This window comes from Scardinius erythrophthalmus (genome assembly GCF_964197995.2).
Source record: "Scardinius erythrophthalmus genome assembly, chromosome: 8".
In the NCBI taxonomy this organism is placed as follows: Eukaryota; Metazoa; Chordata; class Actinopteri; order Cypriniformes; family Leuciscidae; genus Scardinius; species Scardinius erythrophthalmus.
The window spans coordinates 41,744,636-42,321,351 of NC_138228.1; the positions used below are offsets into that span (position 1 = coordinate 41,744,636).

General features: G+C 38.2%; 3 protein-coding genes across 4 annotated transcripts; 2 read left to right on the forward strand and 1 right to left on the reverse strand.

Moving 5' to 3' along the window:
- Window positions 1-121,176: 121,176 nt before the first annotated feature.
- nectin1b (nectin cell adhesion molecule 1b) lies at window positions 121,177-372,018 on the forward strand (the record flags this gene model as incomplete). Of its 2 annotated transcripts, XM_081372830.1 has the most annotated exons (9): window positions 121,187-121,899; window positions 193,040-193,414; window positions 197,390-197,689; window positions 199,343-199,460; window positions 207,736-207,887; window positions 305,365-305,512; window positions 332,795-332,888; window positions 341,135-341,236; window positions 371,782-372,018. In XM_081372830.1, exons 1-9 carry the CDS (start codon window positions 121,845-121,847, stop codon window positions 372,016-372,018), a joined length of 1,581 nt encoding a protein of 526 aa, XP_081228956.1. In that variant the 5' UTR covers window positions 121,187-121,844. The 2 variants fall into 2 exon arrangements, with proteins under 2 accessions (XP_081228955.1, XP_081228956.1); XM_081372829.1 differs by lacking the exons at window positions 305,365-305,512; window positions 332,795-332,888; window positions 341,135-341,236; window positions 371,782-372,018 and adding an exon at window positions 236,576-238,612 and having other exon boundaries at window positions 121,177-121,899.
- Window positions 372,019-522,901: 150,883 nt separating this feature from the next.
- LOC308694389 (piggyBac transposable element-derived protein 3-like) lies at window positions 522,902-524,704 on the reverse strand (the record flags this gene model as incomplete). Its single annotated transcript, XM_081371893.1, has 1 exon — window positions 522,902-524,704. The coding sequence occupies one exon, from the start codon at window positions 524,702-524,704 to the stop codon at window positions 522,902-522,904; it is 1,803 nt and encodes a 600-aa protein (XP_081228019.1).
- An 869-nt stretch (window positions 524,705-525,573) lies between these two features.
- On the forward strand, window positions 525,574-527,088 carry LOC308694391 (piggyBac transposable element-derived protein 3-like; the record flags this gene model as incomplete). Its single annotated transcript, XM_081371895.1, has 1 exon — window positions 525,574-527,088. The coding sequence occupies one exon, from the start codon at window positions 525,574-525,576 to the stop codon at window positions 527,086-527,088; it is 1,515 nt and encodes a 504-aa protein (XP_081228021.1).
- Between the last annotated feature and the right edge of the window lie 49,628 nt (window positions 527,089-576,716).

Here is a 576,716-nt window from a genome sequence, read left to right on the forward strand (position 1 = left end):
TCAATGTAATGTGACGGCGCATCCGGATCTCATATTTTCCAAATGTCTTGTACTGTTAAACATGTTATCACGTAGATGAATATGCATATGCAAATTATGATATGCATAGTAAAACTAGGCGTTGTAAGCTCCATATATGGTTATTTCGGGGTGGAGACGAATGTGCGCACAATCTTCCACTGACTGGGATTTATTAATTGAATTTTTGGCTTCCGGGCGCACGTACACTTTTAGTAAGGATCCTACACACAGTTTTATAAATGAGACCCCAGGTACAGTACGTTCTTCCAAGAGCCTGGGCTGGAACTATTACTATAATATCAATATATCAACATTTTACTTTTCCCAAGACTTCACATAGTGCATTTGCATAATATATGATTTTTTGTTAGTAAAGGGCAATGTGTCTGGGCCTTGACATTACATGGCTACAGACCTGCCAAAAAATGAAATAGACAAATACAATACACAATAGATGTCATGGAAAAAAGGTTTCACAAGTTTGTAATGCAGGCCTTTCTTGGTCTATTTGAGGCCCAACTGCCCATTAAAGATAAGCCTTCTTGCAAGTGGAACAGAAGCATGTCCCTTCAACTCTGAAGGACAAAATGCATCATTTCATCGTACAATTGAGCTCCACTTGAATTCAGAAGATGAGTAACGAGAATGATGCATTAAGCATTGCAGGTCATTTCCAACCAGCAGAACAGACATGGTCTTACCTGAAAGGAGTTTGGCTCACTTCCTCTCTCTCTCTCAGCAAAACAAGTTTCTGTCTCTCTTTCTCTGTGTGAAGAATGTCTATTAATGGAATAATTCACCCAAAAATTAAAATTCTGTCATTTTCTGTTATAAACCTATATGACATTCTAGCTTTAATTCCTATTCTTTTACATGCAATTACAATGAATGGGTAATGGAGCTTTCAATATAAAAAATAATGCAGATGCACAATAGAAGTACTGCAAAAGTACTCCATACAACTCATGCATTATATTTCAAATCTTCTGAAGATAAATGACAGTTCCGGGTGAGAACCAGACCTAAATGTATTACTTGTTGTTAACCACTGCCAATAATTGTACTCAAGACCTGGATCAAAACAACAATTTGATGTCAGTTTCTTTTTTCCTTTTTTTAAGTGAACTGTTCCTTTAAAAGAAAAATAGCTGGTGTAGAATACATTTGCTGTCATTTACCCCCGTAAATATTTGAACCGCCGCTACTTGCAACCTCTTTTATGAATGTGAATTCTTTATGAACCCCCATGAAATCAGCATTAGTGAGACTCTGATCTCTTTCCCTGTTATTTTTCTCTCTCATTTCTTCTCCAGTTCTATCTGTCACACTTGTCTGGCAGCATGGTGATTCTGAATAATGCTGAATAATTCTCCTTCTGCTATTTCCTGCAGCAAGCTCCAGGGCTCAGCGTTCCGTTCTATTACTTTGCTTCTCAGTGTCTTTCACGTCTGCTACTCTGCAAGCCTCCAGGATCAAACATTTCACCATGGGTTTATTCTCCTGGTTATATCCAGGGGAATAGAAGCCCTCTGATCTTTTGTCATTTGTGTGTGTAATATTATTATGGTGTGAATGCCTTTTTCAAAACTATTTTATTCTTCACTCCTGTGAATTGAATACTTGCTATGCTTCTAACTTGTAGATTTAGAAGCAAAAGGGCATTTCACACTACGCTTAACCCCGGGTTATCCTCATTCTAAGCACCATTTTAACCTCAGTTAAAGGAATGGTTCACACTTGTAATTTAGTACCGGGGTTAGCACCAATTTTTTTACCTGGGGTTATGAAACCCTAGCCTGGCTCCGCCCTCCTACGTACTTCCGCTCAATTTCATTTTCCTTCAGTACTACGTCTGGGACTGCTGTATATTCTAAGGTTTCCAGAAACAAATTTTTTGTAGGACCAATCAGCGAATAGAGGGAGTGGCTGAGAACGATGACGTTGATGTGATCACACACATGACTAGCGTCGGCCAATAGTGAGCCTACGTGTGACGTACAACACACAGACGCGCTGCTTTATCAAGACTCGAGGAACAGAGAGAAGGAAATGAATAGTGGAATAAAGTCGTTTTTTTTTTGTTTGTTTTTGCGCACAAAAAGTATTCTCGTCGCTTTATAAACTTTATAAAAGACAGACATCTTATTCTAAACATAATCCTCTGATCATTCGGACGACCACACGTTAGCGATTGGCTATGGCAGATCCTGAGTGAATCTGGGCAGATCCAATAGTTTTGAACTTTAACAGAGAACCCGCCTACAACAAGGAAGTAAACGTTTCTCAATGGAGCGAGGCCAGACTCTCTGTACAAATGAAATGTACGAGAGTCTGGTAGAACCAGGCTAATGAAACCCTGCTCTGGAGTGCCAAACTTGTACAGTGTAAAACGATGTGGTGTGGGAATGTTACTACAGCGTAGCAATCGACAACCAATGCTGTGCATCATATTCACATGCATTGGACAGTCATGGAAACACAGTGCATTGTATAAACAGTAGTTTCAGCTTTTGAGGGGAAAATGTCGAACGGCGACAGTAAATGCAACAATTGGAACGAGGAAAATTTTCATTCTTATCTTTATAGTCCGAAATGTCCATTTAGGATAAACTTGATTGTACAGGTGGCAAATTCTGCAATATATAATATGATGATGCACAATGCTAGAGCCCTTTATGTAAGCATATTGCATGCGGCGTTTGTCCAATCAGTGACACTGACACTTTTGGTGTGCTGGTTTGGTGTCATTGGCCCCATATTGGCATTGGTTCTCATGTTTTGTAGTTGGTTGTGAATTGAGGAAAGAGGAACTGCAGAAAAGAGGAATATTTTTGGTAAATAACAACTTCAGTTTTGGTCTGTTCTTCACACAAAGCTATCATGCGGATTCAGAAGACTTGAAATATAGTACACTTTAAAAAAGGCTGGGTTAAAAACAACCCAGCATTGGGGTCAAAACAGCCCAGTGCTGGTTTTGTTCATTTTTTGACTCAATGCTGGGTTGCCAAATTAACCCAGGGTTGGGTTAAATGTTAGGTTAAACATTGGGTTAAATCACTACAGTAACAAGACAGGCAAATATTAATCAAAAAGTTATTATATTAATCACAATAATGATATTAATCTTTTTTTTTTTTTTTTTTTGGTCAGCAAGAATACCTATAAATGGACAAAAAATATAAGCAAAAGTAAAAATATGTACTGTACATGTTTTATATGAATAAGTTATGAATAAATAACAATAATAATATTTATTATATTTAAAACCAGATTTGACTAGTTATTTTGTTTATTCTTTCTTCTGCCAATGAAAATACATCCACTATGGCCACTCCACCACCTTTGAGTGCCACCAAGAAAAACAGACTGAAAGCCTGTAATAAACAATACATAAACTGTGTAGTGCTTTTAATTACTCATCTCAAACGTCATTGAGGAATTTTCAGTTCCTGCTCACCAGTCATTAGTTACCACACAAGTGATATTTGAGAAAACACTCTAACAAAACGTTCCAATTTTAAAAGAACACACTCCTCGCTTACAGGCATTTCAAAGTGCTCTCTCTCCACTTCAGTTAGATTACTTCTATTTTCCTCACATATTCCTGTCATTGCCACAAACGGATAGGCGAAGTGGTATCAACACTTAGAGTAGTTGGAACTTGCGCAATGTACATTTTCTCTTTTTCCTCCACAAAGCAGCACCGTTGGGTTTATTATGAGTGATTATCAACCCAAAATGGCCCAACAGTCTCAACTCAGCATTTGGGTTAAAATAGCCCAATGTAATGCAGAGAATATATGGACTACTTGAATTTCATATAGTTTGAGTAATTAATGAGGGAAGCAAGACTGTGGTTAATTGCGTGAAAGGTGGATTATATAACTAATTTAGTGCTAAGGGAACTAAGCCATAAGAAGTTAGGAAAGAAATAACACTGAAGAACAGAAATAAGGGAACTAATTAAAGAACAGACATATGACAACAAATAAGATAGCTTGCTTAAAGGGCTTAAGTTCCTTGATCTTTTTTAGATAAAAGAGTTTGATATATCTTGAAATCATGGTGCAACTTTCAGACCATTCACAACTTATTATCCGGTCAAAAAACATCTACTTAAACTATAAGTTGTACAAAAAGCTTTTTCTGAAATCCTTAGGATATCTAACACCAAAACATTGACATAAACAAATGACTATCATTATTTACATTTAAAACTTGGTATCAGTGCGGTAATATAGAGGAAGTAAGAGAGAACTTAATATTTCTAGAGGAACTAACGGTAAGAGTACAGTTTGACTGTGTGCAGCACCAACAGCTCCGCTGAATCCCAATACAGTGAAATAAGTGAATGAAGTTTATCGGTCACAAAATACAGTATATGATACTTTTTTGGAGCATATATTTCTTAAGGGGATAGTACCAATAATAATAATAATAATTCTAAGAGTCAGAGAGAGGGTAGAAGCTTTTCATGAAAAACAAACTTCTTTAAAACTCTACAAACATTGTATTGTGGAAAAGAATAAGTGATAAAACAGGATATGTCTTTTTTTTTTTTTTTTATGGGGCCCAAAGCAATATTTAGCCAGGGGGCCCAGAATTCTTCACGGCCCTTTTGGGAAGTGGAACTTTAAATCAAAGGAAAGTGTTCAGAAGTTTCAGAGCATGAGTAAGTGTTAAATAAAAACAAGAAATGGAGGAAAATAGCAGATCCGAGGATGCAGACATTTCCTACAGCAGTGACATCTTGATGGAACTCTGGCTCCCTGTAGGGCAGATTTCTAGTAGATGATTTATGGTCAGCCCAGTACTTTTGTCAAGCTGATAATAACACCCCACATCTATGTTGTTAGATTTCCACAGTCCATCTCACTGATGGATCACAAGTGCACCTAAAGATTGTTGCCTTCTGTCTGCACGCTTGGAATAAAACAATCCAGGAGCAACTAGGGGCACAGAATCCATTAGAGCTGCATCAGGATCCTGTGTCCCTCTGCAAATCTAACATGGTTATATTTCATGTCTGTGTCTTCAGTGAGAGAAGCCATCTTCTCTGACTGCGGAGGAAATGCTGCGTTGGCTGTTCTCTTGTGGCTTGACACATGACTAGTTTCAGACTCTGGGCAGCAGAGGAAAATCTTAATGTTCATTTTTGCAAAATGTGAGAAATGTATGTCCAGTTCTAAGAATCGCACCACTTATTTTCTTTTTGATTCAAAGTTATAGGGGAGACTGGGCCTATAACTAGTTTTGAGACAAACGTGTGTTGGTTTCAAACATCTATGTACTTTAAAACGTCTTAAGTTAATTTTGTGAACGCTATCTCCAAAGTAAGATTTTAATGACAAGTCATTAATGAAACTTTCTGTTGGTCAAAGCAAAAGCCAAACTGTTCCATTTTTTTATTTTCCTGAATGATTTTGCAGTGTTTTATTATTTAAATGTAGCCAAAAATCCAATAAAAGGCCTATAATATACATTTTAAATACATATTTTGTGGAATGTACTTTTACTTTAGGTATTTTACCATTTTTCTAAATTTCTCAGATCAGTGTTGATAAACAGTATGTTCTCAAGGTTCTCTCAACATTTTTAATGGCCATTCTTCCAGTTACGTTAAAACCTTTGCTCAAAGTTATCTGGTCTTTAATAACATTTTCAAACATTAGCACAGAAATGTTATTTATGCATCATTCATGGAATGTGTTTCTGACATATTTTAGTTGGATGCTAGTCTGTTTTTTTTTTTTTTAAAGGGTACAAGTACGTCTACTTATTCTACTAACCCTAATCCTGGCCAAACAGTCTACTAACATGTACTAACATGAGTTGGCGCTTTAACACTTGGTTCGATTGTCTGTTCTGAACCCGAGTTCGATTGATCCCCCCTCCCCCTGCTCCCGATGGATGAAGATACTGAAACACAAAAGAACTAAAATCGTTCCAAAGACAGCGGGCTGTCCGCCAAATACAATTTTTGCGTAGGCAACGGTTTGGTACGATTGCATTCAAAACAGCAGCTCACATGAACCGTACCCCAGACCACCCTTTTTAAGTGGACTCGAGTACGGTTCACGGGTGCGCACCCGAGTTAAACCTAACTATCTGGGGCGTCTCCAAATCGACACCCAATTGATCTTATTACCTGAGGCGTCTCCAAATCATCACCAATACCTTTATCTGGGGCGTCTACAAATCGACACCCAATTCCTTAAACTGGGGCGTCTACTAATCGACACCCAATACCTTTATACTCTAGCTCTTGCGTCTTCAGTCGACAACTGGCCGAGTTTCTTACTCTAACTAACTTGCTTCCCTAAACTAGCTTCCTTCCTAAACTAGCTTCCTGCGCAGGAATAATCGACAAACAGACCGGCAAATGTCCTTTAAATGCTTTAATCATGGCCAGGAGATCTTCCAGAGCGGTTCTCAGGGAATCTCTCCCAAGAAGCAAGGCCGAAGGATCTCAGACAAATTCCATTGAGAATCCCACCCGAAAATACGGATACGAACAGTTTTTATAGAATCGAGAAAACAAATAAGATTAACATGTCACCTTCAATATGATTGGTTCAATTGGTTCAAAGCCCCAACCTTTTTCCTCTGTCACTGGCACAAGCAAACTCTGTTTTTGTGATTACTTATCACAAGGTTTGAGAACTAGTAATCTGTCTAGTTTCACTTCCCCTATTTGTTATTTATACACACACACATACACACTCAAAGTCACAAGTTTTCCCCAAAGAGTTTGGAAACATTTAAAAGCATATGAATGTCGTTCCTGCAAGAAAAAACAAAAGTTAGTTGATTAATTAAACTTCATTAATTAAAAAATTCATCACAGTACTTTAAAACAAATTTTATTAGACATTAATATATATATATATATATATATATATATATATATATATATATATATATATATATGATAAATTGCTTCAATTTTAAAGTCATACACACATTATCAAATTATATACAGTGCTATGCATAAGTTTAGACACCCATGCTAAAGTTGACTAAAAAGAGGAATAAAAAATCATCTTTTGGAAATTGAACTTAATGCCTTAATTAAAAACATTTGGAAAAATCCAACCTTTAAGGACACCAATTTTATTTGTGAATGAATAATATATCGTAAATAAATAAATGTTCTTCCTTAAAATACAGGGTGCATAAGTTTGGACACCCCTATGTAAAATTCCCATAGAGGCAGGCAGATTTTTATTTTTAAAGGCCAGTAACTTCATTGATCCAGGATACTATGCATCCTGATAAAGTTCCCTTGGCCTCTGGAATTAAAATAGCCCCACATCATCACATAGCCTTCACCATACCTAGAGATTGGCATGGTTTTATTTCAGTAAGCCTAATAAGTGGTTTGATTTGCATTGAGTGATGATCTTATGGAAAGTACTCCATGTCAGTCTCTAGGTATGGTACAGTCTCTATAACTGGCCTTTAAAAATAAAATCTGCCTGCCTCTATGGGAATTTAACATAGGGGTGTCCAGACTTATGCACCCTGTATTTTAAGGAAGAACATTTATTTATTTACGATACATTATTCATTCACAAAAAAACGGGTGTCCTTAAAGGTTGGATTTTTCCTAATTTTTTTTAATTAAAGCATTAAGTTCAATTTCCAAAATAAGATTTTTTATTCCTCTTTTTAGTCAACTTTAGCAGGGGTGTCTAAACTTATGCATAGCACTGTATATATATATATATATATATATATATATATATATATATCAGAAAGTAATCGAATATGACCAAAACAGATAAGTTATATCTGTTATCAGTAATTCTAGAATTAAGTTAAAGCAAGCGTATATAACCCTCCATGATAATGGGTCTTTTTTAGATAATGATTTGAAATTAAATGAAAGAATGCTTTGTTGTTCTGTCACGTTGATTGAAAATTGCAGGTAAACACACAGCGAGTGGTTAGCCTGAGGGGTGGGTGGGCAAAATGTGCGCCAGAAACTCCTGAGATAAACACAAACAAACTCTGGCTTGATAAAAACCCCAATCCAGAGTGAATTAGGATACAACTGAATTTGTATCCCTCACTGTCTCCTTTCTGTGATATGAAATAAATAAGTAAACAAAAATCCTTTTGCAGAAACCTGTCACAAGAGCTTTACGATTAGGCAGGGATGAGGGCACACTGTGACATGCTACCTGATAACAATGACAGAGTGAAATGGAAATTTTACTTTCCTTCCCTCAGAAAAAGTAAGAAGAAGGGAGAAAACATCAGGTTAATTTTTTGACATTGTGTACCCAAACCTGTCTCTTGCTTTGTGATAAAGTGGTTTTTCTAGACGAAAAATGCTAGCGTATGGACACATACCAAATATACACCTAACTCGTCTTAAACGCTATCTCGCCGTTCAAACGCCCACGCACAGAAAAAGCTCTAAACCCCAACGGCAGCATCATAAAGTTATCTTCAGTCAAACACATGTGAGGATTGGAATACCGGATGTTTTTTTTTTCCCCTTTTTTTTCGCCCTCTCTTCTCGCTAACCGCTGATGATTTCTTCCTCAGTAACCTGTGATAAACATTTAAAGGGCTTTTAGCCTGCAATGTCATTGCAGTCGCCACTTGCTCACTCACTAGGAAAAAAAAAAAACATTCCCAGCAGGAAACAATGCATAAAATACTAAATCAAGTATCTTAAAAGTAATTTCAGAACAGCAAGGCTTTGTAACCCAGCTGTGCAGGATTTACGGGCTGATGTGTGTGGTTAATGGAATGATGAATGGTGTGCCAGGTATTATTTCAAACAAGCATATGGCTATCTATTAAATATTAATGTGTTCCATTTTTAGGAGAACTGCAGCTAGAAGGGTAATTCTCCTACTCAGGGCACAGTGCAGTGGAGGCGAAACTTAAACTCAAAGGTTTGTGCCTTGGCCTTTTAATTTTTATTTTTTTTTGGGGGGGGGGGGCCATAGCTAATAGGACATTTACTGACAAGGGCTGAAAACAGGGCCACACTAAACATTGAGAGGGGACAAGTCCTCCCCACAATATTTAGAAATGGCCAAATAGTTGATCCCCCATATCATATAATTTTTAAGGAACTCAGCTAGCCTAGCTAGTTCTTTTTATTGGTACACTGTACAAAATAAATCTTGGCTCTTGTAATTTTCAAAAAAAAATAAAAAAAAAATAAAGTGTGGATATTTTATTAAGAACATTGTGGCTATGGGTTGTATAGAAAATATGAATAACATTTAACTAATAAAACCAAGAGAATAATTTTCCTTTTTTTTTTTTTAAGGAAACATTTTTTTCAGTTTTGAGGCTTGGATTGTGGAACCGATTAAGCTGATAAAATTAAGGGGAAAAAAACTATTTATTTTAAGAGAATTAGTTAAATTATGCCATTTAATTTAGAGACACAATTGTTAGTTCCCAGCATGCTTTGCATATGGCTGGAAATGGAGAGTAAATATTGAAATGAAGTCTTGTTTTATGTGAAGGGAAACATCTGTTAATAATGTTGTTATGTTTGACATTTTAAAAAATTGTTTCTGTTATATTGAAGTTTTGATCGTTACCATTGTGCAGAAGAGTAGAGCTGACGGTTATGTTGTGAATAACTCTGTATTAATATTATGAAGCAAGTTGCTTTGTTCAATAAGCAATAACTGTGCTAATTCCAGGACAGTAACAAGTTTGATCCTACTTGTGCTTTGCTAGCAGCATACAGTCTTTTAATTGTTGTACAATATATAATATATAACACAGTCAAATATATACAGGTCTCATTTTCATTGATTATGCTAATCTTTTCTTGCTCCTTTGAAGATATCTTGAGTAAAACAGCTCTATATTTAATGAAGAGCAAATGAAAAAAACTTAACCGGAAGCGATGCAACCTGTTGTACAGAATATGGACTTTTTTTTGCGCAAAACTCCCATAAGGCGAGTTTTACTGTTCACAGAAGACTAGTGCAAATTCCAACGTAACACTTTAGTTTCAATGGTGAAACAGTGTGTGGTAAGATGTAAATAGCTAAACATTTAATTAGGGCCCAAGCCCTGAAAGGGCGAAGGCCCTATTGTTTCCGGAAGGATTATTTTTTTTTTCGTTTTTTTTTTTTTTTTTCGTTTTCATTTTTTTTTTTTTGTGCCTTTTTGCCACTTTTGGGACCCTTAACATGCTCAAAAACTCTTGAAATTTTGCACACACTTCAGAACCTGCGGCCATCAGGGCCGGACTGAAGCTGGTACCTGGGCGTGGCAGGGGGGCTCGACAGTGCCCCCTGGAATGGGGTCCGAAAATGTTGTACATAAATCAAACACGCTTGCATGTAATAATATGAAACTCAGTACACATATATATCTCATCGGGCCGAACAACTTTCGTGCTCTAAGTTTTACAAAAGCCCTACAGGAAGTCGGTTATTATACGTCGTTTGGAAAACGCATACAATGGAATGTGAAATACTCCTCCTAGGGAATTCATCCAATCTCCACCAAACTCGGTGTGAATGAAGTCAAGACATTGAGGATGAATTCTTGCGAACAGATTTTTGATATCTCGAACGGTTTGGCCGTGACGAGGAAACGAATTTATGGCGAATAATGGGACACAGGAAGTGTGTTATAACTTCTGCATACATTAACTGATCTTGATGAAACTTCCGCAGTGTGTTCGTTGTAAGAGGCTGAACACATGGACTATTGTGAGTCAAAGTTCTGGCAGCAGGAAGTTTGTCACTTTCAAAATGCTTTGAAATCACTCTCTTACTTTTACCCGATTTTCTTCAAACTTTATGTGTATAATGTAGACACACAGCAGATGTAGACCTGTGGAAGGATTATTGATATTTTAGATACTGTTACCATGGCAATGCATCAAACTTTAATATTCTTTTCGGATGCTTTTGAGACTCTTAGTGTGACACCCTGTATGTATAGTCACAGGAATAATTATTTTCTTTTGATGTGTTTTTATTTATTTTATTATTTTGATGATATTGTTTCAAATACTGTGAGTATGCTCAGAGACAATTTGGTATGCTGTACTGTTGGTGCGTAATACCCTCAGCGGACATTAGGGGGAGACCATGTGCTGAGCGGAAAGTTTGAGGGTAACTTTGAGTCGCGTGGAAGAAGACGCCATTACAAGAGCGACTCGTGGCTAACAACAGCACAACTGTCTGTGTCTCTTTGTTTTAATCAAACAGGTGGGTGAAGTCAATCACCATGGACAATATAACATGAAACAATGTGTTGATAACGTGGTTACACTGTTTTGAGAGGGTTACATACATTTCCTGAGTAGTTAAGACGTCGAATAGAGATGGTGATATGTTTATGAAAATGACGGTGCATTCGCGGTTGTGCCGCGGCCGGCCTTGTATTGATATAATTTAATCTGAATGGTTTAAGGCTCCAACACACTGAATCCCTAAGATAACGTAATGTTAATAGTGTTATAATTGTGTTTATAGTAGAAAGGGCGATATTTTGAGCAATCGCCTGGGTTTAAAGACTGAAGTATATGTATTTTTTTTAATATTATACTTATATAATATTTGCATACAAGATTGGTTATTGTTGATATTTGTATTTTATAATGTTTTATTGAACTTTTGATTAAGTATAGCCTGAGTACTGTATTTAGGAATTATGTTTAAATGGTTATAGGATCTAACCTATGGTTCCTACACTTTTGCTCAGACTATAGAGACGGTAATACATTGAGATGTATGGGTTACAGAGAAAGTATTAAGTTGACTGAGGAAAATACTAATTGAGTATAAGAAGAAAGACTCAAGACACAAGAGTGATGTGACACATGTTTATTGGTGTTTTGTTTGAGTGAGTCACATGTATGGTGACAAGATATTGTGATTTGATTATTATATAATCAAATATATATTATTATAATATTGAATTATTGTAATAAAGATTACAAGAGCGACTCGTGGCTAACAACAGCACAACTGTCTGTGTCTCTTTGTTTTAATCAAACAGAACATTTACTGCAGTACCGCCAGCCGGACGGCGGGCGTGGTACATTAGCATGCTTCAAATTGGATGAAACTTGACAGACACATCACACTTATTAGCCAGTAAACATGTGAAAAGTTTCAGAAACGGGCGTGGCAGGGGGGCTCAACATCGCCCCCTTGAACGGGGTCTGAAAACTTGGTCCATATAACAAACACGCTTGCATGAATTAATATGAAACTCGGTACACATAGATCTCATCGGGCCAAACAACTTTCCCTTGGTCAAGTTTTACACCAGCCCAACAGGAAGTCAGCTATTATGGAATTTGATGTACTCCTCCTAGAGAATTCATCCAATCGCCTCCAAACTCGGTCAGCATGAAGTCAAGACATTGAGACATTAGACAAGACATTACTTTTACCCACAGTTACAAAAATCAGTACGTATATTGGTCTCATCGAGCCGGACAACTTTCTAATTTACAGTCATTAGCTCTGACCAACAGGAAGTCAGATATTTTGGTTTGAATGTAGATTTTTTGGATATTTCAAACTCTAAGTTTTTAGCTACTCCTCCTAAATCGTTTATTTTATTCACACCAAACTTTTTCAACATGATGAAAATACATTAAAGATGCTAAATTGTGAACGGATATTAAATATCTCAAACAGTTTTGCTATGGCGAGGGTTTAAAAGAATGTCAAAAAAGGAAACATTAAAAGCCTCATATCTTCTAAAATTGTAATTGTACGCCATTTATTTCTATATAAAATTATACAAATATCAGAACTAAACCCATTTTATTCTTTTTTTTTTTTTTTTATTTAAGAATTTAAGAATTATGTTTAAGTTAAGTTTAAAAACAGCCAGAATAGTTGTTTAGTCCAAAAAATAAATAAATAAAGTCATTCATAGTGCTATGCACATTCATAGTGCTAAGCCCTCTTGTGTTCAAAATCAGGTAGGCCTATTGTCCCCGCAAGCCCCCCACCGGCTTGGGCCCGCAATCGCTGCTCGCAGCTATATTATTTGAATTGTTTTACGATAAAAATGTTCAACGACTGACGGATGTAGGGTTTGAGGGTTTGAGGGCGAACCAAACACAAATAAATCTTCCAGGTGATTTGTTCAAACATAATTCCACACAGAACTCAACACTCCAGACCCCAAATCATCAATCTAGAACCATAAAATCCAGGCTCCAGCCAGTCTACACTAACCAACGAAAAACCCCAGCTAAGAACTTTATGGCCACATTTTTTAAGAACTTTTTAATTAGACAGTGTCTAATTAGTCAGAATTCATCCAGGAGGCTGGACAAACATTTGAGTTTAAAATCTTAGGACCCGAACAAAGCTTTGGGGAAAGATTCAAAACGATCATGGAAAAGCCATGACAGAGTAGCCAGACAGATGAGTAACCATGTAGACGAGCAGACGAAAGAACCCAAATCAAGATCAGAAGAACATGGGTTAAACAGCTTCATTCAAGCCATCTAACAACTCTCTTCTCAATTTTCTTTCTTTTATTAGTTTTATTTTATTTTCCGTTGTGAGTCTCGGTTCTAAGACTAAGACTAAGACTTAAGTAACTCAAAAGGAACTCAATGACAAGCAAGTAGCCTCCAGACTCTTAAGCTGAACTGGTGCATTGATATAGATTTAATAACCCGCCTAAGAAACGGTAGAAGGGTTAAATTAATGATTGATGGTTCGTTCAGGTCATGTCTTATAAGTGCATATAGAAACTTGGGATTTCATCATCTCCCTCTTAAAACTCATTCTTTCCTCACTCTCTTTCTTTCTGCAATTCGAATGAATGTGTGTGTGCGTGTGTTTGTGTTAGATATTAATTTTATGTGTTAGAATAATCAATAAAGTCTCGTTTGTATTTTAAAGAGAAGTGTTACTTGTGTTATGTGCTTACGAATTTAATGTCTTAAACTGCTGATCTAAGTTACCTTGCTAATAAATAGTGTTTCACTATAGTTTGGATATTTATATCCGCTGCAGAGCTGATAGTTACGGCCGGTTCAAATGAACACTGGACGAGTCATTTGCTTGGCCGTAATAAGTGATTCTTTCGAATTCCCTATAAATTAATTAATAATTCCTTTTGAGCTAAATTGACCTGTCGTAATCACTACACGGAAATTATACAAACTAGTCAACTGTTTTATCAAATTTCGCTGTTTTGAATTGAAAATATACTATCATTTACATGATTCATTTAATTCTGAATATGACAAAATTATTATTATTTTTTTTTTATTATTATTATTTTACAAATAGTTTAAATTGATTACTTCACAAATACAATTAGACCTAGTAGTTTTTTGTTACCATTTTTATTTATTCCTCTAAATCCCTTTAATCCTAATTTAATTACTTTAAATATATATATAAAAAAGTTGGTCCCCCAATATTCAAGATATGGAAAACTATAGATATGATTTATGTTTCACTTTATTTTGATGGTCCCTTTAACACATTCTGTTGGCTAGAAGTAACATTGCACCTACATGTCTACTAACTCTCATTAGAGTATTAGTAGAGTGTTAGTAGACTGGTAGGGTTAGGGTTAGAATAAGTTGACATGTAGGTGCAAAGTTACTTATAGTCAGTAGAGTGTCTGTTGGAGGACCATCACAATAAAGAGATATCAGATATTAAGCAGACAGTCTACTTATACTCTAATGAGAGTTAGTTGACATGTAGTTGCAAAGTTACTTATAGTCAACAGAATGTTCAAAAGGGACCATCAAAATAAAGTGTTACCAGGATTTATTTTACTATGCAAAATATTTAAGAAAAACAAAGCTCACAAGATAAAGCCTACAGGCAGGTGTATGTTCCGTTGTTACAGAACAGAGGAAAACAGCATGCTTGGCCATAATCAATGTAGCGTGTGCACAACGCGCATACACTTTGATTCTCTCATCTACACACAAACGCAGCAGTTTTCATTTTTGCAAATCATACATTATTACGATAGATAGATAGATAGATAGATAGATAGATAGATAGATAGATAGATAGATAGATAGATAGATAGATAGATAGATAGATAGATAGATAGATAGATAGATAGATAGATAGATAGATAGATAGATAGATAGATAGACAATTTATTATAAAAACATACATCTAGCTTACACATTTACCCAAATTATCATACGCCTTTTTAACCGAAGTTAATTTGGGTGGGTTTCTCCATCCCCAACGTCCCTGACGAGAGCGTTGCTCTCCTTGGCTGTGAACCGCTCCTGGCTCGCGCCTGGCGAATCCGCCGTTATAATAGGAATCCGCTTTAGAAAAAGCGCGTCTGCTCTTAAAGGGAATGTGAGATGACGCTCTGATTGGTTTATTTCACGTTACGCCCAAACCACACCTATGAATAATGAAGCTACTTCAGACCAACCCCTTTTAGATTTGCGCCTGGCGCAAGAGTCATTTATCCCGCCGGGAAAATAGCAACAGCGCCAAGACCCGCCCACAAAGTTACTTGCGCTTTGCGTTTCAGATCGTTAAAATAGGGCCCATAGTGTCTGTCTACCTTACACTACTACATAATAATATTTATAATATTAATCCCATGACAGTAATAGCCATATATTGTAAAACAAATGCACAGAAAAATAAAATAAACTTTCATAATTAGTTTTGTACTAATTTCTATAGGCTACTTGAAAGAGATAAACACATGATCTTTTATTTTTACGGAAACTGCATCAAGCTTTTTATTTTGGCAGAAAACATGGTTTACAAATGCGTCTCATTACAATTCTAGTAAAATGCGTAATCGTCAAATATTCAGATGTGGAAATAATGCGTAACTGGGTAATGGGTTCCTACACTCAAAGCCTAAGTGTTCTGAGAGTAGCCTAGTTCTGCTTACCGCAGTTCTCTACACTCACTAATTTATCTCCTTATCCTCCTCACTATCCTCATCACTTGAAGGGCCTGTTTCTTTTTTTCATGCTATTTCTCTTCACATTCCTTGTGTTTCTTCTCCATCTCTCTGACTATTTTTACAGATACACGCTGACACTGTACGCTAGCTCAGAGCCCAGAGGGGGAGATTTTTAAAGATGTGATTGGACCAGCCCAGTGTCAATCAAGAAAAGAACCAATGGGCAGCTGATCTACGTGTTTCATGAGCCAGTCTGTGAGAAAAAAAAATATATATTATAATATATAGCCTTTATTTATTTATTTATTTATTTATTTATTTATTTTCCTCACAGACCGGCTCATGAAAGATCAGAGGCCCATTGGTTCTTTTCTTTTCTATATATATAAGTATGAGATGTATTGGCTCAAAAAGCACGTCGGCCCACCGGGCACTTTGGTGGCCCGAGGAACCATAGGAAGATGATGGAGAAACAATGGAGACAGGTAACTATACATCAGGAATCTCAAGTCAACAGGTAAGTGACTCAAAACAAGGCAAGACAACTATGAAGATTATTGTGCAGGCTTTTATGGTGTGGAGCTGATGAGTGGGATTGATTGCAGGTGCAGGTGATGATGGAGTGTGTGCAGGTAGGAGCCAGGAAGGATTCTGTGTTATGGACTCTTGTTTTGATATTCTGTTTTATTTCCTTTAGATCCTGTTTCCCTAAATTGTTCAGTTTTGGTCTCCTTTAATACTGATTCGCTGCTCCGAAAGCTTAAGCTTCGGATGACGATTTGTGAAGGCAGTATAGATGTGTCCTTCGCTGACTTTGATATCCCACAATCCTGTGAGTTCCATTCTGTGACAGTTGAGTTGAAAAATAAAGATGCATCTGAAAGTTGTGGTTGGTGACCAATTTGTATGCAAATAAAAGTTTTTGACCAACGTTTTCAACTCAACGTCATTTCTAGCAAGTAATAGCGAATATTTGCTTAGTTAGCACCAAAGCTCTCTCTTTTTTGTTGTAGATCATTAAACCGCTATGCTGCCGGTCAGAAGTCTTTCCAAAATCAGTTTGATGAGGTACCTTCATGTGCAAATGCTGCCTGCAAAGTCTTAGCCTGATAAGGCAGCGAGGCAACAAGTCATCTGCAAAGTCCTGGTTTGTCTCCTTGGTTATCTTATTATTATCACATGTGTATCATTACGCTTGCCATGTAGGGAAAATTTCAATCGGAAGTGAACATCCCTATGCCCTACTCACTCCGAAGGCCAGAGCCCTTGAAGAGGGGACTTTGGAGGGAGCAGGGCACTTGTGTGTCCGTAAATAATGAAGCCGTTAGGAGAGCAATTGGCAAGGGAGCAATGAAAGACCACGCAATTTCCTCATTAGTTTCATATGAAATTTTACCATGACAAAGATAGGCAGCGATGACAGGAATATCTTATTATAGCCTATAATATGTGTGTTCCTAGTCTATTCTTAACTTTATAAGTTAAGCATTAAACACATAAAGCATTAAACATTTCTTACCTGTGAAACTTTTTAAAACGTATTATGAAATGCATGACGAAAATCTGTGTAATTTTCACAACAAAACAAAGCAACTTAAATGATTCTGTTTATACGTTAACTCCAACTCTCCTGCCATATCTAGCTTTAATATGATTTGCGAGGATTCGTCACCCTGGTTCACGTTACCATAAACTATTAAACTGCTTCCTTGAAGTGACCGTCACATGTTCCCTTCAGCAACAGACTTTTGAAAGGGCCTTTCGTGAAGGGATTCAGTTGTTCACTTTCATTTTGAACGCCCCTACAAATGGCATCCCCTTCGCGAAATGCCCTTCAAGGGTGCAGAAACACTATTTGGAATTTGCCCGTATATATATACTCCCGTCCTTTTGCTAGGGGATAAAATCCCTGACATGTAAACCATAACCAAACCATTCTTGAGCAGTTTGAAGTGTCATACTGTAGCTGGTGAAAAGATGTTTTCTCCCCATAATGCAAGCGATCCATATAATCACAGAGTATAGATTTCCTTTAGTGTTAACCTGCCTGGTTAAATTATGATTTGTTTCTTTGTGTACAATTCTTATTGAGGGAACACAAGTAACCTTGTTTTCATCATCTCACAAATCTAAAAGCAGCAAAATAAACCAAGCTCTTCCCTTCTGCATGTGTCCTCAGGGTCAACTGCCCCAAAGAGGAATCACGCTCATTTTAGCCTTGTCACTTTACAAATGACCTGGTGCATCACTGCAACAAAATAATGCATGAACCAAACAGAAAATATCATAATTTATATCTAGCATTTAAACATAAATAAATAACCTTTTAAGTTATTTGTTATTAGGTTTTAAGTCAGCAATGGTTAAAAATAGTACACGTTTTGCAGATACTTAACATCCAGGCCAAATTTGTTATTAAAGTCACCCATCTTCCTATGACCTGCATTCCCATGAGGCCTGGTAATGCCACAGGAAGAAAAGAAAAGAAAAACAAATGTATAGATTGAATTGTGGATTAAATAGGTTGCACAGAGTTTTATTTATTCTATTTGCATTATGCTTTAGGTGCAACATGGATAAAGATAAGGAGAAGCAAGGAAACAAGACCAGACTAGATCAGATGACAAGACGAGACAAGATGTGATGAGAGGAGACGAGGAGACGCACAAAAAGGGAGGAAATTACAAGACCAAGACTGACATGAGTAGAACAGCAAAGAATGAGCTCAGGTACTGTATTGTGATGATGTATCTAGGGCTGACCTATATTTATATATGTGTGTGTGTGTGTGTGTGTGTGTGTGTGTGTGTGTGTGTGTGTGTGTGTGTGTGTGTGTGTGTGTGTGTGTGTGTGTGTGTGTGTGTGTACAGTACATGCCGATTTTAATGTGACAAATACCATGGCAAACTTCCATGAACATTTGAGTTATGAAACAAACAAATCCTTGAATCAGTGGAACTGACTCTGATTCATTCATAAATATATAAATAAATAAATAAATAAATAAATAATCATAGTCTGTAATATTTTTTTATGTTTTTAGATTAAGTTTAATTTGTTTACCAAAGCTGCATTTATTTGATCAAAAATACAGTAAAAACAGTAATATTGTGAAATATTATTCCCTGCTTTCTATTTGAATACATTTTAAAAAGTAATTTATTTCTGTGATGGCAAAGCTGAATTTTCAGCATGATTACTCCAGAGCCACATGATTCTTCAGAAATCATTCTAATATGCTAATTTGGTGCTCAAGGAACATTTCTTATTATTATCATCACAGTTGAAAACGGTTGTGCTGCTAAATATTTTTGTGGAAACCATGCTACATTTTTTTCTGAATTATTTGATCAATAGAATGTTCAATAGAACAGCATTATTTATTTATTTTATTATTATTAAGTCTTTACCATATTTTTGGTTAATTTAATATGTAGTCGCGGAATAAAAGTATTATTTAAAAATAAATAAATAAATAAATAAAGTTTTATTTTCTTACTGACCCCCAAACCTTTGAATGGTAGTGTATCTAGTTTAAAGGTTACGTACATAATTTGGTAACACTTTATTTGAATGTGTCCTTGTTACACGTTACATGTATTTATTATAGTAATAACAATAAATAAGGCATAATTACATGCAACTAACCCTAAACCAAACCCTAATCCCTATAGTAAGTAGATGTACTCAAATAATTTTACTCAGTACTTAAATGTATAATTACACTGTAACAGGGGCACATTAAAATAAAATTTAACCCATAATTTTAATACTAGTAATAATCTAGGTTTCACTTTATTTGGATGGTCTCTTTAACACATTATGTTTGACTATAAGTAACTTTGCACATACATGTCTACTAACTCTCATTATAGTGTTGGTAGAGTATTAATAGACTGGTAGGGTCAGGGTTAGAATAAGTTGACATGTAAGTTTCTTATAGTCAGTAGAATGTGTGTTGGAGGATCATCACAATAAAGAGTTAGCAGATATTAAGCAGACAGACTACTAATACTCTAATGACTGCTAGTTGACATGTAGTTGCAAAGTTACTCATAGTCAACAGAATGTTCAAAAGGGACCATCAAAATAAAGTCTTACCATAATCTAAATTAACTGACTTTAGGGTCTTCAGGAAATGGCCAAATAGACAAGTAATTTTATAAATTGTGTAATCATTATGCATATATGGTGATTATTTGATACATAGCAGCTCTAGCAACAGCTCTTCAGATATCAGCAGCACACCAACAGAGAATGAACGTTATGTTTAGTAGAAAATGGGGCTCCCAACTGGGATAGTAAGTGACAATCTCATCAAGTCAATACAATTCCTTCAAAAAACATAAAGAATGAAGTTAGAATTAGTTCAAACTTGTCACACTGCCCATGCCTGCCGGAAATGTTACATGACCTCCTGACTTCTCTGAACAGTCAAAAAACCTTTCACTCTGACAGAAAAAAAAAAAAAAAAAAAGAAAAAGAAAAAGAAAAAAAAAACACTTTATCTCAGCAGGACTGTTAATTCAGCACTAAAAGTCTCCCATGCTGACTGGGGAAAACAGCAGCAAAAGCAGCCACTTAAACGTCTACCTTTCTCCTATTTCAATAATTTCCAACCGATCTTCACATCTGCCAACTGCTGCTACACCTCAGCTAACTGTACATTAAGTATTTTTATTATATTATATTATTATATTACAATTAGCATATGAATTTACCGCTGAATGTTCTTTTCAACAGTGTCTTCATTATAGGTATTACTCAATAGCGCTGATTTCAGTGGTGTTCCATAACTTAAAATGATATCTTTAATGATCTTTAATGGAAAATGGCATTAGCAGTACATTCTGCACTGACAGGCACAATTATGCTTTAGAAAATGTTTCACTGATTTGATAATAATGTTTTTATTAAACAATAACTTTTTTTTTCTTGTCCAGACTTGACATAAATGGGACGTAATTACCGATTGTTCAAGAATATCTGAAAAGTCAGATTTCAGCAGTTGCAGTTTGTGCGTGTGTGTGTGTGTGTGTGTGTGTGTGTGTGTGTGTGTGTGTGTGTGTGTGTGTGTGTTTGTATTTGAAAAAAATGGCTTGCATTCACATCCAAAAGCTATTATCTCAGTAATTATATGGTTTACTAATACATTCTCAAACTTGACATTTAGGTCAACCATTTAACATGTTAGCATAGTAAGTGGTTCACAAAATCACATAATGAGATTTTTAAATGATTAAAAGAAAACTTGACACAGCATTGTCCTTTTCAATGGGCTCTAATGAGAGATCTATAGTGAAATATTATCAAACCCGTGGTGCTTTTCTAAATTTCACATCCAGCGAAACATAACCTCCTCATCAGACATGAACAGAATACTCAATGAACAGGACAGATTCTTTGCAGAAAGTTGTAAAGCAATATGTCACAACAATATGGCATAACAGAATCACTCCAGTAAGCTCATAACTAATATTGTGTCCATGTGTCAGCACTGTAGCAGGCATATAGGCTGAATTCCTCCAGAAGAGTGACTCATTTGCATTTTTATAACTGTGCCGGCGCTTCTAACTCTAATGATAAATCTTGTACACGGTAAAAGGTGATTGGTCGGCAAAGTGGCTCAATTACAAGACAGTGAAAAGATACAATGTTAATAAATAATGTAAAATAAACTGTCCACTCTCTTTACACGAAACACCTCTCTGCACACATTTAGGTGACTGCAGCATGATTCGAATATGTGGTTGATTTATGAACTAACCGTAGAAATACAGCAAAAGGAAGGTTAACAATTTTGACTAACAAGCAAGCATTATATGTGATGAGTTAAGATAATTCATGTAATTCTACTTACAGTTTAGATTAGCATCAATGTCTTCTGTATCAAAATAACTGTTTGTTAATATTACAAAAATATAATCTACTGTATATACAATCAATCCTAAAGAGACGCAATACATTTGTTCAAACAGTCTTATAGAATTCCAGTGGGAGTTTTCGGTAACAATTTACAATGAGGTTCCATTTGTTAAAGGGGACATATGATATTTTTATTATTTTATTTTTTATTATATTTTACCTTTTGCTTTAGTGTGTAATATAGCTGTTTGTGCATGTAAACAATATGAAAAATTATGAAGCACAAATTCAATGCAAAAGGAAGTTAATCTTACCAACAGAAAACACCTGCCTCAATCATCTTGTTTGTAGTCCTGCCATTTTTGCTGTGACATAGTTATGTATCACATTTTCTTAATGTCTCCCTGCTGGTTTCTTTTGCTCGCCCTCAAACAAAAGTAGTCGCAGACCGATCGGTGCCTGACAAACACAATGCATTTGGGTTAGAAAGTTTGTCCGACTATAATGGGCGCCACTGCCGTGTCACGATCACGTGTGCCATCAGATCTCATCTGTCGGTAGAAGCCTAGTTCAGCTCGAACACACCTAAGCTGTTATATATCATAATCACCATGTATTCATAATGATTACACAGTTTTTTAAATGACTTGTCTATTTGTCCATTTCCTGAAGACCATGGGCCTTATTTGAACAATCTAAGCGCATGGTCTAAAGCACACAGCGCAAGTGCACTTAGGGCGTGTCCGAATACACTTTTGCTAGGTTAACGAAAAATGGTCGGCGCGCCCGGTGCATGGTCTAAAAGGATTGTCCCTATTCTCTTAATGAGTAATAGGTGTGTTTTAGGCATAATGTGCAATAAACCAATCAGACTCTCATCTCCCATTCCTGAGTGTCACCCGCACCATGGCGGATTCGCTATTTTCATGACGGAATTTGCAAGCTGAAACACTGAACGCCTCTCCAAAGAGGAAACGGATCTGCTCGTGCACGAGGTTAAAGCGGGCGCAAGCAGATCATCTACAGGACAAGCCGGATTCCTCCATATCTTTATGTACACAATAACAATCTTTTACATTTCTAATCCTTTTATTTTTAATATTTGGTATGTTTGTGCGTCCCTGTGTTTAATAAGCAGAGTGTACGCGCGTTGTGGACCCACCTATAGGCGCATATTACTAATGCGCCCTTTAAATAACAAAAAACTATTTAGGTCGTGAAAATGATCACTGTGTTGGGCTGAAACTAGCAAAAAAACACTTGCGTTGTGCTTGGCGCTGCATTGTGCCAGGTGTATGATAGGGCCCCATAAAGTCAGTTAATTTAGATAATTATTACTATTATTAAAAGTATGGGTTACACTTTATTTTAATGTGCCCCTGTTACAGTGTACTTATACTGTACATTCAAGCTTTGTTGTGTTCTCACCATTTTCTGCTTCTCACCATTCAACTGCTTCTAGAACCATGCAGTTCGATGCAGGTCAGTCTGTAAAGGACAAACGATTTTTTACTGTGATGTCGAGAAATGACAGCATACAGAGGTAGGCTATAAAATAAGAAATTACCACTGAAACATCTTGCACAAGTCGTGCTTACAAAGGTGGTTCGGGTAAATCAGCTTGTTTTTCTTGTCAAAACTATTGGACTTCCTGTTAGAGCTATGGGCGTACAGCAAATGCTGAGGTTGACTGGCAGGATTTTACAAGACCCTTCACATATCCTTTGTTCTGTGTTTGAGTGGCGACCCTCAGGGTGACGGCTTCGCTGTCCAGGCTGTAGGACACAAAGAAGGAAGGCAAACTTTGCTCCTAAAGTAGTGAAGCTCTTAAATTCCCAAGCATTCCCAACTGACTTTCCCCCCTCTTACTTATGTTTTTATTGCATTCAGTTATATACATAGATATTTATTCACTAGTTATTTTACATGGTGTCTGTTTTGGATAGTTTTATTGGGTATCTGCCTGTAGAAGATTATATTTAAAATGTACATTGTGCACAATGATGCTTTCTATATTGTATTATGTTACTCTACGTAACCTCGCAAATTGCTCCCTGGGGATAAATAAAGTGTTTGAAATTAAATGATCAGTTTGAACTGATACAGTAAAACCGAGACTGTTGTTTGCATAGTTACAGTAGTATTTACAGCAACTTAGGATTGCTTTCGGTACAGACAGAGGGTGAAAACGTGTTGCAACAATGTGAATAATATATAAATATAAATAAAAAAAAATATTTTGAAAATTAAATCATGCAAACCTGTTTTAGAACCACTGAACAAAATTATAAACTGTAAATGAGCATAATTAGTTTAGTTAACTTCATTAGTTCAGATGAACAAACAAAAATACTTTTATTAGGCTTGTATTAATCTGTGTTCAGCAAAACATTTATTTACATACATTATTAAATTCAAACTTGTCTGTTAAGATTACTTAATGGACCTGAGTTAACATGTCACTATTATGTTTAGTTTGTTTTCATTAGTCACATGTTTTCCTTTGTTCAGTTTCCCCGCCACTCCTTTGTTACCATGGTCACCGTCATTATGAGTACATTTGGTTCAGCTGTGTTCTATTAATCATCCTCATTTGCGTTTACTATATACTGTAAGTTGGTCCCTCACATCCATTCTCTGTCTGATCATCGTTATGTGTAAGTATGTGTTGCTCAGTCTGTTTACCTGTCTTCTGAATTATCATTAAAACATTGTGGGGCCTATCTTGCACTCAGCGCAATTGACTTTGTACACCGACGCATGTATCATTCTTATTTTGCACCTGACGCAAAGCGGACTTTTCCCTCGACAGATGCACGCCGGTAAATTAGGGAATGAACTTGCACTCCCGGGGCGGTTCAGTGAAAAGAGGAGGCGGGTTCCGGCGCAAACGTTCCCTGGTGCTATTTTGCAGTTCCAGAAAACAATTCCGCCACAGACCAGGAAAAACCTAGTCTAAAGTCAGTGGCGCATTTTCAGTGGCGCGTTCAGATGCTATTTTAAGGGTGCATGCTTGGCCATAGTGTAGTGTGTGCACAACGCACATACACTTTGCTTCTCTCATCTACACACAGACGCAGCAGTTGCCATTTTTGTAAACCATACGTAATTACAAGGAAAAATATTCCACACGAGGGAAATCATTGTGGTGTCCATGAAGAATCAGAAAAAATAGGCATAAATCTAGCTTACACATTTACCAAAATTATTATACGCCTGTTTAACCGAAGCTCATTTGGGTGGGTTTCTCCCATCCCCATACAATGTCACTCCTCTGTCTTTCACAGCCCTGACGAGAACGTTGGTCTTCTCGGCTGTGAACCGCTCCTGGCGTGATCGGAAAATCTGCCGTTATAATAGCAATCCGCCATGGAACAAGCGAGCCTGCTCTTAAAGGGATGACACTCTGATTGGTTTATTTCACGTTACGCCCAAACCACACCTATGAGTAATGTAGCTACTTCAGACCAACCCATTTTAGATTTGCGTCGAGCGCAAGAGTCATTTATCTGCTGGTATAATAACAACAGCGCCCGAGATCCGCCCACAATGTTATTTGCGTTTCGCGTTTGATACTTGTATTTCAGATTGTTAAAATAGGGCCCTGTACTGGAAATGATCTTCTGCTTCGTCTGCCTTCCTGCAACCCACCATGATAACATGAGGTAATAATGAATATAAACACAGATTAATAAATACTGTAACAATCATTCACAGTTAACATTAGTTGATGCATTAATGTTAACTAATAGGATCTTATTGCAAAGTGTTACCATATTTTCTTATAAATAAGAGACTTTGGAACCAAGTGAGCCACCAACGTAGGTAGCATTTTAACGCATCATATTCGCTGTCCTATAAAGGACATTCTAAAATGTAGAAATACCAAATTCTAAGCCAGCATTTTTAGAGAATCACGTTGTTAGCTTAGCAACAATGGAAACCTCTGTTGAGATCAATTGTGATATGAGTCTCCTGTGCATTTTGCTGTTGTTATGCTGCTGTCTGCATAACGTGTTATAAATCAGAAACTAACAGTAACCAGACAACAATATAGTGTCAGCCCACATCTGGTACACGATGAATCCATGATGCTCCATCCATCCATGTTGCTGTCTGGGTATGAGGCTCCATTTCAGTTAAGATACTGCCAGCTGCCTATGTAGATCGTAAGTTTTGGAATAGAGTCTTAGATTTGAGTTACTGTAGATACCTTTGGATATGACATCAGAATAAATTTAATTAAAATCATTCAGGATTTTAATGTACTTATAGCTCCACATGGGATTTCTCTGAAATGTCCAGTAATAATATTACTCATTATTCGCATTTAACCCCAGTAGGGATCTGTAAAATACTACGCATATCCAATAGGATTCCATGAGTCAAATAAGATTCTATTGAAAAACTGGAATTTTAAACTGGCAGTTTGCTGAAAGATGTAGAAACTCTGCAGTATGGAGTGATGTTGTATTTATGTTGGTGTAGGGAAATTCTACATTAATTAAATATCAGATTCTTTGTATCGACATATGTAATCCACTTGTGAAATTTTATATCTTACATTAGCTCTGCAACAGAGGGTGGGAGTAAGAGCGAGACGTCCAGAGAGAAAGGGCTCCACTCAATTTTCTGTTTTTCGCCCTGTCAAGTACTCATGGAGGCTGATTAGATGTGGCACTCGTTGGACACAGTCCTTCCCGGCGTTTGTTCAGCTCCCCACACAGAGTCCATATACAGTCTCTTCAGCCTTCAAATACGCCATTATAGTGGCCCAAATTTTAGTCATTCCTGTTAAGCGCTTGTATTTATTGTTGCTCTGCAAAACTCAAGCAAAATCCAGTCATTTCAAAAGGATTCCATGTGATCTGGAGATTTGAGTGAGGAGAAAAAGTTCAGCTACACAGATTTGGCTCATGATGAAGTTGGTCACGCAAATTCACAGCGAAAGCTTTGAAAGGGACTTCATAAGTTGCTGATATTGACAATGGACCTTTTTCTGTCTGGGATCTGTGAAAGAGGACTCAACTGCAGAATGAGTTTTGCAGGTTTATTGACAAGACAGCAGACTAGACAAAGAGATGGTAAGCGAGGAGGTGGTAACAGTCCAAACAGTAGGCAAGGAACAATGCACAATAACAGGCAAGCAGAGAGAGCGGCCGCTGAGACTAGCCCAAGATGACAATAGGCTAGTGAGCAGTGATGGCCAGGCATGAACTCAAAGCACAAAAGACTATATACTCAGGTATCTCAGGCACTGCACCGGTCTTGCTGCTAGGCAGTGAGTGTAAGCGGCCAGGGAAGCTCAGATTGCAGGACAAGACTAGAACAAATAAAAGACACAATAAACATGAGACAAGACACAACTAGACAGAGACAAAAGAACTACAACTAAATAAGTGAGCTAATAAAGAGAGGAGAACTAATTAGGGATAAAGAGAAATAACTAATATAATAATGGTTGAAGGCAGACTACAATGGATAATAAGGGAAAAAACTAAATACTAAAGTAACTCTAGGATAAGCAGATCAAGACACAACTGTAGCATACTCCTACTACTACTACAGTGGCGGCTGCTGGTCCTTCAAAGAGGGGAAGCTCATTTTCGGCCTACATCATACAAATTGTTCATTTATTTATACGTAAATTCGACATTCCTTTTCAAGAAAATTCTCTGTGACCCTGTTGTACCAACCAGGCGTCTTTTCCAGTGACTTGAACCGTGTCCTCTCAATGGCCAGCAGAGTTAAATATAATTGTATAAATGTAATAATATAATAAAGGTATAAATAATAATATAATAAAGTATAATAACAATACTACTACTAATATATATTTTTTAATTATTATAATAATTATTTTTTTAAGTATTACTAATAATAATATAAAAAATATAATGAGAAATAATATAATAAAGGTATAAATGTAGAATTGTGTGAAATGTATTGTGAAAATTGGCTAGCAATTTCGACAAGCAAATACCAAGAAATAGGTTACATTTGAAAAAAACATTTGAAAAATCCGCGATGGGACTGAGCTCGAATAGCTTCAGCATCAGCGACTTTTTATTGTATGAAATCGCTGTCAATCAAAACGAGACGCAGCCTTTCAACAGACCCCCCAATCATCACGCAGAAGCCCGGAGTCCAGGCCAGCCCACTCCTCATTCACCCCCAGAGAAGCTGAGTGTCCGTGGGCGGGACATAATCGCAGAATTTATCCAATGACCGTCTAGTTTTGAAGCACTGAAAAAAACTGTTCGAAGTAGCCCTATTGAAGTCAATGGACGCTGCGCTTCAACAGGGAAATGCACTGTGACACTACGGGAATGTATGAGAAGGAAATCGAGTCAGCCGACCTGCTATATGTAACTGATTCTGAACGAACTCGTCTTTGAGATGAACGTTTTCTAACGCATTTTTAGTCAATAAAATGTTAACACAATAGTACATATTTGACCATTCATTTTTTGACATTATAGGGGAAGCCGAGCTTCCCTTGCAGTCTTAAAGAAATCCCCACTGTACTACTACTACACAAATGAACCAAAGACTCGGAAGGTAAAGTAAATATTTATGTTATATGTAAATATTTAAAACGTTGTGTGCTCCGGTCCTGCTCCTTGGTCCTAGCTAGAACTTGGGTCTCCTCTTTTGATTTCAGCGTCCTGTTCCGTGAGCACCAACCAGGCTGAAGCGCAAGTGACCCCTTTCTACTGCCCTGCCTTTGGAGAGTTCTCAGGACAACCTCCTTCGCGTTGCAGCTCGCCTCATAATGCCTACATTTGCATCCATAAATGCCACCACTGAAAATAAATCAGAAACTCTTTCATACACAAATGAGCAAGGTGCAAACATCATACTTTCGCACTCATTGTTTCAAGAAATGCTACAACCTCCAGAGCCAAGTATTGCCTCCCTCAGCTCCTCTGGCATTCGTTTACAAAAGACACCTTCCTTTGGCCTGGATGACCCAGACTTTATGCGCAAATGGGAGCAAGTACTGAATAAATGCTCCTTGGATTTGTTGCTGTTGATTATAGAGAAAACTACATCGGAGAGAGAGAAGATAATCACGGAAATGCAACAAGCTGAGACACGCATCAAGACGCAAGCCGATATAGAGACCTTCGACACAATCACCAACAAGATCGCTATCTCTCTTAAATCCTTTCAAAAGGATCTACAAAGCTATAAAATGAAGAAGTACGAGCGAGACACTAAGGATTATGCAGAAGGATCAGTTTATCACTGGGCAGATGAACAAAGACGACTTTGTAAACCCCGCCCTGCGCATCAACGTAACACCAGAAACCGTCTCTCCACCTCCGCCAGCGAATGGGATTCTCCGCAAACCAGTGACGCCGAGAGCCAACATGGTACTAGGAATTTTTTTTCCAACGCCAAGCCTCCCCGTCTAAACGAACAAGGAGGGGTTTGAGAGGGTCAAGGAGGCAGAGGACGCAGAACGCATCCAGCAGAACCAACGTGCCACTCCCCACGCAACCTGAACAGACTGTGATTAACATCTCGGGATTCAATTTAAGTGAGGGAGAGACAGAAGTGTTAAGCAAAGGTTTATCTTTTTGCCCCACCAACGCTGTTAACCCATTCAAACTCAAGGTAGACACTTTTAAATTCTTCTGATCACTCCAACTTAAGCATTTTTTCTCCCTTAAATCGAATGTATCTAGGCCTACCACTGGTAACTCTGTGCAGTTAATCTCCATCATTGATAGCACAGAGTCACCTACCAGATAGATAGAAATCTACTTTTGTTCCCTACTCTAATCTGAACCCTTTCATTACTACATACAAAAATCTAGTGGAAAACGAGTTTACTAAGATATGCAAAAACCTCCTGGTTAAAACCAAATGTGCCTCAAAGCAAAGACTCTGCTTCTCCACAGATTTCTCTCATATTGGTGGAGAAATAAAGCATGTCATTACGAAACACTGGCACATCTTGCAGAGTGATCCAGCTCTTAAAGATATATGCGCAGAACCGCCACGTATTACTTTTAAGCGTCCTCGCTCACTTAGATACAGGTTGGTTCACACGACCATGAGCCCTCCACCAAAACCTGCGTGGTTGCCGGCTCCTCCCTTGGGTTTTTTACAGATGTGGGCATTGTACCCATTGCTCTAACTCAAATGACACAAAGCATTTTTTCCATCCCCAGTCAGGTTAAAAATACAAGATCAACTCATTTATTAATTGTAACACCACCCACGTGATTTACATGTTGAAATGTCCATGTGGTTTGGTGTATGTAGGTCAGACTAAACGCCCCCTTAAACTACACATTGCAGAACACAAAGCAGCAATTCGGAACCGTAATATGGACTATGCAATTGTGAGGCATTATGTACAAGCTAATCATGGCTCCAATGCGTCCTTAAAATTTTGGGGTTTTGAAAAAATTCTACCCTAGGAGGTGATAAAATTCTAGGAGGCGATATAGTGAAGTCCCTACTACAAAGAGAGGCTTTCTGGATTTTCATTTTAAAACAGTGGAACCTTATGGTCTTAATGAGGAACTGGGCCTCTCATGTTTTTTATAGTTCACATTTTGAGGCACTTGTATACATGTTGCTAGCGGGTCTGTATGTATACTTATATACTTATATGTGTACCTCTTCTTTTTTGAAGGTGTTTAATTTATATGTATACACTTACCTATACCTTGGGTCTCCTCTTTTGATTTCTGCGTCCTGTTCCGTGAGCACCAACCAGGCTGAAGCGCAAGTGACCCCTTTCTACTAAATATTTATGTTCCCTGTAAATTATTTTTGACTGCATTAAGTCAAGTCAAGTCAAGTGTATTTGTATAGCACTTTTCACAATACAGATTGTATCAAAGCAGCTTCACAGTATTAAATTAAAATAATACAACAAGGTTTGTTTCTAATGGAATTTATTGATTGATAAAATTAAAATTAAATATCCACAAAATATCCCCAACTGAGCAAGCCAAAGGCAACATTATAATAGTTTTAATAGCATTATAATAATTTCTTAATTCAGATTATGATTAAGATTGCGTAGATGGATGTGTTCAAGGAATTTGGCAGTTAAATGAACGAAATGACTCTAAAAAGATTTGTTCATTTTAATGAACGAGATCGAATGAGAGAGTAAGTACAATGATCCGAACTTTCTATCACTACTACCTACTACTAGCAAACAACTTTAACGCAGCACAAGTATAGACACAAAGTGGCACAACAATCTGGCAAAACAAGAGGAAAAGAGAACACATTTGCTGCATCTCAATTCACCTACTTATACTACGCCCTAAATGTATGTACTCTTTTTGTGAAGAAAAAGTAGATACTTTTGAGTGTGTAGCAAAAAGTAGACAAGCTTTGGGCCATATTATCATGTCATACAGTTGCGTCTTTAACGGTAGCTCTCTGTCGCTTAGTTACATGCATCATGTCAACTGAAGACAACTAAAAACTCATCTCTTCCGTGAGCACTTAACCTCATAATAAAAAAATAAAATAAAATAAAATAAAATTATTTCCTTTTGCTTTAATCCTCCCTTATCGGGCTTATGCTACTCTGACCAATGCCTGAACTTCGTATTTTGAGCACTTCTTGCGTTGTTTTTGCCTCTTTACGATGACTCGCTTAATTTAGTCCTAAATTGTAAGTCGCTTTGGACAAATGACTAAATGTAAATGTCACGCAAACTGATCTGTCAATCATCCTGTCACACTTACAATCCTCCACATTTAATTTAATTGAATTAAATTTCCTACCGTATCAGAGAGAAATGCAGAAGCACATTGATCTGCAGTCACGGGTCTCTCATGCGGAGAGTCTCCTCTTATTAATGCTTAATGATGCATTTAAAAGGTAATGGATAACCGCATCTTTATAAAAGTCCATATTGTTATTGCAGATGGAATACAACACGGATAACATTAAATACATATTTATCAGGTTAAACTTGGATTAGTCATTCAAATCTTTATCTGAACCCCTATCCATCATGTTTTGTAGTTTTTTAACACTTTTTACTCATGTTTTTAGTCAGTGCTTAATTTGTAAAGTGGGAGGTCCCGGAGTGCAGAGGGGGGGTGGATCCGGTGACTCAAAACGGGGGTTGGAGGTAACGGAACAAAAAAAAAAAATAATAATAATTACACTGCCTATAGCTTCTCTGCAGGGGCGGCGCCAGAGAATTTTTAACGCATGTGCTGAGGGGGTGCTAGATCATTGACAGGGGGAGCTGTGCAAAACTTGGCCACTAAATATTTCATATTCAGTTATGTTAATGATCACAATTAAAGTTTTAATTTTATTAAATTGAACAAGCGCAACATTCAGCATTCAATCAAATATTCTAAAATATGTAGGCTATTATTAATAATAATGTTATTTCAACACAATATCTCGTTATTTCGACATAATATGTGAGCGTGCAACAAGCAAGATGTGCATTTGTAAATCCGGTGACGCGTGTATTGATTTTTATTAATAAACAAGTGTTCTCTCTGACAGTGTCGACTCGGCTGCAAAGATGACCTTGACGATCGCCATCTCCGTGTGAACGTGCCTATAGAGAGAAATGCACATAAATAGGCCTAATGGATTACATAATCAGTGAGTTTCTTTTTTCGTTTTGAATTATTTTGTTTAAAGACATTTCAAGCTTTGTGTATTTGATGTATTTCTCATGTCTGTGTGAGGCAAACGTTTCGTTAAGTTAGGATGAGATGTGCTCCAGTTCACATGCAATGCAAGTGACCGCGCAGGCGCCTCCATGATTGTCTGTTATATTTTTCTTCTTATTCATTAAATCCAGGCAATTGGTTGATGAAAAATTGATTAAAATTAAGATAAAATTTATACAAAACGAAATTCACTTTAAACTAGATGTACCGCATGGCGGTACAAAATATGACCGCCGCTCAGGCCTGCACTGGCTTTCCACAAAAAGAAATGACGTGAAGCAATTTGGCTGTATTGCGTGTTTATGTATATACCTAAAAAAAGTAGTAGTATGTGCATGTCTGTCTGTGTGTGTGTGTGTATGTGTGTGTGTTTGTGTATGTGTGTGTCTGTGTGGGTGTGTGTGTGTGTGTGTGTGTGTGTGTGTGTGTGTGTGTGTGTGTGTGTGTGTGTGTGTGTGTGTGTGTGTGTGTCTGTGCGTGTATGTATGCGTGCGTACATGTGTGTGCACGTGTGTTTTTGTGTGTGTGTGTCTGTGCATGTGGATTTGTATGTGTGAGTGTGTGTGGGTGTGTGTCTGTGCGTGTGGATGTCAGTGTGTGTGCATGCTTGCGTTTGTTTGTATTCTTGCATGTGTGTGTGTGACAGTTAGGGTTGCCAACTTCAGAAAAGGAAAATGCGGGACAATCGTGGTTATTTATAGGAAAATGAGGGACACTCAAAATATTTGTACTGTATCACACAGTGCACGTCATTTCGGTGTCTGCAGTTAAGTTTGTGTTTAAAAGGTTATCAGACATAAACACATTTGTATTGCTTAACCTATTTATGTATTTAATTCTAAAAATAATTTTAATGTCATACATGAAAAAAGTCACATTACAAACAAACCATAGTTCAAAATAACAGCATTTATCTAAAATAGAAAGCTTTTTTAACATTATACCCTGGTGAAAAAAAAATATGTTAAGTATACTTGAAGCCAGACTAATTATTAGTATACTTCAAGTGTGTTAATGATTAGTTAACTTAAAGTGTGCTATTTTGAAACAACTAATTTTGTACTAAGTATATTTTAGTAGTAATTAAGTTGTAGTAAAGCATAACTTTAAATGTATTTAGTGTACTTTTGTGTACTAAATTGGAACAACTTTAAGTATATTTAGTATATTTTAAGTATATGCCTGTGTAGGGACTAGTTACATACTTGATTAGTGTATTAAAGTGTACTTTATTTGTGTTACAAGTACATTACAAATTAATTACAAGTGTCTTCGAAACATACAAGAAATATACCGTAAATTTATTAAAAATATATACAAAGTATACTTGCAGCCACACTAATTATAAGTATACTTCAAGTGTGTTAAGGATTAGTTAACTTTAAGTGTGCTATTTTGAAACAACTAATTTTGTACTAAGTATATTTTAGTTGTATTTAAATTGTAGTAAAGCATAACTTTAAGTCTATTTAGTGTACTTTTGTGTGCTAAATTGGAACAACTTCAAGTATACTTAGTATACTTTAAGTATATGCCTGTGTAGGGACTATTTACATACTTGATAAGTCATAATAAAGTGTACTTTATCTGTGTTACAAGTACATTACAAAATCATTACGAGCAATATACAAGTCTATTATTTTTGAGTAAAAATTATATTCTCCGTAATACCTTTGGCTTAATCCAAATACTACAAATAGCACACTTTGTCTTCAATAACAAATGCACATTAATAAACAAATATTACTTAGCTATACTTTGTACAATATATTTTAAAGCTATAGTAGGTAATGTTGGAGAGCTAGCAAGATTTGAAAGCGGCACCTCTTCTAAGCTCCACCCCCTCCCGTCAGTACTCCGTCCAAAGCTACGCCTCCACAAACATGAACGCGCATCCACAGTCGGAGTCAGCTGCAGGTCACAGGAAAGCAGAGTATTTTTGTCATGTTGGAATAAATATTTTGAAACGATAAATGCCTTTCCTTTACCATTTCAGCATAAACAAGCTATTACTTTTCTTACCTCCTTACATGCTAAATGAATAATGACAATGAATGTGGTATAACACTTTTTGTTTATTTTATTTTTTTAAACGAACAAGAGAGACCTAAGAGAAATACTTTTTTACACAAGTATCTGTACTTTCGCTGCTTTTGATTGTCATAAACAATCTGTATTTACATATAATAAATAAGAAATAAATATATATAAGAAAAGGAGTGTCCAGGGATGGCTGACAGGTCAGGCTTTGCATGAGGCGTCGTCTGCTGTGGTGATCTACTCCTTTGGCAGTGATTTACCTTTAGGAAGAATATCACAATTACACATCTGACAATAATTACTGCATCTCAAAGACACACAAAGAATGACAACAAAACTTTGTTTCCATTTCACACAGTAACAAACATTTATTCTCGTAGCTAACAAAACACATATGCCACATCACCACAGTTGTCCCGTTTATAAGCAATATTAACGTCATTTTATCACAATTATAATGCAGACACTTGCGACTATGGCTGTGCAATATGTTCAAAATGGCATGTCCTAAAAGTCAGATAAGCAGACCTGTAACGCAACTGGCTTACACCGACAGAGAAGCTAATGTTAGCATTGCTAGTTAGCACTAGCTACAAAAGTAGCTACGTGGCCAAACGTAACATATATCATGGAAATAACAAATCCCCCCGAAGCAAAACAAATAATTACCTGTTCAGCAGAAAGAACGCAACCTCGGCATCGCTTTTCATCACTTTTCAGCTCCCTCAGTTGTCTCCACCATTCAAATGCTGCAATGTTGACGCGAGTTTGTCCTCTGGCTTTATCCAGTGCCTGTTTCGTTGCAGCCTTTTCTGCCTCCGATTTTCTTTTTTTTAGGCTTTTTATCAGGGCGAGCAGTTACCAGCAAAGCTGGCATTGGTAGATTTTGCTGCATTTTCTCTTCCATTGTGCCGCAAACTCCTGCTTACTCGGTGTAGTGAGCTGAATGTTTCCGGGAATGGTGACATGTGACGAGTGCACGCAGGGCAGCGCACGCAGTGGGGGGGCTCGGGCACAAGACATGAAGGCATCTGATTGGTTCTTTACATTCGCACCGAATGGCAGTGATTGGTCAGAGTTTTTACTGTCCTGCAGCTGCTACAGAGGTCTGATTTTTTTCATTCCTTTTTCTGAACACATAATGTATTGACTACTCTCAGGATGGAAGGACCATTTCACCCAGTATAAAAAGAAGTGTTTCTGAACAGGATTACCTACCCTAGTGAGTGAACTTCCATTTTTGGCCATGCAATATAGCCAGTGTTTACTTGGCTGCATGTTAAACGGCCACTTGTGACATCACAATCCAGTAGCTGCCACTTTCTGTACAGTAGAAAACACATTTTCTTGTGTGTTCCAATGGTGTGATGTTGATGTTAAATTTGTAATGGATTTGTGTTTATTGTACATTGTGCCTATCTTTAACATTGTATAAACTTAAAGGGTTAGTTCACCCAAAAATGAAAATTCTGTCAGTAATTACTCACCCTCATGTTGTTCCAACCATGCAAGTCTTTCGTTCATCTTCGGAACACAAATTAAGATATTTTTGATGAAATCTGACAGAATTTTGACTCCTCCATAGGCTTCCAGTGTGACCGAAACTCACCGGCCCAGAATAGTTATTAAAACATCGTTAAAACAGGCCCGGCTCCAGATATGAGATGGAAGGTGGGCCAAGTGATGTTCCAGGTGGGCCGGGTGTATTTTTTTTAGTTTTCTTTTTTTTTACTATTTAGTAACACTATAGCTATATATACAGTACATATATATATATATATATATATATATATAGAGAGAGAGAGAGAGAGAGAGAGAGAGAGAGAGAGAGAGAGAGAGAGAGAGAGAGAGAGAGAGAGAGAGAGAGAGAGAGATTTCCATTTCCTTTAAATCCTCGCTTGTCGGGCTTATGCTACTCTGAACAATGCCTGAACTTTTTTTTTTTTTTTGTATTTTGAGCACTTGCGTTGTTTTTTGCATCTTCACGATGACTTGCTTAATTTAGTCCTAATAAGTCGCTTTGGACAAAAGCATCTGCTAAATGACAAAATGTAATGTAAATGTAAAAATGTTTAACAGGTTTATTTTTACATTCTCTCTTTTTGCGTTTGTAATATATATATATATATATTATATTATATATATATAAATATTTTTTTACCCCTTAACAGATCCTGTACATCAATTAAGTAACTTTAGATTTTTAGATTTGATAAAAAGGGACAGGTCGTTTAAAATAACTATTTACATCACTATTTGCAACAGCTTTTTGCTCATTTTAGAAAACTGTTACAAACTAAAAATGTTAATTTTATCTGAAATGCTGTTTTTCTTAAGAATTATTCTCACGTCTGTTAATGTAGTATAACATTACAGATTTGTGTCCATTGTTATTTTTTACATTTTTATTTTTCCATTCTTATGTAGCCTATATTTAGATTTTTATTTTTATTTTATTATTATTATTTTTTTTACCACATGACAGATCTTGTATCAGTTTAGTAACTTTAGATTTGAGGAAAACGGGGCAGGTCTTGAAAAATATCTACTTCATCACTATAAGTTACAACATTAGCTTTCTACCCATTTTAGAGAATTCTGTTAAACTCACCCATGTCCAGTTCATGTGTTATTGCTTTTTCATGAGCTAAAAATACAAGGTTTTCCTCTCAGAACAAGAAATCTGTGCATGTTGTGTTTTATTAGGCTACAGAGTGTGGTAACTCTTGATTACAAATCATCATGAAGATTCAAACTTCGCAGGGAGTTTGATTGACAGGCGATCTGACCAATCATAATCCGCCATCTGCGTCCGACAAAGCAGTCAGGAGAGTTAGTAGATTAACGTCGGAGGATTTGAATTTGAAAAACGGAGTTTACTGACGTCTTTCCGCGGTTAAAACAACATTCTTTCTGATGTCCATTTATGTTTATTTAATACTATAAAAATGAACTAGAAGGAAGAGATGATCGGTTCACCAAGCTATAGCTTTAACTAAGGCTCTACAGCGATCTGTCAGACACATTAAAAAGCCACAAAACGGTATTTATTGTTTAAATTGCGTTAAAAAATGACCAAATTTGAAAGTTGAGACTTTGTTTCATATTAAAAGTACCCTGCTCTGTCCTGTCTGTCAGCGCGTTGTCAGTGTCCTCTCTGCTCCGCGATGTTATGTTTCACTGCATAGGAACATGGTGCGTGTGCAGCGATTGAAGATTGAACAATTTTGTGATTGGCTTTTATGTGGTTTGGGGCCAAGGTGGGCCAAGCTTCTGATTGGGTGGGCCAGGCCCACCCTGGCCCCCCCGTGGAGCCGGGCCTGCGTTAAAATAGTCCAAGTAACTACAGTGGCACTACATTAAGTTTATCATGCGACGAGAATACTTTTTGTGCGCAAAAACAAACAAAAATAACGACTTTATTCCACTTTTCATTTCCTTCTCTCTGGGCCTCGTAGTGTTTTTGCGCTGCGCGTCTGTGTTGCACGTCATCACGCAACACACACATGACCGGCGTCGGCCAATAGTGAGCCTACGTGGTGACGTGTAACACAGACGCGCTGCGCAAAAACACTACGAGGCCCAGAGAGAAGGAAATGAATAGTGGAATAAAGTCGTTATTTTTGTTTGTTTTTGCGCAAAAAAGTATTCTCGTCGCATGATAAACTTAAGATTGAGCCACTGGAGTCACTTGGACTATATTAACGATCTCTTTAATAACTTTTCTGGGCCAGCAAGTTTCGGTCACATAGAAGCCTATGGAGGAGTGAAACATGGCTCAGATTTCATCAAAAATATCTTAATTTGTGTTCCGAAGATGAACGAAGGTCTTACGCGGTTGGAACAACATGAGGGTGAGTAATTACTGACAGAATTTTAATTTTTGGGTGAACTAACCCTTTAAATTAAAAATACTTAAATCACAATTACAAAAGTAGCCATTTGTACACTGCATACTCAAATCTATTTTAAGTAGATCAACATAAGTATGTTTTCTTTAAATACACAAAAACTTAAAAGGACTTGTAGTGTACTTTTTAGAAATATGTTAAAAGTGTGCTTGTTTTTAGCATATTTCTTAAAAGTGTAATTAATCATATATTTATTACCAATGTACTTATAGTGCACTTGTTAGAAATATATTAAAAGTATGCTTGTTTTAAGCATATTTCTTAAAAGTGTAATTAATCATATATTTATTACCAATGTACTTATAGTGCACTTGTTAGAAATATATTAAAAGTATGCTTGTTTTAAGCATATTTCTTAAAAGTGTAATTAAGCATATATTTATTACCAATGTACTTATAGTGCACTTGTTAGAAATATATTAAAAGTATGCTTGTTTTAAGCATATTTCTTAAAAGTGTAATTAAGCATATATTTATTACCAATGTACTTATAGTGCACTTGTTAGAAATATATTGAAAGTATGCTTGTTTTTAGCATATTTCTTAAAAGTGTAATTAAGCATATATTTATTACCAATGTACTTATAGTGCACTTGTTAGAAATATATTGAAAGTATGCTTGTTTTTAGCATATTTCTTAAAAGTGTAATTAAGCATATATTTATTACCAATGTACTTATAGTGCACTTGTTAGAAATATGTTAAAAGTATTCTTGCTTTTAAATATATTTTTAGAAAATATACTAAAGTACTATTATTTTAAAGTGTGTTAAAAGTTGTATTATAAAAATAGATAAAAAGCATGATGCTAATATACTTTTAATATATTTAAAGATAGTATATTTTTTTTAAATATATTTGCAATGTACTATTGAAAAAGGGAATATATTTCAAATATAATAAAGTATACTTTTTTTTTCACCAGGGTACACTAGGCTTACAGTTAAGTTTGGGGTTAGTAAGATTATTTTTGGGGAAAAAAAATAAAGAAAGTAATTGCCTACTTTTATTCAGCAAGGATGCATTACATTAATCAAAATAGACAGTTAAGATAATGTTACAAAAGCTTTCTATGTACTTTCTAAAAGCTTTAAAACATTAATAATAATCAGAAATGTTTTTTGAGCATATTATTCCCTCAGGTAGATTACATGTTTTCTTGCGTGGCTGGATGTTAGACTCATGAACAATAATCACGTTGTTTAATAATCACATTCGCCAAAATTGATTAGCCGAAATCAAAACGTGGACAGTGAAAGGAAATTACCGTTAGCGCGAGACGAGTCCGGCTTGAAGCGGAAGCGACCAGACAGCAGAGATGTTTGCAAATCAAACAATGATTTGTCTCAAAACAGTGATTAAAAAAAGCTGTGATTGGATGATGACAGGTGTCGGTGATCATTCTCAAGTGTCGTGGTCAGCACTGCTGCTGTTGCTGTTGTATCAGTCAGTGGTTTATCAGCTTGTCAAAAAACGGGACACGGAAGGTCACGCAAGGGACAAATAAATTAGGCCCAAAATGCGGGACGTCCCGCCTAATTCGGGACAGTTGGCAACCTTAGTGACAGTATCATCCTAAAACAGCAACCCTTCGCTCAACACCACCATCTACAGGCCGATGAGTGTACAGTCACTAAATGTGCACATACTGTAAATGAATTTATTTTATACCCCCCCATGGATGAAATTCTACGAAATGAATTTATTTATAGCATACCCCCAGAGGATGTCAAGTTAATCATACACATGAAATATGGTGCAGTTCTGAACATCTCAACTGAAGATAGGGGCGATTAAAGCAGAATAATATTGCATTTTCATTTTTTATGGAAGGGGCGCAAATCACAAATGAGTGATTATGGGCTAGGTTGATGTGGGCCCTTAAGAGCAACATACCATAAAAATTTCTTCATCCTCGGTGCCACGGTTCAGGTAGTTATTTAGGAAAAACTGCATTTTTTGGGTTTGGGGGGGCCCAGCGCGGGGAGGGGGAGTGGCCCCCGGGGACCAAACGAAATTTTTCCGTAAAAGTCTAGTGGGGCTACTAGACATTTCGGTGTCCCTGGTATTGTTGACGAAAAATTCAGTAGATGACAAAAAAAAAAAAAAAAAAACTTTGACAATCCCTATATGACCGCTTTCGCTAGCTACGCTAGCGGCGGTCATAATAAATGCTTTCTACAAAACAAAACTTGATGAAGTGGTCAAAATCATGTCTGACCCACTCCATATCTCATATTGCGCATCCTATCTTACTCGTGCTGTTCACATTTTATAATCAACATAGATGGAAAAAAATAACATTATAATATTTTAACAAATATGAAACTAAATGCGCTTATTTAATGGCTACAACAGTATAGTAGGCCTACATACTCTCTATTTGTACAAATTGCTGCACATTCATTTAATTCTGAATTTTGCACACACAAGTTGAAAGGCATTTGTTCAAATCAAGTTCACAGATAATTAAGCGTGCATTTATTAATCATTATGATACTAAAATCATAACAAAGTAGGCTATGCTATCTACAAAAAAATTAGATGAGCCCAGAATATGAACGCAATTACACGTTAAGCATTTTTCTCCCATAGAAAACCATTATAAGAACGCTTAATGTGGCTTAATGCAGATTAGAATGTCCCCTTATTTTGTCGAAATAACGGGATATTATGTCGATACTAGGCTACTGCTGTGTTCACCGTGGTCTCCACATTCTTGATCAGCGGAAACGATTTTTGCTTGTTTGGGATCTTACTGACCAGCGTATTTGAAAAAGTTAAGCAAACTTTTCTGTCTTTTTGACATGTTTCCCCGAAACGATCGAGGCTAACAGCAATCTCAACTAGTACAACAAGCGGGCAAGTCATGTGTCACAAACATTGAACACTACACAAACAGTAAATTATTTTTTTTTTCATTTAGGCAATTAATTTTCCATAGTGACACAGGAGGTGCCGGATCCAATAAAAAAGGTTCCGGATCCAATGTCGGAGGTGACGGAACAAGTTCCGGCGTGTTCCGGCTCAAATTAAGCCCTGTTTTTAGTTCTTCCTCCAAAGCGCAATGGGTTATTGGCAATATTAGCCTTTAGATTGTGCACGGATCCACACTTCGAAAATCCACCGGAAATAGTTGATCACCTGGGGACTTCTGGCATCCTCTTTTTAACATACTATGCTTTGGGACACACATATTCTAATCTCACATACTGTTTAGGATGGATAGTATGAACATTGAGATGCAGGGTTTATAAAGTGAGATGAGAACAGTGAGAACAGGTGAGACTAGTGCGGACTCAACAAGCCAAGGACTAAACAAGGGGGCATGGTAATTGAAAAAAGAGTGCGGGACTAGAGAGCACATGGCCAACACAAACAAAACAGAGCCATGAGGATCTGCGCCTAGACACGACCACAATGCATTATGTAGTCAGCTGGATCCGGGCCATATCCAGATCAGATGGAGGACCTGCTCCTAGACACGACCACAATGCATGATATAGTCAGCCGGATCCAGGCCGTATCCAGATCAGATGGAGGATCTGCGCCTAGACACGACCACAATGCATGATGTAGTCAGCCGGATCCAGGCCGTATCCAGATCAGATGGACCACAACGCATCCCTGAAGTGTCAGCAGAGATTGTGTCAACTAGACTCCCCCTGTGAAGGCCTCATTGACACAACAGGCATCAGCACTGATACCGGCATGACTTGGAATGGAACTGGATAATATTCTGATTGTTCCAATCCAATCTGACTTCTGACCTATAATGCTGCTTGAATCATAATCATAAACTGTTAATCATGACCGTTCATTGGCTAGAGGAGGACTGGACCTCTGACTGAGCCTGGGTTCTCCCAAGGTTTTTTTCTCCATTCTGCCAACTGATGGAGTTTTGGTTCCTTACCACTGTCACCTTTTTCACCTTTGTTGCCATTGGCTTTTGGCTTGCTTAGTTGGGGACATTAAAGGGATACTTCACCTCTGGGAAGATGAATGTGTATTTAAAATAGGTCATTTAAGTAGAAGAAATGTGAAGACATTTTTTAATTTGGAGCTTTCTAGACTGAGAAAAGCCAGAAAATGTATTTTTGGCTTATGTGGATGAAAGACAACAACTCCCAGAATCTTCGCTGCCTTAGGAGGCCACGCCTACCGGTAAGAGTGCGCAGTTGTAAACAACAAAGCTAGCCTACGTGATGAGTTTGCGAGGATTTAGAGATCGTCCAAAATGTCCGGGATTCGGCTTTTGCGTTCTACAGTCGCCATTCATCATGTTTACTGTGGCGAGCAGGACGAGGCTGACGGCCGCGGGAGAACGGTGCGAGGCCGGTGGCGTCATTACTGAGACGCGCCGGTCTCGTATCTCTCACGGAGGAGCGGGAGTTTTTCTTAGCAATGTTAAAACGCACATCAACCGATCACTTGTTTAGCGTTCATGTAAACACTACATTCAGATTCACCAATCAGAATGAATTCAGTTAGATTGTAACAAAAGGTGTGCATGTAAACAATGAATGGCGACCGCAGAAAGCAAAAGCTGAATCCCGGACATTTTGAACGATCTCGCCCGCCGGACAAGTCCGGGAAAAGGAGGATGGTTACTTACTCAGCTTTCTCCTATTATTCAGCTTTCTCCACAGAACAAGAGCCTGCAAGCTTAGCTTCCAAAGAAAGACGGCTGACTGTGTGTACATTCTATGAGTGAGATCCCACCCTCTATGGGTGGGCTAAAACATGCGGAACAGCCCCTACTACTGGCTGTAGTCTTTATCCTCTGTCCAGAAAATCCTCAGATGACGCAAAATGACGATTTTTGCGTCATCGGAGGATTTTTTCCAGACAAAAAATACATAAATCTCTTGTCTCAGGGGGATATGAGGGTGGAAAGCATGGTAATTCGAAAATACTACAGGTTTTCTACTAATACAAAGCTTAATGCTAAATCCTGAAGTAACCCTTTAAATTTAACATTTCATTTAATTTTCAACAATAATATTGATCTGCCTGCATTGACATTATAACATGAGAAATGAACTGAGCTGGACGATGACATCACAGTTTTCTCCAGAGCGGCTATATATATAAATTAACTAAATCAATAACTTTTTTACAACAAAAATTAAACATCACAAAACTTAATTAAGCTGGACTGTGACGCTATTTTCTTCTGGAAACAAACTTTGTTGCATTATTTTCCTGTTATCTCTGTAAAGCTTTGAAACAATCTGTATTGTAAAACGCGCTATAATAATAAATGTGACTTGTCTTGACTTTTTTATTACTATTCGTTTTAATTTAACCAAACATACCATGTGTGAACACTCCTTTTGTTTGCCTCACTCCATCATATTTCATAAAAGCACATAAATTAGTAAGATAATATCAACATTTCTGTGGACTAAACATTTCAAGCAATGACTTTGTTCTTTAGCTCTTTATTTCCATCTTATTGATTTAACCCTTTCACGCATAGTGGTCACTACAGTGGACAGCTATTAAAAAAGTATTTTCTTGAATTTGCACGAGTTTTTATGGCAAAGTCGCACATCAATCTCTTCATTGGACCCTGGTGCATCATCCTATAAATTGCAAACAAGTGGCAAGCCTTTGTGTTTCGATTTTTTCCCCCTCCAAACCAAGATGGCCAAGGGTCAGTCAGACATGCCAAGTTGCTCCAGAATATCCACCCATTCCTTCTATCCAAGGAGACTCTTGTAGGTAAAAAATAAATATTGCAGCATAAAGCAATATCTAATGAGTCATATCACAGTGAAATTTTCCAAGTTTTGATTTTAGATTGAGAGAAAACTCTGATTAATCACATGTCCACTGTAGTGGACGTCATGCATGCAATGGCTATATTTCAGCTACAATTCATAATGTTAATGTGAATATTGTTTTTGAAACTTAAAACTTAAAAACTTAATCTGCAGTGACTTTTTTACTGTAAATAAATGTATTTGTATTATTAGAATGTAATTTTCATTGAAATCGAAAAAAGTCGTGTGATTACATAATGTATGACACTTGTAATGCATTACTTTACTTGTTAGATCAAAAAGTAATCTGATTTCGTAATGCACATTATTGTAATGATTTTTTTTACTCAACGTCAAAAAGTAATCTGATTACGTAATGCATGTTACTTTTAATGCGTTTCTTTACTCATAACATCAAAAAGTAATCTGATTACATAATGCATGTTACTTGTAATGCGTTTCCTTTCTCATAACATCAAAAAGTAATCCGATTATGTAATGTGCGTTATTGTAAAGCGTTTTTTTACTCGTTACATCAAAAAGTAATCTGATTAGGTAATGCACATTACTTGTAGTTAATTACTTGTTAGATCAAAAAGTAATCTGATTAGGTAATGCATGTTACTTGTAACACATTACTTTACTTGTAACATCAAAAAAGTAATCTGAATGGGTTATGCATGTTACTTGTAATGCGTTACCCACAACACTGATCATTTCAGATGAGAAAAAAACGTATCGCTAGGTTTTCTCAGAGGAGGGCTATGATAGAAATGTGCATGTCCATCTTGAACATAATCAGAATTATCAGCTAATAAGGGTAAATCTCCATACTCTGGTACACTGGAGGGAGCATCTGAGTGGTTTCCACAGTTGTACCTTGACAGGCTGTAGAAAATTCTGATGGAATCACGTCCTCATGTTCTGATATCATAGATACGCGAAGTGCAACTTGTATGAAGTTGTATGGAGCCATTGCAATATTTTGCATTTATATTTTTTTGTATATATTTTATAGTTTTCACATTATTTGATATAATTGCATTGATTAGTTTGTTAAATTCACATACTTTATCTGTTTGATTATTGTCTTATATTTAATACAGTATATCTTCAGTTTAAACCAACCGCATGCTGTCCACTCAAGTGGACATCTGAAGAGCTCTTTGAAAAATTTGTAAAAAAAAATAAAATAAAAATCAATTCTTGTTTGTCATGCCCTAAGAGCAATCCAAAAAATCCTGACTGAGGTTATCATAATTCATGCATGAAAGGGTTAATTCTCAAGTTATATTTGACAACGTTTAAGTGTCTGAGTTTAATCATGTCATATTTCTGAAAAGGCTGCTACACATACACAAAATATTTCCTTAAATTACACAGGCACATTTACTGTTTCTAAAAAAAAAAAAAAAGCCACTGAAAAACAGATTAGAAAAGTACTGGATAACATAAATAACCCATTTATGCTCACACAAGCCTGGTAACCTTTCCATGAACACAGTCCTGTCCTTTTCTTTATAACTGATAATATCTATTTAGAGGCAAATTAATGCAGCTGTTTGTTCCCAGAACCATGGAAAAATAATGGCTTTCCTCAACACTTATTCTGCTTTTGTCTTGTAGGACCAGCTGTGCAGGAAGTTATCTTAAAGTGAACTGGGAATGAACAGCATGCATTCAATGTATAAAGAGCAATTAAGAGCCATTGTTTTGAATTATGAATATAACAGTGTATTCATTTTCTATGGGCATTGATGACTTATGAATTGATGATTGATTGCAACCTTATTTAGGATGAGAGTTCCAATGAGAATCAAAATAATGAATTGCATGTGATCACAACATCTGACTTCTTTAGCATTTAAAAGGGTAGTTAACCCAAAAATGAAAATTCCTCATCTCGTTTCAATAAACTTTGGTTAATCTTCAAAATACAAATTAAGATATGTTTAATGTAACCTGAGAGGTTCTGTGTGTACCATATGTGATGTGCTCTGAGTTTAAATGTGAATTAAGGCCTAAATTAAATCTATTCGACATCTTCACTTATAGCACTTTTAACCTGTTAAGCTGCAACCCCACTTTTGAAAAATCCCAAGAAATGACATACCCAAACTGAAACAGATACAGTTCATGAACCCTTTGTACTAAAAGCACAAGTATGATCTCATTTGAAAGCTGACACCTGGCAGTTTATTGTAATGTAGAATTAATTATTGTCATAATGACAAAAATTGTTATAAATAGCTTCAAAGTTTTGTAAAGTTATTAGAAATTATTTTTTATGAAACATCCTCATGAAAATAAAATTGAAGTTGGCCCTGGAGCAGTCTAGAAATGCACTACAGCTAATGCCACATGTCTAAACATTTTATGTTTAAAATCTTAAGATAATAAGTCCAAAACTCTGTATTTAGTGAAATGTTTTTCAAGACCATGTCATGTGACTTTATTTTGATTTGATGCTAAAATGCTACTGATATTTAGTGTCATCTTCTTACCATCTATGCAGTATATTGTCTTTATTGTTTTGTGGTGCAAACGAGCCCCATTCAGTCTCAGTCTCCCCCTGCACACATTCACACCTCTCCAGCCAGGTTATGGCTCTAAATATGCATTTCTTTTGTCTGCATTAGTTACTAACGACTGGCTATTCACATGCTATTCATATGGTTTCAGTCACTAATTTATTTTCTCAAAGTTCACCCTTACATTCTAAACTGTTTTAAATGCATTTCTTGAATAAAGAAACATTTCAGTAAGCATTCAAAAAATAATAAAAATATAACTTCTAGGTGGCAGGTGCACCTAGGGCTAGCTAGCATGTTAGCTTAGCACACCATCAATACACGACAATTTATGAGATTAAAACCATGTTTGTGCTTATAAACTTACTTTATAAAGCAAATCGAGTATTTTAAATAATTTTCTGTGATCTAATTTGGCTTCAGATAAAAAAATCAGACAGAAAATATACTATTGTATACTGTTCTGCACAATGATAGTCTATATAGATTAGCATTACATTATAAATATAATCTATTATTATGGAAATACCTGGCATGGATTGAAAAACACAGGTAACTCAAATATCATAGCAAACATGTTTATTGTCTTCAAAACGATTGTATCTCCATGTTACAGCCATAGTTACAGCGCGATCTCTTGTTAGCTGTGTGTGTGTTCGAGGCTTCCTGGATTGTCACATGATTATGGCACTTCTTCATGTTCTAATACTGTGCACAGGGCGGCGAGGGCGCCCTCATGCTATTGGTATGAATTGAAAACGCATTAACAGAGTATACAAACGCTCATAATGATTACATCGACGCATTTGGGTATAAATTCAATAAATATTATTCCTGTCTATAGAAATCTGATGTAAACCTATGAGAATATATCAATATTTCTCCAAATCTGCACATTTTTTAGCTAAAAGCCCGGAAGGACGTTGTTTTGTGTATCGCTGTCATGACGACGGCACGGGAGTTTTTTTATGAATGAAAGCGGCTGACGCGCATAATTCATATCAAAGGTATCGACTCATTTTTTCATTTCATAACTCCTGACACAAATTAAGAAATAACTGTCGCTATAAGTTTCTCAGAATACAATAGTGGTCAAATTCTGAAACTTGAGTCTTATATCTTTGTAATGATGTATAGTTTGTCAAGGTATAACATTAAATCTGATAGTAACTTTGAACTATTTATAAAAAAAACCGCTTCAGTGCGCCCGCGCTCTGGCAACGGTTAACAATGGAGATTGTTTCAAAGCAGCTTTACAGAGATAAGCGTATAATTTAACTTAATTTAACATATAAAGAGATTGTATTGCTTCACAAGACTTGGAATAAATGGTTAGTTTCATATGGATTCATTTTACAATGGCTTTATTACCTTTTTGAATCTTCTACATTTTGTTTCCCTGGACTTCCAGTAAAGTAAAGGGACAGAAATCTCTCATGTGTCATTAAAATATATCTTGATTTGTGTTTTGAAGATTTACCAAAGTCTTATGGGTTTGGAACAGTTTAGTGAGTAATTGAGGACAGAATTTTTGGGTGAACCTTTAATGAAAAATTGTTTTTATTTTTAAGCAGGTGTCCTGAAAATGCTCGCATTTTCATTGGTCAGAGTTTTCCCCAGCATGAAATTACCATAGTAATTGAGTATAATCAAATTTTGACTGATATTCGCCTCTGTTTTTTTCTTGGTTGGATGAGGCTTGATTAGGTGTGGTGAATATTTGGGCCATTTTATGGGTTGGAGATTTGGTTCCATAACTTATGCGAATTACACCAACCGAAAGTTTACTAAGGGTCACAGTTGATCTCTACCTTTTTTTTTTTTTTTTTTCTGCACATTGCTAGTAAATTACTACCTTGGGACCATCCTAACAATCAGCCAACCTCTGTGAATGGCTTTGTTAAAAAAGGTCATCAGATGACCCATTTTGATCCCAACCTTTTGTATCCTTTTTTGCATCCTATTTTGTAACCTCTGGTATCTGAGCAACCTTTTGATTCTAAAAATCAGAATGTATTGCAATAATGGAAGGTTAACACTGTGTTTTGTTTTTTGAATCATACAACTGTGATGTCAGCAATTAAGGTTAACTGACGAAGCTTATTGAAATCAGGTTTTTGGAAAATTTTAGATATAATAATGAAGGCAATAACAAAGCACCCATTTTCACGTATGCAAATACTTGAATATAGCCATTTAAATATATACTTATTGAAAATAACCACTTCAGCACGTTTTGTAGTAATTAGAATGTTTTATGTGCTCCACGAGTGTTTAATTATCTGAACGTGCTCCTCCCGAACTTTGTTAATAAAACATCATTAAAAGAAGTTCAACTTTTAAAAAATGCATCTTTGGACCTTGCACTTTTTTCATTCCACTGACCTGCATCTTGTGTTTTTAATAGTCAAAACACATTCTGTGTGAACAAGCCCTTATTCTGACTTTAGTAAATTGACTCTTGGGGCCCTATCATATACCCGCTAGGCATGATGCAAGTGTTTTTTTGCTAGTTTCAGCCTAACGCAGTTATCATTTTTACGTCCTGCGCCACATTGTTTAAATAGCAAATGCGTTTGCGTCCATTTGTGTGCTCATAGGCGTGCTGGTCTGAAAACGAGTTGTGTTCAGGCGCATTGTTGGCGCGTTGCTATTTTGAGGCAACTGAAATAGACTGCAATGGTGCAATATTAATATGTCGCATTAGTGAAATGCGCCTATAGGCGGTTCCACAACGTGTGTACACTTTGTTTATTACACACACACAGGCACTCGCAGCAGCACACAAACATTTTTAATGTTTGTGCGCTTGTGCGTGCCTTACAACAACTTACAATGACTTACAAAGATACATAATAGCTACAAGTGTATGCACTACTTGCTTTATGCAAGATCTATATAGGATAAATCACTATACAGGATTTACCCTAATATACTTATCGACACAAATTGATAGGTCAAACAGCCACCCACAAATTGTCTATAAATAGGTTGACTTTGAGTTCACATGAACAACGGTTAAATTACTCGTCAGGCTACAGAGGAATACCATAATTCCTCCGTTCAATTAGGTTTAAGACATCAAGAGTCATGCAGACCTATAACAACCCAGCCACAACACATAATTGGGAATAACATGCCTTACCTTAACACAGAATGGATTTCAAGGACTTCGCGAGCAGATCAATGGCCTCCAATGTTTGTTTTTTCATCGAATCTGCACCGCAGCACCACCATAGCTTAATGCTCATGACAAGAATAGCATGTATAGTTATCTTTATTGAAGTGAATTAGGTTTAAAGCGCCGTCATGCATGAATGAATGATATTTTTGCTATTTTACACATAATAATCCGCGATGATCACATTACACAAAACTGAAATTGCACGTCAAAATAACACACTGTCAATATTTTTTGAGACCTCCCAAAATTTCACAAATCACATTTTCAGGGAAGCCCATTTCATATTAAGGGGAGCCAAGCTCCCCCTAGCTCCCCAGTAGTTTGCACCCTGGCTAACGAATCTCCATTGTGAGTGGGACCATTAATATCGGACTACTTTGTACTTCCTTCACACCAAATCCACTCAAATTCACATTTTATACAAATGTAATATTTTTAATCAATTTCAGATCAATACGCAATCAACTTTTAGATCAATTTACCAATTATACCCTATTTCCTACATGACACATTTTTTCACTAACCAAGTAATAATCTCAGACCAGATCTAGCCTATCTTGCTTCGTTGAAAAGCAATGTTAAAAATTTCTGAATTAAAATGAGAACTGAATACGAGCACCAGGTGAGATGTATAACCACGTTTGAAAGTGGCCCAAAGCAGATTTCAAAAAGATAAATGTGTAAAAGCGCCCTACAGATAAAAAAACACAGGTTTACACAGCAGGTAAAATCTCCCAAGTCTCTTTTTCTCTTTGACCCAAGTCAAGCTGACATCCTCACCTCATATTAGTAGTCTATTTCTGGAAGAGTGTAAGTCATGCTGACACTATACTGCTCCTGGGGAGTGGAAGCTTCATTCCCGTTGCTTTGGCTGAAGTAACTTATCTAGCTAGCATTTGTCAAAAAAAAAAAAAAATAATAATAATAAAATAATAATAATAAAATAGGGTTAGGGTGGGTGTTATAAAAGGGTTAGGGTATTATAACATATATAATATTTTATGTTGTTATTGGCAAGTATAGAAACACAGTAAACACAGAATATCATTCATATATTAATACATATATTACATATAATTACATATTATTAGCCTTATTGATAACACTTATGATAAAAAAAAAAAAAAAAATCAAAAGTATTTTTTTCATACTTTCCCTTCATACTTTTGCATTGTAGCCTAAATATATTATACAGACAGGAACATTTTCAAATCTTGCTTAACGACAACTGATTTTCCATTACATACGCACGACAACGGCAGATGCAATGTCAAATTCAATAAATCATGCGTGGCTTGCACTCTGAGTGTGAAGTTTTTGAGTGTATATTGCTGTGAGGAGCTTTGCTGTGAATTATTGTCTACCTTCAGTAACTGTCTTCCGACTTATAAAACATTTCTATAAACAGCTCAAAGGCAGGTGATAACTGGGCAGCGATGCCACATCTCCTGGGAAACTATTATTCTTTTCATCCTGCGTGAAAATAACATGCCACCAGTTCTACCCTGTTTCAATATTTGTGCTATAATCAGAGATTCAACCTTTACGAAGCTATTATCCTAGTACTGAAAATGAAAACATACACAATGTTATGCAGTGTTCTGTTGATAGTCTTTTTCGCACTGTGTTAACAAAAGAATTTTCACTTTTATGGAGAAACAATTGGGCCCATTTTCTGGTCATATTTTTTTTTAATCTGTATTGGAGGGTAATGTTCCCTGTGCAGTCATAAATTAGCATAATAACCATTGTCTGGCATAGGCTTCAGTTGACTCTCTCTCCTCTTCTTCGTTCTGTGGCATATGAAATGCATTAAGTAGCCAAAAGTATATGGACACTCCAAACACTTACACATTCATGTTGAAAATTTAATTTCAAACAACAGGTGATAATTGCCAGTTTGCCTTTACTTTGCAGCTATTGTGAATCAGCAGATCATAACTTAACATACAAGGATTTTTCTTTTCAATCACTTTTATTCAGCATATGTGTAATTTAGTTTTGTGGCATCACGACTTCCCCCTAGTTTTTAAGGTCTAAAATTATTTGTATTTTTTTGTTAACTTTTGTACTATATTTATTATTTTTATGTAGTAATATTTTAATGTGCTTTTCATATTAGTGGTAGTTTTAAATATTTCTGTCCTTTTTTTCTGAGATTGCTGTGTATATTGACGATGTTTTAACCTTTGCAAATAGTTATTGTTGTATGTTTACATAGATTTTTCATGCACTAAATAAACTAAAGGGCCATGTGTATAGTTGATATGAAACATCAATCTGTGACAGCAATGTTAAATGGTTAAACATCTTTAAAAGATAAATTAAGATAAATAATAAATAAATACACCTTGTCTACACAAGACGCAAGTAGCACAATGTGACTCGACAAAAACAAATAGAACCCATTGTTTCTAGACTCATTGGAAAAAATCTTACCTGTGGTGATATTTTTGCTAAATGTTTTGCAATATAATTTTTCAAAACATACAAAACTATTATTATGGGGCAGATTACTGATTAATAAAAACTTATTTTCAGGCAGTTCCTTGCACAATACTATATTATTACCTTCAAACACCTTTACCATAGTGCATGATTTGTAAAATGCATCACATAACCAGTTCCATAAGTTTGGCTTTTTTTTTCTTTTCTTTTTTCTAAACTTGCTTGGTAGCCCACCCGGTGCAGCATTGTTCTTGTGATGTGAAATGTGCAAGACTCCTGTGAAATATGAGTAATGACAAAAGACCTCAAAGACTCTTCGAATCAAGCTAAAATGGCATGGTTGCTTCAACAAATGTATTTTATGTCACATTTGCTTCTAAAATCTAATACCGCCCTACCATATAGTATGCAAAAAACAGTACACCAACAGATTAGTATGTCCAAATACATATTATTCGAAAGCAGTAGGCAAAACGTACCCGGATGACCTACTACTTCCGGCGAAATTCTGAAGTGCGCATTCAATGGACACTTTACTATCCCATGAGCCCACAGCGAATTTGTGAAAGGCACTGAAGTGACACAACTGACGTCGGTAGGTCACGTGACAGTAACAACATGGCGGATGCAGTGCTTCTGAATTTCATACACACTACCATGTTCATATAGAACATACTTTTCTAACACTTGCAAAGTAAATTTGAAATTCAAATTTATAATGTGTTGTAACTTGTAATCCAACTGAAATGAACATACAAAACTATTATTACAGGGGCAGATTACTGATTAATATTCTTTTCTCACGGTCACAATCTATTTTGTTAAAAGCGCTATATAAATGAAGGTGGCTTGACTATAAGTAACTTTGCAACTACGTCAACTAACTCTCATTAGAGTATTAGTAGACCGTTAACTCTAAATATCTGCTAACTCTTTATTGTGATGATCATGGTTCGAATTACGTGGGAGCCAGTGGGAGCTGAGCTCCCATAGAGAGAGGATGAGCTCCCATGAAAGCAGTAAAATCATATACCTGTGGGGGTCTCTAAAAATCATCAGCACCATTATTTTAAATTACAAATAAAACACTTTTTCCTTCAGACTACTGTAGCATGACTTAAAAGATAGGACAAGATGCCAAACACATGGATCTCACGGGATCTCGGATCGTCATCACACTACAATACATCCTTATGCTTAAATCAAGTGATCAAAGTGCTCGTTGCCGCTGCGATCAGTGACGCGGATACTGTGTTTGTTTGTGGCTCGCGCATTCTTCACTCGGACGCGCGCTTCAATCCGTTGTGGAGACTCTCTATTCGTTCCAGTGAAATTACAAAACAAAATGCACATAAATGTGTCTCTGCCTGATATACAACCACTGATAAACATAATCGGATTTGATAAAAAGAAAAGAAAAAAAACCTATACGAGTACGGATTCGAACCCAGAACCTCTGACACGCTTGGCAAAAGTTCTACCACTAGACCACTTAAGTACACGCGTGTATCTGAATTTGAAGACAAATTAAACCAAATGTACTATTTAAATTGAATTGTGTTACCAACGCTTTTTTTTAAATTAAATTTGTATTATATGTACAAATTTTTATATTTTTATATTACATTATTAAGCTACACCGCCCCTGCTCATAGGCTACTTTTTTTTTCTTTTTTTTTTTTTTTTTTAGAGACCCCCACAAAGATGAAATCATAATTCGAACCCTGGTGATGATCCTCCAACAGATATTCTACTGACTATAAGTAACTTTGCAACAACATGTAAAGTTTTTCTAACCCTAACCATACCAGTCTACTAATACTAATTCTACTAATAGGACATGTAGGTTCAACATCAACAGAAAGTGTTAAAGGGACCATCAAAATAAAGTGAAACCAAAAAATGTAATAAACTGCGGTGGGATTTCAAACACCGAGCTCCTTGTTACAATGACAGAGTAGGCGTTCTGAGCCATGAATTTTTTGCAAATTCACTGTAATGTTCAAAATCACGTGTTGACTAGAAATTGAAGTAGGCTAATTATCACCTTTAGTATCCTACTGTACTGATACTTTACTATACACTGTCAGAAATTCCATTTCTGTCACCCAAGGTACAATCTACGCTTATGTACCCCATAGGGCTTATTATTGGACCTCAAGGTACATATATGTACTATTTTGAGGGTCAAAAAGCTTTAAAAGGTGCATAATATGTACCGTTTCTTTTGAAGGTTAAGGTACAATATTGTACCCTTGAGGGTACAGCCCTAGTGACAAGCCATTGTACCCCTAAAAATACAATTATATACTTTATTTTCTGAGAGTGTAGTGATATTGAATAATAAATGTTATTAAAAATCATTCTAAATGTTAATGAAAAGTTACATTAAATGAATGTTATGTTTGTATTAATAATATTATAATATTGATATATTGTTATTAATCAGAACAAATTCTTCTGCCAGGCGATAATTAATTAGCCTGCTGTAGGTTGTTTATCAACTGATGTGCATTTCACTGTGTGTGTGTGTGTGTGTGTGTGTGTGTGTGTGTGTGTGTGTGTGTGTGTGTGTGTGTGTGTGTGTGTGTGTGTGTGTGTGTGAGCATTTTACAATGGCTTTGATCATGTATCATCCAATCAGAATTCAGCGTCTGAACTATCCATTTTATAATTACTGCTTTGTTTTCCAATGCTGTCCTGATTGCCACAGTTATTTCAGAAGATCTGGGATCATCTGACTGTACACAGGTTTCTTGGCATCTCTGACTGGCCATTATATACTTTTTCAGGTCATTTTCTACATTATATTCCCAACATTGAAGACAAAAATGCTTAAATGTAGCTAAATTGATGTTGCTTGATTGATAGTTGTTGTTGATTCGCCGATGACATCTAATCCTGCAGAAAGCATCCTTCCTTCTCCATCTGCATCCTTACACTTACCGTCACCGCATCGGCCCTAATTTGCCTTTTAATTCCCATCTGTGGTGAAGAGCAAACAAACGGATGCATTTGTAAACAACTGTCTCGCCGCTTTCTACCTCACTGCCTTGATGCGACCCGGAGGTGTAGCTGACAGTTTTTTTTTTTCTTCTCCCTAATCTGCAGGTTTCTTTCTCTCTTGCTCCCTCTCTCTTTCTTTTGCATCTGAATAACCCACTCCGACAGTCCTCCCTTTTCTGTTATCCACTACTGGACCCGAATGCATCCCTCCATATATGGCACACTGCTCCGGACCTTGTGCTATGATGCGAAACTCGACAAGGTGCCTTAGAGGCAATGAATCGCACACATGTCGTTTGCTAATGTTGCACGCCCAGGCGAAGGGCTGCCCTTAGATGAACACTGATTCATCCCTCTCGCTCTGTATCTTAAAAGGTTGGAGTTATCTGAAGCCTTTTAAAATGAAGTACTGTAGGTAAATTCACACTGGGAATTTTCAGATAACAATCTTTATTTTTGCCATCCTAAATAGTAGCGCAAAAATGACACTCTTAAACCTTTAACAGATGAATCTGGAATAATTTGTTGGTTTGTAAACACTTCTAGACTCAAAAGAACTCAAAGAATCAGTGCTATTCAAATGATTTGTGCTTTTTCCGAAAGTACGAGGGTAAGTGAATACTCGGAAACGTTGCAAACTGCTTCGAAACGCCTCAGGCTCTTGGATGACTTCATATCTATTCCACGTGTTTGCCTTGGCAGATTGCTATGATTTGGACATGATGTACTGACTGAGGCAGGGACCCATCTGTTCCCAAGAAAATTCAGTGCTTATATTCAAGTAGAAGATGAGGGAGAACAGGAAAGAGAGAGGGCGAGGAAAAGACAACACACAGAGAGGAGCAAAACAACTGCAGGTGTGTCCAGAGGATCATCCAGTATTGAATGAAAATACAGTGCTATGCATAAGTTTAGACACCCATGCTAAAGTTGACTAAAAAGAGGAATAAAAAATCATCTTTTGGAAATTGAACTTAATGCCTTAAAAATCCAACCTTTAAGGACACCAATTTTCTTTGTGAATGAATAATGTATCGTAAATAAATAAATGTTCTTCCTTAAAATACAGGGTGCATAAGTTTGGACACCCCTATGTTAAATTCCCATAGAGGCAGGCTGATTTTATTTTTAAAGGCCAGTTATAGAGACTGTACCATACCTAGAGACTGACATGGAGTACTTTCCATAAGATCATCTCTCAATGCAAATCAAACCAGCTATTAGGCTAACTGAAATAAAACCATGCCAATCTCTAGGTATGGTGAAGGCTATGTGATGATGTGGGGCCATTTTAATTCCAAAGGCCAAGGGAACTTTATCAGGATGCGTAGTATCCTGGATCAGTGAAGTAACTGGCCTTTAAAAATAAAAATCTGCCTGCCTCTATGGGAATTTAACATAGGGGTGTCCAAACTTATGCACCCTGTATTTTAAGGAAGAACATTTATTTATTTACGATACATTATTCATTCACAAAGAAAATTGGTGTCCTTAAAAAGGTTGGATTTTTCCTAATTTCTTAAATTAAGGCATTAAGTTCAGTTTCCAAAAGATGATTTTTTATTCCTCTTTTAGTCAACTTTAGTATGGGTGTCTAAACGTATGCATAGCACTGTAAGAGTGTATTGTTGTGTACCTTCAGTTGCTTTGTATGAGGAATGCCACCAATGAGACCAGGCTCTCACATGAGAGGATGAATTTACCTGGACCACAACATACAAGCTGTCTTGAACATGCACTGAATATTAGTGAAACAAAGATACCATCACAACAATGCCATCATGTAATGAAAACCACAGTATCATATAGGAAAACTGTCAGGATATACACTCAGATAACAAGGTTAGAAGGATTCAGAATAACTTTTAATGAAGCTTTCATTGGTCAGCAGGTAAATTCAGATGCACAAACAGGTACTGTGAGAATAACATTGATGAATGACCATCTTTTCTCTTGCAGATAATGGCAGGTTTGAATGTGGCATGAAACACAATCCGAGGAACGCAGAGCATGGACACCAAGGACAGTGTGGGATCTCAGGACGAGGAAAACAAGTAAGTATCACAAGGGTGTACAGTGGAAACAGACTGGAACAGTTCGGGAACAATAGTCTGAAATGCAAAGAGAGCAGGTTAGTGGGTCTTTCTAGTTGAAGGTTTGACAGGGACTGGAGGTGTGTTCCTTTGTAGTGCTCAGTGATTGCTGGGATTGATGACAGGAGCAGCTGATTAGTATTCGGGTGAGTGTGATCTTTGTGTTGTGGATGTGAATGAGCCTGACTGATTCCTGACAAATAGGCCTACATTAAAGTCCCTGTAAAGGCAATTCTAAAAAAAAATTCTAAACACATTATAAATGTAAGAAATGTATTGCTAAAACATATTACAAAGACCGTGAACTGTGAAGTACTGAATTGTGGAGTTAGATCGTTAAACAGTTTTTCACCGTTGCTGTGTTCCGGATTTTTTGGGCGGGGCTAAAACGGGGGCTCGATGACGCACTGGAGCCCCTGAGCTCCTGGACACGCCCCTACTTGATGACGCACTGGAGCCCATTCACATCAGTTTGTAACTCAATCGCGAGTTACTGTCAGTAGTACTATTAGTTACTACATCCTACAGTTTGCTAGCTAGCTATGCCTTCGTCACAGAAATGCGTATTACCTGGATGCGATCACGTACAAAACAGATCGGTGTCCTTATTTAAATTTCCGAAAAACTATCATATCAACAAGAGGTGGATTAATTTTGTGAAGAGCCACCTTGATGGAGAGCTGAGGATCACTGCCAAAACCCGCCCCTGTAGTGATCATTTTACACGGGATAGTTTTATAAACTTTCATCGGTGACAACTGGGATTCATTCACTGATAATCCGCTGTTACTGGTGAATGTGGCCGAACCGACTATCTCCCGCCTCGGCCTTCATCCTCCCGTCGCGCCGACAACTGGTGCCATCGTCGGCAGTGCGTGCCCACCAATGAGTGTAAGTTGTCTTGTGTGCTTATGTTATAATTATAGTAGGTAGTCCAGGCTCGAACATGTATGGCTTTGTAAAACAAGTTAAGCTGCTAGGAGCATCCTTTCCAGCTGTAGCGGTGACAGTTGAGTGTGGTGAGTCGACGGCAGCGAGCTTTCCCGCGAGTGGGCGTGGTTTCAGCGCAGCCAGCGGACACGCCCCCAGCGTTTGAGAGCAGAGACTACTGCTCATTTTTTCAAGATTTTGATCGCTTATTTTATGTACTTGTCGGCTTTTTTATCATTAAAATTTGGCTGGGTGGCTAATAACAATTTTTTTCTGTGGTGTGACAAACTCAGAACACATACTTAATTTTGACTTTACAGGGACTTTAAATGTTTAATTATAAAAGACAGTTTTAAACTCCTAGGTAACACTTTCAAATACTGTTCCTTCATTAATGAGTAACTACACAGGAACAAATGAGTAACCTACCATTAACATTCTAGTAACTACAATTAACTAACAAATTAACAAATTAGTAAGTAATAGCACTCAGTTGAATGTGGTAGTTCACTATTAGCTAATCAGTAACTTTTTTTTTTCATACCTCTCAGAGAACTACTACATACAGGTTCATAATTAACATGAATAATGCATAATTTATTTTAAAAGGTAACGGTTAGGCCGGGTAACCCACTAGTAATGACTCAAGTGTTACTACATCATTCTAAAGGAACTACTAATTATTTGGATCAGTATTCTGAAGTGAAAAACATGATAACTATCTAATATTGACTAAAGTCACGGTAAGCTTTTGAGATTTTTGTAAGATTTTGGATAGTAATTCCCTCCGATGGATTTGGTAACACTTTAGTCATTACTAGTGTGTTCCCATGAACTTCACTTTAGAAATACTGATCCAAATAGTTAGTTCATTTAGAAAGATGTAGGAACACATGAGTCATTATCCAAAACTTTATAAAAACTTCAAAAGCTTACAATGACTTCAGTCAATATAAAGTAGTTATCAAGCTTTTCACTTTAGAATACTGATCCAAATTATTATTAGTTCCTTTAGAAGGATTTAGTAACACTTGATTCAATTCTAATGGGTTACCATTTCCTTATATTATAAATTAATAATCATTATTGATATGAATTATGAACCTGTATATATTAGTCCTCAGTACCATTCACTGAGGTATGAAAAAATAGTAGTTTACCACATTCAACTGAGCACTATTACTTACTAATTTGTTAATCAGAGTTTCTTGTTAGTTAATAGTTGTTACTAGAATGTTAATTGTGTGTTAGTCATTTGTTCCTCTGTAGTTATTCATTAATGAATGAATAGTATTCTAAAGTGCTCCTAAAATAAAATTCTAACTGAACTGGAAAGTCAGCAAGTTCTGCTCCTATAAGACTGGATGTCATAAGCTCAGTCTGAAGGCAGTGTCAGTCAGCTATAGCAAAGTGTGATCACTGCTCAAAGCCAGAAGTTTCAAAGTGATTCCCCAGACTGTTTGGTATATGGAGTTTGCTCCTTGGTAGTGTAGAACAACAGAGAATTGCAGCACAATAGAGCCAGAGGCAAAATTTTACTCTCTAGTCACAGGAAGACCACAGCATGTCTAAGAGTTTGCCATTATATATATAAAAAAATACTGCAAGAGTTTCTGTATCTTGGGGGATACAGTCATTTAACAGGCTGTGGGGGGAAGGGCCATGGGGGTAGGGGCATTATGTGGTTGCAGTTGATGAGAAACACTGATGGGGTGATGGGTCATGTAATCAGGTCATGTGACTTTATGCCAACATTCCAAATATTTGTATCAAAATCCAAAATGGCAGCATACGTGGACAAAGACACTGGCCATGAGGGAAGTGTTTTTATATTTTTCACGATTATAATATTTTAGAGTGATTTTGTTTTAGAAAATAGTTTTTTAAGGATAGTTTTACATGTTCTTGTGGATTTTTTTAAAATAATCTTCTCACAACTTTGATTATCAGGCATTGAATGTCTGTATCCTGGGGGATACATTGCCCATATAAGGGTATTTAACAGGGCTGATCACTCAGAGATATTCTTATGTTTTGAGGCCTGTTCTCTACAGATATTGAATAGGATAATGGTTTTTCTTTAACTTGTAGTGTAGTGTAGTGTAGTGTAGTGTAATGTAGTGTAGTGTAGTGTAGTGTAGTGTAGTGTAGTGTAGTGTAATGTAGTGTAGTGTAATGTAGTGTTATGTAATGTGGTGTAGTGTTGTGTAATGTGGTGTGGTGTAATGTAATGTAGTGTAGTGTAGTGTAGTGTAATGTAGTGTAGTGTAATGTAGTGTTATGTAATGTGGTGTAGTGTTGTGTAATGTGGTGTGGTGTAGTGTAATGTAGTGTTGTGTAATGTGGTGTAGTGTAATGTAGTGTAGTGTTGTGTAATGTGGTGTAGTGTAATGTGGTGTGGTGTAATGTAGTGTTGTGTAATGTGGTGTAGTGTAATGTAGTGTTATGTAATGTGGTGTAGTGTTGTGTAATGTGGTGTGGTGTAGTGTAATGTAGTGTAATGTAGTGTTGTGTAATGTGGTGTAGTGTAATGTAGTGTAGTGTTGTGTAATGTGGTGTAGTGTAATGTGGTGTGGTGTAATGTAGTGTTGTGTAATGTGGTGTAGTGTAATGTAATGTAGTGTAGTGTGGTGTAGTGTAATTTAGTGAAGTGTAGTGTGGTGTAATGTGGTGTAGTGTAATGTAGTGTAGTGTAGAGTAATGTAGTGTAATGTGGTCTAGTGTAGTGTAGTGTAGTGTAGTGTAATGTGGTGTGGTGTAATGTAGTGTTGTGTAATGTGGTGTAGTGTAATGTAGTGTTATGTAATGTGGTGTAGTGTTGTGTAATGTGGTGTGGTGTAGTGTAATGTAGTGTAATGTAGTGTTGTGTAATGTGGTGTAGTGTAATGTGGTGTAGTGTTGTGTAATGTGGTGTAGTGTAATGTGGTGTGGTGTAATGTAGTGTTGTGTAATGTGGTGTAGTGTAATGTAATGTAGTGTAGTGTAGTGTGGTGTAGTGTAATTTAGTGTAGTGTAGTGTAGTGTGGTGTAGTGTAATGTAGTGTAGTGTAGTGTAGTGTAGTGTAATGTGGTGTGGTGTGGTGTGGTGTGGTGTGGTGTGGTGTGGTGTAGTGTAGTGTAGTGTAGTGTAGTGTAGTGTAGTGTAGTGTAGTGTGGTGTGGTGTGGTGTGGTGTAGTGTAGTGTAGTGTAATGTAGTGTAGTGTAGTGTAGTGTGGTGTAATGTGGTGTGGTGTAATGTGGTGTAGTGTAATGTAGTGTAGTGTAGTGTAGTGTAGTGTGGTGTAATGTGGTGTAGTGTAATGTAGTGTAGTGTAGTGTAGTGTGGTGTGGTGTGGTGTGGTGTGGTGTGGTGTGGTGTGGTGTGGTGTGGTGTGGTGTAGTGTAGTGTAGTGTAGTGTAGTGTAGTGTAGTGTAGTGTAGTGTAGTGTAGTGTTGTGTAATGTGGTGTAGTGTAATGTAGTGTAGTGTAGTGTGGTGTAGTGTGGTGTAATGTGGTGTGGTGTAATGTGGTGTAGTGTAATGTAGTGTAGTGTAGTGTAGTGTGGTGTAATGTGGTGTAGTGTAATGTAGTGTAGTGTAATGTGGTGTAATGTAGTGTAGTGTAGTGTAGTGTGGTGTAATGTGGTGTAGTGTAATGTAGTGTAGTGTAGTGTGGTGTGGTGTGGTGTGGTGTGGTGTGGTGTGGTGTGGTGTAGTGTAGTGTAGTGTAGTGTAGTGTAGTGTAGTGAACTATAATAAAAAAGAATACATTGCAAAATGTTACCCTAAATGGGCAATGTATCTTGGGAGATACAGAGTGTAACTTAGAAAAAAAAGGTCATATTTTGGAAAAAATGCATGAACTGTGTCATTTTAGTCTAGATACATACAAAAATAGCAATGAATCATTTTTCCATCAAATTTATTTATGCTTGCCCCTTTAAGGGTTAATTTAATTGTGTGTGACTCCTTTGATCATGTGATAAATGAAATCCACTGTAATTAAAATAATAATAATAATAATAATAATAAAAAAATAATAATTCCAGGAGAATTAGAGTGAAAACCACATCCTCCAAGACCCAGAGCAAAACTACACCTCTCGAGGCTGAGATCCAGTCCAAGACCTGTCAGTCCAAACACAAGGCTGTCCATTTTAATGACCTGAAATGATGAAAATGTTTTACATAATTCATTTTGTTGGAAAGAAAAAAAAAGACCTCTCCTCAATAAATCACCAGTAAATCTCTACTCAGATTTACCAAAGTCTGAAATCACAAGCCATACAAATAAAAGTCAATTAAAAAAAAGTCAAACAAAAAGCCAATACAAAAAAAAGGATTGGCAGTGACATACATTTTGTGTTTTGCATTTTAAATAATTGCATTAGAGGCAAAATGGCCTCACATGCAAGGGAATTGTTGAAAAGAATGAGAGCACCGTGACGTCTCCTCTTGAAGAGTCAGCTACGGAATCGTGCCAGCACCAGTGCAGAGCTGCTCATGAATAAAGCATAAAGAATTGTATCGAAATGTCCTGCAAGAGCAACTTCTCAATGACCAAGGAGCAATTTGGTGATGATCTGTGCATTTTCCAGCATGATGGAACACCATGTCACATAGCAAGAGTGATAATGAAGTGGCTCAGAGATCATTACATTAAAATTTTGGATCCATGGCCAGGCAAGTTTAATCCCATAAAGAACCTGTAATCAATCCTCAAAAGGCGAGTGGACAAGCACAAGCCCACAATTTTCTAATAAGTCAAGAATGGATCGCCATCAGTCAGGATTTGTCTCAGAAGCTGATATTCAGCATGGCAGAGTGAATTGAATATATATACATAAATATATATTTATCCAAGATCTGAGCTGCTATCTACTTTAATTGTATAGCTCTGTAGTCTTACTTTTGGTCAACAATTGTGTCATTTGTCTGTTTTTTATTGTGTTTCTCCCCAGGGATTTCAGGAGAAACATCTGAGATGACGTTATACTTCAGTGAAACTCCATTAAGTCTCCTGTGCGATGAAATCCACTGGGATTTCGAACATTAAGCTTCTTGTAACAATGGCAGAGTAGGCGTTCTGAGCCGTGCAATTCTTGCAAATTCACTGTAATGTTAGAGATTACTTGCTAACTAGTAATTGAAGTAATTATCACCTTTGGTATACTGGAAATAGACTGCAGTCCGAGACACGGACCACGACACAGAGTAATGACAACTAGACCCAGAAAATGATGTGTGTCACGGGAAGAATGATGTTGATAAAGTGGAGTATTTCTTTTTAAACGGTTTTGCATTTGTACTCACAGGACCGTGGCTTTGGGGATAATCGATGCTGCATCACTGCAGTTGCTCCTGTGTGGAAAGAAAGATAGCAGATATTTGCCATGCTAACTTCCAGTAGACCAACAGGAGCACTGGATAAGTAACCCTAAAGAGATACTGACGCAAAGAGATACTGGCGACTAAACATGAATCCTATCCACACATCCCTGCTTTTTTAGTTATTGAAATCACATTTCAATTATTTTTAGGAATTCCCTTAAAGAGGCAAACAACAAAATAAATACCAATAATAACACATCACAGATGGAGTGAAATTTAAATACATTAAACAATCCATTGTTAATTTACCAGTGTGACATTTTGCGTTGAACTTTATGTTGTAACTCCCCATGTGTCGTTTCCTGGCCTCTAATCTTCCATTCAGTTGACAGGTCAGACCTGCCTCTGTCTCTGCGTGCTCTCACGCTCTGCAAGCTCCTTGATAAAAGGTTGTTTGAACTACAAAGCGAAAGGTTGAGATCACATTCATGTCTATGCATGGATAGCTTTGTAGGGCACCCTTACTGTCATCTGTTGAAGGCAGCTGTTAGAAAAAATGGCTGTGATCTATTAGAAACAACAGCGTTGCAGACAACTAGCAATTTGTGATGTCAGCTGTGGGCTGAGTGCCCTCCCATGATCCTCCTCTTTGAGTCACTAAGGAAACACTGTGTGGTCTATATGAAGAGATGTGCATCGAATTAAGAGCAAAGAATGGCACTTCCTTCATCGTTTTCAAAGCGAAAACAAGTTGAGGATGACTGAAAACAGACTAAATAAAATTGAGGATTCTCAGTTTTGGTCTTTTATGTTGAAGTCCTTGACTTTTGGGTAATTTCGCCCCGACCACCTTGGTGTTTTTGTCCTGTCCAATCCAAGTCAGTATTGTGTAGACAGGATTTTGACTTGTGGCATAAAGTCTGGTTTACATTGTATTTTATAATGGCCAAGAAGAAATATTATGTATTGAAGTTTTTTACCGCGACAGAATAAAAAATAAAAAAGGTATTTGCGACTTTTTTCTCACAATTGCGAGTTTATGAGTCAGAAATATTGATATAAAGTCCCAACTGTGTGTTATAAAGTCAGAATCGTGAGATATAAACTCGCAATTCAGATTTTTTTCACAGCAATACGTTTATATCGCAATTCTGACTTTATAACACGCAACTGGGAGATTGTATGATGTAAACTCAAAATTGCGCTAAAAGAATAGCATGATATAAACTCACAATTGCGAGAATTACAATTCTGACTTTCTATCTTGCAATTCTGTGAAATAAAGTCAGAATTGCAAGATGTAAACTCGCAATTCAGAGACTACTTTTGACTGACAAAATTTCAGCCACCGGAAACACTAAATGACCAAACCTTTCTTTTATAGTAAACTTTGTGTACACAAACAATGTAGTCAATGCTCAAGTTCATGTGTAAAGCCCCTGGTGATACTTCGAGCAAAGTTTCATGTTGTGTTGAGCCTCCTTAGTGTTTTAAAAATAGCGATTTTGATGCTATCATAGAAGTGCTCCTTGCACTCTCATTCAAAAGGCATTTTGACCTAAAACGAAAATACGATCAATCTTAATAGTGGCGTTTCCATTCTAATTATGCTTTTACACATAAGTTTGACTCGGGTAGATTAACAAAAAGAGCCTAGGTTCAATTTTGGCGAGAGTTACCCTTTAATATTTTTCTGGAAACCATAATACATTTTGGTATGTATGGTTCTATGATGAAAATAATTTTCAAAAGAACATCATTAGTTTGAAACAGATTTATTTTTTTATTTTTTTTTAATTGTAAAGTCTTCACTAATCAATGTAACGCACATTTGCTAAATAATAATAATAATACATTACTGAAACTTTTAAACACTAGTCTATATAAATGTCAAAAATATTAGTGGTAATATATCTGTCAGTGAGGGTTGTATACAGACACATGAAGAAGATCAGGATAAGTTAAAATACAAAGCTTAATAAACATCCAGCGGGCAGATACAGACAAGGGCTAACGCAAATGAGACCGGACAGTCACTGAGTGATGGTGAGGAACTAATATACACATGGTGATAACCTAAATGATGAACATCTGTGATGATTAGTGTCCATGGTTACTGATGTGTGGCGGGAAAATCAAACAAAGAAGCACATGTGATGAATAACAACAAACTGAAAGTTCATGAAAACGACATAGGGACAAATACAACTGAGTGAGTGTGACAATTTCTGAAGAAAAAAAGTACATTTATTTGATCAACTTTATAACGACCAACCAACCGAAATTTGTTTGATTTTCTGTGTTGTTTAGGGGTGAGTGTACTTAAAGTGGTCCTATTATGCCCTTTTACGAAGTCTTGACGTAGTTTTTGGGGTGTACTAGAATATGTTTTCTTGCTTGATTGTTCAAAAAAGCACATTATTTTTCACATGTTTTAGATTATTACAGCTCCTCACTCCCCAGTCTTCGGTGAAGCCCCTCCTTCCGAAATACAAAATGTGCTGTGATTGGTTTGCTGACCCAGTGTGTTGTGCTTGCCGTGTGTCCGGGGAAATGTCCCACACCTCCATAACTGCGATGTGTACAACAACTAGTGTAAATATGAATAAAGATGGCGTCAATTTCAAACCAATTTGAGCCCGATTCAGACCCTGACAATGTTAATGAACAAGAGGAGAGTGCAGAACGGATTTCATGCACAGACTTTGCAAGCACGAATTTCACAGGATCTTTCAGAGTGGTATGTTTGTCATTTTCTTATACATTAGAGACACAATGTTATCCACCATTTAATCATGATATTTGTCAGAAAACTACTAGGTAATACAAATAGTAATCGATCACAAAAGCATGGCTAATTTTCCTAAGAGCTCACAAAAGCAACAGAAAACAAGCTGTTCTCCATAAAATGTGCAGCACACAGACAATCGTTTGGGTTTTAATGTTTAGGAACATTATTTAAAATAAACTTGAACCTAAGTTCGCCAGCCTTAGGAAGGTCAAACAAATGAGTTTTGGAAATGTTGTGGGGAAAAAACAGTGTCTCTTTGACATAGCGACAACACTGTCTTCTCTAATGCACCTCAACCAGGCCTCATCCCTTTTTTGCGTATTCTGTGGGCAGGGATTATTTAAATGAGGAACATTATGACTTCATAATGACTCCTCTATTAAATAGTTTCCTGTTCATACCACAACAATAGAATAGGGTGGGGGATAAAATGATAATGATAAAAAAAAAGCTTAATACTAAAACTTACAGGACAAATGTGATAATAGGACAAAAAAATCTTATAGATTTACAAGAATGGACTTGAGGCATATCTAGAGAACATATAGGAGAATTTATATTACAGAGACTTTGACTTGGGCAAATAAGCAACCAAGCATAACACCTGTGAAATGGTCAGTGAATGGACTGCAGGCAGATTGTGGAACGCCTGAGGCTGAGACCGACTCAAGTCATGTTCTTTGGTGTTTTGTCTTTGCATTTGTGAGTCACGCCATTGTGTTTGGAAAATTGAAGTATTTTACTTTGTTATTGTTCATCTTAAATTGCACTTGGGCTTATCATCACACACCATTGTGTTACTAGAGTGGACAGTTCTAGATGTCTTAATGACCTGCAGAATATGACTGTCATTTCATAGTTCATTTGTGTGAAATCTTCTCTGGTCTTTCTTCAGTACAGTCACAGTACAAAGTCACATATGACCATACTGACCGAGTCTGAAATGGAAAGTTGTCCAGAGTGGAAAATTGGTGACAATCAAAAACTTTGATGAATGATTTAGCTGTCAATATATATGTATAATACATTCAGTCCCTGGTTTTCTTCAACTGCATCTCACCATCTTATGAAACATAAATTACAAATATTGAATATGTAAACAAAGAAATGTGTCAAGTTTGAAACATCAATACTTATTAGCTAAACTCGAGTTGTGGTTGTTTGGGTTATGCAAAGGGATCCATTATCTGGTAGATCAAGCAGCAAGCACCTCTGCCAAGGTAGTTCAGTAACAACTTCTGTTTTAAACTATTGTGCTGTTTTAGCATTGATGTGCATCAGTTAAGCATTTCAAATGTATTTCATGGGTCATGGATGTTCAATGTGTGTATATAATTATGGCAGCTGGCAAGTAGTTAATGGTGCTTTAACAAATCAGGCATCTGAACAATAACAACACTCATGTATAGTGTTCCAGGTATAGCACTAATCTAATATAAGTGCTAACACATCTAAACACTTTAGCAATCCACAGCTATAAGTGGCTGTAAATTTCCAGATAATTCTTAGCAGATAGTGTGTATCAAGGCATATGCTGCAGAGGCAGAAAAACTTAAGGATTTGAATAGAGAGAGAAACCTGTTGTTAGGAAAGCCTGTCAGGAATCAATTAGCTCTCCATCTCAGACGCTATGAATGGCAAGGTGTGAGGGAATTTGGGAAATCGCTGTCTAATTCCCAGAGGTGCTCTGTCAGTTGATGGCCTATCAATTGTGCATCCACTCTTGTCCTTCAGTAAATGAGGTGTATAGATGACTCAAACAGTGCTGGAAAAAAAACTCATTTAGCAAAACATCTGCTTGTCAGGTAAGAAATCATTTGACAGACAGTAAGTGGAACTCATCAATTAAAGGAACGAGTAGACATGAGCAGATAAAATGTCTGGCATGCTGATTATTTATTAATGCGTGTATGCATGAATATATCTGTTTAGCTTCATAGGCGCATTGGAAAAATAGGCCTCTATTTTGCAAAGCTCAAAACTGCAGTTTCTGTCTGAAATTAACACTAGTGGCAGTAAAACATGAATTCCTTTTCACACATATTATGATTACAGGGGTAGATTATTGATGAATAAAGGATTTTGGTTTCACTTTATTTTGATGGTCCCTTTAACACATTCTGTTGACTAACAAGTACTAAGTAACATTGCACCTACATGTCTAATAACTCTCATTAGAGTGTTAGTTAAGTATTAATAGACTGGTAGGGTTAGGGTTAGATTAAGTTGACGTAGTTGCAAAATTACTTATAGTCAGTAGTGTGTCTGTTGGAGGACCATCACAATAAAGTGTTAACAGATATTAAGCAGACAGTCTACTTATACTCGTATGAAAGTTAGTTGACATATAGTTGCAAAATTACTTATAGTCAACAGCACGTTCAAAAGGGACCATCAAAATAAAGTGTTACCAGGATTTTATTTTTTAGGTTCCTTGCTAAATACTATGCAATGCCACAAAACATGCAGCAGCCAATATAAGATTACATTTTTCAAAAGAACTTTTGTTCCTTTTAAGTAGTGCTTGCTTCACAATTTTTATTTTTTTATCTTTGAGAAAATATAAAAATGTATTTGATATTGTGCTTGCACCTATTTTGTAACTTTTGAAATATTTAATTATACAGTTAAATAGGTAACACTTTATTTTACAGTGTCTTTGTGTTACATGTACTTACCATAGTAATAACAGTAAATTATGCAAAATTACATGCAATTAACCCTCAACCAAATCCGGTAACACTTTATTTTTACAGTGTCCTTCAAATCCGAATCCTACCCTAACCCTTTAGTAAGTACATGTAGTTGCTTAATATTACACAGTACTTAAATATATAATTACAATGTAACACTGACACCTTAAAATAAAGTGTAACCGTTAAATATTATATTACTTTAATACATATTTTTTAATTATTGTTTTAATGAGGCAAAATAATGTTTTAAGCCAATTATGGCTTAGAATTTGGGTTGCATCATTAAAAACAATTATTTTTTTTAAATATATTATTTTCTAATAACATAATATTTACAGTAGTTGTACTTGATCCCATATAGCATTCATAGTACCATGAATCCATGCAAATCTGTAGTTACAAATACCTATTAATGAAATCACAAACTATTAACCTACATTTGATTACATAAAACATGTCACTGTGGTAAAGTGAATTTAAATATGACACAGCCAGTAATAACTTGACCACAACAACAATGTAATGGCCAAATCAACAACATTAAACCAAATAAGCGTCAGCCGGTTCAAGTCATTCTGGCCTTTAACTTTGCAATTTGGTTTAATGAGTGAGGCTTCACTCACTGAGACCACAGCTGTCCTTGACTATTAATGTGTCACATGAAGTGGGATGAAAAATAATAGCTGTGATTTCAAAATGTTTCCAGCCAGTGAGGTTAAAAGGAACACAACATTATTTGAATGTCTGTCAGCTCTTTAATTAAATATTCTGTTTTGCACCATCCATAATTATTCTCTTATGGTGTTTTAAAGGGGAATATTAGACAGTCACAAGCTGGCACAGCTCAAGTGAAGCCATTATGGCTTACAAAACAAAGTAATTGTTTATGACGTCAGAAACAGAACAGATAACTGAGAATTTAATGAAAGTCTCACTATTTTCAATTTTTAATGAAGCCTGTGCTTCTCACAAAATGTCAGAATCACATGAATGCTCATCTCCTATTCATATTACTGTCATTGCCTCACTGATGCTCAACAGAATGGTAGAGATGCCCTCAGGAAAAAAAGTTATTATTATCCACAACATTGTGACTCTGAATATCCAAAGACACTTGATTGTTCTTTTGAAATTACTCCACTGGCATATTAATCATCTCCCTGTTAAAACACAGATGGTTCAAGGGGCAACAAATTCATCAGTTATTGTGGCCCAAGAGGTATTTGGACTCAAGCTTAAGATGTATGAAGAAAATATCATCATAAAGTGATTGGCATTTATTTTTAAGTAATATGGCAAAATATTTCACCAAAAAGTTTGATAAATAAATAAATAACCAAACAATTAAACGAACAAACAAAACTCACGGTTCAGATAATATTACGCTCTATATTTTGAGTCACGGATTGGATCATTTTTCGGATCAGCAAGTGTAACTTTGCTTTACATTTATTACTTAAAGCACACTCTACCACAGCAAAAACTACTAGCCTAGCTAATAAAGTTCAAACATAATTCAAGACAAGTGAATAGTCAGCAATAATATAAGAACAAATACACTAATTACAAGCATAGGTAAATACAATATAACAAAGTTACAAATAAAGTAAGATCTAACAGCAGTATTCTGGTACAGAAATGTAAAGTAAAGAGTAAAATAACACTATAGTGTTCACTGTATAAATATAGATGAATCTTTGTTAAAGCTTTTGTTGTTTGATTAACATTGCCATAGACAGCAGCGAGTATTTATAGGCTGCTGTCACTTTAAGACCTAATGAATGGATCCAATATATTGATGCACATCCAATTTCTTTCTTAACTATTACATTCACTTAAGACATAACCAACTGTGTTTACTAGAATACTTGCCGAAATCAGCATTTTGACCATTTTAATTATCTGTTCAAGTGCAAGGTAACGCAAAAGAATAATCAATTTGTTGTTCACGCGAATCATCTGAAACGTCTCTCTTGGTATGCGCAATTTGTGCGGCTGTGCATACGGAAAACAGTGTGCATTCTGTTTTGCCTCTTCTTGCGCTTGAATGGTTTAAAATCACTTGAATGTTTAAATTGGCCAGACAAAATGCATGCAAATGATAAACTTTCACTTTGTGATGGTTAAACTTTGCGATTATTCCGCGAATCGCATGCGTGCCTTACCGTGGGGCCTAGTCCATACAGATCACGGATCAACTACGATCCATTGTGCCCTTACTCTTTATTCAGTTACTGTGGCAGGCAGATGTCTCTCTGTGTTCCCATCGGTTGTTGCCGCATTGCACCTCTGCTTATTTGCATAAAGTTGAACTCTGGTCAACTTTGTCAAATTTTCAACAATATCTTCCTCATGTGACTTCAAATTATTATTGCATAGGCTTTGTTGCTGTTATGGTCCCAGCCTGTGTTCCCCTGTCTTGTATGTTCCTGGACTCTTATGCTATTTCCTGTCTTGCATCATGTTTTGTAGTTCTTTGTAGTTTTTCATGTTCATGATTTATGTTCCAAGTTCTTGTTGATTAGTCTCCCCAGGTGTTTCGTATTATCTACGCCCCCTTGTATCTTGTTAAGCTGTTCTGCCTGTTTATATATAGCTCTTGTGTTTCACTTGTTCTCTGTCAGTCGTTCTCTGGTTTATCATGCTTCCTCCTGTCTCCTGTTAAACCTGCATGTGGATCCCAGCCTGCTCCTTACCTGCCTAAATGTCTCACCATGTTGCAGTTGCTTTGTTGCTGCAAATACTCATTGTAAACACACCTTTAGGGTGATGTTTGGCTTAGAGTATGTGTGATAGCTGTGCATATAACACGCAATGCTGTTAGCTACTTGTACAGCTCACTTAATAAACTAGCAACAGCATATCCATTCTCTAAAATCCATGTAAATAATGTTTTCCTAGCCTGAAATACAAATGACAAATGAGAACACGCCATAAAACAGACTGCTGTCATTCCTAACTTTAAATTACAACCTGGAAGCGTAGCAGCATGGAGGTTTTGCATTAGCTCATGACTTGTAGACTGCATTTGTGTGGTCTTGTTAAGAGCAAGAAGGCTGCTCTGTATTTCTGCATGTCAATATAATGTGATTGGAAAAAAGCAATGTCTGTACCATAAGAAACAGCTAGGAGAAGTCACTGAACCCCTAAAACCGTGTTTATAGTCATTTGAATTGCAATCACAAATTGATGGACATAAATAGTGTAAAAAGAGCTGCTATTACCCTGGTGCAGCACAGTAATACATACCGAAAATTGGCGCTAATAGTGTGATCAGAACATGATCTACAGCTCATTGTACACACTTTCAGCAGTTTCATGTACCTGACTTTGGACCAATAAAAAAACACAGACAATTCCTCTTTAAGCTATTTTTCTCTACCACAGTAAAACTTGTGTTGATGTTGCTTAAAGACATTAAATTTGAGTTATGAGCTGGGTGAATGCAATCTATATCTAACATATTTCTGATATGTCTTTGGTTGCTTGCACACTTTACAAATTGACAGTTTCAAACCCATCTGCAGAAATCCCTGTAAATTAATTTTTCATCGGATCAATTTGACTTTATAGAAAGACCCATCTCTTTTTATGTTAACATCTGCCTAATAAACCCACAGGGCCTGTGATACTCGAATGCAGTGAGTCGTATAAGTTGCTTCCACTCAGATGAATTTAGTCTTACTCAAAAAATTGAGGAGACCAGGGCAGGTTGTCACTCTTTATAGTAAGGGTTGGAAATAAATTTCTGTACAGACACAGAGAGAGGTTTTAAAGATTTACACCAAAGGGATGCATATATTTAATCAAGTATGTGGGGCAAGTTGTCACAAATGGAACTTTTAAGTAAAATGTTCTGTAAAGTAATTTGAGCAGTACTAATATTACATGCGTACTGTATTTACTAAAGATTATACACCTTTTGGCAAAAAACTACTATCGTAGTATAGTCTAGTGGTTCTCAATTGGTTTTAGTTTGGATTCCTAAAGTTTTTTTTTTTTTTTTTTTTATTATCATACAAAACATTACACATTTGGTTCGAAGCCCATGCGACATTGTTTCTGGTCTTCCCTTTATGTCTCTTTAACCAGCAGAACAGGAGCAATGGTGCATGTTGAGCTTTAGAGTGAATGAATCCAGAATCCACTGGCAATAGAATCATACTGAATCAAGACACCAAGACACGCGCCACTACCAGCCAACTGTGTAATTAAATGGAAGCTCTTCTGCATATGGATGGAGAAACAGAGAACGGCCCAATATTGAAATAGTGCACTAATGCATATGGAATCAGTGAAAAGGATGAACTGAATTTGTGCAAAATGTAATACATTTAGAATGAATGTTGAAAAATAGAGTAGATAAAAAGAATAAAATATGCATAGTATCGATTCTCTGCCTTTCTGAGTTGAGATAAGGAAAATGAGCTTTACTTTTTCCTTTAAGCGGATTAAGAAAAAACACCATCCTCTTTCCTTTTCTCCCAAATGTAAGTCTGATAATCGGACCAGTGTTTCGGAGCTTCCGTTCGCAGTCTTTGCTCCATGTGCATGTTAGGCTGATTAGAGGTCTGGTTCTGAGGTTAAGCCTGTTTTATGCAGCTAGAGTCTTGTAGTATCACACATGTTGCTCTGCCGCTGGTAAGAATGTGCACGTCCAGACTTGATTGACACATCCAGGCCTAAAAAAGTTATAAAATTAATCAAATCACAAGAAATAATATGTCCCTTTATCTTTAGAAAGTAGAACGCAAAACATCCTGCAAACCTGAAAATACCGGAGAGTCATTAAATTAAAGAAAGTGTTCAACTAAAAAATATTTACTCACTCAGCTGAGGAAAAATTAAGGTTTTGGAAGGAAACATTCCAGGATATTCCTCATTCTAATGCAAGTGAACATTAGCCTGACTCCGCCCTCCTGCGTACTTCCGCTCAAATTGAATTTTCCTTCAGTACTCTGTCTGGGTTTGCGGTATATTCGTGGGTTTTCTCTGGCCAAATTTTTACCGGTCCAATCAGCAAACAGAGGGAGTGGCTGAGAACGATGACGTTGAGGTTGTGCGTTAGTTTGAGTTGTAGGGTTGCGTCACGACCAAACGTTAGCGATTGGTTATGGCAGATCCAGAGTGGCTCTGGGCAGATCCAATAGTTTTAAACTTCAACAGTACCCGCCTTCAAGGAAGTTAACGCTTGTCAATGTAGAGTGGCCAGACTCTCTGTACAAACGAAATGTACGAGAGTCTGGTAGGACCAGGCTAAGTGAACGTTGCTCAACGTAGACCATTTTTAACAGTCCAAAATTCATGTTAGGCAGCTTCAAAGGGGCCTTTCTAACTTCAGAAAAAAAAAAATATATATATAAACTTCTTAAATAAAAATGCTCACCAAGGTCCTGCTCTGAGAAGCATGTTCACGAGACGGCTGAGTTCACGTTGGGAAGGTCACGCATAATGTAGGCACCAAGAACTGTTAAAAAAAATGTGGAGAAGAAGCATTGTCCAAAACAAATGGTCATTGCTGTATATTATTTGTTTCAGTTTAACCTTTCACACGCAAGTTGAAGCTGCCAAAATATGGATTTTGGCCTGAAAATGGTCTTTATTCAAATTAATTTTCTGACTGTTAGAAATTTATCATGATCATTTCAGTGTGTTTGCTGCTACAGCCTACGTCTACTGTCTAGCCAATAAAAATGCGACATGAAACGCCATATTGATCAACACGACATGGCACTAAAACTTAAAACTACTTACCTCAAGCTCCAATTGCAAAATTAGCATGCCAAGTTAACCTATTTTCCCTAGCCATGACCATGTCCATATTCTCCTCATCTACTTCCTCCTCTTTTTTTCAACACACATAAAAAACACAGTTGCCAAAGTGTGATTCATCTTTCTCTATTTGTTCACCACTAGCGCATGCTGATGATGTTTTATTCTTCTTCTATACTAACTTGAGTCATACCCTACGATTCAATATGTGTTCTCATCATACAGCATACAAATATTGTCTATACAAAGGGTATAGGGCTCCGTAGCTAAAAGTAGCAGATATGATTGATACCCCCACCCCCCCCCCCCCACACACACACACACACACACACACACACACACACACACACACACACACATACTAACACACTTATTTTTTCATGAATGCATATACAGACAAATGTAAAACTTACATAAACAGTTGAAAGGCCTTCCACAATCACAAGTGCAATCTATTTCAATCAGAGTCGTCTGTATGACAGTGTTCGTCTGGCGAGTGTTTGGCTATGATTAACTCTTCACCCATGCCAGCAAGCACCTGCCAGTGTTTATTGAGCCCTGTGCTACAAAAATGACAATGTTCTCGCCTGGAATAGCTTTTGAAAGCTTGTTTGATAGAGCCAAGATTTCCATTTTCTTGTTTCTGTCTCACTCTCACTCGCGCTCTTTCCCTTTTGAAGACAAGAGCATCAAAATGTCATCTGTTCTGGCAGCCTGTGAGGACTATGCGCTGCCCTGACCCTGAGAACACTGGATATCGACCCGCTGCCAGCTCCCCAAGATCAGCGGGGAACCAAAGTTAAAACAGGGGTTGAGGATTTTTCCTTTAAACCCATGGTGAAAGAGCACTGCCTAAAATATCAAGTAAAACTGAACAGATTTCATTCTCCTTTGGCACAAAAAGTAAGTGAGTTAACCTCGGTCACAGCACAACTATTCTTTTTAGTATTTCTTTTTACCATGTCCTCTGGCTTGAGCAAAGATGACTCTATCAGTCTGGTCCGGTCACTGTTTAGCTGTATTTTCAGGGACTGTCTCTGAAATTGCCCAATTAATCCTTCCAAACAAATCTGTTTCGATTTGTTTTCCTCCATTTTAATCAACTGCTTAGCATGTCTGCAGTACTATAATTGGCAAAATGAAGAAATCATTCATTAATTTATTAATTAACAGTTTCTTAATTGTTTATCTGTATATCTTTTTATGTAGTTAATATTTATGTTAGCTATTAATAGCAATAAAATACATAAAAATGGCTAACTATTTCTTCATTGATTTGCTAGTCAATAAAAACAAATGTCATTGGTCAGTACATTTGTGAGAGGACTGAATGAACTTATGAACCCATTAAATTAAACAACCTAAAGGCTTCACTGATCATCAGGGCCGGAGTGGGGCCACTTTTCAGCCCTGGAGTTTCAGGCCCAAGACCGGCCCACTTTTTCCATGGTGGAATTCCAAATTAGCACTTTTTCTAAATTGGATAAATGAAGCAACAGTTCAGCTCGTACTATTGTGTAGTTTGTATAAATACCATGGGTTAACAAATAATGTAGCCTAAAGGTTAAATATTAATTCACTTAGACTTTATAAGAAGCAATTGCGACTTTATTTCACACAATTCTGACTTTATATTTCACAATTCTGACTTTATAACACGCAATTGCGACTTTATATCACACAATTCTGACTCTATATCTTGCAGTTCTGACTTTATAAGCAATTGCGACTTTATTTCTTGCAGTTCTGACTTTATATCTTGTAATTCTGATAATTCTGACTTTATAAGAAGCAATTGCGACTTTATTTCACACAATTCTGACTTTATATCTCGCAATTCTGACATTATCTTGCAATTCTGACTTTATAAGAAGCAATTGCGACTTTATTTCACACAATTCTGACTTTATATCTCGCAATTCTGACTTTATAACACACAATTGCGACTTTATATCACGCAATTCTGACTCTATATCCCGCAATTCTGACTTTATAACACGCAATTGCTACTTTATTTCACGCAGTTCTGACTTTATATCTCGCAATTCTGAGAAATTAAGTCAGAATTGCGAGATGTAAACTAATGATCTAAGATTGAGATGATCTAAATTGTGAGATAAAAAGTCGCAATTATCTATCCTCCTGGCCTCTTCCTCCCATCCATCCTCCCTGACGTGTACCGTTACGGTAGGGCCGGCCCAGCTATCGGTAGGCGCCGGCGGTGCCGCGGTAGCCTACCTGACAAAACGTTTTGGAAAAGACGGGCTATGGACCCAACCAACTCTATAGAAGGGGAGGGGAGAACTCCCTCACATGGTACAACCCATGCAGAGGCTGCGCGCTGCGGTGTCAGAATACAGAACGTGTGTAGCCTAATGTAACTAACGTGACATTGAAATGTAAAAAAAAAAAATAAAAAAAAATCTCATGCAAAAAATTCCTCGACCGGCCCAAAAGTGAAGCGGCCCACCGGGAATTCTCCCGATTCTCCCGATTACCCACTCCGGGCCTGCTGATCATATAAAACAGATTTTGATGCAAGAGTATCTCTTAAAGTGGTCATACAATGCATTTTCACGTTTTCCTTTCTCTTTAGTGTGTTAAGTAGATGTTTGTGCATGTATAAGATCTGCAAAGTTACAAAGCTCAAAGTCTCCCTCAAAAAGATTTATTCTATTTAAAAAAGAAGGCAGATCCAGACCTAAATAAATGTCTCGATCGGAAGTATTTTCATTATGTCACACAAACGGCATTATTCGGCCAACTACAAAACGCACTGGTTCAGCTGGCCAATCAGAGCACACTACGCTTTTTGGAAGGAGGGACTTTGTAGAAATTGATGCGTTTTAGAAAGACTGGGCATAGAGGAGCTACAGTGTGGGAAAAAATTATGTATTTTTGAACATTAAAGCATTTTAACATATTCTACTACAACCAATACACAAAAAATAATGATCTTTGGAAATAGCATCATATGACCTCTTTAAGCACCATTGTCAATATTCTAAATGGCATTTCTGGTCCTTCTTCAAGATATGGAAACAGACAATAACCACCTTCATAAATGAATTATGAGTCTGAATAACTTTCTTATACCTCAATATGGCCATCAGATATTATTATGTCACCCCTCCAGTCATCTGCATCTTTCTCTCTTTGAGAAAAACACCCGTTCAATGTAGTAGGGCATATTCTTTCAGTAGGTTCGCTTTAGTGTCATTACATGCAATTGATTGAGAATGATTTGTTCATAAACACCAATTCTTTCATGACCAATGCGCCATAACTTTGCACCTAAACATCAAGGTTTATGTTTAGACTGGATAACTTAGGCTTTACAATCTCCAGATACAGAGTGGGATACATGAACATGCCAGAAGATATCGTGGAATTTCCTAATCTGTAGTGGTTAAATCAGCAGATCTGTTAGTGCTGAGGAGAGGCAGACCTTAATCAATATCATGCAATGGCTGTCTTATCTGCAAAACCAGATGCCTCTGCTGTTATTTATAGATTTGCTTCCTTCTTGTCACATTAGTGTTAAAATTCTGCTGTTGTGAGCAAGGAGGAAATATATATTGCTTAATAACTACACAAGGCGGATTTTAAAGCCAGGGTCGAGAACTGATAACCTTCCACTGTGTCTAGAAGCCATTGTTCAAAGCTACAGCAAGTGGCATGGGCCACTCAAACACCAGAAAAGATTAAGAAACTTGCTTACTCTGCATGTAGGAGGATGGTGATCTACAAAATCAGGGGAATTGTTGACTGGGATTCTCCAACAAGTGTCATAGTTCATCTTCTCATGCAATCTGATGTCTGAATTGCTGTTATCAGTGGAAACAGAAGTTGTTGGGGAAATCTGGGATGCTGAGGTGGACGGAATGCTTATTAACCCTTAAAGGGGCAGTAAGTAAGAATTACTCCCATCTAGTGGTGAATTTGTATTTTGCAATCAAACTAATTTTGCTCTCCAGCGCCTCGCGTTTTCAAATGCGCGTTGCATCTACGGTAAGCGATATGTACCAAAAAGCTTTGACAGGATGTCTTCTAATAGCACCTCGTCGAGTTTTCCTTCTGGTGAACTGGTTTGTTATTTCAAACAAACTACAACTTGACACAACGAACAAACGAATGTTACAGTTTTGAACAAACAAAACTTACAACCTTGTTTATAGGACCATCTCTACTTTACTCAATAGCTGCTATTCATCAAAGAGCCTGTTTAACTTTTAACTATGTTCTACTGTCTATATCAGTGTTTCCCAACCTTTTTTCAGTCAAGGCACCCTTTGAAATTTAAAAAAAATGTGTGGCACCCTACACTTGTGTTGTCACGATACTACTTTGATACTATACTTTGAAATGTGCTGGTTTTGTTTTTTTTTTTATTATTTTTGATGTGCACAAATAAATGACAGGTAGGCTACCATAAGATTTTCTTCTTCCTGTTCCTTTTTTTTTTCTTCGTTCATGCATGTTACAAATGAATGAATGAATTAAACATTTTTAATTTTATATAATATATAATTTTGTTATAATTGCACAAGATAGCTTGTTTTTACTATATTTTATGTAGCCTAATAATTTCACAGTAAATCTCCAAATTAATGTAGAAACATCATAAAGACAGTATATTTCAAATAATTGTTTAATGGCATCTTTTTATGAATGAAGTGTTATTTGATTCTGATGTCACTGCTGCACTGTCACATGTGGATCCCACAAGCGTCCCATTTTCTCACAACTCTTAACGTTCATTTAAGACTTTATTTAACTAATTTAAGACTGCTCTCATGAAGATACTCAAAGCGAAAGCTCGAAAGAGAAGTCGAGTCTGGCGCGCGTCGTGTCAGCATCACAGGACAGCGCATTCTCTTTTGTATTTTCTCGCTTGCATGGTTAGAAGCATTTGCATGAAGAAGAACGTGATTATATAATGTAACGCTAGCCAAAGGATGACAGAAAAAAATGCTGCTTTAATTGCGTTAAATATTTTTAACGTGTTAAATTGAAAAATATTAATTGCACGCGTTGCGTTGACAGCAGCACAACCGATGTGAATACGCGGCAAGACGGACGTTGTGACAATTCGTGTGTATTTGACTGTAAGCGCATCAATGAAAAATAGGCAGCTTTATGTGGACGCACTGGGAATGAGGCACGGGAATAAAATCACATGCAAGCGCAACCTCCGCAATTCAACGCCAAAAACTTATGATTTGCATTTGTATTATAAATTTGTGCGCATTATTTGTTGTTATTAGAGACTTCCGACGATCCGAGATTGATGGTAAAGATTTTTTTTTTTTTTTTTTTACACAGTTTCCCGCTGGGAAACGCTGGTCTATATAGGCTAATAAAAAAACAAAAAGCCTGTAATTAAGACCTTAACCTTGACTTACCTGTCGAGAAGAAAGCAGGCAACTTCAGCGTCTCTTTTGAAAGCTTTCTCCTGCATTAGCTATCCCGACATTATAGCTAATAACCCTTGTTTTTGTAATCTCCGATCACGTTTCCTTTTACGGTCTTATTGTGGAGTTTTTCGACTAAGAGGACTCGTTATCCTTTGACTTAACCGTGCAGTGCAGCCTTTTAAACTTGCCGGGGCAGTGACAAAAGCGCCTCTCACTGCTCTGCTCCGTTTCTGCTGGTTTCAGTCACTTGACGCGGGCTCTGAACGAAAACGCGTTGTGGAAACGCGTTGGCCTAGTACTTTTTGTCCCTCTCTGCTATTATAGTTTTTCAAGATGGCGGAACTACATGGAAGCCTCCGTGGACCTACCCGTCCCATGTATATAAAGATAATAAATTCTTCGTTTACGAGGATAAGTCAGATCATTGGCAGAGGTATTTGGACACCATTGAGGACATATTTATGAATAAAAATATTGATTTTAGATAATAAAATACCTAAAAAGTTACTTATTGTCCCTTTAAATGCATGAATGTTATAACAATCATTATTACATAGTCTTTAGCGACTAATATTGAGGTCTATATCTAACACAGATGGATCTCTACCTTTCGCGATAATAAAAAACTATCCTGATATTAGAGTAACAATTACAGAAGAATACAATAAAGCATTACCTTTTGGAGCTTGGAAGGGTTCAGTTTGAGCAGATGTTTTTATCATTATCACTGTCATCGTCAGAGCACATTTCCCAGTACATTCAGAATCTGGCTCATATTCACGATCTCAAACATATTCTCAAAACTATAATTTTCAACATCTTCAAAATCAATATTTGATCGCTGACAGCTTTTTTTCACCATATCCATCATCAAGTGACAGTGACACTAATTTGATTGCGTAGATTACTTGCTCTGCTGTAAATTGCTGAGCCATTTCAAGTTTTGCTGATGATACTTTCTATTCCTTTGTTTTATGCCTGCAGTAACTATGAGTGAAATGTCACTCCATCATTGTGTATCAGACATCGCCACCTTATGAAATAAAGGTGAATTGCACTTATTCAGTCATAAAAGATTAAATTATTGTTGTACAAAATATATATATATATATATATATATATATATATATATATATATATATATATTTACACTGTTACACGCCTAGATTCGCAAGCAACCCTATATTTTTTTTTTACATAAAAAATAATAATGAGAAAACAGAATATTTTTTTTTTCTTGTTATATTGTTTATGAATTGATTGCAGAATACTAAGAAGGTTGAAATCTAACTTTAAAAAAATGACAGAGGAGGAGGGTAGTGAATGACGTCTCAGGTCACTAAAAACCTGAGGTATGCGTTTAAGGGTTAATATGGAGTAAAGCATATAATGTAGGACATGTGTCATTAGATCCCAGTGACGCTGCTGCTCTGAGACAGACCCCTGCTGTAAGATATGTAGAAGAGCTCATTGAAATTCAGATACTTGCCTCCCATTCGCATTCAATGATAAATCATTTCACGCTTGATACATGGGGCAAAATGTCCTACAACTTTACCTGCCATTAGTTATAAAATAGCAACATTTCCACTTTGTAATTCATCAGAGATGATCACAAGAATGTTCTTAACACAGATGTACCATTTCAGTTTTGAGTTTATTTAAAAAAAAAATATCACATCATCATTCACCACCCCTAAAACCTATACAAAGTAATTTTGACAATATATCTTGCAATTGTCACATGTGCACTCTAGACTACATTTCCCAGCACCCCTCCTGGTTCTCACCTGCACTCATTCACCTGACACAAATCACTACCCATCAAGAGCACACTTTGCATTCAGTAATTGTCTGGTCTATGACAAGGACTACTCACCTTAATACTTACCCAATGTCTCTCCAACATTTCTCCTATGATTCTCCAGTGATCTTCTACCTGCTTCTTGTCTCCTATTCCCCAATGATCCTCATCTCTACCAGTAAACGGCTACCCATACATAATAACATATGTCATATCTAAATCAAAACATAATATCCATGGTGTCTAAAATGTCAGTTTTTCATAAAAAAGTACAATATTTCCGCCTGAAAGTTTAATAAAAATCTAAAGTACTATAAATTTAGACTTAAATAAAGAGTTAATGTATAAATGTGAAAATATATGGTCACAGTTACGTTTAACATAAGAAATAAACTAGGTTAACTAATAGTTGCTAATGATATAAAAGTGACATTACACATTTTACCCCCTTATTTCACCAGGTTATGGTCCGGTCTCCCGTCGTCAGTGTTGATGTATATCAAAATCCAATAAAAACTCAAACAAAAATAAAACTCAACTTTTGTGCATCCGTTTCTCTTTTTAAAATCCCCTCACAAACATCCGCTGTCAGCTGTCACACAGCTGCTAGGCCATTTAACTACACTTGGTTCAGTGTTGCTGTGTCTGGAATTGAGCTACTTTAACACTTTTGCTGTGTGTTGCTTGTATAGTCTGTGGGTTGTTGTCTTTACTTTAGCTATATTTCCCCCACCCCCCGCATTTGGGCTAGTTTTGGACCTAATTCTGCTGCTTTTGATTAGCAATTGAATGGGTTTTGTTGTGCAGACCTGGCAACCCTGGCCCTTGGTTCGACCTGCATGCGAGGATGCAGCCTCTGAATTGGGACACAGCTAAAGTCTGGTTTTATCTTTCTATTGCAACTTTCTTGTAATTGTGATTTTATGTCTCTCAGTGAGACTTTTAATCTTGCTATTGCTACTTTGTTTCTTAAATGGGGACTACTTCTCAGAATGCCATTTTGTATCTAACAATGTACTACTGTATCTCACAATCCTAACTTTATATCTTGCATTTGCAATACTTTTTGTAATTGTGACTTTATATCTCGTGCCTTTATATCTTGCAGTGTGACTTTGTTTCTTGTAATTGTGGTTATTTCTCATTATTGCAACTTTATATTATGCAATGCGACTTTATATTGCGACTTTGTTTCTCAAATGGGGAACAGTTCTTAGAATGGGACTACTTTGTATCTCACATTGTGACTTTATATCTCCCAATTATAACTTAATATCTTGTATTTGTGACTTTTATATCTCATACTATCCCTTTATATCCCACAGTGTGACTTTTTCTTGTAATTGCGGTTATTTCTCGTAATTGCGCCTTTCTATCATTCTATTCAATTTTTTAACTTGTATTTGCCATGACGGTCACTGTGATTTTGCAAAGTAAGACATGTTCCTAGATCAACATATGTTGATCCTGGAACAATATTCCTGTCTGAAAATTAAGTCCTAACCCTACCCTAAACTTTTGGGACTAATAACTTTTCCCTAAGATCAGAGGGAAATGATCGGTGAATAACACTGTTTTAGAAGCACCCAACCCTGGTTGTATACATAAACTTGACATAAACTGTAAACTTGTCCCTGAAATCTGATTGGTTGATATAAATGTTGCATTTTGTACTTGGCAAAATAACGTTCACCTTGCTGTTACTTTGTTTCACGTAATTGTGATTTTTATATCTTGCAAATGTGACTTTATAGCTCATAACTGTGACTTCACAATACTTCTCAATATGCCTATATATCTAGCTATGTGACTGACTTCATCTCTCAGTTTCGACATTATTTATTGTAATACATCTTATTTTCTTGTAATTGTGATTTAATATCTCCCAATTGTGACCTTATATTGAATTTATTTTGTGAAAAAGGTCCCTTCTTTTTCTAGGCTGTTTAAATTGAAAGAGTAAGACTAATTTTTTTTTTTTTTTTTTGCACTAATTTTTCATGCATATAAGTATGACTGAAAATGAGACCAGGCTGGCAGAGGACATGCATCGATATTAATTACAAACCTCAGTCATGATCACGGCAATCACTTCCCCATTAATTCTTCAGCACAGGATATCAGTCATTTACCTTACAGAGGCTCTAAAGATCAATGATGGGTTGTCCAGGAGAGAATGGTGACAGTGACGTGACATGCCCACAGTATTCTAACAGATACTCTTTCCCTGCTGGAGGCTCTTGCCTAATAGAGGAACAAAAGCAAAAAGATAGGAGCGCCACATAAATCATGTCAACTCTCTCAAACCACTGCAGTGTCCTCAGGAACGGGGCTGGAACTGAAACAGATTACCACTATCAAAACCTGTGATGAAAACAATTAACACCTCAGGCTTCTGACACACTCAGCTCTGTGATCGAGACAGTGTTGGTGCAGTTAGGTAATGAATTTACTTCATTGCCATCAAAGCTCTCGATTTCTCACTTAGCTGTTGTACAAAGTATTGCCTGCTGGCAATTTCAAACTGTGTTACTAAATAGTTTCTTGATTGGCCCGCTGGATTGCAAAAAGAATAAGAAACAGGCAGTCAATTATTTTGTACCAGTGACCACTGATTTACAAAAGAAAACAAAAATCTATTTACAAACTGCTTTGACGGACTTTTGGCTGGAAGCACATCACAAGTAATTAACATCCGTGCGACTCAATTTGCCTGTTTGTGAATGGAGCGCATGGGACCATCATAGAGCCCAGACTGTCCACTCGGCACGGCTAGGAAGCATATAACACCCTCATGGTCACTTTCTCTCTCCATTTGCACCAGGTCTGTTGAACTGTCATTGAACTGAGAGTCTATCTATTTGCTCACTGCAGAAGCAATTTTGCTCCACGCAATTTCATGCCAAGAACACTAACTCTGTGGCCTCTAATATTCTTCTCCTGATGTTTGAAACAGCAGATACACACTTCAAAGATAACTCCTAATCTCAGCTAGCTAGCTGTATATACAGTAAATGCTGTTAAGAAGATGATTGGTTCTAACTCAAAAGTCAAAACCTGGCTTCAGTTGCAGCTTAAATTTATCGGTAATAAACAATAATTTAAGAAAGGCTTCTTTTGTTTATGATATGATATATAATATTTTTAATGTATTATTATTAGATTAGGGTCCAATTCTCACTATTAACTAATTATTAACTACGACGTTTGCCTCAGTAAACTCCTAATTAATGCTTAATTACCCAGGGGGCAAAACACCTGTTTTTTAGAAAATTAGACATGGGCTGCTGTAAAAGGTTGTCATATAAAAATGAAATCTATGATGTCTGAGGATCACTACCTGGGTGGACAACCCGGTCAACAAGCTGCTGGAAACTTGTAATTAGGGTCAAAACAATGCTATCTCAAATTCTGCTTTAACTCCCCGGAATCACCCAAACATGCTAAAAAGGTTTAACTATATTTATGAATCCTGAGGCATATGTAACCTGCGTCGCGGCGACAATACAACCCTCTCTTACAAATAGCGAAATATGCAAATGAGCGTGAAGTGCACCGCTTCAAAATTTGGACCAGTGACCAGAAGACCAGAATCGCTCAAGAGACTGCGTTAACAGCAAGGGGAGAAAGAATTTATGACAAGCACTCGTTGCGTTAGAAAATTTGGAATGATGTATTAAGGAATTAAATGATAAAGCAGTGAAATTTTTAAACATCACATCACACAGTGGGGAAAGGAATAAAATATATATAATATATAATGACCAGGAGAACAGCAAGGATTTGCCGTGGAACAAATAAATGTAACCTTATTATAACCCTAATTTATATTTCCTATTTAGTTTATAATTATTATTGTTTCTCTTTTTTATTACCTATTTAGTTTATAATTATTATTGTTTCTCTCTTTTTTTATTACCTATTTAGTTTCAAGCTAATAAATTTAATTGACCCTTATTCTATTAATATATGTATATAATTTATTTGTTTACCTATTTATTCAATTTGTTTCTAATTGGCTTATTTAAGGTTAAGTAGACGTTTTAAATTCAAATGCAATCCTTCCAAATGATAACCCTATAAGAATACACTTTTTACTCTCGTTCTCCAAGAAAAATAAATCAAAATAAAATATAAAATCAAAATGAATTGAAATGAAATACAATGGAATTTGAAAAAAAAAAAATAACAGTAGAGAAAATAAAATACAGGTCAAAATTTACTGCTTAATTAGCAGTCTCAAATTCAATACAATTCATTCCTCTTTTTATATGTATATAATTTATATACACACTAATTCTCAGTTCCAGTTCGAATGCCGCTCTCACGAGATCCTTCTTCCGCAATGTATCTCGGATCAACACAGTTCAATTCAGATGTGTTCACAATCATACCACTCCGTTCGTTCCTTGATTCACAAGCTCGGTCCTTCCTTATATGGGCATTGGGCAAATGGCTCGCCAGTTCCCGCTCGCAACGTTTTTTTTTCCGATGTGAAGCAAGCAGGGACAATTCACATACAATTCTTCTTCAAAATCGTGCGGTGTCCAGGAAATGTGCAGCATCCGACTCAGAAATGACAAAAAGTAGAAAAGAAGAAGAAAAAAAACAAGGAAAAAAGGAAAGAAAGAAAAGACCCAACCTTGCAAAGACAAGGCCAAAAATATAATTAGACATTCCTTTTTTTTTTTCCTTTTACTGAAATTCCGTCTTACTTTAGCACATATAGTTTGTAGGGATGACCCGATCCGATCCACGGCATCGGTATCGTGCCGATACTGGCCCAAAACGCTAGATCGGATATCGGAGGGGAGAAAAAAAAAAATCCGATACCTATGATCCGATACCCATTAGGGGTGGAACGGTACGTATTCGTACTGAACGTACGTTCGGTGCATAGATTTACACAGAGAATACACGGTATAAAAATAAATAAATCTCGCGTGCACATTAATTAATGTAATACGGAACTAATGTTACTGTTAGATACGCGCATATGCGGGTTCTTTAGGGACACCTAATCTGTAGCCCGCCTTAGCTCTGAACGCGCGTCTATATCGCTTCAAACGCTCACTTTATCATTAGATGCGCGCGGCGCGTCCTACTCGCTTTGGACGCGCGAATGGATTCAAACTGTTCCAAGCATCGAACTAGACGCGATAGATGCAAATTTGACGCTCTATTCACGTTTGGTGTGAACGCAGCAAAATGAACAGGCTGCGATGTCAAGATTGCAATGCTGAAATGTGTGTGTGTGTGTGTCAGAGAGAGAGAGAGAGAGAGAGAGAGAGAGGCACGGGCGCGATCGAACAGTGGAAACATAAAAACATACTCATTTTCATACAGGACATCATTAAAACTGCAAAAAGTGTTAAGCCTACTTATATTTGTGTAAAACACAACATTGTGCTTTTGTCAAACTGTAAACTCTTGTCAAACTGTAACTGTCACCCAACCAAAATCACACACACACACACACACACACACACACACACACACACACACGCTGTTTAAAAGCAAAAATGATCTCATCTTTTGGACATTCATCATTGCATTGGTTTTCATTTCTTGTCCTAAAACAGAGCACTAATCTGTTTATTTTTAAGTTACACATTCTACATTGAATAAAAAAGAAAATCAAATGTGTTTTTAAATGTAGTATTATTTTATACAGAAATAAATTATTTATAATTCAGATGAGAATAAAGTTAAAGTTAATTCAAATTTTAAGGAAACAAATATATTGATCTGAAATATAGCAAATTAATTTTAAATTCATTACGGTTTCCAAACATATCTCAAGGTCTTTTGAATAAAGGCTGGCAGTCTTTCATTATCAACTGTTGTTGTGGACTATATACTGGAGAAGTATTTGTTCTCCATTTGAGTGAGATATTTTTATGTGGCTAATTGAGCAAAGTGCTTCCATTATATTTTATTATTATTATTAGTATTAGTTCAAGAATAAAATAAAAATATCGGATTGATATCGGTATCGGCAAATAGCCAAAGCTGCGGCATCGGTATCGGTATCCAGGAAATGTGCAGCATCCGACTCAGAAATGACAAAAAGTAGAAAAGAAGAAGAAAAAAAACAAGGAAAAAAGGAAAGAAAGAAAAGACCCAACCTTGCAAAGACAAGGCCAAAAATATAATTAGACATTCCTTTTTTTTTTTCCTTTTACTGAAATTCCGTCTTACTTTAGCACATATAGTTTGTAGGGATGACCCGATCCGATCCACGGCATCGGTATCGTGCCGATACTGGCCCAAAACGCTAGATCGGATATCGGAGGGGAGAAAAAAAAAAATCCGATACCTATGATCCGATACCCATTAGGGGTGGAACGGTACGTATTCGTACTGAACGTACGTTCGGTGCATAGATTTACACAGAGAATACACGGTATAAAAATAAATAAATCTCGCGTGCACATTAATTAATGTAATACGGAACTAATGTTACTGTTAGATACGCGCATATGCGGGTTCTTTAGGGACACCTAATCTGTAGCCCGCCTTAGCTCTGAACGCGCGTCTATATCGCTTCAAACGCTCACTTTATCATTAGATGCGCGCGGCGCGTCCTACTCGCTTTGGACGCGCGAATGGATTCAAACTGTTCCAAGCATCGAACTAGACGCGATAGATGCAAATTTGACGCTCTATTCACGTTTGGTGTGAACGCAGCAAAATGAACAGGCTGCGATGTCAAGATTGCAATGCTGAAATGTGTGTGTGTGTGTGTCAGAGAGAGAGAGAGAGAGAGAGAGAGAGAGGCACGGGCGCGATCGAACAGTGGAAACATAAAAACATACTCATTTTCATACAGGACATCATTAAAACTGCAAAAAGTGTTAAGCCTACTTATATTTGTGTAAAACACAACATTGTGCTTTTGTCAAACTGTAAACTCTTGTCAAACTGTAACTGTCACCCAACCAAAATCACACACACACACACACACACACACACACACGCTGTTTAAAAGCAAAAATGATCTCATCTTTTGGACATTCATCATTGCATTGGTTTTCATTTCTTGTCCTAAAACAGAGCACTAATCTGTTTATTTTTAAGTTACACATTCTACATTGAATAAAAAAGAAAATCAAATGTGTTTTTAAATGTAGTATTATTTTATACAGAAATAAATTATTTATAATTCAGATGAGAATAAAGTTAAAGTTAATTCAAATTTTAAGGAAACAAATATATTGATCTGAAATATAGCAAATTAATTTTAAATTCATTACGGTTTCCAAACATATCTCAAGGTCTTTTGAATAAAGGCTGGCAGTCTTTCATTATCAACTGTTGTTGTGGACTATATACTGGAGAAGTATTTGTTCTCCATTTGAGTGAGATATTTTTATGTGGCTAATTGAGCAAAGTGCTTCCATTATATTTTATTATTATTATTAGTATTAGTTCAAGAATAAAATAAAAATATCGGATTGATATCGGTATCGGCAAATAGCCAAAGCTGCGGCATCGGTATCGGAAGTGAAAAAGTGGTATCGGGACATCCCTAATAGTTTGTATGTGCAAAGAGCTATTTTTCCGATGACGCACTTAGGCCTCATCTGCCCGTATTACGTGGGTCATGATCGCGCCCTAACTCATAGCTCAAATACACGACGAAATTCGTTAAAATAACCTCTATTAACCACTCGAGGTGACTTTTAACTCTAAAACATTAATTATTCAACACATACATACAATACTCTTCCCATTATAAACAAAAAGGGTCAACTCTTTTACATACAACTGCATATAACATCAGAATTTAGTGATTCAATACCATTTATCAAGCATTTTACACTCAAAAAGAATTATTTAATTACAACACTCACCAAGAGAACTCAATTCTCGCCTATGAAGGGCAAAAATCCCGACTTTGGATATGTACTCTCTTCGTAGCAGTCAATAACACGTTCACTCGTAACGTTTGACCGATGAAACTCAATCCGCACTTTAATCTAAAAGTCTCTCCATTGTTTCTCTGATTTAACTCTTGGTTTGTTCGTTCTAATTCTTTCTCTTGTTTCTTTCTTTAGGATCGCACCAGCAGCTTCTGTAACTTGAACTAGCCGCTTCACTGTCTCGTCAAAAGTGTTGCATCATCCTTGCCCTGAGTCCACCTATTAAGGCGGGGCTAACTCCCACTCGTTGAATTAACCAATCTTCGTCTAGCTAAATTGAATAGCTTTTCTAAATGAGTTTTATGATTTTAGTTTATGCATTTTCTTATTTTCTCTTAGAATCTTAAACTTTCTATTTTTTTTTCTTTCCCCACAGACATTAATAAAATAACTGTTTTATATATTCACAAGTGTTAGTCTTTTTTTCTTTTCTCTCCTTACATCAACAGAATCTCTCTAGTGACCTGGGTTACACATATCTCCCTGATACTTTATGCTAGAAACAAACTGAGCACATCTTTCAAAAGAGTGGAAGATAAGCTTTCATATGATGCCTTGATTGTACATGTAATTAGAATGTAAGAGTTAACAATGCCTCTCAATTCATAGGTAGGCCAAAAAAAAGAAAAAAATATGGAACATTCCATTTGTAATCGGTAGCATTCTTTTCCCTTTGTTGTTGTTCAAATAAACAAATTACCATGTGAGGTTAACTTTTACTAGATGAAATCATATTTTGATCATTTTCACTAACCAGACAGTCCTCATGGCCCATAACACATTTAGAGGGAATTCAATTTCAAGCCTATAATAGCCTGTCAATTCAAACAAGATCCAAGAAAGAAGTTTACCATTAACTGATGTTAATTGTATACTGCTCTGTTTCTGTGCATTGTGTGCAGTATATCGTTTGCATATTTATGCAATATCTGTATTGCAATGTCTAGTATTTCTAATATTCTTTCACAAGTGGGATAGCTTAATTTATTCTATCAAAATAAAAAAAAAAGGATTTGAGGATTTTGGGTTAGGCTGGTTACTGTTCAATCCAGGTGTTTGGAGTGTGAGACAAAGGCACTGACAACTAAATGCTGAAAGACTAAAACACACAGGAGTCATGTGTGGAGTAGGTTTAAAAGTATTTACTGATTAAAACTGTTACATTAAGTAGCAAGTAAAAAAAAAAACGATTAATGAAACAGACAAACAGATTACAATTTAGGGTGATAACTAATTTCTGTAATAATGTTTATATTATTTGTTTAGCTGTTTTCGGAGTCACTGCTGCTGTCGCTGCTCTCTAGTGTTTCAGCAGGCTGTATCCTACTACATTTGGTTGCCAACCCCTGGCAACGGCATCCTATGTAGCATGGAATTGCCCTCTTTGCACAGGAGCAGTTCTTCTGACAACCTTTAACCAGAGATGGGCACAAATACATCAAAAAGTATTTAATTACAAATAACAAATACTTGCTCATAAAATGTATTTAAATAAAATACAAAATACTGCTGTGAAAAAAGTTTTTAATTAAAATACAAGTAATTAGTAATTTGAAAATACAAAAATATATATTTTTTACAGTCTTCTCTTCTGTAGTGTAAGTGTGGCGTTAGATACATGTAAGAGTCTAGAATATTGCAATATCATCATTTAGTGCAGAAGATGTGCTTTTAACGTACATGTTGCCACATACTGTCATAATAAAAGATAATTACGCATATAACACTATATTTTTATTACACAAAAACTAGTTAACGCTGCTGTGAGGGTGTTTCTGCGGCTGTGACAAAGTTGACAACTTTCTCTCTTCCAACTGCCATTATCTATTTTTTTACACTTTTTGAAAGTTGTGAAAATGCTGTTGTGGCGTTTTTCTTTTGCTATTTGAGCAAATTGGAACACACAAAAAATATATATATATATATAATGTAGTCTTTCATTCACTGCTATAGAAGTTAACCCAACTATGATGCCTTCCACTTCTGAGAAACCCAGAAATGTGAGCAGGGTCAATAGGATGTGTCACATCACGTGATTTACTTGCCAAAAACTGTGATAGGCAATTTGGTAGTCCTATTTGTATTTTATGTCAATGGTCCTATGGATAGTTCACCCAAAAATGAAAATTAACCCATGATGTACTCACCCTGATGTCATCCTAGGTGTATATGACTTTCTTCTTTCAGAAGAATACAATCGGAGTTATATTAAAAAGTGTCCTGGCTCTTTCAAGCTTTATAATGACAGTCAATGGGTATATATTTTTCATCAAAGTGCCTCTATCCATCATAAAAGTGCATTTATCCATCATAAAAGTGCGTCTATCCATCATAAAAGTGCATTTATTCATCATAAAAGTGCATTTATCCATCATAAAAGTGCGTCTATCCATCAAAAAAGTGCATTTATCCATCATAAAAGTGCATCAATCCATCATAAAAGTGCATTTATCCATCATAAAAGTGCATTTATCCATCATAAAAGTGCATCCATCCATCCATCCATCATAAAAGTGCATCTATCCATCATAAAAGTGCATCAATCCATCATAAAAGTGCATTTATCCATCATAAAAGTGCATCAATCCATCATAAAAGTGCATTTATCCATCATAAAAGTGCATCCATCCATCATAAAAGTACATCTATCCATCATAAAAGTGCATCCATCCATCATAAAAGTGCATCTATCATCATAAAAGTGCATCTATCCATGATAAAAGTGCATCTATCATCATAAAAGTGCATCTATCCATCATAAAAGTGCATTTATCCATCATAAAAGTGCATCCATCCATCATAAAAGTGCATCTATCCATCATAAAAATGCATTTAAATGGATAAATGCACTTTTATGATGATAGATGCACTTTTATGATGGATAGATAGACTTTTATGATGGATAGATGCACTTTTATGATGGACAGATGCACTTTTATGATGGACAGATGCACTTTTATGATGGACAGATGCATTTTTATGATGGATAGACACACTTTTATGATGGATAAATGCACTTTTATGATGGATAGAGGCACTTTGATGAAAAATATATACCCATTGACTGTCATTATAAAGCTTGGAAGAGCCAGGACACTTTTTAATATAACTCTGATTGTATTCTTCTGAAAGAAGAAAGTCATATACACCTAGGATGACGTCAGGGTGAGTACATCATGGGCTAATTTTCATTTTTGGGTGAACTATCCATAGGACCATTGACATAAAATACAAATAGGACTACCAAATTGCCTATCACAGTTTTTGGCAAGTAAATCACGTGATGTGACACATCCTATTGACCCTGCTCACATTTCTGGGTTTCTCAGAAGTGGAAGGCATCATAGTTGGGTTAACTTCTTTTGCAGTGAATGAAAGACTACATTAAATATATTTTTTTGTGTTCCAGTTTGCTCAAATAGCAAAAGAAAAACACCACAACAGCATTTTCACAACTTTCAAAAAGTGTAAAAAAATAGATAATGGCAGTTGGAAGAGAGAAAGTTGTCAACTTTGTCACAGCCGCAGAAACACCCTCACAGCAGCGTTAACTAGTTTTTGTGTAATACAAATATAGTGTTATATGCGTAATTATCTTTTATTATAACAGTATGTGGCAACATGTACAGTACGTTAAAAGCACATCTTCTGCACTAAATGATGATATTGCAATATTCTAGACTCTTACATGTATCTAACGCCACACTTACACTACAGAAGAGAAGACTGTAAAAAATATATATTTTTGTATTTTCAAATTACTAATTACTTGTATTTTAATTAAAAACTTTTTTCACAGCAGTATTTTGTATTTTATTTAAATACATTTTATGAGCAAGTATTTGTTATTTGTAATTAAATACTTTTTGATGTATTTGTGCCCATCTCTGGTTAAAGGTTGTCAGAAGAACTGCTCCTGTGCAAAGAGGGCAATTCCATGCTACATAGGATGCCGTTGCCAGGGGTTGGCAACCAAATGTAGTAGGATACAGCCTGCTGAAACACTAGAGAGCAGCGACAGCAGCAGTGACTCCGAAAACAGCTAAACAAATAATATAAACATTATTACAGAAATTAGTTATCACCCTGAATTGTAATCTGTTTGTCTGTTTCATTAATCGTTTTTTTTTTACTTGCTACTTAATGTAACAGTTTTAATCAGTAAATACTTTTAAACCTACTCCACACATGACTCCTGTGTGTTTTAGTCTTTCAGCATTTAGTTGTCAGTGCCTTTGTCTCACACTCCAAACACCTGGATTGAACAGTAACCAGCCTAACCCAAAATCCTCAAATCCTTTTATTTTTTTATTTTGATAGAATAAATTAAGCTATCCCACTTGTGAAAGAATATTAGAAATACTAGACATTGCAATACAGATATTGCATAAATATGCAAACGATATACTGCACAGAAACAGAGCAGTATACAATTAACATCAGTTAATGGTAAACTTCTTTCTTGGATCTTGTTTGAATTGACAGGCTATTATAGGCTTGAAATTGAATTCCCTCTAAATGTGTTATGGGCCATGAGGACTGTCTGGTTAGTGAAAATGATCAAAATATGATTTCATCTAGTAAAAGTTAACCTCACATGGTAATTTGTTTATTTGAACAACAACAAAGGGAAAAGAATGCTACCGATTACAAATGGAATGTTCCATATTTTTTTCTTTTTTTTTGGCCTACCTATGAATTGAGAGGCATTGTTAACTCTTACATTCTAATTACATGTACAATCAAGGCATCATGTGAAAGCTTATCTTCCACTCTTTTGGAAAATGTGCTCAGTTTGTTTCTAGCAAATAGTATCAGGGAGATATGCCTCAGGATTCATGAATATAGTTAAACCTTTTTAGCATGTTTGGGTGATTCCGGGGAGTTAAAGCAGAATTTGAGGTAGCATTGTTTTGACCCTAATTACAAGTTTCCAGCAGCTTGTTGACCGGGTTGTCCACCCAGGTTGTGATCCTCAGACATCATAGATTTCATTTTTATATGACAACCTTTTACAGCAGCCCATGTCTGCTAAACCCCCTTTGCCCCCTGGGTAAATAATGGTTAGTAAGGTAGTTGTTAAGTCATCACCCCCCAGGACGACAGGCCCATGAATACCTTGTTCTGGATCGGGGCGAACTTTCACAACCCCATAGAACTCTCAGACACTACCGGACTGAATTGGAGGGAGGCATTCGTGATTCGTACGGCCCCGATTCAGAACACCGCCAGACCCAGAGCCAAAGTTACCAACTTCGACCATGGAGAATGCGCGAGAGCCCCCCGCAGACATTGAGAGACCACCCATCGCGTCGTGTAAGCCAGAGCCCAGGGCAAAAGGATTCACCATTGCCCAGGAAGTGGAGCCCCTGAGCAAGTCTGACCAGGGGTGTGAGTCCGTGACATCAGTGGCTGAGGGAACGGGAACCGAGGACTGTAGGATTGACTCCCACCCAAGCACACCCAGTTCACATGCTTCTTCACAGTTTAAAGACAGCACTGATAACAATAATTCTTTTGTTGGACCTATATCGCTGTTTAAAGACAGCATTATGAGCAATATGGACTGTGATTTACTTGATTTATGTGGACTGTGCCCTACTCACCATCATTCTGTACTCTCTCATGTCATCTCCATCAGAGAGCTCAGCCAGTCCTCCAGCCCTGCCGCTGCTGGAAGCTTGCAGCCCTGTGCAGTCTCTGGAGATGCCCTGCCGGGACGTCGAGCCACAGGTCGAGCAACTATAAGCAGCGCCAGCACTAGAGGATCCTGCGGCTCTGCCCCGGCCTCAGATCCCTTCGCTCCATCTCGACCTGTCAGCTCCTTCCTGGCTCCTCCCACCTTCGGCTTCACCGGGTACCCTCGTCCCATCGGCTCCCCCTTGGTCAGTCGTTGCCCCACCTACACCATGGACATACAACCTGCTGAAGCCATCTGCTGAGCTCCGTCCCTCCTCCCCTTACGGCTGCAGCGGGCTCCTTCCTCCCTTCCAGACTTTGATCCTGAGTTTATGAGTTTAGGTGTAACATCAGTAGCGAACAGCCAATCACATGCTGAGAAATAGTGAAACTGCGATTCATTTCTCGCGAGAGAAGCAGCGCGATTCAATTCTCTCTTCTGCAGAATATTACGAGATTGAAAAATATTAAGAATTTAAACAAATTTACACTGCAAGAAGAAAATGGCTATGAAAGAGGACAACTAAAAGAAAAAGTATTGCTATATCAGTGCAAGTAAAAGTTGTGAAGTAAGTTTATACAGTTGATAAAGATATAGAGAGAATTGAACATTTAAGATCACATGTTGTCATTTTATAGCTTTATCTATTGATTCTAAAGCGTATTTATTACCTTTATATATTTATCCATTTAAGCTCTGCGTAATGCATGTGTGATCGAATAAGGGTATACTAATTACATAAAGCATCTAAATCATACAAAATTATTATTCTAAATAAGCATTACTAAAAGCCAGACGATTTTGTCTTTACAAATAATTTGCTATGTAGTGACCTTTAATTTGGAGTAGAAACAGGTGGAGTGACTTTATCGCATCAGACATGTGTCACTTTGCTCACAACTGATTGGTCCAAGTTCGGTTTGCAACCTCTTACCTGGAACATAACCTGCCCCAGACCAGGTCAGCCGTGGAGTGTAAGTTACTATGGCGATAGAAGCCAAAAAGCCAAACCACTTTCATGGTGCCTAAAACCCAGGGTTGGCACAAACTAAACTGAAACATATCTGCCCTGGTGAAAAAAAGTATACTTTACTGTATTTGAAGTATATTCCCTTTTTCAATAGTACATTGCAAATATAAAAAAAAAAAAAATAAAAAAAAAATATATATATATATATATTACAAATATATTAGCATCATGCTTTTCCCTATTTTCACAATACAAATTTTAACACCCTTTAAATTAATTGTACTTTAGTATATTTTCTAAAAATACACTTGAAGTGAAAATTCAGTTTATTTTTAAAAGTGTATTTACACTTTTTATAAAAATATATTTTAGGTATATTTTAACTTTGTGCTGGAAGTGATCATTGTCACAATGCATTGAAAGTATACTTACAAAATACATTATAGTATACAATAGTATTTGTACAAAGTATTGCTAAGTATTATTTGTTTATTAATGTGCATTTTTTATTGAAGACAAAGTGTGTAATTTGCAGTATTTTGAATAAGCCAAAGGTATAACTGAGCATATACTTTTTACTCAAATATACACTGAACAAAATTATAAACGCAATACTTTTATTTTGCCCCCAATTTTCATGAGCTGAACTCAAAGATCTTGCAAGATGGTGCACTGTGTGAGGCAAATGGTGGTCACACCAGATACTGACTGGTTTTCGGACCAGATATCCGTGTATATACAGTGCTATGCATAAGTTTAGACACCCATGCTAAAGTTGACTAAAAAGAGGAATAAAAAATCATCTTTTGGAAATTGAACATAATGCCTTCATTAAAAAAAAATGGAAAAATCCAACCTTTAAAGGAGAACTCCGGTCAATTTTAACATTGAGCTCATTTTTTTGTACATTTGGAGTGCTGTCAATACAGAGAACAACGACAAAAATCGGTGTTGCCTACACCGAGTTATTCTATTTTTAAAATTTGCACCCTGTTGACTTCAATGGGGCAAGTACTAAACCTGCTTTTAGCCTCTTAACATCCTTGATGTGTCATTACAGGTGCACAGAAAATGTGAGTGATTCCTTCAGAGTGAACACGAGTGAATCTGACTGCAGTAGATGTGAAAGATATGTATAAAAATTATGTTATTTAAGCCAGCGCAAATACCTGTTTACATCCTGTTTTTCGGTTGAAGTCCAAAGTAGTCGATTGCCGAGTTCACGCGCATAGGTTTAATACCTATGATCACGCGCGTGAACTCGGCAATCGACTACTTTGGACTTCAACCGAAAACAGGATGTAAACAAAGGTATTTGCGCTGGCTTAAATAACATCATTTTTATACATTTCTTTCACATCTACTGCAGTCAAACTCACTCGTGTTCACTCTGAAGGAATCACTCACATTTTCTGTGCACTTGTAATGACACATCAAGGATGTTAAGAGGCTAAAAGCAGGTTTAGTACTTGCCCCATTGAAGTCAACAGGGTGCAAATTTTAAAAATAGAATAACTCGGTGTAGGCAACACCGATTTTTGTCGTTGTTCTCTGTACTGACAGCACTCCAAATGTACAAAAAAATGAGCTCAATGTTAAAATTGACTGGAGTTCTCCTTTAAGGACACCAATTTTCTTTGTGAATGAATAATGTATCGTAAATAAATAAATGTTCTTCCTTAAAATACAGGGTGCATAAGTGTGGACACCCCTATGTTAAATTCCCATAGAGGCAGGCAGATTTTTATTTTTAAAGGCCAGTTACTTCATGGATCCAGGATACTATGCATCCTGATAAAGTTCCCTTGGTCTTTGGAATTAAAATAGCCCCACATCGTCACATAGCCTTCACCATACCTAGAGATTGGCATGGGGTACTTTCCATAAGATCATCTCTCAATGCAAATCAAATCAGCTATTAGGCTTACTGAAATAAAACCATGCCAATCTCTAGGTATGGTGAAGGCTATGTGATGATGTGGGGCTATTTTAATTCTAGAGGCCAAGGGAACTTTATCAGGATGCATAGTATCCTGGATCCATGAAGTAACTGGCCTCTAAAAATAAAAATCTGCCTGCCTCTATGGGAATTTAAAGGGCACCTATTATGCAAAATTCACTTTTACATGGTGTTTGAACATAAATGTGTGTTGGCAGTGTGTGAGCAAAACCACCCTAGAATGATAAAAATCCACCCAGTAGTTTTTTTACTATCTCAATAAATCATAAGCACTGTCTCAGAACACCCTGTTCTAGATTTCCCTCACTGTGACGTAGAAATGAGCTAAGCCCCACCGACGTGATTTGATTGACATCTGGTTTTGGCATAGACCCCGCCCTCGGTGATCTGCATCCTCGACAGCCGGTAATGTCTCCTAAGAAGTGTAGGTGTTCTGTTGTGGGATGTAAGAATGGACATACTAGTCTTCACTGACATCAGAGCCACTGAAAACGCAGCGGATGGATTTTATTTATGAAGAAAAGGCGCCACTTAAACTTCCTAAATACGAGATTCATTTTCTGACTGACTGTTTAGTGAACGAGGGTCAAAGTTAATCCTCAAGTGTGGATCGTTGCCTACTGTTCGCGATCCAACGTCACCTCCAGAAGAAGTAAGTGTATTTTATGATTTATGAGCAAATAATCATTTCAATCGATGTCAACCAGTTCAACAACAAATGGGTCTAAAGCTATTTATTGTCGTCGTCATAGGATGTCTCAACAAACAACGTCAGACAGTTTTATGTCACGTAGGCATTTTTTTGCAGCATTTACAAATGTAAATAAATTAAGGTCTGCTCTATCTCCATAGACAGTAGGCTATATAAACGTCTATCTCCCTCCCCTTAAGAAAAAAATAAATAAATCGTTTGTACTTAGCAAACGTTATCACAGTAGTGTGTGTGTGTGTGTGTGTGTGTGTGCAGGTTCAAAAAATTGCGCGAACGTTATCACAGTTCGTGTGTGTGTGTGTGTGTGTGTGTGTGTGTGTGTGTGTGTGTGTGTGTGTGTGTGTGTTGCACATCCATAATGGCAAAGGGGACGCGATTAAAACTTTGTAAGTACATAAATGTATCAAATAACCATTCCGAGACGTTTAGTCCATTCTCATTCGTGTTTATTCTGTGCCGGAGTCTCTTCATCATCTAGGTCCAGCAGCAGGGCGGGGATATGCAGCTCATTTACATTTAAAGTGGTAGACGCCAAAACAGCTCTTTTTAAAACAGGCCCCAAAAATGACATTTTCAAATGGTTATAATAAATTAACTGTGGGGTATTTTGTGCTGAAACTTCACAAATGCATTCTGGGGACACCCAAGACCAATATTACATCTTCTAAAAGGGGGCATAATAGGTGCCCTTTAACATAGGGGTGTCCAAACTTATGCACCCTGTATTTTAAGGAAGAACATTTATTTATTTACGATACATTATTCATTCACAAAGAAAATTGGTGTCCTTAAAGGTTGGATTTTTCCTAATTTTTTTAATTAAGGCATTAAGTTCAATTTCCAAAAGATGATTTTTTATTCCTCTTTTTATTTCCTCCTTGTGTGCGTAGGTATGTAACTGAGCTCCTGGGTGGAGAGGCCTATGTCTCCTGTTCTGTGGTACTACCTTCTCTCTGCCACTTGCGTCTCAAGATGGAAGCCTGTGATGAGGACCCTGCATATGTGGTGAGATTCAAGATCAAGTTCAAGGAGGACCTAGCATCCCGTCAAGGACAGCTCAACAATGCATGGCTCCAGATTGCTACAGTTTTGGATCCTCGTTTCAAAGACTTGAAATGCCTGCCCAAGACAGACAGGGAAGAGGTGTGGACCACACTTGAAGGGATGCTGCAACAAGAATCACCCAGAAAGTCTTCACAGACACATGATGATGGGCCACCCAGGAAGAAAATCAGCCTTCTGCAAATGGGCTCAGATTCAGAATCAGAAGATGAAGAGGTCCAACCTGCCATACAGAGGTACAGAGCAGAGCCCACCATTAAATTGGAGGACTGCCCCTTGAGGTGGTGGGCATCTCATTCAGGAGCCCATGAGAAGCTGGCCTCACTAGCTCACAAATATCTAGCCACTCCTGCAACCACTGTTCCCTGTGAACGACTTTTCTCAGTTGCAGGTCACATTGTGAACAAGAAAAGGTCAGCTTTACTTTCAGAAAATGTGAACAAGTTAGTTTGCCTCAGCAACTGGCTGAAAGATGATGAAGCTCAGTAGATTTGAAAGGTGATGTTCAAACAAAAAGACCAGTTTCAGTGCAACATGTTATAGTAGTTAGCAACTGGATTTTTGAGCAACTGGATTAAAGAATGGAGGAAAAGGTAAAAGATTGTTCTTTGGTTTGATTTAAAAGTTTTATTGAAAATGTTTTTTTTTTCCACATAAAAACGCAACAGATGACTCAAATTGTGCAAAAATGTGGTAGGCCACTGTTATGATTTGAGTACATTTATTGCTTTCTGCTCAATTGAATACTGTTAATTGTACATCCTGGTTAAGAGGAATGCCAAAGAGGAAGCTATGGGACATTACAAAGACAAATATTATGGTGTGTAGTATGTTTCAGCTTGATTTAAACCACCATTATTTGGCTGTGTTAATAAACAAACATAATATGAAAATTATGTATCTGTGTCCTGTTATTTATCTTTTGGTATGCATTTCAGAAAAAAAATGGTTAGGATTCAGGTGTAATTGCAAATAGTGATTCATCCTGATTAATCCACTGAAAATTCTGATTAATTTGATTAAAATTTTTAATCATTTGACAGCCCTATATACACACACACACACGCACACGCACTTATGGTATACTGCTTGTATGTTTCGAAAACACACGTAATGAATTTGTAATGTACTTGTAACACAAATAAAGTACACTTCAATATCACTAATCTAAGCATTTAATTAGTTCTGGCATATCCTTAAAGTAAACTAAGTATACTTGAAGTTGTTCCAATTTAGCACACAAAAGTACACTAAATATACTTAAGTTATGCTTTAATACAATTTAATTACAACTAAAATATACTTAGTACAAAATTAGTTGTTTCAAAATAGCACACTTCAAGTTAACTAATCATTAACACACTTGAAGTATACCAAATTAGTCTGGCTGCAAGTATACTTATTTTATTTGATTTTTTTCTTCACAAGGGTGGCCATCCACCTAAATCGGCTTCATGGTATAGGCCCCTGGTCCAGTCACCGTTATACTCCGTGTGTGTGTTACCTGCTAGCTGTTCTGATTGTTGCCTGTTGGGGATTATATGAAAAGTAAACTTTGTGTTGGAACATTGTTCTTTGGAGTCTTCGTTTTCCTGCCTACATACACCGTAACAGTATAAGGGATGTAGAATATGGTCATGCAGAATAAGGCATTAAATGTGCTTTATAAGTACTAATAAACAGCCAATATTAATATATGCATGCTAATAAGCATCTAGTTAATAGTGAGAATTGGAACCTAAACTAAAGTGTTACCAAAACAGAAATGGTTATATTTGTTGTATTTCAAGTATCAATGCACATTTTTCGTCTCAGCTTCTGAGACGTCTCAGATTATTGTTGATGATTTTTTTCAGTAATTTTATTGATTAAATTAACAAGCCTTTATTGAAGAGCAAACCTACTATTACATATCTTTAGCTCTATGGAAAGTGGAACAAATGTATGTTCTATTTTATGTACGTAGAATTATCTCACATTGTTCATTGTGAGCAAATTCTCATTTGAGTATTTTTGTGACACTTGAGCTTTGTGTAAGGTGGGTGTTTCATTTCACAGCAGGACCCTCTCCTAACATCACAATGACCGACACATGGTCTGTGATAACAGTGTGGACAAAGTGCACTGTTGCATAGTTCAACTCTATGGAGCGCTTTTGGTAATTTTCGGTTTTCCTCCCCTTGCTCTTAGAAAGCTTTTACTTGGAGAGGTCTGTGAAGTTGAAGGACTGTTATGGGCTGAAGCGAATGGCCGGGGTACAACGGGCCGTGTGGCGTATCTGTAAATCTTTCATTTAAGGCTCAAGCTCCAAAGGACTCACTGCGAGGAATGTGTAAAGTGGCTAACCGGGTGGCCAGCGACACATAGTTTGATCTTCTGTATGAAAAGAATGGAAAATGACAGGAGTGATGGTCTGAAAGGACTGAATGATGCACACTGAATTATACAGTCACTTAAAGTGAGAAAGAGAGGATGAGGTGATCTGGAGAGATGTGTTTGGCTGTCCACACACTGTATGAGCAGTTGTTACTGTTGAACTTTTGGTTGTATGTAGGTTAGTATTATTGACTTGGTGTACAGTCTCTCCTATAAAGAGCAATCTCTCCTATTTATTATTATTTTTCCCAAAGCTATTGTTTAATTTACTCAGGGCTTCGAACCAGTTCTACTGGCTACATAAAAAATAAATTAAAAAAAGTGTAGGATTTACTTAAAAAATCACTATTTCACAAAACAAATTGCTATTAAATTCCACACTTAATTGCAAAGAAAACGCAAGTAACAACAAAAAAGAAAAAAAATATTTTCTTCCTCAGTAATTTTTCTTGTTTTCCAGTAAAAATATTTAAACATAATTAAATTAGTTTCAGAAGCAAAATTCCTAAATATTTTAAGTCTTTTTTTTTTTATATTAAGTCTTGTTTTGCATCAAAATTAAGTTTAATGCTTAAAAAGAAAAGAAAAAGAAAATCTGCCAATAGGGTAAGAAAAAGAAACTTTATTTAAAGGTAAATAAAATATTTTTTTCTGACTGCATTGGTATTTTGTACTCTTGTTTTAATCATAAAGTGATTTCTTTTCTTTCTTTTATTTATATTTTTTTTCATCAAACAAAATTTATTATCAGTAATTATGCTTGTCAAGTAAATATTAATTTAAGAATATTTAAATATTTGTACTGAACAAGACAAAAGGAAATGTATGTTCTTATAAAGGCTACTACAAATATATATATATATATATATATATATATATATATATATATATATATATATATATATATATATATATATATATATACTGTTTATATTTACATTATTATAATAATAATGAAGCATGAAAATGTAAGGTACAGATGAGGATGTCTGGTGAAGATAGGGATTTGCAAGACTGTGGGAGTTTTCATACAAAAAAGGGAAATGTTTCTTGTTTTCCCATTGCTGTTTTCTCTACACTAATGTTGCTAAATGAAACTCTATGATGTCCCTATGATGAATCTACAGCAGACACTGTATCACATATGTACATTTTCATGCTAACAGCGTGAGTTATCCCTGTGAACATCCACATCAACAACTGTGATTAGTGTTAACACAACACGGTCTCCGCAGGGACGTTTTGAGCATTAACACATCAGCCTTCCTTAATCTGAATATTACTGAATCCCGCGCGATGCACGTTATCAGCACTACTGTAATGTGGTGCTCCTGGTAGAGCTCTCTCCTCTGCAGTCATACTCATCAGATTATCTGTTTATTCATCTTTGATAGTGCTGCTTTAATGGACCAGCAAGGTCAGGAGGAAGTTATACATTTTCGAGCAATAAATCTAAAAACTGTAATGCTGTTTGTGTACAGTGTTAGCATAAGCTAGGTAGCCTCTCAATGATGACTGGGATAAAATGATATATTTTGCCAAAATGTGATTTTATGGGAGATAGTGGACCAATCAGTGACCAGGCATTACTCATGTAATAAAAGCTTACAATTGTATAAATACCTGCGAATACTAGCGGGAGCATGCTGTACTGTAAAAACTAAAGGAGCCTCAAATATCCTGTTGGATACTCAAGGAACTTCAAAATGTAATTTTGGTGCCTCAAAGCTCTTTCTCCTATAGTAGGGTTACTGGAGGAGCATTGACAATCTTTGAGGTTCTTGCTGGAACTTATGGGATCCTTTAAGCACTTTGTATTTAGTTCAGAGTTTCTGGAGTCACCTTTTCATTACCATGAGTCCTCAAAGTGCTTTGGGGGAAAATAGAGGAACTTGAATGCGATAAAGGGGTTATTGGAAGATCTTTTAACATTTAAGTGGTTCCTGGAAGATCTCTTATGTTAAAGCCAGCATCTGGAGGAACCCAATGGTTCAGTGAGGCCAGAATACGATTATTATTATCCTATAATTATTACTGTATTATTATAGGCTACTTAAGTTTGATTCAGTATACATACCCAGGTGAAAAAGACGTACTATTAAATTTATTAAAAATGTACTTGAGTGTGTTTTTAGTAGACCTACAATACAAATATACTTTAATGCATTTTTAATACATTTAACAGTAGCCTACGTCTTTTTCACTTGGGTAGCTTACATTTATTTAGTATAGGCCAATTTTATTGAGTAATTTAAACCTTAAACAACAACACTAAATAATAATAATATTAATAATATGAAGAAGAAGAACCAGGAGGAGAAAAGTTTTATCTCTTTATTAACTTTTTGAAGTTGCGTAGCTGTAAATGGAGGGACAGAAAGCTCTCATATTTCATCAAAAGGATCTTCATTTGTGTTCTGAAGATGAACGAAAGTCTTACGGGTTTGGAATGACATGAGGGAGGGTAAGTAATTAAAGGCAGAATTTTAATTTTTGGGTGAACTATCCCTTTAAAGTCTGAAGACATCATGAAATATGAAAATATAAGTTCTCAAATTCCCAGATGTTACCAGTTTGAATCAGTCTGATGGATCCATCACTTATTTTCAGTTACCAATAGCCTATTGTTTATGCAATGAAATTGATAAAGCCTATCTCTCCTGGTCATTGAGCTTTATATCTACAGTATATGGAAGCCCATTCAGAGTAAAAAAAATATAAAGGTATTTTTGAGATAAAGCTTAGTCACATTGTGCAATTTAATGTTTCAATACAAAGAAAAAACATTTGCAATTAGGACAGTTACAATTACCTTTTTTTAATTTATTTTACTCTAAGGTGGAAACAGGTTTCCAGGGATGTTATCTGGCATGTCATCCTCTTATTCTCAGGTGCAACATTTGTCCCAATCTCTAAAATAACATAATTGTTATAGATCAAACTGCTGATGAATACATTATGAAATATAAGTAGAAGCCAATGAATGGCAATAGAACATGCACATAATTTTACCAATGCATTCTTTTGAAATAAGGAAATGAAAGTTCAGCCTAAGGGTAAAGTCAGGTTTGGATTTTAAATTGGTCATTCTGGGGTTTGACCATTCTAGTCTAATAAAGATGTCTAAGCAATCAGGTTTTATGCAAAACCGCTGGCCTTGTACAAGGGTGTTTGGTTCTCAATCAGGCATTCCAGGAAGTAAAAGTATTTGTAAGCTGCAGAGACAGATTGGGCTTTACAACAAAGCTAAAATTAATTAATCATAGGCACTAATTTTGAACTGAACAAAATATAAAACCCAGACCAAACAGAAAACATGTGCCATGCTTTGTTTTCAAATACAGTATTTACATTTTAAGAGTGTACATTAGTTTGATATAAGCTTTGAAGTGGTCTACTGCCATGCAGAGGGCTGGTCCTATTGTTCACTTTGAATGCCGTCATGGTGAGCATTCAAAGACGTCTGTCCAGGGGCCGTAAAGAACCATGATCACTGGATGAAAGGCCCCAATATGCTCAGAGTAAAGTTTGGGGTAAAAAAAAAGTACCTTAGTACCTTAAAAGCACTTTACCTCAAAGTTTAAGGTAAAGTGCAAATACCTGAGCAACGGTATACTGTTAGCGAACATCCCGACAATGGTTACATCCCACATCCCACAAGTCTGGCACTGTGAAGAGACATGAGGGGTGTAGAATAAGTGGGAGGCCTTGTGTCCCTCGGTTCCACGGGCACCGCCGGTGAAATACCACTACTCTTATCGTTCCCTCACTTACCTGGTGAGGCGGGGAGGCGAGCCCCCGGCACCTTTTTATTAAATATGGGAGTTAAAAGCAGTGCTGCGGACATTACATATTTTTCAGCGTTTAGATATGTAGATATGTGCTTCATGCTTTATACTCAATAACAAAATAAACATACAACAAAAAATGACAGCGGTGAGAAAACAGGAGTTAAGAAAGCATCTGATCATAGTGATGTGGATATGTTTGCACAAGGTCTGCAATTCGGTTCAAAACATGTTTATTTATATAGCACTAAATTGCATTAAAGCAAGCATCTTTATAGTGTTAAACATGAAAAAAAAAAAAAAAAAAAAACTGTGTCAGTGTCACTTTCAATTAGAATTCCAAGTTCAGTTTCTACTATAAAGCAGCACTACAGTGTTCATGTTTTTACCTGCATCTGACTTTGACGGACTGAACAAAAGAAATTAACCGGAGAAATTTTCCACGTGAAAGTAGGGGAGCCTCAGGGTTACATGTAATCGCAACAGACCAATTGTAGTTCAAAGGTGTTTATTGGCCAGAGTGAACTTTTGCGGAAAGTTTGCTTTGTCGTGCTGTTTTGAACTCAAGAAACAAACTCCTAACGAATTTCATTTAGGCCTGGTTTTGTTCGAAATGACATCTGTTGATACTTGAAACCAACCCAAACAAACACACCCCTTCCTTCATTGTTCCGCATCCAAAATGATTGAAAACGCAGTGCAAGAGTGGATGTCTCTTTACTATAGCAGTAGCAAAGCTGTATAAAGTTTCATGAAAAACAAACTCCAAACGAAGTTAGTTTTGGCCTGATTTTGTTCAAAATGACGTCATATCAGATTTTGCTTAAGTATATTGGGCCTTTAAGCTCACCTTTTACATTTGGGGCCTCATTTTAAGGGCACAATTTGTAAAGTACGCGCTGCTGGGTCAGGATGCCCTTTAGCCAGCATGAGCTAGAGGGCTCTAATGCTTTATGCACTATATGACAAAAGGGTCATGGTGCTCTGCTTTCTTGACAGTCTCCAAATCTCAGAGCACACTGACCAAGTTCATAATAAAGAAAAGCAAAGAAATTAGTTTTTCTCTATCCACATGACCATATATAATTTTCCCACGTCTGTTATAAGTGTAAAATGGCCACAATGTTGAAAGGAACAGCATGGGCATATTTACTAAAAAATATTGTAACGTTCATTATTTGTGAAATGTCCAAATCTGAAACTAATTTGATAACAACACTCAAAATCATTTAAATTTGCTGCATTTAAACAGTATTGTGAATTCTGATCTGATGATTAGTTATCATATTCTGGGCCCAGTTGTTCAAAAGTAATTTGATCGAATTTCAGCTATTGGATCAAATCTTGAAAATGGGTGGTTCAAAAGAAAAAAAGTTCTCGTTTGGAAAGGTGTTTGACGCAAGGTTGCTTTTTCAAATGCATGTTATAAGTGATTCAAACTCACAGTGCTTTCAGATGGAGCAGCGTTTACAGAGCCGTACATCAATGACAAGCTGTACATTATAAATAATCGCAGCCTTTGCGATATCATAATCACAAACAGAATTGGTTTAAGTGTGATTCCATGTAAATTGCGATTAATTGTGCAGCCCTACATTTAATATACACTTGTTTAATTTTAATTTTTATGCTGCTCTTGATTGGTTTAACCTTAAGTTGTGATGTAAAAAATTAAACAAAAATAAATAATATCAGAACTTTTGCACATTGCACTGAAACAAAACTTGGAAACTTGGAATAACTAACTGCATACAGTGGGGAGAACAAGTATTTGAAACACTGCCGATTTTGCAGGTTTTCCCACTTACAAAGCATGTAGAAGTCTGTAATTTTTATCATAGGTACTCTTCAACTGTGAGTGACAGAATCTAAAACAAAAATCCAGAAAATCACATTGTATGATTTTTAAGTAATTAATTTGCATTTTATTCATGACATAAGTATTTGATCACCTACCAACCAGTAAGAATTCCGGCTCTCACAGACCTGTTCGTTTTTCTTTAAGAAGCCCTCCTGTTCTCTACACATTACCTGTATTAACTGCACCTGTTTGAACTCGTTACCTGTATAAAGACACCTGTCCACACACTCAATCAAACAGACTCCAACCTCTCCACAATGGCCAAGACCAGAGAGCTGTGAAAGGACATCAGGGATAAAATTGTAGACCTGCACAAGGCTGGGATGGGCTACAGGACAATAGGCAAGCAGCTTGGTGAGAAGGCAACAACTGTTGGCGCAATTATTAGAAAATGGAAGAAGTTCAAGATGACGGTCAATCTCCCTCGGTCTGGGGCACCATGCAAGATCTCACCTCGTGGGGCATCAATGATCATGAGGAAGGTGAGGGATCAGCCCAGAACTACACGGCAGGACCTGCTCAATGACCTGAAGAGAGCTGGGACCACAGTCTCAAAGAAAACCATTAGTGACACACTACGCCGTCATGGATTAAAATCCTGCAGCGCACGCAAGGTCCCCCTGCTCAAGCCAGCGCATGTCCAGGCCCGTCTGAAGTTTGTCGAAAGCATCGTTGGCCAACTATGGTCGCAAGTTCATCGCAATGTCCATTGAACTCTATTGGTAACGAGGGAACTTGCGACCATAGTTGGCTAACGATGCTTTCGGGAAACGCACCCCTGGATGATCAAGAGGAGGAATGGGAGAAGATCATGTGGTCTGATGAGACAAAAATAGAGCTTTTTGGTCTAAACCCCACTCGCTGTGTTTGGAGGAAGAAGAAGGATGAGTACAACCCCAAGAACACCATCCCAACCGTGAAGCATGGAGGTGGAAACATCATTATTTGGGGATGCTCTTCTGCAAAGGGGACAGGACGACTGCACCATATTGAGGGGAGGATGGATGGGGCCATGTATCGTGAGATCTTGGCTTGTTCTAGAACAAGTAATACTTGTTCTCCCCACTGTAAGTGAGCACACCCCTTGGTTGAAGCACCCTTTGCTTTTATTACAGCACTGTTTTAACTGGGTTGTATAGTGCTCTAATAGATAAGATTGTGCTGGTATTTGTATTTCTTGTAGGTATAGCACAAACCTTGAAGTCACAATGCCCACTGTAATTTCCAGAAAAATAAATAAATAAATAAATAAATAATAGGTGACAGATATAAGGCCAAATACAAGAACATTGATGATCTAACAGTCTCAGCACCTTCTGGAACTTTGTTGATATTTATTTATTTTGAATGTAGTTACTTGTCAAATATTATTATAATTTCAACTTATTATAAGTTGCTGTAAGAGGATCTGTATTAGCTGACAAACCAGGTCTGATGTGCTGTCTGTCGTCTCACCAGGAGATTGTCAAAGTGTTGACCCGACAGTCACATGCGTTCCCCCCCCAACAGAGACCCAACGGTGGGAAGCTGCAGCACTGATAAACACTCAATAAAGTGATATCAGGGACGCTGAGGTAAATACATCCCAGATGGTGGGTGGTTGAGCGGGCAGATGGCGCTGACTTTGCCTTACAGTCATGGCTAAATAGTCAGACCAACACGGAATATGGTTTCTGTGTAATTGTAGAAACATTAAAGTTTAATTAATAAGCAGTTGGCATGTTTCCTTAACACTGTTGTCTTAATGTGGGTAAGCTTTAGTGAGATCCAGTGAGAATTGTACAATGGACAGCATGTGTTTACATCTTCAATGTGATCTCTATTCAGAAGCCTGTTTTTACTTTTTTTAAAAATGAAGCAAGAGCCCACTGACATCAAACTAGTTAATCGTTGAAGAAAATTGCAGTAATCATCAGACGCACAACTGAATATTTCATCTACATGCATGTCTTGCCAGCTGTTTGTTAAAACATAAAATAATGCTGTTCCACAGAGGGAAGGAATCACAAATGCAGAAGTCTTCAGGATTTTGATGGCAACACTTGATGCATAATGTTAGATTTGATTATTCTGACAGTAGAAAAACAAAGAGAATGCCAATTCTACCCATCTAGAGATGTAAAATTAAATACGAGGGGGAAAATTTTGTTCTCTTTTAGTTAACATCTTTCCTATCATATTATTACATTTGGTAGGCCTATATTATCAATTTCATTGCATAAACAATAGGCTATTGGTAACTGAAAATAAGTGATGGATCCATCAGACTGATTCAAACTGGTAACATCTGGGAATTTGAGAACTTTTATATTTATATTTTCATATTTCATGATGTCTTCAGACTTTAAAGGGATAGTTCACCCAAAAATGAAAATTCTGCCTTTAAATACTTACCCTCCCTCATGTCATTCCAAACCCGTAAGACTTTCGTTCATCTTCAGAACACAAATGAAGATCCTTTTGATGAAATATGAGAGCTTTCTGTCCCTCCATTTACAGCTACGCAACTTCAAAAAGTTAATAAAGAGATTGTAAAACTAATCCAGCGGTTTAGTCCAAATGTTCTAAAGAGACACGTTCACTATTGAATTTAGGCTTTTACTCATTTATACAAATTCATCAACGCACACATCAGTTGTGGTAAACAGAAGCTCAAGCATGTTTGCTTGACATGCGAGAACCAATGAGGTTTATTCTCGCGTTACACAGCACATTTGAGCTTCCGTAAGAACCAATGAGGTTTGTTCACGAGCAGGTTCGGATGAGCTTCTGTTTATGTTCATTTGATCAATGTTTATATGTGAATAAAAGACAAAATTAAATATGTTCATCATATAAAGCAATTAATCTTTTCAGAAAATTTGGGCTAAACCGGTCAATTCATATGAACTTTTTGAAGCGTCAAAGTGGTAGTTGAGTATGGAGGCACAGAAAGCTCTCAGATTTAAAAAAAATCTTCGTTTTTGTTCCGAAGATTAACGAAAGTCTTTGGAACGACATGAGGGTGAACAATTAACAGAGGTGTCAAAAGTATTCACATTCATTACTCAAGAAGTATAAATACTAGGGTTTAAAAAGACTTCTGTAGAAGTTGAAGTATCAACTCAAGCTTTTTACTCAAGTAAAAGTGTAAAAGTACTGGTTTCAAAACTACTTAAAGTATAAAAGTAAAAGTAATGCAAGGAAAAAAATGCCATTAAGGACAAAAGCTTAGGTCACGCCACAGGGGCCTATAGTGCACTACCCCACCTCCTCAAAAAAACATTCTTCTAAAGGCCATAATGACTATAATGTTATATTAAAATGTTTGGGATTCACTAGGCTACTGTTTCAGCCGCATATATGCCCATTGAAAATGAACGCGTTTTAGTAAAAATGCAAATACATTAAATAAGTCAAGTCAAGTCAAGTCAACTTTATTTATATAGCGCTTTTCACAATACAGATTGTATCAAAGCAGCTTCACAGTATTAAATAAAATAGTACATCAGTGTTTGTTTCTGGTGTAAAACATCCACGTTTGGTAATGCAGATCAATAGCACTGTTGAATCGATTAATCAAATTAAGTATCCCCATATAATAACCATATATTGTGTACTACTAAGCATTAACGTGTTTAATGAAGCGGAAGATATGATGACAGACTTAGTTGCCTATAAGTATTGTAATGGTGCACAATGTTGCCAGATTGGGACAGTGATTTCCAGCCCAAAAGCTCACCAAAACCCACCCACTCCAAGAAAAAAACGGCCAAAATTTTACTGCCAAAATAATGGGATATCATTTTATTACCATGTCATTCAAGGTTGATGAGCACCATTTTTATCGCCTTAAAACAAAATAACAATGATAAAATAAAAATAAATAAATTTTCCAGGAAAACGGATCAAATCAGGGCAATAATTTAGGAGAATTAAAGAGAATTAGCAAATATGACAAAAATGTCCAGGTGAACACTGTCAAAACGGCAATCAAGAATTTACAGATGACTTTAAGGGCCAATCTCATTTCTCTGTCTTACCCCTTCCCCTTCCCCTTCGTCTGCGTCTTCCCCTTGCCCCTCGATACCGAGTGAAGGGGGGTAGGGGGAAGAACGTTTCTCTAAGAAATGAGACACCACTCGATTACCGTTTGCGTCATCTTCCCTTTCCGCTAGCTGGCTGCTGCTACGTCAACAGAGACGATACGCGTTGACATAAACAAACGAAGATGCCGTCGTCTCGGGTTGTGATATCGATTGCCTGGTCTCTCTTTATCTTTGCACGCAGTCAAAGACATCGTTTCATTGTATTTAACGGCGGCGCCGGCGACACCATAGCTAAGCAAAACATTAGTAAACGGCAAATAGCGCATAGCTGCTAGCTAGCGGTTAACTAGCGATTCAAAACAAAAACATTACAATTAAAACCGCTTGAACATTTTATTAAAAGTATCATAAAACACGAGTGTCATTAAACTGCTGAAAATAGTTACATTTGTGCGACTCACTTCTGAGAAATTCCTACCCCTCTCTTTCAAGTGTGGTCCTCCGCAGACTTCGTTTCAAGGGCTATGTAGCCCTACGCCTTGGCCCTAGCCCTTAATCAAAATGAAAATTGGGACGCCACTTCCCCTCACATGAACGCACAAAACCGAGGGGAAGGGGTAAGAGTAAGGGGTAAGACAGAGAAATGTGACGCAGCCTAACCCTCGGAAGTACACACTGCAGAACATAACGCAGAATAACTGATTCATGATTCAAACCTTTTTCAGCAGCTGTCAGGGACGAGTGCAGTCTGGACGGTGTAAAAGTTGCAGATGTCAGGTTAGGCTAGTGTGCACATGACCATGGACAGGAATCGTCCCATATTCGATTTCAAATCAAATCATTCAACAGTGCTCTCTCCTCTCAGAGTTATATTCACCATAGAGTCATCTCCCACCACATGTGGACGTTTTTATAGTTGCTCTATTTCACTCTTTACTGTAGATACAACTTAGCCTACTGTATATTATGTCACTCTGGCATTAGCAATCACAGAATATACAGCTACAACTTATCGATCTAAATTGCGTCTGCCTGCTGATCGCTGATTGGCTAAAAGTGCGTGCTCGTCGGCGACGTCAACACCAACACCAGTTGACTCTGCAAGGGCATGTGTGTAACTTTAGAGGCAGACGATATACAATAGGGTGTTGCGTTGGAATAATATATGTTTATACTTCTCCAACCACAGTCAAATTCACTCTATCCGGATGGCGCGATTTATCTGGATATTTATTTATTTAATTTTTTTAACGCTGACAAGCCAAAATGAAATAGGAGTAACGAGGCTATTTTTAAAATGTAAGGAGTAGAAAGTACAGATAATTGCGTGAATATGTAAGGAGTAGAAGTAAAAAGTCGGCTGAAAAATAATTACTCTAGTAAAGTATAGATACCCAAAATTTCTACTTAAGTAAGGTAATGAAGTATTTGTACTCCGTTACTTGACACCTTTGACAATTAATGACATCATTTTCATTTTTGGGTGAACTAACCCTTTAAATGTGATCCAATTCTGCTCTCTTGCACAAACCCTTTGCAAAGCACAAAATACATCGCAGTGGTGATGGTATCATAAAACATGAAGAGGTAGGCAAATGGTTGAAAAATAAAAATGAAAAAAGCTCATTCTGATCTTCTGCAGCTTTCTAACATGACCTTCCACATGTTCATATCCATGATACTTATACAGTACAGTTTTTTTCCATATTGTAGCAACTTGACATGGACCGTTTCAGTGAAATAATAAAGTATGTTAGATACATTATTATTCCTAAACACCATAAGTAGCAGAAGAAGATTTTATTGACAGTTTGTGCAGCACATTTCAGCACTTGTGAACCTGTTATGATGTGATGCAGATGCAAAGTCTGTTGAAGGATAGGCTGTGTGCTTTGGTCTTAAAAGCCTTAAAGGGACAAAAACGACTTATTTAATTCTGTGGGTAAAAAAAAAAAAAATAGTGGGAAATGGCCATGTTATACTGATTTTAAAATATCATTTAATAGTACATATAACATTATTTGTTAATTTTCTTAAAAAGTGCAGTCATTAATAGTGCAGTGTTGTTTAATTTGAAATATGAGGGATGTTGATACAAGAATGTAATAGCTCTACTCAACGACAGGCATGTTTTGTCTGTTTGGACCTCTTATCCTGAGTATCATATTGCATGTATAGAATGCCAATTACAAATTCAGCCGTATATGCATTGGGTTTCAAATGCTGACCGAGCCACAGGTCTACAACACAGTATTGTTGGTAATGATAAACACATCCTAACTCTGTTGCTGTGTCCCTGAGAAATCAATTTAACAGTGACATCCAAAGTGGAAACACATTCTTTTATTCTCGAACTTCCTGGAAATCGCTCAGATCCTGACACAGTCCAGATACACCATACATCATTCTGCTCTTGGGACACCAAAATGATTCAAAGCGCTGCGTGCAAAGTCTGCAACATTATGCTCGCAGTGCTTTTAGGTTGCTTATTGGATGAAACATTATCATTGCATTCTAAATATAAATGTATCTTGAATTGGTTTTCATTGTTCTTGTCCTCCTCCAGATTTTTTTCCTTGACCGTTTTAAAAGTTCTGTATAGCATGAATGTGTGTAGTATGAATGTAATCTGGACATACTATATTTGCCATGTTGGGATTGTTATGTGACCTACAGCGTCAGTTATGTCAGTTCATGGCAATTCACTAATTCTCGCCTGTGGCCTCATGGGATAAAGTGTTCATTTGATGGCACTTCAGAATCTCACCAGAAGTACTAAGTATTCAAGGACTTAGGCCGTGTGTCCACCAAAGCATTTTTGCCTAGCTGAAAACAGCAGGCAATCTTCTGAAAATGCCTAGCTCTGAATATACAAATGTTGACACAATGTAAGGTTCTTTTTCTGGCCCTTGTATTGGATGAAGAGACCCGTCGGTCTATGTGGGCTCATGAGATTATGATGAGTGATGGTTGGTCAGTGTGATATTTGTCCTGCCCCTCCTCTACTGTGATTGCACGGCTGGGTAAAAAGTGAGTCAGCACCTATATTTTACCGAGTTTAAACGTTTAAACTCTGCAACCAAAAAATAGACAAGCGCTCAGCATGAAATAGACGCTCAGCTCCTCGTCACGCTGCTGCCGATTTTATATTTGGTGCTCCCACTGAAAACAATTAAATGCTGGCCTTAGGGAAAGAAAAAAAAAAACACTTTGGTGAACACACTGTCTTATTACCTACTGTTTTATGAATAATGTGAATTTGGATATTCTTTTTTTCGCCAACTATATATTGTGGAAGTATGCATATTTGGATGCAGCCTTACTCCATAATCATTAAATCAGTCATGAGTTAAGTAATATCCAATAGCATGGACCTTAGTGTTGATTCTTATAAATGAGGTTCAACGGGGTGTAAAGCTACTGTAATTCTGACACACACGATATCGACAAGGTGGCCCATTCAGTAACCATTAAATCATTTAAGAGACTCAAATGTGCATATGATCCCATTCTGCTGCAGAAAATCTTTCGATGCTCAGCTGTGTTTGTTGATATTGGGTTGGAACAAACTGTAATAAATATTGTGTATTTGTGATTGTTTTTGTCTCCCAAGGGTGTGATATTTAGAGATGTATGTACATACAACCTCATGGAGCCCCACAATGGATGGGCAAACTGCACGTTTGTGTGTGTCTAAACTTTCACATTTGTATTTGTGGCAGAGAAAATGGGAGGAGAAAGGAGTGTTTGTTTATTGTAGAAACAAACAGTAAAGGGTTGAACTCTCATGCAATGGGTAAACTTTTAGGTCATGTGTGGGTTTTATAGGTCATTTCTAAATGTGAGAGAGTGGTGCAATGGAAGGAATGTATTTCAGTGAAGATGAATGTCCCTTTTTTCCTTTTTTTCTGTCCCTGGTCATTTATATAGAGAACAGAGTATGACGATCAAGCTTTCTATGTTTTGGAGGCTCCACATGTTCCTCTATGAATCAAACACCAGATCCTACAAACTAAACAGTGTTGTTCCATCAACACTTCAGAATGATGTTTTGATGAATAAAATCAGTCACCCCAATTTGTAAATTGTTGAGAGAAACTCCCACCCACGGCGCATGGGAAACTGTATCTTGTGAGTTCAATATTGCCACCATATTTTTTTTTTTTTAAGAATTTGCTTCCATTCATCACATGAAAACTGCATCTATTATTAGCACTTTTTCATTTCAAGATTATTGTGACAATGTGGCAGTAGGGCTGGGTGGTGCATTGATACCGTGCGATGGTAGACTTGTGTCAGCCGGTAGATATTTTGCTGCATCATTTATACTGCTGTAGATATATTTGTGCAGCTATCAGTGTGCAAGACTGCTTTACATTATTTACACATGATAGTGACAAAGAAACAATGAATAGTGCAAAGATACAGAGCTCGATGTGTCCCAAACAGGCTAAGATGACAGAGAACTTGTTATTGAAAGGTGTCAGACACAAGGACAAAATAAAGTTTGTTGTTTAAAGCGTCACCACTTGCCATATTCATTTATAATTCAACGCATTTGCAGACACATGTGTATATTGGCTACCTTTTACAACAGCCTCAAATGTGCAGGGAATATTCACTCATAATTTAGTGTCAGAACTAGGGCTGTAATCAACCAAAGAAAGTCTTGGTCGACTGAAGTCCTGAAATTTTCTACTAAAAATCGACTAAAAATGACGTTAGAAAAAAAAAGTTCAATTAATTAGCTGCGCACTGTGCGCAGTACTTGGTAGCCTTGTTGTCTGCCTAAATGAATTATAAATAAACATAAAAAAAACTAGTAGGCTATTTGCAGTATATTAAATCATTTTTGACCTAATTATTTTGCACCGAAATGAGTCTGACACACGAGTCTGTCGGCTCTGCAGCGTTGCATCACGTGCACCTGCGCAATATCATAGCCTATGATTTCCGAAAATAGTACTATGTTGTCAACTAGTGATATCATCACAAGAACTTTTGAGGAATATGCAACATAATTTAGACAATTGTTTTTGTCATATGTATGAACATAGGAGCTCAGCTTCGCGGCTGAGACACGAATAGACTATTAATAAATAAAGCTTTTACTCTTAAACACAAAAGTCACGTCCACTTTAATAAAAAAAAAAAAAATATATATATATATATATATATATATATATATATATATATATATATTTATTTATTAAACAAACCAGATCAAGTAATAATATTCAGCAAACCTTCTATTAGCCTGCTTTCTTCAATCTGTCTCTCTTCTCCAGTGGTTTGGGCTAATCCAAAAGAAGGGGGTGTTCTAAAGACAGACTGTTACCTGTGAAACAGGGGTGCTCTGAAAACACCCCCATTAGCAATTAGTGCTTTCCACCTGATGAAATGAATGTGGCAAAACTAATGAAATGAACGCGGCAAAAAATCGACCAATCAGAATTTTGGTCGAGCCAGAAGGTATCGACCAATAATCGACTAATCGACTGGGAGATTACAGCCCTAGTCAGAACTATCTTTATAATTTAGAGTCTATCTTGATCATTTCTGAATAACAAATATATGCATATTATAATGCATATTTTTGGATGATCCAATAAATTAAATATTTTACAAATAAAATTCACCTGTGTTTCGTTTTATTACTTTCTCTTTTTATTTTGGAACTTGGAGGCAACCACGATTTTGGTAATTTATTTGCCAGCCCCTCTGTGGTTTTAGATGGATTTTGGATGATCCATTAAATTCAATATTTTACAAATGATCAATTGAAACAGATGCATTTTATTTTCTCTTGGAACTTGGAGGCAACCACAATTTTAGTCATTTATTTGCCAGCCCCGTGGTTTGGATAGATTTTAGATGTTCCAAAATATAAACTATTTTACAAATAAAATGCACCTGTGTTTCATTTGATTATTTTCTCTTTTTATTTGGAACTTGAAAGCAAACCAAAATTTTGGTCATTTATTTGCCAGCCCCTTTGGGGTTTGGATAGATTTCAGTGTTCAGTGTCTGCTTTTTATAAGCGACTTTGGGTGCTTCCAGAGTAAAGTCCTCTTTTTTGGGGGATCTTGGCCCCATAACACTAACATTGTAAATCTTTCTGTCAAATTTCCTCACTTGCAGTGCAAACCACACATATTGTGTTATATTAATCTGTTTAGTTTGTTTCTCTTTTCCTCACATGTTTCTGCCTTGCCCTGCATCTCCCTATTTAAATGTCCCATTTAGTGTTTTATCAATGCGTATGCTACAATACATCACATCAGAAAAAATAAAGACTTCAATGATTTTTGTATCTTGGGGGATACCGAAAGGAACAGTGAGTGAGTGGGTAAAAAAATCTGGGAAAATATTGGAAGAGAGGATCCATGCAAATACTATTAATATAAAAACTCTGGCATTGACTAAATATCTTGCCTATGGGAAGGCCCACTGACCTTGAGGTACAGTATATGTTAATATATTTTAAATAAAGATTAATGAAATAGGCTAGTTAAGTAGTAATGCTGGGAAATGATTAAATAAATAAAGTACTGAGATAATTATGCCCCTTTAAAGGTTAAGTTATTTTCTTACCTTCATTATCAATAGACAGCTGAATGCAACAGGACTTTATGGTTGTTGTTGTTTTGTTTTTTGGTTAGGAAAGGCATTTGTTTGGGTCTTTTTCAACCAGGTTGCTTGTTTTCTTGTTGCTGATACATTTCAATGTAATTTGCCCTCACGTGAAGTAAATTGATGCAGAGGGTATGTAAAGACATGATTTCAGTAAGGGTAAACTCCACACTGCTGTCTAATTCCCCATGGTTTACCCGGAGGAACTCACCGAGTCATAAGAAGGTGACCAGCAGAGGGAAGTATTCTACTGCTTCCACTCAATCACCTCACATTCTGTCACACACAGACTGTCCTACCTGAAATCAATTCATGCAATGGAAACAGGTACAACTGTTAATAAATTATGATTAAGTCATATATTAATGGCTGCATCGAGTGAAGCAAAGCACTGATTGCAAACCTCGGCGTTACGACCGCAAATTCCCTCAAAGTCTTGACTGATGGCTTGTTAATGAAAGTAGCTGGCCGTAGACACAAAATAGTCATTTTGGCGGTGAAACAAGTTGTTCCCGACAACCTTTTATCTCACATCTGATAATATCACGTTGACATCTTCCGGTTTATCGTGTAGAAGATCTCTTTAAGCATATATATTGTATCGTTTCTGTGAAATTAATCCTCCCCTCAGAGTTAACTTTGCGCAATGGCGACTAAATCAGTGTTGCCAGATCTTACTCGGGAAAACGGTCAACTTGGTCTGAGAAAACACAATATGTGCATCATATTGCTGCTTATTTATATAAAGTTGTGCTCTACTTGCATCACTTGTTGGATCTTTTTCACAGACTGTGATGACGAATTTTCACGGTTAACATCTGTTAATATAAAGGGCTTGACATTAACTTTTTTTTGCTCATATTTAATTTAATTAAATGTTTTTTTTGTTTTTTTTTTGTTTTTCCAAAGTAGCCACTTAGCATTTTCACTGGCCACAGTTTTGACATTGATAACATGGGTACAAACTGCCATATAGATGTTTTTAATATTATCTCATAATTTGGAAGCAGGTATAACCAGTCTGTATCAGGCTGCTGTCACTTTAACACCTGACGGATCAATTATACTGTTACATTTCACTTAAAACATAACTGACTGTATTTACATGAATATTTAACAAAACCGGCATTTTTACAGTATTTTGTGTGTATTTGACTGTTTAAATGCAATAAGCAGCTTCATGCACGCGTACGTTGGGTGTGAGCACAAAATCTGTGTGAATGAGTAAAATTATGAGCAATCACATTGAAATTCAAGTCCTGTAACCAACCATATACATCTCGAGCAAATGAATGAAATGAATGAGTGAGGGGAGAACAGTCCATAACTTGCTGTCGGAGAGATGAGAGAGCAATGAGAAAGCACAGATGGTATCATGTATCGTGTATCTTGCGGAAAATGAGTAGGCTATTGGAAGCGTTTCAGATACTTCAGTCTCTATCAAAAAATCTACATTTTTGACCATTTTTTGGGGAGTAGTGGCAAATCTTTCTCTCTTCTGACCACTGTGATCAAGCTCTCATTATGTATTTATTTTTTTCTCTTTTGGAAACCCATAGAAAGGCTATTGTGGGTTTTATCTTTTGTCATTGGATCAATTGGGAATGTAAAAATTAAGATTACTCAGAACTTCCGCTTCTGAGAAAATGTGAAAAGGGGAACATGGTCCCTTTGCTCACGCTATTGGAAATCACCAAGTCTTACTGCAAATAACCGATGCAGTAAATTGCTTTGTCTCTGCAAGTCGCTGTCAGTTTGTCAACCCTTAATATGGGACAACATGGGAAACTAACTGATTATCTCTATGCACAAGCAAACCCCCAAATATGTGATTGTAATGTGGAAATAAGACCCACAAAAACTGTAGACCACCATTGCCATAAGCAAAAACAAGCACAGAGTCACTTAATATAAGCGGACATGGCAACAATGAACTAAATCCTCCTCCTACACTACAGTTGAAACCACGCCTTTTTCTGACGTCACCTTGATTCGGATCTCTCCTCGCGCTTGTATCAGCTACTAGAACAGTTAAGGTTGTGGCAGCAGTGCCTGAAGTGCGCCAATCCACGGAATTGTTTCCATATTCTGGAGAATCAGTCCGTTTTCTCGGGAAAACAAATTGTTCGGAACGGATTTCAGGTCCGTTGAAACATCTTCAGCACCCAACAAAAATAATCTGATAATCCTCACACTCCCAAACTGAGGGAACAGACCGGGACCGTTGGGATTTATAGGACATATTCTGATCACTACGGCGCAAAACAAAGTACAGAATCTTGTTAAACATACTTGCATTGAGGAGCAAACGGAACGGATGCATTAAACGCCCCGTTATTCAGGGTTCACTGTTATTGCGCTTCTGTTTTGAGGGGGTTGAGCAGCCGCACTGGATTCAACGCTTGGGATGCGGGATCCCTGAACTTGTCTGCTTCTTATCCGCCTCGTCGAGCGGACTTTTCATCTGCAGAATCAGATTCGATCAGTATCTTACACGGGCTTTGGATGTGATCTAGATTCCTGGCTGTGCTAAACTCTTCATTGAATGCAGTTTTACTAACAGTTGACTTTCTGTCGTATAGTGAAGGGGTGGACAGAAGTGGATTGTGTTGAAGTTGCATGAATCAACGGATCGCTCTTTGCAGATCGCAATATCAGATCGGATATTTGGCGTGAGGCGCGATGGCAGTGTTGGCGACTTTTTGGATTGTCCTGTTGGTCGCGTTAAACGCTCCAGGTAAGTCCATGAGCTCAACTGCGGGATGTTTGTCAGTAAAATATGCGCTATTGTCATTTAGTCAGACCGCCAACCGGCATCTTTAAAATACTATGCGGTTCATAACTGTTTAAAGTTAGACTAAACCTCTCTGATGATACAGTGTTGCCATAATTAAGATAAACGGACTCGAACTGAACGCATGAAAACATGAGATACAGGCAGATGGCGATAGTGATGCTGCGCTAGAATATGTGTTCTGCTTGTTAATTGTGAGTTATTGAAGAGCTGCAGGTAATATAAGGGAACAAAAGATGTTAGTTCTCAAATTATTTTAAGAGATAAAGGGTATTCATGTTTACATATACAAGTGATCATTTATTTAGTAGTCCTTGTTCGACAATATCGTTTGACGCCAGATGTCAAATTGAGTGCCATGGATGGAGACGGATCAAGTAGCCTAACCCATAGCGATGAATCATTCACATTACAATTTAATGATGAATATACGCACTTCTTGGTGTAAAATTCTTCAGACTGTAAAAATAAGCTGTTTTATTATTTTGTTCTTATAAAAATTGTTATTTTTTAATACTATTAATATTTTCCTGGGGGTAAAAACATTATTTGTATCAAACAATTTTGACTTCCTCTCAGGCATCCTTATTTGTCATCATTGATCCATAAAGTACACTTTAAAAAAAAGCATCAATCTCATTTGAACTTTTTTCAAAATTGAGTAGTTGTGATAGAATTTATATTTGCAAACAAAGCTATTTAACACCCCCCCCCCCCACACACACACACACATGTATATTAACAATGACTTTTTGTAATATTTTTGCAATTAGTTCTGGCAGTTAATATGCTTCATAATGTTCTAAGGTGCAACGGCTTTTGCTCTAGTCAAGTATGAGTTGGAATTAGTTAACTTTCCTTTGGCTGTCAGATTAAAACACTTGCTTTGTCCGTGAGTGATATATGGGTGTGACCCCTCTGTGAAGCTCATAGAAACCGCCCTCCCTCGCTCATCCTCTTTACCTGAACTTCCCTCCTGTAAAATTAATAGATCACATGAAATGACATAATAACCTTTAATTCAAACATACAGTTTCCCTTTAAAAGCATCCCTTTCCCTTATCAGCTATAGTATTCAATTCATTTGCGTTCCCCAGAGACTCTGACAGTACTACTATTGGCCCAGCATTAGGTGTCTTTTAATAAACTGCTCTTGAGTGTATATTTTCCAATCAATACTGCACTGCTGACCTTTAATGTTGTAAACAAACTGTCTGATATATTGGTGGTCTTAGAGCGCTTTTCCGGCCTGCCCCTAGTGGCTGTAGAAGAAGCTAAGCCAGTCAAAACAGCTGTTCAGGGTCAACTGAGTGAAAGGCTTATGTGATAATAACCCTTGCACCTCCTTTCATTGGGTGATTCTTCCCTTTATCATCTCGCTTTTCCACTCGTAAGTGATGAAGACATCCCTGCATCCTTGATTAAAACATTCAAAAACAAATTTGTTTAAGAATACTCTGCTGCTCTTTGTAGTGACATAATGATTCGCTAATAGTTTTGCAAGACTCAAAGAATGCCTAGATCTTACCGTAATGAGTTGATTTTATCGCTAAGCTTCATGCTTTATGTAATATATGGCACCTTTTACAGTTGCAAATATCTTAGCTCAAATAGCTTTGACATGTTGCTTTTGGCGTGACTCCAGAAATGGAACAGTCTTTTTGGAATCACACGGTGACCAAATGTTTGTGTGCCTGTAAGGCTGCTTTCAGATTCAGTTCCCGTAGAATTTTTTTTTTTTTTTTTTTTTCATGCGATGTAATAAAACCAAATGACGCGTGTGGCAAGATGATGCAGGAACTAGAAGTAAAATTGTCGATGGTGGCACACTGTAATAAGAGTCAGCATTTTGAGCATTTGTTCCTGTGGGTAAGGGATGACTAAATAATTGATTGGCTTGCGTTTCTCACCATTAGCAAGGACTGGTAACTTAATGGAGCAAAATATTTAATTTTCTTGACAGTAATGATATGCATAGAACTATTCATTTATTTATTTTTTCCAGGGCAGCCTATAATTTAAGACTTCAAAGTCATAATACATACTAAAAATGGTGGGAGAGGTTACGAGAGCATAGAAAAGTCGCAAAGATCCGTTCAGACAAGATCCTTGAGAAAACAAACCCAAGCATGCTCTGTTGACAAGACACCTTGGAAATCTAATGATATACACAACCCGGGCGTAGCAAACACATCCCTCTTTGTTCACCTCTGTTCTGTGTTTACTAGACACTTGCCATGCAATTAACAGCTGGAATGGGGGGTCTTAGAAGACATCTGGTTATTGTTTCTCTTTCTGAAGCAAAGCAATCACTCAGCATAAATCAAATCTACGTGAACATGTTCATGTCAGAGCCGGTTACTTCACGTGCAGCTACACGTACAGCTGAGTATTAGCTGTGCTGTGAAGCTGAGTAAAATAATGAAGCATAATGAATTATATGGATGCGGTTCTGCTTGCTGTTATTTGACGCCCAAGGCTCTCCCATTGAAAAGCATGGGCTGAAGTGTTGTAATTTATAATGTTATCTGCTCTGAGATTCACGTCCCCTTTTTTTGCCAAGTTGGAACCCGTCAGGCTAATCTATTAATAGGGCAATTTGCAGCCTGTTGGTTGAAATGCGGCCTGAGGAATCTCTCGGGTGTTCTGATCTATTGATAATGTCTGAAATGGCTCAACGCTAGGCTAGATTAATCAATAGATTGATGCTTTCTTAACCTCACAGGTTTTTATGAATTTCTTTCGTTTTGTGAAATTGTAAGTGGTCAACCGTGTTTGGATACCAACATTCTTCACAAATGTTTTCTTTTGTGTTCTGCAGAATGATCAGAATGAAAAAAAGTGTCATTCCAAACCTGTATCAGTTTATACATAAAATAAATGATGTGAGTAAATGATGACAGAATGTGTATTTTTGGCTCTTCCATTTTACCGGGATGGTTTTCCTCAAGGAACACATAAAATTCCTGCATTCTGTCATAAAGCGTGTACAGTGAATTTCAACAACACATGTTGGCCTGTGATACAACATATCTGTGCTGTTAATTCTCCTTGTTCATATAAAAACACAACGGATGGATAACTCTTCTTTGTGGCTAAAATTCATTCAGCAGTGCAAAGGACGAAAGAAGAGTAAAGGAACGGGCTGTGCTGTTTGATAGTGATTACATGACTTATAGCCCTCCCTATAGAGTAAAACAGATGCTAGATGGATAATTTCGTGTTTGGCAAACCATCACTGACCCGTAAATCGTCATTTCCTCCTGTGATACCTTTTTTAGCAATACTTTTTTTCCATTAACGGAATGGAAAACTTTTTAAAGCTTCAGAAAAAAAAACATTCATCATTGTTTTGCTCGATTTAAGGAGTATTTCATGGAGGAGCTCTAATCTGTACCTTAATTATTTGAGCCCACCACAAACATCAATTTTACTAAGAGGGCTGTTTCAAGGTGACCTACCTAGGGAAGTGGTTTGCGTGTACGTGTCGGAATCAGTCGAGTTAATCTGGGGTAGAAAATGGCTGAATGCCCAAAATGCTTTTTCACCTGTTTCTTAAGCACTTTCAGCTACTGCATGTACTATATGAAAGGTGCTTTATCAGTGAAATTTTGGTTGCAAGGTTAGTACCTAGTTATTATCCAGTTATTGTAATTAGAGTATAATAAGTACATCTTAAGTACATGGGGAACAGGACTGTATAATAAAGTGCTACGGGTATATACAATATGTAAAATATAGATGTTACTACTTTTTGCAGATGAAATGTTCACAATTAGACAAACTATGAATAGAGCGAAAAATGAATAGGGTCAATTCAGATTTTTAGGTCGGCTTAATATTTTACTTACCAGAATGTCACAGAATGGAACAAATACCCATTTGGCCTTGTTACCCATGAGTCCCCTTTTCGCAGAGAACGACAGCTGATTCTCTGCGTTCTGCTCTTTGATCACAAAGTCTTGCCTGATTTGTGTAGAGATGATCCTGTGGTTCATGTAAAAGATCAGGATTATTTTCCTGGCTGGAGGAATCGTGTTTGAAGTGGTTCAATCAAGAGAGAGAAGAAGAACATCTTGTGATATTCCCCCCCTTGCGTGTTTTGATTATCCCATTGACTGTGAAAGCCATGTTTGAGTGGCGTTTTTAATTTGTGAGTTTTGCCAACGCTCTCTAAATTGCTACGATGAGTAATATCAGATCGCCCAGGGTCTTTCACGTATGTGCACTAGAAAGATTACACATGCTCAAAAGAGTTCAGCGAGGGGGAAATATACGTTGTTTGCTGCGAAAGCTTGGCTCCCTTTCACGTCAAATGGCTTTACTCTTTTCTTTATGTGCAATGACAGGAATTTGGTCATTCACTTTGAGGTCAGAAGGTGAGCCTATTAATGTCAGCCCTCTTTGAAGGTCTAAGTGATATACAAGCTGTAGTGACCCCCACAATAGATGGTTTAGCTGGCAAACAAGTGTGTGTGGGTGTAAAACCATCACTTGTTCCACTCCACCCATGAGAAACTGGGGTAAAGTCAGACAGATGGTTAACACTCCTCAATTGTATTTCCAAATGTGTTGAAAATCTGCTTTATTCCCAAATAAAGTGTTCATTACTTTTGCATTAGGTTACTCGCCTTGACATGAGTCCCATACCATTTTAAACCATTTTCAATTCACATCAGAGTATATTACATAAGCGTGAACTGAAACCGCTTTGGTGAAGGGACCTGATTTTAGCAGTTGCAGTTACGCTTTGATGCCGTTTCACACTTTTAACGGTGTTTAACAATGTGTTGCATTAAAAAGCCAGTTTCTGTTTATTGATTTCATCTGTCAGTGTGCACATTCATTGAACCGAAGTTTAGTCATGCATATTAAATGAGCTAAGATGTTAGTTTGTGTTCTGTTTTATTTATTTATTTATTTATTTTTCAAAGAAGGATTGTGCTATTTCTCCCACTGAACTTGATTTAATATGCTTTATGCAAAGTGTTTTTGTATTTCATTTAAAGTGGCCTTGTTCAGTATTAAACATTCTCTTTCACAATCCTGTACTGAAATCTTGTTATCAAATGCATCAGTTTGCTCTATTCAAATGCTGCAGACTTGGCAAAGACACTGGCTCAGTTCCAAAACCTTTATAGGCACGATTCTAAGGTATCATAGGTGAGCTCCTAACATGAAGGGTGTTCCAAAATGTAATTATGTTGCTGTTTTTTTTTTTGTTTTGTTTTTTTGTGGAGAAGGCAATCCCATAATGCATTTTGACCAGTTCAGTAAAAAAAATCCAACATGGCACATAATATTCATTAACTATTGAAACATCTCTTTAAAAATGTAGTTTCCGCTGTTCACAATGCAGTGCTGCACTTATAAACAGGCTTTATACTGGAAAAAAAAAAAGAAATGCCGTCAAGTCCAGAATAGAGATTGGCCAAAATAAAACGAAAAACTGGGCGATTTTTGCACTAAACACACAATCAGCAACCGTCCGGTTCCGATTTATGGCTGGTCTACCGGAGCATCTCTTGTTAATAGCAACATATTAACGCCAAACTCTGTTGAAATCAATTGTGAATTGAGTCTCCTGTGCACTTTGCTACATTTATGACGCACAGAAATGTTGACTATGTAGAGCGGTCTTAGTATGTCACCTTAGAAAGCAGCTTCCTAGGTTTTGGAACCAAGCCATTTTTATTGTTATCTGGGTAAATATAGCTTTTAATTACTGTAGTGTAAAACAAAGTAAGGTGAGATTTACAGGTAAGAGAGCATGAGAGGTTATCGTGTACCCCTCATCATCAAGCAGAAGTGATCTATGGGGTCTGCCCAATCATTCTTGAAATTAACAGCGTAGAAAGCTATTAACATGAACCATCCAAAGCGGTGCTTAAGATGAAATGGACTGTGCCAAAACAGCAGCAGCATACTCAATCCGCTCAATGCACAAATGTCTCACAAAAAACACTTCACTCAAAATACGTCACATTAGTTGGCTGTGTTATAGTTGCGTTGATGGGTACTTGCCTCCAGTCCGTCATTATAATGAGGACATGGTCACAAAGTTGAGATCTTATGGGAGTATGAAAAGTGTCGATGGACACACTTTCAGGTTCTTCAGGTACAGTACATTGAAAACGAGCCGTTTTAAATTAGAGCCTCATTCAAATTGAGCTGGAAATGATCAATAATTGCTGTGCGTGAGGTTGCTCACCCTGTTTTCATAAACTAGATTTCTGTCATTATTGATAGATCAGGGCCAGGATTTGGCAAAATGATGACTTTGTTGATCACTATCACATTTAGGGCCTTTGCAAAGAATATGAAAATAAAAACATGCATAGTTCTTAAAATGCATATTTGCATTTTATTTTGAATGTTTAAAGTAACTTAGCATTTATTAAGTCTAATTAAGTACTTATATTGATCACTAAACTCTGCTTGTCTGACGAACCCGGAAGCACAGTTGCTTGTTGTGGAATCATGATAATTTTGTCTATAAGCCAGGCCCCCCTTGCCTTACTTCCTTTCTCATTGCTCTTTAATTGTCTTCGCTGTATTGTGCATTCTGGGAATGCGGGAGGCTGGGACAGGTCTCTGTGGTATGTTCACTTATATAGATCATTGCCCTTCAGGCTGGTTAAAGCGATTTTCTCAACTCCAAATCCCCATCTTAGTTGGATTAAACATTTTGGGGGAATGAACACTTCGAATGATGGATGAGCATCAACCACAGAAATGCAATTATTCTGAATGTGAATTTGTCTATAGCTCTGAAATGTAATCCAAGTAATAACTCTGCACCATGCAAACTTGATTCTGCAAAATATGAATAATTTTGCTTTCATACACCTTCGGTTCTGTTTACCCAGGAGGCTTGTTGCTTATTGGTGCTTTGCTTACTGTGTGAAAGACTTGCTGTGGACATTCTGGTATCCACTACAGCAGGGATTTACTTTGAGTAGTTGCTCTCCTTTTCGGTTTTGTAATATTTATTGAATAAAAATGTAAAATACTTCGGCCAAAAAAACACTTTTCTTGATTGTTAGCTAGATTCACTTGTTTACAATTGGCTTGTTTACACTGAAATTGACCTCAGTGGTCAACAGTTGAATGTCTTTTTTGCATACATGTGCCATAATTGGAAGACAGGGGTGTATTCTTATTTGAAGTGGATCTTTTGAAAACCAAAAGCCAGATGAACCAGGGTCATAAAAGCGGACGTTGATCAGAAGCAGGTGTTTCCCAAAGGATCATGGAGCTTGTATGGGTGAAAAACCTGTAGAACTCATCAGCCAAACCTCAATAAGTGCTGCTTAACCCCAAGAGGTCACATGTAGGCCAGGAGAAGTTTTTTATTGCGTGTCTTTCAGTCTGTTTGTCTGTCCTCCTTAGAGAGAAATAGTCGTAACTGTCTGACAGTGACACATGGCACAGCGTTTGGCGGGGGATGCTCACCGGATGGAGTTCTGCTGTGAAAGTGATTATACAGACATTTGGGTTGGATGGTTAAACATTAGCATGCAGATGAGAGCTCCATCCAATTCCCTTGGAGGTCTATTTTGTACTGGGGTGATGTGTGGAAAGCTGCCCGAGCTAAGAAAGAACAGTGAGAGTGACAGCCAAATAATATTACTATGGTGAATTTACCTCATGGACCACTGCTAGCAACCCCTGCAGACTGCTAAAGCAGCATTTGAGACACTGGTTGAAACTCCAATGTTGTGCACAGTGGGGATTTTGATGCAAGCACAATTAATTTTTGTACCTTATTAATATGGGTTTGTCATATTCAAGAGTTTTGTTTTTTTCATCACAAAAACCCGCATATTATTCCCTAACCAGCCATAATCCAGTTTAACCAAATACCGTCTTTGCTTGTGAAGCGTCATTGTCGTTCTTTTTACCACAAAACATGTATAAATGAGGCTCATTATAGAATGTATGTTTTGTATATTATAAAAACATAGGCTAATTGCCTGAAACATTTCACTGCTATTTGTCATTATGTAAACATATACCCATCTGTATACCTTTTTTAATATTTTTAATGAAGCATTTACTTGAAGAAACACTGCTTAAGATATTAAGACTTGTTTTCATAGATTGTATCTTAAGGGTATTTTGTCTTACTGCAGTGGCACATTTGAGCTTGTTTATTAAAAATAAAAATAAAAATTCTGTCAGCAAGACAACAACCATTCACATTAAAGATAACATTGTGAATGCAAATATCTATTCTAAATTATTCATTGCTGCTTCTCAAGAATATTTAGGAAGTTTTAGGAAGTTATAATATTTATCCACTATCTAAAGACTCAAATTGAGTGTTTTCATACCGTTGCAATAAATTACACCAGATTATGGTAGTCTGCAGTAGGAGTGGGCGGTATGATAAATCTCACGATATGAGATTTGATTTTACGATAACGATATATATCACTATATGGTTATTTTATTTCATTTATGTTGTTAAAAATAAGAAAATAAACAAATTACAAACAATAGGACAAATACAATATAACTAAAATATTAATTAATTACGTTTTTCAGGTACAATAGATATTAAAATTTATTTAACAGTTAGAAATCTGTACAAAAATTTAAATCAAATGCAAAAATAAAATATTGCATAGTATTCACTGTATGTTATTTTCACATTAATGACACAGAGCAGCAGATATATTAGGCTGCTGTCACTTTAAGACCAAATGCATGGATCCATACTGATACACATCTGGTTTACACCCTACTGTTTACCTTTGAGACTGTGATGGCAAACACAATTCTATCACTGAATAAGAGACAAAGATTTCCAATTGTCTTTGATGAGGTTTATTTTCTTGCAAGAAAAGGCCAGCAGTCATACAGTCACACAGAGTGGCTGCAGAGTGTGACAGTGAAGGGAGGGCATCCTTCCTCTTTATAGTCTTGACTCCCTGAGTGTTATCTTTCTAGGCCAATGATGGTATTTTCAACCATACGTGGAACATTCTAAGACTGTTCATAATATTTGAGGCCACTATTATGCTATTTTAAAGTTTCCTAATGCTGTTTTGGAGTCTCCTACAACAGGTTTATATGCATCAAAGGTCAAAAAACTGTTTAATTTTCTCATAATATACATTTGCACATCACCACGTTTTCAATGCTTCTCAAACGACTTGTCAGATGAATCAATCTCTCTAAATCCCTCCTCTCCGCGAGCTACCTGCTCTGATTGGCCAGACAGCTCAGTCTTGTGATTGGTCTACATGCCCATTGCCATAAGAACGTCAGCTCTTGTCCTGAGGCTTCCTACACCGTAAACTAAACAGTCACGAACAATGACGTTGATTTTACCATATCAATGCGAACACGAGTCCGATGATGAAACATTGGAAGAACTATTCATTCAACCCCAACCTCCATCGCAAGAACAACTCGAGCAGGACGTTTCTCAGTGATACACTGCTCAGTTTGAGGGACATTATGGGATGTTGCAACTGTAATTCCTCACCATCAGCATTAACAAGTGCATGTCCATCAACAAACCGATTATTTTACTTATACTTTTTTATTTACCGAGTTTTTTTCTAATTTATTGCCGCTTTTGACATTTCGTCTACATCGAACGCACATGGCACCCTTTAGCGTCAATATGAGACGCAGATAGATATGGGCCAGAAGGCGCCTCCTAGCGGTCTAACCCTAACCCTACCCCAGACCTAAAACTACCCATAACCGAACAAAGCTCTGTGCGTCTCATATTGACGCTAAAGGGTGCCATGTGCGTTCGATGTAGACGAAATGTCAAAAGCGTCAGTATATGACGCCCAAGGATGAGAATGCGTTGGTGGAAACTGTATATCAATAGCAGTGCATACATTAGCCGAACTCTAGCGTGAATGACTGTAACATAAACGTTGGTAAAACAAATCTTGCTCCATGCTTAATCTTTACTCAAAGTAGTGAGAACGACAGACGATCTGCATTAATAGACACAGTTATAGGCAATAGTGGCCCACAACTGATCAGCAGAAGTATTTCAGTAAGACAGTAATAATGTGAGTTAACCAGTTAGCAGGAGACCTACACAATATTAAACTGAAAACTAAGTATTTTGAACACCATCTTTCAAGATTAAGTGGTTCATTCATGCATTTCATCACTCTGAAGTGTCAATAGTGCTATATATTTACATACCGTGATATTTACTAACCTCAATACCGTGGTAATGATATATATCGTCATACCGCCCAGCCTTAAGGCCCGTTCACACCAAGGACGATAACTATAAAGATAACGATAAAGATATAATTCTAAAAATCGTTCTCCATATTAAAGAATAACAGAGTTCACACCACAACTATAACGATAAAGATATGAGGAACGATATCGTTGGGATCACTTTCAGAACGATTTTTTTTCAGCTGTCAAACGATAAAACACTGACAGTCAATCAGAATCCATTCTAATTTAAAGGTCTCGCGCATTTAAAATGGGGCGTCCGCACGCGTGCTTAGAATAAAAAGACCGTTATCGTTCGTTGGTGTGGACGCATATATAGTTATCTTTGTCGTTATCTTTATAGTTATCGTGCTTGGTGTGAACGGGCCTTTAGACTGCAGCATTCTCCGCTCACAACCGGCCTGCAAGAAGGGGAATTGCTATCTGCATGCTTCGTGCATTAGTAGGCTAAGTGATTTGCATGTTTTGCATTTGCAAATATACAACACTGTCTTTTTGTCTACACTGAATTCTCCCTAAGTTTCTTAGTGATGGATAAAGGGTTTTACTTAAAGTGTTTTCCTTTTGTAATGCAAATGCTTAATATGTCACATTCGCAGGACTTCCACCACTGTGTTTTTTTGGCTGAGTCTGTAGTGCACATTTAGATGGTGCTGTGCGGCTCTGTCTGGATGCGGCGTAGCTTCTCGCTGGTGAATTAAACATGAGTGAGAGCTCCTGATCTAAATAATGGAGTGGATGTGACAAGCACGGAGTGTTTCTCCACTGCACAGCTGACTGCACAAATAACACTAAAAACAGAGTAAGTGCTAAATTAACACACACATGCGCACACACGCAAGCTTTCCCTCCTTCTCTTTCTCTTTGTTTATGGAGGGTCTTTAGGTAGGCCTGCGTGAAGTGTGTTAATGGGAGTGGGTTTTTAGCATCAGGGTGACCTGAAAGTGACTCTGCGCTGGGAACTTTTAGCCTCAGCATCCTTAGGATGAGGGTGTATGATGTCTCAGTGCAGAACGTATTTGTCTGTGTGCACCTGCGACTGTCTCTGTGCGTATGCATGCGGCGCGGGTACACACACTTGTTTTCCAGGTCCCTGATCACACGAACCTCTCTCTCCCATCCGTCCAAATGGAGTTCTTGTTTTATCTGTAAAGCACAGGTGCAATTTTCTGCTTCAGACCCCTGAAAATCCTGTTCTGTTTCGAATCAAATGCCTGAATCAGCCGACTAAAGAAAAAGGAAATCAATAAATGGGAGCCGATCTTGCTTGTGTTGTTCTGATTTGGTATTAATCTGATTTAGCGATTCTCATCTCGATTTAGAGATTAAATAGTTAAGCCCACCCATCCTCCCACCCTTGGTTTTCCACTCACTGAACAGATACTTCAGCTGTATTACTGCAGCGTTTTCCCCTCCTCCCTCGCTTGGCTTCTCTTGTTTTCTCTGCTTTTTCATGCAGAATTTCAAGAATTGGCTCCCGTTCAAATTGTGTGTAGGAATTTGAATTGAATAGGCCACAGGATGATGAATTAGAATGACAGGAAAATGAATTACAATTTTAACAGTCACACAATGGAGGAATTTTATTAGTCCAGCTCCAGTATTCATGAGTTAATTCTGACTAATTATGCCTATTTATTCCCTGGTACGTATAATATAGGAGACCACTAGTGAAAATTCATCTCTTTTTTTTTTATATACTTTTTATATATTACAAATCATATTACTATCGTAACATGCAGAATCTTAAATATTTTTATTTTTTAGTAAAAAAAAAATATAAATAAATCTAATTCGTTTTTTATCTGAAACTTTTTGATTATTTCCAGGTTTTAATCAGATTTTCAGTTTAGCATCCTTGTTTGCTTCCTCAATTCAAATAATTTCAAATTCAGGAATTAAACTTGAATTATTAATACATTCACAGTTCAGTTCTGAATAGTTCACAATCCCGGTTGTGTCATCCATGGATCAGCTCATTAGGATTCGTCATTTAAATTAAATCCTTTCAGAGGTCAGTGTTAATAATCCCTCCATTTCTCTCTCTGTTATGTCTGTCGCTGTCATATCTCTCTCTGCATGAACGTCTGAACTTTGCTCAAACTCATGGACTTCCCAAGCTTTGACAGTATGGGGTGTCAGGCCGCCCATGGCTAATAAATGACTAATCTAGGCTACTGCATCCACTATTGTTAACTTCTGGATACAAAAATATCATATTTTCAGAAAACATTTTCTTTCATGTCTTAAAGTATTTAGTCATGCTGCTAGCATGAAGAGCAAACAATTGGTCACATATTATTGAAAATGCATGTTAACTTAAATCGCACCAAATTTTACATTATTTTGTTAAATATGCCTATATATCACATACTGAAACAGTGTATGTGGTTTTTAAATATAATCTGTCTGATTAAGCCACAATTGGAAGCAGACAATATCCTGCTTTATATCACTTTCAAACATTATACACTTTCAATGTCAGGTTTCAAAAGGACTAAACAGTAATCCATTTTATAAAATGGCTTATCATGTTTTAATTTGATTGAAACATGATATTGTAGATTGATGCTTACATAAATGAAATACATAAATCATAATGTACTAATACTGTATTAAGTATTATAATATCTTATTCATAATTATAGTATTGTATCAGTGCTTTCCTATAATAAATACATTTCTAGTGTAGGAGAGCATTATAGCTGTCAATCAAAAGCCTATATGATGGTTTATGTTGAGTCTTTATCAAGTCTTCCACTTCACAGGCTCTATTTGAGATAAACCAGTGAGGGCTCTGCCGAGAGGCATCCAGCAGGGGTAATGGTGTCACGCTAGAGAAGTGGGGCGGTTAGTCAGAGCACTGATCTGGGATTGAGCGATTGGATAATTCCAGGGCTTCCGTTAAAATCCTGTGTATGCCTCTGAAATAAAATATATCAGATTCTCACACATGTACGCACACACACACCGGCCCCTCAGACTGAACAAGTCAATTTACTACAGGCAGCTGGGCTGATGTGCCTCCATTAAAAGAGACATGCACTGGCGATTACTGGCCTGTGCAAAAGCATCAGTCAGGGGAATAGAGAGAAGGAATTCTGTGAATATGGCTGATGTTTTCCTGCCTTTTCTGTCTCTAAAGGGACAACAAATCTACAGATTCTGTTTTGGAAGAATGTGTGAGTGTGTATGTTTGTGTGTGTGTGTTATCTGGAAATATAAGTTTGGGTAAAGAAAAGGCAAGGACTGCGGTTGCTAAGCAGATCTAAAGTTGCATATTCAAGTCGCAATTGCACGTATTGAAACTAACTCGTTTCAAGTTATGAATTGCACTGATAGGCAGACAGACACAACGAGCATGACCATAGACAAAAAAGGTGTTTGTTGGACAACATTTTTTTCTTTATAGGTAGTTGTTTTATATTCTAGACTGTGGACTAGGGCTGCAACAAACAATTATTTTGATAATCGATTAATCTAACGATTATTGGAACGATTAATCGATTATTCCGCTGATTAATCTGACAGTGGGTTTTGATCGGTTATCCAAATTTTGCAATTAGGCTTTTGAAAATGTATTTTTAATGAATATCGAGCCAAATGAATAGAACAATCTCCTTCAGGTTCTTTTCACCTCAGAAGTCATCATTAGCCCAACTGTTACAATGAGTGGTAGTGTGCATTTATTAAGTTTGGGAATTGTAACAATAACTTTTTAATAAGAGTAAATCTATGAATATGTAATATTGTGCATGTTTTTTTGAAAAATACTCCTTTCCAGGGTTCTTTTTTTGATCTAGGGTAAACGTACCTATTAAGCTCAAGTACCCATTAAGCACACTACCATCTTGGAGCTCAGATTATAAAAAGAAACAGCAATGTATTATCCTATTTGATGTATTAACCAATTGATGTGTTTGTTACTATATACCTCCTGTAATTTTAAACCAATCAGACCATTACACACTGAGATATGTGTGTCCATGTGTTCACACTGTCTGGCGGCTATTTTCAAAGCTGTCTGAAAACTTTCACCAGAAGAGGAGCCCCTCAGATGTTCATTTTTTATATGTTTAAACATTTATTTTGAAGAAGTACATCTTCTTATTGCAAAATTAAGAGATTAATGTTTAGACTTTTGAATATTATAACCTGGAACCTGGATGTGGGAAATAATTACAGTTAGATCTAAAAGATAGTTTTAGCAACATAGCCCAGATGCTACAAACATAGCTAGCTTACTAGCTGTATAAGATTGTGTGCTACATTAATATATTACTTCACAGGAATTAATGGCTTGTACTTTTAAATCCATAATATTATAATTTTACATTTTATTGATAGTCTGTGGTTTTAAACTGCTGTAATTTTTAAAGAATTCATATTATTGTTAGGTGAGCTTAAAGGGTGCACTACTATGACAATCACACAGCTTCAGTGTGACATCAATTAGAAAAAGCATAATTTCATAGATATTGTCTTTAATAGTTGTTCATATTAAAATTGGTATAAACTTAATACATTACCTAGATTATTAATTTAGCTAAATATTTTCCTTTAAATTTTAATTTAATATTTATTAATTAAAAAATGTTTTTGCTCCAATTAAGCACAGTGTGTGCTCCCTTTAAGCTCACCCACATTAAACGTCTATGTAAATACTTAATAATCAGAATTTAAATATTAACTGATGGTTGTCACTATGTTAATCTTCAAAAAAATGATTAATAAACTTATTTTCACAGTCTTAAGATGACAAAAGCTAGACGAAACTATAGTGTATGCCCAAAGATGAAAGAGGCATGTCATACAAAGAAGGAGCCATCAGAAACCTGTCGTATCTGTCCAAGAAGTTTGGAGTAGACAGGAAAGCTCTGACCCAGAGAGTTAAAGGGATACTCCACTTTTTTTGGAAATAAGCTCATTTTACAACTCCCCCAGAGTTAAACAGTTGAGTTTTACCGTTTTCGAATCCATTCAGCCGATCTCCGGGTCTGGCGGTACCACTTTTAGCATAGCTTAGCATAATGAATTGAACCGGACAAGACCATTAGCATCTCTCTCAAAAAAATGACCAAAGAGTTTCGATATTTTTCCTATTTAAAACTTGACTCTTCTGTAGTTACATCGTGTACTAAGACGGACGGAAAATGAAAAGGTGCGATTTTGAGAGTATAGTTCCTAGCCATATCAGCCTAGAAAATTGAAACTTTACATTTTCTGTCGGTCTTATTACACGATGTAACTACAGAAGAGTCGAGTTTTAAATAGGAAAAATATCGAAACTCTTTGGTCATTTTTTTGAGTAAGATGCTAATGGTCTTGTCCGATTCAATGATCTATGCTAAGCTATGCTAAAAGTGGTACCGCCAGACCCGGAGATCGGCTGAATGGATTCGAAAACGGTAAAACTCAACTGTTTAACTCTGGGGGAGTTGTAAAATGAGCCTATTTCCAAAAAAAGTGGAGTATCCCTTTAAGGAGCACATTGGTTTGTTTTGTTATTTGATTTTTTAATATGGGTTACATAGCTGAACGTGGACTAGTCTAGATGTTGCAATGAGTTTGAATGACACGTCACTATGAATAGGATAGGCTACCTGATCAAATTAAATGCCTTGTTGCTTGATTTTAGTGTTCTGTTTTTTTGTGATTGACTCTGTACCTTCAAATAAAACTTTTTTCAATTATTCCTTAAAAAGGTTGTTTAAAATAAACAAGAATTTTTAATAAAACTTGTTGTGAGCTTATTGGGAACAGGGGTGTGCTTAAAGGGTACAAAACGTACCCATTAAGCACAGCCAGACTTTTTATATTTAATGATGTACATCTTAATTGAAATACTTTTGTCATTTAAAATAAAATGAAATATTATAGTGTGAGAGATTAATATTTTATTTTAAAATAACTTCTTGTACTAAAACCAATATCTTGTGCACTAAAAATGTCTCAATGTAGATTTTGGTGAGCTTAATAGGTACGTTTACCCTAACTACCAAGTTTATAGTCATTGAATGGCTTTCCTGAGGTAAAAGTAAGGTTTTGTGACATAGTTTGCAAGCTGATTTATTGACGTCTTTCTGGCGTTGAAACTCTGATTAAGTGATTAGATTAGAGATGATTTATTTCAGTAAGTTGTACCTTTCAAAATGCTTTTTTGATATTCATTGAATTAACTTCATTCATGTTTATTTCGTGCTGTAATAGTAGAAAAAAAAAGAAAAGTGATGATCGTTCACATGCCGCTTGACCTGAGGCGCTACAACATGCCACATTAAAGAGCACTTAAACCACATGTATTGTTTGAATTCTGTTGTAAAATTGACAGAATTTAAAAGCTGAGACTTTGTTATATATCAAAAGTAACCTGCTCTGCTTTATCTGTCGTTGTTTTGTCTCTGTCCTCTTTGCTCTGCGTTGTGTCTTTCACTGCATGAGAAAATGGATGTGTGGCTTGAGAACAGTGTCAATTGAATGAGTTTGAATGAGTGGGAGTTGGTGGCCCTGCATACGACAGCATTTTTTTTTAAAGTCATGGGGTTCGGCTTCATTTGCACTCCGACGCGCTGTGTCTTCTTCTGTTGGATTGGTTCTGGGACGGCTACATTACAGTATTGGATACAGAGCCCCACTGGTCAAACCGCATTATTGCAGGCCCTTCAAATAGGTCATATCTGATTAAAGGAATATTCGAAAACAAAAATATTTGTCGACATTTTTTTATTGTCGATAATGTTGACTAGGGGTGGGAAAAAAATCGATATTGCAAGATATTGTTGTGCTCTCTGTTGCAATAAATAATCGATACACTAACGCCCAATATCGATATTTTATTACAACACAAAATGATTAATTTACCCGTTGTCAGTGTCACTGTCACTACCCAATATCTACCATTCTGTTTGCGGGGGGCGCTGTTCGAGTAAATAGGGGTAAAGTGGCGCAAACAGCCACAGTAATAAAAACTCGGTGAGTGTTTTAGCGCAATTTTCTCACCTCATGGGATCACAACACTAAGATATAGTAAATCTTTTCCTGGATTTTTTTTGTGCGTTCCCGAGATTAGACCTTCCTTAACATAATGCCGAAAACCTGAAGTCTCTAGGTGGTCTGGTTGAGGAGTAGATAGAAGTGCAAGATTGGTGCGCACAGACAGAACAGAAATCATGAGTTAACAAGCGCAATTTTGTCCGGTGGAAAATTGCGCTAAAAACTAATCAAAGACCCACCCGCTAGTTTCCACTCTAAAGGGTTTTACGAGACAGTCGACGGAAAGGCACTGGATAAAGACTATGCAATCTGCAAGAACTGCTTTGCAAAGATAAAATATAACAGCAACACTACGAATCTGCAAATGCACCTCGTTCGCTACTGACGTTTCAGTATTATGGTTTACACATGTTAATGTTCATGTTGTTTTGTAATGTTCATGCACTTTTATCTGTCTAGATGTACAGTGTTTACATTTAAGACCAGGAGGCAGTGAGTTATTTCTTTGCACAATGTTGGAAATGTTGGCATTAATAAATGCATAAAATTTCCTTATTTCCTTATTCCTTCTTTTTCTTTTCAGTCACATATATCGTGATATATCGTTGATGAAATTTCTTCCAATATATTGAATATCGTAGATATAGCGAATCGTGATATTATCATATCGTGGACCACATATCGCCACAGAATTGAATCGTGAGGTACCTGTATCGTCCCACCCCTAATGTTGACTAATCGTTTCACCCCTACTGCGGACTTGTTAGGAGTGCAGGCCATGCTTCAAAGCAACACTATAGTTGTAGTAGGTAAGGGAGGGGGAATTGGTCTTCTTTAGAAGAAGAAAAAAAAAAAAAAAAAACGGTTAGGTATCCTGCTTGACAGTGTGCGTCCGCTCACACCGCATCCTGCTAAGACTCTACACTCACTCAAGCGAGCACTTGGATTGACATACCTAAGATCAATACCTTCTCAACTATCTCCAGCAGCTCTGAAATCCCTAACAAGCTGCTGATTGAGATATAAAATTTGAAGGCGAGATAATTTTCTTTTCTATATTCACTATGACCAAAGATCCAGATCCTTGTTTATTGAAAGGCTGTCTTTTTGCATTACTTGCTCTAGATGGAGTAAACTTTCCATTCATGCTTAAATTGTTCTGATTGGCTGGACAGGTAGAGAAATAGACAGAGTTGCAGAGTGGAAGATAAATCAAGAGATGGCTTGCTGTTTTGGCATTGATCCTGTGCTGGCCTGGCAGGCTCTGATGCCAGAGTAACTAATGTAGTCTGATATTGATTCGCCAGTTTCAGGCATGGCTGCACAGCTCCATGTCACTTCTTCATTTAAAGAGGGAAAAATTTGGCCCAAATGCACCCACACATCCGTCACCATCCTAGCACTTTGTGTTTCATGTGTCTGTGGGTAGTGGGTTCACATCACATTTCACCCTATTGTGTAAGTGTGGGGTTTAGTACAGGTGCCATTGTAGCTCTGTAAAAAACTAAATGAACAAAAAAACTAAATGAACTTTGCTTCCTTCTAAGGTAACTTCCCAATAGGGCTGGGTATCGTTCAAAAAATGTCGATACCAATACCGATACCGATACCTTGATTTCGATACCGGTTCCTGAACGATACTTTTTTCGATACCAATTTTATTAAATCCATTTTAACAAGATTACATAACACATTACCTCAGAAGAACTTTGGTGTTATTTTTTTCAGTTTGACTCATGCTCCTTAGTCAGTGCACAAAGGAACAAAAAAAAAAAGCACAAAGGAACAAAATATTCCTTATACATATACATAAGGAACAAAATATTTTTTTATAAAGAGCTCATGCTCACCAAAGCTGAATTTGTTTGATCAAAAATACAGTAAAACTTGTAATATTGTGGAATAGTATTACAATTTAAAATCTTATTTGAAAATATTTCAAAATGCAATTTATTCCTGTGTTGTCAAAGCTGAATTTTCAAAATCATTACTTCAGTGTCACATGATCCTTCAGAAATATGAAAACAGTTTTTGGAACCTATGATACATTTTTTCATGATTCTTTGATGAATAAAATTTTCAAAAGAACAGCATTTATTTGAAACAGAAATCTTTTGTAACATTACACATGTTTTAAGGTCATTTTTGATCACTTTAATGCATCCTTACTGAAAAAAAATTCTGACCAACACATTTTTGAACGGCAGTGTACATTCAGTAGGTCATTATTGCAATATAAACACTGTCAGAGTGATCAACAAGGTATCTCTTCATTTACCAGTCAAAGACGGAGCAACTTTCTGCTCTTATGTTTACTCCGTGCACTGTCAAGGGCTTCATCATATCTGTCGCGGTACCGTTCTTTGCAGCAATTATTTTACCGCAAATAGGCCTAGCCTACTGCATCGCGCGCTGTTGGCATCGAGCCTGGAGAAATGTAGCCACACTTTTGATCGACTTTTCCACATCTTTAGGGTATTGTGAGTGTGTGTGCTCGCGTCTCATTGAGTATGTGCGCGAGTTTGTGTGTGTGTGCTCGCGTCTCATATGAGAATGTGCGTTGACAGTTTGTGTGCGCGCGCGCGTCTCATATGAGTATGTGCACAGAGAGTTCCACGCGTCTCGTGTGTGTAGAGTTTGCGTGTATGTGTGTGAGCGACTTTAGGCGTGTCGTTGTGCATTTCATATGTATTTGTTTGAGCACTGACGTTGACGAGTTAACCCCCTAGGTATCGAAATCTGGTACCGAAAAACAAGTCATTTTTCGATACTCGATAGTATCGAGACAATTCGGTCGGTACCTAAAAAGTATCGAACTCGGTACCCGGCCCTACTTCCCAATGGAAGTGAAAGGTGATGAGGTACTTGTTTGGTAGTTTACTTTTTATATCATACAGTTATTGCTTTTTATGCAAGGGAGATCAGATTCACTCTGTTGATTTGGATAGAATTTTCCATTAGCATGTTGCAAAGCTAAAAGCTAGTCTAATGTGAATTCCAATAAATAACATACATTACTGGCTAAAATAACCAGTATTTACAAAGAACTATCAATACTTTTTGGTATTATGATACATGCTTGATGCCCCAAAATGCTGCCTACGTAGGTAGCTAATTAGATTTAGAAACATAACTTAAACAGAGAAAGAACAGAGAGATAGATAAGCTTGTAAATATCACCCTCATCTGTGGTAGAGAAGTGAAAGACAGAGGGTGAGAATGAAGAGTGAGAGATGATAAAAAAAAAAAAGTGAAGGGAAGAATATTCTGTTCAGGCATTATTATAGCCATAGTCTTGGAATAGACTGCAGACATGTTGCGCAGCACAAATCTTTGCCCCAACACAATAATTTAACCCTGACCTGCCATAGGCAGTTCTTACTCCTGGCCCAGGGGGGATCTTTGTCCCCGAGTACATTATAAAACCTGCCAGCTCACCTGTGATTAAATCACCTGAGTGCCACCTGCGTCAGGGTGTGGTTCCTTTCTCTCACAATAATAGTGCATGTCCCCTGGTGTCTTAGACAGCAGTGTGCATTGACATTAAAAGCCATTAAATCTGATCTTGTAGATCATTTTATTGCAAGGTGTATGTGTGATGTAGCTAAATGCCCAAAGTAAAAGTAAGGTGCATTCATCTTAAAGCTAGAGTTCATTTAGAAATGAACTCACGTTCAGTTAGAAAATTTGTAATTGACATCATGAATGCGTGTGGGTTAAATGTGCAGCATAATATGCTGGCATGTTTACATGCATCAGTGGTGGGCTATGTCTGGTAAATCTGGTTACAAGTATGTAGTTGTCAAGACTGTAGCCATAGCTGGTAACCCAGAAGGTTGCTGGATCAGTCTCCTCACAAGAAAACCATGCGCCATCACATTTGTGCCCATGAACAAGGCACTTAACTCCTTTGCTCTGTGAAGATTGTCCACTGACTGATTCCAGGTGCAGGCAATATTGTGTAAAAATTGTGAAACAAACTCAGAATTTGTGACGACAGAAACTCCACATTCATGCTTATTTCTAAACAGGTGGAGGATTGACTATCCTAGAGCCGGCAGGTATGGTTCCTTTCCCTGAGGATAAGCCAAAGACACAATACCCTCCCTCCTTCAGCACCCTTTCACCTCATTCTCACCCTTACCCCTCCCTTCGCACCTTCTGAGTGCCTCTGTGCCAGGAGAGCTGAATGGGAGGATAATCTCTGGCTCGTTTTTTGAGGCGTAGTGTGGTTGGTTTAGCTGTGGCATCAGCCAGTATGGGAGCCACAAAAATATGTGGAGCCAGTTAACGTGGGGAGCCAAGTGTTGTGAGCCTTGTTGTGCTTCAGTCAGTGCCAAGAGTTATATCTGACTATGGAGAAGGAGGGGCATTTACTCATACATGCTAAATAATCCACCTCCCAACAACATGCACATAGCCAGAGACAATGAAACACCCTGTGATGCCTACTGAAGTGTGGCTTCTACTCCCATCAGGCTCTGTGGAGGTTATGAAGAGCTAGATACAAAGTTTTCCCTGCCATGAAGAGCATTGGTGCTGCCACTGTTCACCACTTTCCAAATACAAACAATTAATTTGCTCTCTCACTGCTGCTGTTTGTCTACCCACAGTTGATGGACCGGACTGTTATTTGTTCTGTTTTTTTCTGCTAAGAGCCTAGCACTCAGGAAGGGGCAATTCAAATCTCACAATGAAAATAAAACAAAAAAGGAACTCCATACAGTGCCCTGTACTGTTCCTGTTACTGCAAGAAACACACCAAGGCCTTGGATGTTACCCATACATGCTGGCAAGTTCTGAGGTGTACTGTAAAATGGCTTAAAGCTAAACGTTTCCTTTGTTAATTCATGGAAAATGGATTGGGGGGAGGGGTGATTTAAAGACCTGATCTGTTGAGAATGTACTAGGGGTTCTAGGGGAGTGTTATACCTCTTAATGACTCCCCTGTCCAGAGTTGACCGCAGTTCACTCTTAGATGTCTTCCTGGCCGAAGCCATGTTCCTGACCAGCAAGGGAGTTCTGGCTAGATGAACTGTTTAAAGAAAAAATATGTTCGTTCCTTTTATTCCACTGTCATTACTCTTTTTCCCTTTCACTACTTTTTTCTGTCTTTCCCTTTGTTTATTCTCTGGGTTGTATGGACCCCAAAGCTCCCCCAACAAACACTAGACTATGACTATGTCACATGTTTAAATGACAATATGGCATTTATGGATTAATAAAATAATATTGTCATTAAACTTGTCTGTTATTCTTGAGTTGAGCCTGAATTTGAATGTATATATGAAAAGGTTCTGGTGGAACCCAACTGGGAAACATGGGACATGGACGCATTCTTGATATAGGCCCATGGTGTTAAGGAGGAGATTATGTCCCCACTGTTTGTGAAGTAATGAAAAAAATGTGTCAGGATGCTGCTCTTGGGGAAGTAATCAAGTGGAGTTAAGATGTAGGAGGTGGGAAGGAAGTGGAAAGGGTTAAGCCAATTGGCTGGGATTTGGTAGCGTATTCTTGACTAGGACTCCTGACTTTGTACGTTATTGATAGATCCTCTCTATTTTGGGGGGGGAATGAGTTCTCAGTGCTTTTCTCCAGTTGGATCCAAAGGTTTTAAACCCTGCGCAGTGGGATGTGCCTCTGTGATGTGAGGCGGATGGATCGGGCATTTGTTTTTGTTAAGGGAAGGGAGGGCTCAGGGATTGAGGGATGCAGTGATGCATGAGTATATGTGTGCACAGACATTACACGTCAGTCTGTTTATCAGTTCGTAAGAGTGCATGTGTATGTGTTTATACTGTGAACGTGTAGCAGAGTAAAGTCGGACGCACTCCCCTTGATCCTGACCCACTTTCTCCATCTCTCTCTCTCTCTCTCTCTCTCTCTCTCTCTGTCTCTCTCTCTCTCTCTCTCTCTCTCTCTCTCTCTCTCTCTCTCTCTCTCTCTCTCTCTCTCTCTCTCTCTCTCTCTCTCTCACTCTCACTCTCTCCTCTTTAATTGCTGCTCAGCACACTGAGGCCATCTGTTCAGCCAGGGCCAGTCACCATGGAGATGCTGGGAGGCTTTTCGGATTTGTGACGGCACTGACCAACAGGGAAATAGGGGTCAGGGGTGTGGAGTATGCGGAAGTCATCAGGGCACTATAACTGTGCCGTGACAGTGCCATGCCTGGGATTCCAGCATGGGATTGGCCAACCGACGTACTTACCCATTCTACCCTGCTGTTAGCCATTAGCACATTAGTATCTGCATTAATAAACACAGCCCTGGTCGCTGCAATACGTAGTATTGTAGTTAAGTTAGTAGCAACACATTTAGTTACTTGCAGATACAACATTTTTACATTTGTCCGGTGGAAAATTGCGCTTGTTAACTCATGATTTCTGTTCTGTGCGTCTGTGCGCACCAATCTTGCACTTCTATCTACTCCTCAACCAGACCACCTAGAGACTTCGGGTTTTTGGCATTATGTTAAGGAAGGTCTAATCTCGGGAACGCACAAAAAAAAATCCAGGAAAAGATTTACTATATCTTAGTGTTGTGATCCCATGAGGTGAGAAAATTGCGCTAAAACACTCACCGAGTTTTTATTACTTGTTTATGTTTTTTAATGTTTTCCAGTGTCTGCTTTTTTGCTGGGCTTTTTGTGGTGAAAGAATGAGAAATATCAAGATAAGGTGTGATGAGGCTAAACCTGTTTTACAAGAATTATTATAGATGTAAATATCAGTTTGCATAATTTAATTGATCAGATACTAAAACATTATCTGCATTCCTTAAGGTTAAAAACTGATTTAAAAAGTATTAAGAAATCGTAGGAGAAGCTGCTGTCATATTGCTCTTCTATTGTAATTGTATTATTATTGCAGAACTAAACATATTTATCATTCTTGCCCAATACCTTTTACCACAGGGTTTAGACACCAGGGTCTACTTTTCTTAACCACAGTCATTGCAAAAGATATAATTCCTATATAATGGAAGACGTGAGGCTGACCGACCACACAGAGAAATATATTTGTCAGCCTCACCGAGGCAGGTTATACTTTTACCAACCACAGCATGAATAATTCTTAATTTCATGGACAATCCCGATTGAAAAGCAGTGATTTCCCAACCATATGATGTGCTTATTAAGGGTCACAGATATCGTTTGCTTGTTTGTAGTTTTGGTTGAGGTTTAATGAGATGGCATGATATTGGTGTGTGTGGATTAAGTCGGTTCCTTGTACAAAGAGGCCTGTGAGTTTTTGTATTGCGTTTTTTCTTTAATTGCCTCTCAATGACACGCATCACTGGAGGAAGGTGTTAAATACAACACTCTCAGTTAATAGTCTCCCGCAGTTTAGTTTTCCCTGCAAGTCACCACACCTGCACGGTGATGTAGCGAGCAGCAGGAAAGTATTAGCCCCATGTTCCCTGCTGCCGTGAAATATTCAACCATTCTGAACATTCTCCAGTGACTATCCCGTTGCTTGCTTTTCTCGCTTTCAGCTGCATTTTGATCTATGCCATTTGCAGGCTCAACAATTGTGTGTGCTCGGTTGTGCACATGGCTCATGTTCATGCGAATCCCCTGCAATTAATGATGGCTGTCTTCCTGGAAGCACGCCTTCCTTGCGGAATCTTGGATGCATGAAATGAAATACTGAGCTTTAGATGATGGATTTGAGTTGCAAATGAATCAGTGTGTGTGTTCTATTTTTATGGCATTTAGTTACTCCATGTCTCCTTTCTTCCTGTAGTCTGGGAGTTGGTATAGCTATATAGCTATATAATTGACAATATATCTCCTTATTGATTGTTCACTTTGTATGTGGACTTACAACTACCGGCCAAGCTTCTAGAGCATTTCTTCCTTTTTTATGACAGATCAGTCGTCGTATGTTCACAATTGCTATGTATATACTATTGGTTTATATAACCTTCCTAATTCTTCCTTCCTACTACCTACAGGGCCTGTCAAAGCCCCCTGTTTTTAACGTCAGTCAACGTATATCAGCCAAAGATTGTTTGGCACCATATAACCCTTCGCTCTAGTTGTTCACTAAGAGAGCAGATACGAACAGAGTCTGTCAGAGGAAACAAGACAGTTTTGTCAGTTTCAGGAAGGTAAATATATTTGATCCTGGTGAGGGGGAGTGTCTCTGTGGCACTTTTTTTAATGTGAATATCCACAGAGGCCTCTGATAATATGTTGTCGGAGAACAGATATGCCGATTGATTCATATATATATATATATATATATATATATATATATATATATATATATATATATATATATATATATATATATATATATATATATTCATATTAGAGATGTGACGGTGATAATATTCTCCCACTGGTTAATCGACTTGTGACAACACCGGTATTACCGGTTTCATCGTGGGGGTGGGGGGTGTTAGAGTGATGTCATTTTTTTTTTTTTTTTTTTACATGGCGTCAATTCATCATTCGTATTGAGTTTGATTGACATGCGATCTAACCAATCAAATTCCACCATTTTTGTGCGATAAAGCAGTCAGAAGATTTATTGATTAACTTCGGTGGATTTGAACTTGGCTTTAACTGAGGCAATCTGTCACGACACATTAAAGAGCCAAAAAAACGGTAGGCCTATTTTATATTTGTTTGACTGACCAAATTTGAAAGTTGAGACTTTGTTTCATATTATTACCTGCTCGGTCCTGTCTTTCAGCGCGTTGTCCGTGTCCTCTATTTTTCACTGCTTGAGATCATGTTGAGAACAATAACGCCCTATTTGAGGGTATAGGGCGTGATTTCGGATTCAACCACAGTGTTTGAATGGTGGGTTCGTTATTATTCTTGAAAAACGCATGTTATTATTTCAGTACTTCGCGAATGGACAGCGACTCTTAAGTATCACGAACGCGTTCTCGCGCATTCATGTTAAGTGTATTTTTGGGAAACGCGCGTGGAATTGCGGCGTGTGATGAGCGTAACCTTGCACATAGAGAACGCTCTTAAGATCAAAGATACATCGTTATCGGGAAACCCGGCCCTGGTCTCCGCACTAGCCTAACTGAAAACTATGAAAGCCGTGTGACCGGCCAACCGGTAAAAATAAAATAAAATAAAAAAATACATTAAAGAAACTATTCCCTCTGATTTTGTTTCATTAATAAAGTTTGACTAATCGTAGCAGTCTCACATTCGTTTAGAGCTCGTGTGAATTGCACGTATAAAATGAAGTTAACGAACAACCTCGTTTCATCAGGAAACGCCACATGAATTTCACTGCGCTTTATGAAGAGTTTTTATTTTGCGTGAAGAAGCCGTTCGCCGGAGATGTGTTAAAAGATTAATTCATGCACACAAGAGAGTGTATTCATGATTATTAGGCTACCGGTATACTAATCCTCCTGGCGCGGGGTCTGAGTGAGTAATTTACCTTTGTTCTTTGATTAACATTAATGACACTCCATCTGACACCGTCCCATTTTCTCACAAATTTCTACATTCATTTATGATATTATTTAAATCATTTGCTCTTATGAGGACACTCGACAAAACGGACATTTTGGCATAATTTGTGTGTGTTATGTTTTGTTCAAGGCCGAAAAGAGAACTCGATACTGACGCGCGTCTTTGTGTGTGTGTGTGTGTGTGTGTGTGCGCGCGCGCGTGTGTGTGTAATAGGGAGGACTTACAGCGCGGTCTCTTGTTTTGTCGCGCTTGAATGGTTGAGCGTGATCATACAACGCTAGTCAACTGGTGACAGAAAATACGGATACTGCGTAATTGCTTTAAAAAAAATTTTTTTTGCGGTGCTGCGGTGGGCAAGTGATGAAACCGGTGTTGCGACTGAACACCGTGTAACACCGGTAACACCGACTATCGCGCCAAGCCTAATTCATATATATATATATACATACATACATACATTTTATGTTACCGGCAAAGTGTGAAATCCCGGTATTGTATATTATACACATAATGTGTTCATTATGTTTTTATTCCACCTGCGTAACACGGCAAATCCAGATGTTTTCACCAAAGGGTATTGGTGGGGGTGGGGGTGGTGTGGGTGGTGGGGGGGGGGGGGTGTCACCACGGTTACTGTGGATCGTAATTAACACTGCACCTCTCCACGGCTTCAAGTCTGTCCTTTTTGTCTTTGTCACTTAAAGTTTTAGTGTATGTGTGTGTGCACATTTTTGTTTGCATTTTTAAAACTCATTGGAATTAAACTTCTTGTTCTACACCATTTTAGCAGTATTTCGCTGAGCCGACTATGTGTAATGATTTCAGAGATGAAGCAGAGATTGAGAGAATTGCGACCGCCGGCCCATTGCCCAGGTCTTGATTGCATGTTGATTTGGGGCCATGTTGAAACATTGCTGTAATTTATGTGATACTCTGGAGTATTTGCTGACTCTGCGGTTGTGTGATGCTGATTTGATACGTGTATTTATGCGTGTCTGTGTGACTAGATGAGTGAGCAAGTGTGGGTGTACAAGGGCTGTGATTTGTTTAATACATTCTCCTTAACCGCATAAGAGGAACATCTCAGGAAAAAAAAAATATTGCTCAATGTTTACTTTGTCATAGTTCAAGATACTTTATGCAGTTCTCAGTTAAGTGTTCATTTAAGTATCAATTTTGTTTCAGAGGTTTCTCCTAAAATTCCTCAGGAACGTTATATAGCATTATAATAAACTACTGCAAATGTCAGCTCAGATCATTTGATTTTGGAAGAATGTGATTAGAAATATTTGAGTTCATATTCACTGCCTTAAATTTAAGTATAATCAGCTTGGCTTTTCATTTAATTTCGAGTAATTTCAACTTAGAACTGAGAAATTATTTTGATGAATTACTGTAATGGAAAACATATTTTGTCATGAGTTATTATTTTTATTTTTTTACAGATAAATGTTTTCCAATAGGAAAGAAAAATCATAAATGCAATTTCTTTAATATCTAAATTGTTTCTTAAATTAGATAATTGTTCCTCCTGAGCAAAATACTTTTGTCTCTACAGTATGAACAATGTCTCAAACTGCTTAGATTTACCAAGGTACCTAAGTGTGCTAGTCAGAGATTTCAATATGACCTCTCCAGATTAATTTATTCATTCTATATTCTTATAGTTAAGTACTACTTCATCTGTCTCTAATTATTTATTTATATATATTCTTTTTGCCATGAAACTGCATTTTCTGAGCAATAAATGTCTCTTTGTTTAATTGTAGATAGAGCACAGTTTGAGACACTCCAATAAGATCTCTTTTGTGATTTTTGGTTCCTTTTTAAACGTACATATATATATATGTATATATACATAATGACAGTTATATATGTAATATGTATAATGTAATATGTATATATATATGTAATATATATATATATATATATATTATATATTATAAATACAAAAATAAAATTAATTGGCTATTAATATGGTCGTTGTATGATGCCGTTAATCTCACAATGGCCAAATATTGGCCGAGTAATTATTCTGGCTGATATGATTATCTGTCACTTCCATCCATGGTTGATGTTCCACCTTCCAATGTGGGAAGCCTGTAGATAACCTTCATAAAAAAATCTGGGGAACCTGTCCACTGTGAGATCTTTCAGATTTTGTTATGTATGAGAACTGCCTCTTTCTCTCTCTTTCTCTGGCCTGTGAGGTCATATGGGAACAGAATGGAGATGCATTAAGCCACTCACTGTATTTACTTGTGCTGGATTGATGCTGATGGGCGGGGGCAGGCCCAGGGCGGCAGAATGGGAGATTGATCAGCACTGAATGTGTGTCAGGGGAGTCTTGACATCCACAACTGCTTTTCACGCATCCAGGCTGGAAAATCCATCATTCAAGAAGCCCCACGCCAGCCCTGACAGCCCACACTTACCACACAGATTAATCAGATATCAGCGGTGGATACCAGGATACATGGTCAGCTCTTTATGATAGAGTGTTTTCTTGACAAAAACACTGTGTTTGCCAGATTTCTCGATAAATGACAGATCATCGGCCCCACTGTGACGTGAACGTGCACATGTCATCATAAACTGAGAACTTGATATGTACAGAATAACAGCATTATTTGCTGCCACAAGCATGTTGCTGTTCTTTGCATATGCAAAGGTGCAAACTAAAGGAAGCATTAGAGGTGTTAAAAATCATGAGGAATTGCAGAGCTGCAATTACACTATACATCACAGGAGTTTAAACTGTCCCTTGGGGCTTTTTTGTCACCTAAATGAAGAGCTTATTGGGTTTGCTTTCAGTGCAGCGTCAATATAATACAACGTTTGGCATTTATCTTTGTGAGTGTCTGTTACAACTTCTATATTCATCATGATGGCTGCAGACATACTGAAACATTTCAAATTTGATGTTAGAAGCTCTTATTAAATAGTGAATTGAAAAGCAGACAAATGAAATGTGTGAAAACTACTCACTGTGTGACCTTACAGCCGGTGGAATAAAATGTTATCAGTGGCTTTTCATTTCCACATTCAGTCACATGGCAGTGAGGTTGTTTTTGCAATTATTATATCACTTGAATTGTATTGTGATAAGCAATAAGTAATTTTACATTGTGGTAAAGGTATATATACCTTTACCACAATGTAAAATTGCTTATTATGTATGATAATGCCATGATGTAAGATGTACCACCCACCCCTTTTCTTAGCTGAGTTTATCAAGTAATGCTGCATAAATAATCGAGTGGAAAGAGAGAGTGAGAAAAGCCACATTGAGTATATTCCAGCTGCACTGTTTATCTACCATTGCAAAGAGGGTTTTGCCATCGTTTTCCAGAGTAGGAGTCAGCTTTTTCCAACAGATAGCAATTCCCTTTTGCAATGAAAAGCCGGCCCAGCTGTGAGGAAAACAGATAAACTGTCATTAAATGCTACTTTATATTTGAATTAAAGGCATTTCAAGCTCTGTTTGGGGTACGATACTGCCTCAAACACTTTTGTTACCTCTTATTCTCTTTGTGTTTGCAAATTGGAGATAATGACTACAGAAAGGCCTATTCAGATACTGGATTTGAGAATCGTAACCCTGCATAAACATGGAAAATCAGGATTAAAGCCATTTTGGTCTAAATCCATAATGCTGCTGCTGTATGACGCTTTAGACATATATCTTCTCATGTAGATATTCTCATTGAGACATAATCTTGGTATTTAATGTCCTCTTTTGGATTTGCTTTGACTAAAGTGTGGTCATTTCACTTGTCTGCTGAGATGCTGTTCTTCCAGTGCTGGCTGTCATCTCTTGACTTATTGCTTTATTTAGTAGATGTATTTATTACAGGTGTCTGAAATTGCCATTTTGTCTTCCACACCTGACATGAAAAAGTGGATTTACGGTTTATATTTATAGGGAAATGGTGCAGCGAGAGTCCCCTGGCCGTTTATCAGTGCCACGGCAACTTGCAAAGCCTGATTACATGCAACTGATTCAAGGTTCCTGGGAAAGAGGGCCTCTGATTAAACCGTGAGTGGGTGAAAGGTTGCATAGGACACAGGGAAATGCTTCCACTGAAGGTGAAGTTGAAAGATCGCTCTTGCTGCTCTTTCTTTTCACTTGCCAACCACTTAGTAATGAAATGCAACATGATTTCACAGCTACAAATCTGTGTCATTTTATGCTTTAATCATTGCAGAGGGCATTCGTCTATCCGTTGGACTGAATTCTAACAAACTATCGTTCCCACGCTCCTGTATTTCACATAAACGAGTCCTCTGCAATGCCAGCCGATCCGGTTTACCCTGCCTTGGTTTGTTTCTGCTCAGATCTCCAGAGTATGACAGCACATGATGTATATTTAGCTACTCAGGCTGCGCTTTGTCCTCAGTTGCAGCTCGGTGCGTCAGAATACTGAATGGCGTAGAGCAAACTCAGATGGTGCTGTGTGCCCGGCCCCCGAGCGTCGCAGAAGGGATGCTCTGCGTGCTGTAGGGGGTCACGTGTTGACCCCATTGTGCGCACGAGTAAGTGCTCGAAAGAAGCACGCTCGCTGCACATCACCCAACCCCTCGCTGCCTCGGATTCAGGCCACTCCCCCCAGCTGCCATGCTCAGACTGAACTCAGCACATACAGCTAATTGATTGATTTGCTTGAATATCCTATACGGAGATGTACCCATCCCTGCTCTGAGCCATGGGGGGAGAGGAGAGGATGGGGAAAAAAATGGAGGGCGAGACTGAGAGCAAGAGACTGCATTAAAAAAGGAAGAGTTTAATATTTTCATCCCTGGGAAGGAACTGTCACAATTCATTACTATACTTCATTGCCCAAACCCCCGTGTTTTACTTTTTCCTGCACCTAGTCCTGCACTCAGGGTGCTTCAATATGGCAAGAAGCAGCAAGAGTAGAGCAAGCAGAGCACATGAGCAGCGGTAATGACAAAAGCACATTGCTCCTAAGTCAACACAACGTTTAATGGGTTTTGCACCCCACTGCAAGCTGCTGTCCATGTGTTTAGACAAGCCAGTGATGACCCCTTCGTTTGAGTACGATCCCCTACATTTGGTCAAAGGTGATTCCAGTCATCCTCAAATGTCTTGACCATACGGTTATTACATTTTCTTGACTTCACCTCCTCTTCAGTAGGATTTCCAGTTGGTTCACAGCCCCTGAGTGTTGCATTAACTGAACCAGCCCTTGTCGGTCGACTTGATCAAGTAAAAGCCAGCCACTGGGTCAAAAATGTGAGGACATCCCTTCCACTCTAGGGCCCTTTCTCAGCACTGGGAGGTGTGAGGAAGACCACTTGGCAAGTAGGGGGCATTTTACACTTTCTCACTTAATTTCTAGAAGTGAACTAAACAGAGGAGCTTTCAAATCTTGACTTATTTTTGTCAGAATTGTATTTGAATTGTTGTTTGTATTCCACAACACTGTATGAATGCTTTTTTTGTGGTCAAGGTTATTAAATGAGAGCCTTTTACAGATTCAACCTCCTCAATGCTTTTCAAAGAGCTCTCAAAATATATTTTTTATGGGATTCTTCTCTAAATTGAGTTCTCCTATTTGCGAAGCCGTGAGTCAGTGGGAACAAATTAAAATGATGCAGCATCTCTGGAGATAGTGTTTTCATTTCATCGCCGCTGCTTCCAGCATCAGGGAAAGGAATGGACTGTATTTGGTGGCATATATGTGATAAGATATTACATGATGTATTTTGCCAAGGTCAAAGTTGCACTTGAGATGCAACTTTGCTCAAACCCCACCCGAGAGTTTCTGAGATCAGAGTGTTGTCACTCTTTTTTTTCCCTTTTTTTCCCCTAGTTAATATAACGAAAGCCAAAATTGAATTTACAATGATGAATTGTGTATTAATGTGTAAGTAAATGCATTAAAAACAAATAAATACATCAATCAGTGTTGTGGGCTGCAATGCAGCATTTTTTTATACATATAAAATGGAATGCATTTCACACTGTGCTGCCATTACGGCAATACCCTGCAAATGATTCTCATCGTACCTCTAATCCGACAGCTCAGCCGAGCGGAGCAGTCATAGTTCATTACTTTCCATCTATTGCTGTAATCTTCCACCTCATGTGGGTGAACCCTGCTGTCTATAATGCATGTGGAAGGCCATTGCGATCCATGGTAGGGGCCTTTTTGAGAAGGATGTTGTTTTTGAAGTGACAATGATGGTGATGATGATAGTGATGCTGAGCTGCTTCAGGCTCTGTTTCGTTCAGAATGGCATGCTGCCATTCATCTCAGAAACCTTGGGGCTGACATGTCACTCTCCGCTGTACCTCACACGTGCCCCATGGGTGCTAAAGCTCAACATGAAGTTCCACAAGACGAGATGCAAAGACTCAAAGGGAACTTTCTTTCTTAATTTTTTTAAAGCAATATTAACGCTCAGAATCTGTATTACACAAGGCAACCCCATGAGTATGCTAGTATACATGTCAAAGCCTATCTTTATTTTCCATTAAAAAATAAAAATAATAATAAGTTCATAATACATTTCCAAGAATTAAACTATCCAACTGTTATTTATTTGGCATTTATGGTTCCATTAAGAAACTTTAACATCCACGAAATATTAACATTGCACAAAATGTACCTTACTTTATAGTGGACAAAAGGTTTTTTTTTTTTAGGTTCTTAAGGTAACCCAAAACATTCCTTTTTGAAAACGTAACTTTTAAGACTGCAAAATAATTTCTAATTTACGATGATTTTGTGTGAATCTTGTACCTGATTCACTAAATGAATTACCGGAAAAAACACCATCTGATTTCTGTTGCTTTAAAATGGTGAAAGTGCATTCAGCTTTGCTGCATTTTTGGATGTTTAGATGTATGCCAGTATATTGTTTTTCTCCTTGATTTAATGAAATACTGATGCCATGATCTCCATGAAATGTGTCTTTTCAACAAAATTACATTTATAGTGAAAAGCAGATGCTAATAGTGCTTGTGAATTGCACCTTGAAAATATCACTGTTTTTGTGAATAAGGCATAGTCTATAATGAACAACATTTACTCTGGAAATAATGGCAGTTATGAATATACCAGCTTGGTTAAACTAGATTCAGATGCAATGTCTACACTGAAATACTGTTCAGAAAAGTGGCACAACCATTTAGTGATATATCTTTTACCAAACATGTTTAGAATTAGTAGACAGGAAACACGTGTAAAGAGGTCTACTTAAAGTCAGGCCTGATCAGTGTTCATGTGGGTCGTAATTCATTGAATGTACACTCACGTAATTTATACGTGTCATTACATGATTTAATTTCCATAATCAAGATTATTTGGTGTATTTGCGTATGACTAATTGCATAACTACGCTACGTGGTCTACATATGAAGCTGCGATTACACCAAACGTTATGGTTTCTTAATAAGTCTTAATAAGGCAGTATAAGCTTTAGCTCTCAGTGCACCACCCAGAATTCCTTCGCTCTGCAACGTTTTTATTCTGCATGCATGGATGGTACATATATAGAACCCGATCAATCACAGCGTTTTCGTTTGTGCAAGCCAACACAGCCTCACGTGCATGGCGCAATCTATCATATAGGACGTCTTCGTATGGCATCTCGTCCGTGTTTTGGAGCTGCGTGTGCTGTGGCACGTTCAAGAGAGATTTTCAGCCCGATAGGGAGCCGCAGATGTTAAGTGAGTGTGACGCAGCAGGGCTGGAAGACTCACAGGGCCTGACAGCGTTTCCATCTACTGAACACAAGCACCCTCCACTATGGATAGGGTGAGAGGAAGTGGGGGTGGACATTTTGTTTTAGCGTTCGCTGACTCATGCCGTGGGATATGACAGTAAGCCAGTGGTTAAGGTTAGGACATGAAAAAGGGAGTAACACAACAAAGGATCTTCTGTGTTAATCAAACATTCAGGCTAGCGTGTTAGTTGAAGTTAACACCGCAGTGGTAATGTCAGGATTTTAAATGTTTGCTCTTTAAATGAGCATTGCGACAGATACCATCCGAAATAGCTAATGTCTTGGAAAAGGTCGCATGGTTCATTTGTCTTGCTTTGTTTCTTCTGGCATCTTTTTTTGGTTTGGTAATATGAAAGTGTGTGCCAAAATGGCTGCTCTGGTGTTTATGCCTTTTTACTAGCTTGGAGAACTTATATTAGAGGGAAAGGCTTAGATTCAGGAAAATAAGAGCATATTTCTCATTTTGTACTTTCTTTTTGTGCCTTTTATCCTTCTATTATTATGCCTAGAAAAATGTTCCTCTTAGACTGCATGAAAAAATAGGATTTAAACATATGAGTCTGGTTTACTTTGAAATTTTGGGCTTTTTTTTTCAGGTTGCAGTTCTCATTTTCCAGAACAAAACAATTTAATGCTCCAATAAAACTGTCATTTTTAGCTCTGGGACTTGTGGTCTTCCACATGCATGCTTTCAGCTTCACAGGTGCTGCTTACACAATTTTATGCTTTTTAGTGTCCCCATGAAATGGCTTGACTAGCGCAGTTTTCTTTCCAGTATTTTCCAACTGAAACATGAAGTTGAAGAAGGAAATATCGAAGGGATCAATATGATTAGCAACTTGCTATTGCTAGTCGAAGGCAAGTGGTACATTCTCATTCTAGTGAGCATTTGATTGGACAAATTGGATGCGCCACTGATTGAGAACTATAAATTGTAAACATTAAATGTATATCTACTGGAGGTTAACTGTTCCTACATTAAGAAGTACACTAGCATATAAATAACCTCAACGCTAACAGGCAGGAACTACAGGCCACAATGTCAATGTTTTAATTTACCTTCAAAATTGGAAAACAATATTTTTAGCAATAAAACAAGACAAAAAAGGGAACATATCACACAACCTAAATACTATTTTGGCCCCTAGCAGAGTCAACCAAAAAGCCGCTGTATTTTTAAGCAAGACAGGAAAGTTTTTGTAATGTGTAAATCTACAATAAAGTGATAATCACAGTACTTATGTTTTGCTTTTGAGGAATGTATGGTACTATGGTTAACATCACATATATTCTGTTCACAAGTGTTTATTTAGTGGCAGGTAAAATACACCTTATAATCCAACTTTGAACTTGTTACTGAAACCGTCCTTCTGAATTATGTAGATTTAAAACGTTGAATATGTGCTTTTCAGGACCCCTTCAAACCTTTTGTTTTGACTTCCTTTGTTTGGTTCAAGCCTTAATTAGGGGTGTCTATACACTTATTGTGTCTATGTTGACTAGCAAAGAAAAATGCTAGCTAGTTAGCTATTCACAGTTTATTTTTCACATTCTTGTCAGTCTGTCTAATTTCACCAATTTGTCATCTAATCGGTCACAACGTGGGAATAGAAAGCTTAGGCTCAGTTCTTTGTCAAACGGCCTGTATTAATAATTGTGTATCTTGTATTTTCAAGGTTTTTAAGTTTAGCCTTGTGTCGCTATGGAGCAAATGCTAATGTGTTTGGGGAATTAGGGTTTTACAGCTGGGGTTTAAACACCTCTCTGGGGCATTGTCAATGCATTTACATGAGAAAACCTTTTAACCTTAATTCCACAGCACATGACTCTATTCAGCATGGAAGCTAATGACTTTTGCTGCTCCCTGCGAACGTTTGGTTTGCATTAGCACTTTAAAGGAGTGGTGCTGAGTGTTTGAACAAAGACAAGCTACCACACAATGTACAAGCACCATGGGAAAGGAAGGCCGGCGTGGCGCGTGGGTGAGACAGTCACTAGGGAACCTGGACTTCTGTGATTCAAGACACCAAGGAGAGCAAACAAATGAGCATGACTTGATGTCGCTCAGCTCATTTCTTCATTATATGCCGGTAAAGAGTTTGAGATCACAAGTAAGGAAAAACTCAACAGGGGCTGCTGGGAAAGGAAGGTGGTGAGAATTCTCCTTCAAACTTTGTTTCACATTCTCATGTTATCTTTATTTCTCAAACTCTCTCTCTCTCTCATACTGTGCTTTCATAGATCAAGGTAATTTGCTCTCAGGATGTTGTGGGCACTCAAACAACGTGGATAATAATGGAGTCAGACCTATCGATAGAATTTTCACAGTAAATGAAAGAGCAAACCACTTATATTTCAGAGAATGTAATGCTCTTTTTTCATTCTTCTGCAGTATAGTGCATTAGCTCAGGCAAGTGGATGTATCTTAAGTCCTGTTTACAAGCCATATTCCAGAATTCATAAAAGTAGTAAGGCTCTATTTTTCTATCTCAGGTCCTCAACAAGAGGGCCGACTTCAAAGACCCCTCTTCCTGGCTCCATAAAGTGAAGTTGACTGGTCTGCGTCATGTCTTATCCATGTAGCCTTTCTATTTTATGCACTGCACTATCATAAAAGGACATCAAACTTGCTTAGAGGTTGGCCTTTCTTAATGGAGTGGGATTGTTAAGAAGTTGCTCAAGGTCTAAGCAGGAACACAGCGTTGGTCTACTACTGCAGAAATGATTTTCCTCCCTGACTACATAGAGCACACACACACACACACACACACCAACACAAGAGCACAGTTGTCTTATGATTCCTGGCAGTTTTTATCACCTCAGCACACGTTATCTCGGTCCATCACAGTCAGACTCCCTCTTGAGTTCACCTGGGATGACTGGGACACATAAACACCTCCCAGCACACACACTGATACATTCTGTCCTGACTTCTGTCTTACCTGCAGCAGCTTGTTGATCGAACACACACTACTTTTCTTCACTCTCTTCTGCTCTCAGTTCTTTTGTAAAGCACAAAGTATATTTTTCAAAGCATCTATCCATCTGTCCATCCATCCGTCTGTCCATCCAAAATACTTGTGTATAAATAATGCAATAAACATTAACTAAATAACAGAACGTGTCACACAAAACCACCCTAATGTACATTACTGATAATAAAAAAAGAGAAATAATAGTTTCATAAAAAAATAAATAATAATAATAATAATATGTGATGGCACGCACATATTTCTGGGAGTGAAAATTATACAATATTTATACTGTATTAAAATACAATAATTTTCCCTGTAAATGCTATAGTAATTCATACATATTACTTGGTTAGTTAACTTACAATTTATTCAGTTAAAATTTGTATACTGTAAAACACGTACTGGAATACATGTGCGTGATTATACTTTTTTAATGTCATGTTTCATGGTTTTGTATCAATGTAATACCATGGTATTATTTGAAGTCGTATGTAAATACTATTGTACGTGAATATGACGATAATTTAATACCGTTGTATATATCAAGTACCATGGTATTATTTTGTTGTCTTGTTGTAAAATATTCCATTGATTTGCAATTTAACAATCTCTGTTCTTAGACAAAATACCAATACATGAATCGCATGCACATAGAAAGTCATGGAAAGTAATTGATGAAAAGTTGTGAGAACCCCTGACAAGCAAAGCCGGAATTCAAGACAGCAAAAGAGAGAGAAAAATACGGACAAAGACAGGAACACGGATAATACCTCTCTAACATCTTCATATCCCACTCCTTATTTCACCTACAGCATGTTAAGTCAGTGGCCGGTTTAGAAGCTGAGTAATGTATGTGCACTTTAATAGGGTGCTAGAGGAAGTGAGTGTAGAGGTGGCATTATGGAGGACAGGTAGCGGCTGGAAAAGACTCTCTTGCATAAGCGCTTTCTATCTGATCTCATCTATTAGGTCTCTTGCTCTTTCTTTCCATGAGTTGCCCTGGGATCAGTAAGAGCATTTAAGATTACATGTTTGCTAGCAGAGGCCAACCAAAGAGGTGAAAATAATTGGCTCTGTAGCCTAACCTCCATCTCATCTCATCCTCTTCCCCTTCAACTGCTGCTGGCTGTCCTCTTGTGAATGACAACAAACAAACCCTATGGTCCGTCCGCCTATCCCATGTTTCCGTCTCTTCTCCATGGTTTCTGATTCCCAGTCGAGAGCCGCGTCCAGCCTTCCCCGGGCATGCAGTCAGCGCTGCTGAATGTGCCTGCTGATTGGGTGCAAGGCTTGTTGGGAAATCCAGCTCAGGGCAATTAGTTGAAGAATGCCAGGCTATAATGCCACACGGATGCCTGGGCCACCAAAGCAAGGGTGAGCCCAGTGTGTGAATAAGGCCAAGACCAATCGCAAAGGCTTCTGGAGCACGGAGGTCCAAGCCGAGAAACAATGCGATATCAGTGGAGGGGGGGAAAAATATGCGAGAATGGGGGCAATCACGAGGGGTTGTATAATCGAGAGAGGGTGATTATGGGAAAATGGGCTGTTTAGAGAAGGATGATAAACATTATGAAGGTGCTACAGATGGTTGCGGGTAGGGGATGGCTCTGTGGGGGGAAACAATAGTGAATGGGCAACACTGTGGTCATTAAACTCTAATTTGGGTTGACGGCAGAGAGATGCCGTTGATGTGTTTTCCCAGAGAGTGGGTTACAATGCTGATGAGATCCTCATTGGAGCAAACGGAACGTGTGACCTCACCCCGGCCCCACTTTTCTTTTCATAATTGCGATTTATGAATGTATGGGTTTCTGCCTGTATTACTTTGGGAATCCAAAGGGTTGTGTTAGTTCATCAGTACTGTTTACCCTCACAATATAGTTGCAATACCCTCACAATATGTATTCTATTATTATATTCCCTTTCTAATGTATTATTATTATTATTATTATTATTATATCAATAAATAAGTTCAGCACCCCTCCACCACCCCTTCTCCACACTTCTAGTGTTTCTGGAGCCCTCCCCCCGGACAGAACGCCAAATACGTATTAAACTTTACGTCCTCTAATTGTATGTAATTGTGAACTCGTGAAATGATAATCGGTTTGACTGGTAATATTTACTGTTCTTATTTTATTTGCTATCAGTTTTCAATCATATATGTTTTCACATTTATTTTTCAAGCGAGTAAGGCATAACATTTTTATCTAAACAGTTAGGCCTGTATCTGTTCAGATCACAATACACATTTGCGTAAATGTAATGAAAATGTATGCAAAGTTGTTGTAAACGCAAAGTAATGAGAAAGCAGACAATGAAATATTATGATGGTGTAAAAAAAAATATATATATATATATATACTATATATATATATATATATGGATGATGCTTTGTAATAGTGTTGTCAAAAGTACTGGTACTTTGGTACTGACATTTTTAAAGTGTGATGATACCAGCATATCTGTAGTACTGGTAGTACCGAGTACCGGGTATATTCGGTACCCATTAATAGGCAGCTGCTTTCAGTCGCTTCCGTGTTTATCTAAGCGTGGGGCTCCAGACTAACTTTTTTACTAGGAGCACTGTAGCCGATATATACCACAGTATAGTGTCTGTGTATGTATATTAAACTGCAAAAAGACTATTTAAATATTTTACTGCATTTTACTGTTACATTTGAGAAAAGCTATCATCATGTCAAAATAAAAGTTTGGTTTAACTTGAAGAAATTGACAGAAATAATTATATTAGGCTACTGTACAGAAGATTTAGCAACGTCTCCATGTATTAAAAATGCTATTACTACTACTACTACTATTAATGTGTGCATAGAAGGTTGCTTATTTTTCACTTATTGATTTTTTCAATAAGCAATATTTACGTTTAAACAGCATGTAGCCTTCAATGCTTATATGTATTATTTACTTATGATTACCATCATAAATAATAAAGTCATTGAATTGAATTTAATATATTTTTTTCAAATAGTTAAACAAAATAGAAAAATAGTTTCAACAGATTTTGCTGTGGTACCGAAATTAGTACAGAGAACCGTAAAATGTTAAAGGAGAACTCCAGTCAATTTTAACATTGAGCTCATTTTTTTGTACATTTGGAGTGCTGTCAATACAGAGAACGACAAAAATCGGTGTTGCCTACACCGAATTATTCTATTTTTAAAATTTGCACCCTGTTGACTTCAATGGGGCAAGTTTTAAGCGCAAATACCCGTATTTACATCCTGTTTTCGGTTGAAGCCCAAAGTAGTCGATTGCCGAGTTCACGCGCGTGATCATAGGTAACCAAAACTATGCGCGTGAACTCGGCAATCGACTACTTTGGACTTCAACCGAAAACAGGATGTAAACACAGGTATTTGCGCTGGCTTAAATAACATTTTTATTAATATCTTTCACATCTACTGCAGTCAGATTCACTCGAGATCACTCTGAAGTAATCACTCACATTTTCTGTGCACTTGTAATGACATATCAAGGATGTTAAGAGGCTAAAAGCAGGTTTAATACTTGCCCCATTGAAGTCAACAGGGTTCAAATTTTAAAAATAGAATTACTCGGTGTAGGCAACACCGATTTGTGTCATTGTTCTCTGTATTGACAGCACTCCAAATGTACAAAAAAATGAGCTCAATGTTAAAATTGAACTGAGTTCTCCTTTAATGGTATCGGTACCGACTACTGGAATTTTGGTACCGTGACATCCCTACTTTGTAAATGTCTTTTTTGTGCATGCTTGTAATACTGCTTTAGATGTGGACTCATCTGTGCTTGATGGAACACAGTGACTTTGAACATTCATTTGTCCTCAAAGACACCACACAAAGGGTCTATTACGAACGTTGTCGCAGGGTTTAAGGCACAAAAGAGGCCCCTTTTTAAAATAATGGAGGTTACTGAACTGCAGTGAAATTAACCATGAAGGCTATTGCAACTAATGGCAGAAAAAAGGATCTTACGCAATTGCTTTTATATAACCCAAGCTTGGCTCGACATAAAGGGCTGTGTTTTAAAAAATCACCATCCCACCTTTGCTGTTTGGATCCAGCAAATTGTCAAGGGCGGTAATTTTGGAGTGATTTACAGAGTGGCTGATAATAAGAAAATGGTTAATTTGCATTTATGTGTGGCCTCACTGTAAAACTGCCTAATTGGGAATGATGGATCCAGGCATGTAGTTCTTAAAACTCAGCTTCTGAGGGAGAACAATCAACGATAAATGTCATTGCTCTGTCTTTTCACACAGGGATTCCGATGAGTGATTACGGTTAACACAAGAACCATTCAGCACACCCCGTTGTCCCGTTTTTCCATATATAATGTCAATACAACTCCCTGATGATTATTTTTATAAAGGAAAGGCTGAATCAAGAGAAAATGATATTAAAGTAGCTAGTTCAGGTTCTATTCTTATTGGAGGAACTTGGAGTGCGCTCAGGTAGCATGTTCTGCCTTACCCTCTCAAGTTCTGTTTTGAGTAAATGTCATTGGAGAGATTAAATGATCACAACAGGCATGTATTGTGTGATCACTCTTTGCTTCATTTGAGAAAAATAAATATATTGTGACAGGAGGAACGAGTCTGTTCCTGCAACTTCAGCCTAATTGAAACACCCCTACGGCTATAGTTCCAAAACGAACCAAAAGCACCCATATTTCCAGTTGTTCAGCCTAAATCAAGCTACAGTATTGTGCGTTGACAGTCACGTACTCATCCTGTAGTCTTTAGAGGCTGTGATTCATGTGCGATTGTTTATATTCTGTGGGAATCGTTGAGACCTCAGCTCCGTTTCCTGATCAGCGGAGTGCAAACCGGGTTCAGAGATAGAGATGCATTTTGACAGAGGCACCCTGCATTTAACTGGCCTGCGGCCAACAGCTACAACACTGGTGTGTGCAAAGGATAATAACAAGCATGGAAAGGAATGGAAATGAAATGAGGGAACAGGAAATGCACCATTTTTTCCCTTGAAGCATTATTTGTAAGCTCACTTCTCACTCAACAGTAAGCTCACCCCATTTATAAAAAGTACCAGAAAGTACTATGGTAATGCCAGGTTTTGGACATGATAGCACCAAAGTACATCCAAAAAGCACAGAATCACCATTGTACATGGTAAATTTTACAGAAAATTGGTACATGGTAAATTTTTAACAAGCATCATACATTTCTGATAAACATGGTTTTACCATAAAAACAGTCATGGAATCATCATGGTGAATGTCCCAAAAAATGGTATCATCATTGTACATGTCTAAAAACCTGGAATCATCATTGTATCATTGTACATCATGTGTTTTTGTTTTTAGTACCATTGAAGTACCTTGAATACCATAGTAGTTTTTAAAGTACCTTAAATACCAATTAAAGATCATAGTATATGAACAAATTAATCATTCAGTATTGTAGTTAGGGTTGGTATGACCAAAATTTTGTGTAATACAGTTTTACTGTAAATACTGTCATTATGTCCAGCCCATACCATAATATATATTACAGTACCTTTGTATGTCATCTGACACCACGCTGTAACATATTGCAACAGTATATTTGCAAAGATCTGTATCAAACAAACCCAGAACATCACACTTGCCTCTGTCCTCAGTTGTGAATGTCCTTGATGCAGTGATTTGTCCCCTTAGGTTAGCTGCATTATCTTGCCCAAAATACACAATATCTTAAAGGTCCCATGACATGCTATTTTTTGTAGGCTTTAATATAGGCCTTAGTGGTCCCTAGTACTGTATCTGAAATCTCTTTTCAAAAATTCAGTCTCAGTGCAGAATTATAGCCACTATAAGCCAGTCCCAGAATGAGCTTCCTTCAGACGGGCCGTTTCGGTGTCTGTAGCTTTAAATACTAATAAGGAGGAGAAAGGCGGCGCAAGGTGGAGGGTGGGTGTGGCCTTGACCATCTGCGGCAACGGTAGACCATGCATGTTTACATTGGATATATTGCAATGGCACGGAGACACGCAGTCGTTCAAGCATTTCAGTTTGACCCAGAATCTGATCCGGATGGAGAAGCAACGGATGAAGAAGTTGCAACTCAGCGGCTCCAGCAGGACATTTCCGAATGGTTAGTTTAAAATATTATGTCTGGATACGGTACTTTATTCGGATGGTTTACAGTTATTATCATGTAGCTAACGCTAACCTACTGTTGCCTTTTCATGAGAGATCTGTAACATCTGTAATTTATCTTATTACAATTACATCATCAAGCTCTGCGATCTTGAAATGCGGATATCGCGCGCGCCGTATAACCAACAGGAAAACGGTTATCCAAATAACAAAGAAGTGTACAACACTCGCGTTACAGTGTGTGTATTCACACACATAAACTGCATAGCTGCATAGCTAATGTGACAGCCACATTCTACGTGTAACAGCCTAGGCAAACATAAACAGTAAAGCAACACACTTATATATCATTAGTTGACTTACTGTTCCGAGGTGTGTAGCTGAGCCAAAGAGAGTGATCCAGACTTTAGTTTCAGACGTTCAGCAAGCCCAGCTCTGTATTGACCCTTTCGTGTTCATTTGTACATCCAATTATTGAGCAATTGTTATGCTTCGCTCGCTCAAAAGCCATGATATCTCTCGTGGACAAACTAAAATCGCGCGCGCGCGTTCCTACTTCCTTCCTAGCTCATTTTCTCATGGGCGAGAAATATTCTCTGGGCGGGCAAAGCAGAGACAGGGGAGGTAACATTCCTCCTTATAACGTCACAAGGAGGAGATTCAAGATCAGCGCGATTGAGCTTCCATTTTCTCAAAGGCAGAGAAAGATAGCAAAAGCTCGATTTACACCGATTGAAATTTCTAGAAACTTGGGGACCATATACAGGCTAGGGGAACTCATATTAATGTTAAAAAACCTCAGAAAGTGAAAATTTCATGTCATGGGACCTTTAATATAGAGGACAGCTATCGGCCACAGCATGAGTGACACACTTAATGTGAATCAGAGAGGTCTTTTTTTCTGGCCTTGGTTTCGCTGGGTTTGTAACCTTCTCATATTGGCAATGTTGCGGTCTCGCCAATGTGTAGACAATTACAGGGAGGACAACTACAAGACCAACTCTGTGGCAAAACAGCCACTCCCATCTTCCTAAGAGTGAGTGAGTGTGGGAAAAAAGAGAGATCTTTCAACACACAGCATCCGTTAGGTTGCGTCGTTACAGTTGTCTCCTGCTGAGGACGTTAAAGTCGAGGAAGCGGTTTAACTGGTCCACAGGTGAGATTTTGAAGGCGTGGGCGAATTTTGCAAGACTGGATTTGTGTCTTATATATGCGTCTGTTCCTTGCAAGAGCAGCACATTTCGAAACTTGTTGACTGTATTGTCATCTTACTCTACAGTTAACCTCACCCCTGAGGGCAGTAGAGTGTGGTTTCCTCTTACACTCTTCCTACTCTTCATAATTTTCCCTCGTTGTTTCCTCGTCCTCAGGTCTGAGAGTAGCTGGCAATCCATTCAATTGTATCCCCCACCTGCCTGTTTTCCGTCCAGACCTTCCCCTTGCCAAACTCCTACAAAATTTGACAAGGTCCCTGAATCCATCGATTGAAAAAACACGCCTGTCTTCTCAGTGTAGGCCCATTAATATTACTGCATCCTGTGTCTACAAGTCCTCAGCGAATCGTTCCATTTACTTCGAGCGATGGGAAGTGCATTCATTATGAACAAAATGCATTGGGCAGTCAAATCCCTGTTAGATTCCTCTAAGCGCTCTCGTCTATATCCATGGCTCTTTAGGGACGTCTTAGTGGGTTTTCCCATTGTGTCTGCTGTGCTGTTTTTTTATAATCATGTTATGATTCTCCCAGCTATTTGCACCTCCTTTTTAACCATCTCTTTTCCCCAGCAAGCTGGCTCAGCTTGGGATACATCTGGCGCTTGCATCTGGGTGACTGGAACGCAGAGTCTGGATGCAGGTGTCTCTGGTAACGGTTGCATATATTAGCACGACAGGCTTGGGAAGTATATTTGTTCCCAATATAGATGGACACTCGACACCCTGTAATTACAATCCTGTCTGATTTGTTGTTTTACTGCACAACGGACGTTAATAGGCATGGGAGAGAAATAACAAGCCATTTCAGAGCATTTCTAACTCTGAACTCTGAAGAGTTGGACATTTCTAACTTGTCCATTCCAAGCCTAAAAAGACCTTTCCCTGGTGGTTGTGCAGAGGTATGTTGTTGATTCCCATGGCTCTCCTCTTTAGAAGCTGACCCCTGCTTGTGCGATTGCATTTTGGGTTACATTTCCCTTCTGCTGGGAAGCTGGTTGACATTTTTATTTATTTTTCCTGTCCCAGCTTGTTTCTTGATGCCAGGTAGGCCTATTGAATGTGAACAGTAGGATTATGGATGCCTGGATTTGCCCCCATGTTACGGAAAGGAAGGACTGAGGGTTATTGAATTGCAGCAATGAATGAGGCTCCATTTTCAGCCTTTATTTTATGTAAAACATAAAATTGAACTCAATTGGAGCCGGTGTGCTGTCATTGTGTGAATGTCTCAAATGAATGGCTAATTTAACTTTAAACGTCAGGGCGGAAGGAGCGATTGCGGAATCAAACCTGAGAACAAATAGTGAAAAAACACATTGGCACGGTCACGCACTGTAGTTCCTAATTAAACTAATTAAATTATTCTAGACAGTGCCCATCATGATCTAAAAATAGTGCCTTTCCTTGAGGATATTTTTCTGCTGTTTTGCATCCATAAAGCTCTTCTAAACTGCACGCTGCTGCTCGGATAAAAATTTGATGCTCTGCACGCTCCAGTCTCTCCCATTACGCCATTTGGCATAACAAGCTCAGCACATCCTCTTCTCTTTTTGACGGGGTTGTGCAGTTTCTTTCTCTCTCTCTTTCTTCGTATTGCTCTGCTGTCAAGTCAATATTGCGTACGCAAAGGCAGCATGTCATGTGACACACACATAAGGAATCGTGCACAAAGTCAGGCATCATGGGGCCACACACATACAGTATAAATGCACACGTGAGCGCAGTGTGCTTATAATTTTTATGCATGCTTGAAATGGGTGAGGATAGCTAAGATCAGGCTTTGTTTTTTTCATGGATCAATTTTCAGAGAGCCACATTTGCACAATATGATACACCAGTCTACCAAACCCCAGTGGACGCTGGAGTGTGGTTTAGTTTTTGAAGCAGTTTTGTTTTCGCACAGACAAAGTGTCTGTAATGGTGTTATATTACTGCAGCTTATTTATGCAAGTCAAGTCAAATGCAACTGAATGCAAGTGATCTTCTTTTCCCCTATAGTGATTATTATCTAATGGTATTTGCACACCATTCAGTTTTTGTGATATGAAAGTGACTTTTTTTTCTAATTTCATGCATTCCTTTTTTAAAATGTCTACTCTTTACTCCTTGGTCATCTGTCATTCTGTTAGATGCTAGGGCTGAGCTATATATCTTTTCTTTTTTTTCTTTTTTTTTCTTTTTTTTTTCTCAGACAAGTACATTTAAGCCTCTTGAAGATATTTGATATATCTCAAAGTATTTGTTAAATTGTTTTAAATCGCACAAACTGTTTAAACCAAACAGGCACTATTATCAAGGAGATTCAAAATGTTTAATGCAAGAAGTAAAAATCTAGTCAAAAATATTGGACCCACATTGTTTTAAGTAAATTAACATATTTAAGAACAATATTGAGTCGTTGTCATTTATATGCAGCACATTACAAAACATAGCAATACATGGCAGTATTTATCTACATATTTTTTAACCCTTTCAGCATATGAAATTGCCATTAGGGATATCCATGTATGTTTTTTTTTTTTTTTTTTTGAGGGATGTATGATTTATTGAAATGAACAGTGTGAAATTAATCACTAAAATGAACTTACCAAATATAAAACTAGTATTGCTACTAAAGCTTAATGCTGAAGTCTAAATTAAACCTAATGATTAAAATGAAAGCATATTAAATTCATATATTAAGAGTTCAGATGCAAAAGCCTCTAAGTGCCATCTGAAATTTTCTTCTAGAATGATCATTTTTATCAAGCTCGTATATTTAAGTTCAGTAATTTCACTTAACTGGCAATGAAAATGACCTATTAATTAACTGAACTTAAATATACAAGCTTGATCAAAATTATCATTCTAGAAGAAAATTTCAGATGGCACTTAGATGCTTTTGCATCTGAACTCTTCATATATATATATACCCTCAACAAGGCCACAGCCAGGACAGGTGAGATATCTCAATGCAGCATGTTGAGCTCCTTCCTCTCTCTTTCTCCCTCTATGTCTTTTCTCCTCAGCTTGAGAGAACGCAACTTGAAGGTCATCGAGTGAGAGTGTTGTCAGACAGTGAGGGAGTGTAAAAAGCATCCTCAAATACAGGCTTTCAGGCCTTATGTTCATATTAATGCAGATGTTCGCTGGCCTTTGGTGAGTCAACTGGCATTAAACATCTCAGAAAGAGATCAGAAGGCAATGCTCTTTGAACAAAATAGAGCAAAACCGCTCAACCTTGCATTTGTGTCCACTGTTTCATTGAAAGGTCATTCTGATATCAGAATAACACACAACGTCATGCTGCAGATTGTTTTTGTCTCCAAATCTATGTATAAAACATGCAATTTCAGGCCATGAGTATTATCAACAAGTCAACATTAAAATGACGCACAACCCATTTTACTTCCGGATTTTTGTTTTCTGAGGAAAATAGGAATCAGCAAGACAAAAATGTAGAAGTGGGACATGATTATATCCATTGCGTTGTGAACAAATGAAGTTTAATACCTGAACAGAGCAACATTCTAATTCGTAAGTAAAAAGGGGTTGTTTTAATTCCAAGTTGACTTTAAAAGTGAATGGTGAAGAACAATATAAATTGCAAATGACCCTACAATCTCTTGACCTTTTCTCTGATCCTGTTAGCCTTCTGGTGGTTTGGGTTGTGGACACTAAGAGTAACCACATTTTTACATTATTCACCAGTTATTTCCCAACCATTATACAGTGGTAAGAATCTATTGCTGAATCATTGTTCATATTGAACGGAGCGTCTTAAGTAAGTGTTTTTTTTTTGTTTTTCCTTTTGTCTTAACTGATGTAGACCCCAGCGCAGTGGACACCATGAACTCCTCTGAGGATTCCCACTGCCTGTAAAAAAAATGTACAGTGAGTTCATTGATCCACCGTTTTCAGTGGGTATTGAGTGACCCTGTTGAGAAGCAAGACCTTTGTGGGTCTCATTTCCCTCGATGGCTCAGAGATTGTGGGATTGGGTCTTTGAGTCATTCGCTGATAAATGATTGCTCGAACTGACACAAACTGCTTCAGCATAGAAATTCATCAGCACTATTCAACAGATGAGTGTGTCTTGACTCACTCAGCCATTGTGGGATAAAGCCATGTCACCGCTACCTCATGAGATTTTGCAGTGGCCAGCCTCCCTGCGGTTTAACTGCTGCACCCACTTCTTGAGAAACGTATGCATCATTTGTGAGACAATTAATGAAAAGCGTACGATCAGAGCGGGCCGCCATTTGTGAGCCTTTGGGCGTCATAGAAAATTCATGTTTCTGCTTGTCGTGATGCTTCGCTTTGACTTTACTCACACTGACTTCCTGGCACACCTGCATTGCGTTACGTCTGAATGCATAACAGGTTTTTCTCAGGCGCATATGCCAAGTGTCATCTATAGACACCTTTGTTGATTAAAGAAACAGCTGCCATCTGGTCGGGCTGGGTGGCAGGTTTAAGTGTCACCTTTGCCTTGTAGACTTGGCTGGGCTGTGGCACAAACAACCTTAGAGCCCCGGACTTGTCACAGTCCACTGGCCAAGCGGAGTGCTGCAAGCCACATGGTGGGAAGCAGAAGAGTTGGACCGTTCAAGTCTCATGCTGTATGGGTGGGACACACCATTAACAACAGAAGCGGTGGCAGCGGTACAGTCCAGTGTGGGAGGGTAGAGTCGGTCTGCCCTTCACAGGGCTAATCAACCAAACCCTGTGCTGCCGGAGGACTGCCCACACCGCGTTGATAAGGAGGCCTGTTTAAAATACGGTGCAGCGTGGGGCTTTCTGCCTCACTAGACTGCAAGATGAAAAAGCATGAGATGGCCTTGTCATCTGGCATTCTTTTAAGTAGGTCACTATAAGGTTCACTTGATTTCGTCTGAGCGAATCGGGTGCACGGCTTGGAAGCGCTCATACATATTCATCAGTGCTGTTTTTGTTGTGTTGCCTGCATATTTAATCTTTAAAGCCATAGTATTACAATAACAAATCAAGTCATTTGTGTGGACGCTTTTGCTAAATATGAAAATTAATAATTTCATTGTTGATAACTGAAAGAGTTTCTGCTTCTTTGGGATTACAAACAGGTTATTAACTGGAACTCGATACAAGTTTCTCCACAGTAGCGTAAATAGTTACCTTTGATCATTGTCGAACTAAATGCATGAATTATGGATACATAAGAAAACAAGTCTTAATTATCATTGTAGACTTGAGTCTTTGCAGTATGTTTACATTTGGAAGATTTCTGGGCAGAATTTGTTGTAAAATGAATAGAGCAGTGGTGCCAAACTTAGCTCCTGGAGGGCCACAGTCCTGCAGAGTTTAGTTCCAAGCCTGCTCCAACACACACACCTGTAGTTTTCAAGTAATCCTGAAGGACTTGATGAGCTGGATCAGGTGTGTTTCATTAGGGTTGAAGCTAAAATCTGCAGGGCTGTGGCCCTCCTAAGTTTGGAAGTAGAGAGTGGTGCTAGTAATGACAAGATCATGGGTTCGATTCCGAGGCAATGCGTGAGTTTATAAAAGGCATAGGCCTACCTTAAATTCAAGTTGGTTTGGATAAAAAAAAATCTGCCAACTGCTTACATTTTATTTTATTGAAGCTACATTGAGGGTGTAGACCTTGTAAAGGGCTTCATAAAATAAACAAAGAGATAAATTCAGCCTCTCACCCGTCAAGTTCGTGTGAACATTTATGCCATATCGTGCTATAATAAACACGACTAAACAAAGGTTACAGTTTTTGGGAACTGATTGTGCACTATCACTCGTCTCATGCCCAAGAGTTGAATCCTTTCAAAACTAAAACAAACATTCTTACATTTACACTCCACCAAGTACAAACACATACCTTGCGGCTGTAGATAATATGATGTACAGAAAACCAAATGTCAGATTTGTTGAATATGAAACGTTCTAATGACCACACTTGAAAGAGAGGGATTGTGTGAGGATGGGTTTACCTTTGCCTGTTTTTGAAGATGTTTTTGGCTTGCGAAACTAGGATGATTTTTGCCTGCATTAACAGCTGCAGTGGCGCTAGAAGCAGTTCATTACATTCATAAACTTGTTTCCCATGCAAATGCGTTCAGAAGAGGGCCCATAGACATGCCATCTTAATCTGATATACACAGTGTCATAGCAACATGGTGCTAAAGGAGCCAACTGAACAGCCTTTGCCTGACTTGATTATAATAACAACAGCCGTATCAGAAAAAACATGTTTGTTTGTTTTTTTGTGGGTGCTCCATTAAAATGAAAAATGAAAAAAAAAAAAAAAAAAATCTGTCATTATTTACTCTCTCCCGGGATATTCCTAAATTACCCATATGTATTTCTTCATTGGGGTACAAAAAGAGATGTTTTGAAAAGTGTTTGAGCTGCTCTTTTCCATAAAATGAAAGTGGACAGCAATGTTTAATGCAAACACTTAATGAACGTGTTGGGGTGCAAAATCATTAGAACCCCTAGCTGTGTGGACCAGTACGTGTTAGAGAATAAACAAACATCAAGAAGAAAAGGTCTCACCTTCTTGAGAATGATTTCCCACAGAGGTGTCAAATGGGTCAATAAATAAATATTAAAGCAAAACATCAGGTAGGGTAAAAGTGAAACATGCGCCCTGCTGTCTGGTCGCAGACAATAGTTCATAACTGTGGATTTATATAATACATAAATAAATATATGCATAACATGTTCTTTCTTTCAAGGTTTACTTTCTTCAAGTTTTACTTTCTTTAATATTTTTCTTGTTTTTACATAATGGAAGACATAATGGAATCTTTTTTTATTTGTTTGTTTGTTACTTTAAGGTCATCTATATTCTAGTGCACGCAATGTATACAAATCTTTTTTTTTTTTTTTTTTTTTTATTGGTTAACATTGGAATGCTAATGAGAAAATTGTGAATGTCATAATTAATAAATACTTCTGAAATTAAAAAGTTATTGTCCTAGAATTAGCCTGTCTTTTGATGTTAATAAATATATTAAAAGTGCACTTGCTCTTTATTTTTCAATCTTTTGGAATCTGACATTTAATGTGACCCACATTTCTGTACACCGTTTTTTGCAAATGAACATTGAGTGCCTTTTTATCTTTCAAATGCTTGCTTTCATCATTGTGGGAAACTAAAGCAAGGTCAAGCAATCAACGGTTCTCTGTGTTTTTTCATGAGTCGTATCAGGCTAGACAGGTTAAGCCACTGCGCTGGATGGGAGAGGATTTCTGAACTTGCAAAACTGGAGATACTCCTGCACCTGGCAGTAAAACGAAGTACGCCAGGCCTGATAGAGGATCCACAAACTGCATATCAGTTCTGAGAATGTCGTTGAGGTCACACTACACCATTTTAATTGTGCAGAGGAGTATTACGTTTTCAAAGTAAGATGAAGGCACATGGCTTTGAAGGAAGAAAATGAGTTTGCAGGCAGGTTCTGGGGAGGTTAAAGTAGGATTCTATGCTTGGGAGTTTCTTTTTGAAATATATTGCTAAGGCAAGCATCACTATCACAATTGCTCATACTTAAGGCTAGAAAATAGAAAATAACCGTAACACCAAGTATTGAACTTCAGCATGTCTGTGCTGCGTGAATGATACCTGAAACTTGATCCTTGCTGAAGAGATATGCACTATTGCTTTTTGAGTGATCAGACTTACTTTTTTGACAAGTGAAAAGGGTGGGGGAAAAATCACAAACTTACAGTGAAGACTTATCTCGAGACTACAATATTATAGAAACTTTGGGGTTCCACACAGAATGGAATTTTGCTAGGTCAAACATAACTCACATTTTCTTCAGTAAATGTAAAAGTATAGTCACAACATTTATTAATAATTTGGGCTTGCATTTTTTATCTCCAAATGAAAATTGAACTATGGATTAAAAAGCAGTGTTAGACAGTATGAAAGAACATTTGTGCCAATAAAACTAATGCTTGTAGCATATTGGAAAGACAGCCTAAAAATAATGAGCAGTAATTATTTAGCATAACCTTAGAAAGCAGAAAACAGTCATTAAGTACTTTTAAAACCTTTTGCTTTTCATAGACATACACATCCCACCAGCACATTTGCAATTGCAAACCTAATGCACTTGGGCTAAAGTGCAGTCATCTATAATAAATTTTGAGGACCATGGGTTCAGTTAACACTTCTGCAGTTTGTTGATTATAACATTTGCTGCTGTGGTAATAGTAATCAGACTGTCACATTGATAGAACTTGTGGCACATGCATTTCCATTGCATTCCGGCAGTGTGTACCACATTTAAAAATATGAATCTGAATTTGAATTACGGAAAAACTTTTATCCAATGCAACTTACATTTGCATTTAAGGTTTACAATCATTTCATGCATTCCCTGGGACTCAAACCCATGATCCTGGCATTGTTAGTGCCATGCTGTACTGTTTGAGCTACAGAAAAAAATATAGCATGTTAAGTTCAGGACACTGCTGTCATCGCTTGCGATGTCATGTCACACATCCATATGCAGTATATGTGTGTGCTCAAATGTTAGCTACTGATGTCAGAAATGGCTTCAAGGCAAATAAAGTTTTGCTCAACTACTATGAACAAAAACATGACAGACAAGCTGTATCTTGTTCAATTCAGGTGGCGGCTGAACGGCTGAGCTACTGCATGTTTCTTCGTAGAGATAGCACATCCTGAAAAATACTGTGCTGCTGTATTCAAACTAGTCACAAACAGTCGTACATCTTAGAATTGTTTTAAAAGTGCATTTCAGGACAGCTTAAGGTTTGGCTGACTGCAGAGGAATCTTGTGCCAGGAAGTGGATGTTTTTCAACTGCCAAATGCTTTCTCAAACTGAGCATGCTCATCCTTCGTTTACATTGTTTTTATAGAAAACCTCTCTGCAACAAGTATGCACTTTTTTTATTTTTTTATAAAAGTATATAATTCATTTATATTCACACCGATCAAGAGTCACAATCTGAAAGATTCTCCATCTTGGAATCATTTTCCACTTTTGGGTTTGCAGCCATCGTGTTTTCTGACATGTCAGTTGAGGCTTGGGTTTTAGAAATAGGATGAGGGTTAGCGCTTCCAGAACCTTTAAAAAGATGAACTTGTTTGGCATTTAATGATGGTGTTTTGGCCAAGACAGGTAGGGCAGTCACCCATGACTGTGTGTGTTTGTGTGTGTGTGTGTGTGTGTGTGTGTAGTGTTAGGGGCGGCAGGGCTGTTTTATTTGGAGTCTTTGATCATGCTGTGATGAAGATCACACGTAGCAATGCATTGGGTTGGCGGTGTGTGTATGGCCAGACAGGTGTTCACTCAATAGCTGTCCCACTTCTCTGACCTTAAAGCTTTTAATCAGCTCTGTCTGAGAGCCTGTCAATCCTTTCAAAGCATGACAGTGGTGGAGGGATCGAGCGAGGGGAAAGGAGTGGCTATGCATAGGGTTGGCACTTTGACAAAATGGTAAAACAGGAGAATGGGTGTCTGATTCCAAGGATGAATCTTTGTAAGGGTAAAAAAAAAAAACTATACATTAATGATACAAAACTATGTATTCAGAATTTACTCGGTGGGCTCTCATAACGTCAAACCAACTAGTGGGTCTTGTAGTAGTAACTGTGTATAATTATGCTAATTTTGGTGTATGTCCTTCAGATGTGTTTCTTAAGCGATAGAGCTCGCTCATTCAAAAACACCTAGACAGAATGGCGAGATCTTCATTTTTTTTTTTATACATTTTTTTTTTTTTATCTGAAATAAATTTTAACTTTACATGTTTTCCCCTTTAAAAAAAAATAGACACCAAAAACTGGCAATGCAGTGATTATGTGTATGCTATGTTAATGTGTAGATATACATGCATTGAGCATTTTTCATAAATTGCACTTTATGTTACATATAAGGACTTTTAAAGTAAAAAAAAAAAAAGAAAAAAAACTGTATGACTTTATTTCTTACATGGAACACAAAAGATGATATTTTGTCTTGTTGTCCATACTATGGAAGTCAAATTGGTTGTATAATTTTTTTGGAACCAACATTGTTCAAAACATACAGATTTGGAACAGTGTGAGTAAATTTAAAATTTTAGGGTGACTCTTGATTAAATGTAACCTGCATGGCCACACTATTCCAATTTTTTCTTAACAGCTCAATCAAAAACTGATTGACAAAAATAATTAATTTTCCATGTTCTCCCCTCTGAATTGCAAATGTGTGTTGATTGCACTGGCATAAACAGGCTACTATTGCATTTTCCAGGTGGGTGCCAAGTGTTGGCAGTGGTTAAAAATGAATTGCTATTATTTGCAAAACTTTTTGGTGTTTAAAAAGAGCTACACAAATTCAATGGCTTGCTGCCCTTGTGGAAGCTTCTGGGGCATGCGAGTCCTTTCCACCATAATATGGTTTGTTATATGAGAGGAAATGATGACGAGCGTAATCCTTTGCTGCTAGCAAGTTTGTGTTGCTTCCTTAAGCTGCAGATTTGCCAAGACTGTGCCCGATTTTGAGTTCTTTCGAGCGGTGCTCCTCCACTTTTAAGGTTCAGTGAGTGACAGTAATTTCAATCCAAGCTAATTGAGTTGTTGAATCTCCCTTTGAGTCTCTTTTCTTGCTCGCTTCAGGGTCTCTGATCAATAGTAATACAGTATTGTGATATGTCAGCTAGACTTATTCATATATTTACCCCATTCTTTCTTTATCAAAGGGTTTCAGGCGAAAAGCAGATGCTTTTCACAGGGGATTGTCTCACCTTGTAAGAATGGCTCAGTAGACCTTTGGGGATGTTTGAATGTTTCGTGCGGACTGACACGTTATGGAGTTTAACTTCTGCACATCTTTTAAAAAGCAGGTAATTATAGTTTACCTTTGATGGCCATTAATGAAGAGAACCGTTAAAAGTGCTGTCAATGCGTTTACATTGAAAATGTCTTGAACTCCACAATTATTCGTAGCCTTTGTTCTATCTTTTTAATCATCTTACACCCTTTATCTTAACCCACTGACATCCATGCATCCTAAGGCCGAACTTCAAATAAAGCATGCTGTCTGATTCATCTTAATGTCGTTCTGGTGTAATCTAGTTGTTTTGTGGAAACGAAAAGAATCTACTCCTCAGAATGCTTTGATTTTCAGACTCACTGCGTAATCCCACAAGTCCATTTCCTTTTTTTTTTTTTTTTTTTTTAGCCGAGACCCTCCTTTGTGAGCCCACCCACCCTGTTGATTTCAGACAACTCAGGGCAATTACCTCAGGCCTGCATTTACAGTGAAGTATGAGGAGCTAGCCTTGCTTTTTTCCCCTTTCCTCAACCACAATGACTTGTGCTATATGCTAAAACACATATGCTAACCTTCTTTGTATAAGGCTCCACTGGCGAGTTCCTCCATCTCATGGTCTTCATGTCAATATACAGCATTGGACTTCTGAGGTCTTGTGGGGAACTCTGTAACTCATTCCACCCCTCGACTTTTTCATACGTTCTCCCTCTCCTCAACCTGTGGTTTTGTGGTTCTCGTCTTCATCTCGTAGCCAGATACTTTTCATTTAATTGAAAGCCAAAAGTGCCTCAATGTTTAACTCTTCAAATGTGCAATCAGCGCCCCGCTTCTGCACTTCACTTCTGAGAAATCTCTTGGTCTGTTTTTTTTTTAGTTTTATTTAATTTTTTTACGAAACGTTCTTGTTTTTTCTTAAATGCTACAATAGCTCCCATTCGCTTGATGACTGTAAATCTATTTGGTGAGTTTTTAAATGAAGAAAAATGTCATCGGAATATCACTTTCCATCTATCGCACCACAGACTGCTGGGTTTTTTTGGCGGAGAAGGTTATTGACGGAAGGACATGGATTATGATAGATGATGTGTCATTTGGATTGGGTTTCCTCTGCTCTTTGATGTGAGACCTGGAATAACAACCTCCAGACTTGCTGAGCTAATCTGACAGAATTCTGGAAAGTTTCCGTGATTAGAACAAAAGTCACATTGAAGGTTTATAGAACTATTGTAGAGAAAGTGAAAACTGGATTTTGGACCTAGACATGGTGTGTTTTGGACCCGCTATGCATTGAAGTGCGTGTGTGTGGATATGGGAAAAAGCTCTGAATTGTGGTGTGTGGTGAAGTGTTGGAGGAGGGGGACTTGACGTCCCTCTACCCAGCTGGGCAGCACATGCACTGGAGACTAGAGATGTGGTGAGCATTCCATGGGCTGTGTGTGGAGAATGGAACGCTCCCAAAGAGCCATTGGAAAGATCCATTGCGGTCTTGGTCACGGAAATAGTACAGCCCCATACTCTAGGAGCTCTACTCAGAAACACTGAACAGTTTATACATTATCCTCTTTACTTTTCTACCCTTCTTTGCTTGTTTAGTTAAAAGTGCTTTAGTTGAAAGTCATTTCTATGTTGCACTGGCCGATATGGCAGTCGGCTTGGACGTATACTGACACCTATTGGTGTGGAGGCAGCATCATTTAAAATAAACAGTTTTTGGTTACCCATGCCATTGTATCCAGCTTATTTTGCAATGTGGAAGTAATCTATGTCCAGTGAATGTGTGAGACTTCCAATTAATTTGTTGCTATAGGTAAATAACTAGTGCAGTTAACAGTTAAACTATTTGCGCTACAAACCAGTGTTATAATTATGACAAAACATTAACATAAATAGCTGCATCCACTTCTTGTAGAATAAGATAACTTTTATTAGGCTACTGATATGACTGAAATCTTCATATCATGTGAATGAACGTTATTTTAAACATAATTGTATTACACAAATGATATTCATTTAATTAGGGCTAACTTAAAAAAAAGAGGAAATAGTAATATTTACACCATGCCAAACATTCATGTAAATTATGAGTGCCTGCAAAAGTGTTAATGATTGCTAACAACTTTGCTAGTGTTAAGTATGTTGTCTTGACTGAGAGAAAAAAAAGTGAAAAACCCATTCGTAATGAGTCCAAGCGCCCTAAAACCTCATTTAAAAATCAATAATATTGGAAATCCAATATGAAACCATCATGGTTTTGCCATTTTTATTTCTACCTCATCTTTACCTCATAGTTGTAGCTTTGGATAAATTATTTCTAATGCTCTTCAAGTTCTAAATCTCTGTGATCTTATCTAGCGCCAGATAACAGATGATGGCACTGGCCGGTCGCATACTAAATGTATGTGTTAATTGTGAGTGGTCCAGACTCTTTCACTACCCCCTCCAGTTGGAGCGTGAATTCCCAACTGGACATGTTAATGGATCAATCTGCTCTGTCGAATGAGGGGGAGAGACCAAAGCTGCCCACCGGCCCAGCTGTAGTGTTTCCACAATACTGGCCTTTTTAAACCCTGATAATCAACCATGCTCTTTTATGTCCGATGGACATCTCATATTTTTTTCTACAAATCATTAAAAATAGATGAATCTCTCAACATGACTTCCCTCTAAGAAATCTTCATAAAACTCTTTCATCAGAGAGACACAGGAGGGGGCTTGAGGATTTCAGCAGCACCTCACATCAAATATTGATTTTCTGTTCTCTTTTTGTTTTTATATTTGCCCTCCCATTAGGGGGCTGTGCTACTGTTAGTCACGGAAACCTTTGGAGTTTGGAAAGCTGATCACAGGTTAAGTCATCATGTAGCCTTAATGACAAGTGCACAATGCCAGTACCAGTATCTACAGAATATAAATCCTATATACATGATATACATTTAAAGATAAAATGTGTTTAGTACACAAAGGTGAATTTCTGTTGACCATAATTCTCCAAAAAAAAAAAAAAAAAAAAACATATAAGGGGCTAAAAGGGCTAGCTATTATTTGAGTCTAAGTTACAGGTCTTTTATCAAATCCATGTATGATGCTATTTACAAGGTACTTCAAATAATGCCGTGGTACTTTTTAGTGATATATGTCCAGAAAACATATTATTACCATGGTGTCATGTCCAAAAAAACATGATCTGTGCACTGGAAAAACAAGTGTTCTAATGGCAGTCGTGGCCTAATGGTTAGCGAGTCTGACTGGTTACCCAAAGTTTGCTGGTTTGATTCCAGTACCGCGGCAGGAAATGACTGAAGTGCCCTTGAGCAAGGCACCGAACCTCTAATCGCTCCTGGGCGCCACAGCATAATGGCTGCCCACTGCTCCAGGTGTGGGTTGGATGGGTTAAAGGCAGAGGACAAATTCTGAGTATGGGTTACATGCTACTTTCTTTCTTTCATTTACTTGATGAAATATTTGTTACAAGGTGTAAAATATACATGCACCAATATTTCATGCTGTAATACCTGAGACATTGTCACCTATTATTATAATTATTGTTATCATCATGTTATGTTGTGTTTAGTACCACAAATTAATAAATGCAAATAGATGATATTTGCAAGTATTTTGTATTTTATTTTTTACATACATACCCAGCCTGGAATCTTGTGTCATGCTAGTTCATGCATAGCATTTGAATCGCTCATCCATGTAATCCATTTAATAATTATACTTACCTCCAATCCGATTTTCCTTGTGAATACTTTGGATTTGAACTTTTCCAGACTGAAATTTTGCCCATTGATGATGATGGACAGGGAGAGGATTTGCCATGCATGGCCGTCTTAGCATATTCCCCAGTGTCGCTTTTGGCTGAACTTGAAATACTTTTTCTGCTGGATGTGCAGAGTAGACAATGTAGCCCAAGGTGCACTGGGACCATCTGCTCAGCAGTGGACACAAAACACAACCAAACCCACACTCAATATACACATCAGAGACAGACATGAAGTTGCATCAGACATGATTTTATTGAGTCTGTGTGTTTGTGTTGCAACTGCACGCTGTTGCATGACGCTTTACTCTGTCATATGCTTATGGGTTTTAGTCATGTTGAGTGGGTTTGGTGAAATACTGCAATTATTATTATTTTATACTAGAGAAAATATATTTTAGAGCAATGCTTCTGTAACCGGTCCTACTTGACCTGCTCCGAGCGGGATTCGAACCGGGGTTGCCTCGGTGTGGGTTGCATGCGCACTAACTAAGACACTAAAGACGTGCCTCTTGAGGCCAGGGGAGTGAGGTTTAAACACACAGGTCATTACAAACACATAAGAGTTTGGTTATTCTTTGACATGAGAGTGACTAAATGGTGACAATTTTCATTTTTGGTGAACTAACCCTTTAAGGTTTATTATAACATAATAATTCAGTACTCTGCAATTGATTTATTATAAATTGTATACACTGCTTATTTTCCCTTTGTCTTACTCTCTATGGTTGGATTCACTTTAATTTGACTCCAACCTTCTTTAGAACCACCCACAACAGTAACCCCCAGACAAAGGCTGTCTCAGGTGTAATACATTACTTATGGCCCACCAGTAATGGCCATGGCCACATTATTTATTGATTAGATATTTTTCACATGAAGACATCTAACAGCTGTTATTGATTTTATGCTGAAGAATATCACTGCATTATTGAAAAATTGCCATCACTGATCATTTAACGCTTGTGGGTGTATTTATCTGGCAATCTGTGCAATAAAATATTAATTATGTTTTGTTCGTTATGTCTAAACTACTTCGCATTTGCAATGACTCACGTGCTTGTGCTTGCAGTGGTCATGTTGTTTGGTTACGTTGGTTGTAAATCACCTGCTGGGAAACGCTGGTCACTTTAATGTTGATATCCACAGGAGACTGTGGTTCGTAAAATATCTCAGTTTGTTAAAGTCATTTTATAGATGTTTACATAGTTACATAGAAGGTAGCCTGCTGTCGTCCTTTTGTCCACAAACCTATCCTTGCGCAAACATCAGCATATTCAAATCCACTGGCAAAAACATATACATACTCCAAACAGAGCATAAGTAAAGCAAGCTGTCACTCTTTCGTGTGTACCACAGAAAAAGCTTTTTACTGAATGGGGACATCAATAATTAAGCTGAATATCGTTCTGTGTAAAACTCTCTTATGCATTTATGCATGCATTTATGTAATTGTGCCAGCTGAGCCTTTTTTCCTTATCTTTGTGTCTAGTTTCTGTCTCTCTTTTCCAAATAAGCAGGACAGTTTCTGTGTAGTCATTTTGTTGGCCTTTGTAATTATTAACCACGTAAGTTTTGTCGACCCTAACTTCCTCTGACTCTGACAGGTGGCCTGGTATCTCGTATCAGGATGATGTCATCAGCTGTTAGGGCAAGTACGGACAGATATTGTGTTTGTTCTTTTTGTTTTTCCTCAGCCCAACCGAAACCATGACAGTGTCCTTGTTTATGTTGCAAGAGAGACGGAGAGAAAACGCTAGTGAGCACGACCTTGTCTCCAAATCTGGTATCGGCCTGTTTACTTTAGTGGTTGATGTTGACCTCTTTTGAGCCTGTAGTGAGACAAAACAAAATATATGATTTATTATCTAATGGTCAAAAGTTTGTAATCATCAAGATGTTTTTGAAAGATGTCTCTTATGCTCTCCAAGGTTGCATTTATTTGATAAAAAAAATAGTGAGAGCAGTAATATTGTGAAATATTTTTACAATTTAAAAGAACTGTTTTTCATTTTAGTATATTTAAAAATGTTTATTCCTGTTTTTGGCATCATTAATCACATGATGTTTCAGAAATCATTCTAATATGCTGATTGCTCAAGAACAGCTAACAGTTGAAAACAGTTGTGCTGCTTACTATTTTTCTGGAAACCAGCATTCAAAAGTTTGGGGTGGGTAAGATAAAGAAAAAAAGAAATAAAAAATCCTGAAAAAAAAGTGTATAATGGTTTCCACAAAAATATTAAGCAACATAATATTTGTTTTTTCAACAATGTTAATGTTAGTAATAATAAATGTTTCTTGAACTGCAAATCAGCATAGTAGAACGCTTTCTGAAGGGTCATGTGACACTGAAGACTGGAGTAATGATGCTGAAAATTTGCCATCATAGGAATAAATTACATTTTAAAATATATTACAATAGAATAGTTATTCTAATTGTAATAATGTGAATATAATAATGTATGATTATTATTTTTTTCTATTTGTGGTAGGCTCAATTATTATTATTTTTGCTAGAAATAGCTTTTTCAGAGAATAATCTCTATACATTATTCAAAAAATCCAACAATCTAATCCTGTGATAACTGGGAATGTCTTGAAAATAATTTGTCTGAAATGAACCATTCTAGCCATATATACAAACCTAGTATTGCAAGATGCAACAAACATTTAAAGTTTTTGCTGCATCTGTTGACCTTTATAAAGAGTGCAATATGCTTGCCAAATAACAGATTCAAAGCCTGTATGTGTGTGTATTACATCATCTATCCTTGCCAGAGCCGATCAGCCCTATACGCACACTATGCACGTTGCATAGAGCCACGCAAATTACTCAAGGCCCCGCCTCCCCCTCGTGTCAAAGCGCGTCAATCAAAGTTTACAACATCGATGAGAAAATTAAGCGGAACTATCCGCTTAACTATATGGTCACAAAAAAAAAAAAAAAAAAAAAAAAACACATTGAGAGTGAAACGTGCACTTTCCAGCAAAACATCTGTGGGGACCAGTACACTATGGGCGTGATGGCACTCCTCATTATAGGCACACATAGGCTACTTTTAAAACAAGACAATGATTATCCAGTCTTAAAGTCAGTTTAGTTACAACTCTGCAATAAATCAAGATGGAAAGCAATATATTGACATTGACTATTGATTTATAGGCTATATTGTATTTAAAATGTTGATTGGCTGGACATACTGGTCAATATGGATGCACATAAATAATAACCATCAAGTATCAAGTATTGCTTTTATCATTTAAGACACAGTGACATGCTATGGAAAGTCATTTTAGCTTTTATTCATTCACACATTCATTTTTATATCAATAATTAAATTTATACTATTTAAAATGTGAATTATCAATATTAAGAATGCACTTTTTCTAGTAACAATGTCTATTTCTGAAATCAGGAATTACATTTTTCTTAGTACTAGTTAAAGGAGGGAGGATTGTAGTGGGAGCACTGGGGTGTCAGGTGTGACTGTGTGGCAATGGCAAATGGTTTACACGGCTCCTGGGTCCGGTAGGAGGGCCCCTTAACAGAATTTTGCTTAGGGCCTCAGGGAGGTCAGGATCGGCTCTGATCCTTGCTGCTGGATTGTGGATATAAAAATGTAGTGGAAGAGCTGGCAAGCCGAGCTGCGAAAGATGAATCAGTGTGTAAAAAAGAGTGATGGAGAAGAAAGAGAGCAGAACACAGGTATGCTGATACATCCCCTTGACATTTTCACAACGCCTTCAAACCACTCTCGGGGGGAAGCAGCGTGGGCCTGTACGCTCCTTCCTACATCACATTGGACTAGTGCCATGTGGGGTTGGATCCATATTCAAATACGGAAGAAAGCAGCATATGATTGTATAATCAGAGCCTTTCTTTAGATGAGGGCAATGTCCTTTTAAAGAAAGTCATTCGACTTGGCGGCCATCTTTATAATGCCCTCAGCCAGTTATTTTCAAGTTATGCAAGCCGAGCTCCTATCTGCTTGAATGAGGAAAGGCCAAAATCTCAAAAAGATGTTTGCTAAGCCTACGCTTAGAAGGAAACATATGGCACATTAGCATTAAAAGTTGACCAAAATGCTATTTTCTATAGCTCAAATTAGGCTACAAAACCTGGCATCTTGTGTTTACATAAATTAAAATGGAACTTTTAAGATGGTTTATTTAATGTTTAATTTATTTATTTGTATTTGTTTAGACAAAATAATATAGAATCTGCATTGTATCGGTTATCGGCCATAACATGACAATAATTGGCTTCTGTGCATGCCTAGTTGAAACTTTCTTTTCTGAGTGTTACAATATTTCCCATCAATTTTTTTTTTTTTTTAACAAAAGGCATGTTTCCTCTTTAAACTGCTTGTGTTGAGGGGCCTTGATGCTGTTGGGATCAGTACCCTTTGGTCCCTAAAAATGTCAAGCGAAATCGAAGAACGTACTGGTGTGACGTCATTTCAAACAAAATCAGACAAAACAAAGTTTGTTTGGAGTTCTTTTCGGGAGTTTGAAAGAGAACTTTCCAGAAAAGCTCCAACTGGACTTTTGGAATTACCACTGGTCCACTGCAAAGGGCTCCACTGGGGCTTTAGGGTGTTGATAATGTGTACCAAACTGCTTGACAAAGATAATATGCAGAATCACTTCCTGTGTAGTGCATTGGTTCAGGTAAATAAACAGCCTCAGTCAAGCAGATGGTAGATGGTCTATCAGAAAAAGGGATATTCAGGGGAATTGTGTGTAAAGTTGTGTGCGTTAATGGAGAAAGGTGCGAGAGCAAAGCGCGAGTGAATGTCGAAATGCTGACCATCTGTTGCAGCAGGTTTCTGCTGAAGGTAAATATTAGCTAAGGTTGAAACAGTGGGTGAAGGAAGCTGGAAAAACAGGAATCAAAAAGGCATGTAGGCTATATAGAAGCAGCGCTCAACATTTCAGAATGTCTGCAGAAACATGCACAAACAAACACGCTAGAACGAATTGTAAATGCACAGCCAGCTGTGGGATTCATTATATTCTCCTCATTGACTTAAGAGTTACTCTTGAACTCCACAGTCTCTTCTCTGTTTTTAGCTGCTAACATGATACAGCGTTGTAATGCGCCCACAGCGTGATCGGGATGTGCTGGCAGGCACTGTATCATCACTCTCTTGCACATAAACATATTAGTCTCCTCACCGAAGCTGAGCTCTTCTTTTTTCCTCACTGAAGGACCTAGATTGCTATTAGATTACCCACACACAATGGGGCGTATTTTGTAGACTCTCTAAACAAGCCTTTCTGCGGTTTTCTTAATGAGATGGGCTGAATGCCATAGTTTTTTTTTCAGAGTCCTGAAGCAGGTCCAGTGTTGTGCCTCGTGCCCAGGGAGAGATGTGGATCCGGTCAGGCTGCCATCCCAGAGAATGGTAGCTCTGTTTGGAGTTTGCCTCTGCACTGATGCAGGAGTCCTAGTTGCAGTCCTAGTTCCACCCCCACCCCAGCCACATGGTCCACGTGTGTCATTGAATAAGGAAGATTCTGTGATTCCATCGTGAGAGGTTCCCTCGTTGTCCAGCACAATATTCGAAGGCCCCCCTCTACCCACATAGGCTACGATATTTCTGCTGTAACTGTTTTTTAACATTTCAATTTAGATTAGAGTTTGATATTTTTAATGTATTAATAATCATGTTTCAATTTGTAATACTTTAAAAGTCATCCTGCGGTCCCTCTGGAAGTTTGTTGAACCCTTTGGGGGCCCCAATCCTCCGGTTGAGAACCTCAGCACTAAAATAAATGTCCAAGATCTATTAGATCCATTGGAAGTTTAATAATGTTATAAAAAATCAATTTTACAGTTTGATTATTATTATTATTATTATTATTTACAGTTTAATGATTTGTATAAAAAAAAAATGCCTTGAGGTTGTTTGACCAACTGCCAGTGATTTTTCTTTCTTTTTTAAACCTAGGTAGGTAAATTTAAAGTTCAGCAAGCTACTTATTGATGCTTTTTTCATCAGTGAACCTGTAGGTTCAGAGAATATTCCATCTGAGGTGTGACCGTCGCCTGTGGTGGTTTGCACTAATTCGCAAGCAAAACTTTAGGGATTTGCTCAGGACATATTAGGGTTTAGTGTGCATTACATTTATTTTATGCATTTCTTTTTCCTGGAGGTCCCTGGTCAGTGTTTAGACTAGAAAATCTAATGCAGCCTAGGAGTGGACCCTCCGGTAGGAAAACTACATCCATCCTTGACTTCCACCTACATGCTCACAGTCTTGTTCTTGAAGTGTCAGTTTTGAGGGAATAATCACAAATATATTGGACTTGTTTAATGCCCTTTCTCAATGGCATTATGGCTGGATGAAACGTACATTGCCGCAACGCGATTAACTGAGATTGTTTAACGCACCTTGAGAAATGGGGAAGGCTTTAGCCTCTTCTGACTTCATATGTCTTGAAGTTATTTCCATGCGATTACTCCCCTCCACATTATGAAATTCTGCATGTAGTCCAGCTAAGAGACCTGGAAATGGAAGTAGAGTCAATGTTGTCTGAAACACCGCCCTTGGGTGTGTTTGTCAGGACTACTTGATGATACTTTAAGACCTAAGGATTTGCTCTGTGGTGTGTTAATTCACTTTCATGGTTACTCAGATGTCTGTGATCATTTTACCCAACTTTTTTTTTTTTTTTTTGTGCTGTCGAGGGCACCATTGTGCCAACTCCAACTTTCTCTTGCAGTCTGTTTGCCCTTGCTTCTGTTTCGTAGCAACTTAACGTCTTTTATTGTTTACAGAAGTGCTTATATTCTCAAGTTTTCTCTCTGATTGCCCTCCATTGTTCAACTCCACTGTGCAGGCTATAATTATTCTTTATCTCCTACTTTCTTTGGAAGACCCCTTCAGCCCTGAGGTGGAGGAAGAGGAGGTGGAAATGGGGTCAGGGGCCCGAAGGCTTTCGGATTCTCATTGTGTGGATTTAGGTTCTGGAGCCGTAAAATTACCCCTCTCTCACAACTCCCCCAAAGGGAAGGCTGATATTTATTTGTTGTGGTCTAAGTGGATGACTCAGAGAAGAGAGTTAGCAGGATATAGTTTCCCTGCTGCTTCTACTATTCCTCTACAGCAATGTCTTTATGTAGCTTAAGTTAACTAGGCCTATATTTCTCTCCATATATTCTCAATATTTCGTTTTTGTTGGCAAGCTTTAAGTCATATTGTTACTTCACAAGGCATTTCCTCTGTTTCGACCCTGTCACAGTAGCAAATGCAGGCGGAAACAGGGTCAAACCAAGGGGTACAAGGACACAGGTGTTCCCCAAGGTAGCTGTGCAGAGGTTGCCAGCCGTCTTTCTGTCAAACTCGATTAGTCAATCAATCTGTCGTTTCACAGTGCCTACTGATGGGTCTATACACTCTGGTCAAAAATATCTCATCCGTACAGGCCTGAGTAAATGAGAAATGAAGGGTTTGGTGTGCATCGGTTAAAAAACTGACATATCACCAGCTGGATCCCCTTCTTTATAAATGGTGTTTGCTAAGGCAAGGATCACAATGATGGTCACACTTAGGATTAGGGGTAATCTTATGACTTGGACCAGTAAATAACCACCAATAACATTATTGTGATGGTAACTTTTGCATGGGCGTAAATATCATAAATATCTATGATGGGTGTTGACAGTCATGGCCAAAAAATAAATACAAATACTTTCATGTACTTGTTAAACACAAACCTGAAATTATACCAAGTCTAACACTTCATGAGAAAGAGGAGTCTACATCAGAAATAAGATTTTTTTTTTGTTTTTTTTTTTTAGGTCAGTACTATGGATTCTCAAAAATTGTATCTTTCTTTTTAGTGTGTGTGCTGTGGCGACCTTGAAATTTCTTTTCCAATTCTCAGCTTACAAACACATAGACACACACACAAAATACATACTTCTGTACACTGTATGAACAGTGCACATTTTGCCTGCTTCTCTCTCTTTCTGTTTATATGTGTGGCTAGTTTCAACCCCGCTGGCCATGAGATCCATTTTAGTTTTGTACTATAAGTTCCATCTCAAGTATAACTTTTCCCAGATTAGCTTTCAAATACCTTTTAAGTCTTGAACTTAGCATTTAAACACTTGTCCATACTTGTTAAACATTCATGACTGATGTTACCAACGGGCCTGTGCTCAAACCAGTTTTTCAACTTTTCTTAAAATGGCTAACGAATACCCTTATCAGTATGAAGCTGATCCCTGATCAGTAATTTATATTGCCGGTTACTGTCATATTGGCCATTCCATGAAACTGGCTCCTTTTACAATTTGAAAACATGATTTTTAAAATGCACTTTATATGATAAAAATAAATAAATAAATAAATCTATCAAACAAACAATGTGTTTAAGTGTAAATCAATCTAAATTTATACTTTGTAAGTTCTAATCTCAGTGTAGGAATAATCAGAAAGGTCACAGGGTTGATAATTTTTCATTTTAATTTGATATTAATTTGAATTTGATATTGTGCTCAAGGTCATGAGACCAACATTCTTCTTAGAGAATTTAATACTGATATAACTACAAACATGCACTTTTTAATGAGCACTTGTTTACTATACACACTTATGGTAACAGGTTTGACATTTTAGGCTGCCAAGCAACAAAACATAAGATTAAATACTAAAGTAGGCTTTAAATCGTCATTGAAAGTTACATTCTTGAAATGAGACTGTCTTTTTTATACATATTTATATTAGGGACACAATGACACCCATTTGGTCAAATAACCTGTACTTTTCCCCCTCCTGCAGTATTCCCAACTTTTATGGTGGCGTGATTAAGCACAGAAGTTCAGAGTTACTTCCTCTTTGCTAAGGTCTCTCTGTAGGAGGTAATTACCTCTTTTGCCAGTCATAAATAAGAGAGAGGGGGAGAAGGGAAAGAGGGAGGTGAAGCTATGTGGTTTAGTATATGTTTGTGCAGGAAGCGAGGCCAACAGGACAAAACAGCACCTGACGGCGAGGAGAAATATATCTACTCTTGGTCTTTTATGACAGGTTTGTTAAAGACAACAGAAGTCATGGACCCTCCAGAGACACGTTTGCCTCAGAGTTATTAACGGGCCAGGAAAGCTTCTGTTATGAATGGCCTCTGTAGAGCTAAACAGGAACCGAAAGTGTTCATGGATGCATGGCCCTTCTGAGGAAGCATAACAGACTGGAAATGTAAGGAGAGCCGGTTATCTGGTCAGGTGTTAAGGAAGTGAAGACAAAGAAAAATATGAATGAAAAGCAGGGGGTGAGGTAAAGGGGGTAGTTAAACAAAAGTATGAGTAATGCCACGTGCATGAAAGCGAGACAAAAAGGAAGGGCAAGAAGGAGGGGTTTGAGTGTTGACACATCATTCTCAGCTGGAGGGGGTAAGAGAAGGTCACCTGGGAGACAAAAGACAAGGGGCCTGACAAAACAAGACATTTGAAATGGGCATGCTGCATTTTGGGTTATCTAGAGAGACAAAACCACTATTGTTTTAACTAGGGGCAATGGTTGCATCCTCTACGTGACAGATACCTTCAAACTCCTGAAAGCCATTTCTGGAAAAAAAATAGAAAACCCATCCGTTTACTACTAATTGCCTGCCTGGTTTATTGTAGCTTAATTCAAGTGCCAGCATTGTGGGCTCACTCAGACTGGATCCCACATTGTTTCCATTAATAGGTGCTTGAGGCTGTCACCGAGATGTTTACCAATGAGAAATAATTAGGATGGAGTGGTGTGGGAGGCTTGGCAGTCAGGATCAGTGTCGGTGGGGGGTGGGGGGATCTACTATCATTACAAATGCAGGGAAGGTCTACATCCGGAGCTCTTGAAGACCTAATGCTGCCTGTAAACACCGCTGCTATGCTTGTAATTAGTTCTGTTTGTCGACGAAGGCAGTGTTTGAAGTACTCTTGTTGAATGGGCATGCTAGCTATTTGGACGCACTCACGTAGCGTGAAAGCCAGAGTCGAGTCAATGAGGAGTTGTTACTTCAGCTAGGGTTGTTAATTTTCACGATGCGTAGTCGATTGTTGTTCAAATTAATAGTCAGTTTATCAATCAAAGGAGAACTCGGCAACTCTAGCGAACTCTAGTCACTTCTTCGCTGATTTTCCCTTTTGTTGTCGCAAGTTTTCCCCACGAGCTCCCCCTACAGCTGTGGGGGGGGCGTATATTTCACAACACGGTCGTAAAAAACTCACTTGCGGCGTCCTCCTCCCCCCCTCTACCGCTGCTCATGTGCGTTTGTTTTGATCGGAGCAAGCCAACTGTATTGTGTGGAGCTATGTCTACCAAGGTGGGTAATGTGGTAATACATCATACATGCGTGTGTGTTTATGTCGAATTGCCGTAAAGCAATTCGTGTTTCGCGCTCGTTCTCATTCTCGCTTCTCACGAGACTTCCAATTTCTATCTTGCCGGGACAGTAGTCCCCAAGTTGCAAGGTTGGTTTTCCGCCTGGGAACGCTGGGGGGAGCGGGGGAAGTCACCAATATCACCAGAACAGGTTGTTTAACCATCCAAATTATTTCTAGACAGTTTTATTAAGTTAAAAAAGTTACCAAGTTCTCCTTTAATCGTGAATACAAACAAAACACATATAGAAGACCAGATACCATGTGCTTGTAGTCCATGTTTTAACTATATAATACATAATACATTATTAGTCTGCTGTGTTTTAATGTATTAAGTATACATTTCATTTCAAGATAGTTTATAAAAACATATTTTAAAAAAAGTAGAAGAGTGCAAAAGGTGCAAAGTTCCGACCAGTCAGGCCTTCATCAGGCATACAATCTGGTTTGTCTGAGCATAAATGGGTGGTATAATGCCCTTTTCACAAGAGTCCCCAGAGTGTGTATGTGAAGTTTTAGCTCAAAATACCCCACCCCACATATATTTTTATATAGCATGTTAAAGTTGTCACTTTTTTAGGGTGAGCAAAAACGTCTTGTTTTGTGTCTGTCCCTTTAAATGCAAATGAGCTGCTGCTCCCAGCACAGAGGGCGGAGCTTCAAGAACTCTTGTCCTTAGCAGCTTCGATTACTTCACACAGACAAGCACAGAACTTTTAGCCTTTTATGTTCAAACCGGAGTCAGAAAGATGGAGAAACTCAAGAAGAAGTGAAAACATGTAGACAACATTTCTGATGAATTTATGTAGCTTATGTGTAGTTATCTTCTAGTCATTGATTAGCATATTCTGTCTTGATAATCTATAAATCGTGTTTCGGGGGCGGGGTTTATTTAAATTTTAGGGTTAGTGATGTCACTAACCCGGGAGTAATGTTGTGTAGTCCCAACCAGCCGTTTGTTGTAGTCCTTAAAAGGCAATTTCTTTAAAAGCAAATATCTCCCTTTGCTTTGAACTTTGAACATTGTAACTTTGCAGATGTTGTTTATGCTCAAACAGCAACATTACACACTAACTTAAGTTAGAAAAGTGAAATCATAATCAACCACCCGTTTAAGTTCAAGTTCAGTGTACAAACATCCTTTCTTTTTTTTTCTGCGTATTTTTTCCCCCCCGCTACCTAAGGCTAATTCTAGGTTTTGGATGTGCACACCTATTTTGTATTTTGTTAATTTAATTAACCATAAATTTATTAGGATCAGCTAATAATGTTTATAGAGAAAATATGACTCTTTCCCCAATACAACTTATTTGATCATAAAATATTTCCTACATTCATTTTGACTTTGAACTTAAATTATGCCACATAGTGAGTATAGTGAATTAATCAATCATCGTTCTCAGCTCTGATTGGTTGACTTGTTTGTAATGTCCTTCTTCCTGTCTTTCTGCAGCGGGGAACGGGCAGTCGGTGCAGACGGACCCCAGCAAGTCTGGATTTGTGGGTGATTCGGTCGAGCTGCGATGTCTCTTCATCAACGGCAAGCCACCAGTGAAGATCTCTCAGGTCACCTGGCAAAAGCTGATAAATGGCAGCAAACAAAACGTGGCCACCGCCAACCCAGCCTTGGGAGTATCTGTGCTGCCCCCTTTCAAAGACCGTGTGAGCTTCAAGCACCCTGCAGTACGCCAGAGGACCCCTTCTTCTCTTGAGGATACCACCATTGTGTTCACCAGCCTACGGCTCTCTGATGAAGCGGCCTACATCTGCGAGTACACCACATTCCCCGCAGGCAACAGGGAGAATATGGTCAACCTCACCGTCTTTGGTAAGACCACCACACTGGCAGTTGAGACCATACATATATATAGTTCTGTTCTCCTGTGAAAAGAGCTCATTCACAAACAGACAATCAATAGGCCTCATTCTTGAAACATGAGCAGAACAAATTTCTGTCATTCATAAAATCATTCATGTGACAATGGGCCTCATTCACAAATAACAAGCAGGCATTTTTTTGTGTGTAATTTGTCCAAAAACATTTATATTAATTGCTAAAATGTGTGTAAGAATAGTTATACGTACAGTTTACTCATTGAATGCTGCAATTTATGTAAGAATTTGTTTTCAAGAAAGATTTACACAAAAATTTGCAATGAATGCAAACATTTACACTAGAATGGTTTTATGAATTTACACAAAAAAATCTCATTGAATGTGACTGAAATTTGTTTGAAATTTCCTTAAGAATGTTTTGCGAAAAGTTTACAACTCAGAGTAAATTGTGCATAACCATTTTTTTTATATATACAGTGCTGCAATTTATATGCAAATAACGGTACATACGATTTACAGAGAAATCCACATTGATTTTTTTTTTTTTTTTTTACTCAATGATTTTACGAATGGTTCCAAAACATGAGCAAATTCACATTAAATGTGACAGTTGACTCTGTAATTGTTTTGTGACCAATTTATACTAAAATTCAAATTTAATGCACTTTTTTTTTGCAAAAATGTCAGTTGTTCGTAAACACTTTTGGTATTGAATGCTACAAGTTGTATACAATTAGTCATACATAAACTGCATAGTTCAGTGTGGGTTTCTATGGATTTTTTTTTTTTTTTTTGCATCAAAAGTGACATTTTACAAAAGAATATTACAAACTGTTAACACAAATTCATTATGCTCATGTTTCATGAATGAGTTTCATGTAAGAACTTATAATTCAGTCACTTGAAATGATTCATCCAATTGAATGAATTCTTGTAGTTAATCAACTGTAAGTAAGGACAAGTTTACTTTACAGCTGAAGAGGAAGGTTTTGCACTGAGTAGCAAGTTCTTTAACACATATAACACCAAGGATAGACAGGCAAGAAATAGGTGTCATTTTCTTGAATATTTTTAGCACTCAGTCTCAGACCTGACAAGTTGTTCTCATGGTTAGCAGGTAGTAAGGTGTAAATAGATGTTGTTTCAGCAATATTTTATTCATAACCCTATAAGCCCTTGAGAAAAAATTATCTTTGTCCTTGACTGCTTCAGGTCTTGTGTGTAATGTGCTTGGCTCGAACCTTCCATACACTTGAAATGTATTGATCAGTGTTCACCACAACAGAAAGAGCTGCGTCCAACTCTGCTGTTTTAGTCGACCTGCAGATATAATGTATTCATATGTGTTTTCGCGAATAGCTGCACACACAGGTAAAGATAGGCTATCATTTAATTAAAGGAATCCAACCTTGTATTGTTTTCATTTTCCTCAAAACACAGAATCATATGTTATGCAGAATGTGCGAGTTGAAAGACCAAAAGCACCATAAAAAGAGTTCATATGACTCTTAATCTTCTGAAGCCATACAGAAGAACAGGGTTTCCCAAACTAGTGTTTGCAAACCCCTGGGGTTTGTGAGTTGATGAAAAGCTAATGGTCTGGTTTCACAGACAGGGCCTAGATTAGCCTTAGTTCAATTAGGGCATTTAAGTAGCTTTTTGGGGCAGTCGTGGGCTAATGGTTAGCGAGTCTGACTGGTAGCCCACAGATTGCTGGTTCAAAATGCCAGTGCCAGTTGCTTTCAGATAAAACGTATCAAACATGTATTTTAGTTTGGGACTAGGCTTAAACCTTGTCTGTGAAACCGGGGAAATAAGTAAGTAGTAATAAGTATTTAAATTATACAAATTTAAAAAGGATGAAATATGTTATTTGTTTACCTGCAAATAAAATGCCATTAAGCTTGAACATGCAAATCTGTTGTTAAATTTTTAAAATGTTAACTTGAAATCTCAGGAAGTATTTCAAGTAAATATTTTAGGTCAAAGGGGTTTGGCTGACAAAAAAAAAAAAAAAAGAAATCCCAGCAATAGATCATATCGATCCATATATCATATGACTTCTGAGGATTTTGAATATAGTGCACAACGGGGCTACTTTTATGGTGCCTTTTTGAGCTTGTGTAACAGACATAGGCCAGTAAGAGCCTCACTCACCTGGCCTCAACTGTCGCTAGCGGCTGCAGCCTTGTTTCAAGTTGTATAAAATTAGTCATACATACAATTTCTATAGAAACCCACCCTGAATTCTGCAGGTTTTGTTAGTATTTTTACATAGTTTTGCATTTTTAAATGAGTTTTTAAATGAATATCATTTTAAAATTTCCTTTAAATTTAGTTTCAGTTTTAATTATCATAGTTTAGCAGAGTTAACAGAATGCTTACCAGTTAAAGACATTTAATTTCAGCAAAGTTTAATGTTTGCAGTTTACAGTTAACTTTTGTGGAAACCTATTAATAATAAAAATAAAATAATTGTTTGAAATTGAACAAGTAAATATTATTCATATTAAAGATGAAATCTTGTTAACCATGTGGTGTATAAGAAAAAAAAAGTATTATTTTATGGTTATTTCTATGATTTCACATATTATTCTTGTATTGATCCATTTATGCTTTTTGTCTATTGTTTTTTTTATATCATATACTAATTATACTCATATCCATGTGTTCTATTCAGACCTAATTCAGATTGCTGTTGAACTTTCTATTTTACTTCAGTTTACGAAAATGTTTTTTGACCAACAGTTTTAGTCGTAGTTTCAGTTTTCGTTTACGAAATTAACCTTTGCTGTTACGACATTTGTCTACTGACTAGCCGATAAAAATACAACATGAAATTGCGCATTGATCAACGGGAAATGGCACTAAAAGTTAAAACTAATTACCTCAAGCTCCATTCGCAAAATTGGCATGCTAAGTTAACCTCTTTTCCTTCGCCATGACCGTATCCATATCCTCCTCTTTTGCTTCCACTACTTTTTTTTCAGCACACATAGTTGCTAAAGTGCGATTCATCTTGCTCTATTTGTTTACCACTAGCGCATGCTGATGATGTTTATACTAACTTGCGTCGTAGCCTAGGATTCAATGGGTGTCAACTACACACGTCGTTTTTAAATCGTGTTGTACAGTGTGATTTGGAATGATCTTATAGTATTGCAGAAATATCACAGTCTGGAGGAGGCATTAGGAAGCAGCACAGGTTAGAAAAAAAACAACATGATGATGTATGTGTGTGTGTTGGAGTGCAAGAGATGAGTATTTTGTTAGAGAGGTGGGTTATGCTCCCACTGATTGCAGATCTAATTAGAAATGAAGTGTTGATATGTTTTCCATTAAACCAGCAAAGGGAGCTGCTTGGCTCAAGTACAGGGTGTTTTTTTTTTTTTTTTTTTTTTCACTGATGTGGCTTGTTAACTCCCAAGCCCATTTTGTATCACGTTCACATGCGTCCTCTGAGAATGCTGGCATTGCAGTAAGAGCGAGCAACCTGAATGGAGATAACCAGCTCAGTGCTTTTCGAAGAGCCTCTTCATTTCATATCAACCCTCGCCACAAACCTCAGACCCACTATCAGCACACTTTGACACGCACTCACATAAACACACATCTTCCCTTTTGATGCAGGCCTCTTTAACTGCTAATTGGCAGCTCATAAAGGATCGAGATTGGATGACTCTGGGCACCGTGGAAAATGAGTGGTTTCTACATCTGTTTGAGTGCTTGACTGATGCTTTTGCTTTGAACACTGGGTAGGGGGAACAATAAATTAGTGAACTGCTTGATTCGTACTGACGTGAAGAAAACGACTTTTCAGAACAGCAAGATTAGTGTTAAAGGGAGTGGATTTTTTTTTTTCTCAACTCTCAAGGGTACCTTTTGTTGCTCCTGTTCACACATTATTTTAGTATCTTCTACAATGTTCCTTTCCCTGTTTTATTTACTGTTTACTTCTTTTCTCCAGCACGGCCAGTGACCAAGATGACCTTGACTTCACCCACCATCGTGGCAAGGACTCCGAAACGCAAGATGCCCGTGGCCACCTGCATGTCGGCTAACGGGAAGCCTCCCAGCGTCATCAAATGGGACACCACTCTGAAGGGAGAGGCCACGTTTCAGGAAACGCGTAATCCGAATGGCACTGTGACCGTGCGCAGCAACTACATCGTGTTGCCCAGCCGCGAGACCCACCGACAAAAGCTGACATGCATCGTCACTTACCGCGCAGAACGCTTTACCGACAGCGTCATACTCAACGTTCAGTGTAAGAACAATGTTTTTCTTCATATCTTTCAAACTCCAGCAGAAATGATGCATCATTGATATACTGACAGTACTGCAGCTTGGAATAATTTGGAATAATTATGAGCTATAAAGTCACTTTTTTGAGAAGTAGTCCCATTAGTGAGATAAAATTGCAATTAGGAGAAATTGAATTGAAATTATGGGAAATAAAGTTGAAAATATAAGAAATAAAGCTGAAAATGTGAGAGTTCACCCACATTTTTTCATGTTTTTTAAAAGAAGTCTCTTATCCTCACCAAGGCTGCATTTATTTATTTATGACCAAGTAATATTGTGAAATATTATTACAATTTGAAGAACTGTTTTCTATTTTAATATATTTTAAAAATTAATTTTATTCCTGTGATGGCAAAGCTGAATTTTCAGCATCATTACTCCAGTCTTCGGTGTCACATGATCCTTCAGAAATCATTATAATATTCTGATTTGTCGCTCTACACATATTTATTATCAATGTTGAAAACGTTTCTGTTGCTTAATATTTTTATTGGAAACAGTGATACATGAAAAGCATTCAAAAGATTGGGGGAAAAACAGATTCTTGTAAACTTTTATTCAGCAAAGCCACATTAATTTGATCAAAAGTGACAGTAAAGACAGTTAAGTCAAGTACAGATTTTTATTTGAATTAAATGCTGGTCTTTTGAACTTTTTAACTATCAAAGTATCCTGAAGAAAAAAATGTAACTGCTATAAAAAAAAAAGTCTTAATAATTACAACCTTTTGACATATTGTACATCACAAATTGACGTTATATAATATTTTAATCCAATTGATGACACAATTATATAAAACCCCACTGGAATGTCAGAGAATGTCTAAAAATGTAAGATAGGTTAAGTAAATATTTCTGCTGTACTGTTGCGCAAGTTCTGCGGAGGAGGTTTGGAGCAGGAAGAGATGTGTCACTGGCCTGTCTCAGCCGATGTTGTTATCAGCTATTGTTTAGGGCAGTTTAGAACAGTATTTCAGCCCCCATAAAGCCCACTGATAGAGGAAAGCCACCCGTTCTCCCACACTATGCTATAGAATATATTTCTTGTTATTGTGGCGCGCCTGTGTGAAAGGCCATGTTTAGAGTGACGGTAAGTTCACAGAGAATCACTCATCCTGATTCTTGATTTACTTCGAGGGTTTTGTTAATCTAGTTACCCTTTGGTATAACATTTCCAAATTGAATTTCCTCAGCCTTATACATGCTCATAAAAGCAATTAAGAATAAATCTGAAGAGACATAGAAATCACTGACCGATACCATCAAGTATGCAGTGCATTTGAATACCGTCATTAATAGAACAAAAATTGTGCGGTAATGAATTGAAATTTGGCATTTAGCTGAGGTTCTTATCCAATTAGGCCAATTTCTGGAATAGTTGCCCTGGAGTAGCTTGCGGCTAAGTGGGTAGCTAAAGGGCACAGTGGTGGTTGTAGTCTCAGTAACCCTTCATGTGTTGGCTCTACTCCCAATCGCTTAAGAAATAAACTCTTGACCTTTCAGCTATGAGCCCAGATCATTAATCAGTATTATGACATGCACCCATCGTCAAGTCATGTGACCCAGAACAGCCACCTGAGCCCCTGCCTGAAGATGCTCTTTTGCTTTTTTTGCAGATGAGCCGGAGGTTAAAATCGAGGGCTTTGACGGGAACTGGTTCCTGAATCGTCCAAACGTGCAGCTCACGTGCAACGCAGACGCCAACCCACCCGTCACCGTCTACCAGTGGAAACTGTGAGTTATTCTCTCCGGACCTACTAATCGAAGAATCACTTTGTTGTCTCAGCTTAATAATACAATTTGGATGAATGGGTAATGTTTATTGAGTGAAAAGCATAGTGAGGAATAAAAAACCTTTCTTTTTACGCATTTAATCTTTTTTCAAATACACATCACAGTCATTCATTTGTGCTAAGTGTGCACACACCTACTCATGTTTTATTACTTATTTTTTCCAGAGTTTTACTGTAAATTAATTGTTAAATTATTAAATAGCACAAACGGATAAAAGTTAAACGAATAATTATTTTATTTTACTTTTTAGATGTAATAAGTGTTGACGTGTATGTTGAACACTTGTTGCGTGATTTTCCTTCACTTCTAATCCATCCCTTTAAAAAATAAACAAAATTATAGTTTTTATAGAAGTGCATAATTTATATTTGTGTTCAAACCTAATGTCAAGCATTTACTCATAAGATCATGACGATCAGTGTGTCCAAATGTTTGACTGGTTGTGTATATCGGCATCATTAAACTAAATAAATGATGACTGATGTTTGAAGAGCACTCCTCTGAAGTATTCAGTTTACTGTAATACTACACGACAGCTTAGATGTGTTATGAGTGATAACAGAATAATTTCCTTCAGTAAACTACGACTTCATTCATTGGGGGTTAGCACTCGATCATGATAAGTAAAGACATTTACAATGGCTCTATTCAGAACTCACGGAGCCATTGATAACCCTTCAAACAAGATCAAACATGAGAAAATAAGCTACCCTTTGTTCTTAGGTACAGTATGTTTACCTTACCAATATACTGGTTTGAAAGAACAACGAAAGAGATATACAGGAAGATTGAGTCTTGTTTGTCATTATGAGTCTTGTGATGGTGATTGTTGTCGAGTTTCTGGTGCTACGGGTTTGGATGCAAACTATGTTGGCAAAAGATGGCATCATTGATTTGCCTACCAAATGAATATGATGACTGCACAGTCTCAGCTCTGTTTAGATAACCTTTCTGCGGACAATGCTGGTGTTTGTGTGAGGTCAAGGCTGTAGCAACCATTGCTCAATCATTTAAACTTGTATTAATCATTATACATTAATACAAGTTATAGTTTAGTAGTTCCAACCCTGCTCCAACACACATACCTGTGGTTTTCAAATAAGCCTGAAGGACTTGATGAGCTGGATCAGGTGTAGGGGTCAGCGAGGCACAACCTAACGCAGAGCTAGTAATATCACACTTGTTTTAAATACTTCAACACATGCCAGCATGATGAAACTTAGTGTAATTATTAGTTACCATATCAACAGTATATAAAGAAAAAAATGCGTAAAAATTCAGAAATCTTTGGAAGATATCACTGAACATTTATTTAACCATTGCAAAAGTAAATTTCTTGTGTTAATTTTTCATCTCTGTTTATTGTGTTCATTTAAAATGAGACAAATCTGATATTATTTTAATCTTATATCTGTTATTTAAAGGTATAGCGGAGGATTTTTTACTTCCGGGTGGATCACCTATACTATTGGTCCTCCTAATTGTCAATCATTCTGGTGAATCAATCAAACTTGTTCAAAAAGTGGAGAGGGCGGGTCTTATCTAAAATTCGGAAAGATCCTCCGCTATACCTTTAACAGAAATGATGTTCAGAAACTATGCTGTATAGCTGTGTTTTGCCATTTGTTGTCAAACTCAAAAATAATTTTACTTTTAATTATATAAAAAAAAATCCATTATTTTATATGAAAAAGTTAATACATGTATTTATTGACAAAATATTTTAGTTTGTCTTGGATCATTTTTTGATTAGATCAGATAACATTTTAAGCTGTCATATTGTCATGTTATCACATTTCACTTCCATTCTTTTGGGGTATATCAGGAAAAGAGTATACTATGGAAGCTTGTTTCCACCACAAAATAAAAAAAATAAAAGATAATTGCGACTTTTTATCTCACAATTGCGAGTTTACATCTCGCAATTCTGACTTTATTTCTCAGAATTGCGAGATATAAAGTCAGAATTGCGTGAAATAAAGTCGCAATTGCGTGTTTTAAAGTCAGAATTGCGAGATATAAAGTCACAATTGTGTGTTATTAAGTCAGAATTCTGACTTTTTTTCTCGCAATTGCGACTTTATATCACGCAATTCTGACTTTATATCTCAGAATTCTGACTTTATGTCACGCAATTGGGAGATATAAAGTCAGAATTGCATGATATAAAGTCGCAATTGCGTGTTATAAAGTCAGAATTGTGAGATATAAACTATTCTAAGGTAAAAAAAAAAAAAAAAGTCCGTCTTTTTTTCCCCCTTAGAATTGGACTTTATATCTCACAATTCTGAGAAAAGATGTCAGAATTGCGAGATATAAACTCGCAATTATGTGTTATAAAGTCAGAATTGTGTGATATAAAATCGCAATTGTGAGAAAAAAAGTCAGAATTCTGACTTTATATCTCAGAATTCTGACTTTATTTCACGCAATTCGGACTTTATAGCTCGCAATTCTGAGAAATAAAGTCAGAATTGCGAGATGTAAATTCGCAATTGTGAGATAAAAAGTCGCAATTATCTTTTAAAATGTTTTATTCAGTGGCGGAAACAAGCTTCCATAGTATACACTGTGTTAACTAGACATGTGAAATTAATGCAGGTACTCTGAGTCTGAACCCTATGTAGGTTTAAACAAACTGAGAAAGTCAAAAAGCGTTAGGTTGTGCCACGCTTTCCCCTATTTGATTAGGGTTGAAGCTAAACTCTTCAGGGTCCTCCAGGAACTGAATTTTGCACCCCTGTCACACAGTGTCGTGCTCTCTTATTTGTCAGTGATTGATTTTGCAAATGGACACATTTCTGTTTAGCCGAAGGGAGCAGAGATGCCTCGTAATTGTGTGAGCAGTGCAGATAACTTCAAACGGAGCCAATTCTTGCAGACTATTGCTGGACAGTGGCAAGAGTTGCTCCATTTATTAATACAAGAGACAAGCCAAGAAGCGCCAAGTAGACACTGAATAAGACTAAACTGTGCACATATTAGTTTTTGTGCCTTTTGTTTCATAATAAATTTGATTGACATAACCTGTTTGCTATTTTTTAAAGTGTTATACAAACAGGACATGTACTATCTACACAATATACATACAGTAGACGTAAACTGAATTTTTTTGTAAACAGTAGCCAAACAGTTTGTAACGAGGTTTAAAAACTCAGGGAAGAAGGAGGTGGGAACCGGCGAACGTTCAACGTAAAGTTTTAATCAAAAAATAATTCACATAATAGCCCCTCATTGTAACATAATAAAACACAACATAAATAGTCCAGAGACTCGAGACTGGTGTGGCCCAAAGGTTACACTCATTAGCACTCGCGCCACCCAGTTGTTTTAATTGTCATAATTTAATTCAGTGCATCAAAATACTTAAGAAACAGCACATTTTTATCTCTGAAGCAGACAACTTTTAGAAAATTGTAGAGCATTGTTAGTTATCCATTTAAAAGGCTTTTGGCAGATTTTAGAACTTACATACTTTGGCCAAGTGGATTCGGCAAGCTGATGGCGATTAATTGGCCTGACCTATCAGCCTATCACTAGTTACATCTCGTAAATTAATATTCATGAGACAAGCTGATAAGGCTTCTAATGTGTTGTTCCAGATTGTCCCTGCGCCCCTGGGTCAGGTCAACTTTGTTAAATGACCAATATAACCTTCTGGTTGAACTCCCTAGTGCAGCATTTTCATTCAGTGCCACGCCGTCGCCGTATGCGCCACACTTATATGCCAATTAGCACGACAAAATTCCCCCTGCTGATTCCAATGAATGCACGTGTAAACGCGAACAATCCCGAACACCACCAACAACGTTGGAAAACATTGGACGACCTAGTCGTGTGTTACAGTTAAAAATGGAGGAATTATGCAGCAAAAACTGAGAGATAAATGTGGCAATTTGTTCTGTAATTAGGCAGTGAAAGCTGGGAAAGGAAAACATGTCACCGGACTTCAGCTGTGGTGGATTAATAGCTGGCAATGCCCAGGGTGCACTGCCTGTGTGGACCGGGTGAGTTTTAATGAGAGAGGACAAGAGAGAGAGAGGAAAGCGCTGAGCATTCTGGGCTATTCAGGGTATCAAAGGACACATATACAGCAGCCAACTCTGTGAAGAGGGACTCACGGATGGTGCTAAGGTCTTCTTGAGGCATTTTTATTAGTAATTGGTATACTGAGACTGGAAGTATCATAAAAGAGAAGAAAAGAAAGGGATGAAATGAGGAGAAAAAATGGGGAGTTTGATGAGTTACAATGGGAATGGGAAGGAAGTTCAACATTTGGGGGAACAAAGTTTGGTCCTTGTCAGTGCAGAAGTTGTCGCCACGGTGTAGGGTTTTGTTGTTGGTTGCTATGCCATTGCTAAAATGCTCTGAATTCATTTTTCTGATGTGGTTGCTTATTGCTGGTCCAAATCAAAGTAGTGTCATTGTGTGCATTTCATTCATGTGAATCAATATGTTGTGAACACAAACATGCACACTAACACCCGATGACTCAACTCATTTATAAACGCAGATAAAAGCTTCTGCGTAATTAGCAAACAGCACTAAAAAGAGCAAGAATATTCATCTCATTCAAACGGTGGGTGTTGATATAAAAGCGAGAAGATAAACAATGGGAGAAAAAGGTAAGATAGAAGAGAATGGTGTGATTACAGAGCGAGGCGGAGGAGAAGACAGTGATGGGTTGAGACGCGGGCGCCCGCGTGACAGATAAGAGGGGACGGCCACAGCAGCAGTGCAGAGCGGACACCAAATGTGTTCTGAAGGGTCCCCAGGGCGCTATACTGGAGGTCATCACTGCGCTGTTGCAGAACATTTCAATCCAGAACAACTACGGAGGAACACACACAAGCACTAGTAGTTCAGTTACAAATGTGCGGAAGTCTGTTACGTTGTATAAACGCTGAATATTTTACGTTATGCATAAATATTACACTCATGCTGTTCTGAAAGTGAACAGAGAAAAAACATTGGAAGGAACATTCAGGTCTGTGTGATGTGTGTTATTTCTGCACCACCAGATGGAATTTTAAAAAATCACTTTCCTAAACACTCCTAGAATCTAATAATGGTTGATAACCATGCTATTGGTTGAGCTGCTGTTGCTATGTCAGGCTGGTCGGATTATTTTCAGTCAGTCCACAAATGTGACCCTGGACCACCAAACCATTCACATGGGTAAATTTTCTGAAATTGCGATTTATATATCATCTGAAAGCTGAATAAATAAGCTTTCCATTGATGTATGGTTAGGGTAGGACAATATTTGGCCAAGAGACAACTATTTGAATATCTGGAATCTGAGGGTGCAAAAAAATTGAGAAAATCACCTTCAATGTTTTCCATTTATGTTCGCAATTGTGCTGCATTCACTCACAAAAATAAATGTTTTATATATTTTTGGTAGGAAATTTACAAAATATCTCCATGGAACATGATCTTTACTTAATATCCTAATGATTTTTTAGCATAAAAGAAAAATCGATAATTTTGACCCATACAATGTATTGTTGGCTTTTGCCACAAATATACTTGTGCTACTTGTGATTGGTTTTGTGATCCAGGGTCACAAATATTCTCTGCATACAAGGTTACAAAAAAGTATTTAAACACAGAGAAAAAAAGACACTTAAGCATTAAAGTCTGAATTAAAGGCACACTATGCAGTTTCCATTTTTCTCAAACAGCGACCCCTAGAGTCACTGTGGAGTACTTGTATTTAACGTCACTGTCGTAACTATCGGGATGATTCGCCCTACTACGAGTTTGTTTACCATCTAAATGTTTTCGAAGCTGTTATATTAAGGTACAAATCTTGCATAGTGTGCCTTTAAATACATTGAAACCTATTTGCTCTTTGAGCGCACATTGCAAATCTTGTTTTGAACAATCAATCCGCTCAAGTTAATCACATAATCTTTAGTCAAATGTATTTCTATCTCTGATTGGGTTAAACGTTCTTAACCACTTCTACTTAACCGTCAGTCAGTCTGCTGCGAACTAGAGATGACGAGGAGGTACGCTAAAATCAATCCTCTCCGTCTATTTGATCTCATTCAATGCTCAGTTTCATCTGGATATACGTTACAATACTGAAGAAAAGTCAGTCTCAACTTCTGCTTCACACAGACTTTAAGAAATATAGTCTCAGCCTTAAAGGAGTCACAATCTGTTTGGCAACCACTCGATGCATTTTTCTACAAAAATGGATTGCTTTCTTGGTCTGGCAAGCTCTAATTTGATTGACACAACTAATATGCAACAATTTCAGACAACCTTGCCTTAAAACTGTGATTGGTTGCTTTACATTTTAGTCTTTTCCTGTCCAAGGATTCTTTTTTTTGTCCAAGGATTTCCTGTCCTAGGTGATTCTTGGCTAAAATAAGCAACCATTTGGGCCAGACTTTATGCCGATATTCAAAAGTCTGGCTAAGCACGACTATACGAAATATAGCTTAACTAAATTTCAGATTTCACATTGAATTATGATGCAAGTACTCATATGCAGTCTCCCTATCGCACACACTTTCAATTTCAGACTTGCGTTAATTTCCCAGCTATCAAAACATGCCCGAGAGATTCTTACCATAAATATATCATAAAGCGAGCAGAACAGTCATAAACACTCACGCTCAGAGTTTATCTTCAGACAGCTCATTGTGACAAATTTCCTTATCTATCTCCCCTCCCGTCTTCCGTCTGCAGGATCTTATCAGATTGCTTTGCAGCAGTCAGCATTTAGAGAAACACATTATACCTTCTGCATTTTTGGAGCTGAAAGCTGTCTCACAGGCCTTGTCCTGAACCAGGTTATGAATATTATAGCAACAGTTTAGAAAGGAGGCAGACGACTTCTGCTTCAAGAATAAAAGCATTTGAAAAACAATACAACCCAAACCCAAGTTAGGTTTTGCATGAAATTGTCTGAGGAACGAGGCGGTGGTGTGTGTGTGTGTGTGTGTGTGTGTGTGTGTGTGTTGTTGAAGGTTGTATGTTTTGTAATTAAACTTTTAGTAGTCATTGCTCTGCTTTGCGTCTAGCCTGACAACACAACTTAACCATGATAAAATCACTGTAACTGGTTTATTGCTGTTATGAAACCAACAGCAGCAATACAATAAAAGACACAAATGTTCTAGTTTGTGTTAATACTAATAATCACAATTAACAATTTATCCCACAAGTATACTATAATTATACTAAATTACTATTACATTACTGCTGTTTCGGCAATTTGGTGAGGAACGTTTGAATTTCTGTATTGTAATTGATCTGCAAATATGAAAAGGTATTATTTATTTATTTTTTGTCCAGAACTTATATATTTGGTAATGTCAATGTCTTTGACGTTATCTGTTCTGTGTTACATATTTTTACCGATTTATGCCATCCTACCGCGACTATTTTTGACCAGGAACACGACGTTGCCGTTGGACCAATGTTTGCTGTGAAGGTACCTAGTTGAAAGGTCCTTATAAAGGACACCACCAGTTGTCCAGACCCTGAAAGATTTGGTAGATTGGGTGTCATTGAGATGGAAGGAAGGTACTTGTTAAGTGGGAACAAGATGATCTGAAGGTGTCTGGTGCCTGGGGAGGCATCCTTATACTGATCTCTGATAAGAAGCATCTGCCACCAGCACGCCAAAGATTGTGACCTCTGTCTAGCTTTAGAGGAAGCACGGGGCATGTTTAGACTGATTCTGAAGAATTCAGAATTAGGCCACAATCAGGTAAGACACTACAGTTAAAGTCTCAGGGTAGACACCATTTTTTTGATCGGTTTGTCTTAGTCTCTTGGGATCCATCTTCAGGTGCAGCAGCCCAGAACTGAAAGAGTGTCAGCAAAATAACACTTTTTTTTTGTTTTTTTTTCCACACATATGACATCTCCGCTTTTTGTCTGTGTTTGTTTTCTCCATTTCAAATCACACCCTCTGTCCTGGGGCAACATTCAGGCCTGTGAGGGCCCGTTCAGTCGTTTTTTAGTACCATCCTTCATGTCTGCCGGTTTGAGATGTGTATTTCTTGAAGTATGCCTGGTATGTTTGGTTTGTTACAACAAAGCAGATTGAATCTGTCCTCATAATGACGGCTGATCTACTGATATTGTCAGAATTCCCAACCTTGCCCAACGTGAGTTGATATTGTCTCCCATCAAACTTTTTTTTCCATACAGGTGAACTAAAAACATATCATCTGTTTGTTTTTCTCAGGTTGAATGGATCACTTCCAAATAATATTGAGATCAAGAACAACACCCTGTTCTTCAAAGGCCCGGTGACCTACGAGCTCGGAGGAACGTATGTCTGTGACGCCACCAATAGCATCGGCACACGCTCTGGATTGGTAGAGGTCAACGTGACGGGTAAGTTGTGGATGCTTATCCGAGATTCTGTGTGTGTGCGTGAATGTGTTGGGGCTGGGAGAGCTTTAACCATGGGCCCAGGCGATTGTAGCTCCAGAAATTTGAGTTTTGTTGGAAGTCAACATTTCATGTAGGCCCTACAGCATGTCAACATGAGCCAATGAAAATAATAGAATCCTTTATTACACACAGATACGGTGACCACAAAAAGTATTTGAACACTAAGCTAAGGGATTGTCGGAGCCCCGATGATCATCTTGAAAGGGACCCCATTCCTAAAATATAAAGCCAGTATATATATATTTGCACTGTGCTGCTCCTGTGGCCTCCTACCTGTTGGTCTATTGGTACAACCTGACAGCGAAGAGGAAGAAAATGCTCTCATTTCCTTTTCTTTAATTTCTCACAGTCACATCATACATCGGGCTGCTAGCACCCACAATATTCACTCACACACACAGAGACAGATGCCAAGATAAAGAATAAAGCGGCCTGTCATTTTCTCCCCAAAATAACATCACAGTTTTGTTGCCTCTTTAGTATTGATCACAGGCACTTTGCAACAAACTCACATTTCTCCAAGCTACTTTTGTCTCCCACATATTCTCCGTCTTCTCCGCCTTTTTCTTGGGTGAAAACAAGAACTACAAATGAAAACAGAGCAAAACTGGAGCCGTTCCTCTGCCTTCATTCTAATTGTCATATCAAACACCTGTAGTTCACTCTGCAGGCTTTGCAATACATTAAGAACAAAAGAAGATAATGAAAGGAGGTGATGGTGCTCTAGATTGCCAAGCAGAACCTCAAAATTGGTCCAATATTTGAAGAGAGCGTAGGCATCTGCAGTTTTGTTCTGATAATAGCTTGTACGCCTCTTTCTTTGCTTCAATAGAGAGCTTCTAACATGCAATGCTTTGCATGCTGGAGTCAACGGCTCTGCGTTTCTCTGTCGTCGCATTTATTTGTGTGCGTGGGTGTGCTTGAGTGTATGCTTTCAGACCTTCCTCGTCCCGCGACGTCTCAGCTGGCATTTCTGGTGATGTGTTGGGGATGCGGTGATGTCATCTCATTCCGTGACAGGTTTTGATGATACGCTCTGAAGTCTGAAAGGCTGATATTGAATGAGGAGTGGTGAAGGAAAATATTCTGCAGGCAGGAAATGTCTGCCGCTGATGTATAGAGCACCTCTGCTTTGGAAGAGATTCTGCTGATCGTTTTCAAAATTGCAATGCAGCGACTGGTGAGAGTTCAGCAGTAGGTCACGATGTGCGTTGACGGAACTTTGGTGCTTTGCTGTGAAACATTTGATTGGTCTTTTTATAGCTTAGGAGACTTCTTTGAGTTATCTGTTATATTCCACTTAAGTCTCAACTTTGTCTCAAAGGAATTGAGACAATTGTTGACATACATTAACCCTAAAAGCCTACTGTCATTGATCATGTTTGATATTAAGGCCAAACGTTTCCTGAAAAACCTGAAATCTACTACATGCCTTCTGTCATCTGAATGATAACTTATACTTTTTAGCGAGTAAAATCCCAGTAAAAAAATACAGAGTTGAGATCATAAAACTCAGCATTTAAATATCATCTTAATACGATTGTTATATAAAGAGAGACATATTTATGATAGTTATATGCATTGTATGCAAGTAGTCTGATAAATTGTTAGAAAGATAGCATTGATTTACATGTCAAGCTATCAGAATTTCATCTTACTTTTTGACCATATAAATATCAGCATATTTTTGCTCTGTTTAGTCCTCTGAATATAACTGAGGTGATTTTTCCTCCTCGAGTTTGAGCTCCATATTCTCCCATAAATCATACTATATGAGCCATAAAAGCCTGATTTATGAAATATGATACTCAACTAAGTCTTTGATTCAGGATTAATAAAATAGAGGTATAAAATGAATGTTGACAGTATATCTAAGAAAATTCGGTCTTTGAGTTTGGTGATTGAATTTATATTGACATCTCTAACTTGATAACTTGATTGCTATTTTGTAGCATGGAAAATCTGAGAATAGTTTGAGACATTGCTGAGATCTCTTCTGAAACTGAAAAGACACATGCATGTGAGATTACTGGAGTCATTTTCTTAGGAAACAAATATCAGAAGCAGGAAACTTGAGCAAAAGTAAAAAAGCTCATTTGTGAAACACTTTTCCTATGGGTTCAGAAAACGCAATTCTCATAAAGTTGCACGTCTCCTCTTCTCTCCTTCTCGCTCGCCAAAGGTCACTAGCAGAACATGCACTGAAAGCCTTATTTGTTCTTTCCGACCTCTGTTTGGCAATGCCTGGGGATTGTTTCCGTATTGCATGTGCCCATTTGATGATAGATCCCTCCTCTACGGCAATGTCTATCCTCTGATGGATCATTCCATCCAGAAGTCGTTGTCTCTCTCCCTATCTGTTTGTAGTAGACCTCACAGATATTGACGGATCAAAATGATACTTATGAAGAAAGATTGTTAGTGCGATGTATCCAATACATGTGTCAATTTTCATTTTTAAGTTGCAAGTAGCAAGACATCACAATAAGACCAGTAATGTGCATTGCGAAAGTAAATAGGTCCATTTTGATTTCTAGGTTGATTTTATTTTATTTATTTTTTTGTGGGGAGCCGAACAATGAGAGAAATTTCTGGTAAATAGTCATTAGTTTTTGTCCGGTGCCACCAGTGGAGCAGAAATGACCCACTGCAGCTTTAAATATTCTACACGCCATGCTTTTCTGCAGTGTTAAATCTTTCAATTCCATCATGCCTTTTTTATGAGTTCATTATAGTTTTATTTGTAGTCACAACTTCCATGGCAGCAGCTGTTCTCCCTTTATGACTCCATATTAATCTCATTCACATTCCTGTGAGTATTTCATTAATAACCATGACTGAGATATTCGGCCTACGCACAACGCATTGAGAACTGTAGTCGCTGTGAGCTTGCAGCAGAATCATTTGTTTTAAAGTCAACATGAAATCAAAATGGACCTATTTACTTTCGGAATGCACATTTCTGGTCTTATTGTGATGATTCATCTCTCCAAAAATGCTTGTAACCATTTTTTAAGTGCATTAACTTGCCCTGCCTCGGAAACGACTTTACTTTTTGGCTGACATATCAAATTGCTCTTACTTTTTAACCCTACAACCATCTGGTTCCATTCTGGTGTGTAACGGCTACTCCAATCAATGCCCGATGGATAAAATCAAGTCCCACTCTACTTATTTTTATGGATGAGTATCTTGACTCAAAAATGCAGCAGGTTGCAGAAGTAAAATGGGATGCAAATGGCTCATAGTAACTTTAAGGGAAGTTTTCATGCACTGGTCTTGACTTTACACAAAGTGTTGTTTCAGACTAGTTAAAAGAAGACATTTTAAATACACTTTTAAGTGTTTATTTATTTGTGTTAATAGATTTCAAATACATATTTTTAGAGGCTGTTTTCTCAAAATGATTTTTTTCAGAGCGGTTTGTTTATATATCATTTGCCTGAACAAACAAAACCTAAACATGGTGATTTATTTTCTGGTTTTTGACAGTAAATCTGTAAAAATTGGACCATCTGTAAAAATCTTTGACTCTCGACCAAAATGAAAAAAAAATAAATAAATAATAATACTAATAATAATAACCTGGCTTTTTTCCAGTGTTCAGATTTCTGTTCTGGAAATGTGTGCAGATTGAATATTTTATTAAATAATGTCTCATTTGCATATTTAACATAACGTTTCAGATTTTTTTGTAGGAAATATTAATGTAATTAATCAACTGGGGAAGTATGGTGAGATCTATTAGTTTCCGTTTTGCCTTATTCACCTGGGGTGTCTTTTTTTTTTTTTCTTTTTTTTTTCAAGTTATGTTTTTGGTCTTTTTGTGCCTTTATTTGATAGGACAGTAGAGATTCTGACAGGAAAGCGTGGGGTGGAGAGAGGGGGGAAGGGGATCGGCAAAGGACCTCGAGCTGGGAATCGAACTCAGGTCGCCGGAGGCGCAGTTGCGCTATATGTCGGCACGTTAACCATGGGGCTATTGGCGCCGACCACTTGGTTTGTCTTACCGTAAAGTGCAATTGCATAATCTAATCACATTCGGTCCAGATTCAATGCAGAACCTTATTGACTGTCTGTAAATGTTCACTGACACAGCTTTGCGGTCCCTGTAGTTTTGTACCGCCGCCTGCGTGGCCAAAAACGAGATGCTAATAAGGCTTTCCCATCTGTCCTTATCATGGCTATAGGGAAACCTCTCCACGGAAGAGCACATATGGGCTATTAAAGCCTCATTCTCATGGCAGGAGTGGAAATGATCCCTCTGGCAAAAGCAGCGCACTCAAACACTGTAAAACCAGTGTTCTGTGCTCATTCTGCTCCACACACATCGCCCCTAAAAGGGTCCGCGTGAGAACCGAAGCCTCCACGTGACCGGCTCCCACAGTAATGGCAACTGTGGCGTCTGTGCGAGAGGGACGCAGCTTACTCCGAGCAACATGTCTCTGCCCTAGCTTCTTGTGAACCGCGTAAGCGGCTGTCCATTGTTCGCCTGCCTGCACCTGGGAGAGGGAGGGTTTTGTGTGTGGAGAACGTGGCAAGGCTGGCACGCGTTTGCAGGAGCTTGCAACAGCGGAAGTGTGGAAGTGATGATAACATTGTGATGAAGAAGAAGCTGTGGAGATCTCAACTCTTCAACAGCTGCGCTCTCTTTCTCATTCTTTCTGTCTGCTTCTCTCGCTTGTGACCAACACGTTTTTATTTCTTTCTACCAGTGTTAATCCCGTCAGCAAAATCGTTGTCAAAAAAGTGTCTTTTCTGTTTCTGCAAAAATTAAGATGCGATGAAAGACGCGTCATGATGACAATAACATGAGTTTTAAACAAAGAAAAATGTAGATAGAAATAATTCAAATGATTCTTTAATATTTCATATCAATGACATAAAATAAACAAGTTTTTATAAACAATATCTTCTACTTCCAGCCAAACCTTTGGAATAATCAAGATTGTTTGATATTGTTGAAAGAAGTCTCTTCTGCTCACTAAAGCTGCATTTATTTGATGGAAAATACAGTAACAACATTAATATTGTGAAATTTTATTACATAACTGTTTTCAATTTCCATATATTTTTAAATGTTAATTATTCTTGTGATGGAAAAGCTGAATTTTCAGCAGCCATTACTCCAGACTTCAAAATCATTCTAATATGATGATTTGGTGCGCTGATTTTAATAATGGATCTTATTATTATCATTTATCAATGTTGAAAACTCTTTTTGCTGCTTAATATTTGTGGAAACGAAAAAGTATCCACTGGAGAAGTCTCAGTGGCTTACACATTCCCACCATTTTTGCACATTAAATCATTAAATTCAACAAAAAAATGTTGGTTTTTGATTGTAATGATATACCATGTCAGTGAAATGAACTAAAAGGTATGAATTCAACATGACAAAATATTGACTACACTCAATATTTCTGTTCAAGAAAAGATACTATTGAAGACTAAAACTGTGTTAAAATGAAGAGTGCTTTCTAATACTCTCTCTCTCTCTCTCTCTCTCTCTCTCTCTCTCTCTCTCTCTCTCTCTCTCTCTCTCTCTCTCTCTCTCTCTCTCTCTCTCTCTCTCTCTCTCTCTCTCTCTCTCTCTCTCTCTCTCTGCTGGATTGAATTGGCATTAGCACTGGAAGGCTCGGTTAAAGCGTGTGCTGATGCTTCATAAACTTCAAACGCAATCTCTCTTCTCCCGAACAGCTATGGACAGGCCTTGCTGAGGTCGGGCAGATTTTTTCCTCTGCTTCTGACTGGATTATACTTAACATTCAGCAGGACAGAATGTGAAATGAAGTGTCCTCCAAAAAAAAACAAAAAAAAACAAGCGACTATGCTTTAGCTGTCTTTCGTACTGGTGGAAATTTGCCCAAACCCTGTGGCCACTAATGCATTCCATATGACCCGTGCTCTGCATGCATGGAACCACCGCATTCGGTGCTCAGACATGGAGTAATAAACATCTGGCTCCATTGAAATTCACCTCGTCAAACGTGGTTATTCTGCACACAATTGGATGGAAATCTACGAACCGGCGTCGTATACAGGGTACAGCGTATACAGACGATTCCACTAGATATAAAGGGTTGAATCTCAAGTACCCTGACCCACCCTAGTGCATCTTGATTAAAAATCTGCTTCAGCGGACGTTCCCCTTTTAAAAAAGCTCTGAGGAGCCGTAATTTGTCAAGTAGTTTGATCGCTTGTCTCATGCGCTGTAGATTAACAGTAGTGCTTTGGCAAAGCTCTTCAGAACTGAATCTTTCATCTTATCTCTCTTGCTAACTATCTCTCCCTCTCGTTCTCTCTGGAGATTTGAAGATAAGAGGAGAGAATGCTTTATAGCTGAAGTTGAATGCATGAGGAGTGTTAAACAATTTAACGGCAGGTTCATTTGCAGGCCATTTAACTGTGCTAGTGGTGTCTCTAATGTCACAACAAGGGTAAAAACAAAAGAAATGGATCTTTCATTGTTCTTGTATTCTGTGACTGACCAGCAGTGGAATGTAAATTACAATGTAAACACATGAACGTAAGAGAAGAGTCATGCTAGCAGGCTAGCAATACTGCAGTTAGGATAAGTTAGTATTACACTTTTTACTCTACTGAATGTGTCTCAGTATTTGTTTATTTATTTATTTATTTATTGCATTTCCAGCATTATTGGTCAGGAAAAACAAGATACAGTTCATTGAACACATGTTGATCGCAGGCCATTAAATAGCCTGTTCAGGGCCGGTGCCAAGGGAGGGCATTTACGAGCTCCAAACGAGTTACTGTACGTACAACCCTCCACAACCAACACACACACACCTCCCTCCCTGCTGAATGTAAGCGAATTCAAAAGTGAAATCGCAGAGTGAGCACACATTCAATACGCATTCAAAAACGATTACAACAAGCTGGTTTGTTTACACTAGAAATGCAAAGTTGAACCAACGTAAACTTGAATATCAACAAAATAATGAATAATGAAACAGCAGATGTAAAAGATAACATAACAAAATACCGAACCTTTACTGTAAAACAAATCCCGTTGTTTTTACGGAAAAAAACTGGCAGCTGTAAACAATACTGTAAAAAACACACCAAACCGTAAACATACTTACGGAGAAATTTAACATTTTAAACATGAACATTCTGTTGAAGTATTAATATTTGTTTTGTACCATAGTATTACACCGACAAACCAACAATCACAGCAGTAATGAGAGTCACATAATCAAAGCTCATTACAAGTAGCCTAGGTCTTCCACAAGAAAGCTAATATTAATATTTATAGAAGGTGCACAGTGTCATTCACACAAACATTAAACACCATCATGGTAACACATATGAAATTTTTAAAATACAATAAACATTAATTTAACAACATTAAATGTAACATAAAACCATAATGTACATAACTGATTATATATAAAAAAAAACTATGAAAACTTTGACGAAACATAGTTATTTCAACAGAAATACATCAAATGTGAAGTGTCACGCAGGGAATTGTGGGAATGTCAATTTACGTTTTTTCACTGTAAATTATACAATGACTTGTTTGTTTTTTACTTCCAAAAACTGTACATTTTTACGGTATTTTACAGTAAAATGACATTAAATGTACCATTCGATCTATCACAGTTATTTACCGTATATAGTAAGGAAACTTTCTGTTAACCAATTAACAGTTTTTCACTGTAGCATTTTTACAGTCTTTTACTGTTAAAATCATGATATTTTTTTACAGTGTTCGTTTTAACAGACAGATTAATTCATAATTAACAAATGATACTGGTGACAACTTGCTTTGATCTTTATATTTACAAAAACTTACCTGAATATTCCTACCGTCTATAAATTGTCTAATCTGTGATCTTGTCCTCTGAGAAATGGTTGACACGAAGCACAAACTTTAAAGCTCAATCTGTTATTTATTATATAATTTTTATTTTTATTTTTTTAAGAGCAGGCTTGAATGCATGATCTATTTTTGCATTTTCCTTTGACATGTCTGAATTTCATGCAGGTTTGTCTTATGAAATTGCTCGAGGTCTAGGGTTTTTGAGGAAGCGGTTATAGCCTTCGAGAGATTCCTTCATCAGAGGAACCGTGGGGATCTGTAATTAAAGATATGAATACAGAGATTTATGTCTTTTCAAACTGTGTGTTGAGTTTTTGTGTGGGAAGTGTTAAAGACTGCTGGTCTCATCTTTATGTGAACAGTGAATAAGAATGAGTGGTGTAAGATGGTCCCGTAATTATCTCATTATCGCGCCTGAGAAAGAGAAGAGGGCAAGTGCGTGGTTCTTTCCATCTCCTTTATCTCTTCTCTTCCTGTCTTTCCCTTTCTCTCTTCTCTTTCTGTCTTTCCCTCTCTATCCTTTTCTGATCTCTCCCTACTCAATAAACAGTATCATGACTGTTTTGACCCCATCTTTTCTCTTATTAACAGATTCGTCTCTATTTGCAGGAGTTTAGTTTCTAAACAACGTTTGAGTTAGCATTATTAGCATAGGATATCTTCATTTACTGATCTGGATAATATCTGATGCTGCTGCAGCAGTGGCCGAGCTGTCCATCATCAGATTTTGTTTGTTTATTCATTTACTTACTTATTTACGTACTTACATCAGATGTGATGCCAGCTGAACTTGAACCACTGAGTTATTCGGAGAATTGCGAAAAGGTCAAAATCCATAATGAGGGCACAGAATGCAGCGCTACAGAATTTGAAATCGAAGGTCAAAATAAATGAGAAGTGTTGTGAAAAAATAATATACAGTGGCAGATATTCCTGTCACATTTGAATGCTTAAATTAAGTAATAAAAAATGTGTTTTTGTAATTGGAAAGCAGTTGAAATAATGGAATGTATAAAATTAAAAACAGTATATTAAAAGATTAATAATAATAAAAAAATAGGAATCTCTGAAATCCATTTTTTTTTTTTTTTTTCAAAAAATCCGTTTATGGATTCAGTTTTATTAGTTTGTTTAATGTAGTAAGCAAAAAGCATGTCTAATAAGTTGAATTCATAAAACTTCAACAATTAAATAATGTATTTTTTTTATTATAGCCCTATATAATATTTTGCTTTTTTTTCTAGAAATTCTGTTATCTGTTGTATTTTTGATTTAATACAAATTTATTATTAAAAATAGTATAATTACTATAATTGCTTCAATAAGTACATACTACTGTACAATGGTAATATATTTCTGTCACAAAAGTTGTCATGAAGTCCTTTGAGTTTGTGTATATATATATATATATATATATATAACATGACGATAGTTTTATTAAATTAAACGGTGAAATGCTGGAAGTTACTCTTGAGATGAAGTTCATGTGGAGTATCGTCATATATTAAGACCGCAGATCAAGACAACACAACAGTATGTGTAGATGGAACCACACTGTTTTTGTGGCATTCCACGTTATACTGTAAAATCCATTTTTTATGACAGGATTCTGTGATTCCATCCGCATTTTCTACATCTGGAAAATCATACAATAGAAGGACATGAGGGTGATTAAATTATGACAATTTGCATTTGGCTGCATGAGTTACTGACACTCTCGGCCTGATCAGGAAGGCCCATGATGTCACCGGTTTGAAGCAGTGCTGCTCAACACGGGTTAATGTGGCATAGGTGACTTCGCTCCCCTTCGTTTAGAGAGCCAAGACCGCTTAGCTTAACGCCGCTACATGCCGCTGACAACTGTTCACGCTCGCCTGAGCAAGCAATCCCTCACACCACGGTGAGAAAATTAAGTTCAAAATGAGAGGAAAAATCTGAAGGGTAGGGGAATAAAAGCAGAGGGAAGGTTAAAAATGCCTACCACAAGGTGAAAATGAGATGAATAAAACATAGCCACACCAACAAAAGTATAAATAAATAAAGGAATACTTGTTGCGGGAAGTAACGCCTGAGTGGACCCGATATTGGGATTCGTTTGAGACGATTTAATAAAATGGAAACGTAAACGAGCCCTTGAGGCGGGAGAGTGAATGTACGGATGACGGGACGGGGGTGTTTACTTGGCTTTTATATAAGTGGTTGAGTCAAGCCCTCCTATTCTTTTGCTCTTGTCACATATTCTGTCCTCCCAGGCTTGACAAGAGAGCAAAATGTGAAGGATGAAGAGGAAGAGAGCGGCAGACAGCAAAACGGCACAAAAAAAGAAAGAAAGAAAGTGAAACGCGACACAAAGAGAAGGCGAGAGATAGCTCGGGATATGAATTGATAAAAAGTCATTGGAGGAGCGTTTCATTTGCATGAAAACGTCAGGGTTTTTAATATATTGATAGCCTCCGCTCACATCACACAGGCTTCATTTGAAATTCGTTCACGCCACGATTCGGAGCAAAGGGCTGATTCGCCATACAAAACTCCAATTATACAAATCCCAGTGAGTGTAGAGCTGGTCACACATACGACAATTAGGATTCCTGCTGTTCTTATGGCCTCTGAGGAGGACAGAGGGAGAAATGGACCATCACACACGACTGTCGACTGTCATTCAGTCATCTTGAAGACATGATGGATGTTCTTAATGAATGTACATTTTTTCCTCAGAGTAAAAATAAATCAAATACAAAAGTAATTATGTCTTTATCATTAATTGCAACTTTATCACCAACCTAATTTTCATTTTATTTCTAATAATTTCAACGTTATTTTGTATAATTTAACCTTTTATTCCTCATAATTGCAATTATATCTCTCCTAATTGCACTTTTATTTTACAAATGAGACTAGTTTTCGTAATTGCGTCATAATTTCATTGCGTTTATTATCTCACAATTGTTACTTTATTTCTCATAATTGTGACTGCATCTCATAAGTTCAGCTTTATTTCTTATATTTTCAACTTTATTTCCCATAATTGCAATTCAGTTTCTCCTAATTGCAATTTTATCTCACTAATGGGACTACTTCTCAAAAAAGTGACTTTATAGCTCATAATTTCAACTTTATATCTCACAATTGTTACTTTATGGCAGTTCACAACGAGATCGGTAACTATAATACGTATATTAGCGTCCACAGCAGCGGATAATATTGTTTATTCCAAGCACACAGTGCAGTTTTGTCGTCTGTTGTTTTAAATGCTCAAGCTCTTAAAACTGGATGGATTCTGATTGGCTGTTCATCAGCTGAAAAAAATAAATCATTCTGAAAATTATTCCAACTATATCAGTTATCTGTGCCATTACCGTTCGTTGTGGCGTGGACTCTGCTATTCTTTTATATTTACAATGATTTTAAGAGATATATCTTTATTGGTATCATTATAGTTATTGTCCTTGGTGTGATTTGAATTGTGTGATATAATTGTCAGATATTACTGAGATATTTACACATGCAAAAAAAAAAAAAAACTCCACACAACATCATCATCAGTTTGACAACACATGTGCTGCAAATACTCACAACAGAACCAAATACAGAAACACGCTGCGAATACTCACAACGCACATGCGATACGGATATTAAAGGAGAACTCTGGTCAATTTTAACATTGAGCTCATTTTTTTGTACATTTGGAGTGCTGTCAATACAGAGAACAACGCCAAAAATCAGTGTTGCCTACACCGAGTTATTCTATTTTTAAAATTTGCACCCTGTTGACTTCAATGGGGCAATTACTAAACCTGCTTTTAGCCTCTTAACATCCTTGATGTGTCATTACAAGTGCACAGCTAATGTGAGTGATTCCTTCTGAGTGAACACGGGTGAATCTGACTGCAGTAGATGTGAAAGATATGTATAAAAATGATGTTATTTAAGCCAGCGCAAATACCTGTGTTTACATCCTGTTTTCGGTTGAAGTCCAAAGTAATCGATTGCCGAGTTCATGCGCGTGATCATAGGTACTAAACCTATGCGCGTGAACTCGGCAATCGACTACTTTGGACTTCAACCGAAAACAGGATGTAAACACAGGTATTTGCGCTGGCTTAAATAACATAATTTTTATACATATCTTTCGCATCTACTGCAGTCAGATTCACTCGTGTTCACTCAGAAGGAATCACTCACATGACCTGTGCACTTGTAATGACACATCAAGGATGTTAAGAGGCAAAAAGCAGGTTTAGTACTTGCCCCATTGAAGTCAACAGGGTGCAAATTTTAAAAATAGAATAACACGGTGTAGGCAACACCGATTTTTGTCGTTGTTCTCTGTATTGACAGCACTCCAAATGTACAAAAAAATGAGCTCAATGTTAAAATTGACCGGAGTTCTCCTTTAAAGTCATTGACTAACAATTTCTCATTAATATTATTTACAGTAATATCTAAGGTGGCCGAGAGAGCTCAATACGCTGCAACTGAGGAAAACACATGTACATAGAAAAAACACCAGCAAATTAAGGCCACATCTTCATCAGTTTGACAACAAGTGCTGCAAATACTCACAACGCAACCAAATACAGAAATGCACTACAAATACTCTACTTGTTTTGCTTCTGTGATGCATCTAATCATATTTACGAGGAAAATAAGATATTGAATGAAATAAAATGTAAGAGGAAGGCGTAAGGCGGGGCGGAGTGATTTCCATATTACAGGTTGCTGAAAAAGAGGGGCTAATAATTAAAAAATAAGAGAACGTATTGACAAAAAGGAAGGTCATTTCAGAGGTGGAGCAAGTTACTATATTTTGAATATGTGGAAAATGGTACACTGATCAGTTATGTAAGACCAGAAATGTGTATTAAGAGAGCAAATAGGATCAGTTTTTATCTCGCGTCGACTTGCGTTTACTCAACCTGAAATTAGCTTCATTCCTTCTCACTTCCGCTGTTTTCTCATTCCGTCTTATCCCTCTCTTTCATCCCCTTCTTCTCTCCGAGTATCAACCTGATGAGGCATTTTAAATGTCTTGATTGGTGTGACATCCCTCCAGCGATGTGAAATTTGTTTGTCTTGCTTGTCATTGCGGAATCGGTCTCAATCGGACTGATATGACACTGTGAGCTCCCACACGCTGCCTGTTGCATAATTCATCCCTCCGCAGGACGTACATGTGGATTTTGTGTATCATTAAACTCTCACCGCAAGGACAACATGGCTGTCAAGGCAACTGAAGAGCAAGCTCAAAACTGCGCGTCGGGGGGTCTGTGCCGCCCAGCCGTGGGCAAGCGCCGGCACGTCCCACGAGCCTCGGCGGGCGAGCACCTGGGCGAGTTTTGAGTGTGCTGGACTGATGGAGTGTGAAGTCAGGCCTGTTCTGCTCTCTACGGGAAGTGACTTCCACTTTCAGCTCCCACTAAGCTTCTGCCTCATTATCCAAATAAGATATTAGCTTGTGCACATCGTCCTCTCCATTTTTTTTTTTCTTTTCTTTTTTCGACCTCTTTCTCAACTGGGTGTGCGAGAGATTTTTTTTTAGGAGAGAGAAACAGCTACACCCAATCCATTTGAAGTTGTTCGATAAAAGCACTTTTCTATGGAAGCTTGTTTCCGCCACAGATAATTCACCACAATTCTGACTTTTTTTTTTTTTGTTTACATCTCGATATGTGATATATATTGCGATATAAAGTCGCAATTGCGAGTTATAAAGACAGAATTGGGAGATATACTAACAACTTAAAACTGTGAGAAATAAACTCGCAATTCTGACCTTTTTGCTACGAATTGCATATTTATATCTTGCAATTCTGACTTTATAACACGCAGTTGGGATCTATAAATTCAGAATTGCATGATATAAAGTCGCAATTGCGTGTTATAAAGTCCGAATTCTGAGGAAAAAAAGTCAGTCTTTTTTTCCTTAGAATTGGACTTTATAACTCGCAATTGCAAGTTTATATCTCACAATTCTGAGAAAAGATGTCATAAACTCACAACTGCATGTTATAAATTCAGAATTGCGAGATATAAACTTGCAATTGCGAGAAAAAAAGTCAGAATTGCAAGTTTATTTCTCGCAATTATGAGTTTATATCTCGCAATTCTGAATTCTGCTAGATGTAAACTCGCAATTGTGAGATAAAAAGTCTTCCATACTTTTCTGTCCTTCGACATATTTCTGATTGAAACAGGGAGTTTCTGTGGAGATATATATATATCAATTGGAATAAGAGGGAGGGGCATTTTCATGCTGGAGAGCATTTGATTGTACAAAGTCTGCAACATGAGTCAACATTTTTTTTCCCAGAATAGAAAGACTGTACATTTAAAATGTGTCTAACTTTTACCAGTACAAGCATATAAATGACCTTAAAGCTGATGCACATGGCTAAAAGTAAAACATTTTGTCATTATTTTTATTTTTGTTCATTGGATCTTTAAACGCAATCAACTCAACGGCTGTTTTCTATGCAAGTAATAGGCCGTCCAGTACTTCAAGTAACTCATCTTTTCTTAAATGATCAAAGTCGGAGATCTTCAAAACTGTATGCTAAGCTTACAATTCAATGATATATTTAAGTCAGAAAAAAATGTCATAATAAATTGTACTTCTTTAGAGGAAATGACAGCCTTTTTAACAAGCAGAAGTTTGCTTCTGAAGCAGGACAGTTTGAGGGGAGACAGAAAGCATTAAGAGAGTAGAAAAGGGAACGGGATCATTAAAAAACCTTGAGCTGGGATTCCAACATGGAGCGCAATATGACAGCAATCTTACTAATTAACCTGGTTTACCATAAAGACTTGCTAGTTAAGCTAGTTAAGAAAAGAACATCCCGCTAAATATATTCATATATACATGCAAATATATAATTTATTATATTGTATATTGATTATGTTTATATATAGTCAAATTTCAGCAAATTCAAAACGAATTAGCATATGATGGCATTAATAGTAATGTATTTAATGTGTCTATTAACAGTCATAATATTTACATTAAAAATATATATACAAAACATGAAACATGAATCAAGGTAGTCACATTTTCCTCTTTTTTTTTCTTTTTTTTTTTTTTTTTGGACAGTTCAGCAACAGCACTATTTCTTTTGGGTGAAAAAAAAAAAATCTCCAAACAATTAGTTGTTTCCATATCATGAGCCAAAATCACATAATACAGCATTATCGGCATAATGCATTCACATGGGGCTAGGATAATTGAGCTAGAATGAAGCTGTTTCCCCCTTTTTAAAGTTCAATTGTCAGGCATTTTGCCATTATTTTGTCAGGTTGGTTTGAGGAGAGACAGAAAGTGTTAGGAGAGGAGAAAGGGGGTCATGAAAAAAACTCGAACTTCGAAGCACTGTTGCACAATTTCTCACAAGGCTCTGATTCTGAAATCTTCCTATTTAAACTGGTGGTAACACTTTATTTTAGGGTTCAGTTCTCACTATTATCTTGTAGCTTAGGATGCATATTACTAGGATGTTGGCTGTTTATTAGTACATATAAAGCACATATTAATACCTTATTCTGCATGACCACATTCTACATCTCTTAATCCTAACAAATACCTAAACTTAAAAACTACCTTAACTATTAATAAGCAGTAATTAGGAGTTTATTGAGGCAGAAGTTGTAGTTAATAGTGAATGTGTCCCCCATACCTGGTTTACCACAAAGACCTGCTGGTTAAGCTAGTTAAAAAGCATCCAGCATCAATAGCAAAAGCTGATGAACAACAATGTTGTGTTTATCAACATGGCAAAACTTCCTTTCAAAAGCAACCATATTACACACATATATATATATATATATTAAACTTGAATTAAACTTAAAGTTTAATTCAATGTAATTTGCCATTTCTTTGTAATTATTTGAGAAATTTACTGGCGATTTCTGAGTGAAACTTGTTTCTAAGTAAATTCTACAGATTTTTATTTTTTTTTATTTTTTAAGATGTCTCCCATTCATTTCAAAACAAGGTTTCCTCCTCCTCCCGTCTCTGCTCCGTCACCCGATGGGAGCAGCACGACTGAAGACATCCACGACGCATATCTGCGATTTATGACTCCCCGTAGTCCCCTCCTTCCACGGAGGCCATTTTCTGCTCTCTGTGGGAGGAGGTGTGCTGTCTGTGATGGAGTATTCACACTGCAGGACACACAGCCAGTGCAGAGTTTTCTCTGTCGTCTTCCCTTCCCCTCCTCCTGTCATCACGCTGTCGGTTACTGTTGTGAGCATCAGTCCTGGGAGGGTGTGTAAGTGGGTCAGACTGTAACCCTGGGTCAGAGCCTCAGCAGTGAGTCACTCATTAGACAGAGCGTACCAAAATTATCCAGAAACAAAAAAACAGACCCAAAAACAACACAGGGGAATCTAGCATGCTGTTTATTGTGCAGTATGTACTGCACACAATGTACTATATTTGAAATATGCAATAAGCATATAACTTAGTTAGGAAAGTGCCGTATTTACTTTTTGACAGAAATGTCTTGGTTAATATGTCTCTTAAAATATCAGATAATTTTAACTTATAACACAGCAATGCCACTGTCCAAAAAAAAAGTATGAATTCATAATTAATTCAGTAATTCAAAGTACGTTTATATATATATATATATTTATTTTATTTATTTTTTTTTCAAAATAATAATGATGTATTTGAAAGAAAATGAATGAAGAAATGTATGTTACTACTGTACTTTTTAATGTATGGTTGATTTTAGAGTCAGAAATGATTTAATGCGTATACTGAAAAAAATTGGTGTTGATTTACATTAAAAATGTTTTACTTAGAAATGGCTAGTACATTTCACGAATAATTACAAAGATTTCAAGTACCACATTGAATTTAAAAGGACATTTTGAAGTAGAATGACACAATAGTAACACATTTCAATAATCTTTGTAGCCTATGTCGCACAAATTGCTTAACACTATATATGTTACGTTTTTTTCACATACAGTTATTGCGGTTTGTTCTAATCTCTAACCCTAAGTGATACCAATAGTGATGCTCTCCTCACATAATCTTTCGTCCCTCGCTCCTCTCTTCTGACGCCAGCTGCTCCTGACAGCCAGATGAAGAGGGCATGTTTACATTTGACAAACAGCACAGCTCATCTGCTATAATGATTATTAATTTCAGTCTTGTTTGGGTCAGGATCTCATGCATAGCTTAGAAACGGCAAGCCTCGCCTTTATCGTGTTCTGCAAGAGTGTGCCGTCATGATGCTCAGTCATTCTGATTATCTATCAGGAAGAGAAATCATTTGATATGAGGATGCCGCAACTAAATGAGATTAGACCAGCGCTTATGTCTAAAAATCCAACCGGCTCTTTGGAGAAAATCTCTCATGAGCTGCGGATGCCAGCATGAGTTCAGGTCAGAGCATAAAATGTGTCACCGTCTCTCGATGTCAACAGATTTCCGTCATGTTATCACTCTCAGTGCAGGCTCACGTTCAAAGGTTGAAATTTTTAGAACTGACAGTAAAAGGGACAGTTCCCCTAAAAATGAAAAATCTGTCATCTTTCACTTACCCTCATGTCATTTCAAACCAGAATGACTCAGTGCTGATGGTTAACTAAAACGAAAAAGTTTCTAAGATAAAAATAAATGTTAACTAAAATAAAATAAATATTGAATTTAATTTAATATTTATTTTATTTTATTTTAGTTAACATTTATTTTTATTTTAGAAACTATTTCGTATATGGTAGTTACCAAGCCAACATTTATTATTTTCTTTTAGTCTTGATGGTTTAAGATAGAACTAAAACTGAAATACAAATGTATAAAAACTTTAATATATAAAATACAACTTGGATATATTTAAAAACACACAACCACATTACTAAAAAAAATTCTAATTAAAATGAAACCGGAAAGTATAAAAATGAAAAGTAAAAGCTAAAATAGTATTTTAGTGTGACTAATATAACACTATGACTTTCTTTGTGGAAGTTTCTCCTTTGGAGTTCCACAGAACAAAATACAAAAACGGGTTGTACTAAAAAAAAACTAACATTTTTTATTCATTGAGGGTGATTAAATAATGACAGAATAAAAATAAAAAATAAAAAAATCAGCAAGTACTTAATTGTCAGAGCGTTTTTACAAACTGAGGGACAATTCTAAATTATTTTCTGTGGTAATTAGCTGCATACCGCAAATATTGTCAATCGAGATGAGCTTAACTTCGAACCTGGAATATTAGCCCATATTTGATTAAAGCGCAAAGCCTTGTGTGGAAGAAAGGAAAGGAATGATGGCATGCTATAAGCGGATGGAGGAAAAGTGAGAGAGAAGGAGCCTTTTGTGTGGCGTTCTGGAGAGAAAGTTTGCTTGTTGAGTTTAGCTCGCTGATGAGGATTTATCCTTTGTGGCAGCATTACATTTCCATGACTTCACAACCGTGGGCAAATCCAGTCAGGAGAGTAACAAGCAATCTCTCTCTCTCTCTCTCTCTCTCTCTCTGACGGTCTCTCACTTGAATTACTGAGTAAACACATCCTCCTCCATTACCGGCCCTCCCTAACTCTCTTTTTATGTCACTCTCTTTTTCCTATTCTCCCTCTTTTTTTGGCCCATTCACTATATTCTGCTCACATCCCTCGCTGCTCGATTTCCCTATCTTTATATTGACTTTCATCTAGTCTCCCTGGCTCTGTTGGACAGTTTTCTGCATCAGAGCATGATGGTGATAGAGGTTAGGAATGTGAATGGCCTCCCTCACTGTGATGCTGCTTGTATAGACACGCTCATACACATAAAACAGCAGCAAACCCGTAACCAAGAATCACCTAGAAACAGGCTTTATTTAGTTATTTAAAAAGAATTATGCAGATTTAATATATATAGTAATGCAAAAAAAAAGTAAAATAAATCAATGCATTAATTCATTAAAAATAATAATTTATATAGTTTAATTATAAAATATTACAATATATAAATTAAAAAAAAAACATAAAAAAAAAAAAATATATATATATATATAATTAAATATTATTCCGCTACTACACACTGGGCTCCGCCCCATGCTTGGGATGGTCCTGACTAAAGATACCCAAATTGTGATAATTAAGAGAATGTTTCAGTCTCAATTTTCTCTATAAACTATAAGTGGAGTTATCTGTGAAAACTCATTGACAGATATGTGGTTTTTAAAGTGTTATGATTGTTGCATAGTTGCTATGGTGTTCTGGATAGTTGATAATTAAAAAAAATATTTTCATAATCACACTTACATTATGGTTGAAAGCATAATAACTGGGAGTGTGCGAGTGAGAGAATATTCCCTAGTTAGTAAACAGCAACAGTATTTCATACCCCTGAACTCCCCCTGAGTCTTTCTCTCACACGCATATTACAACATAAACGCCCGCACATTCGCACAATGCTGTTTTCTTCACACACACATTCGACACTATCTTGGAAGAGCTAAATTCAGAAGTGTCGTCAATCTCACATGAGACGAGTAGAGCAGCTCATCAGCTCCTTTAGATTTATGACATTGACGGCAGCCTCCTGATCCCTGTCTGACTGAGCCTTTTATTTATATTTATTTATTTAATTTGTATTCTGTGTATTTATAGATGGTTTTCTGTGAATACCTGTTCATTATAAAGTAGCTGTCAAGCGTCTGTTCAAGTGTCTGTTGCAAGCTCAGTGTTTATTTATTTACATGTTACTTCCATGGTTCTCAGAGAACATATGTTGGACGGTGTTCATTTGCAAGTAATTGTCACAACAGATTACACACATTCACATGCTGGTATGGAAGAAAATGAATGTAAATAAATGTAAACACTTGCTAGAGATGAATAAAAACATTGTTACAGCATATTAAAGCCGGCTAATGATTAGCCAAACAGGAAGACTGTGATGTCACACATTATAAATCCACGCGCTTTGATTGAATTACGTTTCTTCATGGTTCTTCGACCAGTTGTTCTCACCAGGGTTCAGGTTGTCCATCGCCACTCAAGATTACGCCAATATCTGCATATTCCCAGAGGCGTGTTAATAGGCGGTTTCTTTTGTCAGCTTTAATAGTATCAGGGCAGTTGGAGACACACTGCGAGTGAGGTTTTATCTATCCTCTGGCAGGTGTAGCCTTTGGCGACATGGCATTGAAGTCTGAGATCCCCCAGCGCCTCTCACGCAAACACGGTACGTGTCTGTCACCTCGCTCCGCTTCCCTGCCATCCGATGAAGAAAAGCAGCCAGAGACTGCTGAATTATTAGTGTTGTGGTAACATGATTACTCCAGCGTGATTAACAACAGGCCCACACACAATGTATGTGGATTTTTCTATGAAGATGCAGTTCTTGAGGCAATGAACGGCGCTTACGTAGCATAGCAGTTTTTGTTTTTAGCTCAGTGCTTGGTAGCTCCGTGGCTAATAAAAAATATGTTCAAAGAATGGTTTGCTAACGTTCTCATATTTCTGAACGTTCGGAACGTCCAGTTTTTTAAATGTTAAAAAACAATGCAGGCTTTTTGGAAAAATGTATCTACGGCAACATTTTTGCTAACACTGGAGGCCGTAAAACAGCAAGCACTTTTAATTGCACAATTATGTTATGACCTCAAAACACTTTTTAGCATAGTGTATGATTTGTAAACGAATATATTTTGGAGTTTTCATTACTTAACCAGCTCCATATAATCGGTTTTACTGACGTACTAAGCTTGCTCGATAGCTCAGAATTAGTGTTGTCACGATACCAAAATTATTGTTTCGATACCGATACCAAGTCAAGTATTGCGATTGCGATACTTTTTCGATACTTTTCCTGAAAAGGGAGAAACACTCTCAAATATCATTGCTGTGCTTTATTTTAAAACCTGGACAACATTCTAATCATATAACACACTAATAAATGAACATATGAACAGCAGATATATTAAACATTTGAACAAAATATGAAATATCAAAATATAAAAAATAAATTAGAGCAATGACATTCAAGGTAAAAAAAATAAAATAAATTTAGCACTTGTGCTCACTTGTGCTCATAGACAGTATATAAACGATTGTGCTCGCACATGCAACCATCTCTGTAGTGTTTTGTCACATGACACTGACAGCGGCAGATTCTTTGCTGCGTGCGTCAGGAAAAAAACACAGACGTCCATAGGGAGGCGGGTTTTTTTTGTTTTGTTTTTTAAGTATCGATACTGATCAATTTAGGTTTCGTGACGTTTTTAATTTCCGAGTATCGCGATACTTTTGAAGTATCGATACATCGTGCAACACTACTCAGAATTGTACTTGTGATGTGGAGAGCTCGAAAAAGAGCTAAAATGCCGTGGTTACGATTGCATTTTTGTGTCACATTTGCTTTTGTTAACACTATCGAGTAGGTTTAGGCTTTGGTCTACGTTATTTAAAAATGGAGCATTGAGCTTTTAGCGTCACTCACCGGACATTTCAGTTCAGAACTGCGGTGATACAGACAAACTCCAACGTGATAAAACGTTGCCATATTCACATTTCACTTTGAAACTGTCGCGAAACGCGGACAACGCAACATATATTTGCGGCTTTTAAAAAAAACATGGTTATACGAACGTTAAGGAAACATTCCATTTCCGAACCAAGTGGTAACGTTTAAAAACATTGGAAAATGTTTCAGAAAAATGCTCCGTGAACAATGTATAAATAACGTTTGTGTGCCAACATTTTGAGAACATTATTACAGACCAGATAACTTTGAACAAACTTTTTTTTAATGCTACTAGAAGAACGTTTGTTGCGTTCACACCATGTCGTAGTTACCATAATTGTGAGATTCCAACTTGTTGAAGGAATTCGCATCCTCATTGAACTTTGAATGTTCTGAGAGCTTCGACTTGTACCATGTGACCGCTGTACCACCTGACCAGCTCAGACTAGAACATTTTGAAATTACTGTTATTACGACATGGTGTGAACGCAGCAACAACTTTAAATAACCTTGCCAGAATGTTAGCTAAAGTTCTGAGGATGTTCCCTGCACTAACTCTATCAACCGAGCTAGCATTGAGCTACCATAGTTCAGCTGAAATAAAATACGCTTTCAAGGATGTGTTTTTGATAGTGCGAAAGGATGGATATGGAGAATCAGAGTTATAAAGTTCAGTGTGGCATCATATTTTCTTTTCATGCCTCAGTACTTTGTCTTTAAGGCAAATACTGTCATTGATTCCCTTTGCAAATCAAGTCTTCCAAGGACTTAGTCTCTCTTCTCCATACCTTTGATTATCTGAGAGCTCTTGTGTGCCTGGTGGAGTCATTTGAAAGATCTTTAAAGGATCTATAAGTTACAAAGGAGCTAAAAGCAGACCTTAAGGGAAATCTGCTTTCATTGCTCACATATTGTATGATTGAAGAATTATATGTATATGTACTTACACACTTCTTGATCTCTATGTCTGATTCAAAGAGGGCAGAATGCTAGATCTAATGAACCGTAACTGATGAACATAACCGTCAATTTAACCCTTCAGGTCAAATATTGTGCTGCAAACATTTATAACAGCTTTAATTTGTCAATGCTGGCAAATGACTAGTATAAGTGGGATAATCCATGGATAGCTGTGCATTAAACAATTGTAATGCACTTTGCAGAGGCAACCATCCTTCTCTTATCGCCGGGCAGTTCTTTGCCTCCATGTCGTGCAATAAAATCATTTAATGCACAGCTATATCCGTGGATTATCCCATACATACATACATACATATTAGGGCTTGCATAGACTAGTCGAGTAGTCGATAGATCGACTACTTCAACCACTAGTCGACGCTGTCGGAAACAATCGACTACTCGAGCGTCCATTAAACATAAATTAATTAAAAATGGCGAACGTCACCAACAGACACCACGCGTCAGATGTGTGGAAGAATTTCATCAAGGATGACAAAAATATTGTAATTTGGCCAACTCTGCAAGAGGCCGTTCACATATTGCTTCTAAAAACGTGTGGAAAGCGCGCGCGGCCGTGCCGCTGTCTCCTACAAGCGCTTGCGCTCCCGTGGCGTCTGTCGTTGCTATGCAACCAAACTGCGCTCTACATGATGACGACGAAGAAGTATCAGCAAAGGATTAATTGATTTCTAGCCCTTGCATTAGCTTTACTACTAGATATATTTCTGGAGATGAGAAGGAAAAACCCGCCTAGACAAACTAGCGCACCACGTCCGTTGCTTTCATTATGAGCGCGCTCGCCGCGCGCCTACATTTAAAATAACGACCTTGAGCGCGGAAAAGACGCGATATGTGAACGGCCCCTAGAAGCAGACGTCTGAAATGAAAGGCAAGAACGGCTATTTATTTGGCTTTAGACTGTTAAATTAAAAATTAAAAATGAAATGTCATAATTATAATGTTTTGAGAGTTTACTTATGTAATTGTTGCATTAGGCTATGAATTAATAAATGTTTATTGATAAGATCTAGCTATTTCATGTCTTTTCATATACAGTAGCATAAACGACGAGTAGTCGAGTAACTCGAGTATTGTTTTGATAAGAAATCGACTAGCAGAAATCAGTAGTCGTGCAACCCCTAATACATATACATACATACATACATACATACATACATATATATATATATATATATATATATATATATATGAATTATGTCTGTAAATATATATATATATATATATATATATATATATATATATATATATATATATATTTGCAAATGCAAAGTCTGTACCATATTCTGTTTATTTTAATAAATAATTTAATTTATTCAGTAAATACAATGCCATTAAAACCAATAATAAAAAAAAAATCTTACAGTGTTTTAAGGATAAAGTATATAACAACATGTAATATGGTTTAAAAGTATATTTTATATTATTAATATCATATTTTTAAATATAGTTTAATTATAAATGTTATCATAATTACTTTGAAAATAATTAACAAGACCTTTGTCTCAAAATGTATTTGGTAATTTGAACAATTCTCATTTTCTATGCAAAAATGAATATGAAAACATTTTAAAAACATTACATAATTGTGAAATATAATAAATGATTACTGAAATAAAATAAAATATAAAAAATGTAATGTTATTTTATGTCAGCTTGTTCTTATGTTCATTTAATTTAACCTAATATGGTAAAATAACTAAAACTGAAATAAAAAAAAATGTATGAAAACTATACAGACATACAGCATTATATATATATATATTCATTTTTATTAGTTTGTTATATATATATATATATTTAAAAAAAAAAAAAAAAAACTCTTGGGTGGCAAATGTTTATAGGCTTTATAAGGGGCCTCCGGTTTGAAATAATCTGCTATAATTTTTCATGGGGGTCATTTTGCAGATTTAATGCTTCTGTCTGGGTTGGAGCTAGTTATGGTGTGGCATAAATACAGTTGCAGTATAAACACACGCCTTCAGCAGGAATAAAATGAGGGGCACAAAACGAGTTTACCAATTAGAGTGATGGAGAGAGAGCTGAGGAGAGACTGACAGAAAGGTGCACTGAAGGAAAGAGGAACGAAATTAGAGAAAGAAGACTGGTCCTTTCAACTCTTCCAGTCCTGTGGATTTCTCTCTCTCTCTCTCTCTCTGTATAATGAAGCCCCCAGTTCATCTAATCCCATTAAAGGCCAGATTAATACTTGAGAGCTGATAGCTAAGAGAGTGGTCGCACCAACAGCGGCCAAACCACAGTGTGGACACTCTCTGACTAAACCTAGGAAGGAGAAATGGAGACAGAGAGAGAGGTAGAGTATACATAAATGGGTTCCTGTGGTTGAATGGTTTTAGCCGTGGAGTGTCACAGTAATTAAATTCGAGAGAAAGACTTCAGAAGTCAAATTGTTCCCTTGACCCCACAATATTAGAAACAGCAGCCTGTTAGCGTTAGCATTTGTCATTAACATTAATGAGAGGTGTTTGAGAATTTAAAATAATGGTTTAATAAAGTTAAAGCAGGCAATGAAATCATTTGTATGCCCATTATATTGTTAGACCTTTATTTAACCAGGAAACCTTGAGATTAAAACTGTTTTGTTTTTAATTGCTGGAGTGTCCTGGCCAAGATAGGCAGCTATTTACGCTACACACAAAAGTAAAAAAATAATCACAGCAATAAATACGTGAACACAATGCTGAAATAACAGTTTAAACCAGCCTTTGGTGGTTAACTGGTCTCCCAGTCTGGAGAGACTGGTCTGTTTGCTGGTACCTGCCAGCTGCCGGCATGGCCTGGCTAGGGGACTAGTTAAACGATGTGAACGCTAGATTGATCAGGATGGGAAATCAGCAAAACCAGTTCATACCAGCTTATACCAGGGGTTTGTTTCAGCAAGGGTGTGTGTTTTCCCTCTTTCTTCTTATTTTCTGTCCTAATAGTGAATTACAAAAGTAGCAAAGTCATTGTTTGGCCAGGAACATATTGCAGTGGTAACAATCCTCCACAGTCTAGGAGGCGATATAGTTCTTAGTTTTTATAAAAAAATAAATAAAAAAAGGACTGTGGCTGTGTCCTAAATTGCCCCCATACCCTCATTCCCTATTCCCTACAATTGTCCACTAATATAGTTCACTTGAGTGAGTGAATGGAAACGAGTAAGCGAATTTGGACACTGAGTGCGCCGGAAGGGCTGCCGCTCTGTCATGGCAATTGGCAACTATGTATAAACATTAATCAAACTATTTAATAATCAATTAAAAAGGAATTCATACCTGTATGATATTACACATTAGACCAGCAGTTTGGAAAACGGATGGATGATTCTGCTGTGGGCGCCGCCATCTGTTCACTCTCGCGCGGCTCTCACAGTGCATTATGGGTATTGGCTAGCTGTAATTGTGGTGCATTGTGGGATTGAATGAGTGCACTTGATAACGTCCACTACAGTTTCCGACATTATACAGCTTGCTATAAACATGTCAACAGTTTACTGACTTGATTTGACTAACTTGCTTACGAGGGTTATCTTCAAACTGTTGCTGTCATGACAGGAGTTAACTTGAAAAAGACATCTTACCAAAGAAGTAGAAAATGTATGCTAAAGCTATAGTGTCATTATCATCAAATATGAGCATACTATCATTGTGTTATGAATTGCACATACTTCAAAGTGCTACAATTCATGAAATTGAGCTTGTGTAGCTTTGTGTATCTTCTGAAAGTGTGCTATGCCTTTTCCTCTCCCCTATTAGCATTTAACTTTATATTCTTAGATTAAAGCACAAGATGGATTGAACCCCTAGAGGTTTTTGCCTTTTATGACCGTAATCCTTCACAAGCTGTCTGAGCGTGTCAATGAGAAATATCTGACCATCACCGCATGTGTGGTGGGTACCAGACGGTGCTCTGCTAAGTCTAGAATGGAAGCTCATTATGGAGCTGGAATATGTCAGATGCAGCTCACCCTGACCACCTTATTACTGCCTATATTCAATAAGTCACTGTCGCATAAGGCAGTCGGAAACCTTCACAATGCAGCCGCTGACCTTTTTAATGGCACGTGTAAATGGCATAGACTTCAAACTGAAAATATGACGCAGACTGTCTAGCTTCTACTGTTTCGTTGTTGTCAGAAGTTGTATTCTGCTGCTAACTATGCACAGCTGTTGTGTTAACACAACGTGTGAAGGACATTTGAAGGTTGTTTGGAAGCTGATACAAGACGTCGTTGGATGTTTTAGTTTCTTACATTGTCACTGTGACAATCACTGCCAATCAAATAAACTGATTTGGAGTGGGATTTTGCATGTGACGCAAATAGAAATGTATTGATAGTTTCAATAAGCTTGGCATGGAAGATATATACATATCTTCTTGTTTTGTCACATTGCACCTAGATTCAAAGAGATTTTTGAATCCTTCAGGTGTGTTGCGTGTTATATTTGAGTGTTGGTAGATTTTTGCACTGACCTGTTGTAACATTTGGAGCTGTTTGGTTATGTTTACAAGGAGTGCCGCACAAAGAAAAGTCTTCAGAAACCGCATGTAAGCGTATAAGCTGTTAATCCAGCAATTGTGAATGATCCGATGCTGAAAAAGTTGTGCGTCTCAGTTTTGTGTATGTGTGTGAGCGTGTTTGAATTTCTTCTCCAACTCTAATTGCTGTTTGCAAATCGCAGTGCTTTGGGTATTTTTAAGAAATGGCTTACTGACTTTTTGCATGGGCTTATTACATGCTGTGTCACTTGCTTTCTGTTGGATGCATGTCTTTTATGTGCTTTGAAAACGAAACCACAATCAGTATGTCAGCTGTAACTATGTACAGTAGCCTTGCAGGGGATTTATGTTCCAGCATGACTATAAAAACCACATCACTGATTAAAAAGATGCTATGAACATTCGAAAGCAGTAGTGCTTGGTTTGTCTTTAACCTGCAGCATTAGGACTTTTCATCCGTGCTTTAAATCATTTAGTAAAAAGGAAATACATGTATCTCATGGATGGTTTAAGAGAATAACAAAGTATGCTATAAAAAATGTATTCAATGTAAGCCAGCAAGGTCAAGAGCTTCAAATGCAAGCAACCATCTGCTTATGTTGAATCATAATTATTGAAGTCAGTCAGATTTAAAGAGCTGTCTAGTCTATTGTTATTGGTGCTATTTGTTACTTTTAACACAAGTTTTACTTCCAGATAGATTAAAGTGCCACAGTGAATAACATAAATGATCAAGGACGCCTATGTACTAGAGGTTACTTTAAATGTCAGATAATACTTCAAATCCATTGATTTCAATAGAGATTGTGTGTAGCAAGGACATCAACAAGATTTTGCAAGAGTAAAGCAACCAAAGTTGAGGAAAATTTGAACCTTTACTGCAACATCAATGAGACTTGAGTGGCGGGTCCATAAATAACCTATTAATATTGAATCCATTCTCACTCCCAAGGCATCAAATTATGGTTTAAGTGCCATTATTAATTGTGTTAAATGTAACCCAAGTGGTTGCTATATTGACAAACTTGGAACTCCATTGCTTTCAATAATAAACCTTTGATGTCAATGCACAGACGTGAAAGGGCATGGAACATTTATTGTCATGAAATTATATATTGGGGTATAATTTTATTATGGCATGTTAGGATATGATTTTCAATTTAAATTGCCACAATAATGATTTCTACTTTTACAAATTCATGCAAAGAAATGAAAGCCATAGATGTCCTACTGTCAATATAGTAATGCCTATGGGTACATTTAGAATCTTAATAGTGATGCACAAGGTGCATTTCCATGCTTCAGTTTTTGACACCTTGGGAGATAGAATGGGTTGCAAGTTATTTAAATATATCCAATCCAATTGAGTCGTACTTTCCAACTTTTGTATGTGAAACCAAAGTCATGTGGTGCAACCAATAAACAAAAACATATGAACAAAAAGAAATGTAGGTTTGTTATTAGAAACTAGTCTTAAAAGCATGCCAAATGGAAAGCCCTGCTCTAGTGTATAGGCGCCCGAAGATTCAAGACTTGTGTTCATTATTGTTTCATTCAAAATGGTTTGGGTGTTTGTTCTTGGGTTCTTTCCATAAAATGCATGATTTGAGTGAACATTCAGCTCTTGCTTTTCTATGTGAAGCCGTCCTAATGGGTTGGTTTTGTAGGAGTGGGTGGGTTGGTGGTTATGGGGCGGGGGCTCCTTCCTGTCTTCCCTTTTGTTTCTCCTACCCCTTTATTCCTTTCCTCATCAAAAATGAGCACCTGCACAAATGCACTTCCTTCCCACCTGAGCACTGACGCACTCTCCCCTTCCATCTGTGTTTTCCTACCCAGAATTCCCTAACTTCCCGACTAGCGAAGGCCGTGAGATCCCATTGGAGCAGCATAGTTCCGGCATTGCCATTGGCGGTGCGGTTGGTGGGGTGGCCCTGCTGGCGGCTGCCATCGCACTGCTCGTCTTCTTCCTGCGGCGTCGCCAGCGCACCTTTAAGGGTGACTACAGCACCAAAAAACACGTGTTCGGGAATGGATACAGCAAGGCCGGTGGCATGCCCGCCCATCCTCCGATGCCCAAGAACCTGCAGTACCCCGACGACTCGGACGATGAAAAGAAGCCGGCTCAAATTAGCGGGCCCGGCGGTTTCGAGGGCGGCGATCGAGATTTCGACGGCAACTCTGAGGATTTGAAGAGACCCTATTTCACGGTAGATGAAGGCGAAAGTCGTGATTACGACGAACGGACCCTCGCCTTCCAGTACGACCCCGAGCCTGAGATCGCCGACGACATGGTCTCCCAAACCGACGGCTCTGTTATTTCAAAGAAAGAGTGGTACGTGTAGAGTGGCATGCAACGTCAAGGAAAAAAGATCAACGACCTTTTGCCCTCTCCTGCATCCGACCACACCCACCTCCATCACTAGAACCCTCCCTCAATGTGTTTATCCTTATCTGCACATCCCACCCCTGACCCAGTAACCTCCGCCCCCATCAGAGTCCATCGAAAACAGCTGTAGAAAAATAGCTTGCGGCATCAACACGTCATCATCCATTGCACATCCACATGCTTTTAGATGAACCTGCTACGACAACAAGAAGTTTTCTCACTGACCGATGCCAATCGACATCCATTAAGGCTGGACAGGCAGGTCGCTTGAAAATATTACAGTGTATTATCCTTTTTGTCTCATTTTGTTGTTATTATAAATGTATTAAATGTATAAAAAGAGACTGTAACTGTTTTGGAAAGGGGTATATTGCTTATCATGTTGTGAAAGTCTTACACTGGATGTACGATTATTTTTTTATTTGTTTGTCTTTTTTAAATCTCATTAGCATATTACCGTTGCTTTTACATGAATAGTTTTGTTCTTTTTTATATCGTCTTGCTTTTTATATGGAATGCTGATTACCTAAAAATGTGGAACTAAATAGTAGAATAATTATTCTTGCCCAAACATGTCATTATAAGGTCAAAGGTCACATTAACACTATTGCGTTTAATGGAAACATCATAATTGTGCAGTTCTTAAAGGAACATCTTAAGGTCCAGAACTAACAAACGAGATCCGAAAATGTGGCATAGCCTGAAAGCATACAATCCAATGGGGGAAAAAAAGCATGTGGGTTCTGACTGCTCTCCAAAAACAGTATTTATTTTAAGACCCGGCTATGCTGAGAGCTGAGGAACACATCTGCAGCGTTAGTCATATGCTCACTGCAGTCAAGCATGCAGAACGGGGCCTAGACAGATATACTACACCCACCCACCCGCCTGCCCCTCAATCCCCATGCCAGTCTTGGTCAGTCTCCATCATAGATCCACCTCGGATGTGCCATCACATGTAGTGTTTTCATAGTGATGCTTTCCAAAATCCATTTCCTCTGAAACTCTTAAGACGCAAAAGGATAATCCTGTATAATGTGGTGTTGTTATAAAGACAGGGTGTTTGTTATATAGAGTTGGTGATGTGGAGTGGTCAAAATGTTCAATTCAAGATCTTGTAAATATGAACAGGTTCAACGGTAATGTTTAGTTCCACAGGGGATTTTTGTGTCAACCACCATTTAGAGCCTTTTGATGGAAGAACTTTTTTTTTTCCAAGAGCAGGTAGCGGTAAAGGCATGGGTCATGGGAATGAAATTGCGGAAAAGTCTCAAGCCAAAGTGAAATCAGAGGTAAACATGGCAGCAACTGGGCATCACAGACAGACTTGTTATGTACCGCTGGATCTTTGAAACCACAGGATCTGCTGCGAAGCCAGGAATCCTTTCCAAATCCTTCCTGATCCTCTATAGGGAGCAGACCTGTTGGCTACAAATTAGTATGTATTTAAATAAATAAAATGGCCGTTGACATACCCGTTTGGTTGCAAAATGTACTAGCATTTTTAATGCATGTGTGTCTTTTTTTAGCCACTCTTTGTTTGGTCCAGCCTTTTGTCTCACTTTTTTGAATCAGGATTTGGTGTTCAGTGGCAGTTTTCCACTAAAGGATTGTATTTCCTAGAGACAAATATCCTCCCTAACTGCATCCATATCACCCAACAGATAAAAACGCGTTAGTGGAATTTATCATGGCTTGCCCATGAAATATTTAATTCTCTTGCCTGCCTTAAACGGGACTCTGTACAAGATGAGAGATTAGGATGCTGAACCGCTGTAATCATAGACAATCCAGGAGGACCTGTAAATGGAGGAAACTCCAAATGAACGGCATTTACTAAAGAATTATCGGCCGTGAGCAGGTCGGCAAAGAATATGATGGTTTTTTTTTGTTTTTTTCTGCAGTAAAGCTCAGAGTACCACACTCCTTTTGGTGGATGAAGCCATTATCAAAAGAATAGACATAATAAACAAACTAGAACTTGCAGCCGCAGATTCTTTATGGTCCAAACCATGAGGAAATCCGAAATACGCTAACATATGAATAAAAACCTTATTGGTCGACCCATGCACATCTTGATTTGACCGAAAACGGACCACACGATGAATAACTGTACATTTGTTGCTTAGCAAACCTTGTATTTTAGCTTAGTACGGTCAATGTGCAGCGTTATACAAATTGCAGTGCCTATGACGTTTGAGATGTAAGGTTTTGTCTTTATTTAGATCTGATTCCTGTACATATTGTTTTATTTTTTAGAGTTATTGTGTCTTGTCTGCCCTCACTGTACATTTTTACGACATTGACACGATAAAGGTATGAATCTACACAAGTTGGCCAGCGTGGTGGAGAGCGCATCGCCTGGACATCAAGTATTATAGAAACTGTATTTTTTACCAGGTTTTTTAAACCCTCATAAATAGAAATATTGTCTCTGCTTCATGTGACATGACAAAATACAAAAAGCAGCACATCGCTGGTCTGTCAGCACTTTGTTAACCAGCTCACAACTGGAAACCTGCTGCGTAATCATGGCCGTCATTAAAGAGACTGGCATCACTTCAGCTAAAGCACAAGGTTTTTTTTTTTTTGTTTTTTTTTTTTTTTTTTCTCAGAAATGTATTTAGTAGTTAATTTTATAGGTAGTTATGGTCATATCACTTTAATTTCACTTTCATTCTTTCATTGACAACATGCTCCCAGGGTTTTGTCAATTTAAGGGTTCTTTTTTTCTTCTTTTGTTTTCTTTCTTTGTTTTCTAAAGCTAAGCACAAGTTACCCATCCACCAAATAGCTATTTTGGCTTTAAATCTGAAATAAGAGATTTTAATTGACTATAATTCATTTTCATGACCCATATTAGCTGCATTTTTGCTTTGTTGTTTCCTTTTCTTTTAATAGAGTAGTCTATCTGGAGTATAAGTTGATGTTGAGGCTTCTAGCAACATAAAATAGCATGGGCGTACTAAGAAATAAAAACTTTTTTTAAATATTGTTCTACAGACAAAATATTGCTTTTTTACGTTCCTCATTTTCTTTAGATATACAGATTTTAGATTTTTCATTCCAGATTCTCATGTCTTTCTAACTGCCCACTTCAAAGCCTGACATTCCACTGTAAATAATGTACCTTGGAAACTATAGCTGGGTTTACTGTATGTAGGGGGAATTGAAATGGTGGAGTTTCAAGTCTGGACGTTGACTGCAAACTGAACTAGAAAACAAATTAGACCGCTCAGGCGGCTGGAGATGTATAGCTTATTGCCATAAATCTACTTTGACATTGACTTGGGTAGATAGGTTTTGATATGTTAATGGGGGTGTGTATAGAGATGTGGGGCTGATGCATTATAATGCCTTTGTACATAACTGCAACAAAACAAACAAACAAACAAAACAAAACAAAAAAAAAAACATAAAGAAAGATCTTGTCTTCATGCAGCCGTGTGAATGTATGTCTGCTGAGGTCGGTAATGATACGAAAAAATATATATATTGTTCACATGTGTTGACCCAGTGAAGTAAACTGTATTTGCTTTAAAACATTAAATGATTTCAATGTTCAAAGATGCTTTTATTTGTTATCTTCTCTTAACACTTCACAATTATGCAACTGTGTTTTATTGTCACGTTATATAGATATAGTCATAGTATTGAATCTAGAAATGTAATTTTAATTCATTTTAATGTGTGTCTATATATATATATGTATGTATATATGTGTGTGTGTGTGTGTGTGTGTGTGTGTGTGTGTGTGTGTGTGTGTGTGTGTGTGTGTGTGTGTGTGTGTGTGTGTGTGTGTGTGTGTGTGTGTGTGTGTTTGTGTGTGTGTGTGTGTGTGTGTGTGTGTGTGTGTGTGTGTGTGTGTGTGTGTGTGTGTGTGCGTGTGTGTGCGTGTGTGTGTGTGTATGTGTGTGTGTAGACAATTTTTATATAAACATTTTTTTTTCTGTTAACTTAATTCATAACATCATCTAACATGATCTCATCAGTATTTTTAGACAAGTCAAAACAAGCCAAGTTTATTGTCATTCCAGTCAATATGCGTCTGCAGTGTAACTTACAGAATGTGAGCACTGTAAACAATATGCACTATACAGAATAAACAAAGAATGAATACTGAAACAATAGGGATTATGAATCAGGGTTAGTTTAGTTTGCTTAATTACAAAGTGGCATGTGAAAAGTAACATCTATGTACCAAAACTGCAAAAATAATAACTATGTCATGTACATATGATAATGCACTCATATGGAAAATATTGATTATAAGGCAATAAGCCACGAGAGGCTGTGTGTTAGAGTGACCACATAAGGGATCAAAAACAACATGATTAGAGGTACACTATGTAACTTTTTCTTGTTCAGAATGAACAAAATTTACATAATGAATCAACATCATCAATCCTTCTTCAAAATGTGTTTTTGTCTTACCCTGATGCACTATGGTAAACCTATTAGTGTTTATATTTTACACCTAGTTGGATGTTTTTGCGTGTCTCGTCATAGTAAATAGAGACAAGTTGCTCTTGCTACTTTAACATGTATATGGTGTTGGAGTGGCATAGGTTAGTTATCACAATGTGTGAGAACGATTAACATGAAGCATCTAAATCTCCAACCTCCAGGAATCACCTGTTTTAAACCCACCAAACAGAGGAGAGTCTGCTGGCAAAAAGAGAACACTAACAGAGCTCGTAATAAAACATGAATCTACATTTGCTTGGCTTTTCGGAGATGGCGAGAACTGAGGGATTTGAAATGTTGTAAAAGCGAAGATGGTGCTTTTATTACTCAACAGGTGAGTAAGCTATTTTATTGAACAGATAAATGGTCACATGTTGCTCTCTAACAGAGTTCATTATAAAGCATTATCTGTTGTGAAGGGTCATTTCATCATGGTTGTTGTAGCGCTGTGCTGGAATTTATTTTCATGGAAGTACCGTGTCTATTAATGGATATAGCTAGCCTGGGTTTCCCCATGCTACCTTGAGCGCAGCGCGATTTTATTCACGCTGCTAGGCAGCCTGGACACCATGGACCAGATTTTCCCCTCAAAAAGGGAACCAATCACAGAACGGGGAGGGAGCAGCAAGACGATGACGACGTCTATGCGACACACCGAAGCAGTTTGTTTATATCTATGGATCCAACATGGCAGGCATGAAGTTACCTTTCGATGCAGCCTTAGATAGTGTTCTAAGTAGTTTAGTCTTCTTCAGCCATCGTCTTCTTCCTCGTCGAATTTCTGTCGTTCTACATCTACTGTCAATGCTCTACATACGTAATCTGGTATAATTGAAACGATTGGCTATGAGCTACGTACAGGCGCATTTGTAGCGCCCAATAAACGGCTCTGGGCATTCGTAAACCACGCCTCAAATACGAGAAAATGAACATGTGGTTCCCCAGCCCGTTCTCATCCCAAGGCGTCATATACTGACTACATCGAACACACATGTCACCCTTTAGCGTCGATATGAGACGCAGATAGAAATGGGCCAGAAGGCGCCTCCTAGCGGTCTAACCCTAACCCTACCACAGACCTAAACCTACCCATAACCGAACAAAGCTCTGTGCGTCTCATATTGACGCTAAAGGGTGCCATGTGCGTTCGATGTCGACAAAATGTCAAAAGCGTCAGGATATGACGCCCTAGGATGAGAATGCGTTGGGTTCCCAGGCCACGTCTCAATGAGACGAGGTCTGACGTTAGCCAGGCTAGGATATAGTTACAGTAATGTCTTCAGCTAGTCAGCTGGAGATCCTTTCCATCTAAACTGGTTGAATATCTTAAGACTAGTGAATGTGTTATGAGCAGTAGGATAACCATAGTCATCCGCACAATCATACAGAACCGAAGCACAACCAAACCTGAAAATGTTCTTCCGCAAAATGCAGTTTTGTTTTTTAAGAGGGCCAAAAGTTACATAGTGTACCTTTAAAAATACAAACATTTTAAATAAACAGTAACATTTATTAATAATAATAAGCAGAATAAACAATTCTTTGTTTTTTTGCGAATACGATTGTGATTAAAAATCCCTGCCGGAATTATTCAATTATTTCTTGAGAAATTTCACCATCATTGTCTTCCATTATTAAGTTGGAGTGCCACTAAAGGGGTGTGTATTGAATTTGGTCACCTGCGGCAGTCCAGCAATATCGGTCGTTCATCGCCAAGAAAGGTTTTTGTTTTAGATTTTCTCAATGTTAATCAATGTTGATTTTATATGTAATATAGACCCCTTTTGCGCCGACGTCACAGTTACGTCACAGCGCTAGCTGGAGGCAAAACAAACGGAAAACTGGAGGCGGCCAATACAAACTAGCAGAGATTCGGCTACATAATAAGGAGCTTAAATTATTATTTTTATTATTAAATGTCATCTCGTTGTGTTGTTGGGTGCAAGAATCGATGAAAAATGAGTATGCTGTATCTGGAATTTTTATTTCTAGAAAATATTCATATCATTAAAATTGCACCGTAGTGTCACTTTACATTGTCGTCTTCTTGGCGCTGGCTAGGCAGAACTGTGGATCGTACCACACAAGTCTTTACATGACCATTCAGCACATAGTTATAGGCATCTAAATATATATGCCCTCAGTTTCTCTGTCGGGTAGGTGTAGAAGTCAGGCCACTCAACCGGAGGTAGCGTTAACGTTAATCCTGTCAGATCGTCCATTGACTGAGCGTGTACGGTCATTAACTTTTGCAAATAACAATCGCGGTCCTGGACAGTGAGTGACCTTGCACATTAAGACAAAATCGGATTTTCTCCAGTCATTGTTAAAAAAACAAGCTAACAAAACTTGCAAACTAGCGTTAGTGAAGCGGCCAGAGGGATTTTTCCGCCTCCAGCTAAGCCCCGCCCACACAAATACGTCACCATGTTTACCAACTGTAAAAGGGTCTATTGTCCATCTTATGTATGAATACTGATGAGTGTGCATTAGATCACACTGAGTTAAATTAGTCTCACATTAGTTTCTCACATTATCTTTCACAAATGGCTTCTTGCATTTGACACAGCTTTTAAAAGCTTTTGTCTGTCAAATGTATAATATAAATATAAAAACTGTCTGTGTTCAATAGAAATGCAGCTGTAAGCTCCAAAACCCAATAGTAGCAACAGCTGGATGAGGACTCCCTACTGTGCAAAGCGATAGTTCTTTTGAGCAAGGCAAATTATTCACTTTTTTCACATAGAAATCACAGAAAGCAAAAAAAAAAAAAAAAAAAAAAAATCTTTATTCACTGTGAATAAGTGATACAACATGCATGGTCTATTTTCACAGCGAGGGCAATTACTTTTCCATCATCCAGTGCTTTTAAATTCAGCCCTTGATCAGTTGAGCCACCCCTGAAAGAGCATTCGCAGATGGGAACAGGAGAGTGCAGACTTGCTTGCCAGGGTTCCTGGAGAGCAGCTGTCCCTGTCCGTCTCCTCAAAGCTCTCTTTGTAGCCCCACGGGCCTTTGAAAGCATATTCACTCGTGATAAGCCTAAATGATACGGAATCAGCCTCATTCCCTCCAGAGCGAGCGTCCACGCTGTCACTCAGCATGCAGTGCAGGGAAAGAGAATTTGGCTACATGAAAACTCTCCCATGAACGGCAAAGCCAGGGTCATAAGACTGTGAATTTGATATTATTTTTGAGATGCAGGTCATCCAGAAAATATTTACCCACCCTCATGTCATTTCAAAGTTTTTTTGTTTGTTTGTTTGTTTGTTTGGGAGGAACATACCAAAATTGAAGTTGTTATTCACTGCACATCATAGTCAGCATACAGAGATTAAATATAATAATGTAATAATAATATTTGTATATAAATGACAGGTCAAATTAGAGCGCTTTGGAATTTTCATGATTGTCCAAATGGCATGCATGTGTTTTACTTTTATGATTTCAGTTTAACCGGGTTCACAATATGTACAGTGAAAACATCCTGTACTCTGTGCTCTCTACTGTTTGTTTAGCTGACAGTTTATGATAAGACCGTTTCCAGGCGCATACTGTATATATGTATTAATGATAAACGAATACACCAGAGCAAACAATAAAGTTATACGTTTATAAAAGTTATAATTTAGTCAATGTAATAATACAAGTATTTATTTTATGTATTCGGAGTCACTTGACTCCAATACCACTTTGGTGATCCATGACATTTTTAAAGCTTTTTCTTTTTTATGTACTCTCATCTCCACCTCGGGGTCTTCTTGACTTACATGTCTCTCTCTCAAGATATATTTCAGTTATTGTAAGACTACAAATAAAACATACAGTCAGACACAATTATCAAAGTTATTTTTAGAACAAGTTATCAAACAAAATAAAAAGATTAGACAAAGTTGTTGTAAGAAAAAAAACATAATCAAATGATCAAAGTTATTGACATGATCAAACAAAATCATCAAAGTTGTTGCAAGAACAAAATGATCAGGCAAAGTTATTGTAAAACAAAATAATCAAACAAATGATCAGACACATGTTCAAATCAAATAATAAAGGTATTTTAGGACAAAAATTATTGAACAAAATGATTAAAAAAAGTTATTGTAAGTCAGAATTATCAAACGATCAGATAAAATGACTAGAGTCATTGCCAGAAAAAAAAAAAGATCAAATAATCAGACAAAGTTGCTGTAAGACAAAATGATCAAACAAAATGATCAAACTCATTGTAAGAAAAAAATACTAAACAAATAATCAAACAAAAATCAGACAAAGTTATAAGACAAAATGATTCAAAATGAATAATATTGTCTAAAAATATATTAAAACCAACAACCCTCACCTAACAAGACCCTACCGAGAGACAGGTTAATTTAGGTTAAATCTAGCACTCTATTCAATCTATTCTGGTTCCTATACCATGAAGCCAGTTTAGGTGGATGGTCAGTCAACCCTGGGTTTTAGGCACATGAAAGTGGTTTGGCTTTTATCGGTGTTCATCGTCATCATGGCTATGTTCTGGGTAAGAGATTTCAAACCGAAATTGGTCCAATCAGCTGTGAGCAAAGTGACACATCTCTGACTAAATTAAGCCACTCCCCCAGTTTCTCTTGCTCCAAATTAAAGGTCACTACATAGTAAAATATTTTAAAATACAAAAGTGTCTTGCTTTTAGCGATGATTATTTTATATATATATATATATATATATATATATATATATATATATATATATATATATATATATATATATATACACACATATATATTATCAACCATAAACTAATTTCACAAATTTCATTTCCACTGATACAGCAAGATATTTACTTCTTGCTGTGTAAATACATTTATGTACATCATATTCTTCTTCTAAATCTTCGGCAGAAGAGAGAAAATTATCTTGCTGATTCTTGCGAGAAGTGAATGTCTATGTCTATTTACATTTAAAAAAAATAAACATCTTAGTATGATTTATAAGCTGTTTTCCTCATAGAGACCAAAAAATGTCCCGACAAGGATTTCGGATATTGCCATCTTTTTGGGGACGTTTTGTCTCCATAACGTAGGGTATACCTGAACCACACATGCAAATATGTGCATAAACTGTATTTAGACATGTTTAAAATATGGAGTTGTAAAAATAAATAAAAGATAAATAAGAGTTGCATATAAAATGAAAACAAAACCAGCAAAATCAAAAACAGCTCATTTAATATTTCTACCATTATGAGGTTGACACATCACTGAATATTTGATGAAAAAGTAAAGAGAAAGATAAAAAGTACCCTATTATGAAAGGTGCCAAATATCACACAATTTAGTAATTAATAATTTGTAATCATTGTGTCAGACTATCATCAGAGGCACTTCTCAATTTAAGACAAGAAGAGTCACATTAATCTGGCTTCTGCTTAGAGGTTTGCACTTAGACTTTTTTTTTTTTTTTTTTTGGCAGCAAAACCAAGAAGTGTTTCATTACAAGAAGTCAGATGTCATTATGAAGCTGTAAATCTTGTCATTCTCTGATAGCTTTCTGCGTTATTTGCTTCTTCCTGTGAAGTGAGTTCATAGTCAGCTCCCCATGCATACATGCTGTCATACCTAACTCGCATAAAAATAAAAAAACACACACATATATGTATATATATATATATATATATATATATATATATATATATATATATATATATATATATATATATATATATATATATATATATATATATATATATATATATATATATATATATACTTTTACATTAAACATGCAGCTGAAGAGAATCAAATTTGATCCACAGTCCACTCAGATTCTCAGCCTGCATGGATTATGCAGAAATATTAACTCCCTGTATGCAATGTTTCATGTAGAGACAAATTGAGATATTTCCATACTGTACAAGGTAGGAAAAAAAATATGTTATGAAACTTGCTTATTACTCAGGCATGTAGTTTCAAATATCTAAAAACCACAATGCCTTTGCTGAGGCAACACCCTTAACATGACTAAGATCACAGTGGTGTAAAAACTCCACTATCAGTATTTAATTTGTTTCTAAACAAATATAACTTTATCTTAAAACCAGAAAAGCTGCATAATATATAAAGATATGCAATTGATAATTCCTATTACTTTAATACTTTGTTGCTGAATAACCGTATGCAAAAAAACATACAGTATTTAGTACACAGTATTCACCTGAATGACTGTTATTTTTATCTTTCCGTTGATTAACACAGTCTGATGTTTAAAGATTGTAAGTGACTCACACAAATTTGATCCCACATTAAAACTAACTGTGATTGACTGGCATGTTTTGTATTATCAAACAAGTGGAAGAAAGAAACTGGAGAAGTGACTAGATGAAATGCATGAATCTCATGAAACCTGTCAAGGACATTATATTTCTCTGCAAATTCAGGAGGAAAAAATAAGAAACTATATTCAGCCTAAACATTTGTATTGTGCTACTTAATTTTACCAAATGTTTACCATAATTATCATTACCACAATGCAAACAAACAAACAGATACAGTAGAGTATAATAATTATAACTTGTATTTGTTGTAATGCTTTTAATTTATGCTGATTTAAATGAAAATGAAATGTGTTTCAGTAAAAAAAAGTTAAAAACAATTATTTACAATTAATACACTGTTCTCCAACCATAAGATAAGTTAATGTCAAACAAAATCTTCACAGTCTCACAAACATGAAAGGTTTCTTTATAGCACCAGTGTCTACAAAAAATTCCAACAAAAGTCTTTTTTTTTTTTTTTTTTTTTTTTACATATTCTAAATAAATACTGTAGAAACATTTTTTTTTATTACTCTCTAAGATTAAAAAATGTATTTATGAAGAAAAATACTTTTATCCTTCATGAACTGAGAAAGAGAATAGAGCTGAAAGCATGAAAGCGAACCAGCGTGCAAAACCAGGACATTCAAAGTAAAACGAGAACAACTAGTGCCCTTTGTAAACACATCAGAACAGTCATTCTTCATGACAGGTTTAGTAGTTTGTTGTATTCCCCAGAGATTTCCTATTAAATGTCAATCATAAAAGCATATTTTCAGACATACAGTGTTGGTATAGCACATGCTGTACTTCTTTGTTTTGTTAAAATATTTACAGTGTAGAACTTATCCATAAAAACAATCTAAGGACGGAGCTCATTTCAGGAGCTTAATTGTGGCAACTGTAACTTTAAAAGTGTACTATTATAATCATATACTTTTATAAAATCATTCATTTTCATGTTTTTTTTTTTTTTAAGTATATCTGCTTTGTTAGAATATGTATCAAGATCCTTAGTACATAAATAGTTAGGCAACATGCTTGCACATGCATCTCACCATTAAACCAATAAACATATTTTGTTGATTTAATCAGCAGGCCATATCATGTTTTATGTCAGTTATTTTTATTCATTGGAAAGCTTTGGTCTAGCGTGATAAATACAGACAGGAATTAGCTTGCCTACTCAAAAACTGAGCTTACATTTCAGCTTTCTCCTGTAGAGTCAGGAACATATTTTATTAGTAGTGCCTGTAATGGTGAACATCACTATTACTATATACTTAGAGTTAGGCATTTCAGCAAACCCCTTACGTTACCAATTAACAGTGACCATACATATTGTGAATTGCTTGCTGATTTGTTTTTTTAACTTGCAACTAGAGGATTCAAATGTGAAGCAATGCTCTGGTAACCACCTACAACACACTAGAAACTTAATATAACTGCCCTGGTAACCATCTACAGCACCCTAGCAACGACGTATAAATGACCTGGCCACCACCTGCAATAACCTAGCAACTAAATAGCTGCATCCTCGCTACCACTGGCTACACCCTAGCAACAACATTTCAATGCCCTGTAAATCACCTGCTATACCCTAACAACTGCATGACATTGCCCTGGCAACCACCCACAACAACAGAGTAATCACATAAAAGATACCCTTTCTTTCACCCACAAAACTGTAGATACTGCATCAGAATGACATCAGAGCAACCACATAGCAGTATCCTGGCAACCACTGGCTACACCATAGCAACCAGATACCAATACCCTTGAAACCACCCAAAATGCCCAAACAACTATTTACCAATACCCTGGCAACCACCCGCTACACCCTAGAACCCGCATATCAATGCCTTGGCATGGTCAGAAAGTTTTGCCCAAGCAAACACATCAAAATCCCACAATACCATAACGACTGCATGCCAATTTCCTGGCAACCACCTGCAACACCATTTGAACCACATAAATACCCTTTTATTTCCCATCGAAACCCTAGCAACTGCATTGTAATGACCTGGGGCCTCATTTATAACCGTTGCGTACGCACAAAACAGGCCCTGAAAGAGGCGTACGCCACTTCCGACGCATAAATTGTGATTTATAAAAACAAACTTGACGGGACAATTTGCGCATCTGCACGCAAACTCTGACCCATGCGTACGAACGTTTTGGAGATGGAGCAGTTTGGCGACACCGATGGTGAGCTGGAGTTAAGTGTCTTTTTGGTCACTTTTAGACAGAAAATCTAAAGAAAATTAAACATATACAGAAAGATAATACAAATATACTTTCACTCACCAAGCCTATCACTTGAAGCAAATATCCATCCCATCTTAAATGTCCGCGCCAGCGAGCGCTTTGGGCCGTTTAGTGAAACTGACGCAGTTTAAATAAATAAAATAATGATTTAAACTATGTTTTACTTCTGATATAAACATTTAGATTAAATATGCCATTCAAATTAATGGAGTTAAACACTTAAACATGAAATCATTACTGAGAAGTTACAACATTTTTTATATTCAAATTCAATCAATAGAAATATTTGTTGTGGATACAATGTTTTTGAACACTTTTCCTGTGGCGTGCTGTGTTTTAATGTTTTAACCACAGAGATAATTGCTTATCATGATAATACCAGATTGTCTGCGAAAATAGTTTCGTGCAAATAATGCCCAAGGCCTATCTGCTTCAATTAAAAATACAATTCGGCCAGTGGGAAAGAGTGAGAAAACCTTTCTCTGAAATGTATTTTATACACTATTTGATTTATGTAGGCTATTAAAAAACAAGGCAAGGATAGGTAACTACATGATTTTTATTAATGTAATGTGTCTTGTACCGTTAAACGTTATCACGTGGATGAATAATCATATGCAAATGATATGCAGATGAGGATCTGCATAGTAAAACTAGGCGTTGTAAGCTCCATATATGGTTATTTCGGGGAAGAGACGCATGTGCGCACAATCTTCCGCTGACTGGGATTTACAAAGTGAATTCTGCGCAGGTTCTGGCGTACGAACGGTTTTATAAGTCTCAATCTTTTTTTGCGTACGCCTTTTTTGGCTTTCGGGCGCACGTACACTTTTAGTAAGGTTCCTACGCACAGTTTTATAAATGAGCCCCCTGGAAACCACCTGCTACAACCTATATCAACATTCTGACAACCACTGGCTAAACCCTCACAACCACACACCAATACCCCCACAACCACCCAAAATGCCCTAACAGCTGTATATCAATACCACAACCACCCGTTACACTCTAACGGACAGATAAATGCCCTGGAAACCACCCACTACACCCTAGCAATCACATAGCAAAACTCTAGAAACTACATTGCAATACCCTGACAACTACCTACAACACCCTAGCAACCACATACGGTATGGCAGTCACAACCTAAACCCTAGTAAACGCATGATTTCGCTCAAGCAAACATATTAAAATCTATTTAATATGTGCTTTGTTGTGAGTAGAGATATACCCTCAAATTGAACAATTTAATCTCTTTGGTAGCTTACATAGAAGCTTATCAATTTTGTATAAATGCAGATTTGAAAGGGTTTAATTGAGTATGTGTTTGCCTTGTGCACCATCATTATTGTTATCATCAGATCACCACCTCTTAGTTGTGTGTTTATTTGCATCTCACTTACAGCTCTGTAAATGAGCTGCTGAGCAAACAAATGGATCAAGTCTCGAATTAATTGGTTGGCATCTTTGAAATGAAATTGAGCCGCCATGCCCATCCAATCAGTGCTTCGGTAGCATCACATTAAGAGATGGACATAACTATTCTGTTAAAGGTTGCCAGCTTAGAAAGAAGAACTCGATATCCAGAACCTCTATGGAACCGCTGACACCTCTGTTCTGCTAAAGCATTCTGGGTAGGCTGGGGATTCAAACAAGAAGTCTCTAAAGTGTGTCAGTTTTTGAGAGGTTTAAGTAAGTGTGTATGCGAGAGAGAGAGACATTTTCTGGCTCTTCACATGTCGGTATGCCTTTGTGTTAAGACTCTTGAGACTGTAGTATTTGTTTTTCTTACTTCTATGCCTTTTACTTAGCAAGCAGAAACAAAACTGTACAATATAAATAACAAACATAAAAGACGTTTCTCTTCAACACAATATTTTGAGTATTTATGTCAAAAGCAGCTGCCTGTCAGTATATGCTGTATGATTTATAGTACCAGACCTTAAATACGCACGCAAGATACACATTCAACTGTTGCCGGGTTAATTGCAGGTTTTAAACATTTATGCACTATTAAAGTTACAAACAACGATTGCATACAAATAAAAGATAGCTTCAAACAAGATTCAAACACACTCTTGTTTCTCTTGTGGATGTAGACATTCTGCTCATTTCTTTGTTATTGTCCATAAAACTGAAAGCCCAACACACTCTTATTGCAATTGTAACTGTTTTACATTTTGGCGAATTGGTGGCTAATTCAAATGAATTCGTACTGTCTGGCCTGAAAACACTAACGTTTGAAAACGGGTTTCAAAGTGCAAGTTGAAAATGAAAAAAATGTGAATGTGAAATGTGATGATGTCATGCGCATGCATATTACGTGTTCAGTCTGTAGGCGCACAGTTTTTCTTTACAAAGTGACATCAGTGCATAATACTGCGTTTTTAATCGTTTGCGTTAATCCGTGTGAACGGGTGTTCAAATATTCATACAACAAAATATTGTGGCGGCCATTAAAAGTTTGTGAAAATGGTCAAAAACGCTGGCGGTGACTGGCAACTTTTGGCGGGGAAAGAGTTAAACACACAAATGTACTTTATGTATTTAATATCACTTTATTAACTAATGTCTTTGCTGCTAACATGCAATGATCCAATTTAATAAGCAAAAAGGACTTTAGATAAACATCACATTTGTGTTTCTTTTTTTATTATTACTACTGCTGTGGTAAGAGTGATGAACTTTCTTATTCTGTGTCCTAGTCTGCGATCCACAATGGTAGAACAGCTGAAAGTACATGCGTGAATTTGCATTTTCATTTCACTATTGTTTTAAAAGTGGTTTACATTTTTGTTATTAAAAAAAAAACAAGCAAGCAAGCCCAGCCCAGGTGAGAAAAAATGACACAAAAGTAAATTAACACGTTACTTTCTATAAAAAGCAACTAAGTTGTTATTTTTAGGGAGTAGTGTTGTAACACATTACTTAACATAACGTTCCCCAACAATGCTCTTTTTTGACTGGCTCTATCTACGTGCCAAAGCAGATGGAAAAGAGTCTGATCTTGTGGGTATATACAGATTTCGAGTTGGAATAAGCATAGCATGAGATTTGGGAGACAGTCATACACTTTATGTCCTTTGTTTGCTTTCATTATTTTTCACAGTTTACTATGTACACTTCTTGTTTCACTACCCTAGCAACCTCGTAAATTGCCCTTTCATGATGCTACATGTATTGGCAAGACATTTCATTTGGATTTCCAAACAGGAACTGATGTCCATAAAAACTGGCTAATATATTCAATTATTTTGACTGGAAACATACAGTAAACCAAACTTAATAGGCTACACACTGTTTCTAAGGTTCAAGATTTTAAGCAAAATATGAAATATTGAGCTCGTTCTTAGAAACCCATATAGCTTTGCCAAAACATTTCATGCACAGCTTATTCGAACAATCTGTTAGTGCTAAAAAATATATATACTGTACCTGTTTCAAACTTTTTTTGTTTGTCGTATTTCACACATTATTTGCTTGTTTTACTGTTTTAACTTGTAAATGTAAGAACCAGCTCTCAAGGATACACTTGGACTTTTTCCAAAACATAAAGTGATTTTACCTTTGTTTGTTTCTACACAAAATACATTAAAACATTTATGTTTGGCGATCTGTTCAGCTGATCTGTTATGCATGCCTCTGGATCACACAGAAACCTTGTTTAAATGTTTAAGTGTTTAAAAAGCTAACTTTTAAATGAGCAAGCATATACCCGCATTACACCTTGAAACTATGGAGAGAGAGATTTGGTTCTCACAGCTGAGCTCCAGATGTCTTTCTGTTGTATTTTTGGACTTTGTTTGTATATGTTCAAGTGCCGTGCAACGTTACTGTCATAATTTATAATGTAGTGAATTGCAATATGTTCACAAATGGAGGTAACAGTAAGTTACTGGAACATTCTGTCCAGCTATGTACGGCTCTTTAAACAGTAGGTGCTGTATTACCTTTCCAGGACCGGTAAAAGGAAGGAAGGAAGGTATGTCATGGGATTTTAGACATGGCGTGGAGATTTATATTGTCCAGAAAATTATTCTGGAACACAGTTTGGACATGAGTCAGATGGTAGAATTGTTCTCTAGCATATTTTTTCTTGTATATTGCACCCATGATGCAAACCCGTGGAAACGGTGAGGCTATTTGCCTTAAAAACACATCTTTGTCCACAGGCAGTTTTTTTTTTTTTTTTACCAATACATGTTTACCGTTGCTCCTGGCCTGCCTGACATCAGTCAGATATTGGTAGGCATGGTGGTGCATGTAGTGAGTGAAGTTACTGCTGACAGGGTCTAACCTCTCCACTTCACCTGCAGAGTCAACAAGCCCACGATACTGATTAAGTTACTAGCATGGATTTGCCAAGCTGCCCTTCTGTGCTGATTCCTGCAAAATGCAAACAAACTTCAGCCCTGACAGACTCCGGTCCCTTTGTTCCCAGGGAGCTCAGGGACGCTCAGTACATACTGCATTATTAACTGTGGTAGAACAGCAAAATATAAACAATGTTTATCATAGAGCTCATGTACACGGTATGCAGGCTAATTAAATGTATTGTCAGTGTAAATTGTTTCTCCTGTCTGTTTAATGCCCAGAGACAACTTCAATTTAGTCATAGTTTGACTTTGTGAAGAGTGGAAACACTGTGGCTCACTGTGGTGCTTTCTAAGCATTGTTCTCTGTGTTAGAGCCAAGGGCGTAGATTTGGTTTGAACATTGGGGGGGTTGAAGTTTGGGTATGCCTCCTGATATTGTGATCATGGTATAAATATTGGGGGGGTTGTAATGCATAGATTTAAATATTGGGGGGGTTATCTCCCCCCCATCCCCCCCACAAACTACGCCCCTGGTTAGAGCGTTCTGATGTGTTGTTAATTTGGGGCAGAGATAATCCAGAACTACTTTGTCTGACCAGTGGGAGACCCATAATAATAATAATAACAACAACAACAACGGCTAATGCATAATTTTTTTTGAAACATGTGAATTCTCCCAGCCCCATATGTGAATATTCAACCGTCAGACAGTAGGCCCTATGTAATGTAGGCTATTTCAATCAAAACTATGTTTAAAGTGAAAATTAACAATACATGATTTTTTGTTATTTCTGTAAAATTAAGAGTTATATATAACCAAATATCAAATATAATGTGTATACTAATAAATAAATAAATCCACAATATCGATAATAAACTTTTGAGTATTTTTTAATTCTTAGCTTACATCTAGATGATCAGGTTATTATTATTAGCATCTTTATTAGTAGTAGTAGTATACCTTTTAATTGAACAAATACCATAAAACCAATATATTTTTCATCCATCTAGTTCTGCTGTGCAGCACCTAACTTGACAATTAAATAAAAATACAATGTTGTTTGTTGTGATTTTGTTGATTCATTTAATTAGACATTAGTTTTGATGACACATCTGTATTAAATCATAAAAAAAAGGAAAACAGAACTTTTGAGAAAATTAATAATAATATGGAGCCCTAAATTAAATGGTAGCTTATTCAAGTTATGTTTTCATTCATTCTTGAGGTCTAACTAACATGTGGAAGGCATTTTCTATGCCATTAATGGTATAAAATGCATAATCAATGTTGATACATTTTTGGCCATATCGCCCAGTCCTACCAACCATCATCATTTTCTTCAGAAAATGAAAAATCCTATTGGTTACACTTTAGATTAGGGTCCAATTCTCACTATTAACTAACTACTAACTACGACTTTTGCCTCAATAAACTCCTAATTATTGCTTATTAATAGTTAGTACGGTAGTTGTTAAGTTTAGGTATTGGGATGTAGAATATGGTCCATGCAGAATAAGGCATTAATATGTGCTTTGTACGTACGTACGAACAAACAGCCAATATCCTAGTAATAGCTTAGGTTAATAAGCAACTAGTTAATTGTGAGAATTGGACCCTAAACTAAAGAATTACATAATACAGTGTTATTTAACCTCAATGACCACGACGCTGTTAAATTAATACAGCTGTATGAGAGTTATGTATGGCGATCGCACTTGTGACATGTGACAATGTGACATGCAGACATGTGTTCAATAGTTTAGACAGACTTATTCACGTTCCAGATTTTCTTCTGGAACTCTTATGTGTCGAGTCAGAGAATATGTTTCCTCTTTGTGGATTACAATTGTATTAAGTTGACATGGTCTGATCAGAATCCCTCCAGGGTTGTATTTTTCCAGGCTACGCTGCACAAATAAAAGCAGTCAGGAAACCTCTAAATGGAGTCCCTGGGCGAGGGAGAGCGCAGAGAATAACAAAACAGATAGCGGCTTTTTAGCTTAGACCTTGATAAACCCAAAAAGACCTTAAACAGGAGAATATTTGTTTCTGGTGATTTATGAGGATTTTGACCTGTTGTGGCTCTTAGCTCTGACAACAAAGGGAAAAGGATATATTTGTTTTTAGCCGCTTTAAAGGATAAACCGAGCTAGCTAAAAGCCACCTATTTTCAAGCATGTCTGAGTACAATAGTTAGTGTCCATCAGTGAATGGAGATCCGGTCTCCAGACTGTGTTGTTCGGATCTTTTAGTGACACAAGACAAATGCCGCTCTTGTTAAAGGAATGTTGAGCTCGGCTTTTAACTTAAAGGTGAGTTAAACAATAGAAGAAGGGGTCAAAGGTCGCTGTGTATCTTGTTACGCCTTTTGTTGTCTTTATTTCTGTTTTGACTGGCTTTGATTATCTCTTTATCCTTCCTCCCCTTCATTTCATGTGCCTGTTTTATGTTGTTTTAATTACTGTTGTAGGAAATACCTATAATGTCTGTCAAACTTTAGAAGTCGGAGGTGATAAAAACCTATTTGATTGTATTTTTCCTTGCTGCAGAAAGATTTTTGGCTTCATCTCTGCTGTTCTTTATTACGATAAACACAAGCCGTAGGAGGCGATGGCAGAGCGGGGCACGCTGCCAGAGGACAGGCATGTGTGTTAACATGCCATGTTAAACACAGCAAACAGACTCTAGACCTCCTTGTTCCCTTCTAACTAAGCTCTGCATGTCCTAACACACCTTTGCACTAAGATCAAGGGCTAATGCTATGCGTGTGTGCTAGCAGGCTTATAGCTGGATTTGTATGTATACTAATTGTTTTCCACTAAGAGTATTGATAGTCCCATGCCACCACACTTTTGACCTCTGGCATGAAGTCTTGTCCACATTGCAGCCACTTAAACAGGACTGACTGACATGGCAAGCGCTAGATGATAGTTTAGGGACTGGATTATCTGAAATAGCTACAAAGTGTTTAGTTTTTTTTAAATATAAATAGTAAATGCCATAACAAACTGATAGATAGATAGATAGATAGATAGATAGATAGATAGATAGATAGATAGATAGATAGATAGATAGATAGATAGATAGATAGATAGATAGATAGATAGATAGATAGATAGATAGATAGATAGATAGATAGATAGATAGATAGATAGATAGATAGATAGATAGATAGATGATAGATGTTTCTTTGTAATTATTTGCTAAATTTATGGTAACACTTTATTTCGCTAGTCCATTTTTAGACATTCTACTAACTATAAGTAACTATGCAACTGCATGTCAACTACCAGTCATTAAAATATTAGTAGACTGTCTGCTTAATATTTTCTAACGCTTTATTTTGATGGTTCCCAAACAGACATTCTACTGACTATAAGTAACTTATAGTTCTACTATCCTCAACCCTAACCCTAACCAGTCCACTGATACGCTCATAAAAGTTAGTTGACATGTAGTTATGTAAGTGGATGATTGAAATAAAGTGTAACCAAATTGACTTGCAATTTCTGAATGGAAATTGTTTCAAAATAAATCCTTCATCATTTTTTTTTTTTTTTTTTTTTTCACATTTGAAGGCAAATATCATCAATATTGTCCAGTCTTGAAGCTCGGTCACTGTACTGAACAATTAACTTATTCCTCACAGAACTATTAACTATCTTCAGATGAGCTATATGAAGGACATAACATGGAAAAATACTGTTATCAGGTCTTTTGATGATGTGCTCTTTCAAAGCACTGAATCCAATCAAAACCACAGCACTTTTAAAGAAAGATTTCAGGTAGAACTGGCCGATGGACGTCGAACAATCTTTGATCCAATTGTGCTGATTTGCACCATTAGCCTGTAATATATTATCTGAGGTATATGGCGGCTCTTGTCTGTTTGAAAGGAAGACTAAATCAGCCTCTCTTTTCCTCCTGCTCTCCATTTTGACAACTGACAAAACTCATCTTCTACGGGGAATTGAAATAGAGGGTCCTGTTCTGTTCTGGCAGTTCTTTCAGGAGTCCCATCAATCAGACCTACTATTGTGCTAGACAAAGAGACCTTTTCTGTATTGAATTCAACGGAGGCTCCTTAAAATTGATAAAATACAGATACTGAACCTTTGATATACAGAGAGGTCAACGTAATCTCTGTACTATGATGGAAGCCAAGGGGAGTCTGTGTGCAGTAGAGCGGAAGATCAAACCAATGGCTTTCTTAACATATGTTGATGTGAATGATAGTAAACATAATGCATATTATGTATTTCATTGTGTGTGTGTGTGTGTGTGTGTGTGTAGTAATGAAACTCTGATGGATATAATGTATGTTTTACAATCAGAATTAGCCTTAAGCAATGCTTTAAGAAACAATATTGAAGAAACATCACTTTCAGACCGCAGAGTGCCAAGAATTCAAAATTACAAGCACCCAGACGTCTGTAATCATATTATGTCGTGATGCAAAAGATACTCTCTCCACCGTGGTTGATTACATCAACTCAAAATCTACGTTCTTACAGAGCCAATGAAAATATTGGCAAGATACACCTAGAGCAATGTTACATTTTATCATGGCTCATATCAACCTCATATAATCAGCCTATTAAACAGGCAATTTCTTATCACAGTTTTCTAGCGTAATCAAAGAATGATGCTTTAGGGGAGATTTTGATATACCCCATTCAAGTCGCCAAATACACCAGTGATATGGAGTTCATCAAATGGCTGTATTGTTGGTCACAGTGGGCGTTCATACAGCCTAAATGTTATTGGTCGGCTGCACAACTGGCCATAACTTTTATTTAAATGATTAAAAATGGCATATATTGCTGGTTAAATGTCATAATTTTTTGAGGAATCATTTTTATTGCTACTAAAAATTAACTGCCTCCAAGGGAAAGTATATTACTTATACTGTATAATGGTCAATGCATTAATCATACTCTATAAGAATGCAGATGAATGCATTTTGGTTTTACTCAGTATGTGCAAGCTTTTGTTGCAATAGTATTTTAGGACTTCAGATTCCATTGGCCCAAATTTAGTGGGTTTTTGGTTAAATGCCTGAAATAAGGTCTGTGGTTAACACAAGCTCACAATATTCTCACCTAAAGTTGTTTCAAACCTTTATGAATTTCTTAGGAAGTCAATGGGGTACATCAACTCTTTGGTTACTGACATTCTTCAAAATATCTTCCTTTGTGTTCAGCTGAAGAAAGAAATTCATACAGGTTTGAAACAACTTGAGGGTCAGTCAATTATGACAGAATTTTCATTTTGAAGATAACTATTCCTTTTAAGATCATCACACCAAAGAGGTAAACTCATGTAGGTAACACTTCATTTTAAAGGAACACTCCACCGTTTTTTGAAATAGGGCTTATTCACTTTCTTTCCTACATTTAGATAGGTGGGCAAATGCATTTTTGTCTCAGTGCATGCATTGTTTTAGTTTGACAGGGTCGGCGCTAGCTTAGCTTAGCATAATGAATGGAACCCTTTGTTGCCAGCTAGCATGTCCTGAGTAAAAGTTATATAAAAAATGTAAAAAACCCACCTAATTACTTCTTTTGGCCTGCGTATTCACAACAAGTACAAATAGTGATGCAGATTAACACTAGGCGATTTCCTAGGCAGATATTGACTTATATAGTAAGGACTATATTAGGGGGAAGCACAGGCGAAGCACTGCTACTTGGGCGTGATATCTCTGCGCCCAAGTAGCAGTGCTTCGCCTGTGCTTCCCCCTAATATAGTCCCAAGTCAATATCCGCCTTTTACTCAGGACATGCTAGCTGGCAACAAAGGATTCCATTCATTATGCTAAGCTAAGCTAGTGCCGACCCTGTCAAACTAAAACAATGCATGCACTGACACAAAAATGCATTTGCCTACCTATCTAAATGTAGGAAAGAAGGTGAATAAGCCCTATTTAAAAAAAACGGTGGAGTTTTCCTCTAAGGTGATGTAGTTACACATTACTACATGTACATACTTAAGTAATAACAGTAAATGATGCAGAATTACAAGTAACTAACCCTACTACCCTAACCATAAATCTATAGTAAGTACATGTAGTCAATTAATATTACTCAGTACTTATTTGAGTAAGTACAATGTAACTAAACTCTTGTTGGTCACAGAGCTTATTTTGAAAGGAAGTGGAAAAAAAACTCTTTGGTTTTTTGTTGAGGGAACAAGGGTGATGCTGACTTCCGTGTTGGTCTACAAAAATACATCATCACTGCAGCGGTCTAGGCAATTGCATAAATCAATAATACCTATATAATCATTTTGAATATGGATACCCTACCTTGTGAAAAGAATTACTTTGTGTCTGTTCCTCTGTGGAACACAAAGTAAGAAATATCTGTTCCACAGAAGAAAGAGGTTTGGAATGGTATGAGGGTGAATTTTCCTGTTTGGGTGAACATCCTTTTCATTTCTTCTCATTGCTGATTTGGATAAATGTAATCTTTCCCTAAATTTGTTACATCTCTGGATATCCCCACATCGCATTGCCAAAGGTTGCTGACGCTCATGCCATCTGAAATCTCTAACTCTCATTTATAATGAAAGACTTGGTCACTTCGCAACAAATCGTTGTATATGTGTGAAGAATCGGAATAAGTGCACATAAAGTGGGCTGCTTTTAATTGTTACTTTCCCCCATAATCTTTATCACTGCCTTTTCTCATTCCCAGACATTAAACATGTAAAGCTAAAGAAACTGCTTCCAATTACGGCTTCCCAATTATTCTACCATCGCGGAGTAGATTTATTTAATTATTTTAGGGGAGAACAGAACCGGCACTGCTGCCCAATATTACAGCTCTACGTTGGCTTTTGGTGACGTGCCACCAACCACAGAGCAGGAGAAAGCAGATAGAGACGCTTGGCTTGAAGCTGCCATTGATCGATGAGGAGCCTGGAGTTTTGGGAACACGTGATAGCTTTCGCACCCTGTTTGGTGAAGCTTGAAAAGAAATCAGAAGAGAGGCACTGTGTAAGTCTTAATTTGCTGACAGTGTCAGATGCTGACCGAGGGCGCTACTTTGCATTTGATGGATGATAAACAACGGGTATGTATTGCTTACGATTCCTTGGACTCACTTACATGTTCCCAACTGCTTCGTCTTAAAGATCCCAAGAAGGCAAAGAACACAGCCGAGCCTAATTACTTTTGGTGCTGAAAATGAGAAAAAAACAGTAAGAGTTTGTCAGCATGGGCTGCAATAGCAAGTGATCCATGCAGAGACGGGTGTTTATTTTTGCAGGTAGCAAGTGTGCAGTTTGATTAATTGTATTTAGAATGAGGCTTGTATGATTAAAATGTGCTTGGGGACCGAGGGCATAATATTTTGTTTTTGTCCCAGAACAGTGACTCTAAGCGCTCAGCTGGTTGTCATTAGCTACAGAGATCTGATGTGGTTTCGGCAGTAAGGAGATGCCGCCATGGACTCCTAATATTGTTTGTCGTAGCCACATCTGTTCATGGAAGAGCTTGGACCCCTATCTGTGCATTTTGGAGCTCACAGCAGCACATTTGCAAGGTACTCCTAAAGGGAACAACAGCTGTACAATACTTGAGGTTTTAAACCCAGAACCATCTGCTCTTGTTTTTAAGATCTGCATCACAACAATCAAACTGCTCAGTTTTCCTGCACTTTCTCAGGAAGTAGGAAATACATGTCATTGCCTTTCCTCTATCCATTGTTTGGACAAATAGGTAGTAGACGCTCCACTCCATTTTAAATTATGTTATTGTCATTTTTATTAGTTTTAATAAAACAATCTTTTATCTGATTAATTACACGATGTGGAGATTAATTAATCACACATCAAATTTGGCGGAGAAGTTTCCTTCAATATATAATTTAAAGTCATGATTGTGTTAAATAATAAAAGCATCAAATAGAAATGACAAAAAGTAGCTTCAGAAAGAAATATTAGATTTGATACAACATAGAATTTACTACTCATAAACTTGTATGCTACAACGGCCACAAGGGTGTGTAAATGATCACAATCATTTGTGTAAATGATGTAGATGATCTTTTTTTATTTTTTTATTTTTTTTTTTATTACCCTGATACACTCAAAATAAGAAACTAAACTGCCAGTAGGTGGCGGTAAATGTCTTAATGAGTAGGCCATTGAGTCATTCATTCATTTGATTTGTTCGAATGGTTGATTCATTCAAGAATTACTTAAATGGCTCTCTTTATGAATGGGCCATTGAATCATTGGTTCACCTATTCGTTTCAAAACGCAAATTCATTCAGAAACACTGCTGTGTGTTGCTTGGAGATGCACAACAGTTCTGCTGTGGCTTTAAATGCTTTAAAAACAGACAATATTGTGTCTAAAATATAACCATCTTATCCTAACTGAATCAGTAGCCTATCACATTTGCACTCGTGCTAATTGGGACAAAAACAACACTCGTGTGATACTGCACTCGTTGTTCGTGTGATATTGCGTAACTACAATATATAGTGATATAAATACGAGGGGCATTTTTGCCCTAATATCTTGAATTTAAGGTGCATATAACTGCATTCTATAGGCTACAACAAGTTGCTGTCCTGCTTCATGTTCCTCACCAATCAACTACATGACCTACATATATCATTTCGGTAATAATATAGATAGAATAATCTAGAAAGATGTGTATATTTCACCATGTGTTGAATCTTTTTCAATTTGTACTTGCAGCACCCCGATGCATAATAATTGGGGTGGTAATGGTTGATAATGTTTACTCTTGACAGTTGCCGGAAGGAGAGTGCTTTCATCAAGCCTTATTAGGATTTGTGTCTCCATTTTTATAGTTCAGTAATTACGCACAACATCATCAAAGCCTCAGCGATGAGAGACAAGACAACCAGGTTCCATCTCATTATTGGCAGGCAAAGGCGTCTCTCAATCCTCACTTGGTACTTTAAGTACCTTTACAGCACACTCTAGATTCCAGCACATCAAAATTCTACCCAAGTACCTCGAAGGCAGAACATTCTAGCTCACCTTGCGTTTTCAGTTAGAACAAGCTGCCCATTGCCTTATTATGGGAACAGGCTTTCTTGTTCTAGCTAGCGAAATTTCAGTGTAATGGAAGGTTTCAGGCAGGCAGCGAACATGGAGCCTACTGGGTGTCTGCTTTTATCAACTCCATCTGTCTATAACAGCTTTGTCAGCACCACAGGGCCAGAGTCAGGGATGACATTTCAGCTATAGTGCAGTGGCTATAAAAACACAAAAACGCTGAGATCTTAGCCAAACATGAGTAATGTGTTTATTCATTCATTGACATGCCTCATTTAAGAGGAATTATTGTAGCACACGCATACATGATAATGACAATGAGGTTTAGGACAGTTAAAATCCATACACCGCCAAATGGAAATGAGGATTTACACTTCGGCGTCAGGTAACTAGCTCAGTGTAGAGTATGCATTCATCACTCAGGGCTGTAAACAACCTTCTGAGCAGTGCTCGTGACCTTTAAAAGAATGTACCTCATTTCACATTCAGCATCTGCCACAATCTACAGCACGTCAAACATCAAGAGCCCCGTCGACAACAGAAGAAGGTCTGTAAGGCTGAGAGTGACATGACGTGTGCTTTTTTTTTTCTCTATTAAGATCAAAAGCTTGAGTGTCTACTGTCATGTCAAGTGTGTTGTTTCTGTTTATTTCTTGATTTTGATGATTGTAGTGGTGGGAATTTGAGAGTGACTGAAATATAAAGGCCTGATGCACACGCGCCAGACAGAAAATTCAAAGGAACCAGTCCAATGCACACATTTTTTTTTATTGTTTTTTTAAGCTTATGTGACAAGATAAACAAATGTATTCTAGAACGTCACACATTGCAGACAAATGGTTAGTGTTGGGTTACACTGTTAAAAAAAAAAAAAAAAAAAAAGCGAAAAGATGTCTCTGGGGCAGTAACCTTAAAGAAACATTGTTGTACCTTATCTACTCCAAAATAGAGCTTATTAACACCTGTCCCTTAGGGTAATATAACTCTTAAGGGCTTCAGAAGTAATGAATTAGTGCTCTTTTTTGTCTGGATCTTTAAATTTAGAAAACAAAATAGATAAATACAAAATAAAACAAAATGCAATTCCCACAGAGATAATATGTCATAATATGTTTTTATTTTCTAAATTAAATTTGATATTTTGGGGGCAAACGTCAAAAACTGTCCTGTTATTCCTAAAACAAATGTATTGTTAAAAGGACTGGATAACTGTATAAAGTTTGACAATCTAAATGCATTTATTTATTTTTCAAACATTAAATCAGTGGAGAATTTTATATATAAACACACACACACACACAAATTATTTAAAAATTACATTTACATATTATGTTTTTATATTATAGAATTATAGCTATAACCATTGCTGCAAGTATTTTACTGTGGAATAATAGTACAGCTGTAAAACATAAAATGGTATTGGTACCGCTGAATTACGCTAAACAGCTGGAATCATTGCTGCCAGTATTTTACTATGAAATTAAAGCACAGCTGTAAAATGGAATAATGGTGTTGAAACATAAAATACAAAATTTTTAAAAGTTTCTCATATCAAACCAACATGAAGCATAAGACATAAACCACATTTTCCAAGCTGTGTTTTTAACAGAAAACCATTCTGCTGAATCTTCCCCAAAAACAGCAAAGAAAATTTTGGGGGAAAGTACATTCAATTAGATAATAATGCAAATGATAGTTGGACTACGCTGTTGGATAGTTGGACGTCTTTGGCTAGCAACAAACCAGCTACCATTTAGTCATTTAGCCAGTTTATGGTGGTAATGGAAACAAAATAGCTCACTGATACCAGCTAATAACCAGCTTGAACCACGTGCTACCATTTCCCAAAGCATATCCACCAGCTTAGGATGGATGGATCCAGCAGGGTTTTTAGTTGCACGAACCCCATTTGGGTAATTCATTTGCCAGACTATATTAATTTACCCTCCCAGAACATATCCCGTACTATTACCCCCAACACACTTCACCTCAGGTCACCCCATTCACCCATCATCCCCAGCTGATGTGAATGTGACATCCAAAATGGCTGCTATTCAAATCTGGCTGCAACCCAAATCTGCAGTGGTGACAAAGTAAATATCTTGTAGCTGCCAAGCAAGCATTACGCTGGTTACATGGTTAGACTTTCAAATCTAAAGAGATGCCAACCCCCACCTCTCATTCTCTATTTCAGTCTCTTGTCCTTCTCTAGCCTGTGTTTTTTCTCTCCTCTCTCACAATTGGTTATAAGCCCTGCAGGCTGGCAAAGTGATCATGATTAAATGTGAGACACAAGCCGCCCTGCCAAAGAAAAGAGTGAGGGAGGGGGATTGGGGAAGGGGATAGTTGGGGTTAGAGAGACTTGAGTTTGGAATTTCTTCGCTGTTTGTCACACATGCAGAGAAAACTGAAAACAGATGGGGATGAGGAAAGAGAGAGTGAAAGAGGGAGCAAAAAGAAAACAAATGCTGCCAAGTTTCGAGGTTCTGTCCGAGCAGGCCTGACATACAGGCACATCAGGCAGAACAAGATCTTGAAATAATACGGTGGTCATTGTTTTCCTTCATAGTTTTCCTAAAAAAGGTTTAAGAATCCTTCTTTGTGTTTCATAAGCAAGCCTAACTTCTCAATTCTTCCGGAGTACTGCTCTCAAGAGATTTGTCCCTAGAAAATCCAATAGTGGTCCTTGGCTAAGTTTAATTTGCTGAGGGTTTGATAAAACTTCTCCAGCCGTGAATGTTTCTCATTTTAAGATGTTTTGGTTCATCTGTCCTCTCTGAGGAAAACATACTGAATGCCTGTAGATATGCAGAACAATGCTCTTTACCCCCTCGGAGGGAAAATGAAAAAGAAAGTCCTCTTTTGCAATAATGCTGACTTAGATGTAAACTATATTATTCATATCCACAAATACATCTTTCAGTTAAAATGATAGTGGGTTTCATTTAATATACTTTTTGTCTTGGTTTTTATATGAAAGGGATAGTTCATCCAAAAGTGAGAATTCTGCCATCATTTACTTACCTTTATGTCATTCCAAAACCTGTATAACCTTATTTCTTCCATGAAACATAAAAGGAGACATTTTCATCATAGGGTCATTGGAAAAATGTACAATAACCAAAGTAATAAAATGTTGCCACATTCATGTTCATCTGTTTCACATAAAACTGAACGCTTTTAACGCCACTCAGTGGACTTTTCACTTTGAAACAAGCAAGAAGCAATGTAATATCATTTTGTGTAAATGCCGCTATAGGCACATTTTTACAACAAGTAGCCTACTCTTGGTTGGAATATTGCAAGAAGTAACGTAATATAATTTAGCAGAAATGCCGCCACATGCAAGTTTATCCAATAAGCTTGGTAAGATGTTATTTTCCATACATACAAAGAATATCTGTGAAGCTAAAAAAAAAAAAAACAGATGAAGGGCCCTATTTTAACGTTCTGAAACGCAAGTGGCAAAGCGCAAGTAACTTTGTGGGCGGGTCTTGGCGCTGTTGCTATTTTCCCGGCGGGATAAATGACTCTTGGGCGTAAATCTAAAATGGGTTGGTCTGAAGAGCTTCATTATTCATAGGTGTGGTTTGGGCGTAACGTGAAATAAACCAATCAGAGCGTCATCTCACATTCCCTTTAAGAGCAGGCGCGCTTGTTCTAAGCGGAGTCCTATTATAACGGCGGATTTGCCAGGCGCGCGCCAGGAGCGGTTCACAGCCAAGGAGAGCAACGCTCTCATCAGGGACGTTGGGGATGGAGAAACCCACCCAAATTAACTTCGGTTAAAAAGGCGTGTGATAATTTGGGTAAATGTGTAAGCTAGATGTATCCTTTTATAATAAATTGTCTATCCATCCATCCATCCATCCATCCATCCATCCATCCATCCATCCATCCATCCATCCATCCATCCATCCATCCATCCATCCATCCATCCATCCATCCATCCATCCATCCATCCATCCATCCATCCATCCATCCATCCATCCATCTATCGTAATAATGTATGATTTGCAAAAATGAAAACTGCTGCTTCTGTGTAGATGAGAGAATCAAAGTGTATGCGCGTTGTGCACACGCTACATTGATTATGGCCATTGGCCAAGCATGCGCCCTTAAAATAGCATATGAATAACATGCGCAATGCGCCACTGACTTTAAACTATTTTTTCCTGGTTAGTGGCGCAATTGTTTTCTAAACCTGCAAAATAGCATGAGGGAACGTTTACGCCGGAACACGCCTCCTTTTTTGCGCTGAACCGCCCAGGGAGCGCAAGTTCATTCCCTAGTTTAGCGACGTGCTTCTGTGGAGGGAAAAGCGCGCTTTGCGTGGGTGTAAAATAGGAATGATACATGCGTCGGTGTACAAAGTCAATTGCGCTGGGTGCAAGATAGGGCCCGAAATGTATTAGCTCTACATACAAAAGCCCTTTTTATCTTAAAAATGAAGACATTCATCAAAATAAAAATGCTTAAATTTTACACCTAAAATGTACACCTAAATGAAATCTGTATACTGTAGGCTATTCAGGGCATTCATTGCTTATATTTTTGAAATTATTTATTAAGTATTATTTTAAATACATGCTCTATACTGGGAAAATACATGTAATTTAACCTGTCCAACACATATATATATTGTTGTTGTTGTTGTTTTTTTACAATGATGAGGTCTCTGTGGTCACATCTTTAACATGTCAACTCCATCTTCCTAGTATGATCATTTCTGTCTGTAGTTGTGGGATCAATCTTGCCATTTTTGTTATGTTTATTAAAGCAGCTACAACTGAGGGGAAAAAAATTTCCACTGTTAAACACATGGTTTAAATATAAAATAAATATAAACTTTTATCAACTCCGACAGATGTCAACTCCGTCAGGTTTTATGTCTGACAAAGTTGACTTGTAAGCTGATGGAATTGACAAGTGCTCATAAAAATTATTTATACTGTGATATTATTTTTTTGCATATGTGGAATTATATTTGATGCAATGAACTTCTTCATTGAGACCGAACAGCTGCCAGCTGCCCACTGCTTAAATCATGCAGTTCAGGCACAAATAAAATTTACGTCATTAATTAGGTTTAAATATATCTTATAGTTAATTCATGGCCACGATTTACATATTTTTCCCCCGCTGTAGAGGTAGAAACAACTTCCATACTAATCAGAAAAATAAAAGTACACCTTTCCTCACCAAGCTGCATGATTTAATGAATCATTCAAGTCAATTTGCATAAAAAGTTACACGTTAAAGTTTTGTCAAAGACAAATTATTTATTTTTCTCGATTTGTTGTCTTTGTCAGAAAAACTGCTTTTGTCAACTCCGTCAGTATTTAAGTGATGAAGTTTTTTGTTCATTTCAAAATAAATGTTTTATTAATTCTTAAATGTATTGTGTAAAAAGATGAAAACATCAACTTAACTACATGACATTGTCTTATTTACCTAAAAACTTGAATTTTTGTGTAATATGTATTTTTATCTCCTTTGCTGAACACCATTATTACATAATTTAAAGACTTTACACAGTTGTTGGATGGATCAAATTAAAATAGCATGCTTTTTATTGTGTCTGACAAATTATGAAGTGAATAAATGTTCATTAGGAAAAAAAAAAAATCACAAAATCCTGTTCCCTTATATGGTTCATTAGCTGGGCCCATGTCTAGAAATGTATCCATTTCTAATTATAATATCTAAAACCTGTTGTGTCCCTTATCTCAAGAATCAATGGACTATTTTTAACCAGCTCTTATTAACAATTTTTTATCTGTCTCCTGATGGTTGGCAAAACCATGCATTGCTTAAACCAGAACCAACGTGTTAGCATTTGGCTGATTAGCTTCAAACAAGGAGTCAATATAGGTACACTATGTGCTAAAACACTATGTACTTATACACTATGTACTCAACCATGAACTTTATGATGTTATTTTGTCATTCATCTTCAGAGTATGATACGCCCCACCCACCCCCTTTTCGCAGTTAAAGCTGTGACAGTTGAGTGCATGAAGTGTCCAACATTCCACACTTCATTTGTTCGGTTAATTAAGTGCATCATCCGGGTATTTAAAGTGCACTTTTTCTTTTTGGAAATTTCAGTCAACACACCACTCGCACTATTTGTACAACAAAACGGCATAGAATAGAGCATAAGTATGCAAATTGGGATGCAGCTAATGTTTGGTTAGCAGGGCTTCATCAGCCCAAGTGGCAGATGTTCCTTCTCCACTGATGGCCTTTTAGAATATTCTGAATATTGTAACACTGTATTCTGAGGTTGTCAGCTTGGACAAGTTAATAACTAGCTTAGACTGCTAGAAACTAGCTACCATGTTTCAAAACACAGCTGCTAACTTAAGCTAGATTTTCTTTGCAGGAAATACTAATGAAAACCTGTTATGTAGAATCAAAATCTCAGTCATGAAAAATAATATAAACCGTGGTAACACTTTATTTCGATAGTCCACTTTAGACATTCTACTAACTATAAGTAACTTTGCAACTACATGTCAACTAACTGTCATTAGAGTATTAGTAGACTGTCTGCTTAATATCTGGTAACACTTTATTTTGTTGGTCCCCCAACAGATATACTACTGACTAAAAGTAACTTGGCAACTACAAGTCAACTTATTCTACTTACCTGAACGCCAACACCTAACCATAACCTAACAGTCTACTAATACTCTAATGAGAGTTAGTTGACATTTAGTTGCAAAGTAATTTATACTTCGTAGAATGTCTAAAGTGGACTATCGAAATAAAGAGGAACCTAAACGGTTTAAGAGAACTGTGTGCTTTCAAAATTGACAGCCATTTTGCTGCATAAATGTGTGATTAGCATTTTAAAATACCTCGGTTTGCTTGTGTTTAGAGCTTGTGACTAAACCTGTGTGTGCGCACATTGTGATGTGAGTTTTGATCTTCATCATACTTCTGGTGAATCTTTGCAACTTTGTAGAAAAGCTGCCACCATCGTGCAGTTGGAAGGGAGGAGGGCTGGTGACAGGGGCCATCTCTGAAGAGCCTGATTCATTTGAGAAATAAATGAGTTCTGTGAGTAATTTGGGAGATAACCTCAGCAGTGGCCAAGAGTAAAGGAAGATAAGAAGCAGCCTCAAAATGAAGACAAGAAAACGAGACAATTTTTCACCTTGCCTCCTCTGAATTCAACTTCTCCCAGTTCACATGTAACTTTAATTAAAACACACACACATACACACACCTACACACTAGATTATCCAGCAGCAGCAATCAGTTAGAGTGCAAAAAGCAGTCTGTCAGAAATAAACTTCACATACCCTCAATTTAACAACACATCACATTGTTTGAAGGATTAATTGTTATTTTTGCTGCATTGCAGGCTGACAGAATTCTGACTGCCAGAGGCCCTTGATGTTTGAGAGCCTCGGCAATCGGAACGCAAAACAAAAGCTGGTTACTTCAGGAACTACCATCAAAAAAAGTAGAGATACTTGGGGGAAAAAATTCAAACAACTACATCTTTTGAATTGTCTGAAGAAAATGCTCTGCTGACAAAAAACATCTTAAAGGGATAGTTCACCCAAAAATGTTGATTATCCCATGATTTACTAACCCTCAAGCCATCCTAGGTGTATATGACTATCTTCTTTCAGACGGACACAATCAGAAATATATTTAAAAAAAAATCCTGGCTCCTCCAAGCTTGATACTGCTCCAGGGAGTTAATAAAGGCTTTCTGAAGCGAAGTGAGGCCTTTGTGTAAGAATTTTTTTTTTTTTTTGCTATAATAACTAGCTTCTGGCAGATGACCGTATGCATAATGCGCAACCCAGAGTAACCCCTGACGCGAAGGATGATGTAGGATGTTGGAGTAGCGTGAGCTTTGACGCCTCTCGCAGTTTAAACAAATAGGGCTGTGCAACAAACACAAGCTCCTGTGCAAAAGCTTCCAACATTTCTCTTTAAGATTTCTCGTTTTAGACTCCAATTCGTGACTGGTGTTTTGTTTTGTTTTGCTCTAGCCTCTGCGATTCTGCGTTCGTCATTGCTTTATGTGTCGGTTCAGGGGTTACTCTTCTGTCGCAAATCGCTGCGTGCAGCCGTCTGCTGGAGGCTAGTTATTATAGCTGATAAAGTTTTAAATATGGATGTTTTTCTTACAAAAATCCATCACTTCACTTTAGAAGGCCTTTATTAACCCCCTGGAGCCATATGGATTTTTTTTTTTTAATAATGTGGAACTTTTTTTACCCACATAGTTTTACATATTTTACAATTATGCTTTTGCATCCAGTGCAATAGATGTGTTTTAAAATATTGATTTATAAAGAAAACAGATATGTACCTAATTCTGAGTATGAGTTTTTGTGTAGACCACTGGTAGTGGACATAAACTGCACATATACATTTATTTTTTTTTTTCCACATGTTGTGAGCAAAACACCATAGAGGTGAAAACAACTTCTATACTAATCAGAAAAATTGAAGTCCACCTTTCCTCATCAAGCTGCATGATAAGTTATCATCCAAGTAAATTGCACAAAAAGTTACAAATTAAAGTTTGATATTCAGGGTTAGGGCTTGTTCAAATCACTTATGCTAACTTTGAGAAATAGTAATAGTAAAACTCGTCTCACTTGTTCCTTTATTAAAATCCTTCAAGATGAATTACATGTCTGCGAATTCAAGTCCCGAAAAATGAAACTTTGAATCATTGCTGATGTGCTTACTTTGACTATTATACCTGGACCAATTTATTTTAATATGAAAATCAGAGCATGTTGAGAAATGAAATATTAAAAGTGAAATATATGATGATCAGTTCTCAAAGGTTGGATGCACTGAGAGTTTCCATGGTCACATTAAGCATTTACAGACAAAGGGAGAATGTGAGGTGCACATAGTGGTATTTTGTTTGGACGTCCTTGCCATAGCTCTGAAGACAAGGCTAAACCGCACTATTGGATTCCAGTGTCGCATTTTCATCCAGACATTTCATCAGGAATTCATCTAAGTGTGTGTGTATTTGTGTTTGAGTGATTGTATACTCCTCTGTGGGTTTTTTTTTATTTTATTTTTATTTTTTTGCATGTGCATAAAGTCTGTTAGTTTAAGTACGTCTGTCTGATTCCTGTAGGAAAGCTGAATTTGTTTGCACAGTGCAGATTCCACGCTGACAAATTAGGATGTGAATTCACTCAACTTCATTCAACTCAAGAAGCTTTCACGGAAGCCTAAACGTTAGGTCCTATATGTCTAAAATGAATCTGATAGTAAAATGTCAAAACATAATGTATATATTGTCCGGCTGACACTATAAAAGTTACTGAGAAAGTATATTATTCTTCCACGGTGGTCTCTTTATTGAGGAAAAAAAGAAAAATGTCATACATTTTCAGGTTTCCCTACATGATTTCTATGCCTGATAAAAACGATTGTTTTCTAAAAAAACATCCTTACTTCCAGGACGAAAGCCAGTAATTTGCCCATGTTCATTCTCTCTGTTTATTTGTGTAAGGTGTGTGTCTGTGTGTGTTCATGTTGGTCTGCATTGAGCTCTCAAACCCATGAGCTAGATCACAGCACTTTATGTTTAAAGAATGATTGCAGACCTGGCATCCTGTTAGATTTGTCATAGCTTCCTTGCAGACTTAAATGAACGCCTGGAAAGGGTGTTTTTCTCATGTGTTTTAGCCATTTATAGTAGCTCTTATTGTTAATGTTGGGTCCAGCTCTGGAATTATTGGTCTATTTTAAACCGTAATTAATGGGATTTCCATATTTCTGTACCATAATAAAAACATAAGCACTGATGAAAAATGCTTGTATATCCCAGGCACCTCAGTTTTCACACGAGAACATTTGAATGGGTTATGCGTTTATGTAAGGATCATTAATTTGGACGGACCTCTCTGTGGGCATTTCCATCTGCATTAAGATGACTCTTGGCAGTGAGAGTTTTCAGATGCCACAGTGAAAAAAAAAGCCAGAATTTACAGATTTAACTGTAATTACATAAAATAAAATACTTTATTCATAATTTTACTGTGATATCAATGTAAAAAATTATTGTGGAGTATCTTGTAAATAGCTGAAATTTCACAAATATAATTACATGTGTTTTTATTTAATATTATAGAATATTATAGAATATACATGGACTAAATAAGAATAAACAATCTAAAAAAAAAGGAATATTACAGAACAGCCTAACTAACAACTAAATCAACAATAAAAGTTATACAGACAATTACGGTGATTCTACAGCAAAATGATGTCAATGTGATGTCATATAGGACACTGTAGAAGTACTACAGTTAAAATTACTGTGGAAAGTAAAGGAACGGGTACCCTGAATACAACTGTAGTGTTCATGCATTTTGTGTGTGTGTGTGTGTGTGTGTTGTAACTGAGCAGCCTCCATGGCAAGATTTTTGACATTTCCATATATGTCTTGGCAGTGTGTGGACAGGGATTGGACAATCTGTGGTCTAGGCACCTGGTTCTACACATGGTATGCGTGTATAATTGCGATTGTCATCATTATTAAAGAGACCAGAGGCAGATAAGCTTAGACTCCGCTTTAGCCTGACAGCAGATTCCCCTCCTCATTGTTTGAGGATGACCTTCTTCACCTCCCCATCTTTAAAGTCAGTGCACCGACAGCAAGCTGTGAAGTGAAATTAGGACGTGCATTAAATTGCCTCTTTTCACCTGCCCAAAAAGCATCAGGCGAGAAGATAATTCCCAACAGGAGACCTTATAAACAATGGATGTAGGTACAGTAGACATCCAGAAATAAAATACGCTTTGTATTTGACTTTGCTAACTCATTTATCTGGTAAAAGTTGGTATTTTTAAGTTCTGAGTGAATCATCATCTGTCCTGGTAGGAAATGTGTGGCCCTCTACCATGAAAGTATCTGATTGCTCTCAAATCACCTGGTCAATTTATCAAGGATGTGGTGGAATTGATAGTCTATTACCCTCACTATCACATGTAATCGCTCGAGGCTGATCTTTTGCCCTGGATGGTTATTACCTGTCCTCGTGTGGGCTGTTCTTCTTCCTCTATTGTATTTACTCCCTGAGCCCTGGGATTGTATGATCTTATGCTACTACCATGTCCCCTACTGAAATGTGCACGTTTGTCATTCTGTTCAACTTTAAAATGAAAGCCTTACATGTAAATGCTGTAATCATTTACTCACCCTCTTTGTAGTCATGTTGATTTCATATGTTTTTTTTTATACCATTTTCAACAAACATGTATATTTAAACAACTTAAATACCATGTAATGACCTCAAACACTTTTACCATCATGCATGGTTTGCAAACTAATACATTTTGACATTTGCATCACATAACCAGCTCCATATATAGGACTTTTCTGATGTTGTAAACTTGCTCGGCAGCTCAACTGTACACTTGTGGTGCAAAGAGCTAATGTACGAGTCCAATGAAACACGAGTCAAGATAAAACAATTCCAGGACTCTCAAGTTTTGAAGACAGGGGGTTGGATGGGTCGCGGGAATGGGGGTGTTTCATTAATAATATTATTATTAGTGTTTTTGTTGTTGTTAGAGAGAGATTATGACTGGTGTTGTTTATTGTAAGTGTTTGTTGCCTTTTTGGTCTTGTTGCCTTCCACCTGCACTGTCTCTTCCTCCATACTCCTCTAATGGGCCTACCCTTTTCGCCACCTTCTCTGGGCCAGCATCCTCTAACCTGGCCTTTTTAGGGGGCTTTCCTCTCAGGGCGAATGAGAGGATGCTTAATTGCTTTTTACCTGACATCTTTGAAAGACAGATGCAATGATTAATGCATCCATGGCCAAGATATAATTCTAAAATATGACATGATTTTAAAAGTGTCCTGTAACATCGACAATGCAATACACTTTAATTTATTTTAAAGCTATTTAAAGAAATATACAGAGCTATCGCAGAAACGGATGTTAAATCACAAAATTCTAAAGATGGCTGCACGCCTGTTTCTCTGGTGGATAAGGTCTATAAGTTAACAGATGTTTTTTTTTTTTTTTTTTTAAGGAATACATCATGACAAAAACAATAACATCATGTAACCCATAACCCATCATGTAACCCAAATTTACCCATATTCATGACAAGTGATGTCAATGATGTCAAACACTATTGGTTCCCAAGTTGTTGATTCCCAGTGAAAATTACAGAAAGTCATAATGGGTTTGCAACGACACAATGATCAATGAAGGATGACAGAACTTTATTTTTTTTGGCGAACTATCCCTTTAATCGACAGACGTGGATGACATGCATATTATGGCATTGCTGGTGCCCATTAATGGTGTTGCAGCTGTTGTGAACATTTGCTTAACTCTGTTGGACCATGTGTTCTGTGGTGCACAATTGCTCTTTTGTCTTTTGTGTTCCCTGGGACTCCACACCAAACTTCGGCTCATAATGTTATGTTTTTCTTCTTGCCACAGAGCCAAACTATTTCTCACATTCGCTCTCCTGCCTTGGCTTTAAGATCCATTCTTCTCTACTTTTCAACAGTCTCCCCACACATTAGCTCAGGTTGCAATCTTTGGCTGTGGACAGAGGGAGGGCTCTAGGGGAAATGCATTCTAGATTGGAGAGCACGCTCCAGTGTTTCCTTAACAATAACAGAAGGTGTGGATCAACCATAGTGTTCTTAGACCGGGGGGAAGGGGCGCCAAGAGAAAGAGAGAACCAGGGTGCGCTAGTGTTTCACGCCATCAATGAGACGTCTAAGAGTGTGTTATCTGTCTCACTTGTGTTTTTGGAAGGGATGAAAGACCCCACACTCTTACTATGAATAGAATTCATGGCAGGCATTCTCTGAGGTTTGCCAGCTATATGAACCCTGTGAACAAATTGCTTCATAAACCTCAGTCTGCACTTCCCTTACGATTAAGGACATCTATATCACTTCAGACACAGGGGGAAGTCATGTGCCTCAAAGTTTGGCAAAGCTGTAAAAAAATTGCACTCAATCTCTTTAGTGCTGAAAATACTAGGGAAAGTAGAAACTAGAAAATACACACATCATTCTATTTCCATCATGAACTGTCCAAACTGAAGAATTTATTCTACATTGCAATGTGTTTCCACTTGAGTACCTGCTTAACCTGAGTGAGTTTGCTATATATTTCCACATATGCTGAAAAGCCCTTCCTGTGTTGACATCTTTATGTATTTTTTCATCTTTAAGATATCTGTTGGATCTGTGCATGCATATTTTTATTTTTATTAACTTTGATAGAAAAAAAAATGGGTTTGCAGATTGTTTTTCAGTCTTCTGCTTACTGCCATTTTAAAAAAGTAGGCTACTATGGAAAATCCTGCCAAATCAAGCCAGTCCAAGATGGTCATTAACTGGACTACCAGCTGATGGGGATCTGGCTGGACTGGAGGACCATGCTTGAACTATCTACAATGTTCCAAAAAAATCCAGCTTTACCGTCAATGGGATATTCACCCAAAAATGTTCGTTCTGTCATTATTTTCTCAACCAATATATTAACATTCTGTCATTATTTGCTCAACCAATATTGTTCCAACCCCCACAAATAATTAACATTATTAAAAAAAAAATGTTTTGCTGTGGAACACAAAGGGATTTTGAAAGTGTTCGGATATAAAAAAAAAAAAATGCTTTGTTCCGAACACAAAGCTATCATATGTCTTCAGAAGTCTTTAAATGTATTTTTATGGACCACTTCATGGTGCCATCTTGACTCACTGATAGCCAGCTGCTATATTTTTGCTGTATATTTCCCAATGTACTGAATGATTGCTACTGTATTTTCCCCACCAAGGTCACTGTGATTTTGCCAAGTAAGACATGTTCCTGGATCAACATATTTTGTTGATCCTGGAACAACATTCCTGTCCAAAAATGTTGTCCTAACCATTTCCCTACCCCTAAACCTAAACCTAAACCTAAACCTGCCCATAAATTATTCCAAAAGTCAGAGGGAAATGATAGGTGAATAATACTGATGTAGAAGCACCTAACCCTGGTTGTAAGCCTAAACTTGACATAAACTGTAAACTTGTCCCTCAAATCTGATTGGTTGGTTTTAATTTTGCACTTGGTGAACGTCTCAGGTTAGGCATGTAACTGGTTCCCTGGGAAGGGGAACTAGATTGTGTCCTCTAGAGGTGTTCCTCATAGTTTCCTCTAGAGGACGCAGTGCGAGTTCCCATTCGAAAGGGAAATTATGTTCACCTCCCAACCAAGGCTCATTGGAAAAGGTTTTGTGATGTCCAGAGAGTGGCGCTAAAATCGTGTTCAGTTTTATACAAAACAGATGAAAGTGAATCTGGCACCTTTTTATTACAAAGGTTGTTGTACGTATTGCAGCAGTTTGGAAATGAAATGTCCAGTGAGTGGCACTAAAACGTTAATGCTCTATTGTGTTTGAAAATAGCCTAAAACCTACACTAGACCCTACACTAAATCTAACCAATAGTGTTAACAAAAGCCAACGTGAGATAAAAAAGTTATTTGCTGAAGCAACCATGCCATTTTAGATTCTACAAGTCTTTGACCTCTTTTATCACGACTTGTGTTTCAAAGGAATCATATCTGCTCCACTTCGCAAGTGCAATGCTGTACCAAATGAGCTACCAACCAAATTCAATACACCAAAAAAGCCATAGGGTAACACTTTATTTTGATGGTCCCTTTCAAACATTCTGTTGACTATAAGCAACTTTGCAACATGTCAACTAACCCTCATTATTAGTAGACTGCCTACTTAATATCTGCCAAGTCTTTATTGTGATGATCCTCCAACACATATTCTACTGAATATAAGTATCTTTGCAACTACAGTACGTCAACTTATTCTAACCCTAACCCTACCAGTCTACTAATACTCTACTTACACTCTAATGAAAGTTAGGGGACATGTAGGTGCAAAGTTACTTAGCCTACTGTATAGTCAACAGAATATGTTAAAGGGACCATCAAAATAAAGTGAAAGATATTGCTGGTATTAGTGTATTAGCTTGCAAATCATGGACTATGATAAATGTGTTTTGAGGTGATAACATAGTATTGTGTGAGACACTGCACAAAAATAAGCCATTATTAATCATGAATCTGCCTCAGTAATCATAATTATTGTGAAATGGAATATTGAATTTTACTGAACATTTTACTGAAAATGGCAATGCATTTTGTGTACGATTTGGGGTTTTTTCAAAAATGTAGGTAGAGCCTATGTCACATTCCATTGCCATGTATAAATCTGGCACTCTGAGGTAGTTAAAAAATGTACATGGTAATACTATTTAATACTTTTGTAAGTATGTACTGTATGTGAGTTCTGTTAAATAGTGGAAAAGACCAAATAAAGACATTTCAGCTACAGGAAAGGATTTGTAGAAATGTAGAGGGCAAACATAAGTGAAATACCATTTACAAAGTCAGCTGCCTCTATGTAAGCTCTTAATATTATAATATAATGAGTTCTGATTATTTGAGCTTGCAGTAGGCGTGCCACTACTCTATGTGCACTGTGAAGAAAGCAAGCATGCCTTACCTAGCGTATAGAGACATTGAAAACCCACACCGCACATCAGGGCCAGCGATTGCTATAGGCGAACTAGGCGGTTGCCTAGGGCGACAAATGTGTTGGGGGCGCGGACGCACTCTAGTGTCGCCCTATCTACTTCCCATATAATATTAATCATAAAATTAGAACGAAACGCGAAATAAAACATGTTTATTAAACATGATCAAAGGGCAAAGGGCGCCCCCTCAAGCACACGTTTAATTACTTGTCAACCTGATTATTAGATTGAATTTATGATTTTTGTCGACCATTTCTGGATTGGCGGGGGGGCGGGAGGGTTGCGTTACGTTACGTTAGGGAAGTGCTCAGCTGCTGGCGCGTTGATCGAAAATGAAGCGGTGCACAGGGACGAAAACGGAGAAAGGAAGAAGATAAAAAATAAAGCTCAGCAGTTTGGTTTGAAATGTGCTGGGGACAGAGACGCATTCGCATTTTAAGAAGGGCTGGGTACAAAAAAAATTTTTTTTCGCTTTCGCGCAGGTCATGTTTTGAAAGACGATGTCCTGTAGCTTACTAATGTAAATAAATAAAAATGTATTCAAAAATCTGCTTCACATTTTCAGCAGCGCTGCGGAGCGGCTGTGGGTTGACTCCACACGGTTCTCATGGGCTTTATAAGTCCTAACGTGAAAAAAGCTTTACGTGGTTTAATGAACCTAAACAACGATTACCAAATTTCCCTCTCATATTGCTCCTCATAACCACTGAAAATGGTCAAAAAATCGAACCCAGAGTCCAATTATTATGGACGTTATCTAATATTAAGCGTTTCTGCTTCACATTTTCAGCAGGGCAGCGGAGCGGCTGTGAGTTGACTCCACACGGTTCTCATGGCCGTGAAAAAGCTTTACGTGGTTTAATGTGCCTAAACAACGATCACCAAATTTCTCTCTCATATTGCGCCTCATGTTTATGAAATGTTATGATATATGTGTGATATGTTTTGTTCATCTGGCTTTAAATGAATAAAAGGTATTTGTTACACACCATGTTTTTCTTTTAGTTTTTTTAGCTCTTTTGTTTGAAATGGAAAAAATCTAGCTGCCATCTAAAAAAAAAAAAGGTTCGACTATCAGTCGACTACGGCAAAATCTAACGAATCAGATTCGACTATGAAAATCCTTAGTCAAAACAGCCATACTCAGTATAGAGAGTGTCTTCTCATCTTAGCTATTAAGGTGTCCAATGAAATAAATTTACTTAGTATTGTAGCCTACATCACCTAATATTGGACGTTTCATTGCTGTCACTAAGCTATAGTTTGCTAGCTATAGTTCCTTTGAAGGTGAATAGAAATGGCAGAAACAACTGTTAATATTTTATTATTTGAGATAGAACTAAAATAACTTAAATATTTTAATTTTGTAGTGGTAGGCCCTACATACATTATCCATAATAGCACATTTGTTTGTAGAAGGTAGTTTAATGGTCATAATTTGCTTAAATTAATCCAATTTGGTAAATATCCTTGAACATTCTTTGGAGAATTTGTGTATAAACAATTTACAGTTGATTCTTCAAGTCATAATTTGCTTGTTGAAGTGTTGGAGTGACTATTAGAGCATTTTTGTTTGTTTATCAATGAACATTCTTTGTAGCATTTTTGTATGTGCAATTTATTAGAGTGTATCATTTAAGTAATATTTTGCTTGTTGAAGTGTTGGAGTGACTACAGGTGAAACTCGAAAAATTAGGGGGGGCGCAAAAACTCAATCTTGCCTAGGGCAACCAAAGGGCTAGCGCCGGCCCTGCCGCACATATACACGGCACCTGGGTCTTTGTACAGCAAGCTGTTAACTGGAGTCACAAATTAAAGTGTTGACCTCTTGATGCTTACCGTGGAGACACTTGGTTTGCAGGAAGAAGTATTTGAGAGAGAGAATCAGAATATACCTAAGAAATTTGGTTTCCCTGTTGTGAGCTGATACTATAGATGCCCTAAAATAAACATGTGTTTTATGAGGGGAAACGGTGAGGGAAACGGCATTGCATCAAGGTAATGCTAAAGCAAACTGTTCTGAATGAATTGAATTTTCCTCAGTCGTATAAAAGACAACTGACCTTGGACCAGGAAAGTATTAAGGAGACGTATCAAAGCCTCTCAAGAACAGGAAATGGGTCTCACCTTGGAACATCCCATGATGTTGTAATATTTTCCCATGGTTTTGTGAATGGTGTTACTATGACAGCACTTTATAATGACATGATTTTACTTGTGCAGAGCATAAAAGCATGTTTAACAATTCAATACCATCCTTTTAGTTTTAGTAAGCTTGTGTTCACTGCATTTCATTGGCTGAATTCATTTATGGCTCTTATACTTGCTGCCAATGTGCTTTATATTGTATGCATATGCCTCATGACTCAAACAAACCAAAAGCTACACCCTCATCACATGTGTGCAGGTCATTCATATTGAGTCAAATTTGGACGGGAGGAGGCAAGACCAATTTTTTTTAGGGCAGGGGTGTCCAATCCTGCTCTTGGAGGTACACTGTCCTGCAGAGTTCAGCTCCAACCCCAATTAAACACAATTGAACCAGCTAATCAAGAACTTACTAAGCATACTAGAAACTTCCAGGCAGGTGTGTTGAAGCAAGTTGGTACTGGACAGTGACACTCCAGGACCAAGTTTGGACATCCCTAGCTTAGATCATTCCATTTAAACACATTGCAAGGGTTCTGCCAGTACTGGGCACTCATGCAACATAAGCAATGACGTCCATCTGAGTGAACGAGATGGGCGGAGGGAAGTTAGCGAGGGAAGGGCATAAAAAAATGGACTCAGCCTAGAACGCTACGAATGAGCATTTGCATCATTAATTGATTCAATCATTGAAACATTCATGAACTAAACACCACTGCTACTTCACTTTTTATTCTGAAATATTTTCGTTGGAGAAGCAATAACAAGCAAAGCAACTGGCTATATTGGGTCTAAAACATGTTACCACAATAAACCTCTTTTTTTTTCACTTTTGTAGGCTATATAAGCAATATCACAATATCATTGCTAGTTTTCACATGAGCAATGGCAGATTTTGAATATGTTGTAAGAAAGTAGTTCAACACAAACGGAGTCTTTAAGACAATCATTGTTGTTGTTTTTTTTTCCTTACTTAATTACATGGCTGTCAGCTGTACTGTATTTGCCAGGATGTCCTGTATTTTGAGCAACAACAAAAATAAACTTCCCGTATTAAAGTGTCAAAACAATAAATTGTGCTTTAATAATAAAATATAAATAAAATATTGCTTTAATACACCTTGTATGGACAATGAAGAGTAGCATGTCTGTCGATACTTTATTAACTCCTGCCAGTATTATTTGCCCCATCAACTCAAAGCTCAAATTATAATCTTTATGCAGTGCCTTTCAATTTATTCCAGCTGAATACATGGCAGTTCCTTGTGTTCTCTGGTGGTTTAATTAGAGCTAAATGTATGTGTGATTTCAGCTGTCAAAGGAGAGACATCTAACCAGCCATCGCCAGCCTGACAGAGTGATAATTCAGATGTGCTGACAAAAAGGGTTTGCTTATATCCTCATGAACAGACATGCAAGTCTTAATGCACATCGCTGGGTGCATATTGCATACTGCATACGATTGTTGCCACAGTTTTGACATAGTTTTCACATTCTCATTGCCAGCCAATCAATCAGCCATGAGGTGAATCTTGCCATGTTTTGATAGTTTCAGACATGTTCTTTTGCAGTCAAAACATTAACAACATCATCACAAAAGCTTGCTTGGCTTTTTGACAATACTATTTGAATTTCATGTCAATAGCCTTGGGTCTTACCCAAGATCTTACTATGCCCTTTAAGTGGAGTCAGAAATATCTATAATTAAGAGTTCAAAGTACATAAACGATCAAGCAAAGTTGTATGTACAAGTGGAAAACTCAGAATTCTAGATGATACACGAGTTGCAATGTTGCTAGGGATAATATAGATAACATCATAAATTATTTCAGTAACACTTTATTTTACAGTGCCGTAGTTACACGTTACATGTAGTTTCTGTAGTAATAACTATTAATTATGCATGATTACATGCAACTAACTCTAAATCAAACCCCAATCCTAACCTTAACCCTTTATTAAGTAGTTCATTATTATTACTCAATACTCAAATGTATAATTACACTGTAACTCAGACACCTTAAAATAAAGTGTAACCATTATTTATTTGGGTTTGTTGTTACACAATATACTTATTTTGTTGTGTTTAAACTTCTTCCACACTCTTAGAAGAAAAGAACCTTCAATGGTTATGTCAGTTGCTTCATATATATAACCTTTATAATCGATTTTGTTTTAATTTATTATTATTTTTTAATTCAATTAAATTTTATGAATTATAAATAATATTTACACTTGTAAACATGCTTTATCAAGAAAAACTTTAAATAACACATTAAACATGAAATAATTTGACATTTATCCTTATATAGATCCTTTTTGGCATGAAGGGTTCAAGAAACCAAGGGTTCTATATGGAACCTTTTGTTCCTGTTGAACATTGAACAAATTCCTGTATGCTCGGCTTTAGGAAGAGTCCAACCATTCTTGCTATTCCTCTCCAGCATGGACATCATGCTAAGGCTTGAATGGAACTCTCATTTTGAGCTAGTTAGTTGCACCCAACCTGCTGGAAAGCCTTGGGTTGCCAAGTTTGTGGTATTTTAATGATCTATTTTATTTGGGGGATGATTACCTGTAGACAGAGATCTCCTGCTGGACCTTACTGGACTGACAGGAAACAATGGACACAATGGCCTATTTTTGATTGTGTGCCCACATTATAGTGGTCACGCAGCTGTTATTTATTTATCCATCTCTGTTTTGTGGGAAGGAATGGGTTGTTCATAAGCTTAAAGTACGGATTTAATTACAAAAGTGTTACTCATTGTGAACAGAAAGCCCAGAAGCACTGTCAAAAAACAAAAAAAAAAAAAACACTGCTATGGTGTGTCTTTTGTACAGTGTGTTACTGGAACAAAATGCCTTCATATTAAAAAAAAAAACTTGTAAAAGAAAAATTTCCGACATTATTAGAAGCCCTACCGTCTCGTAACAAGGGTATAGCAGCTGGGTGGTTCTTTTATTGCGATTTATTTGTTTATGGGCCGCAAAGAGGCTGAATGGCCTCAGGTGCTTCTCCCCTTGTACCAGAGGATTCAGAAGCCAATAACGTGGCTGGTTTTGTCTTAATAAACACATACCAGGTGTTAGCAATTTGTCCTTAATGAAGTGTTGCCCTCTGCAGAGTAGTGAAGAACAACTATCAAAAACAATCAGAGTCGCTCTCCCAGGAGGCCTTAGGAACTGAGACCGAAAGGGCAGGATGGCCAGGACGAGTCAGCCTGTCTTACTGCATGGAGAGTTAGTGGGGAAACGGCAGTGGAAAACAGGATGACATCAAGACCTTGTGGTTCTGAAGGAGACAGGCTTGAAAATGTGTAACTTTAATGAGAGCGTGGATTTAGCATGGGGTGAACGAGAAGGGAAGGATCTGCAGACGCTTTAAGTGGCGCTCGGAGTTGGCAGCGAATAACACAGATTTATGAACTTCATTAAACCACATTTCTGTTTCTTTATTGGGGCCTGTGGTATTTGGCCCACATGGGAAAAAAACAAGGGGAAATAAAAAGGAGCAATGCTACTCTGCATAAATTGCTTGCAGATCTTCTTCATGCCCACACGATTCCTCACCCATGCTTCTTTTCCCTCTCTTGAGACGGTTCTGTTTTTGATGGAGTTCTCAGTGTCTTGGCACCAGGAGTGTGAGGTTGTAATAACATACCCATCACTGTAGTCTTTGGAAGGAACAGGTGGCTATCATTGGCAAACATATTCTCTTTTCATTGCCATGATGGCATGACTAAGTTACTAAACTTTCAGTCTGTTCGCTCCAGGTGCCCAGGAGCTCTGGAGCGAGGTATGGAGAAGCCATTGGTTCAGTGTCTTGTGGTAAGCATTGGAGACGAACACCAGGTTCACCCTTTGGAAAACAATTCGAGCCAGCTGGAGCATTTTCCGTTGGCGATGTGCTTGGCGCAGTATTAAAAGCTTAGAAAAAGCTGTTTTGTCTAATGTGCACCACATTAATCCAGATGGAAGTGTGTTTTTACACATTTGTAGATGCACCCTGCTATTTAATGGTGCATCATTTGAATACAGCCTTCTTGTGTCAAATATTGTGACGATAGAATACAATATGCAACATACACTACCAGGCAAAAGTTTGGTATAATTAAAGGGATACTTCAGGATTTAGCATTAAGCTTTGTATTAGTAGAAAACCTGTAGTATTTTCGAATTACCGTGCTTTCCACCCTCATATCCCCCTGAGACGAGAGATGCATTTTTTGTCTGGAAAAAATCCTCCGATGACGCAAAAATCGTCATTTTGCGTCATCGGAGGATTTTTTGGCCAGAGGCTAAAGACTACAGCCAGTAGGAGGAGCTGTCCCGCATGTGTTCAACCCGCCCATAGAGGGTGGGATCTCACTCACAGAATGTACACACAGTGAATTTGGAAGCTAAGCTTTCTTTGGAAGCTAAGCTAGCAGGCTCTTGTTCTGTGGAGAAAGCTGAGTAGTAGGAGAAACCTGAGTAGTAGGGGTTACCATCCTCTTTTTCCCAGACATGTCCGGCCGTCGAGATCGTCCAAAATGTCCGGGATTCGGCTTTTGCTTTCTGCAGTCGCCATTCATTGTTTACATGCACACCTTTTGTTTCAATCTAACTGAATTCATTCCGATTGGTGAATCTGAATGTAGTGTTTACATGAACGCTAAACAAGTGATCGGTTGATGTGCGTTTTAACATTGCTAAGAAAATTCCCGCTCCTCCGTGAGAGATACGAGACTGGCGCGTCTCAGTAATGACGCCACCGGCCTCGCGCCGTTCTCCCGCGGCCGTCAGCCTCGTCCTGCTCGCCACAGTAAACATAATGAATGGCGACTGTAGAACGCAAAAGCCGAATCCCGGACATTTTGGTCGATCTCGAAATCCCGGGCAAACCCGTCACAGAGTCTCACAAGCAGCCTAGCCTTGTTGTTTTCAACTGCGCTCTCTTACCAGAGTGGCCTCGTAGTGCAGCGAAGCAAGTGCATTCTGGGAGTTGTTGTCTTTCATTCACATAAGCCAAAAATACATTTTCTGGATTTTCTCAGTCTAGAAAGCTCCAAATTCAAAAATAATTTCACATTTCTTCGACATAAATGACCTATTTTAAATACACATTCATCTTTCCAGGGGTGAAGTACCCCTTTAAGATCTTTTTTTTTTTTTTTTTCTTCATGTTTTTGAAAGAAGTCTCTTATGCGTTTTAATATATTTTAAAATGTATGTTATTCCTGTGATGTCAATGCTCAATTTTCAGTATCATTACTCCAGTCTTCAGTGTCACATGATTCTTCAGAAATCATTGTTATATGCTGATTTGGTGCTGATTTATCAATAATCGTTTGTATTATCAATGTTGAAAATGTTTTGTTTGCTGCTTAATATTTATGGTAACCTTGATTATTTTCAGAATTTTTAATGTTTGAAATAGAAATATTTTGTAACATTATAATTGTCTATACGGTCACTTATACACTACGGTTCATAAGTTTGGGTTACTAAGATTTTTTTTTTTTTTTTTTTTAAGAAATAACTTTTATTTAGCAAGGATACATTAAGTTGATCAAAAGTGACAGTAAAGGCATTTATAATGTTTAAAATAGATTTATATTTCAATCTAATGATTTTCTGGATCATTTAAAGACTAAAAAGTCACATATATAAAATCATATGCTCTATGTGTGTGTGTGCAGAGCCGGATTAACGCAAAGGCAAACTAGGCACGTGCCTAGGGCCCGATTGGCGGGATGGGGCCCAGACAGAGGGACAAAAAAAAAAAAAAAAATGTACAAATGTCCTATCTACAATTTATTTCAATATTTATTTATTAACTAAAAATAGTGACGATGTTTATCTTAACCATAGACTGTTACATTACTACAGTTAAACCAATTAATGTGTCCGTTACAAAGCGGGTGCCGGCTTCTGAAAGTATGTGTAAAGAACGCATCCATCAGGTGCTGCGAGGCAAAAGCCTAATAAGCACACAAAGAAGCACATCTCATAATGCAGGTGTGTGAGTTGTCGTCATCTATTTTGGAGTGATTGCAATGTATTCTAAATATAAACTTGTACTGTAGATCAGCGTCATTTCTGGAAAAATCATTCACCGCTTTATTACGAGTTTAAAAGAGCGCGAGCGTAACGTGCCCAAGACGCGACGCTTTGAATTTGCGCGTACAATGAATAACATCGCGTCGGGAGCTGACTAGTAAAAAAGCTACACAATTAAAAGACAAGACGTCTGTATTCTAAGTTAAAAAGCCAACACACTACAACATTTTTAAATGTTTCAAATAAAGGATCTCATATCTATGGGTCTATCTTCTAAATTCTGCTGATGATTAGATTCCTGACATTACGCCAATAATATCACTTTATATATTTTTTTCTGCTCAGTAGCGATCGTGTCTTTCTCTTCCACTTGATTTGTGTATAGCATATTTAAGGTAGCAATGCAATATAAAATCACTTATGCTCATCTACTGAAGTGGGATTCTGGAACTGTGAATAAATTGAATAAAACAGCAAAATAACAACAACAACAATAACATCTTCATTAAACAAAAAAGAGATTACCTTAGATAAAGTTTGATTAATATGTACATACAGTACCGGTAAAAGTCTGGACCCATTACTATTTTTAATGTTTTTGAAAGAAGTTTATTATTATGCTCTACAAGCCTGCATTTATTTGATCAAAAATACAGAGAAAAAAAAACAGGAATATTCAGCAAGGATGTGTTAAATATATAAAAAGTGACAGTGAAGACTTTTTTAAAACAACTTTTTAATAATCAAAGATCCTGAAAAAAAGTATCACAGGTTATAAAATAAATATTAAGCACCATTTCTAACATAATAAATCAGAATGATCACGTGGCACTAAATTCAGCTTTGCATCACAGAAATATAAAGTATAGTAAAATAGAAAACCATTATTTTAAATTTTAACTATTTTCACTATATTATTTTTCTGTATTTTTGATCAAATAAATCCAGGCTTGATGAGCATAAGAGACTTCTTTCAAAAACATTAAAAATAGTAATGTGTCCAAACTTATGTACTGTGTAAGTAAAAATATACTGCTTTTAAAATTAAATGTTGTATAAATAAAAAGGTTAGGAATCATTTTTGTTTCAAGTGTTTTTTTATTGGGGGTGGGGGGCCTCCAACATGAATTTTGCCTAGGGCCTCCTAATGTCTAGAACCGGCCCTGTGTGTGTGTGTGTGTGTGTGTATGTATATATATACTGTATATATATATATATATATATATATATATATATATATATATATATATATATATATATATATATATATATATATATATATACACACACACAACATTTTACAGTCATTAAATTTTACATTTAACATTTCGATTTCTGTACATGGACACAAATGAAAACGTGAGAAAATAACATTCAGTAGATCAACAAACCGGTTTCCATTTAAGTCCACTGGCATGCCAGTCATGGTGACAGACTGTTAGTCAGTTGGAAGAGGTCTGGTCCAGGTGGGCCAAGCTGATTTCTGGGCCTCTCATTTTAATGCGCGACTCATACTAGAATGTGTGACTAACATGTTACAGTGGAGCCTTGCCACTTTGAACCTTTAAAAAATGTTAGCACAAGGGTAAAAGGCCAGGATGGAAAATACCCAAATGTAGGTTGACAGAACTCTTCACATAACAATTTCAATGCCTTCCCCCTCTCATTCTCACACCAAAGGTACATGCTCTGCATGAGATGTACTGACAAGGAAGTGTGCCTAATAATTCAAGATGTTTGCATGCATGTAGCGCCTATACTTAACATGATCTGACACAGTCCTAGGAAGAATAATAGCATTCCAAAGCCATGGCGGCATCCATGTCTATTATATAGTAGACAAAAAAAAAAAAACCAGTATATAAAAAGAGTTATGTTCGAATTAGTATTCATAAAGCAGTAGGCAAAAAACACGGATGATGTACTATTAGATTCTGAAGTGTGCATCTTATGGACACTTTACTATCCCATGAGGCCACAGGAGAGGATTTGTGAATGGCAGTGAATTGATGCAACTGATCCTGGTAGGTCACATGACAATGACAACACGAATGTAGTACATCCAGATTAGCAGAGGTGTAAAGATAAGAGGCTAAAAGAGGCTAAAGGCGCATTTGACTTTATTCTCTTTTAAACCACTAGATGGCACAAAAATTCATCTCAGCACTTTTGCACGTTGTGCACGTGAGAATTTGGCTGATCCTTGACACGATTGCGGACAGCAAAGCAAAGTTGATTCTGTGCTAATTTGATCTACTTTTCATTGTTTTTTAAAAATAGATTTATGTAAAAATGTAGATTTATGTAACAAATTGACTATATTTTGAGACAAAAGTCATGTTAATATTTTTAAAATTTGTTCAAGGTAATGAGTACCACGGTTTTTCAATAATGGAAGAATATGTAAAAGTATTGGGGTAAAAGGAAAAATAAATTAACATGATAATACATAGCTGGCTGATTTTTACATTTGTTGGCATGACATGTTAGATTCAGATGGTAAATATCATATATCATATTGGGTGTCCACCTTATGATTTATGTCATATTTTTAAATATAATAGTTTCATTATAAAATGGTGATTATTTCAATCACATAATAAAAGATCATATGTATTGTTACTACTGTAAATCTATATTAAATTATCATGGTATCTCCTTCAATGCTTTCAGAATCTTTACTTTTTAAAATTTTGTTTCTGTATTTTTAACATGAACATATTTTAATGACAGTATATTTACTGAACAAAAATGAATTATTTTATTTATCTAAATAAAATTAAAAAAGTACAAACTGTGCTAAAGTGATCGTTTTAAGCAAGTATTAAAGGGTTAGTTCACCCAAAAATGAGAATTCTGTCAGTAATTACTCACCCTCATGTTGTTCCAACCCGGTAAGACTTTCGTTTATCTTTGGAACACAAATTAAAATATTTTTGATGAAATCTGAGAGCTGGCTCACTCCTTCATAGACTGCTCTCAGATTTCATCAGAAATATCTTAATTTGTGTTCCGAAGATGAACAAAAGTCTTACGGGGTTGAAACGACATGACTGAGTAATTACTGACAGAATTGTAATTTTTTTGGGTGAACTAACCCTTTAACATATTATTTTAGCTAAAGTATTTGTATCAATACTTTGTGCCTTTTACTCCATGTGTGGGGTAAAAGGCTCACCTTTCCACCTCATACATTTTAAAACAAACAAACACAGTTTTTACGAACACACACAGTGATGCCTTTGAACGCAACTGACTATGAAGGCAGTTGCAAGTAAGCCAGCTTACTAGGTTTTGAAAAAGGGGTAATGTGTTTTTAATTAAGGATCCAACGGAAAAAGTGGTTGCTCATGACTATCTCGTTACGATCGTAATCACAGATATAATACTAAACAGGAAATACTGTTTATGTCAAAACCATATGATATCATCAATAATCAATCACAACTTGAAGTGGTCACAAACAGGAACACATTGCTAACCAGTGGCGGATTCCTTGCAGTGAAGTGGGATTGAGAATGACGGCAGAATTAATAACGCAGAAAGTTCAAATGATAAACAAATGCAAATCTGCTTGGCCCAGCCTTTGCCACCCTGGGAGAACTGTGACCGGCGCTGGGGCCTGTATCACACTGAAGGGGAAAGAGCCTGCTGTGACCATCATACATTAATATACCAGCGTTTCTCCCTTGATCCAACCCTGCCACAATCTGATTCTTCTCAGCATGAAGTAAGATACAGAGCACAAGTTCACATCTGCAGAGTGAGAAACTGATAGGTCATGTGGTGTCTAGAAGCTGGATCTCACATTGATATCTGGCACACTGTGTGCTGTACTTGAAAGTGCCATTAGAAAAATGTTCATCTTTTAATATCTTTTAATAAACTATTCGTATCTGCATTTTTGTTGTTCATAGTTAGTTTTTTTTTTGGTAGCATACATATACTGTGTGTATATATATATATATATATATGTATGTATGTATATGTCAGCCCAGGCTCATTAGATAAACGTACCTGTGCTGTGGCAACATTTTTGCAAAATGCAAAATACGTTGCGTACGTTTCGCGACAGTTTCAAAGTGAAATGTCACCGTTTTATTACAATGGAGTTTGTATGCATCACCGCAGTTCTGAGTAGAAATGTCCGGTGAGTGACACGAAAAGCTCAATTATCCATTTTAAAATTACGTACACCTACACTAAACCCTAAAACTACCTGATAGTGTTAACAAAAGCAAATGTGACATAAAAAAGCAATCGTAACCACGACATTTTAGCTTGTTTTTGAACTCTTGTCTTCAAGCTCTTTTATCGTGACTCGTCTATTACGGGGTTCGTACCCAACCTCTCCACATCACAAGTACAATTGTGTACGTATTATATATATACACTCGAAAGAAGGACATAAAGAAAGATCAGTCACTCTCCACTTGAGATGGATTGACCAGACTTGAATCTTAAAAATATACATTGTGTATTCATATACCATGTTAGGTACTTCAAAGAATACATTTGTCATTGTAGCTCATGTCCAAACATGGTATTACCATAGTATTTTCTGGTAGTTTAGTCACACATGGACTAATATATCCATGTAACAATTCAGCCATGAAAACTATATACGAATGAATGTTAACTTACAAAGGGCCTTCCATGACGAAATGTTAAGGAGCTGAGGCCAGAGAGCAGCTCCGAGGGGTTTGACATGTGATGGAGGTGTCTACCACCCAGGAGGAGGCGGCATCACTAATCATCAAGGTCAGAGACATCACTCTACTGCCAGGGACTACACAGGTCTATATATGGGTGAACTCTCCGCTCTCATTGAAAATCAATGGCAATTTTTCACCCTCTGAGACCGGTCAGAAGTGGCATTTCTTTTCTTTTTCTTAAAAACAATTATTAGGAAAACAAATATTGGGTACATAAGTTCTTAGGTGGGTTTCTAATATTTGCTCTCTTTTTTAATCTTTTGGTATAGCTTAAATGTGTCTTGAAAGCACAGACTGGGAATATTGTTAAAGCCTAGGGCGATGTAGAAAACATGGATGAAATCAAGTAATTTACTGTAAAATGCAGCTATTCACAGAATTTGGCAACATTTGGATGAGTAATTTGAAAGTAGGGCTGTACACTTAATCAAATTGCCATTATGGACTAGTGTCTGTGAGTATTAACCTGCAAAAAGACTGCAGTTTATATATGAAGTCTGCGCGTCTCAGAGTGAATGAGCGGCACAGTTTGGTCTGCTACTCATACTCATGCATGCATGATGCTTGTGGTGTTTTTAGCATCTGCTGTCTCACTATATGAGAAGATGAACACACAAACTTTACCTCCAGATCTGCTCTGAGAGAGCACTTTACATGAGCATTTCACCATTTTATTTGATAAAACTATCGTCAGGCACAGAAACTCAAAGGCCTTCACTACAACCAAACGCCAAAATAAAGGTTTGAGAATTAAAAAATAAATAAAAAACTTGAAGAAATGATGACAGAAATATGTTAATATTGTAGAATATACTACTCAATGTAATGAGAACAAAAATAATGGCATGTGCAAATTTCACACAATTTCCGTTTTAATGTAAACTTTGTTTATTACTCACTATGTTTGCCAAACAATGAAAGGAATTGTTCAAATTTCATTTGAATACATTTTAAAAGTTCTATGTATCAATTTGATTGCCACTGTTTTGATAATACATTTGTATTAGATCATAACACACATTCCATAAAAATTAAAACAGACAACACAAAAAAATAAAAAACAACTAAAAAACAAGTACAGTGAGGAAAATAAGTATTTGAACACCCTGCTATTTTGCAAGTTCTCCCACTTGGAAATCATGGAGGGGTCTGAAATTGTCATCGTCGGTGCATGTCCACTGTGAGAGACATAATCTAAATAAAAAAAAAAAAATCCAGAAATCACAATATATGATTTTTTAACTATTTATTTGTATGATACAGCTGCAAATAAGTATTTGAACACCTGTCTATCAGCTAGAATTCTGACCCTCAAAGCTGTTATTCTCCCTCGTGGGGTCTCAATGATCCTAAGAAAGGTGAGAAATCAGCCCAGAACTACACGGGAGGAGAATAGAACTTTTTGGTCATAATTCCACTAAACGTGTTTGGAGGAAGAAGAATGATGAGTACCATCCCAAGAACACCATCCCTACTGTGAAGCATAGGGGTGATAGCATCATGCTTTGGGGGTGTTTTTCTGCACATGGGACAGGGCGACTTCACTGTATTAAGGAGAGGATGACCGGGGCCATGTATTGCGAGATTTTGGGGAACAACCTCCTTCCCTCAGTTAGAGCATTGAAGATGGGTCGAGGCTGGGTCTTCCAACATGACAATGACCCGAAGCACACAGACAGGATAACCAAGGAGTGGCTCTGTAAGAAGCATATCAAGGAATCTTTGGAGGGAGCTCAAACTCTGTGTTTCTCAGCGACAGCCCAGAAACCTGACTGATCTAGAGAAGATCTATGTGGAGGAGTGGGCCAAAATCCCTCCTGCAGTGTGTGCAAACCTGGTGAAAAACTTCAGGGAACGTTTGACCTCTGTAATTGCAAACAAAGGCTACTGTACCAAATATTAACACTGATTTTCTCAGGTGTTCAAATACTTATTTGCAGCTGTATCATACAGTTAAAAAATCATACATAGTAATTTCTGGATTTTTTTTTTTTTTTTTTTTTTTTAATGTCTCTCACAGTGGACATGCACCTACGATGACAATTTCAGACCCCTCCATGATTTCTAATTGGGAGAACTTGCAAAATAGCAGGGTGTTCAAATACTTATTTTCCTCACTGTATTTATAAGTGAAATAGTGCCAGATACCATTTGCACCTCAGTGTATTGTAGTAAATTATAAAACAGTATAATAACATATTCAGTGTATATGATTATATTTGTTAAAATCATAAATGGATGCTGCCTCATTGGGACATTACTTGTCCTTTTCTTTGTCCCTGTTCTTAAAGCCCTACCCCTAACCCTACCCGTTTTATTCCCTCTATTAAATACTAGTTAGGCACTTGTCCACTTTTCAAAGATCTTCTTAATTCTATTTATAATAAATGATTCTCCAAGCTGATATGCGATGGGAAAAGGAAAAATGAGTTTAGAAAAAGGCGGATTCGAACTCAGGTCAGTTGCATCAAAAGCTTACGTCAATCGCCTTACTCTTCACACCACTGCTCCAGTACCCAACTGGATTTCTTTTGTCATTTTGTATGGCTCAATCAAACAATGGTGGACAGAATTAGTGTAAATAGCCTCTGCTAACAAGACTGGATATTTGGTGAGCTGTAAACAGACAATCCCGAGAAAAAAAAGAAAAGAAAAAAAAAAAACACTTTTCAAAGGCCATGTTATTGTAAAAATTTTAATAAATTCAATTGTTAAAATAAATTCAATTTATTAAAAATACCTTTTGATTCTTCACATTTAATTAAACCATCAAACAGAATCCAGAAATATTAAAATGGATAAAAGAGAACAGAGAATTTTATATATTTTAAAGGGCCCTATACACAATAGAACATTTATTCACATTAAACCATAAAGGTTTTATAGAACTTTAAGAGTGTGGAAGAATTGTGAAGTGTTCCAGTAGTGCCATAAAAGTTCATCAGATCCTCTCTTGTGGTAACTCAGTTGTTACCACAAATGGACTTTCTATTGTTGTCTCATGGCTACAAATGTCAAAACAAATAGAATTTTCAATTAGTTTGCTCACCGAACGCCCATAACTGAGCAATCATAGCAGAAAGGCTGTCAAAAAACGGCCCCTGTGATTCTCCGTTTATGATCGACAAACAGGCTGTCATGCTCTGGAGATGGGTGGGAGACCATTGCACTTGCTTGCCAGCGGCTTTTGAAAGTTTATAGCACATTACAAACCTATTGATCACAGCTCTGGGCAGGCCTGGTGCTCTTACAGCAGAAAAGAGCCTGTTGTCTGTAATGCAGTTGCACTGATAGGCCATTATTTAACTCCAACATAATTCAATGCCCTTTATACCGCATGCTATCACAACAAAGAATAATATTGAGTCCCTGGGGTTTGGCCTTAAAGTGTTTGCAGTGTCATTTCTGCTGCTGTGAACTTTATGTATCTCTTTCTAGATGGCACTAAAGATTCAGGTTATGTGCTGATTAGAAAAGTTAAGTCTGACGTGCCATCACATAGGAAAGCTTTATTGCTCAGGGATTTCATTGATGTGAAGACTTGATGGAGTTCTCAGCTGTGTTTTATTTAAGCAGCCACTGTGTTTCTCCTTAGAAGTTTAAACGATTGCTGACATGGAGTTCATAGGCCCTATAAATCTCATGGTCTTCAATCTTTTGTTAAAACTTTTGTTTTAAAGGTACGTTTACACGACAACGATGTACTAAAAACGGAAAAGTTTTTACCTTCTCATAAAGACGACACCATTGTCAAAACGATCCGTTTGTCATTCACACAGATCCGCAAATAGAACTAAAATTGCTGTATTATACTGCCAGACCAGTAGTTGGCGATGTCACTTCGTAAAGAAACATTAAACACCTATAGACTGAACACGTTACACGCGTGCGTATGACTTCACCGTATTCACAGATTAGCATTTTTGTAGTTTACATGGTAACGCTATCTTTTTCAAAAACTTGCACTTTAAATTTCGTTTTCAAAAGTTTGCGTTTTCAGACCCCAAAAGGCTGTTGTTGTGATTAAACGCTCAAAACGCATACATAATTTTACGTTTTTAAGTTGAAAACAGTGTCGTGTAAACGGACCCTAAGACTTGGGTCTCAGCAAAAAACTCCATTTTGCTCTACATGAATCTCATTGCTGTCTCGGAGAAGATTGGAGATATTAAATTTGTGATTTTTCCTTCCTGGATCAATTACATAAGAGAGTGTCCATGATAAATAAAACAATAAATATTCATATAAATGTCCAGGTTAAAACACACATTATTAGTTCTAAGTTTTAGTTCTCTTTGAATTCAAGTCGGATTGTTTCTGAAAAACTTTTAAAATATTGTCTTAAAAAAAAAGAAAAGAAAAGAAATTAATGTGCACATCTTATAATTATTCTCAAAACAATATATATACTTTTCAAAATACAAAGCTTATTATTATTATTATTTATTTTATTTTTTTTCAAACGTCAATAAATAATTCAGAAATATTATTACGTTTTTTGGGAGCAATATGCTTTGGTTGCACATAATCATCCTGCTCATCATAGAAGACATCATTGTATGTATGAATTTCATTGTTAATGTATTTTTGAGTATAGAATATGAGCAACATACCACTAACTATTTTTTGGGATGTCCCGCCTTATCTGAGGCAAGAAATCCCATAAGAAAGAAAAATCATCTTTTTAATATCTCGCATCTTCAAACCTGAAGCACAGGTGTTCCATAATCCAGATCCTCAGGCATTGATCAAAAAGATCATACCTTAAAGTTTAATGGAAAAAGTTGTTTCAATATATCCTGCGTTCCCTCTCCCAGCAATGCGTTCCCAAGTTTAATTGAATCTTCCAGCATGCATGGCTTTGCCACTGTAACACCATCCTGCAGGGGCTAATTGAATTTCCCTCTGTATGCTTAGCTATACATTTTGAGAACTGGATCGATTTTTCCATCCCTCATAGAGCTAGGTGTTGAACAAGGTAATTAATAAGAATTGCCGTAACAAAGCCTTGCTCCATCTCTCGCCAGGATGACAGAGTAATTTCAGCCTTTTCAGGAACATACAATTCTTTACACAACTGGACTTTTTGATTTTATCTTTTTCTCTCTCTTTAAAGTGAAAAGTTTATTTTGTGAATTAAAGGAGGAAAAGTTTGCAAGTAGTGTTTAATTACAAAAAGTAATTTCCTTAATGACTAACAATACTGAGTGCAGTTTACTCTTAAAGGAACACTCCACCGTTTTTTGAAATAGGGCTTATTCACCTTCTTTCCTACATTTAGATAGGTGGACAAATGCATTTTTGTCTCAGTGCATGCATTGTTTTAGTTTGACAGGGTCGGTGCTAGCTTAGCTTAGCTTAATGAATGGAATCCTTTGTTGCCAGCTAGCATATCTCTGCACCCAAGTAGCAGTGCTTCGTCTGTGCTTCCCCCTAATATAGTCCCAAGTCAATATCTGCATAGGAAATCGCCTATTGTTAATCTGCATTGCTATTTGTACTCGTTGTGAATACGCAGGCCACAAGAAGTAATTAGGTGGTTTTTTTTTTTTTTTTTATCACTTTTACTCAGGACATGCTAGCTAAAACAATGCATGCACTGAGACAAAAATGCATTTGCCCACCTATCTAAATATAGGAAAGAAGGTGAATAAGCCCTATTTCAAAAAACGGTGGAGTGTTTCTTTAAAAACAAGTTTAATGTTAACAAGTCTAAATACCTTACCATATCTAATATAAATTAAATAATTTTTTGACATTAAAGTGATTTTTGCATTGTTCATTGAATAATACTTTGCTAAGAAAAAAAGCAAGAGAGAATTTTTAGTTTGTTTGCATGTTATTTTGTTTTGTATTGGTAATCCAGCATGAATTCATTTGATCATCCCAAAAGCTTTTGCTTTTAAATGTTCTGATTGGCTTCTTGGTGAGACACTCCCAGTATAGAGTCAGAGTGCTGCAGTCGTGACGTCAAATCCGATCCACGTCGATCCCTCAGAAGTTACGGTTATTTTAAATGTTTTTTTTTTTTTTTTTTTTTTATTATAAGTAAAATAATTTCTAACATATAAATTACACACATCCATATCGAAAACGCAAATTTTGAAGCTGTTATTTTTATAAAAAAAAAAAAAAAAAAAGTTTTATTATAAATGTTTATAATAAGTAACTTGATAAGAATGTTTGGGGTGTGTGTGTGTGCAGGTTACGTTGTAGAACAAAACACCCAAGTATTGTCAACTTATGTTTGCCATAGCTCTTATTTTACTAATACATGTAAATACCCCATTATAAAAACCCTTCTCGAGGGAACCAGTGGCGGGTTTTGGCATCATCCCTGTACCCCTCTATTTTAAAAGAGAAAATCAGAAAATTACAGTATCCACAGTGTATCTGAGGGTCCTTAACAGAAAAACTGCATTTGAAATCTTTTCTTCATTGTGTGTGTTATGTTATATAACACAAAATGATGTCTGGCTGCTGCATTAAGGCAATTGAAAGCAAGCCCAAAGGGCAACTACAGTTTTAGGAATAAAACTCGTTGCAGAAAAGCACTTTCTCTTTCCTTACTGTATCTTTTATGCCCTTTTTTCTCAGTATGTTGCCTTAAAATGATCTGCAGATTGGGTAAATCAAGTGCCATTTTGAATAGGAAACAAAAATGCAAAACTCAAGTAATTTATTTACACAGACACACACATGCACGCACACACACACAAAAAAAGGCCAGTGAACAAAAATATTATTTTTTTCTCTCTAAAACTTCAGTTGAATGGTTGAGCTTTGTCAAAAACAGTATTTATAAAAAAAATATTTATATTTTCCCATCATGCTGATGAAAGGGTCCAAGTTTTCCTGATAAATAATGGCATCTAATTACAACCGATCAGAATCAAGCATTCAGCAGATATATAATTACATTTTTGACTGTGTTTTATGGTTTTAGTTGTTTCTGTTGAGAACATCAAGACTTCTGAAGGACAGACCATAATCGTCACTTTAAGGGGGGATAAAGACATTTGATATGTTTAAAACTATTTACTTTTCATAATAAGTTAATGCAATAGTTTATCTAACATATCCACACTGCAAAATATGACATCATTAATACGTCATGAGGACATACAGGGATAATGTAAATCCAGCTGGTTGTTATATATATGCACAGAATAAACCCAGACGGGTGAACATGGTCTTGCATCACTCTGAAGGGGTTTATGAAAGCAATAAGGTATGAGAGGCTGTGCTGTATCGTGAATAAGTAACGGCTGACGGGCAGCAACCCCTTCAGCCTTTACTTATTCACGATACAGCACTTGCCTCGAGTACCTTACTGCTTTTATAAAACGGTTACCACACAATATTAAAGTAAAAAAAAAAAAAAAAAAAATGTATTAGTGCAACTTTCATGAAGTTAAATCAATAAAAGCATTCCTTCCGCTAGAAAAAAATAGTCCCTGACCGTGAACAACAACGTTCCAATATGTAATATACATGAAAGCTCAAATAAAAACAACAAACCGTTCTCAAACTTTGTCTCATTCTTTTTATTTTTTACAACACAATATTTGTGATTTCCTCACACAAATAGGCATTGCTCATCTCTCAGCATGAGAAAACGTTTATTCTTTTGTTTATTCCGTTATTTTCTCTCTGCACTAAACTAAATTTACATAGCCTAAATAAAAACACAAGGGCACATATTTTGATAGATAACAGTTAGGTCTTTAATCTATTTGATTAATGTTTTAATTTAGTTGCTAAAATGCTGCCTAACAAGAGATACTTTTTTATTGTTGTTTATTTAAATTTATTTTAACATCTCCGTTTATTGTGCATGCATTAAATATTTGTCTCATTTCAATCGGCTAAGGGTGACATTTTTATATTATGTAAATAATTAGACATTAAATATTGATCTGAGTCAAAATATTTTATTAGCTCTTTAAATGCAAAGCAGTTGCTAAAAGAAAGTTCAAACTAGACTGACATTTAAGGGATATGGTACAGTCATACCACATGGTATTTCACCATATAAATAATTATGGGGATGAAAGAAATTGATTTGAGATGAAAATCGTTTTAAAATCATACCTGTTTGTTATCTTATCTATTACAGTGTACAAAACAATTGTCGCAAAATGGCAGCAGCTTATTCCATTACTTTAAGCTATCAAAATAATTTAACCAATTTCGGCGTAATGTTTTTAAGCTATAAAAGATCAAATTAGGCCAAAAAAAAAAAAAGAGTTTAAGTCACTTACAGGCAACTTGATTGTACTTAGAAATTTAAGGCAGCAGCTGAATTTTAAGTTGAATTAGTTTGTCTCAAAAAAATAATAAATAAAAAATACATGATTTCTGCTTCCGATGCTGTTAAAAATATCTGAAGGACACTGAAGTGTGGCATATTTGCGGAAAGTGGCAAGCATTTTTCCCTCCAACTGGAGGTTTCAGACAGCATGACTTTTAAGGAGCCAGCAGGAAGCACAGCGTCTGAGGTCAGCGCGGGCCCCAAAAGTAGTCCTCCCAAAGTGACATTTAATTGCTTAAACTGTCCGCGCTGAGTGTCAAGCACAAAGTGTGCGCCGGTGTGGGGCGGTTTGTGGGTTTGGGGACATGTGCTGCCATTGTTTGATGTTATGTGAAGTGGTGCTCCGAATGTCCATCATTGTGTTCTAGAGAGAGTCAGCCAAGCGATCAGAGGCTATTGGGGGGAAAAAAAACACCCCTGGGACAGATGCCTCGTCCTGTCAGGAGAGACAGTCATGGTCAGATAATAATGAAGACATCATGGGGGTTATAGATAGGAGTCTTACACAGTAGAGTCTTGAAAGTGTTTAGAGATTCTCACAGCACTAGGGGAGCAGCCATTGATTCTGCCCCAGGTTTGCATTATTGAGGTTGGCAGATTCTGTTTGAGGTTGGAATCCTAATGCAGCTCTGCCATTCAATTCGGGATCTCTGGAAGTCATTGTGCCTTGATGTTTGATGGAGTACTCAGCAGTTAAAGATTCATGAGAATGCATTATTCTATTTTCTGCCTTCCTTTCTAGTACTATTGAATCAGCGAGTATGCATACACATTTTTTTGGGCAAGTGTGAAACTTTATAAATCTGTGTTCATGATCTTGGATCAGCCAGTGATTGAGGATTAGAGTTTAATGAAAAACACTGATTCATCCAAGGACAGATCCACCCTTTCTTAGCAACAATGACAGTCATATAATTAGATCACATCATATCTATATTTCGTATCACATATTTGGGACATGCCAATTACTTGTTGAAAGGGAATAAAAACTTTTTTCTAGACATGTAATATCAGATCCAAGTGTGTTTCTTGGCTTGAACCCCAGAGTTGGTCGCTAGACTTGCAAAGAGAAATTCACTTTAACACCAGTCTTACATTTAAAACCAATAGAGTTAGAATTTGTCAGTTGTTTATTCTAGACAGCAATGAGAATTAAAAGAAAATGCAGACTCAAGTATCTAAAAAAAAAACAAAAAACAACTCAGTAATCCCAAATGTTTCTCCTCTACAGCAGGGTCCCTCGAATCCAGCCCTGTCCTGCAGAGTTTAGCTCAAACCATGATTTAACTCACCTACTGTATCTGTAATTTTCTAGCAAGTTTGAAGACCTTGACAAGCTTGTTCTGGTGTTTTTGATTAGGATTGGATCTTAACTCTGCAGGGCAGTGGCACTCCAGGACCAGATTTGAGGAACCCTACTCTAGAGTTTCAGAAGAGATCTCAATAATGCTTCAAACTCTGCTCAGATTTGCCAAGATACCAAATGCTACAATCAAAAGTCAGAGATTACATTACGAACTCCAGTGTTTCTCATCAAATTCTTTCCGAGACAACCATTTTAATTTTAAAGGTCTATACCAGGGGTTCTCAACTCTGGCCCTCGAGCTCCACTTTCCTGCAGAGTTTTGCTCCAACCCTAATCAAACAGACTTGAACAAGCTAATCAAGGTCTTCAGGCTCACTAGAAAGGTACAGGCAAGTAAATTTGATCAAGGTTGGAGCTAAAGTGGACCTAGAGGGCCAGAGTTTAGAACCCCTGCTCGATACTCTCTTTCTGCGTGTCTTATGCTGCGTTCACACCAAACACGAATAGAGCGTCTGGCGCGAGTGATTTCAATGTTAAGTCAATGTAAAGATGCGTTTATGCGCGTCTGGAGGTCCTGCGGTGCAAATGAGGCGTTTAGCGCAGCGCGGTGGACGCGAATTCGCCTCATTCGCGCGTCCAGCGATACGCGCATTACGCGCAAATGATTTTATTTGGTGCTTTTTGTGCATTCACGCGAATTCGCGTCTGATGCCCGAGTTGAAAAACCTGAACTTTGCCGTCTGTTCGCGCCGCATTAACCAATCAGGAGCCTGCTTGCTGCTGTCACGTGGTGAAGTGATGGGATAAACTCCCGCCCAGAGTCACTCATTCAAAATGGAGTATAGCAATATAGCAGAATATAATATTCAATATAGCAGTTAACTGAGTATCAGTATCAGTCATAAGTGAATACTAGTGAGTATCACTAGAAGGAGCACCAACAGTGGTATCCGTACCACAGTTTGAAAAACATGGATAGTTTTTCAATATTTAATATACTGTATTTAAAATTTCATATACATTTTCTAACCGAAGACAGATGGACAGGCGCTCTGCAGCTGGGATAGATTGCCTGTAGTTGGTGTCCTGAAGGGTGATCCTCGCTCTGATGCGATAACTCTCGATTAATACTCGATCAACATCAGCCATCTTGCAAACAGACAAGCGGATTTCGCCTCAGACGCGCGTCAATTTCGAAACTTTTCAATTTCAAACTTTTCAATTTCGTTCTGAACGCGCGAATGGATTCAAAATGTTCAAGCGTCCAACTAGATGCGGTAGACGCGAATTTGACGCGCTATTCGCGTTTGGTGTGAACGCACAGTTAGGGTTATGTTTAGTTCTGTTCAGTTTGATTGTGTTTTAGTTTTCCATGTTCTCGTTTGCCTGTGTTCTAGGGGTCGTTCACATGACACCGTTTTCAAATAAAAACAAATCACCTTTTTTATGTTCTTTGGCCGTTCATTAACTCGACAACGGCATTTTGGGTGTGAACCAAAGACGCGGTTTGAAATCGCTGGTGTTTCTGACATCACAAACTACCTTGTAACAAATCACGTCAACGAGTGATCATCAAGGAGTGGATCTCTGAGCTGGTGCGAGTGAGTGGAGGTGGGCCTAATTTGCATATCCACATAGAACCGCGTATACTAAATTAGGGAAGGGTGTAGAGTTAAATTCGAGCTATTTTAAGGCATGAAGAAATTGTTTTCAAGGAAAAAACGTAAAAATATGTCCTTTTGGTGATCAAAGATGAGTTTTAAGGGATTACATTATTGACTACAGGGGGGCTTTAAGCCCTTAGTTCCCTTTGTTCAGTGTTCATTCTCTTAATAAAATTAAGAAACAGTGACAAATCTGATATTTCAGTGAATTGTACCTGAGGCCTCCATGAAGTCTTTTGAACTATGAAAGATCAACCACTGAGCAATACAATTTTCCTGGCTGCAAAAGCACTTGCATGTAAATCAATCCAACAACCCAATCGATTACACTCAGCACTCAGTATATGACAGCACAATCACCCAGAAAGCCATGGAAGCACACAAATTCTTGCAAAACAAGCCAGAATACCATTAAACAGCAAGAATTAAAAGTTATTTATGATACGAGCGATAGAAATATATCACCCCAGCCACAAAGAGCTTTTCTTTCGCTTATTGTGTTCAGTTATATTACATTTCTTGGCCTGGTTCCTGTCTACAATAATTCTGTCATCTCCTGTATTTAGTGATTAAATCTAAGTTGTGCACGTCTGAACATAATTTGGATCGGTAGTCTAGTCTACAGTATGTAGACAAATTATGACGTGATTGACTGTAGCACATATGGTGCCACTGTGATCACTCTCACCCCCTGCTGGATATCAATCACATTGCACCGCTTTTGTGATATCCTTGACAGTAGAATGTTGACATTTGCTGCCAACATTGACTGTTTTTGACACAAACTAGAGGCCAGTCATAAAGTCAGAAACAGCTGCCGCAGTCTTCATAACATATTTGCCCCAATATTCTGCCAAAAAAAAAAAAAACAGTGGCTTAACACCCACGAACAGCTGCTCAGTTGAGTTACATGAGCGAATGTGCATTTGCTGGAATCCATTATGTCTTGATTGTTTTTGCTGCCATTTTTGCATAAACAGTAAGATCTAAAAGTACAGTCCTATCAATGGGAGCAGGTAAGTTCATGCACTTTTACTGAGCCTACATGCTAAAAATAAAAATTAATATACAACATGATTCTTTTAGCAGATCTTATACAATATTTATGTGGTTGGTTGACTGCTTTCTCATAACAACCTTATTTACTTAGGAAAAAGTTAATGGCTCAATCTAGCTAGAAGCTAATATTATTAGCCTGTGGGGATCACCGCACTGCAGTATAGCTTTTGTGTTTTATCCGCTGAATACAAAGGGAACTGCTGCTTTCAGCTCTGATGCAAGGATTACAGAAGAAACCTTTTTACCTTCACACCTCAACAGCATTGACTGAAATTCACACATATATTTGCTCTCAGTCTCTAAGGTTGTGAGAACATAGCCTCTCGCAACCTTTGAGACAATGATGTTTTAAAGTGTTATTCATCTTGCCTTGCACACGTAAAACTGAAAATGTTTGTGAAAGGTGTTTCTTTTTTGTAGTGTTCTGTTGCTGCCTGCTTTACTTGGTATGGATAACCAGTTGAATAGTTCACCTAAAAATGAAATAGTTGTCGCCCTGATGTCGTTTAATGACTTTATGAAGAATACATTTTTGAGTGCAACAATCACATCTTAAATTGCATAGAATCAAGTCCTTGCCCATTTTTTTTCTCTTTCAAATAGACTCGGATTTACGTCAAAATACGGAAGAAAATCTCTGTCGCTATACTTCCTTTTCATTGTTGTGCTTCTAACACTGCCATCATCTTCTTTAAGTTCTAACCTACCAAGGCAAGTACCATGCCTTGCATAACACTGACTTGTATGCTGCTTTCATTGTGGAATATGTTGTCAATTTTAGGTCTAATTGTTTGGCGAATTATGTATTTGAGTAAAAGAAGTAAACAGAGAATTCCACCCTGCGTTTTCTTCATGCTACAGTGTAAACACCGTGATGTTTTCATTATCTGTGGTCAGCTGGAGCTGTGTCAGCATGGATCCTCTCATATTTGTGATTGAAATGGTTTATTTCTGGTGGGATGAATCAAGCACTAATTGAGATAATTCACAATTCTCTCTCTTTCTGTTCTCCTGCAGAAAAGCCGATGCCTCAGGGTCCTCCTGGCGGTATATTTGGCGTCTTGGGAGTGGTGGCGGTTGGCGGTCTGATTGTAGGAGTGGTGGTCACAATATGTATGGTGTACAGGAGAGGAAAGAAGCCCCGTACAGAAACAGACAACGATCTGTAAGTACTTCCCTCACAGGTGACATTGATTGTGGGTTCTTTTTGCAATGGCCAATTTTGTCCCCACCACTTAATAAAATAGCTTGCACTGCTGCAGGAATCTATACAGTAACACAGGGGAAGCATCAAGTAGAATTTGTGGGATTTCAGTGAAATCACAAAGCAAAATGCAAACACATCTGTTCCTGCTGCTGATCTAAATCCACAGACATAGAACTGCAGTCCTGGTTTATAATGATAATAATAATAATAATAATAATAACAATAAATAAAATGTACATCAGGACTTCTAATAATTTCTAATCATATGTTTTTGTCTATATTTCAGTTTTGACTTGGAAATGTTTTTTTTTTATGACATTACACACACACACACACACACACACATTTGTATTTGCTTTTGAAAAATGAAAAATATCTGATCAGGATAGACAAGCTATTGTTACAAGGAACATTCAAATTGATTACTGCAAAATCAGCAGTAATGATAATCAAGTTATCGTGACCTCTTACTGCTTTTTACTAAATAAACACAAAAGAAACATTTAAAAAACACTTAAAGGTAGCACAATTATTAGAATTATTAGGCAGCAAAAAGAAAATTATACAAGTGGATCAATTTTGAAACACAATATATATCTATATATGTTTTTTTTGTTCATCCGTTATGATCATAACTGTCAATTATCGTATTTAAATATGGTTGTCAATATGGGTGAAACTTATGAGTATATGATATGTGTGAAACAATTATTTGAGTGAACAATAAGAGTGAAACTTTTAACATTATTACTATAAACATGATATAATGGAAGCTTGTTTCCTCAACTCACAATTGCTAGAAATAAAGTCAGAATTGTGAGATATAAATATCGTCAGCAAAGATATTGCAATAATATTGCTAATATTTGATGTCAGACCTACTTGGAAATTACCAAGTACCCTACAACAGGTTCGATCTGTGGATCCATACATCACATTTACTATTAACAAAACAGCGAAAATGCATTTGAAATAATGTGTGGATAACCGTAATGAACTTTTATTAATGCAGACTGCTGTTGAGGGTTGAAGAAAGAGAAGGTTGAAACAGTAATGCAGAGCCTGTCATTGTCGCTAAGAAGATTTACACTCCAGAAATGCCAGTGACCCAGCTGGAGTGAACATTTAAGACTTCAGCGTTTGTCTCTAAAAGTAGGCCTATTACTCTGCATATCATCCTGCCGGGCTACTAGGTACCATACTGAAAGAAATACCTTTGATACTTTGAGGTCATCACACTTAAAATATTGAAGAAAGAAGCATTTATGAATGCGTCTCTCATTTTGCTGTTAGTGGATCCACTTGATTGCTTAAGAGCATGTTACCTATTTGTTAAAGAGGCTTCCTGATTGCTATGTAGACCTGATTTGTCCATTTCTTGGTTTGAGAGACAGGTGTTTCAATCAGGGCTGATTGCAGGAGGCACGTCAGATTAGCACCAGAACCTGTCAAATCCCAAAGCATGACAGATAAACAGAACACTTGACAGTCGGCGGTTTTTAAGCGCACACTTCACAAAACTCAAGGCTACATGGGAACTTGGAAAGACCGAAAACTTTGGCCTTGATGATCTATAGGTGATTACCAGTATCTATGGTTGAGAAGGTTATTGTAATGATAAGTTACGATTCTGGGCTGTGTTCCCCCCAAAAAAAAACTACTGTACAGATCATCTTAGAATTACAGGCTGTTTCCCAAAAGCATCGTAACTGAAGAAGTTATAAAAAATTGTCGTATCTCTTCAAGTGATCTGGAGTAATCATAGAGCGCTGAGGAGACAAAAACAAATGGAACATCTGCAAAATTGCATCTAATAATATTGCATTTATTAAGATTTTATTTAATTTAAGTCTGTAATTAAATGATTGATACAATTAATGCAATAAATACATACAAATATAAAAAGTTACATGAATAAGTACGGAGACAAATATTTATATTTGAAAAATTATTCTATTTATTTTAGAATCAAAACAAAAAAAAAATCCAAAACAAGATATATTTACTTAACTAGATTTATAAGATAAAAAGATTTTATATTATTATTATTTTATTAAACGTAACAAATCTAAACAAATTTATTTACAGGTTTATGCAAAAAAAAATATTAAAATATCAAATACTGATCAAGATAATGTTTTTTGTTCAGTGCTTACGGTCAACTATCTTATCCGTAGATGTATTAATTAATCTAGGCATATTAGCAATATCTTACATTCTTACAGTATGTAAGATTTCAATTGATATTATTAAAGCAGTACTGACAGCAGATGGTGAATCAACCAGCAATATGTGCATCATATAACACTGACTTTTGACCTGATGTGGTCCAGGGTAACTCAGTCCTGACAGTCTTTCCTACTTTAATTTGTTAAGCCGAGACTGCCGAAACATATTTCACAGGACTTGCAACCCATTCCCAGCTAAGTATTCCTCGAGACCCTTCCTAAAATGCTCAATTAGTCAGCCAAAATCCAATGTGGCCACTCTTCTTATTAAAAAAAAATATGAACTACTGAAGATTAATGTGTGGACATATGTCTTTCTTCTCTGTCATACTGACTGAGACGTGGACACCCTGACTGCTTCCCGAGCGGGTCACATTAGCAACCTCTTAAGTCATGCTTCAGAAAAAACATTGAATCATAGGTACTAATTTTTAACCCATACTGAGTCACTTGGATCAGCAAAAGCACCATATTACAGTTTATCCCCATTTTACTTGTGATTATTAAAGTTAGTGGTAATCTGTCCTTCTGAGAGGATAATTAATTCCTCGCAGGAGAGTGTTGGCTTCCGTCCTTCATGGGAATATCGCCCTGGCAAACCAGTGTGAGGGTGCATGAAATCTGGCACAGAATCCACCTGAGTTCTTAATTACATCAGTGATGAAATTATGATGCTCATTTGAGAGACCCTCTCAAAATCCATGCCATTTCATTTTGTGAATTATTTTGGTTTGGAAGCAGAACTAGGCATCAGATGCTCTGAAGAGCGCTGGTCTGTTCAAATGTGCGAAGCATCCTAACCATCCAGTTATTCAAGGACATTGGAATTAAATTACATGCAATTCATTTCTTGACTTATAAAATACAATAAAAATGCATTTTGAAGGGCATGAACTAAAAAAAAAAATGATATGGTTCTACTGTCCTGCTGAAAAAAGGGGGGGGAGAGGTCTCATTTAAATAATAAACCTTGACAAGAAACAAACTTAGGTTTCACATTATTTTGATGGTCCCTTTAACACATTCTGTTGACTATAAGTAACGTTGCACCTACATGTCTACTAACTCTCATTGGAGTATAAGTAGAGTATTAGTAGACTTGTAGGGTTAGGGTTAGAATAAGTTGACGTAGTTGCAAAGTTACTTATAGTCATGTTCATTAAGAGCAATCAGACATTAAGCAGACAATCTACTAATACTCTAATAACTGCTAGTTGACATGTAGTTATGACGGAAGTCATTGTAAGCTTTTGAGGCTTTTTTAAGGTTTTGGATAGTAATTGCTTCCCGACATATTTAGTAACACTTGAGTCATTACTAGTGGGTTACCATGATCTTCACTGATACTGATCCAAATGACCAGTAATCCCTTGAGTTATTACTAAATTACTAAACTTGAGTTATTACTATCCAAAACCTTACAAAAACCTCAAAAGATTACACTGACTTCAGTCATTACTAGAGTTATTATGCTTTTCACTTTTGAATACTGTTACAAATAATAAGTAATTCCTTTAGAATGATGTAGTAACATATGAGTCATTACTAGTGGGTTACCATGATCTTCATTTTAGAATGAATTATTCATTATGCATTATTCATATTAATTATGAACTTGTAAATAGTAGTTCTCAGTAGTCCTCTGGGAGGTATATTCATGTGTTTTAAACTAAATGGATGCCTTAGTTTCATCAGCCATTTGCTCCTGGATAACCAGCCCGATCTCATGAAGGGCGTATCTATACCACGAATTATATTTCTCGTGCCATTTATATCCCCAAACTAGTTTTTGCGTGCATATGATACGCAATTTTCGCATACATATATGATACGCACTTTATGGCGTGTAATACGCAAGCACTCCACACCCCTAATCCTACCCAAGGGGTTTACAGTGTGTAGCATATGCACGCAAAAAAACATTTTTTGCCTTATAAATGGCACGAGAAATAAAATTTGTGGTATAGATACACACTTTCATGAGATCGTGCTGGGATAACAGCACATGTAGGACTCTTAGCTGTTTGTTTGCTTCCTTCTGCTGTCCCCCTGTGATTCAGGATGTGTTATTTTCCCTGCCTAAATGTAATTTCTTTTGTTTGCCATGACTGTCATTATTTATGAAGGAAAAATAAGGGTTTTTTCAAATCATCATAATTTAACTTAGTACTTTTGTTTTCCCACAAGTATCCTGAATTTACCACCCAGCAGTAAATGGAGCACTTGTGTTTGTCGGCAAATGTAAATCACCTCGTGCAGCTGCAATAAGTGTCAAAACGAAGCGCTCTGCTGTAGCTCTAACACACACCCAGTCGCACCCTTTATCTGTGTCAAGAGCCAATCCGCTTCAGCCGTCCCAGTGAAACGACACCTAAGATCGAGTAGTCTGCTGAAGACCTGGCATCTCTCTCGCAATCAATCCACAGGCCTAAAGAGACAAATAAAGCACACTGATTTTGTCTCAGAGGAATGAATTAGGAACAAATTAGGCTCTCTTTCTTTCTCTCTCTATCTCTCTCTCTGCCTGTATCCCTGTCTTTGTCTGCTGCTTTGCTTCAGTAACCACTCTTTCTCTCTCTCTCTGGATCCTAGCATTGCAGTGGCTGATAGCTGTGTGACAAAGCCAGAGGCCCCTGGGACTGAGGCCCCAGAGAAGCCTGAATCCCCCACCAGGAAAGTAAAGGCCACGGCCTACTAGTCAACCTCCTTTCCGAATTCCCCCTCATAGAGTCTCTGTGTGGCATGATGGCCTAGCAGCGTCCGGTGAGCTCTGTGTGAGCAGCATTTGAGCATGATTAGGAAATATTGTGATGAATTCCACAAAAGACCAGTGGGGGAGAGTGGGGAGTGTGGTAACAAGGGGCAATTCATAAGATCATCAGATGAACCAATTAGAAATGTGCTACTGCCGTGAAATCACTACTGTACGTGAGCATCGCCATTCTGCATGGAGCGACAATAGAAATCGACAAAAGACTCTTCGTACAAACCCAATGATTTTCAGGCCCCCCAAAAAAAACAAAAAACAAAAAAAATCTAACTTTTTAGGTGAGATAAAGTTTAAAAGGTTCACACTTTACAACAAGGTTCATTAGTTAGCATTAGTTAACTACCTTGGTTAACATGAACTAAGAATGAACAATACTTGTTCAGCATTTAATAATCATAGTTAATATAAATTCTATCTATGATGTGTGGTGACATAATGATTTAATTCATTTGCAAAATATAATCTGACGTTGATGTTAAGGGATGAGTTGTAGATTTTGGTTTGTATCAGACAAATCAAGGAATTATATCAAAGTCACCAGGCACAAAATTATATATAATAAAATAAATGTTGATAAGTCTCAGAAAACATTTCTATGAAGTTATTCCTTATACTTTCAACTAATATTTGTTCAACTTAAGATTTGACTGTTTTGACCAGACCACAAACACAGTAGTTTTTGGATGACTTTGCAGTAACCAAAGACGAAGAAAGGCCTAAATGATGTGTGCAAGCTACAAAATTAAGCTTTTTGAAGTGTGCACTTTCATCATGCACTCTTTTGATGAAAAGTTATTTGTCTTACAATCATTCCTCAAGAGATTTCTCGTTTAGTTTTACTTCTAAAACAAAAACTTCTTTATAGTAGTAAAGTACCTCACCCACACTGAAAACTCTGCTCAATATGCTAAAACATGTCTCCCTGCCTCCGTTGGTCTCTTTTCTCTCCTTGTGTTGCCTTGCAAGCATGTATTTGTCTGCATGTTCAGAATACGTGTCCCTGGTGAACAGTAGTCCTCATCTGCTTGTTGCCGGTGTTTCAGTGGTAGAGCTGTTGCTTCAGTGCTTGTCTATGTTTGTACTTCTGTTAGGAACCTTTTTAACTTCATTAGATATTTAAAAAAAATGAAACTTGCTCAAAAGATGTTTCAAAACATTGATCGCAAGTACAGCAGATTTTGTTGTGATGGTAAGGATATGAATGGTCATGACACTTTTTTAAAGAAGTTAACACAACATGATAATTGTCAGCCAATTAACCTTTAAATTATTTGAATAAAATGCAAATATTCTGATCTGTTTGGTAATGACCTAATACAGATTATTATCATTATCTTAAAAATTTATCTTAATTAACATTTATACAGTGACATTTTTTTTGTATTAAAGTAAAACTTAAACAAAAGTAAAACTATTATAATATATTGTTTATTTATTTATTTTTTAATCATGCTGAGAGAGAAAGATTTCTTCTCTAAGTGAGGAATGCTTCTTTATCTTGATCTTCCTTATGTTTCTTGATCATTTAAAATTAAGAGTTCATTCTATAGAGAGGATTGTGTCATTCAGTGTGATGTTTATGCACTGATTAAAGTTTAATAGAGTGGTCTTGAATCAAGGTGAAGTACAAATCAAAGCTTTCCAAAGTCTTGACACAGAGTCTGGCTATCTTTAAGAGTCTGGCACATCTATAAGAGTATGTGAACTCAATGCCTGTCAAAGCTTTTACATGACATGTGTAAGAAATAGTCAATTCCCATAATTTTCAGTCCTCATGGAGGCCTAAATGGCACAGCGGTTGGTTGCTGATCATGAAAAGCACTCCTGGCAGCTCAAAGAGTCAGTCACTGAGATTCAATTCTCAATGGATGGGCAGTCTGTGAAAACAGATAAAGGCACAATGCAGTAAGTCATAATTTTCATCCCTTGCGATGAGTTTGTGATAATAATTCATTTTATGTTGACACAGAGGTATATAATCGATGCAGTCTATTTCCTTGATTCTAAATGTGTTCCTGTGTACGATAATAATGTGGCACTATTTGATTTTAGAGAGCAGTGTGTGGTATTGACTTCTGACAACAACAGAGCTGAAGTGATATTAAAGGCTCTGCTGCAATAATTTAACTTCCGGGCACTAGCAGAAAACATGTTACAGTGACAGTGCTATGACAGGGTTTATTATAAGCCCAAAACAACAATATGGATTGGCTTTGGGTTCAATAGAAGAAATTTCACAGCACATGTAATTATATAGGCTATATATATATACTGTATATTTGTACGAATTCATATGACCTTACTCGTACGAATTTGTAAGATTTTTGGTAAATCGTTTCCCATTTCATATGAATTCGTTCCAATGACCTAGCCCTGACCCCGCCCCTAACCTACTCATCACTGGGGTTTAGACAAATTGTATGAATTTGTACGAATTTGCCACCTCGTATTCACTCGTACAAATTTGTACGAATTGCTCGTGAGATAGCGTTAGACAGACATATACTGTAGATACTGTAGATTAGTTAGTTAGTTATCGTCTAGTCTGATAAAGGAGACACATCATAATAAGATCCTAAATATAATTTCCTAACTCTTTTAACAGTAATTCTGAATCACAGAGGATCCTATCTGAGACAAAGAGCAGCACATCATTGGCTACTCTATATCAGATTGTGTTCCCCCCCCTGTTGCATGATTAGAAGTGTCATTAGCATTTAAATTACCAAATAAGATAGTGATCAACAGAGATCAATGGAGGTGCCGGAGACTGGCCTCACTTCACATCCGGGCCACGGAGATTTTTGGACCTGAAGTCATGAAGAAACACAACATAAACTTGGCTTTAGCAACCGGCTGAACTGCAGCTCTGATTGTAAGAATAAAGGCAAACAAACAAAAAAAGACATCATATTTAAACCCTCTCTTCTTCTCTACAGATTTAGTCGCCCTCGACTGATAGCCTCACTTCCTTTGTCAAAGGATCACAGAAAGTAATTTTCCTTCTTTCTCTGTCTCTCCTCCCTTCTTCCTAACCCTTTCTCATAGATTACTCTTTTCAGAGCAGGGATTAGCTATGTTTTCCTCTCTATCCCTGTCAAATCTCCCCTCTTAAGCTGCCCTGAGCTTTTCGTGGCCAACAGACCAAGAAGAAGGGCAGGTCGTGAAGGTGGCCAGACCTGCACTTCTATGTTTCCTGCCAAAAATGGCTCGTTTCTCGAAAAACATCATCGTTCTTGCGGGTTCAAGTATATGGATGCACCAGTCAACCTGTAGGGCTATTCATGTCAGAATACTTTAAATCCTACTTATTGGTAAACTGGATTCACATTTGCATTAGACATAAATCCTCAGTTTGTTTCTAATGCACTCTGTGTCCAAGAATGTGTTTACTCTGAGATTTGCATTGACTTACTGTAAATAATTACTCAGATATTGGCAAATCGTTTCTTATTAAGACGTGCGGTCAAAAAACCCCATCTAAATATGAAGGATTTATTTCTCTACATAATGGCTTATAACTCTTTCCCCGCCATTGACAGAAATTTTCACTGTTATTTGTTGGGGGGCGCTGTGACACATCTTCTGAAAGAGTATTGAATCTCCTGATCAAAAGACATCTAAAGAAGAAGCAGAAACAAGCGATAGCCTATGTAAGCAACTTGATATATATAGAGTGCTTCTCAATTCTCAAATTGATGCTTTCTCGTTTCCTCGCTCATCCGTCCTCCAGCCTGTGACCCGGAAACTCATTGAATTCAGCCATCTTGAATGACATCTCAGTTCGTTATTTGCACCGCGAGGAGGCGAGGAACGAGGAGTGAGGACTCATAAGCGAGGATACACAGGTGTATCCAATGCGGAAGTCTTCCTTGTCGAGAAACCTGACACACGGATAAATTCTCCTCCCCCTTCACATCTGTCACAATGATTTTAATTTATGATTCACCTTTGCAGTTTAAATAAACCATATATCACACATGTATCAACAGGGCATCTTGCCTTATCTTCATCTTTTATTTATTAATTTCTTAAATAACCATAGTTTAACAACAAAAGGGCAGATCCTTTGAGCGCAGCTGATGAGTGAAGTGACGCTCGAGTGATCAAGAATATTCCAATATACAAAAAAGTTTTCCTTCGATTCCTCCGTCCTCATTTTCTTTCCTTGTAGCCTCCACTCGCATCCTACAGGGTGAGACACAAGGAAACGAGGATGCACGAATAAGAAATCAGTAGCACCCTTAGAGAGAATCGAAGGACGTGATATCATGAAGTCTTTGTCTTGAAGGTGGTGTATTTGTGCACTTAATTAAAATATGTTGATAGAAGGAATAATTTGGCATGTTTACACCTATGTCGTGGTGTAAAGTCAGCAGTGTTTTTCAAATAGCTTTGTGTTTGTGTGTGTGTGTGTGTGTTTGTTTATGTAATCTTAATGGTTTAATTACATCTAAGTGTCAAAGTCTATAATGATTTTCCTTCTAGGTGATCAACTAATTTGCTAAAAGCTATTTTCCCTTTAATCCAGTTATTTTCCTTCTTATTTAAAGAATAATTAAGAATCATTGTCTTAAAAAAAAAGATTTGGTGTACAACTGGTGCCATTTAAGCCAATGCAGTTGAAATGCAACAGACCTGATATCACTGAGCAGAAACATGAGTTATTTTCCACTTGCTGTGTCTGGGGCCTTTCTTTCCTGGTGGATTTTAGTTGCCAAATCAATTTTTCAGCTCTGTGATTCATTCCTGGTACACATTTGAATTAAAACACTATTCTGTGTCTCTGCTTGATGCCTAATAAGGGAAAAAAGGTAAACCACTGTGTACCTCATAAGTCTAATTGGATCAATAATTAGATCAATTTTCTCTATAGAGCGAGCGTGTGAAATTCAGAATGGGATCAAAGAGGGAGTGATCCTTTTCTGCGAAAAGAGATGCTGGAAAGGAGAAAGTTTCTGAATTATTTAGCTGCCTTTCATTATTCTGTCCCTTTGAAGAAAGATAATGGTGCATCTGGAAGTGACGCTGTCTGTCAAGGCTTATCCCTCAGCAGATATCTGTTTCTCTATCTCTCTCTCACACACAAACACTCTCTAGCTGTTCTGAAACCTAGTGAGCTACCTATATAGACAGCATTTGAAATTCTCAAAAATGAAAAATCTGTCCTATATATATATATTTTTTTTTTTTTGTGGAACACAAAAGGATAATTTTTGAAGAACATTGTGGCTAGTGTTTTCAGTATCATAGAAGTGAATGAGGACTGGGCCTGGGAAAGCTCCCAAAAAAAAAAAAAAAAAAAAAAAAAGAGTGACATTTAAGCTGCCATTTATGTAAAATCTTGTCATCCAATAATAACAAAAAATTCTCCCTGCCCATTATAAATGCATAGAAAGTAGTGTACGTTTATTTTCTGTTCCATGGAATAAAGACTTTGTTGTGAACTATTCCATTAAGGCTTCATAGGCCCATTCCCAGATGCATTTTGGGGAGAACCTTAAAGCTACTCGTAATGTAATGTAGTTTGACTACAGTCAAGCTACTCTTTTGCAAAAAAAGTTGGCTCTACTACAAGTTACTAACAAAATGTAGTTAACTATCTCCTCTAACTAACGCCTTTTAACTATTGCCCCCCAATCGCCTCTAAGTTGTCGAAAAACGACCAATGGAATTGGCGAACTTCATCTTCCTCTCCAGAGGACAATAGCCCACACTCCAATGCAGCTACTAACAACTGATCTTCATCCAGAGCGCCGAATGACACGCTGTATCTCCCACGAGAAGGACTCGTGCCATCATCCGGCATTTCAGCGAGCTAGAGGAGAGCATGAGCATGAGCTAGAGCATGCTAGAGGAGTCTATGGGGACTGGTCCGGCGGAAGTGCTCCGTTGTCAGATACTGGACTGGGTAACAGCAGACCGGATTCGCGACCGCAATGCTGACATGGTCATGCTCTCACAGTGAGAGCATGGACCATAGACTATAAAAACAGATGGACGATGCCCATTCACTCTCTTCCATTGGTGAAAAGTGAAGCCACCAAATTCCTAATATGGCGCTGTCATCTTGTGCAGATTTGGGACCTGTTTCTGCGCAGTAGTGAGCAGGAAGTAAAGCCGCGATATCAAGATCCCGCCCTCACTTCCACAGAAATGGTTAATACAAAATTTACTGCGTGAAATAAAGTTATGGACATGTAGAAATGAAAGTTTCCACCCGAAAATTCCAAAAAAACTCTGTTAGTTCCTCAGTGACTACTTCATTTAGAGATGCTGTCAATCATGACGTCACATTCCCGTTTTTATAGCATCAAATAACTAACTAAGACCAAACTCATTTAAAAAAACAAACACTTAAACTTAAATCAGCATGATAAAAACTACCTAAAATGACAGAAAACATCTTTGAAAAAAATGTATTTGAAGTGTAATTTGATTGTTTAGTTTCCATCACGTCCATTAGACTTCTTGGGGAGGCGGGCTTTATGACCTATACTGGGACCAGCCACCGGGGGGCGATCGAGACGCTTTGGCTTCACTTTTCAGCACTTGTGCGGCACGCTTGGCATGAACCATCCACGAACACCAGACATGTGAGACGTACGATTTAGATGAGGACAGGAAATGACTGTATCCAGAAACACATGGACGGAAAGACATCTTTAAAAGACACTCGCCGCCCGTGCTTGCTCTGTTAGGGAAATCTGGGGAAGCGTTCCTAGTCAAAAGGAGAGGGACTTCAGAAGCACCCAGTGGGGAATCGCCGCACTTAATTATGCTAATGCTCTTTTTTTTTTTTTTTGGAATGGCGAATCCACAAAACCACTGAATGCGGCCTTTCACCATCAAGAGAGAATTCCTCTCATATACAAGCTCTTTTAGATCAAGTGAGACACGATTTTTTAGTCTTCGAAAAAATGTTGAACTTGACTGACAGATAGGGAACTCCCTTCTTTATGTGACATTAAAAACAGTGATGTTTTGTAATGCTACACCAACTTGAGTTGCTGAAAATGTAATGATGTTCGGTATGTCATAGTATCGTGGAGCCAGATCTTCAGACTGACGGCAAAAGGTCTGGACTCCATGGCAGCTTTCATTGGCAAAGACTGATCAGAAGATGTCTGACTGACATGTAAAGCAACCTATCACAGTTTGTTTTGTTCCACGTCATGTTTAGGGGTGTGAACATGTAACGTCAATGTCCCTACAGCAGGGAACGGCAACTGGCGGCCCGCGGGCCAAAACTGGCCCGCCAGCAATATTTTCTGGCCCGCCGGATTATTATGGAAGTCCTAAATGCTGCACAAAACTCTTCCAATACTTGAGAAAAGCCGTAGTCGCGCGGCGATTTCACCGCCGCATACTGTGTGAAACACACATAGGGAATCATGCGGCGCGGGATTACATTTTAAAGTATAACTGTACGTTCAAACTGGACGCGAATAGCGCGTCAAATTCGCGCCTGCCACGTCTAGTTACGCTTGACCACTTTGTGTCCATTCGCGCGTCAAAAGACTGTAGCGGTCAGAACTCTGGTGTACTTTGGACGGAGCGGGCGGTCTGACTGACAATAGCCCATTCCAACACCTTTTGACAGCGTATCCGCACTTAATTCGGACCACCTGTAGGCTACACCTAGCTCTGAGGAGCTGTTTGGTACTGAAACCATTGTCAGCCAACAACATTCTTTTTTTGCAAGGATGTTTGAAATAGTTCGGCAGAAAATAGCCTACTTCATTTGTCAGTAGGGCAATATGATTTTCGTTTAGGTTGCTTAGAAATTTGAGTGATAGGCTGCTTTTGTCCTATTTAATTTATGTTATTTATATTTCATAATTTTTTTCTTTGGCATTTTTTTCTCTGCTGACAGTAGGCCTACAATGTTAAAATAGCGTAATATTTATATTGACAGACCTCCTTAAACCTTAGGTGTGTATGTGTGTGTCCCGAATAAATAATAATAATAAAAAAGGAATAAAGTTCCAAAGTCGGACTGTAAGCGAATGAGGCATGATTCACACCTTTATTAAAATGGCTGTAATCTGTTACCACAATAGTACTTGATCTGTTTTAAATTATTTCCTTGATATATGCTTAAGGTGTTAAATTCAAAATAAAAAATCAAAATTAAAATTAGTCTAATCCAGTAATAAATTTTTTCTATTTTTGATCTGAGTACAATCAGAAAACCCGTCGTTATTTGTTTTTTCATTTTAGTTCAGGAAATAAATAATGGAAAAACAAGTAGTTTTTCATCTTTTTATTTTTGGTTTTAATTTGAAAAAACGATTGAACGAATGATCCACGGACAGTGACGGACCCATCATATTCTGCGATTATAGGCCTATATAAGAGTATTTAATTTGTATCCATAGGCCTACTCTGTGTAGCTGGCCCGCCACCTACTGGCAAAAAAAAATATTGGCCCTCGGCCAAAGTTACTTGCCGACCCCTGCCCTACAGCAACAGACTGCCAAGTAAAATAATTGGATGTATTTTATGAGTCTATGCCATGAGCTTCACATACTTTTGAAAATACAGTATTAAGCTGATCCCGATAAGCGCTCATTGTCGCAGTCGTAAACATAAAGGCTTTCTTCTTCCATGAGAGGGTTTGGGGTCAGGGCAGCTTTGTTTTAAGGCGGACCATTAGAGCACGCGTCAGACACATTGACCAAACATCCTGTAGAATTTAACCATCAGATGATGACTTTGAAACTCCTGAAGTGATTCCAATTATGTGTGCCATATGCATTAGACATTCAACCAAGTCTTCTGTTCAGTTCATGTTAAAGCACTGTTTCTGTGCTGCATTGAGCTGCTGCTTATGGAGAATGTTCCAAATGTTTGGATGCTCCCTGGAAGTTAGCATCACTTGACATTTTTTTTTTTTTTACTTGGTTTTTGGATTACTGCAGAAAATAAGCTTTGCAACTAACAAAAGTTTATCATTTTTTGACAACTTATATTCATTTTGAAGCATTATTACAATCACCAGAAAAAGCTAAGCATAGGCTATAAACAAACCACACAACACTAGCATGACTTCGACATCACCACCATTAAGCTTCCAACAACTCATTCTATCTTTATTTTATTTATTTATTTGAGTAAGAATAGTTTGCAAGAGCACGAATATAAACACAATACGGCTGTAAAAGCAGACTAGCAAGTAGATGTGTTTACCTGTTCAGATGATGGCATTTAATGTCCCTGAAAGTGTCTGCAGTCTCATTTAGCCTCTTGTTAGCAACCAAAGGCAAGTAGAAGCTTTAAAAAAATCATGAGGGTGTATTACTGGTGTATTTCTTTCTGTCGTAGAATAAAACGTGAAACTATATTGAGCTTGTTTTAAGCACAGACCTTATTTCATGTATGTAACCAAAATCCCATTAAAAATACCTATTTACTTCAGGATGCTGGAACCGGATGTGCTAAAATGCTAACTCTTTTCGGGTTTTGACCTACAAAAATACTTCATCCCAATAATATTTTTAGAATTTCTCAAGCCAGTAATTAAAGAGCAACTGTTCAGACGATAATGGTCTTATAAAATCTTAAGATCTTATGGTATATCTTATTTACATGGCTTTCAAGTTGTGTTATAGCATTGGTGAATGTTTATTTGAGTCCGGTAAAATCCAGAAACTGACATTTTCTGGACAGATGAACATGTCAGTGTTAGGACTGCAGGCAGCTGCTGATTGGATGCAGTCTCACTGCAGTACATCTGTCTCCAGCTGTGGCCAGATGTGAACGGCTTCTGAGGACACAGGTCAGGAAGACCCAGTCTGCTCTAATTGCACTGTGAGTCTGTATGAAATTTAAATAGATGCAGGTCAGAAACACATGAGGCCCCTTTTGATCTTCAGTTGTGATGTTATTGCAGAACATCAGCTTATTCTTTACTAGACTTAGGAATTACAATTTTTTATTTTTTTTTTTTACTAGAAATTTAGGGGTGAGAGAATCTGATGATGAATAGGATATATGAAAGAAAATTAAGGACAAATATATTTGAAACAAAAAAAGCTTGCTGAATTGCACTAATTGAAAAAGAAAAATGCATTGCATTAACCATGCTTGCATTTTAATGCATTGTATTTTAGGGCTTGCTGAAATTCAACATGGTCATATAATTAAGCTGTGAATATTTCAATTTAAAACGTTTCACACACACACACACACACACACACACACACACACACACACACACACACACACACAAATTGTTTCAAATACATTTTTTCATCATTTTACTTCCATAGTGATACCACAAAAACAAAACAAACGATAACAATGTATCCTATTTTCTTGCAACTTATTGCAACAATTATATACAGTGCAAACTCTACATAAAAGAGTGTTCATTTGTTGAACAGCAGAGAGTGAATAAGAGGTGGTAGGTGATCGCACCTCACAGGGTAATTGTAAAAGAAACTGCACATTCTAAAAGCTATTCATTGATCCTTTCACCACAGCATAAAGCAGTGTTTAGACAGGCGGTTACATTACTGATATTTAGAGCAGCTTAGAACAACTTCAGTCATTTGCACACTTATGCAGATTTGTGATTTGCTAGAATGATGGACGCTTTTATGTTAATTATAATGCATCATCATTATCCTGTGTAATTGTTGTCTGTGTGAAAAGTGTGCTCGCACGTGTTCCATTTCCATTTCTAACTATTTATCTTTTTTGGATATTTCTTCATTTTCATATGTTATGTATGGATGAGTGTGTCTGTAAGAAGGAAATAATACCTGGAGAAAGCATTCGGGTTTCCATTGCAATGAACATTTCATGACCCAATTATATATATTATTTTTTATATTATATATATATATATTTTTTCTGCTCATAGTGCATTTTCTTTCAAAACAATGCCCTATATCATAAACGTCATGACAAGATCTTTTGAGATAAAATTCTGAACATATTCTCTAGTGTAATAAGGCCATTCAATAAAACTGAGCGACTCATTACACATCTTTGTGGATCAATGTATCAACACATGATTGAAAATATTTACACATTGATGCTGCCTATTAACTTTCCCCACCAGTCAGCATTTTTTTTATTTGCCAGCCACCGCCAGCATTTTTGATCATTTTCACAAAAATGCAATGGCCCCCAGAATATTTTGTTGTATAAATATCTGAACATAAAATATGTCAAAAGAAAGAACAGAGCCTCTTCTTTTAAACCAACAACAACAACAACAAAAGTTTTACCTAAAGCACCTAGAGCACCTAGCTCTGCAGTTCTGAAGGTTCCCAATTTTAGGGTCTATCTTTATTGTTAATCAGGATTCTGATCATTTACGTCTGATTTTAACAGTTTGTACAACACATTGACACATTAATTTAACATACGAAGAGGGTGTAGAGTGCTGCAGTAATGACGTTTTTTTTGTAGGCCAACCTGAAAGTTAGCGTCACCTTTTACTTGACAAAGGCCAAGTAGGATTATTCCATTTGCTTTTAGATTATTGCAGAAAATAAGATCTGTGAAAAGTCTTACATGTTTTGTTTTTCACAAATGAACACAACTTTTAAGATTTTGAAGCCAAGTTGTCAAAAAACAAACAAAAATTTTTTTTCAAAAAAGCCATTGACTTCGGCAGGATGGAAGTGATAAAATGCTGACACGTACTTGGGTTTTGGCCAACAAAAATGTAGTATGTCATAGTATGTAGCTGCAGCAATCTATTTACATGTAAGTCTTAGGGCCCTATTTTAACGTTCTGAAACGCAAGTGTCAAAGCGCAAAGCGCAAGTAACTTTGTGGGCGGGTCTTGGCGCTGTTGCTATTTTCCCGGCGGGATAAATGACTCTTGCGCCAGGCGCAAATCTAAAATGGGTTGGTCTGAAGAGCTTCATTATTCATAGGTGTGGTTTGGGCGTAATGTGAAATAAACCAATCAGAGCGTCATCTCACATTCCCTTTAAGAGCAGGCGCGCTTGTTCTAATGCGGATTCCTATTATAACGGCGGATTTGCCAGGCGCGCGCCAGGAGCGGTTCACAGCCAAGGAGAGCAACTATGGAGCGAAATATGTGCCATAATTTAACAAACAAATCCAGCATTTTGCAAACAAACTCAATCTACTTCGCAAAGGAAAACTCGACTCGCAAACAAACTCGATCCGCTTTGCAAAGGAAATCTCGACTCGCAAACAAAAAGAAACCAATGTGCAAGCACAAAGGTCACAAATGCGTCCAGGCAGATTTTCTCACAAATACGTCCAGGCAGATTTTCTCACAAATGCGTGCAGGCAGATTTTCTCACAAATGTGTCCAGGCAGATTTTCTCACAAATTTGTGCAGGCAGATTTTCTCACAAATTTGTGCAGGCAGATTTTCTCACAAATGCGTGCAGGCAGATTTTCTCACAAATGCGTGCAGGCAGATTTTCTCACAAATGTGTCCAGGCAGATTTTCTCACAAATTTGTGCAGGCAGATTTTCTCACAAATTTGTGCAGGCAGATTTTCTCACAAATGCGTGCAGGCAGATTTTCTCACAAATGCGTCCAGGCAGATTTTCTCACAAATGCAGTTGAGCAACTTCCTCTTCTAAAACAGTAGATGGCGCTAAACTATAGGCTAATTTAGTGCTAGTCTCCCAGGAGAAGCTCTGATTTGAAACTTGCCTTTGCCTACAGCTGAGGAAAATGACCGGTGAACGGGTGTGTTTCTGTCTTATTTGATCTATAATTAACCTTTTTGAGGTTTTCTCTTGCCAAACGTTTATTGCATATATAGACAGAAATCCACATTAGCACTTAGTAGCACTTCACTCTCTAGGATCGGGGAATCTATAAGCTGAAAGCTCTGCCATCTTGTTGCTTTTTGTCATTTTTTTCTGCATCGGACTCATGCGAAATTACTAAATAAATAAATTCTCCATAAATTAATGAGAACATTTAATTTAATTGAAAGGAGGCTCCCACTTATTTATTTATTTAGCCTAGTTGGAATTCAGTCAGCTTAACAATTAATGTAATAAAATAATTAATGCAAAAAAAAAAAAAAAAACAATATACAATTGTTTCTTATCTTGCCTGTGACGTAGCCTATGCAGTGCCCAAATTATTATTTTGGACACACAAATGAAACCCGCCGCTCAATTAAATGAAATGTTCTCATTCATTTATGGAGAACGAAAGAAATAGATTCGTTCAAGTGTAGACAATCACTAATTTATGGTGCTAATCTGGATTTCTGTCTAGATATGCAATAAACGTTTGGCAAGAGAAAACCTCAAAAAGGTTAATTATAGATCAAATAAGACAGAAAGGCCTGAAAGGCCTGAAAGACATTACCAACTACAAGTCACCATCCCCCAGCATCGACAGCAACAAGCATCTTGCGAACGAGCTGAATGTCTTTTACTGTAGATTTGAGACCCCCGATCAGACACCCCATACCCGCCCTGACCATCTCTCTACACAGCCATCAACACCTCCAGCCATCCCCCTCCCCTCCCCCCCCCGCACTTCAGATCAGTGAGGATAATGTGCGTCAGATCTTCAGGAAACAGAAGAGAAGGAAAGCACCAGGCCCAGACGGTGTTTCACCAGCCTGTCTGAAAACCTGCGCTGACCAGCTGGCCTCTATCTTCTCACTGATCTTCAACAGATCACTGGAGCAGTGCAAAGTCCCTTTCTGCTTTAAACGCTCCACCATCATCCCAATCCCGAAGAAACCAAAGATCACAGGACTCAATGACTACAGACCTGTTGCCTTAACATCTGTGGCCATGAAGTCATTCGAAAGACTGGTGTTAGCATATCTGAAGGACATCACTGGACCCTTGCTGGACCCCCTGCAGTTTGCCTACAGAGCAAACCGGTCTGTGGATGATGTGGTCAATATGGGACTGCATTACACCCTACAACATCTGGACAAACCAGGGACCTATGCAAGGATTCTGTTCGTGGACTTTAGTTCTGCCTTCAACACCATCGTCCCATCACTGCTCCAGACCAAACTGACCCAGCTCTCTGTCCCTAGCTCCATCTGTCAATGGATCACCAGCTTTCTGACAGACAGACTACAGCTAGTCAGAATGGGCAAAATCACGTCCGACAGCCGCACCATCAGCACCGGTGCTCCCCAGGGATGTGTTCTCTCACCACTGCTCTTCTCCCTGTACACAAATGACTGCACCTCTAAAGACACCTCTGTCAAGCTCCTGAAGTTTGCGGACGACACTACTGTTATCGGACTCATCCGGAACGGTGACGAGTCTGCGTACAGACAGGAGGTGGAGCAGCTGGCTCTTTGGTGCAGTTATAACAACCTGGAGCTGAACACGCTCAAAACAGTGGAGATGATCGTGGACTTCAGGAGAAACCCCCCTGCACTCCCTTCACTCACCATCATGGACAGAACTGTGACTGCAGTAGAGTCATTCAGGTTCCTGGGCACCACCATCTCTCAGGATCTGAAGTGGGACACTCACATAGACTCTATTGTGAAGAAAGCCCAACAGAGACTGTACTTCCTGCGTCAGCTTAGGAAATTCAACCTGCCACAGGAGCTGCTCGTACAGTTCTACTCAGCTGTCATCCAGTCCATCCTCTGCACTTCCATCACCGTCTGGTTCGGCTCTGCTACCAAAACCGACCTCCGTAGACTACAGCGGATAGTTCGGACTGCTGAGCGAATCACTGGCACTACCCTTCCCACACTCAAAGTACTGCACTCATCCAGAGTGAGTAAAAGGGCTCGCAAAATCACTCTGGACCCGTCACACCCAGCACACTTTCTGTTTGAACTGTTACCGTCTGGTCGACGCTACAGAGCACCGAGCACAAAAACAACCAGACACAGGAAAAGTTTCTTTCCCCAGGCCATCTACCTCACGAACACTTAATGTTCCCCTACTGTGGAACAAACATGTGCAATACTTCCCTCAGACATTTCATTACAGCACCTTATAACTTTATATATATTTATAATTTATAATCTTTTATTTTTATTTTATTTTTATTTTTTCTATTTTTTATTTATACCTATGTTACTTGTCACTTGTCTTGTCACTTTATATTGTATGTGTACTGGAAGCTGTCACCAAGACAAATTCCTCGTATGCGCAAGCATACTTGGCAATAAAGCTCTTTCTGATTCTGATTCTGATTCTGATTCTGAAACACACCCGTTTACCGGTCATTTTCCTCAGCTGTAGGCAAAGGCAAGTTTCAAATCAGAGCTTCTCCTGGGAGACTAGCGCTAAATTAGCCTATAGTTTAGCGCCATCTACTGTTTTAGAGGAGGAAGTTGCTCAACTGCATTTGTGAGAAAATCTGCCTGGACGCATTTGTGAGAAAATCTGCCAGGACGCATTTGTGAGAAAATCTGCCTGCACGCATTTGTGAGAAAATCTGCCTGGACGCATTTGTGAGAAAATCTGCCTGCACGCATTTGTGAGAAAATCTGCCTGGACGCATTTGTGAGAAAATCTGCCTGGACGCATTTGTGAGAAAATCTGCCTGCACGCATTTGTGACCTTTGTGCTTGCACATTGCTTTCTGTTTGTTTGCGAGTCGAGATTTCCTTTGCAAAGCGGATCGAGTTTGTTTGCGAGTCGAGTTTTCCTTTGCAAAGTAGATTGAGTTTGTTTGCGAGTCGAGTTTTCCTTTGCAAAGTAGATTGAGTTTGTTTGCAAAATGCTGGATTTGTTTGTTAAATTATGGCACATATTTCGCTCCATAAGCAACGCTCTCGTCAGGGACGTTGGGGATGGAGAAACCCACCCAAATTAACTTCGGTTAAAAAGGCCATTTAACCCTTTAATGGCTCAAACGTTTTTGATTTTTCTATATGCAAATTTTAAAATAAATAATAATAATAATTTTGGTGTGAAGTGTGTCTTGGAAATGTTCCAGAGATTGCCTTATGTGTGTGTGTTTATCTGCAGTGAGTGTTTGTATAGGTCTTCATGTGCCAGTGCCATGCCATGCCTCTTTCTAGTGTGATACAAGGTGATGTGAAGTGGAAGTGATGTGTATAAAAGAGGAAATGGAGAGAAGCTGCCCTGACTTTACAGAGCCCGTTTGGCCTCGTGGAAAGGTCATGCAACTCGACAGCGACATGTGGTGGTGTGTTTGCCAGTGGAAATGTGCATGTTTTAGTGTATTTGTGTACAATTTGAAGAGTTATGTTGCCTGTATTTCCCTTGATCTATTATTTGACACACACACACACACACACACGCACACACGGACGCACACACACACACTCATGTTGGGTTTCCATGTTTTATGGGGACTTTAAATAGACATAACATTTTTACACTGTACAAACTTATACTCTATCCCATACCCCTACCCCAAACCTATCCATCACAGAAAACGTTCTGCATTCCCCCCTACCCCCCCCCCCCCCAAAAAAAAAAAAAAGAAAGAAAAAAAACTCATTCTGTATGATTTATAAGCTTGTTTCCTCATGGGGGCCTCAATTTAGGTCCCAACAGTGGCACGAGTTCCCATGAGTCAGTGTGCATTCAGTTTGAAGTCTCCACCGGGATAGAAAAACATGCACACACACACACACACGCACGCACACACACACACACACACACACACACGCACCGTGCTTCATTATCTATCAACACAGACATCTTGTCAGAATGAGTGGGATGATGTCTGACTGCTAACATGCTTGAGGAAAGAGATTTCCTCTTTCTGGAAATTAGATGGCAACTCCTGCACAGCTCACCTGTCAGAGAGAATTATTTGGGTCTCCTTCAAGCGATGCAAATAACAGCACCCAAAAATGTATTAGAGTAGTGTCAGTGTATGTATGCGTGCATAACGCGTATGCACCCACATTCGTATAACATTTTGCGTGGGTGCGTGTGTGCTTACATGCGCGAGCTTGTGTGTACGTGTGCGTGGCAGTTTGACATCTGCTTTTGAGTTTTGTCTGAGTTCTCTTCTGGGAACTGGCTTTTATTAGAATTTTCAGGCTTTATGAATGAAATTACAGTGCAGAAAATTGGACAGTTTATGACTCAGCAGATGCTGTTCTTCACTTTTTGCTAAACTCAGTAACTTGTGACTTATTTGAAGTAAAATTGAATATCGGGTGTTTGCATGAACTCTCCAGAAGCACATCAGGTGTGTGCCGAGGCCCGTGTGTGTTGAAGTGTCATGAGAGAGGTCATGAGTAGTGCCAGACAGCGGGTGATTGGATCTCTCTGCAGTACAACCATTGCATTGAGGAAGTTACAATTTTGGCTAAATGCGCTACTAAATATTTGTGCATTGCACATATGTATCTAAGACAGCACACATAGACTGAATCTTTACAGATGCCTTTCCTTGAAAGGCTTTTGACATCTATTGGTGACTTTGACAATTACCTGTGTTTACATTTTCAGCTTTATGTGAGTAAGGTGAACTTCAGCACAAAACCGTTCACCATTCTAATGGATTTAGAACCTTGCACTTTTTTTTATGGTCCCTTTAACACATTCTGTTGACAAGAAGTAACGTTGCACCTACATGTCTACTAGCTCTCATTAGAGTGTAAGAGTATTAGTAGATTTGTAGGGTTAGCGTTAAAATAAGTTCACATGTACTGTAGTTGCAAAGTTACATATAGTCAGTAGAATGTCTGTTGGAGAATCATCACAATAAAGAGTTATCAGATATTAAGCAGACAGTCTACTAATACTCTAATGAGAGTTAGTTGACGTTGTTGCAAAGTTACTTATTTTCAACAGAATTTTCAAAAGAACTTTCTTTCTTTCTTTCTTTCTTTCTTTCTTTCTTTCTTTCTTTCTTTCTTTCTTTCTTTCTTTCTTTCTTTCTTTCTTTCTTTCTTTCTTTCTTTCTTTCTTTCTTGATAAAGAGGTTGACTGGTAAAAAGTATTGTTTGTATTTTGAAAATAGAAAAATTCTCATTTGATTTTTTCCAATAGTATTTTGTATTTCAAATACTTATTTTAAATACATCCCATCCCTGATTATGAGTGTCTTGCAAAACCTAATACCACTTAGTACAAATATTAATCTACAGTACCATCTTTAAGTCAAAGTTGTTCCATCCATTCAAAATATTTTATAAAAAAAAAACAAAAAAAAAACAGGACATTTGAACATCAACCGCCAACAATAACGAATAGCTTTTCACTACTACTTCCTATCTGCAAATGTAAATGCTTTTTTGATTATAACATTCATTTGGACTGCTGTATGCTGAGAAAGTTTCCAGTTCCCTTTCATGTCGGTCACTCCAACGTTCGTCGGAGGGATCCGACAGAAATGGGATCTTCGCAGAGACCAATCTACTTAGAGAGAAACTAAACGAGCCAATGCACATTGGCATGCGATAATTGCGCCAGCTGCTTCTATCAAGCAGCGCGGGTAAAGAATGAGCAGCAGGTGCAACGCAACTTTGCATTTCGCTTCGGAGCCGAGCTTCTGAATGATTCTGCTCTTCAATCTTCTTCAAGAAAATTCGACGAGCACTCTTGGAAGATTCTCTTCTCTGTTCGTGTTGGTGAGACGGCACATTGCACAGAATCTAACAGCTGTTTTCACAGCTCTGCGTGCAATCAGCTGTTGATTTTGGTTTCGGTTTGAGTGCCTCAGCGGGCTGCACTACATTCCCGCTGTTGGCCGTGGACATCAGCCTGTGCGCTTCAGCACTAAGAGAAGCAGATTTTTCTAAAAGAGCAACATGGGTTTGAGAGAGCGTTTTTTCAAGATGTCATTCCGCCCATGTGTTTCTGGATGCAGTGACTTTTTGTCTTCGGTTGACAGGGCTACTTCGGCTAACAGTACTGGTGATCTGAGGGTGACAGTGTCACCAAAAACCGTGGAGCTTTCGAGAGAGCGTGCTGGCCCGTCCTGGGCGGTGCCAGTCATTTCTTTTGGGGCTCTGCCGGATGACCAAATGTCCATCGCTACGGAGGTGCAGCTAAGGGGTACCAATGGAGTGGTCAGTTGCGATGCATCTGTGTCCTTAACTCCCCTTTATCCCAGGTCGGCCTCTTTGGCGACGCTGTCGAAAATTTTGCCCAACAGTTTTCGCCAGCCCAGAAGCAGATGGAGGTCATCAAACACATCCTGCCCCGACAGCCAGCTGCTGCCTCCACCCAGCTGTCTGTCACTGCTCCTATGTCTGCTCGTCACCGAGGGCACCCTCCTGCTGCCGCCTCCGCCCCTGCTCAGCCTCAGCAGCAGCGGGCCAGCAGCAAGAGGACCGCCCACCCCGTCCAGGCTCCTGCTAAATTCGCTGGGAAGAGAAAGAACAAGCGACCCTGAGACTGGCAACCCAGAGATGGAAGAAACTGCTTTTCGGGAGTTGATGTCCGCACATCTCCCTCCCCCGGAGGAGGACCGGGTGGAGAATCCTTTGTTTTTCTTTCTTTTTGTTCCGCCGCTGGCCCCACAGTCAGCGGTACCCACTCCTTCAATAAAAGAGCAGTTTCTAACATCTCTGGCTTCCACGAGGGTGGGTTCTACAGCGTGCGTCGCTATGCCTCGTCACTCTTGTTCCCCTCTCCCCAAGAGGACCAGGATGGCAGTCTGCGACACTATGCCTCGCAGCTCTCGTTCCCCTCTTGGCAGAGCGGGGAGGCTGACAGTGTTCGACGCTATGCCTCGTCGCTCTCAGTCTCCTCCTATCAAGAAGGCGAGGATGACAGTGTGCGCCGTTACGTAACCTCGCCAATCTCATCCCCTTCTGCAATCACTACAGCAGCATGCGGTTCGGGAACGCAGTCAAGCCTTCCCACACATCCTCTGTCCACCCGTGGAGCAAGCTGAGTGTTGCACCGCACACCCAGACCCCACTCTGAGCCGCCCCAGTGCCTCTTGGGTCAAGTCCCTGTCCTCCACCTCGCTGCCCCTCCGCGGGTACGTCTGTGGATCCGTTGGTCCGGCTGGTACGATCTCTCTGAGCCTGGCTAGCGCTCCCCAGACCGTCCCGCTGGTTCATCTGCACCATCAGACTCTGCTATGCGATTCAGTTCGCCCGGCGCCCTCCCAAGTTCAGGGGCATTCGGTTAACCACAGTAATGGCCACTGGTGCTCCTGTCTTACGGGCAGAGATCAAAGTCCTACTGGCGAAGGACGCGATCGAGCCGGTCCCTCCAGCTGATATGAAGTCGGGGTTCTACAGCCCCTGCTTCATTGTATCCAAGAAAGGCGGTGGGTTACGGCCAATCTTGGACCTGCAAGTTTTGAATCGGGCCCTACACAAGCTCCCCTTCAAAATGAAAACTGAAACTTTTTCAGAGGCTCCTGGGGCATATGGCATCCACAGCCGCAGTAACGCCACTCGGGTTGCTTCATATGAGGCCACTTCAACACTGGCTTCACGGCCAGGTCCCGAGATGGGCGTGGCAGAGCGGCACGTTCCATTATCCCGCACTGTCGCCAAACCGTTCAGCCCTGCGTTTCTACAGGCAGGTGCTCCCCCAGAACAAGTATCCAGTGATACTGTGGTCTTCACGGATGCCTGTGCCACCAGCTGGGGGGCCACATACAATGGGCATGCAGCTTCGGGTCTGTGGACGGGGCCTCAGCTGCATTGGCATATCAATAGCTTCGAGTTGCTAGCAGTACGTCTTGCTCTCAGGAACTTCAAGATGCTGCTTTGAGACAAGCATGTACTGGTCCGTACGGACAGCACTGCGGCCATTGCGTATATCAACCGACAAGGTGGTCTGTGCTTCCGTCGCATGTGGCAACTCACATGTGGCAACCCGCCATCTCCTCCTATGGAGTCAGAAGCGTCTGAGGTCGCTTCGTGCCATTCACATCCCTGGTGAGCTCAATCATGCAGCTGACGAGCTCTCACGACAGTTTACGTTTCCGGGAGAGTGGCGACACCATCCCCAGGTGGTCCAGCTGATTTGGAGGCACTTAGGGGCCGCACAGGTAGATCTGGTAGAATAAGCTACTGCCCCTAGTAAAGGGAGAGAATTGAGGCTTATGCAGGGCACTAGAAGGGCCAACAACATGGCGTGTTGGTAGGCATCCCATTTCTGTCGGATCCCTCCGACGAACGTTGGAGTGACCGACATGTAAGGGAACGTATGGTTACCCACGTTCCCTGAAAGAGGGAATGGAGACATTTGTCCCGTCGCCATGTTGTTGTACCATCGCTGCAGATGACTGGGTCCCTGGCTCGGCTCCTCAGCGAAAACCAAAGTTGCGTTGCACCTGCCACTCATTATATACCCGTGCTGCGTGATAGAAGCAGCTGGCGCAATCATCGCATGCCAATGTGCATTGGTTCGTTTAATTTCTCTCAAAGTAGATTGGTCTCTCTGTGATTGGTCTCTCTCCATTTCTGTCGGATCCCTCCGACGAACGTCTCCGTTCCCTCTTTCAGGGAATGTGGGTTACCATACGTAACCGAGACGTTTTCTATCATGCCATTGTATAAATGTGCCATTCGGCATCATCCATTATTAATTTATTCCAAAAGCAAAATTGTTCTGTAACAGCAGAATTACCAACATCGAGTTGTATTCGGCCGGTCAAATGATTTCAAGATGGCAGCTCTCAAGAGGCGACCCACTCCATGTAAAATAAAAAATCTGTTTTTAGACTGCTAATACAACTGGTCTTCATTTTAATGTGAGTGTACATGATTTTACAGTTTTGCGGCAAACTAACGACCTACTGGTTAGGTTTTGGAACAATCAAATTAAGTGCAGAACTTTAAAAGCTAAATTAATCTGATCCTAGTTAATTGTGACCTAGTGTGAACTGCAAATTGTGCTCAAATTCATGAGGCCAGGTATGATATTTTTAGTGTTCCCAGTTGTATCCCAGCTGGCTCTGAATTTAATAATGTCTGGTTCAACCCTTCCATACTGTGCCTCACATCATGGATAAGACCCATGTGCTGTTTGCTGTCTGTCTGACACTTTAAGGGATTGATGGGAACATTGGTGGGCTAAAATTCAAACCCACCCTTGTCCGAGCACTCTCATTTTCCTCTCCATTTTGCCCATTATGATCTGGTTTCATTACCTCTCTCTCTCCATGGTTAGTGGAAGCCATTGAAAGGGCATGGCTGAAATGGTACTGGCTACAACAAAGGCATTGTAAAGAGATGCCTATCAAACCCCCGGCAGATGGGAGAGGCAGACGTGGGCACAACTCCTCATTACGTGTGCTCACACAAGGCTTAAGTCACGGCCCCATGAAAGCTCTCTCATGGTTCCGGGTGTCAGTCCGTTTTCTTTTTCTTTTTCTTTCAACAGGACCGACCTCCCCCCTGCTCATAAGCCTGCCCCTCCGCCACCCAAGAAAAAGAGCAGCGACATGAAAGGAGGCCTGACGCCTGACGAGATCCAGGTAGGGTGTCTTCCTTTTTAACACACCGTAATGTCTTGAGTCTGCCTCTAAAATACCAATTTTTTATCTTCATAAAGTTTAAACTTTTCAAGGTTTACAGTGCCTGCGATCCATGATTTGTCCTAATTTAAGTTTCCCATGATCAAGCAGTGCTAATGATAATCTAAAGAAACCTCTATCTTTTGTACGCAGTGTTTCTACACCACGCATCACTTTTGGTCATTTTAGCTCAATTTTAATGGAGCGCTAATTGAAAACAGCTCATTTCCAATTCCGCCCAAGAAATAGCTGCAGAGAGTTTGTTTGTAAATATTAATCTCTTCAACAGCTGCTGAGAAACTGTTGATTTAATCACCTTCAACAAAACTGAAAAGCAAAATCTGGTAAAAAAAATCAAGTTTCATTGTATCATAAACATCAGGAATCAAATTTTGTTGCACAAGCAACACAGCAACAGCAGTGAGCATATTGAAATGATTGTGAAACCATGTAGAATCCAGCTAGTTGAACTTGAACGAATGATGACCATTATGCCAAGATGATCTCATGCTGTATACAGTCCAAAGGCTACGCAAGATGTAATTAGGGAATCCAGGGCAGCTATTTAACATTTCCCCAGTCTGAAGTAATGAATTCTATCTAGTTTCCTGTGCTTCTTTTATTTCAGGTAAATTCTATGACAATTTTTATACCACTCTTCTTTTGTTTCCCTTTTCCACATTTGTGGTCTTAAAAGTCAGAATTGATGCCGCATAAACTAATCGGTAACACTTTACAACAAGGCTCCGTAGATAACATTAATTAAGTACATTATTTAGCTTGATCTACAGTAAGGGATAATGTACATCCAATGTTATCGCAGAATAAACCCCGACGGAGGATCAGGATGGTCTTGCATCACCCTTAAGGAGTTTACATCCTGCTTATTACACGGCTACTTGCCACATATAAGCAAATAATTAGACACAAAATATTGACTTGAGTTGAAATATTTTATTTTTTAAATGCAAAGCGTCAAGTTCAAACTAGACGGATATTTAAGGGATACTGTATAGTCATACCACTTATTACATGGTTTCGCCACATAAATAATTATGGGGATAAGAGAAATTGATTTGAGATGAAACTGTTTTAAAATTGTACCTGTGTTATCTTACAATCCATTACAGTCCACAAAACAATCGTCGCAAAATGGCAGCAGCTGCATATGAAACAAGAGAGTGAGTCCGCAATACTTGGATGACATAATTAAATTAAGTATAGTTTAAATATTTTATTAGCTCACCAAATGCTAAAACTTCTGTGCCCTCGTAATCTTTAATAAAAATATCTTCCTCTTGGTTATATGAACATTTAATTTTATCATTCTAGAATCATTATGAAAATGTAACGTTTGAATGTTCTCTCAACAGTAACAGAAGTAACAAACTACAATGTATTAATTTTTCTCTGTTAATGTTTTGAGATTAATGACCAGTTAGCTTTGAATGAACGTTAACCAAATTCCCTGTTAGCTGGGTTATTGTAAAGTGCTACTAATACATCTACCTGTACACTACTACAATTGTCATTTTGACATTTATCAAGCAGCTAAGCTAATTTTTACTTAACGTTAATAAGCGCCACACCGATCCACTTTAATTTGTGAGATTACAAATGTTGACATTCCTCAGTCTGTGTGAGGTTCTGTGCAGATGTCCGATACTGTAATTAGCATTCATGACACAACAGCAGGTGCATTTGCATTTGTCTTTGACTATGTACTCGAAATGAGGTATGTCGTCCTTGGTGGACAGTGCGAATTTCAAACGAAGCCGCGCAAAAATCAACTTCCCTAACACAATGGTGTCTTTTGAAGGTTACCGTGGTTCTACAAAATCTTCACAACTTTTACGAACGCATTTGGAAACTGAATTTCTCTCCAGGTCTTCAGAGACATTTGGCTCAAGCTGTGCGCAGAATCCGTGCAGGTGCATGCAGGTGCGCAGAATTGTAAAAAACGTGTAAACATGTTCAGGCTGTGAGAGCGTCAGATCTGAAAGCACACAGGATGGAGGAGATCACAGGCAAGTTGCATTTATAAACTGCAGGTGTCTTGCCTTCCTCTTTCCTTTTGTACAAAATATCCATCTCTGGCAGAAGGAGAAAAATGGAAAACAACTTTGTTTGAGTTTGTTTATGTGTTTGTTGTGCTTTTTTGAGTGTTGAAGGAGTTAAGGATTTCTTTGAGTCATGCAGGGTCGTGAATCTGTGAGTGTGAGTTTTATCTGGTGCCCTGCTCAGATCTCATAACTGTTTGTTTCATGTACGTTTTAATAAGATCAGGTCTTCTGCAGTAGATGGCAGGGTGTGTCGGAGAAGGGAAGACCTTTAGTTGGTGTTTACAAAGGACAGTTGCTCTCACAGTTAGTGTTGCTAGGAAACTGCTTACAACAGACCTCTATAGAAAGTTGAGTGCGCATACATAGCCACTATTAAACCTCTTTCCTTGTTATGTCACCCTGCCGTGTGCTTCAATTACATGGTACACACATCGTCAACAAATCTCATGGAACCATGTGTGTGCCCTTGAACTTGAAAAATGCTTCAAAGAAATACAAGTGGCTGCTTTAAAGTCAAAATGAAATCAAAGTGGACCCAGTTTTTCAAAACAGATCCTTGAGGCCTGTCATGAAGCAGGTTTAAATGATGGCTGTTGTGTTTGAGAGTGTTTGGATCAATGGACTTATATATCCTTGCTAACACCATTAATATGCATATCATTGCTTTGTATTTTTGTTTTGCAAGTTGCAAGTTACATACTTGCATGAGCAATTATATTGACATGTATTGTCAATTAATACAAAGATTTTATTTTTAATATAAATTTAATATGCACTACTGTTCAAAAGTTTAGGGTCGATTGATAGTTTTTTTCTGAATGAATTCTCTTCTGCTCACCAAAGCTGCATTTATTTGTTTAAAAATACTGTAAAAACAGTAATATTGTTTTCAATAGTGTGTAATTGTCAAGATTTGTTCTCATGTTGTGTGCAAACACATGGCCTGTGTTTTGGGCTATGTGATTGCGTTGTCTTATGTTGTTTACCACGCCCCCTTGTTCTCCTCGTTAGTCTTGATAGACCAATGCTACTTTTGCGTCATCGAAGGGTAACGCCCCTTTTTGGGGGAAAGCAAACGGATTCCCCTGAGAACAGAACTTGCTCGCTCTAGATCTGCAAAGTTTCTTGATAGCAAAATGGCACAAACATAACGTTACACACTCTCTTTGCCGGCCGAGGACCGTGAGCGTTATTTAAAGAAGCTACTGGATACGGGTTTCAGAGGTGTCCCTTTGAAATGGTCGAAAACTGGATTAATGACCCCACGCAGTGGCCAAATATGGACTATTCAGACATCTAACGTTACCACTATCTCGTGGAATCACCAAGTAAGTAGCCTATTTTTTTGTCATTAACACACTAACAGTATGACAAACTAGACGATGAGACCATGTCAAGAGGAGTCGGTGGTTTACTTGGATCATATTTCACTTGATTTAAGCTATTGACATAGTTTTGTTGTCGACTAGCTATACTAGTTAAAAAGACGAAGCTGCTATCAGCTACGTGATTAACGTAAGCTCTCACTAGGCACGCTACCTTGGCTGTTAACTGATTTTACTGTTGAAATAGTGGCAGGCTAGGACTAAAGTGGACTTGGCTGGTTTCTGCTTGTGTCTAGAAAGTGCTAGGACTTTGAAAGTTGCTAAAAGGTTTACAGTGTACGGCAAAATATAGGACCTATGTATGTATGGGGCATGTTTTTCATTGTCTCTTCCCCACTTAAGTTAAGGACTATTTATGTTTTTAGCCTCTGACATGATTGTTCTGATTACAGTGTTTGAGGGTTTCTAACTAGTATAGCTAACGTTAGTCGACAACAAAACTATGTCAATAGCTTAAATCAAGTGAAATATGATCCAAGTAAACCACCGACTCCTCTTGACATGGCCTCATCTTCTAGTTTGTCATACTGTTAGTGTGTTAATGACAAAAAAATAGGCTACTTACTTGGTGATTCCAAGAGATAGTGGTAGATGTCTGAATAGTCCATATTTGGCCACTGCGTGGGTTCATTAATCCAGTTTTCGACCATTTCAAAGGGACACCTCTGTAACCCCGTATCCAGTAGCTTCTTTAAATACCGCTTATGGTCCTCTGCCGGCAAAGAGAGTGTGCATGTTTGTGCCATTTTTGCAATCAAGAAACTTTGCAGATCTAGAGCGAGTGAGTTCTGTTCTCAGGGGAATCCGTTTGTCTTCCCCCAAAAAGGGGCGTTACCCTTCGATGACGCAAAAGTAGCGTTGGTCTATTGTTCATCAGTGTCACCTGTGCCCTGGTGATGATGTCTCTTATTTAAGGTCCTTGTGTTTGTTACTCGGTGCTTGTTCGTTTTGTATCTTGTCATCCTGTTCTGTGAGCTGTTTATTCCTGTGATCGGAGTTTGTATCCTGCCTGTTAGTTCTAGTCTATTGTTATTGTCAAGTTTATTAGTCTAGTCCTGTCAATGTTCGTTTGTCCCCTCGAGGGTCTTTGTTTTCTGTCTGTTTAATAAATCCATGTTTTATTTATTACTGTCTGCGTTTGGGTTCATATCCGTATCCCGTGACAGTAATATAATATAAAGGCTTTAGAATTAATACATAAAAAGTGATCCCAGTTTTATTTGACTATATATTTACATTTTAATCGATCATTTGATACAATGCACTTATTGTGCACATGCATGTTTTTACTTATATCTTATATTTAATGAAACTGCATGTATTTACAGGTAATTACACTGTAGACTATAAGCAGCCCATTGCTATAACTTAAAGCTTATTGGTTATTACTTATATGCTAAAATTAACACTCGCCAAGCACTGAATGCAAGTAACAATCAGCGTTGGGGGGGGGGCATGTTGTGAGGACATGAACGTGAACAAACGTGAATGATGCTCGGAACAGTTGTCCGGCCAGTGCTGATTTGTCACGAAAGTTTAAGTCTTGTCAATTAAAATATTCAAGCACAAGAAGACGGTTAGATCTGGTGCTGTTAGACCAACCTGAAAAGCACAGTTTATTTCATTTGTATCTTTGTTTGGTTGTATTTGTTTGTGCTATTACTGACTTTTTAATTGTCTTTAATAATGTTTTAAATTTATATTAGTTAGGCTAGTAGTTCCTTTTCGAGGGAACTCGCACTGCGTCGTAATGGTACTTTGGGGAACGCGCTTAGTGTCGTTACAATGCAGTGTCTCGTTCCCTTCTTAGGGAACAAGGGTTGTAGTCGTAGCCCAAGACGTTTTACATGTGGAATTAAAATTGGAATAGAGAATTGTGAATTTTCACTGGTATCTAAAATTTAGATTTAGTTTTGGCCTGTAAAAAATATTAATGTCAGGTAAATTTTCTTAAGCCACCAACCATTGGCAGATGGGGCAAAACATTGTATTTAGGTTCTGCTTATATAGACTATGTCCTGCCACAACTTCCTGTTTCAACAGAAATCTTCAACATCGGTAAAAGAAAACTCCATTTGTCAATCCACTTGATGGGGTCTTTGAAAGTGACAGTGCTTTATTAGAAAACATGACCCAGAATAATTATGCAATAAGTCTTGTGTACTGTTATATTTAGGTCAGAGGGACAGACCTGTTACAGAAGCAGCCAAAGCAGACCTAGAGGACACTGTACATGCAACAATATGATAAGCAGCATGTACACGAAAGGCCACTAAAAGCCTGACTGACACCGTCCCTGTGTTACTTTTAGGTAATGAGGGAACCTGTGAAAGCCTCTGTGGCGTTTTCCTCCCTCCCCGTCCCTCTCAGCACAGCCCCGGGGAAGAGATAACAAGAAACAAAATAGTTGGCTGCTGTAACAAAGAGCCAGCAAAGCCTTTTATTCTTCCTATAAATTGAATTTTCCCACTGTCTCAGAAATCTTCCGTAAAGCTAAAGTCCTCTTTACAGTGAATAGATATCCCTCAGAAATGTGACATAGGCAGGCAGTGATTGTTGGGAATTTTTACTCAAAGGCCATCTTTGCTGGAGGATTATCCCACATTTAAGCATTTCAATTCAGTCACATCAAACCACTAAAACAGCCCTCCGAGCCAAACAACCACCGGCTGCACATATAAGCGGCTTCGTCTTTTGTTTTGTTTTGTTGTTGTTGTCTTCTCTCGCTCTTTGATTCGTAAGGAAATAAAAAAAGGTTTGCTGCTATCGCTTGATTGTTCTCTCTCCTTTCTTTCGAAGACAGTTGCAATTTCAAGCATCTCCAGACGTTTTATTTAGGTTTGGAAAAGACTTTCCGTTTTAGTACTTAAGGGTTGAAAAACTATCCCATTCCAAACTTCTAAAACCATTGCACTTGCTGCCAGTGAAGCGGCAAGCAAAGGAAGAGCTTCATGACAAGCACACTGTATAAGCCTAATGAAAATTGCTCTGAAAACAATGACGCCGTGGCCTTTGCTGAGCTCGTTGGATGGGTTTGGGCATTGTTTTTCCGTCGAGCAGTTGGAAGAAGTTTTTTTCACACCCCCATTAAACATGATGGAATGAAAGCGCTCCTCTGCTGTGTGTATCTTCATAGGCAAGAGAGCGTATGTTGCATCTACAGCAGTTGTTCAGTGGCTGTTCTCGTGCGCCGTGGGCGAAAGATGATCTCGTCGTTATTTTTGCCCCCCCTACGCATCTTGTATAACACTGCATAACCCATTTTCATGTTTTTGCATCCTCAAGTCTCTCTCTGGACCCCTAGAGAAACTCTGGGTGTGAAATATTTTCAAACCTTACATTTAGTCAGAAAAACATGTTTGTGTGCATGTTTGAGACACTTTCTGTCAGAGCCCTTTTATTCCCATGGTTTTCTCTTGCACGCGATATGAGAGATCAGCAGGTGGCCAACAACACTTTGAATGAAGCTCATCAGTTTCAGATAAAAAAGAATGCTGATATAAATGGCTCTGTGAATTCACAGGCATACAGACACAACATTAATAGCCTGTAGAACTAATTCTCTTTGACCAAATGGAGCTTAATTCAGTCGTGGCATTAGCAGTTCTAGCCTTTAAATCTCGTATAAAAAAAAAAAAAAAAAAAAAAAAAAACGATTAATGTCTATGAAGAGGATCAATAAGATTTATTTATTTATTTTAAGCAATTGTTTAAAAAGGAAAATATGATCCCTTTATGTATTTTGGAGCATTTTATTGTGATTTCATTTATTTTAATTGTTTAATACTGCTACTACTAATAATAATACTAATAATATTCATTCGAAACAATTTGCGTCAAACTGCGGCCCTTTAGAAGTTTGCTGAGGGCACCTAGTAGGTCCTGGCCCCCATGTTGAGAACCACTGCTTTAACAAGTTCTTGGAATCCACAGTGACTCTGCTGTACAACTCATATAATTGGCCTATTCACACCAAAAGTGTATTTTTTTGTGTGGTAACATTTTATAACAAAGTAATGAATCCATATGGGCCGCTTCACACCGGGGGTAAAACAACTGTGAACTGTGATCCAACATCGTTTCATAGCGTTTTTTTTTATTTTTTTATTATTATTATTGTTAATATAAAATAAACTTTTGGCTTATATGTCCAGAACCATTAATCTCCAGGTACAAGAAACATAAAAATAGCCACAAAGAAGTCCTGGAGGATATCCATTATGTTTTCGATTTCTATTTTCTGTAATCTGTTCTATCATAAGTCATTTTTTTTAATCAAGTAATGAATAATATACAGCCAGCCATTATCACAAAATAATCTTGATGGTTCAAATTCAGATTCTTTACATTAATACTCACCAAATAAATGAATGAACAATTGAAAATAGTTTTGTTATGTGAGAAAAAAAAAGAGACCACAGAGTGATACAAGAAACATACTTATATTACTTTACAGGATATAGCATTCAATTTTACTGTCAACATATTAATGTTCTTGTTTAAAAATAATGATCAGAATTGAATTTCCCAATTGCATTTCCCTTTTATTCAAGTAATAAAAATAAAAATCAGAAACTCATTTGCAGTTTGTGTCATTTTGTCACATGCAAATAGGCTTTACGCAATTTCTGCCTGTTGAAGTTTTGTTTGGTTCTTTACAGAATAAGTGGACATGTAGGCAGATAGATTAACACTGTTCCTTAGGTGGCTACCACTAGTCTGAATGGCGTCTTCATCTCAGGTTCTGTTGCCTTTGAAGGTTGTTCATCTGGACAAGGAGAATGAGATTCAGAAGATTCCTCTCCAGCCCCCATACTATGACATGGCGCAGTCTGAGTCCACTGCGTTCACCGATAAGCCGGTGAGTAACGCTGCTAAACTCATTGCTGTTTTGTCCCTTCTCTTGCTTTGGTTGAAAACAGGCCTCTGGTGTCTGGCTGTTAGGGAGCACATCTTCTTAAGCATGTTGCACACGATGAATTGCCTTCTGAACGATGTTTAGATTAAAAGAGGAATCCAAGGGGACGTATTTTCCGGCTTGTATTGTGTCAGCTGGGAAAAGGGTCTGTAATTTAGCTGGCTCCCGCAGAAGATTTGGGGTTTCTCACATGTGCAAGGGAATCCGTTGCAGAAACAGAGCATTCACATCATGGCTCTGTTCCAAAACATAGTAGGCAGCTGCCTTCAAAGGTAGCATCCTAGCTTAAATGAAACCTAACAAGTGACAGAATGGGAACAATCTGCATAGACAGCATTTCCTACATTGTACACGCAGCGCTCCTCACATAAAGTTCACAGAAGACTGAACACATCCTGCTGAAAATAGTTAGTTTACTGGTCTTAGCTGGTTTGAAAACCCAGCTAAGACAAACAAGATGTGTTTTTTTTTTTTTTTTTTTTGCAGGGTCAATTGATTTCAATAGAGTGTTGCATTAGCATGTTGCTAAGCTAACAGTACAACACTCAAAAAAAAAAAGATGGTGCATTTTTAATTAGACTGAACTATTTTTCAGTACTGAACAATTTATAATCGACATTCACTTCATCCTTCACCTTGGATGCATTTTTGACATTGTTATAATGCATTATGGGATTGTCTTCTCTGCAAATAACACAAGATACTAGGGGTGGGTATACCTGTAGAAATTTGTGAATAGGTAGGGATTTTGGATTATCGTGTCAATCGCAGTTATGCTCACAAGAAATTGCAGTGTTGCTCTGTCACAAAAGTTTATCATTTGCACGCATTTTATAAGCCTTGCCGGTTTAAACGTTTAAATGATTTTAAATCACTTGAACAACACACCACAAAATAGAACTCGTTTTGGTACTCACGTGATGTCTGAGAAACATACATTTTATAGCTTTAATAAAAAACTATGTATATTTAATTCATATAGTGAATACTATGCTGTGTATACATTTGATTACTTTATTCAATTTCTTTACAATTTCTGATAGAAAGACCTACCTGAAAAAATTTCAAGCTCATTTGATTCCGTTTATGGTTTTTTGCATCCCTGCCAAATTAGTTTTTTTTATTATTATTATTACTGACAATTTGTGATTATTTTTATTTTTATTTGTGAATTTTTTATTTCCATTAGGACTGGTCTGCTGATAGACGCCTGCTTTCAAACACTCCCGTGTGTATATGTGTAAGCACTTGGTGAAGAGTGTCATATTTACAACATGTTTTTGAAGCTATGCTGATTGTAGCCAATCACAGACATATTTGATGAGCGCATGAGAAATATCTACAATTCTGATATTGTAACAACATGATCTCAAACATAAGATTACTCATACTGAGAAAAGATTTTGGTCATATTGCTCATCTCAATGTGATCTACATTAGAATTTGACTAAATGAATCTGTCTTTCAAAAACCTTTGTAACCAACTTTGTGTTGAGAGTTCACCTGATGCCTCAAAACTGGCCTATATACTGTAGGTTGCTCACTAGGTTTTGGAGCCTTTGTTTCAGACAGTTAGCTGCAGTGGAATGAAGCAGTGCAGTCTGGAAATGCATTTACACAATGGATCCACATACTTGCTTCATGCCACTGAATAACAATAGTGCTACAATCTCCACAGCAAACCAAACACATAATCTTGGTGAAATTTAATCTTAATGCTCTTCACACTGAGCTTGGTCGTCCTTGCTTTGAGGTCTTCTCTCTTCAGGTCACTACGCACCTCATTCTTTCTCATATAATGGTTCTCTACAGTGCAGGGCAATTATGACACTAGTAACCCAGCAACCCTGTGTGGACATATTGTACAGTCTACATCATATTGCATTGTCTTTCAGCCCCATACTCTCATTTGCAGGCTGTGTTATATTGGATGCATTTGCTTCTCTAGAACTCTGTGCCACATATCTCTTCAACAGCCACAATCTCCTGCCCGATATAGGCTGCTTGTTTGTCATCTTTTACAGTTTTGTTGGGCTTATTGTGTGTGAAAATGTCACATTTGTCAGGCTTGCGTTGACGGCATGACATGGCTGTGGAATGATCGTGAGTCTCATTCTCTTTAAACTCAGCAATGCACTAGCAGTGTGTTTGAAGGATGTGGCTTTTGTTGTTTGGGATTTCTTTATTGATAGAAATAAAAAGCATGCTGTAAATGTGTCGCTACCAAACAGAAAGAACACAGTGTGATGCACCCACAGTAGAATGTCAAACAACCAAGATTTCCAGTCTTTTTTCAACTCTTTTTTTTTTTTTACCTTTAGTCATTTTAAAAATTGTGCAATAAATTCAGACTTTTTGAGTATGTGCGATTTGTAAAGGCACCAAATAGAATTGCAGTAACACTAATACAAACATACAGAAGCCCACAGAGGCCATGCAGTATTATTGTTTTTCTGTGTTATTGTTGCTTGATATAACTTCAGAAAAAGTCTATATAACTTACTTCCTCAGAATAACTATAAAAATATTTCATGATCACAAGAAAACAGAAATAAATAATACAGACATATTAGCATGAATGAATGAGGTGGCAGTAGAGCCTGGTAGAACCTACGCTAAAAGCTATAATAAAAATACAAATATACGTAAACCAATATAAAGAATACTTAAAACGCCTGGGAGTAAGGATGCGGCTTTAGAGGATGCCACTCCTGTAATTGTGTGTGCTCTTATCAGGAGAGGCAAAGGCAAGTTGCACGTCTCGTAAGCTGAGTAAATAGCCTCTACTATCCATCTGCTGATAGTTTGTTTAGAAGCAGGGGAACCCTTCTTAGGTGACCCAAAACACACAAGCAGCTGGTCCGACTTCCTCCAGCCAGAGGACCTGTGTACGTAGGCCTCCAGAGCTCGGACCGGGCATAATAGATGTAGCTCAGCTTGATCAGCCGACACATGCTGTGGAGAATGTAATGCCTGCAAGATTATAGACTGTGCTACATTTGTAGGCACCTTAGGCACATAACCGAGTCTAGGGTGGAGAATGGCTTTCACTCTGCCAGGAGCGAACTCGAGGCAAGAGGGAGCAACATATGGCACCTGCAGGTCCCGACTTTTTTTAGGGACATGATAGCTAGCAGGAAGGCTACCTTCAGGGTTACATACTTCTCGAACACCTCGTCCAAAGGTTCGATGGGTGCCAGGGATAACCTTCGAGAACCACTGCCAGGCCCCATGTGGGGACCCTGGTCTGGACGACACGCCTCATCCTCCTAGCTCCACAAAGGAAATGTATTATAAGTGGGTGTCTCCCAAAAGTGCCCACCCCTAGAGGCGTGTGGAAGGCAGCTATGGCCACCACATAGACCTTAAGTGTAGACGGGGAGAGCCCGTCAGAGAAGCGACTCTGGAGGAACTCCAGCACTGAAGCCACTGGGTCCAACTGATGTTCTCTGCATCATAAAGTGAATGCATTCCATTGTAAGGCATACAGTTTCCTTGTGGACGGGGCTCGAGAGTTTAAGATGGTCTCAACAACCTCAGTTGAGAGACCAGCATTTACGAGTTGGTCCCCCTCAGGGGCCAGACCCACAGCTTCCACAGCTCCGGCTGAGGGTGATATATTGTGCCCCCGGCCTGAGATAGAAGGTCCTTCCTGAAAGGAATTTGCAACGAAGGGCCTGCTAGGAGAGCTATTATGTCTGAAAACCATACTCGGGCCGGCCAGTACGGGACCACAGAAGATCCTGGTGTGCCAATCTGCATAGAGGGCACGATCTCAGGCCCCCCTGCCGATTTATATATGAGACCACCAACGTATTGTCTGTTCGTACTAGAACATGATGGCCTCTGAGGTCCGGAAGGAAATGTCTGAGAGCCAGAAATACTGCCAACATCTCCAGGCAATTGATATGACAAGAGAGATGATGGTCCTTCCATGAACCCCTGGTGTAGCGGCCCTCCATATGACCGCTCCCCAGCCTGTGAGGGACACATCCGTGGTCACTATTTTTCTCTGACACGGTGCTCCCTACAGAGGGCCTTGGGACAGGAACCATGGTTTCTTCCACATGACCAAAGTACAAAGGCATCTGCGTGTTACTGTGATCATGCAATATTGATAATGTTGATGTATGTAGCCTAACCAGGGACAGGGGTTGCAAATTAGCTTCAGCTAGAAACCCTATATGCAACACATCGGTTCAAGTTATTGTAACCTGTTACAATGTGTCTCTTTTGCATTGTCCCTGACAAATAAACAAATAAATAAATAAAAATGCGAAATGGGTTCCCCCTCGGGGAGAACCCCGATTCCCTTTCTTGAAGAGGAACCTGCTCTATGGCTTCGTTTGCTAAGAGGGACTGAACTTCTTGTTCCATGACCCGACCCTGCTCGGTGCTGGCCGAAAAGGCCAGAAGGCAAGAGCGGGGTATCGAGGAGGAAGGCCCTGTCCTTCTCCCCGATGCCCGACAGGTTCAGCCACAGGTGTCTCTCCGTAGCTACTAATGCTGCCATAGAGCGGCCAATGGCACGGGCCATCTCTTTAGTAGCACGGACAGACAAGTCAACCACTCAATGAAGTTCGGTAATATCGTTGAGGGCGACCTCCCCACTGTCGTCCTACCTCTTTGAGGAGGTCGGCCTGGTATGCCTGCAATAACATTAAAAAAGTAATTGTGTGCACATCCCACCTTCTGGCAGGTGCAAGACAAAACTACTAGGAACTAATAAAGTGAAAAAAAAAAAGTGATGTCCGCAACACTGCTCTTTGCTCCCATATTTAATAGAAAATGCGACGTTTCGACCCTGCTGGGTCTTCTTCAGGCAAAAACTCCTTCATTTTGCCTGAAGAAGACCCAGCAGGGTCGAAATGTTGCATTTTCTATTAAATATGGGAGCAAAGAGCAGTGTTGCGGACATCACATTTTTTTCACTTTATGCCTGCAATAACCCCATCGTGTGCAGGCATGCACCAGCCCGACCCGCCGCCATATATGCCTTCCCCACCAAGGCCGATGTTGTACGACAGGGCTTGGAGGGGAGCACCGGAGCTCTCAGGGATGACGCAGCATTCGGTGAAAGATATGACGCAAGAGTTTATTCCACCTGCGGCATCACCCCATAACCGCTCTCCTTTGAGCCCACAATCGATGAATATAAATGAACATTGGGGCTCAATAATCAGGAAGAGAACGGTTTACTCCGCGATCTCGACACCTCGGTGTGAAGAAAGGGAGGCTCCAGCATAAAGGCTGTGACCGGGTTTGCAGGAAGCGCTCATCGAGTTTACTTTTTTAAGTCACTTCCTGCTTTTTAGATGGCCATTCAATATTTAATTTAGCCACTGCCCTCTTCACAATCTCCAGCAGCTCCTCGAAGGCAGGAGAGTGAGCTGGCAAGTCTCTCCTGCCTCGATGCCCAAAATATCTAACTCGGAAGAAGCCGCAGAGCGGGCTTCCGACTCCTGAACGGAACCGATGGAGCTGGCTACTGATTGCTGAGAAAGGGCCGAAGCCGTCTCAACATCATCCACCAGCTCCATCTGCGAACCCCATGAGTGAAGACGCCGTGCTGCCTCGACAGACGCGGGTCCCGACCCATGGGGAATGCGAGCCTGGCCTGATTCATCGAACAGGGCCAGGCGGGAGCGGAGCGTCCTGAGAGGCAGCAAATCACAGTTTGCACAGACAACGCCCTCGAGCACTGCCCGTGCATGCTCCACTCCCAGACAAACAACACAAAGCGAGTGAAATGCCTGAATTGTTTTACTTTATTTGCCATGTGTACATATATATATAGAGGGATGAGGGATGATATATTGTGACTTTCAGACAAAACAACACCAAATAAGACAGTACAGCACATAGAACGCTTGCTGAAGACCAGAAAGCTGACGCTATTGTGATCCAGCGTCCTTTTATAGCATTCGCATCGCCGTCACATGACACGTCATGAGTGACTTAATGACGCAACACCAATCGAGATTGGACTAGTTCCATACGGGTTTCAGATGCGTCATGCTGAATGCGTTCCCCAATGTGTAGATTCTCGAATCTCTCAGAATAATCTAAAGTAAAAAAAAAACATTGTTGTGAATTTTCACCTGCTAACAAGAGTGTTAAGGTGTTGTAAATTACCTGTTAAAATCATACAGCTACAGTGCGTCCTAATGATGTTGAGTGTATACTTGAGGGACTGTGGAGATGATTGTACTAATGAACAGTGGAGAACTATTGCTGTGGAGCCTGCGGTGCTGCTAACTCACAACAGTGTGACTGTACTGACAATATCTAAGAAAAGATCTGCTAGATGTGTTGTGTAATATGGGCTGTAAAACCCTAACTAAACAACTACACAACAGTAGTAGTATTTATATGAGAGCATAAAGTGGCATAATTTCTATATTATAAGATTCAAAGTGCTCATGCTAGCAGAGATATAATCTAATTCAATGTATGACATCTTTATTTGTAATACTGCAGTACATCAATATACATTGTCAACATGCAGAGAAAGAACAATGCATTATATCCCAGCATGTCTATTGTGTTCACTGGAATGTACTTCAATTGTTGAAAAGGGCAGAAACATTGCAGAAGTGATTGGTGTGTGGCTGAAAAGCCATTTCAGATGGGGTCTCAAATAATCAACATCAAATTTCTTAGACTTCACGCACCTCACTAGCCACCAATGGCTCTACAGTGATGCTGAGGTAACACATCCTGTGTTATTTTCAGTGACTGGGGCTGAATTCCAATTTGCATACTTCTACTATTCACTAAAATGATGTACTTCACTGGTTTTTGGGAAACTGCATACTTTTGAGTGCGTAGTAAGATGATATGTCAGTATGCCTTTGACAAATACGGTTAACATTAATTACATTATGATTCATCATTCCTTATTCTTTTGAAACTATTTAAAAACCACTGTGGCTGTTTTAGCATTGACAGGGTATGAGTTATACTCGCATATGTATTGCAATGGATATGGATGTCATCCCCTACATCATATGCAGCTTTAGTGAGCTGAGGTCAGGCAATAGAAGCAAAAATGTCAGTGTTATTATTGATTTATTTTTAGTTAAATTAGTCATTTTATTCTAGTAGACTTTTTTTTTTTTATCTTAAATCATTTAAAAAAAAAAGTTAGTGTGTATGGATGATGAGTATCAGAAGCAGGCTTTTGTTTTGACAGCTCTGTCAACGCCAAGCTTCCATTCTCCGTCTTCATTAGTTTATGGTCTTTGTTAAAAATAAGCCTGATAAAGTACTAGAAAGAACTTAAATAATGTCAGCCGTATATGAGAAAAGGTTTTAAAGTGTCTTTCTTTAATCAGTAATTTTGTGAACATTGCAAACTTTGGTGAATCCAGCTGTTAGATCTTCTGAAGTGTGCATTTGGTTCATAATTATTAAATCAAAAACAACAAAACAAAACAAAAAAATGTTGTTTGAGGGGGATGTTCAAGATTACAGTCTTGGGGCCAGATTTGCTAACAGCTTGATCCAGCACAAACCCTCATTTGTCGTTAAAAAAAAAATCAGGATTTACTAAAGACACATTGTGACTAATTAGTTTTGCATATGCATTTTAGGAGTTTCCCTTTAAGACACAAAATTTATGAGAGGAGAGTATTTAAATGAATCCCACAACACAATTTGGTTTATTTGTCTTAAACCAGACGCTAATGCTCTTTTCGAAGTTTGCGTTGGTCATTATGGGAATGATCCAGCTGCGTCTGTGTTCCTTAAAGGCACACTATACGATTTTTGAATCCAAAAACCACTAGAACTATGTTATATATTTTGTTGGGTTGTGTACTTCCATTATGATCCCAAATGTTTCTAAGAATGCTTAAATCCAGAGAATTAAGCAGTTTTAACCAGGACATGGACCGTGTCCGTGCGTCGCCTATCAATGACATCATACCCATATTACCCTCGATTTCCGATTTTATTCCGGTTTTATTCTGTAGAAACCATGGAAACCCCAAAGACGCTTTAATATATTATATGTTTTATTAGACAGAAAACTAATAATTGTTATACAGCTCAACACAGTTTTTGTTTAAATCTCGTTTTCTTGATTTACCACGAGTGCCATGTTTTACCATACTAAATATCGATCTAGCTCACTGCAGCGTGCAACAAGTGTCTCATATAGTAGCCGCCAAGCGAATGCACAGAGTAGCATTATAACAACTTTCAACGCATTCAAATGTATCTAATATGATAAAACAGCGCCGCATTACTCCACAAACGCATGACCGGAAGAAGCGGAAGCAGCGTCTCCGGCATAATAAAAGCTTCACTGCTCTCGAGCTGTGTGTCGAGCTCGTCTCTCATTAGCAATCGCTCCAGCGGCCTCTTTCCGCTCCAACGGCTTTCGTAACGTTAATAAATCTTAAATATATCACCAGTCATCCATGAATATGATTTATGCTCGCGTCCTGTCGTATTCTCCACCGGCTGTAGAGGTGATAACAACAACTCCCATGATTCCGCGAAATCAAGGTGTCATCAAGCTATACCTTTGTTTTCAATAAACGACCTCTAGTGGCCAAAAATTACATAGTGTGCCTGTAATGTGCGCATCGTCCGTACGTCACACACAGAACTTTCCACTCCCATCAGTGTTTTTTTGGAATTGAGCTCTCATTATTCCTGTTTAGTAAATCTGGCACTTGGTCTCTACTGTAAAAAAAAAAAAAAAAAAAAACATGCCACAGAAGCACCTGCAGCTTGGCATTTTCAGCTGTCTGAAAAATGCTTTGGTGGACACACGGTGTAACAGCCTTGTTGCTAGGAAATTCATGAAGGTATTCAGTTGCTCACTTTTGTTGGAATAGGTTTGCCTTTTTAAAAGAACAAAAATGCCATTCAGAATTCCCCTTGATTTTTTTTTTTTTTGGGGGGGGGGGGGGGCGACTGGGGATTGGAATTGGGATGCAGCCCATGTCTTCCTAAAGCCTCTTGAACTCCAAGGACGGAAAAGCAGGGGTGGAGGCAACTCGGCTCTCTGTTCACTTTGTCATCTTAAGCAGAAAGGGCCAGGGAGTCACTCTCGCCATCTCACAGCACTGCGCCAAAGGCACACCACACAGATACCGCAGAGCTCATCTCATCTCCTATTCACAAAGAGCACCGCCAACAGGAGATACCTTACACTCAACATCCCTTTGCATTACTATCACCGAGACATCAAAACCAATATCTACAGCATCTGTTCGCATACAATGACACCGGCTTACAAACCTAGTGAATTACTGAAGATTACAAGCCCCTTCCTCCGCCGCAACATCGCTCAGATGTGGAGTTTGTCATTTGAATGTGAATAAAACAATTATCTGCTAGATGGTATCATGAACTATGGGATATAAAGAGGATAGGAACTGTCAAAGCAGAAGTGAAAATCCTGCTGCGCCAGAAAACGAAGGGAAAGTAATGATAAAGGAAGATGACAGTTTATGCTCCTAGTATGAATATAAAGTGCCACCACTGAGAGATTATAGAATTCCACCGGAGTGTTCATTAGCTCCTCAGCAGTGATTGGATAATGGCTGAAGAGCCGTCACATTAATGCGGCCTGCGGGTGAAACCCGCCGCATTACTCCAAGATTGTGAATTCTTTTATTACAATTCAACAATTTGTGGCCAGAACAAAGCAGATAATGACCTTTTTATGAGATTCAAGTTGTCTCATAAACATTTCATGGGCTGAATCATTTCAAAACATTGCCATCTCATCTTATCCAAATGTTTTTAGGTCCCGCGATTGCGTTTAAGTTTGTCATTTGGTGTGTGTATGTGTGTGTTTATTTTGTTTTCATGTTATGCTTGTCTTTCTTTTATATCAGATTTTAAGCAGTTTATGAACGGCTGATTATTTTTGATTGTGGTGCTTTGTCATTATTGTTCTCCATGTGTCATTGATGTATGAAATACATCTTTTTATTACCTGCTGTCCACTCCTGCTCATGTCTAAGAATTGTTTTGTCTTACATTTGCTATATATGTGTTAATACAGTGGACCCAAAGAGTACAGTATGTGGACATTTAAGATGCATGTTTGAATGTCATTGATAGAACATTTACATTATTTTAAATAAGTAATATTTTGAAATGTGCTGCAATGGCATTCATTGTTCAAATACGATTTGGGCCGCTGTATGTCATCTTACAGATTCACATCATTGATTGTCTTTTGTTCAACCTTGAGGAGCTGTGTTTGAGTCCTTGGCCCTTTTGAACACAGGCTCATGTTTGTTTGTTCTAGCTTGATTGATTTATCGGTTACACGCCAGACCATCTGTCTCTTTATAAAAAAACATCGCCACTTCTGGTTTCTGTGTTATCATTATCATGCTTCATAATGGCTGTCCATTCATCTCATCTCTGCTCTTCCATGTCACTTCAGTGGAGGAGTCTGGTCATATTGCCTGAACTACATGATTTAACAGCTGTAGAGGCAGAAGGCAGTCATAGAGTCAAGATGGTGATACCAACACAGAAGCAATGAAAGAATCTGTCATTTACAGAGACAATATACATTGTTAGAGCTTAAAATATTACTCACACAATTAAGTGCATACAAATACATCTGTTGTTGGTCTCACTATGAGCACACAAGCTCATAAAACCTGGCAAGAACATGCCCTGATCATATTTAACTCAAAAAAAAATAAAATAAAAAAAAAAAATGATATTTGCATTATGAAAATAGTGTGCTTCTATAGGACCAGTAAGATGTTTCTTCTTTTTTTTTCATGATTTTTTTTTTCATTATTGAATTTCATAGTTTCAACCATGCATCCCTCGCGATTCTTAAAAAGTACTGTAATGTGAAAAAAAAGATTTAGTATATTTTGATAATGTAAAACGTATATTATAGAATTACTAATTATTATATAATTATATACAAACAATTATAATTATATGAATTTATATTTATATAGAATATTTTCATGACAATTAAGCAACTCCCCTCCCCTCCCCCGTTCTCATAACCCACAAAAACACCCAGAAAAACAATCATTATCATTAATGTAGTGGGATATAAAGTAGCATTTAAAATTGTAAAGTATTTGTAACTATTTATATGTAAATATACACAGGATTATTTGTTGAGCGTGCTCAAAAATAAACAGTATATTGCTTTTTTTTTATTGTGAGAGTAAAAATGACTCTATACAAGCATAGTATACAGTAGAGTATGAGATATAGATCAAATGAGAATCACCATTAAGAATAGTGGGGAAAATAATGTTTTGAAAGAAAGAAAGAAAGAAAGAAAGAAAGAAAGAAAGAAAGAAAGAAAGAAAGAAAAAAAGAAAGAAAGAAAGAAAGAAAGAAAGAAAGAAAGAAAGAAAGAAAGAAAGAAAGAAAGAAAGAAAGAAGAGAAAGAAAGAAAACATCCTGATGCTTCACGTTACGGTAATGACAAACTGGGGAGAACATGTGCTTAATTAAAAGTGTCATAATGCAAAATAAACCTTAATTATACAAAAGTAGGCTTTTTTGTGAGATTCGCCCTCAGTTAAAATGGCATTTTTAGTAAAAGGTTTTAGTTAAAAGGAAAAAAAGGTATTATGGCTGGACTCCTCAGTGAAGTTCATTTCACTAACCTGGAGTCTGTGTTTTCTCAGAATGGAGTGACAGCTCTCTCTTTCCATTCTCCTCTACGCTCTCTCTCTCTCTGTCTCTTTTTGAGCTCCACTCCTCATACATCCTCTCCACCTCTCTTATCTCCAGAATTCTGGTCACAAGGATTGTGATGTCCAGTATGCGGAACTGGACACTGCAGCTTTGGCATCTTCTCCCAGCCCACGAAGCTCTGTGCACACTGGCGGGGACCTTGTCGAGTACGCAACCATCCAGCCTAGCTCACACTAACGCATGCCATTGTAGGCCTTTCCCCCTATGACTCTGGCCTCAAGGTACACAGACTGATGCACTCCTATGTTTCTTTTCCTCTGTTTGTCCCTCACTCTCTCTCACTGAGCACTAAATTCCCTCTGTTTCTCCTGTTTGTGCTTACTTTCTTCTGTGGTTTTCATTTTACCTTTATCTATCTATCCACTCTTAAATTGTCCAAGGCTGCCCTCTAATTGGATAGCCATTTTTATCAAACTTTATTTCGATGGTCCAGTTTAGACATTCTACTAACTATAAGTAACTAATAAGTAAACAACATGTCAACTAACCCTCATTGGAAAATTAGTAGACTGTTAGGTTAGGGGTATGTATAGGGTTGGGGTAAGTGGAATAAGTTGACATGCAGTGGCAAAGTCATCAGAATAAAGTGTTTGCAGATATTAGACAGTCTACTAAAATTCTAATGACTGGTAGTTGACATGTAGTTGCAAAATTACTTAAAGTGCTGGGTAGATTACTCACAAATTGTAGTCAGTTACTGATTCCAAATTAAAAGGCAAATTGTAGTTAGTTATGTAATCCGTTACATTACACATTTAAGGTAATGTAATCTGACTATTTTTCATTACTTTTAGATTACTTTTAACCTAACTCGCTTATCACATTGATTTGAATTGGATAATTTTTTTACCATATTGATATAAAAATACAAAACGATAGAAAATATATTCCATTCTTTATCAACAACATGAAGTGCATTAAATATTGCATTATGTCAGGGTTTCTCAGACTGGGGATTATGGTGGAACTGCAGTGGCTTGTGAGTTTAATGAAAAGCTATGCAATTAAATCATAAAAATGGTCAATTAGAATTAAAATAAACCATTTTATTCAATTGGGAATTAAAATATAATTATAATTTTCATTCAAAATTAAGCAAATGTTTTAAAAAATATTTTATTTGTTTACCTGCATGTCATTTCAACATTAACCTGTCGACTTAATTATTATTATTATTATTATTATTATTATTTACTTTTATTATTGACCTAACTTCTTAACTTCAAATCTCAGGGGGTCCTTCAAGTAAATCTTGAAAAAGAGGTTCAGCTGACGAAAAAGTTGGAGAATCCCTGCATTGCATGTACAATATGAAATGATGTGAATTTGTATATTTTAATGTGTTTGAAAGACAAAGGCCTTCCAAAGACATTGATATGTGGTTAAATGACTCACTGAGTGATAATTCAAATAATAATTATAATCAATGTGTTCACCAGGAGCTTATTAGATATTCAATGCTGCAGTGTTGAGAAAAAACTTCTTAAAGGTTAAGTGATTTCTGTAAATCCAGTGATCAAAAGCTGTGTGGGTCTCAGTCTTCAGTGGCTGGCCTGTGTGTGCAATTCCACAAACCTGGAAGAACTTCTGAATGTAGGATTTTTTTTAGAATGGAAAATTTAAAAGATGAAAAAAAAAATAGTAGTAGGTCAGTCAATGAATTATGTATAACGTAATCAATAAAGTAATTGTAATCTGATTACAGGTATTTTAAAACGTAATATAATCTAATTACAAGTACTTCATTTTTGGAATCTGATTACGTAATCCAGATTACATGTAATCAGTTACAACCCGGTAATGATTACTTATAGTTTCTAGAATGTTTAAAGTAGACCTTCGAAATATTATGATATTGTTCAATAATAAAAAAAAATGACCAGTAACCTGGTAACTGCTAATGAGCAGTTGAACAGGTGTACCTAATAAAGTGTCCGGTGAGTATTTATTCAACTATGTAGTCAAGATCAATTTTAGTTATTTATGTATTGATTTATAAATAATGAATCATATTAGTCAATCATTATCCAGTAAAACCAGTAAGAAATACATTTAAAAGCTGAACACAATGCTTTATACACAATGCTAAAATCAAAACTGCATCGCTAGTACAAACTTGTCTGAAAGCTTGGAAAAGGCTTTATATTTGTTTTTTTAAAGTGAACTTTTGTGTCCAAAACAAGAAGTCTGGTATAGTCTGCATTATCATGCCTCTGGGGAATCGTCAGCTGCAGCTGAGATTGATTACATTGCTGCAAATGGTTTATATATTATTCAATAACTTTAAGTATGGAAGACTATGTTTAATGAGGATTTGGAAGAGATATATGAGTGGACGTTTGGTTAATTGCAATTTAAATTGCCATATGTTAAGTAGCTGTCCTAGATGTGATTAAATACTAAAGATTCTAATTAGAACAAATGAGCAACCATGATAGTGACGCGATAACATGTCACTAATGTCAGTTTGATGGGGTAGCCTACTCAAAGATGATGTGTTTTGATGGGTCTTTTTTTTTTTCAGTCAAAAATTTATTATTTCACTGTTTAATATTAGAGACAGCTATAAGTTAGCTGAGACTCTTTGATGCTTTAAAATTCATGATTTCGTGATCATCCCAACACAGCAACTTTGGCTTAACCAATGGAGTGAGTGTGAGGTTTGGCCAACCAATGGCAGACAAGCAGATTATTCAGGAAATCTCTTTGAATACAGTCATTGTTTTTGCATTTATGTTGTCTAGTGGTGCAGAAATTACACACTTCAGCTTTAAGAAAGATGTTCTAATGTGCATTATATAGTATGATGCAGTCCTAAATCACTATACTGTCAAAAGTCAGTTTTGATATGGTCAGTACGATATTTTAATTATATATATATATATATATATATAGAAGCAATGTTGCATTAAATTGATCAAAAGTAACTGTAAAGACACAAAAAAAACAACAACAACAAAAAAAAATATTAGGCGGCAGAAACTGTTTTTAGCATTAATAATAACAGATAATAAAAGCAGCATATTAGAAAGATTTCTGAAGGATCAATTTGTATTATTTAATATTACTTAATCTCAATATTACTGTTTTACTGTATTTTTGATCAAATAAATGCTGCAGTTGTGATCAGAAAAATACTTCTTTTAAAAGATCAAAAACTTTACAGACCAACAAACTTTTAAATGGTCATGTTTGCACTTTTATCTTTTTATTAACATTTTGTCATTTTACTTGCTCAGTAGGTTTCAGAGAGTTATTTTAACGTTATCTCCACTGTATAAGATATACACACAAGAGGGTCTGACTTGTGCCTGTTACCGCCCCAGTGTGCAGGAGATTTCCCATCGCTTCAGAAACCCATCTCTTCGTCTTCTTCTTCTTAGATAATAGCAGCCGAGAGGAAGACAGTGCAAGAAAAAAGCAGTTCTCAGGGGTAAAGTCTGAATGAGTCAGCCTCACTGTTAAAACAAGCAATTAATATCACAGCGTGGAGTTCTCAGAGGGCCACCACTGCAAACACTGCTGAGCAGGAACATCGTAAAACATGAAAAAAACAACTCGACTTCCTTTTATTTTCAAAACGCTGACAGCCTTTCTTAGCGGATAATGTAAAGTTTGAAGGCAAAGGAGCAAAATCAACAGATGGAATTGTTAAATCAACGTCAGCGGCTATAAAGTGTTTTCAAAAAGTGAGAAGTGAAAACTGTGGATTATTTTTTCTTTTTTTTTTATAATGATGGGTGAATCAGGATTATAGAAGTCTATTTTAAATGCTTCCACAGGCAAAAAAGTTTTGGTATCTTTTGAGTACCATGTAAATACAGATTATCAAATACTATCAATGGGTTATGGGCCCACCAAAGTACTTTTCTATAATGGCTTACAAGCATAAGATAAGATTTCAGATCAAAATGATTTGTATCACAATATTACGTTTCGCTAGCATTTTTCATCAATGTTATGAAAACTGGCAGATTTGTATTTTGTACTTATACATTTTAATTGTTCTTAACTTGAAATGTTTGTGTGCACTAATTCATACATTTAACTTAAAACTTTCATGCAACCTCAATGTGAACCAACATTAACAGAAATTCTTCTAAATTAGCATTACAAAACATTAATCACTACTAATATATATATATATATTGTGCAAGATTAATGTAAGGTACTGTATATATATATACAGTACCAGTCAAAAGTTTGGAAACATTACTATTTTTAATGTTTTTGAAAGAAGTCTCTTATGCTCATCAAGCCTGCAGTTTAAAAAAAAAAAAAAAAGTAATATTATGAAATATTATTACAATTTAAAATAATGGTTCTCTTTTTTAATATATTTTAAAATGTAATTTATTTTTGTGATGCAAAGCTGAATTTTCATCAGCAAGTACTCCAGTCTTTGGTGTCTTATGATCCTTCAGAAATCATTCTAATATGATGATTTGATACTCAGTTATTATCAATGATGGAAACAGTTGTGCTGTTTAATATATTTTTTTGGAATACTTTTTTCAGGATTCATTGATGAGTAAAACGTTAACAGCATTTATTCATAAAAACAGCATTTATTCAAAATAAAAACATTTCTAACAATATAAATCGTTACCATCACCTTTTATCAATTTAACGCATCCTTGTTGAATTAAAGTACTAATTTCTTAAAAAAAAAAAATAGTTATTGTTCCCAAACTTTTGAACGGTAGTGTATATTGTTACAAAAGATTTCTATTCTAAATAAATACAGTTCTTTTTAACTTTTTATTCATCAAATAATCCTGAAAAAAGTATCTCAGGTTATAAAAAAAATATTAAGCAGCACAACTGTTTCCAACATTGATCATAAATCAGCATATTATAATGATTTCTGAAGGATCATAAGACACCAAAGACTTGCTGATGAAAATTCAGCTTTGCATCACAAAAATAAATTACATTTTAAAGTATATTAAAAAAAGAGAACCATTATTTTAAATTGTAATAATATTTCAAAATATTACTGTTTTTTTTTTTTTTTTTTTTTTTTTAACTGCAGGCTTGATGAGCATAAGAGACTTCTTTCAAAAACATTAAAAATAGTAATGTTTCCAAACTTTTGACTGGTACTATATATATATATATATATATATATATATATATATATATTGCACTTAATTTTAGCATTTACTCTCCCTTTTGAGTGTCATCGCCAAAGCATGCTGGGAAATAGACACCCTAGCCATTTCAGTTAAACTTAAGTTCGTCTAAATTAAAAGAAATAATTTCATAACACTCAAAACAATGAAACAGTTCAGTTTACTTGAAAGAAAATAAAGTGCTAAATACTGTACTCATAAAAGTTAATTTGACTGAACTAGTTAGTTTAATTTAAGTTTGTCCTACTCAAACCAATTAATTGTTTTGAGCGTTAGGGTTTACAGTGCAAAGAAAGTAGTGGCCAACAAGGTAAATACATTGGTTAAGGTTAATTTTAGAGGTAGGTTCATGGTTAGTATCTAGTTATTATCATTTCCATTTACATTTATGCATTTGGCAGACGCTTTTATCCAAAGTGACTTACATTGCATTCAAGGTACACATTTTACATTTTGTCAGATCTTGCTTTCCCTGGGAATCAAACCCGTTGCTAGCGCCAACGCTCTACTGGTTGAGCTACAGGAAAGCCATAATACGTACATAGTATGTACATGCGGAATAGGTGTCTAAGAAAAAAAGTGCTACCAAATTTTTGCACTATTAGGCCTACCTGAGGCAAAAACGGGGTGGCAAAATCATTTTGTTTATAAGTCAACATGGAAGTAGTAATTTATCCAACACATTTCTCATTGGAAAAAAAACGTTCCTGTGGCAACATTTTTGCAAAACGCAAAATACGTACCAATACGTACATATCACTGCAGTTTCTAAAAGAAATGAACACTAGAGGCAGTAAAACAACAAGCACTTTTATTCATTTGTAAACAAATATATTTTTTGGAGTTTTCATGACAAGCTTGCTCGATAGCTCAGCTGGTACAGAATAGTACTAATGATGCGGAGAGCTCGGGTACAAATCCTGTGAACGACGAGTCACAATAAAAGAGCTCAAAACAAGCTAAAATGGCATGTTTGCGTTTTTATGTCACATTTGCTTTGGTTAACACTATCTTGTAGGTTTAGGGTTTAGTGTAGATGTACGTTATTTTAAAATGGATCATTGAGCTTTTACTCACTGGACATTTCAACTCAGAACTGTGGTGATACGTACAAACTCCAACGTAATAAAACTTTGCCACATTCACGTTCATCTGTTCCAGAAAAAAAAACAAAAAAAAACCTAAACATGCTTTTAGCGCTACTCACTGGACATTTCACTTTGAAACTGTCGTGAACCGTGAAATATGTAATGTCTTTTGCTTTTTGCAAAAATGTTGCCACATGTACGTTTTTCTAATGAGCCTGGGCTGAATTTATTAAATGCCGATCGAATGATGGAGAACAGCATTCCCCAGGCATATATCCATGATGCACAGCATTTTAAAGAGTGACCCTGGATTGTAGTGGTTAAATAATGCTGTGTAGTTCAGGTCAGAGCACACTAATCTGCTGCATCCTCCAAAAATTTGCTCTCAGGCCTGAAATAATTGCGACGTGCCAATAGCTTTTAGGACAAATTTTATGGGCACGTTTGCACTGGTTTTTGCATAATTATTTTAGTGAACTGAGTGCTGAAACAACACAGAGAGCGTTTGCTAAGAAACAATGCCATCAGCAGACTCAATTCAGTGAATTTCCCCCTTAGAGTGCTTTTAATAGGAATCTGATTCCTTGAATACATCACAAAGTCATGGAGTTTCTCTTTTACTTTGTCTGGACTGAGGTGCATTTTCTCTAATTGCTTAAATGATGCAATTACATTTGCTTTGAATTGCAATTTCCAAGTGTTTTTATTTTCCATTAGTACGTATTAACATTAATGAGATTCAATATCATTTGTAATGCCATTCAAGCCCAAATGTGGCCTTTAAAAATGATAATTACCTCCTCAGCTTATGCCTCAAATGTGGCTTTAGCCATTTGACCCATATTACCATAATGATTTATGACTGACATTCCAATATTTGTCATTAGAGACCAAACATGTTTTTATCTCTCATCCCCTCTAAGCTGTGATGATTCAAAGGATTTACAGTCTCAGGTGGCAACCTTTCTTCCAAAAGATCTTGCCGTATTGTTCATTGAGCTTTATTTCTTTGTGTTCTGACCTCACACTTGCACTCGTCCATTGTTTTTTCTTTGTAAATCTTGCCTCAATCATCTTGTTTGTCTTGTTTGTGTGTGCGAAAAGATTAAATATTAAAAAGAAAGAAAAGCCAGAGAGAGAGAGAGAGAGAGAGAGAGAGAGAGAGAGAGTCCCAGCAAACGTATCATTTTAACTGGTGTTGAATGATGAGTTGATGAGTTCATTTTGTTATTGAGAGGAAAGCACGCAGCACATATATCTAAACGACACTTGCAGCAGTCTAAGCAGATCTTTTTTTTAAGCCATTTCAAACTTCTTTTGACCATAAGCAAAGAATGATCAAGAACTTTGCCGTGAGCATTTCGGGGGCTTGAGTGCTGGGAAAAGTAAAGCTTTTATGAAAGGAAGACAAAGATAACAAGTAGGAATATTCCACATGGTATTGAAGAAAATACAGCATAAAATCCAAGCATGATAATAAATCTCGGCACATTTCAAGAGCCCTTCTTTTACTATGACTTCCCTATATTAGCCTATATTGGCCTTTAAAAAAAAAAAAAAAAAAAAAAGAAGTTGTCAGCCTCCGCCAGCATTTTTGATCATTTTCAGAAAAGTTTCCAGAATATTTTGTTGAATGAAAATCTGAACATGCAATATATCAAAAGAAAGAACCTCAGCTTTTAAACAAAATAGTTTTATTCTAGCTTCATGCATTTTTTTTTTTTTTTTTATCAACACTTGAATGTGGGTATTTCATAAAAAAAGCAACATTTTGAGCAAAAAGCTGGAAAAAAAATAATGCATTTTCCTCAAAGACTACATCAAGATCGGATTCAGAATGATGATCAAAACATTGATGGAGTAGATTGAGTCCATCAACACCCACAAAGATTGCACAGTCCTATAGCTCGTCCTGGGTCAACATTTCATTCAGTAACATTGGGCAGTTTTGATTTACTGTATATGCTGTTTAATGTTGATGATCGCGTTATTTTACATATGCATCTGCGTATGCTATCGCTTGTTTCTGCTGCTTTTTCGTACGTGTTTTGATCCGGAGATTCATTACTCTTTCAAAAGATATGCCATGGCGCCACCTACCATATAACAGTTAAAACACGGAGAGCCGGAAATTTCCGTCAATGGCGGGGAAAGAGCTAATAGGTTTAATATGCATGTTTATGATACATTCGTTTCTTGTCATCTTTATATGTTCATTCAGTCATCATTCTTCCTTAAAGGGTTAGTTCACCCAAAAATGAAAATTATGTCATTAATGACTCACCCTCATGTCGTTCCAAGCCCGTAAGACCTCCGTTCATCTTCGGAACACAGTTTAAGATATTGTAGATTTAGTCCGAGAGCTTTCTGTTCCTCCATTGAAAGTCAATGGACGGCATACTGTCCATGTCCAGAAAGGCAATACAGACATCATCAAAGTACTCCATGTGACATCAGTGGCTCAATCTTAAGTTTATAAAGTGACGAGAATACTTTTTGTGCGCAAAAAGTAAACAAAAATAACGATTTCCTTCTCTCTGGGCCTCGAGTGAGTTCACGTAGTGTTTTTGCGCAGCGCGTCTGTGTTGTACGTCACACGCATCACACATGACCAGCGTCGGCCAATAGTGAGCCTAAGTGTGATGTACAACACAGACGCGCTGCGCAAAAACACTATGTGAAATAGCTTGAGGCCCAGAGAGAAGGAAATTAATAGTGGAATAAAGTTGTTATTTTTGTTTACTTTTTGCGCATAAAAAGTATTCTCGTCGCTTGATAAACTTAAGATTGAGCCACTGATGTCACATGGACTACTTTGATGATGTCTGTATTGCCTTTCTGGACATGGACAGTTTTTTTTGCTAGTTTCAGTCTGATGCAGTTATCATTTTCACGTCCTGCGCCACATTGTTTAAATAGCAAATGCATTTGCACCCATTTGTGCGCCCATGGGTGTTCTGGTCTGAAAACAAGGTGTGTTCTGGCGCATTGTTGGCGCATTGCTATTTCGACAGAAATAGACTGTACAATATATATTTTTTTTTTGTTATTTAATGAGCGCGTTAGTAATGTGCGCCTATAGGCGGGTCAACAACGTGCGTACACTCTGCTTATTAAACACACAGGGACGCACAGCAGCACACAAACATGCCAAATATTTAAAATAAAAGGATTACAATGTAAAAAATTATTATTGTGAACATAAAGATGTGGTGGAATCCGGCTTGTCCCGTAAATGGTCTGCTTGCGCACTTTTACCTCGCGCACTAGCAGTTCCGTTTGCGCTCTGGAGACGCGTTCGGTCTTTCCACTATCAAATTCCGTCATGTAAATAGCGAATCTGCCATGCCGTGAGTGCAACTGGCATTTAAAGGGAATTGGAGATAAGATTCTGATTGGTTTAACGTACGTAAATCCCACAACACACATATTACTCATTATGAGAAGAAGGGCAACCCTTTTAGACCATGCGCCCGTCGTTAAACTGGCAAAAGTGGATTCGGACACGCCCTAAGTGAGCTTGCGCTGTGCGCTTTAGACCATGCGCTTAGATCGTTAAAATAGGGCCCTTAGAGTTAATTTTAATATACTTCAATGTAGATAAGCGTATTATCTGTCAACCTTATCTCTCTTCCCTGTGTAAGGGTACTTGTCTGAGTGTTGATTTTGCCTTTTTAAACACACACCGTAGTGACCTTTCATATTAGAGTGTGTGGGTCTATGAATGAGATAACCAGTAATTAACCTGGCAGCGGAGAGAGAAGTATGGGTAAATGTGTGTGGGTAATCCTGGCTGGTGATGTGTCCTTGTTATTGAGCCCAAGAACAGATGTACTGAGATGAGAGATATCTAATGATAACACCCAGGTGTTAACCACTTTGGTGTTATATTGACATTCAGTGAGCTGGTGGGTGTATATGTAAAATTGTACTGTGAAAAATTTATGAAAAGTTTCTTTTGGAATTTGCAGAGAAAATGATCCACACATTTGTGTTATGTAACTCATGCATTTGGACTGTATGTCATACTATGAAGTGCAGTATCTACACGATCTGAAATGCTTGTAATGCACCCAAACCTCAGTTAATAAGAAAATCCTGTTTTTATTGTTACCCATTTGGATCTAGTTTTACTTTAGCTCCTCTATTATCATATGTCAAAACAATATTTCTCACAAGATTTCACAAGTCACAAGAGATTCGACCGCAGTGGAATCATTTATCAACATATTTTCATTGTGTTCATTTTTCAAAACAGATTAGTTTTGATCATATCCAGAAATATCCCTCGCTTTTAGTGGTGATTGTTAAGGCTCTATTATTTTTCATGCAGATTGAGGATTTAATTTCCTCCTGTTATCTGCCAATAAATGTCTGGGTCACATTTCACATTCTATTTTAGGAACATTAATATATATATATATTTTTTTTCATTGTGTCATTTACATTACAATTAAGCATGTCCTTCTCCAATTTTCATAGGCCTACTGTCAGTAAACAAGCAATTCATATCATAGAAATTTCAAAAAATATTTTGATCCTACTATTTTATTAACTATCTCTCACTGTCAAAATAAAATCTGATTTTTTTCTGTTATTTACAATCAGTCAGCACTTTATCATGTTAACAACCGTAATAGCCGAGAGGCAGAGGAAGAACTGGAGACAATGATGTGATGATTAAGAATTGATCAGAAATTTTATTTTACAGTATATACAGTACACGTCTGTGTGCATTTATTAGAATTACGATTAAGAATGCATGGTTAAAATTGCAATGCAAAAAAAGTCCTGATTCAAGACACACACGCACACACACACACACGCACACAATAATAATCACAACAGATCACATCATTTATGTAGCTTTAGAAGGTATGATGTGTCTATCCAGGACCTTAGTTCTTCTTATGAGCTCCTGTTTTTCAGAAGGGCTTTTCTTGAAATAATTACTCCTGGAGTAAGCCAAAAGATATAAAACATTAAGCTATGGCTTGAATATGTTTTCTAATTGGCTGTACGGTGTCTCTGTGGATCCTATACACCAACGTGCAGATAATTCCTCTGTTCAGATCAGTGATAGAGGGAAAATAGAGGCATGTTTTACATGGTCAAAGGAGCACTCAAGAATGACTGACAGATAAACTCTGGATTCCACCTTTCTTAAATGGGGTACAAAAAATAGGTCCATTTCAATCAGTACATATTATTTGAAAGCATTTTCAATCAGCTTTGTAACTGGCTTTATGTAGAGCCACTAGGCAGGCCAGAAGGTCAAATTCCTTCTCTGAAGATAGTGAAATAATTGCTTTGGCAAATTCCAAAGTTCTGGAACGGGGCAATGCTGCGATGGGGGGAATCATTACATTGTCAAAGGAGATAAAAGAAGCCTATTTAGGTCGAATTCCCCATGGTGGACTATCAGAGAGACCCCTGCACGCCTACCTCACTGTTGAAGGTATTGGAAAAAAGAAAGAAAAAGAGGGCTTCTTATTCGGCCAGTGATTTTCATTTAGATTAATGCTGCATTTTATTCAGGAGTGAAGTGTCTCTCTGAATCTCTCACTGTCTGTGAGAAAGGTGCTGTCATAATGGTTCACCTCCTCCATCTGTAGACATTTTATTATGTACGCTTGTTAATAAAACAGTGTTTTTCCTCCAAAGGAACCAGCTGTTTTTGTGTTTGTGCATATGTATAGTAGTCATCTAATATCAGAGTTCAAAACAAGACTTTAAATTAAAGTTTAGTTCTCTTTCAGTTTGGTCACATTCGACTGCTGCTTTGGGGAAATTAAACAGAGAAAAACTGTTAGCTACCAAAAGACACTGCGGATCGTCTCAGTTACGTATGTCTACGATGTAGTCGAACATACCGTACTGATTGGAATCATGTTTAGGGAGTCTGTCATCTTCGAATATTGATAAAACGAGCCAATGCACATTGGAGTGCGAGCTTTGCATCTCACGCTCCACCCCGCAGCGCGGGTATAAATACGGAAGTGGGTGCACGCACCATTTGTCTTTCGCTTCGGAGCCGATCGATCTTCACGCCGATGTCTCTGAAGAGTGTTGATATTTTCAACAAGTGAGTGTGTCGGTGCTTCTTCTGGAAGTCTCTCCCGATGCTGGTGTTTCTACAGCGCAAGTGCAGTGGTGGTCGCGAGCCTTCTGAGCTCTCAACTGCTGTTTTAACAGCATTCCTTTTTGTGTTTTAAGTTCTTAGTATTCGTGTTGTTTAATATATATCTGAGGGTCATCTGTGCCTCGCGTTATATGCATTGAAACATCTGTCATGATTAGTAGGCAAACCTCTTTCTGAAATAGCGCACTGAACACATTGTTTAAATGTGGTTTAGCACTAATCTGACTTTCTTTATCTTTTTCCTTGACAAGTTGAATAAAGACTGATTAAAAACATGATTAATAATGAAATACTATTTGTCAGGTAAAAAAAAAAAAAAAAAAAAAAATGCCCAAGAAAACGGTTTGAAGCTCCGTGTGCATGGTTAAACCAGTGTCTCCTCTTTTCCCTCCAGTAATTTTTTTCTTGATCTACAGATCTAATAAAACAAGATATATGTTCATAATAGCCAGAAAGACTTTTTTTTTTTTTTTTTTTTTTTGTCTAATAGCTACAAGGTTAACTATGCCACCAGAGGAAACAGGCTTTTGTGTGTGGGACAAAAAAGGAAATATCTAACACAATGTCAAGCTGTCCCTGGTCCCCATTCAGTTTTTGAACAAATAGCAGAAATATATATTATGTTAAATATATTTTGTGTTCAATGTGAGAAAGCATTTCATATGTGTTTGGAACAACATAAGAGTCAGTAAGCAAGAACAGTGTTCATTGTAACTATTGCTTTAAGTTCAGCTCTCTCCTGCTGGGTGCATCTTATGATGAAGCCATTGGAGGTAGTTATTACTGCTGAAAAAGCATGCATTTATTTAACTGTCTTTGTGTTCCAGATCACTTGAAGTCCTTGTGCATAACTGAAGTAGCTATAATGCTACAAAGTAGCTATAAATTTCTGTTCTTCAGAAAACTTAGCCCATGTTCAGTCATGTTACATCCAATCGAGAACATCTTGAATGAGTAAATATCACCTTAAAGATTTAAAGATTCAGTTCCTTTAATTATTCGGTAACGCTTTAGATTACAGCCCGGAAAGTACTGCGTAATTAAAATGAAAGTACAGTGTAACTTTCGGTAATTACAGTGTACCTATAAAGTACTTACGTGTAAGTATAGGGGAATAATATATAAGTCTTGGGAGTAAAGGTGTAACAACCATGAAAATACTGCGTATTTAAAACGAAATTACAGTGTAACTTTCGGTAATTACAGTGTACCTATAAAGTACGTACGTGTAAGTTTAGGGGAATAATATTTAAAGTTTTGGGAATAAAGGGGTAACAACCAGGAAAATAACAAATTATTTAGGCAAATTATTTAGACTGTAAGTATTCCATGTAGTTACATGGTAAGTATGACATTGCGGGCTGTAAATTAAAGTGGTGCTTCTTACCCTCTTGTTTCATGTACCTGTAGTTACAGGGTAAGTACAATAAAAACACATGTACACACACACACAATCTGATATCACTTGGAAAACTTTATTTGAAAAACAACTTATTTCAAAACGAATTTACAGCACTTTGTTTCTCTTGCTTGGTTTCCTCCTCCTCTTGTTCCTCTTCTTCTTTTTCTTTCTTTCCACTGATGAATCTTAAGAAGGAATCCCATGACATGTCTCTTGCTATTCTGTATTATGTGTTAAAAGAAAATACAGTACAGAAATGTCCTCACCATTTACTTATCTTTTACCCTCATGTCATCCGAGATGTATACGAATTTCCTTCTTCAGATTAACACAAACAAAAGTTTTTAGAAAAAATAAATAATCTCTGTAAACGCATATAATGCAAGCTCACGTGTTCCTAAAAGTTGACAACAGCACATACAACAATAACTAGAGTAATCCATACGACCCCAATGGATGAATCAATGTCTTATGAAGTGAAACAATAAGTGTTTGTAAGAAAAATACCAAATATTTTAAATTTTTAAACTGTAGACTATCGCTTCCGACCAACCGTCACCTGCGCGTTCATGAGAGGGTTGAGTAAGTTTACTTGACAATTTAAATCGTGACGTAAGCGCACCGAAAAACCGAATGTCGAATTATTATTATTTTTTTATGTTTTCATTATTGCTCACAACAAAATACAAACAATAACAGATAATAATAATGAAAAACAAACCATGCAGAAGAACAGAAACCAGTTCTCGCACGAGTTTCACATCATACTCCCGCGAGAATGCAATGAACGCTTAAATTCAAGCCGGCCATTCAAGCTGACCCTATAAAGCCGACACTCATGCACTCGCTGGTGATAGTTGGTCGGTAGCGAAAAGATGAGTAAATTATGAGAACATTTCTGGGTGTACTGTATTTTCTTTTAATACATAATACATCATAGAAAAAGACTCCTTAAGATTAGGCTAATCAGTGGAACGATAGAAAAAGAAGAGGAGGACCAAGAGGGACAAAAAAGGACAAAACATGCTACTTTCTGTCAGGACTTTAGTATTTGAAATGAAAAGTTGATTTAAAAAAAAAGAAAAAAAAAAGAATAAGAAGTGTAATATGTTGTAAATCTGTTTTGAAATAAGTTATTTTTCAAATAAAGGTTTTCCAAGTGATGTCAGATTGTGTGTGTACATGTGTTTTTATTGTACTTACCCTGTAACTACATGAAACAAGAGGGTAAGAAGCACCACTTTAATTTACAGCCCGCAATGTCATACTTACCATGTAACTACATGGAACAAGAGTATATTTTCCCAGCATTTAAAAAAAAAAATTGCAATAGTTTTACTTGCCTTGAAACTTAATCAGTGCACATTTGCAATAATAACAAATTAGCCTACTTTATAAATGCACTGATATGTACCCCGTAATTTAAAAAAAGCCTTTATGTATTTTTATACACTATTATTACAAAAAGGTGCAGTGTATATACACTGCTCCCAAAAGTAAGATTCTAAAATACTTAGTCTAAATAATTTGCCTAAATAATTTGTTATTTTCCTGGTTGTTACCCCTTTATTCCCAAAACTTTACATATTATTCCCCTATACTTACACGTACATACTTTATAGGTACACTGTAATTACCGAAAGTTACACTGTAATTTTGTTTTAATTACGCAGTATTTTCCTGGTTGTTACACCTTTATTCCCAAGACTTTACATATTGTTCCCCTGTATACACGTAAGTACTTTATAGGTACACTGTAATTACCGAAAGTTACACTGTACTTTCATTTTAATTACGCAGTACTTTCCGGGCTGTAATCTAAAGCGTTACCAATTATTCTTTATATAATTTTCCTTGCTCTTTGTGCAGAGATAAATGTTACAAAATCGTAAATATTAGTAAACACAAAAAATAGCCACTGCTGCGTTTCATTTTGATATATATGTCTTCATGTGATGAATGTGTGAACAGATTCTTTCACACATTCATCTTCTCCATTCCCACTCTGAGTTCTGGTTCCACCTGTCATCTAAACCTCATGTGTCTAGCTTGCGTCCTTCACTATCAGAAAATGCAAATGGCCCAGGGGTGAGCCCTGAGGAACGTTTAGTGTTTATTTTGAAATTGTTGCTCCTTCCGTTACAATACTGCTGCTCACAGAGTGGGAATCATCATTGTCATAGACATAAAGATGCGTGGGGACTCTGCGTAAGTCACCTTTCCATTCCCATTTTTTCTGTACTCTTTCTTTCTGGTCCCATTTACCCTGGTGTTAACATTCTTCTCAAGCAGTCCAATCACAATTGGTCTGTTCTAAATACAGATTTAAAAAGGGTCCAAAACATTTTTGTGATCCAGTCACTCATACCTGTACCACTTTCAGGTAGTCAGGGCAACCACACATGACGTAAATACAGACTATTATGATTTCACTAACTGTTACACCAGGTGTAAATATGGCCTCTCTTTCTGTCTGCCTGACTCTTTCTACACTGCATTTTCTCATTACTTCATTTCACTTTACAGTATGTCATATTCCAATCTGTTTTTCATTCTTGTCATTTTTGTAACTCTGGGCTTGTTGCAGCAAGCTAAGTTTAGAATGGTCTTTGTCAACGGTTTTGAAGGTTTTTTACGTTCATGATGAGTTGTATTAGATTGGAGTACCTGTCACACTGATCATTGGGTTTTATTTTCCAATTTAACTGTACATATACATAAGCTGTTTGTGTCACACTATTGCGTGTTTGTCTCTACACTGGACTTCAAAATGTAGTATTGTAAACAGAAACAGAAGAAAAATGGATTAGTGGCATCAGACACCGGAACCAATATACTTTATAATATTAAACGTGCAGGGTAGAGATGGAAGATATAGCTAATTCTTCAGCTTTTTTGATGACTTTTCAATGTATACATATTTATGTTTCTGATCAGCATTTTGCTTCTGAGGTTTGTTCACAGGACAGCGAAGAATCATTTATCAAATCTGATGAAATGCTTTTAAAGAGTTAGTTCACCCCCAAAACATGTAAATTATGTAATCAAATGTACACTCTCAAGACCTTTCAACCCCATGAGACTTCCGTTTATCTTCGAAACACAAATTAAGATATTTTTATTTTGTTGATCATATGAATACTTTTAGGATGTCTTCATCAAATTTGGTGGAATAAGCAACCCGATCTCCTGGCACTGTGTATCTAATGCACGAGTTGCATGCTTTCATTTGGTGTGCTCTTTATGTGCAGAAATCATCTTTTACGTACACTTTCTGCGTGCATCTGATACGCAATATCCATTTAAATTTCATTTTATTTACTTTTATCAATACAGTAAGTGGAATTATTATTAGCATTCTTCTTGATTTTGCTTGCTAAATTTAAGTTTAAGAAAGAAAATGAGAGCATATCCTGAACATTTCAATTTTACTCACCCGCACTCCAAAGCTTTTTGATTTTATTTCTCCTCTAGTTGAAGTCAGGAGATATTTGCCTGATTTCTGTTCCACTTGCCACTCTTGCCATTGGATATGAATACTGATCTGAGCAACTTTTTATTGGATTTGAGATCACCGTTGCTGTTGAAGTTTACTGAAGCCTATAGATGTATAAAGTAGTATACATTCAAATCTGCCGCGGTTGACATGATGGGCAGTTCCATCGAGCAAAAACTGAAAACGTCAAGTTGTGCTCACTGCAGAGTCAAATGGCATCCAGCTCCACCTCTCTGGACGTCTAATGGGGTGGAGGGATAGACTTGTGGATAGGGTGTGGTTGGATAGTCTAGCTCTACCCGTTAGGCCCAAATTACATTCACTCTTCCTCGCTGGAAATCTAGGGAGGGGGAGCTAGACGTAAACTCCACCCATTTGCTCTGCAGTGAGTAGCCTTTTGAAAAAGTTCTCAGCAGGCTTAAGTGGATATATTACTAGTAACGGAAATGATTTGGACATTTACAGCCAAGGTTCCTGTTCATTCACGCTGTATTGAAGGAATTTTCTGGAAGGCGAGTCTTTTTGGACGAACCACACCAATTGAGCCATTTTATTGGTTTTACATTTTTCAAAATGTAAGCTTTGCAGAAAATGTTGCTGTGGTTTCTGAGACTGAATTTTGGATGTTTAACTAAAATAAATTATGGGTAGGTTTAGGGAGAGGTTGAGGGTGAGGTTTAGGAGATTTATAAAGCTGTGTATATTTCAAATTTTGCGAAATGAAAGGACAGATATAATTTTAAATACATAGAGATTGATAATAATTTTCTTAAATCTAACTTTCAATTGGAGGGGCAGAAATCTCTCAGATTTCAGAAAAAAAAAATTGTATTTCGAAGATGAATGAAAGTCTGGAATGACATGAGGGTGAACAATTGGGTGAATAAGATATTCACTGTGTTTTATATTAATTTTATATAATCTGTATATCATCTTAAATACATCATTTATATATTTATATTTTCTAATATTTTTAGAGTGTATTGTATTATTTAGATATACTGTATGGATACATGTTTTGGAAAAAAATTGCTGGATATTGTTTCATTACCGTTTAACGTTCTTTCACGTGACTGACATCAGGGCTTCAACACAGGTGTCATGTGTCATGTCCACAAGAAAAATGTTACTGATATGTTACTATGTATTAAGTTGCATAGAATGTTAATTTGTGTTTATACGTGATCTGCCAACCCGATCTCATGGCAAATTGTACGTATTTTACGAGGTGGCTAATTTGCACGAATTCATACAAGTGACCTACCCCTGACCACACCTCTAAACCTACCCATCACTGGTGTTTAGACAAATCGTACGAATTCGTACGAGTGAGGTTGTACAAATTAGCCACCTCATACTCACTAGTTCGAATTTGTACAAATTGGTCGTGAGATAGCATTGGATCTGCCTTGTGTTGTACACAACTTCAGTGCGAATCATGTGAAAGGAACTTTACGTTGTCATATCAGTGTATCTTCCACTGGTTGCTTAAATTTGCTTGTTTCCACAGAACTCTGGGAACGAAGAGCTACCGAACCCAGCTGACTATGTGAGCTGCCATCCCCCGGGCAACCAGGAACAATTTGCTGAACCTCCGCCTCCTTCTTCCTACCCCCCTGTTACCTTCCTTCCCCAGATCCCTTACACCCAGCACCCTACCAACACCCCCATGTACACCTTCCAGCCCAATGCCGCCCCTCCTGCCCCGCGACCCCCATTTAACTTCCCCAAAGAGCAGTCCGTGTAAACCCATGACCCTCCGAGCTGGGAGACGCTCCTGTGACAGCTCCGTTCCCCTTCCCATACAGGATAGCTATTACGAGTCACACCTGGAGAGAACAACACTTCCTTCCTCTTTACTGTTGTCCTGCGCTGGCCACATCAGGATGCGGGCGGTCTCTCGGAACAATGAATAAAAGTGTCAGTAGTTTGTGGACCGTAAACCGTGTGTGTTGTGCACTGCATGTTTCACTATGAGGCTGTGGTTAGGTTCCCTTAGTCTTGTGCCGTAATTTTATAAACACCGCACCACAACTCTACACCCTCCCTCCTCTCACAACAACACACCTCACTTCTCCTGAACACAGGGTATCAGCCTTCGCTTTTCCTCTCTTAGACCTTACCTTCCTTTATTTCAATTCTGCCAAGTGTCCATTTACAGTATTTCAAGAAATAATCACCCTAAAATTCTCTCATTACTCCTGCACGCTCATATTTCAAAGTGTATATGCTGATATTTTTTTTCGTGGAACCCAAAAGATGAATTTTTCAAAGTACAGTTCAAAGTAATCAAGGCTGTCAGGCTCCAAAAATGACAACAAACTCCATAGAAGTACCATCAATGTCATATGGAGTTTTATACTCTTTTTAACTTTTTCCCCGTTATTGATGTAACTTTTCGGCTTTTCGTGTTTTCACTGTTAAGGTAGGGGGCACTATTACACATTTTCTGAAGAGTAGAGAATCTCCAGATCAAAACAAAGAAGAAAAAAAAAAAGAAAAGGAGCAGAAACAACGATAAAAGGTTAATAAAATTGGTTAATAAAATTGGTTATGCACGTTGTGGTCTTTTCTCAGCTTTTTGTTCAAAGTGTGTTTTTTTTATTTATTTTTTTATAAAAATTACAGTCAAGTGTTGATAGAAAAGAATGCAGGAAGCTAGACAACTAGACAAAAAATGCATGAAGCTAGATTTATTTATTTTTATTTATTTTTTTTATTTTATATATACAGTATATACAACAAAATATTCTGGGGGCCATTACATTTTTGTGAAAATTCCCAAAAACGCTGGCGATGGCTGGCAATTTTTTCTTTTTGCTGGCAGGGAAAGAGTTAATGTTATGGTGTTTTTTAATGTTTTTTTGTTATGGTGTTTTTTTTAGTTTTGTTTTTTTTTTTTTCATTTTGGAGCGTGTATGGAAAAGAGCTATGCGAACAATATTTAAAAGTTCTCCAAACTCCATAGAGGTACTATGAACGTCATGTGGACCAGTTTTATGGTACTTTTATGTTGTTGTTTTTTGTCATTTTTGGAGCTTGTTACATGAGGTTCCATGAAGAACCTTTAACCTCCATGGAACCTTAACATTGCACAAGAGGTTCTTTAGATTTTTAAAATGTTCTTTTAGGAGCTGATTACTAAAAGGTTTTTAAGGGAACCAAAAGTGTTGTTTTTTTAATGGCATCGCTGTGATTTTGGAACCTTCGTTTTTAAGAGAGCATAGAAAAGAGCTGCGTGAACAATATTTAAAAGGTCTCTTTTTGAGCTCCACTAAAAAAAAAAAAAAAAAAAAACATACGGGTTTGAAATGACATGAGGTTGCATGAATAATGATAGAACTGTTTCTTTAACTTTGTGTCACCTTTTTGGTTTCTTTTTGGTTGTTTTGATTAATCAATTGTAACTCGTTCATTTATCAGATTATATTTGCTTGCTTCTTGTTGTACATGCTTGAGTTGAGTGACTGTTAAAGTATAACATTTTATTTATTTCATGACATTTTGTCAAAACTATGACATGGCACAACATCCCTACAATGATTCTGCTGCAACAGCATTATATGGGTAAATTGGCAGTGCCGTCTTTCTCGAAGATATCTGAATAGTATCAAGTATCAAAACAATATTTAGTTGTTATAATCTGAAATGTGAATGTCCCCACTTCTCTAAACAAAAAAATGAAAGGGCTCTATTTCACTTCCTCTCATGAGATATCATCTGACACAACGTCACAAGTAAAACTTCATTTTTGCTGACATAAACACTCATCTCATTTTGCTCGTAGTTACCAAAGAAATAGAGCATTCTATATTTGCTTCCACACTAATGTTTACATTTGGTATTATCAAAGATTTAGAGATAAACGGATACTTTTCATCAGGCCACTCATTTCAAGCGATCCAGAAAATCATAACCTTCATGTATCAATTTGTTTCTTTGAAGGCTCGTTGTGAAAAGACAAAGCGTTTTATTTCCGTTGCTGCTGTATTTATATGTGTAGGTTGTCCTTGAAAATGCATGCGATTACATGCAGTCCACGTCTTTCATTTTCATCATCTCTGAATAGTCAGAATGCTTTTTGTTTAAAACTACTCTAAATGTACCATTTCATTTCACTGGTTGACCTACACAAAACTTTTTCAGGGACAATCCACAACTTTCATCCTTATTAAGCTATTTTTGAAAGAAAAGCATATGTTGATGTATTTTTTTAGAGAACGATCCTCAATATGCCGTTACCTTCTAGAGCATATTTAGCGTCACATTCAGTCCTGAATCCTACGAAGAACCGATGAAAATCACTGCTGCCCTCTTTTCAACCTCAGCCAGACCTCTGTAAGGAATGAGATCATCTGACAAGAATGACGCTCATGTTGTCAGGCCATGTCTAATGTATATGCTGGAAAAGAAAAAAAAAATGTGCTCAATGTTTGTGCTCAATGTGAAAGTTACAAGTGATAAAAGAGAAACCCTTAGAGTTGTTCAGGGTTGGTTTTAAAAATGTATCTTTTGCAGTGGTTTATGGGCTAGGTTACAATATGTGAAGCTACCTACTGTGCACACCTTTATGTCTGGCATTGATTTCTGTGTGTGTACTAGTGTAGCATTAGAATCATCTGTGGTTCCTGGGTCTCATTGCTGGAAAGAAAACCCTGTCCCCATTTCACATATTTTCCATTATTGCTGCCACATGTATTATTAATATTAACATTTTCAACACTGAAGATCATGCATTATTTGCCACTAGTTGATTTTTCTTTGTTGTCCTACTGCCTCAGATAATATGAAATTGTTTTTCTTTTCTTTTGAAATTGTGATATTATTTTACTTAATTTCTATGTTTGCAATCCTGCCGAGTTTGTTTTATACACGTGAGCTGTAGCTTTTTTTGTTAATATTTTCTAATACATGCGATGTATACAATATATCTTCATGTTTGTAAAAGGAAAATCATCGTCTGAGTCATCATGAACACATGAACTCAATCATTGTAGGTGTCACTGCTAGTTATTATTCCATATGTGAAGCATTTTGACTTTTTTGTCTTTTTTACATGGGGATTATGTTTGATGTAAAAATGAACTTTATGTACCAGATGTGTGAAACAAAAATCATGCAGATGAACATTAAACCTCACAAAATCTAAATAATGTCCTTGTTTTGAAATATATATGATTTGTATATTTCATTAAACTGCAAGATATATTATGTACAATGTACATGTGCAAAACGGCACATTTTTGTCAGAATAAGGTTGTTTTAAGCACCTAATTACATTTTACGATATTCGTGACATAATCTAAAGTGAGAACTATTTATGGTTAATATGTTGTTAACAAAGCATTATCTAACTCTTTATATATAAGCTAATTAAACAATAATAATTTGTACAGTGACAATGAATTAACTCACTGTTTGTATATAGTCTATTAATGCATTAACTACAGTTTATAAACTATTAATTAACTAAACTAATAGTTGCAAATCATTTGTAAATACTTATTACTTATTATAAAGTGTTAATGTCTATGTAAAGTGAATGTCTAGTAAAGGTTGGTTTAAAGCACTTAATTAATTACATTTTCCAATTTTCTGTAACCTAATCTAAAGTGAGAACTATTTATTCATAATAACCAAATTAACAATTCCTTTACCACTAGCTAATTAAACAATAATAATTGTGTTAATTACAGTGACAATGAATGAAGGTCTTCCTATTATAGCCTATTAATACATTAACTATGTAGAGACTACAATATATTAACCATGAATTTACTATAAACTAATAGTTTGTTAATGATTTGTAAGTGCTTTATTGCTGTATGCTTATTATAAAGTGTTACCGAGATTACACAACAGCAGAAGTCACAGTCAGAGTTTGTTTTCCAAAATATGATTTAATATCACTAAATTACATCATGACACATGAGGCTGTAATAAGTAGTGTACGAAGATCAATGGTTCAAAAGAAAACAGTCTTTAATATCATACTCAGGAAAACTCAGAAGAATCATGGAAACACAACCACACAATATAGACGATACAGGACAAGGAACTAAGGATAACTCGGGACTTATAAACACAAGAGGTAATCAGACTAGAAACAGAGCAGGTGTGTAGAACTAATTAACAACAAAGAGATTAATTAGAAAACTAAAACAAGTGAAATCACAGTAACTGGGCATACACGTTACAGTAGCTCCCCCTCCTGGAAGGCGTACCCTCACACCGTAAAGAGTCCATCTGTGGAGGAAGGGACGGGGCTCTGGTGCTGGGCATGGAGCTGATGGACAGGGACCAGGAGGAGTCAATGGAACCAGACACATGGTGGATATGACAGTGGGAGGAGCCAGGGTGGAGCTTTGACTTCAGGGCTGGGCGGAACCCAGGGATTGACCTACGGAGACAGAAGTAGGGTGCATGGTGTATCCGCTGGAGCAGAGAGGTCAACGAACCAGGGTGACATCCAAGGGCCAGAAACCTAAGGTGAAGCTGCTGGTTCGCAGGGCCGAGGAGGAGACGGCTGCTCGGCAGACCGTGGCGACGACATAGGGAGTGAGGACAATGAGGAAGCCGGAGGGAAGGAGAAGTGGTGGAGTTGAAGGGGTGGAGGGTAGAGGAGCAGCCGGAGACCCGGAAGTCAATGGTGGATTCAGAACGACGACTGACTGAGACTGAGATGGAAGGACGAGGGAGCCCGACGAAGTCCTAGGGCTGACAGACCATGGTGGAGTCGAGGGAGTGCAGAGTTGGGGCAAAGCCGACGGACTGACTGGCCAAGGTGGAGACATGGGCCTGGAGGCTTGAGGTGAAGCCAGGGAATCCTCATCCTCGTGCCAAGCTGGTGATCGAGACGCCTGAGGTGAATCCGATAAGCCGTACGGAGTCAGCGGCTCAGGCAGAGCCGAGGAGAAGGACGACACCAGTGGAGCCAACGGAACCAGTGAAGGACATGAGACCAGGAAGTCAGGTGGGAACACAGTCAAGTCAAGTCAAGTCAAGTCATCCTAATTTATATAGCGCTTTTAACAATGTAGATTGTTTCAAAGCAGCTTTACAGAGATACACGTATAATTTATGGTAACAGAGATTGTTTTGGCTTCATAGCGGTTCTTTAATGAAGTTATTTTTCATCTAAAGTTATATTTGACTGATTCGCTTCCGTCGCAACGATCATTTGTTATTAAATTAGGGGCCGATAAGACAACACCATTCTCTCTACACAGACGTTAAACACGAACCTGTGAGAAGCGCTGATGGGGAAGAGGGGAAAGATCTCCGGACGGGACAGGAGCATCTAGACAGCCGGATGGGACCGGGTGGGAACTCGGGAGGGAACTGGATCTGCAGACCACAGTGATCAATAGGACCACTGCCTCTATAAGGCAGTGGTCCTCTCCTGGCTCGGTGATGGAATGGACAGCACACTTAGACTCAATGGCGACCCAGTGGCAGGATCTAACGCTCGGTTGGTGGCAGGCGTAGGTCCAGGCTCCCTTTCTGCCTCGCTGATGGTGAACAGGGCATCGCCCTGCTGAAACCTCCACCACATATATTCCACCAGCAGCCGATTCTCACAGGTAGCGAGGTGAAGCATTGCTGGTATGTCCATCATCAAATTTTTCAGTCCTGTTTTCTATCACATGAGGCTGTAATAAGTAGTGCACGAAGATGAATGGTTCAAAAGGAAAGTTTTAAATATCATACTCAGGAAAACTCAGAAGAATCATGGAAACACAACCACACAACATACGAAACAGGACAAGGAACTAAGGATAACTTGGGGCTTATAAACACAAGAGGTAATTAGAGTAGAAACAGAGCAGGTGTGTGGAACTAATTAACAACCAAAGAGATTAATTATAGAGAACTAAGACAAACGAAATCACAGAAACTGATCATACATGTTACACATCAAGGGGCAAATCAGATATAAATAGCATATTAAAGTAAAATTTAAAACTGCATGATGTAACCACGTTTTGTGTGTACACTGTACAGGTTTGGTATAAAGATTTTTTGCCCAGAATTACCATCCAATAGAGAAAAGTTTTGTTCAGCAAGAAAAAAAAAAAATTTGGAGTGAGTATTTATCAGTCATATAAATAGACTGTGCCTTAATAACCTGTTGCCAATTTACTTGCAACAGCATGTCTAAAAAATATTTTGGACAGGAGAAATCATTCAGATTTTATAACTCGCAAGGCATTCATTCTCATTTGATTGTGAAGGCAGGATGATTTTCTCCGTGACTATGATGTGCCATTAAACCCATCACAAAGCTGTTTTATCCCCTGTGTCCACTAGAGCAGCAGGTATTGCCAGATATTTTCTCTGTCTGGTTGGGCATTTGGTGGTAGTGCTAAATCCCACATAGTCAAAATTGTTTCCTGTCCCAAATGGCCTATCCTATTATGGCCCCTTTCTGACAGCTGTGAGTTGTGTTTCATGCATACTGATCCAAAATATTTATTCACCTTTTTCTGTTTTGGAAGGTTCGGGATTGGGTGTACTGACTGTAATAATCAATCACTGAAAAACACAAGTAATCCATATATTGGAGGGGATGTGCTTCCCTCAATGGAGTCAATTGTGGTTGCGGCCATGTCTAGGTACGTATACCCCATGGTGACTCTTTATTTCGCTAGTCCATTTTAGACATTCTATTAGCTATAAATAACTTTGCAACTACATGTCAAATTCCAGTCAATAGAGTAGACTGTCTGATTTTGAAAGTCCCCCAACAGACATTCCACTGACTACAAGTAACATTGAAAGTACATGTCAACTTATTCTTCACAAACCCTAACCCTATAATAGTCTACAAATACTCTAATGAGAGTTAGTTGACATCACTTAGTTAGTAGAATGTCTAAAGATTACTAGCGTTTAAAGTGTAATTAATTAAAGTGTAACCTAAAGTGTAACCTAACCCTATATACTTTCATAAAGACCCCCGTGAAATAAAATTTGTTTTGTTGCTTTAAATGGATAGTTCACCCCAACAAAAAAAAATCTGTCATTTACTCAGCCTCATGTTGTTGCAAATCTGTATGATGTTCTTTCTCCTGTGGAACACAAAACAATATATTTTGAAAATCAGAAGGTATGTCGAAAGAAACATTAGGCAACGACTTACTGAAATGTCTCATCTCTAATGTGATTGCTCTGTAACGCCGTCAGTCCAGTGATGAAGACAAAAGGCAGAGAAGATCAGGTATAAGTCATTTTATTTAAACTCAAAGTAGATCAGATAATCCAAGGTGTAGAACCAGCAACTAGACAGAGTGTGGCACACAGTACACCAACAATACCGGACAACTGAAGTGAGCACACAGAGGAACTTAAATGGGGGGTGAAACACTCAGTTTTAGGCAATCTCATGTTAATCTTGAGTACCTATAGAGTAGTATTGCATCCTTCATATCTCCAAAAAGTCTTTAGTTTTATTATATTTATAAAAGAAAGATAGGTTTTACCGAGTCTTTCCAGAAAAAAAAAACGAGCGGCTGGAGGCTTACGCGCCGATAGCTAACAACACACAGACATCTGAAGCAGTTTTACTCACCGCCTGTGGTTCCAACGCACGACCGTGAACCTTTATCATTGGGACTGCTCCATCCTTAAGCATTAGACAATCTGCAAATCCGGCGTCGAACTGGGCCTTGTTTATAAAACGATCATCGTCGAAATGCAGGGAACAAACAAAAACACTTGCACAACTCCGTTGATGCTCTGGAAAAACAAACTCCATCCACTGGTCCCTTAACGCTGGGTTCTTTGGGAATCTGTGCAGTCTTGCACTGGCAACTAAAAACACACTTCTTTGGTGACATTGACTTCCCTAAAGCCGAGCACAGCGTTTTGATGGGCGTACTGCTTTCGCTCCCTCGCTCTGGTCTACGGGTGTGTGCGCGCGCGCGCCCACCCTTCCGGGAGAAGTGCCCTTAGGACCCGTATAAGGAAATTCCGCCCCATCTGACGTCACACATGCCCATACTCGAAAAAAAAAAACTTTCCGAAACTTGTGACAAACCGGAAAGAGTATTTTTGCCACAGAAATACTCCATCAAACGTACAACTTTATTTTTGAAACTTTTACCATGTTTAGCATGGGAATCCAACTCTTTAACAGTGTAAAAAACTCAGTATGCATGAAATAGCATTTCACCCCCCTTTAAATACACAGTGATAATGAGACCATGACAAACAGCTGTGATAATTAATGAGTGTCCATGGAAACTGATGAATGGCGGGAAACTGAACAAGCTAACAGGTAACAGATGAATACAAACTAAAAGTCCATGAAAACGAAACTAACTAAACATAATTGTCACATGCTCAATAAAAAAGATGTCAATAAAACAGCTTGTAAACAATATCACATAACGTTACATTTACCTCAGGAAAGCCGTGTGTCCACAGCTTGTAAAACTGAAAATAAAACAAAATAAAGAGGAGAATTTTGCTAAATATCTATTCATAAAAGTTTTACTTAACCTGCATGTTGTCTTCATTTTTTAATGTATGTTTGAATAAGTCTTTCTTTTAGTTACAGCAACTGTTTAAATGTTTTTATTTCAGCAATGAATTGGAGTAGAAAAATATAATTAAAAGGTTGATATAAAAACTCTATATACTGTAATGTGCAAATTCAATGTGTATATACAACTCAGAGTGTTGATTATTTAATGATTAACATTTATTTATGATCAATTTATAATTTGTAAATGAAGTATTGCGTCATTTACAAACCAGATATTTAGTAGTTGTCAGTGATTCATAAGATAACTCAGAAAGTTTAAGTAAATGATTAATAAACTATTTAAATGTACATTCATACATATTAAATATTTCGATGTTCTGTCACTGCTGTGTTTGTTTCCTTTTTCTGTTTAGAAGATAACTGAGTCTTTAAATATCCTTTGTAAATGCTTTACAAGGCATAAATAGTAAATCACAAGGCAAAAATAAAGAAAGAAAATTGCTCACAAAAATAGTAAACTGACCACTACTAAATGCTCTATAACTACCTGAAAAAGTAGAAATTATAGTAGAAATACATGTTAATAAAGCATTTATTAACACACTAAGTAACTATATATGTCTGAATAATTAGATGCATGAATGTACATTTAAATAGTTTATTAATCATTTACTTACACTTTCTAAGTGATCTTATGAAACACTGAAAACTCCTAAATAACTGGTTTATAAATAATGCAATCCTTCAATTAGAAAGGATAAATGATTGTTAATAAAGTATGAAAATACAATTATTAAACACATTATATATATGCTTATAAATCAAGTATTATAAGTATTTATAAAGTTCTTAAAGGTCCCGTTGCATGCGATTCCATGTTTCAAACTTTAGTTAGTGTGTAATGTTGCTGTTAGAGCATAAATAATATCTGTAAAATTATAAAGCTCAAAGTTCAATGCCAAGCGAGATATTTTATTTAACAGAAGTTGACTACAAAAAACGGCTCGATTGGACTACACCCCTCTACATCCTGCATTAGTGACATCACCAGAACCGTTTCTTGACTAACCTCCGCCCACAGGAATGCTCCCTCAACTCTACTGGCTACTTGCGCACTTCTTATAACTTAGCCTACTGTGTTTACTCAGCTCTTACGGTGATTTTCTGAAGTAAAACTGACGCTTCATCTTTTGTGTGATGTACAATAAACTTTATTAAACTCATCAGTACATGTTTGATCATCATCCAGACAGCAGACTTGTAGGCTATTAATAAATAATGGATACATAGCCTACAAGCAGATGACAAATACGTTATAATAACCGTAATTAAACTACTAAACCATACCTGTTTCATCTCTATACAGCAATCTGACTCTGTAGGCATTATTGTCCAACTCGAAATGAACGCCGTTACTGAGAGTTTCTGATATTATCATCATTCCGTGAGATGAATTTTTCCTGACAGACTGAGCACGAGCTCATGAAGCTCCGCCCCCTGTGCCGTCCAGCAGCAGCTCATTTGCATTTAAAGGGGACACACTGAAACAGGTCGTTTTTCTGAGCCCCAAAAAATGTCAATTTAAACATGCTGTAAAAAATGATCTGTTGGGTATTTTGAGCTCAAACTTCACATACACACTCTCTGGGGACATCAGAGACTTATTTTACATCTTGTGAAAAGGGGCATAGAACGGGACCTTTAATAATGTATAGTAATGCTTTATAAATGCTGAATTAACTGTTTACTAATGCTTAACTAATAATTAATAGCGTGCAGTTATAATAAAGTGTTACCAAAATGTCAATAAGATAACTTCTCTTAAAAAGATTCAGGTCCTCTTTGAAAGATCTCACATACTAGAGCTATGATTGTGGCATTAGTATGGTGACTGCTCTGTAAGGCACAGCAACAATCACATCAACAAAATTGGTAATGACACCACAGTAATTTGGCTAATCAACAACAATAAAACTGCATGCAGAGAACAGGTGGCAGTTTTGACAGTGTGGTAGGATAAGAACGACCTGACCGTGAACAACAACATCCCAGACTTCAAGAGACACGGAGATGTCTTAGCTGAGAATGACACCAAAACTTCAATACTCTAGATAGATGACCTACATTATGAAACATGTGGGTCTGTCAAAGCTGATATTACAACAGAAGCCTGAAACTGTGACAAATGCTCTAGGATTAAGATTTATCAACTGACTGGAGTTGTTGTAAAAAGTTGAATTATTCATAAAATCTATTTACATTTTTTTACAAAATGTAGAAAAATTTGTTCACCCAAAAACTGAAATTTGACTTCCCAGCCCCATATTATTTGCTTTCTTCCATGAAACATGCTTTTAAATACAATGAGTGAATGGCAATTCAGAATATGAAGCTTCACAAAAGGCAAATAAAACGTTTCATAAAAATATATATTTTTAAAAAATTATCATATGATAAGATTAAACATTTACTTTCATTCATGGGGGAACTATTCCTTGTTAAAAAAGCCAGTTCCTGCCTCAGAGTAACAACCAAATTTGAAGATTGATATATCAAAACGGCAAATTTAGGGGCCGCTCACATGACCTTTTACACTTGGATTGGTAAAGTTTTGTAATCCAAACATGTCCTGATATATATATATTTAGCTCTGGGTCCAGAAATCTTTTCTTTAGCAGTTCAGTGAACCTTTAGCTCACTTGTCATCTTGACACCTTTTAATAAGCATTAATTGTGGTAATTAGTAATCCAGAGCACAACCCTCATTATATCATACTTCCAAAGTCATTACAATTTAGCAGGACATTAGGCAGCCAGTGACACAGACCAGCTACAGGAGCAGGGAAGGAGGATCTGAATGCAGATTTTGGTGAAGGTTTCAACCAACTTAGCACCTTTGAGATCAGGCCCACCTCCAAGGACTCACTCAAACATTCGGCCATGTCTGCAATGAAGACACACAAGCTGAGGAAAATGATTAAATGATTTGTCACCTGTTTGGATTGAAGTCATATAGCTTTCGCACCAGGTAGTTGTAGTTGTTAGTTGTAGGAACTACCCAACAGGGCGGTTCCCAGATAACTAAATGTCAATTCACACCGCCAGCAGTAACTCTAAAATGACGTAAACCGGCCCACATCGACATAATTTAAGAGCAACATATAACAACATCAACAACTAGAGAATGGAGGACGGCGTGATCGGAGCTGTGTTTTTGTTGTGTGTCGTGGGATTTGTGATAACGAAGACAGACAAAGGCGACAGGTAGATTCCGTTAACATTAGCTATGTTTATGTTTTGTAACACTTTAAAATACTGTTCCGTGTTTAATGAATAACTATACAGGAACAAATGAATAAAGAAATAATACAATCATTAAAAAATGTAAAATTAAATAAGAGTTATTATCACATTAGAGATATCATGAATTTTCTGTTTTCCATCGTGGAGTAAACGGTGTGTATTTACACAGCTTTTTAAAAATGGCGGGTGCTGTTTCATGTGGCATACATTTGACCAATCAGTGTACGCTTATGTCACTGGTAGTTCCTATTGTGATGAGTTATACCCTTCTCTTAAGTAGGAGCTAATTTTGCTTCCCCAAAAGGCGTTCCTAGAACTCAATTCGTTCTCAGTTCCTGCGGTGCTAACACGCCAAAAAGTGGCCACTTCAGCCATTTGTACTACTAACAATAGACGCTTTCCGACCAAGTAGTTCTAGGAACTTAGTTCTAGGAACTGTCCACTTCTAAACAGTTCTAAGAACTACTCTACCCCAAACTCGGTTTTGCTGTTTGCGTTCGCACTGGCCAAGTGGCCATAGGAACTGGTAGGAGGGGTAAGGGAGTGACGCAAGCACGGTGACTTTTATTTTGACGGCGCGACGGACCTTTATTTTGGCGGCGCTGAGAACGCCAGAGCAAACAATGCTCGCATTCTCTGTGTTTATTAATTAGCGATCTTTCTAACAGTACTGTTTAATATCTTATTAGATAGAACTGTTATAGAAAGTAGACAGTATATGAAAAAAGGTTATTAGTCTACATAATCATGTTTGGCTTGGTCCCCTCAAAGTTGCGTTGGATTTTCTCTTCAGCATTTAAGGTTTAGAGACCCATCTATCACTGTTTTCCATGTTTGTATAGTTAGTTTATGGAGTAAATATAGGCTATAATCTGTGTGTTTACATTCTAGCTGTTTTAAAAATGGCGGGTGCTGGTGTTCCGCGTGCGTTCAGCCAATCAGCGTACACTAACGTCACGGATAGTTCCTATAGTGCTGGTTTAGACCCTACTCTGAAGTAGGACCTAAATTAGTTCCTCCAAATGGAGTTCCTAGAACTAAAATCGTTCCTAGTTCCTGCGGTGCGAACACGCCGACATCCGGGTACTATAGCCAATAGTTCTAGGAACTGTGAAAAGGTTCCTCCGGTCGGAAAGCGGCTTATGAAAAAGTTCCTCCGGTGCAAAAGCCCCTGTTGCTGTCAAAGATGTGGTGCCAGTTACTAAATCAATCACATGACACTTCCCACATATACAGTGTGTAGGCCTACACTTTTGTGTCTCTTTTTATTTAAAAGCATTATAGGCACAAATACCATGTTTTATTGTGAGAAATAGCAGATGTTATATTATCCAACATAAAATTAGCCTAGCATTTAATGTAGCAGATTTTATCTAGTACACATTCAGTGTCTTAGTCATCTCCAGGGCCACACAGAATCTGCAGACTTTTTTTGTGATTTCTGTGCTGAATTTTTGGAAAAATCTGCAGAAGAATGGTTTTAAATGTGTTTAACAGATCTTAGAGTGTTTGAACTGAAAACATTACAAAATAAAATATTCACTTCTTAATTTGTATTTAAGATTTACAATACAAATACAAATAGAACAACTTTTTAAAACAAAACTAGATCTCTCTTATCGTCCATCCACTAAACGACGGAGAAAATATTACTTTAACATTGTATTGTACACAAATCATTAAATAAACAATTGCATATCATTCAAGAGTAGAGCTAAATAAATACCCACCTAAGTAAATAAAGTAATGATCTACTTGTAATAGCTATAAATTACTTTTAAATAAATAAATACTGGTGTGACAATCAATTACAGAACAGTTCAATAAATACATAAAAATATATTGAAATAAAATAGTAATTTACTATTTTACTACTAATTTAGCATCAGAAAAAGTCATTTGACATCAGAAAAACTACTGAATGTGTGTGGAGTTTGGAGCTTATTTTGAGTCTCGGCTGTTGAATGGTTGAATGGCTGTTGAAGTGTAGAATAGTGGGAAAAAAAGTCTCTCCACATCCACAAGTAGTGGGGGGGATGCAGGTACAGTGCAGCCAGTGGGGCAAGTGTTGGCATTCGATCTGCCCTTGCAGCCCACCACTCCACTGCACTAACCTCACCTGTATCACTCTTGTCCATACAGATGTAGCGATGCCACTCCTCTGCAGATACCTTGCTCAAAGCAGGGACAACTTGGACATAATTCTTAATATCAGGTTTTAACCCAGATACCATGGCTGGATCAAAGATTGGGAGGGCTTTAAATAGTTCAGTGCAAGGATGTCTCTCCATCACAGCCTGAAGTTTGGTAGAACATTGTACCATTGCTTCTTTAAACAGCTCTGAACAAGTGTACCGCTCATCGTCATCTGACTCCTTCATCTGCTCTCTGGTGCGGGGACACCAGTCCTCAGCCTCTGCGGTGCGCCCATACTCAAACAACATGCTGAGGTCCTCTAGCTGACTGAAGATGGTGGCAGCCACGGGGTCTGGAGGTTTCTTCAAGCTTGACCAGGGTGGCAAGTATATCAGAGCTGTGCTCAACGATGAAGGTGGCCTGGATTTTCCATTTTCCATTCTCCTCTAACAGAACTCTAAGATCCAGCACAGCTTTAGAGGACAGTGGCAGCATTCAGATGAAGCCTTTTATCTAGGAACCCCATCTTGTCTGGACAGCAAACACTGGCATGAGAGGAGACAGGTCCCCAATTCAAGACGACGCTGGGGTGACTGGCAGAAAACATGCTTTACCAAACCACACATCCGGTTCAGTTCTTCAAATGTGTCTGGAAACACTGCTAAAACTAACTGCAGAAGATGTGCAAGACAGGTGACATGTTCGGCATTGGGAAAGAGGCCATAGAGAATCATGTTATACGCTTTTTTCATATAACTTGCAGAATCTGTGACAAAAGCCCATACATCATTGAAATCAATGTTGTTGGAGTTAAGACAGGAGATGACAGCCTGCAATACGGTGCTGAAATTAACCAGATCCAAAAAAAATAAGATCTGCTGCAACAGGTGGCTTGCCCACTGGCTGGAGGAGAATAGCAAGAGAACAACGGCCACAAGCATCTGTTGTTTCATCTGCAATTACATAGAGCGTAGGTGAGATGGAGCTGGAATTGACCCTCCCTGTTTGCAGTACTTCCATAAAAATTTTGACAATTTTGATTTTTTTTTCCAGAGGGATGTCAGCTTCAATTAAGGTCTTTAAGAAATCATAAATGAACTCCTTTCTTTCAGCTGTAGATGGAGTCTTAGACATACTGGAGGCCATTGTCTGTGTTCTGAATGTTGGGGGGGTCCTGATAATTAAATTGAAAAAATAATAATTGGTTCATTAGACACATTAAAGAAACAAAACGTTCACCAAGCTCATAGTCTCCATTATTATACTATCCCATTATATTAGGCTATACTTTTCCCATAATAAAAGTTCCCCAAAACTTCTTAAAGACAAATTAATACAGTTCTCTGTAAAATGCATTTAGCTACAGATGACAGCAGATTTTAATCAATTCATCAATTGAAAATAAGGAGCCAAACCAAATAAGTATTCTGAATTTAACTTATAGTTAAACAGATTATGTGTATGTCAAGACCATATATACACAAACTTGCCAAACCATGCCAATCTCTAGGTATGTGATGGTATCCTGGATCCATGAACTAACTAGCCTTTAAAAATAAAAATCTGCCTGCCTCTATGGGAATTTAACATAGGGGTGTCCTAATTTATGCACCCTGTATTTTAAGGAAGAACATTTATTTATTTACGATACATTATTCATTCACAAAGAAAATTGGTGTCCTTAAAGGTTGGAGTTTTTTTTTTTTTTTTAATTAAGACATTAAGAATTTCCAAAAGATGATTTTTTATTCCTCTTTTTAGTCAAATTTAGCATGGGTGTGTTCATATATATATACACACACATGCACAATTAGATATATTGTTGTTAATAGCAATATGATGGCAAACTGCAGTACGGTATTTTTTAAGAAACTGGTGTTAGTTTATTTTTATTTTATTTTTTACTAAGCCTTTATATTGGCTTATTTTTATGCCAGGAGTACATATATTATAAAAACATTGCATAAATACAAATTTAATTTCAAAAGGTTTGTAATCAAATAAACTGATAAAAGTGCTGCACAACAGAGGTTTACTGGTTAAATAAAATAATGTGAAATGGTTTGATATTACTTAAAAAATGTTTAATAAATAAATATATTATTATTAGCCTATGGTTATTATTATTACATTGAAAAGTATGTTCAATTGTACAATAGTAGTATATTTCTGTGATAATTTATTCACGTTAGACCGAACTTTTTTTTTTATGGGTTTCTGAGTGTATCTGACGATGAAGTGCTGGATGAACATGTAGTATACAGACAAATCTGCAGCGCTCATTTACAGAGACTCGCAGAGCAACCGCTACCGGTATTGCGGTAGCAAATAGTAGCAAATATATATTATATACCACCCAGCACTGTTCTCATCATGATACATTTAGGTTGTATATTGGATAAAGACACTTTTTTATTACTTTTTTATAATTTTTTAACACAAAGTAAATAGAACTTTAAATAAAACTTACCAAGAGCACTCACCTTTCTATTCTTGTGGCGAGCGGATTTGAGATGCTCCAGTGTCATCTGTCCTCAGGTAATCAACGGAGTGTTGACAGGCTTTACAAAACATAACTCCCCCATCCTCATAAAAATCGTTCGCAAATTCTTTTGCTCTGTCCTGTGCCATGATTTTTGCAGACAAGTGACTTAGCGGTGTAATTAAACATTCACTCTCTCATTAAAAAATGTAAACATCAATCAGTGCAGCCTACTACCCCTCACAATCACGCGTGCGCAGGTTGTAGCCTACTTGTCAATGACGGGTATTACAATCGGCGGAAATCTGTGGAGGTTTCTGCGGGAGTCTGCGGGCGCGGATTTCGTGCAGGCCTGGTCATGCCCGTGCTTTCAAGTTTACTTTTTAGTAAAAATCAAACAAATATTTATTATATATTATAATTTATTATAATTTGTATCAAGCCAACAGACCAAGAGGACAGGAGCCGCCTCCACGAGCTTCCTAAAGACGTGAGGCGACAAGGACAGGCCGAAGGGGCAGGTCGATTGCTGCAAACCAATCTCGAGGACGGATGCATTCAAAAATGCCTTTCTACATTAGCTTGTGAAGGGCCCGATTCAAAACTTGCAGGTCCAAGATTGGCTGTAACCCACTGCTTTTCTTGGGAATAATGAAGTAGGTGCTGCAGAACCCTGACTTAATATCAGATGGAGGGACTGGCTCTATCGTGTCCTTCGGCAGTAGCACTGTGATTTTTGCCAACAGGACAGAAGCATCCTTGTCCAGGACATAGGTAAACTAAATGCCCCTGAACTTGGGAGGGCACTGGGCAAACTGTATCGCATAGCCGAGTCTGATGGTGGGAATGAGTCAGCGAGATGGTCTGAGGAAGCGTTAATCAGGCCTCCAGAGACCATGCAAGCAAGGTCAGAGGATCCACAGATGTACCCACAGTGGGGCAGTGAGGGTGGAGCACAGGAACCCAACCCGAAAGGCCCAGCGTCCCGGAGTGGTGTCTGAGTTTGCAATGCAACACTTACCTGGCTCCACAGTTGGGCAGGGGGTGCGTGAGAAGGCATGGCATTCTCGAACTGGACCCCGCTGCCTGCTGGTGACAGGAGAGGGGGATAAGAGTGGCAAGGCATAGCATCGCACACTGCCATCCGAGCCCTCTTGGGACACAGAGATAGAGAAAACTGAATTTTGTACCGCTAGCTGTGAGGCCAGCAGCGGAACAGAAATTTAATTAAAAAGATTCTTACCCGGCCCTCCTCCGGGGGAAGAGCAGTTCCTTCCGTCTCCGGGTCGCCTGTCTCAGGCAGCATCGTCTTCCTGCGAGAGGCTTGATGACCATGATAGAGCTGGTTCCACAGGGGACCGATGCCCTTGGCGAGTGGCAGCCCACGAGTGGTTCTGACATGCCAGGGTAGGTTCTTGACTGCCTCAGACCACTTCTGGACTGCGGAGAACTGCTGGGCACAGTCCTCGACAGTGTCGCCGAAAAGGCCACCTTGTGAGATGGGAGCATCGCGAAAGCGCACTTTGACGACATCACGTACCTCTGCAAGGTTAGCCAGGTGGCTTCTGGACCACCAGGGTGGATATTGTCTGGCCGAGGGCCTGCACAGTGACTATCATCACGGTCAGCAACCCCAGCTCAGAACTACCCTTGTGCATTATGAGTGCTTTAGCCTCATGGAATTGCAGGGTGGCCATCAGATGCAGCGGCCAGAGATGCTGCTGTCCCACAGGTGCTGGATGGATTTGTGGATGACCCCACCAGATGGCAGCACTTTGTGGGCATGCACCGCAACAGCACAGTCCACCTGGTGAGTCACCACAACCCCCTGACCACCCCACCATCGATGGTAGTGAGAGAGAAAAAAACTTAAGCAGATTTTGGTGCTTTCGGCCTTCCATACTGGAACAAATTTGCCTCCATACTGCCAAAATTCTTTACGCACCTCCAGGAAGAAAGGGATGGGGCGGGGCAAGGCGATTTACCCGTCATACTGCGCCCCCAGAAACCAATCATCCAGCCGTGTTCTCTCAGAATGACGAGATCCCAATTTGTTAACTCCATTCTAAAGTAACGTTGTGACTGACTGAAAGGGAACTTTAATTCATCGCAGATTGAGCCAAAGAGGTAATGTGAAAATCCTCCTACTGATAAGAATTTAATTTTCCACCATCAGAAAAAGAAAAGGGGAAAGAAAAATAACCATGTTAGTTTATGAATTGTCAGTCTTATGAGGTGAAATCTGTGGCCTTGTTCAGCACAGGCATTAATACAAATAGCCACAGCTTAAGAAAAGAGGTGAGAAGGTGAATATCTCAAGGACATTGTTCCTTGTTGGGTCTGTATGCCTTTTTATAATCCCACCAGTTGTAGGTGAGACTGTGGTTGTAAGAAAAGCATTAAACTCTAGCTAAAGGTAAAGTTGTTCCTCTCAATAGTTGAGAGTGAATGCACCGACTGAACACTATTAATCTCATTAAACCAAAGTAAATTGAAAGTCAAGTAGCTTCATGCCATTCTGTCAAAATGTGCCGGAAGCTTCAACTCCAATTAGTTAAAAAACACAATCCATTTAAATCAGTGATTCATCCTGTGCTTCATCTAACAAACCTCAAAAGAACAGCCATTAACCAGATTTACTTGAGTCACGATCAAATGCTCATGTTTCAGCTCGTCGAGAACCTTAAAGGGATAGTTAATCTAAAAAGAACAATTATTTACTCACTCTCATGTCGTTCCACTAGGATCAAATTTACAAGAATATTCACACAGCTTTTTCAATAAAGTGACAGTTCATTGCGGCCATGTTAGTCAAGCTGCATAAAATGCAAAAAAAGAATCCTCCTGTATTCAATACCAATATTACAGTATAATATTAGATTAATTTTGTCCTGTAAAGCACATTTAAAATTGGTAGTCAGAGCTTCTTGTCTTCATAATCTCATTTTAGGGCTTTGCACTCAACCTGTCTTTGACCCACAAGTTGAAATCAGTTTCTTTAACAATCAATAAATACACAATACATAAGCAGCACAGAGCTGAGAGCAGCCGGGTGAGAAAATGTGTGCTCATTCAGCCTAATTTGCTTTTCAGTATCTCACAGTGGCTAGAGCCTGCAGAAAACGGACCCGTTGTCTAAATGTCAGCAAAAAGGGGGAAAAAAAGAATGGATGTGGGAGCGTGTCACACGAATCGACATGGCGAAACATCGCTGTCTAGGGCACTATCTGTGACAAGGGCAACCAGCTGGGGTAAGGGCAAGGAGAGAGAGGATGTTTCAATTTTCTCATTTTGTTAAGTAGCATTGTTTAAAATAGAAAACGGAGGTACCTGTGCAGATCCTCAGGCCTCTTCAAATATAAAAACTGGCCTGTATGAAATGACACTCTTATTGGAGCGGGAAGTGAAGCTTTGAAAAGGATGTTACAATCATTTCATACTTGCAAAAACAGGACTTAGTCAAGGTAAACACTATAAAAAGGAAGACACTGAGGGCTAGAACCTCAAATCCCACAATATCCAAACGAGGGATTTGTTGGAGGTTGGATTCATAAATGATTTTTTTTTTTTTTTTTTTTTTTACTGAGGAGGATGCTTTTAGATATGACAATTGCAAGATGTTTTAATGATACAAAAGACCTCTTATATGTACAAAAAAAGGAAATTTTGATTTCTCATGTCATGACACCTTTAAATAATGAAGTGAATGACTTATTTAATGGTGATGGGGGTAGTGTTGACACCCTGTCATCTGGTCCATTGGTCCTTCACTTCTTGTCTGTGCTATGTCTAATCCAGCCTATTGAGTGTGAAAATGCTACATCTGGTCTATCGGGAAGAACTCCTGTTGATAATCTACAGTGGGGAGGTAAAGTTAGAGGGATAGGGTGCCAACTTGACAAGTCCTGCATCTGCCAAGAGATATTTGTTCATCTTTATTGATTCAGACTTCAGTAATAATGTTCTAATCTGGTGTTATCATGGAGCATCCAAGTGGATGCCCAGCCTCAAATAAATATTTGCTTTCAAAGCCTTTTTTTTCTTGTTTTTAAACCTGCTCCTAAATCATTGCAAATAAGTTTGAACTGTGGCCTCACACTTGAGTGGTAATCAAATAGCTTATAGTGCTGAAAGATCTTCAAATGTAACCAAGCAATTTATGAGTCAATGAAGATAACTCATTTACATTCCCGAGATGGAGGAGTTCATTTAGAGGTGGTTGAGAGCATCTGCAGTTCAAGATAGCTTAGCTTTGCCGCTGTTTGATTTAACACACAAGCAAAGGTTGAAGCTCAGTACTGTGTATAGCATCTATACAGTGATTCAGATCCTCTTTTCACCTCACCAGAATGCCAGTCACGTTGAGGGGGGTTGTTATAGAAGCATGCAGAGTTACTTTTGCATGTTTATAGTGCATCTTTATCATGCTCATATTTCCACGGTATTTCACTCATGGATCTCAAGCAGATGCAATCGCTCGTGTGAGACAGCAGTGCGTGTATAAAGTCTCAAGAGGTCTTGGTTATCAGATGAAAATAACAATATGAACATCTAGTCACGCTTTAGATTAGAGTCCAAGTCTCACTATTAACCATGATTTTTGCCTCAGTAAACTCCTTATTACTGCTTGTTAATAGTTAGTAAGGTAATTGTTAAGTTTAGGTATTGCGTAAGATTAAGGGATAATGAATATGGTCATGCAGAATAAGGCATTAATATGTGCTTTATAAGTACTAATAAACAGCCAATAGTAATATGCATGGTAATAAGCAACTAGTTAATAGTTAGAATTGGATTCACTGAAGAAGGCTGATTGCCAAAACATTTGATTGCTCTATACTTGCTTTGTTCCATAATAATAATAAAAATGTAAAAAAAGTATATTTAGAAGACAAGCAAGAGCGGATATTTTATTTTTCATTTGAAGGCATTGCAATTTCCACTGATCTACACACTTTTCCGATCTCCTGAACTGTTGTATAAAAGCAATATCACAAAATAGTGCTTCTTCCTTGTTACTCAAATAATGCTGCATTCCATTTACCTCAGAAGAGGGATGTGGGGATGTGAGAGGATTTGGGAATGATGTCACACCTGAGGTCACCACGTTCCAGTTCAGAGGTCATACAACTAAGACAGACGTGTTCAGACAAAAAATGGTTGTGCTTGCTCTTTCGGAATACAAACACATTGTATTGATGGAGTTTGGGTTCCTTGCCTCTGTCACCTCTGGCTTGCTTATTGGGGACACTAGATATTGAACAATTATTAATCTGACTGAACTGACCCTATATCGGATGCAAATTTAACCCAGCTGGACAGTGACAACACTGTTTTCATGCGGAACGGCTTTATAGATGAAATTAACAAATGTATTAATAGATGATCTTTACAGCAGAACTGAATCGACACTGAACTGACTTCGGCTGACACTATATATTATTTTAGGGTTGTCGTACAGCTGAAATAAACTCTGTTTACATTATGGAATCCCATTATCACTATAAAGCTGCTTTGAAGCAATCTGTAGTGTATAAAGCGGTATATAAATAAAGGTGACTTGACTTGATTTGACATTAAAAAACACAGATAAACAGAAGTGCTACTTAACAATATTTTACTGTTTCACTATGGTTGATGTGCTGAGCAACCATATCGGAATCTGAAGTTTGAGTTGTTGCGCTTCTCTGAGTTTCCCAGTCGCAACTCCGACATGAGGGGCGTTCCAGTTTAAAGCATTTAATTCTTGCACATTCAGGATTGATACAGGGCTCTCAAGTCTCACGCATTGGGCGTGAGACACACGCAATTTAACCAGTTCACACGCTCACACGCCACACCGTGTATTTCTCACGCTGAAAAGGCAATGCCAACCAAGTTGTCCTGCAAGCTTTATATATAACGTTGTATACGAGGCGCAGGCACACAAAGTGAAGTTTCCTGCCGCCAGCACGTATCTCGGCCAGATTGCGTTCGTTACAAGGCAACACAGATGCGCGAACACACGGAAGTTGACGGAACATTCTCGGCCACCGTACGTTCGTTACCAGGTAACCAACAACATCGCGTGAACACACGTCGTGATGGAGAAGGTAAGTTGGAAGAAAGCTCGTCTAACATTTTTAGGTTAGAACATTTAATATATAGCCCATCGTATACATTAATATTGATGCAGTCAAAAACTCTACAACTACTCTGCAACCAGGCCAGAAGCTTTGGCTCAGTTTGGCTAGCTTACGTTTTCTTAAACTAAGGGAATGTTAGTGGGTATATGGGAAGGAATGAAGATGTATTTCTTCATTTTATTTTAAATACATTTAAATTTGTTTATTTTATTTTATTTTAAATTATATATTATACTGTATTAATAGTCTTTCTAGTTACATTAAGGCTACATGTATTAGAGCAGAGTGCTCTGGGTAATATTTTATATCCTGTCAAAACATACATTAATCATTGCCATTGCATTTGTATTTTTCAAACACAAAACACATTTCATAAGCTGGAGTGTGTACACTTGTGTACACACACACACACACACACACACACACACACACACACACACACACACACACACACACACACACCTTAATAATACTCTAATATGTCATTTGTTCACAATGTCCCATGCACCACACAATAAATAATTATACCATTTTGACTAGACACATTCAAAATGCAAAAAGATTTGTTTTTCCAAACTGTTTGGAGCAATTTGTTATATATTTTTTTAATTTTTGTATAACTTATTTGTAATTTTGAAATATAACATTAAAGAGTATATTAGATGTGATGAATTGCTCTGTCATTTATCAGATTTACCAATTGTTATAATTTCAATTTGGGCTGGTTAATTATGAACAATGGGTAAAATTGGGGGGCGGGGCTTCATTAGGGCTCCTCCCCTAACCGCATGTGATCTCACTCCAAGCTTTTGGTAAAACTTGAGAGCCCTGTTGATATCATTAATTGGACACAGGAAAAAAAAGAGTTGTCAGGGTTCTGTCACTTCTGTCTGTGACAGAGCCCTGACACTCCTGTTTTGTCTTGTCTGTGTGCCTTGTTTCATGTGCTCTCATGTCATGTTTTGTCTTGTACTGTGTAGCACGCAGCTTGTGTTTTACACTAGCTGTGTGCTTTCATGTTGTCATGATTTGTGCGAACACGTGGCTTATGAGTGTTTTCACTGGCTTCGTGTTCGTCTCGTTTTGTGTTAGCACATGGCTTGTGATTTGTTCTACTTGCCATGTGCTTGTGTTTTTTTCATGTTTGCTGTGAACACATGCTTTGTCATGTGTTTCCTTGTGCCATGTGCTCTCCTGTCAATTTGTCTTGCCCTGCCCATCTTGTTACCTGATAATTGATTAATTTTCCTCACCTGTCCTCCCTCGTTACCAGCTCTGTTTGCTCTCCCTATTTATTATGCTTGTGTTTCGGTCCTGTGCTGGTCCGTCATCTGTACACGGTGTGTTTCCCTGCTGTGTGGTTCTGTCAAGTCAAGTTAAGCCAAGTCTTGTTGGTCAAGTCTGTCTTGTTTTCCCCCTCTGGGTAGTTTTTGTTTTATTTATTTTATTAATAAAGCCATTTTCCCTGCAATTGAGTCCTCGCTTCATCCCTTACCCACAACCCTGACAAATACTTGTGTGATATTGCTCTATTAAACTTATTCCTTTCTAAAAGCAATTGAATAATAAATCATCAGTCTGATTAATTATTGAATACAGTTGGATATACATATTTGATGTTTAAAATCTTTTTAGCTATAGCTATGCTAGTTTTGTTACTTTTTCTAACATTATCCTAGGCTTTTTTTTTTTTTTTTTTTTTTTTTTTTGCAAAAACCTTCTTGGAAATTAGTAAAACTGTTTTTAAATGCCAATGACTAGTTAATACAGTCATTATTATTGTATAAGGGCAGCAGTTCACCAGTCCAGTGCTGACTGCCAAAACCTAGACAGATTCTCTACCAAGAGAGAATTTATTTTTTATAGTATATATATATATATATATATATATATATATATATATATATATATATATATATATATATATATATATATATATATATATATATATATATATATATATATAATCCTTAGTCTTCTTATCATTTTAAATCTGAGTTTTTGAGTACACTGTGTGAAATAACAGTTGGACAGTAGAAAATAGCCTTTCTACTCAGAACAGACCACACTATGGCTGCAACTTTATACTTGCAAAAAAAAACAAAAAACAAAAAAGTTATGGGACAGCTATTTCAACACCATTCATGAAAAGTGCTTACAAAAATTGCCTGAGCAATAATGCTGAATCATTCCCCAGTGTTGGCAATTTGTGCTATGATGGTTGTAGCCACAAATGTGAAAGTTAAAAGCTTCGAAGTAGCCATCTTTTTTTATACTGAACATAATTTCTTACACTCCATCCCTTGAAAGCAATGAAACAGACAGCTCTGCTCTTGACTCATTTTTCATGCTCATTTTTTTTTTTTTTTATGCAAGCATGGTCGACTGATGCTGCACAGATTGCAAGTCCTTCACTTCAGAACTTCAGGGACAAAATTGGAATAAGAGAATATTGTTAAGAATTGCATAGTGCCCTGCTTTTATACTTTACACACAAGTCTGTAACATTACCAGAGAAAAACTGAGAAAGCTTAGATACAGATATTTGAATATCTCTACTGAGCTTCTCTTTGTGGTTTTACAGTTGGAAGCAGAGCTTGTCATTAACTTTTTTTGCTCACCAGCCACAGTGGCTAGTGGTTTTCCAAAGTTACTAGCCACTTAGCTTTTTCACTGGCCTCAATTTTGTTTTTGGGAAATTATGTTTTATATGGTTAAAGTTGACTATGGCAAGCTAAAATTTACTTGAGCTAGATTTGTAACCCTTTTAAATTTAGTGAACCAGACATCTTTGCCCATTTAGTCGATATGCTGTGATATCACCAGCAAACATTTAATGTTCCTTTATAGCCTTGACTTTAAAATAGGTTGTCCCAACCACAAAATAGACCCCTTCACATTTTCACCACTATAGGCTATGTCAATCTGCGCAGTACATGATTTTCTTGGCTGGATCATCTAGTATTGTTGCGATATACCGCTATTGACGATAATCCCAATATTTAAAAAATGAAATATCCCTATCATGTTAATTTGGGGTGTTGCAATACACAAGTATTGGTGATAACCGTAATATTTAAAATGAACAGTACACATATGATAATATGACACGTAAATAATCAAGATCTAGACTGCAGAATCGCAGAACCACACAGCGGCGCCAGGTCAGCAGTGTCAGACCGGATGTTAGAATGCATGGTGCTGACGATCACCTATCCCACTCCAACCACTAACCCCACCCTTCACTATAACTATAAGCTCTACGTTAACAAATACCCAACCCCACCCATTCACTAAAACCTTAAAGGTCCCGTATTATGCCCCTTTTTCACAAGATGTAAAATAAGTCTCTGATGTCCCCAGAGTGTGTATGTGAAGTTTCAGCTCAAAATACCCAACAGATCATTTTTTACAGCATATTTAAATTGTCATTTTTTGGGGCTCAGAAAAACGCGCTGTTTTAGTGTGTGCCCTTTAAATGCAAATAAGCTGCTGCTGGACGACACAGGGGGCGGAGCTTCATGAGCTCGCGCACAGTCTCTCAGGACAATTTCATCTCACGGAATGATGATAATATCAGAAACTCTCAGTGACGGTGTTCAGTTCGAGTCGGACAATAATGCCTACAGAGTCAGATTGCTGTATAGAGATGGAACAGGTATAGTTTAGTAGTTTAATTACGGTTATTATAACGTATTTGTCATCTGCTTGTATGTATCCATTATTTATTAATTGCCTACAAGTCTGCTGTCTGAATGATGATCAAACATACTGATGAGTTTAATAAAGTTTATTGTACATCACACAAAAAGCGTCAGTTTTACTTCAGAAAATCACCGTAAGAGCTGAGTAAACACAGTAAGTTATAAAAAGTGCGCAATAAACGAATTTCGTTAGAGTTGAGGGAGCATTCCTGTGGGCGGAGGTTAGTCAAAAAACTGTTCTACTGACGTCATTAAAGAAGGAAGTAGAGGGATGTAGTCCAAACGGGCCGTTCGATGTAGTCATATTCTGTTAAATAAAATATCTCGCTTGGCATTGAACTTTGAGCTTTATAATTTTACAGATATTATTTATACTCTAACAACAACATTACACACTAACTAAAGTTTGAAACATGGGATCACGAAGAACGGGACCTTTAATGATGCTATAAGCTCCACCCCATCACCTATCTGAGACTGCTGGCCTGGCTCTGCTGTCCTCAGCCTGCTGTGACATATGGCTCTGTGGTTCTGCAGATGGTTAGCCTATAATTGGAGAAATCCAGCGCCAGTATGGTTGGCATCCCAAAGTACAGTAGGTGGTGGTATAGCACCTAAAAAACTGGTTGCAGTCACAGTGCTACTGCCACGTAAAAGCATGTCGTCGGATATGACAGACGAGACACTCTACTCGCACTCCAAGAAAGTTAGCTCTCCAGTGTGGACGTTTTTTGGATTCCTCAAAAATGACTCGTTAATCAGCTCGCTTTGCAGGACTTGCCAACCAACAGTGAATGCAAAAGGGGGCAAAACCACCAACCTCTTCACCCATCACCCGTACGTTGCCATTATTTTGCTGTTCTGAAACAGGAAATGCTAAATTAACCTGTTATACTGATATATCGTAATTGCTAATTCTTTTGGCCACGATAATCTTGTAGTAAAAAAATCTGATATCGTGACAGCCCTAATGCCAGCCAATCTAATTGAGCTTTGCGAGTGTATGTATAGAAGTGAAGTAAAACGCAGCCCTAGTTTATTATTTCTGATGCCTTTTGAGAAGACTACAATATAAATCAATTTTGCAGGTTGCTAGCCCTGATTGGAAGTGTTTTTTCTCACTCATTCCATCATCTGCCATTATGTCAGTCTGGTTGAGTGACATTCTCTGACCGTGAGATTCTGTCTTTTAGAGTAGCTGGGAGGTTAACAGCAGACACTAAGAAAGCCCCTTGGTGTCACCTCACACTACACTGCACCTCTAATTGGCCCATCAGAGCAGTGATGTCAACAGACTGGTGAAAGAGGAGTGGTCCCGCTCTCATCGAGCCTTTGAATGACAGGGACCTTTAAGGGTTCTGATGACAGATCACAGGATAACAGGGTGGAAGTCTCTGCTGTCTCTTTTCCCACTCAATAAGTTTTATTTATGCACTCCGAGGGATGATGAAATGGTTGTTGGTTGAAAGTCAACTTCAATTTGACAGATAGTTTATCTCCTGACGCTAGTGGGTACTATCATTTAATGTGAAGTTTGACTTGGGAAATAAAGTAGGACAGGGCACAAGGGTGGAGTCATGGTTTGGCTTGATTTGATCGATTGATTTGATCAAGAAAAATTTAAGGTACAAAGCAATTCTCGACGGTATTTGTTGTATGAAGAAAATGATTTATTTATGCATTCATGCACTGTACAAGGGAAGCAGGGTCCAAAAAAAATACAAATAAAAAATAACATTTTGTACCAGCCAAAGTTACTGGAATATAAAAACATTAAGCTAGTCAGATTTCTAACTGGCCAAATATGCAAATATTACACACACAACTACTATTCCAAAATTTGGGGTCAGTAAGAGTTTTCAATGTTTGTTAATGAAGTATCTTATGCTCGCCAAGGCTGCATCAAATCTACTATTTTGATTGATTTTAAAATATGATTCCTGTGATGGCAATGCTGAATTTTTGATAAGCCATTACGTCAGTGTAACATGATGATCCAACAGAAATCATTCTAATATGCTTATCAGGTGTTTAAGAAACATGTCTTATTGTTATCAGTGTTGAAACCAGTGCTGTTAAAAACTGATAAAAAATGTTTTTTTCAGGATTCTTTGAATATTTGAAAGTTAAAATGAACAGCGATATAGAAATATTTTGTAACATTACGAATGTCTTTACTACAACGTTTTATCATTCATACATACATACATAAATACACATTTGAATGGCAGTTTGAGTGTGTGTGTGTGTGTGTGTGTGTGTGTGTGTGTGTGTGTGTGTGTGTGTGTGTGATGTTCAAATTAGTTGTCTAAGCATTTTATCCATAAAAATGTGTTATTTGTGCTGCCAAATCAGTCATTTTTAAGAGCCTCAACAAAGGCTTATTGTCATGCATTTAGTGTCAGGCAAAGATGTAACAGACAGCTTTTATTTCAACTGTTTGTTTGAACTGTTTTCTTTTGTTTTATCACCCCATATGACATATGCAGGCAACAGGAAGGAATTTATTTTTTGATAATTTAAGACAATGGTCCAACTGCTCAGCTCCATGTAAAAATAGAAGTTACATCACTTCTTGATGCCATTGCATGGACATCATGGGAAAGTAGGATTTCCCTTGTGAAAAAGAAGTATTCTTAATTGTGTTGAATGCACACTTGTAGTGTACTTCAAATCGTATATATATATATATATATATATATATATATATATATATATATATATATATATATATATATATATATATATATATATATATATATAAACTGCACAGAATACTAATGAAATAAAAAGCCAATTAAGTGTACTTTTTTTATGTCAAATTAAAAGTTTTACTTTAAAGTTCATTTTAAATCATTATGTTTTCATTATTGTTGTGTCATGGTTTTGTTATTTGAAATTACATTAAAGTTAACATTGTACTAAATTGCAACAAAATACAATTTAAAATACATGACATACAAGTTTCAATAGAAAGTACATTCTTGTTTATTTTAATTTACCATAAATGCTTGTCAGCAGTCAACAGTACTATTTAACCATATTTCAAAGACTATAATGTACAAGTAATTATGAAATTGCATATAAAGATACTTAAAGCTGCAGTCCATACCTTTTGGCGCTCTGGTTAATAAACATAACTGCAACATAAACATAACATTCAATTGGCCCTGAAGTATATTATTTTAAAGTATATTATTTCTGTAACAAGTAGCCTACTCTTTATAACAGTATGTTAACTGTTGTTCTTTTTCACAAGGGTTGAGACTTATCCAGTATCAAATTAATCTGAAAGATTTTATGGTTAGTGATTTTGCCATACTAGTCTAATGTTATAACACTTATTGTATAACATTGAAGCATGGCTGCTGTTCCTGCAGCTAGACCAGCACCAAAACAGCACATTGGAAGCATGGACATTCATGTATTTTGAACAGGGACACTCTTGGGAAGAGAAGGGTTAAATGGGACACCTTAAAAACTTAACACAGCGTGCCCTCTGTCATTGCTGAGGAGTAGGTTAAGTCTAGCGTTTGTTCTTCAAAGACACCAGGATTGCTTGAGAGCTCATCCAGAAAAGCCCATGTTGATTGGATTGGGTGAATTGTTCTGAAACAAATCCTCAATGCAACTTTTATATAAGTGACTTCTCTCTTTCTTTGTCTCTGTCACTCTCTGTTGTTGCGTTATCGCTCCATCTTCATATCTCAGTCTAACATCAGTGCTTCTAACTTATAATGGAGCTGCTCTGTGAATGTATAGAGCATTTTTATTTTGGTGAAGGACATAGATCCAGCATTTAATGGGGTCTGGATCACAGCAAAGGCCTCAGACCTGCATGAAAGAATAAAATGGCAACAGAGCGCAATCATTTTCCATTTCCTGAGCGTGATCGCAGCCAAACAGTCATTTGCAACAAAATGCGTCTCTGGAACCGTAAACAAATTTGTCTCATTATGTTTCCCAATAATTTAAGGGAAGCTATTTCCCATCAACACTTGACCTTTTAGAAGAGGATATTAAATGCATTAATGTTAATGTGTTTGTGTGTGTGTGTGTGTGTGTGTGTGTGTGTGTGTGTGTGTGTGTGTGTGTGTGCATTCGAGGGAGGGAGGGAAGGAGACAAGGGTGGCGTTTCTGTTTTTAATGCACAGGTATAATTCAGAGATTTGATTGTGTTTTGATGTACAGAACTGTGTGGGGTATAAGAAGTGCATTTTCTTTCTTTCTTTACACAACGATACAACATATGTTGACCAATGTGCTGTACATCTTAAGAGCCATATAGAAAAACAATCAAAACCATAAAAACATAAAGGCACTAATAGTACAAATAAAATAAAACTTTTGAATAACTTTTTATTATTCAAAATACATTTTCTACAAGTAAAAATATTTTTATATCAAGCCAAATTCATCCTGGTCTAAAATACTTTATATAATAAAAATGCTGGCAAATTGTTAATGTATTAAATCAAAATATTTTGTAGAATTATAAAATTAAGATGTTTCCAAAATGGTGGCTATATAGGTTAAAGTGTGGGGTAAGCTGTGCCAGTTGTCAGGATTAGGTGAGGACAATGGGCTTTGTTTTAATAACAAAATTAAACAAAAACAAACAAAACTATCTCATAGGGGAAAACACAACCAGCGACTGGACTGGACTGGACTGGACTGGGAACACAGGTAGCCTACACAACGAGAGTGCATGGAGAATGAGCGAATTCTCATCACGTGCGCTTACAACAGAATCCAAACATATGGAGCATGAGTGTCCAAACCCCGACACAAAACCGAAGTCAAGCTAGATATGAGTGCCGGGATTCGAACACACCACGCTCTGCACACTAAACAACTTACATGAACAGAAGAGCACACGGCCTGAGTGAACTCGGAACTGCACGCTCACTATGACAAGACAAAACAGTAGCAGTGTCAGAGTTCTTCGCTTTTCTTCGCAACTCTTCAGTTGCCGCTTTTCATATATTGAAAAATATGTGACAATATATTTACTAATATCATTGTGTATGTAATTTGTGTACAGTGTATGTTACATTCAATTGTATGTATGTATTACACTTCAAGTTCATAATATATAGATGTATATGTGATATATGGTAGCCTACTGCATGCGTAATATATTGCAGATATATTTACTCATGCATTATAAATACGCACACACACGCACACCAACCCGGTATCACGACAAGACGTGAAATAATCACGTTGGTCCCCTTTGGAAAACGTGTAGATGTCACAGTTTAACGCCCTCAAACGTGAATCTTACACTTTTGCCATTGAAGATATCTGTTCAATTTCCTTGTACCATTTTATAGATTATAAATGTAAGATCCCTTCTACTCCCACACCTAAACATACCCATTTTATGGACAATATTAAAATGATAAAACATATGGACAGATATGTGTATGAAAATGGCATTTTTATGAACAATATGGCATTAAAAGATAGTTTGAGCCACGAATCCTAACGTTACCCCTAAACCTAACCATAACCATTTCTTAAAACTAACGTTACCTAGGCAACAATTATAAAGAAAAACAACAGACAGACGAGTAGCCTATAATCACAATAATTTATTTATCGTTCCTAATAACCACCAGGACACCCTAGGCCGGAGGTCGATGATCGACTTTGTGGTCGTTTCATCCGACCTCCGGCCGTATGTCTTGGACACTCGGGCGAAGAGAGGGGCGGAGCTGTCAACTGATCACCACCTGGTGGTGAGTTGGATCCGATGGCGGGGGAGGAAGCTGGACAGACTCGGCAGACCCAAGCGTACTGTGAGGGTCTGTTGGGAACGTTTGGCCGAATCTCCTGTCAGAGAGATCTTCAACTCCCACCTCCGGCAGAGCTTCGACCAGATCCCGAGGGAGTCTGGAGATATTGAGTCCGAGTGGACCATGTTCTCCACCTCCATTGTCAACGCGGCCACTCGGAGCTGTGGCCGTAAGGTCTCCGGTGCCTGTCGAGGCGGCAATCCCCGAACCCGGTGGTGGACACCGGAAGTAAGGGATGCCGTCAAGCTGAAGAAGGAGTCCTATCGGGCCTGGCTGGCTTGTGGGACTCCTGAGGCAGCTGATGGGTACCGACGGGCCAAGCGGACTGCAGCCCGGGTGGTTGTGGAGGCAAAAACTCGGGCCTGGGAGGAGTTCGGTGAGGCCATGGAGAAGGACTATCGGTCGGCCTCGAAGAGATTCTGGCAAACCGTCCGGCGCCTCAGGAGGGGGAAGCAGTGCCCTACCAACGCTGTTTACAGTGGAGGTGGGCAGCTGTTGACCTCGACTGGGGATATCACCGGACGGTGGAAGGAATACTTCGAGGATCTCCTCAATCCCGCCGTCACGTCTTCCATTGAGGAAGCAGAGGCTGAGGGCTCGGAGGCGGACTCATCCATCACCCAAGCTGAAGTCACCGAGGTAGTCAAGAAACTCCTCGGTGGCAAGGCACCGGGGGTGGATGAGATCCGCCCTGAGTACCTCAAGTCTCTGGATGTTGTGGGGCTGTCTTGGCTGACACGCCTCTGCAACATCGCGTGGCGGTTGGGGACAGTACCTTTGGACTGGCAGACCGGGGTGGTGGTCCCTCTTTTCAAGAAGGGGGATCGGAGGGTGTGCTCAAACTATAGGGGGATCACACTTCTCAGCCTCCCTGGGAAAGTCTATGCCAGGGTACTGGAGAGGAGAATCCGGCCGATAGTAGAACCTCGGATTCAGGAGGAACAGTGTGGTTTTCGTCCCGGTCGTGGAACACTGGACCAGCTCTATACCCTCTACAGGGTGCTGGAGGGCTCATGGGAGTTTGCCCAACCAATCTACATGTGCTTTGTGGATTTGGAGAAGGCATTCGACTGTGTCCCTCGCGGCGGCCTGTGGAGGGTGCTCCGGGAGTATGGGGTCCGGGGCCCTTTGCTAAGGGCTATCCGGTCCCTGTACGACCGGAGCAGGAGCTTGGTTCGTATTGCCAGCAGTAAGTCAGACTTGTTCCCGGTGCGTGTTGGACTCCGGCAGGGCTGCCCTTTGTCGCCGGTTCTGTTCATAATTTTTATGGACAGAATTTCTAGGCGCAGCCAGGGGCCGGAGGGGGTCGGGTTTGGGGACCACACGATTTCATCTCTGCTCTTTGCGGATGATGTTGTCGTGTTGGCCTCATCAGACCAGGACCTCCAGCATGCACTGGGACGGTTTGCAGCCGAGTGTGAAGCGGCTGGGATGAAAATCAGCACCTCCAAGTCCGAGGCCATGGTTCTCAGTCGGAAAAGGGTGGCTTGCTCGCTTCAGGTTGGTGGAGAGCTCCTGCCTCATGTGGAGGAGTTCAAGTATCTTGGGGTCTTGTTCACGAGTGAGGGAAGGATGGAACGGGAGATTGACAGGCGGATCGGTGCAGCTTCTGCAGTAATGCGGTCCCTGTACCGGTCTGTCGTGGTAAAGAAGGAGCTGAGCCGCAAGGCGAAGCTCTCGATTTACCAGTCAATCTACGTTCCTACTCTCACCTATGGTCATGAGCTGTGGGTCATGACCGAAAGGACAAGATCCCGGATACAAGCGGCCGAAATGAGCTTTCTCCGCAGGGTGGCTGGGCGATCCCTTAGAGATAGGGTGAGAAGCTCGGTCACTCGGGAGGAGCTCAGATTAGAGCCGCTGCTCCTCCACATCGAGAGGGGTCAGTTGAGGTGGCTCGGGCATCTTTTCCGGATGCCTCCTGGACGCCTTCCCGGGAAGGTGTTCCGGGCATGTCCCACCGGGAGGAGACCCCGGGGAAGACCTAGGACACGCTGGAGAGACTATGTCTCCCGGCTGGCCTGGGAACGCCTCGGTGTCCCCCCGGAAGAGCTGGAGGAAGTGTCTAGGGAGAGGGAAGTCTGGGCATCCCTGCTTAGACTGCTGCCCCCGCGACCCGGCCCCGGATAAGCGGTAGAAGATGGATGGATGGATGGATGGATGGTTCCTAATAACCATAATATACTAACCTTACAACACAACATCGATTCACAAAATACATAAATTGTATTAGCTTAATGTAATCCAAACCTTCAGAATCCATATATTATTTGCAAGAAAAAGATCCAAACTCAGCCCTTTATCCAGTAATCGTCATCTTGACCGTAAACGTCAAACCCCGCGCTTGTTATGAATTCAAATTCAAAAATTGCGCCCTCAAGGTTACTATGGTTACGGCAATATCAAACGCTCATTGGCTCTCGCCTCGCCTGCTTCGTCACAGATTGCGTCATGCACATTCACATTTTAAATGAAGCGCGCAGCCCTCAGAGCGAACCGATTCCGAACTACCGAACCGAAGACGGATTAACATTTTCATGGATTTGAATTAATAACTTAAATTCTGCTCTGTTACCTCATACAAAACCACTGCCAGAGAGGACTGCGACACATCGTCACGTGAACAACTTTTGGTACCGATTTTGACATTTTCTCAATAAATAAATTATTGTGATTATACTTGTCTGTCTGTTGTTTTTCTTTATAATTGTAGCCTACGTAACTTAGTTTTAAGAAATGGTTATGATTAGTTTGGGGTAGGATTAGCAAACGTCCCGGGATAATGGTACGTGTAAAGCCTGTTTTATACTTCTGCGTCGAACTGCCGCCGTAGCTACGTCGTAGGCTTTGTGTAGCGCGCGTACCCTACGGCGTACCCTGACGTGCACCTCTCCAAAAATGTAACAACGCGTCAATTCTACGCGGACACAAGCGCGGTGATTGGTCTGCCAGAACCCCTCCCTCGGGGTTTCACATGCTCCCTAGGTGCGCGTCAACGCGGACAACGACACAGAAGTATAAATTAAAACCAACACGTTGCCTACGGCGTATAGGCTCCGGCGTAGGTCCGACGCAGAAGTATAATGAGGCCTTAAGATTCACGTTTGAGGGAACGTGTAAGATTCACGTTTGAGGGCGTTAAACTGTGACATCTACACGTTTTCCAAAGGGGACCAACGTGATTATTTCACGTCTTGTCGTGATACCGGGTTGCGCACACACTCACATACACACACACACACACACACACACACACACACACACACACACACACACACACACACACACACACATATATATATATATATATATATATATATAATACATTTCTTATATTCTATAATTACTTATATTATAAATGTTCAAGCTAGATAACAAAAGCACAAGCACACCAGCATGCACTAGACTCTTAGCCATAAGATTATCACAGTGCTGAGGAGTGCACAGAAATTCTTTTTAAAATATTGTAAGTACAGTCTTAATTTGGCCAATCATCAACCAAACCACAGGCTCTACTCTTCAGCACAATGGTAACCCCATAAATGCAGGCATACCAGAAACCCTTTTAATTTCCAAAATAATGGAACATTAAACATTAACAGAGCTCCCCCTATATTAATATTGAGCAAAACACATCAAATAACACTTACTTTCAACATTTGCTCTCCTTTAACAGTCTGAAGCAAAGCATGCTGGGAACTAGAAATCTGTTGTAACTCATTCTGTGAATGTGTGTGTGTGAACATACATTCACATGTATATGGGAACATGTATGTACAAAATATGTACACAATAAAGGATACAACTTTGTGAATATTACATGTAATGCTATTTTTGTCTTCATTTATACATATTTTATGTGTATGAATATATAGCCATACATGGTCAATGCATATATTGCAGTATATTTAAAAATATAAGCACTAGTTTCCCATATGGAAATGTATTATGTAATATATTGCATTATATTTTGCGGTATATTCCCATATGTTTTTGTTCCGTAAAGGGCTGGCACCAGTGGCTTAACAGTGAATTTAGCTTTGCCTCAATACAGGGAATTCTAGAAATACTATACAAATACCATAGCAGCATATTAAATTTCACATATTTAAATTTTCTAATATCACTTTATATCTTCTTTTTATGACTTCATGTTTTTATTTGTGATGAAAAACATTTATTTGATTCAAATTACCCCTTGGCATAACACAGCTTACTCTTAAGTGGGGTAAGTTGTGTCACTGGACCCTCTTTTTATAGTCCGATGTTCTTCTAAGCACTGAAATGATGGTAGGCACTTTTGTTTTATCTCATTTCTCCTTGCCTCTAGTAAAAGTCAACAACAACAACAACAAAAAAATATATATATAACCCGTGTTTGGGTAATCTGAAAGCGTCCGAATGCACTTTCTACAGAGCAAGGGCCTGCTTATTGGCACATATTATTCATTTAATTTTGTATTTCTGCTACATTTGCTTGTTTACACTCAAATTTATAAGTGAGTGCAGACCTTGACATGTACCAACGGAGACAGTTTAAGTTGCTGTAAAAAGCAGTCGTGCTCGCCTGCCTTGTAGGAGATGGGCATCAAGCCCATTTTTTCTCATAACCTATCTGCCATATTTTAATATTGTGCCTGACTCATTGAGATGCATAGGGGAGAAGGGAGGAAATGGAGATGAAATTGACTGATTCGCTCCCTGACACAAATAGAAATAAATTCCAAGTGACACATGGAATTTTAATGAAGAAAGCTTCCAGTGGACTATAGAACTATGGGGTGAGAGAAAGAGAGGTTTCTTTTCACTTACATAATGTCTGTAATCCATATCCAACGTGACCTTTAAGAGTCGCTGTAGTAAATTGTAAAACGCCTATATGATTTTTTTAAACACCTATACCTCATTGAAAGATTAAAATGCATTACAATAAACATACAGTGAGCTGAGGTTTACCCTACTGACTAATTCTCATCAATTCAAGGGTTAATAAGAGAGCTGAAAGAGAGCTGGTAAAATGAAGTGATGGTCTAGGCACTGCTGCAGTATTCAGAGCACGAAACCATGTCATTGTGCTAATGACCCTCACATTAGTTGATTAACATCTTGACCTGGACACAAGCAGAACGCTGGAGATGAGAAATCCACAGGCTGTTTTAATTGCATCACCCAGTGTTAAGTGCTGTGGCATTACTAATCGCATTAGCTACTCAATGATCATGCATAAAAAGTTAAAAATGATTGGATGTTTTGAAATAGAGTAAGTATTCCCATAACTACTCTCAGACTTTCTTAACATTTGCATTACACAGTTTTGAGGAATCAGTCATGAACTGCGTTAAAGGGATAGTTCACCCAAAAATGAAAATTAGCTCATGATTTACTCACCCTCAAGTCATCCTAGGTGTATATGACATTCTTCTTTCAGACGAATACAATCAGAGTTATATTTAAAAAAAAAAAAATTTACTGGCTCTTCCAAGCTGGCCGTTTCTATGTTGAGGTCCAGAAAAGTGCATCTATCCATCATAAAAGTGCTCCACATGGCTCTGGGGGGTAGGGCTGAACGATTAATCGCAATTTACATGTAATCGCACTTAAATCGAGATTTTAAAATCGCAAAGGCTGCGATTATTTTTTATGCACAGCTTGTCATTGATGTACGGCTCTGTAAACACTACTCCATCTGAAAGCACTGTGAGTTTGAGTCACTTATAACATGCATTTAAAAAAACAACACGTGTCAAACATCTTTGAACACGTGAGAAGCATTTATGAACCTCTTGCCCAACAACAACAGGCAACATTTAATAACATGCATTTACTCCAAACTCACTTCATAACGACAGTTGAGCATCCTTCTGTGAGATGATGTGAGATAGGTCTGACTGCAGAACCTCAGAACCATATGTCATAGCAGTGTGAGGACGACAGCGCCAGCCTAACAGTTTGGTGCCGGAAGTGGATACCATACATATCCACCTTACATATACCATACCTAAACCTACCCATCTCCACTCCCTAACCCCTAAACCTACCCATCTCCACCCCTTAGATGCTTTTACCCCGCCCACTTCCGGCATCAGACTGTTAGGCTGGCGCTGTCATCCTCACACTGCTATGACGTATGGTTCTGCGGTTCTGCAGTTGGTTAATATTGGATGATGTGCCTTCTTACACAGAATAAGGCAGTCGTGTATTTATAAGTCATGTTTAATCAAAGGGTTTCAATCTTCTGTTTATTCAGCTACAGCGAAAGGGGCATATTTATCGTGTTTGCATGAAAGCGCCCTCTGGCGTTCAAATGGGGCAGTATTTACTACCAATCAGCCGCACTCCACTGACTAGCTGCGCATAAAATAATCGCAGCCTTTGCCAAATCGCGTGCGGTTTTATTGCGATTAATCGTGCAGCCCTACTGGTGGCTTAATTAAGGCCTTCTGAAGTGAAGCGATGCGTTTGTGTAAGAAAAATATCCATATTTTAAAGAAAAATAACTAGCTTATGGCAGACGGCCTACGCAAGTTGACATACGCCAAAAGAGTAACCCCTGATGTGATGTATGACGTAGGATGTAGGAGTAGCGCGAGCTTTGACGCCTCTCACGGTTCAAACAAACAGGGCTGGGCAACAAACTCAAGCTCCTCCGACATTTCTCGATTTAAAGATTATTAACCCCCCAGGGCCGCGTGGAGCACTTTTATGATGGTTAGATGCACTTTTATGGACTTCAAAACAGAAATGGCCATTCACTGCCATTATAAAGCTCAGAAGAGCCAGGACATTTTTTAAAGCTACACTGTGTAATTTTTTAAGTTGATTCTTAGCAAAAAACACTTTGTTCTTTCAAAATGATGTGTGCTCATTAATGTGTAATTACTTCTACCAACTAATCAAGTATTCTCATAAGTAGAATCTGCCATTTGGAATACATACGAGCGAGTCGCTCGAATGGCGGCAGTCATGTTGCGCCTCCATCTTGAAAATACATTAGCCAAAGAGGGACATACCTGGAAATTCAAACTTCGCCTTTCGCTTTTTGACACTCGGTGGCACCGTGACGAATGCGGGAGATTCGAGATACGGGGCCACCGTAGGAGTTAAAACGCCCTCGGAATGGGAGGGGCTAGAAAGTAATATTAAGTTGGTAGTCATAAACAATTTTACCGCTAGGTGGGAGAAAATCCTACACAGTGTAGCTTTAATACTGTATAACTCCGATTGTATTCGGCTGAAAAAGAGTGCCATATACACCTAGGATGGCTTGAGAGTGAGTAAATCATGGGCTAATTTTCCTTTTTGGGTGAGCTATCCCTTCAAGGAGTATGTTATATCGACAAAAGGACTTTGAAGCAGTTGTTAAAATATCAGCAAAACAGGGCGATTTCCATGGGACGATGGAGCCCAAAGCCAGCATAGGACATGGTGTAAACTAGCATTCTGGAGATTGTGCAGGCCTCCAGAACAAGAACATCAAAGTTTAGTTTGGCAGCCAAGAATCAGTTTGTTGTTCTGTTCTGGCTTTTGAGGGAACCTCTGCACCATGTTACTGCTGTTGGCTTCCTCTGTGCTGCTTGTTACAATTCACTCTGACTTCTCTCCCACTATGGTTTATGTAAAATTTTGGCCTGGTTTAAAAATAAACATAATGCTTATTGAATATACTCTATTGCAAAATTTTCAAGTTCAACGTATGGGTCTTCAGCTTTAAAAAACGAGACGATCAGATCAGCTTCTTAGGGGAAATCTAATACCATGACCACTGTTGGCCTGATTTTGGAGCCAAGACACATTTTGGATTGTTTATATTTCGGGGGGAGGGACTGACATTCTTAGGCTACAAGCCAAAAGAAATAATAACAACAAAAAATGGTTTCTCTTGTTGATATTCATCATTCCTTTAGTTGGACTGTACTGCAGGTTTAAAAATAAAGTGCCTTTCTGATGATTTTGAAAGGAAACCAGTGGCATGCAGTGGACTTCTGAAATGTGAAGGAGCATTCATGTTCCAGATCCATTTTTTGTTTCTTGTGGAAAGACATTTCAATAAACTAATTAAACTAATTGGCTACTATATTTTTTTTTGGTGTGTTTGTTTAATATACTTTTTTATTAAAACCAAAATACAGTAAACAGCATAGTTTATAATGTAGGATGATGTCACAAATCCAAAAATGTATCTATACATACAATTCACTGCAGTTTTTACACACATTATAAATTACAGGGGCAGATTATCGATTAATAAAGATACTTTCACATATATGTGTAAAAGTCTTAGGCATGTTAGTATTTTCACACACACACACACACACACACACACACACACACACACACACACACACACACACACACACACACACACACACACACACACACACACACACACACACACAAACAAATGGTTTTAAGCCAGTTATGTATATCTTTTGCAGTAGTGTGTCAGTATAGGAAATATCAGTTTCCATTTCCAAACTTTCCTTTTGTCGTTAATTGTAATAATCCAGTAATATTTTTGTATGCACACGGAGTCTGAAAACAGCTGGTATGATCTGATCTCACCATTATTAAGTCTGTCTGTGATTACATGAAAAAACAGAAACCCCCCCTCCAAAAAAAAGTGTGGCAACGTCTCCAAGACACTTGAAGAAACCGACCTGCAAAGATACCTAAACAACTATGTCGAAGTGTACCTGGACAAAAGCTGTCTTAAACACAAAGGGTGGTCACACACCAAATATTGATTTGATTTAGTAATTAGAAGTTAATTGATTAATAAAATCTATTTATGACCATTTTTGAAAGCATCCTCACAGCATGTTTACACATGCATTAGTCCCAGGGTTTCTGTATGATGTGGTGTTCAGTAGCTTACATGCCCCTTGTTTTCCTCAGACTGAAAATATCAACAAACTGCAAAGGTGTTCCAATTTCTCTACCTTTTCTGTTTGAGTTCATTGACCACAGGGGCTCACACACTCCCTGTTCACAGTAAACGGTGTCATCTTGTTGCTGTGTGTATCAGACGTTCCCCATGTTGTTACCTTTGTGCTCGACTGTGGATGTGTAAACAAAACTACAAGAGAAGAAGAGGTTTTGTGCCAATTCAGAAGAGACAATACCAGCATGTCAAATAAGCAGGAATGATTGTTCTCCACCTTCTTCCCTGATGACATCACTGCGAGCTTGCTGTGAAAGGACTATCATTTTCCTTACTGGGAAATTTGCTTGAGTGATTTGTAACTAAATGACTCCCAATTCCTCAGCCTCTATAGAACCCTCAATCTGTTGACATTGTATCTGTACTTTCAAACCACTCAGAACAACCCCATTCATTTTAACCCATATCATGGGCCAACCCAATCATGTATCTCATATACTGTGTAGAGATCAGAACAACCCGTCGCGGGTGGTTGCAGAAAGGCAGACAAGGATATATTTTCCAAAACAAAGGTTTAATGTAATAAAACACAGGACAGCAAAACATGTAACAACACACACTAAATGTAACAGAGATTGGACAATGACTGACTGAACAGACGGAACTTAAAAACAAACACAGATGACACTGATTAACAGGACACAGGTGATACAGATAACGATGATTGACTAAACAGGTGATACAACTGAACTGATAATGACAGAAACAATAGAAACAAAGGAGCGGCGGGAAAGGAAAACAGGAACCAATTAAAACACAAACTGAAAGTCCAAACATATACTGACACGTGACACAACCCTCATTCCAAAGCCTATATCTGCCTTGCTCTACAGCCTAGGCATCATCCTTACTGACTTCTGAAGCGCACTATCAGCATACAAATTGTGATTTCAAAAGAGATTTGGGGTTAGCATGTTGCTAAGCTAACAACCTCACTCTCTTAAAGGCACACTATGCAGCTTTCCGTTTTTGTCAAACAGCGACCCCTAGAGTCGCTGTGGAGTACTTGTATTTAATGTTACTGTTGTAAATACCACTCGCGCAGAGCCGTCTCTGCACTCACGGCCTGATCCCTTCCGCCCTCTATACCGGTACCTGTTCAGTAGGATGGAAGCTGTAATGAGTGGAAATAAGGTGTGGCCCCTTTAAGAGCTGCACCTCGAACACCCCGTGTATGCGGGTTATTTCAGTTTGATACTCGTTCTTATCCTACTTTTGTTTATCAAGTAAAGCTGTGGACGGTAGAACGGGTGGCAGACAGTTACACGAGTTCGAATGGGGAATAAAGTGCAAGTTGTGAGCCAATCGCCTCTGTGAGTCTGTCTGGCCTCTAATAACTTCATCTGTGAGCTATTGTGTATATGTGCAGTGCTGTAAAGCAATTTGTTACATCGTGAGACCTGATATCACACGATAGGCCTACTTCCTGACGCTGAGGCAGCTCGCCGGCCCAAAGTTGCAAGTGTGGTTTTTCGGCTCACAGGCGCTTGGGGGCTGCGCGACGACCACCATTCAGCCCGAAAAAAGTCATATAACTAATCCAATGACTCCAAAGCTGTTCGGTTAAGGTAAAAAAAGTTACTTAGTTCACCTTTAAAAGTACATTGCACTAACACTTTTTTTTTTTTTTTTTTTTTTTTAGATTACAACTTTTGTATCAATCCTTTTTGGATGAAATAAAGTTGCATTAATATTTCTCTCACTTCTTTTGCCATCTTAAATTGTTTTGTCCAAGCATGTCCCACCCAAACTTTCTCCCAGAAGGATACATGCAATGCTGCCTTAAAATTTGGCCAAAATAATTACAGCACCACTTCAGGAACGGTCTTTACATAGGGGTTACATCTTTACTGCCTTACAAACTGCCTTAATATGCAGCTCTATGGGTTTTGGAACAGAGCCACAGTGATTTTACCTTTGCTCATGAATTTTTTATAGGCATAGATATTTCTCATGTTGTTCGAAGCAACAGGCTTCTCATTACGGCAGCTGTTTTCTCTTACTCTCACTCTCTCCATCTCAAAAACAAACCCAGAGCAGGTTCAATCGATGTTTAAGTATGATTCTCATTCTGTGAAACCACTGCACCAGATTTCACTGCCCTCATGTGACTCCTGCAATGCCGCCTAGATTGTCCTGAATGATCTAAAGTACTGCAGCTCTCACGTTTTGAGAGATCTGAGCTCAGCCTTTATTAATTCTTAAGACAGTCCACTTAAATAACCCATATTATACTCTAATAAAACTGCTATGAAAAAAAAGATTTTTATAAGGGTGATTCAAGATTATTAGACCTAAAATAAAGAGAGACAATAGTTTGGTGTCTCCAGGTGATTGTAATGTTTTAGTAATCCTTTTCCACCAAAAGAGATGCTGGTGCCAGAGCCGATGCGTTGAACCATTTCCTAAATTTCCACCAAATCTGATTTGATTACAATAAATTGTATTAATTTTATGTTAGTTTTCCCAAATATGTATGTTGTTCCAAAACACTTTTCATACAATAGCTGTTTCAATCCACCCATTTTTATGACAATTTTGGGATATTGCTTTAAAAAAAATAAAAATAAAAAAATTGGATAAAAAAGCCAAGATGTGCATACATTCTAAAAATCTGTGAAACAAATAATTTAAAAAACTTTACGTGAATTTGCCTCAAAAGAGGATGTGGCTAGATAACTGGACTAACCAGTGGATCAGTTTTACAGCAGTTACACAGCATGTCAAATGTTTATTTGGTTCTTAAATCTTTTTTACTTACTGAAATGCCTGAGCTAAAGTCTGTCATCAGAATGGTTGGGTATAATTACCAATCAGAACTGTCTCACACGATTACGTTCTCGAATACTAGGCATCCGTCTCTGAACATAAAATAACATGCCAGCGTTTATTGTGTTTCGACTGTGGGCTCTTGAGTAATTTATAATGTACGATAAAAGAGGCAGCATTTTTTGCTGCAATTTCCATTTTTATAACAGATATTTTGCGCCAATTTCCCAGGAAGTGACGATTTTGTACTCTTGAACACATATCAAATGGAGACGGTGCTTTATTCGCAATTCAAAAAATTGGATGGAAACATAGCTAATGACAGTCAGATTGCAAATCAAATTGGGACCCCACAGACTTTCATTGTATGGCCAAAAAATAAAGTACTTAGATTTGTCTCGAAATATCTTTTGAGTTCCTCATAACAAAGAAATGCATATAGAATTTTGTCATTGTTTGTTTCTTGTTTCAGTCAAAAAAGTAAACCGGTTCAAAAAGAAATTGGCGGTTCCCCAGCTGAGAACCCACTCTAGCACAATCACAAGCACCATTTTGGTGGAAAAGGAGTAAACTAGGACATATGGTCAACCGTTAATCACTAGCAATTAACTATCCCATAATCAAAAGATGGTGATCCAGGAACATATCCTATTTAACGAAATAACAGTAATAATAACGCTAAGGCCGGGTATACATTGTGCAATTTTCATCCAATTTTGAGGCGATTTCTGAGTCGTACGACTCTTTTTTTGAGTTGAGACGAGCATTTCAGCTTTGTCAATGTACAGGGGGAACTAGCATTTCTAGCATGTCAGAAATTTTGGTTGCCTCTCGTGAGGCTATCGCACAGTTGAAGCAGAGCTACGAACTGATTGCCATAAACTCAGTGTTTTTTCTGCGTGTTTTTTAGTGTTTTTCTTTTTCATATGGATCTGCGTGCATATGGTGACGCAAAAGTGTGTGAAATTCGATGTAGTATGCACTCCAGGCGGCTAGGTGGCAATGTGAGAGAGCCACCGTGAGCAGATTGGTTCCCTTAGACGGGAACGCGATGGTGGATTTCCACTCTTGAGGGTGGTTTCACTTTTTTTGCGTTTTTAAGCCCCAAAAACGCTGTCGCCGTCTAAACGAAAGGCACATCTGATAAAATATTTTTACATTTTCACCCGCGAGCGTTCTTGTTGCTTAGCTCCAGTTTGTGTTGCAAAATGGATAAACCATATTGCCTTTGTCTTCCCAAGCCACCTGCACATTCATACATGCCAGAGCCTCTTTTTTAACGTTTCAGCACACAGAATTGCACTTATGACCAAGGCAGCGCGTTTCTCTCGGGAAAGCATGTTTCTTCTTCTGAAATAGCCACTCAGATCTGGGTTCAGGGGTCCCACGTGTTTATTTCACACGTATACTGAGCAGTCAAGTTGCAGCTTGACGATCAAACCATATAGTGTGAGCACAAAAAAATCGTGAGCTTATGGCCTTACATTGCATGCGTTTCACAAAAGCATAGCTGAAATGGCACAATGTGTGTCCGGCTTAACCCTGTGTAAGATCGGTTCATACCCATGACTTCTTGCTCACAATGCAGTAAAAACTACTGTTTAGCTTCAGCCACAACCCCGTGCAGGTGTGTTGGCTGAACATGACCGAACAGTGATTGCTACATTATTTTTTTTTCATTACCGAATTATATTATGTGATGCGTCACTGGTGTTTTTCCTCAAAGCAGTTTTCTTGACAGTGAGGCAAACAGGAGGTGCAGTCTCAAAGCAAGGGAGAATGAAACCAAATTAAAACCAATCAGAGGCATGACAGAGCACTTCTGCGGACTGATGATAAGCCCACCACATCCCTGCCAGAACCCTGGACGCGCAGAGTGATTCGAGAGCCATGGACCTCCTCGCTGGCTGTTGTCGGCCACCTGTGTCCATCACCGTTCGAGACCAGAGCCAGGGTGATGCTCCTGTGGAGAGAGCCCGGTCTCCCCTGATGAATGTGCCGACAGGAAGAAAGGACAGATAAATACTCTGCAATGCTGGAGAGAAAAATGACAGAGCAGATGCTATGCACAACACAGAATGGGGAAAGCACAGGAATTGCATTGAGATTGCATTGCGTTAAGAGTGAAACTTTCGTGAGGATTTCAACATAACCTAAAAAAGCGTTTCTGATGTATGAAACCTCTGGGAAAGTAACTCTAACTTTCAAAGACCATTTTTAGACTTTTTTTTTTTTTCTCTGAAAAGACTACCTTTGATCACTATGAATCATATTCCATGCTATTCCAGGCTAATTTAGGCCAGATAGCCTAGTCGAGATGTCAAAAGCATCAGTACTTACCAATTCAATCCGTGAAGAGACTTGGTCAAATTGGCCATTTTGGGAATAAAAAAATAGTATATCAAAATATTGTTTTGGTCATTGGTTCTTATGTGAATGCTGTTTCAATGTGTTGTAAGGAGAAGACACGAGACCTGTTCTAGGTTTTAGCCATGTTGGTTTTATCTGAACTTAGCCCCGCCCCGTAGCCCCAACATTACATTTATGCTTCAGGGTGGCAAGAACTTCAGTCATCTTGTATATAGCCCACCATTACAAAACAACTGGGTATCACTGCACAGCATTACACAACAGCATTTTTTTAAGCTTCTGTCAGGCTTTCATTTAACATAACACTGTCATTTGAACTGTGACATTGCTTAAACTTAAGGGAAAATCATAGAACTACTCCTCAATAAGCCTTCTTGGTTTTGAGATTACTCGTCCACTTGCAGTTTTCACAGATAGACTTGAGAGCTCGGTGGGACTGACATCTCTTTTCCATGTCTGAGTGTCCATTTCCTGTTTTTCCTCTGTGTTTTCACACCCATTATTTGTTGAGTCACATTTTGATTGTCCGCATCCTTCCTTGGTGTGTCACTTTGTTCTTTTGATTTCATTAAAAAACTTTCTGTTCCTTATTTAACACCTTCCCCTCAGGTGTTTGTACGACATAAGATCTTGGCTGCTCAGAGAGTCCAGTAACTTCAACTGGATTCCATGTGCCATCTTGCCATATTCTTACATTGTCACCAACCTGAAGTTTCTGAAGAGGTCTGGATCTTTGGTCGAAATATTCTTTCTGCTTCTTTTGTCTGCTTTCTAACAACTGCTGTACTGGGTTAGTTACCCCCATACAGAAAAAAAAATATTGAAATATATTTTAAAGTGTCAAAAATATATGTGGCATATATTCCAAATACATTGAAATATATTTGCATTGTTGTTCAATTATATTTATCATTTTGAAATATATTCTGAAATATAACAAAAATATATGATGTTAGGTGTGAAATATATTTACATTTATAACATGTAATGTAAAATATATGACAAAATACATGGTCATAAAATGTTTAGCTTGCTAAAGAAGGGTCGAACATGTATTTTGATCATACTAATTCCTCGACATTTTCCCCTATACACAACAGTAGGCTACCATATTTCACTACTTTATTATGACACACAGCTATAATAAATACTGTACTTACATTTAAATGACTGCAATGTAAAATGACAGATAGTTGCTTTCCTAGGACTATAAGGCCATATTAGGTGGCACGTACCTAACACTAAGTGCAATTATTAGATTTATTGTTGTTTTATTGACATCTTTCCTGAAGTCATTTAACCCTTTCACGCATAGGTCACTACAGTGGACAGCTATTAAAAAAGCATTTTCTTGAATTTGCACGGGTTTTTATGGCAAAGTTGCACATCAATCTCTTCATTGGACCCTGGTGCATCATCCTATAAATTGCAACCAAGTGGCAAGCCTTTGTGTTTCGATTTTTTCCCCCTCAAAACCAAGATGGCCAAGGGTCAGTCAGACATGCCAAGTTGCTCCGGAATATCCACCCATTCCTTCTATCCTAGGAGACTCTTGTAGGTAAAAAAAATATTGCAGCATCAAGCAATATCTAATAAGTCATATCACAGTAAAATTTTCCAAGTTTTGATTTTAGATTGAGAGAAAACTCTGATTTATCACATGTCCACTGTAGTGGACGTCATGCATCAATTGCTATATTTCAGCTACAATTCATAATTATAATGTGAATATTGTTTTTGAAATTTAAAACTTAAAAACTTAATATGCATTGACTTTTTCTACTGTAAATAAATGTATTTGTATTATTAGAATGTAATTTTCATTGACATCGAAAAAAGTCATGTGATTACATAATGTATGACACTTGTAATGCATTACTTTACTTGTTAGATCAAAAAGTAATCTGATTTCGTAATGCATGTTATTGTAATGCGTTTTTTTACTCATAACATCAAAAAGTAATCTGATTTCGTAATGCATGTTATTGTAATGCGTTTTTTTACTCATAACATCAAAAAGTAATCTGATTACGTAATGCATGTTACTTTTAATGCGTTTCTTTACTCATAACATCAAAAAGTAATCTGATTACATAATGCATGTTACTTGTAATGCGTTTCCTTCCTCATAACACCAAAAAGTAATCTGATTATGTAATGTGCATTATTGTAATGCGTTTCTTTACTCATAACATCAAAAAGTAATCTGATTACGTAATGCATGTTACTTGTAATGTGTTTCTTTACTCGTTACATCAAAAAGTAATCTGATTAGGTAATGCATGTTACTTGTAATGCGTTTCTTTACTCATAACATCAAAAAGTAATCTGATTACGTAATGCATGTTACTTGTAATGTGTTTCTTTACTCGTTACATCAAAAAGTAATCTGATTACATAATGCATGTTACTTGTAATGCGTTTCCTTCCTCACAACATCAAAAAGTAATCTGATTATGTAATGTGCATTATTGTAATGCGTTTCTTTACTCATAACATCAAAAAGTAATCTGATTACGTAATGCATGTTACTTGTAATGTGTTTCTTTACTCGTTACATCAAAAAGTAATCTGATTGGGTAATGCACATTACTTGTAGTTAATTATTTGTTAGATCAAAAAGTAATCTGATTAGGTAATGCATGTTACTTGTAACACATTACTTTACTTGTAACATAAAAAAGTAATCTGAATGGGTTATGCATGTTACTTGTAATGCGTTACCCACAACACTGATCATTTCAGATGAGATTGAAAAAACGTATCGCTAGGTTTTCTCAGAGGAGGGCTATGATAGAAATGTGCATGTCCATCTTGAACATAATCAGAATTATCAGCTAATAAGGGTAAATCTCCATACTCTGGTGCACTGGAGGGAGCATCTGAGTGGTTTCCACAGTTGTACCTTGACAGGCTGTTGAAAATTCTGATGGAATCACGTCCTCATGTTCTGATATCAAAGATACGCGAAGGGCAACTTGTATTAAGTTGTATGAAGCCTTTGCAATATTTTGCATTTATATTTTTTGTATATATTTTATAGTTTTCACATGATTTGATATAATTGCATTGATTAGATTGTTAAATCCACATACTTTATCTGTTTGATTATTTTCTTATATTTAATCAGAGGTGTCAAAAGTATTCACATTCATTACTCAAGTAGAAGTATAGATACTAGGGTTTAAAAAGACTTCTGTAGAAGTTGAAGTATCAACTCAAGCTTTTTACTCAAGTAAAAGTATAAAAGTACTGGTTTCAAAACTACTTAAAGTATAAAAGTAAAAGTAATGTAAGGGAAAAAATGCCATTAAGGACAAAAGCTTAGGCCGCGCCACAGGGGCCTTTATAGTGCACTACCCCAGCTCCTCAAAAAAACACATTTTTCTAAAGGCCATATTTGACTCTAATTATATTAAAATGTTGATGTTGAAAAATGTGGGATGATGCACTAGGCTACCTGTTTCAGCCGTATATATGCCCATAGAAAATTAATTTTCTAAATAAATAAGCTAAATAAGTGGAGGAATCAGGAAATTAATAGGATAATGTATTAAGGTTTTTAGTCTATATTGACCTTAACAATACGTAAATTAATTAATTCTGTAATGTTGCAAATAACTAATAAAGACATGGTGGCAGTTTAACAGAGACTTAACTTTACTCCGCTCATAGTGCAATGCAATAGTGCAATACTGTCTTGTTCCTTGCTTTTTGAAGAAGCCAAACACATGTCTGCATCTTTCATTAAAGGGATATAGTTCACCCAAAAATGAAAATCATTTACTCACCCTCAAACTGTTTCAATCCTGTATGAATTTATTTCTTCTGATGAACACAAAAGAATATATTTTGAAGAATGTCGATAACCAGACAGTGGATGGACCCCATTGACTTCCATAGTAGGAAAAAAAAAAGTACTATGGAAGTCAATAGCTACCATCAACTGTCTAGTTATCGACATTCTTCAAAATATCTTCTTTTGTGTTCAGCAGGAGAAAGAAAATGGTTTGAAACAACTCGAGAGTGAGTAAATGATGACAGAATTTTCATTTTTAACTAAGTGAACTAATCATTTACAGAAATTAACTGTTGGCATACGTTTCACATCAATACTGTCCAGTTTGTCCTGTTGGACACGACACCAGGGGCGTCACTAGGCCCTTTTTAGGGGGGCTTCAGCCCCCCTAAACTTCTGCCCAGCCCCCCTAAAAAATATTTGATTAATACATTTTTGATCGCTTCAGTCCCCTTTAAAAAAACTCATTTGAAACGGCGGCAAGCTGCGTCAAGTTTCGGATCCTCCCCTTATCTGAGTCTGCTTGGATTTAGCGCATTTTTCAATCTTCAGTGGCGCCGAGCAGAGCGAACATCAGAGAGTACAAGGTGTGTCGTGAGTGCATTTATTGATAGATTGCTATGATATTACATCTGCATCGGTGCAGTTCTTTGTCATAAATGCATTGCAGTTTACATAATGTAATGTTACTGGAGCATTGGGAGCAACACGGGACGGTTCGGTTTCTCACCCAATATACGTTTCGCTGCGTTCACCTTTAGCCCTTATCAGTGTGATAGTTGTTTTTTATTCCTACAAAAATGAAGCGATTAACACCCATGAAAACATACTTTAGAAAACGACCATGATTTATTTTAATTTACTTTTTAAACTTTAAAACATATTATTTTGTATTTCGCCATTACATTATGCAGCCATGCACAGAAATGATTAAGGACACACATCATCAATACTTCAAAACACCTTAAAATGCACATATGTAGATCAGAGAAATCAAAATTTTCTCGGGGGAGCATGCCCCCGAACCACCCTAGATAGCCTACCTAACATTCGGTACCTCAGTGATTATAAAACCCTGCCATATGTTACTGGATGAATGAATGAAACTAGTTAATAATGAGAACTTTTTTTTTTTTTTTTTAACATCATACCCTCATTGGGGGCTGAGCCCCCCTAAAATGAAAATCCTAGAATCGCCCCTGCACGACACACAGCAATACTGTCAAGTGTCACTTGTGACCATTGCTCTGAGCCATGTTTTCAGTGTCCTAAGAGTACTGAAACTTCTTTTAGTCCAGCTGATGAGCCTGGGATGATTTGATCAACAGGCCTCTCATTTCAACAAGACCATCATCCTTCAACAGACCAAGCAATGTTATTTTTTCATGTTTTATGGGGACTTTCCATATACCTAATGATTTTTATACTGTACAAACAAACTGTGTATTCTACCCCCCTATAGACTAACCTTACCTATCACAGAAAACTGTCTGCATTTTTACATTTTCAAAAAACAAAAGTCTGATTTATAAGCTGTTTTCTGAAGAAAAAAAGAAAAGGAAAAAAAAAATTACCCAGAAGGACAAGGATTTCGGATATTGACATCTTTGTGGGGATATTTTGACCCTATAATGTAGAGTCTCTCTCACTCACTCTCTCTCTCTCGCTCTCTCACACACACACACACACACACACACACACACACACACACTCCCTCTCTCTCTCGCTCTCACACACACACACACACACACACACACACACACACACACACACACACTAACGATTATTTTAGTGTTATGTTACGATTGTCATTATATTGTAAAAACGTCCGTCCCCAAATCAATATTTGACGCGATTTGCCCCGTATTCTTGAGCACAGAACTGTTGATTTCTCCCTCGCTTACCGCATCTAGGTTTCCTTAGGACTCGGAGGGGTTTTGGCGCTTCGCACAACCAAATGTACATATAGCTACAGCCTCTCACAAGTTAGAAAGAAAACACAAAACCAATCAGTTTAGCGATGTCTGTTCAGGAGGCGGGACTCAGATCTCTTAACCGTTTGTGTAATTGGCCAATTTTTTTTTTACGACGACAAGCCGGAATGAAAACAAGCCGAAATGAACTAGGAGTAACGAGGCTATTTTTAAAATGTAAGGAGTAGAAAGTACAGATAATTGCGTAAAAATGTAAGGAGTAGAAGTAAAAAGTCGTCTGAAAAATAATTACTCAAGTAAAGTATAGATACTCAAAATTTCTACTTAAGTAATGTAACGAAGTATTTGTACTTCGTTACTTGACACCTCTGTATTTAATACAGTATATCTTCAGTTTAAACCATAACCGCATGCTGTCCACTCAAGTGGACATCTGAAGATCTCTGAAAAATTTGTAAAAAAATAAAATAAAAATCAATTCTTGTTTTTCATGCCCTAAGAGCAATAAAAACACATAGGAAGGTTATCATAATTCATGCATGAAAGGGTTAAATATTGAAAATATGCACAATATTTATGATGCAAGTATAGCAGTGACACTCCAACAGTGAAGTGCACTTAAACAATAGATAGAACTCAGTGTCTAACACTGCATACACACACTATTAAATAACTGTATTCAATTCTGTAAAAATAGGGGGAAAAATGCTCTGCATTCTGTGTGTTATTTCCTACATAAAATTGTCATTTTAGACCAATAAAGTCAGTAAAGGGGCAGCTGTGGCCTACTGGTTAGGGCTTCAGGCTTCGGGCTTGTAACCGAAGGGTTGCCGGTTCGATCCCGGACCAGTAGGAAAAATGTGGGTGGGGAAGTGGTAAAGCACTGCTGTCCCATGCCCACATCCACGGCTGAAGTGGTGTATCTAAAAAATAAGTTGAAAATGTGTTGTTTGTTTGTGAAAATGTTAACTTTTTAAATTTCAATATATATTTCAAATGAAACAATTTGCAAAAGTTACAACATATATGACCATATATGTAAACATATATGAAAATATATTTATATATATTTAACTAAAATATATTTATTGGGCCAATTTCAAATATTTGCATATTTCTTTTGTGTATGGGCCATGCAGGGCTTCAACAACTCTGATGTAATCGGAAGTATTTTTCTCAGTCTTCCACCCATCAACAGTTGGGCTGGAGATGCTCCAATATCCTCCATGGGTGTGTTTCTCAGGTTCAGCAGAGACAGGTAAGGATCTTTCCCATCAGCCTTAGCCTTCTTAAGCATTTGTTTAACAGTCTGTACTCCTCTTTCTGCCATTCCATTCGACTGTGCGTGATGGGGGCTTGAGGTTTTGTGCATGAATTCCCACTCTTTCGCAAAAGCTTGAAATTCACATGAGCTAAACTGTGGCCCATTGTCTGAAATTACTGTTTCAGGAATTCCATGTTTGGCGAATTGTGACTTCAGATGGGTAATGACTGTTGTACTTCTTGTACCTGATCTCAGCCACTCCAGTTCAATGAATTTGGAGTGATAATCCACTAAGAGTAGATACTCCTGTTGGTCAAAGGTAAACATGTCAACACCTATTTTCTGCCAGGGTCTTTCAGGAACACTGTGTGGATGTAATGGCGTTTTTGGTGTGTGCTTCACACATCACAGTTGTTTACCATCTCCATTATGCTTTGTTCCATTCCAGGCCAAAAGAGCACATTTTTCACTCTCCGTCTGCAGCTTTCTATGCCTATAGGTGACTTTCATGAATTTACTTTACTATGAGCCGTTCTCCTTTGAACACAACTCCATCTACAACTGAGATTTCCTCTCTGAAGTTCCAATATCCTTGTATTTCTTTTCCTGATTGGCTCTTCATTTCAGGCCATCTATTTAGCACTGTCTCTGTGAGTTTTGTCAGAATCACATCCTTGTTAGTTTCCTTTTTGAATTAGTCTAGTTTCTCATTTGACACAGGTAAGTTTGATATTACCATATGCACCTGAGCTTCTATTTCTTTATCAGGAGAGCCGGTCTCTGGTGAGCATGCTCTGGAAAATGCATCAGGTATATACAGCTCCTTACCTGGCTTATACTGCACGTTCACTTGATATTTTTGTAGTCTCTGTATTCTAGCTGGAGCACTGCTCAACGGCTTTTTCATTATTGCTTCAAGCGGTTTGTGGTCAGATTGTACATCTACCTCTCATCCATAAACATACTGATGAAAACGCTCAGCTCCAAACACAATCGCCAACATCTCCTTCTCTATTTGCGAGTAACGCTGCTCTGTTTCAGTCAACGCATGCGATGCATAAGCCACTGGCTTGTCTTCTCGAAGTAGAACAGCACCCAGTCCACTTTTTAAATGCATCGACAGAAAGTGTCACCGGTAGCCTGACATCATAGTATCTGAGCAAGGGCGCCTCAGTGAGCATTGTTTTAAATTTGTTGAATGCGCGCTGATGTTCCTCCTCCCACTGCCAGGCAACATGGCAGCACGCAATGGCTCAGTATGTTGTGACATGTGTGGAATGAACTTTGTGAGGTAAGTGACCATGCCTAGAAATCTCTCCACATCCTTTTTGCATTCAGGGGTGGGCATTTTTCTGACAGCCTCTATTTTGGTCTGATCTGGTCTCAAACCATCCTTTGCGAAGTTGTGACCGAGATATTTGATTTCCTCTAAGCCTACAGTATCTTGCATTTCTCTTTATTCAGCTTTAAGTTCTTGACCCTTGTTCTCTCTAACACTTGCCTCAGTCTGCAATCATGCTGCACTTTTGTTTCGCCCCAGAACAAAATAGCATCAATGTGTGCAAAAGTCTTAGGGATGTTAATAATACATGAAGAAACAGAAAAAACTGAGACAAACTAAATCCAGAAGAACTGCGGGAACGTCTCCAAGATGCTTGAATAAACCTTCCTGCAAAGCTACCTGAAAAACTAGGCGCAAGTGTACCTGGACAAAAGCCGTTTTAAACGCAAAGGGTCGTTACACCATATATTGATTTGAATTAGTTAATAGAAGTTAAATCATAAATAAATTCAATTTGTGATTTTATTTTTGAAAGCATTCTCAATTTACAGCATTTTAACACAAGTGCCAGTACTTTTCACAGTACTGTAGCTTTGCAGGAAGGTTTCTTCAAGCATCTCGGAGACGTCAACTTCTCTTAAAAGTCTCTCTCTCATGGCTTCTGACCTGATTCCACAGACAACTCGATCTCTTATTAGACATTCTTGCAACAGTCCAAACTCTCATGACTTCACCTTTAGCTTTAGTTCTGTAATGTATTGGCTAATGGGCATGTTCCCTTGCACACACGTAAAAAAAGTATACCTCTCATAGGTTATGTTATTTTTCGGGTTACAGTACTCTTCATATTTCTCCATTATTTTCGACAGACTATGTTTATAATCGTCTTCTTCGAACGTGAAGGCATTATACACTTCAACCGCTTCTTCACCGGCTATATGAAGAAATATTGAGGACTTTACCTTGGCTGGCTTGCTAGCGCTTCCCGTTGCGTCTAGATACAGCTCAAATCTTTGCCGAAATCTCCTCCAGATTTCCGACATATTACCGTGCAGTAGATCAAGACCTGCAGGTGGCTTTAATCCTTCCATTTCCGATAAACTTATTGTCGCTTTATTTTCTTTAGTACTTTACTTCTGACACCATGTTTCGATGTGTTGTAAGGAGAAGGCACGAGACCTGTTCTAGGATTTAGCCATATTGGTTTTATCTAAACTTAGCCCCGCCCCCCTAGCCCCAACATTACATTTATGCTTCAGGGTTGCAATAGGTGACTCATTTATTTCATATCATGACAAATGCAAGCTGCTGCTGTGTATATTATTGTTATTTATACAGCAGTTCTTTCTGGTTCTCGAATAGGATTGGCTGAGAGCCTTTTCCAGCTGTGAAATATTCACCCAGTATAACAGCACTCTAACTGTTTCACCGTTTGTATCACTCCGCTTGCAGCAACTGTCATGGCGGTCAAGTAAATCCACCATATAAAAAAAATAAAACAAAAATAATAATAATAATAATAAAAAATACAGTTGTTGTGTCAAGTTTTTTTAGCCCATAATATTTGTAGTATAGCAAACTGACAATCTTTGGTCTTATTAATCTATTACTTGTTCCAGAGCAAATCGATTTTGGTTGAGGGGAAAAGTTTATTTAAATAATTTTATATTTAGGCTATATTTCCTTTAAATCCTGTAGGCTACTAGTGCTGCTTGAACGTTTGACTAAATTGTTATTTGCTTGTGTTTATTTCCTATTGTCTTTTATAATGGTGATTATTGTTAAATTGAAATGTTGTTCAATGAATATTATTTCATTGATATGGACTTCAGTGAATGTTACATTATTACGCCATTAGATAGCGGCAAAGTCAGAAAAAGGATTTTGTTTTAGCGTTGACATGGGAAGGACAAAGACGAACATATCACTTTCTTCAGCGGACATTCAAACTGATTTTTTGGATATCATATTATGGACATCGACCCGAAGAATGAATGCTGTATCAGATGCAGGTAATACACTCGTTTAGTCGATCTCTCTCTCATAATACTCTACTCTTCACAATAAAACAAGCTTCAATGAAGCGACTTATGTTCCTTCGTTACTAGTTATAATGTTAAATTTTAGAATTAGGAGGCTGGGCTCAACTGTCAAACTGTCAATTTGAGATTTGACTTTGTGGCGGAAGGAAGTAGTTCTGCACAAAAGAGTTTTTTGTTTTTTTTAAAGACACACCGTTGTTGTTTCTTATTCATTTACTCCCTTGTACTATAAGTGCAATCTGACACTCTGTGTTTAATGGTCTTGAAATTTAGATATTTTACTGGTAAGTAACTAGTGAAAATTTCACTTGCAAAAACTCTACATTGCTGGTTTGATGCAGGTCTTGATACTTAAGTGTACTTTTAAAAGTGCACTTTGTAATAATGTCATATTAAAAGTTTTACTTTAAAGTACAATTTAAATCCATTGCTTTAACTTTGTTTTTGTCACACTTTAAAGAAGTACACTTATTTTGATGCGTTGACTAACATACTAAACCACATGTAAATTACTGTAATATAATTGTAACTGTAGTGTGTTTTTTAATATTAGATTTAAAGTTACTATAATTTAAATGAACAAAATTGCAGTGTAGCCTACTAAAATCATCATTACAAATATGGAATTACAAATAGTTTACCATATATTCTTGTCAGTGCATTTGACAGTAGGCTACCATATTTCAAAGACAATATAATTATGAAATTACACATAAATATGCAGTTACAGTAAGTCCTTCTTAAGTGGGTCACAAAAACACTCTTAAAGGAATAGTTCACGTAAAAATGAAAATTCTGTCATCATTTATTCACCCTCAAGCAGTGGCGGATGCAGAATGTGACAGATGGGTGGGCCTGGATTAAGTCGAGGTGGGCCTGAATCTAGGGTGTCCCGAAACCAGGAAATTATACTAGAGCAGCATACTAGAGTCTTGAGTTGCCTGATAAAACATTAAAAACTGTTCACAGGGCTTAAAGGAGAAAAAGGGAATTCATCATAGATTGGTTATCATTTTCGTTGTTCAAGATACTACTCGTTCAACTTCCAATGACAGCTCTCGCTTTCAACCTTGTTTAGCCTATCAGAAGCAGAGTAGGGCGGGACTTAGCTGCACATAACACACAGCTGAAAGGCAACATAGTAGCCTATAGTGCATAGGGCAGATCAATTAGAAAGCACGTAGCTCTAACAAAACAACAAAAAAACAACAACAACATAACACTCTATTCAGTGCACATTTAAAGGAATGACATGTTAACTGAACAAAATGTCAGGCCCTGAACAAGAGGCTGAGGTCAACCCCTATGTACATAACATAACGTTTAGCTTCATTAAAAAAGTAACATTGCATACCGGTAGTCTATAGTGCACATAAAGCCTACTAAATAGGCCTACCCTACAAGCTTGGGAGAAGTCCTAATTTGATGATCTTGCTCAGAGGCTCAAAGTTCTTATTAATAGTCTCATCCTGCTGTCAGGCCACGGCGGGTCTACATGTAAAGAAAACCATGCCCTACCTTACCCTTGCGGAGTCGCCTGGGTTTTGAATTAAAGATGCTGTTGATCTCGTCATAATCCAGTGTTTCGGTCAGTTCTCTTTTGTTCAAACGTTCAGTCACCATTGATGCTCTCAAGCGAGTGTTGATCCTGTGTGTAGCGGAGAAAAGTCTTTCAACACTGCAGGACGTCATGGGTAGTGTGATGATGGCCCTTAACCAGCAGTTCATCCCAGGGAAAATATCAGCAGCGCAGGCATCCAACAATTAATTTAGTGAGGGCATTTTGTCTTTGTCAGCTTTGCCCTTGATGAATTGGGTAAAAAAGGGAAATTCCGCATCATTGACTGTTATTCCATACAAGCTGCATCACCTGCATGGAGATTTTTGCAGTTCTTGTGTGCCAAAAGTGGTGGATCCTGGGATGAGGGCAGCTTAAGCTTGCATTATTTCGTAGGTGTCGTCTTTAAATCGGCTGTTCAATTCAGCCATCTGGTTGCCCAGAATACAGTTCCAGAGTGCCCTCAGATCACCATTATTCTTGATAGTGGATGTTTTTCCCAATGTTGTGGTGACAATAGACTGACTAAACTTTGCAGGCAGCTTTCGCTCACGAGACATTATCAACTCCTCTGTCAATCTGAGCACTTTGTCAAAGTCACCATCTGAATCATCTCGAAAAGTGGCAAGAGTGGCTTTCAATGTTTCAATTAAGGAGATGCAGTCTGTCACCCAGATTGCTGGACTTTGCAGCCCCTTTGTGGCAAAATCGCTGCATTGAAACAACTTGCAAAACACAACAAGCATGAAAATGAACTTTGCATCTGTTGTAATAGGTTATCTGCATCTAATTTTGTCTGTCCGCTTGTCTCCAAATACTCATCAAGAGTCTCAAGTAACACGTCTAGCATTTCTAAGACTTTATGAACAGATCCTGATTTGGAGCTCCACCTGGTTTCACATGACCTTTCCAGTTCCTTGCATGGACGTTCTGGATGCATTTCCTTCTGAAGCTCCACAAACCGAGCGTGCCTCTGGGCCCCAGTGAAGAAGTTGTCTATCTGATTGATGACAATGAAAACAGTACGTGTCCAGATGATTCCGCAGAACCACAAAGCACTAAATTCAGTTACAGTGTACATATGTCTCTTTCAAGATAGCCTCCTCAAAAACGCCTCCTCTGTGCTCAGACATGGCCGATGCCCCATCAAAACAGAACTCGACACAGAGAGAAGGGTCCAATCCAAGTGATTCTAGGATTTCAAGGATCGTCTATATTCCTTGAGCAGACAGGTCAGCTGTTTTGACAAAGCCCAGCGCTCGTTCTTTGATTGTCCCACTATGGATAAATCGAACACAGACAGCAACTAGCTCGCGTTTCGAAACATCTTTAAACTCATCTGTATGGCAAAATATGTGGGCCTAGGCTGTTATTGCCTCTCAGTTTTTATCTTCCTAAGTAGAAGTGAAGCGGCAGCCTCAAGCAGCTCGTCCTGAATGTGGTGGGACATGAGTGTGGCATTTCGTGGCAGTTCAACAAGTCTGTTTTTTATTTCTAGATCATACTTCAATATGGACTCGAATAGCTCCAAAAAATTCCCCTTGTTTAACGCTTCCTGTGTTTCCCGGTGCCCTCTCAGGGGTATCTCCATTTTGGCACACTGCATGACAACATCCAGCACAACTTTGACGTGCTGTCGATTACGTTCAATGAACAAAATGGAATCTCCCTACATCTGATTTAATACAGTACCGCTGCCTTGTTGCGCATGACTTTGTTTGTAGGAGAGTAATTTTACAAGTGTAGAAGCTTGCACCTTGCTAGCCTGATGCTTCTCACAGACCTGCCCAATACGTTTCCAATTTTTGAAACCCTCTTTAGTAAAAGTCGCCTCAGTGTGCTGTTCAGGAAAATGCCTACAGGCTTTACAAAAAATCAAGTATTTTCAACTGGCTATATTCAATCCAATTGAACCTTTCATACCACTTGGCGTTGAAGCTTCGATATTTCCCATCAATTATGGTACTCGGGAATGCCTGTAGATCGGGAATGCCTGTAGCAGCTTCCCCCAGACCTGACAGATCCGACGGTGCAATCAAGGGTGGCAGTGATCGTCGATTAGCCAAGGGAGTGTGCATAGGCAGATCTGCTTGCCGGTTAGCATCAGTGGATGTCGTCGGTTTGGAGTTCATATCCGCTCCATTCTCAGAGCCAGGAGTTGTTCCATTACGATCCACAGACTGGTCCTCCAAATCATTCTTGGTCTCAATACGAGTTTTTTTTTTTTTTAAATGAGTGAGTGCAACTTGTTTAGCCATACTAAAGCAAAATCAAGATACCATGATGACACTTCTAGCGAACGTTACCGTTGTTCACGCCGATTGCAATAGTACTACACTGATGTTGCATTGACCAATGAAAACACACCAACACGTGACGCAACACACTTAACTTTTTAAATAGTCAGGCTTACTTATAATTGTACTGTTTTTAACATGTTATAGATAAAATACACCACATACTGTACTAGTACAGAGTAGTATTTGATTTATTTTTTTTATTTTTTTGTGAATTTGTGATTGGGCGGGCCAGCTGTCAATGTGGGCGGGCCCAGGCCCGTCCATGCCTGCCCACAGCTCTGCGCCTGCCCTCAAGTTGTTTCAAACCTGTATGAATTTAATTCTTCTGATGAACACAAAATAAGATATTTTGAAGAACGTCAGCAACCAGACAGTTGATAGACCCCATTGGCTTCCATAGTAGGAAAAAAATATATAACTGAAGTCACATTTTTTTTCCATCAACTGTTTGGTTACCGGCATCCTTCAAAATATCTTCTTTTGTGTTCAGAAGGAAAATTCATAAAGGTCCTTCAAGTTCACCTTATTGTATTTAATATAAATTTAAACTATAATACATTTTCATTTATTTGTGAATAACAAGCAATTAAGTGTCCGAAAGTATTACATTAATTTTGCACTTAAGTATTCTTTTAAAGTATCGCTTCCATAAGAAATAGGCTACTTTTTTGGAAGTATGCTATACTTTCACAAAGAGACAGCCTTCAGAAATGATAAATTATTGTGTGGTTTCTGCTCAGATAAAAACGAGTGGCAATCATATTTATAAAGCATTAGTATTTATGCTACATTTAACTTGCTTTCAGAGATTTTTTTTTTTTCTGCAGAAATTGTCAATCTGTTTCCACACACTCTTTATCTCATAACTAAACTGCTATCACTGACATTAATGGCATCCATCATTTAGATTGTTTCCATATGAGTGATGAAATGGGTGAAAGGGGTGAAAGGGCCGAAGTGAACAGATAAAGTAAAATAAAATAGCTTCCCTGTAAATGTAATTGTTCAAACATCATCATTCAGAGTCAATAATGTTGTTATACTGGACTAAGCTGACATATGGGCTAAACAAACAGAACCTCTGATGTGATTACACCCCTGTTTTGTGCACAACTTTTTTTAATAAAATATTTAATTAGACTAATTAATATGTTCAAAAGTTGCCATAGGCAATTCAATTGAAACACTCAAAGCACAGAGACTCAACTCACAATTGATTTTAATGGATTTTGCTTTTAGCATGTTGCTAAGCTAACACCTCAGTAATATTTAAAATAGTCTTTAACTTTAAAATAATTTTTAATTAGATTGAACTATTTTTTCTTTGCCACCTTGAATGGATTTTTGGTAACACTTTATTTCGATAGTCCACTTTAGACGTTCTTCTAACTCTAAGTAACTTTGCAGCTACATGTCAACTAACTGTCACTAGAGGATTAGTAGACTGTCTGCTTAATATTTGCTAACACTTTATTTTGTTGGTCCCCCAACAGACATTTTACTGACTATAAGTAACTTGGCAACTACAAGTCAACTTGTTCTCCTAACCTGAACCCTAACACCTAACCCTAACCTAACAGTCTACTACAGTCTACTAATACTCTAATGAGAGTTAGTTGACATGTAGTTGAAAAGTTACTTATAGTTAGTAGAAAGTCTAAAGTTGACTATCGAAATAAAGTCTAACCGGATTTTTTATTTATTTTTTTGCTGGCCTTGTAACAATGCATTATGGGATTTCCTTCTTTGTGAAAAATAGATGCTGCCTTTAGAATCTGGCCAACAACTGTATCTGGCATGATGATTTTTATTTTTATTTTTATTTATTTTTCAGTTGACTGCTTTCATTTAACATTGTTTAACTGCTGTATTGTGTGTATTTTCTGAGAATCCTGACTTCATAGCTCTTTTCAATCTGCTCAAGGGAAAGCATTCAAGGTTCAAGCTCAGAATTTTTCCATGCTTTTCCTGGAGGAAAAGTGACAGATAAAATGGTTGACTGAAATTTAATTTAGCTTCTTTTAAATAGTGTTGTGTGAATGAAACAGATGTTTTCAAAGCCGTTGGCAGGTTTGGCAGCACTACACTGAAATATTATTTCTACACAGTGAACTTTTGAACGTTTTTGACAGGACCAAAAGTCAGTGTGCTTGGAGTCTTAAGATAACACACTGCTTCCGTAGCATTGTACACAGACATTGAATAGATTTTTTTTCTATTCATCAATGCTTGAAAGCTGCTGAAAGACGCAATCAACAGTTCAATAAACTGTTTTGATGTTGTTATTGTTTGGCATGTGAAATCTTTTTATAGTCAATCTGGATATCATTTAAATGCCACTTACTTTAAACATTAGTGGTAGATGACTGAAGATCCCTGATATCAAACAATAAAACAGTCTAACTCTAGGCGAGACTACAGTGTTTTAATACAGTCACATGTTCACATGTTCAAAGATTCAACATATGTAGATTCTCCATAGCATGCCATGAGTGTTGAACCATTACTAATGATGTTAGAAAAAAATGGTGAAGTGTAAAAACAAATCATTCAGTTATTTTGAAAGAAGCTTAAGCTACTGTCTCCTGTGGTGCTCAGAGTCGCAGCTTTGCTTACACCCGACACACTCTCACTAAAATCAAGCACACTTCTCTCTCTACAGGAAGTCTACCGCATCACTTATAAGAAAGCTTTCAAAAGCCATTAGAACTAAATGTGTGCTGCTGACACAACAGCGACATCACACAAGTAAATTCATGAGCTAAAAGAATTAATGTGTAGGAGAAGGTACATAAAATAGTGTCTAAAATTAACACTCACCAAGAGTAAGTGTTATTAGCTAGATGGCCTGTTAATTTCATAGGAATTTTGACTTGATGCATGGTTAAACTTGCAAACATTTAATTTATATATATACATATACATACACGAGAAAACAGTCTCAGTGTAAACAACAAAAACGTGAATCTCTGAAAATGATGACGTCATGCACATGCGTATTATACGTGTCCATCGCCATCTAATGGCCTGGCAGCAGAATATATTAGTCGTTTTCGTGGATCCGTGTGAATGGGGAATGCTTTGACAATGGTGTCGTCAGTATGTGGAAAACTCATCGGAAACATTTCTCCGATTTAAGCATAAAGTTTTCGTGTTTTTTTTTTTTTTAAATATATTGTAGCATATAGATTTTCTTCACTCGCCATTGACAGGTTTACCAAAAAGTTCATTTCAAACCCTATATATACAATGAATTAGTCTATGATAAACAATTTTGGATGTGCCATCGTAAACAGTAGACTGACAGATTCATCCACACTTATATAAGAAACTGTATATATTCTACATAAGAAACCCTGGCTTATGATGGGAAGTGACATGTAGATATGCTATGCTTTAGCGAATTATGCAGCAAGACTATAAAAAAAATCACAGTTATTTGCCATAAAGTAGCTTCCAGCAGGTTTTGAATATAAAATATCAACAGCATTTTTTTTTTTCATTTCTCATTTGCTTATATTATTTTCCCTTATGAATTCTTAAATTTGATGTTGGTGTTATATAAAAAGACTTCAAATCAGTTGTAACTGTTTAAACATCAGTGCATCACTACTATTCATCTTTATTCTTAAATGCTTTTGTGCTGTCAAATTTCAATTTCACACTTTAAAGCAGTCAATAATTAATTTCTAATGCGTGACTAATTTTGTAATTTCCTTATGAGTTATTGAGTAACCACTAAATATTGTCTCCATAATGAAGGGAAGATAATGCTCTGCATTCAGATCTTCAGAATGAGTGTCAAGAAAATCTGTTGGGACGCAGTTACTTTATAGAACGTTTATAATTATATATGCACAGTCAATATTTGCCAGTGATTCTCAGCTAGTGCTAGTAGGTCTTTTCTGATTGGGCAACACGTTCTCACTCCCAACTAGTCACATGCATGCATGGTCATGACCCCTTGGCATCACTTTTAAAGCACAGGGTCCCCTGATAGCATCATTTTTCGACATGCCGGGTATTCCATTGCTTTCAGTTGTTTGCCTTCTCTATCAAGTCCTTGTTACCGTGCCCGTCACTCACCTTGGAAAGAGCGGTTCAAATCACGCTCAGTGCGAGTAGAACCCGAGGTGTTACATTACATGCTGTGCCCCGGATGGTTTAACCCCTCCTTTAAACCGCCCTGTGCTTTAAAAAGTAACATTGACCAAGTGTGCATTTGTGACAAGTTGGGAGTGAGAATGTGTTGCAGTGGGACATGGACAATAATATTTAGAATTCCAAATCGCCGAGTTCAGTGCTTCATAGAAATTAATCTGAGATAATCCATAAACTCGTAAAATCGTGTCCCTTATGAGTAAGTGAATTAGCAGCTGGTGAGATTATGCCACAATCAGCCAGTCGGCCCAGAGTGCAGAGACACACTGTTCTCCATCTGTCTTTAATACAGTGTGTGATGTCTGTGATGCTGTCCAAAGAATATACATGAACTAGAACAATCAGAAACTAGAGTGTAAACATGATGTATTTTGTAGATGAAAAGCGAAGTAGTGCAATGTCAACAGACTCAGCATTTGTAGTTTTATCAACATATTTAAAAAAATATATATATCACAATTAACTGCCTTGAAATAAATATGTTTGAATAAAAAAAATCGATTGCATCCTGTTTTAATACATTTAGTTCCGCTTTTAACGATGAAATGTGTTATATTTCCCCTATCCCAGTTTAATATGCAGAGACAACTATAACTAAGCCATTCGTAGGCTGATTTCCCCAAAGACGGTAAACAATGTGTCGCTGAAGTTCTATCAAACCTCTGTTTGTTTTTAGCAAGGAGTCTGTAATTCCTGGAGAAAGCTATCCATTAGCATTCACATTCATCTCTATACAGTAGCAGTTGCTTGACTCCTGCAGATTTGTAATATTATGTTTTGAAATGTTTGCTCATGGGCACTCAGTTCTACTGCCAGGTTGTTGTTATTTTATTTTTATTTTTTTTTTGTAAGCCGTGTTTTTGATTTTGTCTGAATGATGGCAAATGGGGACAGTGGCTCTGTCCAGGGATTTTCCTTGCCTTCAGATGGACACACTGAGATAAGCTCCAGCATTCCAGCATAAACTAACATTTATTATAGAGTAAGATTTTGGGGTCATCGTATGGCCATTTTCCACAAGTTGGTATGATCCTTTAGGGTATTCATGTAAAGTTTGTAACATACTGTGGTTAAAATTCCCCAATGGTTGTGTAAAACAACACCCTTTTTACCTCCTCAAAAACAGCTCTGTTCACAGCGACCCGTTTCGGTGCATGTCACTTTAAATGATAATGAGTGACTGCTCACCCCACACCTCTCTTCCGTGGGGCGTGTGTGTAAAGTGCTGCCTTGGCAACCTGCCTTGGAGGACAGATCTTATGCGCCAGAGAAACGAGGGCGCCGCCATCTTTAGAATATTGTCTTTGAACTTCCGTTTTTGCGGTCGCTCTGTATATTTCTATGACGCTGCTGTCCAGGAGTAATTAGCTTTTGATGTGGATTAACTTAGTGTAAAGTTAACGAAAGTTATCACGAGGACTGTAATGTTTAAAGCAGATGACTTAACAAATGTCAGTCGACCGGGAAGATTTTAAAACAAGCCGTTCATTAATAAACACACAAAATCGCTGTGAAAATACAGACTGGAAGTCAAAAGACAACGAGCGCAGCGCTGAAAAGGGGCGGGGCTACATAAGGTCTATACAAATGGCTGAGGGCAGAAATATGCTAATACGGGACAGTCCGTCAGTGGTGTGGGCGGAGCATGAGCAATATGACATCATATTGCACAGAAAATCCAGACGGTTTGATTATTGAGAGTGTTTAGGCTTTTTGAGGATAAAAAAAGGAATGAATGGATTGTTTTTCATTGTATGGTGGTTGTGTCCACACACTGCAAAGACACATTTATATGCAAAAATTACATTGTATTAAATTAAATGATTAAATACATTTAAAATTAGTGCAACACATGTGATTGTCAAAAGTATTTAACTTTTTTCCATAACACTATTGACCATGTATTCCATTAACTAAAATAATATATATTTTACACACAAATGTGTGTTGACTTGGTGATCAATTGTAATTGATGATCAATTGCCATTTATTTAAAATGGAAATAGTTTGTAACATTATAAATGTCATTACTGTCACTTTTAAACCATTTAATGTGTCCTTGTTGAATGAAACTATTCCTTTTTTTTAGTTAAATATTACTTACCCCAAACTTTTCAATAGTAGTGCATCCCGGCTTCCACAGAAATATCAAGCAATAAAAACAGTTTTCAACATTGCTAATAATTAGAAAATTTCCTGTGAGCTCTAAATCAGCATGTTATAATGATTGCTGAAGGACTGTGAAGACTTTATAATAATTCGATACATTTAAATAGGGCTTTTCTGGGTACTAAAAGCACTTTACATATGGAAGGGGGAATCTTCCCAACCAACCCCATTGTGCAGCATCCACCTGTATGATGCGACGGCAGCCATATACAGTCTACTTACGCCCAAAGCGTAACTTGCGCAACTTGTGACGTCGGAAGTAGTGTAGTGCGTCAATGGCATAGTGTAAACAGTGGCGGCTCCTGCTAAATCTCTCAGGGGGGGCAAATGTTTGGATGATTAATAAGGATATGGTCCACTCATGCAATGGATAAATTAACAGCTTAAGCATGTAAAGGCAACTTCACTACTTTGATATTAGTGAAAAATAAAGTGACTCTTACAATAAATCTCCTTGTTTGTTTCTATATGAGTGTTAACAATTCAGCAGCAAGTCAAAATCAATTCAAACAAAGCCCAGCCAGGATGCGAATTTCCAAAAACATTTACTCCAATTTCAATTTAATAAGAAACAACTGAAATCACATAACTCACTATTTACGCTACTTGCTCTGGCCAGCGTAACGCAAATCGCTCTGAATCTGAAGGGCTACATTTTATTTTTCCATTTAATAAATGAACTATTCCGTCAGATAAATATTTGTTGTGAAAGAAATATAGTTACATTTTCAAGCATTTTATCCAAAATTTAAGCACTTTTCAAACCTTAAAGGAGAACTCCGGTCAATTTTAACATTGAGCTCATTTTATTGTACATTTGGAGTGCTGTCAATACAGAGAACAACGACAAAAATCGGTGTTGCCTACACCGAGTTATTCTATTTTTAAAATTTGCACCCTGTTGACTTCAATAGGGCAAGTACTAAACCTGCTTTTAGCCTCTTAACATCCTTGATGTGTCATTACAAGTGCACAGAAAATGTGAGTGATTCCTTCTGAGTGAACACGAGTGGATCTGACTGCAGTAGATGTGAAAGATATGTATAAAAATTATGTTATTTAAGCCAGCGCAAATACCTGTTTACATCCTGTTTTTCGGTTGAAGTCCAAAGTAATCGATTGCCGAGTTGACGCGCGTGATCATAGGTAACTAAACCTATGCGCGTGAACTCGGGCAATCGACTACTTTGGACTTCAACCGAAAAACAGGATGTAAACAGGTATTTGCGCTGGCTTAAATAACATCATTTTTATACATATCTTTCACATCTACTGCAGTCAGATCCACTCGTGTTCACTCAGAAGGAATCACTCACATTTTCTGTGCACTTGTAATGACACATCAAGGATGTTAAGAGGCTAAAAGCAGGTTTAGTGCTTGCCCTATTGAAGTCAACAGGGTGCAAATTTTAAAAATAGAATAACTCGGTGTAGGCAACACCGATTTTTGTCGTTGTTCTCTGTATTGACAGCACTCCAAATGTACAAAAAAATGAGCTCAATGTTTAAATTGACCAGAGTTCTCCTTTAAACACACCAAAATTCAAGCACTTTCAAGGATTTCAAGCACCAGTAGTGTTTCATATTTTCTTGTTGTTCAAATTCAAAATTGTTTTCAAATATTATTTGTCACTTAATCTTAAAGGTTTTTAATAGTGTATGTTTGTTCCCAGCGATCTGCACAAGTTAAAGGTATAGCGGAGGATCTTTCCGAATTTTAGATAAGACCCGCCCTCTCCACTTTTTGAAAAGTTTGATTGATTCACCAGAATGATTGACAATTAGGAGGACCAATAGTATAGGTATTCCACCCGGAAGTATTAAAATCCTCCGCTATACCTTTAAGGATACGTATGATGACGTAAGCACGTTAGTGCGAGCCCTCCCGGAACCCATAGAGAATGCATTGCAGTGCCTGCAGTTAAAAAAAAAAAACATATTTGAATGTAAGTCTATGGGAACACTCTGGCCGATTCTCAGCCAGAGTGAAATCGCCCAAAAAGAAGCAGTACTCCACAGAACGTGACATGACGCTGATTGGATTATATCCAGAGAGAGGCAGAACATACAGTGACGGCTAGCGTAACTCTGTGGTTGAAATTGTGAAAGCGATTGAAAAAGTCCCTTTCACACTTTGGTGGTGCGTCGCCCAATCGCCCTAATGAAGAAACCGCCCCTGAGTGTAAATATCAGCAGTATGTCACATTACTCACAAAAGTTGCGCTTTACACTTAAGTGCAATCCGTATGTTTGTTTGGGCGGAGGCTAGTTATTTTACTTTACAAAGTTTTAAATATGTACATTTTTCTTACACAAACGCATCGCTTCACTTCAGAAGGCCTTTATTAACCCCCCAGGGCAGATTGGAGCACTTTTATGATTGATAGATGCACTTTTATGGACTTCAAAACACAGAAACGGCCAGCTTGGAAGAGCCAGGACATGTTTTAATATAACTCCAATTGTATTCATCTGAAAGAAGAATGTCATATACACTTAGGATGACTTGAGGGTGAGTAAATCATGGGCTAATTTTCATTTTTGGGTGAACTTTCCCTTTAACTTTTCATCCGAAGGTGCTCTTTGACAGTATAGTGTCCCCATCAATATACTGGGGTGTTAGGACCTACTGGCCTCACTAACACCTCCTCCTGCAGCAACCTATTTTTTCCAGGAGGTGTCCCATCCAGGTACTAACCAGGCTTAACCAAGGGGGTAATCTTTCAGAAAAAACTGAAGCTTCCCCGGGGGCCGCCATTGATTAGCAGACCATCACCTGCTGTTAGCATTCCATTGACTCCCATTCATTTTGGCGTCACTTTGACAGACTCCATTTGTCCATTATTTATTTCTAAAGAAACATGAAAATGTATAAAAGGCTCCATTACCTTGTATCTTACGTTATGGCCCCGTAGAAGCAGTTTTTGTAAAAATAGGCTAACGATTGCATCATAACCACGCAACTCTCTGTCGCACAGTAGAGAAATTACCGTATGGACAGGAGGAGAAGCTTGCGGGCAATCAGGGGGACGTGGAGGCAAAATGACAAAATAATTAATCAGAATACTTAGCAAAAGTTTCTCCTGCTCCTAGCTCATGGACACCTCCTACTCACGCTCTCCGTCTCCGCAAGTTTCGGAAGGGAATGATTCAAATTTCTCTTGGCACAGCTACTAGAAGACAGACAGGTTGCTCACGTCACATCTACGTCGTCAAGCTCAGTTTGAGTCTGCGGAGTACGGTCAGCCATCAGGAAGTGAGTGCTTCTAATTGACTTCACATTTCTCCGTTTAATCCAATGGGGTCGCTGTGTCCATTTATTTTACTGTCTATGGGCTTAACCCTGCTTAGCTTCAGTGGGCAACCAGTCTTGTGCTACAGGTGGAATATGGCTCCACTTTGATGACTGGAGTTGGCTGCTGAAATGTAAGCTTTGCTATCACGGGAGTACATTATATTTTGAAATATATTAAAATAGAAATGCTATTTTAAATTGCAATACTATTTCACAATATAAGCCTACTGTGAAATAAATTCAGCTTTGCAGAAGCTAAGCAGGGCATAACACCGTGTCCTAAGTAACCAGACGCGATGCAATAAGATTCCAGCGACAAATAATTTGTCTGTCCACACTAGACAGGACGCGACTGCGAGATGCGTCAAAATTAATCAAAACCTACAGCCAATCAGAACAGCGTGTGGGCGGAGTCTCGCGGCGAGTGCACAGGACCAGAGAGTAATCTTAACAGCACTCACAAGAAAATAGATAAGCAGGCTATACAATCAAATTCACAAATATTACACCATTTAACATTATTAAAAATACATAGGCTGAGTTACTAAAACAATCTTTGTCAAAGAATACACTTGTTTGTTCACAGTTTGAACATTCTTGTTTCCATTTGTTTAATTTCAAGATCTGAGGTGAATTATCCATTGTTGCTTTTACAGCTACAAAGCTGGGAGCACTAAATAATATTCAAAGTCACATTGCATGCTTTTAACATTAAATAAAGCACATAAACAGTACCTGAGATTATCATTTCCACACTTTGTTTGTTGTTCCAGCCGCAAAGTTCCAGCCGAAAAAAAAAAAAAGAAATCGTTTCTAAAACAGAATCTTGGTTAGGACAAAAACATGGAAAATATACCTTTTTTGATGCGCGTCGCGTCGCCTGTAGTTAGGACAAGATGTATTTTACTTCTATGGAAGTAAAATAATGCCAAATGTTCTTGAAACAAAAAAGCCTGTTGAGTTGCACTACTTGTAAAAATAGGCATTGCATTAACCATGCTTGCATTTTAATGCATTGTATTTTTAGGGCTTGCATTTTTATGGGCTGAAATTCAGCATGGTTGAATATTTAAGCTGTGAATATTTCAATTCAAAACATTTCAAACACATTTTCATTATTACAAATTCAATAATCTATATCCACCTTTCACATTTCACTTCCAAAATATTCAAACTGTTTAAAAATACAACCTATAATATTCGACTGGAAATTTCCGGTCCATTTTATTTCGCTTTGCAAATTCCACAAAATCAGTGGTTCAAATTCGACAGAAAATTCAACGTTGACATCCAGGAACTGCAGGAAAAGCCGTAGATTGCCGAGCAAGGTGCAAGCGCGTGTTGTTGACGAAGACAGAGCAACAGTTAGAACAAGCCATTCATTCATAAAACTCATTTACAGCAATGTAAGTGCATTTGTGATTATTATGACGGCTGTTTTATGTTAAATTCAGTGTCTTCACGGTTACTTTTCCTGTGTAGCCTACATGCATCTTTCTCTACCGTGAACAAGATTATAATGTTATTCCCCGATGCGGATGTACAGATCCAATGTTACATTTTTGAGGTTGACATATTTCTCTTGGTTGTTTAGTTGCCTTAACTTTATATTGTGGCGATGTACTGCATGCAGTAGGCTATAGGGTTTCCCTCAATACTTCAGGATTCCCCTGCTGAACATATAAAACGCTTAACGTAGCTTAATGGACTAATTACAGTGATATAAAACACCAAACTCGCAGGCAAGCAGATGGACTCAGAATAACATGCAAAGCTTAATGCTGAGCGTTTCCCAGTGATAGACTGGCATAAAATTGGATTGACATTGGACATTCGCACATTTAGGGACCGTCTCTTAAGTATACGACATTGGTATAAATTCATGGGTCAAATGCGAATGATCGAAGAAGTGATATATGACAGAACACTGATTATACAGGAGTTGCAAGACTGTGCTCTGTTCCAACATGAATTATATAACCAAACAAAGTTCAGCGTGGGAAGGTCAGATAAACAATGACTAATGCTGCTTCTCTATGAAAAATAGCCTAATTTATGTCCTACTCGGTAGCGTCATCAACAAACTCATACAAACTTGATCTAACCTTGTTGAGCATTAGAGATGTGCGGATGGGCTATTATTTCATCTGCAGCCGCATCACAAAACTCATCATCCGTCCGCCATCCATCCGCACCAACGTTTTTGACCAATTTTCAAAACCGCACCCGCCCGCCATCCGCTGATTGCTGTATACATAATATTTTTCATTTGACTGGTTCAACCGCCCGCCACCCGCCCGAATTGAATTAAAATATAATTTTTCGTCACGTCATCCGCCCGATCCGTGGTTTATCCGCGGCTGTAACCGCCAACCGCGCATCTCTATTGAGCATTGATTCTCAGCGGGTGGGGGAGGGGTGCATTGTTTTAATTGAGTAAACTTACTCAGTTTCTTAAGGGTGTTAAATATATTCATAATATTGATTTGAATTAAGTAATATATTTGTTTCTTGAAACAGATCAGTTTAATTCAACATTCTCAAATATTTTGATACAAATTTCACAAATATATTAAGTGTGTTATAAAGAAATAATTGGTTAGTCAAATACTAAATCATTTTATTGAAAAAAAAAATTAAATATATCTGTAAATTTTAGATAAAATTAACTTGGATTTTTACTCAATTATTTTGGTATGTTTAACTCAAACAATCAAGTAAATGATATTCAAAGATTTTATTAAGTTAATAAAGTTAAATATTTCTGTAATATTTACTAAGCCACAGAATTATTTTTTACAGTGTATAGGGGTTATGTGCAACTTATGGCTAGTTCACACTACAGGATCTTAAGCCCGATTTAAAGTCGGCATGAAATCAAATTTGACAAATCTTCTTCTTATATGTAATATTGTAGTGTTTATTATAAATGATTTATCTGTGTACTTCATTATTTTTTTTTAAATTCATGTACCCTTATAATCTTTAATCAAATACATTACCCTTCCCTCCCCCCTCGAAACGACCTCTCTTCTCTTTCGGTCACGTGCCATGGCGAAAGGGTGCGGCCAGAGCCGATGAGGGTGCGGCTATCGAGATGCTCTCGAGGGTGAACTTGACTGATAACAGAGAATGTCTAATAAGGCTGATAACTTGACTTGACTCATCTTGGTTCGCGGGAATAATAAAATAAAATAAAAAATCCTTCATGGGAGGGTAACGGTGGGGAGTCCGGTGGAGAGAAATCCTCCACAACTGAACGTAAACTGACTTTCAAATCTGCCTCGATTTTGTTTGCAACGCCAAACCTCCAACGATCCAATCAATTCCCAGAAGGACGAAATCAAGCCCCGCCCTACATTTTTTTCTAATTTCAGAAGCCGTTTCACTCGGATATGCGTCACAACAAGGAAAAAATTACAATCTCAACTTCCGTTTCATGCCGACTTTAAGCCCGATTCGCAAGTTAACGAGCTCGTCGAAAGGTCGGGCTGTAATCGCGTGCAAATCTGCAGGTGATCCGCCTCGCCAATCTTTAAGTGTGAAATACTTAACGACTCTTAAAAAACGCTCGCTGACACATCGCCGACATATCTAGCATGCCAAATATCTGGAGCTGTCGGCCGACTCGATAGCCTGTGGTGTCACGTGTTGCGACGAGCAACAGCCAATGATCAGCTTGTTGTGACATTACAAAAGCCTTTTGTATTTGTAACCATCGTTGCCAAACCACAACAGGCAGCTGCTTTTTCATTATAATGTTTTACTCACCTCCAACTCTCTCTGACAGACAATCCCTGCTGCCCGCGTGTGCTTATCCATCCTTTCACCCATATTCTTTATTTTTTATTTTTTCGGGGTTCTAAACAGATCATTGCGCAAACAATATATATATATATATATATATATATATATATATATATATATATATATATATATATATATATATAAATTTATTTATTTATTTATTTTTACCACCAATTTTGTCCCGCCGTCCATTTTCAAATAGACAATGCGCCATTTCCCATTCCGCTTCTTGCGCATGTTTTCGAGACAAAATGTGGTTTTGGGACCGGATAGAGTCGTTGGGTGACATGTTGTTGTCAGCTTGTGTAGTGTGTAACCCCCTGTTGCAGATCATTTACGTAGTGTCACATAGTGTGAACACCACAACGACTTCAAGACTCCAGAGCAAGTCATGTAGTCTAAACAGCACAGCGATCTGCCGACGTTTAAAGTTGTGTAGTGTGAACTAGGCATTAACTTCCATGTTCTGTAAAACAGATTGCATCGCCTCCGGTTCAGTTCTTTTGAATGTGTTTTGAGAAAAAAAAAATGCTGTAGAATGTCTAAAGTGGACCAGGGAAATAAATAAATACTTTCCAAAATCATAATTTGAGGTATTTTAATGATGATTTTTGACACAACGTATGCCATACGATAACTATTATGACTCAAAAATCTGGAGACTTTAACCAATTAAAAGTAGAAAAGCTTTCACATTTTTTAAAAGCTTATGAAGATTTTTTTTTTTTCATTAACAATTTTAAGGGGTTGACTTCATGAAACAGTTTTTTTTTTTTTTTGCATGCTTTTTATTAATCAACAACAAACAAACAAATTAAACAAGCTAAATGCACTGAAATAGTGCTGCAAGTATTTAGTATTTGTATTAATGCATTAGGCAGGCGTATTAGACATGACTTGGGTTGCATTCAAAGTGCACATTTTACATTTGATCAGTTCTTGCTTCCCCTGGGAATCAGACCCATGGCCATGGCATTGCTAGCACCATGCTCTACTGTTTGAACTAGTTTTTATTGTTTTGTATCTATGCTTTCCTTTTTCTAAGTGTTTTTATACTGACCTGTAAATGCAATTCATTCGCTTTACCACAGGGGAGTACATAAATATTGTGACACGTGAGCAATCTTATGGATCCTACATCCCAGCCCCTTAATTGATGATATTAATGACTGCTACAGACTGTGCTATTTTGGCAATCCTGTAAGATCATTACAAATCGCACTGTACGACATAGATCTAATAAACTTGGGTACGACATGTATGTAGACTGTACGATGATGACACCTATTGAATCCTAGGCTACGACGCAAGTTAGTATAAACATCATCAGCATGTGCTAGTGGTAAACAAATAGAGCAAGATGAATCACACTGTAGCAATTGTGGTTTTCATGTGTGCTGAAAAAAAGAGGAGGAAGCAAAAGAGGAGGATATGGACGTGGCCATTGCAAGAGAAAAGAGGTCAACTTGGCATGCCAATTTTGCATTTGGAGCTTGAGGTAAGTAGTTTTAAGTTTTAGTGCCATTTTGTGTTGATCAATATGCCATTTCGTGTTGCATTTTTATTGGCTAGTCAGTAGATGTAGGTCGTAGCAGAAAACACACTGTGAGATGATCATGCTAAATGTCTGACACTGTCAGAAAATTATCGCAGGCTATCTTTGGTCCCAGAGCCGCGACAACAGCCGTCTTTGAACCTCTCTTACTGTACGACGTGGGACCACCGTTTAAGAGCCACGACCATAGAAATCGCCGCAATTGGACATCTTACGTCTGGGACAACTTAAAATCATTCTGGACTTGAGCCAATTAAATATGAAAATATCCATACATTGAGGAGCCATAGAAATACATATTACAGTGTACCTTAAGTTCTTCAAATAGTCCGTATACACACAAAAATGTCCATAAATAGTCCACCCAAAAAAGAACAAAACAATGGAAATGGTCCAAAAATAGTCCAATGAATAAGAAAAAAACAGAAAAGGTCCAAAAAGTCATCGTTAACTTTATCAATAGAGCTTGTTAACTCTGCAAACCACTGAAGTTACTATTAAAGTAACTCTTGTGCAAAAATTATTTTCAAGCATGATGTCTGATGCTGACGTGTTATCAGAGAGTCTTTAATGAGGCTGTAAGGCTGTAAGATTAATCTGCATGCATGAATCTTAAAAGGATTTGAAAAGTTAGAGCTGTCAGCCACATGTGAGACAGACACAAGATAGCAGTCGGTGTGATACAGAAACAATAAAGCTCTAGAACGTGCTCGTATGGCAGTATGCCTCAAATATGAGTATGCCATGCTGAGCGCAAGACACAAAGGACCCAGAGCCAATGTGAGCATGAAGCCTACAAATGTGCAATTAAGTGGCAAATGGCTCTTGTGTCGAGAAACATGATGGTAGCCGAGGCATAACACAGATTCCGCGGACCGTTCTGGATGGGAACTCTTGCATGGAACATCTATTCAGCCCTGCCCATGGCTTTCTTGGCATGCTTTCTCCCTGGTGATCACAGACGAGTTGGAGTTCACAGGAAGTGCCTGCTGTTTTCCACGCTGCCTCCTGCATGGCAAATGCGGATGTATGACATAAAAATGGAACAATGTAACCCACACGTAGTTCCTTATATTTTGTCCCCATGAATTACTGATACAATTATGGGGGGAATGCCAATATATAAACAGTAGCTGTCAGAGTAACCCAGGATTAGCATGATTGATATGATTTTCCACTGTTGTTTTCTAGACCTGTTGCAACATGGTGACCATTCAGTAGCCATCTAAGCTCTGTTACCCACACCCATGAAACCCACTGATTGATGGGTTTTACAGAAAAAAAGAGAATATTTTCAGTTGATAATATTAATTTTAGTCGCATATCGTATGGCTTTAGAAAGACTTGAAATATAAATGCCTCGATATACTCCAAGCGAATCGAAGAATGAACTGGTGTGACATAATTTGCAAACAAAATCAGGCGAAAACAAAGTTCGTTTGGAGTTTGTTTCGAGAGAACGAAACAGCTTGCCAAAGTGAAGTTTCCAGAAAAGTGTGCTCCAGCTAGAAAACACCCTCAAACTACCATTGTACACCTATTTATTGTCAATCAATCATTATCGGCCAAAGCATACTTTTCTCCAAACGTTATGACTTAATTTTGTTCAAAATGAAATCACACCAGTTTGCTTTTTGATTTGTTTGAAGTATATCAGGCCTTTAAAGTCATACAGGTTTGGGGTGACTTAATTGTAAGTACATTTTGACAAACTTGTCATTTTTTGGTAAACTATCCATTTAAGTTAAGTCTGATTGTTGTATATTAAATTTGCATTGCATTTCATCTGGAAAATAATGTGATTCATTAAAATGCATGGTCGTGGTGAGTCTAATTTCCTCTCCCATATTGTCAGTTTAAGTCTGAAATTACTCAACAGCAAACTTTTTTGGCCATCATAGACTAATCACTTCTAAAACTTCTGACTTCTACAGTGTGCATTTGCATTCTGTTTACACTGTCCTCTCTTTTCTGCTCATGTGTTGGTATACTGTAGGTCTGTGTTTGAGGACTGTTCTCATTACAGCATTAAAGGAGCACTTCCCTTTAAAATGAAAATTAGCCCTGATTTACTCACCCTCAAGCCATCCTAGGTGTATATATGACTATCTTCAGAGTTATATTAATAAACACCCTGACGCTTCCGAGCATTATAATAGCAGTGGATTGCAACCATTGCAACCATCAGATTGAAGGTCAAAAAAGTGCATCCATCCATTATAAAAGAACCCCAAACGGCTCTGGGGGTTAATAAAGGCCATCTGAAGCAAAACGATGAGTTTGTGTAAGAAATATATTCATATTTAAAACTCTATAGAGTAAAATTACTAGCTTCCGGCCAAACAAACATATAGATCCGACTTAAGTGTAAAAAATCGTGATTGATCCTTTCTTGTAAACATAGAGATTTTGATTCGGACAGTAGTCAAATGGATAGTTCACCCAAAAATTTCAATTCATCATTCACTCAAGTTGTTCCAAACCTGTATGAATTTATTTCTTCTGCTGAACACAAAATAAGATATTTTTAAGTATATCAGTAACCAAACATTGACTTCCATAGTATGAAAAAAAAATATAATAATACTACAGAAGTCAATGTGGAAAACGTCATTAAAAACTAGGCTAAATTATGGCTGTTTTGACACACACACACACACACACACACGCACGCACGCACGCACGCACGCACACACACACACACACAAACAAACCAGTAGTAGCCTACTATTTTAATATATAGAAACAGTTTACAATACTTAACATATTATTCTTATTAACTCTATAATGAGCATATTAAGACACAATGGCAGGTAAAACTGCATATTAAATTTGTCTACATTTTACAGATGCATGCAAATAATTAAATGAGTAAATTCCTTGTTCGTTGACAGCGTCCATGCATTGATTTTTGATGCCTTGTATATAAAAATGCTCAACCCATTTTCACTCCCACCTGCCCTTTTTCATTACTGTAAAGACATTATCATGTATTAACACTGAAACAACTTATTTCAAACATGGTTCTTGCAAATTCCTTTTTATATATTCTCTAATCAACCAATTCATTTGCCAAAGTTCATTTTAAATGACTGAGAAAGTTTCTTTCCATTGTGATGGAGAATGTTTCAGACTCTCATTTGCAAAGCTATAGAGATCACAGTCTAGAGCGGAATGTAATCGATGGAGTTTCAGTCAATATCAAAACATGAATCACAGATTAATGCGGCATCCAGGACATTTCAATCGAACATTCTGTAAAGCTGGATGCTGTGTCTGAATCTAGAAAAAGCCCCAAGGATGCACATTTATTCCAATAATAACATGATAAATAATAGAAAATCCAACTGACTTTAGCTTGGATTTTGAAAAATTAAGTCATCATTCAGACAGCAGTGTTTGAAGCCCTATAACACTCTCAAACCAATAACAGACGTCATTAAAGGAATCACCCTATAATGAAGATTCTGCTAACATGGCTTTATTTCTTTTGTGGAACTCAAAAGAAGATTTTTTTGCTTAATACAATGGAAGTGAAGGTGTACAAAAAAGACCTCTTAAAATGATAAAATGTTCAAATTAAGCAATCAAGAATGAGAGGCATTGCTATTTTGTCATATTTTCAGGGCTAAAGGGTGTTCTGCCCATCCCATTTATAAATGGAAAATAGGAAATCTTATGATTGCTTTTAGGTTTTATAAAGTCAAGCTGGTCTGTTTTATCCAATTCAAATATTATTTGCTGTAATACGATACATTGCAATAAACATACTTACACAGTATTTAAAGACACAAATGTATGTATTATTATTATTATTATATTATTTTATAAGTAGATTATGATCCAGTTTACAATTTTATTTTGACACAAACAAAGATCTTTTAATGTTGAACCTGATTAATTTACTGAATAAATAAATAAATAAATAAATAAATTCAGAAAATATGACTGCCAATAAAAAAGAATACAAATGAAAACTAAAGTAAAAAAAAAAGCCAAAGTGATAATAAAAAAATAAAAAACATGGTCCATTTTTGACATTTACCCAATAATTTGTTTTGCAAGTGCTTATTTTTCCAACATAACATAATAGCTGTCTTGACTATTAGCTTTTGTAGTGTCATGCATATGATGTTTCTGAGCAAGAGCAAAAATCTAGCAAGTTGTGTATCAGTTTTAGTTGTGTAGTTGTTTTTATTTATTCTTTTTTTTTTTTTTTTTTTTTTTTACAGTTAAATCATCCCTGCTGTGCATCATAACCATATTCACAATATGACAAGGTCTCTCTCACCTCACAAAAGAATCATAAAGTAGTCCATATGCGCTATAGTCTGAATGGAAAATGGAAACTGCATTCAAATTCAGGTTGTGGCAAAATTCCAGGGCATATATTCAATCTGCTTGACAGCATCTCGGCATCAAACTAAGTTTTTTTTTGCTGTGACCAGTGCTACTTATACCTGTCACAATGTCAGTTTTATGGGGTTAGGATTGTTGCATTATTCCAAATAAATAGATTGAGATCACAAACAAATGTAAAGAGATTCACAAAAATGTATCAAATTCACAAATAAATAGATTAAGATCCATAAATGCAAAGAGTTTCACAAAAATGTATAAAAATCACAAATAAATAAAATGAGATTTGCAAAAAAAAATAAAAAAAAAAAAAATATATATATATATATATATATATATATATTTACAAATATGTTTAATGTCACAAACACATCTCTGCCTGGCATTTATTTCTGAACCGCTTTCTGTGCATTTGTAAATCGCTGCACACATTTGTGAATCTCTTCTTGTGCATTTGTAAATCCCCTCACACATTTGTGGATTTTGAAAAACTTCTAGCTCAGACAAATCCACAAATAAGTGGACTCCACCCACCGTTCACTCAAGCCAATCAGATAACGGCCACATTGAGCTGACCAATCGTAGCACGTTCTCGCTACAACCAATCACGTTAGGCTTTACACTCGGGGCGGGAACTGAATCTGATTCATTTTGCAGATATTTGCACCCCTGAAAGGAGCTGTAATGGTCGCTTCATTCAAATTGAGCTGTTTGTGTGTGGTTAAAACACCCCGTTTCCAAAAGATTGTTGGAGTTTAAGGATTCTTTATATTTCCATCAGGATAAACTCAGGATTACACACAAATTATGATCATCACAGATCCCGAGCATCATATAACACCCTCTCTACACCGGATGCAAGCGGCGCGACAGCGCGTCAAAATAGCAAATAGCGATGGGACATATTATGTTGAATACCAAATATGAGCCCAAATGACCATCAGTGATGATGTAACAGTACGAGCCTCAGCAACAGCGTGTTCGATCTTGAACAACGCGACGCTTCCATAATGCGTCGTTCCCATAACAGAGATGTAAGCTCTGTTTCTCTGGCATTTTCAAAAGCTCATAAAAATGTGTCTTGACTTGATACACAGTCTTGGTCTAACTCTAACGAAATCCAAATTTTAAACCTATTTTACTGAAGCAATTTTATGGGCCTTAGCCTTACACTTTCTATTTGACCCAATGCAGATGAATGAGAAAAGTCATTTTTAGGGCAAGACCACCCTGATTGTAAAACCAAACGTGATTGGTTGCAGCGAGAACTACGATTGGTCAGCTCAATGTGGCCGTTATCTGATTGGCTTGAGTAAACGGTGGGTGGAGTCCACTTATTTGTGGATTTTTCTGCACGTCAACGCTAGAAGTGTTTCAAAATCCACAAATGCGTGAGGAGAAGAGATACACAAACGTGTGCAGTGATTTACAAATGCACAGAAAGCGGTTCACAAATAAATGCCAGGCAGAGTTGTGCTTGTGACATAAAACAAATATTTATTTGCAAATCTAATTTTATTTATTTGTGAGTTTTATAATTTTTTTATTAAATTCTTTACAATTATTTTGTGAATTTGATAAATTTTTGTGAATCGCTTTACATTTGTTTGTGAATCTCAATCTATTTATTTGGAATAATGCAACAATCCTATCCCCAAACAGTTTGTTTAGATTTCTGTTGTTGTCTGTGTTTGTTTAATCTGTCAATTTCCAAGAGTTTTTGGTTTCAGAACAGCTGAATTGCTTTCTAAAGACAATAAAAAGTTGATCACAAAAAGAACAGCTGAATTGAGTTAGTTCAATTGACTCTGAGTTAAGTGCGTGCACCATGACTATGAAAAGCCATGATCAATGGAGCTCTGAAATTACGATTCACCATGGCAACAGCACCCGACAAAAAGACGTCTGCATACATAGAGTCAATACACAAGTGTAATTCTTAATCACTGTTATATTATCAGGTGAAAACTGACAGAAAGGTAAGTTATTGAACTAATACTCGTTTTCATGGTATCCCACAGAAAGAAAAAAAAAAAGAATGTGGCAGCAACTAATAATGAACAATAAAACCATATTTAAATCAGTTAAATCTTTAAGCATAAAAGGTTCATGGCTGTAGGCTACTTTACAAACATTTGACATATTAAATAAATAGAATTCAGAGTCTATTTCAATGTGCCGCTGCGGTTTCCATGTAGTAGCATATAATGCTCTTTTCACATAATTAAATGTTCTCTAATCCAACCTGTTACATTTTTTAATTAGGCAAAAATTAAAATAAAGTTACTCCGCCAAAAACAAGAATGAAGAGGCTGGACCTGCACCACCACTGATAGATGAGGAGATAGCCTACACAATACTGGAAGAGTATAAAATCCAACAGGAAAAATAATGACTGTTGCTTTTGTATTTGTAGGAAATAAAGATGAACAAATAAATTGTGAATAATTTGTTTATTTAACAGCTGTGGTGGTGGTTACGGCACCACTTTTATACTTTTATATACGGTTAGAGATCGATCCGTGTTAGATATAAATCCGGGTCGCTTAAGACCCGAATATGTAATAATGTGATTGTTGAAACATTCATGCATTTAAGGGTTAAATAGACTAAATTCTGATTATTTTTATTAATAGACTATTTTTTCCCATATTCACTGCTGTGTCCAAACTAATTGTGCATGCTTAAAATCTAGTGTGACTGCCTCTTTAAAAGCTGTTCCATTTCTCTTGTCTTGAGAGGCAAGCTCTGCAGTCTCTCTCCATCTGAGCTTCCCCCATCCAGTCTGTCAAATCCCTAGGCTTTAACTCATCATTAGCAGGCTGATCTTGTTTCTTTCTAGCCCCCCTCTCTCGCACTCTGTTTCTTGTCTCTCTCATAAACACACTGCAAGTGTTCTCATAATCACAGTGTAAGCTTCCTGTGCAGGGTTTGGCATTAACAAAATGTCAGATAAATTCCCCTCAAGGCCCACCAGGCTGTTAAATTAAGCACAACATGCAAAAATGGACCTCTAATGAAGTGCATTAACCTGAGGTAAAGAGAGTATTCATTTAGTGGCCCGTTGGTCTCTTTTCCGCCCCTCTTTCTGCCATAATTTTCTCTTCTCTCAAAATGAGAGCAAATTCAACAAAAGAAGGAGAGAATAAAAAGGTTCTGAATTCTCTCGTCTCAAAGCAATGTTTTCAAGAAAAAGAGAGATAAAAGCCTTGAACAATTTTTTTTTAATCAGACGACCAGTACTGTCACTGTGAGCTTTTGTGTGTCCAGGCCCTAAAAGAGTGTTTTCCAGATACATTTATCTACTTTTGGATGTTTTGTGGTGGCCTATAGCAGCGATGACAGAAGGACATCAGTCCTGTCACAGGCCCTTATCAAACACCTACCACTTTCACAGTATATCCCATCTCTTCGTCTTTATTTTCTCTTTTATCTGCATACTGTAGGCAGCGGATGCTATTTTTTACTCATTATTTGAGCATGTGAATCCAACAAATAAAATGAAATAAATAAATATAAAACATACAATCATAAAACATGGTAGCCTATGAGCTAAAAGCCAGATTTTTCCAGTTGTTTCCAAAATAAAGACAGCAGTGTTTCATTTCATTAAATATTTCTAGAGCATCATAATTATATTTTGCATTATAATAAAGAAAGAAGTCTATGGAAGTAAAATAATGCCAAATGTTCTTGAAACAAAAAAGCCTGTTGAATTGCACTACTTGAAAAAAATAGGCATTGCATTAACTATGGAAGTAAAATAATCTCAAATGTTTTTGAAACAAAAAGCCTGTTGAATTGCACTACTTGAAAAATAATAGGCATTGCATTAACCATGCTTGCATTTTAATGCATTGTATTTTTAGGGCTTGCATTTTTATGGGCTGAAATTCAACATGGTTGAATATTTAAGCTGTGAATATTTCAATTAAAAACATTTCAAACACATTTTCATTATTAAAAATTAATAATCCATATTCACCTTTCATATTTCACTTCCAAAATATTCAAACTGTTTAAAAATACAACCTATAATATTCAACAGGCAATTTTCGGTCCATTTTATTTCGCTTCCACAAATTCGCTTCCACAAATTCAGTGGTTCAAATTCGACAGTAAATTCAACGGAACTGCAGGAAAAGCAATAGATTATCGAGCATACTATCCATCTGCTGTTAGTCAATCCCACCAGCAGGTGGTGCAAAAGCGCGTGTTGTTGACGAAGACCAGCAACTGTTAGAGCAAGCCATTCATTCATTAAACTCATTTAACAGCAATGTAAGTGTATTTGTGATTATTATGACGGCGGTTGTATGTTAAATTCAGTGTCTTCACGGTTACTTTCCCTGTGTAGCCTACAATCATCTTTCTCTACCGTGAACAAGATTATACGTTAATGTTATCCCCGATGCGGATACGCAGATCCAATGTTACATTTTTGAGGTTGACGTATATTTCTCTTGGTTGTTTAGTTGCCTTAACTTTATATTGTGGCGATGTGCTGCATGCAAGCTATTAGGGTTTCCCTCAAAACGTCAGGATTCCCCAGCTGGACATATAAAACGCTTAACGTAGCTTAATGGACTAATTGTGATATAAAAGACCAAACTCGCAGGCAAGCAGATGGACTCAGAATAACGCACAAAGTTTAATGCTGAGCGTTTCCCAGTGATAGACTGGCATAAAGTTGGCTTGACGTTGGACATTCGCACATTTAGGGACCGTCTCAAAAGTGTATACGTCTTTGGTATACACGTTTCAAACTTCAATATCATTTGAATAGAACGACTTACAGTCATAAAACCAACTGTAAATTGTTCATGTAGTGTCAGGCATAATGCGCACCCTTTGGATTTTTTATATTTATTCAAATAAATTAAAGTTTGCTATTGAAGTTAGAAACGTGTATGCCAATGTTGTATGCAAGTTTTGAGACGGTCCCTAAATGTGCGAATGTCCAATGTCAAGCCAATTTTACATTTAGGCTACATTTAGTCATTTATTTAGCAGACGCTTTTATCCAAAGCGATTTACAGTTAAACTAACAATAGGAGGACAACAGCAAGTACTATGACTCTTCCCAGTTTAAGCTAATGCAACGTACTACTCTCTCTCTCTCTCTCTCTCTCTCTCTCTCTCTCTCTCTCCACACACACACACACACACACACACACACACGCACACACACACATATGTGTGTGTGTGTGTGTGTGTGTGTGTGTGTGTGTGGGGAGAGGGAGAGAGAGAGAGCGAGAGAAGAGAAAAGAAAGTGTTAATGATCAAGTGTTGATTTTATGCCAGTATATCACGAAACGCTCTGCATGAAACTTTGCGCGTTACGTTCATATTCTTAGTCCCTACAGCCTACATCCCCATAAAGGTGCGAGTTTGGTCTTTCATATCACTGTATTAGTCCATAGCGTTTTGCCCCGACGGAAGGGGAATCCTTGAGTGTGAGGTATTGAGGGAAACGATTATAATCCTGTTCATGTAGGTAGAGAAAGCTGATAACATGTAGGCTACAAAATGTAACAATGAAGTTATTGAATGAAACATAAACACAGCTTTTGTGTCTTTATCATCTTTTCCGCATATATATACTGATACGGGTAATCATTTTCATTTTATGAATGAATGGCTTGCTCTAACTGTTGCTGGTCTTCGTCAACAACACGCGCTTTTGCACCACCTGCTGGTGAGGTTGACTAACAGCAGATGGATAGTATGCTCGATAATCTATTGCTTTTCCTGCAGTTCCGTTGAATTTACTGTCGAATTTGAACCACTGAATTTGTGGAAGCGAATTTGTGGAAGCGAAATAAAATGGACCGAAAATTGCCTGTTGAATATTATAGGTTGTATTTTTAAACAGTTTGAATATTTTGGAAGTGAAATATGAAAGGTGAATATGGATTATGGATTTTTTAATAATGAAAATGTGTTTGAAATGTTTTTAATTGAAATATTCACAGCTTAAATATTCAACCATGTTGAATTTCAGCCCATAAAAATGCAAGCCCTAAAATACAATGCATTAAAATGCAAGCATGGTTAATGCAATGCCTATTATTTTTCAAGTAGTGCAATTCAACAGGCTTTTTGTTTCAAAAACATTTGAGATTATTTTACTTCCATAATTAACCATGCTTGCATTTTAATGCATTGTATTTTCAGAGCTTGCATTTTTATTGGCTGAAATTCAGCATGGTTGAATATTTAAGCTGTGAATATTTCAATTCAAAACATTTCAAACACATTTTCATCATTAACAATTCAATAATCCATATTTTCATATTTCACTTCCAAAATATTCAAACTGTTTAAAAATAAATTAATTTTTTTTAAACCTATAATTATAAACCTATAAACCTATAATATTTAACAGGCAATTTCCGGTCCATTTTATTTCGCTTTGCAAATTCGCTTCCACAAATTCAGTGGTTCAAATTCGACAGAAAATACTACGTGGACATCCAGGAACTGCAGGAAAAGCAGTAGATTGCCAAGCATACTCTCCATCTGCTGTTAGTCGATCTCACCAGCAGGTGGTTCAAGCGCGTGTTGTTGACAAAGACCAGCAGCAGTTAGAACAAGCCATTCATTCATAAAATGAAAATGATTATCTGTGTCAGTATATGCGGAAAAGATGATAAAGACACAAAAGCTGTGTTTATGTTTCATTCAATAACTTCATTGTTACTTTCCCTGTGTAGCCTACATGTTACCAGCTTTCTCTACCATGAACGGATTATAATCGGTTTTGTTCCCTCAATACCTCAAACTCAAGGATTCTCCTTCCGTCGGGACAAAACACGTAGCTTAATGGACTAATACAGTGATATAAAAGTGTGTGTGTGTGTGTGTGTGTTGACATAACTGATTAAAACATGATTTTTTGCCTAAAAACATGATTTTTTGCCTACTTTTTCACATTTTATGCAAAATCAGTATTTTTTTTTTTTTTTGTTTACTCAATGTTGGGAACTTCATGTTCTCAGATGGCATTTGATTACCAAGCCCAATTAAACACACTTCTCACACCTCTACCTGATCACATATGTGTGCTGCATTAGCTTAAACTGGGAAGAGTCATAGCACTTGCATATTGTTCTCCTCCTATTGTTAGTTTAACTGTAAATCGCTGTGGATAAAAGCATAAATTACTAAATGTAGCTTGTAAAATTGGCTTGACATTGGACATTCGCACATTTAGGGACCGTCTCTAAAGTTGCATACACGATTGGCATACACGTTTAACTTCAATAGCAAACTTCAATTTAATTGAATAAATATTTTTTTAAAAATCCAAACGGTGCACATTATGCCTGACACTAAATTAACACTTTACAGTTGGTTTTATGACTGTAAGTCGTTCTATTCAAATGCTATTGAAGTTAGAAACGTGCGGTACCGCCGGTACTGCTCTCCCAGCACGCGCGCGCGCCTCTCTCTCTCTCGCTCTCTCTCTGCGTCTCGCGCTGCGAGGAGCAGCGCTTTAATTCAGTTAAACACATGATGTTGCTTCTCTAATTTTACATGCAAGTATAGCCGAAATCGCAAAACAGATATTGTGTTTATCTTCTGTATATTTGATTTCATCAGACGACGGCTCGATTATCAGGATTTTTGTGCAGATTAACATCTTGGAACGGAGAGCTGGTTATGTCTTAATGGGTCGCGTTTCAGTCACCATTTCATATTCATTCCGTTGTTTGACAACAGAAACAGTAAAATATACCAAATGAAAACAGTTTTATTGAGAATTTAGCTTCATCAAAATGGGCACAGAGAGAGACAAACTATAATGTAGCCTAATAATAAATAATAAATGTACATTTAGCATTTTCAGAAGAACTGCCCTGTCATGCAAAAATCTAAACATGTTTGTGTTAATTGCTCAGTGCAAAGAAAGAGAAGTAATGGGAACCTGGTATTTCTTTGTTCTTTCTACATGTGTCTAATAGACATGAACAAGTTCTTTGAAAAACATCTATGACCTTTGAAACATGTCTCGTCTTCATGCTCTATGTTGACTATGGTTTCAATAATAAACATACATTTGCATAAAGCATCCATATTTATCCATGCCCACGTTGATTAGAGTATTACAAACTTGAAAAGTATTAATTTAAGGTACATTTAGAACAAATAAAAAAATAGTTAACTCATGACAATCATGCGATTAATCGATTAAAATTTTTAGTCAATTGACAGCCCTAGTTTTTGTGTATTATAGGTCTATAGGAGAAAACGCCTTTTGTGTCTCACGGTAAATAAACCAAATATTACAAAATGGTTAAACGATTAAAGAAGGTATTTTTAAGGTTTTAAAGTGTATTCTTGTTTAACACCATGTAGACTAATCCTCCGAAACGAGTTTGCAGCACAAGGCACGAACAGAGCGTAATGTTATTATTTATGAGTAACGTTAACGTTATTATATGAGTAACGTTAACGTTAAACTATATTAATACATGCGACTGAAAATTTTATTTATAAGACAATTGAATGCAATAGTCAAAACATTAATGCCTCGATTTTAATATGCATAAGTTAAATAGGAATACGGTAAAGTTGTTTATACATAAATAAATTGCGTTTTTGTGCTGTCAATACGTAAATGTTAGCTCTCAAATCAATAATGTTTCTGAATATTGTGCAAAATATAAATGTATATGATAGACTAGTTGATATGTTTTAGTGCTGTAAATACGTCAGTATTATACGTTTCTGTGTGAATAAAACGTAAATAAATGTACCTATGGTAGAAGTACACTTTACGTAAAAATACACACGTATTCTCATGAGATCACGTTGGCATTTCAGATGCTGTGCAATGAGATCGGTCAGCTAGTTGGTCCAGTTATGCCTTCCCATCGCAAAGTCACATCTTTTTTGGTAAATGGGTTTCTATTGTAGTTAATGCACATGTTTTATGCACCTTATTTGAATTTATGCGCATCTTGACTTTCATCCAGTGTTTTTTATGCGATATCCCAAAATGCGCATAACAATAGGTGGATGTAAACGGAGCTAGTGATAGCATGCACTTTCAACAATTGCTGAAAGATAATAATTATTTCAACCGCCAAGTGTCCAACTAAATACCATGAAACACTAATCAACATAGTGGTGACTTCATACAGAGTTCAACAACTTTTAACGCATACGCAAGTTTTGTTGCTGTTGTTCTTGCTGGAATCATAGGTCACTATGTAATGCTGGTGGAAGAAGACTTTTTCTGACTCGCTCCTCCAAAATACTGTGGCTCAAACCTATTTAGGCCATGGGAGATGTTCAAATACACTTTCATGTTCATCAAACCATTCACAAGTCTTGCTGTGTGTATTGGTGTATTTTCATGCCAATAAATGGCACCCCCTTCAGGGTACAATGTTTGTATCATTAGGTGCACGTAGTCCTCCAGAATGGTTCCGTAGTCCTTGGCAGTGACGCGTCCAACAAGCACAGAAGGGAATGTCATGATATTGCAGCCAGAAAATTACTGATCCACCCCGGGCTTCATTCTGGGCACGCAACAGTCCGAGTGTTAAGCTTCTAGGGGGCTTATCCACACCATGACTCTCACAGATGTGGGAAAGACAGTGAAAGTGGACTCATCAGAGAACAATACATGTCTCGCTTTGTCTACAGCTCAAGATTTGCACTGTTGGCACCAGCGAAATTGAAATTTGACATTGGCATTTCTACTAGCCACTTTGGCGGGTAGAATTTTATATAATATAATTTTTTTCATTCGTAGTCTTTTAAAAAGGCTTCTGCAATAATAAACTATGTGCAATGCAGTGTTGTCAGAAATATAGATTTTTCGAAAATATCGATACTGAAATATCTGAAACGTTCCCAATACTTATATTCCGTAGGATACACGATACCAGCTGTGTTTTCTCGCTCTCATCTCATCTCTCCGACAGCATTGATGCATACCCCCCCACCCCCATCCCCCCCCCCCCCCCCCCTGTGTCAAGCCCTGTGTGCACCAACATTTTGGCTGCAGCAGCTCTAGAAGAACGTCATTGTCTAGCTTATGAAATATATATATATCTTTCCCTTCTGGTGCTTAGAAATAACTAATAATCTATAAAGCACTATTTCACTGTGAATGTGTGGACAATTTTTTTTAACAAATTTTTTTTAACAGTTCTTTTGTCTGATGTTAGTCAGTTACAGAAGTACAGACCTAGAAATGTTTAATTCCACTTTTAATAAATTGTGATTTTGGACTGTTGAGTTTTGAAATCAGCTCTTTTATCTCAAAATATCAAGGAAATTTTAATTCCTCATGATACAACCCCTTTTAAAGAGACCACAGACAGTTCTGAATTAATTTGCTAGCTTGAATTAAATGTGTAAAATTCATCATTCCACTTCAAATGTCTTTGTTTTTGAAAAACATTAATCATCTTGGAATATGTTTACAGACAGATCAGAAGAGAAACATCAAAAATTTAATTCCTCATTAATATTATTTCTGTATCATCCCGAAATAGCCATCTCAAATTTGAATGTGTATTAGCGAGGGAATAGATCGCAGTGAATCCAATCCTGTATCGCTTTTTATCCTCCCAGCAGGAATACTTGTGGTCTTTCTACATTATGTTGTACTATATTATTTAATACTGAATATTTTAAATTCCCTGATGGGAAACTATATCTGAGAGCAAGCTGCCTATGACTATAGAGGAGCTGCTTACACATGAAATTATGTTGTGAGTCTTCAGGAATAGAACTCATTTCCCAAAGCACAGATTCTATCTCACTTATCAGACTTCCAATCAAATATCCCTTTGTATGAACAGAAGGCACTGGGAGCTCCTGACAGACTACTCCTGCAATGCCAATCCTGATGCAAACATTCACAGTAACACTGTTATCTTCAGTCCATCTCATAACAAATATTGGTCATTTTACGCCCCAATAATATCTCACAGAAACAAGGGAATATGCCTTGCAAATATCTTTTCACACACTGCATGGTCTTAATAAAAGGAATCATAAAGGGGTCACATCACGAGGAATCAAAAGTCTATTGATCTTTTAAGGCAAAATATCTCTGTGTACTATGAAAACATTGTGTAACTTTCAGAAACCAAGTCCAAAAAGAGCATAATGGCCAATTGTTCTGTACCAGAAGAGTAAATGAGTAAGGCTGCCAGAGGTGTGGAACTATGTTCTAGAGCCCAACCGATATGGAATTTTGGGGGCCGATGCCGATTATTAGGGAGTATAAAAAAGTTTTATGGAGATCATTAGGGAGTAAAACAGAATAATCTCCATAAAACTCCCCCAAAAAAATTTCTCTCTCTCTCTCTCTCTCTCTCTCTCTCTCTCTCTCTCTCTCTCTCTCTCTCTCTCTCTCTCTCTCTCTCTCTCTCTCTCTCTCTCTCTCTCTCTCTCTCTCTCTCTCTCTCTCTCTCTCTCTCTCTCTCTCTCTCTCTCTCTCTCTCTCTCTCTCTCTCTCTCTCTCTCTCTCTCTCTCTCTCTCTCTCTCTCTCTCTCTCTCTCTCTCTCTCTCTCTCTCTCCGCAGTAACCCTATTGCCACCACAACGGAATTTTGAGGAAGTTGACAAGTTCTACTTTGTCAGGAAGGGTCACAAAGAACAGAGGTACTTTTGACAAGCGTACCAAAGTTGGGGCAGTGAACCAAGAGAGTCAATTAAAAACTAAGTGGACCCCATTTGATAATTACTTTGAGCGCTACTTTCCAGATGCTCAAGGTGACTAATTCTTTGTGAAGGAGTTAATAATACTCAAAGCAGCAAGGCAAAGGAAACTCATTTGAGGGTGACGGAACAAAGCAAAGTAATTGCTCAAAGGCCGGCCATGTATTAGGATGGCAAACGAGCTGTATATTTCCACTGGCCTTTGTTATGACTGCTGACCATCTATGGGCGAAGCTACTTTAGAAGCAAGAAATGGTTTAACAGTGTTCAGACATACCAATATATTGAAAGCCTCATCCTGTTTTCGGAGACAATACTACTGGCCAATAAATGTATTCTTTCTCTCTGCTTCCCTTATTTTATATTTATTTTATTTATTTATTTATTCAGTTTTCAATTTAATGTGCTTTACTGACATGGCAAATATGTGTTTGTATTGCCAGCGCAGTGAAAAACATGTAAAACTGGATTTTCTGATGAAATTGTGGGTGTTGTTTGCTTGTGCAAAACTTGCTGCCACAATGTTGGAGGTGGAATGACACTTTCCCAGTGTTTGCAAAGATGTTCCAAGTGGTTTTAATCACATTTCTAGGGTGCATAGGGCAGCTGCTAGGGTGTTGTGAATGGTATCTAGGGGAATTTTTAGGCTGTTGCTTGCAGGCTTGAATCAAACGAGAGTAATAATATGTGTTGCATCTTTTATAAGTAAAGCTATTTGGATTTTTTTTTTTTTTCATTTTGTTTTAATTCTAATTGCTTGGAAAAGTAATTTTCCAACTGTTCTCAACAAGCCACAAGATTTAAGGTATAAACCATGTCTACAGCAATCTATGTGGGCAAGAAACACACACACACACACACAAAATTAAAAAAATAATAATAATATATATATTTATTATATATTTATTTATTTATTTATTTATTTATTTATTTATTTATCTATTTATTTGTTATTTTTTTAAATAATAGAGGTTCCAGGAATGAAAATCATAGATTTTTTAATTCATAAAATAAATGAATAAAATGTAATACATTATAATGAACATAATATAATGATTATACATTTTTCTATGCTGTTGTCTCTGTAATATGTAGGCCTATTAATAAAATGGGATTTATTTATTTATTTATTTTAAATCCTTACTCAATTATCACAAATATATTGAAAATATATATTTTTTGGTGGTAATTATTAAGGGAAAATGTGTTGGTACCTTGGCTAAAATAATAATAATAAAAACAGTGTTAGTAAAACTATGCCCATATTACTCTGTGAGACAAGAAAAATAAATAAATAAATAAATAATCAGGGACTTTAAAAGTAAAAGGGACTTTACTTTAAAAAAAAAAAAAGTAATTTCCGGGCATGAACCCGAAACCTGAGCAACGAACAGTATCAGGAAGGCTATTCCAGAGTTTTGGAGCTAAATGTGAAAATGATCTCCCTCCTTTGGTTGATCTGGATATCCTAGGTATGACCAAAAGCCTTGAATTTATTGATCTTAAAGAGCGCGATGGATTATAGTGCGATAGAAGATCCGTTAAATAGACTGGACCTAAGCCGTTTAGGGCTTTATAAGTCAGTAGCAATACCTTGTAAATAATACGGAACTTTATAGGTAACCAATGCAGTGATGGTAAAATCGGTGTTATATGATCATATTTTCTTGATCTAGTTAGAACTCTGGCGGCTGCATTTTGGACTAACTGTAGCTTGTTTATTGAGGATGCAGGACAACCAGCTAATAAAGCATTACAGTAATCTAGTCTTGATGTCATGAATGCATGAACTAACTTTTCTGCATCAGAAACTGATAGCATATTACATAGCTTAGCAATGTTTCTAAGGTGGAAAAAGGCTGTTTTTGTAACATATGAAATATGATTTTCAAAAGACAAGTTACAATCTAATATAACACCCAGGTCTTTTACTGTAGAGGATAAAGTAACAGGACATCCTACTATGTTAAAGTTGTATTGAAGGAGGTTTTGTGGGCGGTTTTTTGAACCGATAAGTATTACCTCTGTCTTGTCTGGATTTAATAAAAGAAAATTACTCGTCATCCAATCTTTTATATCTTTAACACACTCTGTCAATTTGGATAATTTAGCGTTTTCATCCGGCCGTGATGAAATATAGATTTGAGTGTCATCAGCATAACAATGGAAACTAATTCCATGTTTCCTTATAATATTTCCAAGTGGCATCATATATATTAAGAATAATAGAGGGCCCAACACAGATCCCTGCGGCACTCCATATTTTACTGAAGTTATGATCGAGTTTTCTCCATTCAAATAGACAAAATGGTAGCGGTCTGATAAGTATGATCTGAACCAGCTTAATGCTTGTTCTTGAACATCAGTATAATTTTGTAGTCGATCTAAGAGTATTGTATGATCTATAGTATCGAACGCAGCACTAAGATCAAGCTAAACTAGTATTGAGATACAGCCTTGGTCAGAAGCTAAAAGTAAATCATTTGTGATATTATTTTTTATTTTTTTGTCTAAAATTTTTTATTATGTCTAAAAATTTTTGATTTTAGACATAAATGGAAGATTTTAAATGGGTCTATAATTTGCTAGATTATTATGGTCTAATTGTGGTTTCTTAATGAGAGGTTTTATAACTGCCAATTTAAATGTTCTTGGAACATAACCTAAAGATAAAGATGAGTCAATAATATTGAGGAGAGGCTCTTCCACTACAGGTAACACTTCTTTCAATAGTTTAGTTGGTATAGGATCTAATAAACATGTTGTTGTTTTAGATGAAATGATAAGTTTATTTAACTCTTTTTGTTCTATAGCTATAAAGCACTGTAATTGTTCTTGCGGGGTGATAATTGAGGCTGAATAATAAGGTGCGATTGAAGATTGAACGTTTACAATTGTGGTTCTGATGTTTTCTATTTTCTCAGTGAAGAAGTTCATGAAATCATTACTACTAAACTGTAACGGGATATTTTGTTGAATTTAAAACACTGAAGTGAATATATACAGTACATGTTTTCTAGTTATGCTGTTGTCTCTGTACTATTTTTCATAAGATTGAAATTGTGTGAATGCAGTGTGTGTGTGAATTCAGTCTTCATAAAATTATTTTTAAAAATACTTGACAATAATCACAAATACATTGAAGAGTCAGAATGCTTTTGTCAAAATGCTGTAGGTACCGTGACAAAAATAATAATAATTAAAAAAAATAATCATAAAAAACTTAACAATCATCAAATGTAAAATAATATATATCTATAATAAATTGTGAACATTTCAATTAACCAAAAATAATAATGCAACAATAAAATGTTGGTAGAAACCCAAATATAAACCCAAATAAGACATACAGGGAGAATAAGATAATGTCCAGTGTGGCCGTTGTAGTGTTAACCTCTGTTGTTAATCAACCCAGAGCACAGTTCACTTCTACCATCATCAGGAGCCATTTCAACGTGTTCATTTGATGCATAGTGCCATGGGTCCTCGAATCATACCTGGAATCGATAACCTTCCCTACTTGTTATTTTCATCAGACTGGATCCATGTGTCTCGATTTCCCCCGACTGCTAATACAGCAGTTCATGTTGATCACACAGACGTCCCCTCCTCCTCCTCCTCCTCCTCCTCCTCCTCCTCCTCCTCCTCCTCCTCCTCAGGAATGAAGCAATTAGCAGACTCATTGTACAGTCACGCTCTGATGCTCTCTTTCCCCGTCTGTGTAATACACAGAAAGGCCTTTATTACTGATGCAAACTGACACAATTTCACACTCTCTTATCAGCAGGTTTGCAGAGCCCAGTCTCAGGTGTGTCCCCGCACAGCCATGGGAGCCAGAACGGATTAAGGGTCATCATAACAGACAACAGAATGTTTACCAATCAGCCTGATAACACATCGGTCAGAAACACCGTCTGGCACAAAGGCAGGGGGTAACCGTGGCTTTGGTCTGGGGCAAGACTGGAAGGTAATACATGTCGCTTGTGTTTCAATATGTCTGTTTATCTGATAAACAAAACCCACGCCTGCATCCACATGTATGCGAAACAGAGGAGGCTGCATTTTGAATATTGATTAGTCCTTTTGGGAAATAGACTGTGATAATTAGTTAGGAACCTTCTGATTTGTCAGGTTTTGTCAAAAACAGACCTCAGCTGTCAACAAATATCTCATTATAGCTTTGAACATCTGGTGTCTGAATAGTGTGTTTATGGAAGTGTAAATGATATTGAAAGTTTTTTTTAAAGGAAAAATTGGTATTTGCCTGTGAAGAAACTTTCTGGTTTGTTGCTAGGTGGTTGCTCAGGTGTTTTCAGTGGTGGTTAGCATGTTTTCTAGATCATTTTTAGCGTGTTACTAAGTGGTTTCCAAGGTGATCTGAGTGGTTGTTACCATACTGCTTGGTGGTTGCCAAGGTGTTATGATTGGATGTCAGTGCACTGCTAGTTTATCATTTGCGTGTTTTGTCTGGCCAGTTTACACATTTAAACGATTTTAAAACTATTCAAGCACAAGAAGATGCAAAAGAGAATTTGCACTGTTATCTGTAGGCTTATGAACAGCTGCACACATTCAAAGTGAGCACACAAAGAGACGCATTTCAGATAGTGTGTGTGAACACCGAATTGGTACCTGTTTCACATCTCTTTGCACTTGATTGGACACACACTTAAAGGTGCTCTAAGCGATGTCACACGTTTTTTAGGCTGAAACTATTTTTGTCACATACAGAAAACATCTCCTCACTATGCGCTAGCTGCCTGTCCCATGAACACACGGGACGGGGATGAGGAGGAGGGAGGGTCCACCTTGCCTCCGTTTTGTTTGACAATACTTTGAACGTAAAAAAGAAGTGACGTCACCCAACATTGCTTAAAGCACCTTTAAAATACCGATCTCTGCAAGCATTCTAAACACAGTCGGTTATGTCTTAAGTAAATGTAAACAGTTGAGAAAGAAATCGGATGTGCATCAATATTGGATCCATTCATTAGGTCTTAAAGTGACAGCAGCCTATAAATACTCGCTGTTGTCTGTGGCAATGTTAATCAAACAACAAAAGCTTTAACAAAGATTCATCTATATTTAATTTATACAGTGAACACTATAATGCTATTTTACATTTATTACATTTCTGTACCAGACGATCATAGTTTATTTGAAACTTCATTATATTGTATTTATCTATGCTTGTAATTAGTGTATTTGTTCTTATTTTATTACTGACACTTCATTTGTCTTTAATAATGATTGAACTTTATTAGTTAGGCTAGTAGTTTGTTCTGTGCTATCAAAGCACTTTAAAGTATGTTTTAAGTAATAAATGGAAAGCAAAGTTACACTTGCTAATCCAAAAAACTATCCGATCTGTGACTCAAAAACCGTAATATGATCCGAAATTCTGAACCGTGAGTTTTGTGATCTAATTATTTTCGGTAATACTTTATTTTACATTTTACATTTACATTTACATTTAGTCATTTAGCAGACGCTTTTGTCCAAAGCGACTTACAAATTAGGACTAAATTAAACGAGTCATCGTGAAGAGGCAAGAAACAATGCAAGAAGTGTTCATTTTGATGGTCCCTTTTAAACATTCTGTTGACTAAAAGTAACTGCAACTACATGTCAACTCTCATTAGAGTATTAGTAAACTGTCTGCTTAATATCTGATAACTCTTTATTGTGATGATCCTCCAACAGACTGGGAGTGGTACATATACTTCTACTGACTATAAGTAACTTTGCAACTACATGTCAACTTATTCTAACCCTAATCCTATCAGTCTAATACTCGACTAACATTATAATAAAAGTTAGTAGACATGTAGGTGCAAAGTTACTTATAGACAACAGAATGCAACTCAATCTCATGAAAGTGCGTATCTATAGCACGAATGATATTTCTCGTATCATTTATACGCCAAAAAGAGTTTTCGCATTCAAATGATACGCACTGTAAACCCCTTGGGTAGGATTAGGGGTGAGGAGTGCGTGGATATTACACGCCATAAAGTGCGTATCATATGCACGCGAAAACTGCGTATCATATGTACGCAAAAACTCATTTTGGCCTATAAATGATACGAGAAATATAATTTGTGCTATAGATACACACTTTCATGAGATCGGGCTCCAGAATGTGTTAAAGTGACTATCAAAATAAAGTGAAATCTTATTTTCTAATAATTCAACAGACTTACACTATGGCTAGGGGAAGGGGAAAATTTTGATTCTTAGATGCATTGCGGTGCGGACGATTCTGAATCGATTCACAAATGTCAAAAATCGATTTTCCCAACAAAAAAATAAAAAATAAATAAATAAAAATGTAATAACATAATATTGACTGAATGCAAAAGTGGGAACTCTGAAGCACAGACGTGCAGTTCCCGGACAGTCTGTGGCGTGCACATAACAGAGACGCATGATGGCCAAGCAGCACCCTCTTCGTCAGCGTCTCTCAAGAGCGTAACTTTGGGTCTACCATTGGGGGGGTTAAACTCGCTGCATATTTATTAATTTATTTATTGAATAATTTTCTTGTGTAAAAGGTAATTTGCCGTTCCTGTTTTAGAAATACATTGTGATACTTTTACTGATTTAGGCTACTTAACGTAAATGCAGTTGTTCACTTGACTATTTATGCCATAATGACACAGTGTTTAAGCACTAGCCAGCAGTGGCAGCTTCCAATTAATTGATTTTTTGTGTGTTCAATATCTTATAAAAAAAAAAACTAAAAAAAAAAAAAAACTTAAAGATTAATCAATTGCATCACTGTATTGGCACCTACATGCAGCAAATGTATTATGCAGAATTCAACTCTCAATATTACAATATAGGGTGGCACACTGGAGTGCAGCTTGCACCTTTATTCTGAACAGATTTCACATATTGGTGGGCATCACCAAAACTCACCATCCACTAACAAAATCTTTAAGTTTATCTGTTAAAATGTATTTTATTAACATCACATTTTAAAAACTTAACATCAAATAACAGCATTAAAAACTTTCAAAGAGAGAAAATGAAAGTGCAATTATATTATCACTTTGCATGAAATAAGACTCAAAAGTAGATAAAAAAAAATTGTGTTTGCATTTAGCCTCTGATAACATCAAATTCAGAAACTGGGAAAGTGTGGACTAGTTGTGCTTTGATTCATTTTGTCACTTTGCAAACTGCAAAAAGAACAAAAAAATTATAAAAAAATAAAAATAATGATAATAATCTCAAATTGAGCCGGAGGTGGTAAATTCCTAATAATTTACGTATTTTTGTTTTTAGGTATTTTAAGATAACTTACCTAAAATACGTTGCGCATACAACTAACGCGATCGTTATAAAGGTGTTTAAACAACAAAACACATCCACTTGCACATATTTGACAATCGGAATATCAGATATATCCTGCTATAGCTAACAAATTTGTGAAATTTTGAATAAAAAGAAATAAAAGCAGATCATCAGTCATTCATTCAGCGCTATTGTGGCTGCGGTGTGACAAGCAATGAATGACGCGTCTCCATGGGAACCATAAAGTGATAGCCTAGCTACTACTTTTAAACTTACGTGTAAAAAGGTTCAGCAAGGCTTACATTTAAATGTGTCTTTGTTTTGTTTTGAGTGTATGGTCAATAAATAAAGGAATTAAAAAGATGGGCACAAAACCTGTTTGTCGCGCCCCATTTGTCATGTCTCTATTCCCCCCCAGCAGTGGGCCGCGCACGCGCCCGCGCCTCACACTTTGAGAAACGCACCTCCGTTTGGTCAGGATTTTTCCTCTTTTTGGCTGGTGTCGACCATAGACTGTAAAAAATGGTGTCGACCAACAATGAAAAATCGTTGTCTGGCTGCCTTTCAGTGTCCTTTTTCATCTTTCCATCCGTTAGCATGCACCGTCAGCTTTCTCCAACCATTCATCCCAGCGACTGCGCAATATAGTGAACAAACTTGGTAGAGAAAGCGGGTTGGGTAATACCAAGTAGTCGGCGGTGCGGTGGGCGGGAAGTACATTACAGATTATTTAAAATATGATACTATCTTTCTTGCTGGCAAATGAAATAAAGAAAACGAACAAAAGTATTAATTCGGAATATTTCATATTTATTTTAATATGGGGGGGGGGGTTATATTAGCTGGATCAGATTTTTGGGGGGGTCATAACCCCCGTAACCCCCGTGCAAATTACGCGCATGGCGTCTCTACTAGCAAAACTGTAAGTTTATCTGCCTCAAGAACATCGCCGTTATTATCTTGCTAGAGATAAATGTCATGTAGCTTTTTAGTTGCCAAACTATTTTACTGATAAAATTGTCGGAGCAGCACTGACAACACGTTTCTGTTCAAGTGTGTGTCTGTATACTGTGTGTTTGAGTGGGAGAGAGAGCGGAAGCAAGTTATTTCCGTACATAATAATAATAATAGGTAATTTTGGGGCAAAAAACGTCAATAATTTGTTGTTTTAATCGTGTTGTATAATATATTTATTTGCTTGGTGAGTGCATGCCATTGTGGGTTTTGGTTCGTTTGCTGTTGTAAGCTGTAAGGACCTTCATTTGGCGAAGTGCATTTCCCTGAAAATGTTTTCACACCTAAAATCATTTGCCAATCAATCAGATTCAAAAATTCAACAGCCCCGTTGTGTACGCAGGTGTTAAAGGCTACGTTCAGACTGTCAAGTCCAAATTATTGAAATCCGATGAGATTTACAGGTGTGAACGGCTAAAAATCATATGAAATGCGATTCTTACAAATCTGTTTCAAGCTACATCCATATGTGGTTTGAAATACTTTTCAAATCTGAAAATCCGTTTAGGACTGCTCTCATCGTATTTCGCATGCTTTATGTAATTTTCTCACGCCACATAAAACGTAGGCTAATGTCAGATATTGTTATAGGAAACATACTGAAAGTCACTGCAGAAACAAGGTTGTGTTGTTGCAGAGTGCCAGACAAGCAGAAAATGGCAATATAACGGAGACATGTTTTCAGACCAGCGGAGATGACAGCGTGGAATAAAGCCGTTCATACCATTGTAAATAAGACAACATTTGTATTGCGAACCCCTCCATGTTGCGGTTGTTGTTTTGGTGTATACCTACGTCATTGCCATAGAAACCAATGCAGATATTCCAGAAAATGAAAGAGTGGTCGCTAAGGTGTTCAGAGCAGTTGTTAGTGGGTTACTATCCTGCTGTTAAAGTGTAAATGGTTGTTAGCAATGAATGCTTACCAGAAATGTTGTCATGTTTTCTTCATTCATGCCAACAGAAAGGGATTAGAACATAATTTCATTGTATTTACTTTTTTTTTTTTAAATGAGCATGCATGATAAACAAATAATACAAATAATACAGTGAAAGTTTTTTTTTAGTTTTTTTTTTTTTATATATATATATATAAATACCAGTGACATTTCAGTGTGCGTCCATGTAATCATGTCACGGAAAATGGGGGAATAATGGGAGTGGAACTAAATGAAAAAACTGCATAGAGATTCAGTTCCAAAGTCAGTTCAAAATATAAAAAAAAAAAAAAATGTGAAAAAATAATAATAATAATAATGTGTGCAGTACGAGCAAAGCCTTCGGGTTAGTGGTTTTGAAAACCTCTCTTTAATTTGTAATTCTCACTATTTCTCTTGCCTTACCCACAGTAAGCAATGCTTTTGTCTGCTTTATTTCTAGAGGGGAAAAAATAAATAAAAATAAATTTCCTCTTGAGTTCCACGTATATCCACGCATCAAATTAGATGGTGGCAACGAGTTGATTCAAACCAGTTTATAATGATAAAATGATGGATATGTTTCTTTTTCTAGAGGGTGAATTTAAAACTATGCAAATTAAACTATGCAAATGATTTCCTTCTGCATATTTTACCCTTATCTTGTTTAGCAAACACAGCGAATAATCTCACAGCATAAATAACAATTGGTCCTGCGAGGAAGGTTAAACAGAGGGGCTAAACCCTCTGCCATTAACAGCTCACAATCAGAGAGATATGAAATGTTAGCTGAGGAGCTATTACATTGACATTACATCACATCACACTTATGCATTTGGCATTTTATCCAAAGCAACGTACAATGGATTCAAGATGTGTATATATATGTATATATGTATATATATATATATATATATATATATATATATATATATATATATATATATATATATATATATATATATATATAGCTTCACAGTTGGATGGAAACCCAGCTAATGTTCCCTTTAATGTGTCCTATGCTTTTCCACTTGTTCAACTTTAGTTAACATTTACTTAATGTTGCTGTTTGAGCATAAAAAAGATCTGCAAGGTTACAAAGCTCAAAGTCCACTCCAAAGGGAGATATTTTATTTAACATAATTCACTTTACAAGAACTACAATGCAATTTTTCCAGATCTTATAAAGTCATAATGTTCCTCATTTAAATAATCTCCTCCACAGAATACGCAAAAAAGAGAACGGGGCATTAGATAAGACAGGGTTGTAGCTATGTCAAAGAGACACTGTTTTGTTTTGTTTCCCCATAAAGTTCCAAAACTCATTTGTTTGACCTCCCTAAAGCTGACACATTTAGAGTTGTAAGAATTTATTTTAAACGCTGTTCCTGAACTTTAAAACCCAAACGTTTATCTGTGCACCGCACATTTTATGGAGAATAGCTTGTTTTCTGTTGCTTTAAGCTCTTGCTTTAGAAATAGTGCAGCAGATTAATGGCATATTTCGAGAGAATCGTTCAAATTGGTATAGAAGCATGAAATTTGGCACAGATACTCTCTAAGGGTCACTCTTTGGGAAAAAGGCGTTGGCCATCCAAAAATTCAACTATTTCTGTCAAATGCTCATTATTTCAATCGTTCAAACAGTGATGTAGGCATAACATTTTGTGAAAATACTCTCTTCAGAATGTTTTTTTTGGAAAACGGTGCTTGTCCCTCAAAAATTCAAGATGGAAACCATTTTTCAAGATGGCCACCATTTTTCTTGAATCCTTAATTTTTTTTTTTTCAAATGGTGATGCTATCATGAAATTTGGTACAAATATTCTTAAAGGAACATTATCATGGAAAAAGATGTGTGCCACTCAAAAATTCAACATGGCGGACATTTTTTCAAGATGGCCGCTATTTCTGTCAAATGCTCATTATGTCAATCGTTCAAACAGTGATGTAGGCATAACATTTTGTGAAAATACTCTCTTCAGAATGTTCTTTTTGGAAAACAGTGCTTGTCCCTCAAAAATGCAAGATGGCAACCATTTTTCAAGATGGCCGCCATTTTTTAAGATGGCCGCCATTTTTCTTGAATCCTTATTTTTTTTTTTTTTTCAAATGGTGATGCTATCATGAAATTTGGTACAAATATTCTTAAAGGAACATTATCATGGAAAAAGATGTGTGCCACTCAAAAATTCAACATGGCGACCATTTTCAAGATGGCCACCATTTCTGTCAGAGCTCAATTTAATGTGTTAAGGAAGGTTTTGTTTAATAGAGTGAACGTCATTACACAACCAGGGCACACTGGTGACTTCACTGCTGTGGAACTCAGCATGGGATTCAGTGTCAGCTGATCTAGTTTTACTTTCACTGTAGTTCTTGACTAGAAATAATAGTAAAGCTAAGTTTAGTGTCCCAAATGCTGTCTAACAGCCCCTCATCAATTAGCTAGTAATAGATGTATTTAGATAGCCGCACCTGAATTGACAGGTTGTGCCAGCGTGGGAGAGCCGAGCCAAGGGTAAGCGGGGCAATACATGACTTGTTCATGTATGCTTACCTGGAAGGTGTACAGATCACACGGGACTTAAATGGCACTGGATGAATGATCGGGCTAGGTGTAGGTGACCCGTACCTAGTTGTATCCCATACCTGAATGTGTACTATGTCTATGATTAAGGTGGTAAAAGGATAACCCCTCGGCCTTAATCAGACAACAAACCTCCAAAATGGCAAATGAAAAGAGGCCAACTGATTGGATGAAATGTTGTCTTTGTCAGACAGACACAAAGGAACCCCTCCAATCACCACCTACCCATCATGTTTCTCAACATGATGGCTATAAAATGATTGCCACCAACATTCCACTCTTTCACAAGATGAACAAAATGCCAATGACCCTGGACCTGGAACGACTGGATGAAGGTGGTGGTATAGAAGCTACTTTGAGAAGGAACCAAGCGAAGTATCACTACAATTGTCGACTTCGGTTCAACAACACAAAGTTACTTCGTGCCCAGAAGCAACAATCCGATGCTCAATGTAGTGAGACAGATGAAGGCCAAACAAAGCATCGCAGAACCATGATGCAGAAAAGTCTAGATGATCAGGTTTGCTTTTTTTGTGATAACATATCTCCTGAATCTGACCTACATCAGGTAATGACACTGCAACTGAATGACAGACTACATGAATGTGCACAAACACTGAATGATGCTAAATTATTGTCTCAACTAAGTGCTGCTGATGCCATTGCACAGGAGCTGAAATACCATCATTTGTGTCTCATTCATCTTTACAACAGAGAGAAACTCCACCTCAGAAGGCTTGAGAAAGAGTCACAGAGTGAAACGATTCAACCAGCCATCTTTCTTATGGCTCTTTCTGAACTGGTCACCTATATTGTTGAAACCAGTCTTAATTCTGATGGTCCTTCCGCCTTCCCTCTCACAGATACAGTGGGGAGAACTGCTGATTTTGCAGGTTTTCCCACTTACAATCTAAAATGGAATCTAAAACAAAAATCCAGAAAATTACATTGTATGATTTTTAAGTAATTAATTTGCATTTTATTGCAAGACATAAGTATTTGATACATCAGAAAAGCAGAACTTAATATTTGGTACAGAAACCTTTGTTTGCAATTACAGAGATCATACGTTTCCTGTAGTTCTTGATCAGGTTTGCAGACACTGCAGCAGGGATTTTGGCCCACTCCTCCATACAGACATTCTCCAGATCCTTCAGGTTTCGGGGCTGTCGCTGGGCAATACGGACTTTCAGCTCCTCCAAAGATCTTCTATTGGGTTCAAGTCTGGAGACTGGCTAGGCCACTCCAGGACCTTGAGATGCTTCTTATGGAGCCACTCCTTAGTTGCCCTGGCTGTGTGTTTCGGGTCGTTGTCCTGCTGGAAGACCCAGGCACGACCCATCTTCAATGCTCTTACTAAGGGAAGAAGGTTGTTGGCCAAGATCTCGCAATACATGGCCCCATCAATCCTCCCCTCAATACGGTGCAGTCGGCCTGTCCCCTTTGCAGAAAAGCATCCCCAAAGAATTATTTTTCCACCTCCATGCTTCACGGTTGGGATGGTGTTCTTGGGGTTGTACTCATCCTTCTTCTTCCTCCAAACACGGTGAGTGGAGTTTAGACCAAAAAGATCTATTTTTGTCTCATCAGACCACATGACCTTCTCCCATTCCTCCTCTGGATCATCCAGATGGTCATTGGCAAACTTCAGACGGGCCTGGACATGCTTCGGCTTGAGCAGGGGGACCTTGCGTGCACTGCAGGATTTTAATCCATGACGGCGTAGTGTGTTACTAATGGTTTTCTTTGAGACTGTCGTCCCTGCTCTCTTCAGGTCATTGACCAGGTTCTGCCGTGTAGTTTTGGGCTGATCCCTCACCTTCCTCATGATCATTGATGCCCCACGAGGTGAGATTTTGCATTGTGCCCCAGATGGAGGGAGATTGACCGTCATCTTGAACTTCTTCCATTTTCTAATAATTGCGCCAACAGTTGTTGCCTTCTCACCAAGCTCCTTGCCTATTGTCCTGTAGCCCATCCCAGCCTTAAGCAGGTCTACAATTTTATCCCTGATGTCCTTACAAAGCTCTCTGGTCTTGGCCATTGTGGAGAGGTTAGAGTCTGTTTGAATGAGGCTACGTTTACACGTAGGTGGCTATTTTCATAAACGGATATTTCACCCCTCTTCGTTTTCAAAAATAACATCGTGCACACGAACCTGTGTATATGCTGTCAAGAGCATGCCAAACCTGTAGGTGGCAGTGTAACGAGAAGCTCAAGCCCACCTTAGCCAATCAGAATCCCGAAAATAGTCACATTCTGTGACGTCGCTACCTAAAACTCCGGTTTTCTCTGTTTACATGCAAACGTGCAAACGAAGATTTTCAAAATCTCCACTCTGGCCGGAGTTTTTAGAAAGAATCGGTTTCATTGGCGAATCCTCCGTTTGCGTGTAAACGAAGGGCGCAAACGAAGGGAAATGTCTCCGTTTTTCAAAATAACCATGTACGTGTAAACGGGGCCTTAGTGTGTGTACAGGTATACAGGTAACGAGTTCAAACAGGTGCCGTTAATACCGGTAATGAGTGGAGAACCGGAGGGCTTCTTAAAGAAAAACTAACAGGCCTGTGAGAGTCGGAATTCTTACTGGTTGGTAGGTGATCAAATACTTATGTCATGCAATAAAATGCAAATTAATTATTTAAAAATCATACAATGTGATTTTCTGGATTTCCGTCTCTCACAGTTGAAATGTACCTATGATAAAAATTACAGACCTCTACATGCTTTGTAAGTAGGAAAACCTTCAAAATCAGCAGTGTATCCAATACTTGTTCTCCCCACTGTATGTGCAACCTGTACCAGCAGTGTATCCTTTTTTCTAACAGTGGCCCTTCCCCTCTTCCCCTACATTTCAGCATAAACATACATCGCAAGACAGGTAATGAACATAATCTAGCTTGATCTAGCATAATCTAGGTTGTATGTATGTAACAAGCAAAGCATTTATCATAACGTTGCTGGAAAAAGAGCAATCATTGTCCCAATGTATTGTGAGCCAGCGTCCCTTGTCCATACCTGTGCCCGATTTCGTAAACATGATATACTGGTTCACGAGCTCGGGAGCTGACTGAGACGCATCCTAAAGGTGATGATTCACGGGGCAACTTTTTGAGCAAAGTTGCTAGGCAATGTTGTCGTCAATGGGCAACCAGGTGAGACAAGGGGCCCACGACCCAGCTAACGTTTCCAGATAGAAATTTGTTTCCCATTCTCAATGAGAAAGTGCCTAAGCAACATCGCTCGGCAACATTGCTCAAAAAAGTTGCCCGTGTATCATCACCTAGGCTACAGGCAGCTGAGTTTTTTCAGGGGTTGGAGCTCAACTGTGCGCAGCCGACGTTGCGCATCCCTGCTCTGATATACACCCCTGCAGCTTTAACATTATGGACATCTTCTGAATTAGGCCAGCACACATCCACCTAGCAACTCCATAGCAACCACACAGAACATCCTAACTGCAATGCCCCGGCAACCACCCACAGCAAGCATGATGTTGGCAAGTACTGCACAGAGAATATATATTTTTTTTTCAGAAAAAGTAAATCTTCCTATCAGTGTAATATATGCGATGGACTGGAATTGAAATGTGGAAGGTCTCAACAGACCTGATCAGCTGTAGGGCCCAAGAGTAACTGATGATTTATTGCACAGGTGTCACCACATTTGCTCAGGAAATAGAAGATAGATGGCTATAAATTCTGCATAATGCTTTAGCCACATACAGAATTTCACCTGCAAAATTGATCATTCTCACATTCTCAGTTTGCAGAGCTATTGTGTTACTCTGTAAAGACACCTTCATTTTAGAATTTTACCTGTCTGACGGTTTGCAATATTATAAAGTAGCAATATTAAATTCATCATATTCACAGTTCAAACATTTTGATCCAGGTACGTAATTTAATTTCAGTTGCTGACATTTAAATCCCCTTGGAGCCAGTTCAGCAGTTTTTTTGGTTTGGATTTAAAGGATTAATTAGAAGGGGAGGGAAGAAGATAAATCCCTTCAACTTCTTCATTAGGTGAAGAAGTGAGATTATCCAGAAAACTATCCTGGTTAGTGTGCTGTGAGTAATTAATAAAGTTTAGGTGAGAGAGATTGCCCAGTACATATATCTAAAATGCTGCTACACTTTGAAACACTTTTTAAAAAATACTTCCTTAAACTGTTATTAGTATTCATAATAATGCTAATAGTAATTAAAGGTGCTGTAAGTGATGCGACTCGTTTTTTAGGCCAAAACATTTTTTGTCACATACAGCAAACATCTCCTCACTATGCGCTAGCTGCCTGTCCCCTGAACACACTGTAAAAAAACGCAACGAAAACAAACTGGGCTCACCCGCACCACGAAACATAATAAACAGTGCTCCAGCCAATAACCGACAAGAAGTATTGGAGGGTGGGGTTTGGGGGGTCAGTGCGCGTGCACGTGAAGGGGGTGTGTGGAGGAGAGAGAACAGAGAAGCATGAAGAGGGAAGTTTGAATTATGGCGGACACACGACCAAAGAGACGACGTTCCGATTAACAAATTGCAAAGAAGAGGGGCAAGGATAAGGAACGCACGAAGTCCCAAATTTACATCGGAAAAACCTTTAAAAGGTGGCGAGAACTCCGCCGGCAGAAGGGCTTCCAATCCGACATAGTTGCTCTGTTTTTGCAGAACAGGTAAATCCATTTTTCTTTCTAAACTGACGTTCATGTTCGCTAAACCAACACAAGGATGTAATTAGCTAGATCTATGCAGTCAGCATTAACTCTGGTGAATACAACATGTATGTTTCTAGCAGCGATCAATCTCTATTGTAAATGATCAAGCAAATTCACAGTAGGGCGACAATTTGTGTGAATGATTGTTTTCATCCACTGTTTGTTATGAATTTGAATGTTCATTTATAGGCTATTAACAACTTTGACTAAATTTGTTTACGCCGCCGCCGTTGTTTATGCTCACTGGGAAACGCGAACGTTATCATGCTATTATTGCGTCCTTGTGGGAGCTATAGTTATAACCTCAGGTGGCGAAACGATTTTAAGATAATGTTTCTCTTTTTCTGCATTCTGTTCTGCAATATATAAAAGCATTTATCTAACTTGGCGACATCACTCATTGAATGAAGTATCAGTAAAACTTAATTTTGTTTGTAGTGACTGTTTTGACTGTCCTTTATGTCGGAAGGGAGGGGAGAAGGGAGGAGACGGGATGAGGAGGAGGAGGAGGGATGGTCTAGCTAGCCTCCGTTTTGTTTGACAACAATTCGAATGTCAACAAGAAGTAACGTCTCCCGGGATCGCTTACAGCACCTTTAATTACTTAATCAAATGGAAATTTTATTTTATGTATTTATCTATTTAATTTTTTCTAAAAAAATTGTTTTTAAAAGGGAGAAAATGCATGGCCAGCTGTAGCTCAAAAAGAGTTCGTAAAAATTCGCTTTTGATGTTCTCACTTGCTGAATGTGATTGGATTCCAATCGGATATGCACAAATATTGGATTTGGACTGACAGTCTGAATGAGGATTAAGGGACAGAAAAACTATTTTTCATGCAGTACATACTGTAATGGTTTGTTTATTTCACTCTTTCATTATGTTTGTTTATTTCACACATTTTCATATTGTAAAAAAAAAAAATGGTTTTAATGGTGACCTACATATATCAAAAAAGTTTAAATCTGTTGGTTTTAATTAATCAGCAACAACAAAAACCTATAGGACATACAAGTACCTTTGGTTGAAGAAACACTCATGTACTAAACACTAACCCAGTGACCCAAAAATGCACAATGGGTCCAGTTCAGAAATTATAAACTCAGAAAGCCCCAGAAATGTGAAAGGGGTCTTTTATAAACATACTTTATAAAATAAATTCACACAAACTGACTGCCATGGTGGATGAATGTTGATTTTGTGCCTTCTGTATTTATTCTGCCCTAACTCCCAGACAGTGAGACCTATGCTGTTTAAGTCAGTGTTAGTAAGCTGAAAACTACAGGGGTCTCTTTAGTTCCTCAACTTCCTCAAAATCCCACAGCAAGATTGTCAGGTTGTCGGGTGCTTTTCCACACAGAAAAGAGTGCAATTCCATCACCTAGTGCTGTTTGCCTGTACTTTATCTGCACCCCAGTTTGTTAATTATAGTTTTCAAATTCTCTGTTGCTGTTTCATGTATGTATTTGTAGCAAAGGTAGTGGATCTGTTTCAAAACCAACAGTGCTGTGCCTGTAGTGCCTTATTTCACAGTGTTCCAAAAGGTAGTTGGCATGATTGTGCTATCTTATAAGATACATACTTTTGCCAAACTGAAGTAGCACTGCATATAAATGTTGCAGAGAATGTAATGCCACAATGCATTGCAAAAATTCATCCGATCCAATTTGACTGACAAAGTGAAAGAAACTTCTAGTGGACCCTTTTCACAGACTGCCCTGCTGGAAAAAAAGAAGAAGAAAATAGCATGTATTCCTTGTTGGTTCAGGCTGGTTTTGTTAGAGCTGGTAAACTGCTGATCTAGCTGGTGGACCCGCATAGTCAGGCTGTTCCAGAGGTGTCAAAAGTATTCACATTCATTACTCAAGTAGAAGTATAAATACTAGGGTTTAAAAATACTTATGTAGAAGTTGAAGTATCAATTCAAGCTTTTTACTCAAGTAAAAGTGTAAAAGTACTGGTTTCAAAACTACTTAAAGTATAAAAGTAAAAGTAATGCAAGGGAATAAAGGACATTAAGGACAAAAGCTTAGGTCGCGCCACAGGGGCCTATAGTGCACTACCCCACCTCCTCAAAAAAACATTCTTCTAAAGGCCATAATGACTATAATGTTATATTAAAATGTTAATGTTGAAAAATTTGGGATGCACTAGGCCACTGTTTCAGCCGCATATATGCCCATTGAAAATGAACACGTTTTAGTACAATGCAAATACATTAAAGAACCATATATTGTGTACTACTGAGCATTAACATGTTTAATGGAGCGGAAGATATGATGACAGACTTAGTTGCCTATAAGTATTGTAATGGTGCACAATGTTGCCAGATTGGGACGGTGATTTCCAGCCCAAAAGCTCACCAAAACCCACCCACTCCAAGAAAAAAACGGCCAAAATTTTACTGCCAAAATAATGGGATATAATTTTATTACCATGTCATTCAAGGTTGATGAGAACCATTTTTATCGCCTTAAAACAAAATAACAATGATAAAATAAAATAAAAATAAATACATTTTCCAGGAAACCGGATCAAATCAGGGCAATAATTAAGGAGAATTAGCAAATATGACAAACATGTCCAGGTGAACACTGTCAAAACGGCAATCAAGAATTTACCGATGACTTTAACCCTCGGAAGTACACACTGCAGAACATAACGCAGAATAACTGATCATGATTCAAACCTTTTTCAGCAGCTGTCAGGGACGAGTGCAGTCTGGACGGTGTAAAAGTTGCAGATGTCAGGTTAGGCTAGTGTGCACATGACCATGGACAGGAATCGTCCCATATTCGATTTCAAATCAAGTCATTCAACAGTGCTCTCTCCTCTCAGAGTTATATTCACCATAGAGTCATCTCCCAACACATGTGGACGTTTTTATAGTTGCTCTATTTCACTCTTTACTGTAGATACAACTTAGCCTACTGTATAGTATGTCACTTTGGCATTAGCGATCACTTGAATATACAAGTACAACTTATCGATCTAAATCGCGTCTGCCTGCTGATCGCTGATTGGCTAAAAGTGCGTGCTCGTCGGCGACGTCAACACCAACACCAGTTGACTCTGCATGGGCATGTGTGTAACTTTAGAGGCAAACAATATACAATAGGGTGTTGCGTTGGAATAATATATGTTTATACTTCTCCAACCACAGTCAAATTCACTCTATCTGGATGGCGCGATTTATCTGGATATTTTTTTATTGAATTTTTTTTAACGATGACAAGCCGGAATGAAAACAAGCCAAAATGAAATAGGAGTAACGAGGCTATTTTTAAAATGTAAGGAGTAGACAGTACAGATAATTGTACAGATATTTGTACTTCGTTACTTGACACCTTTGTGCTTTTCTCAAGTAAAACTGAGCTGGTGTAGCTGTTCCACCAGCACTCCTCTTGCTGGTCACCAGCAACCAGCATCCCATGCTGAACATACTGGTGACCAACAATGCTGGATTCTTCAGCAGAGTGTGATGGCCTTTTTTCCACAGTATTTAACATCACAAATCTAGCAAAGTTTTCTAAATTTTCATTTTTAAAAATGTGTGTACATTTATAACACTATACTTTGTCATAAATAACATTGGCATTAAATGATAGAAAACTAATTAGCGCTGCTGTGTGTGTTTCTACTACAAGAGCTGAGGGTTTAACAGCAAATTTGACATCTTTCTTTCTTCTGGCCAGATAGTCGTAAAAACTATATTGTAATTTTTTTATTCTTTTATTTATTTATTTTTAATGGTTTTTGCTATTGGAGCAAATGTACAAAATGAAATGTATTTTTGTTTCCATTCACCACTATATAAGTTTAACCAATGACGCCTTCTGATTCTGAAAGCCCCAGAAATGTGAAAGGGGTCTTTTATAAAAATACTTTATAAAATAAATTCACACTGAATTTATTCAGTGCCATAAGTACAGATCAAAACATGGCCTATTTTACCCATTAATTGTTTGTGTGGTGTATTTTTTTATTATTATTTGTTTATGTATTATTAGCTTACAGGGTGAATTCACTGCTGACAAAACTTTTTTTTTTTTTTTTTTTGGTGCTACATGACTAGAGAAAACGGATAAAATTGCTGTGACATTTGTCAAAAACTTTCATTTTGATTTTGGCATCGTCCCCCTGTCAAGGCCCGTTCTAAAAATCGTTCTCAATATTAAAGAACAGCAGAGTTCACACCACAGCTATAATGATAATGAAAAAAAAAAAAAAACAAAAAAAAAACATATTGTTGGAATCACTTTAAGAACTATTTTTTTCCCCAGCTAATAAGCAATAAAACTATTGACAGCCAATGAGAATCCATCCTGCTTTAAAGAACTCGAGCATTTAAAGCGGCAGACTACAAAACTGCAGCTTGTGCTTAGAATAAACAGAACGATGTTGTCCACTGGTGTGGACACTAATATGTGACCCTGGATGTGTAATTTTTTTTTTAAATTGAGATTTATACATCATCTGAAAGCTAAATACATAATCTGTCCATTGATGTATGGTTTGTTAGGATAGAACAATATTTGGCCGAGATACAACTATTTTAAAATCTGAAATATCTTCATGGAACATGATCTTTACTTAAAGGAGAACTCCGGTCAATTTTAACATTGAGCTAATTTTTTTGTAAATGTGGAGTGCTGTCAATACAGAGAACAACGACAAAAATCGGTGTTGCCTACACCATGTTATCCTCTTTTTAAAATTTGCACCCTGTTGACTTCAATGGGGCAAGTTTTAAACCAGCTTTTAGCCTCTTAACATCCTTGATGTGTCATTACAAGTGCACAGCTAATGTGAGTGATTCCTTCGGAGTGATCACGGGTGAATCTGACTGCAGTAGATGTGAAAGATATTAATAAAAATGATGTTATTTCAGCCAGCGCACATACCTGTATTTTCTTCCTGTTTTCGGTCGAAGTCCACAGTAATCGATTGTCGAGTTCACACGCATAGGTTTAGTTACCTATGATCACGCGCGTGAACTCGACAATCGATTACTATGGACTTCGACCGAAAACAGGAAGTAAATACAGGTATGTGCGCTGGCTGAAATAACATCATTTTTATTAATATCTTTCACATCTACTGCAGTCAGATTCACCCGTGATCACTCTGAAGGAATCACTCACATTGGCTGTGCACTTGTAATGACACATCAAGGATGTTAAGAGGCTAAAAGCAGGTTTAGTACTTGCCCCATTGAAGTCAACAGGGTGCAAATTTAAAAAAAGAGGATAACACAGTGTAGGCAACACCGATTTTTGTCGTTGTTCTCTGTATTGACAGCACTCCAAATTTACAAAAAAATGAGCTCAATGTTAAAATTGACCGGAGTTCTCCTTTAAGTAGCCTAGGCTATAGCCTAGTCCACAAGACAAAATACAAACACAAATTACAAGACAAATTACATAAGCTTGATTTTTAATACTGTGTGTCATTACCTGAATGATCCACAACTGTTTTTTGTTTTTTGTTTTTTAATGGTTGTTCATGAAACCCTTTGTCCCGAACAGTTAAACTGCCCAATGGTCTTCAGAAAAGTCCTCCAGCTCCTGCACATTCTTTGCTTTTCCAGCATCTTCTGCATATTTGACTCTTTACTAGCAGTGATTGTATGATTTTGAGATCCATCTTTTCACACTGGGATTCATACACAACTACTGGTATTACACACACTGAAAACATTCAGTGATGTACAAGAAGGAAACATCCATTCAGAGCCAGGGCGTGTAAATCAGTGTAAATTGTTCATATTTTGTTTAAAAATTCATTAATTAATTTAATACTGCCCTTCAGAGGCTAAATACGATATTAACATAAAAGAAAATAAGAAAAATGTACATATCACTATCTTCTTGATCAAACGTTTACCCCTGGCTCTTAATAAATCGTGTTGCATATTCTTGAGCATTACCTTGCAGATTCTGAATAATGTGACCAATCATAAAGCAGATATCCACCATTTTTGTCTGACAAACAAACCAAAACTAAAAGGTGTGTATTGAAATATTTTTGCATTTCTAATGTTCATTCATGTTTAAATCGTGCTATAACTAAAATAGATGATCAGTTCACATGCTGCTTGAACTAAGGCGCTATACAGTAAAGCGCCACAAAATGGTGTTTATTGTTTGAATTTCACAAAATTACTCAATTTTAAAGCTGAGACTTTATTTTATACCAAAAGAACCCTGCTCTGTCTTGTCTGTTGGCGCATTGTCAGTATCCTCTTTGCTTCGCAATAAATGTTTCACTGTGTGAGAACATGTCATGTGGAGTGAGAGCAGAATGGCTTGTCAGACGTAGCAACAGTAACTAAGATGGGCGGGTCTTTGTGAAAGGTCAATTTCAAATCATTGAAATCTTTGTGGACTCGGCCGGACTCGACTCGGACTCGGATGTTAAGGACTCGGACTCAAGTCCGACTCGGGCCCATTTGTACTCGGACTTGGACTCGGACTTGATTGGTAAGGACTTGGACTTGACTCGGACTCGACAAAGGTGGACTCGGACCCAACACTAGTAGTATGGATGTAATCTGGACGTAATACATTTGCTATGTTGCCCTCGTCACGTGACCTACCAACATCCATTGCGTCACTTCACTGCCATTCACAAATCATCTCCAGTGGCCTTATGGGACAGTAAAGTGTCCATCATATGCACACTTCAGAATCTCGCTGAATCAAGTAGATCATCCAGGTACTTTTTGCCTACTTTATGAGTGCTGTGAATTCTGACATATTTATTTTGTGACACTTTTTTTCCGCCTACTACAGTATATAGTGTAGTAGGGACGAATGTGATTTTGGATGCAGCCGGAGAGAGAAAACGCATTGTTAATTTACATATACTGATGAAATAGTAACAATAGAAAGCTGGCTGGAAATTGGCAAACACAACATTTAACAATATGCTAATGGAAGATCCGATTGAAATAAATTGTAACGCCTCCTGTGTGGCTTATGCCTCCAAATCAGTCACGAATGAGGTTACATTTAACTAATGCCAAATACGTTTCTAGGCAACTTACTAGGATTTGGAACAGAGCCAATGTGTATAAAGCCAAACCTGTTTACTAAACCTAAACATATGTAGATGCACTTGATCAGGGCTTTATGTGTTGATATTTTAGCACAGGTGGTGATGCGCTGGCTTTTGTGTGTGTGTGTGTCGCTCTGAATGGGAAAGCAAATAGCGTAAATCAACTCAATTCGCTGGGGATTACAAATGTTGTTACCATGACAAAGTCTCTGTTGACCTCATTAAATGTCATATACAGTGTTTAAAATTCAAGTCGGCAGCGTATTACCTGATGCACTTACAAATGAATCCGATGTGAGGCTTTCCACCAGACTTGGCTTGACTTCAGCATCTGCAGAGCTCTCAGTGCTCAGCATAGATCCTTCCCTTGCTACGACAAAAGCCTGCGTCTCACAGGGCCTATATTATTAAGATATTTGCCACTGTATCAGTGTGTGTTGCTCAGATTGAGTGTGCAGTACTCTGACATGACAAGGGAGATTTTACAGTCTGTTTGCCAAGTGCAGCACTTTAGAAAATCCAGAAATGCTTTTCACTTCCCCGGAAAGCACAAGGAGATATTATCGCCACAATCCTAAAGTTCCCCGTACCATTGTGCAGGTCTCCAGAATCTTTTTGTGCTTAACTTGCTGAAAGTACACTGTGGACATGTCCACTGTTCACATAATGAATGGTGAAAGAGGTTTACTCCTACTTTTGTAAGCAGACTTATCAAAGAATAAAGACGGCAAAAAAACAAAACAAAACAAAAAAATTCTATTAAAGTGAAGGTGACATGCATGTGAAGGCCATGTATGGTAACCCATACTCAGAAACCCATCAAAGTTAGTGCACACACATTAAGAGCAGAACATACACACACTGCTAACCGTGGACACACACTTTCCCAAGTGGCTAGGTCTAAAAATAAAATGTGTTGTGTATTTCATCACTCACCATATGGTTAGAATGAACTGGATTCTGCTGAACGCCTGTTATCTGTAGAGTGTTATGTTAGAAGATGGCAAGCCCAAAAATACAGTCAAAGAAAAGCTTACTGCGGTCCTAAAAGCAGCTCATTTCTTATTTCGGCTATGTACTGGCATAGTTGCCTGTCAATTTCTACAAAGCAGCCACTTTGAAAAAAAAAGAAAAGAAAAGAAAAAGTATTGCCCTGCACTTGCACTCTGACTTTAGGGAGAAACAGTTTTTTCAGCGCATGTGATCGGCCTAAGGAAAAACTTTCATATCCCCTGGTCCAGATGTGTTTTTTGACATGGCAACATCTATCACTACATAAAAAAGGTGAGGCATCAGTCATCAAATGAGAACTACAGGTTATTTTTATGGACTGCCATGAAGTGTTTATTTTTAAATGTGATTGTTGGTACATTTTACCAGTATTTACCATATGTCATATTCTGAACAATATGTTAGTACAGACAAATTACAGGCTATAATAATCATGTTTTAATTTTCATATTCTTTGACCTTTTCAAATGTGCTCCTGCTGATGCAAACATTAAAAAACTAAATTTCTTTAGTTATCAAATTGCATCGTTTTCTTAAAGGTAGATGTTCTGACAAATCAGCATCAATAACTCTCTAATTTGCAAATGTAATGAAGTAATCAAGGAGATGAAGTCAAAGCACAAGCTGATTCATTTATTTATTTATTTTGCTGTATTTATTTAAACCTCTGTCAATTCTGCTCTTCTTTGACATTAGAAAAGAATAAGAAAACTTTACTTTACTTACTTTAATTTATTATTATCCACGTTGTGGAAAATTGGCTCTGGCTTCACCACATAAATATCAACACAATCTCACGGCAATTCGTACAAATTTTACGAGGTGGCTAATTCGTACGAATTCATACGACCTCACTCGATTTTTTTTTTTTTGCTAAATCGTACGAGTGAGGTCGTACGAATTAGCCACCATTTACTCACTCGTACGAATTGGTCGTGAGATAGCGTTCTAAATACACATAAGAAAAACATGCAATACACATTTTTATGGGTTGTCATAATTTGATACATAACAATACATAATTTGATGCATTGTAAATACATGTAAGAAAAACATGCAATACACAATTTTATGGGTTGTCATTATTTGATACACAGCAATATATAATTTTATGGGTTGTCTAAACCCATCAGTGGGGTTTAGACAAAATACGAAGTCGTATGAAGTAGCCACCATATACTCACTCTTACGAATTTGTATGAATTTTGGTCATGAGATAGCATTGTAAATACATATAAGAAAAACATGCAATACACAATTTTAAAAGAAATAAATAAAAAAATAGTCACTAAAATTTAAAATGTTTACAGCACAAAGGATAATTGGTAAACTTTCCTTGTCCGCGGTTGCCATATGGCGTCTCTCTGATGGCAACAATTGAAACTCGCCATGAAGAGGGTAAGTATGGAGCTAGAATTGTGTCTTTATTTCATGCGAGAAAATAAATGATCTGAGAGAGAAAAAAAAAAGTTTGAGAGAAAAAATTATCACACTGATAGCAAAAAAGCATTTCATGAGAGAAAAAAATATTTTTGAGAGAAAAAGTTTTCATACCAATAGCAAAAAATAATATTTGAAAGTATTTTCTCATAGAACATAAAAAAATATAAATTTGAATTTTTTTATTATTTCTGAGAAAAAAAATCTCTCAAAATACTTAGCAAAAAAATATACATTTGAGAGTTTTTTTTTTTTCAATCAGTGTGAAAACATTATCTCTAAAAAAAAGTGTTTCTCTCAAAAAGCTTTTCTTTGCTCTCGATGCAATTTCTTGCTCTCGTGTCAGGATTTTGCTTTCACTGTGAAAATTGTGTCATGGGCGGGGCCACGTTCCTATTGGCCAGTCGGGTGAGCATCGTCTTGTCTGGGAGTCGAACTGAATCATTACACCATTGTTCGGTTCACTGGCGTAGATGCCGCCTCTGCTTTAGTTGAGCACGGACACTCCAATGTTTGGGTAAGATGATGAGGGCTGTAGTACTCGAGTCCGGTCTTGGTTTTTCTATGGTCTCGGACTTGTCTCGGACTCGCTGGTATTCGGACTCGGACTTGTCTCGGTCTCGGCCACTGGTCTTGCCAAATTGGCTTTTGGTCTCGACCGAGTCAAGGTTTCTTTATTATGTTCCCAGTAATAACGTATAATTGTAGTATGCTTCCCGCAGACTTCTGCAGAAACCTCCGTAGATGACGACCTGCACGTGTGTTATTTATTTTCTACTATTTGCTACTGCAATACCGGCACATAGCCTAGCTGAAATAACAGATCCGTCTATTCACTGCCGATCATAATATCAAATTGCTATATGGACTAGTGACTGTGAATATTAAAGACTGCTATCAAAGTCTGATGTTCAGCGAGTCTCTGCAAATGAGTGCAGGTTCATGTACTACACGTACTCAAGTACACGTTCATCTTCAGCATTTCATCGTCTGATACGCTCAGAAACCCGTCAAAATAAAAGTTCGGTTTTAGTGCAGCAGATTAGTACAAAAATCGTTCACTTTGGTATAGAAGCATGAAATTTGACACAGATACTCTCTAAGGGCCACTATTTTGGAAAAAGGCGTTGGCCACTCAGAAATTCAATATGGCGGCCATTTTTTCAAAATGGCCGCCATTGCTATTCAATGCTTATTATATCAATTATTCAAACAGTGATCCAAGCATAAAATTTGATAAAAATATACTCTCTAAAGGACATGTTAATTGAAAAAGATGCTTGTCCCTCAAAAATTCAAGATGGCCACCATTTTTAAAGATGGCCACTGTTCCTGTCGAATATTAAGGTGAGACATGGCAGGCAAAAACATTGTTTTTTTTTTTACTGGTCAATTTTGAGATTTTTGGATATTTGTCTTCAATAACATGTCTTCTTTCAGACTGTGGTGAAAAAAAGTCCAAAAAACACATTTAGATCTTTATTTTACTACACTTTGTCTGTTTGCGTCTGTAGATTTCGCGTAAATTCAACAAAAGTTGTCGTTGTAAATCCTCCCGCCGATCCGCGATCTCTGTCTGCTCTATGTCTTCACAGGCACCGCTGGAAAGCTCTCTCTTCACTGTACAATGCTGTCGGATCCAAATATGGTCATTTCCTTTTTATCAGCAACCAATCGCAAAAGTAAAAGGGCTGAATGCGCAATCTCATTGGCTGATGATAAATCTTTAAAGCCCGTTTTCTCAAAATGACCTTTCTCTCATATATACTCCAAGTCTGAAATCTCCGCTTCAGTAGAACCTATATACACCAATCTTTCCAGTCTTGTACCTAGTTATATTATGAAGACATTTACAGAGGGATCTGTAAATATATTATTCCTAGCCTGATTTATATAAAATTTTATTCCAAAAAACATAGCGAAAATCATGTTTTAAGGCTATTGACAGTATATTATGATTTACAGGATAACAAAAGTAGATATCCATAAATGCCTCTGTATTTTTCCCCATCTAATATGTGAACACAATGAAAAAATAATTTTTCCATGATAATGTTCCTTTAAGAATATTTGTACCAAATTTCATGATAGCATCACCATTTGAAAAAATAATAATTAAGGATTCAAGAAAAATGGCAGCCATCTTGAAAAATGGTGGCCATCTTGAAAAATGGTTGCCATCTTGAATTTTTGAGGGACAAGCACCGTTTTCCAAAAAAAAAACATTCTGAAGAGAGTATTTTCACAAAATGTTATGCCTACATCACTGTTTGAACGATTGACATAATGCGCATTTGACAGAAATAGCGGCCATCTTGAAAAAATGGCCGCCATGTTGAATTTTTGGATGGCCAGCGCCTTTTTCCCAAAGAGTGACCCTTAGAGAGTATCTGTGCCAAATTTCATGCTTCTATACCAATTTGAACGATTCTCTTGAAATATGCCATTAATCTGCTGCACTATTTAACGTGAAGAAATTATCACAGATATATTTTACTGGAGTGAAGCTATATTGTCATTTAGTTGCTCAAATGCTCAGTACTAGTACCTAGCAGTGGTAATAGTAGTGGGTTGGTGTTTGTATATCAGTTCTAACACTGCTATTATGAGGTATCACCATATGTCATCATTCTGTTTTCTTTAATGTTAGATTAGAAGATTATATGATATCAAGGGGAATATCTATACTTAAAAATCCTGGGTGTTGTGACACTGTTTTTGCTTTTAGATCTACAAATAATAACCCAAAATGATTGTCTTTATAATGTCATGCATAAGACTTTTTTCCTGTCCTGTCCTGGACTCAGTCTTGACTCGGACTCAGACCTCTTTGAACTTGGTCTTGACTTGGACTCGACAAAGGTGGTCTTGACTACAGCCCTACACACACAACTCGATGGATAGCTGGCTGAGCAAGTTCAGCATCACTGAAGATTAAACATTAAAAAATAGCACTCATATTCAAGATTGAATGTGTATTATATTATTAGCTTGCTAATCGCTAGTAAAGCTAATCGCTAATTAGCCATCATGCTAGGAAAACTTGCAAACTCACCTGGTTTATACTATTTTTAAATCAAATGCCAAATGAATGTTTTGATTTAGATAGTTTCACTCCTTATTTAGTGAGTAGTGAGCTAGTTTCTACCTTTGCTAGCCTCAAAGCACCTGAAGAGTAACTGCTTGTTCATCATATACAACCTCCTGTACAACTTTCAACTAACGTTAGTACGCATGGAAGGTGGCAACCCTATAGCTAGCTAACGTTAGACAGTGATTGATATACCGTTTGAAAGTGTCCCACCTAGTTTTGTTTAAAATAGTCTTTGTATGGTTGTTGCACTACACGTTTAGCTACACTGCATGTGTAGCTTGCAAACTGAGCTACACAGGGCTTATTCTAAATATTTTTTACCATCTAGCCGAGGTCTAGAGCTGACAAGGTAAATTGTAGGTCTAGGACTAACTCTTACATTAGCAACCCACGAATATGTGTGTGCCTGTACTGTCATGGTAATTATTTTTTCTTTTAAATCCCAGCATGGAAAACCGACCACAGGTAAGCCATTTAAAATGATTTTTAGTAAAGTACATTGGCGCAAGATAGTTATTTTAAATATGTTTGTACATCTAAACCAAAATCCCTTTCCAGTTAAATACACCTGAGACACAGGAGAGGGCACGGCTGATTTCTGATTTCATCAGTAATTCTTCCACAAGAACAGCGACAGGGCAGCTAATAATATAATACACATTCATTCATGAATATGAGTGCTATTTTTTAATGTTTAATATTCAGTGATGCTGAACTTGCTCAGCCAGCTACCCATCGAGTTGTGTGTGTCATCATCTTACCCAAACATTGGAGGGTCCGTGCTCAACTAAAGCAGAGGCGGCATCTATGCCGGTGAACCGAACAATGGTGTAATGATTCAGTTCGACTCCCAAGACAAGACGATGCTCACCCGACTGGCCAATAGGAACGTTGCCCCGCCCATGACACAATTTTCACAGTGAAAGCAAAATCCTGACACGAGAGCAAGAAATTGCATCGAGAGCAAAGAAAAGTGTTTTGAGAGAAACTCTTTTTTTTTAGAGATAATGTTTTCACACTGATAGCAAAAAATATATATTTGAGAGTTTTTTTTTTTTAAGTATTTTGAAAGAGATAAATTTCAAATTTATATTTTTGTATGTTCTATGAGAAAATACTTTCTCTCAAAACTTTTTTTTTGTCTCAAATATTATTATTTTTTGCTATTGGTATGAAAGCTTTTTCTCTCAAATATTCTTTTTTCTCTCATGAAATGCTTTTTTGCTATCAGTGTGATAATTTTTTCTCTCAAACTTTTTTTTTCTCTCCGCGGAACACACATTTTCTCTCAATAGAACACACTTTATAGTTGTTTGTGCTACGAAAATGTGCACATAGGCTAGTTAAGTTTATTCTTTAAAAACACAAGATTGCTTTACTGTTAGTGTTGTATGAAACACTTAGGTAAAAGGTCGTAGATTCCATGCATGCTAGGCCACGTGTCTTGTGTAAACTGGATTAAATATCAAGTGTGTTTGTTGAATTTGTTTGTCTTCTTGGTGGAAAACTCTGCTTTGATAAAACTGCAGTAAAACCATAAAAAGAGCATAGGATTGCCATGTGGCTACAATGTAAATCACAAGACAAAGAAATCTAAAAAGAGTAACGTGCATCCCATCAATCCTGAAACAAAAACCTTTTCATATTCAGCGTTCCAGAGACGCGTCAGAGAATACAGTAACTCTGAACTTTGAACAAAAATCATAAATTCTTACGTTTGAATTTTTTCTGAATTACTCTGAGATGTTTTTTCCAAGTAGATTAGTGGATCCGTATATTACCACAAGATTGCGTCAGAGATTAGCGACGGCTAATAACTGATATCAGAAAGTAAGTGCAGCAGGCTACTTGGATGAGAGGATGGGTTAGTCCGTCTAGAATCAGCAAGATGCTGGTTGGTCAACCTAGCTTGGACGCTTCCGATGACTTCTGTTCTAATTTAATGTTACTTTAGGTAAGTGTACGTGAATAATCACAGGCTTGGCTAATCCAAAGCTATTAAAGAGAAGTAAAGTTGATCTACTGACGTCTTTAATGGTGGCCAAAACCTCTACTAAAGTAAAACGATTGAATTAAGTTCCTGAAGGGCATCCAAGGGGGCTAGATGAAAGTATCTTCGATTGTGCGCGTGGGAATTACGGCAAATCCTAGATATTTAGCCAGTTGCCTCTGCTTCTGATATTCGGGACTGACCACTTGTGCCGGAGACCTGGTGAGGAACTCGAAGCGATATAGTTTCCTGATCTAAGTGGGTAAATATAATCTGAGTTAAAATAATAATCAACTATTCGTTCACAAAGAAAAAAGAGAAACAGCGAATGTGTATCTCATCAGCACTGAGCCAAAAACCTTTCCATATTCAAATGTATTGACATGATAACGAGCAGAGATTTGACCATGCGTTTAGCATGTGCTGGCGGTTCATTGAGTGTTAACAACGACAGAGTCCCTCATTGGCTTTCAGCCTGACCTGTGTTGCACATACAATGCACTGGCCAGTACTGCTGCGACTACAGGGCCAAATCTAAAATAAATCGTCTTTGAAAAACGAACACTTTAACAAATAAGCCGTTCCAGAGACTCTTCAGAGACCAGCAACAATAATTGAATTTATATTCTTAAAGATAATATAATTGTACTATAACTCGAATTATAATATACATTATATTATAATCGCCAAGCAGGGCATTAATTGGAGAAGTGTGATATTTCATTGGTGTACTACCCAGTGCAAGAAGGGGAGGGGTGTGCCTTTATTTTTTGCCTTTAAAAAACAAGGCTAGGAGTGTGGCACAGGTAATAGCAAACCAAATCATCCTTAACTGGGGTGCACCAACTAAAACTGAATCTGATCAGACAAGTAAATTTACAAGGAGGGTGTGAATAGCAAACATCAGACAGAAGTACCACAGCCTTTTGCAGGTCACAAAAGATCTGCACTAACTAAATGTGTGAACGACACCATAGCAAATGCTAAGCAGGCAACCCACAGATAAGGGTGGAATTCTTGCAGTGGTTCAAGCTGCAAGACTGCCGAATGACTAAAGAAACGTTATTAGCAAAATGGTAGAAAGCTGCACATTTCTTGTCTATACCACCCACTGCCACTTATACCAATGACGGAAATAAGTGCAGTTACAATAGCTTAATATTTGTGGGAGAACGTTGCTATAGAGAGTGACAATATTGTATTGCAATTTGTAGCACTTCAAAGTCAATAAGCAAATCAAAACTACAGTAGTTAGCACATTAGTTGTAATTGAAAAGGTTTAATGACAAAATATGGTTATGGTTACACTTAGAATAGTTACAAAATAGATGTATGAGATGATGATAACTTATACCATTAATCTTACCCAGCATGTAAAATGTTACCAGAGAGAGAGAGAGAGAAAGAGAGAGAAACAAAGAAAAGAGGAGGCAAAAGGAGAGAGCCCCAAGAAAGGGACCCAAAGAAGAAGAGAGCCAGAGCATCCAAGAGACAGAGCAACAGTTTCAATCTTCTTTTATCCTTTCCTTGACCATGTGACTAAAACCCAAATGTGAGACATTCAAACTGACCAATCAGATAATTACACTTCCCCCACTGTACTAAAGGTGTGACAATTCATCGACCCCCAAAGTACAAACATTTGGCCTGCAGGCCTAGATCACTATCAGCCCCTCTGTGCCTTAGGAACTCCAAATGGTCCTTGTGGTAGAAATAGGGGGTAAAAAAACAGTCAAGCAAATATCTTTGTTCATTTAAAATATCTTGGATTATTTTCAATTCTACACCACAAAATTTGTATTGACCATTTCAAGTAAATTCTTACTCACACCAAAGCGATTCATTCAAATTTTATTGGATTCCCGTCAAAACAAGTGTCTAAAAACAGGACAAGAAAGGATAACATGTCACTGCATTGCAAATTTTAATTTCAAATCAACTGAACCGTTATCTCTGCAAAGCCTCTATGTGGTTAGTTGATTTACAAAGATAGATCCCTCATCTTGATGATTCACTGCTTGAACTAATTACCACTAACAAACTGCATGAGCGTCGCACACTGGCATATGGCGACTTAGTGGCAAAGATGTTGCAGGTGCTTAATGGCAAGTTTATATACATGGTGACCTGCAGCATTTCAACATTAATGGACTGCCGGGAATGAGACCTGTACGTGTCCCTCAGGAATGAAGTCATTTGGATTAAGGCAAGACGATTTAATTGAACAGCTTTATTTTTGAGGGGGCATGTCACAAGGCTAAAGTGCCACTTCCAGTTGGCTGTGTCTCTCTTCTGGCCTTGTCTGTTGTCAGGCCCCGAATGGAAATGAGGCATTTGTATGGTCTTCCGCTATCTAATGAGCCTGTTAACATTCAGTTGTTCGTTATAATTGCTTCATATGCTAACAGGATGGAGGAGCAGGACTTCTAATAATTACTCTCTTTATGAGACTATGGCTAATGAATTTAAGTGAGGCATATTAGCTACCCTGCTGCCCTGTTGGCAGCCATTGCGATATAAAGAAAACCCCTGTCGTCCACTTTCAGAGCGGCTGTCTGAATTTCCTGTCAGAATGTCCTCTCACAATGCCTTCTAGAAAACTGTCATAAAATGGCTTGAATTGCAACAGAAAGAAGACCTCTCTCCTATTATTGCTGGAAATAAATTCCCTGGCAAACTTTCCTTGTCTTTTATTGAAAATGATATCAGCTAAGTGCATTTTGGCTCTGTTCCAAAACTTAAGCTGTCTTGCTGTCTGTGTAGGCAGTATCCTAACCATAAATGACTGATTTATAACATTGTGCATTGGTAACAACTCGGCACACTGAATTTATTTCAAAAGTAAACATGTTCATTAATATTACTCAGTACTTAGATGCATTACAAGAACATCTAAACATAAACTGTGACCAAACCTGCTAATTATTCAATTAAGCTTGTGAAAACAAAAATTTTTCGACAGACAATGCACGCAATCTTATTGTGAAACACAAATAAGTGTTTTTAGAAATAAATGAATGGCCTTTTAAGTTAGCATTTTACTAACCAAATACATTATAATGATAATTAAAAAAGGATCAGGTGGATTTGTTTCAATAGCTTTGTATATTATCATTATAAATTCACTATAAAAAAAATTTAAGTCAGGTTTTACAGTAATGCTTTTTTTTTTACATTTTAAAAGTTAAAAATTAAATAATGGATTTTGAATTTGATTACTTTTTATATTTACTCTATTAATATAAAATATATTATACTATACACAATGTATTACTCTAACTTTTGATATTAAATTAAATGTGCATTCCTCAAACAGTAGAGTGTGGTGCTTGCATCACAAATGTCATTGGTTTGATTCCCAATAAATAAAAGAAAGTTATAAAATGTATACTTTGAATGAAGTGTAAGTCACTTTGGATAAAATGTAACAAACATAAATATAATTTAAAGTATATTTAGAATCAAAGTGTCTCATTCAATGTGTACCACAGTAGTTACAATGCAATCTGGGACTGCTTTCTCCAAGATGCATACATGCCAATGATGCCTTAAACATGGGTCAAATTATATTTGTAGGCAGCATCACTTCACTGTTGTTTGGAACAGCCGTGGAGTCATGAGTGCATTTGACGCTTTAAAATGCTGCCTTCATAGACAGTTATGTTTTGGAACAGAGCCCACAGTACTGCTAATCTCTTTAGTGATCCATGTGTCAGCTCTGGGAGTTTGTTGAAGCTCTCTTGCTCTCTGGCAGGCTGCCCAAAGACACAGATGCAAAAAAAAAACTCTTCGAGTGAAATAAAACGAGCCAATAATCATTGGCATGCAGGATTTGCATTCCGCGGCCCGCCTACCAGCGCGGGTATAAAGCGGAAGCGAGCGCATACACAAACGCTTTCTGCTTCGGAGCCGACCGGTTGTGTCCTCTGAGTGTATGAGCGTTTTGGATTGTGTTTCCGTGAAGCTCAACGAGTCTGCTGTTTCAAGGAGTCTCTTGGTGTTGGTGTTACGGCGCGGCAGTGATCTTCGCGATCTCCCGGGTTCCATCTGTCACTTCAAGCGAGCTGCTTTTTTCAAAGAGCTGTTGTCACAGCTGGTATTCGGTTGAGTGCACACAGTTTCCCCGCTGTGTTGCCGCGTTGATCCCTCGTGCTTCGGCACACTAAAAGAGTACTTTCTCTGAAAGAGCAACACGAGTGAAGATCGCGTCCTTTTAAGGATGACGTTTCACCCGTGTGTTTCTGGATGCGGTCAATATCTGCCTCCGGCTGATGGTCACGATCGCTGTCTCACGTGCTTGGGCCTCGCGCACGCTGAGGCAGCGTTAGTGGATGAGTCATGTTCTCATTGCGGGAACATGCCCATCGCGACATTGAGACTAAGACTGAGATCCCTCAGACGAGGGGGAGTCCCTTTGGCGATTCCCCGATCTAGTTCTTCTTCTGGTTCACTTCAGAAGAAGCCTACTTCGGCTAATCCCATGGGTGGTCTGAGGATTACTGTGAGGAATAACCCGCCGGGTTAAAGACCCCCACGGGCCCCTCAATCCTCCGTGTCGCAGCCATCGGAGTCTTCAATTGAGACGGCCGGGTCATCTCGTGTGACTCCCGCTGTTTCCTTTGGGGCTCCACCAGAGGACCAGATGTCGATCGCGGCATCGGAGGGAGAGCAGTCATCTTCTGGGGAGGACGATTCGGCTGCGCTGCCCCCTTCGGGTGTGGTAGCGTTGCCCGAGTCGGACCCGGAAATGGCTGCTATGCTTGCCCGGGCGGCCGCGAGTGTCGGGCTCGTGTGGAATCCTCCACCGTGCCCCGAGCCCTCGCGGCTCGACGATTGGTATCTTGGCGCGGGCCGTGCTGGTTCTCAGCACGCCGCTCCAGTGCCTTTCTTTCCGGAGGTGCATGAAGAGGTGACGAGGACGTGGAAGGCCCCTCTGGCGGCCCGACACAGACTCTCTCCCTCTTCCTCCCTCACCACTCTTGATGGTGGAGCAGTGAAGGGATACTAGGGCATCCCCCCAGTGGAACGGTCTGTGGCGATGCATCTGTGTCCCAAGACCGCGTCCACCTGGCGGGGTAACCCCACGCTCCCCTCCCGCACCTGTAGGTTCTCTTCCGGTCTGACCGGAAAGGCTTATAGTGCGTGTGGGGAAGCTGCTTCCGCCCTGCATGCCATGGCACTTCTCCAGGTTCACCAGGCGAAGGCGCTCAGTGACATGCAGGAGAGTGGTACTGCCCCAGGGGCGCTCCAAGAGCTGCGTACGGCGACGGACCTTGCCCTACGGGCGACGAAAGTCACCGCACGTTCCCTGGGTCGGGCGATGTCCACACTTGTGGTCCAGGAGCGACACCTGTGGCTCACCTTGGCCGATATGAAGGAGTCGGACAAGAGTAAGCTCCTGAACTCCCCCATATCCCAAGGTGGGCTCTTCGGCGACGCGGTAGAGGACTACGCCCAACAGTTCTCCGCCGCCCAGAAGCAGTCGGAGGTGATTAAACACATCATGCCACGGAAGAAGGGTGCTGCTGCCCAGTCTTCACCGGCTCCGCCTCCGGCTACTCGTCGCCGAGGGCGCCCTCCTGCCGCCGCCTCCGCCCCTGCTCAGCCTAGGCAGCAGCCTTCACCTAAGCCGCAGGGTGCCGGCCGCAAGAGAGCTGCCCAGCCTGCTCCCAGCGCCTCTAAACCTCCAGGTAAAAGGAGAGGGAAGAGACCCTGAGACGGGCGACCCAAGGGACGTACCTGTTGCTCTTCGGGAGGGTGCCTCTGCACCACTCCTTCCCCCGGAGGAGGGCCGGGTGGAGAATCTTTGGTTTCCTTTTGTTTCTGTTCCGCCGCTGGCCAGCAGACCAGCGGTACCCAAAGTTTCAACAAAAGAGCAATTTCTATTTCCCCTGGGTCATACACGGTCGAGACTGGTAGTGCAGCACGACGCTCAGTTGCCTCGCCGCTCTCATTCTCCTCCGTCCAAGAGGGCCAGGATGACAGTGTGCGCCGCAGCATTGCCTCGCCGCTCTCATTCCCCTCTTTCCAGTGCTCAGATGACAGTGATGCTGCCTCGGCCTCATCACTCTCATCTCCCACTGGGCAGGGAGGTGCGGATACTTGGACTCGATCCCCTCGGGCGTCGTTCCTCGTTTTCCCTCCCTCCTTTGCCTCGGGGCAACGAACAGCCGAACGCCTCCGGGCCTTCCCTGTCGATTGCCCCGCGTGGAAGCAGGTTGGTGTTGCATGTCACACCCAGACTCCACTTCCGGCCGCCCCAGGGCCTCCGGAGTCGAGTCCCTGCCTTCCACCTCGCTGCCCCACCCCGGGTACGCCGGTGGTCCGGGTCGGCTCACTGGTTCGGTTCTTCGAGGCCTGGCTAGCGCTTCCCAGACCGTCTCGGTGGCTCGCCCGGACCATCCGGTTCGGCTACGCAATTCAGTTTGCTCGCCGGCCTCCCAGGTTCAGGGGCGTCCACTTTACCCGTGTGCGGTTAGAGGATGCCCCTGTCTTGCGGAAAGAGATCGACGTCCTGCTGGCGAAGGACGCGATCGAGCCGGTCCCTCCAGCCGAGATGAGGTCTGGGTTTTACAGCCCTTACTTCATTGTACCCAAGAAAGGCGGTGGGTTACGGCCAATCCTGGACCTGCGAGTTTTGAATCGGGCCCTTCACAAGCTCCCGTTCAAAATGCTTACGCAGAAACGCATCTTCGAATGCATCCGTCCCCGGGATTGGTTTGCAGCGATCGACCTGAAGGACGCGTACTTTCATGTCTCGATTCTTCCTCGTCACAGGCCGTTTCTTCGGTTTGCGTTCGAGGGTCGGGCATATCAGTACAAGGTCCTACCCTTCGGGCTGGCCCTGTCGCCCCGTGTCTTCACGAAAGTCGCGGAGGCGGCCATTGTTCCCATGAGAGAACGTGGCATTCGCATTCTCAACTATCTCGACGACTGGCTCATAATAGCTCACTCGCGAGATCTGTTGTGCGAACACAGGGATATGGTGCTTCACCATCTCAGTCGGTTGGGTCTTCAGGTCAACTGGGACAAGAGCAAACTCTGCCCCGTGCAGAGGATCTCTTATCTCGGTATGGAGTTGGACTCGGTCGGCCAGACTGCGCGCCTCACGGAGGAGCGCGTCCAGTCAGTGCTCAACTGCCTCAAGTCCTTTCAAGGCAGGTCAGCGGTCCCACTGAAACTTTTTCAGAGGCTCCTGGGGCATATGGCAGCCGCAGCCGCGGTAACGCCGCTCGGCTTGCTGCATATGAGACCGCTTCAGCGCTGGCTTCACGATCGAGTCCCGAGATGGGCGTGGCAGAGCGGCACGTTCCGGGTGAACATCACTCCGCACTGTCGCCAAACCTTCAGTCCTTGGTCGGACCCTGCGTTTCTACGGGCCGGAGTGCCTCTAGTCCAGGTGTCCAGGCATGCTGTGGTCTTCACAGATGCCTCTGCCAACGGCTGGGGGGCCACGTACAACGGGCATGCAGTTTCGGGTCTGTGGACGGGGCCCCAACTGCATTGGCATATCAACTGCCTAGAGTTGCAAGCAGTACGTCTAGCTTTGTGTCGCCTCAAGGGGTTTCTCAGACACAAGCATGTACTGGTCCGTACGGACAGCACTGCGACCGTTGCGTACATCAATCATCAAGGTGGTCTACGCTCCCGTCGTATGTCGCGACTCGCCCGCCATCTCCTCCTTTGGAGTCAGAAGCATCTGAGGTCGCTTCGGGCCATTCATATCCCTGGTGCGCTCAATCGTGCAGCCGACGAGCTGTCACGACAGCCACCACTTCCGGGAGAATGGCGACTCCATCCCCAGGTGGTCCAGCTGATATGGGGAATCTTCGGAGCCGCTCAGGTAGATCTGTTTGCCTCTCCAGACACGACCCATTGCCAGTTGTTTTATTCCCTGACCGAAGGAACACTCGGCACGGATGCACTGGCGCACAGCTGGCCCCAGGGTCTTCGCAAATATGCGTTTCCCCCAGTGAGCCTTCTCGCACAGACCTTGTGCAAAGTCAGGGAGGACGAGGAGCAGGTCCTGCTAGTTGCGCCGTATTGGCCCAACCAGACTTGGTTTGCAGAACTCATGCTCCTCGCGACAGCCCCTCCTTGGCCCATTCCTCTGAGGAAAGACCTTCTCTCTCAGAGACGGGGCACTCTATGGCACCCGCGTCCAGACCTCTGGAAACTTCATGTCTGGACCCTGGACGGGACGTGGAGGTTCTAGGTGGCCTACCACAGGCTGTGGTAGACACCATCACTTCCGCTAGAGCCCCCTCTACGAGGCGCCTCTATGCGTTGAAGTGGAACCTATTCGTCGATTGGTGCTCTTCCCATCGGGAAGACCCCCGAACTTGCCCGATCAGTGTTGTGCTTTCCTTCCTGCAAGATGGGTTGGAGCGAAGGCTGTCTCCCTCCACCCTCAAAGTGTATGTTGCCGCAATAGCCGCACATCACGATGCAGTAGAAGGTAAGTCCTTGGGAAAGCATGACCTGGTCCTCAGGTTCCTCAGGGGTGCTAGAAGGTTGAATCCTCCTCGTAATCAGCACCCCGTACCCTCTTGGGATCTGACTTTAGTGCTCAGAGCACTCCAGAATCCACCTTTTGAGCCCTTGCATGCAGTCGATCTAAATATTCTGTCAATGAAGACAGCTCTCCTGCTTGCTTTGGCATCCATCAAGAGGGTAGGGGACCTGCAGGCATTTTCGGTCGACGAATCGTGCCTAGAGTTCGCGCCGGATTTCTCTCACATTGTTCTGAGACCCCGGCCCGGATATGTGCCCAAGGTTCCTACCACTCCGTTTAGAGATCAGGTAGTGAACCTGCAAGCGCTGCCCCCGGAGGAGGCAGACCCAGCCCTGGCTTTGCTCTGTCCTGTTCGCGCTCTGCGCTGTTATATTGACAGGACTCAAAGCTTTAGGACCTCAGATCAGCTCTTTGTCTGTTACGGAGGCCAGCAGAAGGGGAAGGCTGTCTCCAAGCAGAGGTTAGCCCACTGGCTAGTGGATGCTATCGTCCGGGCTTATGAGTCCCAGGACGTGCCTTGTCCACCTAGGTTGAGGGCACACTTTACTAGGAGTGTTGCTTCCTCCTGGGCTTTGGCTCAAGGCGCCTCGCTGACAGATATTTGTAGAGCTGCGGGCTGGGCGACACCCAACACGTTCGCTAGGTTTTATAGCCTTCGTGTAGAACCGGTTTCCTCCCGTGTACTCGCTTCGGCCAGTAGCGCGAGGAATTAGGTTAGTGTCGGCTTGCTTCGCCATTCTCGCCCCATGGGCCAGATACGTGCGTTATTTTGCTCCGTAGGTTACCCAACAAACGGCTAACCTCGTGAGTTCCTCCGTTCCCCCCTCCGGTGACAGGCGAGGCGGATCGCCGGTCGCCAGGCCTTTCTCTATGTGAGCTGTGTTAGGCCGGGGTCCTATGCAGTGGTTCCTACGGTGACCCCATAGGTGTTCTTCCACGTCAGGCTACCCTGCGGGTTAGCCAGTGTCTTCCCCTTGACAGACTCTGTCTGTCGTCTCTGCTGAGTACGCTCCCACCCTACGGGCTGGGACTACCTCAGGGACCGCCATGTGTTTCACTACCCTACGGGCTAGTGCACATGTGTATTCCTAGTGCCTCCCTTCGGGCAGGTTATGGGCTCCGCAGCGTTCCCTTCTTCATCTTGGGCACGCTTTCCCAGTGTTATCCAATGTCCACTGAGCGGGTCTTGCGGAACAGCAGTGTGACTCTCCCAGCTAAGCTTCTGCACATAAGAGATAAGTTTCAAGAAACTGCTGCTTAAGCTTAGGCAGGGCGCTGGAAGGGGCCAGCACCATGGCGTTTTATTAGGGATCCCAATTCGTTGGAAACTCCTCCGACGAGACGTAGGAGTTCCCGAACGAAAGGGAACGTCTCGGTTACGTATGGTAACCCTCGTTCCCTGAGTAGGGAACGGAGACGTCTCGTCCCGTTGCCATGCTGCTGTACCTTCGCGGAGGACTGGACACCGTTCGGCTCCTCAGCGAAAAGCGTTTGTGTATGCGCTCGCTTCCGCTTTATACCCGCGCTGGTAGGCGGGCCACGGAATGCAAATCCTGCATGCCAATGATTATTGGCTCGTTTTATTTCACTCGAAGACAGTTGGTCTCCCTAGCGTGATCCCAATTCGTTGGAAACTCCTCCGACGAGACGTCTCCGTTCCCTACTCAGGGAACGAGGGTTACCATACGTAACCGAGACGTTTTTGCTATTCATATGTTAGTATTATTTGAAACCTGCTGTCTAGACTGAGTATTACTACTTTTCAATGACAGTAAAGTTGTGGGTTTTAGATTAACCCTCAGGGGTCTGAGATCACGCCGGCGTGATCTGCTCGATTTTTTTCCTTATGAGTTGATTGAGACCCGAAATTCTCTTTTGACTTTGATTTTACAAAACAAGTTTCATACATCAATCGATTCTGTTAAATGTGTATTATTTTTGTGTATACTCACAATAAAAACAAAGTGTTGTGCTTTTTGCCAAATAAAGAAAAATAAACACGAAGCGAGTTCTGCCTTCTCTCTGTCCGTGTAGTCCATTCTGAAACGCGTCCGAAAATGAACTGTAGCCAGTGACGGACTGGCCATTGGGCAATGTGGGCAAATGCCACTGCGGCCGCCTGGTCTCATCACTTGTTGTGGCCGCATCACAAACAAATAAATAGGCTAAATAAAGCGAGGAAGCGGCCGCCTATTGGCGCAATCACAACTTGTGGCGCACAACCATATAAAAAGGCTAAATAAATAAATAAAGCGGAGATGCGGCCGCCTTTTGGCGGATTGGCCGCCCGCAACCGGCAGCACAGCCAGCGGCTCGCTCGGCGCTCATCACAACCATATAAAAAGGCTAAATAAATAAATAAAGCGGAGTGTCTGCAACAATAGGCCGTCGCAAATCAACAGACTAAGTAGGGGAGAGCGGGGCACAAAGTAACACTTTTTGACTTTCTCAGTTTGTGTATCTACTTATGGTTCAGAGAATTTATTTTTTTCCACATTAATTTCCCACATGTCTACTACAATTATGTGTTTTTGTTTTATCAATACAGTATATACTTTTTTCTTGATATACCCCGAAAGAATGGAAGTCAAATGTGACAACATGCCCCATAGGTAGGGTACATTGTAACATGTGTGGGGCACATTGTAACATGACCATATGACAGCTTAAAATGTTATCTGATCTAATAAAAAATATATACAAAACAAACTAAAATATTTTCTAAATAAAACACAATTAAAAAACTTTTTCATATAAAATAATGACAATTTTTAATAATTAAATATAAACTAATTTTTGAGTTTTGACTACGAACACAGGAAAACACAGCTATACAACATAGTTCAAAACAAATAAATAATTAGTAATTTCTGAACATTGACTCTCAGTCTTTATTCACCTTTTTCTCACGTTTTCTCAATAAAATTAATAAAAGTATAGAATATAATAGCATATTTCTAATAGGGGCACATTGTAACGCAGTGTTACAACATGCCCTCGCCTGCACAACTGGGTTATTTAACATCTTGGAGATTTAAAAAATATCAGATTTGTCTTATTTTAAATAAACACAAAAAATAGAGATGAAAAATTAACTTAAGTAAGAAATTTACTTTTGCTATGGTTTAATAAATGTCAAAAAATAAATAATTTTGGATTTTTTTATATATATATAGTGTTGATATGGCAACTAGTAAATACACCAAGTTTCGTCATCCTAGCATGTGCGGAAGTATTTAAAACAAGCGTGTTACAACTAGCCCCGCGTTAGGTTGTGCCCCGCGCTCCCCATATGAACTGACAAAATGTAAAAATGTGTAGCCTACCTTGAATGCAATGTAAGTGGCTTTGGATAAAAGCGTCTGCCAAATGCATAAATGTAAATGTAAATATGAATAAATTAATAATAAATTAAGCAGAGCTGCAGGCGGCCACAAAAAAACAAGGAAAAAAGCAAACAAACAAACAAACACCACGGCCTATCTCTGAAAAATAATAGCCTTATGAACTAAATAATAATAATGACTTTTTATTTCTATTTTTCCTGTGAAGGACAAATAGCCTAAATGTATGTAATCTCTCTATTTATAAGGTATTTTGAATGTTTTTAGTCAGTGGAATTTCTCGCGATCATTGACCTGATGAGAATGTAATGTTATGTTTATTTGTTGGTTGCAGATGACTTGAGAAGACAAATGTGGCCTCTCTGCTAAAATTGCCAGGGCCTCTTTTTGGTGCCAGTCCGCCACTGACTGTAGCTTAGCGAATACTCAGTCAAACAGGCATTCAGACACACAGGCATGAAGCTTGAATTCTCTACTTTTTAATGAAGTAATTTATATAAAAAACAAATATTCTCATCTTGTGAAATCTGTATTAAAAGAGAGCGATTCCAGTCGACCTCATTAGAGCTAATTCAAATGTAATGTGACTCCGCCCACAGAGAGCGCGTGCTATTCAAAAGCAAATGGCTGAGGTAATCCGCGCAATCCTGTGAACGCCCCTATCATCAGCACAAGAAAACCAAAACACCAGTTTATTCAGAACATTACTTGTTTACAACGCAGCACTGTGAGGAATAATGACGAATACGAGGAATACGAGCTGAGGAATACTAGTAAGTTTTTCCTTCTCAGGTTTCTGTTTATGAATGAATGAACGGCATAGATGCGCGCTGTTTACCACAGCTGGCAAAAAACAATATTACGTGACAGTTGACTTTCAAACATTCACAGATACCTCAAAACAGAAAGTACAAATCCTTTCTTTAAAACGAATTTCGTTTTGTATCAATTGTATCTTAATTTTAATATTTTTTTCATTAACAAATTTCCTGGATTTAAAGTAAATATAGGCTAGCAATCACAACATAAGGTGCTTGAACTGGAGATCATCAACCAGACCATAGCCTACTCGCCTCACATGTCTAAAAAATGTGAAATATATTTACATTTACAGCTGGTTCTAAACAAAACCATCCAAAACAAAAAAAACTATGTAGCCTAATAAATGTGCGTTTCTCTGGTGCGTTCACTAGCCTACTGCGAAGATCGCGAGTCAATAGCCTATCGTATTTTTTTTATATTTTTATTTATTTATTGCACAAGTCATACATAAATTCATTCATTCATTCATTCATTCATTATTACATGTGAACGAATAAAAGAATAGAAAAAAAGGAACATGGAGAAGAAAATCTTATGATACCTGTCGCTTATTTGTGCACATCAGAAAAATAAATAAAAAACAGCTACTTTATAAATGGATCAACCCCAATCCTCACCCCAAACACCAAATATTTTCAGTAATACCTATCTTTACACTTAATTATCATCATTTTAAGCGTGTGTAAGCGTATTTCATGAAAACAACGTTACAGTCAGGTGAAATATGAAAGACAACATTTTGTTTAGTAGATTTGGGTACAGTTTTTACTGTAGAATATACTGCCTCGTCAAATAAGCTTTTGTTTAGCAATTTCTATATATAAAATAGCCTACTATTTTTGTCAAAAATAAAGTCATCAACTAAGATGTTAGCTGTTCCAATGTTGGCTATATTCAAAGTAATGAATACATAGATAAAATGTAGGCCTATAATCTTTTTTTACAAAGAAAGAGTACACTTGAAATATTGTTGAAATTGTAATTATTGTTGTAATTGTAACCTTTTTAATAAAATAGCAAAACATATTTACAAGATAGATGTAAGCAAAATCTTAAATGGTCCTTGCATTGTGGCTCAGTCAGTTGTCACACCTGAGTGAATGGCTCATCATTATGCAGAGTGGGTGGTAATTCAGGTGAAAACCACTCCTCGTTCACGCCCCCCTCGCATATTGGCTTTCCAAGCAAAACCTGTTTTACATCAATTTAAATCAATGTATGGTTTTATGTGAACGATAAAGCAAGACTATTTTCACATAATTTAGAAGAAAAAACTATAGGCGATGATATCCTTTAGTCAAAAGTCTTATTGCCACATATTTAGTATGTGTTTTGTGGCCTTATTTCTGCAACTTTCATTTTTATTTTTTCCAATAACCACGCATAAACATTATTCTCTTAAAAATTCAAACATATACATGCATGTTGATCAGATATTTTGGTAGCCCTGTTTGTGCTATATAGAGTGAATTTACACCTTTGCCATTAACATGTTTATAAATAACTGAAAAAAGCACAAATGTCAGAGCATGTCAGAACACCTCCAGGGCCCAGAAAACAGCTCAGACTCCAGAGGGTTAAGCTCTGTTTAAAATCTCTGAAACATGAAGCTGCTGTATTCTAATAGTTTCTAGAATAAAGAATTAGTAATGTCAAGCCATCTGCCAGATCTGTGACTGTAGTGCATAATTATTTAATACTCTGAAACTTAACCTTATGAAAACATACCTTTGTCTTTAGGCTATATAATGATCAAATATAGTTTATAATATCAGAGCTGCAGTTGTCACAGTTCCATTATTGACATTTGACAGATAGAAATAACTACAGGAGTGGTAGAGAACAGCTCACCAGCTGTAATCAGCTATAAATGTATTTATTTTTACATTTTTTAACAGCCTATTTATACCCCTGTGCCATTGTACCATTCTTTTAAATAATCATCTGTTGTTTTCATTCTTCATTATTGTATCATCAACTACTGTGGGTGGATTGGTGTAACTAAAAATAACAAGACATCTATGGGCCCTATCTTGCACCCAGCGCAATTGACTTTGTACACCGACGCATGTATCATTCCTATTTTGCACCCGCGCAAAGCGCGCTTTTCCCTCCACAGAAGCACGTCGCTAAACTAGGGAATGAACTTGCGCTCCCTGGGCGGTTCAGCGCAAAAAAGGAGGCGTGTTCCGGCGCAAACGTTCCTTCATGCTATTTTGCAGGTTTAGAAAACAATTGCGCAACTAACCAGGAAAAGATTGTTTAAAGTCAGTGGCGCGTTGCGCATGTTATTCATATGCTATTTTAAGGGCGCATGCTTGGCCATAATCAATGTAGCGTGTGCACAACGCGCATACACTTTGATTCTCTCATCTACACAGAAGCAGCAGTTTTCATTTTTGCAAATCATACATTATTATTATTATGATAGATAGATAGATAGATAGATAGATAGATAGACAGACAGACAGACAGACAGACAGACAGACAGACAGACAGACAGATAGATAGATAGACAATTTATTATAAAAGCATACATCTAGCTTACACATTTACCCAAATTATCATACGCCTTTTTAACCGAAGTTAATTTGGGTGGGTTTCTCCATCCCCAATGTCCCTGACAAGAGCGTTGCTCTCCTCGGCTGTGAACCGCTCCTGGCGCGCGCCTGGCAAATCAGCCGTTATAATAGGAATCTGCTTTAGAAAAAGCGCGTCTGCTCTTAAAGGGAATGTGAGATGATGCTCTTATTGGTTTATTTCACGTTACGCCCAAACCACACCTATGCGCTTTGCGCTTAGCTGGGAGAGTCACACTGCTGTTCCGCAAGACCCGCTCAGTGGACATTGGATAACACTACTTGCGCTTTGCGCTTTGACACTTGCGTTTCAGATCGTTAAAATAGGGCCCTATGTGCGTTCATGTCATAATGTCTTAATAGAACAGTGTAACTAATGTCAGTTTGTTTTGTATGTCTGAAGAGCAGTTTCAATTTAATTTATACTAAACTGATTTGAATGTTTGACTCATTTAGATATGTAATTGAACTGAATTAATAATATAACCCAAAAACTGGACATTTTCATATAGGGCATGCAAATGTGTTATTGCTTTTACACGGTATACAAGATCATTGAACAAGATGTTAATATTAATCAATTTACATTTTAGAAACAACATTGTGTCACATTCTATGGCAAGCCGTTTTAACTTTTATTCATTTTCGGGATATGTATTCTTGATATCAACAATTCAATTTTCACTTTTAAAATGATAATTCTTGATATCAGGAATCATTTTTCAACTAGTAAAACTTTTCATTCTTGATATCAACAATTGAATTTCAACTAGTAAAAACTATAATCCTTGATATTAACAATTTATATCCTGGGAATGACAATAGGCAAGCCGTTTTGACTTTTAATCATTTGCAGGATATGAATTATTGGTATCAACTAAATTTTCACTAGTTGAAATGATAGTTATTGATATCAGGAATTCGATTGTTTTTGATGTTTGCAATGCAAACATTGCTTCAGTAACCAAATTTAGAATGCTTCATTGTTCGCTGATCAATGTTTATATGTGAAAAAGCCTAAATTAAATATGCTCATCATTTAAAGCAATCGCTCGTGACTTTACCGTATGTCGACATGACATGGTTAAATTCAGATGGTAAATATTTGTTTGTAAGTTGGGTGTTTTATGATTCATATAATAAAATATATGTATTTGTTACTGCAAAGCTTCATTCAATTATTAGGGGATCTCATTCAATGCTTTCAGAATATTTACATTTTAAAATAGGTTTTTATGAAGGCCATTTTTAAAATGAACATTTGAATCACAGTAGGCTAGGCTATATTTTAGTGAACTAAAATGTACTCTTTGATTTATCAAAATAAATCGAAAATAGTACATACTTTGCTAAAAAAAATTTGAATACGTATTAACTTAGACATTAGCCTATTTAAAACATATTTAGCTGAACTATTTGTGTAAAGTAAATACTGTGTGCATTTTGCCTCATGCTGGTTTTACCTATGTGGGGAACCAATTTTAAACATTGGTTAACTACATTTCTACAGTCCTATTCATTGCATAAAAATAATATATTATAATGAAGAAAGAAAGACATTTACAGGCTACTTAGCCTAAATGAATAGACCTATTAATCAAAAGAAAAAATGTGTGAAAAAATATATAATTCACAAATTCATGATTTAGTAGTACACAACTGTACACAATTGGTAGCTAATGTTTACAAAAATGTTTTATTTTTCGTTTAGTTTTCATTTGATGCATTAGAACAAAGTGTGAAGAAATCAATAAAATATATGAAAAAACACCATGAGGTTTGCTTATGTGATTAATTAATGCTTTATTCGATTTTTTTTTTTTTAAGACAAAAAATGAGAACAGACATTTTCTGACCTGATGGTGGCCAATCAATGAAACGTGATGTTTCTCCGTCATGGCGATAGCTTTTCACTCGGTGAGAAATCTCGTGGCACGACATCTCATCACACCCCTACTCATTAATATTCAGAAATTCATTACCATAGCTATTCTTACCTGTAAAAATGACATTTCTAGATATATGTAATACTATTTTTACTAGTTAAAATATTATTTAAGATATCAGTAATTCTATTTTCACTAGTTGCAAGGGCAATTTCAGATATCCACTTGCTTTGTTGATATCAATAACTATGTGGTTACTAGTAAAAATGTCTATTCTAGATATCAACAATTAAATTGCTACTAATAAAAATATAATTTTTTTTATATCTGAAAATGTATTTCTGATATCAATATAATTTCAGATATCTAAAATGGCTTTCTTACTAGTAACAAACACATTCATGATATCAGAAATTAACATTGTCACTAGTGAAAATGCATTGATATCAAAAATGAACATTGTTACTAGTAGCAATTCAATTGTTGATATCAAGAATAGACATTTCAACTAGTGACAATTGAATTCTTGAAATCAAAAATAAAGGTTTTTACTTGTAAGAATTTTCCGATATGTGAAATTGGAATTTCAACTAGTAAGAAATCAATTCTTGATATCAACAATTGATTTTTAATGGCAGCCTATGGTGACATTTCACTAGTGAAAATGCAATTACAGATATCAAGAATTATTGTTTTTACTAGTTGAAATTCAATTCCTGATATCCATAACTATAAATGGAACTAGTGAAAATTAAATTGTTGATATCAAGAATTCATATCCTGGAAATTAATAAAAGTTAAAACAGCTTGCCATACCTGTATACATGTTCAGTGTGTGTTGCTATCCATTTGCCTTCCTGTTAGATCTTTAGAGAATAAACCTTTTGAATTGAATTGTATACGTCTTCCTCATCTGTCTGCCAGCAACCACCCGTGACGCTTTGCCTATCTGTTTTTATCTGCCATTCCAATGTAGTTTTAAATGTAATAGCAGAAGTTATTATTGCACAGAACACAATAGTGGCGTACTGGCGTTATTTAGAACAAATCATTTGAAGGAATGATTGACTCATAAAGACAGTCACTTGTTTCATTAATAAATCAGCATTTAGAATGAATCAGTTGAATGAATGATTCAGTGACTCACTCATAATGACAGTCATTAATAAAATTGTTTAGGCTACTTCTGTATTATGTTTCCGATTAGAGTGCATATCATGGCATGTCGTAATAACGAACGCCTGACTCAGAGTTCCCCAGTTGCACTTGAAGGCAGCATATAATACATATCTCATTAAATGCTAAAACTCTTCAGCTGTATTGGCAAATTCACATTGTGTAAAGTTTTAGAGCATTCCAGCACATACAAACTCATTGGTTTTGAGCAAATTATAGGCTAAATTACATATTTTGGCTTCAAAACAGGGACATTTTTCAAAAGGAGACAACTTTGGGGCTCTATTGATTTTGTACCTATAGAATAAAAGGTTATATGTAGAACCTTCAATTTGGATTTATCGATCCATTTTGTTTTAATTCATTTTAATTCCAATTAAATTAATCAAGCAGCTTGTAAACATACTTTTTCACTAGAAAAAAATAAATATCCATTAAACATGAAAGTATTTTCTGATTATTTAAGATATTTCTTCTAATATAGAACCTTTTTTTGGCATAAAGGGCTCTTTAAAACTGAATCACCCCATTTTACAATATTCATGGAATTGAATTATAAAATCTAAAAAACAACTTATTTGCAAACGAATGCAAATATACTCCAACACAGCAGTCTGCTAATCCCTGTAAATCTCCCAGACTCCTTCAGTAATCAGCCAACTTGTTCAGTTATTATTGCATGCAATGTTTCGCCTCTGTCACCTTTCTGATGGCCCCTCGAAGGACGATGTCTATGACAGATGCTGGTGCAAAGATCGACCATCAAAGTCTCACTGAGACCTTCAGTCAGTTATTGAACCTCTTGGAGAGATGCTGGCATCAGCATTGGTTGTTGATGGAGACTCAAACTGAGTGTGTGACTCAGAAGCTGGTGACCACCACCGCTCTTCAGAGCTTCACTGATGGTCAGGCCCACACAGGATCTACAAACATTGACAGATTTCCATACATATTTGAATGCCCATCATTGACTTTTGAGCTCACATGTTCAAATATTGAATCATATGTTTATGCTCTCAGATGCTAATTAGAACAGGGCAATATCTAAATATCCACCGAAATGCAAGCTATGATTGGCCCTCTTAACCCCTGTAAAGCCTGACATATGTCAATATTTAGAATTTAGTTTAAAAGGCAATAGTTTATCAAATCTTTAAACAAATATAAAAATTAAAAAAAGTTTGCTTATGTGTTTTGTTAGAAATGTGTGTATCAAATATGATACAGTAGGATTTATAGGGTGAACTCCTATGGAAGTAGAAGTTTAACTCCTTCAAAAAAAAACAACAGATATGGCTTTACTTGTTTTATATAAGAGCTAAAGCCTATACTTGTTTATAAGAGCTAAAAAAGTAATATAATATCAATGTTTGATGTGTATGGTTTGACTCATCAGACAGCAATCTGCATTAACAACGAATGCGGTGACTTTCAGGGCAGCAACAGCACTCAATTCCGGAGAGAATTAGAGGACATAAACTCAGCAGGTGAGCCATTCTTCCTTTCAAAAACATCTAGATGAAGCACAACTGATTGAAACTCAATGCAGATATGTTTTTGAAAGGTGAACCATTTTTTATTTGACAGGCTTTTTTGAAGGTATATTTAATCCCAAAATTAGCTTTTTGTCATCATTTTCACCCTCACGTTAAAAGCCCATAATATTTCTTCCATATAACACAAAATGGAAAATTTTGAATAATCTACCAGTCATTTGTTTTTCTTGAAATTTCAAGGACTTTGAAGAAAACAAGAGTACAGAGTCTGTTTTATTTTTATTTTTTTCCTCGTTTGAACTAAATTAAAATGAACTAAAATGAGGGAACTAATTAATAAGTCAAGGAAACAAATTCTGAATTTGTGTAATCTGTTTTTTTCTTCCACATGTCTTGTGCAGGGCTCCATGCAAAAGCATTAAAGGTGCAGTAAGCGATTTCTGGAAAACGCTGTTAATATTTGAAATCACCAAAACAAAAGTATAAACTTTTATAAAATAGTAAACTTGATGCCCCCTCATTCACATACATGCTATGGAACACAGGCAACGACTATGGCAGAATATGCTGTGCCTGGCGCCCGAGAGTATGATGTCATCAATAAGTGAAAGCAGTTTGTGTTACTATGATAATTCATGTCGAGTTGTTATTTAGTTCCTCTACTCCTTAGATGGCAAAGTCATCCCTTCCATCCCTAAAAATAAACAATTTTCATGAACAGCTCCCTACATAACACGATAGTCCAAGTAACTGATATATATCAAATGTGACAAGATTAAGGGGTTATATCGATCACTAAAATGGGAACCAAAAGAAAAAAAATAACATATTAGGTGTATGTTATCTCACTTTTTGGACACATTTTGGGAGCTGGAGCTTGAAACAGGCTGTGGAAGAGGTTTAGACATTCCAGGCTTATCAGGCGTGGAAATGGATGTCACTTTATCATGGCTGAAGCGAAGAATAATAATAATGCAAATGAACAGATAAGTGAAGATGACACACGAGTATATTCAAGCAAAAGACAGCATATCTTAGTTCAGTGAAACACAGCAAATCCAACGTTACTCACGTGTCGAGAAGATAAAAAGCAACCTTTGTGTCTGTTTTCAGGCCTTCCCACTGCTTCAGTTCTCTCCAGCGCTGCAAAGCTTCTTTTGGTATTAACGCGATTGCTTCCTCTTGCCTGGTCGTAACCCTTCTTTTTAAAGGTATATTCCCCTGACCCTTTCCTCTTTTGTAGTTTGTCTGCCATCTCTCTCTTTCTGTAGTCATTCTGCTAAAGTTTGTCTTGTGCACTGAGCTCTCTCTCCTCCCCCATCATGAGTGAATACGCCCCTTACAGCTGATTGGCCACAGGTGTTTTTGGTGCTCGGTTCAATACACTATTCAACAGGGTTTTTCAAAAATTGCATACTGCATCTTAAAAGATAGATTTGTGTTCCCAAACAAACCAAAGTCTGCAATACAGGCTCATTGGTAAAACATACTTCTACCTACATTTTTGCAAAACTCGAAAACCCACACTACCTACAGTATACATGCAGTTCACTGCAGTTTACAGCTCAAATAAACACTAGTGGCAGTAAAACACCAACAACTTTTATTGCTTTTCACACAAATTATGATTACAATGGCAGATTAACGATTAAAAAAAGACGTATGTTGTGTTTGTGGGTAGAACTGTGTTGTGAACTACTATGTAAAAGAGGACGTCTGAACGGTTGAAGTGTTGTGTTCTGACATAATGTGTGCGATTGGAAGTTAATAAGTAAACAAGATGGATGAAGTTCGCTGCTACTGTTGCGTATGCTTTATAACTCCTGACAAGACACCACAACTTACTTTTGCACAGTTCCTTGCACAATATTATAGTGCACGCTTTGCAAACTAACACATTTAAATGTTTGCATCTCATAACAAGCTCTAAAGCCTCTATGACAGTAAACTTTCTCGGTAGCTTACCTCGTTCAGCATTGCACATGCGATGTGGAGCGCTTGGGTATGAGTCTCGTGAATCATAAGTTGCCATAAAATAAAATAAAAACTCAAAGACTTGATTCTACAAGCTTGGCATGGTTTCTTCAGCAAATGCCTTGTTCTTTTCAAAAAGCTATGACATGACTTCAGAATATCTCGCAGAAGTCATGGGGGACAACTTTTATGGTTCGTCAGTGGTATTTTTGTCATTGTGGGTGTAAAATGCAATATAAATTAAATGTATCATCATTGTTATAGAATGGGATCTCGCGTTATGCTTCAATCCATCCTCTCGATTGAACACATTTTACTATAGTTTCTAAATTCTACAAATTTCCTCCCAAAGAACATACCAAAAATCATGATGACTGTTCCTATTCCAGGAACACTTTGTGTCATATGCTGCACAGGCATGAACTTCAAAACTTTAATTTAGTTTTCTTATCTTACCTAATTGTGGGTAATGTATTATCTTAGCAGACTGTTTAGCATGCCGTCATAGAGTCATCATGTCTTTAGAACCAAGGTATTGTGTAATTACCTTGGTTGACAAAGGCTTTCCTGTAGCTCAAACAGTAGAGCGTTGGCGCTAGGGAAAGCAAGAACTGACAAAATGTAAAATGTGTATCTTGAATGCAATGTAAGTCGCTTTGGATAAAAGTGTCTGCCAAATGCGTAAATGTAAATGTGTGATGAAATAAAATTGCACCCTATAGATTTAACTTTGTAAAGAATTATTGCTTCTATTAGCATTTTATGTCTACTAAGCCGCAGGCATAAACACATCGGCACATTCTTGTTTTAAAAAGCTGTTGTTATATTAGCATATATACTGTATTTATGATGGCTTCCAATTATTTTGGGGCTTTCTGTAACAGCAACAAACAGAGTGATTCAGCATAAGGCTAGAAGCAGCAGAGCACTTCATATTACAATAATAATGTTATTCAGCAGACCCTGGATAACCCTGAACCTTGCCTCGAACTCATCTGGTATGACAGTCCTCCTTGTGTTTTTCTCCACTCTCAAACGAAGCATGCTTTCCTGCTCAAAAGCTTTAATGGGCTTTATGTGTACTCAAAGGCCATGAACTCATTTGCTCTACCCCCTAGGAGACTTCCACATTTTTGGAAGGAAAAATCATAAGTATAATCAGTAGGTACCTATTCTGTGGCATATCAATGGCTCTGCCATCATTAACCGGCTCATTAAGCCTTTTTGGCCAACTGTGAATGTCTCCACTAATCTCTGATGCTCCCAAATTTAGATGTATGTTCTGCTCGGTACATTTCACACGCCATGGGTGCTGTGGTTTTACCGTCACCATCGAGCCCGTTTGTAAATGAATGGGTTTATTTCAGTCAGTGAAGGATGAATAAAGAAACAGACGTATGATCTCATTAAAGACACAGGACATGATGGTCTCAAATGTGTCCGTTCAAGTGTCCCTGCAATATCAGCATGAAACTTTCCCAGTTGATTACTGACATTAAGACAAATATCTTTTGTAATACAAGTTTTTAGAATATGTATGTTTAAATATGCAAATTAGCTAGTATCTCATTAAATATGTGCTAATTTGCATATATTTCCAGAAGAGAAATCTGAACATTGGATAAAGCCAGATTCAAAATTTTTATTTCATTTTGTTGACATATTAGAGTCAAAGGTTTTTACAGGGGGGGTTTGGATATCTCTTTTTATCACTCCATTAATCAAAAAAAAAAAAAAAAAAAAAAAAACTGTCAACAGCCATTAAAAGGTATAAAGGTTTTTAGGTATAAAATGTTGTATAAATCAGAATCTGAATGATATATGAACAAACCCCTCTGTAAAAACCTTAATAATATAGATAGGAATACAACTGGAAAGTTTGTTGTATGTAAGAGCTGATGAAGTGGAGATTTCTTGCACAGAACATGAGAAAAAAAACGAGAAAACGGGCCTTTAAAATTGACATCAGCCAATGAGATTTTAGAGTTAAATGCCCCATTGTACTTTCACGATTGGTTGCTGATAAAAAAGGAAATGACCATATTTGGATCCGACAACATTGCACAGGAGAGAGAGAGCTTTCCAACGGTATATGTGATGACAGGGTGCAGACAGCGATCGCGGAGCAGCATGTTGATTTAGAACTCCAACTTTTGTTGAATTTAGGAGAAATCTACAGACGCAAATTGACAAAGTGTAGTAAAATAAAGACCTAAATGTGTATTTTGGACTTTTTTTCACCACAAGTCTGAAAGTAGACATGTTATTGAAGACAAATAGCCCTAAATCTCAAAATTGACCAGTGAAAAAAAAATGTTTTTGCCTGCCGTGTCTCCCCTTAAATCGATATAGAGGAGATTAGGAGGAGAAACGACTCGAGATTAAGAGTAAACTGCTACTTACTGAGATAAACAATTCTGGCTGAACTGTGATATAAACTAAACATTATTGGCCATTTAAAAAAGGGGAGGAGCTGTTTGATATGTCCCACCCTGTTTTCCTGTTTCAGTGGAAATTACATCAACACAATGAATAATGCTAAGCGTTTCAAGGCACTTCAGTGGGCCTTTAAAGCAACAGTTAAACCAAAAATGAAAGTTTTACTACCATTTACTCGTTATCAATGCTCATGTTGTTTCAGATCCTTATGACTTTGACACAAATGGACATTTTTACAATAGGATTTCCTGCTATTTTCCATGCAGTGAACCTATACAGTGACCAGGGGCTGTCATGCTTCAAAAAGGACAAAAGCACCTTTAAACTAGTCTATACAATGAGAAAGAGCTCTGTAGGGCTGTTCACAGTTGTAGTTCGATTCTCTTGGTTCTTTTGGTCCTGACCAAAAAAAGAAATTTAGACCTGGTTTGCTTTGCGTTCACACTGTAATTTTAAGACCGAACCTAAAGACACAAAAAATAAAATAAAATAAAAAGTTTTTTTTTTTTTTTGCGACAGAACTTAAGGAACATCCAAAACATGCTGTATTCTGTGCTAAATCCGCTTATTATATGTGCATACATATGATGGCATTTTGACCAGCTGAGAACTCGTGAAATGTGTAAAGGAGGTTTATAAAATGTGTAAAGGAGTCAAAACAGCATCAGGAATCCCTCCATCACACACACAAATGAAGATCTGCTGCAAGGAGATGGCGTTTCTCACGCCTGTACTGAATTGTATTGGGCAAGGTAGCTCCTATGATGAGAAAAAAAAACACCTCTGTTAAAACTGTAACATTGGTTTCCTGAAGAGGGAACAATACGCTGCGTCGATTGATGCTGTGGGAATGCTCTGCGTGATTGCGTCGTGAAGCACGTGTGACATCAATCCAATGGTGTGCTGAGACGTCAGAGGCGGGTGACGTCATGAGCCAGGAAACTATAAAGCATGCCCAAACAGTGCAACACTACCTTCTAATAAGCTAAAACAAGACCCTGACTGGCACACAGGAGGTATGGCAGGGCGACACATCATCTCGTTCCCTCTTTGGGGAACCAAGGTTACAGTCGTAACTGAGGCGTTCTCTTTCAAGGGATTGCTGATTGACACTGTGGGATCGCTGATTGACACTGTGGGAACGTCCATACCTATGCTACCATAATGACAAGTGTCTGTCTAGTGTGAAATCATGAAGAACACACTAAGACGAGAGCACCTGAGCCCCTGGTGGGCAACTGACAGAGCTTGCAATTCTCCTATCCTTTGAAGAGAAGTGATAGCTAGGAGGAACAACGTCTTGAGAGTCAGACACTTGACTGAAACCTCTTCAATAGGCTTGGAGCACCACAGCCAGATCCCATGCCGGAAACCTAGTACGTATTGCAGGCCTCAGCCTCAAAGTGCCACGGAGGAAATGTGTTACCACAGGGTCTCTCCCTAAAGACATACCACTCAAAGGAATGTGGTAAGCAGCTATGGCCGCCACATAGAACTTTAAAGTGGACAGGGATAACCCTGCAGCGAGTCACTCTTACAGGAACTCCAGCACTGTACCAACAGAGCAGTTAACTGGGTCCAGCTGATGACCACTGCACCAAGAAGTGAAAACTCTCCACTTCAGGGCATTACATTTCCTCGTGGAGGGAGCTCTGGAGTAAAGGATGGTCTCAACAACCTCAGTTGAGAGACCAGATTTTATGAGCTGGGCAGGGGTGAAATACTGAGCCGCCTACCTGGGACAGAAGGTCCCTCCTGATCGGAATATCCTAAGGAGAGCTGTCGAGGAGAGACACAAGATCTGAACCACATTCTGCCCGGCCATCGCGGGGTGATCAAGGTGAGACGGACCTGGTCCCTGCAAACTCTCTCTAGAACTCTCGGGAGCAGATCGATCGGGGGGAAAAACGTACAGATGTAGCATCCAGTCCGAGAGGAGATGGATGCGTGAAGGAAAACCAGAGTGGACAGCGAGACGTCTCTCGAGATGCAAACAGATCCACTTGTGCCTGGCCGAACATGCTCCATATTTGTTACACCACATTGGGGTGAAACCTCCATACCCCGGGCCTCAGCCTCGACAGGATGTTTGCTTTCTGGTTTTGGCACCCAGGGATGTAAGCTGCCCTAAATGAAAGCAACTTTCCTTGGAACCATTGAAGGATTTGGAGTTTGCAGAGTGGACGCAAACGCAACCCCCCCTGGTGATTTATGTAGGCGACCACCGATGCGTTGTCTGAGTGGACAAGCACATGGTGGCCCCTGAGGTCTGGGAGGAAATTCTTGAGAGCAAGAAAGACAGCCATCTTTTTCAGACAGTTGATGTGCCATGAAAAATGATGCCCCTTCCACAGACCTTGGGTTAAGAGACCCTCTAGGATCACTCCCCTTCCCGTGAGGGAAGCATCCGTCGTTAACATCTTACGACGACAAAGAGCTCCCAGCACGGGGCCTTGGGATAGAAATCAGGGTTTCTTCCAGATTACACAAGGCATGTAAGCATCGCCGCGTGACCTTGATCATACGAAAAGGGTTGTCCCAAGGGGAAAAGGTCCTGAGCCACCACTGTAGGGGTCTCATGTACAACAAGCCAAAAGGTATCACGTTGGACCCTGCTGCCATCAGACCCAACAGTCTTTAAAACTGTTTGACAGTGAGTGACTGGCCTAGCTTTAGTCAGTTTATGGCTGAAAGGATTGACTTTATATGTGCAGGAGAAAGACATGCTTGCATCGACTACAAATGGATATATGCTGGTAGAAAAACAATACCAAATAATACACACAATTTCACATAGAGCGCTTGCTGAAGACACAGAAGCTGGCATTGCACTGTTTGGGCATGCTTTATAGTTTCCTGGTTCGTGACATCACCTGCCTTTGGACTGATTTCACACGTGCTTCAGGACACAATCATGCAGAGCATTCCCACAGCGTCAGTCGATGCAGCTCGTCGATTAAAAACAATATAAAAGGGACAGAATGCTAGTTAAGATTGTCAGCTTCCAAACGAACTTTGGTTCTGACAAGACCCACCTTTTCAGGGGTCTCAGTCCAATTGCTTGGTGCGCACCAGGGTTCGGATGGTAGCGTTCACACTTAATCAAATGATCCGCACCTATAGAGCAATCACACCAGAGTCGCACTGTTATGTTTCTTTTTGTGCTTTTGTTTTTCTTTTCCCTCCCTCTCTTGCTATTTTGCTCTCAGGTCCCTGCAGAGTGGCCGTGTCACCTGCCAGTCATCATTAGGGCGTCTTCTCTGCATCCAATCTGCTGCCGCCCTCCTGGTTTAAAAGCCTTCTGACTTGCCTTGTGCCATGTTCTGATCATGTATATCCAGTTTACTACAACCAAGTGCCTAAAAAAAAAGTCATTGTTTCAATTGTTTCAAGATATAAACTTGCAATTGTAAGACAGAATTGTGAGTTAAAAAGTAGTATTTTTTTTAAATTCTGTAGCAGAAACAAGCTTCTATAGTTTTGAGCTAATGCATTAAGCTTATTTTCACATAAAATATGACTGTCTGATACAAACACACAGATTAACCCTGCAAGACCCAAACATAGAAAAACCTAAAAAAAAATTTTTTTTACCTTTCAGATGTTGTTGTAGGAGGCCTTTGATGCAGAAATTAAAAAGTTTTACAAAAAAAAATGTTTATGTATGTTTTTAGAGAAACGTTGTAATATTGCAACATTGGGCTTAGTTGGGAGCATGATTGTCTGAACAACAATTCAGAACAACTAAAGGTTCATTTGCAGGTTTGATTGCTTACTTGGCCCCATAAATAATGTATACATACATAACATGAATAATAATCACACATTAGTCATATTTTTTATGAAGTCATTTATTAAAAATAAAATATTAAACAGATAAATCTCTAGCTTTTTCTAGCAACTTCTTCATTCCCTTTTTTCTTTTCATGACTGACTTTCATTGGTTGTGAAAGTCCCAAAAACAGTTCTTGTCCTCTGAAAAGCAAAGGCGAACATCACACTTGCTGCATTGTGTGTTGGTGTATCCTTTATTGCAGTGTCTGCAGCGTCCTCTCCCTGTCTTCTTTGGGAAATGTGCAACTAGGTCCTTGCGTACATCCAATGGAAGGAGTGCACATCTCTTGGACGGTCTCTTCGGAGTATTCAGAGGGCTACTTGATGTCACTGTCTGTGTTTCTGGGCTCCCTTTGCCTGGAGATGGTCGTCCTCTCTTTGGAGTTTGATGTGTTGTGTTGACCAGGATGAGAGAGGATGCTAGCTGTGCCTGAAACTGTCTCCTGTTCATTGTCTCTTTGCTAGACATCTTGAGAGCTTTGCAGTCCCGCTTGTAGAGGAGCCAGGCATTGACCACAGCGAGGATGATGGTGTGCCAAAAGATGTACATGTACCAGCGACGGGATTTGATGGGGAACTTATATTTGGCTGTAAATGAGTCCAACAAATCCACACCTCCCATGTACTTGTTGTAGGCACCAACAATGTAAGGCCTCTCAACTTCAATGTAGGCTCTGTTGACTTTGTCCCAGCGTTGAATCTTCTGCACAGGTTCAGGTCCAGCAAACGATGACACAAGTATGACAGCTCTGTTGTCATACCATTTGACAGCACAGATGTTGTGATTCCCCTCCACTCTGACATCATAGCTTCCTCTCCCCTTTTTCTTCAAACTCTTCTCATCTTCAAGGTTACAGTTGGGTAAACGCACCTGCCTGGCTGTTCCCACATAATGAATTCCCCGTTCAAGGAGCTTTACTAATAATGGAACACAGGTGAAGTAGTTGTCTGCATAGATTTTGTAGTTCTGACTTTCTGGAAGTGTGGAAGCAAGTTTCATCACAACATCACCTGACAATCCAAGTTCAGATTTGGCTCGTATTCCGTTGACACTGCCTTGGTAGACATCGAAGTCACACATCATGCCAGAGATTCCAGTTCTCACCCACACTTTGAATCCCCATGGGTTTGGCTTGCCTCGCATATATTGCTTGATGCTGCTGAACCTCCCCTTGAAAGGAATCATCATCTCATCCACAGAGTTGTGCTCTTCTGGTACCACCTGCAGGCATTTCTCTCTGAATGAGTCAAGCCATGGTCTGAGTTTCCATAGTTTGTCTTTCTTTTCCGTCTCAGATACTGTCAGGTTGTTTACAAAGTGTAATGATGTCAACAGGGATTGGAATCTGTTGCGTGGCATCACATCAGCAACAGGGGAGTACCGTGTCTCTGTCTCCCAATACATACGGGTTCCAGCCATTTGTACTAGGCCCATCTTCAGGTACATGCCAAACATTTTTTCAATTTCCTTTACAGTGGTGTTTAAAGATGTTCCATGTGTCTGAAAGCTGTACTCATTTGTGTTTTGTGTCAGAGCCTCAATCATGTCTTCGGACACAAACTTCTGGAAGTATTCCCGTGGTGTGTGGAGGGAAATGTCATCTCCTGTGATATCCATACCAGAAAAATCAGTGTTGGGACTGATGAAATCTTTTTTCAGCCAGCGATACCTGTCACGGGGCATGGTGTGTTTGTTTGTTTTTGGCTCAATGTCCACGTAATTATCAGCTGGAATGTCCATGGGTGGTTGGTTTTCTTTGTCCACTTGTTGACAGACATCTTCATCTGAGTCTTCGTCATTCTCATCCGTGTCATTGAGGTCCATCTCAAATTCACTGTCACCATTTTGGATGGATTCAATCACATCCTGCACACTGTATCGCGGCTCACTCCTTGCTGGTGGCATTCTGAAAATAAAACAACAATTAATTAACATGTATAAATGTGCTTTTTATATTGTAGTACATAACCTGAAGTAATAGGTTTGTGGACCAAGTGCTCAGGGTAGAAATGTTTTCCAGGCAGACAATACTGTCTGTTTATTGTAAGTTTCTTTCTAACCTGTTGCTGTCTGTCCCAATCACCAGCCATTTAGTCAAACTGTCTGCTAAATGCCCTAAATGTAAATGGCATAGCCTATGCTGTCTACTTATCATGCTAAATGGAACATTCATCCCAATCACCAGCCATTTAGTCAAACTGTCTGCTAAATGCCCTAAATGTAAATGGCATAGCCTATGCTGTCTACTTATCATGCTAAATGGAACATGCATCCCAATCACCAGCCATTTAGTCAAACAATACTGCCTTGACATAACAATACTGCTTGTTATGCTCTCTAATTATCATACTAAAAGGAAAACATGCATACCCCCACTTACATCCACACCCCACATTCATGAACATTTTCACCTTTCCCAGAACTAAATTGTCTGTTGATATCCTCTGGAATTTGAGGTCAGTCTGATCAAATGAACTACATTTTCAGAGATACAACTTTTAAATCAGTCAAATGTGACCAGAACACAACAAAAAAGTAGAATGTACAGGTATACTGTCCATGTATAAGAAAATACTCTTTTAGGCAGTGGTGTAGTGGAGGGAATACAACCTGTTTGAGCCCACTGCAACAAGCCTGCTATTTTGACTACCACACTCACCCAGTGTTGTATAATTGCAACAAGTATACAAAAACAAACAAACACACCATGCCCCGTGACAGGTATCGCTGGCTGAAAAAAAGATTTCATCAGTCCCAACACTGATTTTTCTGGTATGGATATCACAGGAGATGACATTTCCCTCCACACACCACGGGAATACTTCCAGAAGTTTGTGTCCGAAGACATGATTGAGGCTCTGACACAAAACACAAATGAGTACAGCTTTCAGACACATGGAACATCTTTAAACACCACTGTAAAGGAAATTGAAAAAATGTTTGGCATGTACCTGAAGATGGGCCTAGTACAAATGGCTGGAACCCGTATGTATTGGGAGACAGAGACACGGTACTCCCCTGTTGCTGATGTGATGCCACGCAACAGATTCCAATCCCTGTTGACATCATTACACTTTGTAAACAACCTGACAGTATCTGAGACGGAAAAGAAAGACAAACTATGGAAACTCAGACCATGGCTTGACTCATTCAGAGAGAAATGCCTGCAGGTGGTACCAGAAGAGCACAACTCTGTGGATGAGATGATGATTCCTTTCAAGGGGAGGTTCAGCAGCATCAAGCAATATATGCGAGGCAAGCCAAACCCATGGGGATTCAAAGTGTGGGTGAGAACTGGAATCTCTGGCATGATGTGTGACTTCGATGTCTACCAAGGCAGTGTCAACGGAATACGAGCCAAATCTGAACTTGGATTGTCAGGTGATGTTGTGATGAAACTTGCTTCCACACTTCCAGAAAGTCAGAACTACAAAATCTATGCAGACAACTACTTCACCTGTGTTCCATTATTAGTAAAGCTCCTTGAACGGGGAATTCATTATGTGGGAACAGCCAGGCAGGTGCGTTTACCCAACTGTAACCTTGAAGATGAGAAGAGTTTGAAGAAAAAGGGGAGAGGAAGCTATGATGTCAGAGTGGAGGGGAATCACAACATCTGTGCTGTCAAATGGTATGACAACAGAGCTGTCATACTTGTGTCATCGTTTGCTGGACCTGAACCTGTGCAGAAGATTCAACGCTGGGACAAAGTCAACAGAGCCTACATTGAAGTTGAGAGGCCTTACATTGTTGGTGCCTACAACAAGTACATGGGAGGTGTGGATTTGTTGGACTCATTTACAGCCAAATATAAGTTCCCCATCAAATCCCGTCGCTGGTACATGTACATCTTTTGGCACACCATCATCCTCGCTGTGGTCAATGCCTGGCTCCTCTACAAGCGGGACTGCAAAGCTCTCAAGATGTCTAGCAAAGAGACAATGAACAGGAGACAGTTTCAGGCACAGCTAGCATCCTCTCTCATCCTGGTCAACACAACACATCAAACTCCAAAGAGAGGACGACCATCTCCAGGCAAAGGGAGCCCAGAAACACAGACAGTGACATCAAGTAGCCCTCTGAATACTCCGAAGAGACCGTCCAAGAGATGTGCACTCCTTCCATTGGATGTACGCAAGGACCTAGTTGCACATTTCCCAAAGAAGACAGGGAGAGGACGCTGCAGACACTGCAATAAAGGATACACCAACACACAATGCAGCAAGTGTGATGTTCGCCTTTGCTTTTCAGAGGACAAGAACTGTTTTTGGGACTTTCACAACCAATGAAAGTCAGTCATGAAAAGAAAAAAGGGAATGAAGAAGTTGCTAGAAAAAGCTAGAGATTTATCTGTTTAATATTTTATTTTTAATAAATGACTTCATAAAAAATATGACTAATGTGTGATTATTATTCATGTTATGTATGTATACATTATTTATGGGGCCAAGTAAGCAATCAAACCTGCAAATGAACCTTTAGTTGTTCTGAATTGTTGTTCAGACAATCATGCTCCCAACTAAGCCCAATGTTGCAATATTACAACGTTTCTCTAAAAACATACATAAACATTTTTTTTTGTAAAACTTTTTAATTTCTGCATCAAAGGCCTCCTACAACAACATCTGAAAGGTAAAAAAATTTTTTTTTTAGGTTTTTCTATGTTTGGGTCTTGCAGGGTTAATCTGTGTGTTTGTATCAGACAGTCATATTTTATGTGAAAATAAGCTTAATGCATTAGCTCAAAACTATAGAAGCTTGTTTCTGCTACAGAATTAAAAAAAAATACTACTTTTTAACTCACAATTCTGTCTTACAATTGCAAGTTTATATCTTGAAACAATTGAAACAATGACTTTTTTTTTAGGCACTTGGTTGTAGTAAACTGGATATACATGATCAGAACATGGCACAAGGCAAGTCAGAAGGCTTTTAAACCAGGAGGGCGGCAGCAGATTGGATGCAGAGAAGACGCCCTAATGATGACTGGCAGGTGACACGGCCACTCTGCAGGGACCTGAGAGCAAAATAGCAAGAGAGGGAGGGAAAAGAAAAACAAAAGCACAAAAAGAAACATAACAGTGCGACTCTGGTGTGATTGCTCTATAGGTGCGGATCATTTGATTAAGTGTGAACGCTACCATCCGAACCCTGGTGCGCACCAAGCAATTGGACTGAGACCCCTGAAAAGGTGGGTCTTGTCAGAACCAAAGTTCGTTTGGAAGCTGACAATCTTAACTAGCATTCTGTCCCTTTTATATTGTTTTTAATCGACGAGCTGCATCGACTGACGCTGTGGGAATGCTCTGCATGATTGTGTCCTGAAGCACGTGTGAAATCAGTCCAAAGGCAGGTGATGTCACGAACCAGGAAACTATAAAGCATGCCCAAACAGTGCAATGCCAGCTTCTGTGTCTTCAGCAAGCGCTCTATGTGAAATTGTGTGTATTATTTGGTATTGTTTTTCTACCAGCATATATCCATTTGTAGTCGATGCAAGCATGTCTTTCTCCTGCACATATAAAGTCAATCCTTTCAGCCATAAACTGACTAAAGCTAGGCCAGTCACTCACTGTCAAACAGTTTTAAAGACTGTTGGGTCTGATGGCAGCAGGGTCCAACGTGATACCTTTTGGCTTGTTGTACATGAGACCCCTACAGTGGTGGCTCAGGACCTTTTCCCCTTGGGACAACCCTTTTCGTATGATCAAGGTCACGCGGCGATGCTTACATGCCTTGTGTAATCTGGAAGAAACCCTGATTTCTATCCCAAGGCCCCGTGCTGGGAGCTCTTTGTCGTCGTAAGATGTTAACGACGGATGCTTCCCTCACGGGAAGGGGAGTGATCCTAGAGGGTCTCTTAACCCAAGGTCTGTGGAAGGGGCATCATTTTTCATGGCACATCAACTGTCTGAAAAAGATGGCTGTCTTTCTTGCTCTCAAGAATTTCCTCCCAGACCTCAGGGGCCACCATGTGCTTGTCCACTCAGACAACGCATCGGTGGTCGCCTACATAAATCACCAGGGGGGGTTGCGTTTGCGTCCACTCTGCAAACTCCAAATCCTTCAATGGTTCCAAGGAAAGTTGCTTTCATTTAGGGCAGCTTACATCCCTGGGTGCCAAAACCAGAAAGCAAACATCCTGTCGAGGCTGAGGCCCGGGGTATGGAGGTTTCACCCCAATGTGGTGTAACAAATATGGAGCATGTTCGGCCAGGCACAAGTGGATCTGTTTGCATCTCGAGAGACGTCTCGCTGTCCACTCTGGTTTTCCTTCACGCATCCATCTCCTCTCGGACTGGATGCTACATCTGTACGTTTTTCCCCCCGATCGATCTGCTCCCGAGAGTTCTAGAGAGAGTTTGCAGGGACCAGGTCCGTCTCACCTTGATCACCCCGCGATGGCCGGGCAGAATGTGGTTCAGATCTTGTGTCTCTCCTCGACAGCTCTCCTTAGGATATTCCGATCAGGAGGGACCTTCTGTCCCAGGTAGGCGGCTCAGTATTTCACCCCTGCCCAGCTCATAAAATCTGGTCTCTCAACTGAGGTTGTTGAGACCATCCTTTACTCCAGAGCTCCCTCCACGAGGAAATGTAATGCCCTGAAGTGGAGAGTTTTCACTTCTTGGTGCAGTGGTCATCAGCTGGACCCAGTTAACTGCTCTGTTGGTACAGTGCTGGAGTTCCTGTAAGAGTGACTCGCTGCAGGGTTATCCCTGTCCACTTTAAAGTTCTATGTGGCGGCCATAGCTGCTTACCACATTCCTTTGAGTGGTATGTCTTTAGGGAGAGACCCTGTGGTAACACATTTCCTCCGTGGCACTTTGAGGCTGAGGCCTGCAATACGTACTAGGTTTCCGGCATGGGATCTGGCTGTGGTGCTCCAAGCCTATTGAAGAGGTTTCAGTCAAGTGTCTGACTCTCAAGACGTTGTTCCTCCTAGCTATCACTTCTCTTCAAAGGATAGGAGAATTGCAAGCTCTGTCAGTTGCCCACCAGGGGCTCAGGTGCTCTCGTCTTAGTGTGTTCTTCATGATTTCACACTAGACAGACACTTGTCATTATGGTAGCATAGGTATGGACGTTCCCACAGTGTCAATCAGCGATCCCACAGTGTCAATCAGCAATCCCTTGAAAGAGAACGCCTCAGTTACGACTGTAACCTTGGTTCCCCAAAGAGGGAACGAGATGATGTGTCGCCCTGCCATACCTCCTGTGTGCCAGTCAGGGTCTTGTTTTAGCTTATTAGAAGGTAGTGTTGCACTGTTTGGGCATGCTTTATAGTTTCCTGGCTCATGACGTCACCCGCCTCTGACGTCTCAGCACACCATTGGATTGATGTCACACGTGCTTCACGACGCAATCACGCAGAGCATTCCCACAGCATCAATCGACGCAGCGTATTGTTCCCTCTTCAGGAAACCAATGTTACAGTTTTAACAGAGGTGTTTTTTTTTCTCATCATAGGAGCTACCTTGCCCAATACAATTCAGTACAGGCGTGAGAAACGCCATCTCCTTGCAGCAGATCTTCATTTGTGTGTGTGATGGAGGGATTCCTGATGCTGTTTTGACTCCTTTACACATTTTATAAACCTCCTTTACACATTTCACGAGTTCTCAGCTGGTCAAAATGCCATCATATGTATGCACATATAATAAGCGGATTTAGCACAGAATACAGCATGTTTTGGATGTTCCTTAAGTTCTGTCGCAAAAAAAAAAAAAAACTTTTTATTTTATTTTATTTTTTGTGTCTTTAGGTTCGGTCTTAAAATTACAGTGTGAACGCAAAGCAAACCAGGTCTAAATTTCTTTTTTTGGTCAGGACCAAAAGAACCAAGAGAATCGAACTACAACTGTGAACAGCCCTACAGAGCTCTTTCTCATTGTATAGACTAGTTTAAAGGTGCTTTTGTCCTTTTTGAAGCATGACAGCCCCTGGTCACTGTATAGGTTCACTGCATGGAAAATAGCAGGAAATCCTATTGTAAAAATGTCCATTTGTGTCAAAGTCATAAGGATCTGAAACAACATGAGCATTGATAACGAGTAAATGGTAGTAAAACTTTCATTTTTGGTTTAACTGTTGCTTTAAAGGCCCACTGAAGTGCCTTGAAACGCTTAGCATTATTCATTGTGTTGATGTAATTTCCACTGAAACAGGAAAACAGGGTGGGACATATCAAACAGCTCCTCCCCTTTTTTAAATGGCCAATAATGTTTAGTTTATATCACAGTTCAGCCAGAATTGTTTATCTCAGTAAGTAGCAGTTTACTCTTAATCTCGAGTCGTTTCTCCTCCTAATCTCCTCTATATCGATTTAAGGGGAGACACGGCAGGCAAAAACATTTTTTTTTCACTGGTCAATTTTGAGATTTAGGGCTATTTGTCTTCAATAACATGTCTACTTTCAGACTTGTGGTGAAAAAAAGTCCAAAATACACATTTAGGTCTTTATTTTACTACACTTTGTCAATTTGCGTCTGTAGATTTCTCCTAAATTCAACAAAAGTTGGAGTTCTAAATCAACATGCTGCTCCGCGATCGCTGTCTGCACCCTGTCATCACATATACCGTTGGAAAGCTCTCTCTCTCCTGTGCAATGTTGTCGGATCCAAATATGGTCATTTCCTTTTTTATCAGCAACCAATCGTGAAAGTACAATGGGGCATTTAACTCTAAAATCTCATTGGCTGATGTCAATTTTAAAGGCCCGTTTTCTCGTTTTTTTTCTCATGTTCTGTGCAAGAAATCTCCACTTCATCAGCTCTTACATACAACAAACTTTCCAGTTGTATTCCTATCTATATTATTAAGGTTTTTACAGAGGGGTTTGTTCATATATCATTCAGATTCTGATTTATACAACATTTTATACCTAAAAACCTTTATACCTTTTAATGGCTGTTGACAGTTTTTTTTTTTTTTTTTTTTTTTTTGATTAATGGAGTGATAAAAAGAGATATCCAAACCCCCCCTGTAAAAACCTTTGACTCTAATATGTCAACAAAATGAAATAAAAATTTTGAATCTGGCTTTATCCAATGTTCAGATTTCTCTTCTGGAAATATATGCAAATTAGCACATATTTAATGAGATACTAGCTAATTTGCATATTTAAACATACATATTCTAAAAACTTGTATTACAAAAGATATTTGTCTTAATGTCAGTAATCAACTGGGAAAGTTTCATGCTGATATTGTAATGATGCTGGAGAAAGCAGGCGGAAGCGAGGATCTATTTGCAGGATTTAATAGAGAAACACATAGTACATATAATAAAGAACACGAAGGACAAAAGAAACAAAACCACGAGCAGGACCGAACTAGAAGCACCCATACATGTACAACAACTGACAAAGTAACAAGTGAAACACAAGGGCTATAAATACACAGGGACCAACAAGCTAAACAAGATAACAAGGGGGTGTGGCTAATGAGAAACACCTGGGGATACTAATAAACTAGAAAAACTACAAAGGACTACAAAACTCAGCACAAGACAGGAAATGACAAAAGAACACACACAACAAGTGGAACACAAGACAAGAATCATGACAGAGCCCCCCCTTTAAGGAGTGGATTCCAGACACTCCACAAAAAATAAATAAATAAATGTCAAGGAGGGTGGTGGAGCAGAGGTGGAACGGGGGAGGGATGGAGGGCCAGGTCCGTGGAATGGCAGAGGACCTGGAGACTGCGGCAAGATGGGAGGCCAGGGCAGAGCAGGCAGTGCAGGCGCCCAGGGCAGAGCAGGCGACCAGGGCGGAGCAGGCAGTGCAGGCGACCAGGGCGGAGACGAACCTTCAGGCGGCCAGGGCTGAGACGAACCTTCAGGCGGCCAGGGCGGAGACGAACCTTCGGGCGGCCAGGGCGGAGACGAACCTTCGGGCGGCCACGGCGGAGACGAACCTTCGGGCGGCCACGGCGGAGACGAACCTTCGGGCGGCCACGGCGGAGACGAACCTTCGGGCGGCCACGGCGGAGACGAACCTTCGGGCGGCCACGGCGGAGACGAACCTTCGGGCGGCCACGGCGGAGACGAACCTTCGGGCGGCCACGGCGGAGACGAACCTTCGGGCGGCCACGGCGGAGACGAACCTTCGGGCGGCCACGGCGGAGACGAACCTTCGGGCGGCCACGGCGGAGACGAACCTTCGGGCGGCCAGGGCGGTGAGGACCCTTCGGGCGGCCACGGCGGTGAGGACCCTTCGGGCGGCCACGGCGGTGAGGACCCTTCAGGTGGCCATGGCGGTGAAGACCCTTCGGGTGGCCATGGCGGAGCCCTTTGGCCCCCCCCCAAAAAATACTTGGGGAAAGTCCCGGGCTCTGAGCTGGATGGGACCAGCGGTGAAGAGGGCTTTGAGCGGTGCGAGACAATCGGCGAAGAGGGCTCTGAACTGGGCGGAACCAGCGGCGAACAGGGTTCTGAACTGGGCGGAACCAGCGGCGAAGAGGGCTCTGAACTGGGCGGAACCAGCGGCGAAGAGGGCTCTGAGCTGGGCAGGACCAGCGGCGAAGAAGGCTCTGAGCTGGGCAGGACCAGCGGCGAAGAAGGCTCTGAGCTGGGCAGGACCAGCGGCGAAGAAGGCTCTGAGCTGGGCAGGACCAGCGGCGAAGAAGGCTCTGAGCTGGGCAGGACCAGCGGCGAAGAAGGCTCTGAGCTGGGCAGGACCAGCGGCGAAGAAGGCTCTGAGCTGGGCAGGACCAGCGGCGAAGAAGGCTCTGAGCTGGGCAGGACCAGCGGCGAAGAAGGCTCTGAGCTGGGCAGGACCAGCGGCGAAGAAGGCTCTGAGCTGGGCAGGACCAGCGGCGAAGAAGGCTCTGAGCTGGGCAGGACCAGCGGCGAAGAAGGCTCTGAGCTGGGCAGGACCAGCGGCGAAGAAGGCTCTGAGCTGGGCAGGACCAGCGGCGAAGAAGGCTCTGAGCTGGGCAGGACCAGCGGCGAAGAGGGCTCTGAACTGGACGGGACCAGCGGTGAAGACTCTGTATTGGCAGAAGTGACGTGAACCGTCTCTGGATCGGCAGAAGCAACGTGAACAGTCTCTGGATCAGCAGAAGCGACGTGAACAGTCTCTGGATCAGCAGAAGCGACGTGAACAGTCTCTGGATCAGCAGAAGCGACGTGAACAGTCTCTTGATCAGCAGAAGCGACGTGAACAGTCTCTGGATCAGCAGAAGCGACGTGAACAGTCTCTGGATCAGCAGAAGCGACGTGAACAGTCTCTGGATCAGCAGAAGCGACGTGAACAGTCTCTGGATCAGCAAAAGCGACGTGAGCAGTCTCTGGATCAGCAGAAGCGACGTGAACAGTCTCTGGATCAGCAGAAGCGACGTCCTCAGTCCCAGCTGACCTGACGGGTGCAGGTTCGGCTGGACTGGTGTGAAGTGCAGGCTCGGCGTGAAGTGTCTCCACCTCCCCTACAGTGAAGGAGGAACCACAAAACTGCAGGACAAAGTCAATGTACTGTACCAGGGTCCAGCTGGGGTCTTCCTCTGGCAAACTTAAGCTAATTTCCTGTTGTAGTCCACTCCAGAAACAGTCCTTTAGCATAGCATCGTCAGCAGGAACAAGGTGACTATAAAAAATGAACTCCTCCACATAATTCTCAATTCTGCGATCATACTGATAAATAGAACAAAGTTTGCTCAGTGGGTTCCCGATAAAACCTGCTAGATCCATAGTGGTCAGTTGTTCTGTAATGATGCTGGAGAAAGCAGGCGGAAGCGAGGATCTATTTGCAGGATTTAATAGAGAAACACATAGTACATATAATAAAGAACACGAAGGACAAAAGAAACAAAACCACGAGCAGGACCGAACTAGAAGCACCCATACATGTACAACAACTGACAAAGTAACAAGTGAAACACAAGGGCTATAAATACACAGGGACCAACAAGCTAAACAAGATAACAAGGGGGTGTGGCTAATGAGAAACACCTGGGGATACTAATAAACTAGAAAAACTACAAAGGACTACAAAACTCAGCACAAGACAGGAAATGACAAAAGAACACACACAACAAGTGGAACACAAGACAAGAATCATGACAGATATCTATTAGTTACAATTTTGTGTCCCCATAAAATATAGCATTCTAGACTGCAAATGGGTCCAATACTATACATTTTCTGGTCTGCGCTGACTCGTGCATATGATCTGATCTGTGCTCTCGTGTCTCTGGACCGGAGAAGAAAGCATATTTACACTGTCTGAATTGTTCCCTGTCCCCTATATACTGCACTATGTGCCATTCACCATGTAGGAAATAGGGAATGTGTGAAAGTGACCAATTTTAGGTTAGACTTCAGCGTCTATTTGGTGACAGAATGCTGTAGATTCTTGAGAGCATTTGATTGGACAGAAAATCTGATGAGAAGCTGAAGAGTAGAGTGATGTCATAAATAATCCATACTGGCTGAAGTGAGAGACTTAAAGTTTTGAATACTTGTATCTTCTAAATGAGATTTATTTATTTTTTATTTATTTTTTAGCACACTAGCTTATAGGTACAGTAAGACTAACATATACTAAAAGTAAAAAAAAAAAATTCAATTTTGATTTCATTGGGACTTTAAAGCTCTGTTTCACATTAATTATTTTAAATTCTCTCCAAGGGAAAAATAATGGAAAATAAATTGACTTTTTTTTTTTTAAAGCATGTGCTGTGAGGAATCCGTTAGCATCCAAAAGCAGGATATGTAATAATTTATTAGCTTAAAGGGTGAATTAACTTATTTTCCTTGAGTCTTGTGTGAACTTCCTTACAGTGTCATCTAACAACCAATTACTATTTAAATTCTAATTTATCTCAGTTAATTGGCCGAATTAATATTCAGTGGAACAACGAAAGAGTCCCACTTGATTTGTTCCAGTTTTAATTGAACATATCTCAGCCCGTAATCAAGCTATGCGATATGCATCTTTTTAATCATGCTTGTCCACTTAAAGGCACCTTCAAATTCGCACCCAAATCTGTACCACAGAGAAGAGATAACAGACTTCAGCTGCACAGAACGTTTAAAAATTAAACTTCAAAATGATAATGACGGAAGGGGATCAGAAGGAAAGCACCAAAATATTTAACTCTGGGAAGAGACAGAAAGAGACCAGGAGGGTCTTTCCTGTTCTGTTGTACAGTTTGAACTATGCAACTTAAAACCGAATATATGTCTGTGCGGCATTAGGAAATATTTATTTAAAGAGTAATGCAGACTTTCATAAATATGCTGGTCAAGTAGTAATTATAACTTAAATGTATGTATGCTCAATTACTGTTTTCAAAATGTTGATTATATATATATATATATATATATATATATATATATATATATATATATATATATATATATATATATATATATATATATATATATCTTTCACATTTTTATATAATATTTTATGTAATTTCAACAGGATGGAGTGAGACAAATCAACTGATATCACAAAACATCACTGAATTCATCAAATCAGTTGCTAATACGTCTTTTATTTGCTTTGGTTTTTAACTAACTGATATGATTTCCATTTATCCAACATTCCTCTATTTGGTAACAGTTTATTTATTTTGATAGTCCACTTTAGACATTCTACTAACTATAAGTAACTTTGCAATATGTCATTAGAATATTAGTAGACTTTCTACTAATCTGCTAACATTTTATTTGATGGTTCCCCAACAGACATTCTACTAGGTAACTTTGCAACTACATGTAAACTTATCTTATCCTACTAACCCTAACACTTAAAGCTAACCTAACCACTAATACTCTAATGAGAGTTAGTTGACATGTAGTTGAAAATGTATTAGAGTTAGTTGACATGTAGTTGCAAAGCTTTGCTAAGATTTCAAAAGTCGCAAACATAAAAAGTGAAAACATCTCATATAATATTTAGCTTGACCTGCTGAGGTTGACGGTCAACATTTTCTGAAGGTTAAGCACCTCATTTTACTAATCCTTTGTTGAAAAAAATCCTTTGTTTATTCCGTACCCTATTTAGGGAAAGTGGCAGGAATGACGCAGGAGCGACAATGCCTATTCCCTCTATTGCGAATGTGTCTAGGAGCAGAAATGAGCATGGCAATATTACCTGTCCCTCTGTCACCACTTTGATTCAATTTGATTTCATGCTCAAGATGAAACACTCTCAGGACTATCTGAACCAAGGCCAATATTCATTTAGATGGGAAGTGTGATAAGGAGGAGGGCTGGGAGCGTGATTAATTCTGTTACCCCGCTCATACTTGTATTTCATTACCAAGGTGACAGAGGCCACCACAGCTTTTTGCAAAAACAGGAAGCAATCAGTTTAACTTAGATACAGATAGGGTGACCCACATGAAATGCATGTTAACGTGAAACGGTAATGTGTGCTTTGGTAAGTGATCTCATTCATATTTGTAGGTATTCATAACAGTGATGTATATTAGGTTTTGCACATTTCGAAGAAGCTGAAAAGTTAGCATATTGGCAGCAAACATAAATGATATATGTACAACTTTACAGATGTACAAATGTTTACAGATCTTCTGAAAAAGTCTGCCTTTACCAGGACATCGCAACATGACTCACAATTTTCAGACTTTACTTTATCAGTAAAACTTGTTCAAAATGGTCAAGAAATACTTTTGTTAAAATGCATTTATAAATAAAATCCAGATAAGACTAATAAATCATATCTAATAGGTTTAGATTAGATTAGAATTATTAACTAATACATATTATTAGACTTTTACCTCAATAAACTCTTAATTACTGCTTATTAATAGTTAGTAAGGTAAGTTTAGGTATTGAGTAGGATTAAAGGGTAACTCTCGCCAAAATGCAATCTAAGGCCTTTTTGTTAATCTACCCGAGGCAAACTTTCGTTTAAAAGCATAATTAGAATGGAAACTCCACTTTTAAGTTTGACCGTATTTTCGTTTTCGGTCAAATTGCCTTTTGAATGGGAGTGCTTGTGGCACTTCTATGATAGTATCAAAATCGCTATTTTTAAAACACTAAGAAGTTCTCAATGCTCAAGTTCATGTGCAGAGCCCCTGGTGATACTTCGAGTGAAGTTTCATGTTGTGTCGAGCCTTCTTAGCGTTTTAAAAATAGCGATTTTTGATGCTATCATAGTCGTGCCCCTATTACTCCCATTCAAAAGGCAATTTGACCGAAAACGAAAATAACGGTCAAACTTAAAAGTGGAGTTTCCATTCTAATTATGCTTTTAAACGAAAGTTTGCCTCGGGTAGATTAACAAAAAGATCCTAGGTTGCATTTTGGCGAGAGTTACCATTTAAGGATGTAGAATATGGTCATGCAGAATAAGGCATTAATATGTGCTTTATAAGTACTAATAAATAGCCAATATCCTAGTAATATACAGTACATGCTGATAAGCAACTAGTTAATGGTGAGAATTGGATCCTAAGCTAAAGTGTTACCAAAATGTTGTTAGTGTGTGTTTACATCAAACAGCAATGTTTCTGCGTTATTTCAATTAACAGAAGTGGTTTTTAATAGTTTTAGTTTTAATTAACAACAATAACCCTGGCTCAAAGAATTTGTGCAATTTATGTATATTGTTCAACGTTATATGCGTCAGCAATGTACAAAACAAATTTGTGTTCTACAGTCACGCTCTGATTAAACAGAAATGCTTTCAATATTATGTTTGATAATCTCATAAAATAAACAATAATACAGCATTAATTAATGGAACAACATTAATGCATGGAACATTGAAGGCTATTTACACTTGTTTCGCACTTTACTCTCATTTGGTAAGGAATGCATCAGACTTATTGTCTGTGCCAATCAAAAACAGTCACACAACTGCTGTCTATAGATATCAAGCTGTATATAACCCAGAATATTCCTCATATCTCTAATGCATATTTATGTGTTTGTGTGAGTGAGAGAAAAAAAAAATATTAAAAAAACACAGTATGAAATCAATCTATGCATAAAGCACCCAGTTGCCACACTTTGAAAGAGCCAAGCCGGATGAGGTAAAAGCAGGTAGCTGTAAAAAGCACGTCCTGCACTTTAGAGGACATTAGGGACACTGAGAGGAGAATTACTCAAAGAGTTCAAAATTAAACCACTGCTGAGCAGAGTACTCTATCTGGAAATGTATAAAAGATTTGTTTAGTCAGAGCCCACAAAGCAATATTTGTCCACAACCATCCAGGTGCTGGCGGAAAGCCAGAAGCGCTGAATGTTTAATACATTTTATTACCGGCAGGATGGAGAATACTAATGGTAATTCTTGCTCTTGAAACTCACATTCTGCTCACGTGTGGTTAAGATGGCGGAGGAAGGTTTTGGAAGACTGATCAAAGCTGCAGTTATTGCATGGCAGTTTATGCCTCATTTCTCTTGCAATCCATTATTTAATAGGAATATGTGTTAACAACAACAAACCATAAGGAAATGAGGTACACTGTAAAATCTAATTAGTTGGAGTTACTTAAAAAAAGCATGTAACCCGATTGCCTTAAAAAGTATAGTTCACTTACACAAGAGTACTAGTAACTAAAAAAGAACTGTAGAGAGTACTTGTTAATTTACTTTAAATAAAATATAATTGTTACCATTGTTGTGTTTTGCATGCTGAATGTTGAAATCTGTGTGACTCAAGTATGATCAATTGCAAGATTGTCACAAATATAGAGGGATTATATAAACCCAATTAAAAGTTTCACAAGGTGTTTAGGACATAAGTGTTAGCAACAAAATTATAAAATATCATTAATTGACATGAAATATAGTTATGTTATATCATTCATTCATACATAGATATAATAATATATAGATAGATAGATATAGATAGATATTACTTCACTTCCTTTGAAACCGAATAACTGATTTCTTGTTGCAATCGTTGCAATACAATAGTATAAATGAAGTGCCCAACCAAAGGGATCACTAATCGCCATAATGGTGACTAAAAACATTTTAGGAAAATCAACATCAATTTATGAAGTCAGCTTATGTGATGTTCTCTCAAATTTTTCAGTTGTATTAAAATTCCAACATTCAATATGATTTTGGGAAATGAGTGAATGCAAAAATAGAAAAATAACTGCAGAAGTGGAGGAAATTAGTGAAAGTCCATTAAAGGTCCCGTTCTGCGTGATCCCATGTTTCAAACTTTAGTTAGTGTGTAATGTTGTTGTTAGAGTATAAATAATATCTGTAAAATTATAAAGCTCAAAGTTCAATGCCAAGTGAGATATTTTATTTAACAGAAGTCGCCTACATCGAACGGCCGGTTTGGACTACACCCCTCTACTTCCTTCTTTAATGACGTCACTAGAACAGTTTTTTGACTAACCTCCGCCCACAGGAATACACAAAAAAAGGGGGCGTGGTCTTGTTGCGCTCCCACGGAGAAGAGGAAGAGTTGCGTTTGTAGAGTGTGTTTGTCGCCATGTCGTCGAGACGCTGTTATTTTCATCCCGGAGTCCAATCACCTTTGTTTGGCCTTCCCTGAGCGCATGCATCTCCACATTATGGTAAGAGGCGTGACCTTTCGGGGCAACGTGCGCTAAGCTGCTGTCGAATCACAACACAGGAACCGCTGGCACAATCAGAACTCGTACGTATTTCTGAAGGAGGGACTTCATAGAACAAGGAAGTCATCAGCCCGTTTTTAGGACAGTGAAAACAGCGGTATACAGATTAGTAAATTGTGTGAAAAATACTGTGTTTTTTTACACGCGAAACATGAACACATGTTATATTGCACACTGTAAACACAATCAAAGCTTCAAAAACACACGAAAACCGGGACCTTTAAGATTTTCCCCGCCTCAAAAAAACACACTCAAACCAATCAATTCATCTTAACATGGGTTTTCTGAGTAAACAAAGCATAGTATGTGAATAGTACAGATTACTAGATTTTTACAATTAAGTTAAGACATTAAGTAAAGTTAACTAAAAAGTGTTAGTTAGAATCACTGTTGGATTTTACAGTGCTCTTAACAGTAATATTGTCATTATGTTGCTGATAAATTGCTTGCAGTGTTTATTTTATGTCAATAGCGACTTAGTTTGTAGTAGCTAGTCGTTTAGCTGTCATTGGTGAACAAAGTTGCCGTTTTACAAATTGCCTTTGAATTGAGCATAATCAAAGGGTTTTTATTTAATGCTGACTTTAAACTAAATAGATCATATTGTAAAGTTATATCTTTAAATAATAAAGTCATGGATTAATTCCCTCTTTAGATAAAGCATTGAACACTGACTGATTCTAAACAAATCATTAAAAATGTAATTTCCATCTCTCAGCTTGTCCCCTCATTAAACCTTTCTTTCTGTGGGCTGAAATTAAGGCAGAAAAATAAGACGCTCTTTTAGGGTGACTCACGGTCTGTTGAAATCACAGTCTCGGTTAATGGAGCTCTAAAGCACAGCCATTGCACGAGCAGCAGAATTAGTTTACGAATTAAGTGTTTACTTTCATTTTTTCCATTTCATGTGGCTTTAGTGTCCCAAGAAGCCGCTCAAGCACGGATCGTCAAACTGTTAACATGAGTAATATGTTAATTGTTGCTAATGTCTTCCTCCGGAAAGGCATTTCAAACATTTCTTCCTCGACCGTTTAATTAGTTGCATTGAAGTTTTGGTAATAAAGTAGGATTAGCCAGAAGGCCTAAAATGTATTGATTGTAGATGTTCCAGCATCATTTAATGAGACCCTTGTGCATTTTGGTAATTCACATTTTGAATTATCTGTGAATTGCTGCTGCCATTTAATTATTGTGGAGTCACAAAATATCCCCTTAACATCAGCAAAATGGTGGAAAAGTGGCGTGCAAAGGCAAGAATGTAATCCTCACTCGCATGTAATGGCTTAGTAACAGCATTCCAATTTGCATCGAACAATAATTAGGCAGCTTTTATTTGAAATTGGATGTTTTTCCTGAAGATAGCAAAATTGTTTTGACACAAGACTCACCCTCTGATTTGCCTCATGCTTGAAAGACAATATTGTAATGTGTTGTTATGCTAAAAGCGGTTCTGCCTTGCTGGTTTAACCTCTTAAAGGAATCATTCACCCTAAAATTTGAAGGAGAAAAAAAAAAATATTTACTTGCCTTAAAGGGATAGGTCACCCTAAATTGAAAATGAAAGTAAGTCACAATTTAGTGAATTTAGTTCACATCAGTAAGTTCCAATGCAGTATCTTTCTTTTTCGGACGACAAAAGGATATATAATGTCAGTGAATAGTGACATCAAGCTTTAAAAAAGATGTAAAAGTATCACATATACCCATGTAATATGTGCCATATATTCCAAGTGTTCTTGGGGTAGGCTATGCAATACCGAATTTTAACGTATTATTTGACTAAAATCCTGACCCAACTGCACTTTCATGAGCGCCACAGTTCACTCAGACTCTCTCAGAAAAGCACACAAGTTGTGAGAAATCAAGACGAATAAAATTTCAACTTGAAGTAGTAAGTAGGCAACAATGCTTAGAAATCCCTCAAATATTAATGTGCTTTCTTCATCGAGTTAAATATCTTCAGACTGGAACTCCGGTTGTCAGCTGACAGTCAGAATGTGAACGTGATAACTTGTTACGACAAACACAACAGTTATATTCACCTCAGAGAAGAAAGTACATTTGTATTTCAGATCACATTATTATTATTATTCTTGATTTCTCACAACTTGCCTGCTTTTTCTGGACGAGTCAGAGTGAACTGCGACGCTAACGGTGCGTGTCCACTGGCGCGGTGCGAGCGGAGCGGAGCGAGCGTTTTCAATTCATTCCTATGGAAGTCGAGCTTCACGCTCGCGCAGTGCATTTTGGGATTGACAGCGGACCGGAGAACGCGTTGAGAGCGACCGAGAGCGTCAAAAAGGTTGGGCAGTTCTGGACTTTATGCAAATATCAAGCGAAAAACGCGGTCGGCAGCCAATTGCTGTGAGATTCGGAATGTGACGTCTGTCTTGAGAGTTTAAACATATGCAAATTGTGCCGGTGTTATTGCTGAATTTAGTACGTAAATCGTTTTGTTTACGAATTAGAGGCTTTGCAGTTGTTATATATGTTAAATATTTCATTTTGGATGTGTTATATTGGCTGGTTTTATAAAAGTTTATACAATTGAAAGGATATCTTTGCTTGGTGCATTTGGAAACAAAGCTGGTCTATTTCTAATGTAATCGCGTGAATCTCTAATGATTATACTGTGTGTGTGTTGTAAAAAACTTAGATTAAACACACTCGCAACAGACACACCCCAAAGCGGACGCGTTATAGCGTTGCCAGCGGCACTGAGCGGAGTTTTGCCGCTGTAGTGGACACGCACCGTAACTGTGCGTTCACACCGCCGCCGACTTAAGCTTCCAAAGTTACCGAAAGTCATTCATTTTCAATGGAAGCTGGCTTCTCTCAGCTGCAAGGAGCGTCAAATCCATCGGCGTCGCATTTTGGCCGTTTTGAGCGTTCTGAGCGTCAATCTGAAAGTTGAAAGTAGCTCAACTTTATGGTAATGAGATATGACGCGGTTCAGCGGCAAGCAGCGGCAAACGCCAGCAACCAATCGGAATATAGACGTCCTTCGCGTTGGCTGATTCCGGAAGAAACATACGATGTAAACATTCATTCCTACCAAAACATTAGTTCCGAGAAAACGGAGGAGAAGCTGATCATCGCCGTTGCTGGGTTTCCTATCATTATCGGATTAATTGCACAGTTTAACCATCACAGAGTGAAAGTTTATCATTTGCATGTGTTTTTAAGTCCTGACCAGTTTAACAGGGCGCGCTTGACAGGGCATATAACGGTACGTTCACACGGGGCGTCAGCGTCAACGCTTCCCATTGACTTTGAATGGGTGACGTCAAGCGTTGCCGAAAAGAATTGTGGATCCGTCGGCGGTGCTTCACTGGCGTTGCTCGCGGCAGAAGTTGAGAATTTTTCAACTTCTGCCGTGAGCAACGCCAGTGAAGCGCCGCAGATGGAAGCGTCAGCCATTAGGATCGCTCTATGCAAATACAGTAGCCAGGCGGCAGCCAATCACGTTCATCCTGTTCAAGAGCAGCAAACTGAGGATACATTTTAAATTTCATTGGCTGACGCTGACGAAGGATCCAAGGATCCAAGATGGCGCCCGGTGGTGTGTTGGCTGCTCGTCTTGCTCAGTTTGTTTTATTGTTATCACTTTTTGTGCTGTGTTTACTTCCTCATTATGGCCAAACTTTATGGACTTACGATCGTCAAGCGCTATTTAATATCCGTTCATCTGTACCCGACCTCTCGGACGCTGGACAATATTGTTTTCATCCCTGGCTTGTGAGAACCATACCCACGGAGATAATTCGACCCACGGGGAATGCCAGTGATAGGAAAAGAAAAAAACGCCGGAGGAAGCGTGGTTGCAGAGAAGGAGGTGAAAGGAGGTGGAGGAAAGATAGGTTGCAGGTGTCCTTACAAATGTTAAGGGAAAGTCTGACAAAATACCAAAAAGCTGTGAATGATTCTAGAGCATGTTACTTGTCTGATGTGATTGCTAAAAATCCACCACGTGAACTTTTTGCTGTTATCAATAGACTGATCTGTCCAAGCACAAAACCTAGTCTTACTGTAGCATCGGCTACGTGTGATTCTTTTTTGAAATTTTTTGTCGAGAAAATAAATGCCATCAGGGGAAGTTTTTCATCCATGGTTGCTAACCCAGTGTTAACAGATTTAACTGAGATGGTTTCTTTTAGTCAGTTTGAACTAGTATCAATTTCTGATATTAGAAATGTCATTCTTCACTTAAAGCGATCATTTTGTCCCTCTGATGCAGTTGCGTTGTCCATTCTCAAGGAAGGTGTTGATATAGTCAGCCCAAGTATTTTATCTATTATTAATAGCAGTTTACAGAATGGCATCGTACCACTTTGCCTTAAGCAAGCTATTGTTGAGCCCTATCTTAAAAAAACAAATCTGGATCCTTATGATCTAAAAAATTATCGGCCGATTTCAAAATTGCCTGGCTTGTCCAAGATACTTGAAAAAGTTGTGCTTAAACAAATATCCACTTTCCTAACAAAGAACAATATCTCGGATAAATTTCAATCTGGCTTTAGGGGTGGTCACAGTACAGAATCAGCCCTTTTAAGGGTTGTTAATGATCTTTTTTTAATTACAGATGTAGGTAATCATGCAGCATTAATTTTATTGGATTTGTCAGCAGCCTTCGACACCATTGATCACCAGATTCTTCTGACTCGTTTAAAGCAGTTTGTTGGTATTCAGGGGACTGTACTAAATTGGTTTGCCTCTTATTTGGACTGTAGATCCTTTTTAGTGAAGGTTGGTAACAACTACTCTGCACCGTCACCTATTTGCTGTGGGGTCCCACAAGGGTCCATCTTAGGTCCCACTTTGTTTTCACTGTATATGCTCCCGCTGGGAATGATTTTTAAGAAGTATGGCATCTCTTACCATCTGTATGCAGATGACACTCAAGTCTATGTGCCTTTGAGATCCGGTGGTAAGGATTCAAATGCCATTCTCCTTAAATGTCTGGAGGAAGTAAAGCTGTGGATGGCTGAAAATCTCGTCCAACTGAACGAAAACAAAACAGAAATTATTATTTTTGGTCGCACAGCTGATAGCCAAATGTTAATCGATCAATTGGGCCTATGGAAGGGATACTTGCAGGATCAAGTAAAGAACTTGGGAGTCATTTTTGATTCTTCCTTAATTTTTGATCGACAGATAAAGACAGTAGTACGCAATTGCTTCTTTTATTTAAGAGCAATAGCAAAACTGAAACCAATTCTCTCAGCCAGCGACTTGGAAAAAGTTGTTCACGCATATATTTTTTCACGTCTAGATTACTGTAGTGCACTTTATGTTGGAACCAGTCAAACGCACATTGCCCGCCTGCAGCTAGTACAAAATGCTGCTGCAAGGCTGTTGATGAATGCTGGGAAAACAGACCATGTTACTCCCCTTCTATCTGTGTTAGGTTGGCTACCAATACAATTTAGGATACAGTATAAGATCCTGATATATGTTTTTAAAGCACTACACGGAATGGCGCCAGAATACTTGGCTGAGCTCATCAAGCCCTATAGCGCAGGTGCAAGACTAAGATCAGTAAACAAGTTTCTCTTAACGATTCCCCGTACACGTCTTAAAATGATCGTGCTTTCGCTGTTGCTGGACCTAGATTGTGGAACAATCTACCATTGGACGTTAGATCTTCCTTGAATCTTAATGTTTTTAAGGGTCGTTTAAAACCGTATCTGTATTCTCTGGCTTTTTAGCACTTTGTACATGGATGTTGTATGTCTTTTTCCTGTCCTGTTGATTTTATTGCAATGTACAGCACCTTGGAACTACGGTGGTAGTCTGTAAGGTGCTATATAAATAAATAAACGAACGAACGAACGAACGAACGACGCTGCTATGACCATGGCGTCAGTGCCAAACTTCAGCCACGCCTTCCGTCAAGCGTTGACGCTGACGCCCCGTGTGAACGTACCGTAAGAACGAGCAGAGAGAGAGAGAGCGAGAGAGAGCCCCGGCCGCGCGCACGCACCCACTATTAATAATAATAAATAATAATGTGACCAAAACGGTTATACAAATGCTGTCATTATAAAAGGTTTCTAGTGTCAATGTATTGCTTGTTTATTCTGTTTACTTTTCATGGTGTGACACTTCTCTTCTCCCATGAACGAACATAGAACGCTGCTACGTCAGAGCGGCCAAAGCGTCAACAAGCTTCCTCGTCCTTTTTGACAAGCGTCCTTGACAGGGCGGCCAGAGCTTCTTTGCCGCTCAAGTCGGCGGCGGTGTGAACGTACAGTAATAGAGTTCCATGAACACACAAAGGGCAATTTATTTATTTATTTAATTTATTATTTAATTCTGCTAAATAAAACATTTAATTTCAGTTTGTTCTTCACCAAATCCTATCGTATACCCCCAGAACACTTTTTTCGCATATGTTTTTAAAGCTTGTATGCTGGTCGTTATTCACTCCCATTAAATGGCAATATAATTTCCATTTTAGGGTGAACTAATAAGTCATTTCAAACTCCTATGCTGTTAGTTTTCCCATGAAACACAAAAGGGACCACGTCATAGTGACGTGTGACCTGTCTTTTAAAGGTTAAAGGTTCTTTATTGGCATTGATGGTTCCATGAAGAATAAATCCTTTTACATCCATAAATCCTTTCCTTTCTTTGTTTAGACGACAAGTGTTTATGGTGTTGAAGAGTTGAATGTATTGTTGAAATTCACTATTGATGGGGTCAACTATGTAATTTTTGTCATGACAAACAATGAAGTGTTTTAGTTCAAGGAGCTTGTCCTGAAAAAGAGAACAGGATTCAGATACGAGAGAAATTCAATGTAGTAATACAACTACGGAAAATGAAAATGCTGTGCAGAATGTCTGTGGAATTACTATGAGCACTGCAGAATTATCAGGGGAAAAAAACAAAAACAAATATTACTGCACAAGAAAATAAAGAGGAAGTAAGAGAGGAAACCATAAAAGATGTTGCAGAATTTGTTTCTGGGCAAGGAACAAATTGGTACGCTGGAGATACTTGTCTTTGACCACAGGGATGAATTTCCACTCCAGGAATATTGGATCGAGTCTCTGTTTTGTCTGATATCCAAAACTGTCAGCAGAGTATTGTCTGATACCCAAAATCAGTTATTATTATTATCGGTTATAATAATGCAAGGATGGATTGACCAAAAAGAGAAAACGGTAAAACATTTTTCAACTGCTAGACTAGAACTACTAAACTATTCTAGCAGAAATGGCAGTTTTTTATTTATTTTTTTGCTATTTGAAATAAATCTGAAGACGGTCTCATCCATGTTGAATTTTAAGACATCGAAACATTATTTAATGTACATTGTCTATGTACTTATCATCCAATATGTGCTATATTTTAGTTGCAGTTCATCATGGCCACACTATCTTGGACTGTGGAATGTATTAACTTAACAGTACAGTTATTTAAATACAAAAGAAAACCTGTCTTTTTCATTATGTTTATAGAGAACAAATGAAGGAAATTACAAAAATAAAGTAAACATCTTGAGTACCGCACAACCTCACAGTGTTTATCTCTGTGTGATTTATCAGAAAGCACTGAGAGAAAAGAGATCTCAGCATCTGTGAACAGCTCTCAGTGGGACTGTGACTGACGGAGTTCCTAAAGATCTGATAGCGACATATTTGCAAATGCTGTTTTAAGAGAGCATTTTAAATGATGCTTTCAGAGTAATTTGAGTCAACGCGGATTTTCAATAGAATATACAATCAGATATAATATCTTGTCCAGAAATATATCATTACATCTGCATATATATATATATATATTTTTTTTTTTCTCCCAAAGCTATTGCCATATATAATAGTGTTTTTATTGTCTGTTAATTAAGTAACATCAAATGCTGGGTGCTGTTGTACTGAATAGCATCACGGCTGTGATTGGCTGTAGGCACGAGGAGGCCAATAATTACAGACTTGATGATATCCAGTGTTACAGAATGATTGTGAATATGATTAAATTTGTTATTATCAAACTGCAAATGTAGTAAAATACATTTATGCTTTGTATGTGTATTACAAAATATATATTGCAGCACTAAGTGCAAATAGCAATAGATGTTATTTAAAAGTGAAATAGCAGTATTTTCTTTGCACTAAGTGTAAAATAGTTGTTAGGTGCTGTTTATACTGGCAGATCTAATTTGCAGTGTTTTGGCTAGTTTTAGCTAGCCTGGGTTTCACCATGCTGCCTTTTTATTAACGCTGCTAGGCAGCCTGGACACCATGGACCAGATTTTCCCCTCAAAAAGGGAACCAATCACAGAATGGAGAGGGAGCAGCAAGACGATGACGACGTCTATGCGACACACCGAAGCAGTTTGTTTATTTCTATGGATCCAACATGGCAGCAGATGCGAAGTTACCTTTCGATGCAGCCTTAGATAGTGTTCTAAGTAGTTTAGAACGCAAGTTTATTTCGTCTTCTTCCTCGTCGAATTTCTGTCGCTTTACATACGTCATCTGGTATAATTGAAACGATTGGCTATGAGCTACGTACAGGCGCATTTGATAGACATTTGTGGCGCCCAATAAACAGCTCTGGGCATTCGTAAACCACGCCTCAAATACGAGAAAATGAACATGTGGTTCCCAGACCACATCTCAATGAGACGAGGTCTGATGTTATCCAAGGCTAAGTTTCAGCCTGACGCAGTTATAATTTTCACATCCTGCACCTCGTTGTTTGGGCGTGCTGGTCTGAAAACGAGATGTGTTCAGACGCATTGTTGGCACGTTGCTATTTTGAGGCAACTGAAATATTTTTTTTTGTTATTTCAAGAGCGCGTTAGTAATGTGCGCCTATAGGCGGGTCCACAATGCACGTACACTTTGTCCCATAGATGGTCTGCTTGCGAACTTTAACCTTGTGCACGAGCAGATCCATTCCTCTCTGGAGAAGCGTTCAGTCTTTCCGCTTGCAAATTCCGTCATGTAAATATCAAGGGAATGGGAGATGAGACTCTGATTGGTTTATTGCAAACACACCCATTACTCATTAAGAGAATAGGAACAACCCTTTTAGACCATGCGCCGGGCACGCCGGCCATTTTTCCCGTCGTTAAACTAGCAAAAGTGCACTTGCGCCGTGCGCTTTAGACCATGCGCTTAGATCGTTAAAATAGGGCCCCTTGTCCCTAAAGTCTACCCTGGAAATCCAGAGTTCTCGCAAGAGCACAATTTGAATTTGCTCAGCGAGTCACTCTGGTATTGAGTAATGATGCTCATTAACTATGCCCTTGTAGCCGAGCTGCACCAATCGCATCGGTCTATCTGATATAGGTGGGCCAGAGGCGAGCTAAACAGATGACGACAGCGCTAGTGACAGCGCAATCACGACAGTGATTGGTTATAGTGTTATCCAGTTGCGTGCAGTGAGATTTTCAAATGCATGCTTGGTGCCGCCCCTCGAATTGGGCGATTTTCATTACTCAGTGCCAGACCCTTAATCTTTCGGATTTGGGTCTGGATTTCCAGGCTACCTAAAGCCTACTCTTGTTACACCTACCCCTAACCCTACATGTTAAACACTTTATTCCCTCTATTAAATAACCATTAGGGACTTTATTTCCACTTTTCAAATATTTTCTACATTTTTATTCATTATGAATGCCTCTCTCAGCTGATATGCGATTAAAAGAGGGAGAAGAATGAGTGCGGAAAAAGGCTGATTCGAACTCGGGTTGATCGCATCAAAAGCTTATGCCAATCACCTTACTCTCCACCCCACTGATCCTGTTATAAATAGCATTTCTTTTGTAATCTTGTGTGGCTCAGTCAGACAATGGTGGGTGGAGTTAGTGTAAATAGCCTCTGCCAACAAGACGGGCAATATGCACTTGGTGTTTATTTTTTAAGAGATTCCTAAGAACTTAGATTTCTAAGATCTTCCAGTTTATTTTTCAACCCTGTAAAACATATAAAGAGAGATACTAAACTGACATACTAATTGGGACATGGATTTGCCTCTTAGAACTTTGCACACACATTTGTGTATTTGTGTATGTGTGTGTGTGTGTGTGTGTGTGTGTGTGTGTGTGTGTGTGTGTGTGTGTGTGTGTGTGTGTGTGTGTGTGTCAAGGGGAATTAAAAAATCCCAAGGTGAAAAAACTTTTTTGTGAAAGAAAGACATTTAGCACTTTATCTAAGTGATGTTTGAATGGGTGACTGATGAATGTTGTGAAGCTGTGGTATTTATTCACATGCGTGTGAGTTAACTGTGAAAACCTCCAACACATTCAGCCTGATAGTGAAAAAAAAAAACACAACAAAGTATTTCAATGAATACTTAACAGAACACTGCTCTCAAAAGATGAAGCTATAAAAGTAAATAAAAAACATTTTACTCTAGCAACAGAACCATAATGGTTGAAAATATCAACTGTTTGTTCTCCAAATTTGTAATGCAAATTAGGACAGCATAAAATTAACAAAGTTGACCATCACTGCTTTTCTCCTTGATGAAATTCGCAGTTTGAAAGTCAGTCAGACCTCTATTTTATTTTTGTGTTTAATCTGATGGGCACATTGAAAAAAAAGAGAGAGAGAGAGATTGAGAGAACCCAGACAGCAACATAATGTCGGCCCAGATCCGGGCAGCAACTGGTACATGTGGATTCAATGCGTACCAGATGTGGGCCAGATCTGGGCCAACACTATGTTACTGTCTGGGAAAGGCAGAACTAGATCTGGAAATTATACAAGCTGGAATCATAACCCACATGAATATGCCATATAGCATACGAGGAGGAACAGCTCACCCAAAATGTAACACTTTTTTGGATTAAAATAAAAATGAAATGAAAAGAAAAATTGACTTGAAAGCCTCAGTAGATTATCGAAAATTACTTACAGTTTTGGGTGAACTTTCCTTTAAATCAGTACGTTGAACAGCTAATCTACTGCTAAAGGTTATTTAAAAACTATATGTATTTCTTTCTTTTGCGGAACACAGAAGAAGATATTTTGTAGAATTATGGGGCCCAAATAACACTAGAACTCATTGGAAGACTTTTTTTTATTTTTTTCATTTTTTATATCTCCTTTCTATAAATGAATAAATATAGGTTTGGAATGGCACGAGGGAGACTAAATGGGTGAACTATCCCTTTAACATTTCTCAGTCAATGTGAAAGGATTATCAGCATCAATTATCAAACACAACCAGATTCTGTGTTTCAGAGACACTCTGTGATCGATGAGGAAGACGAAGCATAGTGAAGGTCTCATTCTCATGGTTTCATTTGCATTCCTGTGATGTTGAAAGGTATTCACACTAACACTGAAATATTGGCCTGTTCAGCTGGTTACAGACATAAATCATGCCCTGTAGGCCTCTTTCATCCTGCTGCCTTAGGCTCTAGCTTCACAGAAGCATAGTATGCTGTGAGGACATGATTTTTTTCTCTCACTTTGGAACAGGGGCAGATGCTGAACCCTGAAATATTGTGAGAACTATGAGAGGTTTCACTCTCAAACAATTGGGACTTCCATTGCTCTTATGACTTCCATTTCTCTTCTGCGCTGTATGATATTCACTGGCTACCCGTGGCATCACGTATTCACTTTAAGATACTACTTCTAACGTTTAAGGCATTTAATGGTCTTGCACCTCCATATCTGCCTGATCTACTTTACTCCTACCGGCCTGCCGGTCCCTTAGATCAGCTGAACTTGTTTTTTTCCCTCATTTTCGGTTGTCTAATGCAGGTGGAAAGTCATTTAGTGTTAATTCTCCTAAATTATAGAATTCACTACCCATTACACTTCGTAATATCTCATCTATGGCTTCCTTCAAGACTCAGCTAAAAACATATCTAACATGTACTTTTGGATAATGCGGCTTTATGTCCTTATGTGTTTGCAATGTGTATGTGGGTGTGTAAGTGAATTGTAATGTACAATGTAAAGCTACCTTGAGCATGAAAATCATGTTTAATTAAACCTGCTATACTTGTAGGTTTAACTGAACAAAAACTAAACGATGTATCTCACAACAGAAAAGTTGCATGCATTAACGCATTAGTTTTACTTCTGGAAGTTGCGTATTGTTAAGTCCAAAGTGTAGTTTGTCTGCATGAAGTGCGTGTGATATGAACTTGTACTTTGTATGCGTATGGTCGCACACGTGCATTGTTGTTGTTTTTTTGCTCTAATTAGTTTGTCCACAAAGTGGCAACAGTGTCCCAGGGCTGTTGATTCACAAGGTAGTCAAAAAAATTATAATTCTAGAGACGGAAATGGAACTTAAGAGTAGAAATGGATGGCTACTTGTATTAGAGGAGGTTAGAAAGTACCCGCATTTGTACAACTCTACAACTGAAAGATGTGTTTATGAGTTAGAACTCATGGCGAGAGATTGCATAGCCACTGGTAGTGCAAGTAGCATTGTCGTAATGTGCATGCATCGACCGGCTGTGTACATTTACACAACAAATCAAGTATACTTTGAAAGGCTATACAGTACAATTGCATGTGCACTTAAGCTACAGTACACATAAAAAACTGAAGTAATATACATTGCACTTTAGAATGTCAAGATAATAAGCCATTAAAACTACAATAATCAAGTCAGTAATCAATAAGTTTGGTTGTTTTCAACATTTGTTGTTTACATGATCTAAGAGTTACTTTTGAACTGCCAGAGACAATATATTCTCTGAAATCAAAGGGTAACATGCACACTATTCAAGCAGCGTCTGGAAGCTGGAGGAATTTTGTTTTCATTGAAGTATGAAGAGGCAAATCGTCAGAGCTCTGCAGAGGCTTCCCATCGCTGCCAGCTATTTACAAGCAGCGCAAAACTTCCCCCGAAATCTCCGACAGGCAACTTTAACAAGTTTGATGTTGCATCCTCCTAGCTAACATTCAAGGTCTTTAGGCTATAGGGGGGTTTATAAGTGAAGTTACTCAGCTGGCTCAGCTTCAGTCATGTATGAGCTACAAATTTGTTATTCTGACAATTTCAATAAAATCACTGTCCCACCTACCTATTGACTGTACTCAAAGATTGCCTCAGATGTGGTTTAGGCTTTGTATGTAATGCTTATGCAATCTGGGCAAACGTATATTGTATATTGCAGGACCCAGAATGGTAACTCAGTAAAGTAATGTTTAGCATACTATTAAACAAATCAAACATTGAAATGCATGATCTTAACAAGTTAGTAAAATAACATATAGGCTTGCTTTTATAGTGAAATGTTTTTTGAATGTCAGTGGTTTCATGATTTTTTTTTTTTTTTTTTTTTTACCTTTATTTACCCAGGTAAGCACATTGAGAACACTTTCTCATTTACAATGGCGACCTGGCCAAGATAAAAGCGTCGAGGTACAAAAGTTACACATGAAATTACAAGACAAAACAGATCAAACATCAGATCAAACAGACAAAGACTGCCATGGTATATTAAAATGTACAAACACATATATTAATAACTAAAGTGTGAGCTGGGATTAGCATGTACAATGGTCTGACAATGTGTTTGCTAATAATAATTTGAATGTGGATAACGGGACAATGGATTCAAGCTTCAGAGATTTTTGAAGTGTATTCCAGTCGTTAACAGCGGAGAACTGGAAAGAAAGACGGCCAAAGGAGGTACGGGCTTTAGTAGCAGTCAAAGTGTATACCTGCTTGAACGAAGGTTCATAAAGGGGGTAGCTCTAGAGATTAGTGATCTTAGATAAGGTGGGGTTTTACACAGTAGGCATTTATAGATGAAATGATACCAATGTTTTTGACGTCGGGTCTGTAATGAAGGCCAGCCGATTAAACTATTGAGGTCGCAGTGGTGGGTATTATATGGAGCATTGGTTAATTTTTGATTAATTAATTGATTGATTAATTTATGTAAGTAAATAATGTAGCTTAAACATGCTCCTCATGGGACTTTAATGGATGTACTGATGTACTTGATGTACTGAATAGTGTTTAATGTTCAATTATGATTCCACTGTGCTGAAGAGTGAGTTTTTGCTTATAGGCCGAGGAAGGACTGGTAGACTACACTGTAGAAAGTGGTAACCTGCAATTGTTACCTTTAAGAGCTATTACTTCTTGTTTGTGTTGGTAACTATTGTTGATGTATTTAGGTGATTTAGAGATATTAAGTAATATTTCTGACTTAGAACTAGTTAATTTTGATGTTAGATTTTTATTCAGACTATCTTGGTTTGCTGCTTTGTTCATGAAGCATTGTATTAATTAACACTTAGCTAGTTATAAATATAGGTTTAACTTATAATATAACAGTAATATTCCACAAAATATATGAATTTGAATTCATTAATCTTGTTAGTGAATCATATAAAATCACTTTGAAACTAATTGGGTAACTTAACAGTCTATAGCTGTTTTTTGTTTGTTTGTTTTTCTGTCCACCATTAGAATATTAGTCATTACCAGTTAAATTCAATTATTATTGTCAATTAAATTCAATTATTGAGATTAATCTTTTGGTCAGTCTTTAAAAAGCAAAATGCAACAGTAATGTTAAATTTGGTAAATGTATTTATTATTATGTTTTTACACCGTTTTCCCTGGACCCTAGTTTGAAAACCCCTGCTTTATTCTACAATTGTAGAGTAAGGTTGGTTTCAGTAAAGATTTGAAGACTATGAACCCCTGAACAAAGTTCAAATATCTTATATAATTTAGGATGTATGGTCGGTCGATGGTAAACCCTTATGCGTTGCATCACCGGTCTTTCTCTTTTAAGTTGAGGCTAGAGTTTTGGCCTCATGGGATTTTTCCTTAAAAGATTTAATGAATTGCTTCCAAGATCAATGTGCTATAGTCTCACATGGCCAGACTTTTCACACTTTAGTCCACTCTCCAGCTTATTCTGGAAAAGAACTGCCTGCAGGAGATACTGTCTAACAATCACAGTTGTTTTCAATTGACATTGTGGGACGCCACAACAACAGTTGTGACTGTTCCCATTTGTTCTTCCATTGGGTGGTATCGTAGATGTGTAATAAGTTGTCTTGTATAAAAGTGTCTACTTACTCCCCCAGCATTAATAATGTGTTTGCATGTACTTTCTCAGCATTTTTATATGTGCATGTGTATTATATGAAAGGGTAGGTGCGTAGGCTAACTCTCATATATCCTCTTTAAGATGGCAGAAGTCAGACAGCAAAGGTGCATGCAGGGAAATTGAATCCTGTCTACTTAATGCATCTGAAATTGTGCTTCTCTTGCATGTCGATATGGAGCTGTTTATTCACAGGGCTTCTTTCCTCCGTTATTCATAACATCACTGCATTCGCAGACTCCACTGTCCCATCAAACTATAGATGAGACATCTCCCCGTCAAAAAGATGGACACGGACGTGGAATCCATGGACACAAATATGATGCCTTTATATTCTCTTTTATATCTGTACCTGTTGTTGACATGGTCACGGTGCGGTAGAGTGCATTTAAAAAGGCGAGTAAAGAACAGAAATGGTGTTTCCAGGGGCAGCCAGGAACATATTTCAAATTTTTTATATTTGAACATATCTGAATTGAAACTATTTGGATTTCCTCATTTATTACACCTAAAATGTGGTTTGATCTTAATTTAAGTCACAGTTATAGTTAAACACAATCTGACTAAACTTATATCAACAAACAATTGTACTTTTCACGTTTAAATTGAAAACATCATTATCATTCACGGTGCAGGGTGGAGAAAGTAAGTCATCTTTGAATTTAGCAACTCTAAGGTTTTGTGCTAAAGGACGGTCTGCATCATATGTTAGCTGCTTAAGATTTTTGACTTATTTTGAACCATCCCACCACACAAATCTGTTTCAGTTTATCAATACTGATGAGTTGTCTTGACAGCACAGCTGTTGTGGCACAGCATCTGAATTGACTTAAGGTCAGGGCTCTGCCATTCTTTAATTCTCGGGTTCTTAACTCTGGCCCTCAAGGTCCACTTTTCTACAGAGCTTAGCTTCAAACCTAATCAAACACACTTGAACAAGTTAATCAAGGTAGGTGAGTTTCATCAAGGTTGAAACTGAACTGCTGAAAAGAGGACCTCAAGGGACAGAGTGGATTTACTTGTGTGTTTTGGGTCATTGTCTTGAAGTCATGAACTGCTGTCCTAACATTCTCCTGTAAGATGAATTGATGCATTCTAAGAGCATGTAAGAAGCAGTATCAGGTATTGGTTTGAGTGAGAAAATGTCATGCTAGTCTCAAGTCTGTGGGCATACAAGCCTTGGCCTTGCCTGCCTTACACATGCTTTTCATGGACCAGATCAGAAGACATTTGACATATATATATATTTTATTTTTGTTTAGTTTATTTGCCCCCCAGCGACCCTACAGAGCGGTTAGGGAAAAGAGTGGATTGATTTATTTGGCCATTGCCTCATGTCTCACCCTTTTTAAGCACCCTGCCACAAGTGTTACATTTTTTAAATGTTGTGTTGAGTTAAAGGAAGTTTAATTTTCAAACGATTGTCCAAAGCCTCCTGGATTTTGCTCCATAGCATGGCGTTTCATCTGGTTATTTTTGAATGAAACTCATCAAAATTAAATCAGTGAAATCCTTTATAAAACTGCAAAATGCACAGTATATGTAAAGCAAAATATAATAAGGAATGTACAAAACAGAAGAGTTAGATACAGAACATACAGTGTTTAAAAAAAACAATTGAAACAAGGAAACAATAACCTGGACGCATGTATTTAGATTTTTACCAGTATGACTTTAGTTGGTATTTTTTAGTAGATTGTATGATAAATAAATTGCTTTAATCGTTCAAAAGTATCATGCATAAACTGATAAATCGCTAAAAAGTTACACAGTGAAAACTTTAAAAACTGTATTACTGAATTAAACAAATGTGAGGTAATGAGATAAGACAAACACCAATATACTTGAAAATGTATTCTGACAGTCAGAAGTGTGCATAATTATCATTCCCACTTATTCACCTCTGTGACAAGAGGTAAACTGTTTGCTCTGAGCTAAAATAATGGAGTTTGTCTTATTCAGAAAAGAAATAATAGTTCAGGTGAAAAAAAAAACACCTCTTTAAACTTAACACCTTGTCTGGAGTTTTTTTTTTTTTTTTTTTTTAATTTTGCATTTTTGTATTTTTTGCTATCTGCTGAAGCAATTATCGCAACATACTGTGTTGCTTAAAATAACAGATGCAAATTATGCTTGTGCATCTTACAATATACTTTACCAGCATGGAGAAAGTAAAGTTTCTTGATTTCTATTTCCAAACATATATCCATAAGTAAGAATCATGTGCACATGCCCATTGGCTAAGACATCTGTTCAATACCACTCAAATGATGATAAAATCTTGATCAGAGATATAGCAGAGCAGGTCACCCACACGATGATGCGTGATGCGTGATGATGCTTATGCGGGTGACATGATACATTGATGAGTTCAAGCCCAGCTTGTGTCACTTACTGATCTCATTCTTACCTTTATGCCCCAACATTTCATGTCTCTTCTTTCAATATTCATGTTGTCATTGATCTTCTCCTATAACGTATTCTGCATGAATATTTTTCCCCACTACACTCTTAAAAAAGGTTCTTTATCTATTGTTCAGGAAGAACTTTTAACATCCATTGAACCATTCTATTCCACAAAATGTTCTTTATAGTGGAACAAGCTTATTTTGATATTAAATATGTTCTTTACACTAAGAAAAACATTTTTTTTCTTTTCTGTTAAGAACTGTTCACTGGTTCTTATATGATGGAGCTGTAAAACGTACTCGGTTACTAACGTAACCTCGGTTCTCTCTAGAGAGAGGAACGAGTACTGCGTAGAATACGCTAGGGGAAAATCCTTTTCCACGAGAATACTGAAGCCAAAAACATTATCCTTTAATTTTGTATTAATGTAAAACGCGTTGCGGCAGCATACAGAAATAGGCGAGGCAGCTCGCGTGCCTATTGGCTGGTCTGCTGGCAACTGCTTAAGCCTATCGAGCGAGACCTAGAGTGACGTCAGACCCAATGAGGGCGCTTCGCGCCCTCTGCGTCACGTCCCGCCGAAACGGGCGTGGCTTAGGTCTATAAATACCGCTCGCAGGCATTATTTCTCTGGTTTTTCATAGTCGAAGCAACCAGAGCGCGTGCAGGCACGGCAGGATACGCAGTACTCGTTCCTCTCTCTAGAGAGAACCGAGGTTACGTTAGTAACCGAGTACGTTCTCTTACGAGAGATACTCTCGTACTGCGTAGAATACACTAGGGGAACCTACTGTAAAACGCTGTGCGTGCTGGGATCTGATACCATAGACTCAAGGGCGACAGCCCGGAGTTCATACAGTACATAATCACCCAGGGGACTCACAGGGAATCCTGGAAGAGAGGGGGGGGGGGGGGTAGCCACTATCTCCCTTATAGCAGCATAGAGCAAGGATTGCAATACTCACTAGCTGCATAACTGACAGCGCCAGTTATGAGATTTTGGCCATACTAGACCGACAGTAGTCTGGCCTGTAGTGCGGGAACCTCTAGGTTGTAAAACCTTATAAATGTAGATGGAGAGGCCCAGCCTGCCGCCATACAAATATCTTGCAAGGCAATCCCACTTGACCATGCCCACGATGAAGCCATGCTTCTCGTGGAGTGCGCTTTGACACCCAGCGGGCACTGCATGCCCTTGGTTGTGTAAGCTAGCGCTATCGCGTCCACTACCCATCTGGATAGGGTCTGTTTCGAAGCGGCTTGTCCTTTAGAACGTCCGCTGAACGAAACAAAGAGCTGCTCCGTCTGTCTGAAAACAGACGAGCGAGACACATAAGCTCTTAACGCCCTGACTGGGCAAAGGGAGCTTTCGTCCATATTTCCTTCAGTGACCGGCAGGGCAGACAGGGAAATTACCTGTGCTCTGAACGGTGTATTGAGGGATTTAGGAACATAACCGTGCTTAGGTTTGAGTATAACTCTAGAGTCATTCGGCCCAAATTCCATGCACGTCGCGCTTACTGAGAGCGCGTGTAAGTCCCCTATGCGCTTCACTGAAGCGAGAGCCAGAAGAAACGCCGTCTTGAAAGACAGGTGTTTAAGATCAATCTCCTGCAAGGGCTCAAATGGATGACCTTTCATGGCTTCCAGTACCGTAGAAAGGTCCCATATAGGGACTGTGGGAGGTCTGGGAGGATTCAGTCTCTTAGCTCCTCGAAGGAAGCGAATAACTAAATCGTTCCTTCCAATAGACTGGCCGAGCGTGGTCGAAGAGAACACTGCTATGGCCGCTACATAGACTTTGAGCGTGGAAGGGGACCTGCCCTTATCCAACAGCTCCTGTAGGAAGGAAAGAACCTCCGTCACACCGCAATGCAGGGGTGACACACCACGAGCTGTGCACCAGCTAGAGAACACTGACCATTTTGAGGCATAGAGACGTCGCGTAAACGGAGCTCTGGCCTGTGTGATAGTGTTTAACACTCCCTGTGGGAGGTCAGCGGGTAGCCGTTGATGGCCCACACATGGAGGGACCACAGCTCTGGGTGAGGATGCCAAATCGAGCCGTTGGCTTGAGAGAGGAGATCCCTCCTCAGAGGCACTGGCCACGGGGCAGTGCTCGCTAACTGCATCACAATTGGGAACCAAGGTTGGCTCATCCAAAGTGGGGCTACAAGCAGCACTGAGCATCCTTCTTCCCTGACCCGTTCTACCACCTGAGTCAGGAGGGAGACGGGGGGAAAAGCGTAGAGAGGACGGCGAGGCCACTCGTGGGTCAGCGCGTCCTTGCTCTTCGAGAAAAATTCTGGACAGTGAGCGTTTTCCTGAGACGTGAACAGGTCTACTTCCGCTCTGCCGAATTTCTTCCACAGCAGCTGGACTGTCTGTGGGTGCAAAGACCATTCTCCTGTCGGAACCTGGTTCCTGGACAGTCTGTCTGGTCCTATATTTAGGAGCCCTGGCACGTGCGCTGCTCTCAGCGAGAGCAGGTTGCTGCGGGCCCATATCAGGAGGCGCCTGGTTAGCCTGTACAGAGTCAGGGACCTGAGGCCGCCCTGGCGATTTATGTAGGACACCACTGAGACGTTGTCTGAACGTATTAGCACGTGGTGTCCCTGTATGAGGGGACAAAAGCGCGTGAGCGCTTTGCTCACTGCCAACATTTCGAGGCAGTTGATATGTAAGAGCTTCTCCCGCTTTGACCATAGGCCAAAAAGCGGTCTGCCCTCGAGCAGCGCTCCCCATCCCGAGGTGGATACGTCCGTGGACACCACCATCACTCTCGAGGAAGTCCCCAGGCTTACACCTGATTGGTACCAGTCTTTTGCCTCCCAAGGTTTCAAAGCTGCAATGCATGCTTGATTGACCTTGACGCGAAGCTGACCGGAGGCCCACGCTGAGCGTGGTACTCTCTTTCTGAGCCAGAACTGCAGTGGGTGCATGCGCAGAAGGCCTAACTGGAGAACTGAAGATGCTGAGGCCATCAGACCGAGCATCCTTTGAAAAGCTTTGAGAGGGACTATCGCGCCGCAGCGGAACGAGCCGGCTGCGCGCCGAATGTCCAGTGTGCGCTGAGATGACAGGCGTGCTGTCATTAGCAGCGAGTTCAGCTGTATTCCCAGAAAAGATATAATCTGTCTGGGGAAAAGCGAGCTCTTTTCCCAGTTCACTGCGAGACCGAGATTCTCGAGGTGATCGAGTAAAATGGTCCTGTGCTCTACGAGCTCTGAGTGAGATTGGGCTAGAATCAGCCAGTCGTCCAGATAGTTCAGCACTCGTATGCCCCGTAATCCGAGGGGTGCGAGCGCTGCATCCATGCACTTCGTAAATGTACGGGGTGCCAGGGACAAGCCGAAAGGCAGGACTGTGTACTGATATGCCTGGCCCTCGAAGGCGAATCTCAAAAATCGCCTGTGACGTGACGCTATCTGTATTTGAAAATACGCGTCTTTTAGATCTATTGACACAAACCAGTCCACCTGGCGGACGTGCGCGAGGATTTTTCTGGTTGTGAGCATCCTGAACTGGCGCTTCATAAGCGCTCTGTTCAACTGCCGCAGATCTAGTATGGGTCTGAGACCCCCGTCTTTTTTGGGCACCAGGAAGTATCTGCTGTAAAGCCCCCCCTCGCTTTGAGCTTGAGATAGGGGTTCTATAGCCCCTTTGCTCAACAGTTTCAAAATCTCGGCTCAAAGTAGATGAGCTACTTTCGATTCTACCGTGGTCTCGACGCGCGCCATGAAGCGGCGAGGGCGTCGGCGAAACTGCAGCGAATAGCCTCCTTTTATGATGTTCAGCACCCATCTCGAAACCCCGGGAAGCTTTTCCCACGCAGGTGCGCGAGTAGCTAGGGGCCGGATGCGAAGCACGCTCTGATCGGCTCGCGATACAGCGGCTTTTGTGTGCTGTGACATAAGCGTCGCGCATGACATCTGAGGCAGGGGGCGCGCTGATAACAGCGGGCAGAATGCCCGCGCTCGACTCCTCCGCAGTGTTTAGCTGAGAGGAGGAGGGCTGGGCTAGTTTCATGTCTGTGTGTGGGCGTGGAGCAGCGGGCACATACACCACCTTTACAGCATTGCTCGCGTGAGCAGAGCATATGCATACGGGTCCTGTATTTACAGGGACCGTGAGACATGTGGGAAGTAGCGTTAGTGGGCACTGGGTAGTGGGCACTTTTGCTACATTTGAAGCGCAATCGATCTGAGTCGATTTTATGTGCGCGCGCCCTGTGTGAAGGGCTGTGCTTGTGTGTAGGAATGGGCACTGAGTAGCGGGCATTTTTTCTACACATGAAACACCGTCGGCCGTGGCCGGGACACCAGAAAATACACTCTTTAAGGGATTTATCTGGGTAGCCGTAAAAACGGCTTTTGTGTGCAGGCAAGCGGGTAATGGAACCGGCTTGTTGGCTGCTAAATACGCTGGACCAGTCACATTTCCTGGAACTGGACGAGCGGCAAGCTTTGGTGGAAGTCCGGCCGCAGCGGGACTTGGACACCGTCGCTTTCCTAGGCGTGCTAGGATGATTTCGGGGCCTCTGGCTTCAACGCAACCTTCTGCCGCGGGCCACGCGGGGCGGGGCGGGGCGGCGGCCGGATGAGCGAGAGCGCGGTCTCGAGCTCTGGGTTTGGCGGCGTTGAGAAGAGGAGGCGGCGGGCGGAGGAGGCGGCGGGCTTAGGCTGTGAGCTCTGAGCAGACGGTTTCGCACGGCCTGCTGCAGAACCGGAGCGCTTCGGGAGGAAGTGCTTCATGGCCTGGGTCGCTTTCTGCACCTCAGCGAACCTATCGGCGAAATCTTTGACCGAGGTTCCGAAGAGGCCGGCAGAGGAAAGCGGCGCGTCGAGGAACGCGGTGCGTTCCGACTCAGTCATGTCAGAGAGCGTAAGCCACAGATGTCTCTCAGACACGGTGAGCGAGGCCATGCTCCGTCCAATGGCCTGTGCTGCTGACTTGGTGGCGCGAAGAGCGAGGTCTGTAGCGCTCCTCAAGTCCGGCACGCAGATTGCGTCAGGTCCTCTCTCGTCCAGCTGGCGGAGGAGATCGGCCTGGTATATCTGGAGCGTGGCCATGGTGTGCAACGCTGACGCGGCCTGCCCGGCGGCGGAGAAAGCGCGGCGGAGCAGGGTTGACGTTGTGCGGCAGGCTTTTGAGGGCAGCGCCATCTTAGCACGCCGTCCAGCGGAGGGCGGGCATAAGTGCGCTGCAATAGCCTCTTCGACCGGCGGCAGGGAGTGGTAGCCTCTGTTCTTTGCGTCATCGACAGCGGAGAACGCCAAAGAGACAGAGGACCGTGTCCTGGCCGAAAAAGGGGAGTCCCAAGATTTAGCGACTTCTTCATGAAGCTCAGGAAGAAAAGGCGCTGGCTTGGATGCAGGTGAAACGCGCTCCCCAGGCAGGAAGTAGCCGTCCAGCCGGTTGTGAGCAGGCTGCTCAGGCGTAATCCACTCAAGGCCGAGGCTCGCCGTGGCCTGAGTGAGCACGCGCATGAGCTCCGCCTCAGAAGAAGAGCTCCCGTAGAAGCACGGGCAGGGGGGGCGGGATCCTCAGAGCCCGCCCAATCCTCACTGCCTGATGCTATGAGAGAGCAGGAATCCCCCTCTCGAAGCAGCGCGTCGATCTCATCAGCGTCATCGACAGAAGCGGCGGCAGACCGCGGCCGCTGTCCGTCCGTAAGCGAAGCTGATGAAACCGGAGAAGCAGGCGGGCGCACCGGCGAGCTTTGACGGCTGAGAGAGGGCTCCGGGATTCGCTGAGCGCGGCGCTTCTTACGGCGCGGCACAACAGCAGGTGTGGGCGCAGTCTCGGTGAACAGTGCCAAGCGAGTCCTCAGAGTCGCTAAAGGCAACAGCTCGCAGTGATGGCAGCCGCCATCAGCGAGCGCGAGAGCTGCATGTTCTTGACCCAGGCAGGAAGCGCAGATGACATGGCGGTCCCCGTCGCTGAGTGCGGCTCTGCACGAGCCACAAGCAGGCATCTTGAAAAAGACGCAGCTCTTTTAGATAGTGTGAGTCGAGCCGGCGAACACACACACACAGTGCAATAAAAAGGATATAGGCGCTGGATAGTGCAGCAGGAAGGCGATGAAAGCGGCGCGGCCGGCAGCTTCGTCGACTCGTCCCGCTGAGGTGCTCCTTCAACAGCGCGGCTTCTTCTCGGATCCAGCGATGTGAGTTGCTTCGCTGAAGGATGAAAAATCTGAGAAATAATGCCTGCGAGCGGTATTTATAGACCTAAGCCACGCCCGTTTCGGCGGGACGTGATGCAGTCATTGGGTCTGACGTCACTCTAGGTCTCGCTCGATAGGCTTAAGCAGTTGCCAGCAGACCAGCCAATAGGCGCGCGAGCTGCCTCGCCTATGTCTGTATGCTGCCGCAACGCGTTTTACAATAATACAAAATTAAAGGATAATTTTTTTGGCTTCAGTATTCTCGTGGAAAAGGATTTTCCCCTAGCGTATTCTACGCAGTACGAGAGTATCTCTCGTAAGAGAAACACTCCTTTTGAACCTTTTTTTTTTTTTTCAAGATCTAGGAGAGCGGGAAACAGGCAGGACCAGGAAAAGACAGGGCTAGGACTCATCTGAGACAAATTTCGATTTATTTCATTGTATGAAAAAAAAAAAATAAAAACATCCGACCTATACTGTATGACACGCGACCAATGACATTTTGTATTTATGTGCAGTTTATCGCAGTAGACCAAAATGGAACACTGAAGATAAGTTGACAGAAATTTTGAGCTAACAGAAAAAATTTGCTAAATATACAGTTTTACTTGTGAGGATTGAGTTTGCTTGCTAATAAGTGCTATTAAGGTTAAACAAACCTTCAGTAATTAGTCCTCTCAAGCTTTCATAACATCAACGTGTTTGCGTGTGTGTGTGTGTGTGTGTGTGTGTGTGTGTGTGTGTGTGTGTGTGTGTGTGTGTGTGTGTGTGTGCTCAAGATACACAACAAACAGACTCTGGGCAGTTCATGGGCATGTTGTATTAGACTATTTTTAGCTTTAACACTTCCTCCAATCATTATCCATCTTTTTATTCCCATTCCAAACTCATTGTCAGTTATGGGCAGGGGTGACATGATGTGTGAAAATCCTCAGAATTCTCCAGTGCACTGTGTGGACTGTATGACCGTCCTTGTGCAAAGTCATTCAGCAACCACCACTTACGTAATCTCTGATAAGCAATTTATCTTGAAAACGTTACCTCAAATTTGAACCACTCTCTCTCACTTTTTCATTCCCATACCTTAAATTGCAGACAGGGGACAGCCCAAAACAAATCAATTAAATTTCAGTCTGAGGTTGGTTTTAAAATGTGTTGTATTTAGCCTTGAACAGGACTCCCTCTGAGGGTCCTGCCAATGGTGGATATGTTGTGCAATAGGGACATTTAGTTCTCAGCCATTTGATGTTTGCTATCTCTGGAGAGAAGGAGTGTGGAAGTCAGTAATGACTCCTGGCTCAAGAAAGCATTGTCCAATAAGTGGCACATTTTCTCTATTGGTTACTGCATTGTGATGATGAGGTTTCAAATTGTTCTTAGATGGTTCAAACATCTAGAATTACTACACCCATACAGGTGCTTTTTTATAATTCTGTGTATCTCCATTGGGACATACTTATAACTTCCCAGCCTTGTTTACACGCTTGAATCATTTTTTTGATCCGTCGGTTTAAGCAACCACATTGCCGGATAAACCAAATACCTTACAACAGGCACTGCTCCCTATAATTGGTAGAAATTCTTGTACTGTTGCAACAGTTGCAACTTGCTTTTGCAACACATAGCTAGCTCATGGGTTCCATTCCTATGACCTGATAAAATCGCAGTAATTGAAAACTGAATACTGCTAAAGTAGATCTTTCAAGAGCATTCAAAAATGTGAAGACAAGGAAGTGCATGTCCTGACAAAAGTGCAACCCGTATGCGGCCATATAACTCTGGAAACAGACAGAGGAAAATATCAACTGCATTTATATAGCGCTTTCACAGGCCTATGGCCACCAAAGCACTTTACATAGCCTCACATTCACCCATTCACTCACTCATTCATACACCGACGGCGGTGTCAGCCATGCAAGGCGCCATCCAGCTTGTCGGGAGCAGCTGGGATTAGGTGTCTTGTTCATGGACCAGAGCATGTGAACGGAGTGGAGCGGGCGGATCTTGGACAGAGCGCAGAGCGGCATTTTTAAAAGGACAGAGCGTCGCCTTATTTCCCACTCCAATTTCGCTCCGCTCACACCACGAGTCTGAAGCATGCTAAGTCAAACCTAAACCAGGATCCATCTGTCTTGCACAGTCATCAACAGTAGAATATTTTAGGTCAAAACTCGGCTCAATAATGGAGTTCAAAAAGTAGGCTACTTCAAAAAGGAAAATGAGAAGTCATACAGGTCAGGTGTACTATTAATATAACTATCTAACAATGATAATGTGGTACAAGAAAACGAATGTGGAGACATCGTTTCAGTCAGCAAAGATTCATTTTGCAATCTCAAAAGACAAATCTCTCGAAAACATGAACATGAGCTACGCAAACACGCTGGGAAGAAAACAAAAGGTTAACAAATTGAATACGGTAACTTGTAACAAAGTGTGAATTAGCCTAAATATAGCGTAATATTCAAACAAATTTGTTTTTTTCATTCAAGTAGACCTAATGGTTAGTTTTATTTAGCCGAATTTGTGTCGTCCGTAATAATATTTATATTATTAGGCTCATGAATTCGTTTAATTTTACAGCAGTTTGTGTGTATGGAAGCTAATTTAAATTTTAATCGTGCGCGTTGCGCAAAAGTTCACTTATCAAAACTCTGGCCTTATAGTTAATTTACTTTTAAAAAATGTATGTATATTTTTGTTTATAGCATTTTTATTTATATTATTAGGCCCATTTATTCGTTTAATTTTACAGGACTTTTTGTGTAGGCTATATTCCTTCTTACATAGGCCTGTAATTTGAAATAAAACATTTCTATTTGAAAAATGTTGTTGTTACTCATTAGCTAAGTCTAAGCTAAAAGTGATATACATGTAGATTTTTTTCCTTTTTTGGAGCGAGCGGGGGGCGATTTGAGTGGAGCGTGAAGCAAACTTTGTTGAGCGCTGAGCGATAATGAGCGGAGCGGCCTGATGTAGCTTTGAGCGGGGGAGCGGAGGGGTAAACAGTTCCGCGAGCGATGAGCGGAGATTCTCACCGCTCCACTCCACTCACATGCTCTGTCATGGACACCTCGACTCTTGGTCAGGTGGAACCGGGGATTGAACCACCAACCTTCCGGTTTATCCCAAATAACACCCTGACAGCACGTAAAGACAGTCCTGAGACCTTCAGTAGGGACTATAAGTGTCCATCATCTTGAGCTAAACTTAGCAAAAACCAAGCTGCTTTTCATCGTGGCCAAGACATTGTCGTTTCAATAGACAACTCAACCATCTCACCCACACAGAAAACCAAGAGCCTTGGTGTCACACTGGAAAATGTCTTGGCTCAACTCATAGTAACCACAGTGAAGACATGCAGATTCTTCCCGCAAACAATCTGCCAAGTCAGACCAGGGAAGATACTCAGGTTCTGGTACAAACCCTAGTCTTCTCTCTTCTCGATTTACATTAAATCAGTATTGGCCGGTTTCCCAGCAATACAACCTCTGCAGCTGATCCAGAATACTGCAGGCCAGATGACATTACACCTTCCCAAGTACTCCCATGACACACATCTACTATGCTTCTTCCATTAGCCCCCTATCACAGCCAGAGTCAGGATCAAAAGACTTGTCCTAGCATGCAACCCAGCTAACATGTAATGGTGGAGCTCAATTTAAACACGAAATAGGCTTGAAGTATGGACCTTACATGGGTTTGTCCATGGGTTTATACTGGGGCTAAGATCAGGCTGACATGGAACCCATGTAGGGACCATTCCCTAAGCATAGCTACATTGGCCCACCCATGAAATTTTGGCTGGGAAGACATTCAGTCGACAAGCATGCTCATCTATTCAGTCTAAGTGCACCCCAAAGACCACAACTTATACCCAAATGGTGGCATCATCTAACCATGTGAGAATGACAGAATCCTTCCTAATCTTTCAAAACTCCTGTCTTTCAGGAATAGGCCTACAACTACTGGTACAGCAAGCTCCTCCTTTGTAGTAATGTTGGATATTAAAGCATATGTGGGTGACATATGTTCCAGTGTGTGAAATCGAGTTACTGATTTGAGTCACAAAATGAAGCACATTATCATGTGAAGCACAGGGAGACTCAATTTATCCTAATGTTTTGATGTTAGCATGTTGCTAAGATAATAAGGGGATAATCTAATATGCATTTCTGTATTTCTCTAGACTCCACCTGCCAATTAGGAATATATGTTTTTCACTGAGCTAATCTCATTTTATTATGGGAGTGCCTTGTTCACAAAGAAAATTCACCTAGAATTCAGTTAGAATAAAGTAATCTCAGAAGGCAGTATAATGTTGCTGCCTCTCTTTTGGTGCAGACTTTGAGTCAGGAGGACACCTTTAACACAACGTCTAGATTTACAGCTTACTTGATTTTGGTACAGCTAATAAGAATGCAAAATACTTTATTCTTATTTTCTGCTTACACCTTAGTTTACTAGCTAAGCCCCAATTAGACTTAAGGTTTCCTTTCAGCAGCAACATGGATAAACCCCTAAATGTAGACTGCTTTTGGTCATTAAAAAAAACTCAATGCGAAATGTAAACATTGTGCGCAAGTAGATTGTCCACTGCCAGATGCCTCTTTTTAAAATGTGCTTGTATTTACAATAAAATCTGCTTAGGGGACAGCACAACCTGTTTAAAAGTATTCCCCAAAAGCACCATATGATACCAGTCGAGTTACAGCACACAATGTACTGTAAACGAGGAATGGAATCTTCATAGCAAGCAAGTTTTTAATGATATGCAACCCTAGTGCTGACAGTTGATGGTGCTCTCATTTTCTTCCTTCTGTGTACTGTGTGTGGCAACATTTTGAGCTTGGGACAGGTGTCTTTATGAGGACAGGTAAATTGGACAGGTGTTCTGGGGATTATTTTACCTCCTCAACACAGAGTCCTTTGAGATTTCAGCTGCGGCTGAGTTGCTTTATTCAGATGCACAGCCATTCTTGTGACTGGTGTCATTGTGAAGACATGCACAGAGAGCTGAAACTTATAACTCTGTGCTCCTGTGAGAGCCCATGTGTCTAGAAATAAACAGGTCAGCAAAGAGATAAAAGGAAATGAACAGGAGTATGGAAAAAGGATAGGAAGAGAGTCCCAATCGATACGAAAAGATGTCTTGTTCTTACAGTATAGTTTGAATGAACATTAAGTATATTAACTTAACGTCTGTGTTAGGGATGTTAATGTACACAAATTCCCATGATTACTTAATAAATCGTTGGCCTTAATACTGCAATATGCGTCTACTGCAGTGGCATATAGCCAACAGCATGACGGGGTGTGCAAATGCTGCTCAAAATGCCATGTTCCTCACCAAATGAATAAGAAGGGTTTAAAGTCTAAATAAAAGGCTAGTAGGATTGTAAAATGAGTCGATGTGATTGATAATTTAATTAAACTACATTTAATAATCAAATGTAACGACTAATACAACGTGTCACCAACGCTGACTCAGTTGCGTGCTAGTCAGCATGTGTACTGTTACTGTTGTGGTAAAACACAAACACGGCAACTAAACCCAATGAATTCACAACGATTTATTAAAATAGTGTTCTCATTCTGCCTCAAGTGGAGGAGTTCAAGTATCTTGGGGTCTTGTTCACGAGTGAGGGAAGGATGGAACGGGAGATTGACAGACGGATCGGTGCAGCTTCTGCAGTAATGCGGTCGCTGTACCGGTCTGTCGTGGTGAAGAAGGAGCTGAACCGCAACGCGAAGCTCTCGATTTACCGGTCAATCTACGTTCCTACCCTCACCTATGGTCATGAGCTGTGGGTCATGACCGAAAGGACAAGATCCCGGATACAAGCGGCCGAAATGAGCTTTCTCCGCAGGGTGGCTGGGCGATCCCTTAGAGATAGGGTGAGAAGCTCGGGTCACTCGGGAGGAGCTCAGAGTAGAGCCGCTGCTCCTCCACATCGAGAGGGGTCAGCTGAGGTGGCTCGGGCATCTTTTCCGGATGCCTCCTGGACGCCTTCCCAGGAAGGTGTTCCGGGCATGTCCCACCGGGAGGAGACCAGGGGGAAAACCTAGGACACGCTGGAGGGACTATGTCTCCCGGCTGGCCTGGGAACGCCTTGGTGTCCCCCCGGAAGAGCTGGAGGAAGTGTCTAGGGAGAGGGAAGTCTGGGCATCCCTGCTTAGACTGCTGCCCCCGCGACCCGGTTCCGGATAAGCGGAAGAAGATGGATGGATGGATGGATATATATACAAAATTATACACAAATTATATATCTGCACATAATGACACGAATGCACAAGTGAACTTCAACTAAGTTATGTAATATTCAGAATGTGTAACTCCTGTTGTGGATGTGCTCTTCCTGGATCAACGCACTGAACACAGCAACTAAAACCAAATAATTCACAACATTTTATTACAATGTTGTTCTCTTTATAATGTTATGTAATATGACAGTCCTAAACATAGTTATTATTAGTCATGCACACTGAAGATGATAACCAAATAAGTCATATAGTCAAAATGGCATGTACATAGTGCTTCATTATAATGTGAGATTTTGGCCAAATGACTGAAAACCCCCCAGAAAAACAGAAGAAGAAAAAACGACCGCCCACATAGCTACAGCTACAATAATCTTATTAACCTTTAATCTGATGAAAACATGATGTGATGGACTGACTGCCTCAGAGGAGCCATTCTAATGCCAAAAAAACACAACATTCACTGGACAAAAACTTTCTAACTTCCGAGCTTGATTTTGGTGAAGTGTTAATAATATACTGAAACATGCAAGTATATGATCACATACTGTATAAAGCCGCTATATCAAATTTGACATCAGTGTTTAATTATATATATATATAAAATTAAACACTGATGTCTTAAGTTAATGTAGTTATGTCTTAAGTTAATGTAAACAGTTGAGAAATAAAACGCTGTTCAAAATTGGATCGTTCATTCGGCCTTAAAGGGGCAGCAGCCTAATAATCCTGGTGCTGTGTTTTAATGTTAATCAAACAACAAAAGACAAAGAAATCACTCACTGCTCTTGACTGAATGACTTTTAGAACTTTATAAAGATCCATCTATATATAATTTATACAGTGAAGACTATGCAGTATTATTTTACATTTGATTACTTTATTCAAATTCAAATTCACAATATGAGGTAATCCAGCCATGAGCTCAACCATACCTGCTTGACGAGCGAGAGCAAACCTCATTGGTTCTTGCTGAAGCTCAAACGTACTACCACAACTGATGTGTGAGTTGATGAATGTTTATGTTGTGAAGTGAATAAAAGCCTAAATTAAATCTGTTCAGCATATAAAGCGATTGTGTCTCTTCAGAAATTTTGGACTAAACCGCTAAATTCATATTGATTACTTTTACAATCTCTTTATGAACTATTTGAAGTGTCAAAGTGGTAGTTGAGTAGACTTTCAAAGGAGGGACAGAAATCTCTCTGATTTAATAATTTAAAAAAATGGGTGAACTAACCCTTTAATATTCTCTGGCAGTAGGTCTGCTGCAGTATACAAATGTATTTAGTAGTTTCAGTGTTTACTCGGATGCATTCAGGGGCAAGTGAACAAAGCTATACTGTATGTAAATGCTCTTTGACATGACAGTGGTCTGTGTTTCTCTCTACAGAGCCAGCGCAGCAGCGTTAACCCTTGAGTCAACACACAGACACATCAGATGCAAAGACCTCTATCTCCCATTATAAATAACAACGAACCCTATGAAATCACAGTCCTTTTTTTCTTTCTGGTCATTTCTGCCCTTCACAACTTTGCATACCTCCAAATAACTCGCAATTAAGACGAGAAACAAATCCCACAGTATGTACGCATGGATGCACATGAGTGGCTAAGTTATAGTTAATTTTCAGCCTTTTTAATGCCCTGGTCTAAATTTGTCAGTCAGAGTAATTGGAAAAGCCATTAAAGTTTATGAGAGCTGTGTGAAATGTTGTTCATGTCATTATTGATTAGGAGTGCATGGAAAGCTTTGGCTTTGAACTTTCAGAGGTGAATGAATGACAGGAAGCTGTCAGCGGGAAGATCCACTCGCTGTTGCTGCACTATCTTTCCTCTACAGACTTAGATCCTATCAGTGGCTTTCTTGACAAATACCTTGCCATCAAAGTAATTCACACAGACCCTCCCCGTTCTTTCTCCCTTGCTCCATCCCACAGGAGAACCTCTCGGATGCTGAAGGAAAAACAATTTCAGCCCTCTACAGTCAATTGGCCCCATCGCAGCAGTGCGGCATCATTCTGGATGGGCAAACTTCACGCCGCTATGATTCTGCTGAGCTGCATCGATTAATGACTCAGTGCTGGCGATAAACTCTGAGCTGAGATCAGAGCCAGCACTGCATTCGTTCAACATTGTCGAGCTCAGCTGTTCTTACTGTACACAATAAATACACAGTTGTTGCAACACTGCAATGAACATTGTTCTCCAGGGAGAGATCTGAGAGCTTCACATCCCGTTTCCTGAATGCTATCGGTGGTGCTCAATGCGTCCCTTCTGCTCATGGGAGTCGAAATAAGTGCATCTGCCCATTTCGTTGGACGTTTGGCTTGACACTGATTCTGTGTTCATTTATTTATTTTTTTCTTTTACATTACATCAACATGACACTTATGCATTTTTCCTCCCTAAAGCACTGCAGCGCTATTCTGGGAATGCAATCTCCTGCATTATGTAAGAGTGGAGATGAGTTTGGGAGCAAGCACACAGCATTAATAATGAGAATGTACAGCAGGTTACACTAATGCAGTGTGTTTTGTTAAGTAAAAAGCACCCTCCAGTCACCACAGAACAAGAATATCCAAAGTACCATGAAAATGTCCTAATTTTTTCCAGCATCACACTGTGAACTGAGTTTGTAGAAGGACATTGCATGCCTGTTCTGATAGGGACAGTTTGTGTAAATGTAAGGTAAATGGAACCGTGATTTTGTCAAAGCCCCTTTCACACAGAGATTCTGGAAAATACACGGATAATGTGTCCTAGGATCGTTTGATTTTGGTTCATTCACACTGTCAGTGATTTTCCGGAATCTTTGAGTTCGTTCACACATCCTGTAAAGACACGTGACGTCAGGATGTGATAACTCCTGTCAGATGTCAGTTCTGCTGATAACTCCTCTTTGTCATTTCTACATGAAGACGAGTCAATACTCCCCGGTAGAGCCTCTAGGTTTGCCGAGTGGCTCGTTCCCCATATGCTGTAGCATAGGCTGTAGAAAGGCCCTGCGATGGCGCGTATGTCATCACTACGACACACCCCTTACGGCATTGGTCCTGGCTTTGCATTCCTGGACTGATCCCAGCAATGTTACTAGGTCCCCATCCCGGCATCAATCCCGGCATCAATTCCGGGACGTGTTTGCGTTCACAAAGAAGGCGCTCTAGCAATTTTACGGCAATTTCCCAGGATAAACGCACTGTGTGAAAGAGGTCAGTATATTTTGTTGATCCTGGAACAGCATTCCTGTCTGAAAATATAGTCCTAAATCTATCCCTACCTCTAAACCTAAACCTACCAATAACTTGTCCATAAAATCAGAGAGAACTTATGGTTAATAACACTGATGTAGAAGCCTAACCTAAACCTAACAATGGTTGAAAGTCTAAACTTGACATAAACTTGTTCCTCAAATCTGATTGGTTGTTTGGAATGCTGATCTAGGTTTAACAAAGATGTTGATCCAGGATCATATTGTACTGGGTGAAATCATGTTCACCATTTATTAAGAATAATGCTATTAAAATAATATTATCTGTATTATTATATAATATAATTTTGTTATTATTTGTTTTTCTTATATCAGTAATGATAAAATAGTGTAATAAAATAAATAATAACCAAAAATAATGAAAATAAAATTCCAATAATAAGACTTTGAAACATAGGGCAAAATAAAGCCACATCGACAAATGTTGCATTGATTTGCACTGGTCATGATGTTTGCAACTTTTAGTTACGTTTTTTTTTTTTTAATAACAAAAGTGTCTCTTTCATGGCATGTCATCATATTTGCCTGAAACTGATATCTTCTCCCCTTTAGTTTGTTACATGCTGTAGCTGCAGTGGTAAACAGTCAAAATCAAAGTGGTATTGACGCAGATGATGCAACTGTGCAATATCTCAAACCCAAAACGTACAATCTCAAAACAGACCTGTGGGGGGAAATGGATGTGGTTGAACCAGACAGACCAACCGACTGAACCAAGTGTTTTAATTATTAACCTATAAAGTTCCGTATTAATTACAAGGTATTGCTACTGACTTATAAAGCCCTAAACGGCTTAGCTCCAGTCTATTTAACGGATCTTCTATCGCCCTATAATCCATCGCGCTCTTTAAGATCACTAAATTCGAGGCTTTTGGTCATACCTAGGATATCCAGATCCACCAAAGGAGGGAGAGCATTTTCACATTTAGCTCCAAAACTCTGGAATAGCCTTCCTGATACTGTTCGTTGCTCAGACTCGCTCTCCCAGTTTAAAACTAGATTAAAGACGCATCTCTTCAGCCAGGCATTCATATAATATTTTTAATCTTACAGTTAAATCCGACCTCTAGTTCATAAACGCCAGAGGAGAACTGGCCCCCGACTGAGCCTGGGTTCTCCCAAGGTTTTTTTTTTTTTCTCCATTAGTTCACCTGATGGAGTTTTTCGGTTCCTTGCCACTGTTGCCTTTGGCTTGCTCAGTTGGGGATATCTGGGGATATTTAATTTATTTAATCAATCAACAATACTATTGATCAGCATTACCAAACGTGGACGTTCCACTAGAAACAAACATTGATGTATTGTTTTAATTGAATACTGTGAAGCTGCTTTGATACAACCTGTGTTGTGAAAAGCGCTATATAAATAAACTTGACTTGACTTGACTTAATTACAAGTCCACTGTAACTCCACCAATCAGACTCATATTGCTTTAATGCATTCTTTTTTCTGTTTTAAAGAGTTATTTAGTTTATCCTAAATACACTGGCTTAAATCAGTCTCATCTATTCAGTTATAGAGTCATTGACCTGTTCAAAAGACATGATTAAAAAGCATAATTAACCTACTGTGGCCATTGATTTTTCAAAGTCGAAGCAAAGTGATGCTGTCGGATTAGGAGCTTAGATTAAGTCGATGTATCTTGTGAACTCTAAACTTTATATTTTTGTACCTCGAGTATGAAACTGCTCTTCTTTGAAACCAAACTGATATTAGCCAGGGGCTAAAGTCAAGTGTGTGTGTGTGTGTGTGTGTGTGTGTGTGTGTGTGTGTGTGTGTGTGTGTGTGTGTGTCCTCATGTAATTCAATAACGCCTCAAAGTCTCTGTGCTATGATTTGCTTGTTGGAAATAAAACGGCTCAATCAGAGGACATGTCTTTCAGAGACAAAATGGAACCTTCTAATGAAGCTTTAATAGGAGTCAGTTTTAATAAATCACCTCAGTTCCTTCTTTCTTTTTTTTTTGAGAGGATGCACTGTCTAGCGCAGGGGTGCCCTCTATTGCTCTATTGCTGAGTCCCAATTCAGGGACTGCATCCGTCAAAGGCCGCATTTGAAGGATGATTGCTTTACCACTGTGAGACGAAGGCTGTCCCAATCTGAAGGCTCCTCCAAATGTGTCCTTCGTTTACCATGAAATGAAGGATACAACAGATAGATCCTTCGCTGCCTTGTCCACCCCAAAATTCATTGCGCGCCAGTGACAACTGTAATTTTTTTAGAGAAATTAACAAATTACACTTTTAAAAGTAACTATTGGGTTTCAACTTACTCAAATATCTAATGATACAAATGTAAAAAAATAAAATAAACCTTTAAAGCGGTTCAAAAGATGACTTGTATCTTACTAAGATGCAATTGTATGTAGTTTATATCCTCCAAAGGCTACTGTCCTATTTAACAATGCTCAGTCCAACCTCCGCTGCCTTCGAAAGTGTGGCCTTTGAAGTCCGAGTCCTTCGAAGGATGCATTTTTCCGCTTACAGACAACATCATTGTCAAAACCCCATTCACACGGATCCGCAAAAAAAAGACTAAAAACGCTGTATTCTGCTGCCAGGCCATTAGATGGCGATGAAACACTACAGACTGAAAACGTAATATGCATGCGCATTACGTCATCGTCTTCAGAAATTCGTGTTTTTGTTGTTTACATGTAGAGTGTTTTCAAAAACGTGCACTTTGAAAACCGTTTTTAAAAGTTTGCGTTTTCAGGCACCCAAAATGCCGTTGTCGTGTAAACTAATGGCCAAAAACGCATAAAAAGGTTTAAGTTTTTAGTTGAAAACGGTGTCGTGTAAACAGCCTCTTAATTGGGACACAGCCTGTACCTGCAGAGTTCAGATCCAACCTGATCCAACACACCTGTCTGTATTATCAAGTGCTCCTGAAGATCTTAATTAGCTGGTTCAGTTGTGCTTGATCATGGTTGGAGCCAAACTTTGCAGAAAGGTTGGTTGTCCAGGAACAGGATTGGGCACCCCTGGTCTAGGTGCTTATGTGGGATTTAAGACATTTCCCTCTAATCTGATTGGCAGACTTCAATTTGTTTTTCAGGAGGTTTTTATCGTTCTCCTGAAAAATTCCCTGTAACAGTGAGTGCTTCTGTTGAAGAAAGTTGCCTGAGGCACCAAAACTTGCAAGTTTTGTGACATGGATTCTTCTAAGTA